At 47.6% G+C, this 542651-nt stretch overlaps 4 protein-coding genes and 1 long non-coding RNA gene across 19 annotated transcripts; 2 read left to right on the plus strand and 3 right to left on the minus strand.

Annotated features, from left to right (window-relative positions):
• Positions 1-51029: 51029 nt before the first annotated feature.
• On the plus strand, positions 51030-403366 carry DLGAP4 (DLG associated protein 4). 10 transcript variants are annotated; one of them, XM_059733235.1, is made up of 16 exons: positions 51030-51328; positions 117347-117509; positions 260712-260805; positions 271555-271700; positions 283871-283930; positions 286154-287200; positions 304017-304234; positions 310751-310865; positions 315223-315273; positions 316528-316774; positions 392810-393171; positions 395123-395214; positions 395651-396057; positions 398221-398312; positions 400097-400249; positions 401581-403366. In XM_059733235.1, the coding sequence occupies exons 6-16, from the start codon at positions 286250-286252 to the stop codon at positions 401797-401799; spliced, it is 2907 nt and encodes a 968-aa protein (XP_059589218.1). In that variant the 5' UTR covers positions 51030-51328; positions 117347-117509; positions 260712-260805; positions 271555-271700; positions 283871-283930; positions 286154-286249; the 3' UTR covers positions 401800-403366. The 10 variants fall into 10 exon arrangements, with proteins under 10 accessions (XP_059589218.1, XP_019340201.1, XP_019340202.1 ...); XM_019484656.2 differs by having other exon boundaries at positions 271558-271700; XM_019484657.2 differs by having other exon boundaries at positions 271558-271700; positions 286157-287200.
• On the minus strand, positions 373404-438717 carry LOC132252429 (uncharacterized). Its single transcript, XR_009464341.1, has 3 exons — positions 438542-438717; positions 379006-379123; positions 373404-373670 (listed from the first exon to the last, which is right to left on the minus strand). It is a non-coding gene; the product is annotated as an uncharacterized LOC132252429 (long non-coding RNA).
• A 9367-nt stretch (positions 438718-448084) lies between these two features.
• TGIF2 (TGFB induced factor homeobox 2) lies at positions 448085-459593 on the minus strand. 5 transcript variants are annotated; one of them, XM_059733238.1, is made up of 3 exons: positions 459235-459593; positions 457779-458017; positions 448085-451451 (listed from the first exon to the last, which is right to left on the minus strand). In XM_059733238.1, the coding sequence occupies exons 1-3, from the start codon at positions 459251-459253 to the stop codon at positions 450861-450863; spliced, it is 849 nt and encodes a 282-aa protein (XP_059589221.1). In that variant the 5' UTR covers positions 459254-459593; the 3' UTR covers positions 448085-450860. The 5 variants fall into 5 exon arrangements, with proteins under 5 accessions (XP_059589221.1, XP_059589220.1, XP_059589222.1 ...); XM_059733237.1 differs by having other exon boundaries at positions 457779-458020; XM_059733239.1 differs by lacking the exon at positions 459235-459593 and adding an exon at positions 458992-459128.
• Positions 459594-483859: 24266 nt separating this feature from the next.
• MYL9 (myosin light chain 9) lies at positions 483860-504689 on the minus strand. The gene is made up of 4 exons (XM_006266633.3): positions 504580-504689; positions 491333-491536; positions 486520-486681; positions 483860-485631 (listed from the first exon to the last, which is right to left on the minus strand). The coding sequence occupies exons 2-4, from the start codon at positions 491514-491516 to the stop codon at positions 485459-485461; spliced, it is 519 nt and encodes a 172-aa protein (XP_006266695.1). The 5' UTR covers positions 491517-491536; positions 504580-504689; the 3' UTR covers positions 483860-485458.
• A 16239-nt stretch (positions 504690-520928) lies between these two features.
• Positions 520929-529064, plus strand: RAB5IF (RAB5 interacting factor). 2 transcript variants are annotated; one of them, XM_006266632.4, is made up of 4 exons: positions 520929-521129; positions 523426-523529; positions 525982-526104; positions 526909-529064. In XM_006266632.4, the coding sequence occupies exons 1-4, from the start codon at positions 520998-521000 to the stop codon at positions 526979-526981; spliced, it is 432 nt and encodes a 143-aa protein (XP_006266694.1). In that variant the 5' UTR covers positions 520929-520997; the 3' UTR covers positions 526982-529064. The 2 variants fall into 2 exon arrangements, with proteins under 2 accessions (XP_006266694.1, XP_006266693.1); XM_006266631.4 differs by having other exon boundaries at positions 520941-521129; positions 525982-526111; positions 526944-529064.
• The last annotated feature ends 13587 nt before the right edge of the window (positions 529065-542651 follow it).

A 542651-nucleotide genomic window follows, 5' to 3' on the forward strand; every position in this document is an offset into this window, starting at 1 on the left:
CACCATCACTAATAAAAATGTTGAACTGGATAGGTCCTCTGACTTTTCCCTGAGAAAACACCATTTGTAACCACTTTCCAGTGAGATAGTGCACCTTTCAGTATAATATGCTGGAGGCTTTGATACTACTCCTTATCTACCTCATGATAGTAGCATGCTCCCTGTCCTTTCCAGTTTGGTCAAACTGGCATGATATTAAAAGCTTTGCAAAAATCTAGGTAAATTAAGGCCACTACATTGCCCTTATCCAAGAAGTCAGTTGTCTTGTCATAGAAGGATATTAAATTAGTCTGACATTATCTTCTGCAGATAAACCCATGTTGTATTTTGTCCCATTTTCTGTTTACTTCCATATCTTTCATTATTCTTTCATTCAATATCTGTTCTAAGACCTTATATAATATTGTAGTCAAATTAACAGACCTCAAATTGCCTGGGTTGCTTTTTCTCACTTTTTTTTTCAAAACAGAAAAAAATAGACACTATAGATTCATAGATTCATAGATGTTAGGGTCGGAAGGGACCTCAATAGATCATCAAGTCCGACCCCCTGCATAAGCAGGAAAGAGTGCTGGGTCTAGATGACCCCAGCTAGATACTCGTCTAACCTCCTCTTGAAGACCCCCAGGGTAGGGGAGAGCACCACCTCCCTTGGGAGCCCGTTCCAGACCCTGGCCACTCGAACTGTGAAGAAGTTCTTCCTTATGTCCAGTCTAAATCTGCTCTCTACTAGCTTGTGGCCATTGTTTCTTGTAACCCCCGGGGGCGCCTTGGTGAATAAATCCTCACCAATTCCCTTCTGTGCCCCCGTGATGAACTTAAAGGCAGCCACAAGGTCGCCTCTCAACCTTCTCTTGCGGAGGCTGAAAAGGTCCAGTTTCTCTAGTCTCTCCTCGTAGGGCTTGGTCTGCAGGCCCTTGACCATACGAGTTGCCCTTCGCTGTACCCTCTCCAGGTTATCCGCATCCTTCTTGAAGTGTGGCGCCCAGAATTGCACGCAGTACTCCAACTGCGGTCTGACCAACACCCTATAGAGGGGAAGTATCGCCTCCCTGGACCTATTTGTCATGCATCTGCTGATGCACGATAAAGTGCCATTAGCTTTTCTGATGGCTTCGTCACACTGCCGGCTCATGTTCATCTTGGAGTCCACTAGGACTCCAAGATCCCTTTCCACCTCTGTGCCACCCAGCAGGTCATTCCCTAGGCTGTAGGTGTGCTGGACATTTTTCCTCCCTAGGTGCAGCACTTTGCATTTCTCCTTGTTGAACTGCATCCTGTTGTTTTCTGCCCACTTGTCCAACCTATCCAGGTCTGCCTGCAGCTGTTCCCTGCCCTCCGGCGTGTCCACTTCTCCCCATAGCTTTGTGTCATCTGCAAACTTGGACAGAGTACATTTCACTCCCACGTCCAAGTCGCTGATGAAGACATTAAAGAGTATCGGTCCAAGGACCGAACCCTGCGGGACCCCACTGCCCACACCCTTCCAGGTCGAGACCGACCCATCTACCACGACTCTTTGGGTGCGACCCTCTAGCCAATTCGCCACCCACCGGACTGTGCAGTCATCCACATCACAGCCTCTTAACTTGTTCACCAGTATGGGGTGGGATACCGTATCGAAGGCCTTCCTGAAGTCTACGTATACGACATCCACCCCTCCTCCTGTGTCCAGGCATTTTGTAACCTGGTCATAGAAAGAGACTAGGTTGGTCAGGCACGATCTGCCCGCCACAAACCCGTGCTGGTTTCCCCTCAGCATAATTTGTCCTGCCGGGCTCTCACAAATGTGAGCCTTGATAATTTTTTCAAAGACTTTACCAAGGATGGAGGTGAGACTGACCGGCCTATAGTTGCCCGGGTCCTCCTTCCTCCCCTTTTTGAAAATGGGGACCACGTTAGCCCTTTTCCAGTCCTCCGGGACTTGGCCCGTGCGCCATGAGCATTCGAATATTCCCGCCAGTGGCTCTGCAATGACGTCGGCCAGTGCCTTCAGCACCCTCGGATGGAGCTCATCCGGGCCTGCCGACTTAAAGGCATCCAGTTCTTCCAAGTGACTCTGCACCACCTCAGGATCTACGCATGGTAGTCTGGCGCCTTGCTGCTGCCTCTGTACAACCCCAGTGAGAGACTTGTCGTGCCCCTCACTTAGGAACACTGAGGCAAAGAACTCGTTGAGGAGTTCAGCCTTGTCCCCCCTGTCTGTCACCAATTGTTTCTGCCCATTTAGCAGCGGTCCTATTCCTCCCTGGGCCTTCCTTTTACTCCCAATATATCTAAAAAAACAATTTCTTGTTGTCCTTTACTTGGGTTGCCATCCTCATCTCCATGGTAGCTTTGGCCCGCCTAACTGCCTCCCTACAAGCACGAGCAGAGGAGGTATATTCGTCTTTAGTGATCTCACCCTGTTTCCACTTTTTATGTGCTCCCCTTTTGGCCCTTAGGCTGCCCTGGATTTCTCTGGTCAGCCATGGAAGCCTCCTGGCCCCTTTCCCTCTTTTGCCTCGCTCGGGGATCGTCTTGCTTTGTGCCCAAAGGATCGTTTCCTTTAGGCACAGCCACCCTTCTTGGGCACCCATCCCATCAAAACTCCTACTCTGCAGTGCTTCCTTGACTAATCGCCTGAGTGCAATGAGATCAGCTTTCCTAAAGTCTAGCACTTTCACCCTACTAGTTACCTTACCCACTCGACGTCTTATGTTGAATTCTATTATAAGGTGATCACTGTCTCCCAGATAGCTACCGATCTGGAGGTCCCCTATCATGTCATCTCCCATTGCCAATACCAGATCCAGTATGGCATTCCCCCTAGTGGGACCATGCACCTCCTGTGTCAGGTGGAGGTCCTGTACACAAGTTAGAAACCTGCGTGAGCGATGGGACCTTGCTGTCTGCGTCTCCCAGCAGATGTCCGGGTAGTTTAGGTCCCCCATGACTACCGCCTCTTTAGCTTTTATGGTCTCCGAGAGTTGCCTCAGGAGCCCCGCATCTATTTCTTCCCCTTGGTGTGGGGGTCTGTAACAGACCCCTACCACCAAATCCCTTTCTCCTTGACCCCCATGTAGCCTAACCCACAATCCTTCTACTTCCTCAACCTCGGATTCTGTCTTGATGAGGGTTGATGTGTATTGCTCACTGACATAAAGTGCAACCCCCCCCCCCCCTTTCTTCCCCGACCTGTCCTTTCTATACAATCTATAGCCCTCAATATGTACCGCCCAGTCATGGGATGAATCCCACCAGGTCTCTGTTAGCCCCACTAAGTCATAGGTGTTTAGTGCAAGCAGGAGCGCTAGTTCATCCTGCTTGTTCCCCATGCTCCTAGCATTAGTATATAGGCACTTGAGCCCTGCGATTGGTGCCTTTGCTGCCCCCCCGCTCCCAGTCCCATGGAGCCCATTGTTTCTTACCTTCTTGTTCCTTACCTGTTCTGTTGTGCTGGCCTCCCCATGGCTTTCAGGTTCCCAATGTTCTCCTTCTTCAGGCTGGGCTGTCCTTGTGGGTGCCACATGGTTTGGTGGTCCACAGCTTCCCCTGCCCTCGTACTCCCCTCCCCCCTACGAGCCTAGTTTAAAGCCCGCTGGAGGAGATCCGCCAACCTAGAAGAAAACACACGCTTACCTTTGGGGGACAGGTGAAGCCCATCCCAGCTGAGCATGTCCCTCGTCGTGATGTGCGGGTCATTGTCCAGGAAGCTGAAGCCTGCCTCGAGACACCACTGCCGAAGCCGCCAGTTGGTCTCTCTATGGGCACGTCCAGACAAGCGTGGACCTTTGGTTCCCCAGGAAGAAATAGCAGTGGTGCACCTTCTGCTGCCACTACTTGTCCCTTTTGGCTCTGGATTTAGGATCCAGATACCTTGTTCGGGGCAGGGAGATGCATGTTCAGACCAACCCTGACCTTTCCATTTGATAATAGGAAAATTTATTGAGGCACAGTGATAACAAAAAGCCCCCAATACAAACAATCCTATATATCTACCAAATCCTAGGGCTGTCATCAGAGTCAAAGTACATCTGGTCAAGATGCAGTCTTCACTCTGAGGCTCATTCTCTTAGGTGTCAGCAGTCCGGAGGTGTGATGCCAAGGGCAACACCCCCCTCCAGTGGGGTGAATGATATGGGCTGGTTGTATGCCTTTGGTCCATGGTGGCCTTGGGGACCCTTCCTGGGGGACGGGGACAGGGAGAAGAAGGAGAAACCTGGGTTGGGGACGAGACAAAGGGAGTGACTGAAAGGAAGAGAAAGAAGGACGCCTTGTTATTGTCAGGTCTCTGCTTTTGTATTTTCCTTCCCCCTTGATGACTTCTGATGACTCTTCATCCATGGCTATCTCTGGTTGGTCGCTTCTCTGTGGTCACACATCCACATAGCCTTCCAGGCCTTCTCCTAGTTTGGTCTGTTCCCCCAATACTGGGACTCAGTCGCCGCCACCACCCCCTCCCCCTGCTCTGGGGCCTTGTGGCTGGTGTCACTTATCTCGTGTTATGGGACAGTATGGTACATACTTCCTTGGTTCCCAGGCTGTTTTCTAGGCTATATGTCCTTGCTGTGTTAGACAACCTATCTGACTTGAAGGCTGTGATTTCATGTTATGGCGTGTCCCCTCAATTCTTAGGCTGTGTGTCCATCCATTGGCTTTGTTGTGCTAGACAGCCGGTCTGCTTCCAGGGGCTATATGGAATTCTGTGTGTGAAACCCAGGCTCTTACAAATCATTTAACCCCTGCTGCCTATCTTGAACCCTTATAATGCATATGTCTATACCTATAAGCCAATTCCCAAAAAACAGACCTTTAAATGCCATTTCAAAGCCAACAGTCCCCAGGGAATGCCTGTGCCACGTGCACTTTGGCCTGCGGCAAGTTACCCTGGTGGCATAGGGAAGGCTGGGGCCAGGACTGGGCTGGCCCCAGCAGCCTTATCAGGAGTCCTGGAGGCCTCCTAGGGCTGCAGCAGCGGTGACAATTCTGGGGCCTGGCCAGAAGCAACAGTGCAGCTCCCTGCTGCCTGTTCATGTGCTACTCTGCTTTTTTTCCCCACAGGGTTTTTGACCCTTGAATTTCCCTGAGCAGCCAGGCACTAGCTGGGAGCTCTTCTGGCCCCATGCTCCCTGCCAACCACCAGGCTAGCACCCTGGGGGAGCCTTGAGCTGCAGGGGGGCAAAGTAGGGTAGCAGAAGCCCTGTACTGGGCTGCTCCCATTGGGAGTAGATCTGCTCCCAACGGGGAGCCCATATAGAGGTGCTGCCAGGGAAAGCTTATTGGGCATGTCTACACATGCATCAATGCACCTTTACTACTGCACATTAAGTTTAGTACCTCTAATATGAGGTACTTCATAAATGTGCATTAGCTGGCACTACTGTGCAGTAGCAAAGGTTCGTGGTCTTTTTGTAATGCTTATGCACTGTAGACCAATTCTACTGCACATTAGCATGTTTTTTGCTGTGATGCGCTAATGTGCAGTAGAATTAATCTACTGCATATTCAGCAACTCATGGAATTGTGCCCACTGCACAGTAAGCCTTTATAGCATTAATAGCATGTGTAGACATGCCCAGAGGGTACTACCCCAGACTTGCCAGATTCAGTGAAGAGCTCTGCTAAAGAAGTTGCTATTTAATATGCCAGTTCCTTTAATATTCTAGGACAAACATTATCTGGGCCTCCCGATTTTGTGATAATAAGCAATCTAATTTTTGCTTCCCCCTCAGGTGGTGTAATTTCTGTAATCTGTGATACCCCACCAATGTCCTCAATTACATCCTCATCCTTGCTGAAGCCTGAGGCAATGTGTTTATTCATTTCTGGTATTCTCCTTGATCTCCACGCATCTTTATAGAGTGGTCCCAGTAACTCTAGCCAAAGCCCTTCATATTAATGATCCCATTATTATTTGGTTGAATATCTGAGAGAGAGGAATTGTACCATAATATACATTCAGTCCTAGAAAGGGTCATTAAAAAAAACAACAAAGGAGCTAATCAGAAGTCACTAAGGAAAAACTGTGGGAATTAAGGCTGGTATTTTCAAAAGAGCCAAAGGGAATTAGGCACCCAAATTCCATCAGTTTTCACTGTGATTTGGGGATTTAACTCCCTGAGGTTCCTTTCAGAATTCTGAACCAAAATCTATAGTCTTATTCATCTTGTGATTGAAGCATTGGAGGCTATATAAACATATCATAGAAGAACTATAGAAAATATGTATACCCTTACACAGAAAATAGGAAGCAGGTGGACAGGGCTAAATGGTAAATTTCAAGATATATCAAATGCCACTAGTGTTGGTAGGAGCCATGGTGTAGATAATATTCCTGTGGCTTCTGTAATTTTTAGGACATTGTACAAAGGTATTTCAAATGGACCTAGAAAGATCATGGAACACATCCTCAAGGAATCTATTGTGAATCTTGTAAAGGAGAACAAGGCGATCAGCAGGGATTTGGGTTTTCCATTCACTGTGAAAAAATTAGAATTTTCCCTTTAGAGAAAGAGAACTTTTAGAGTTCCAGCCTGCAAGGAGCTGCTTGAAGCTTGGGGGAATGGGAGAACAGTGATCATCAGGCAGCCAGGCGATCAGGCATGTGGCAGCCAGGCAGCATGGAGAGCACCTCCAGCAGCTCCCTCAAGGTAAGTGTATGGGTGGGAGTGCAGATTGAGGCCCCTACAGGGAGAGAAGGAGGGAGGGAGGAAGGGAAGGAGGGAGGCAGTGGGGCAGGGCTGAGGCTGGGGGCACTGCCAGCTGGGGTGGTGCATAGGGCCTGGGGAGGGAATGCAAGACCGTAGGGCCTGGTTGAGGGAGCAGGATGGAGCCATGGGCAGCTTGTCCAGGGGACACTATAGGGCTCTGCTGCTGTGTGCATTCCCAGGGAGGGTACCATAGAGGGGCATGTGTGAGCGGGCGGGGGCAAATGTAGGCTGTCCGCTGTAGACTCAGGGCTCCAGTGAGTGGGACCCAACACGGGAGGGCAGAGCAGGGCGTGGAGGCCCAGGTGGATAGGCACTATGCCAGGTGGATAGGGGGTACTTCGCCATGGCAGCACAGCCTGCGCGGGGCTCCTGGAAATAGCAGTGAGCCACCCCACACTCCCACACCAGGTCCCACCTGCTGGGCCACAGAGGCCCCTGAGGGGAGGGAAGCAGAGCAGGAAGCCCCAAGCCTGGAGCAGGCAGCCAGCATCCTTCCCCCACCATGGGCTCTGCTCCAGCTGTGCTGCCTGTGGTGGGAAGGAAGTGGAGGGGGTGAGAGCTGGGCTCCACACTCCACTCCGGCCACAGCAGCCACCGCCTCCCATAGGTAGCAGCTGGGGCTTGGACACTGCTGGGGGAGGCAGGGGGCTGTATGCCTGGGCCCTGGTCCTATAGCCATGGCAGCTGGGTGCCCTTTTGGCAGGGCTCGGGGTGGGGAAGGAAGCTGTGGGTCATGAGTGAGGGGTACCAGCAAGGCTGGGAGGGTAGGAGGCTGTGGGTTGGGAGTGAGGGGCACTGGCAGGTCTCAGGGAACCATGGCTTGGGAATGAGAAGCACAAGCAGGGCTGGGAGCTGGGAGTGAGGGGCACTGGCAGGGCCCAGGGCCTGTGGCTTGGAAGTGAGGAGCACCAGCATGGGCAGGGCAGGGCAGGGCAGGGCAGGGCACCAGCAGATCAGGGCTGCTCAGTGTCACAAACCAGCGGGGGTGGGGAGAGGGAAACAGCAACAGCTGGACCCACATCCTGGTGAGTTAAGGGGGCAGGAGGAGCTCTGGTTTTCTACAATAAGAAAACCAAAATCAAATGCCAAAATATATAGGTCTTTAGAATCTATTATACTATAATGATTGAGTCACTGGTAGGCTTCCAAATTGCTTTAAAATTGTAAATATATCAGTAAAACATTGTGTTCAACTGATACCTATATAGAAAGTGGCGTTTCATTTTAATCACAGAAAACAGTGGATTTGGGGGTTTTTAATGAGAGAATTTGGGATTTTTATATAGAGAAAACCAGGATCCCTGGTGATCAGGAACAACCAGCATGGATTTACTGAGAGCAAATTATGCCTAACCAGCTTGATTTCCCTGTACAGTAAGGAGACAGGCTGTGTGAATGGGGGGAAGGCAGTGGATGTGATATATCTTGATTTTAGCAAGGCTTTTGACACTGTCACCTATGTCTTTCTCATTGTAACCTGGGCAGTACTCCAAGAAGTACCCCCTTTCCAGTTGAAGGGATCAGAGCAGGTGCACAAACACTGTGGGAGGTGTAGAGACTCTCCTCCCCGTATAGAGCAGAGCCAGACCACCAATGGGGTCTTAACCATATACCTTTTAATGAGAGAACAGTACTCGGAACATAACAGGCATAAACCAGGGGGTATAGGGGACACTACAACACCCCAAGGGGGCAGGATTCAACAAAGGTTAGACACTTACAATCATTGACAAAAGATAGGGTTAACAAAATATAAAACACAAACGGCAAAACAAACAATACTGGCTGGTGAAATATAAAAGGCACAAAATGTCAAATAACAAGGAATACAGGGCCTAGGTACCTGGAGATGGGGAAAGAGGGAAAACACATTGATCCCTTTCCACTGCAACAAGGATTTCTCCCTGTAACTTCACTCACCCCAGCTGGGACTTGAACAAAGATCTCCCCTATCATAGTCAGAAACTCTACCACACAACCACCAGTACAATACTAAGCTGCTAGGGGTCTTGACCTTCCTGGAGCCCCTGCCTCATGTCAAGCTTCCTAGCCTCTTACTGGAGGAGCTGGAAGCAGAGCTGGGAACCTCTCAGGTCACTGTTCAGATCCTTGCTGGATCTGGGGAGCCTGTCCTGCTGGCCACAGCTTCTCGTAGGCAATCCTGGAGCCCAACGGGGAGCCTCTCCAGCTGGCCGCACACCGTACTGCTGAGGGTCCAACTCCTGCCTGCAGGTCCCACTCCTTCAAGTGCTTCTGGGGCAACTGCTGCTGCCGCCCCGCTAGCCCAGCTCTTTGAAGCTCCTTCCTTGTGGTCCCTCACTGGTCTCTCCTGAGTCAGCTGCGCTGCCCCTTTTATCCCCCTCCAGGTGACCCAAGGGGCCAATCAGGGGACACGGAGGGTGAGTCTCTGGGGCCTGATTGGTGAGTAAAGGGAATCCCAAGTCCTCCAATCATCTTTTGCCCTTTCAAAACCCCTGGGCTAAGTCACTGCCAGCTAGCCCATCACATCATTAACAAGCTAAAGAAATACAGACTACATGAAAATACTGACATGGTTGGATCATTGTGCTCACCAAGTAGTCATCAGTGTCTAGTTGGAAAGAGGTATCACATGTGGGTCCACAGGGCTCTGTCTTAGGTTTGGTATTGTTCACCATCTTCATTAATGATTTGGATGATGGGACTGAGTGCACACACAGCAGTTTTGTAGATAACATCAAGTTGGTGTCAGGAGGTGATGTGACTCCACCAGATTGTTGTTTGAGACATTAAGTGACATGGCTACCTGTGAGTTACATTTGGTGACGCAGTGGCGGAGGAATGTGACCTTAATATGCACCATCATGCGAACAGTGCGTGATCGCTTATAGCCTAACCAGTCAGGAGTTACCCCTAGAGCGTGACTGGCTGGACCAGCATGCTGAGGCCTCCAGAGTGTTCCATCAAGGGGGGACCCTGATTGGCTAGAGAGTCTATAAAGGGGACAGCGCGCCTCAGCGTGAGTCCCCAGACGCTCCCAGACTCCGGTCCTTGGGATCAGATCTAAAAGACAGCCTGATCACCTGTCTTGCTGTCTGGACAGACCCCTAGGCTTCTAGCTAGATTTCTAGCATAGGCTGCCACAGCTTATAGTTAGACTACATGCAATCCGAAACACCCTGTGTGTTGCCCAACCAGGCATCATACCTGTATTGTTATTACTTTCGGCTGTTGTCAACCTTCACGACTACACCTTACTTGTCACTCACTGCTACCCATCATTTGTTTGTTTTTCTACCCGCACCACGTCGTCTGTGTCCACCTGCTACTGTAAATAGTCCTTGTAATTAGTTCCTGTATTCATCAAGTTACTGCAACTCGTTAATCATCTGGTTGGCTTGTAAGTAAACTTATACATTTTCCTCACCTACCATTTGTCTCAGTATCGCGCTCTTTCTCCCTCTCTCTTACACCCGGCATCCCCGAGCGTGTCTGGGTTGGTGTCACTACCCAGTGCCCCACTCGACACGCAACTGCGGCCGTTTCCCAAGCACTGTCTGGGAATCGTGGCCCACAGTTGGGTGGAACTGCAGACACCCTGGAGGGCAAGGCTCAAATCCAGAATGATTTGGATAAATTGGAAAATTGGTCCTCAATTAATTTGATGAGATGCAACAGGGACAAGGACAAAGTCCTGCACTTGGAATTGAATAGTTGTATACACAAATACAGACTGGTGGTGGAATCTTTGTCTCTTAATAGTTTCAGATTAAGACTGGATCCCTTTCTGGAAAGTACATTTGAGACAACTGCAAGTTATCATTGTGATAATAACCAGATGAAATGCAATGGCCTGTGATATGCAAGAGGGCAGACCATGATTTTTTTGGCCTTAATGTCTAGAAATGTTCAGTAAATGAATTTACCAGAGCTGCCACTGGGGCCAAAGCCAATTTCCCCTGCAATGAGAGGTGGAGCAGTGGTTAGAGTCTTTGTAATTGTCCTTACTAGGAGAATCAATTGGAGCATCCAATAGTGAATTGTCTCCAAGGCTGCCATAATAGCGGCCTTCAAAAACTTATATACTTCGCCACCATAGAGACTGCCATTCTGACTTGCAGATATGTTGCTAAAACAGGCAACCATAATGTGAATAAGGTAAGGCAAAGTTAAAAAAGAGAAAAGGGCTACACTAGGATAAAGTCCTGATCAAAGGTCACTGAGGTCAATGAAAAACTTTGATGGGCTTTGACTCAAATGTCATGGTGCATCTTCATAGAATCATAGAAAGTTAGGGTTGGAAGGGACCTCAGGAGGTCATGTAGTCCAACCCTTTGCTCAAAGCAGGAACAGCCCCAACTAGATCATCCCAGCCAAGGCTTTGTCTAGTTGGGTCTTAAAAACCCCCAAGGATGGAGAGGCCACAGTCTCTCTGGGTAACCTGTTCCAATGTTTTACTACTACTGGCACTGGTGAGACTGCAGCTGGAGTACTGCGTCCAGTTTTGGATGCTGCACTTCAAAAGGGATGAGGATAACCTTGAGAGGGCTCATAGGAGGGCTACACATATGGTTGAGGGCCTGCAGGTAAGATCCTATGAAGACAGATTGAGGGACCTGAATCTCTTCAGCCTCTACAAGAGAAGGCTGAGAGGTGATCTTGTGGCTGTCTACAAGCTCATCGAGGGGGTCAGCAGGGAATAGGGAATACTCTGTTTACCAGGGTGCCCTTCGGGGTTACTAGAAATAAAGGCCACAAACTGAAGGAGACTAGATTTAGGTTAGACATCAGGAAGAAATTCTTTATGGTGAGGGTTGCCAAAATATGGAATGGGCTTCCAAGGGAGGTGGTGCTCTCCCCTACCTTGGAAGTGTTCAAAAAGAGATTAGACAAGCACCTGGCTGGGGTTACTTAACCCCAGTGCTCTTTCCTGCCTGGGGCAGGGGGTCAGACTTGATGATCTACTAGGTCCCTTTCAACCCTAGAAATCTATGAACTCTACCCTCCTAGTGAGAAAGTGTTTCCTAATATCTAACCTAAATTTCCCTTGCTGCAACTTGAGACCATTATTCCTTGTTCTGTCATCTGCCACCACTAAGAACACTCTTAACTCAATGGATCCTAGAGCTTCTTCAAGTCGATCCTGGGCTGTGGGGGCCAAATGTGCAGCTCCAGCAAGTCAGTTGGTGGAGGAGGGAAAGGGTGGAGGCACTGGGGGCATGTGCAGCGGGGTTCGGGGTGCAAAGCCCAGTCCGCAGCGCAGATCAGGGGGCATGTGTCCCCCCCCCAAATGTGGGGCAGCACCAGCAGCTGCAGCAGCTCTGAGGTAGGGAGTGGGGCTGGGGCAGGGGCAGGCACTGCACAGCCGGGGCGGGGTGAGGAATGGAGCAGCTGGCTGGGGAATTGACTCTGCGGTAGGACCCAGAGGGTGGTGGTTGACGGTAGCCATGGTGAGCGGTGACCAGTGGGGTCCTTCAAGGCTCTGTCCTAGGGCCTATACTTTTTAACATCTTCATCAATGATGTAGACATTGGTGTCAGAAGCGGGCTCATCAAGTTTGCCGACGACACCAAACTCTGGGGTAAAGCATCCACACCTGAGGACAGGAGGGTGATCCAGGCAGCCTTGACAGGCTCATGAAGTGGGCGGATGAGTACCTGATGGTGTTTAACACAGAAAAATGCAAGGTTCTCCACCTTGGGAGGAAAAACCTGCAGCATCCTTATAGGCTCGGCAGTGCCACGCTGGTTAGCACTACAGATGAAAGGAATTTGGGGGTCATGATTGACCACAAGATGAACATGAGCCTTCAATGTAATGCTGCAGCTAGTAAAGCAAGCAAAACGCTGGCTTGCATCCATAGATGCTTCTCAAGCAAATCCTGGGACGTCATTCTCCCGTTGTACTCGGCCTTGGTAAGGCCGCAGCTGGAGAACTGTGTCCAGTTTTGGGCTCCACAATTCAAAAAGGATGTGGAGAAGCTTGGGAGAGTGCAGAGAAGAGCCATGTACATGATCAGAGGTCAGAAAAACAGACCTTATGATGAGAGGCTGAGAGCCATGGGACTCTTCAGCCTGGAAAAGCGCAAGCTCAGGGGTGATCTGATGGCCACCTATAAGTTTATCAGGGGTGTTCACCAGGATCTGGGGGAACGTCTGTTCACCAGAGTGCCCCAAGGGATGACAAGATTGAATGATCACAAACTCCGCTGCGACCGATTCAGGCTGGACATAAAGAAGAACTTCTTTACTATCTGAGCCCCCAAGGTTTGGAATAGCCTGCCGCCAGAGGTGGTTCAAGCACCCACTTTGAACGCCTTCTTTTGGCCCAATCCTCCAATTTGTTGAGGTCTCTCTGAATCCTAGCAATACTCTCCAGCATACCTACTGCTCCCCCCAGCTTGCTGTCATCTGCAGACTTGCTGAGGGTGCGCTGTATGCCATCTTCCAGGTCGTTGATGAATTTATTGAACAAAACTGGGCCCAGGACCAACCCTCAGGGCACTCCACTTGATACCAGCAAACTAGGCATCAAGCAATTGATTACTCTGAGCCCAATGATCCAGACACTTTTCTATCCACCTTTCAGTCTATTCATCCAGCCTGTACTTCCTTAGCTTACTGCAAGAATGTTGTGGGAGACCATATCAAAAGCCTTGCTAAAATCAAGGTATACCACATCCACTGGTCTCCCCGCATCCACAGAACCAGTCATCTCATCATAGAAGGCAATCAGATTGGTGAGGCATGGCTTGCCCTTGGTGAATCCATGTTGACTGTTTCTAATCACCTTCTTCTCCTCCAAGTGCTTAGAAATGAATTCCTTCAGGAGCTGCTCCATGATCATTTCAGGGACTGAGGTAAGGCTGACTGGTCTCTAGTTCCCTGTATCCTCCTTTTACCCTTTCTATATTTGCCCTTTTCCAATCATCCAGGACCTTTCTCGATGACCATGAGTTTTCAAAACCGATGGCTGGTGGCTCGGCAATCACATCAGGCAACTCGCTCAGCACCGTCGGGTTCACCCTGTCCAGGCCCATGGACACATACATGTGCAGCTTTTCTAAATCTTTCACTACTGTTGGCTGCTCACATCCTCCCCAAACTGTGCGGCCAGGTGCAGTAGTCTGGGAGCTGACCTCGCCTGTGAAGACTGAGGTGAAAAAGGCATTGAGGACTTTATCCTTTTCTTCATCCTTGATTACTGGGTTACTTTGCCCGTTCAGTAAGAGACCCACACTTTCCTTGATCCTCCTTTTGCTACTGACATACTTCTAGAAACCCTTCTTGTTCCCTTTCACAACCTTGCTAGCTGCAACTCCAATTGCACTTTGGCCTTCCTGATTTTATCCCTGCATGCCCGAGAAATACTCTTATACTTCTCCCTAGTTGTTTGTCCAAGTTTCCATTTCTTATAAGCTTTCTTTTTGTGTTTTAGCTTACTGAAGAGTTCCCTGCTAGGCCAACTTGGTCTTCTGCCATATTTGCTAGTCTTCCTGCACATTGGGATGTTTTGTTCCTGCACTTTCAGTAAGGCTTCTTTAAAGTACAGCCAGCTCTCCTGGACTCCTCTCCCCCTCTGTTACCAAATTTGCCCATTACTTTGGGGTGTGCTCATTTATTAGGGATAGTTTCTAGGGTCTTGGTGATTCTGTCAGTGTGCTGCTTGTGTTACTATACGGAGCTGTATCTCTCCCTTCTGCAAGCCCTCACCCCCAGTGGAGCTATCTTGCAGGACTCAATCTCAATGGGACTGGGTTCCTCCAGTCACCAAATCAGTCATACACACAAACACACACAAATTAACGTGACACGCCTGATCTGGCCGGGCTGATCAGCATGGACAGGCTGACACCCTCATATGCCAAGAATCAGTTCATAAGAGCAACAATAAAATGCAGTCAAACACAAGCACACAGGTAAACAGAATCCCTCTGAATCCGGCTGGGTGTCCAGCTGACACCCTCATGGGCCAGCATTCAGTTCATAAGGGCACGTCTGAGTCAAACTGGGTCAATCAGCCTGTACAAGCTGATCCCCTTATGTGTTTCAAACTCAGCACGTCCCAATCTTTGGCCTCTTGATGAGCAGACCCCACAATAATTTAGGCTTCACAGGGATCTTTAGCATAGGTAAAAGAAGCATTGCTGCAGAGCACGGGAGGAAAGAGAAGCAGAGAAAGAAAAATATACCCAATTACTACCAGTTTGACTATAAAAGTTATTTATTGCTAAGCATATGAAATGTATAATAGTACTAGTAGTAATAGACATGCAAAAGAAAAACAAACACAAACAATGACAATACTACCCTGGTTTCACTAAGTATTTGGGGAAACTTAGCTCAGGCTTAACTAATACAGTTCAGGTTCAGAAGTTTATGCCTAGACAGAAGAGACAGAACGCTGGGGTCTCACCTAGTCCACGGTACTCAGGCTGCAAAGCTGACAGGCACAGTCCGTAGCACAGTCCTTGAAGAGAGAGATGATCTGTTCTTCCAGCGTCCCAAGAATGACAGGGGATGGTGTCAGCACAGGAGTTTTCTTCTTCTTTCCTTTTCTCTCTCTTTCCTCCTGCTTCTTCTTTTTCTTTCTTTCTCTTCTTTCAGCACACACATTTACAGATTTTTATACCCTCAGTTCAGCTGCTTCGAAGCACCCTCAGTAGTGTAAATCATTGTCTTTTCTATTGACAAGGGGTTATCTGGTTTGGACCATCTCAGGAAACTGATTGATAATCAGGAAATACTTAAGATTAGGGAGTAACCCAAATACTTGGAAGCCAGCTTGAGATTCCTATGGATGGCGGATATAACAATAGATAGCTTGCAGCATCAGGATTTGGGATTTGTACTTGTTGTGCACAAGCCTCAGCTTAGCATGACTTTTCCAGATTTAAAGCAATTATTGGGGTGCTCATAACCTTTTGTGGAGAGGACTTCCACCAGTCGTCTCGGGAAAGATACGACAACACCTGGGATTAGGGCTCCAGCAGGCTGGATGCTGTGATGAACCCTTAACCATTGTTCAAATGTTGCCCATACCCCCTCTGACTCGGTCTCTTGCCTCAGCATTCCCTAACCTGGCAACCGAGTTTTAGTCAATCAAGTTTAAATAGGCTTCCCATAGTGGGACCGGGGAATGTACAGCCCGAGATGCCTATTAAACTTAGAGCTGTGTGTGTGTGTCTGGGGGGGAGAAAAGTCCTTAGCAAATCCAGATTAGAACTGGTCTGATAAATGCTGAGCTGGGTGTGTGTGAACATGGGTTGATTAACATTGGAAGCACAGATTCCCCATCATGCAGCGCTCTCCTGCTTCTCTGGTCCCAGAATTCACTGCAGTCTCTGCTTCAGGCTTTCTGTTTTCCATCTCTCATGTAAATGAATGGTCATCTGGTTCCATCTCAGATGCAAATGAGACCGAGGGCAGTTGTTCACTCTTATCACCCTTATCTGGAGAGTTTTAGGTGCGTCTCTCACTGCATCTTAATCAGTTTCGTTTATGTGTGGTGGGGGGAGAGTCCTTTGTGAGTCAGACAGACTGCATCCTGTGCCAGGGTTGCCCAAGAATACAGAGCTGAGGCGTAACACCTCAGACTGGCCTCACAGGAGATACTGCTCATCAGTTCCCTGAGTCAAAGTTTGCTTTTCTGAAATCTAAGGTCCTTACTCTGCTGTTCTTCTTTCCTTTCCTCAGGATCCTAAACTCAATTATCTCATGGTCCCTGCTTCCCAAGTTGCCATCCACTACTACATTCCCCACCAATTCTTCCCTGTTTGCAGATCAAGAAGAGCATGGCCCCTAGTTGGCTGCACTAGCACTTGCACCAGGAAGTTGTCCCCAACACTCTCCAAAACCTTCCTGGATTGCCTGCACACTGCTGTATTGTCCTCTCAGCAGATGTCAGGGGGATTTGAATCCCTCATGAGAACCAGGGCCTGTAATCAGATAACTTGTGCTAGCTGTGTGAAGAAAGCCTCATCCATCTCATCTTCCTGGTCTGGGGGTCTATTGCATACACCCACCACAACATCATCCGTGTTGCTCTGCCCTGTGACCCTAACCCAGAGACTTTCAACAGGCTTGTCTCCAGTTTCATACTGGAGCTCCAAGGAATCATATGACTCTTTTACATGAAGTGCAACTACTCCTCCTCTTGTCCCCTGCCTGTCCTTCCTGAACAGTTTATACCCCTCTATTACAATGCTCCAGTCATGTGAGCTCTCCCACCAAGCTTCTGTTATTCCAATCACATCATAGTTCTATAACTGTGGAAGGGCTTCCAGTTCTTCCTGCTTATTTCCCAGACTCCATGCATTTGTGTACAAGCACCTGAGGTAATTAGCCAATGGCCCTACTTCCTCAGGATGAATAAGAAGGCCTCCTCCACTGTTGCCCTCTCCTGCTTGCGCTTCCTCCAGGTCATCCACTTCCCCACTTACCTCAGCATGAGTGACTGGTGTCAAGTGGGGCACTGGACCCCCCAGCAGCCAGTCAGTGATCGGCAGGGGGGGTCCTCCCGCAGCTGATCACGCCAACTGGAGAGGGGGAGGGGGAGTCCCCCTGCGGTCGATCGCACTGACTGGGGGTGGCGGGGACGATCACTCCGACTGGGAGGGGGAGTCCCTCCCATGACCAATTGCACCGCTGGCACTTCTGGACGAGTGTGATCGGCCATGGGGTAATCCCCCGGTTGGCACAATTGGCCAAGGGGGAACCGCAGGGATCGCTTCTCCTGGCGCCCCCCACTTCCCAGCTGGTGCTGTCAGGGGGGGCACCAGTGCTGTCACCTGCCCCCCCTGCCCATCACCTAAGTGGGGAATGCTGCTGTCAGGGAGTGTACCAGCACTCTCAGGGGGTGCACATGCACCCCTGTGCACCTCCTACGCATCGCCACTGTACCTCAGGGCTTTGCTCTCATCCCCCAGTAAACTTAGTTTAAAGCCGTCCTCACTAGGTTAGCAAGCCTGTCTGCAAAGATCCCCTTTCCCTGTTAAGATGCTAAGAAGAAAAGGTCAAGTAGAGAATGGGCAGGGGACAAGACATTACTGAAGCAAAAAGCACATTCAAGCTGCCTTTGTAAATCCACCCAGTCCCCTGTAGGCAGCTCTAGCCATCTGTAAATTTACAGACTGTCAGGAAAAGAAAAAAAATGAGTGTCAGTAAAAAAAAATTATATGTCAGTAAAAATGGCAAGCTAATTTAGAAAAATCTGCTTTTCTTCCCTTGGCCTTAGTCTCCCATCTGTATCCATCCATTTAATATGAAACCTGGATTTATGGACTTCTTTGTATTTCTGAGAGTTGGAATTATAGAATTTGTGGAAATAAATACATACAACTAGAAATAGGAGTTGAACAAATCCACAATTGCTCTGACTAGACTGTAAGGTAAATTCTTCTCTCCAAGTTACAGCTCTGCGATTACAATCATTGAAGCCAGTATATAGTTTTTCTCTAGGTTCTGTTGGAGTTGTCAGGCTCTCCTCAAAGGAAAATCTTTTCAGCAGCAAGCAGCTTTGGAGCAGGGAACTTGTGATCACATGCATGTAACATGTATCCTTGGTTAGTTCAGTCCTCTACAGATGTTACTAAGATATCTGAGACACTGCAGGCAGTTCCTCTGACATGGAAAGATAAACTTAACCCCAAAGAAGTCAGGTGGTCTGCATCTAGAGGGCAAACAGGTTTTGCCAGAATGGATTCACAGGGGAAGATGCCATTATCCATGTATAATATGACTTTATGGAATTCAGGTTCTCATTTCCTATTAAGATCCAATGGGATGTGAATGAATAATTTCCTTAGGCTCCTTTGAAAATTTCTACCCTTAAATACTGGATCTGGGCTTGGTGAGTGCATATGTGTGTGTCTGTGTATTTCCTGTGACATTTTGATAGAATGGACAGACAGTGAATTCACTGGCTTCTATCCTGTTTAAAAGTGACACAGGCTATAGATGATCTAAGGAATGTATCATTCTCTATTACCATTCTCCTTGCCTAGTTCACACCAAAGCAAAGGGGACTTCAAATTATGTTGATTCAGTTGTGTGTTCTGTGCACTGTGCTTTGGTGCAAATACCTGTACAGAGTACAGGGCCCTAGAGAATCAAGCCCTGTGTTACCATTCCTTGTTTAAGGAAGAATGACTTGTAGATTAACCTTCAAGTTCTTTTGCTTGTAGGGATGAGTCTAGGCCCTGCCACCTCCAGTTCAATAATGATGCTTTTTAGTTGCAGCAGTCAGATCCTCTGCAGCTTTGCAGGATGGATTCTGGCCTGTGAGGTGCTATGTAAATGTAAAAGTGCCATTGTATTACTGTTCTTCAGAGACTGTAATGCCATTTCCCTTTGTAATCCACTGCCCAGAGTCCAAATATGCTTACACGAAATCTAGTAACCCAGTGCCACTGACTCTGTTAACCGTCTTGTCCTTGTATGTTGAATTCAAATGGTTGTGGGCATTTACACTAAGGTTCCTGTAACCCTCACTTTCTCAGCCAGCTCATCCCCTTTGATAACAGGTAGGTCCAGGAAGATTTTGTGCTATTTGTGGGTTCAGGAAGGGAGCTGTAGTTAGCTCTCAGGAGCAGGTTAGATTTTATTCATGAATAACATACATAAAAAGGATATAACTTGAGTAACAACTATATCATATGACTGTAGGGAGTTCCTCCTCTTAATCAGCTGTCCACAGACAGTTTTAGCTAACCAACACGGTTACTTTCACACAAGCCTCTGTGGGTGCATCCAGACGAGTGTGCATGTGCCTCTTGCCCCATCTCAAACCCACTTGAGACGGCGCAAGAGGCACATGCGGGAACAAAAAAATGTTCTCTGCGCTACAAACCTGTAGCACGGGGAGAGAATTAGACTCCAGGGGTCTAAAAAACGGAGTTAAGAAAAGTAGGGCGGGGCAAGTGGAGTATGGGTCCTCCACAGAGATGCTCTGGCTGCCAGAGCATCTCTGTGGTTGGCCCTTGCCCTGGTGCTGAAACACCACTGCCTGCCAGGCTGCACGCTTCAGCACCAGGGCTCCAGTGCCGGTAAGTAAGGGGTCGTGGGAACTGGAGGAGGGGGGAACGGAACTATGGGGGGGACCTCCACTGGCCCCACCCACTCCCCCAGCCCCCCTCAGTCCTGCCCTGCCCAGCCCCGGTCCCCGCCTGCCCCCCCAAGGCCCCCAATCCCTTTCCAGCCCAGCCTCAGCCCCCACAAGGCCCCTGATCCCTTTCCTTTTTCTTTTTTTTTTAAGTGACGGTGCCTGGGATTGGGGGGCAGCTATGGGGGCCTGGAGGTGCAAGTGGGGGATGGGGCCGGGCAGGGCACCCATCAGAGGTCTGGGGGAGCGAGGGGGGGTGGGGCGTGGTAAGGTAGCTATCGGGGTGTGCTGCAGCAGCTGGTGGGGGATGCGGTCAGGTGGGGCAGCAATCGGGACTGTGGTGGGGCATGTGGGCCTTGTGGGGGGGGGGTAGCCGCTCTGGGGGCCATTTGGCCCCTGTTGGGGGGCTGTAACCCTTGTGTGGGGGCTGTGGACCCTGTGTGGGGGCCATTGGGGGGCTATAACTCCTGTATGGGGGCTGTGGCCCCTGTGTGGGGGCCATAGCCCCTGTTGGGGAGCTGTAACCCCTGTATGGGGACCGTGGCCTCTGTTGGGGGGGCTATAACCCCTGCATGGGGGCCATGGCCCCTGTTGGGGGCAGCAAAACATATATTTATTAATGTATTCATGAAACAAGTATTTAGAATTAATTTAATTATTATGATAGAGACACTGGTAGGATTCCACATTGCTTTAACACTGTAGATATATCAATAAAACAGTGCCCAACTGATCTCTGTCTCTCTCTTACTCTCTCTCTTTATAGTGGTCTTTTGTTTTAATTGTGGAGGAACGTGGATTTGGGGGTATTTTGCAGAGTGACTTTGGGATTTTTTAATCAGAGATTTTTCAGTTTTCCAATAGGGAACACCAGAATTCCTGCTAGGGAGGTCAGTGGCAGGACCCTGCCTGCTCAGAGCTGGCACCTTGGACCCAGCTGGCTGTGGCTGACCTCCTGGCCAAATAGGGCCAGGAGGACATGCTTTGACAGTTCAAAGCAGGCTACCACACCCGGAACATCTTCCAGGTGATAGCTGCCCAGATGGCTGGGCAGGGGACACACATGGTAGTAGTGCCACACAAAAGCCACAGGCCACTGGCAGCCACAGCCCCCTGGCAGCTGGCCCAGAGGGGCAGATGCTTCTACTGGTTGTGCAGTCCCCATCCGGGTCTGGCAGGTGCGCAGCAGGTCACAGCCAGGCATCATCTCCCACTGCCAGACTGCTGCAGTGGGTAGATGGTGCAGGGAACTCTCAGGGCTGCTACAGCAGTCCAGCTGGCACAAGGGGTAGTGTCCCCATGTACCAATTGGGTGGAACCCAGAAGCTCCTGAGAGCAAGTAGCTCTGAGCCAGGGCAGCTTTTCGTACTGATGGGGCCAGGACAGGGCAGCTTTTTATACTGCTGGGGACAGCACAGGTGCTGGCCCCAGGCTCTGGTTCCCCCTGGCTGCAGATCTGGGAGGAGCCAGGCAGGGCATCAAGTGGCATGATTTGCTCCACAACAAAGTGCATGTCCGAGCACATGTGCTGAGGCAAAAAGCCCCGGCTCAAATTTTCACTGCTTCTATTTGAGCTGCTGCAAGCGCATTTGCTTGCATGTGTGGATGTGCCCTTAAAGGGCTAATATCCTCACAGCTCCCTTTTTCTCATAAAATAATACAAAAGACCATATCTACTTACATTCATACATTCTAGCCTTAGCAGCTCTCCATTAGACTTTGCTACTAAATTCTATTTCATTGGTTCCTCCACTTGTTGAGTTCCAGGGGCTTCTTTGTTCTGCTCTTTTCCTCCCTGTTTGATAAAAGGAGCTTTAGGAATTTCTCTTGTAGTCAGTCCACATGTCCCAATGACCTCATGGCTCAGGACAGAAGTTACACATAAACCAGTTTAAGTAATCAGAAACTGGTTTAAACCTGTAACAGAACAGAAGCTCAGTGCACATAAACCAGTTTCAAAATGGCTGAAACTGGTTTAAGATAAACTTGGTTGAATATAGTATCCAACTTAACTGATTTGGGTCAAACTGGTTTATGAAGCTTCTGTCCCAGAACCCTTCCTGGGTCAAGCTAAATCGCAGTCCCCCAGCATCCCAGCATTCTTTTCAGCCCTGGACTGGGCTAGGCTGGGCTGGGCTATGCTGTGCTGTCTACTTCGGGGGGCAGAAGGTGGAGAGGCAGGAACTGTCCCCCACTCCACCCAGGCAAACCCTGGCTGGGGGCTGGGGCCAGGAAACGGAGTTAAACCCACCTTCCCCTAAGTACAGAGCTTCCCTGCAGCTGAACTTACTGAAACTTACTGCTGGCTGTGACTGTGGACTACAAATCCCAGAGGCACTTAGAAGCAGGAAAAGGAAGTGATGAGCAACCCTGTAGAGTCATCCTGCTATAATTCTGGACTGCAAATCCCAGAGACCTCAGGGGCAGCAGGAAGAGGAAGCAAACACACAGCCCACACTGGCTACATGCCAGAGAAGTGTGCCCTACCACTCCCTAGCTTCTGGCCTGAGGCACTGCAGGCATGTGGCCGCATTTCCTGAATCAAAAGTAAATGTGTGTCCAGGTGTTTCTCAGTTTAATCTCTGCAGTTCAGACCAACCGGCAAAAACTGAATTGATTCAAAGACAGAATTTAGTTTGGAGAAGAGGAGACTTAACAGTAGTTTCCAACTACCTGAAGCAGGGGGGAGTTGAAAGAGGATAGAGCTAGGTTATTCTCAGAGGTGGCAGAGGACAGAGCAAGGAGCAATGATCTCAAGTTGCAGCAAGGGAAGTTTAGGTTAGATATTAGGAAGAATTTTTTCACTAGGAGGGTAATAAAACACTGGAACAAGTTACCCAGAGAGGTCATGGAAGCTCCATCCTTGCGGGGTTTCAAAGCCCAGCTAGACAAAGCTTTGGCTGGGATGGTTGAGTTGGGGATGGTCCTGCTTTGAGCAGGGGGTTAGACTAGATGACCTCCTGAGGTCCCTTCCAACCCTAACTTTCTATGATTCAGCCTCAGGCTCTTGACTGTCTGTACTTAGCCCATATGAACAAAGAGCTACCTCTTTCATGCCTCTTGAGCCCATGTTTTGCCATAATGGATCCCTACATTTTCACATGGTGACAAAGGTGCCACAACTTGCCCCCCTCTATTAGTTTCTCGCCTGTTGCTTCAGAATTCTATCATTAGCATGTACCAAATCTCTGCTGAGACAGCCTGACATGCTGGCTCTGGGCCTTCTGTTGGACAGCAATTCTGCAGGTGAGAACCCTGGTTGTAAAGATGATGTCCTGTAGTCCAACAGAGCCAAGAAAGCTCTGAGCTTTTTTAAAGTAAAATTTGTTTCAGCCCTGAGCGTTTTAAAGTAAACTACTAAGCCATTTGACTGTGCATGCCCTAGGGCAGTGTTTCCCAAATGGTGTGCTGTCAGACATTACCAGGTATGCCATGGGATCTTAGAAGGGGGTGGCTCCCAGTGGGTCGTGGCTCCAGCCAGTGCCCCCACCGCTGCCCCATGCTGCCACTGCCACTGCTCTGCATTTGGCCATGTGCCACCCCCACTTCCCCATGCTCAGTTGGTGTGCTGTCAGATGGGAGAGGTTGTGTAAGCGTGCTGTGGGATGAAAAAGGTTGGGAAATGCTGCCCTAGGGTAAAGATAATATGCTTGAAATTATAGTCTTTGGAAAATGTTTAAATTAATAAGCATTCAATTCTGGTCCATTGTTAGTCACAACCACTTCAGGTATGCCATGACTGGCAAATATATATTTGATATGTATGATGACATGCTTGTTAGTTGTATTGTCCAGTGTTACAAATTCTGGATAATGGGATTAATACTCCAAAACTAATACACAGTTATTCCCAACATACAGAAACAGGTCTATGCCACCTTTGAATCATGGCTTCAGAGTTTCAGGTATTACAAGCATAGGATGCTTACTTTAACAGTATCTACATTTTCATGGGTTTTGCACTACATGATAAACTTGTCCATCTCAGTATTCATTTGGGACCAGCGTAAGACATTACTAGCTCACCTTTTGCATTTTTCTAATCCTAGATGTCTTTCATGTACCTGGCTCAACATTTCCTGTTTCAAGGCTTGTGGAATAATCAACCAAATACCTTCAAATACAACCCTGTCAAGAACATGCAGTTCACCTTGAATATTGTCGTATGGCCCAGGCGTGAGTTCTGTGCTTACTAAACTCAGCAACCTTGCACATTCTAATTGCTTTAGCCAAATTTAAGTCTGTTTTTTCCCAGTGTTGTTCTTGTAATTCTTTGGTCTCTAATTCCCAATGCTACCTGATGTCTTTTTAAAGATTCTGCAAGCTATCCAAAATTGCATGTTTAACTTAACATATTTAAGTCTTTTAGAAAAGAATCAGAAGTCTCTCACTCCCTTTGATTTATTCACCAAAACTGATACCTCTCAAAAGTCTCACTTGTTTTAGGTATCCAGGCTGTAGTCATATTGGTCTACAGGAAAAAAGCAATCAGGACTTGTGGCAGAGGTGATATCTTTTATTAGACAAACTAGATTTTTGCAAAAAATAATCTTTAATTGCAAGCTTTCAGGCACAAACACCTTTCATCAGGCATTGGAGAAAAGATTGTAAAAGTTCTCCTGGGTAGAAATGAAAGTACATATTTCATAGGAGAGTTGAAGGTGTGATAAAATCTCCTGTTTGGAAAAGTTCATTTCATATGCAGATTAGGCTCAGAAAAAAGTTGAAATAGTCTGTTTACCTCAAAGTTGTTAGGTGGTAAGCAGGATGTACTCATATTTCCTTCTGGTTATGGTGTTTCAGATTTCACAGAGGAGTCAATAGATGGAGTGCTCTTTTGGGTAGGCATTTCTTATGTAGTAAGGTGTCTCTGAGCTCTGTTGTGAGTCTCTGTGATGATGCAAATTACTTCAAACAAAGGCAGGAGCAGTATTTCAGGTGGCCAAAGTTGCTTACCCCTTGTAAAATTATGAAGATTTAATTTTAAAAATAGGCTAAAATTCAATATCTTCCATGTGTCAGGTATCCAAGTTGTAGACATATTGGTATAAAGGAAAAAGCAATCAGGACTCATGGTAAAGGTGATATCTTTTATTAGACCAACTAGATTTTTGCAAAAAATCTGTGCTGTGAAGTGGCAATCCTGTTGTGAGAGGTGTCCCAGACCCTTGCCTGATGCGCCCTGGTACTTACCATAGAAGCCGGGACGTGTGACAGCTGAGAGGAAACACCGATGCAGGCTCAGCAGTTCTGCAGCTGCCTGAGTCTGAGTATCAAAGAGCACTGGCAGTGTAGCTCCCGAGAAGTGCGGGCTGCTCAAAAGGCAGCCCAGAATCCAGCTGAGCTGGCGCAGAGGAGCTGGGAGTGGAACGCTGGCTGAGAGATGCCGGCTGTGGGGCTGGTAGGCTTCAACCGCTGGTGCCAGGAGAAGGAGTTGGGCACCCGCCAGAGGACCTAGACAGGTGCAGCTGAGGGCAGCCTCAGAGCCTGACAGGGGCAAGAGAGCCCCACAGAGGAGCAACAGCTTCAAGGGACACTGCCGGGGGGCAGAGGGGCTCCAACCAGGAGCTCAGATGCCGTGGCTGGGGATGGCTCCTCAGGACCACAGGCATCCCTAGGCAGCCCTGTAGTGAGCAAAGCACTGGAGACCACGATCCCCTGGGAGGGGGAAGGAGATAGCTGGAGGAACCAGGACAGCATGACCACAGGTCAGCTGGGCCCCAGGGAGGTCACTCCGGAAGAGCCAGCAGAGGCTGGGCACAGGGCAGTTGCCTATACCCATGCCTGCTAGATTAAAAGGGCGGATGAGTCCCCACCCAGCCCCTCCACCCACAAGGGACCAAGGGCCCAGAGAGACAGAATCTCAGGAGCCCAGCAGCAGACACCCGTCATTTTTCAGTTAAGTTTTCTTCAGTTACAGTTTAGCCCTGAACGGTTACCCAGAAGAGGAGAAGCCGACCCGAAGACAAGGGACGGACCCAGGAAGTCCCAACCCTCTCAAGGCAGGCATTGTGGATGAGGTGAAACCATCCAGGGGAAGACCTGCAGGGAGCAGCATCTACCCAGGCTGAGGACATGGTAAGGGTGGGGTAAAGGGGAGGTTTGGATCCCCACGAAGACAGCCCAGGGCCGAGACCCTCTTGGGTCACGTACAGGGAACTGCCTCCCCAACAACGAACATCAAAGACGTGGCAGAAGAGAAGGGGCAACACTCAAACCATCTAGGTGGCACCGAAACCGGATCTCACCCTGACATTGCTGGGAGGCAAGGCACTGATCAAAAGGGAACCAAAACCATATAACACCTACCAGCAACACTCGTGTTGCAAAATCCCATTTTTTTGCAAAAATCCAGGTCTAATAAAAGATATCACCTCTACCAAGAGTCCTGATTGCTTTTTTGTCTAAAGCAATACACCTACAATCTGGATACCTGACACATGGAAGATATCAAATTTTGACCAATTTTTTAAACAAAAATCTTCATAATTTTATGAAGAAGCAACTTTGACCACCTGAAACCTGAGATACAGTTCCTGCTTTTGTTCAAAGTAATTTGCATCATCACAGAGCCTCGCTTGTTTTAGGCATGCAATACTCTTCAGATGTAGTTATCACTGGATGCATCTACGTGTGAAATTAGTGCAACACAATAAAGTCTGGAACAGTTCAATACTTGAGTTTATTGCTCCCAGGCACAACGTTTATATGTGTGCCCAGGACTGTAGCACGTTGAGATGGGGCAGCATAGCCCTAGCTCACAGGACACTGTGGGGGGTCAGCGTGTCATCCTGGAACTGCACCCTCCCCCCCCCCGCCTTCCTTTCTTTAACCCAAACACAGTCCCTTAGTCCAGGCCCCAATTTGAGGTTTACATTCTCAGTTCATTCACAGTCCTTGTCACTGTCGATGTCACTGTCACTTCCGCTGTTGCTGATCCTGTTGCTGTCCTTCTCGCTGTCTTCAGGTCCAGTTGTGTCACTGTCCTCTTCTTTCTCCCTGTCCATTTCCTTTCTTGGGGAGGTTTTGAATAGCCTGTGCCAAGTTTCTCTTTTCCAGGTGGAGTTGGCTGCATCCTCTCCATTCTCTCCCACCGCTTTCTGATAGTAGGACTGGAGTTCGCTCAGAAACATTTTAATGCAATCTGTTTCCTCAAGCTCAGTGTGGCTGTATACCAGTAGGTTCCTGCATTGCTACAAGGTGCTCCTGATGCAGGACACAAACTGGTCGAAGTGGGTTGTCGGGGACCCCTGATATTTAGCCAGGTCCACATGTGTAGATTGTGATGCTTTACTGCAGAGCTAATAAGGCAACTCTGGAGTAAGCATCTCATGTAGATGCCCCCGCTGTCTCCTAACCAACAATATTGTATTTGACAGTTTCTTAGACCAGCTTTCTCAAGGCCTTGTGGTCCATAGAAAATACTGAACGTGGGTTCCCATTTTCTTTTGTCTTTACTCCAGCTTGTTCAGTGTTAGTTTTGCTTAGTCGCTGTTTCTGACATGCAACATCACCCCTCTGTCTCTTCCTCTCTTTTTGCCCTTCTGTTAACATTCCAGCTGTGACAATCATCCCATAAAGGCAAATGCTTTATGACACTCTTATTAGATTATATAACAACACCCACTACTGCATCTCTTTTGTTTACCATGGCAGCCAAGATAGAAAGCTCCAACAAATTAGTTAAAAGGATACAGTAAAGGGATGTTATTTTTAGATGAAAATCCTATTTCTAAGTGAAAGACATCCTTACTCCCATTGCTTAGAATTATACCGATTACTGAAATGGGCCACATCCTTAAAATCTGATTCCATCTTCTTTGTTATGGTTGCTTCCTTGCATTTGATTCACCTTGAGCTTAACAACTGCGTTGGTTTTTTTCACTAGAATGCTGCAGTGTCTGGGCTTACAGATTTGTTAGGAGGTTGTTATTTGATTACCACTCTCCTCTTCCTGCCACAGCACCTTATTCCAAGTTATCTTCATGCTTGGAACATCCTTCTAAATCCTTTTAACCCCTTCTTGCTATGCCTTCACTCACCCCTTGCTTAATTCTACAAAACTCACTTGAGCTATGTCTCTAACAGGCAGCAAAGAAGTCCATCCTCTCCCTTTTGAAGGTAGATCCAGATATGCAAATCAGCAAATGTAACCATTTTCTGATTATTTTATTATTAAGTTTTGCCTTCCCTCACCCCATCCCCCTACACTGCTATACTTATTGTCACTGAACCACACCTCCATTTGGGCCCCATCATACAGATGGATCTTTTTTGATGTCTTGAATTGGAGTATGGGTATACCTATAGAGTCAGAGCCAACAGTCTTGAGTCAGGAAAGCATCATAATTTGGGACAGCAGCATACATATGCTGAAAGTTAAGCACATGCTAAATCAAGGGTGAGCAAAATGTGGCCTGCGGGTCGCATGCAGCCCGCCAGGCCATTCTATCCGGCCTGTGGGGCCCCTAAAGAATTTAGAAAATTAATATTTATGTGCCCTGCGCTGCATGTTAGGCAGCCCTTGATGGCTTGCCAAAACTCAGTAAGCAGCCCTCCACATAAAATAATTGCCTGCCCCTGTGCTAAATCCTTTCTTGATCTGGGAACTTTGATAACAAGAGCAGGGGAAGGGACTATGAGTAAGTGTTCAGTGACTTAGAATCCAAAGCCTGATTTTTCAGAAGTAAACTAAGCACTTAGTTTACTTCTGAAAAATAAGGAGCCCAAGACTCATTGAAATTCAGTGCAACTTTGGCTTCTATGTCCCTTTACATTCCTTTGAACATTTTACCATATGCCTTTTCATTTACTTTGCCAAGAATGCCTAGCACACTTCTGGGTGTTGTAAAAAAAATCGTATGTACCCCAACACTACAGGAGGGAATTGTCTTGAATAAAGATCCCTGTTTAAATGCATTTTAAAATGAAGCATAGATAGTTCTATTTCTATTAGTTTTATAGTGTCCCTCTTTTCAAGAAAAGAGCTTAAGGTTAGACTCATCCTAAGCTTGCACTGACATGTTGTGAAGCAAGATTTGTGAGGAGAGATAATATCTTTTATTGGACCAACTGTATAGTTGGGAGACATGTTAGACAAGGCACAAAATGCCCTTCCTCTGCTTTGGGGAAAAAGCAGATGCTGCCTGAGCTTAAATACCATGTAGAACAATTCATTTTGTCTTACCCCATTATGTAAATGGAATGGTCTTTTAAAAAGAGGAAGGAAAAGGGAAGTTATCAAAGGTAGTTACAGACCAAGTAAAAACAGTTGGAATAGATAAACCTAATTATGTAAACCAATAAGACCATTCCAGAGGCAATAGGGTCATTATTACTTGGGGAACACAGAGAGATTAACAGATGGAGAAGGTAAACTATAATGAACCAGTGTCCAGTAAAGTTATGAATTTGTTTCCAAACTTGCTTCCTGAAGGTATTGTGCAGGTCTCTCTTGAATAAAAGGAATCTGAGATTAGAGATAGAGTGGGTGTTCTGTGATCACTGGTGAGTGTAGTGTTTCCATGCTTTACCATTTTTCTCTGACAGAAGACAGCGCACACAACTAACTACCTCTCTACTAATTTTGCTCTGAGAGTTTATTCTGGAGTAGAGTAGTGGTTTACTTTACCCACAGTTTCCATCAGGACACATGGTGCATTTGATGGCCCTCTTCCCTTTTCCACTTGCTTGAAACTTCCTCTCCATGGGGCTGGAAATAGATGCCCAGACCACACTATTTGGGAAGCCTTCTAGTAGTAGTTCCTATTACTCTGTTTCTTCAGGCAGGAGAGACCTCTTAGAAAATATGATCCAGAATCCCATGCCTTTGCTTGGAAAGGAAAAGAAAGCTTGGTGGATTGGTAGCAGCAAGCCTTGAGGGCTCTGGCTTTCCTGTCAGAAAAAGGAAATCCATGTGTACAGTATGCAACCTTCTCAAGACATTTGTAACTAGCCCACCCTCAAGCTGAGGCAACTTTCTACCATGTCTCTCCTGCTCCTCACACGTCACCTGTAACACTTCTATTTGGTATGATGCAATTCCATTGGGTCAGGTTTTGCCTCTGATAGTAAAACATAATCCAGAATAGAGCCATAATTGTAGTGGCATGACTCCATATACATCCATGTACCTGATGTATTAACAAATCATTGGGTAAAATGCACCAGCAATTGGGAGCATGGACCAGAATCCTGTATTACCTCCCTGCCAAGGCAATCACTTTCTTCTTGGCCCACAGAGATATGTTCCTTCTTGCTTGCCTGGTCCACATTTTTTCCTTCTTGGCTGCCCTTGGGCTAACTTAAGTAGGGGGTGTGTGCAAGTGGGTGCTGTTAGCTATGTCTGCCCCACAGCTTGGTGGTTTGTTCAGACTGAGTGAGTGAGACCTAGAACCAAATTCTCCCATATCTTGTGCAAGTACTCCAGCCACTAGGGGTTAAGAGGTTGAGGCTCACGCTTTTTGGTAGGTGGGTGTCCATATTTTCAGGTCAGGAGCCCTGCTAAGAAACACATGACTTGCACAGTCTGAGAGAAGCAGAATTCTGACCAGAAAGAAAAAGTCTTAGCAGAGGGTAAAATTCCCTGTTGAAATGAATAGGGCACCACATGCCTCATGAGTAACTACAGATCCACCTCTGGGTGTACCTATGTGCTTCTCACAGAAATTAAATTGTCAAGAGCAGGTTGGACAGACACTTGGCTGGGCTGATTTAATCAGGGACAATCCTGCCTGGACTAAATGACCTCACAAAGTCCCGTTCAGCCCTACTTTTCAATGAGCCCATGAATGGGAGAGCTGTGGGCTTCTTCAGGGTGAAGTACAATGAACCTCTGGGATCTCCCCACTGAAGTACAGGAGAGCTACATGTCTGCACAGGTGAAGCAGAATGTCTCCAGAGCTTTGCCAACAGCTACACACAAGCCAGCTAACAGGTAAAACAGAATTTACCTCTGTGGCTCTCGCACCAACACTATTCTACTAAAGCTGAGCTAGCTGCCTTTAATCAAATTATGCCTCAAGACGCTCTTCTTTCCATTCATTTAACAAAATAGCTTCTAATGTTTCTTGATTTTTCTCTACACTGATGTTAAGCTAATTGCTCTGTGACAGCTCGCTGATCTTGCTCGCTGTTGTGTTCAGTCCTCAGGAATCATGCTTGTCTTTAGGGAAACCATAAAGCTGACACCCTTCAGCTGAGAATGCCTCTCTCCTGGTTTCCTTATAAAAATCATCTGCAAAGAGTGGGGAAAATTGATTTGTGCCCTTTTTGCATCTTTGTGATTGATAAAAAAGGTACAAACTGTTAGTTCTTTTCATGCCTGCTTGACATTGGAAATTCAGATTCGTCTAGGCTGAAATACTCCATGATGCCTGGAGAACTAGTAAAACCAAGAGGTCTACAGGAAGGAGAGTTGAAAAGCTGAGCTGGGAATGGATTTCAGTTACTCTGTAAATCTTTGCTTTGGTTAATGACTATTTAATTTTTATGACAAATGTACAAGTTGAAAGAAGAGATGTCTTTGTTAAATATTTTACCTTCTTGACCCAACAATAGAGGTGTGTGAACTTGTGGCATGAATCTTGTGAGACTAACCCCTTCCCCACAAACACACATTGACTTCTCCAAGAAAAGACAAGAGTTGATATTTCGGATATAGCTAAAGTAAAATTTGAGTGAGAAAGGGAGGGTAGAGGGAGGTGCTAGATTATATAACCGGAGCAGATGGATGCCAGAAGCTAAAGCTCCAAGGGGGAGATGGCACACATTATGAAAGTTTGGCTTAACTGTCAAAAAGGTCAGAAGGTGCTTCCCTGTTTGTTGAATGTGGATATTCACTCAGAACAGCTCAGAGGGCCTGAAGAATCAAAGATGGCTGCTGCAAGGGGAAATAGAGCAGGCAGAGCAGAGCAGAGCAGAGCAGGAGAAAACCAGTACAGCCCCTTTGACTAGAGAGGATTTTGGTGAGTTAAATCTCAGAAATCAGAGCTCTAAAATCCTGTGTGGACAGTTTTCTAAGATTAAAGCAGAAATAAAAGAAATCAGGGGTCAGGTTAGAGACCTGGAGATAAAAGTGGAAGAAAACCTGCTATCAGCAGTAAATCTGCAACATAAAATCAAGATATTTGAAAGGGAAAAGAAAAAGTGCTTGCAGAGAAAACTGAGGACACAGAAAATCATGAAAAAAGAAATAACATAAGAATTAGAAGGCACCAAGAAGATGTGGAGAAGGGAGTTCCAGCAGCATATTTAAATAAGATCCTCCAGTCCTTTCTAAAGCTGGAGCAAAGGCACCAGTTCTATAGACAGAGCACACAGAGCCCTCTGCACCCTCCCTCCAGGCCAAACAAACCCAGACTCTATGGGCGACTGGTGCCTCTTGAGTCTGGGGGACCACCCGCAGAAGCCGATGGCAGCGGCGGGGATGGGGCTGGCGAGCACCCACAGAAGCCGGCGTTGGCGGCAGGGACGGGGCTGGCGGGCACCCGCAGAAGCCACCAGCAGTGTCAGCAGCAGGGATGGCCCTGTCAGGGGGGCATGCGTGTCCCCCTCCCGTGTCCCTCCTACCAGGCAGTCACCTATGCCAGACACGATACTAGGTTTGTTCATTTGTGAACAAAAGCAGCAAATTCTAAAGCTTAGAGAAACTATGGATTCTACTCTGAAAGGGAATAATGTTTCAAGACTTGCCACGAGCTATATTAAGGAAAAAATAAGGAACCAAGTGGAAGTACAGCATCTTGCAGCGCAGCAAACTGCAAGATACAGATGGGGCTTTCCTTTTAAACTTATCTTTGCTCATGAAGAACAAGAGTACATTATAAAGGAGAAAAAAAGAAGGCTTTAAAATCTTTGAGAAACTGCGGAAAGCACCCTAGGAAGCTCAGCCTGAGCCTAACACCAGACATTAAGAAGCAGCACCATAATATTGAATGATGAACTGTTAAGTCAGGGAGGAAAAAAAAAAAGATACCCAAGCACAAGGACAAGAAGACTGGGAGAAGTCACAAAACTAGTGGTATTCAAGAGGATTTGAGCAGGTCTGAATAACAGCATGAGGGATGTGAAAAGAAAAAAAAAAAGGGGGAAGGAAGAATGTCACAAGGAAAAAATGAAAACAATAGTGTTAGGAACTGAAATTTCTCATATTGTGAAAAGGTGAAGGCAGTTTCAGCTAATATCTCTGTTATCGAATGATACAAAATGGCTTACAAGAACATTGCCAAAGCTTCAGCTCAGAGAGTGGAATTTTATTTACTTAGATTTATTAGCAAAGAGACAAAGGGATAGATGTATAGAAGTAAGGATCCCATTCCTGACCTAGGCAGAAACAAAAATGTACCAGCCAGCAAGCTAGAGTTTCTAGCCAAATTCTTTGATTATTAATGAATATTGATGTTATATTCACATATGCAATCATTATATTGATAGTGTGATAATTCATAAGAATCATTGTATATTATTTATTTTGTAAAAAAGTAACAGCGTTAACCTTGTACAATTCCTGTGCATTCCTCCAATGTTGGAGTTTTGCTGCTATAGTTGCCTTAATAGAAAGTTAAAAAAAAAAATTTACGAGCAGAAAAATTCCCAGACCAGCCCATGTTTTGGGGGTGCTTAATTTATTAAAGTACCAGGTATAAGCCTAATTATCCTTAAAGTAACTGGGAAAAGTTGGAAGAAAATATGTAGGAAGGAAATACCATTAAATCATTTACATGACTAGCCAAATATGATAATGTGATGAAAAAAATCCTAATGACACGTCCCCTTCACCAGAATTGGAAAATGGTGGAAGGTGCAAAATTCAGGTGAACTATCACAGCAACTGGCCCCAGCAGTCCCCAGCCCCGCCTGAAGCTGGCTATATCATCAAGCCAAATGGCTTCAGTAAAACTGCATGGGTTTTATTGTCCATGAACACTCTGAGATTAATATTTTCCATCCATGTATAATTAAAACAAAAAACTGAAATCTCGAAGAAGCTCTCAATGTCTGAAAAAATGTGACATGGGTCATCAGACATTTCACTTTGATCAATTTCTAAACATTTTTAAAATTATTATAATTAGTTTAAATTTTGCAATGAAATGTAATTTCAAAGCAGAAAACCAGAAATTTTAATTTAGGAAATATCAAATTGAGGTATTTAAACCATTTCAAACTTTTTTCCAAAAGTTGTTGAAGTTGAGATGGTTATTGAATCTGACTCTTTCAGCAAACAGTTATGGTTTTGATGTCCCATTTTTCAACAAAAAATGTCATCAATTCCCAACCAGCTCTGATTAACACTTGAAGCCAGCTTTGAGATCTGCAGAAGAATTACAGGACTACCAGCAGGCAGCCTTGTGCCTAGCAGAGTGGGTTATGCCTCATGGTGGCCAGGGTGTCAGAGTGGTAAGCAGGGATCCTCTTTTTTCTGTTTAAAAATCACAAATTCTCTCATTTAAAAAGGGGGGGGGTTGTAAGTTCTCTGATTAAAACCCCCCAAATTCACATTTTTCTATGATTATAATGAAGTGCCACTATATACATAGGTATCAGTTGAACACAATGTTTTATTGATATATTTACAATTTTAAAGCAATTGAGAACACTACCAGTGCCTCAATGATTATAAAATAAATTCTAAACATCTATATATTTTGGCATTTGATTTTGCTTTTATCACAGGAAAATTAGAGCTCCTCCTGCCCCCTTTGTTCACCAAGACGTGGGTCCAGCTGTGGCTGCCCCCACTCTACCCCACTGCTTTGTGGCACTGAGCAGCCCTGATATGCTGGTGCCCTGCTCATGCCAGTGCTCCTCACTACCAACCCACAGCGCCCCACCCCCTCCAGCCCTGCCAGAGGGGACCCCCAGCCGCCAGGGCTATGGGGCCAGGGACCCTGGTCTGCAGCCCTCTCCCCCCCCCACAGCAGCACCCGAGCCCTGGCTGCTGCCTGTGGGAGGGGCGGCTGCTGTGGTGGAGTAGAGCATGGAGCCCAGTTTACCCTTCCCCACAGGTGACACAGCTGGAGCAGAACCCATGGGGGAGGAGGATGCAGGCTGCCCTCTGCGGGCTTGGGTGGGGTGGGGGCTGGTTCCCCACCACTAAGCGCACTCCCATGGTGGGGCACGGGGAGCACATGACCCCCCAAATTTGTGCCTGGGTCATGTCCAGGCTTGGGGCTCCCTGCCCTGCTGCTCTGCCCCTAGGGCCTCCATGGCCCAGCAGACAGGGCCCAGCGCAACAAAGCAGAGTGGAGGCAGGCACCACTGCCGCAAGCACTGTGCTGCCATGGCAAGGTGTCCTCTACACCACCACCCCCACCGCTGCCAGGGGACCAAAGGTACTTCGCCATGGTAGCGCAGGACTCCCAGCAGCAACGGCATTGAGCTTCCCCACCCTGCCTCACTCTCCCCTGATGCACCAGGTCCAACCCACTGGGACACAAAGACCCCGGAAAGAAGGCAGTAGGGTGGGAAGCCCTGAGCCCAGAGCGGGCAACCTACCCCCCCCCCAAAATCTGTGGGCATGTGCCCCCCATGCTGTCCCAGGAGGGTGTGCAGCAGCAGGGAGCCTGCCCCTGCCCCCTGGATGAACTGCCCACAGCTCCATCTCTCTCCCACCCAGGCCCTGTAGCCATTCATTCCGGCCCCGGGCCCCATGACCCATGCACCACCCGGGCTAGGCAGTAGCCCCAGCTCTGCCCAACTCCCTCGCTCACTATGGGCCTCAACTCCTGCCCCCCCCCACCGCCCCCCGCCCCCGTCCCCTGCACCACACTTACCTATGGAAGCTGCTCTCCAGGCTGCCTAACAGCCTTGTGCATGTGTACGTGCACACTTGCACGTGGCACCCCCACCTAACCACCCTCCTGCTTCCCCCAGCCCCTTGCAGGCTGGAACTCTGCCAGCCTTGCAAGGGGAAACCTACTGTTTTCCACATTTTTCTCCTTAAAAGGAGAAAATCTGCATTTTACCATGGCAAGCAGAAAACCTAGGTCCCTGGTGGTAAGGCAGAACTTGGAAGGGAGACATTCAAGTATCTCAAGGGCTAGGGACAGACATTACACATAAACCAGTTTAAGTGATCAGAAACTGGTTTAAACCTGTAACAGAACATAAGTTCAGTGCATATAAACTAGTTTCAAAATGGCCAAAACCAGTTTGAGATAAACCTGGTTGAATGTAGTATCAGATTTAAATGACTGCACTGAAACCAGTTTATGCAACTTCTGTCCCAGACCCCTTCCTGGTTTAAGTTAAATCAGAGTCTCCCAGCATCCCAGTAGGCCCTCTGGGCTGGGCTCCGTGCTCCAGCAGAGCAGGACTGGCCCCTCCCTTCTACTGCCCAGCTGAGCAGGGACTGGGGCCTGGCCAAACACTGGCCCCCAGAAGGGAGTAAGGGAGAGGTTCATTCCCCCCGTCTCCATCCCCTGTCCTACCAGCATGACCTGCATGTCTCCACCAGCTGCTCCAGTGGCAGGGCTGTGGCTAGCCCTGGGCAGAGGCCTGGAGTGGAGTAAACTGGCCAGGTTGAATTCCCCCCACCCTGTCCCACAGACCTGATCCTGGGGTCTGCCAGGTATGCCCCCCTCACTACTGCAGCAGCAGGTGTGCAGCCAGACGCCAGCCAGCATGGCCCCTTAGGCAGGGGGGCAGGAAAAGGGGTTATTCCCCCCTCTGCCCCTGGGGTCTGCTCACCCTGAGTAAGCCCCCTCCTGCCCCTTCCACCAGCCACTGGAGAGAGGCAGAAATAACTCCCCTCCCTGCCCCGCTGCCTAGGGGGCTGTGACACCCAACCTCTGGCCCCGCGCCCATCCCTGAAGAGGCGAGGGAGGAGCGACCCTGATGGGCACTGCAGCCTCTGTCACAGTGTCCCGGAGTGTGAGACTTTCCAGTGAGAGGGCCGTGCTGTGGGCGGGGGTGGGGAAAGGTGCTGCAGATGGGAGGCGGCAGCGCTAGGAAGGCTTGGGGGGCTATGGCCCCCTCCAAGCCCTGGTGTTGCTTTTTGCTGAAATCTGCGGCAGCTCTTACCCCGCTTGCACCCCTCCCACCCGGGAAGAGGCTCATGCTCCCCAGACACCAGGACAGGGGGTGCTGCCTCATCAGGGCCCTGCCCCCTTGCTGCACCAGTAGCAGGGTGGGGGTGGGGCCAGAGGCCAGCTGGCAGGGTCCCTTAGGAGAGGGGGCAGGGAGGGTTGTTATTCCCCCCCTCCCTCTGGCATCTGGTGGATGGACAAGAGGGGGCTTATCCCCCTGCTTGCCCCACGCAGGGAGCAAGCGGCAGTGGCAATCAGGCAGCCAAACCCCGGCTGTGGTCCCCTGGGGGCAGTGGGGATAGAGGGGGGAATAACCCTGCTCTCTGCCCCCCCTGTCTCAGGGGCCATGCCAGGCAGTGTTTGCCCACACCCTGGCCCCGCCACTGCAGCAGTGGGGGAGAAAAGCCCAGTGGACTGTGGCCTGGGTTCTGTGCCAGTGGGACAAGGGGAGGGGAATTAAGCTGCCTCCTTGGCTGGTTCACTCCAAGCTACTGCCAGGGCTAGCCACCCCCGTCCCCCACCCCCACAACCTTCCTGCAGCCAAGGGCTGCTCTAGCTCCCCCCAGCACCCGACCTGAGACACTGAAGGCATGTGCCTGCATTTCGTGAATGTCTGTTCACTTGCAAATTGGTTCAATATAGGCAGGTTAGACTAACCTGCAAAGATGTAATCAATTCAGGCTCCAGCTTTTTGAATGCCTGTCCCTAGCCAAGGGGACCTTGTGGCTCATGCTTGGTGCCTTGGGCTCAGTATTTCCATATTTTTATGACCAATATAAGAAACATGTTCAGAGAGAGGACTCATCACCAAAGAGTTGACTTCATTGCTATTCATATAATATTTAGAATAGGAATACCCACAGACTCTAAATCATAGAATCATAGAAAGGTACAGCAGGAAGGGACCTGTCATCTAGGCCAACCCCCTGCCTGAGACAGGATCATCTCTATCCAAATCATTCCAAGCAAATTCTTGTCTAGCCTGTTCCTAAAACTACACAATCAACTCTGTCACAACCACAAAGAATAATTCAGTGACCTGCCACAGGTAAAATATAGGGACAACAGTGGCCAAAAAGGACTGCTCTCTTTTGTGGAGGGAACTGTACAAATATACGCAAGACTTTGATTATGGGAACACTTATACCCCAAGCACCTTAATACATGAGAATAGTGCCATTCAGCCGAATGGGATAACCCACATATGTAAGATTACTAAGGTACATATGTACAGATACTGGATCCAATAACAGTATACACAGCTATTGTCTGATCAATCTATTAGAGGGACTGCCTGTGGGTATCCTGTGATAGCAGGAGACTGGACTTAGTAAACCAGGAGGTCCATTCCCATCCCAGGTTCCTGATTGTTTTGAAACATAATAACTGTTTTCCACATCTTTCTTTTTGCCTCATCTCAATTCTCATGATTTTCTGGTAAATCTCAGGATACTGGCTAGGGTTTTTAGAGCCTCAGCTCCTGGAGTCATGGAATTACACAAGACACTTGATCAGCTGTACTTTAAGCCCATTTCTAGCTTTTATGGTTTCAGAGAAGAGCTTGAAAATGTGAAACCTAAAGGTTAATGCACCAGAAGGCAAATAAAAAGATGCCAATATTTATTATTTTTAAAATCTCATAATTTTTAATGCAAGTGCATGATTTTTTAAGCCTATTTTGTGATTTTGGAACACATGAATTTAGCACAGTATCCTGGACAATGGAAGGGAAGAGGGGTGTTTTTTTGGTGTGTCCAGACCAACTACTGTCAGCACATAGTGGAAGTCAAGCATGACAGCTGTGCCCTCTTAAGACTTACAGCTCAGGGTTACAGACCCTAACTCTTGATACTAAGATTTTCTGATGTGACCAGTAATTATGGGTGCTTTCATTGTCAACTGTCCAGCATAAGACATGAGAAGATATCTGATTTTGAGAAAAATCCCTTTACAAAAACAACAACAACAACAAAACTTGGCATCTTTATGTGTGGACATTTAGAATAATTATCCACTTTGAAAAATGATCTGCTATGTTCTTAGCTGATCTGACCTTCTGAACCTCTTGATGGTCACATGACAATGGAAGAGGGGAAGCTAATGATGACAGGCAAAGGCACCCTGTTTTTAAGTTCAGGTTCAAACACTGACGCAGAAGTAGCACCTCCTCTGTACAGAGTGCTCTAAATCCAAATCCAGTCCCCTTGGTATTTATATCTGGCTTGCCACAGGGGCATTGTGCATTTTGCTGTTCTGCATTTTTTATCGCACATGCTAATTTTTCTTTCCGATTTTTGTTTGTTTGCTGTGCCCTCCCCATCATTCCTCTTCCCAGATTGTTTCTGTTTTTTTAATGCACCTTCTGCTTAATTAGTGCTTTGATTTTACATGTGCACTTCACAGAACACTGAACCCATTTTTCTCAACACACGCATTTCTGGATGTTCACATGTAGGGAACCAGCAATGCACGAAGCAGCAGAACTGCTCTTTAAAAATATAGGGTGTCTGGGGTTTTTTAATTAAAAATTTACATTTCTAAACCTTTAGCTGCCAAGCAACGTGTATCTAGAAAGTGACATCATTTGTGACTGGTATGCACCAGTTTCCAGCCTGCTTTTACTACTGGTTTTAAAGATTCAGAAAGAGAATTTTACTGTTTATTATAATAAAGCTGTTCCAGTTGTTAAACTGACAGTAAAGCTACATGGGAGCTAGTTTACAGTCTCTTATGTTGGCCCCATCCTCTGCCCTTCACCCTGCCAGAGTGGAAGAAAACAAAAAGCAAAAGCAGGGTGGTGCAGATAGGTAGCACTGCTGTCAGCACAAGGCTCTGAAGCAGGACTATCAACTGTTGGTGAGGACCATGGGGATCAAACTCAGGACTGTCAGCCCCTAAGCCTGTGCCACTTGAGCCAAGAGAAAGCTTTGTTGAGCTGGGGATAATGAACAGGAAGTTATAGTCTCTGGAGCCAGCCAGTAGCTGCAATGTGATAATATGTATTAAGAGCGGTAGATACAGCATGTACGATATTGTGGCACGTATGTCTGAAAAAAACGTGTTTCTATATAGTTTTACCCACCCTCTTCCCTCCTTCCCCTTGTCTAGCACCAGTCATACTCTTGTCCCTACATGCAGCCTTCTTTCTTGCATCTCCTTTTTTTCTGAAACAGGCTCTCCAGTCTGTTTGCCTCACTCAAGCTCTGCTCTATTCTGCAAACAAAACCTTTTCTCTTTGTTTTGGGCCATCATCCCACCCATCCCAGTCCTACTGACTGGGAGTTTTCACAAGAACCTAGATGAGTTAAAGCACTCATATCCCATTGAAATTGAACTCCTTTAGGCTTCTTTGGAAGCATCAGCCTTGGCTTTGTGAGTCTGTTGTTTAACTAAGCATGTTTCATGCGGTAGTTTGTATGGAAACTGTCAGCAGCTAACTCCTTGACAGCTGGCAGGTTTCGTGGCCGCAGCAGGGGCTAGCAGGGCTGCAGCTTTCACCCTGCTGCACCTTAACACACACGGTGTCACCCATGTCACGAGTTTTGCTTGTCCACAGCTTGAGGTACAGTTGCCCCTAAGCCCCCGGAACCTATCTCCTTGAAACTTGGCAGGCTTTGCGGCCTCACCAGGGGCCACCACCCCTGCAGTGTAACACGTACACATGACACGAGTTTTGCTTTCAAGAATTTGGGGTGCAGTTTCCCCCAAACCCTTCCAACCATCTGCTTGAAACTTGGCAGGCTTCATGCTCTCAGCAGAGACTACCACCCGTGCAAGTTTCATCTGAATTGGACAAAAAACAACAAAGTTATAGATATTTTATTGATTCCCCATTATACCCTATGGCCAAATGTCTGAATCGGCTCTGAAGCTTTGGAGCCGATTCAGCTGAATCGAAGAGGGAAACCGATTCAGAGCTCTGAATCAAATCGCAGGCATCCAAATCAGCCGAATCTGAATCAAATAGTTCCCTACTCACACAGGCCTAGTGGCTACATGCCATTTCTCCTGTTGGGATTCCAGCCAGCAATTGGGAAGCCAAAGGCTTTGGGAGCTTTGATTGTGTAGTTTATAAGGCTTGTGAAGTGCTTATAAAGTTTGTGAAGTACTGTGGGACCCCCATGGAAAATGCTGCTCCTCAAAAATATGACTGCCAGTTGCCTCTGTTGGCCATTCCCATATTTATGCTTAACCAGGGAAATGGATTTTAATGGCTGTCTCTCCAGCAGCAACATTGTAAAGCTGTTCCCCTTCTCCACAGCTGAATCCTCAAGTGCTATACAAACTCATGCTTGCTCACAACCCACAAGATTAGCATCAATGATATTTAAAGGAAAGGAAAAAAAATCCTGTATTGGATTCCTTTCCTTGCTTCCCCTGCTTCATCCAAGGTCATCTACATGAAATGAAAGATTTTTTCCTATGAAGCATTACCAAGAAGTTTGTTTAATATAAATATAAATAATGCCTACGATCAACTATTCTAGAACCTGCCATTACCACAAAATGTTTTTTAATGTCCAACAACTTAAGATTTACTATCCTAGCAACACAAGAATTATCACATTGAAACAGACCAATGGCTCATCTGGTCTGGCATCCCATCTCCAACAGTAACTTATGGTAAATGCATCCGAGGAAGTCAAAGCTTATGATCTGCAAATGAGACCCAATAGCCCACACTTGCTTTCCTTCTGCCTGGGCTACTAACTTCAGGTGCTGCCCTTATTTAAAAGGGTCTAATCCTTTTTTAATCTTACTAAACTCTATGCTTTAGTTCTATCCTATTATTCTGGGGGTTTTCTTCCACATCTCCAACAACAACTCTTCCCCCTTCTTGGCTTGAAGACATTCAAATAATTGTTAGGAAATTTGTGTCCCTCATCCATCTCCTAACCCCTATTTGTCTCATCACATATGGGTCATATGTGAGGTATTGCAAGCTTAGGATCAACCCCATTAATTCTTTTATCCTAGACTCATACAGTGATTCTTCCAAGCTCTTGGTTGTCTGTGCCCGTTTTGGTAAGGGCTATAACAGGACCTGTTCTCCAGGGTTTTCCATCACTCCCCCTGGTGGTGACTCAGCTCCTGCTCCTCTCTAACTCTAAGTAAGGTCCCTCCCTTTGCTTTCGCCTGCCATGCCATGATCTTATTAATACAAACTTGTAAAGGGAGACTGCCCAAGGGTCTTAGAATGGGCCACAATCTGTCCTCTTTACCCACGGATCCCTCTTGGACCATGCTACTTGTACTCAATCCTTCCCATTACGTGGGTCCTCTTGACCTGTACATGCCTCCCAAGGGTACCTGTTACCTTATGGGCTAATCACAGCCTCCAAATCTCCCCATAGCTGTGCCTATGGCTTGCAGGTGTTTCCAATCATTTAAGTAGGCATCTTGTCCCAGATCACCAGGCTGCCTTAGGAGTCCACTCCCTTGTTGGGGCCTTGGCCTTCCCAGCTTCCACCCCCACTGCTCTGCCTGGTCCCTTTGGCTTAGACCCACTGCACCAGGCCTGGTTACCCAGACTCCAGCCCTTGTCTCACTCCCTTGGACTCTTATCTCTGTCCTGCCTAGGCTGTGGTCCCTCTGGCCCTAATCTCTGGCCTTTTCTGAACTGTAGGCTGTCTAGCCCATGCATCTGCTTTTCTTGGACTCATGGGCCCTCTGGCTCCACTCTCCAATCCTCTCTGGGCTGTGGGTACTCTGCCCATGTCCCTGCGCCTCATGGGTTACAGGGCCTTGTTTTGCTTCTCCCAGGCTTTTGTCTCTCTTGCTGCAATCAAGCCCCTACCTTCTGGCATGGTTTAGGACAGCCACATGCCCTTTGGGCATCATTGGGACCTCCTTTCACTCCTTTCTAGTCCCATGCAAACCACCAGTAAAAGTCTCAAATACAACACATAAACACACACTAGTTCCAACTTAATTCTCTAAGCCTGCTGGCCATGTAAGGCAATCATCATCCATACTAGTCCCACTCCCTAGCATAGCAGGATCTTACTCAGTCTTGCAGCAACAACCTACAGAGCTCTTTTCCCTTCAACCTCCAGGGCTTATATACCCCAGAGCCCTGCCCCTTCTAGTCATGTGACTCCCTAGGCAGTCTGCAGGTGATTTGTTTGTCAGCCTTCAGGATGGCCTATAGCAGCAGAGCCAGCACTGCAGTAGTTCTTTTGCTGCTTCCCCAGGTTACTCTCTTATGTATTATTGTACTACTACTGTGCTGCTAGCATAGCAGCGATAGGCATTTCTCATCTTAAGCTCTGGCTGCTTATATCCCTTTACAGTTAGCCCCACTCTTGGCTGCCTGGATTCAGTTTGCATCCATTTTCTCTCTCCCTCTCTCAGTAACATGAGCCATAGTCATGCAGTGCTCACCAGTACACCAATGTGTTTCCAGATCCCAGACATTTCCTAGATGTTTTCAGAGCATGGAGTAAGGTCCCTCTACATCCTGGTTTGACAGGTTATGACTCACATGGTCAGTTTCACTCATCATGGGATCTGTACTCAGGGCCAGATTTGTTGGGGCACTGTAGCCCAGAGGCGGGCAATTATTTCAGGTGGACGGCCACTTACTGTTTTGGCAAGCCATTGAGGGCTGCATGACAGGCACCCAGGGGCAGATAAATATGAATTTTCTAAATTTTTTAGGGTTTCTGCGGGCTGGATGAAATGGCCTGGCTGGCCTCATCTGGCATCTGAAGGACCCATAATCTGACTGAGGATTCCCAGCAGGGGTTCCTTCAGGATCTGTGAGCAAGAGAGGTGGAATATAACCTCTCAGTTCAATACAACATGAACTGTACTCACCCAACAGTGCAGATCTCTGATGGAGAAACAGCTGTTAGGCAACCAGGATTTACATGGATGGCAGAGTGCTGTTTTATCACCCGTCTTTGTTTTGGTGAAACAGGCTTTCATATGACAGAAAGGATGGTGGGACAAATTTGCCAAACAAGATGTCAGAGGGCTACCATTACAGGGGTGGCAACCAGGCTTGCCAACTGAGGAAGAGTCAGAGAGACCTATATATTATTGCTGGATAACATTAGTTCCTTTTTGCTAGCTTTAAATCAGGGGTATCAAACTCATCAGGCCCTGTGGACCAGATGAGTGGGTGAGGCTGGTCTGCAGGCTGGATCAGGCCCTCAAAGTGGGCCTACATGCCAGATCCAGTACACATAGTGGTCTGGTGCAGGTGTGGCAGAATGCCATCTCTGTCTCCCCAAACTCTGCTATAAGGCTGATGACCAATCTGACAATTTGGTTACCATGGTCACTGCAGAGGGCAGACACCCCTGACCCCATTGGCTTCAGGTAAACCTGAGTTGTAACCTGAGCTGGATGCATTCCTGAGCGAGGGGGAAACCTGCTTCCTCTGCCTACGTGACTGGCATCACACATCTGGGTGGCAGGGCTTAAACTCCCTATTGTTCTAATCAATGTCATCATGACTGGGAGGGGGCTAGAAACCCTGCCAGTCTACCTGGCAACCAGTGATGCATTTCAAATTGGTTGGCTGGCAGCCAACAATGGCTGGCCTTCATTGGGTCAGGTTAATGAGGTCTTAAGGTCTATATAAGTTAAAGACTGCCCAGGAGGTGGAGCAGCAGCCATAATGAGGACTCTCAGAAAAGCTGGGCCATCTGAAACTTGCCCTCTCTCTTGAAACTTGTGTTCAGTGAACTATTTGCCTCCAGAGGGAATCTTGAGCTGCCTCTGGATGATACTTGTGAGTAAGCTACTTGAGAGCTAACTAGATATATAGCTTGCAGTAACACAGATGTGTAAGCAAAGGCTACCATACCCTGTTTGCTTTAAGGGATTTCTCTGACATTGCTCTACCCTGTACCCTATTCCAAACCTACTCCTTGTAGCCAATAAAGTTCTCTGTACCTTGCGTGGGAGACTTATTGAGAAAGGGTCTAGATTACCTTGGGGTCTCTGTGGTCTGGCTGACTAAGGGAGACCACTATTTGTGCTTCAGACTGAGGGAAACACTCCAAGTTCTTGCAGTGGGTCAAGTACCCTCAAGGACTTCTAGGCCTGTGTTTCCCAGGGGGCACAGGGCCAAGATCAGTCCAGAGCCAGGGTGGTGGTGGTATTATCCCCAGGTTTGCAAGTGTGCTCCAGGAAGGGGGCCAGCTGGACATAAGGCGCCCCCAGAGAGACAACTGGAGCCTGGTAGGTGGTCTGACACAGTGAGGTGGGTGGTTCAACTTGGGAGCACCCTCTACTGGCCCACCACACAAGCAGCACATGCAGTGCACACCCCAAACCAGTCTTGCACACCCAGGACCAGCCTTTCATGTCATATGCAGCATACGTCTTAGGCCCAGCCCCATGTAGCACGTGACACATTGTAGGGTGGCCATCATAGAGGACAGTCCAGTTGTCCTCTGTCCTCTATTGATCCGAAACCTGAAGCCTTTATGTCCTCTTGAAGAGAAAAATAGGGGACATAAAGGCATTGGGTCTCATATCAATAGAGGAGAGTAGCAGAAAACTGGAATGTCCTCTATGACAGCCATCCTAGACACGTGGTGGCAGGGCCAGGGCTGGTGTGCACTGCATGTGGCACTCAGGCTAGTCTGGGGTATGCTTCATGTGGCATGTGGGTCCTGTTTGAGAACCATGAGCAGCACCATGGGCTGGATGATAACATTCTGCAGGCCCGATCAAACCCGTGAGCTATATTTTTAATACCCCCTGCTTTAAATAATACTGTCATCTTTTAGTTGTAACTAAGTCAAATGAATAGCCTTATAGGATCTCCCAAGGTTCTGAGGCATGGACATTACTGGATCTACTGAGGGGTCTGTGCATCACACTTTAACCTTTACATGTCTTTTTTAGTTTACTGTCCTCTCCAACATGAACCTCTCTGCCCTTATCTAGAAATTAAACCACAGCATTTGTTTCCAAACTCACATGAAGTTTGAGAGGGGGGATGGGTTTGGATCAGGGCACACAAGTTAGATTCATTTTTAGTTTTGGTGCAGGCTAGAGTGCTTCTGCCCTTCAGAGGTCCATGCTTGGTCCAGTGCTTTTCAACATCTTTATCAATGATTTGGATATGGGGGTAAAGAGCTGACTGGCCAAGTTCATGGACGACACCAAGTTATGGGGAAACATGGTCACGCTTGAAGATAAACTGTAGATACAGGCGGACCTAGACAGGCTGGCAAGTTGGGCAGATCTGAACCAGATGAAGTTCAACATTGAGAAGTGTAAAGTGCTCCACCTTGGGATGAACAATCCCCAACATACTTATAGGCTTGGTGGCACCAAACTGACTAGCACCATGATTGAAAGGAACTTAGGGGTAATAATAGACCTTAGTATGAACATGAGCCGGCAGTGCAAACAATACTTGGGCATGCATCAACCAATCCATCTCAAGCAAAACCAAGGAAGTGATTCTTCTGCTTTACTGAGCATTGGTGAGACCGCAGCTGGAGTACTGCATCCAGGTCTGGGCACCGCACTTCAACAAGGATGTGAAAAAGCTTGAGAGAGTCCAGAGAAGGGCCCACCTGTATGGTCAGAGACTTGCATGGCAAGCTATACAAGGAAAGGCTGAGGGACTTGGGTCTCTTCAGCCTAAAAAAGAGAAGGCTGAGAGGGGACTTGGTAGCAGCTTACTGCTACATCAGAACAATACATCAAGGGCTCGGTGAACAACTGTTCACCAGGGCACCCTTGGGGAAAACCAGGAGCAATGGCCATGAACTCCCGGAAGACGTTTTCAGGCTTAACACTAGGAAAAACTTCTTCACAGTCAGGGTGTCCAGACTGTGGAATAAGCTCCCTGCAGAGGTGGTACAATCGATCACCCTGGAAATCTTCAAGAGGAGACTGGATGGTCACCTTGCTGGGGTCACCTGACCCCCAGTTGTCTTTCCTGCCTAGTGCAGGGGGGGTGAACCCAATGATCTTGCAAAGTCCCTTCCAGCCCCTCTATGAATCTATGAATATACTGGCTGTTCCATCCTTGCAGGGGCTATTATTTACCTGTGTATACATTTAGAGAGTAACAGATTAAACAAATCTATTGCCTGAGCAGTGATTGGGATACTGAAAGGTACACCGACTGGGAGGGCAACAGCAGGGTGATTCTTGACATACATGCAGTGGAAATGCAGACGTGAAGCTGAAAGGTTTTATATATCTATAAAAACAGCTAGCTATGGAAAGCAACGGGCTCTGATGACTGGTGGGCTCGCACTGCATTTGTTAATGCTATCTAAGTAACCCCTTCCTCTAATCTTCTACAACCTAATGTCACTGTGATCACCAGATCTCCAATGAATCCTGTCCTCACCCACCTATCTTTGTTTGTATTCCTTTCACATCACTGGTTTAATGCCTAAGATGAGCTCTGCAGTAGCCTCTTGCTGTGCAGGCAGTTCCACAGCCTCAGAGGGAGAGCCATCCTGCACTGTCTCTAGACACATCTAACTTACTCTGACTCTTGGCAGATCTCCCAGTCAATACTCAAAAAATGAAAATGCCCTCATGCTCAAAGTGCAAGCCTTCCCCTCACCCTCTCATTCTGCTCTGCAGAGTGACCCAGAGGTTCATAACGGTAGGCAAGAACACCAGACTCCCTGTAGCATCCTTGTCTACTAGGAGTCAGATTCTGGAGAAGAAGCAAAGCTACCCCTCCATCATTAGCATCAGTGCTATCCCACCTCCACTTTAGCTTTCTTGGACCTGTCCCTCTATATTCCTTGTTCACAGCCCTGCCTTTGTGAGAAAAGAGAACTTCCAAGCTTGTCCTTGAGGGTTGCCAGAGGGTAGGCAAGGGCAGGGGTGGTGCCCTGGATCTGAAGTCAGTTCTTTGGTACAGCTGTGCATCTGTTACTGCATACTTACCATAGAAAGCAAAACACTCTAAGTTGGCAGCATTTCTCTCAACATCCCCACCATCAGTGACCATGATAGATAGCTGCTGTCATCTTTGTTTTACCACCCCAGTGGCTTCTGCACTGCTAACCTGCTGATAAACTGTCCTACCTTAAGATCTAAGTTCCCACATTAAAGGTTTTCCAGTTGTGAATGGCACAAATACAGATACGTAACTGGGGATTTTTTTATGTTGCCAGTCAGTTTGTTTGTTCCAATCTGATTAATGTGGCCCTTGTCATCTCCACCAAACATCTGTCCCCTGTGTTACAGGATCTAGTTCTAATAATTCAGCCCCAAGAAAAGGTCTGTGTTTAATTATATGCAAAAATCAACATGAAAATGAAGTTATTTAGGTTGCAAAGTCAAGCATGCAGAAGGCATGTATACCAAAATCCAGGTTGCACCTAAATTCTTCCCCAAGGACATCTCCGAGATGATACTGTCTTTAATGGCATGATCCCATACTGTTCTTTCCACATAGTCCCTACAGAATCATCCACAACTTTTTCATATTGCACTCCCACCAGTCCTCAGCTTTCAGTCTGGTCCCTTCATCTGACATAGTCTCAGCACCTGCCATTAAGCTCACACTTAACATGGATCAAGAAGATCCATGCTTAACTAAAATTCTCCTCCAGGCTGCTGTCGTCTTGCATTTCAAATACTGCAGCATCCCTGTCCATGGATTGACCAATGCATTCTTGCCACACTGCAGAATGCTGCTGGAAATATCTTGTTCCTAGCTCATTGCTTTGAATACACTGCCCCGCCCCGCCTTCTTCTTTATTGAATTAAAACTGCTGGTCTTTACTTTGAAAGCCTTTCACAGTCTATCCTCACCTACCTAGGAGTTGTTTCTTGCCTTCAGTTGGGCCATGCTACCAGTCTCCATTGCCCACTATTGAGATTTTCAACCAAGAATTTCCTTCTGTGCTGCCCCTCACACTTGGGTAGTGTTCTTTATAAGTCACTGCCAGAGTATCTCATTATCCTCCTTCAGATCTCTCCTTTGTTTTGATACCTATAAAAAACTTATCTGCCATGATCACTGCCTGTTCACCTGACCAGTAATGTCTCATGGGTTCCTTGTGCTCTCTCATCTGTCTGTCTCCATCTGTTGCCTCTTGTGCTAGACTAAGCTCTTTGGGACAATTGCTGTATTTTATTTTGCATTTCTACAGCACCTACTTCAGTACAGACCTGATCCATCTCTGGGTCTCCAAAATACTATGATAATACAGAGAATAAATAATATTAAACATTTACCATACCCTTATCTTCATTTCCTCTCATCTACTGGGGTTGCACAAAGTTCTGTAAGGGCTGCAGGAGAGAAGATGGAAAAGGCATTGCTGTCCAGAAGCCCAGAGAACCAGGATTAGCTGGAACCAAATCTGGGTGGTAGGAGCCCTTTTGCCTTTAATTGAGATGCAGTGTGTTCAGCCTTTGTGGCAGAAAGACGCCTTTTGAAGAAAATTGCTCCGTCAGAGTGCGTTTCCTTCACCGCAGTGCCTCAAGACCCCAGTCTCCATTACTGGCAAGTAACCTGCCAAATTTCAGTTTAAACAGAAAAGCCATTTTGAAGCTGATAGGCGTTTAGAGAGGGCTTTTCAAACACCACTGTAGTGTTCATCCCCTCAGGCTCAGGAAAGGGATCCAAGCACCCCTGAAACACCAGGGAGAAAATTGCCCATTTGGGGAGTGTGCTTTTTAGTGCACAGACAGCACTGCATGTGTGCATTCATTGCTTTTTCTTGCTTGGTCATTTCCCCCTAAGGACTGAGCTAAAGCCAAAGGGTGAATTTGGTATTCAAGGCTCTGAAGGCAGCTGTGCTTTTGCCGAGTCCAGACTGAATTTGTTACGAAGGGAAATAATCTGTATATTTCTGTTTTCATTAGAGAAGGAGGCTCTCAGTTTAAAAAGCAGGGGCCTTAAGTTAAGGTATAATGGAAGTCTATACAGTAACTTAATATCCAGAATCCCTAGGCAGCTTCCAAACATCAGTTAATGTAGCTCCCTGGTCATAAGCATCATTTACCTCATTTCAAAAGCAGGGAAACTGAGGTTCAGAAGAGCTGAAGCTTCAACTACAACTGTGGTTTGTGTGACAAGATGCAGTTTGCTGAAAGGAAATGAGCCTGCTGCCTCAGTTCTTTGCCACAGCCAGGACATCCATCTTCCAGCAACCCATCTATCAAAGATGGCAGCAGGAGAGGGTCAGTTGAGGTCCCCCCGCACACACTGAGGAACCAACCTTCCTGGAGGCTGAATTCAAAGCAAAATGAAGGGGTCCCTTGTCCTAATTCTGTCCCCTGAAGAACTGCTCACGTCATGGTCTGGCACTTCCAGGTGAGGGAGCCATGTTAGGGCAGCTGCGCCAGGACACAGTGTGGGTTTAGCCCAGCAGGACTTTACCCACAGATCATGGCAACAGAACTGAGGGGCGCTGTCAAAGGAGCAAGCATCTCACCTAAAACGTTGCCACTGAGGGAGGCAAAGGTTCAAAATGGCCACACAATCAACTACTTTTCACCCTGGGAGCTGGTTTGTCCAGCTGAATGTCTTGCCCCCCTGGCATTTCAAATACAGCCAGAGAAGGGAGGGCCTGGAGAAAGGTGTGAGGCTAGCAATGGTGAGTCTACAGGACCTTTGACTGCTGCTTGGCCTCTCTGGTCTGCCCAAGCACAGGGCTCCTGCCATACTGCTCTGTGTTTCATACCTTGCATGCCCAAACCGCAGTCTTGGCCCCTGAGCTAGGCTGGAAGCTTGAGTGGTGGCTGCCATGTGCGCTCTCCTGTAAGCAAGGTGGGAAGGATGAGCCTGGCCCACCCATGCAGTGGGTAGGAAGTGTGCCCTAGTGCAGAGGACACGGCGTGGGGCAAGCGCAGTACAGCTGCAGCTGGGCTTTCTTGGCCAACGGGGCAAGCCCCTGTCTGTACAGCTGGGTGGAGGAGTTGTGGGCACTGCAGAGTGCTTTGAGATCCAGAAGGTGCTGAGACAGCCCAGTGTGATTGCTGGAAAGGCAGGCGGACGGCCACCTCCCTTCCCTGGGGTCGCAGACCGGGCGAGAAGATAGTGCCTGCTGCCGGCCTGGGGTGCCAGGCCCCTCCTCAGTGGGGTCTTTATGCCCAGCCTGCGTCCTTTGCCCCTGGAGGAGGACGCGTCGCAGCAGCCCCCGGCCCGCCCGCCGCCCGCCTCCTCCTCTCCCCTCCCCTGCGCTTGTGCCTCACGGCTCCGAGAGCGCCGCAGCTGCTCGGGTCCGGGTCCGGGTCCGACTGCCCGCTCCCCCGCGGCAATCCCGGAGTCCTGCGCAGATCCAGGGCTGGTTTTGGGGGCAGCCTCCTCCTCCTCCTTTGCATCCCCCCTCCTCTCCGCGCCCTGCTCTCCGGGGGCTCTCGGCGCTGCTGCAGCATCACCGACAACCTCAATCCGGGCGGCTGCGAGCGCGGGGCGGCAGGGGGAGCTGGATGCACCGCGCGCGCTGCGGGGAGCCCGGGAGCCGCCGCCGCCGGGATTTGGACAGGCGAGAGGCGGAGGCAGCGCCCGCTCACCTGGCCCCGGACCGGGCTGCGTGGCGAGGCCCGGCCGCCGCCGCTAGCACCCAGGTGAGCAGAGCGCGGGGGAGGCCCGGGCCCGGCAGGCACCGAGCTCGCTGCGGCCGCCTGGCGCAGTCCGGCCGGGCCCTCGGCACATGGCAGCAGCGGCGGCGGCGCCCGGAGGAGGCGCGGGGCGAGGGTGAGGCGGCAGCGGCGCGGGGCTGAGTGGCCCGGGCCGGCAGCGGCCTCACGTGCGGGCGGCGGCCGCTCGCCCCCCTCCTCCCGCCGCCTGCGGCAGGGCCCCGGGAGCGGCGCGGGGCGGCAGGGCCGGCAGGGGGCGCTGCGAGGCCGGGCCGGGGGGATGGAGTCCGCGGGGCAGCAGTCAACCCCGCGTCCGAGGGGTAAGGCGGCCGAGAGCCAGCCCCGGGCGGCGGCCAGGCGCGAGGGGCCAGTGGGTCAGCTGGGGGCTGCCTGCTCGGTTATGACACGAGGGGCCCGGGGGTCTCTGCCCCCTGTGCCGCGGGCCAGAAGCCCGGGAAAGCCCCGGGGTGTGAGGCAGGAGGATTTCTTACCTCAGGGCCTTGAGCCTGCACCTGCTGCCACACAGCACCCCAGAGGGAGAGCTCACTGCCAGGGAAGCCTCCCTATCATATAGTTCTGCTGCTGGTGAGGGGCCCTCGCTTGGTTTCTTGTTCAGCCAGGCAGAGGCACTGGACAACATTAAGCTGTCTCTTGCACCCTCGGCTGGTGTAAGTCAGCCCAGTTCCAGGGGCTTCAGTGGGGTTTGGCTGGTTCACACAGTGGTCAGTCTGTCCCTGCCAGAAACAGGCAGGCAACAGAGGCTAGGGAGAAATTCACCCCTGTACCAGGTGCAGCCTGAAACTTTAGCACCCCAAAAGTGCCATGAACATGTGCTGGCCCCTCTCTGGGAGCATCACTTTCACCCACAGAAAATACACATCTGGTGCACCAAAAACTGGAACTGAAACAAGCATCGGTAACAATCAGAGGCTCTTTTGAAAATGGATGTGACACCTGGGTACAGTCTGGGCAGCATTTTCGTGTGTTCACTATTGCACATCTTTGCTTATGTTCAGAAAAAAAAGAGGCTTTATTTGCAGACCTTGCAATCACAGTGCAGTGTGTTTGGAAATGAGCATGCTGTGTCCCCACCCTAATCTGCCTACAATCAGGCTTCTACTGAACACTGATTTGATATTGTGATCTTCAGCGATGAATTGGCAGCCTTGGGCTCCTGGATCCATATGGCATTCTGCTTTTCCTACGTGCGTAGGGCTTGCAGTGACATCAGCCTAGGGGGAGTAGGACACTAGAATGAAGATGCTTGTGAGGAGGCTTTTGGCCATAGCACGTGGCTTCGATTTTGTGTGCTCTGGAGTTTGCTGCCCGTGCTTTATACAGGAGTCATTAGCATGTGCTTGGTGGTGTCAGCTACAAGAAACGTAGCACCTGTTTTCCAGAGGCTGTGCTAACTTCTTATTTGTGTTTGGGTGCTATTCAAGGTGTTGACTTAGAGATGTAAACTCTGCATGGTTTCTGTTGTAGCTGCCGTCCAGTTCTGCTCCGTCTGCACCACCGCTGTAGCAGCAGTCAGCAGAGGCAGATATGCTAACTGTTCATGAACAGAACTGTTTGGGGGCTGAGTGGGCCAGAGTGGTGGATCTTGCAGCCCTTGACAGTTGGTAGACTTTCCAGGCATGGGGTAAAGCATATCTGTTCATTCAAGGCCATGCCGCACTCACCTTTTACCACCAGTGGACTCATTGATTCCAGTGAGGTCACCCGCATTGCTGCTCACTGAAGAAAAGTGTTGCAGTCTGGCCTCCAGGCTTTACCAGAGGAAGCCGGGATGAGCATAGGGAGCTATTTTTGAGCCTTGAGTCTATTCACTTACTACTGTGGTGTTCTTTATTTTTGTACCTGCCCACAGCTTTTTGCAGAAGCACATGATTGGTCAGAGAATACATCAAGATAAACAAGTAGCTACTCCATGTACCACTATTTGTGCTGGGAGTTGCTGGGACTCTAAATAGACCTTCAGAATGAGCCATATTTCAAGATGCTGTGTGCTTATGAAAGTGGGGAACAAGACTAAGCTGTATTTAGAAAAACTCTCTTCTTCGTTTCTCCATCCTCAAATGGTGCTGGTAATATATTCTTGTTCAGGCGGTTGATCCTGTGATTCCATGGAGTGTTGCATCTAAACTGTCTCATTTTGCAGCATATTATTTGCATTTTATGCTTTGGAAATGCTTTCCTAGGTCTCATTTTGCAGTTCAGCTACGTTCCTATGGACGTAATTGCTGGCTACTAGAACTGAGAGAATATTAGTGAAGCCTAGTCAACTTCATGCGTGCCTTAGCATTGTAGTTATGTATCCAAAAGAAAACAAATATAGACCTCCATCTCTGAACCCCATACCTGGTCAGGTGTTAGTCTGAGAGGCTCCTCTTGGGCTGAACTATGGGCCTCTGGCTTCTTTTTTACTCAGGTAAGCTCTCATTGACTTCAGGTCTCATTAACTTTAATGGGTATTTGATTGTGTTCAGAACTTAGGTGGGTGATCCATTTGCCTTAATGAAATTTTTCCCTGAATTTGGGCTGTAAGGCTTTGCTCAGAGTGGTTCCTAAGAATTCCCAGTTGCTAAGAAAGGGCATGTTGTAGGATCCAGAAATGTGACAGTTATAGTTTGGCTCTTGTAGACGTGGTTTTATCTTTTCCAGAGACCTTTAAAATAGTCTTCAGGTCATATGTGTATCTAGAGATATACCAACCGAGGCCCTCAATAGACTAAGAATCGTAGAAGTCATAGAAAAATAGGGTTGGAAATGACCTTAGGAGGTCATTTAATCCAGTCCCCTGCTTGAGGCAGTCTTGCTCCACAGATGCTATACCTTTCACATTGGGAAACACCACTCATTTTGTTTCCACTTCTACCTCCATTGCACATGCATCTGATATTCTTATCCTGCTCCTGTGGAAAATTATTTACCTCAGTGATAAAGCAAACTGAAACTGCAGTTATAGAAAGAGGTCTCTCTGCAGAAAGGGATCTCATAGCATTTTAAGTGTCCTATAGGAATGATGTTTGTGCTTTTGCCACACAGTGCATCTCACTTATGGACCTTCACAGGTAGACAAGAATGGTTGGGTTGTCTCAGCAACTGGAACTCATCCTCAAAAACAAGCCAGACAACACTTGATTCTTCAGAGGAAAGCAGACTCCCTTCCATCTCAGGAAGGCATGTGGGCACTTAGGCTATGTCCAGTGTGTGAAGAAAGTTTCCTTCTGATCCCTGCAGGGGACTAGCTTGTGCCCTGAAGCATCACACTTGGTCAGCTGTTATTTTCCAAGAAGCCCACTCTCAGCATAGGCTCTGTGGGCAGTGTTGAGTCTCTATGTAAGGCTGGTTTCTGTCAGCTGACACCTGTGGCTTCCGATGTTGTAACACCAACATAAATCTGCCATGATTCTGCTGGGCTCACTGGAGTTGCTGTGGATTTATACCTATGTAATTTAAAGCAGAATTTTCCCCTGTGGCTTAATGGGTCCTTTAAGATGCCTTTGGACAAGGAAAATTTATGGGAGAGTGTCTTTCCTACCTGAAACCCTTTTCCCTTTAATTCCCCCTCCCCTCTTCTCACTCTGGAAGTGCCACCGCTCTGATAAGCCCTTTCTGGTTCTGAGGAGAATGCTCCCAGGCTCAGTTAGTATCCAGGTCACATCGCTGCTCTCCTTCTAGTAAAGATGCTGTACTGCGGGTCTCTAAAGCCATTACATTTTTCTCCCCACCTGCGATAACACTGTCCTGACATTTATGTAGTGCTTTCAAAGGGAATGAATTACATCCCTGTAGGGTACAGTGAACTGCGGGACACGTAGAATTACATCCCTCCGTACTCTGCCTGGAAGGACACCATGTACAGTAGTTGGTCTTGCTAGCAGCACCTTATGTGGTGCCACCAACTCGGGCAGGAATGCAGAGCAGCCACAGAGCAGCAGGGAGGCAGTGGCATCCCTGGTAAGTCCCCAGGAGAACGGGGGAACTTGTATGGGGTTGGCAATCCCCTTCTGCTGATATCTTTGTTACCCTTACCACCATTTAGCCACCCTCTCCCATGTTTGTGGGTTTGGCACGGGGACAGGCTAGGATGTGTTTTGCTTCAACTCAGTAGCCTTTCTCCATGTTTTCCTTGGAGTCAGAAGTTTTAAGGTCTCTGAGGCTCCTCTCTCTTGTGGATGGAATCTACATCCCTTTTCACCCCAGCAAGTCAATGAAACGGTGCTGGGGGAGTTGTCACAGTAGTAGGAGGTCCGTGCTCATCCTTGCTGCTTGTGGTTGCGGGGGGGGGGAGGGGGGGTAAGGTGGGGCTTGCAAGTTCCCTTCAGGTTGTATGAGTGTCCATTGGGACCCTCGGCATGCTCCACTTTCTGGCCATCCAGATCGGTCTGGAAAATCCCCCAAGGAGTCAGTTTTCATTCTCACTTGATTTTCTTAGTGTGTCTCCAGGTTACTGTATCCAAACCGAACGGCCTTTCCGTATGAGGAATCTGTAATCATCCTTGCCTGGAAATCCAGCAGCCTCTAAGATAGGTGTGTCTTCCCCTCTGTTCTGACAGGAAGGGCCAGGAGAGCTGGACAGCCAGGCCAGCACCAGTGCTGCCTGGGAAACCCTCCCACCCCACTGGATTCTTCATCCCTCATCATGTTCTCAGCTCCACACTCACCCTGTCTGGGCAGCACTGGGCCCAACACTGGGTTTATTCCCTTCTGCTATTGTTTGCTCTTATTCCTAACTGAAACGGGAAATGCCAAACCCATCATTGCTGCTCCTCACAGGATGTTTCCATTTCACTCGGGAGCAGCCTTGCTGGAGCTCATACTCCTGAGAGCTCTGGCCCAGTGGGAGAGACCCAGGACAGGCAGAGAGCTCAGGCCAACCCCTGGGCTTTGGGGAGGTAGGCATATTTCTGGTTTCTTATCTAAACTCCACAGAGTCCACCAGGGGGGCAGCACCTGTGCTTGGCAAGGCTGGCTCCTGCCATGTCTCTCAGCAAAACAGCCCCCCGGGAGATATTTATAGGCTCAGTAATGTTATTCCCCTGCCAAACTATTACTGAAATAGGCTCTGTGTGTGTCATAGAAGAGAGGATTTTAATGGCACAGTTTCTTCACCATGGGGAATGGAATTTACACTTCCTTGCTAACTAGTTCTCTAATCTGATTAATCTTTCCCATGGGCTGATACTACAAAGGCTTTCAGAGAAGGATGGTCCAGAGTGTTTGGCACTAGCCTGGGACTTGGAAGACCTGAGTCTGCCTCTGTGCTAAGCCACATCTTTGTACCCCAGATTCCCATCTGTCAGTTGCAGACAATAGCCGTGCCTTGCTTCACAGGGGAGATGTGCGCATAAGTAAGTTAAAGGTTGTAAGGCTCAGATACCATGCAGATACCTGAGAGAGAGAGTTTCAGGGGCTGAGCTGGGTACAGCAGCCTATGGTAATATGCATGGTGTTTTGCATCTGGAATTTTTATCACTATGATGGACAGCATTGTTCTCGAGTAGCGGCTGCGTGGTCCTTTTCCCCGTGACAGTCAGATGGGGCTGCACACTGTGCTCTGGGGTAGGATGACTTGTGGGCCTTGACACCTGCTGCTAATTGTCCCACAGACACAGACTTACAGCTGCCTTTGCACAAGCCATTTTCCCTAGTGATCAGATCAGGGTTTGGGAGTGATGCCTCCTGCCTCAATCACTGATGTATGATGAGACTTTGGGTGAGCTCCTGCACCTTGCCAGGCTTACAGATCCTGCTCTGTAAAGCTGGGATCTCAACCCCCATCCCAGGGCTGTTTTCAGGAGAGCTGATCAGAAATGTTCCAGTGAAATGTTGAAAAATATTTTTCAATCAGAATATTTGGATTCATCAAAAATGAAATTGGTAATGGGAAATGGTCAAATGTAAAAAAAACAAAAGCCTTTTTTTTTGAGAAAAAAATGTTGGAGGAAAGGGTCACAATTATTGACATTATCTACATTTTCTAACCAAAATCTTTATTTTCTCAGTTGGTTTCAGATTTTAGGATACAAATTTTATTTACAAAAATAATTAAAAACAGAAAGGCAAACTGAGTATCTTGTTTCAAGAATCTCAGCACTAAATATTTTGATAGCTAGTTTATGAACATATTTGACATTTCAATTTTTTACTCATCTGGGACAAGACAGACTCTTGAAATATCAGAAATTTTCCCTGGGAAGGCATGCAATTTCCTGCCCAGCTCCTGCCTGGGCCTGCTATTAGTACACCATTTTAAAATCCCAATGCAAAAGGTGTTCCATGTTTGCATGGAGGCAGGCTGGTACTGCTACCCCAGCAATGGTACTCAGTGTCAGCATGGTAGCATTCTCATGGAACACATGGCCCTGTGCAGCTGAAGATGCCTTCCCCCTGCTTCCCTTTAGCCCTGCAGCTGCCATGAGCCTAGGGGTAGAGATGGACCCTAGACCAAGGTGATATATGAAATTTGACCTTGGGAGGAAGAATAGGGTGGAGCAGAGAGATGGTGGGAGGAGACAGTAGCCTGACATGGCAGTAGTGGTATGGCTGTAACAGAATATATCTACATTATGACAGTGCTTTTTGTTATCTATAACATGATGGAAAACATGATTTACTGATCAGGGCAGACACAGATGATAGCCCAGGCCATAGGAGTGGCACTGTGTTGATCCATGGTCCTGATCTGGTGTGCAGAGCCATATCACCTTGCTCATGGGACTCCCCCTGAGTCTGGAAGTCTGGTGGCAGGATGAGTGGCAGCAGTGTTATTTGCCACGGCAATCCTTTTGAAGATTTCCAGGGTAGGTGACTACACCACCTGGAGGGAGTTTATTCCACAGTCTGGACATCCTGACAGTGAAGGAGTTTTTCCTGGAATTGAGCCTGAAGTGGCCTTCCAGGAGTTTGTATCCATTGCTCCTGGTCTTCCCAGGGGGTGCCCTGGTGAACAGTTGTTCACCGAGTTCTTGGTGTACTCCCCTGATGTAGCTGTAAGCTGCTGCCAGGTCCCCTTCTCAGCCTTCTCTTTTGTAGGCTGAAGAGGTCCAAGTCCCTCAGCCTCTCCTCGTATGGCTTGTCTTGCAAGTCCCTGATCATACAGGTGGCTCTTCTATGGACCTTCTCAAGTTTTTCCATGTCCTTGTTGAAGTGTGGCGCCCAGAACTGGATGCAGTACTCCAGCTGTGGTCTCACCAGTGCGGAACACAGTGGGAGTATCACTTCCTTACTTTCACGTGAGATGCAACAGTTAATGCATGCCATACAAGCTTTGTGGAGCTGAGAGGGGCTAGAGTGGGAAGTTGCTGCCTCTGCCTGGCTGCTGCTTCCCCGTCTCTTTCAGGGAATGCAGGGGTATAATGCAGCCCCTTCCCTTTTCAGTGCCTCCATCTGCCTGCGCCACAACTCACCCAAATGTTCCCTGCCAGCAGCTGCTGAGCAGTGGGTCTCCTTTCCCTTGTCTCCCCATAACCCAGGCCTTTCAGCACTTCCTATAAATGCAGCAGTCAATAACCTTGGAGATTGATTCCCAGTTTTCACTCTGTGCTAAAGAAAAATGTTCTTCCCACACAGTGCAGCCTGTCTTCCTCCCCCAGCCAGTGCTCACGTTTGGGAGCTGAGTGCTGGCATTTCTGGCTTCACAAGAACATGAGGGAAAAAGTGAAATACAGATGGTGCCATGTGGAGAGCAAAAGGCTGTTTGAGAACTGAAGGTGAAAGAGGGAACCAGGAAATGGATATGGAGCAGATGACGTCTCAGGGGAGCAGTTGTCTCCAGGAGACTTTGCCTCTTACTGGGGATTGTTCAAGCTGTCTTTCCTTCCCACACACAATTGCACAGCAGGTACTCCCTACAGCACTGCTTCTCAGCTTGTCGGCTCTGCAGGCTGGGTGATTGGTGCAGGACCAGTCTGTGGGCCAGGGCTACTCTGCGGGCCAGATCCAGTGTGGGGTCAGCCTGTGGATATGATCTAGCCATAGAGCTATGTGTATGGATCCAGCTACTGGGTGATGTTAGTGTGCAGGGCCATGTTATCTGGCCCATGGGGCTCCCCATGGGTCCCTAAGTTTGGCCACAAGAGAGTGGCAATTACCACTGCCACTGCTCCCTTGCTGCCAAATTTCTAGACCCATTGGCCAGATGACATGGCTCAGTCCCCAGTCCAGAGATTGAGCGCCATTGCCCTGGAGGGATCAGAGAGTAAAGAGCATCTACCAGTCTTTAAACTAAGATGCTCTTACCCAGTACCCGTCTGATCAAGCATATCCTCTGTCCCTGACAACGATACAAACTACCACACCTGGAATGGGGAATCCAGGGAGGAGTGGTTACTTCTGTGTATCTAGACTTTCCCAAAGACATGACTTAAACTCATTCCTCTAGATCTAAGCATTAATTTACTATGAAAAAGTTAGTTGACCATGTGATACACCTGTTTCACCACCCACCTTTGTTCCAGGAATTGTTACTTCCTCCTGTTTCAGATCAAAACAGAACATGACAGACCACCCCTTCTGAGAGGAGAGGGCTCCACTCAAGTTTAAACCAGTTTTCCTTTATAGTTATGCAACAGTGACTTACAGTGGGCCCCTTACTGCAGTTGGGCCCAATTATAGCCTGCTTACTGCAGTTACAGCAGCTGCTTAGAACTCACCATTAGGGAAACAAGATGAATGCTGACCTGCTGCTTCTGGGATCTGGGTTTGTTCCTTCATTATGGTGGGCCTGCTCTGCTGCTCTAATTCCACTTTGGTCCCTCTATTTTCTTTCCACTCCTCCTGGGCTTATGTTGCTTCACCTCCTATGTAAATGCATCCCTGGCTCTGTTCTCTTCTCTCCTGCACATGCCATCCACCTGCCTGGTACTCTTGCCTTTTTCTTTTAGACAGATTGCCCAGATTTCGATTTCCCATCTGGATATTTTTCTTTCTTTTGGCCTCAGACCCTGAAGGCAAGTGCTGAACTGCCCTCCTCCTCTATTTGGTGGTGTCCCTGAGGAGAAGCAGCTAGCTGGCCTCTTTGCAGCGAGCTGCCTGGGCAGCGACAAAAGCTATGGAAACGAGGAGGAGAGTCAACACCATCAAGGCAGCCAGTGCTATAGTGAAACCACTCCTCTAGCTCACTGTGGCTCAGCCAGACTTACTCCGTACTGTTGCCCTATAGTAGATGGCAGAAAAAGTGCCTTGCTGTGCTTATCACAGGGCTTATACTGGGGATCGGAGGGGACAATTGCTTTTGGAGCCTGAGGAGTTGAGTTTTAGCTCATTTTTCTGTGAAATTTCTGTCACACAATAGTCAGCCTGTGCATATGTGCAGTTGTAACTGATGGGACTGACCAGAGACTAGATTCACTATGGGATTGGCTACCACTGGTTGAATTTTTGTTCAGAGCAATTTTGGGATTAAAATTGGCCTTCCATATTTTCTGAGGAAATATTTTTGAAGTAATAGTGATACTTAAAAAAATAGACATAATTTTTCAAGTCAGAACCTGGAAACAGAAAAATAAAAAATCTTTTCTTTTTCCTTTGCAAGAGGCAGGTATTTCTGTGGGTGATATCTTCTGCTAGATCAACTATGTAGTTGAGGTAGACTTGGGCAAGCTTTTGAGTGCAGTGCATTCTTCTTCAGGTCTCTTTTTTTTTTAAGTTTTCTGGATCTTAATTGTTTTTTGCTTCCTCCTTCTCTTTTCTCCCCCTGATTTTTCCTCTCTTCTCCTTTTTCCCTTTAAAAGGGTGTTTGCATTGGGGGGGTGGTATACGTGCATGTGGGTGTGTTTGTGTAGGATGTGCCTACAAACTACTTTGTGTCCTTGCAGTGCCTTCGTCCCACTGCTTCACATGTGGCAAGCTAGAATGTTCTGGGTGTTCTGGGGCGATCTGCCTGGTGGTTGTGTGAAATGAAAGGGTTGTTTGTGCAGTTTTATTTAATAGGTTAGACCAAGGCTTGTCTAGGATGGTTTAGATGGGGATCTGACCTTGAACCAGGGGGACAGACTAGATGATCTCCCTTCCATACCTATTTTTCTATAATTCTATTATTCTAACCTGGAAAGGGAAAAACCAACAAAAACTGAAAGCAGCAAATAATTTTTGGCTTGATTTTTTTTTTTTTTCAAAAATTGAGGAAACTTTAATAGCTTTTCAAGAAGCTCACTTTTCAAGAAACTCATCCGCTCTGTTATTGAGTCAGATTGTTCAAACATTCCTTGTACCTCTGAGGTTAGCTGCACTCCAGGCCTGGAGGAGGGCAGTGACCAGCATAAGGGCATAACATGTTAAGACATCCTGTGTTTTCCCATGTTTACATGTGAGGATGTTAGAGTGAAATTGTGGCCCCACTGGACAAAAACAAAGCTCCCCTTGATTTCAGCAGTGCTAGGATGTCTCTTATTTTGTTGACCAGCTTTAATTCACATTCTTCTCTTGCTTGTAAGTCCAGTTCCTCAGAATAAATGTTTGTAGATCCTGCAGTGTTACAGATGCTTGGCCCAATACCTGAGCATGCAGGTCAAATTGCTTCAGTAGAGAACTGTGTTGTGACATGTGGTGTTGAGTAGTGATGTGGTAGGAGGCTAGTGAGGTGTCATGCACCTGCTGAAGAGTATTGTAGGCAGATCCCAACTCAGCCTATATTCACAGTGACCAGAAGCTCCTGGCACCATGCTACTAGCGGATATTCAGTAGGTGAGGCCAGGGACCCAGACCAGTACAGAGTAGGGGATGAGTATGAATTGAAATAATTGTGCTCTTTCTCATACAAAAAGGGGCTGACTCACTGTTCTCCCATGCTGTCATAAACAGATGGATGATTTAATCACCTAGCAACCAACATAACGTCAGGTGAAGAACAGATCCCAAATTATTCAGATTTCAGTCTCTCCCTAATATCAGTGGCAGGGACCTTGATGATTCAGAAGCAGTTTCCTAGGACCATCTGAATACTCACTGCAACTCAACTGTAATGATACTGGAGACACTCACCCGCTGCTCAAAATACAACAGGAGTCCTGCTGTGCATCTTCTGCATTGCAGCGGAAGTCCTAATGGATTAGCTTTTTTTCCCGCCAAAATAACACGCATGTGTGTATACACACACACACACTCTCTCTCTCTCTCTCTCTCTCTCTCTCTCTCTCTCTCTCTCTCTGATGTTTATGTTTAGCTCCCCTGGAATGTAATTAGATGCAAGAAGGGAAATCGACTACTATGCAGTTGGCATATTGAAGGGTAAACTCAAATAGGAGTGTGGATACAGGGACAGAGACAAACATATCCAAGCAGTCAGACAGTCCCCATATCCTGCTCCTTTGTACAGCTCCTCCTATTTGACTCTGGGGATCAAACCTGCTGCCCACTTCGCTCTGTCCCCCAAGGATATTAAATCTCTGTGTGGTTGAGGATGTACCATTGGCTATGCCTGGAGAACCCAGACCAAAGAGAAGCAAGGGCCCTGATAAATATTTTTGAAACAAGTTTTGTGGCATTGTCAGCCTGTACTCAGGAGAGGCCCAGGACTAGGACAGTAGCTGACCCTACTGGACAAGGTGGAGCTGTCTGTATGGGACCAACAAGGGAGCAGCATTGGGAGGGGTGGAGATCAGACATGAGCTGCATTGACGGATCTGTGTCAGCCAGGACTGAAATAGCAGCAGGTGCTGAAGGACAGGAACAAGATGCTGTGTGTGCAGCCAACACTGGAACAGCACAGAGTGCTGCAAGTTAGGACTGAAAAACATTTCTGGTGCTGTGCCTGGAAAGCTCTTGTAGTATCTGCCTGGAGTGTGACCAGGTCATGCAAATACTCTCAGTCCCTGTCTTCCCTAACCCTTGTGAACAATGTATAAATTTAAAGTATTCCTAGTGGAGAGGGCTTCACAGGGTTGCACAAACTTCCTCAGGCAACCTGCACTGAGCTTCCCCTGGGCTTAGAAACTGTTTAGGTACCTTGGCTGTTATTATTTTGCTTCTCTGTTCCAGAAAAAAATGGAAGTGCAAAGAGAGGGAGTTGTGACTGGGCTGGCCCAGGAAGTGCTGAGAGTGCCATGGGAAATCGTATTCCTACAGAATTTTGGGCTAACTGCCTGGGGTTCAGAGATAATTTGGATGGTGATGGTTTTTTGGTAGCACAGAGGGGCCCTGAGGACCAGAGGGGGACTGAGCTGCTACTCATAGTGAGGGACAGATCACACCCCACCCTACAGTCCAGACAAGATAGGAAAATGCTAAAGCATTTGGAGGCTTGAGTGCTTCCCTCTCAATAACTCAAGGGTCATCCATCTCCACTTTGTGCGCACCTTACATACATATCACATTCCTCTTTGCCCCCTTAGGCAGGATGCAGATACAGGGGGTTTATGAAGCTGTTGCTACTTTTATGCTAATGGCCTAGTCATCTACCTTAGCTTCACGCATTTAGCTCTGGGGTCACCTATCTGCAGATGGTCAATCACGGATATTGTTTGTATAAAAAGCTTTCCCCTGCAGGTATAAGGGGTGCCCCCTCTGGTTTGATGGGGCTGAAGCAGGAAACTATACCCTGGGGAAGGAGAAAGGATTTTAGTAACTGTGTACATGGAACGTCACTCTGCAGGCCCTTGAGGTTAGGCACGGGTGAGCAATTATTTCTGGTGGAGGGCCGCTTGCTGAGTTTTGGCAAGCCAATGAGGGCCTCATGACAGGCAGCCAGGGGCAGATAAATATTAATTTTCTAAATTTTTTTAGGGGCCCAATGGGCTGGATAGAATGGTTTGGCTGGCAGCATTTTGCCTGCCCCTGGATTAGGGGGTAGTATGCTGGGGAGGTTCTTCATCCTGGGGGGATAGAGGTTGATCCTGGTGTCTTAGGCAGAGGTAGGGAGTCATATTGCACTGAGTCCTGCAAACTCCCACTGACATCATGTGACCTTACCTCTGTTTGGAGACATGGAGGCAGCTGCCACGGTGGGAGAGTCAGGACTTGCTGCTTAGTCCTGTTTGAGAATGGCATCAGCATCTGTGCCTAGGGCCCCGGTGCTACTGCAGCCAGTCCCCTGGGGGTGGATGGAATTGTTCTCATCAGGGCTCAGTATGCTGCGGAGTTCCTTTGTTCTATGAATGTTTTTAAATGGTGCATTGTTTGGAATTGGAACTGTAGCACGGCACACAATAGGATCAGTTACAAGTCACTAAATGAGGACACCCTCTCTCTGAGTGCCTCTTTGTGGGTTGAGGAGCTGATATAATTAGACAATACACTCTGTTCTGTACAGCTCACTAAGAAAACCTTTGGTGTCGACGATGGCCCAAAGGGAGAGAGAGAGCCCTATTTCAACTGGCTGCTCATAACATTGAAGGTTATAGATTTTTGGCCAGTTACCTCCACATCCCCTCTGTTAGTGCACTCCTCTATATAGCGTAGCTGTTCCTCAAAGTGCTGCTGTGGCTGTGCACAGGGAGGCATAAGGGTGCACCTGGAGGTGTGTCCGCTGTGTTTACTGCACGTTCAATGTCACAACAAACACCTTTGATGAGGTCTGAGAAACAACATGCCGACATGCTCTGGGATCCCAGTGTGCTGCTGCCACAGCCACTTAATCAATGGGAACAGACAAAGCCATATGCAAGGTTTCCCTAGAGTAGGACAATCATTGAGGTACCTGCTTTCGGCCAAACTGGCTGGAGCCATGCTGGGGATTCACTGGCCCCAGCCATCAATCACAGCTCGCCAAGCCACAGTCCCAGGGTGGAGACTGAGGCTGACAGATAAGGGAAAGAATAAAACAGGAAGGTTTCTATGCCAGGTGGTTGTCTCTGTAGTACAAAGCCATTTCCTCCACTGTCCATCTTGTGCATCTGCATTCGTGAAGGATGCTCTTAACAAAAAAGAGAGGCTGGTGCCTTGAACAAAGCAGCATGAGAGGAGCTGAGCATCAGTTCATAACTCGGAGACTGCATAGTTGACAAGGAGTGGGTTACCAAGTTCTTATGTTTGAGGAAGATCTATGAGGAAAGTAGGAGCAAGGTCATGGAGGATTTGTGCCAAAGGAGCTGCCTTGTGACATGAATGAGGATCCTGTGTAAGAGGGTGAAAACAAATGTGGGAGGAATTATGTGATGATGCTTCATAGAATTAAGTAAACTAATGGCATCTGCAGAGCATCCAAAATGTGTCCTCTGCATTTCAATTGTATTGTTTCTCAATAGTGGGGGAGACTCCAGCAGTATTGATACTTGTAGTAGCCGTGCCCAACCTCATATGTATTGTGTGGGTAGAAGAAAAGCCCTCAGCTGGCTCTGGTCCAGCCTGGATCTCTTCTGCAACTGTGCCAAGCTTTTTCTTTAAACACATTGTGATTTCTGATTGCTAAGATGTTGATTGATTAATGGCCACAAAATAATCCATTCTCAAAGCTAGGCACTAAGCGGCAGTCTATTGATTTCTGCCTGAGTGCTTTCTGTACATCCCAGAGAAATTGTGTTTGAATACTGTCTCTCTTGGATTGGTTCAGGCAAAACAAAGATCCTCCCAAATTAGCCCAGGCATCCTTCATTGTGCTCCTAATTTCAGAGCTGAGCATATTCACACTGAACCCCAGTGTTCACTCCTCCTGCACAACAGGGAAGGGAAAGGAAGGGAGGCCTGGAGGAATGCCAGCTTATTCAAAGTGCAGATGTGATTCCATTTTTCCCTGTAATCAGTGTAGACTTGCCCTGCCCTTTTACCCAGCCACAGGACCCAGAAGGGATGACAGATTTCAGGTTGCGTTGGGTTGGTATGTGAGTGCCTGGAGGGGCAGCATTTTAGTTTGAAGCAGCTGTTTACATTTTTTTTTTGTGTCTGGTTTCTCTGTTTTAATGGAGGACGTCAAGTGAGTATGAGGGAAAATGGAGGTTGCCTTGCAGGCACCTTAAGTACCCTGTGCAATTAACTCCTTCTTGGTGAGGGGTTCTGTAGTGGGTTGGGGAGCTGCTTAGTTCAAACAGTCTCTCTGTGTTTGTTTATAGTCTCTGTTTCCTGTCTCTGTTTCTCTGGGAAAACTCCTTCCTGGCAGGAATCCACATAAACAAACAGTAAAACAAAACACCTGAATAGGAAGGGGCCTTTTCCCAGACTGGAAGAAAGTCTCCAGGCTTGGTTGTAACACCATCTGCCTAGAGCTCACCTTGGGGAAAATGGTGCCTTTGGCAAACTGTTTTTTTGGTGCCTTGCCCCCAGCCTCCCCCTTCCCCCCCCCCTTTCCAAGTCAACAGCAATGCTGCAAGTAGAAGGAGGCAGGTAGGGGCATGGGGCACAGTCCAGCAGGGAGGCAGAGCATCATTATGCACCAGGCAGCGCACCATGGTAGCTCCTGAGCAGCTGGAGGCAGGGAGTGGGCTGGGCTGGGCACCACAATTGCCTGGGGCAGGGGGAGAGTGCTGCTGTGAGCATGGGCTGCTCACATGTGTGTGTACATTGGTGTGTGTATGTGTGAGGTACCCCCTGACCACGATGCCCTGGGTGGTCATCTATGTCACCCACCCCTAAGGCTGGCTCTGAACTCACTTGCCCTCTTCCTTCTCTGTCAGTTCCCTCCAGCAATTCACAGTTTTTTTTGTTGACTCATAGTCCCTCACCAAGCTTTAGAAAGGCAATCCTGGCGAGTTCCTCAGGCTTCGTCCAGAAGCCACCCCATTGGCTCTCTCCTTGGCTGTCTCAAGGTCCACTCAGTTCCAATTCTTCTGCTCTGTTTCTGGGGCTTTTAACTCCAACAGAGCCAGTTAATTATCCTTATCCACTGGCTCAGGCCTCCAAGGCAGGTTTTCAGTCACTTCTTACTGCCTCCACCTGGACTGGAGTCCAGAGGCACAGCCTACTACAGGGTCATACACAGAGGACAAGGGGGGTGGGGAGGAGGGGTTTAAACCCTTCAAGACTGGGAAACGAAAGGGGCCCAGAGCCCCAACTGTGGACCCTAATTCCAAGCTGTGCCTCTACTACCAAGGCCAGACTAAGTGGGCCTAGGGATGAAGATAGCAACTAAAGCAAATAGGCCCCAGCCAAAAGGATCAGGGCCTGGACAAGTATAAAAAGCAGGGAGCCAAATGACCTAAAGGAAATGCTGCTCTTAGGCTTAGAATGTCTCCTACACAATTGGTTTCCTCAAGGCATGGCAGGTGAGATGCAGAGTGGCAGTTTGGAAGTGCTAGAGAGGGGACAGGCAGCCGCTGGAGGTTATAACCTCCCAGCAGGGCTAGGTCTGCCACAGTGCTCAGGAGTGCTGGACCTGTAGTTTTGATGTCATGATTGTTTCTGATAAGAAGATTCCACAATCCCCCACTGAAAACTTGGGCCGGAATCTCCACCTCCCTGATCTGATTTAAAAGGGAAGGAAGAGGAAAGGGTCAGAAATGCCACTTCAGTAGTAGGTTCAGAAGACCCCTGCCCATCCATTCTTCTTCAGGACATGCCAAACCCAGACATGAGGCAGTGTGGTCACTCTTAGGATGCCTGGCATCCTTGAGAACAGAAGTGGGGAGTGGCTTTACAATGACTTCATTGTCTCACTTCCAGGTCTGGCACTTGGAGAGCATAGTGCAAGGAGTGGGCAGGATGTGTTTTGGGAGCAGTGCCCTCAAAACTGTTGCAGAAGCCATGTAGACACGTCCTCAGGCACGTTCACACCACCATAGCAGGGCAGTGCAGCCTTAGAGCGGGATGAATTTAGTGCAAATGACATCCAGGGCTCAGTTTTTCCCTTTCTTCTCACACAGAAACTGGGTCCTGGTCTCCCACCTGCTTTGCTTTAAAGCTGCATGTCATTGTGTGTGCTGCACCACAGGAATGATGCTTTGTGTTCCCTAGCAGATGGCCTGCAGCTCAGGCCCTTTTCAGGTTATAGCACTTTGGGGGGGGAATAATCTCCTTTACTCAAATCCTTCAGTACCAGGTGTAGATGGGCAGCAGGCAGCCAGTCAGTTACATGCTGGGCTGCAGTTGGTGGGATGCATGATGCCTCTTCTGAAACAGGATAGTCTAGAAGTCTTCTGGGAGATCTGTGCCTCAAGATACAGCAATAACAGCAGCCAAGGGCATCTCTAAAAAGGAAATGGCTTGGTTAATGGGCCTGTAGTTAGACCTGTAGCATTATTCCCATCTCAGTCTTTATGATCTTAAACTGTCTCCAGATGATATGGTGTTTCAGCTCTGCTCCAGCGCTCCCCTTTTTACTGGATCATGAAGGATTCTCTGAGCTCAGCTCCAAAGGTACCTTCTTCCTTCCTGCTGCCTCACTCTGTTTCTGTAGTGGTCTGCTCCTGGAGATGTGAAATCATGGCTGTGAGGCCTGGCAGTGATCTGGGAGATCCTTCTCATGGGCCCATTTAGAAGTAATAGTGTGTCATTGCCAGCAGAAGGCTGCCTGGCTTTGGCTGATGGTCTAGGTCAGGGGCACTCAACTTCTGTCCTGCAGGCCAAATGCAGCCTGTGGAGCCTTGGAATCCAGCCCAAGGGGGTTCTTATGGGTTGGAAATGTTGGTGGCTGGGGAGCAGTGGCAATACTGCCACCCGTCCCTGCTGCCAGAATTACAAGCCCCACAGGGCAGGTTGGAGCTGGGCCATGACCTTCCCATTGCACAGCTAGATCAGAGCCATGCCACACCCCCTTCCCTCCACATAGCCAGGTTGGGGCCAGGCTGTGCCCCTTCTCCCCATGGGATGGGGCCATGCCCCTTTCTCTCCTCCTGGCCAGGTTGGCATCAGGCCACACCCTCTTCTTCCCATGGGGTCGTGCCATGCCCCCTCCCCCTGTGCTACTGGTTTGAGGCCAGGCCATGTCCCTGCTACCTGGCCAGGTTGGAAATGGGCCATACCCCCTTTCTCCCATGGAGCTGTATTAGGGCAAGCCATGTCCCCTTTCCCCCCTTCCTCCCTCCTATGGGGCCAGGTTGGAACCAGCCCAAGTTCCCTTGCCCTGCACAGTTGGATGGGGTCAGAGCTGCCCCCTTTATGTGACTGGATGTGGCCCATGGAGGGACCAGGCACTATCTATCCAGCCCTGGCCAAAAAGGTTGAGCACCACTGGTCTAGGTTTACTTTCTAGGGAAGGAGGAGACTTTCTTCATAACTAGTGGTACCTTTGTTGGTAGTTTCCATAAACAGGTTATAGACTAACCTGGGTAGGGAGTGTCAGTTGCCCTCACATCTCTTGATGTGTTGGGTCCAGGTCAGTGCTGAGACACCTAAGTGGGAGAAAAAAGGAAGCTTGCATTTCTGTTTCCTGTATTAGACCAGGCTTATAGATAGACATGGCCCTGTAATGACATACTGGACATCATGGCCTTGGGTCACAGTTGCTACAGGCAGTTCACAGAGCTATGGGTGTGCTCTGGGGATCGCAGGGAAATAGCTGAGGGGCTCATACTGCCTAGCCACACACTGTATTACGTCAAGGTTACATGGGGGCATTGCCAACACAGGTGCATATTAAAGCACTTCTCATTGGCTCAGCTAACTTGTGCCCAGCTACAGGCAGTTTAGGTAGGTGCTAGCTGCTAGGCCTGTGTGAATAGGGAAGTATTTCATTTGGATTCAGCCAATTTGGAGGACAGTGATTCAATTCAGCGATTCTGATCACTGTCCTGAATTGATTTGGCCAAATCGGCTTTGGAAGATATGGCATTGATTTGGAGAGATTTGGTGATTCAGATCGGCTGGGGAGAGGCAGACACAGCTGGGTGGCTGCAGGTTCTCCCGTGGCTCCTCCAGCTGTGCCTGCCTCTCCCCGGGCAGGGGGAGCCACGGGAGAAGCCCCCATGGCTGCTCTGCCCAGCCCCATCTCCTGTCCAGCCCCAGCCTATTCCCAGTACTTGGGGGAAAAAAAAAAAAAAGCCTGGAGGCAGCAGCGGTGATTGGGGCCTCTGGGCGCTTATGGCAGAGTCCCTCCACACAGCACAGGGCAGTGGGGGGGCAGCAGGAATGGCCCCTCCCCCCCATTTGGCACCCATGTGACAACTGCCCAATGGCGTGGGTGCAGTGCGGCTCAGCAGGGCACTGTGTACTGTCTGGGAGGTAGGGCTGCTGGGGCTGAGAGGTGCCAGACTCCAGCTGACACATGGAGCTGCCCCAGCTCCTGGACAGTGCTCAGCGCCCTGCCGAGCCACACTGCGCCCATGCCATGGGGCAGCTGCCATCCAGATGCCAAGTGGGGGGGCATCCCCGCTTCTCCCAACTGCCCCGCGCTGCGCAGCTGGTCTCTGCTATGAGCCCTCAGAGACCCTGATCACCACTGCCGGAGCTGGTGTGCGTGTGGCTTTAAAAAAAAAAAAAAAAGTACCAGGATGCTGGGGCCAAGCTGGGGGGGGGGGGAGCAGGGCTGTGCAGGGGGGCTCTGCCGCATGGCCGTGCAGCCCCTGCTACAGCCAGTTAGTGCAGGGCTTTTTTTTTTTTTTTTTTTTTTTTTTTTTTTTTTTTTTTTTTTAAGTGCCGGGAGGCTGAGCTGCCATGGGGGCTTCTCCTGTGGCTCCTTTGGCTGTGCCTGCCTCTGCCCCAGTAGGGGGAGCCACAGGGGCTATGGCCTGCCGCCACTTGCCCAACTGGCACATGGGGGGGCGTGCAACGCAGGCGTGGCTCACTCTGTGCAGGAGCAGGGCATAGCCCCCACTTCCAGTGGTGCCATGCCCGCATCAGCGCTAGAAGTGGGGCTCTACCCTGCTGCTGCTGCTGCTTGCCAGCTGGCGAGGAAGAGCAGGTGCTGGCACAACTTGCCAGCTGGCCCGGAGAGCACAGGATGCGGGCGTGGCAGTGCTGGGAGCAGGGGCTATACCCTAATGCCGCTTGCCCCCTTCTGCCTGGAGTGAGCTGCACCCACATCCTGCCTCCCACCCCCCTTCCCCCACCCCGGCTGGGCAAGCGGCAGAACAGCAGAGCCCCCGCTCCCAGCACTGCCATACCTGCATCCTGTGCCCCCCTGCCGCCCCCCGTCCCCAAGTCCTGTGCCCCCCCCAGAGGGGAGGGAAGGATTAGGGGGAGGGCCAAACTGCCACTCCGCATCTCACCTTGATGAAACCATTTGTGTCAGCCCCAGTCCCGATCCTTCCCTCCCCCCAGGGGGGAGTCCCATCCCCCCCCAGCTTGTCCCAGCCCTAGTCCCAATCCTTCCCTCTCCTCTCCCCCAACCCCAACAGATTTACCAGCTGGAGGCAGCTGGCAGCTGCCTGTTTGGTCTATGATCAAATCTTTAAAGTGGCTGAATCTTTTCTGAATTGATTTGGATGCTCCGAATAGACTTGGAGCTTTTAATTGGTCTCCTGATTCGATTCAGATTTGGAGATTCGGTCCCTGAATCGGGCTGGATCTCCTCCAAAACGAGACAACTACTGAAGCTTCGCACTGCTCTAGTAGCTGCCTCTTTCCCCTCTCCCCCCAGTATTGAAGGGATGAATTTGGACTGTGAGCTTTCGTGCTAGATTGCAGTGAGAGGCCCTCCTGTTGCAGTGCTGTGCAGGGGGGAAACCAGTTCTCAGCAGTGTGGGGCTGCTGGGGATGTATAACATGAAGCATATAATTGGCTTCTTCATGGAGACAGCAACATATCTGAGACTAAACTGTAGCTCTAAGGGGCTTCTCTGGCTGTGCCTCATTGCCCACCCATGGCCCAGGAGCCCCAAGGTAGCAGGCTCAGGCAGCTTCCACTCCCATCACCCCTCCCACTCTGCATCAGCTTTCCTCCTAGGGGCCCTTAAAACCTGACAAAGGTGAGGCCTACACTTTCCACCCAGAGCACCGGCACCATCCCCTACTTCCAACTACCTAGGCCCCACAAATGTGGGTGGGCCCTTGCTCTCTAGCCTGGAGAGGTTTTTCATTTTCAGTGCTGTTCGTGTTCTTTATAGTGGACATTTCTTTGCTTTGGAGAAGGGGGCACATTTTTCACTGAAGGGCCAGTCAGGACCTGGGCACTACTCAGGCTGAAATGGGTCTTGATCAGGGCCTCCATGCTGGCTAGTCCTCTGCAAAGAAGGAATTTTCCTCAAAGAATCAAATCTGTCCCTAGCTGGGGACTTCCAGTTTCTTTGAGGCACTAAAATAACTTATTTTTCCCTACTGAAAGGAAAGCCCAACTCTTGTTCACACTTCATTTTGGAGCAGAAATCTCTAGTAGCAGCCACATCTCCCTGGGGTTGCTCTAAGACAGATTCTTTCAGGCTCACTTACTTCGTATCCTTCAGGGCCAGTGCCTTTCAGCCTGTACTATGCCCCGGAGTGAGACCTAACCAGTGATTTATTTAGCTGCTTCTCCTTTGATCTCTGCTTGATCCCACTTGTTCTGCTTCCCAGCCTCCTGCTCCGTTCCTTACACTATGTCAGCATTTAGCACCAAAGGTTTTACATCTCAGGGAGACTGTGCCAGCTCCTGTGCTGCTAGGAGTAGACATTCTTGAGCAGGATTGGACTATGCTGTGATTTCAGCTCTGCCTTTCTTTGGGCTGCTGTTCACGCAGACCCTCAGGAAAATTAAACCGAATTAGCTGTAGGTGAGAATTTAAATGGATAAGTTGAACTGCATTACATGCCTGTGTGGAGAAGCTCTTTCACAATTAAAGTGGTTTTAATTCTAGTTAAGTTAATTCCCTTTGTCAGTGAAGTAAACTAAATTGAAGTAAACTAAATTGAATTAAGGCTGGTTTTTGAAGAGCATCAACAAAAAGGTTTCACATGTTTAACCTATCCTCTTTCAGAATTCATTTGGATAATCTTTTTCTGCTTGTTCCCTTGTAGACAAGCCCTCACAAACTCCTTCAACCACACTGGGGTGTATAGTCTGTGCAGGTCTTTTGCCAGCTAAAGGGCATCCACTGTCACCCTGTTCCACAGGGAAAGTGACCTGCCCCCTTGACAGAAGTCCTTTCCCTAAGTAGCTGTCAGTAGGTTATTGTCTGAATTGAGTTGCATTTGACATGGCTTTGTTCCTACTGTAAAAAGGTCACAGTTGTGTCATTCTCCAGCAGTCATTGGAAAAAATGCAGACAGGCAAATGGAAAGCAGTCTGAGTTATAGAGAGGCAAGTCATTTTGATTGGGGCAAGGAGGGGAGGGGTGATGGTGAAAAGGTAGAGTTAGTGTTGGACTTAAAACTTTCTGATTCTCTGCTCTACTCTGCCCCAGCCTAAACCTTGGTGTAGGTTTAGGCAGCTGCAGTAGTGACACGTAGGGGGTGCATGTATACCCCCTGCAAGTGCCGGCCAGGGGACCCCCTCTGGTCTCTGACTGGTCACTGGGGGGGGCACATGCCTCCCCCTGACTAAGGCGACACCAGTTGCCCATGGGCAGCTGAATGCCCACTGTTAGCCAAGTGGGCATGGCTGGGGCACAGCCTTCTCTCCTATTTCTCTCTGCATTTCTCCTTTTGTGGCTTGACAAGGACAAGGGATCAGGCCAGTAGGTCTGTTCCAAAGCCTTCCCAGGGGGAATTAAAGGTGGGAAAACCACAAGAGTGAAGGAGGCACAACTGAGGGCGCATGGATCCAAAGCATAAGAGCCAGCCTTATTATTTTGCCCTTCAAAGACAGAGTGATTACAGAGAGGATATGGGGATATGTAGGGAGGGGGTGGGGGAGCAGCAATGGGGAGGTTTGGGAGTGTTTGCCAACAGACTGTGAATTAATTCAGGGAGATGCCTTGGGAGCCTGTGAAGTAGCAGAATAGGCAAAACTGCAGAGACAAGTGTCAAATGTGGATGGTGCAGATGTAACAGGAGCGCCACATACCTATTGATAGTCAAGAGTCTTTGCAAGAGATTACTGCACAGTGTCAAAAGAAGAGGTATATGGAACACAGTCAGAACAAGGTATAGACTGAGACTGTGACAGGCAGCCAGCCTAGACAACCACATGGGAACCTGGGTAATGAGTAGTGCACAGAGATACTGTCCAGCAGCTGGGTATCAGGGTAGAATTCCTTTCACCCTGCAACCACTTGGCTTTCCAAGGAGACAAGACAAACTTGTAAGCAGTGTGAAGGAATCCAGATCAGCAGCAGTGATGTACGTGGTCTCCAGGCAGCAACTGGGGACTCTTAGCTATTCCATTTAACAGTGATGGCTCGCAAATTGCATACAATGAAGACAAGGATCTTGAAAACTATATTGTCAGTATGCAATCAGAGAAACAGGTCCCTGCTGAGGAGGGAAACAAAGGTCTCCATATTTACACCATAGGCCAGTGATTCTTAGCTGGGGTGCAGCAATACCCTGAGGTGCCTTGAGATCCTTTCAAAGCTGTCACAGGGTAACACTGGTAGATGTGCAAGCATGATTCACAAAATAAATCCAGGGATTTCAAATGCGAATCTATAGTGTTTAAAAACAGATGTGTAACCAGCAGTGTTGGTTCCCTGGGCAAAACCCTGTGGGAGAGTGGCACGGGGAGCTCTTCTGGGAGTGAGGGGAGAGGTAGGCAATGCAGCAGTCTTAACCCTGCAGGGAACTCCTAAACAGTCCCCACTTCTGCCCTGCATTCTCTGCCTGCCCCAGCTGTTGCTTTGAAAGGAGCAATAACTGGGGACTGTTTGGGAGTTCCCAGCATGGGGAAGCCCCAGGGCTACAACTCTGTGATGGTGGGAGATGATTCCAGTGTCCATCCTAATCTGGCACCCAAGCTGAGTGCCCCTCCTCTAGTTATGCTACTAGTTAAAAACATTTTGCCCTGTTGCAGTCTGAGTGTTCTGAGTGTTTGTTCTTCTTTAAACAGAAGAATTGCTGTAGTATTTTTCTGTAGTAAAAACAAAAAGAAAACTCAGAGCTGGTAATGTCTGAGGGGTGCTGTGAGTCTGTCAAGGGATGCCTCAAGTCTAAAGAGGTTAAGAACTACTGTCATAGGCAGATGCAATCTCACTCCAGTACATAGGCAGAAAAGCCAAGGGGCCTTTGTGATTTGCTACAAGGACAGAATGCCTGTTAAAGGCCTGGAGATGAGCCAGTAGTTGAATATGATAGCAAAGTGCTTCACTGCCTGATAAGATCTCACTGAGGTCATCACAACTCCAGTAGTGAAACATGCACATGTATTGAAAGGGCTGGACAGTGGTTCCTGACACATAAATGGTCCTACAGAGAGAGATGGATGGTCTTCCTAGTGTGCAGCCAGAACAAGCCTTGCTGGGCAGCCTAGAGAAAAAACCACCGTGCCTCAGATCAGTGGCAGCATTGGGGGATGATGAGGAACTTGTGTATCGGGGGCAAACTTTAGATAAAATTGGAACAAATGGAACCAGCTGATTCCTGCAAGCTGGAAGGGCATCTGAGTGAGACCTGGAGGAGGTGCAGTGCTCTTATTTTGCTGCAAGTGGGTGGCATTGGTGAGAAATCAGTTAAATTTGGCCTGCTGCTCCCCAAGGCACGCCTAGCATACAGTACTTTCTAATGGGAACATGAACATTGCTGCACAGTAACTGAACTTTCCAGGATACTTTAATATGGGAGAAAATATCACATTGGGAAGACCCCAACTGCCAGATAAGGCACTGACCATGCTGGGGCAGGTTGATATGGCAAAGCTAAGTCCTGTTTTACAATTACCAGATATAGAATTGTAGACCACTTTATCTGTGGTATAACTGATAACCAGGCCAAAGGAAGGTTATTGTGAGAAGTGGCTGGATATTGGAAAGCACAAGTGGACTTTACTTGGTCTGTGAAAATGGTGTGTCCAAAATTGGAGGATCACCAATAAGTGAAAGAGCCAAAGCACTTGTAATTAAAGAGTTGGATTAAAAAATGAAGACTTCAACGGTAAAGAAAAGAGCAGACTCCAGCTTTGCTTGTGGATAGTAACAACCCAGCACATCTGGAAGGTCCTAGCAGCAATAGAAACAACTATTTTGCATATGTGCATCTTTCCCAACAGAAAGAACAAGGAACCTGGCTGGTGTAAGAAAAGGTCCTGGTGGACTCCAGGGATTGGTACCTAGGACTGCTGATCTGTTCCAACTTGGGTCACTGTGTTCTGCAAGGATGATCAGTTTGCGGCCTGGTGAGAAGAAGGCCAAATGCCTAAGTGCCAAGATCTAGCAACATTTTTTCAGCTGAAGACAAGCCCTGATATAGTTACAAAGAAAAACATTGTGCCAAGGCACAGGAGAGAAGTGAAACACAAACAAACATGCCAAAGAGATGTCCTCATTGTGAACAGGAAGGTATTTGATTCCAAGAGCAAGTGACTGGTAGCCTGCCAGGGTAACACTGAGGCCCTCTGCACGAAGATCACATACATGCCTTTGCCCTCCCTGGTGGGCAGACCTACAGGAAGATTGGGGTGTCTGCACAAGGCCCAGGAGCACAGTACTTTCTGTCCTTGAGGACATCCAAGCTGATGCAGTTATTGTGGATAGAAATGACACATGGCCAGGTGATGCCTGACCACGGAAGACACTAGGACCAGCAAATTCAGCATGCAGGTGGCAGAGCTGCCTCAGTAATTGAACAACCTCTGGATCTGGGAACTGCTCTGGAAATACAGACCAGCATGACCACGTGCCACTCTGTGGGAAGCTGAGCTGGAACCTACTGCCTTATAACATGTTCTCAAGCATAACCATACTCTCACCTCCACAGGCCCTAGCCCTGTGGCCCATTGCTTACTTGGGCCTCTCTCATACACCCTGTCAAACAGCTGTTCATGAAACTCCACACTGCTGTGGAATATCTGTTCCATGCTAGTTCTGTACATGGATGCTCTCATTCCACATGATAGGCCTTTTCCAGACCACTTTGGAAGAGGTCCAGTGTTGTCAACTCTCATGATTTTTGGCATTGTTCTTAAAGTCTATGCTTCAGGAATGTGAAAAACTTAGCTCTTTCTTTTATATTTTTATATATATATATATGAAAGAACTTATATATATATAAGAAAGAGCTAAGTTTTTCACATTCCTGAAGCATAGACTTTAAGAATAATGCCAAAAATCTTGACAGTTGGCAACACTGGAGGTCTGAGCTAGTACAATGCACTGTTAGTGCAGAATAAGTGTTGACCTGAAAAACTACTGTGGAATAGTTAGTGAAGTACAAATTTATTTCACAAGAGCTTCCTACCTAGACAGGCCCTTAGGGTGCATCTACATATGCAGGCACATGCGCCACAGCGCCCCCCACAGGGCCCACACCCCACCTCTCCTCCGCAGGGCCACAGCCCCCACTACAAGCCTACTCAGAACCCGCTGCTGTCAGCTCCTGCTGTGGTGCAGCCTGGCCCCAGCAGCCTCAGAGCCAGCACCGCCTGTGCCACTTGTTGTAGGCCCGGCCCAGCCCAGTGCAGCATGGGGCTGTGCACCTTCAGGCAGCCTCAGGCCGCTCGGGCTGTTGCCCGGGCCCAGCCCTGCTCTCAGAGACTGCATGTCACGCTGGGCCGGGTCCTGCCTCCATGAAACCAACCTGGCGCAACAGCCCAGCCTGACCCTGAAGATGCACGGCCCTGCACTGCACTGTGCCACGTCGTGCTGGACCCATGACAAGCAGCACAGGCGGTGCTGGCTCTGAGGTGGCCTGGGCTGCGCCATGCTGCACAGGGGCTCTGGCTGCAGTGGGCCCTGAGCACCCCAAGGCTGCTGCTGGTGCAGGGGTGAGCTGTGGGCCCTGTGGTGGGCCCACGCCCCCTGGACCAGTCCCCCCACCCCCACAGCCCTCCCCTCCCCCACAACTCTCCCACACCCAGTCCCTACTTACCAGGGACAGTGCCTGGGGCACAGCCTTACCTCACTTCTGCTTGCCCGGCACACAAACACAGCATGCTAGGGCAGCAGGGGTGCCATAGAGATGCTCTGGCTGCATGCCAGAGCATCTCTGGAAGTCTGAGACCCAGCTTATCTCAGGGTTAGGTGGGGAACTGTGCCCTGTACCGCTTTTCTCCCGGGTTTTTTTATTTGATACCTGGAAATCCAGGTATCAAATTTTGTGCCCGTACTGCAAATATGCAGCAGGGGAACATTTTTTTTTATTCTCAGTGTTCCTCATGCGCAAGAGGCACATGCACACTCGTCTGAACACACCCTTAGTGTTTAAGGGTGACTTCTAAAGGGAGGAGGAGGAAAAAGGAAATATTACCCTGATTCTGATCACAGGTCAATTGTACATTGCTGAAACTCCCATGAATTCTGGCCTGGTGTACACTGAGGCACTTAGATCAAAATAAGGTCCATTGGCTTTGTTCAGTGTCTTTTTTTTTTTTATGTGGAAAGTTGGCCTGGATTTTTCAAACCTTGAGTTTGGCTTTTTTTTTTCACTTTAGAAATAACAAGAGTATCAAGTCTTACCTTCTCTATTTTTCCTGGAGATCTCCCTAGAGATCCAGAGAACTAGAACAAGAACTTCCTCAGCCTTTAATTGAAAATGCATGGTTGTTAAATCTTTAACAAAGAGACCTTTTCCCTAACTGTTGCTCAGGAATTGGTGTTAAATAGGTGTTAGGTAAAATAATTGTAAGCAGTCTGGGTGAAATTCCGTTCATCTTGCTGACTTTGTGTACATGTCAAAAAGGGCTTTTTTCAGTTGAATTCCCTTAATTCAGGGGTGTCAAACTCACCCAGGGCCTTGGGCTGATTCCAGATCGTATAGGCTCCTCTCCTGGGTCCAGTGGTGCATGTTCACATTGAGGCAGTGGGGCAGGTTGTGGATTGTGTGCCAGCATGGGCTCAAAGGTGGGCAGCAGAGTGGGGCAGGGAATCTGGTGGCAGCATGGGCCTGGGAGTGGGCAGCAGCTGAGACAGTGAGGACTGTTTGTGTGCAGCACCCATTCTCTTCTGCCAATGGTCATGTCTGTTTGGGTTCAGGGACCCAGAATACCACAGCAGGTCACACTCCGTAGCCCGCGACCCCCTACTTCTGGTGGTCCACTGGACTACTGGTGGGCCAGCTGGAATGGTTCTGCAGGCTGGATCCAGTCTGTGGGCTGTATGTTTTAATTTAATGGAAATCCTCCATGAATATTGCTATAGACATGGTTTAATAATGCCTCTTACATGGCTTGCACTGGTTGTATTGTAATGTAGACTCCAACTCTGAACTTAGATTGTTGTGTTTATAGGTGTTGAAGGGGGAGAAGGGTTCTTGAGCTAAGTCACTTTTTAAAGCCATCTCTTTGACCCATATTAAAATAGCCTGATTTAATGAGGTTTCATTAGCATGGTGTCATTGAGGTGATAATCCTATTAGTTCTCCATTCATCCATAGCATCTTCCAGAAAAGGAAACACAGGCAAGGCAAGCTCTGAATGTTCTATTTTCAAAAAGAAATAAAATGAAGAGGAAATATCAAGAAAAATCAAGGAAAAGTCATTTCAGGTTTTTAATCCCAGATAAAGAAACTAAAAAGGGCACTCAATGACTTTCCCCTTTGCAGATTACCTTTTAATAATGGAAAAAGACTTGCTTCCCACTGAGAATCACAAACAGAGAGGGAGCCAGGGAGTCCTGACTCTTTCATGATTCCCTAACATGTTTCTTGCCATACAAACCAGAGGGAGAAATATTTTTTGCCATTACTTCCTACCTTTGTTCCTCAGCCCATAAAGGCCCAGAATGTTAAAGGAGCCTGACAGAACCTAAATGCCTCTGACTGCTGACACCGCAAGTGAGATATTTCTTAAACACAGACATAGATACCGTACATGAGGCAACTCTTTGACTTTGATATTGCCTGTCACAAAGCAGCAGTCTGGTTATTTTAGTCTCTTGCTTCCCAAGGAGACGATAAGATCTCATTCAGTTGTTCTCCCATCAGGCTAGACAGAAGCAGGTCTCCAACTTGCATTCCAGCCTGCCCTGCCCAATCATTAGGGGCTTTTTATTTCTCTCTCTCCTCTCAGATCATGTTAATACTTCTCTGGCTGCCTTTGCCTTCCCAGCTTGATCAAGGTGTGAATCCCTCCACCCCCCACTTAGTCCCATTTTCTGGGAACAGTACAAGTGGATCATTGTGGTGAAGTCATGCAGGGAGATTAGATACTGACTGTCCCCTTCTGTGAAAGGCTATAAAGAAAATAGGATATACATGAGGGAGAAGGGAGGTGCTGGGAGGAAGGGCTCAGGCACAGGGAGGCAGCACTGGTTAGTGACTAGAACACAAGCCTGGGTGTCAGGGTACCTGGGTCCTGTTTGCAGCTTTGCCACCAGCTCCTAGTTAGGCTTTGTGCAAGTCACTTAACTGCTTTGGGCCTTACTTGGTAAAATGGGAATAACAGTACCAAAGTTGACAAGATATTGCAGAGGTTTCACAAATTAGGACCTAGTTTTCAAAAGCGATCAGTTCCAGCTAGGTACCAAAAAGTGGCCAGATTTTCAAAAAGATCTCAGCATGCTGAGCAAAGGGACAGATGCTGAGACCTTTTGTAAGCCCAGGCTTTCATGCATATCACATGCACAGCCGCCTTCAGCTCAATGAAGCAGAGGGAATGCATGGGGCAGGTCTGTCTAAAGGCTTCTATGGGCTGACCAATTTCTGTGCAGAGTCAAAAGCAAAGGCAAAGCCCTAAGTGGACTTCAGGGAATCTCTGCCTCTTTTCCCCTTTTCTGAAGTAAAATCGTGACCTGGTAGGCATTGGTTGTGGGTTTGGGTTGGTTTCTTTGTTAGCTCATTGATTTATGTCCTTCTTGGACTGTATCTTAAGGAGGAGTGTTTGGGGAAGTGTCTTTTTGGAGAGCAGGATTTGAAGGATGTTTTAGATTCTCCTAATTTCTTCTGGAAATTTATTCTCTAGCTCATTCTTGGGGTAGTAAGGAGTGTCATTGAGAGGTGCAAGTGAAAGAGAATCTTTTAGGTGCTGATCAAGATTTTGAGTATTGGGGAAATGGGGACATGAAAAGAAGAATTGGGGAAGGAGCACATGGAGCCCCTGGCATGGGGAAGAGAAAAAAGGAAACTCATATAGCCTCTGCTGTGTGTGGAAGCATGGGGTCCTTGGGATGGGGGGAGGGACACACATTCTCAACCATGGGTAGAAAGGGGAATGAAGGGCATGGAGAGAAGGGAATGGGAGGTACATGGAGCCACTGATCTGGAAGAGAGGATAGTGGCCTTAGTATGGGAGTGAATGGGGTTTGGCGACCATCTAAGGGGAAGAGAGATTGGTTTGGGGAACATGGAGGGGGACACTGCATGGGGGTGAATGGGAGAGCCTGGTTCAGTGGGGATGGGCGAATGGCCAGCATACAGATCCCCTGACAAGGAAGACTGGGAGACCCTAGGGTGAGGGAAAGGAAGCACAGGGGGAGGGTTAATTGGGGCACCCCAGGTATGGAGGAGGTGGTAGGCCTTGTGAAAGGGCTCAGATTGAGCTGTGGAGCTGTACACATCAGGGACCTGATTACCCCTTGTCCTGCACACTGTGTCCTGCCTCTGATGCAGGTTGTGAGCTCCTTGGGGTAGGGACTGTCTTCTTTATTATATGTACAGTGCCTGATGCAATGGCGCCTGCCTGTAGCAGGATTGGGCCCCAGTGGTGGCTGTCATACCCACTATGGTTCCTTGGGTCTCCTTCCTTACCCCTCTCCTGCTATGCCTTGTTGTACTTAGTTAATTGATGGAAAGGGAGGCTGCCCTAAGGTCCCAAGGTGAGCCCTTGTCTGTACTAGGAACCAGCGAGTTCCTCTTAGATCCCAGTGGTCTTAAAATGACCCTTCAGGCATTAAGTGGGTCCCCTGACCCATCAGTGCTTCGGTGCCAGGCACTAATTGCCTTAAGGGCTAATTCTGTGGTCTCCAACCTTCCCTACAGCCATGTCCGTGACTCACAGTTGTTGCTGGTCATTGCCCAGGTAGGGCACTTTGCCCCATCCGTATCAGGCCACCTTAGGCCTCAGTTCCCTTGTTGTGGCCTCAGCCTTTTCAGCCTCTACTGCTTCCCTCTAGCTGGACCTTCTTGCCTCAGCCCACTATGCCGGGCTGGTCTTCTGGGCTCTAGCCCCTTGTTTGGCTTTCACCTGTCCTAGGTTTCAGCCCCTTTCCAGGCTTTGACTCTGGAGTTTGTGGCCTAAAACCTGCTATTGCCTGTCTTCCGGGCTTGTATGCTGCCCCTCTCAGCCACAAGGCCACTGTTAGGTACCAGCCCCCCTTGCCCTATCTTCACCTTGCTCTGGTCACTAGGCATCCTGGCCCTGTCTCCACTCTGCCTCTGGCCCTGGGCCTCCTGGCCTTGTTTCCATGCTCCTCAGGGCACCAATTGGACCTCTGTCTGCCTGACAGTGTTTCCCAAACTACCAGACTAAGCTGCAACAAAAGAGTAATCTGTAACATAACACAAACTATCTGTGGACTGGGTCCAAACATAAACGCCCAGCTCATTGGCACTATCACAAGACTTCCTTCCCCTTATCTGGGTTCTATTCTCTTTAAGCCGTCAGCATTACTGGTATTTCCAGGCATCTCATTTATCAACCAGGCATTTTTCTTCAGCCTTCCTCTGCAGGAGTTTTTTATCCTGCCACCTTAGGGCCAGACTCCTCACCCTGGCTCAGGCCGTAGGCTTAAATGTTCCCTAAACCCTGCTCCCTTCCAGTCAGGTGACTTCCATGGGCTGGCCACAGGTGTGTCCCTTTATTCTGCTGGGCAGCTCATTGCCTGGCAGCAGCATTTCCTTGCTGCTTGCCTTCTCACAGCTGGCTGCTGTTTAGCTGCCCGCAGCTCTTTCCTAAAAGAATCTGAGTGGCTACTATTCTGCATGTTTGCTGGCAGCCAGCTCCCTAGTATGTAGCCTGCTCCCAAGCTGCCAGCCCCCATGCAGCCAACCCAGCTTGCTACAGCATCCTCTTAAAGTACCAGGAGCCCTCTGGCTACCTGTTACAGCAAGGGTAGGCAAAGACTAGCCAGCAGTGGACTCCATTTCCCAGCAGCCCCTGCCCACATGGCTGGGGCTGTTTTCCATGGAGACCTCAGCAGCAGCCAGGCTATGATAGCACAGGGCCAGGGTTTCCATGGAGATTGGCCCCAGCAGTGCTGGCAGGCAGCAGTGGTGCCAGCCTCATCCTGGTGTTGGGGCTGAAGGGGGGGCTGTGCTGCAGGCAGGAGTGGGGCGGGCTCAGCTTCTGCTGCCTATGCAGGGCAGGCAGTGGTGGTGGTGGCGGTGCTTCTAGGAGGGGTGGCTGGGGGGCCTACAGGAAATTATGGGGTGGCTAAAGCCCCCCCAACCTTCCCGCTAGCACTGCCCCTGCTGGCAGGTTGCGTGGCCTGACAAGGACCTGCTCCAAGATCCAGACTCCGATCTTGCAGCGGTAACAATGTGGTCCAGAGCCAGGGGAGAGTCGTGATCTGCAGCCTGCATGCCCCAGGCAGGGATGTACAGGCAGGTGATTGCAGCTCTGCCCCAGCTGTGGACTATGCTGTCACTGCTGCAAGGAGCCACAGATTCACAGATTGTTAGGGACTGGATGGGACCTCACCAGATCATCAGGTCCAGTCCCCCTGTACTAGGTAGGAAAGATAACTGGGTTCAGGTGACCCCAGCAAGGTGACCGTCTAGTCTCCTCTTGAAGATTTCCAGGGTAGGTGATTGCACCACCTCTGCAGGGAGCTTATTCCACAGTCTGGACACCCTGACTTAGAAGAAGTTTTTCCTAATGCTGAACCTGAAACAGTCTTCCAGGAGTTTGTGGCTATTACTTCTGGTTTTCCCCAAGGGTGCCCTGGTGAACAGTTGTTCACCGAGCCCTTGATGTATTGTTCTGATGTAGCCGTAAGCTGCTACCAAATCTCCTCTCGGCCTTCTCTTTTTTAGGCTGAAGAGGCCCAAGTCCCTTAGCCTTTCATCGTATGGCATGTGTGCCATATGCGTGCGTATGGCTGTGCAAGTCTCTGATTATACGGGTGGCCCTCCTCTGGACTCTCAAGCTTTTCCACATCCTTGTTGAAGTACAGTACCCAGAACTGGATGCAATACTCCAGCTGCGGTCTCACCAATGCCGAGTAAAGTGGATCACGCTCCCCCATAGTGAACTTGGCCAGTAAGCTCCTCACCCCCTCATCCAAATCATTGATAAAGATGTTGAAAAGCACTGGACCAAGCATGAGCCCCTGAGGGACACCACTGGCCACCTCTTGCCAGGACAACACAGATCCGTTCATAAAATTCATAAAATCAGGAAAAAATTCTTTACAGTGAGGGTTGCCAAAATATGGAATACGCTTCCAAGGGAGGTGGTGCTGTCCCCTTTCTTGGAGGTATTTAAGAGGAGATTGGACAAACACCTGGCTGGGGTCATCTGACCCCAGCACTCTTTCCTGCCTAGGGCAGGGGGTCAGACTCTATGATCTAATAGGTCCCTTCTGACTCTAAAATCTATGAATCTGTGAATCTATAAGAACTCTCTGGGTCCTACCTCACAGCCAGTTTCCTATGTACCTAACTGTTAAGCAGTTAACCCCACAATCCTCCAGTTTTCCTGTAAGACCATCATGGGATACCAGATTAAAGGCCTTTTGGAAGTCTAGGTATATAATGTAGGACCTTCTCTTTCTTATCCAGGTGGCGAGATACCTGGTCATAGAAGGAGATGAGTTTGCTAAAACAAGATCTGTCCGTGACAAAGCCATGCTGGCTGTTGTTCAGAATCCTACTGTCTGCAAGCATATCACATGTAGATTCCTTGATTAATTTTTCCAGGATTTTCCCTGGGATTGAAGTTAGGTTAATTGGCCTGTAGTTGCCTGGCTCCTCTCTCCTCCCCTTCTTGAAGATGGGCATAACACTGGCCCTCTTCCAGTCTTCAGGGATCTCCCCCGAGCGCCACGAGTTTTGAAAGAGTTTCACCAGAGGTCCTGTGATGACTGTGGCCAACTCCTTCAGCACTCTTGGGTGAAGTGCATCTGGTCCTGCTGACTTATAAATGTCTCACTTTTCTAACTGATCATGCACCAGCTCAGCATGAACAGTAGGAAGGTGGTCAATGCAACCATGCCCACTCTGAACCTTATCTCGCATGATTTTCCTCTTGGTCTGGTGAAATACCAAGGCAGAATAGTCATTCAGGAGTTCATTTTTTTCCTGAATGTCAGTAACTAGCTGTCCTGAGATGTTAAGCAGTGGCCGCCATGCGTCCATTTGTTTTCCTTTTCTTTCCTACATACCTAAAGAAGGACTTCTTATTGTCCTTGATTCCCGTTGCTAACTTAAATTCAGTTGCCATCTTAACTTTTCTAATCTTCTCCCTACAAGTGTGGGTTATTATTGTATAGTTCTCCTTGAGGACTGTCCCAAGCTTCCATTGTCTATATGCCTCTTTCTTCTTTTTCACGAGGACCATGATATCCCCATTAAGCCAAGAGGGCTTGCTTAGCCCTTCTGCTACCTTCCTGTGCATGGGAATGGTCATCTTTTCTGCTTCGAGGATTGTGTCCTTGAGGAATGACCACTCTCTTCATGCACTCCTTTCTGGTCCCTGGTCCTGCATCACTTCCCCTACTATTGCCCTGAGCCTGCTGAAATTCGCTTTTTTGAAGTCCAAAACTCATATACCCTCTGTATTCAAGTCACTCCCCAGATTGTCTGGCCAAGACCAAGTCTAGGAGACTATTACCTCTGGTTGGTCCTTGCACTTCCTGAATCAGATAGAGCTCTTCGACACAGGTCAGGAAGTGATGCGACCGATCTGACTTAGCCAAGTGTTCCTCCTAAGAGATGTCTGTGCAATTGAAGTCATCCATGATGACTATATCCTGTGTGCATGTGGCCTCTGCCAGTTCTCAAGAGTACTCCAGATTGAGCTTCTCCCCCTGGTTTGGTGGTGTGCAGTATATTACAGTTAGGTCTCTCTCACTGTGCGCCCCCCCCCGTAGTTTGACCCAGTGGGTTTCGAGCCTTTCTTATTTGGAGCCGATGTTGGCCTGCAAGGAGGTGTACTACCTCCCTTGCATAGAGAGCTACATCTCCGCCTTTCTTCCCTACTCGGTCCCTTCTGTGCAGGGTGTAGCCATCTATGGCTACCTTCCAGTCATGTGAGGAGTCCCACCAGGTCTCTGTGATCCCTAGCAGACTGCAGTACCCACTGGAGAGTAGGCGGGCTAGCTCCTTCTGCTTGTTCCCCATGCTTCTGGCATTGGTGTATAGGCACCTGAGTCCTCCAGTTGACCCCCTCTATTTCCTGATATGCTGTGGAAGAACCTTTCCCACAGCTCTTAGAAAAGCTCCAATGTTGGGGACACTAAGATAACTGCTTTTGAGAGTGCCAGTCCCCAGGCGCACTTCAGTTGGAATTTCCCTGTTCCCCCCGGCAATCTTAGTTTAAAGTCCTATCTAGAAGACTGGCCATCCTGACCAAGAACAGAGACTTGCGTCTCTGCATGAGGTCGATGCCTTCCCTTCCTAGGAGTCTTCTCTTCCTGGAGTGAGCACTGTGGTCGAACAAACTGAAGCCCTCTTGGTAGCACCACTGTCGGGGTCATCAGTTTACTTCTTTGACATATCTGTTCCTCCTAGGTCTGTGGCCTGCAACTGGGAGCACAGAGGAAAAGACTGCTTGCACCCCCAACTCCTTGAGCCCAGCCCTCAGAGCCCTGTAGTCACTCATGACCCAGTCCAGATTTCTCCTGGCCATGTCATTTGTGCCCACGTAGTGATCGTAGGGACGTAGGGCTAGACAAGCCTAGAGATCCTCTCCGCAACATCCTGGATGCAGGCCCCAGGGAGGCAGCAGACCTTTCAGACTAGGGGGTCTGGATGCCGTGCATGCCGTGGAGCCTGAGACAACCATCTTCCATGTAGCTCTGGGTGGGTCTTGGTGGCCAGTCTTCTTGATGGCCACCTTCTTCTCTCCTTTTTCCTTTTTCTGGAGAAGGGCCTGGCAGTAGCCATTGATGTAGTCTTCATGGGCATTGATGGTGCATAACTGACGTACCTCCTCCTCAAGCTCCCGCACCCAGCCTTCCAGAGACTCCACTAGGGAGCACACCCCACAAGCGAGGGTACCCCCATGCCCAGCTGCCATTGGCTACACTAGGCAGCCCTTGCAGCCCGGAGTCAGGGAATCAGTCTGGGTGGAGACCTTGGCAGCACCAGGAAGCCTGTGGGCACAACGAGTCTCGACCATGGATGAGAGTGAGTCCATGCACCTACCTGGTCCCAGCAGCTTCCTTTCGGGCTTCAGGCCTCAGGTTCCTCACTCAGCCCAGTCCTCTGGGTGTCTTTTGCACGCCCCTTGGTGTGAACTCCCGTGCTAACTGCCGCACCCAAGCAGAGCCAGGCTTGTTTGTGTGCTCTGTTTGCACAGCTCCAGTTGTGGGGCTTCCTGGGGGCCCCAGCTAAGTAGGGACTGAGGGGGGCCTTCCCCTCCCTGGTCCCGGTTACCTGGCGCATCCTGCCTGGTGCGGCCCCTGCACACTCACATGCATGCGCACACATGCTCACACTCACATCCGTACCCTCTGAGTGCCCCTGTGCTCGCCCACCCTTTCCTTGCCCCAGTTCCCTTATGTTCTGCTCTGTGCTGGTGGGGGGCGGGGGGCTGTGGTGTCCAGGTCTTCAGCTCCCAGGGGTGTGATGGGTGTTTACTCATTTGTCTCTGCCGAGGAGTAGGCCCAAAGGGAACTGCTCCAGTCCCAAGCCGGGGCAGAGCCGCAATCCACTGCTTGTACATCCCTGCCTGGGACAAGTAGGCTGCAGATCATGGTTCTGCCTTGGCGCTGGACCACGTTGTCACCGCTGCAACATCCCAGCCCTGGTCTGGAGCAGCTCCATGCCATGCTGTGTGCCCTGCCAGTGCTGCTGGTGCTAGTCTGCACACAAACCCCAGCCTTGCGCTATCATAGCAGAGCTGCTTCTAAGATCTCCATGGAAACTGGCCCCAGCCACGTGAACAGGGACTGCTGGGAAATGGATTCTGGTCACCAGCTGGATCTGCCATTTTGCCCACCCCTGTGTTACAGGGTCCCAGTCCTTGTTTAAGGTGCCCAACAGCTCCCATAACAGAAAAGGATAAACAATGGTGTCAGCTGGCCGAAGTGCAGTGAGTGATGAGTGAAGGACGTGGATACACTTGTTCCATGACTCTCACTACTTAGACCCTCCTCCAGCCTTCCAGGGAGAAGGGCAGAAACCATTTGGGGAAGAGGCACATTGAACTGCGGGTAGGCCAGAAATCATTGTGAGAGTAAATCCAGGGCACTCTTGAAGCTATAAGGAGCTGACACTCTTGTTGGTGGGATGTGGATATCACCTCTGTGCTCAGAGACCAGCATGAAGATTCAGTTTCTCTCCCCTGCTTGAGATGGCCTCACTAAGCAGTTTTTAATTTTGTTAAATAAATACAAAATAATGGCAGTGAGGATAGTAGCCAAATTGCCTTAGGCATCCATGAAAGCAAGCTGAGCTTTGCAGAGATGCAGTGTTGTCCCGCACAGTTCTTCCCGCAGTGCCCTTCTGGAGAACCCAGCTGGTTCCGAGGGTAAATCTAGAGGTCGAGGCATGCGCAGGGCTGGGGAGCAGTGAGGTGTGGGGAGTAAGCGGGCAGCCTGGTGGATCCATGGCCCATATCTCATAAAGCATATGCAGATGTACACTGCTGTGCACTAACAACACCTAAATGCCTTCTGAACGGTTTCTAAATGGCTGTTAACAGTCCCTGTCATAAGATGCTCTCATCTTCCATTGCTAATTAGTGGATCAGACAGTAGTTTGTAATCCTTTTTAATAGGAAGATTTTAGTGTCTCACACCGTAAATTGATCTAGGCTTGAGCAGCACAAGTATCCAAGCGAGGATCAGCCCTGTAGGGCTTGGCTTTCAGATGGGGTGAGGCAGAGGGCATGCTGCAGTAAGTAATCCTGCAGTTGCCTGGCTCCTTTCATGCTCATTTCTTTAAGTGGCATTTGATTTCTTTGATCACTTTAAATAACATAATTATTGGGCCCAATCCCCAGGAGTTGCTGCTACTTCACTGGAAGCTGTCAGGGCTCAGGACAGGGTTCACTGATATAGATTAGTTGCCGTTGTTGAACAGTTACATAACATTCTTTGTCCATTACTACCAAAGGGTATATGAAGCCATGTAATTTAAGGGTACTAATATTGCTTGAGCTCCTTTGTCAGGACCAGCAAGCTCTTTATAAGTGCTAATGTGTTCAAGCCCTTAGCTCTTACCTGGGCTGGGGGTGCTGCTATTTCCATTCATCAAGAGGTGAAGAAGCAAATTGCCTTTCTCAACAGCTCAATGGCAAGAGATGGGAAAAATTGTTGAGAGGCCTAGCTTTTACCTCTGTGCTCTAGCTCCTAACTACTTTCCCTCCAAGCAAATGAGACACTAACTACACTGAGCAAGGAAACTCAGGGGCAAGCTTCCCATCGCAAAGTCTTAGCCAGTAGGAATGAGTGTCTGAAACAACAGGTAGTTGCTACTGGTGTGTTATGCAGGAGAGAAGTGGTCCTTGTGATCGCAGGAGAGCTGCAATCCATGTGGTTATGAATTGCAGGGGGACATGATCCATCTCACTGTGTTTGGGACAGCAGGTACCACAAATCATTACCTCAGTTAAACTAAGGTCCATATTATAAAGTTACTGGAGGCTCCCTGGTGTAGATCACATAGTTCAAAGCCAAGCCTGATCTGTAGCAGCTCAGGGTCATAATCATCCAAAAGGTGCTCATTGCCTGTGATTAATGAAATGATCGTCTCTGTCCAGTCTCAATAGGCAATTGTTCACATATACTAAACCCCTAACAACTTGACTGTCATCTCTGACTCCAGAGCTGTCCATCTCACCAGAGAGGCACCACAGAGAGTGAGGGAGCTATGTTCTCTTAGTCTGAGTCAGGAAGTCACTGGAAGGGGTTTGTGTGGGTGCAGTGCTGGTGGAACTGCATATTTTATTTGGATTGACCAAGAGCCAGCCTGAGCGTGTCTGCAAATAAACCCAAATGAAAAACCTACCTAGAAGTGCTGACATCTGTGCAAGCTGTACTTAAATCTCTGGGACTGCAAACCTGAGCTGGATGTCTCTAAACCAGGAATCCTGGGGATATTTCCAGGTCATTTTGCTTCCAAAGAAGCTGCAACTTCTGTGGAAATAGCTTTCCTTGCAGTATTTGATCTCTCCCAGAGGTTCAGAAAGGCTAGAAATAAATAATAGTCAGATCAGTAAGGGTGTATAAGGGGAGAGGGGCAAAAGGAATGAATGGGGAATAAAAAAAATCGCAGTCCCACAAGAGGTATTTGTACATTTGGGACAAATATCTGGGCCATTTATCCAGCCAAACTGACTCATGAATCCCTCTGTACCAGCTAAATGGGTAAGCTTTTTGCATTTGAGGACTGCAAGGGGAGAGTTCATTGGCAGGCTGGGGCTACTATATTGCTTTTGGTTTGAACCTTTCCCATGTACCATGCTGGTGAAAGGCAGAAGCCCACATTATTGAACAGTCTCCAAATTGCTGATACTATATTGCGGGAAGGCATTCATGGTATTGAATTTCAGTAGGTGTTTTCCTTGTGGACTTGAATAATCCTTCAGTTTCCTCACTGCTCTAGCGCTGGTTCTAAGGATTTTATTTAAATTTCATGTTGATGGGTCAGTGTTAATAGCCATTAACATGAAAGAAAGAAAACAGCCAACTAAATCAAAGTCCCACTGACTCTTGATAGTACAGTTATAGATCTGCAGCTCATTTAGGGCCAGTTTTTTTTCTCACTCACAGCAGTAAAAATATTTGCACAGGAATAAGCAGGAGCAGAATCAAACTTGTTATCTGCCCTGTTGTCTGAGGCTAGGGACAGACATTCAAAAAGCCTGAATATGAATTGCTTCAATCTTTGCAGTTTAGTCTAACCTGGCTAGGTTGAACCAGTTTGCAACCGTACAGACATTCCCTCTGGACTGAAGAAATGCAGGCACATGCTTGCAGTGGCTCAGGCTAGAAGCAGGGAAGAGGGGGGGTGCTAGAGCAGCTCTCCCTTCCCTTCCACAGTGCTGGGCTGTGGGAGGGGCATGGCCAGGCCCTGGCAGGGTGCACTGATTAGTGGGGGGTTCCCCCCGCTGCTCCTGACCAGTGAGGGAGGCATCAGGGAGTTGGTAACACAGCACCACATCAAGAAAACAAAAGCCTCTTTCAACTTTTTCCAAGGAAGGAATGGAGGGACGTTACCAGCTGACCTGTTGATTAGCTCCAAAAAGCCCTAAGCAGACACTCCTGTCTGCCATACGCAGACACCTTTCAGCTTTAGCTATCAAACCACATGCTGGCTACAACCTGTACCATGGGGGGGGGGGGGTGGAATCCCTGCTGGAGCAGGGAGGATGGGCATGGCAAAGCCAGGAAAATGCTGCTGTGCCTGCAGTCTCTGCCAGAACTCCAGCCAGGGAGCAGACGGCTGGGGCTAGCCCTGCTGTGGAGCAGAGAGCTTCCCCCAGGGCTGCAAAGCATCTGGAATACTGGGGGACTCTGGTTTAAGTTAAATCAGGAAGGGGTCTGGTACAGACATTGGATAAACTGGTTTGACCCAAATCAGTTAAGTCTGATACGACATTCAACCAGGTTTATCTCAAACCGGTTTCAGCTATTTTCAAACTGGTTTATGTGCACTGAATGTCTGTTCTGTTACAGGTTTAAATCAGTTTCTGATCACTTAAACTGGTTTAAGTGCAATGTCTGTCCCTAGCCTGAGTGTTTTCAGGACTAAACCCTTGTATATAGCACCTGTTTTACAAGCAGTATCCCATAATTATTAGGGGAATCAAATAACTACACTTCAGTGTTGTAATGAGAAACATTAATGAGACAAGAGTGAAGGGTTAAAGGTGTGACAGACATTAGTTGTGTTCCAGATGAGATTTAGAAAGAAATGGGGAGTCACTAATATAAATGGTGTGTTCCAGATGGCAGGGACAGTGGACGAGGTGGCTCTCACACTGAGTAGAGAGGGTGTAAGGAATGGTCACTGCCAGGGGAAAAGAGAGAATGGTTCTGGGGTAATGTGGAATGAGTTTGTGGAGGGTTTTAAAAATAAAGGGTGAACTTCAGGCTCCTTCAAAGCCCAGGGTCAAGCTCTGTTTGTGTTCAGTGGGATCACACCTGTACCCAAAGAGTTGAGTCCTGAAATGTTGGGGAACTAGTGATGTTGTCTGAGGATTATCATCATTTTATCTTTCTCTATTGTGGAAGCAGCCAAGGAACGCCATTAGGATCAGAGTCTTGTGGTGCTTGGTGGTGCACATACATATAGGAGGAAACGGGCCTTGCTGCACAGAGTGGGGACTGAGGCAATGAATGTATACATGTGAAGGCTGGCAAGCCGCATTCTGCATGTGCTGTTGGATAAAGAGGTGAAGTCCTGGCAGGCAGTAGTGACAGTATGAGGAGGTGAAGGGATGGGTGAGGGTATTTGCAAACAGATTGCTAAGCCAGTAGCAGCCAGGAAGGTGCTCAGAGTTAGCGATAAGCTGATCTAGAGGCTGAGGAGATATGGAGAAGGGCAGGATAGTGTCAGGGCCAAACTGGATTCAGGGACAGTAGAGGCAAGTAAAAGTTTTACTTGAGTGGGGAATCCAGGGAATGGGGTGGTGTTTAAGGAGATGGTTTTATTTGGAGGCATTTAGTTCAAAGAGAGTTGCAAATTCTATTAAGGCTCTATTTATAAAGGGTTAAGGAAGGATTGGTAGATGTGATAATGAAGTGGTCAAAGACTCCAGTGAGACATGTTATAGGTGTTTGTAAGTAGCCTATTTCTTCCAGAGTCTATAGAATTGTTTAACTGTTTGTGAAATTGCTTATTATTATATTTACTCAAGTACAATGTGAGATTCTTTTCCCCATCAGCATTAGAGAAAAAGACTTTGCATCTTATATTTGCCTACTAAGGAATTTCATTATGTATTTCAGTTGTCATTAAGCTGCTGCCAAAAAGCAAAATTTGTTTAACCATAGAAACCAACTATGCAGTTGATTAAATGTGGCCTATATTGGGCAAACATGCTGATAGAAATCTATCACAGAGATAGATTAGTATAGTATATCATAATAAGATATATGGCTGTGCCCATTAAGTGCAGTCCACCTCAGCGCTGAATCTTTTGCAAGTCTTGGCGAGCCACTAAGCTGCATACATTTTTACTTTCTCTTCACTCCCACAGCTGAGCTGCGCCTTTCTTTCCCATTTCCAGTGATTTCTGTTTCTTCATCAGCCTTAAATGTCTGACAAACATCACCAAATGGGGCCCCAAACAGTCCACCCAGAATCCCTCTTTTGCCCCCTCTCTCAGCCTGTCTCATATAATTAGTATATCCCCATTCTCCATGAGTTGGAGCCAGACCAGGTTGCCCTGCATGGTCATCTGCATATACATTTTGGGAGCATCCCAGGACTCATGACAACACCTGGTTCCAGTCATGAGTAGGGGTTAATTAGCACATGGGTCCTTTGCGGGTACACGCACATAATGAGCAGTGCTGAGCTGTGAGGTCACCATGGCTTGAAGTGCTGTTGGCTCCACTGAGGCCCAGCCCAGTGAACTGTATGGCAAATCATTAGTAGCGGTCTACCCAACTTGAGGCGGCTGACTGATTTTGTGGGCAGACTGAGGGGCTGGCTGCCATTTTGAGGGCTTATCATGGCTCCCCCACCTCTAATTGGCCATGGGGTCCTGCTGGCTCTGCCCTCTGCCACTGATTGGCTGAGACGGCTGTCTGTTGTTTGTCCCCAACTGCTTGCTACTGATTGGTGGAGAGTGGTAGGGTTGTACACTCTCAGTCAACCAGCCTTGAGGGGTGGGGACAGTAACCATCTTGGCTGTTCACCTTCCTACTGCAGCCCCCCCTGGGCTCCCTTCCACTGGGGAGCCAGCATTTTTTTAAATATTTTTTGTTTTGTTTCCATGGATTTTATGGAGATCACCTGATTTCACGTTTTCCACAAAATTTGTGCAGTCACAATTTCCAGTCAAGTCAATCCTGAGGCCGCTGCAACCATTGGGGCACCTTAGATGCTGTGCATCATTGGTGATTCTTCAGGCAGAGTGACTTGGTGGTACCCATCTCCTCTCCAGGTACGGATTGCTGTTGGCTCACAGGAAGCTCATCCGCTCTTTGACAGGTCTTGATTTTTTTAGTCCTGCTGGGTGTCCACACACCCTTCTCACCCAAGCTAGTCTAGATGGAGGCACCAGTTTAGTTGCCAACAACCTGACCATGGAACAGGCTGTACTGGTTTTACATGGTACCAGATAGCAGACGAAGAGGGGCCTGGCCTCACAGGGAATAACAGTTTTGGTCGGTACCGAATCATGTACCTTTTGGCTTTGGACTTACACCGTGCATAGTTTTAATATATATAAGTAGGTGCAAAAATGCTGCTCAAAAGTGTGTTTATGGAGTACCTGTGCTAAAACTTGTAGCAGTTAAAAAAAAAAAAAAAAAAAAAAAGTAACATGCACCAATTCTGGATGAACTAAGTGTTTGAACATATATATACATTGCCAAAGCCGTGTTTAATTGCACGGTCATTGTTTTAAAAATTACTTCTTACTTCCATGTACTCAGGGAGAACAGGGTTCCAACAGTAAGAAAAGCGGGAAGGGGCTGTAGAGGTCAGAAGTTGGGAGCAGGCAGAAGGCAAGGGGGCCACCTGACCCCCCCCCCCCCCAGTTTATTTTTACTGCTGCCACAGTTGGCCAGGACAAATTCAAGGCAAACCTCCAATAATTAGATTATATATGTTGAAAATTATAACAAATTTATACATTTTTCTATATATAAAATCTAATTACTGGGGGTTGTTTGTATAATCAGTGTTATCTTATATTCAGGTAATTACAGTAGTTGTGTATTAATCTTTGTGCATTTTAACAACCCTTGCAGCAGCAGGGCACTGACCACCCTTGTTCCCCTGCTTTATGTGTGGCAAGTTAGGGTGCTGTGTCTTGTAGTTGTACGACAGGGTTGATTGTGTAGTTTTAGTATTCAACAAGGCTTCGTATGGGGTAGTTCAAATAGGCGATGAACCTGCCTCAGGCTACGGGCTGGACTAGATGACTGCTTGAGGGCCTTTCCAGCCCTACTTTTCTATGATTATGTGATTCTATGATTTATAGATTCATAGATGTTAGGGGCTGCAAGGGACCTCACAAGAGCATCAGGTCCAGGCCCCCTGTGCTTAGGCAGGAAAGACTGCTGGGGTCATATGACCCCAGCAAGGTGAGCATCCAGATGTTTTTTGAAGATTTTCAGAGTGGGTGCTTGTACCACCTCTGGGGGGAGCCTCTTCCAGACCCTGGACACTCAAAACTGTAAAGTTTTTCCTTATGTCCAAGCTAAAGTGATCCTCTAGCAATTTATGACCATTATTCCTTGTCTTCCCCTGGGGTTCCTTGGTGAACAGATGCTCCTCCAGGCCCTGATGTGCGCCCCTTATATACTTACAGGCTGCCACCAGGTCCCCTCTAAGTCTTCTTTTCTCCAAGCTGAACAGTCCCATGTCTCTCAGCCTTTCCTCATATGGCCTGCTCTCATGACCTCTAATCATACACACAGCCCTCCTTTGGACTCTGTCAAGCCTCTCCACATCCTTCCTGAAGTGCAGCGCCCAGAACTGTATGCAGTACTTCAGCTGTGGCCTCACCAAAGCTGAGTAGAGTGGGAGGATGACAGCCTTAGTATTGCTTGAGATGCATCAGTAGATGCATGCCAGTGTTTTATTTGCTTTGCTGCCTACGGCATTGAATTGGTGGCTCATGTTCATTCTATGGACTGTCACGACCCCCAGGTCTCTTTCAGCTGTGGTGCTAGCAAGTGAAGCACTGCTGAGCCTGTAAGTGTGTTGTGGATAATTCTCCCCAGATGGAGCACTTTACATTTCTCCGTGTTAAACGTCATCAACTTTTGATCTGCCCATCTTATAAATTACTTCAAAACTCCATAATGTGATGTGTGACTGAAGGGAGGGTAGGAGAAACCACCAGCTTACTTTGTCATCCAGAGCAGAAAGAACAGGTGAAGAGGGGATTGGATGGGCAGGTATAGAGATGTGCAGTGCTGCAGACAAGTGTAAAAGATGGGGCTCAGGGCAAAAAGAGACGTGAGATGATGGGGAGAGGGGGGATAGAAAGAAGAGATGCCAAGAACAGAGGTTTCTGCAGCCTCTTAGAGAAGAGATCTTGATGCAGAGGAAGAACTACTATCAGTGACTTCAAGGAACATTTTACTTTTCTACAATATTTCTACAACCTCTAAAATAAATGGTTTCTAATAGCATCAGTGACTCATTCAGAGCTCTTCACTCACTGCCTAATGACTGAGCAGAGTTGCCAGGGCTCTTAACTGCTGTGGCCTGACCATATCCTCCCTCTTCCCTGAATTCCATTAATATTCTCTCCTCATCCAGCCTGAGCTGTTCCTGATGCTTCCTGCTGTTGGGAGGCAGTTTCTTGCAGCACTGTGTCTTCTGGAGAGGGCTTACCACAGATAGGGTGGTCAACTTCTCCTCCCCATGACAGAAGTCTGACAAGTCCTCATCACCATCTCTAAAAGACTCTAAAGGACAGTGGGATGGCAGAGCTTACCAACATGTGCATCATAAAGGGACCAGGTAGTATGCACTGAGTTGTGGGGAGTGTCTTTCTAGAGCTGAACTAGTCTTATTTGTAGTTCTCATCTTAATCCCTTGCTTTTTATAGTAATCCTCCCTCCCCCACCGTTTGCCAGATGCAATGAGGCCCCTCACCAAGGGGCTGCAGTTAGGAGGTGTTGCTGCTGGGTTACTATAAGATTTGTGGTAAAAGCATCATTTCCAGTCCTATCAGTCTCCATAGGAAAAACTCCGGTCACGTAAGCACTGCGGAAGATGCTGTAATGTGTGTGGTTTCTGCCTGCCCAGGCTTAGACAGAAAGTAAAAGAGAGCAGGAAAATGAGAAAAAAGAATAGAGAGTCTCTGAAGAATACAAAAGCAATGAACTTGCCAAAACTCCTTCTTTAGGCCTCAGGAAATGGACCCATGGTACTAGAACATCAAAGATGGTGCAGCAGCAGGAAGGGGATATGAGGAATGGGACAGGATATCTAGAGTGAAACCCTGCCCCCTAAAGCCACTGGAAGATCTGAAGCTATACAGCCAGGAGTCTTTGGAGAGCGGGGTCTGAAGACTTTTAGTTGCTAGTCTCAAATCCAACTGGTAGTACTTGATACGGAAAGGATTTGCTAGCCTCTCTCCAGGTTTGAATGGGTAGGTATTCCCACTCCTGCAGATGGGCTAAGGCTGAATGGAGAGTAAAGTCCTTTACCACTCAGAGTAGGCCCCTCTGGAGAGGAGATGTGGCCATTTGTAGGGAGAGGTACATGCACTGGCTTGGCCCTGTATTCAGCTTTTGCCACTGACAAACTGAGAACTACAGTCTTCAGAGAAACCGGGAAGGTTATAAGACTTGCTTTGTAAACTGCACTGGAGCCTGGAGTGGGTGCAATGTGGGCTGCAGCAGGGCTTGCTTTCCCCTCTAATCTGTGTCACTCCTTTCCTGGAGCATCTCTCCTGAGGTCCACAGAGCAGAAAGGCCCATCACTGATTTCTGGGCTGTTGTGTGATATAGGTTCTGGTTCCCTTAAGAAGCACAGAGGCAAGTAGAAACTCACTCACTAGTTCCCCTTAGGCTTTCTGACGCCTTTCTTTTAACTGAACATGATTACAAGATGCTGCATATCACTCCTGTCACACCCACACTGTCTCTACCTCACGCTGCCTGGGCTGTTATCCCACTGCACCTTACTCTGCATTGCTGAAACAGGGAGTCATAAAGCTGGGGGGAGAGAAAAATCAATCAGTATTAGCGAGGCAAAGACTTAGCTCTTTCTGGCATATTCTTCCAGCACCTTGCCCCAGGACCCTTCAGCATTCCCCCAATAGGTTAACCTGAAATTTTGAAGAACACCTGAGATCTAGCTGCATGCAGATTTAACTAGAAAACTACTGGTGTGTTTTAAAATTGGCTTAGGCAAATGAATGCAAAACCCCAGGTAGGGACTTCCTTCATCTTATGAGCATTTCTGTATTGACTACACTTAAGTTGATTTCTTACTGGCTTAAGTTAAATTGAAAATACATCACTAGTAAATTAAAAAACAACAATGCCCATTCCAGTTTGATCCCAGTTTGCATCAATCTATATATATATATATATATATAAGTTCCACTAATGTGACTTTATTTTGTGGATTAGCTCTAAGCAACAAGTCCTAGCCTAAGTCATACAAACAACTGGGAGCAGAAGAATGTGCTAGAGGGTAGGCCAGTAGTAGGAGAGTTGTGTTTAAGTCTCTGTTCTGTCACAGACTTCCCTGCGATCTTGGGGAAGTCTCTCAGTCTTTCTGTGCCTCGGTTTCCCATCAATAAAATGAATATATTAACCCTCCTCTGTCTCACAGCGTGTCATGAGAATAAATATGTTAAAGATTGTGAGGTGCTCAGATACATGTCCAAGAATGAAGCTCTCCCAGCTTTAGAAACAGAGGTCAATAAAGTAACATATACTGACATACACATATGGGGCCTGCATGCATGCATGCGTGCGCACGCGCGCACACACACACACTTTTGGCATCAAAGGAAAACAATGCCATTTCTCTGGATATGTAGGGGGAAAAGGGTACTATCTGCTCTTTAGTTAGGAGAGGTTTTTATCAAAGGGTTTCAGATGCGTCCTGGGAAGGAGAATCGGAAATAAGGATAGAGAAGAGGCCTGGAAATTATGGTGGGCAATCACAGGATAAAATCATTTCCTGGCCTTTTCATGTCCTATCTTTTATTAAAGCAGGAGCAAGATAACTTCTGTCACTGCATGTTTTTAAATGAAAGTCATGTATAAGTGACAGCAGGAGAATCCTAGAAGGTTTCACTCAGCTAGGAAGTGAAGTGGAGCCCTTCTGTATATTACACACAAAGCTTTACTATAGCTTGGCTTTGGGTTGCAAAAACACAGAAGTCTTCACACTTGGCAGTAAGGGAGTGGCAAACTATTCGTGTCACTGGCAAAGATGAGGTTAATCATGTGGGAAGAATGGAAATTTTTCTATGGGATGGAGGCAAAGAGAGGAACAGGTCACAGCTGAGAGACTTTGGGAGGGCCTGGGACTGCAGTTTTAGGCAAAGGGCTGGGAACCAGGAATTTCTGGGGCCTTCTTCAGCACTTTGCTGTCTGCCTTGGCCAAGTAACCTAAGCCAATATCTTCCACAGCAAGCTAAGACTCTGAGTACTTCATTTTCTTCAGTGCCCAAGTTTAGGTGCTTAAGCTAGGCACACAAAAACCAGAGTGGGTAGAATCACAGGCCATTTCTGAAAATATGGCCTTAACTGGCACAGGTCCCATTCCACCTTCAGGCTTCAGTAGAGCTTATCCCAGGGCAAAGGTGATCCAACTGTATCTATTTCCCAATTAGAAAAAATGAACTTGCAATACTAAAATCCCTTTCTCAAAGTATGTGTAGTAGGGACCAATTAGTTATGTGCATATAGGACTTTAAAGAGAACATAATAATAATCAGTATTTTCCCAGCTGTTGTCAGGACCCCCAAATCCAGTTTCAATGTGAGCAGGAGAGGGTACCCAGAGAGATGTTTCTGATTCAACAAATCTCAAATCAGCCCTTTCATTTATTTCCAGCACATTACATTTCTGCATACAGCTGTGGACACACACAACAGCAAACCCAGCAGTATCACCTTTCTCAATTAACTGAGCCAAGCAGGCAGGCAGCAGACTCCAGATAAGCATGAAGTATTGGGTGCAGTAGCACAACAGCCTTCAGTGTGGAGTGTGTGTGCATTTGGAAACTGAAAGCCTTTGAAAAACAAAAGGGAAGCAAGGTTGCCGGTACATTAGGGTGAGAAGCATAATGGCCATCAACCAGAAGGCAGTTGTTTCAAAGAGCAATGCAAAAAGCAAGGGGTCATTTATACCCTGGGCCTTTTATCTACTTTGAAATACTGGAGACCACTGCTGGAATCTTCCCTCAGGTTACATATGAAATAGGCCTTGTGGCTTTTGCTTAGTCCTCTGTGGACATCAAAAGGTACATGCAACTGGCAATACATGCATAAGAACAGGTGCTGCAGGCTGGGAGGAAGAACATCCAGGGCTGGAACAGGAAAGAGTGCTGCAGGTCAAGGGTGGGATGTATCAGAAGAAACTGAGTCAGGGCTGGACTAGCCAGGGGTGCCAAAGAATTGAGTTGCCTTGTTGAATATTCAGGATGGCAACGGCAGAGAGGTGGATGAGCCGGGAAGCTTTCGCCAAAGCCCCCTTTGTTACAACAGAATCTAATGACCAGTATTAGAAATGAATTAGCCAGCAGTAAAACCATTCAAATACACCAGGCTCTTAGAAAGAAACAAAGGAAGAATGAAAACTCTTCTTTTCATAATAATTTTCTGGAACTTTTGACCAGCGCATTTCTGATTTCCATCTCAAACTGCACAGCATGATTAGAAAGCAGAGCTTCAGCCTCAGATCCAGCACATGGATCAGCAACAGGGATGAACCATAAGGAAACACTTTGATATAGTACAAATCTCATCAGCTGGGGACATGATCAGTCACTTTAAATTGCTTCTGAAGAATGGGAGATGTTCTTCTCATAAGAACAAAACTTTCTAGTGACGTTTCTATGGCAATCCCTAGGAGATGTGGATCTAGCAAAGCCTCCGTTTTTTAATAACAATGTGGAAATTCCTGAAACACAAGGTCTGGTCCTTTCCAGCTACAGAATTTAGGTGTAAAGAGCAAGTGATTCCCCTGATTTCTAATTTTTCATGGTACACCCTGGGTTATGGCAGAATTTGAGCCCCAAAGCTATTTGAACATGATGGTGGTAGAATCTGATAATGATTTCACCTCTACCCAGACAGGGGCCAAGAACTCCACTGGTCACAGCAGTTTAGCTCCATCAGAGTCAATGAAATGGTGCCAGTTTACCCCTGCTGAAGATCTCAACCCAGCAATCCAAATGCTATTTATTCTGCTTATGCTGGTTGGATCCATCCCCTGTTGCTGCCTGCAAACCATGCATCTGACAATTTCCTTGCCAACACAGTGGAGGCAGCTGAAATAAACAGCCCTTAACGGAATGAGGAATGTATTTTCTATGCAACAGACTGAAATCTGCATGTAGAAAAGGCTTTTTGCACCTGGTACAAGAACAAGCTTGGGGGGAACTGATGGTAAATGCTGAACAAAATCAACTGGATGAGTCAATAGTTCCATTTTACTGTTGTTCTCTCAAGAAGCAAAAGGAGAATTCATTTAGATCCAATACATAATCGGCCTTAAGGATCAGAGATCCCTGCCCACAAAGCTGACTTAGCATGGACTATGCTATTGCAGTCACCCACCACTGTGCCAGCATCATCACAGCCTGCCCTGGAGAGAGCACTGCTGTGGGATAATAATCCATCTATCTGGAAAGCTGTAAGGCCCCAGTGCCACAGAATTGGGCCCTACTCAGTTTGTAAAGCCTTGGCCTCACAACAGGGCTGGAAGGTGTGGAGATGTCATGGTCTGCATCTTACAGAGGTGTGACCTTGGTAGCCTTGGTTCCCTAATAGGCCAGTGGCAGAGCTGGAACAGCAAGCCTCTTTTTCCCGTCCTCCCGTTTGGCAGTGCCTGCTTGCTGCTCCCCCTCAGGAGGGCCCTCTCTCACTGTCCTCCTTTGAAAAGGGACTGGTCTTGCCTTCCTGTCCCATAGGTCCCCGTTGCTGTTGCAGATGTGGTAGGCCTCTGGTGTTCATTTCTGCCTTTCCTCTTCTCTGTTCCCCTTGCAGGGCTGATGCTACCACTGAATGTTTGAGACAACTGGGCCATCCCCATTTGCTTCTCCCCAAGTTCCTACCATTCTCCTACATTCCCATCCCTGACAGAAGCAGATGCTAAAGGAAGGGCCAGCTCTTCTCCTCTCCTGCCTGCCTGCCTGCCTGAGCTTACAGCTGAGACCTCTTATCTGCCAAGCTGTCACCTCTTGTGGCTGGGGGCAGAATGGGCAGCACAGGAGAGAGGCCAGCGGAGCTGCTGTCAGACAGCTGAATGGTGGTGGGAGGTGGGGGGAGCTTGCTGCACCTCCAGTGCTGTTGGTGCCTCCTGAGCAGCTGCCAGGTGGATGACAGTTCTTTTTAACAGCCTTGAGGTCCCACAGCTCCAGGAATTATTAACCTTAAAGGCCAGATCTGGGCAGCTGTAGCAGGGAGCCTGGATATAGCTTGGCTGCTCCAATGAACCCTCTTTGGCCAGTGGCAATGGTGGTAACCCAGAAGCTGTGCTGGCTGCTTTCTGTTCTGCTGTTGGCTGGGTAGGGCACAAACAAACTTTTAGGCTAGGGACAGAAATTATACACACACTGGTTTAAGTCATCAGAAACTGGTTTAAACCTGTAACAGAGCAGAAGCTCAGTGCATCTAAGCCAGTTTCAAAATGGCTGAAACTAGTTTAAGATAAACCTGGTTGAATGTAGTATCCGACTTAACTGATCTGGGTTAAACTGGTTTATGAAACTTCTATCCCAGACTCCTTCCTGGCTCAAGTTAAGTCTCAGTCCCCCAGCCTCCTGGCATGCTTTACAGCCCTGGGCTGGGCTGGGCTGTGCTGTCTGTTCCAGCAGAGAAGGGTTTGGGGAGGACGCAGGGATTGCCTCTCCCTGCCAGGCAAACCCTGACTGGGGCCTGGGGCTGGGGGGGAGGTTAAATTCCCTTCCCCCAAGTACAGAGCTTCCCTGCTGCTAAACATACTGAAGCTTAGTGCTGGCTGTGACTGCACTACCAGTCCCATAAGCGTTTAGAAGCAGGAAGAGGAAGTGATGAACAACCCTATGGTGGCCTGCTGGTGTAATTCTGGACCGCAAATCCCAGAGACTTTGGGGGCAGCAGGAAGAGGAAGTGAACATATCACCCATGCTGGCTACATACCAGAGGCATGCTCTAGTGCCCTACCCCCAGCTTGTGGCCTGAGTCGGAATGTGGCATGTGGCTGCATTTCCCGAATCAAAAGTAAATCGTCCCTAGTTGTTTCTCAGTTTAATCTCTGCAGTTTAGACTAACCTGTAAAGTCTGAGTCAATTCAGCCTTGGGCTTTTTGACTGTCTGTACTTAGCCTTAGGCAACAGTAACAGCAATTGATCCCAGCCACTGAAGTGGGGGAGGGCATTGGCTAGATTACATTCCTAAGGAATACAGAAACACAGAACTCACTCAGCTCCTCTGCTCTTGGGACTGAGGTTGTCCGTCCTACCAGCCAGGTGACTACCAAAGTCCTGCCAGGCCTCTTTTCCTCACTAGGAGCTGTGAGTCTGAGCCTTCAAGCACATTGCACACTTCTGCCTATTTCACATCTCAGGGGAGAGTTTCGTAGGTCTTCATTTGTAGAAGGAAACTCCAGGATACCTTGGCTTGGACCTTAAGCATGCATTCTCCTATAGTCCTGGCATTGAGGGAGCACAGAGCAAGGCCTTAGGTGTCTGAGCTTGTTTCCAGCAGTCCTGGATTCTAACAAGATACAGCTGAGAGGGCAAGAGTTCTCAAATTACAAAAGAGAAAGGCTCCTCTCAAAGGTGATGTTTATTTAGCTCTACCTAGAGTCTCACCTTAGTAGAAAGTTATTGCATTTGGGGTTTCCCCCTTATGTCCCCCTTTACAAGTGAATAGAGGAAGAAAATCCTCTACCTATTTGAGACAGGTGGTTTAATTCACATCTACCAAGGGTAGATCCTGGAATGACGTTTTTTTCAAGGTCCTCCCTGGAATAGCTTCTTTGTATTCCCCTGGTTGAGCTGGTTGCATAAAACCTGCCTTTGAGAGGAGTGGAGGGCAAAGAGTAGCCATCCTCCCCCATATAGCCTTGCTTCAGTGAGATTGTGTTGGAAGGGACTTGCAGCTGCAGCGGGGGCAGAAGAGGTTGCTCTGTGTAGCCTAGTAGCAGCATTCAAATACACCTCAGAGACCTAGTAGGGCTGTCATTAAGGCAGAGCTAGAGGCTGCAAGCATCAGGGCTGGAGTTTGTTTACAAGGCCCATTCTGCTCTCAAAGTATCATCTCCCTCACCAAGGGTTTAGAGAGTTGGGAGAAAAGGACAGTAGTTGTCCTTGAACTGGTCACCATCATCTCTGATGAGCCAGTGCAGATGACTGATGGTGTGTGGTTCATGCCCACAGCACTTTTATTTAATTAGTAGCAATTAACAAGAAATGATGATAGGAAGCTGACAGAAGAGGGACTAAAAGCAACTAACAATGTTGAGGTACTGGTGAAGACAGAAGTTATTTTCTCTGGTGTCTGGAGCTGATGTGGCAGAGGATTTGCACATTGCATCAGACTTCACTTCCTCCCTCCCTCTCTACAAAGATCATTGGGTCAGTCCAGCAGTGCCTAGAGAAAAGGTCACTGCAGGAACACGCGCAGATCTCACACTGAATGGGCCTGTAGAAAATAAATCTTCTACCCTATGTATTTTGGAGCCTTGCCTGAAGATACAGGGTTAGAGAGAACCCTGTGAGGAAGGCTAGGAATTAAAAGATACCGAAGGGCTTAGACCACCTTACTCTGTACCACTGGAAAGAGTCACCTCAGCTAGTCATAACTAGGGTGTGCTGAGAATGCGAGGCCAGGAACCAAAGTAAAACTTAATCCCCATGGCAAATACAATAGGATGAGAAGACTGTTGAGGGCAAACAACAACCTCAGGCTGGTTCAGCAGGGGCACAAAGGGCTAAAATCTACTCTCATCTGATTCTATCAGCTATAGTGAAGTGTGGTGTTGGGTTGCTATGTGATTCAATGTGGTCCTTCTTCCAGGGAGCATGAGGTCTTGGCAGCAGTGGGTTGCTCTGTGCTCTGGGGTCCGGTGTCCTGTCTCTCATTCTAAGAAGTTTCCAATGAAGGTTGAGGAGCTCTGCTAGAATGGAGTGACTAGAATTGTGGCTGAATGAGGCAAGTGTGCCATTTTCCACACCCATATCTGCCAACACTGTGGCATTTGATTTGGCAGGGAAGCAAAAAAGCTCCTCTCTTCAAACAGCCCCTCCTCTGCCCCCTTCCCCCCCCCCCCCCCCCCCATGTCAGGGTTTAGGCCAGTGGTTCCAAAGCCTTTTTTTGCCACAACCTGCTGCTGGGAGCAAAGTACGGCGGTGGCCCAGGGGTGGGGGAGCTCCTGGCATGCAATGTGGGTTGTCCTTTGTGTGTGGCACCGCCAGCATTGCCCCTGCAACCCTCATTTGGGTTGCGACCCGAGGTTGGGAACCGCTGGGTTTGGCCAATGTGTCTGCTTTTCCTCCTACATGCATCTAATGTGGGAGGAAGCTGCATTCACTGGTGTTTGCCAGCTTTAGCTGTTATTGTGGGAGAAGGAAGGTAGATACTGAACTTTTGATTTAGAAAATAGAGGGAGAAACTGCTGATGCAGTTGCCTGAGAGCTTTGCAAAAGTATTTTGTCTATTTCTTTACAGGCTTTTTTCACCCTAAAAGATTGGGGTGTTTTTCAGAGGAAAAGACATTAGAGGCTTGGAAACATGTCATGTCAGTGCAGAGGGAACAAGGGAAAACTGCTGTAGTTTATGAAGTCTACAGGCACCAGGACCCTGGGCTGGGATGAAAATTTTTATGTTCTTTAACTTTTTTTTTTTTTTTTTAAGCCAGACAGTTAGAAATGAAATATTTCAACTGACCCAAAGCAGAAAGAAAGCTTGGGCTGTTGGTTTGTGACCATTTTTGAAGTTTTAATCACAAATGAGAAAATGTTTCATTATTTTGAAAATATTTGAGTGTCAGGAAAGCTGTTGGCCAGCTCCTGTGTTTACATTTGCTGGGGATCAGGCCTCTCTTTCCCTTTATCGTTTAGGATCTTGATCAGTTTGCTTGGGTTTTTTTGAGGAGTCTGCTTGTGTGCTGTTAAAATGGTTTCTTTCACCCCCTTAGAGCAACCGCAAACCTGCAGTCACTCCCTGACTCTGAAATGACCTAACATATCTTTCACCAATCCTCAGTGGACAGATTGTGTTTGTTTCAGCCCAGTGCTCCCGTTAGTGTAAAGTGGAAGACTTGAGCTGAGCAAACTTGAAAGCACTAAAATGTATTTGCCAGATTCAGCAGATGGAGGGAACAGCCTGGTAAAACATCCAAATAATGGCAGAGACCCACAGCAAGCACTAGGAACAGCTGTCTTGCTGTTCTTCATCGTCCACATGTTTCCAGCTCTCTCTAACCTCATCTGCCGGTCTCAAGCATTAGCACGTGAGCAACAAGATTTGAACTTCTCCTGGAGTGTTAGGAGTTGAAGGCTGTGCTATGTGCCATTAACAACAGCCTCCCCATAGGCTAAAAACAAGGTTTCAGATTTGCTGAGAGATGCCAACAACACAAGTTAATGAGGCACCTGCCAGTAAAAACCAGGCAAACAGAGAGACAAGCATTGGTAAATTTGCTATTGGTTTATTTGATTTACAAGGATAAAATCAATTAGAACTCATCTATTTCCCTAAGTTAACTTATCTTCACAGAACACAGACTGGCTATTTATATATCTGTATCAGTAGCTGAGAGCCCCAGTCAGGCCCTTGCTGCTGTTCCCCTTAGTATCTGTGCTCCTCTAACTTAATGAACTTAATATGGTTCAGGATTCTCAGCACACTACCATCGTAAATGGCTATGTGGAAGGCATTTAGTCCTTAGTTCAGACCAGTGCCTTGGGACACATCCATTACCAAGCCCATACATTTTAGTGTAGCAGACAGATGAATGTTTTATGGAGTAGTTACTTCATAGTGTCATGTGCACCCTATGAACACCTCTAGAGTTCATACACTGTTGAAATCAGTGCAGCTACCCCTAGCACTCCTGATCTGATGGGCATGCTGCAGATATAGCATGAAAGGAATGGAGCAGCACCAGCTCCTTTTGGGACACTAATGTATTCTGCCTGGTTACAACAAGAGTATCAGTGGGAAAGTCCCTGTAAATCCATACATAATTATCAAGGGCAGATAGATCTGGTGAATAGTTGCCTTCTGTTCATTGGGATATTTCCCAGTTGCTCCTTCTCTCAGCATTTGATACCATCCTAAAGACCCCCTGCTAGGTTTACAGTTCAATAACAGGGCAAACCTTTTGCACAAGCTGATGAGTTTCAGCTTTTCTCCAAGAGAAGGGAAATTGTACCAAGGAATGCATGCTATCAGATCTGACCTCCTCCTGGGCTATAGACATGAAAGCTACATGATATCGATGGAAAGATAGTTTCTCTTGGATTTTCAGTAAGGCCTGGATTAGACAGTGCCCTTGATCACACAGTTCTTGGAATGTTCTAAGGACGCATGCCCCAGGCAGGTTGGTGTTAACGGTCCCAATGTGCAGCACTTACATCTTCTGTTGGCTTCAGTGGAGCTTAGCACCTGGCAGGATTGGGGCATTTATTTTCACAGCTTCCTGAATAGCAGCTGAGCTGGAATTTCTCTCTCTCTCTCTCTCTCCCCTGCCCCTTTACTGGGGGAAAGGATAGCTTGGTAGCAGAAGTCCTGGCTGGTTTGAGGATGCTGAAGAGCAAATAGTGTTCCTTCCTTTTCCGTTCCATGTTACGGCTTGCTTGTCTGTATATAGCAGCACTTGATTTGATTGGGCTGGGATTTTTAAAGTCCCTGGAAGAGTTATCACTGGGATTTGGGTGTCCTCTTCTTATACTTCCCCTTCTCCTTATGACACCCCAGATGCAGAGACCTCCCAATGCATGAATGAAAGCAGGATCTGTCCCTCCAGGTTTTTCCTCTCTCAACAGTACAGTTTCAAGCTTGTAAGTTAAAAACGACTTGCCTCCCTAGCACTGCCCCATTGTCATTTCCCTCCCACTCCCTCTTCTCTTGTTGCCACAGACTGATGCAGTAGGCACCTCTTGGCACTGTAGTTTGTTGTGCAAGCACTGAGAGCTGTCTGATGGGAGGTACAGGCAGACATCATCTACAGCAAGGATCAACAGCTGGTCAGACTAAGTACACACACGCCATTCTCCTGGTGAGTCTGCTTCTGAATTGGAAGACTTTCTGCCTGGCTAAATCCTAGCACAGAGCGTCTTAATGTGTGTTTCCCACTACATTGAGACTGGAACCGATCCTAGACTCCCTACATTGGCAAGCCTGCAGTTGAAATCAAGGGGAGATTTTCCTGAGGAAAGGGTACAAGCAGGGAACTGGGTGTTTGATTGCTGGTATTGCACAGTATAGTTCTTGCTGTATTCAGATGATGGGAATCTGAAGCCTGGCACTGGTAATCCTAAGTTTATAGTTCCAGCTGAACTCTGTAGCTAAGAGCCTGGATGCTAGCACTCCATTTTATGGATTCTGTGGCACAGAACGTGACCCTATATTCTAGTTTTTCTTTGGAGCTGCTCTGCTAAACAGACCACCCTCCTGCTATGTCCAGTGCCCTCATTTAGTGGTTGGTATCAAAGGTTGAGCATCCAGAGGGTTAGGTGTTTGCTGGCTTTTGATCAGAACCCAGGATCCTGGAAATAGCTGTTTGTAAGACACTGAGAAGATAAGGCTGTGAAGCCAAGGTGATTTTGGTGCCTACCTAGGATATGGCTGCAGTGCACTAAAGAAATGGAAATTGCCTGGGAGTTTTCATGGTCTATGCTTGTAAACCAGAAACAGCTTCATAAAAAGCCTGTGGCTCACTACCACTTTCTAGTCCAGGGCTGCAGTTCCACCTCCTGAATAGCATAGGTAGAGATCAGTCTTCAAGCCATTAATTTCTTCTTTCTTCAGCCTCTCACACTGGAGTAAGGGACATCAGTTCCCTATCCTAGATGACAGCAGGCAGGACAGTGTTGGCCAGATGCTTAGTCACATCATACCTTATACAACCCTGTCCCCTCTCACTTAATAAATTCAGTGTGGGACTAATAAATTCAGTGTGGGACTGGGCTTAGTTTGTTGTGTCCATCCTGAGTAAGAACAGGCAAATTTACATGGAACCAAACAGCTGGCATTGTTAGTGGAGGGGCATGGCACATCTCCAGATCTTCAGTGGATTCACCATGGTACCTCAGGTAAGCCCCGTCACTCTCTCTGCTCCAGTTTTACCATATGTAAAAAGGCAGTAGCACTCTTTGCCGGGGGGAGGCTCTGAGACTCATCATTAATTGGTGGCAAGAGTCAGGGAATTGTAGAATTTATGATGAATAACAATACAGATCCTCTCAGCAGTGTGCCTGGAGAATGCGCTGCAGCGTTTTGACATATAGTGAGATCCTCTTGAGGCTGCTGCCTTGCCTCCTGTCTTTGACTGCAGTGGGATGCAGTATCTTTGTCCCCATAGGACAGATGCTTCAGAGCTCTGACTCCACTCTGGCCTCCAGCAGGGGCTCTTTTTGTACCTTGTCTTTGCAAATACCTATGATTGTCCAGGATTCTAAAATAAAAGAGGAATTAAAGGCAGCTAGGGACAAACAATTATGGGCCAAATTCTGCTGTGTTTTATGGTGTGATAGCCTGCCCCTTTTAGGGCCAAGGAGCCAGGATTCAGCCAGCTGGTATGCCAGCCTTGTTCAGTTATCAGCCTCAACTGGGAAGGGGACAAGGGATTATAAAGGCAGTAAGTGGCTTGTGTTAGAGGTGGTTGTAAGAGGCTTTGTTAATAGGTCTGTCCGTTCAGTACTGAGAGTGGAAAACCTTGCCCTGGAGCTGTAGCCCATGGTATGCAGAGGGACTGCTATGTTTTGTTTAAGCTTTATGTTGAAGAATAAAAGTGGGCCCTGAGCGGGGTGCAGAAGGAACTTGGGTATGGCAGGAGTCTGTCAGAGTTGAGGAAGCAGGTGAGCAGATACTTATATACTCGGGTCTCTCTTTGTTAATTGGTTTTGTGTGAATTTGCTTATATGCAACAACCTTATTTATACCAGAAATTTGCTTTGTGTGAGAAAAATCTGATCTTATGAGAAGTCGGCCGGCAATGAGCTCCCTGCAGGCTGGCAGAGTTCCAGCCTGCAGGGAGTTGGGAGGAAGCGGAAAGAAGGCAGTGAGACAAGGGGTGGCATGTGCATGCATGTGGCCCCAAGTAGCCTTGTGGGCAGCTCCAGCAAGTAAGTGGTGGGGAAGAGGGGGATTGAGGCCCCTGTAGGGAGGGAGGTGGGCAGGGCTGAGGCTGCTGGGCCCGGGGCCAGAGTGTGCAGCTGCAGGGCCCCAGTGCAGGATGGAGCCTCCAGTGGCTTGTCTGGGCAGGGGGAGGGTCAAGTTCCCGCTGCCATGCATACTTCCTAAGGGAAGGGGCGGACGCACCAGTGCAGTGGGCCCTGGCCCTGATCCTAGGCCTGGCTCGGCTCCTCTCCCTGTCTGGTCTCAGGCCCTGCACCTCGCTGCCCTGGCCACACGCCTCCTGTGGTGCAGGGCTGCGCCCCTAAAAGAGCAGCAGGCATGGAGCACCATCCCCAGGGCAGCTCAGGGCAAACAGCCACCATTCCTTGGTGCCCTGCTTCCCTGCCCTGGATGCCTCTCCAGCCTGATGGGCGTGACCCAGCATGGCTGGGAACACCAGGGCTGCCTGGTGTGGCTACGAGCTCTCTGCTGTATTGGGTCATGCCTGCTGGGCTATGGAGGCTCGGGGGCAGGGAACAGCGGGGCTGTGCAGAGAAGGTACTCACCGCGCGCTGCCTCGGCAGCACGCCTGCTGCTCGTGCCCCTGCTTGCAGCGCGGGGTGAGCACCTTCTCCGCACGGCCCCTCTGTTCCCTGCCCCAGGTGCCTCCGCGGTCTGGCAAGCATGACTCGGTACAGCAGGGAGCTCGCAGCCTCTCTGTACAGCAGTTATTGTATTGTGTGATTACTGTTTGAATTTGTCATGGTTTGGGGGGGCAGTTGAGTGAGGCTGGTACATATCCCTATTAATTACATGTAATAATGGATTTGCTTTATGCAAATTCACTTTATGTGAAGTTTTTTTGGAACGCAACCGTCACATAGAGAGACCTGAGTGTACAGGCAGTTGTCCCCTGCAGTGGAAGGGATGCTGAAGCCAGACTGGGTAGTTAGTGCTGCAAACTTCCACTCGGTTCTACCTTCCTGTATGAGCCCTCTTGCTTTCCCACAGAGGTTTTATTGGAAACAAAAATTCCTGGAATTGTCTGAAATGTCTCACAAGAAATGGTTAACTCTTGTGTGAAGTTACAAGTGGAAAACTGAGGGAGTGGGAGAGAGCCTGGGATGCTGGTCACTGTTGTTCTTGATGGCAAAGAGAAGCAGAAAAGGGGAGGAGGGGTTAAAAACATAGGACTCTGTCAATGCAAGCTTTAGCTGTTTTAAAAAAATACCTCAGAATTAAACACATGATTCTCCCTCTCGAAATGGAAACTGCTCTGAAACTTCACAGTCTTTCATGCAATTATCTTTTCACTTCCTTGACCAGCTTGGCTGTGAAGGCACAGCCCCTCCCTTCCTGGGAGGGGCTGTGTGATCTCTGACAAGAGAGGAGTTTGGTCCTTGTCTTCTGTTTTTATAAAGTCTGCTGATTTCTTTCCAAACGTTGTCTTTTCTTTGCCAAGAAATCTGTCTGATTAGCACCAATTAACAAAGCAAACCACAGTAATGACCTTTAAAGTATGTTCTGTGTGGACTTTGAATGTTAGAGGAGACTGAACCAGCTGTTCTGGGATTGCTGTGGCTGGGAATACAGAGGTGTGGTGAGTGGTTCCAGGGGGTTACATTTGGCAGCAGTACCTCCCCCTGACATAGTTCTCCATTTATTGAGTTCATCCATTCTTCCTCTGGTTCTCTCCTTGTATAATATGGCTGGTGTCCAGAGGGGCCAACCTGCGGTTCTCAGCCAACCACGTTGCTAAAATGAACTTAATTCCTAGAGGCTATCAGTGCAGTCCCCAAGGTGGTTTCTGGCAGCAAATTCTTGTGCAGCATAATTTTGCCTGTAGCACTGCAGCAGGTTCAGAAGACTTGCACTTTTTCTTACTCTTAGACTCAGCCTCTTGTTTGATCTTGGTCCTTCCTGCCTTACTACCACTGGGAGTGTCTAGCAAAAAGATTCATAGATTCATAGATGTTGGGGTCAGAAGGGACCTCAATAGATCATTGAGTCCGACCCCCTGCATAGGCAGGAAAGAGTGCTGGGTTCAGATGACCCCAGCCAGATGCCCATCTAACCTCCTCTTGAAGACCCCTAGGGTAGGGGAGAGCACCACCTCCCTTGGGAGCCCATTCCAGATTTTGGCCACTCTAACTGTGAAGAAGTTCCTCCAAATGTCCAGTCTAAATCTGCTCTCTGCTAGCTTATGACTATTATTTCTTGTGACCCCCGGAGGCGCCTTGGTGAGTAGAGCCTCACCAATTCCCTTCTGCGCCCCCATGATGAATTTATAGGCAGCCAAAAGGTCACCTCTCAACCTTCTCTTGCAGAAGCTGAAGAGGTCCAGATGCCCTAGTCTCTCCTCGTAGGGCTTGGCCTGCAAGTCCTTAACCATACAAGTGGCCCTTCTCTGGACCCTCTCCAGGTTATCCACATCACTCTTGAAGTGTGGCGCCCAAAACTGCACGCAGTATTCCAACTGTGGTCTGACCAGAGCCCGATAGAGGGGCAGCATCACCTCCTTGGCTCTATTTGTCATGCACCTGTTGATGCGTGATAAAGTACAGCTAGCTTTTTTGATGACTTCATCACACTGACGACTCATATTCATCTTGTAGTCCACTAGGACTCCAAGATCCCTTTCTGCTTCCATGCTACCAAGCAGGTCATTTCCTAGTAGGTGTGCTGGACATTTTTCCTCCCTAGGTGCAGCACTTTGCATTTCTCCTTGTTGAATTGCATTCTGTTGTTTTCTGCCCATTTGTCCAACCTGTCCAGGTCTGCCTGTAGTTGTTCCCTGCCCTCCGGTGTATCCACTTCTCCCCACAGTTTTGCAGCATCTGCAAACTTGGACAGAGTACACTTCACTCCCTCATCCAAGTCACTGATGAAGACATTGAAGAGTATCAGTCTGAGGACCGAGCCCTGCGGGACCCCACTGCCCACGTCCTTTCAGGTCGAAACCGACCCATCCACTACAACTCTCTGGGTTTGACCCTCTAGCCAATTTGCCATGTACCGGACTGTGTAATCATTCAAGTCACAGCCTCTTAACTTGTTCACCAGTATGCAGTGGAATACCGTATTGAAGGTGAACTCGGGTTCCACTTTCTTATCCATCATCAGCAACTCTCTTCATCAGCTTCTTAAGCTTCACCTTTCTAATCCAGCTGTCTGTGCTTTACAAATACAGTTTCCTCAATTACTTGCACAAATTACTTGCAGGGCCTTCTATTCATGTCTGAAGTGTGATACAAAGATAGAACTGAATATACAGCTTCAGTCTGGTGCGTGCACCTAATAGCACAGTTCAAAGGAGCATTCACTCACCACCTTCTCCTCAGGAGAGGAGGGTGCAAGGGTGTGTGTATACGTTGGGTATTTTGCCCTACCACTTGCAGTGTTTGCCCCCTTGTCCTCTGGCACATGTCAAATAGATCATGTCCATGCGAGTCTTGGTCACATCCTTGTTGCTTCTGTGCAGGGCATACTGGGTAAGTCCCAGATGGACTTCCATTGCTCCTCTGCTACAATCTGGCTTTCACCTCTTCTTGACTATTAGTCCAAGATTGGCATCTACCTATGTCTTCTGGGACCTCTGTAGTCCCCAGTGGGCTGATGTGAAGGAACCACTTTATTGAGGCTATGAAAAAGGATGGTGGGGAAGGATCAGTTTTGCAGCAGAAAGTCTTCAACATGCCAACTTAAAATGGAAATGAAGAATCTAGCTCTGTTCCCACTGAGGTGGCTGCCAAAAATCTCCCTTGGCTTCCATGGAATCCAACCAGACGTCTGGCACGGATGTTGTTTTTAGAGGGCTAGCCCTGACCTGAGTGGTTTAGGTTCATGTAGGTCAGTCTGCTCCTTGAGGTCCAGGGTCCAGTTGTGCCTACTGCTAGGACCCTCATCTCAAGGAAAATCAGGGTGCTTAGCTCCCTGCTTTTTGGTATCAAACCTGAAGAGAAGAGGTGAACAAGGCAGTGTGAGCAGGGGGTCCTGTTCTCACTGATGGTGTTGGAAGCCTGTCACCAACTTTAATAGGAGTGAATGGGCTGTTGGTGAGAAATCTGAGATGCAAAGCTACTTCAGGGCAAGGGGGACTAGCTAGTGTGGAAGCAGGAGGTAGTGAGCATGGAAAGGCATCAGAGCCCTGGAATAAATCAGGGGATCATAGATGCTGTAGGTTCAGAACCTGTGCTCCCAGTGCTTGGTTCCCTGTCTCTTCTAGGGCTTAAGCTTATTGACATGAACCTTGATGGAAGTGCTGAGGATGTGCAGAATGAATACTAGGGAGCTAGTGTCCTGTCTACCCAGTCTGCAGTTCCAGCACCTTCCTCACATGCTGCTTCAGAGGGTCTCCGTTAGAAGGATGGGTATGTGGGGCAGGAGTAGGTTACCTTTGCTATAATATGTCCATGCTCTTCCATATGAGAATGCAAGTCTTTCATAGCCACTTCTCCTGCACCATTCCCAACTGTTGTTTTATCTTGAAGACTCACCACAGATTATATCCCATCAGGTTAGTTCCCCATTTAGACTATTTAAATACAGTGTGGCCTTTCTAATCCAATTGGTATAAGATGCTCTTTACATACAAAAGATGCAATACATACATGCAAATGTCACGCATATCAGGGGCTGGGACACCTGGTAGAAGCAGCCTGGGCCAATGGCTTCTGTGTTTCCATTGTCCTCCCCCTGTTTCCTGTGGTGGTGACATGGTTCAGATCCCTCCCACTTCTTGTCATCCATAATCTCTCCACTCTAATTATCAGGAGCATCTGTACAGTGTCATTAATATGCCTTGTGCTTTACAGGCAAAGGGGGCAGTTTCAACCTAAGTGCAAGTGGGGGCAACACAATTGAACCAAAGCTGGGCTTGGCCTGTGACCCTGCCCCAGGGAGTCTGAGCAGAATGAATTAGTATGTGTTCACCTGACTGGAGCCTGTTAGATTTTCTGGAGTTCCTGGCTAAGCTGGTCTGTTGTGTATGATGGGCCTAGGACATGGAGATGTGGGGCTGATGGAATCGGAAGCACACTGCCCATCTAGACAGTTTTTGTGGGCAAGGACTGTCTATCACTGTGCAGGTACTTTGTCCAGCACAATAGACAGTGCTGAATTACACCGCACTCCAAACAATGTGTAGTAACGATGGGTCAGCTCTCTTATGATGGGAGAGGAGAGAGAATGTGTTGGGTGCAGTGGAGAAGTTACGGTTTGCCCATGGGGGATAGAACAGCTCTTCCTGTGCTTTGTCCTCTTTCAAATGTACCATGTCCTTTTTTCCTGATGACTTGGGCAGGTCTTTTGCTCTGCTTATGCGCTGGGGAGCTTAGAATACCTCCTTGCTGCATGTGTTGCTGTGCTGTTCAGATCTTCCTGCAGATGATCTCAGAGCAGTTAATAAAATGCAGAATTTGGACTGGGTGAGGAGTTGGTCTTCAAGATGGGAAGCCAGGGAGCTGCTACGTTAATTGGCACTTCTGGGAAGAGAGGATCTCCCCCTGCCTGCTATCTGGGCATCAAAGTAGTTGATAAAGAATTCATGTTGAAAGGGGGAGGGGATGGAGGGATGCAGCACTTCCCATTGCACTGCTGGTACAGTAATAAAAGAAGAAGTAAACCAGAACTAATCCCTCCCCTCCTCCCCAAGGGATGCAACCAGTATGCTAGCCATGTGCCCACTGGCAGCAGGTGCCTGAGACAGCCTATGTAGAGTATAGTCTGTGGACAAAGGCAACCAGAGATGCAGTGGGGACTTTGACCCAGTGTGGAGCAGTGAGGTGTATGGGAGATGTTGAAAACATGAATATGCCCCTTTGTAAGGGGTAAGGAGAGTTCTGAGGTTCAGGGGTTTGGAGATAGGGGAGTGTCCCCTTGGGGTCCCCCTCCCTGAGTGCTCTTTACCCTACTCTGGGAGGAGGCCAAGAGGCCCACAGTTCCATTCTGTGTGACCCAGAGGGTGCCCTGGCTGGTGAAAGGGGCAGTGATGGCTCCTCCCCATGTGGGACATAGGCAAACCTTCAACACTGATAAGTGCAGGGTAATGCACCTGGGGAGGAAGAACTGGCGGCACACCTACAGGCTGGGAAACTCCCTTCTCGCCAGTGTTGAGACAGAAAAGGGTCTTGGAGTCATCATTGATGCCACAATGAACATGGGCCGACAGTGTGGGGACGCAGTCAGGAAGGCCAACCATACTTTGTCATGCATCCACAGATGCATCTTGAGCAGGTCCAAGGAGGTGATCCTTCCCCTCTATGCGACACTGGTCAGGCCACAGCTGGAGTACTGTGTCCAGCTCTAGGCGCCGCACTTCAGGAGGGATGTGGCCAATATGGAGAGGGTCCAAAGGAGGGCCACCCGCATGATCAGGGGTCAGCAGGGCAGGCCCTACGAGGAGAGGCTGAGGGACCTGAACCTGTTCAGCCTCCATAAGAGAAGGCTGAGAGGGGATATAGTGGCAGTCTACAAACTGGTCAGGGGGGACTAGCAGGCATTGGGAGAGTCCCTGTTCCCCCGAGCACTCCCGGGAGTTACAAGAAACAACGGACACAAGCTAGCAGAGGGTAGTTTCAGGCTAGACGTTAGGAAGCGCTATTTCATGGTCAGGGAGCCTAGGACCCAGAACCAACTTCCAAAAGAAGTGGTGCTGGCTCCTACCCTGGGGGTCTTTAAAAGGAGGCTGGATGAACATCTGGCCAGGGTTGTTTGACCCCAGTACTCTTTCCTGCCACGGCAGGGGGTTGGACTAGATGGTCTCCTCAGGTCCCTTCCAACTCTACCAACTATGAAACCTGTGGGGAGAGATGTCTCTCAGATGGGACAGAAGGAGCTCTGGTGATGGGAACCTCAGAGATGCTCCCCTTACCTTTGTGGGGCACGGAGATAGCCCCTCCTGTGTGAATGGAGAGGGCTGAGAGGTGATGGGTCCATCTACAGCTCCTAGCCTAGGTTTGTTTTATTTCCATCCTAATTCTTTTCTGTATTCTCCTCTGCAGACCAAGCGGACCCATTGGCTCTATTGTTTGGCAGTGGAGACCCCCTTCCACCCTCATTGGAGACCATTCATGCAGTGAGTGTGCAGACAAGTATCACCCTTTGGGTTGTGAATGACAGCAGGATCCTGGCAGGAAAGGACCCGCACAGAGGATCGTTCAGACCGTGAGTGTGCTTGAGACTTTTCTAGCCTGGAGCACAGGAGCATGCGGCCAGCTGTGGAGCTTCGCTCTGGCTTGTATTTTTGGAGAGGGCAGTCGAGACCATCTTAGAAAAACAGGGGGGTTCCAGGCATGGTTGATGAACTCAGACTGGTGGGGCAGTAGAGCATCCCACGGGAGTGTGGGGAGGGGGTGGGGGTTTGCAGCTGGCCAGGCACTCTGGCTGATAGCAGGGAGGCTGCAAACCCCCCCTTCTCCCTTGCTGCCAGCCGGCTTCAGCCCTTCTTCCCCCACCACTGCATCTGTGGGATGCTCCACCGCCCCACCAGTCTGAGTTCACCAGCCACGCCTGGGGGTTCCAACACTAGCATGTCTTCTCCTTGGGAAAGAGGACAAGGGGCTGCTGTTACAGGAAAAATTCTCCCTCCTCACTGGAAAAGAGCTGAGCGAAAACCCTTTGCCCTGAAAGCATGGATGCCTGTTTCTCAGCCCATCCCATCCCATCCCTGTGTGCCATTCTTATGCTACATCCTGTTGTTGTCAGTGTAGCATAGAGAGGTGTGTATCCTTTGGCATAGCTGAGGGATGTTGCCTGGGTCTCACCAGCAGACAGGAACACTTAGTTACATTGCAGGGAAATGTCAGTTGATGGGCTGCTCTGTAAGCAAGCCAGGCATGAGGAATCTGCCAAGAATACCTATTGCATTGGCAAGGTTGGATGGATCAGGGAGGAGGAGCCTGTGTGGACAGCCAGGGTAATGAGATTGTGTTGCTAGATCTTTTGTCCCTATTCCTGGCAAGTCTGGGCGCCAGGAAGCTCCTGCCTCATATGTGGAAGGATCTGCCTGAAAATATGAATGGAACCCTGGAAGCTGGCTGTAATGTTAGATAAGGGAGTTGTCTGCTCAGTGCACTATGGCTAATGGTTGCACAGCAGGGTACATGGCTTGGTTGAATAAATGAGAAGCCTACTGGCTCTAGTGGGATGAGACTGAGGTAGCCGCCTGGCTAAGCATGGGAATGAACAAGAGCAGATTGGTAAGGCGTGCTGGTGGTAGAGCTCAGCTGTCCTGAGGGATGGCCCTCAGCTTTCTGTATGACAGAGTTGCTTAAGGACCCCTGCTTGGCAGGATGGTTACACAGATTGCTTAGTGTCCCTTGTCTGGCTCTTCTACTCCCTTTGGGGAGGCTGGAAGCTTGCTGCCCTGACCTCAAGCAGTTCAGCAAGTGGCCAGGAGCATGCATTGAGGTGGCATGCCTGGCTGATCCACTGAATGTCTGTGGTGAGCCCAGGCAGTGTGTGCATTGGGAGGGGTGGGATGTATTGGCTTCTCTTTGGCAGGACTGCTCTTGCTGGAAGGGAGTGGGTTGAGGGGGAAAGGGTGGGGCACATCTCAGAGATGGGGCATCATGATCACTTGGTTCTTCCCATGTTTCTTGGTGCCAAGAGGGCCTCGGCAGTGTGGAAAGTTCTCGTTACGGAAAAAGCCAAGAGCCATTGTGATAGATCTGGTTGGCCCCATGAACCATTGAGACAATATAGCCTGTGCTTATAGTTTATACCTGGCTGCCGTCCCTTAGTGACTTAGTTGGTGCCTGTACATGTGAGATTGCAGGTCACAGGAGCCTGCAGCAGGGTGACTACTAAAGGCTACCTACGTGGGCTTTCCATTGTCACAGCCAGCTCAGCCTTAGTGCTTATTTGTATTCGTTGCTGAAGGATCAATGCAGCAATTCCTGTAATGTGGAACACAGCCTGGAGACCCATACAAGGAATATCAGTAACAACAAATTAGGCCCTGATGCCTCTGAGATTCATGGAGAGGTGCCTTATTACATTGAGATCAATAAGCCTTCAAGATTGTGAGCCAGGTGCAGAGCTATTGTGTGTCACTGAGGGACAATGGAAGAAATTGAAGGGGAAAAAATGAAATCCTCCCCCTGGCCTTTAAAATCCAGGCCCTCCCTGCCATGCCTGGAAAGGCAGAACCACCCCACATCCAGCAATCCTGCTGATTTACAAGTCTGCAGAAGTCCTGAGCTAGGCCTCCAAAACAGTAAGACTGGCTTGAAATGTGTGAGTTTGAAAAAAAAAATGCATTTTGTGTCTTTATTTGCCTTGGATTTTCCAGTTTTTAGAATGGACTTGTGTCCAGCTTTCAGGCTGTATTTTTAGCTGCATCTTTGCTAGTAAGAACACTAAAGCATTTTAGCCCCTCCTATATTGTTTAAAATGACTGCATGTGTGTGTGCTTATGTGTACTGTAAGACAAGTCAAAGATGAATGTGCAGCGTTTTCTTATCTTGCCAACTATACCGCAGACGGTGCGAGAGACTTCCAGAAGGGTCATTGATGTTGCTGAGGGGGAAGTGTTCTTCAGGTGCAGGGTGCTGGCCTGTAAAACTCTAATTATTACAAGAGCAGCTTCAGGAAAAAAAACTGGTTGGGAGGATGCCTAATATCTCCCTTGCTTTCAGGTCTCTTTCTTGCCTATTTTCTGCTTCAAACTGGTGGTTTTGAGCTATAGTGAATGAAATGTGCATCTCCAACTGAAAATCCCTTCTGTCATAAACAAAGGAGAAAGATCTTGTTTTTTTTTCTTCTCGTGCTGTTAGAGACCACAGCATGCCTGTCTCAGTAGCTGTTCTGATTTGGAGGATAGGCTCTGAGTGGTCTCTATACAGGTGTGGGGCCACATGCACAACAAGGGGAAAGAGCACTCTCCACTGAATAACTGTGGAATTGTAGTGTCATGCGCCAATTGTCTTCTGCGTTACTGGTGTTTGAGAGGATGTGAAGACAGGAGCGAGTACAAAACACTATGCAGGGCAGAATTTGGGCTATGCAACCAGATCCTCTTCTAGGGTTTTCAGTTCTACTCAGTAGCTTGAAATTTAGTTCTCTTTCTGGATTTATGGTTGGGGTAAGATGCAAGTACTTCAGGGCTGGGCAGGGTCTTTGCATACTGTCTTTATTAATAGTGTCAGTGCTCAGGTTAATAACTAGACAGTGGCTAGCAAGGGCCTAGGATAATTTTCTGAAGTGTCTACTTGCTGGCAGTCTTCATCTCTCCAGCCCCCTGCCCTGTACTCCAGTAATCACACTTACATCTTTTCCCTTAATTGCCGTTGCTTGATTTATCTCTCTTTCTGTTTTCCTTTTATTTATTTTTTTATTTAGGTGACATGGTTGGTTCTCAGCATTTAATTATCCTCTTGGGAGGTGTTTCATTTATTCATTAATATGGGAATTGCAGCCATCACTTTTTTTGTTTTATTTCGCTTTTTTTTTTCTATTTAAAAAATGTAAACAAACAAATTGGTGTGAGACTGAAACCCCACCCCCAGTCTCAGCCTCACCGCTAACTCCTCTGGCTGCCTGCCTTGTGCTGCTTGGCAATTGTCTTGATGGTGGAGATGGTAGGTGGCGATTTTTTTCCTGGCAGGCCAAGGCTCCTTGGAACTAGGAAGGTGAATCATGTCACTGGTCCAAACCAAGTTCTCATGCTGCTGACTTGGGGAGCTACATGGAGACACTGAAACACGTGCCAAGTGTTCTGGCACCAGACTGTCTGGCTCATGAGTGAACCCAAGCTGCTGGCTGGTTCTTGCAGACAGAGTCAGTCTCTATGAAGCCGTGTCTCTTCCATCCTGCTGTGCTATAGGCCTGTTGCTTGCCCAGTGCGATGGCACGTAGCTGATGAGGAAAACAGGTATAAAGCCATGCTTCTGGTCACCTTATGTTGTGTGACTTGCAAGGCGTTATAGCGTGTGTGAGAGGGGGAGGGCAGAGAAAGGGAAAGTAATTAGGAAAAGGGGCTGAGGGATGAAGCATGAGGATCTTGGCATCATTGACTACAGTAGTATCCCTTCGCATACAGGTGAGAGGAAAGCCAGACCTCAGAGGAGAACAAAGAAAACCCTTGGCAGATCTGATTCAAGAAAAATAAAAGTCTTAAGCTTCACAACTTGGGCTTAGAGGCAGAAGCAAAGGTTACAGGCCTTGATTCTGAGCCCTCTAACACACCCACCTGGACCTCCCGTTGGAATCAGTAGCCCCATGTCTGTTGCTAAGAAATGTGCTTCTCCACAACTGCTTTTCTGTATGTGAAGAGCACAGTGACTGGCAGAGAAACTCACATACATGAAATGAGTTGGCCGCTCACATGCCACACAGGTATGGTGCTAATACTGCGGATGATTTGGGAGAGTGGCAGCTTTTCAGTCAGTCCTGGGATGTGCCAACCAGGAGGGACTTCCTTTTCCTCGCCTGTTTTTTCATTGGTTCACTGTATGAATCAATGCCTCTTCTATCCTGCTGTGCTTTCCTGTGTTGTGCTCTGTTCCTTCCAAGATCTAAAGCGTGAAAATGTTTGCCTAGGAATGTAGGTATATACTGCAGTGTGAGACTGAAGAGAAGAGTGCAGGGAAAATCCCATGAGAGTGGGATGTGGTCTTTCAGGTCCTCTGGGTGTGGGAATAGCTGTAGGTGATGGTGAGGTGTGATACAATGGTCCCCTCTTCTGTCCTAAACTCAGGGCTTCATTATACTTGAATGGATGGAGTTACATTTTTCTCTCTCTAAACTCATTGCACTTGATCCTGGGTTACAGCAAACCCCTCTTCTGCTGCTCTGGCAGTTGCAAGAACCTTAGAACAGAAAGAGCTGCTTTCCTTCTATGACCTTTTCTGCAGCCAGTGCTCTCGACCCATGTGGTGGATTGAGGACATGTAGGGCAAAGAGATCAGGCTCTTAAAGAACAGGGACATCATGCTCAGTGTTTGAAGCCAAATAACTCTATTGGCCATATCCAGCCAGATTGGAGGGCTCTGTAGAATTGGCTAATGCATTAGAGCCCTGCTGAAGCCAGGATGGATGTTCTAGGGGCTGTCCTTACTGTGGTGGTCCCCAATCCCCCAGGTTGCAGTGGGATGTCTCCCCTGGACACCCCCAACCTATTGTCTGCTACCTTCCCACAAAACACTAAGTCAATAGCCCTCCTGACTTACCCATTGCCTTCCTCCACTTCCCAGCTCTAATCAGCGCCTCCCTGTTCAATACCTTCTGGTCATGGCATTGTGGTTCCACACTGTGCAGACGGGTGCCTTGTTCCCAGCAGGAACAAAACAAGTATTTTTCTAGGAGTCCTTAAATATGATCATTCAGCAGGGATCATGGACAGCCTGGGCGGTCTGTTCTGTCAGGGAGCAAGTTCTGTGCCAGAAAGGGGTTTTCGAATGCTATCCCCCTGTCATTGCAGCACATCCTCCCCACTTCCAGCCCTAATGTCTATGAAATTCCCCCCCCCCTCCCCAAATTTCTGTGCCTAACCCATGCCAGTCACAACATTTGCAAGCCAGGCTCTGCTCCACTGGTGCTGGCTGCCTGGAAGAAGAGGAGCAGAAAAGCAATGCTGACATCTTTTCTCTACATTGGGTACTTTGGCATCACACAGTCTATTTGTATGCAGCAGTAGATGCCACCAGGTCAGCATGAGAGAGGCCAGCATGGTCCAAGGCAAAATCAAGCCAGGCCAAATGGGTGGATGTGTCTAACTCATGGAGCCCTCTGTCCCCATTCACTCCACATTGTCTTAGGATGCTGCTGGTACACTCAAGCAGTGCGATGGGAACAAAATGCTGGATTGGGCAGACAAAGCCTATGGCCAAAAGTCCATTGGCACCTAGAAGAGAGAGCCAGGGCAATGTTCCTGCCTGTGGTGGCACCACTTCTCTGTGGTGACTGGTGGCACCACTTCTCTGCGGTGACCTGGGTCTACCATATAGGAAGAACCCAGAGCTCATCAGAGCGTGCATGGTGGGTGTGCTTTGCCTGTGGAATGCCCCAGGTTGTCCTGATATAGTACAAGTCTCTTGCAGGGGCCCTTACCTTTCAATGGGGTATCCTCCTTGCTCAGTATCCTCCTCTCCTGGTTGTAGCACTCCCACCCTTGTATGTAGGCTGAAGACAGCTATTTAGTGGGGGTGCAGATAACTGGCATTGGCCTTTCCCTCAGGAATGCTTAGCCAAATTCTGTCCTTACATATGGTGCCTCAGTGGGAGCTGCTAAGTGCTTAGCATTTGACAGTCAGGCCAAGTATTAGGAAAAACTTTCTCACCAGAAGGGTAGTAAAGCACTGAAACAGGTTACCCAAAGAAGCTGTGGAATCTCTATCCTTGGAGGTTTTTAAGACCGGGCTAGAGAAAGCCCTGGCTGGGATAATCTAGTTGGGTATGATCCTGCTTTGAGCAGTGGGTTGGAGTAGATGACCTCCTGAAGTCCCTTCCAACCCTAATTTTTATGATTCCATAAGTATTTAGATGCCCAAGGGTAAGGACTTAAGAGCCTAAGCTTTGTCCATCATTTTTTAAGACATCAGCTTGGGGTTATTAAAATAACATGTTTGTCCTTTATAGGAGGAACTGTAGCCTGGTTAGGGCTATGGCTGCTTTGTGCCTCAGCTTTTGCTTCCCTTCCAAAAAATTGCAAAGCAGGGGGACTGCTGAATCAAGGCCTGTTTCCCCCCTCTGCTCTGCAGAATCTAACAATGCCACAGTCCCACTCTGCACCTGAGCCTCCCTGTGCAGGGAGTTTGGAATCGAAACAAGAATTGCGACCCTGCTGCGAGCAATGTGTCTGTGGTCGCATAATGGCAGTTCTCTTGGTCTATCGATTGCGAGAAACCAATGACTTAAATTAATTGGAAGGAGAAAGGACGATGGCAATCGTGAAGTAATAGAAATCTCCATCCATCTGCAGTCCCTGTGTTTGTGCCCGGAAGCCTCTGGGACAGTTGCTATCTATTCCGGATAATTGCATAAGCTGCTCTCGGTTATTAGTTTGGCTCTAGAGGTAAATAAGGAGAGACTCGTCCAAACTGAAATAGGAACAGAGAGAAAGAAGGGACTCATTTGCTGTGACTTTGCAAAGATTCACTGATATGCCTTGGAATTGCCAGAGGAGGAAGCAGCTGACTAGTGTGAGAGGAGCAGAGAAGCTTTAGTTAAAAAAATTAGACAAACCAGGCTGATTTGAGACCCTAAATCTCTCGAAAGAGACAGGTGAGGACTTAAACCTGACAAATGCAGTTCTTTAATTTCTCCAAGACAGGGGCTTGATTTGAGCTTTTTGTGTTGTTTCTGATTGGCATGTCCTTGAGGAGCAATTTTGTAATGCTTTATAAGTAACGTTACCTATTATGACCTGAGCAGTTAGCCAAATTCAGGTTCTAGCCAGTAGTTTCAATTAGGAGGAAAAACTGGAATTGGAATAGACTATTTCCTTGATGCCTCCATGTGTATGTATGAACAATGCACTTTGTCCTCTTTTCTCAAGGCATGAGGAATCAAACAACGGGATTTTTATATGCGTTATAATTTTTTGGTCACAATTCCAAGCCTTTTTCCACCTAGTTCTCAACCCCAAACAGCACTCTCTAGACCTTTTTTCAGGGTTGTGTTCTCAGTGACCAACAAATCTTGTGTTTGCTATGACCTTGGCTTTTTGCTGTTTCTTCTTCTTCTTGGACATGGCTATATGTCTCCATCAAACAATATGCAGCCAGTCCGCATGACCACCACCTGTACTTTTGTTGAGGACAGTGTTCCAGTGTTTTAGGTGGAGGCTGTTATTTTTTTTAAAAGAGCTTAATTTTGTTCCTTAACCTGGCTGATCCCTTCACTGGTTTCAGTGTCATTTTAACCAAATCTGGAACTAGCATTTATATAGAGCTGAAAGTATACCATGTGCTTCAAAAAATACGGAAGGGAACATTTCTTCTCCAAAGAGCAGCTGTTCAGAAAAATGTATGAGCACAGGAGAGGGAGTGGTGTCAAAAGTACAGGAGCTGATGGGTGAAGTTTAGCACATGACTTGGTGGTTCCATTCATTTGCTATTTCCTTTTAAAGGGCTAAATATGTGGGGCATGATTCTCTTCTCATACTGGTAGAAATCAGGAGTAAATGGAGTCCGACTTCATTCTCAGAGGAATAGGGATTAGAGGCCCTGGCTGAGATCCATTGTGCAAGGGCACTGTACAGACCTGAGGTCAGTCCTTGTCCAAAGCTCAGACATCTGACACTTGCAGGGAGTGGGAGGGGAAATCAGAGGCAACCAAGAAGCCAGCAGATGACCCAGAAGTTGAACCAAGTGGTGCTGAACCCAAGAGCAGTGCCCTGTCCCTTGGGGTACACTGTAAGACAGGGCCAGGGAAAATGGCAGATCCAGCCAGTGGCTGGGCAGGGAGCTGCTCCAGGGCTGGGGCTGGGATTTTGTGGCAGTGACAAGGTATCCAGAGCCTGGGCAGAGCCACAATACACTGCCTGCACACCCCTGCTCAGGGCATACGGGCAGCGGATCACAGCTCTACCCCAGCTCCAGACCGTGTTGTCACTGCTGCAAGATCCCAGCCTCAGCCTCTGAGCAGCTCCCTGTCCAGCCAGCTCTGCTGGGGCTGGTCTCCATGGAAACTGGCTGCAGCAACACAGGCAGGGGCTGCTGGGAAATGGAGTCCGCTGCAGCCCCAATCCGGCCTGTGGGCCAGACTTTGCTCACCCTGCTGTAAGATCAGTGCGTAGTTCCTGGTCTCTTGGCTTCAAGCGTAACTGGTGCAAGAGAGAGTTCCAGTTCAATATACTTCAGTGATAAACATTGCCGTCAGTTGGTTTTAAGAAAATTAAAGACTCCAGCCACAGGTATAAGATAGTGCTGGCAGGCACAGAATATATTGTAAACTTAAAGTAAAGCTATATATGCCTTTGTATTAGCATATTCACTGGAAGGTAACTTTAGATTCATGTATCCAGATTCAATGCATTCATATATCTCGCATCATCCAGCCCTGAGCTTAGTAGGAGTCAGAAAAGGACTGGACAATGACAACATCTGGAGTTGGGTAGACTGTAACCCTTCAGCATCACAGCTAAGATGAACACAAACAGTTGAGGGTTATGTACGTTTTTCCACTATTATCCGTTACGAGATCTCTAGCACTGTTGAAGACAGAATAATGGATTTGATAATCAGTGGTGTGACTAGTTTGCTGTGTCTTATGGGAGCCTACTTGATAAAGGCTACTACAAATTGAGGGAGAAGCTCACGTTTCACACTGAGAAGCACACTGTGCATCCCTAAAGTAGTTTTAATATTCTTCGTCTTGTACACTGACCAGAACCAAATCCAACATTCCAGGTGGTGTCTTATGTTGGGATGCAATGTTAGAACACATTTTATTTCCTGTCTAGAAGCTCATTTAGAATTGAGAACCAGAAAAGCTTATCTGAGTTGATGGATGATGATACCGATAGTTGCCTGGGTACACTGTGTGATAAATAATGATCTAGACAGTCAGGTGGATTTGGGTTGCATATAAAATGCTTGATGGATGAACAGATATTTTTTTCGAAAGAGATGGGCAGACTAGATTTTGATCAGTGAATGGATAAATGGTTGTGGTTGAAATGATGGAGTTGGATGGATGAAGAGACAGATTTGCATGGCTAGATTGGATAGAGAAAATGAACTGGGGAGATATATTAGATTCTTCACAGTCTTCAAGACCAGGCCATGCTTCTCTGGAGCATCTTTGGAAAACAGGTGCATTAAATCCAGGAGTAGCCCATCATTTCTACTTTCTAATTGACAGTGAAGGAATGCACCATTTACAGGAAGCTGGAGAAAGCGCCAGCCTTTCAATCACTACATTTGTTTTCCACACCATGAACATGGTGTTCTGAGCTCCATGTCGCCTGGCTGAGACCCAAATGCAGTCCCACCATGTATAACTCAGCACAGTTGGCCTCACGCTGTTGGTTCTTGCAGAGAGAGAAAAAAAGCAGAGAAAGAAACTCTCCCTGGAAACACATTCTTCAGTCTCATCCAGTAAAGAATGTTCTGCTAGTGATAGTGGTTGCTGGCCTGCAGCTTTCTGATGTATCCCCCCAGAAAGTTTCCATGTCATACTTGCTTTCTGACTTTTTTCCTTCTTGATAACTGTTTCATCTTAAGCTCCTGTTTGTGCAAAGAATCACATCACAGTCAAATCTAAATAGAAATCCAGACAATTTATATAATTTAGTCCAGAAGACTGGCAGAAAGAGTGGGAATAGAATGGAGTTCAGGACTAAGTAGCATTGTGGGAGGCAGCATGATGAAATATGGAGCATGTAAAAAATTCATTGAATGTTTCTGGGTTGCTCTGGATCCAGGCTTTGGCCCATCATTGGTCACCATGGGGAAGAAGTTTCCAAAGGGCTCTGGGTCTACAACTGGGGTCCAGCTGCTGTCTAGACAACAAAATATATGGCTGTTTCTTTAGCTGGGCACATTGGGTGCACCTTGGATTCTGCCTCAATTTCTGGGTGAGGAACAGTTAATGGTTTGACTTTTGGCAACATTACCAAAAGAACCCCATGTTAAACCTCCATGTCTGCCAGGTTAGGGTATCTCCGTGGCTCCCTGAGTAGTTTTCAGTGGATGGTTCTTTGGGTCAATCTGATATCTTTTATTAGACCAACTCAAATAGTTGGAAAAATTATTCTTAGCAAGCTTTTGTGTATAAATACCCTTTGTCAGGCTGAGGAAGCATCTGTAGTTGGTATGTGCTGGAAAGATGAGATATCAGATTGACCCACAGAACCTTGTCTGCCTATGTCCTTCAACCAACATGGTCACAACCTACCTATACCCTTGGTGTAAACTTCATGGTTTCTTTTTGTGTGTCCCACATCTTGGTCTAATAAAAGATATCAAATTCACCCAAGGAACCTTGTCTGCCTATGTCCTTAGACCAACACGGCCTCAACCTAAACCCCTGCCACATCTTAATAGGAACTCTACTGGGCACAGAGTCCACTGTATGTTCTGTACAGGCATAATGTTTCAGAAGAGACTCCAAAATGGAGATTGGATTTTTGTACAGTGTGTTGCCCATAACGTAACATATTGATCACAAAATTAAAGCACATGGTGGTTCCTCCCCAATACGGAAAGTGAGGCCCTGTCCTCATATGCATTGGGAAACTGAAGCAGAGATGAATTGAGTTGCCCAAGGCATTACAGTGAACTGAAAGCAGAACCTGATGATCCCAACTTCAGTTCCCTGCTCTAGTCCCTAGACCTTATGTAAGTCTTAAGTCTCTCTCAGGTAATCCCATCTGCTTTGAGCACCAGATAGGATGTAGCCCAGTATTAGTGCTCATCCATATATGTGATCTTGACCCTGAGTTTCCAAGATGTGTGATCCTTTCCCTATCAGGCCATGAATGTGTTTTCAACCACAGCTGTTAGAGGAACTTCATATACTGTCAGAAGACTGGATTACTGAGCTATTGACCTTCCCTCTTGGTTCACACCAGATATGTGTTGTATATCTTGCAACATATATTCATTGCCTGGAAGAAAGAGAGCGTTTGTGAGGATGAGGGATTTCCCTCCCCTGTGCCTTACCTTCTTGTCCCCTCAGTGGTGCTGAGGAAGAACCTGACTGCATCACATTGTGCCCCTGGAGCCAACAACAAGTGTCTAGTTGAAACAGTAGATGGATGGGTCTGGACCAATGTCCAGAGCACCCTGGACTTATGCTGAGGTGCAGACCATGGCACAGAGCAGCCTCAGGAGGAAGGAAGAGAAAAGGGAAAGGCAGTGTTGCTGTGTCCGTCCCCCACCGCTCTTATCTCACTATCTGGAGTTCTTGTGCTTTCTCTTCTTTTACGCAGAGCACTGCAGTAGAGTGATATCAGATGAAATGAGAAGGGATTTTCAGTGCAGATAGAAACAGCCTACACACTCCTGAGTGGCTGGTGGGAGGAGAAGAGCTGAGAGCAGCTGTTGTGCTTGGCACCCTCTCACCAGGCCCACTCAGAAAAGACTAAGCTTAGCATTTTTGCCTTCCTTTCCCCTTGGCATTACCTTGACCAAGGACTCAGACGTGCTTCTATAAGCTACAGGTCAGCTGCCCAAGCCTGAATATGGCCTACGCCAGGCTGAGCACATTGGACTTCTCTACATACTTCGTGAGATAGTGAGACATACTGGGTAGAAGGGCAGGCAGGGACTGAGTAGACCTGCATTCTACACCCACCCCTTCTGCTGGGTCACTTCAAGCAAGTCACTTCCCTCTCTCTACCTCAGTTTCCCCCATCTGTAAAAAGGGGACAGTGATATTGATCTCCTTTGTAAAGATCTTTAGGTAGAAAACCCTATGCTAGAGTACCTGTTAATATGTTTGTCCAGACCCCAGTGTCCTTGAGGTTTGACTGCCTTGGGTTTGCATGTTGTCCAATGAAATCCTAGATTGGGTGTATAGGAGCACATTGTTAAAACTCCATTGGCTTATAGAAGGGATTCTCCTAGATAGCTTGAGGAAAGGACAGGACTTCCTACTGGGGAAAATTTGCATGCATCTACTTCAGAATGGTGCTTGGGACTAATGTTTTTCTGAAAGGATGAACCTGCCTTAGACTTTTGTTGCTTAAGTTATGAATAAAGTCAAACCCCAAAAAGGAGCTGAGCATGTGGTTATGGCTAAAGGCCTCAAGAACATCTTTACCTTCACTAGACCAAATTCCCAAACATCAGTTTGGCCCCATCTCCCCAGAACCAGCATTCCTGGAGTTGTATTACGCATCACAGGATCCTGCTGCTGATGAGTAGTTGGGCCCTGCGGCTTATCTCACATAGACGTCATCTCCAGCAGCGGCACCCCTCCCACGGCCCCATGCTACAGCTTTGATTCAGGTCTGAATCAGAGGGGAGAGCACCGCCTTCCTGGACCCACATGATGATGTAGGCGGCCAGAGCGGATACTTGAATGTTAATCAAGCGCCTCTGCAGATTTCATGCTGCTGTATTCGTTCTGTGTGTAGTGCTAAAAACCTCACAAGCTGTAGATACTGATGAGAATGTTGCTGAGTGAAATTCCCATTCAAAGCCATTCCCAGGACCCACTACCCACCTGTCATTGGTGGAGGGCTATGGGATGTAGACTGCAGCCAGAAGATGCTATGGGCAGGGAGAGCCATTATCCAGTTGGCTTGGCAGGGGGGCAAAATTTTAGTGAGATCCTTGGAACTGGCCAAATAATTGCAAGCATCAAGTCCTGCTGCTAGCAAGGCTAACCAGATTTAAGGTTCTGCGGGGGAGAGTTAGCCCCTGTGAGGATCAGGTGGAGGACAGGGAGCAGAGTTTGGAGGAATAGCACACCCTGCACCCATGCAGGGGCTTGATTAGATGAATCTGTAAATCCTTTCTATCCCTGAAGTTTGTGGAATTGGTCTCATGACTCCATGCAGCCTTCAGGCCCAGTGAGCCTGAGTAAGCTTCACCCTGAGCATCCAATTGGAAGTGCTGGTAGGACAGCCAGTTTACAGCAGCACCGAGCGCTGAAATCAGGCCGCTCCATGGCATTGCTCTGAAAATCCCCAGATGGCATATTCCTATGGCAACACACTAACTTTTCAGAAATAGCTTTTGCCCCACCCCCACCTCCATTCCCCCAGTGCGAGTCCTCTGATCCAGAAATTTTATAAGATGTACGAGTTGGGACTCACCACAACCTTCTCCACAGCTTGGAGGCAGGAAGGAAGTAAATCAGGCTGTCCCCTGCAGGCCCTTGCTGTGATGAGGGAAATAAAGAGTCTGCAGCTGTGTAGGTTGCTCTGCATTTGCAGCAGTTTGGATCTGCTCCCATGTGGGCTTTCCCAGCCCAGAGAGCCCAGGTGAGTTTGTGGTGAGAGAAGGGCCACTTCCATTGCCTGTTATAGGTGCCACATACAATTCAACAACACAGTGGTTTTGACAGGGTGCCCGCAACATCCAGAAATGGCGGAACAGGAATCTACTTTTGCAATTGTTGGCTAATGAGTCTAGGGGAATAGGCCAGTTCCTTCTCCCATCCTCATTACCATCTTCATCATCTTAATGTAGTCCTAAATCCATGCTGCTGGCAGCACAACGAGAGGGACCCCTGCAGGGGGACAGCACTGCACCATGACCTTAGAGAAGCAGTGCATGTCCTTGTCCCTTGCAAAACTCATGCCCACTTCTGAGGCCACAGTGGATAATAGGAGATGAGAAGCAGCCCTAATTCAGAGGCCACTGTGAGTTCACAGAGACACCTGGGTTCTCAGCTTCTAACAACTATGCAATAAATGTTCTTCTTTGGGACAACATCTAATTATCTTATGTTATAATGTACTGCTTTATAACATTAGATAATTAGACAGGTACTTTTTCTTTAGTATTAGTGGTAGGATAAGAGAATGGAGCTTCACACCAGGACCCATTGGGTTAAGCACTGTAGAAACATACAGCACAAAATCAGCTCCTTCCCCAAACGGTTTACAGTCTAAAACAAGATACCACAGATGGCGACGGGCTGATGGGGGGGGATACAAGAAAACAAGGAGAGCGTTTTGCTCTTCAACCAAGTTAACTTAAGGGGTAAACATTATGCTTGGTCCTGAATAAGGTGCTCAGTACAGGTTTATTAGAAAGTCCAGGCATCACAGTAATAACACACACACTGTATTTAATCTGAAAAGACTGTTTAGAGCACTTGGCAAATTGTTGTACAGTTACATGCAGAAAGAGGAATGCAGATCAAATGGATCCCCCACTCTGTTGCTGAAATGCAATCACAAGGCAGCCATGTTGCATAATTTAGAGGTGTACTAGGAAGTACTGGATCCAGTTACAATTGCAGGGAGATGGTACGGATGCAGGGTGCATTCACATAAGTAACCTAAGTCAGAATCCCAGGGTCAAGTCATTTGACAAATATCTTGAGATCTTCAGTGGACATAGGGAAGTGATGGGGAATTGCACACTTGTACAGCTCCTCCTGACATCAGGTAGGGCACTGGTTTACCACTGCTTTCTAGAGAAGAGCCCCACTTTGTCAGAGGGGGCTTTGTGGCTGTGTTGTGAGAGGAGGTGAAGGGGAAGATTTTGGACAAGTGGTTGCCTGTGAACACTAAGGACTGAACTGGGGCACAAGGGACTTCTTACAGTCCTAGTTCTTAACTCACCCAGGTCACTTCCTGCTGCATGTCCATGCACTAGAGTTGAGAGACCCAGCTTGGGGTTAATTTGCTCAGGAAAGCCTGTTGTGGCTGATGACAGCTTCTCCATGGTGCCTATGGATTCCTGCATTCAGCGGTCCCAGTAGCACTAAACACTTTGGGCCAGATTCTGTGCCACCTGTTACATGCTGAAGTGGGTGTATGTGCTTAAGTGTGATTCTATTCCACTATGCACAAGTCCCTGAAAAGCTGTTAACATAATAGGTGGGTGGGTCCTCCTCCTCCTACTCCTTACTGCTTTTCTGTATCTTAAAAAGGTACATGTGATGATGCATTTTCAGGGTGGAATAGAATTGTCCTTAGGCACTTAAGTCCACTTAGACATCCAAAGATGGCATAGGGTCTGACCCTATGTGCATACCATACATAAGCTGTCTATGCTGGAGGCAACAGAGAGATGACCCCTGAACTGCTCCAACCCTGAAGCACTTTCTTTTTCAGACTATCAATAGTTTGGTGTGTATTGGGAGGCGCAATGCACTTTTGCCCTGGATTCTGGTGAACTAAAAACCAGATTAAAGAAAAAATCCCTCAGATGAAGAATTTAGTTCTGCTTGTAAATGGAATCACTTAACCTCTGCAATCTCTGGAGAATGGAAGCCTCTCAGGATCTGGCTGGATAGACGTATTTTCACACATGCCTTATACCCGTTAATGTAAAAGTCTCAGGGCAGACATCACCACTCAGGAACGTGGTAGGCTGGGACACTTTGGGAAAGATTTTAGCTGCATAGAAGAAATTTGGCAGCTTGGGAGGGAACTAATCATCATCCTCCCATATGCTGAATTCTATTTGAAAGGAAACTCTAGCCAGTTTCTTCCGACCGGCATGCTGACATTTCCAAAGGGAAGCTGGAGCAAGCTCCCAAGTGGAGCTGGAAATAAATTTGGCATCTGCACAGCACATATAATTTTCTTTTAATGACTGGCTGAATGTCTTGTATTTGTTGAGCACCTTTCATGCTGAAGGACGCCAAGGTTGCAAATCTAGGACTTGCTTCCCCAGTTCCTAAATCACAGCTGCCTCTGGTGGAATACAGCATTTGTTTGCTACTGCCCAGCAATGCTCTCGAGATGAGGAATATAGGCTCCAGGTGGAACCCCAGCAGGAATGTAGAATAATGCAAGAATAATTGCCTGGGTGGGATTTGGCTGGAGCCCAGAACCACCATCCTAAGTTGTAATGATTAGTTTTTACACCTCTAATGAAAGACCTCATCTTCAGCCTCCCAACACCCACAAGCACCAGGGTTGGCCCATCGGTATTGTATTTGTTCAAGAGGAAGCGCACCAGAAACACACGTTCCAGCTCCTTGCCTTTGCCATGGACAGACCTCAGTTCCCTACAGCAGGGACAGCGAACTTGTTTGGCCCTGAAGGCTGGATCCAAACCATGGGGGTGGGTCATATGACCTGTAAGCAGTGTTAATCCCCCTGGCTGCAGGAGCTGCTATTTCTGTGGTTCTAGAACCTAGGGAGTTACTGCTGATGATTTTGTCAGTGGGTAAAATGGAGAGGGAGGGGCAGGGGGGGCAGTGGAAGACACTGTCCCTAGGTTCTGGAGCTGCACAGAAATGGCAGCTCTGACAGAATTAACACCACCTCTGCAGGGGCTCCAGAATGTGCAGCGACAAGCCCCACAGGCCCAGCCTGGCCTACAGAGGTAGGTAGTCCTGCCTGCTAGAAGCCCTCTGGATGACCCACCTCCATGGGCCCAATCCAACTTGCGGGCTGTATGTTTGACACCCCTAGTCTACAAAGTCCACACCAGTCTGTGGAATCTGAGGAGAGCATGGTTCAGTGGATTCATGGCCATAAGCCTTTTTAAACATTGCTGATCTTGTCTTAAGAAGAGTCTAGTCTTATCTTGCTAAAGCATGCTGTTTCCAGCCAATATCTGAGGGCCCAGTCCAGCTCCCGCTGAAACCCAAGAGAGACTTTCCACTAAGTGGGACTTGAAAAGTTTAACGTATGTCCTAATGGGAAATAGCACAGACTCTCCCTGCCTTAGATTGTCTGCTAAAGAGCAGAAACTTCCTAGTTCATCTCCTGCCCAGCAGTAGCAGTGACATATTTCCATAGGCTGCCCACAATGAGGATGTCAAGGAGGGCCACAAAAGCCAGGTTACTGTGCTGGGAGCTGAGCAGTCCTTGATATAAGCTGCATGCTGCATGACGGCACTGTTTCTAATCATATTTACGTGAAGCTACATGTCACTGTGCAAGTAACTCATGAGAACATTAGGAAGACTTTTCTCTCCAGCATTGAAACAAATGCTGTTGGTATCTTTAGCCAGCTTGATGTTGCATTGATTTAAAAAACAAACAAAAATAAAACTTCCCCCCAGAATCCCCTAAGGGAAGTGGCTCGGTGTCACTCTTGGTTTGGGTTTTGATTATTCCTGATTGCCAAGGCAGTGGATCTTTGCTATTTATTTAATGAGCTTCTCCCTCATTCCCAACTTGGGGGTAGGTGAGACTGTGCAGGGTGGAGCAGCAGAGGATTTAGAAGGTGATGTTGTTACCAGCCATGAAGAGTAAAGTAGGCAGCTTTCCTGTCTCTCCCCAGCCTTGTGCATGTATGTGCATAAATAGGAACATGCAATTGCATGTTCCTATGTGCATAAATAGGAACATCCCAAATGCAGCCCTGCTTCCAGCACCAGTCAGCAACTGGGAGGGTCCCCCAGTGGCCGATCTCACTGGCCAGAGGGGTGGTGCGGGGCCCCCGACAGCCGATCCTGCTGGCTGGGGGGGGCGCCCAGTGGCTGATCAGTGGCTGATTTCACTCACCATAAAAGCAGCTGCACCATTTCTGAAACTCCCGCAGCCACTTCTGGAAGTGGCATGGCCGCTTTTGCTGGCGGCCCCGCTTCCCAGCCAGCGCTCATGTGGTGGCACTGGTGCTCCCGGCTTCCCCCCTGCCTGCTGGCTAAACAGGGAGTGCAGCAGGACAGGGGGTGCAGCAGTGCGCTCAGGGAGTGCACGTACACCTCTGTGCACCCCCTACGCATCACCCCTGATCCTAGCCCTACCCTCCAGCATATTTACTACTTTCTCCAGCTTGGTGTCATCTGCAGACTTCCTAAGGGCCATTGATAACTACCTTCTGAGCCTGATGCTTCAGCCAGTTTCCTATCCATCTTACAGTCCATTCATCCAGCCCATGCTTCCTTAGGTTATTGCAAGAATGTTGTGGGAGACCATTTCAAAAGACTTACTAAAATCAAAGTATACCACATCCACTGCTCTTCCTGCATCCACAGAGCCAGTCATCTCATCATAGAAGGCAGTGAGGTTCTCAGGCATGATTTGCCCTTGGTGAATCCATGCTGACTGTTTCTAATCATCTTCTTCTACTCCTAGTGCTTAGACATGGATTCCTTGAGGATCTACTCCATGATTTTTTCAGGGACTGAGGTGAGGCTGACTAGTCTGTAGTTCCCTGAATCCTCCTTTTCCCCTTTCTTATATATGGGTACTATATTTGCCCTTTTCCAATCATCTGGGACCTCTCCTGATCGCCATGAGTTTTCAAAAATGATGGCCAGTGGCTCTGCAATCACATTGGCCAACTCCCTCTACACCCTCTGGTGCATCCCATCCATCCCCATGGACTTGTACATGTCAAGCTATTCTAAATAGTCCCTAACCTGTTTTTTCAACACAGTTGACTGCTCACCTCCTCCCCAAACTGGAGGATCCTCCAGGGATCCTTTTCCCTGATCTTCCTTTTGTTGCTAACATACTTGTAGAAACCCTTATTGTTACCCTTCACATCCTTTGCCAGCTGCAACTCCAATTGTGCTTTGGCCTTCCTGACTTCATCCCTGCATGCCCAAGCAGTGCTTACATTCCTCCCTAGTTGTTTGTCCAAGGTTCCACTTCTTATAAGCTTTCTTTTTGTGATTTAGTTTACTGAAGAATTCCCTGCTAAGCCAAGTTGGTCTTCTTCCATACTTGCTAGTTGTCCTGCGCATCGGGATGGTTTGTTCCTGCACTCTCAGTTGTTGACAGCAGTCCCTTGAAGTTGAGGATAATGTCTATCAGGCTTGATGGGTCCTCAGGTGACTGAGGAGCCTAATTCTGGATGCACGCATTCTTCGGCAATGGGAGCATGCTGTTGTGTTGGGGAGTGGGATTTGCAGCCCTGGGTTGGTCTCCTTCTCCTTCCTCTGCTGCCGTTCCACCTCAGTATTGAGTCGTTGGTCCTTGAAGTGGCACGCACCATGGTCAACCCAGGTACTCTCAGGCTTCTTTAAAGTACAGCCAGCTCTCCTGGACTCCTTTCCCCTTCAGATTGGCTTGCTAGGGGATCCTGCCCATGAGTTCCCTGAGCAAACTGAAGTCTGTTTTTCTGAAGTCCAGGGTCCTTACTCTTGCTCTCCATCCTTCCTTTCCTCAGGATCCTGAACTCAATCATCTTGTGGTCACTGCTTCCCAAAGTGCCATCTACTACTACATTGCCCACCAATTCTTCCCTGTTTTTGAGCAGAAGGTCAAGAAGAGCACGGCCCCTAGTTGGCTGCTCCAGCACTTGCACCAGAAAGTTGTCCCCAACACTCTCCAAAACCTTCCTGGATTGCCTGCACACTGCTGTATTGCCCTCCCAGCAGATGTCAGGGTGACTGAAGTTCCCCATGAGAACCAGGGCCTGTGATCTGAAAACTTCCACTAGCTGTTTGCTTTGTACCGTCAGCTTATTTATTTCCCCTGCAGCTGAGAGAAGAAAGCATTTCATCTACAGGGCCTGGTCACACTGTGACAGATATTTATGGGAGTGTTAGTAGCCCAGACCAAGGTGGGGTTGGTTCTGGTGGATCAAGGTGTACAAGGATTCCAGCAAGATCAGCTTTTCATGAGCAGGCAGGCACAGCAGGAAGGAGGAGCACTTTGTGGAGCAGTCTTGGGAGCAAAGAGAGAGAGGTCCTGTCCACAGCTCTATCACTGACTCTTGGAGCAGCCTATGGTAAGTCACATTGCCTCCTCTGTGCCTCAGTTTCCACCTGAGAAGTGAGGATAATGGCATGTTCCTACTTCTTAGGGTGCTCACTGGACTTACACTGATAAGGTGTATTAAGAGCCTCAGATAGAAGAGGCTATAAGTGTGCAGAAAACAGCAGTATTAGGGGATATGCCTCATTTGGGCAAATGTCTGCATGGAGGAAACATTATACTAGGGTAGGGGTGGGCAAAATGTAGCCCTCAGGCCGGATCCGGCCTACCAGCCCGTTCTATCTGGCCCATGGGGCCTTTAAAAATTTTAGAAAATTAATTTATATCTGCCTGTGGCCACCTGTCAAAGATGACAGGCGACCAGTGGCAGCAGGACCCAGCGGGAGCCTGTGGACGAGCAACAAGGCTAGCCAGGCTCCACCCAGCTCCCCCACCCCCCTCCCGCCCTTAGCCCCCAACCAGAAGCCTCTCCAGCTTCCGGCCCCTGCCCCTGGAGCTGTTCCCCCACCCACCCTCTGAGTGGAAAATGAGGTAAGAGTGGCTGGAAGTGGTGGTTGCGGGGAGCGGTGGGGGCTGCAGGGAGCGGCACGGTGGCAGGGGGGCTGTGGGGAGCAGCGCGGGAAATGTCAGCTGTGGGGAGCAGTAGGACCCACGTGGTGCGCAGCAGGCGGCGGAGCCACAGCGGGCAGCAGAGCCACGGTGGTGCCCGGTGGGCAGCAGGGCCGTGACAGGTCCCCGCAGGCAGTACAGTGGGCCCTGACAGGTGGTGGGGCTGCAGTGGGCCCCAGGAGGCAGCAGAGCCACAGCGGGCAACAGAGCTGTTGCGGGCTCCGGCAGTTGGTGGGGTTGCGGTGGGTGGTGAAGCAGTAGCAGGTGGTGGGCCCTGGCAGAGCCCCAGCAGGCGGCAGCAGCGCAGGTGCAGTAGACTCCAGTGGGCGGCATAGCTGCGGGAGGCTCCGGCAGATGGTGGAGCCACGGTGAGTGGCGGGGTTGCGGCAGGCGGTGGGAGTCTCAGTGGGGCTGCGGCAGGCGGTGGGCCCCAGCGGAGGCCGTGGGGAGCACTGCAGGAAGTCGGGGGCTGCAGGGAGCAGCAGGCAAGCCTGCAGGAGGATATGCAGGGAAAGGTGGTGGCGGGCGGAAACATGGAGACTGTGCAAGTGCCCTGGGACTGGCAGAGACCCAGGGTGGGATTGTAGAAACACAGAGCCTGGACATGGGGTCTGCCTGGGTGCATCGTGTGAGGCTTACATGCAGTGTCTTAGAGCTGCTTGCTATGGAGCTGGCAGCCCGGCCCCGGCTCTCTCTCTCAGCACACACCCAGCCACTAGACCTGCACCCCACTGCACACGCGCACACACTCAAACTCAGACACACTCTTCCCAACCACACCGCCACTTATACCCCTTGCTGCCCACACAAAACACACAGTAGGACTGTATTTTAAGCTGTTATGCAGCCACCTCTAGATACCCTTTTTGTAAACACAAATCAGTAGAAAAATATTTTTAAATAAAATTAAAATAGGTTATAGTAGATGTTTTGTGTGTGTGTGTGTATTTGTGTGTGTGGGTGTGGGTGTATACATATATATATATCTTTTTCACGGTCTCCGGATCACAGCACTCTTCCTCCCAAAAAGATTACTTCCAGGGCAAGGGGAGGGACTTCCAATGGCAAAGCTCAGGGGCTAGGAGGTCAGACTTCTGGTCCCAATATGGCAACCAGGGGCAGGGCAACTGTCAAGGGGCAGCGCCTTAACAGCTTCCCAAAACTTGGTAAGTGGCCCTCTGCCCAAAATAATTGCCCACCCCTGTAATAGGGAATGGTGCAACTTGCACTCTGTCATGCTTTGTATGAAAAAAGCTGGTCATATTTAACAATGAATTAAGCAGCTGTGGCTAACTCTGCAGAGCAATTGCTGGGTTTCCAGTGTGCCAAGGAGGTATCACCAAACTGAGGCAAAGCTGTAGCTACCTGTGACTCTTTGTGGTAGTTATCCCCCATTTTACAAAAGCATTGTCTCTTGTTCTCTGAAACTACCATCCTATTTGGGTCAGAGGCCAAGCTGACCCCACTCCATCCCACCCTGCAGTGGCTTCTCATCTGACTCAGTGAACAAATGGGAGCAATGGAGAGGGAGATTGGCTATGGTCATAGACCAATCTCTTGCATACATGCATGCCTACATGTACATGGGAGAACCTCCTTTTTTTGGAGTGCCATCTCCTCCCTGCACAGTTAAGAGACGTTAGTCCAAGAGTCGCAAAAGAAAACTGGTTGAAAACATATGGTAGGATTAGCACTTTATCTCTGCCTCCTAGTTGTACATGTGTTCCTGTGCTGTTTGTGCCGTTAGCTTCATTAGAGATGCTGGGGTGGTGGATTAAATCCATCGAGCTGTGCAATGAACCTTGTTGCTTGAGTCAATTTTAAGGATTATTGCGAATTATGTAGATCAAAAACCAGCTGCAACCTTGACGGGGCCCAGTGTCTCAAGGGAAAACTGCTGTAACATTGCTATTCAGGAGGGCTACTGTAATCTAATTAGATGTTCAAACAGAGGCTTGTTAGCTTCCCACCCATGGGGCAGCAAACACCCATATTTACTGTTGTGTTCTGTTGAATCTGCTTTGCAGAACCTGTGTAAATAACCCAGTGCAAACCAGGCTGAGTGAAGGGAGCTATGACACCTCCTCCTTTTCCCTGCTTGGCCATCGGAGGATGACAGCAAGGACAAGGGAGGTAAATCACTTGGAATGGGTCTCCTGGGCAGGAGGCACCTGGGCTTGTGATTGATTAGATTATGGGTGGGCAAAATACAGCCTGCAAGCCAGATACGGCCCACCAGGCCATTCTATCCAGCACACGGGGCTCCTAAAAAATTTAGAAAATTAATATTTATCTGCCTCTGATTTCTGTCAACAGCAGGGCCTGCCTGGCCCCGCACCCCGAGCCGGAAACCCCTGTCTAGTAGGGGCTTCTGGTCTGGGACCATGAGCCTGTTCATGGCTGTACCGGTGCAGGAAATTCAGGTAAGAAGGGGGAGGGAGTCAGGGGAGGACCGCGGGGATCACCCCAGTCTTTGGGGCCGGGCTGGCTCCTGCTGAGCCCTACAGTCTGGCCATGCAGCCGGGAGCCAGCAGGCAGGTGGGAAAGTGGTGGCGGGTCTGGGGGGGCGTGGAAATGAGTGGGAGCATGAGGCCTGTACCACTGTCCCAGGGCCAGTGCTGGCGGGGCCTAGCACAGGGCGCGGGCTGGCAGGGGGCTGTGGAGCTGGGCTGGGCTGCACCAGCAAGGAGAGGTAGGAGCCGGCCCAGCTCCATAGAGCCCTTGCTGGCTAGGACCCTACACTCCTGCCACCCTGCTTTAGGCCCCACCGGCACTGGCCCCAGAACACCGATGTGGTCCCCAGTGCCCCCACCCCAGCTCCGCGCAGCCCCAACTCCGAGGCAGTTTGATTCCAGTGCAGGGCTTGGTGCTTCCATATCTGCTCCCTGTCTAGAAGGAAACCTGAGATAGCTCTGTCAGTAGCAGAGCTGGCACTAGACAATGTGGGGCTATGGTCTTCATGGATGTCCAGTTTAACTATGAGCAAATCTTCTGAATCCCCACTCCCCAGTGGGACCTTGGTAGGCAGGTGTATTCCTTCTTTCACTGACTCTCACCTTCTCAGATTCTCCCTGTAAAAATGAAAAGAAAAAAAGGGAATTTTTTTTTAGCTTTATCTCCAGAGACATTTGCTGACAACTTCTTGGCTTTTCTACTCACCAGACCTGGCCTCACGTAGGCACTGTATGTGCTGCTCAGCTCTAGGGCTCCTTGCTAAGGGCTTGGCTTTGCCTCTTTCTTTAACAAGCTGGGTTGAGATAGGTGTGCATGTACTAAGGGGATGGGGGCTCTCCTCATGTGGGTGAGAGCTGGTGCTACACAGCTCTCTCAAGTCTATGAAGCTATCATTTGTAACCAGTAGCTTCTCTTGTAATAGAAACCTGTTATAGAAGGGATACGTGTGCAGGGAGCAAAGCAAGGTTTTATCCATGCCCAAGCTTGCATTTTTTTTTGCATGGTCAGTTTGTATATGGAGAAGTCAGCAGGCAGCAAAGTTGCATGAACAAATCCAGTCCCCTTGTGTGTGGAAACAGGGCAGTGGTGATTCGTCACCCAGTGTACATGTCCATTGTTGCAGATGTAGGAGAAGTCTGTGCCATCAAGGGAAGAGATACACCTCAGGTGGAGGCTGCATTAACAAGGGCATTCAGGCAATCACAGAAGACTCAGGAACTGCCCAGGCACTGAAAGCCAGTCAGTACTCAGGAGGTTCAAGCTCAAAAGGAGATAGGCTTGCCAGAGGCACACCTTATATTGCCCTTACAGAGCTGAACATTTGGGCTAGGGACAGACATTCAAAAAGCCTGAGCCTGAATTAATTCAACCTTTGCAGCTTAGTCTAACCTACATAGGTTGAACTGGTTTTCAACTGTACAGACATTCCCTCTGGACTAAGGAAATGCCGGCACATGCCTGCAGTGGCTCAGGCTAGAAGCTGGGGGGATGCTAAAGCATCCCTCCCTTCCCTTCCACAGTGCAAGCTGGGGGGGGGCGCATGGGGCAGAATGCTCTGATTAGGGAGGTGTGTAAATCTCAACCCTGCCTGCACTGTCCCAGATTTTTCCCTGCTTGCTGCTCAAGGAGTGGGAGTGTTGCTAGACCCTAGCCCTGGGCTAGCACTCTAAGACAGCAGGGAGGTGTACAGTGCATGCATCTGTTGATGATACTGAGCTTTTCAGTCTCCCTTGCCCTGCTCCTTCATACTGTCTGCAAACCTGACAGGGGAGAGAGCCAGTAGGGGGCTGATAACAGAGTTTATCAGCCCATCAACAAAACATAAGCCTTTCATATTAGTTCAAGCTCTTCTTAATCAGCTTTTTCCAAGGAAGGAACGGAGGGACATTACCAGCTGATCTGTTGATTAGCTCCAAAAAGCCCTAAGTGGACACTGTTCTGTCGCACACATGCGCACAAACACCCCCCATTAGCTAGCATACCACATGCCCAAGGTCCATGGGGCTGGGGTCCATGCTGTGGGAGGGGAGATGGGGGAATCTCTGCTTGAGCAGGGAGTGGGAGAGGGCAGGGGGAAGCAAGGCAGACCCTGCTGTGTCTGAGGAGCTCTGGTTAGGGAGTGGAGGAGAGGGGCCAGCCCTGTTCTCTGGAGCAGACAGCCCAGCCAAGGGCTGCAAAGCATCTGGGATGCTGGGGGACTCTGGTTTAACTTTAAACCAGGAAGGGGTCTGGGACAGACATTGCATAAACCAGTTTGACCCAAATCAGTTAAGTCTGACACTAAATTCAACCACGTTTATCTTAAACCAGTTTCAGCCATTTTGAAACTGGTTTATGTGCACTGAATTTATGTTCTGTTACAGGTTTAATATGTCTAATGTCTGTTTCTAGCCTTGTTCCTTAATGTCCTTTTACCTTAGTGAGACTGGCTGGTCTGAGTCCAGAGACATACAGCAGCACTTTCCAGTTCTAGAGGACTGCTCTAGACTTGATGCAAAACCCACAGAAACCAAAGGCTCTGCGCTCCGGCATGCTATGTTCTGACTGCTGGGCTGTTTTCCTCAATGGGTTACTATACAGTAACCCCCAAAGTCTGAGCTGTATGTGCTGGTTTATTGTAGGGTTGGTCTATTTACAAAGTTTATAATTGTAGGGTTGTTTGCAAGTTTGTTATGCAAAGTTGGTTATGTTTTTAAGTGCTTGGCTGTGCACGTTGCTTTGTTATTGTAGGGTGGCCAGGAGAGACAGGCTGCGTGTGCTGGTTTGTTATTACAGTGTTATTTTTAAGCATAGAGCTGCGCATGCTGGATTGTTATTGTAGGGTGCTCAGCTGTTTACATTGATTTCTAATTATAGGGATTTTTGCAGGTCCCTATAAAAATGCTGAATTGTTGTGCATTTGGGAGGAGAAAAAAGGAAGGAAAACACAGACATGAAGAATGAAAAAGATCTTAAAAAGAAATTAGGGGAAACTTCCTAGGTCAGATTCTTGGCTTGGTAACATTGCTGATATCTGTTTAGGGATCTGATTCCAAGTCCAAATTATACCCCACTTTCCCAAACCATAGGGGAGGTGGTGCCAAACTAATTATGCTCTGCATTCATTATGTTTAGTTTTATGGGTCCATTTTTCCTGGTCCATTTTTAATTTGGCACAGAAAAGATGCAGGCAGTGTTGCCAACTTATTTATCTCCTTTGGATACTGAATAAAGTCAGTGGGCAGGGCTGATCTTGAAGGCAAAAATCCAGTTGTAATAGAAAAAGGTTAAAATCTCCTACCAACACTTGTAGTTGCATCCAGACCTGTACAAGTGCTGCATACCTCCCTGCGCCCACTCCAGCCTAAGAAAGCTCTGCTTTGGGGGCTGGACAATAAAAGTTCTTTAAGTGGAAACAGTTGCTGACTCATAAAACCAATGATATCTTGAGTATTGCCCAGAGAAACATAAACATGTTCACAACCTTTTTTTTCTTTTCTTTTTTATCCACTGCTTTGCTGCAACAGATCCATATAGATTAAATGAAGAGTGAAACTTTCCCTGGTATCTCTGTTGTTGCTGTTCTTTTTAGCACGAGGCTATAAATTGTCTGCCTTGGTGTAATGTTCAAGCTTGTTTATTCCCTGTATTCTCTAAGTAGTGTCTCCCTAAGGCAGCTATTTAGAAATATATATAATACTTTGTACTTGCATGACATTTTCCATCCAGGGATTTCAAAGGGTTATACAGATATGAGCGAATTAAGCTTTACAACTTTCCTGTGAGCTCCTTCAGTGTTGCCAACCACATGTTGCAAGTGGGGAAACATGCCCTGAAAGGATCAGTGACCCAGGGTCAGCTGGCAAGTCAAGATATAGCATTGGCCTCCTGACTCTCCCCGCTCTATGTAGTCCTTTTTCCTGGCCTGCTGTAGCTGGTGTCGCTGAGTTATCATTGTGAATTCTCATCAATATATCTCTGTATTGACACACAGCACCTCCACATCCAAAATAGCTGTTTCAGTAGCACCATCTGTAGAAAGACCTCAGAGTTCCTTACAGATGCTGAGGTTCAGCTGTGCCCCTACGCATGACTGCAGGTGAACATTCTGGAGAAGCTGAGGCACACAGAGGTTAGCTCTTGCCCAGCAGCACAGAGTGAATTGGTAGCAAAGCTGGGAGTAAAACTCATATCCTGATCTCTGCTCAAACCACAAGCTCCCGCTTTTTAAGACCTGTAGTAGCCTCTTGTCAAAGCTCCCAATATGAAAGCAAAACCAGCTTCTCCTTGGTGCTAGTCCCACATCCCCCCACTCTCCTTTCTCCTCTCCATCTGTCCTGTCCTTGTGAGAGCTGTGAGTATTGTGACATAACACCCCCTTCCCTGCATCGCTGTCTGACCAGTTCATCTGAGTGTGGGTGCTCCTGCGCAGGATAAAATGAGTCAGTACTGGGACAAATCTCACCATGTTTTACATGCCAAGCAGTTCCATTAACTGTATAAAGACTGTCAGTCGGGACAGAATTAGCTTCGTTATGGCTATCAGCACACTTACCTACAGAGGATTAACTGCAACATGCAGAAGAGGAAGGTTAACATAACTCATCCCCTATCATGAAGAGGAAACTGAGGCATGAAACGACTTGTGGACTTGTCTGAAGCCACACAGCAACTCAGCAGTAGAGCCAGATACTGAACCTGGAGTCCTGACTTACAGACATCCATAGTAACCACTAGAACACATTCCTTCCCAGGTGCCTTAATAGTTCCACATGTATTTTCTCCTCTGTTGAAATGCTCTGTCCTCTTATTGTGTTCTGTGACCCAGAGTTTTAGAAAGGTAAAGAAACTTTGGTTTGTATTCAGTGGACTTCCAGGTCTCTGAGCAGAAGATGCAGAGGGAGTCAGGACAAGAGGCAATTGTACATAATCTCAGACCAGGGAAGAAGTTATTCTAGCTCAGGAAGGTTTTGTTGAAATGCTCATCTTAAGACATCTCTTGGTTACACTGATGTGAATCTAAAGATACTTGGTTAACCTCATTTCAGCCTCTGATATCCCTTTGAGCAAAGGCTCACATGTGGATTGCAATGATTACATGGAGATGCAAGGTGGATCTGCCTCCTGCACTGTGGCAAACAAATCTGGTTCATTGTTGGATTAACTTCTCTTGCACAGAAGAAACAGGGGGAACTAAATCCAGGATTGGAATAGTTCAAAATAAATTAAAAACGTCTCTAGTCTTAGTTAATTTAAAAGACTATGAATAAATAGGTGGCAGATGTAGTGTTGCCATGACAACAGCTGGCTAGAAAAGAACTAAAGGGCAACACACTTCAATGAAGTGTCAGCACACACACATTAATCTAGAACTAGTAACTTAGGTAATTACAGATGCACTTGAGACCATTCAGATCCAAATGTGTTCTCGTGTTAGGATTTTTGGTGATAAAAACTGATGCAGGAAGGACAATCTAAGACATTTTTGGGTCTAGAACTTCTGTTTTCTTTCAATATTATTCCATATAGGGTGAAAAATTTTAACAGTGAAATCTTGTCCTTGCATTCTTTAAAGTGTTTAGCTAGAGGAGGATACAGTGGATCATGCTGACACATTGGGGGTTTTGTGTTTCTTTGTATGTTGTTTGGGAAACAGGGGGTTTGTAAAGAACACTCCAGGCACTGATCCAAGTAAATTAGTTACACAAAGTATAAAACAATTAATGGCAGGTTAACTCAACTGCATCTTGGAAATGTTCTGATTTACAGCATGGATGTTCCATGTCAAGGACCAGAGTCAGAGCTCAGATACCATGGTACAATTTCAGAGTAATTCCATCCAGCTGAACAGAGATGATCTGGATTTGTCCAATAGTGACTGAAAGAAGGGACCTGGCTCTATCTTAGATTTCAGACCCCAGTTATTAAAGGGGCATTGTCAATATGAGGAAAAATATCACCCCCTTGTCTGAGAAATCTCTTCCCCATGATTATTATTTATTGTTGCAGTAAAACTTGACAAACCTTGTATGTAAAAGGGCTGAAAGGAAACTCTCATTTTTTCAGCGCTTTACCTCTGTGTGTTTGACAGCACTTTGTGTAGAGCCAGTCTTGCTGTATTCCAGGCATGGCTCACCCACTTCCCCTGTTGTGCAGACAACAGTAGAGAGATTGATTGATTGATTGATTGATTTTGAGAAACAGATAAGCATATTTGTAAAAGCACTAAAATTGGCAGGGGAAGTTGGGGAGGGGGAAGGAGGCAGGAGTACTACATGAAATGCCTTCAGCTCTTGTTTTGAATCAACTGGGTTTCTGTTTGGTGATGTCCCTCTGAAGATCCTGGGATGGGCATATCTGACTGGGACTTGATGTGTTGTTCCAAGAATGCCCAGCTGCAGGGCAGAGTACTTAATGCATTCCAAGTTCCATCCAAAAGAGTTCAGTTGTGCAGGAACCTGTTACTTAAGTCCCTTAAGTCATGGTTCTTCTAAGCTGGAGTTTTCAAAGGAGACTTAGACATGGGCAACCAAACAAATGGCAGTAGGTTAACAGGGGACAGGGATTTACACAGAGCAGTAATTGTTTGTCCATTCTTATGCTGGGGTAAGAAAAAGCTACACTGGGTTGCTATAGCCCTGTTTCATTCAATGATGAGATTCTTCCATGTAACTTTCATCTACCACAGGGGAAGAATGGGAAAATACACAGCTACCCTGAGTCACCTGCACCACAGTGGATGCATCTACATGAGCGCCTGACTGCATAGTTATTACTATGCAGTCCCAGTGGCACATCAGTCATTTCCAACCCTACTGCACAGTAGCAATGAGTGCAGTGTCATCAGTGTCACGGTTTGTGCCTGCTGATACTATGTTGACATAGTCTTGTGTAGGCCCACTATGTCATTACCCTCTGTTAACTCACTGCAGTTTGGTCCTTGTCCATACTCTAAGGAAGTTAAGTGCTTAAACATCATTGAAATCCATTGGGATTTTGGTGCCCTATTCCCCTGGTATGCTTTGAAAATCTCAGCCTCTGTCAGCCAATTGCTGTCAAGGCATTTATGTAGAAGGGTCAAGATAATACATGTTATATATGAGCCTAAAACTCAGGGGTGTTGAAAGCCCTAGGTCCAGATGCAGAACTGTCTCCAGCTGACTCTATCTACCTGATAAAGGAGAGAACTGTCTGGACTTAAGTGTACCAAGCAGTTTTGTGCCCATGGCAGCTGGGGAGCAGTGATGGGGCCCACCAGTCTTCTACCTCCTCTAAGTCAGCACCCTGGGTTGGTGTCCCACTTGCCCACCCTTAGTTACAGTACCGGCTGGACTAGCCAAGGCCTTAGCTTAGTAACTGGAAAAATTTCCTCTTGAGAACTAGGTAGGTGTCTGGCTAACATCAGGTTCTGACTGCATCTGATGACCGAACTCTAGTCCTTATGCAATTTGTTCCATTGTCTTTTCACCAGATATAAAAGTGTCCCTGACACCTGAACTAAATTCTTTTATTTCTCAGATCTGTGTCACTCCTTGCCTTACTGCTGGTGTCTGAATAGCTTTTCCCCCTTCTTCATACAATTGCTCTTTAGATAGTTATATAGTGTTATCATATCCCCTGTTAGGTATCATTTTTCTAGTCTACACAAATTAAATTCCCTTAGTCTCTCCTCATAAGTCATTCTCTCTAGTCTATGTATCATTTTGGTTGCTCTTCTTTGAATTTTTTTCCTGTTTGATATCTTTTTGCTGTAAGACACGAGGCTGAAAACCACATTGAGTATTCCAGGTGTGCACATTATCACAGTATAAAAATTGTGATAGAGCCTGTCTTGTCTAGCCAGCAGTCATTCTGCAGGCATCCCTTAGAATCAGCACAGTCTTTCAGAAGATTGTGAGCTTGTATATACTGTACTATACACACCTCTAGCTTCTTGCCTGCTAAGGAGATTATTTCTCTTTCTATCTGGATGCACGCCCTGCCTTGAGCCCATCCCGAACTGTAAGGTCTCAGAGTCTGTCCTTTGTGTAGGTTAAGTTAACACTAGCAAATGTGGCTGTGGGAGTTTTCCATTTATTGGAGCTCACATATGCTCTTTCATATGGTTATTGTTTGTGTGTGAATTGTGTGAGCAGCCACGTTGCAGTCTGGGCCTGGGGAGTGATATGAAACCAGCTAGTGCTATGGCTCTGCAGATGGCTTTTTGACTGATCGCTGCACTCCGTCTGATTTCTGATAGGGAATGTCTGCCCTGTGTTCCGAGGATGTATAGGATTGAGGGACTGCATCTTTCTTTTTTTTAATCCCTAGTCTATCCTGCCAATGTAAGAGCATAGCAGAGTACAGAAAGCAGAAACCTAGCTACAACTGTCTTGGGGCACTGGAGCACTGCAAGGGTTTGTCAGTCATGGTGGGAGTGTGGGCAGTCTCCTTGGATATATGGCACCAACATCAGCAGGTATTTTGGAGAGCATGACTTGTAAAAATTAGAAGAAATGCAGCGTATTACCTTCTGCACCATCCTGTCATATACGAAGAGGATAGCTCTGGGGCCCTCTACTTAGCTCCTGCTGCAGCCATCTATAACTTGTTGAGGGCGTCAAGGGGAACAGAGCAGGTGAGGGCACTTGGGCCTTGTTGCTATGGTTTATAATTACAGTTAAGTGCCTTGGGTTATTTCTTTTTGTCTCTGGTCACATCAGTGTGCGTCTGACAAGGTGCACATGAATGCTGTTAAATAATAGCCGTTACAGCATTCTTTCCCCAAGTGTAGGGTAGCATTTACTTCCATGGTTATGTAAACTTTAAGATTGGACCAAAGAGGATGAAGGAAGACCTCAAAATTGTCTTGGCTCTCCAATTTTAAGGAAGCTAGTCTTTGGCTTCAGTATCTTCAGCGCAAAACTTAGAAAACATGACCCAAGTGCCTGATTTAGCAGGGACTCTGAAACAATAGTTTTGAGGGATGATCTAACCCCTAATCTCAACTGATACTAACTCTCATGTCAGTAATGATACTTCAAAATGTCAACATTGCTCATTAATGCACATATAGAAGAAGGGAATTTATCATATGATGATGATATCCTCTAGCATGGGCATGTTCAAACTACATGGGCCTTTAGCAACATGTGGTGGGTTTGCGGGGAGAGAAGTGGGTGTATGCAACTGTTTTTTGGAATGGGGGCTCAGCTTAGAAGCATTTAAGAAAGGCTGCTTTCAAGAATTCCCTGGGTGAGGTAATAACGGAGAACAACTGGTGGAGTGCTGACTTTTCCTCAGCTAGTAATGAACAAGTGACTAAAAATGACTGTGATTAAAATACTTGTTGTATCTGGGTTGGGCATCTGTAAGTCAACAATTACAGTCATAAGTGTGCTAATATTTGTCCTGCTAAAGACATGGCCAGTGGGGTGGGAACGTATATGAAGGAAAATACAACAAGGCTGTTTATCTCTGCAATGTGACATGAGTGACTGTCACTACAGGTTGCATGGTTAGCTGAAACAATAACAAGCATCCCACAGAGACTCAACTGATGCGTCAAGCAACGACAGTTTGTTTTATTCATATTTTCCCCCATAAAATTAAATTTCAGCCTTAGCTCTTTTTCCTCTTTGGCAGTTAATGTAGAAATCACTTTGTAACTCATGCAAATGGTGTCTCTCTGTGATCCTACATGCTAGGATGACTGGAATAAAATGTCAATTCTAAATCATAATAGGCAACCTCAGATACATTAGATATGTTTCCCATGTGCCATTCACTGAGATTGTTGCAAATCTTTGGGCTTCTGTCATACAGAATGCTTTCAATAATCCATTCGGCTATATTAAGTGTTACCAGTGCATACCAGTGGCAAGGGAGTTCATCATTACACTTCTCTTGTCCATATATGCACACAGGCATGCACAGAGAGAAACGTATGTGCACTCTCACTCTGTCACACATGCACACTCACACATACAGGCCCATATACACACATGCCCAGAGGCAGTTATGCATGCACATGTTCTCATATAGAAAGGTAGTTAGCCATGTTAGTCTGAAGTCAGGCAGAAGACAGAGCAGAATGGCATCTTAGGTTAACTAGTTATATACAAAGAGGGAAGAAAAAGCATTATGCACAGATTCAGACTCAGAGATACGCAGAGACATGCATAATATTCATACACACTTACAGATGCACACAAATGTACATGCAGATAGAATTGTACATGTGTGTATAAACAGATACAAAGTAAATACTGAGCCTGAACTCTGATTGGCATTTTTTAGTTTTCACGTATGTATTCCAATAGGCTGCAGCAATAAACTCTTCTGGGACCTGTCCAAAGTGCTGAAATAGGTTGGGTTGACAAGTGAGGAGCTGTCTGTGGTCCTGTGGAGCTGACAGAAAGCCAGGCAAGACTAAAAACGTTTAAAAGCCCCATGTCTAGGGCTGGCAGATTTAAGCAACCATATTGACCCTGAATCAGATGTTTGGCAGTTTTCATTCTTTAGATTTTTAGAACTGAGATGTGATCAATTAACTTCTTCATTGGCCAGTTCTTGTCATTGTTTATTCTTGTTAGAGAGCAGCTAGGACATCTTTGGTAGAGAACAGACCAGGACACCCCAGTGCTATGTGCTATATACACATGCTACAAAAATAGTATCATTGCTCTACATTTCTTTCAGCCTTGTGTAAATAAGCAAAACTGTATCAGTAAGCAGAGGGAATATTAGAGGCCTCAGATCAGGAGTGGGCAAAATACAGCCTGTGAGCCAGATCCAACCGACTAAGAGATTCTGTCTGGCCCATGACAGTTCCCTTGGCCTCTCCTGGCCCAGGCACAGGGGCAGCCTGGGCCATGGCACATGTGGCTGGTCCCACCACCCCTGGGGCATGTCAGGGAAGGGGCGACATGGCAGGCAGACTCAGCTTCTTGGTTGCCCCTGTGGTGGTGGCTCACTCTGTCCAGCTGCTGCTGCTACTGTCTGTGCTGCCACTGCCAGATTTGGCCCTGTTGCCTGGGTATCCTGGCCTGTCTGCCCCGCACCCACTGCTGAGGGTGGCAGATGGAGCAGGCGGGTGGGAATGGTCTCCATGGAGACCAGCCTAGGACTCCCATGGGAGGGCGTGCTTAGCTGTGCAGATGGGATGGGACTGTGGGTGGGCATGGATTGGAATCTAGGGGCAGGATGAGCATGTGGGGCAGGGCTGAAACCAGGATCACAGAGCAGTGACAGTGCAGGGCCAGGGGCCAGGCTACACCCCCCCAATCTACTCCCTGCATGTCCTTGCTTGAGGAACCAGCACCTGTAACAGGGACATGCATGGAGCAGATTACAGCTCTGCCCTGTGCCCAGGCCCTGGCCCTAACTCCAGCCCCTACCCTGCAGTGTCACTGCCCCACGATCCCAGCCCTGCCCACCTGTCCTGCTTCCAGATGCCACTTCCTGCCTGCCTGTGGCCCCACCCCATCCACCCATCCAAACATGCCCTGCCCCCTGAGGTCCCAGGGTGGTCTCCATGGGGACTGCTTGCTCTGTTTGGTACCCCCCAGTGGTGGGTGTGGAGCAGGCAGCCCTGGGCCAGATAAGATCAATGCCCCCCTCCCTCTCCCTGTGTTAGGCTTGGTCAGCATTCTTTACCCCAACCCCTCACCCCCTGTCCCTCAACAGCTCACCACCACAACTCCTGTAGCCCAAATAATTGCCCACCCCTGCCTCAGCTTCTTTCTTTCCTAGTTTTCCTGGTTCAGCGTGTTCTTATTCAGTATTCACAGAAACTATATCATCTAATGCAAGAGTGGGCAAAATGTGGCCCGTGGGCTGAATGCAGCCTGCCAGGCCATTCTATCTGGCCTGTGGGGCTCGTAAAAAATTAATGAAATTAATATTTATCTGCCCCTGGCTGCCTGTCATGCAGCCCTCAATGAGCTATTGGTGAAGGGGAAGTGATCCATTATCATCTTCAATCTATCCACCACCCTGCTGTTCACTCTCAGTGCTTGTGATACCTTCCCTACTCCACAGGCATCTCATCCAGACAATTGTATTGAGAACATCATGTATTCAAAAACTCATCCTAAGCTCCAGTAAATTACAATCTTCCTGTCCTGACTGACACCTCTATACGTTTCATTTCAGAAGACTCCATATTCAAAGGCATCTCGCTAGACATGACAAGGGGGTTGTAGAAGACATATTTGTAAAGCACTGGACTTTGCAATATTTCTTTCATCAAGGGTGGGTTGGGAGTTATTTTCTAAACAGGTGTGGATTCCTGAGTGATAATAAATAGATTGATTCCCATGGCATAGCATTTTCAAGGCATTAAAGTTAATTAAGTGCTAATTAATTGAAACACTGGAGCAGCACTGTCAGGGCAACCTTTTATTTCAGGGTCTGAGTGATTTATACTCATGTACGTGACACCTCACAGCAGGACAGGGTATTTTATATATTCACTGCACCTCCTTGTCACATGTCTGAGGTGAGAGGATTGAACTGGTAGGAGAGCAGTGCTGGGTCAGGCAAAAGCAGTTCAGGAAATGCTTAGTTTTAAACTCATCTTGATTTCAGTGGAACTTTAGCATAAGCTGTATTCTGCTGAGTCAGGACCTGGAAGACCACCTCCCCACCCCCAGTTGTTCTTTCCTGTGATTAAAGAAACAGTGTCTGGTGGTCAGTGTGTGGGACTGAAAAGGAGGATGTCTGAGATTTGTTCCTGGCCAAAGTAACCACCACACTGTGAGTGACCTTGGGCAGATCCATTCACCTCTACGTACTACATCCCTACAACAGGCCAAACTGTACTGGCTATTGGGACCTAACTCCCAGCATTTCTGAAAGGCCTGTTTGTGGTAAGAGCTCCTCAGGTAGAAAGAACCCAATGGATGCAAAATTCTAATAATGATTCATTATAAACTCTTCAGAGTAGCCCTGTGCTCTTTGCTGTATGTTTGTACAGCCTATTATATGATGGGCCCCAGCATCATGGCAGTCTAGCAGCCCATATGTTTACTGATTTATTTACACATTTTTTCCTTTTTCCTGCCCAGAATATATGAGCTGTATAGCTGGGTGGGTGGATGAATGGAAGGGATTGTTTCCTTTTAAGCTCCTTCAGGAAAAGAATCCTGAATATCATTTTCACTGTAATGTTATCTGACCTTCACTAACCACTTGGTCACATCTTAATTCAGCACATGCTCTCAATGGTTCCTTTTTAAAGTAGTCAGCGAAGATGGGAGGGTTTGGGCTGCTGGGAATGAAAGAGTTACCGCTTTGATGTCCGTGTAAGCTTTTGGAAAGGGGAAAGAGAAGGAGATTAATCTTGAAGCAAAAAGCCCTGCTGTTTGCATTGACAAAGTTAGCTGAAAAAGGAAATCAGTAAAACATTGAAAACCCAGCTGCTCTGGGGAGAATAGAGCATTTGAGGGGCGGGGGGCACTTGGAGGCTTTTGGACATAAGAGCTGTTGGAAGACCAAAGAATATTAAATGATGGATATGCTAAATTCTAAAGCTCACTGGGCAGCTTCTGATATCCTTTATATCCCTTTCACACTGGAGTAACCCCACTGGCTTGTTTGGAACTATTCCTTATTTACACCAGACAGAGATCTGAATCCGGCCCATCTGATCTGGATCCAACCAACCTGCAGGGCTTGCTGTTCAGCTTGCCTAGGTATTTTTCTATCACTTGTATATTTCTGCTTAGGAGATAAGTGTAGTGACTTTCTTTTTTCAAGCCCTTTTAAAGCCCACAGGCATCAACAGGAAATGTATGGTATGAGAGCAACTGGGTTGAAGGTCAACAGGACCCAGCTCCTCTCTGCTGAACGCTGTAAAATATGCATCTGAAGCAAGCTAAGAATAATGGGCTGGCCCCAGCTCTCCGCAGAGTACAGGTGGACAAGTACAACATCAGCAGAAACTCTGCCTGAAAGGAAAAATCCCAGAGCAGGACACAATTGGTCTCTAGCATTTTGAATAGCATGATTTCCCTTTTCCTCTGCTTTATTCAGACAGAAGGGATTTCATGAAAGGAGAAGAGAGCACACTGCTAAGTGAGGGAGGGAGAACAGATTTTCTGCAAGACTTGCAAAGGATAATTAGGAGTTTAGTTGCTATAACCTGATATGCTTCCCCACCCCCAGCCTCCCCCTTCCACCCAGTTTGTACAGTCATGGCAATGAATCTCCCTTCTCCTTGAACTGTTTCAACTCACCTGGTGGTTTGCACCATCAATATTTGGTCTCTCTCCTCTAGCACAGAAGGGGAGAAAAGGTCTTGGAACACTTGACTGAGTCCATTTAACTTTAGAATTTGCAGAGGCCTCTACTGCTCTGGTGGTCCCTGTCAAGATGGTGGGGATTAGGCATGTTAGGGAGGAGTGGCCAGGGTAGGGTAGAGCTGAGAGGAAATCCAGTGAGTTCCCTCCTATTCCAGAAAGCTGGATCTGTATTATCCACTCCAAATGTTAATTGGCCCTTAAGGGAGTACCCCAGGCCAGAGGCTGTCCCAGGCAGCAACATGCATCAGAGCCCAACTTTCAGTGACCAGGGGATTCTGCCAGAAGGAGCCAGAGGTGTTCCTGGCTCCAGCAGCCTGTTCCTTTGGGGATGGGGCAAAACTCCTCACCTCAACAGAGAGTCTCAAGTGCTCAGTGACTGCAAAGGGTCTGAGATCTTAGAAAACGTGCTATTTTGAAATGTGTTATAACAATTGCTTACAACTCCAACATCTCTGCATACCGCATGGTTAAAACATATACCCCCACCAGGACCTTGGTTCATTTCCCTCTAGAAGAAGAATCAATTATTTAAAAGGTTTTGGATGAGTTAGTTTGTGATGAAGGAGACAGATTCAGAGAAGTTAAAAAAGGTCTGAGCCTGGGCAGTCCTGTACTTTGGCACTTCCTTTGTTCCCCTGCTTTCTGCTGGGTCTCAGCCTGTGCCAAAATGCTGTAGTCTTAGGATGCTGTAGTCAGATCTGCTGCTCTGTCGCCCACAACTCCAGAACACTTGCGTTGACAGTCAGGGCCGGAAGTCCCTTCTTTTCTTCTTTCTTTCATATATTGAATCCCTGCATCTTGTGGGCTTTCTCTGCCTTCCACATACTGTTTGTCACTTGTAGTCTGGCAGTGTTAAAACCGATACCCCCACCAGGACCTTGGTGCATTTCCCTCTAGAAGAAGAATCAATTATTTAAAAGGCTTTGGGTGAGTTAGTTTGTGAGCAAGGAGATAGATTCAGAGAGGTTAAAGGCATCTTAGAAGAAAACAGGAATGCAAGCACAAGAGATGCCACTTTCTCTGCACTCAGCTACCTTCATGCAGGCATATTTGCTTATTTACAGTAGTGTATAGAAGTGCCTCTTGCCAGACTGTGGCCACATGCAAATATATGCAAAAGTCAATAGGCACCACAACTGGTACCAGAGCACTTCTGCACCCTGAAGCTTCCCCATCTCTTCCCAGTCCTGCAGGCTAAATGTGGGTCTGTACCTTAACACCTAGAGGGCTGGGAACCCTGGTTGTGGTCCAACAAAGCAGACAAGCCCAGGAATAGTCTCACTGGCCTCAGCTCCAGATTTTGCTAGACAGGGGCCGAACATCTCATTACCTTTCAGGACCATGCTTATTCAGAATCCATTGTCTCTACTGATTCCGTGTGAATGGAAGGGACCCCTGTAGATCATACTTGGGGTCAGAGCCATAGATAGGCTTTGCAGTTTGGGCCAACCCCCAAGCTTATTAAGCCTAGAGCAAAGGTCCCTGTTGATTTTTAGCTAGGCTTGTAGCTGCTCCAAGTGAAGAGGCAGGCATGTGGTAGCCTAGATGTCTTGCAAGACACCACTCTTATCAGTTCAGAGAACACACTTTCTGGTACTCTCCCAGGCAGATTTAAAGCCACTATTACCTACTCTCATAACAAATGCTGAGCATGATCTTCTGCAAGATAAAAAGGGCTTCCTTTCACCCTGCAGCATCTCTTTCATTCATATTCTAGGATGCTTTGGATCATGACTGCAGCCACTTTTTATGAGTGAACATGCCAAGATGCTGTTGTAAGAGATAACTAAGCAGATAAGGAAGACTCAGTGACAAGCTGGAAGAATGTGGGTCACCTGAGGTCAGCCTAAGGTGATGAGGTTGGCCAGTAAGATCATTTTCCAAGATCCAACCAGCCTGCATAGTAGCCAATTAAATTTTAGAGGCATCTAAAAATGTAATCCAACTTTAATGTCCTTTGCCAAAGCTATGAGTCTCTGATAAATATTTTATTTCCCTCCAAGCAAAGTTGGTTTGGAATATTTAAAGAGAACAGCAGCTTCTTCATTTTGTTCCAACCCAACTGGGGGCATCTGCTTTCAGTACAGTTCTTTCACTCGCTTGCATTAACGGCAGCACAGCTAGATGAGCATAAGACCAGCCGGCCTGTTCTTATGCTCAATGCTCCTTATTGTACAATTTGTAGAAATTGCCTCTGAGGATAATGAGAGAGTTCTGCTTGATGCAGCAACATTTCAAGAGGGAGGAGGAAAAAGGCAGATGAGAAGGTCACCGATGCTCTTTTTTGAGTTTTCATTTCTTCCCAGTTGAAAGCAGCTGCTATTTTCTTGGTCATTTTGGAGTGTGTTCTCACCATTGATGCCTTGCTGTGCTGAGTGTGCTTAGTTGTCACTTTCTGCTCTGCTCGGACAGCAGAAGTTTCAGAGAGTAGTTTTTCAAAACCCCATGCCAATTACTGTTTAGAGAAAGACAGTGGCAACTAGAGGTTCAAGATGAGGAGGTTCAGACTGAGGAGGAAACTTCTTGGCTTGCTAATACATGGAAAAAGAATGTTTTTGGTTTCCAGCCCCTGTACTTCTTACCTGGTAATTGGAATGGATGCAAGAAAAATGTAAAGGGATTGGATTTTGGAAAGTAGGATAAGTCTTGGTGTCTAGCTCAGAAGGTTTTCCCTGTAGGTTGTCATTATGGCTTGGCTGAGAAACAAAATGACTATGTAGGAGACTGATACTGCTGTAAAATCTCAGTAGAAGACCCATAAAAATTCATCCTGGGTAGTGAGAACAAGACAATTCAAGTATCATAAAAATGTCTCCCTCACCAGAAAGGCAAGTAGACTGGCTGAGGCTGAGCTGAGGGAACCCAGTAGAAAGAGTGTGGAATCTCAGTATTTTTTGTGTGATGAAGTTCAGTCAGTCCCAGTATTATGTTGCCTTCCAGACCTTTATGGTCCTAAGAAATTGCACAAGGCCAGATTCCAGGAGCCTTGTGTGGGTAGAATAGCTCCTTTCTCCAAGAAGCAAACTCTTCTGTGACATCAAAAGAGTAAGAAGTTAGTAAACTGAAGTAAAAGTATTAGCATCTGGCCTATCATTTTAAAAGGCAATCACTAAGGGAACATATGGTCATTGGCTGAGCATCCCAGAGACAGTAGTCTTTGTGTCCACAGGTCAGATGAGAAGCTCGGATAACAGCAGAACAAGGTTCCCTATGGGTTTGGCCCATCAAAGTGCCTCAGCTTTGACCTGGGGCTGCCAAGAAGGAGGAACTACTCAATGGCAGTGGTGATGGTGGGCTTTTGTGACTCAGGTATATGTGCCTTAAGAACTGGACATCAGACTAATTTCACGTTAGGCAGTCATCAGATGGGAGCAACCCAAAAGTCATCAGCACCTCATGCTGGATTTCAGCAATTGACCAAACAGCAAATTATTCCACTGCTTTCCACCCCAGGCATGCAGTTTTTCAATGGCATACTGAGCAAACAGTGCAGGTCCAGTGGGCAGACTTGCTCAGGAAAGCGGGAGGGGAGGAAGGGGACAGAGCCCTCACAAGAGCCTGAAGGCATCTCAGAAACTACCCGGCTGCTCCACAGTCTACAGAGTTAAATTTCTGATGTCCCACATCCTGCTCCCTTGAGAACTCCCCTGTGCAAAGGCCATTTACCCAGCCTAAATTCTAGCCGGAGGGGGGTGGGAATATGGAACATTTGTACCAGTGCCATCAGCATTACACCAGGATAATAAAACAGTAACAGAAAATGCAAACCCCTCAAATGGGGGCCATTTCATTCTGGGGTAGGTGTTTGTTCAAGACAAACAATCTGTGACCTTTGCCTCCTAATGGTGAAGTTCTGTAGCATCCATTATCTGGAACAGCTGCACTTTGTTCTGTTCCTGATTCTGTTGTGGAGTACATGAACATCTGTCTGTGCCCATAGTTATAGTTTCATAGTTTGTAGGGTCAAGAGGGACCTGAACAGATCATCATGTCCAACCCCCTGCCATGGGCAGGAAAGAATGCTGGGGTCAAACAACCCCAGCTAGGTGATTATTTAGCCTCCTTTTGAAAACCCCCAGAGTAGGAGCGAGCACCACTTCCCTTGGAAGTTGGTTCCAGCTCCTAGCCGCCCTGACTGTGAAGTAGTACCTCCTGATGTCTAGCCTGAACCTACTCTCAATCAACTTGTGGCCGTTATTCCTAGTTACTCCGGGTAGTGCTCGAGGAAACAGGGCCTCTCTCATTCCCCACTAGTCCCCCTTGGCAAGTTTATAGACAGCCACCAGATCCCCTCTCTAGCCTTCCCATAGCCTCTCCTCATATGGACTGCCCTGGTGCCCCCTGACCATGCGAGTGGCCCTTCTCTGGACCCTCTCAATGCTGTCCATATCCCTCCTGAAGTGCAGCACCCAGATCTGGACGGAGTACTCCAACTGCGGCCTGACCAATGTCACATAGAGGGAGAGGATCACCTCCATGGACCTGCTCGTGGTGCATCTGTGGATGCACAACAAGGTGCGGTTAGCCATGTTCATCTTGGAATCAGTAATGACTCCAAGATCCCTTTCTGCCTCTGCACTGACGAGAAGGGAGTTCCTCAGCCTGTAGGTATGCTGCTGGTTCTTTCTCCCTAGGTGCAGTACCCTGCACTTGTCAGTATTAAATCCCATCCTCTTCTCGTCCGCCCACCCCTATAACCTGTCCAGATATAGTTGTAGCCTGTCTCTCCCTTCTAGTGTGCCCACCTCTCCCCACATCTTAGTGTTGTCCGCGAATTTGAACAAGGTGCTTTTCACCCCCTCGTCCAAGTCGCTAATAAAGATGTTGAACAGTACGGGCCTGAGGACCGAGTCCTGGGGGGCTCCACTGCCCACATCCCTCCAGGTTAAAAATGACCCATCCACCACCACTCTCTGGGTGCAGCTCTCTAGCCAATTTGCCACCCATCTGACTGTGTAGGCATCAATGCCACAGTCGCCTAGTTTTTTAATGAGAATGGGGTGAGAGACAGTGTCAAAGGCCTTCCTAAAGTCCAGAAAGACTACGTCCACTGCGACACCTGTGTCCAAGGATTTTGTGACCTGATCATAAAAGGCCACCAGGTTGGTCTGACAGGACCTGCCCCTAATGAACCTGTGTTGGTTGCCCCTGAGCATAATCTCCCCTGCTGGTCCCTCACAGATGTGCTCCTTGATAATTTTCTTAAAGAGCTTCCCCAGGACCGAGGTAAGACTAACAGGCCTGTAGTTACCTGGGTTCTCCTTCCTCCCTTTTTAGAAAATGGGGATCACATTGGCCTTTTTCCAGTCCTTTGGCACCTGGCCAGAGCACCACGAGTGCTTGTGAAGCCATGCCAGGGGCCCCGCAATAACCCTCAGCACCCTGGGGTGGAGAGCATCTGGACCTGCTGATTTAAACATGTCTAATCTCTCCAGAAGTTCCCTGACTAGGTCCTCCCTGACCCTAGGCCTGGCGATGCCTCTCCTGAGTCCGTCCGGAATCCCAGTAGGGGAGATGTCCTGGTCCTTGCTCAGAAAAATGGAGGCAAAGAATTTGTTAAAGAGGTCAGCTTTTTCATATGGTGCAACCACCAGATTGCCAAGCGTGTCCTACAGGAGCCCCACTTTGCCCAGTGCCTTCCTTTTACTCCCTATGTATTTAAAAAAGGACTTATTGTTATCTTTGATCCTGTTTGCTACTCTTAGTTCCTTGATCCTGGTCGCTTCGCCTTAGCTTTCCTAACAGCCCCCCTATGGTCTCGAGCAATGGAGGTATAATCCTCCTTGGTGATAGCCCCTCCCTTCCACCAGGTGTACGCCTCCTTTTTAGCTTTCAGACATTCCTGATTGCCTTTGGTGAGCCATGGGGGCTTTTGAGAACTCTTGCCCCCTTTGATTCTCGTTGGGACTGTCACCCTTTGGCCTTGGAGGATCGTCTCCTTAAGGAACAACCGCTCATCTTGGATTCCCAACACCAGTTAGTTTCATAGTCTAAGTCTTCCCTAGGTTGCAGGGGCTCCCCCTGCCTTCCATCCTGGTGGCTGCACTCAGCTGGGATGTTTCTGCTGGCAGGCCCATAACTTAAATGCTGCAGGCAGTAGTGACTGGATGTTCTCAGCAGAGGCCCCTTGATTCTGGAGCTAGCATCCCCTGGTGATCCTACAAAGCCAGAAGGTTCAGTAGGAGGCTGTTTTCTCTGGCTTTTGCAGCAGTCAGAATGATTCAGCTGCATCTTGGCTGACAGTTATCGTTGCATTGACTCCTCCCAGTAGTCATTTGGAGCTGTATAGGCTGAGCTGGGTACTCCTAATTAAAGAAAAAAAAATCTAAACATAGGTTTAGCGCCAAACCCATAGCACCATGAATGTCATCAGTCCCATGGAATGTGTGGTTTTAGGTCACTTTCTAATTGTTAGATTGCTGTGTCTGAGTTCTTAACCAAGTAAATGCAAACAGCAGTGCATTAATTCTCCTCTGTGATGTCCTGCAGTGAAAAAATTGGCAAAAGCATTAAGCTTTGTGCATTGTTTATGATTTTTTGTAGTAACTCTTATTTTTTGGCACTCTAGGATAGCGCTTGTAAAAACAGCCATAAAGAAGTTAAAAAGCAATGCGCTGGCTCAGAGGAGTCGTTCAATATCCTTATTAAGGATCCAAGGTACTGGAGCAATAATAATACTTGGCACTTGGAGAGCACCTTTCATCTCACAAGTTCAAGTCATTTTACAAGCACTAATGAATTAAGCCTCACAACACCCCTGTGTGCAGAGCTGAGCGAACGAATTATTCATCTGTTCCTGCAATATAAATGTTAAATAATAATAATCATCTGTTTAATTTTGCCTCTTCTTCTGTCTAGGGAATGCCTGTGATCAGGGTGTAATTTCTTCCAATTTATCCAGCATTCATGATCAATATTTTTAATGTTGAGGATCAATTGCAAACCATCTCTTGGACTGTTCCATAGTCAGACTGTGTGTGGATCAGATAAGCCAGGTGGCACTGTTTGTGATTCCTGCTAGGGGGCCATGATTCAGCAAGACATGGAGGTTTGGATCCTGCCCAGTGCTGAGCACTCTGACCTGAATCCAACAAAGCACTTCAGCACATGCACAGCTCTAAGTCTCATGAGCAACCATCAGGTTCACAGACATGCTCAAAATTATGCATAGGTGTTTAGTACCTTACTGCATCTGGCCTTGAATGCTCAGTGCTTCACAGGATTAAGCCCTAAAATACAAGATTAATTTGAAGCATGTGAGCAGTCCCACATGGAAGTCAATGGAATTATTTGGATGTTTAACATTAAGCATATGCTTAAGTGCTTTGTTGAATCAAAGCCTGGATGAATATCCAGTGTACTTGTGCTACAGGTTCTCATTGAGACAGAATACTTATTTTCCCTGATTTAGATCACATGCTTTTGAAATTCCCTCTCCAAGAATGTTCATTCCATAAATAAAACTCAGTGGCAGGAAGTTATATGGAAAGCAAATACAAAGGGTGCACAAGCACATGACAAACGTCAATGGAAAATCTTGCAGTATTTGGGACCATAGGAATTACCAGGATCGATCAGACCAGAGGCTCCATTTATCCAGTTACCCTGACTCCAACAGTGACTAGCTCTTGATGCTGAGGCACAGGAGCCCTGCAGTAGGGATGATATGGGATAACCCACCTCCAGAAATGTTCCTGAAGAACAAGGTTCATTTTCTTTTCCTTGCAGAAGTTTTCACATAATAGCAAACCTTCAGCTTTTATTCTTGTGTTTCCCTCTTGTTTTACTGTAACCATTGTTAGAGCTGTTCAAAGAAATGGGATGATAATGTCTCAAAAATGCTTCAAAATGGTTCCCTTGTACACGGTTGAAAACAAGCCCATTCTTTGCTTCCTCTGACTTTGCTATGGTGTTTCTTATCAAACTTTAGCTGAAAGCATTTTCTACATGGTTAATTTATCAAAAGACCTAGTTTTTTCTGCATTAAAATGCAGGTTTTGCCAAACAAAATAGGTGGATTTAATTCTTTAAATAAAAAATGGTAGAAATATTACAAAAATAGCACTGATTTTTTTTTGGCAAGAATTTAAGGGTTTTAAAGCATTTTTCTTTTTTTTCCCCATAAGCATTTCCCATGTGGAACATTTTAACAATTTTTTACCATAGCTCCCATCTTACAGATAAAGAAATGAGGAACAGACAATGTAGGTGATGATGCAAGAACTTGGGGTTGTAAGAAACCTGGGATTCTTACCCCCTTGGTATACTCACTGCATACCCTTCTCTTCTGTGAGAGAAGAAAAGGTTGCCCCCAATGAAGAATATGGGTTTTGCTTGAGTTCCTGGATCCAAGCATTTTAAAAGGCAACATCAGCCTCTCAGTAGCTTTGTCAAAGGCTGGTCTCTAGCAGTTGTAAAAGTAGTAAAACAAATATGAAGAAACTAGACTTTTTCCCAATCATGAGAATGGCATGGAACCAATGGAGAAAGCATGGAATCAATTATGCCTAGCAGAGATGTCAAGGCTCCACTTGACCCTAAGCTGTGAGAAAATTCATAGATTTCAGCTGTTTGGTGGCCTTCCAGGAATCCCACCTCTACAGGGTCACTGAAGTCATACACAGGAATTGTCAACCATTCAATCCAATGAAAACCATGCATGAGATAGCTAGATCTGCATGGCCTCACACTTAAAGCAGTAAGGAGATTGGTGGTTGCCAGTGCTGCACTGTGGGACTGTAAGTAAGCTGTATAGTCTCAACTCCTTCAGCTGTGAAATAAGGGCCAAATTCATCCCTGGTGTCAGCGCATCGTTACCAGAAATCCTTCAGAGTGAGGCTGTGCAGAGACATTCCCTGGTACTGCTGAGGAGCTTGGAGATCTGGAGGGCTCCAGAAATGTGTAAGAAGTCCTGAGACAGGTTGTGCTAGCCTTTGTGTACAAGTGCAAAATGGGCAGCATCAGAAGTCACCTGTCCTTTTCACACAAAGCCACAGTTGCTGTGGCACAAGGGCTGTACTTTCCTAGGATCCTCTGGGCCAACATTCACTGTGAAGCACATGGGAAGCGGTTGGGCGCTTGGCTGGCCCGTGAATGGAAAGAAAATATGGCACCCCTTGGAGCCCTGGGAAGACTGGCATCTGCTTCGGCACTGTCCACGCTCACATTCCCTCCTGGGCAGTGCAGTTCCTTATCATCATACTGTACACCAGTAACTAATTGGCTAGTGGGGTGATTACTGATGTCTTGGCTCATTTCCCTCCAATATGAATTGTAAAGTGAGAATCAAGGAGAAGAGGAGGCAGTTGGAGTTGCTTCTAGAGAAAGTGAAGTGACATTGGTGACTGATCTGGGCCATTTGCTACAGTGCATTGTCAGAAAGCTGCCTTAAGGCCCTTGCCTCCAGCAGGCTCTTGTGTCCTGTGCAATTCCAGGCTGTAACCCCAAGGCCTCCCATGCAATTATGCTTGCTTGCTATTCTGAGTGTTCTGCACCAGACAATAGGGATTTTCTGGTCTCTGGGGTGGTCTCTGCAGGCTTTCTTGCAGTTAGAGGGCAGAGTTTAGCTGGTTTGTGTTTTTTTCAAAACCATCTATTTTGCCATGGGATGGGAAGAATTAAGTTAAACTATCCCCTGGCCTTGCAGCCACAGAGACTGGGGCTCTGTCTCCCACCTATATCACATTCCAAGATTCATGGAGGAGCTGGATGAGCACAAGATTGACAGAGGTCTCAGGTGATGGCACAGAGCATTCATTTTCCATGCTGCTCTCTGTGGCTACATGCTGCTCTCTGTGGTAATAAGTTCAGCATAGTTTCCCTGAAAATAGTTTGGGGGCTGGGGCACATGACTTATGAAGAGAAGCTGAGGGAACTGGGTTTATTTAGTTTGGGGAAGAGAAAACTGAGAGGGGATTTGATAGCAGCCTTCAACTACCCTGAAAGGGGGTTCAGAAGCAGATAGAGTTAGACTGTTCTCAGTTGTGACAGATGACAGAACAAGGCGCAGTGGTCTCAAGTTGCAGCAAGGGAGCTTTAGGTTAGATATTAGGAATAACTTTCTCACTAGGAAGGTAGTGAATCACTGGAACAGGTTACCTAGGGAGGTGGTGGAATCTCCATCTTTGGAGGTTTTTAAGGCCTGGCTTAACAAAGCCCCACCTGGAATGATCAAGTTGGGGATGGTCCCGCTCTGAGTAGGGGGTTGGACTAGATGACCTGAGGTCAATTCCAACCCTAATTTTCTATGATTTTATGATAATTTCCCCCAGCCTATGGCAAGATAGTACCAAGAAAAAAAACACTTGAACTCTGCCATCTAACTGCAAGGGAGCCTGCATACAGAGACCACCCAAGAAACCAACTGTGCTGCTTCCCAAGAGGGTGCAGTGGAAGCTGGGGAGTGGGTGCAAGGGCTTCTTTGCTCTCATAGGCAGCTCCCCCCATCCATTTTTCCTCTGGGAATGCCATGGGTCTACTCCAAAATACACCACATAGAGCAGATGGTGTTAGGGCAGGGGCAGGCAATTATTTTGGGCGGAGGGCTGTTTACCCAGTTTTGGCAGGCTGTCAAGGGCCACATGGGTAGCCCCGCCCCATGACAGGTGCCCTGCTCCCTGGTCACCATCTTGGGACCAATGTCTCAATGTCTTGGGACCAATGTCCCAGGGCCAGCACCAGTGGGGCCCAAAGCGGGGCACAGGCTGCATGGAGGGGAGAGCTGGCCCGCCTCCATAGAGCCCCTGCCAGCTGGGACCCCGCACTCCTGCCACCCTGCTCTGGGCCTTGCCAGTACTGGCCCTGGGACACCGGTGCGGGCCCCGTGCTCCCACTGGCTCCCCGCCCACTCACACCCAGTGCCCCCCAGCCCTGCAATACAGGCAGGGGCAGCCCTCAGCCCCGACCCCCTACTCGCCAGCAGGGAAGAAGCTGGTGCTGAGTGTGAGGAAAAGTGGCCCCTTGCCTGCCCCATGGCCAGCACTCCACACTGCAGCTGCTTGCAGCCCATGCAGGGCTGTCCGGAACAGGCACAGGCAGTCCCAGGCGGGCTGTGAGCGGCAGCGCTAGCCATGGGGTGGGTGAGGGGCCACTTTTCCCCGCACTCAGCACCAGCTTGTAACCCGCCCCACTGCCAGCCTGGCAGTGGGGCCAGGTTACAAGCTGGTGCTGAGTGCATTGGGGTGGGAAAAGCAGCCCCTTGCACCCCATGCCCAGTGCCCCGTGCTGCAGCCACTCGCAGCCTGCCCGGGGCTGTCCAGAGCGGGCACAGGCAGCCCCACGTGGGCTGCGAGCAGCTGCAGCGCAAGGCACCAGGCATGGGTGGGGAGGGACTGCTTCCCCCCCTCATGCTCCTTCCCTGCTCCCCTGCCCCCACTTACCTGAGCTTCCAGCCCAGAAACCCGGGCTGGGGCTTCCAGCAGGGCCAGGCAGGCCCACTGTTGTGGGAGCCCGCCAGCCTTCCCCTAGGTCCTACTGCCCTTGGTTTCTGTCATTTCTGACAGAAACCAAGGGCAGAGAAATATTAATTTTTTACATTTTTTTAGTGGCCCCATGGGCTGGACAGAATGGCCTCGTGGGCCAGATTCAGCCCGCGGGCCGTATTTTGCCCACCCCTTTGTTAGGGTGTCTCTTCCCTCCCCTGCACAGAGCCCTCAAGAAAGATGGTCTGGGCACTGCAGGGTCCCTACAGTATTTGGGGAGAGAGGGAGCCTTCTCCTTCCCATTGTTCTTAGAGTTTTTTGTCCCTTAACTTCTGCTTCACAGCTCCCCTTTTGGCTGCATGAGAGTGGCTTGTCCGCATTGCACTTTGTTCTTTGGAAAGGATCTAGAACCAATGCCAAAGAAGCTTAACCTTGGTGGGTGTGGTCCCCCCTTCTTCTCCCTAGACCTGGCAAAGCAACTGGTGAGATGTCTATGCTACAGTCACCATGACTGCACGATGAGGTAGAGGCACCAAACTAACTCACTTACCCACCACTTGGTGTGAACTAAATTTGCCTACTTTTCAGGGGGGCTTTGCAGCTTGCACTGAATTCTGTGCCACTGCAGGTAGGTGATCACCCATGCCCGAGTTTAGCTAGGTTAAAACCAGCTTATCTATCTCTTGCTACACTGCAGCCATTGCTCCGACCACAGCGTAGACTTAGCCTCACTATTATGCAAGGAGTTCCCTCTTTTATTCTGGTTTCCATGGTGCACATTTGTATAATAATTATAAGGATGCTGCAGATAAGCACCTTGCTACATTCATATGTCTGAATCGTGAGGTCATTGTGTTCAGCCCTACCTTTAATTACAGCAACAAATGCATAAAGAATAAACCTCCTGTTGAAGCACATGTCTTAAAGGAAAAAAAATCCAGACTAGAAAAGGACATATCAAGCAATGAGTTAGATAGAGAACTGTCCAGGCCATTTTCTCCCCCTGATGTTTGAAATGGAAGCGTTGACTGTATTTCTTAATGTCTCAGAGGGAGTTGCCTTAGATGAGCAGATTCAAATTAGATGAGGGCCAAAGCTACAAAATGCTTAAGTTTAGATTTGGAAACAGTTCCCCTGTCCCTCCTGTCACAGTTGGAAGAGGAAGGCATAAGACTATCATTTTGGTCCCCAGCTACTGGGAAAATGCTGTTTGACTTTGTAAACCATGCTGCATAATTGCTGAATCATAAAAATAACAGCCAAATGCAGTCAGATTGCCGCAATATAGACAGACAAATGTTATGCCAGTGCTAGTAGCTGCTTCATAGCTAAGGTTCCTAACAGCAGTTACTAAAAATCATGGATCTCACGAGATAAGACAATACAAATGTTCGGCCTCTGTATGGACATGTACATTTAGAGCAGTTTCAAGTTACTTGTTTTAATTGTTACATGTGGACAAGCCAGGAACAATAGAAATATAGCAAACCCACTCCAGCTTTACTCCGGATGAAATATACCCTCCATGACTGTATGCAAATCACCCCCATGCCTCTGTTTACCCATCTGTAAAATGGGGCTAATGATACTGCCCCCCCCAGTTGTTTCAAGCCACTTTGCAATGCACAAATGAGAGTTCTCTGTCTGAGCAAACTGTTGCTGCTCTTATGAGTACCCAGGATATCTGCAAACAGTCTCGGCAGTTATGTAGTGCATTTGAATTATGTTATCAAGCACTGCACCCATGTTTCTGTATGTTGGACTTGAAAGGGTGTTCATGGATAGTTGTGTGTATAACTAACTAGATGTATAAATGTCATTGGTGATATGAGAGGGGTGCATATAGATAGCAGTTATGTCTGAATGTTGTCTCGATGGGTGGTGCAAAGCAGGGGGTGTGTATATTTTGTGTGTATATCTGTGCCTGTAGGTGTAATGGGTGCTATAAGGCAGAGGGTGTGCTGTTGATGAGTGTATCTGCATGCTGGCATGAGGAGTGATTCAAGGTGGGGGTGTGCAAGTAGAGAGGTATTAGACATATTAGTCTGAAGTCAGGGAGAAGGTAGGATAAATTTGCAACTTATAGACTAAATCAGACTGACATAAGCTTTCAAAAGCAGTGGCTTACTTCATCAGATGATATGAAGGGGCTGCCTTCATAGCATCTGTCATAGATCCACTGGTAGAAACACTCTAAAGGATTCTCTGGCTCCTTTGAAGGTTGGGGCTGTGTAGAAGGCAGTGACTGTTGAGGGAGGCTAGAGGGGGTCTCCCTGTGAGAAGAGGGGACAGTGGAGGTCCCCAGTTGAGAAGGCTGGCTGTGACTGAGATGAGGTTGACCCCGAGAAGTTTTCAGAGAGATTTTCAAGAGGGCTTGCTGGTAGCTTAAATGCAGGGTAAGGATTTTGTCCATTTTATTGGGCCGTACTCTGTTGTCAAAGCATTTGATTGCATTTTCTTTTTTATACCATTTGTTCTTCCTTGTAATAAACACCTTTGTATTCCTGTTACTTTGCTGAAGTGGCTGTGGTACATCATGATTTCTGACCATGTTAATAACGTGGGCATTCCCAGTCAGCACAGTGGGGGACCAAATTGGCTTCTACAAACTCCAGGTAAGTCCCTGGGAGCATCCAAAGGTTTTGTCACAGCATGAAAGCTTATGATCTCTGACTTAGTTTATAGCGTGTCCACTTGGGGTGCAGATGCTGGGAAGAAGGAGCTGCTTCAGGACTGCACTGGTATGGAAAGGGGCTTGGCAGGGCTGAGGGCAGAAGAGAACTCTGAGAAGAGAAGGGATAGGGTCTTATCAGTGAAAAAGCTCAGGTGGGGGGGTAGTTTTTTCAAGCCCCAGTGCCCCACTCACTGTCCATTTGCTCTAGGGAATGTCACTGCTCACCATCTAGTCACAATTTGAATGTGTGGAAGGACATAACAGTTATAATGATATTGAATTCTACTGATATAAGCTTTTCTGCTCTAACTTTTATGTCTGTCCATTCTGACACCTATGTCAATGGAGCTGAATCTCCATAATTTTAACCTTTTTTGTTTAGGTTTAAAGCCACAGTGCTTCAGCTCATTTGTACCAGTGTAGGACTGGACAGATTGAAGTAACATATAAGTTGACACACATGTTGCAACCACCTATCAAGTGACAAGTCCCTCACCACCTCTTTTCAAAACCATTTAAAGTTGAACTTGTTCCCAGGATGAACCAGCCATGCCCACAAATGAAGATTTCTCACCTGGGAAGGTTAAAGTAAAGCTTTTATCAGCGCTCAAGGTGCAGTTAGCCCTGTTCCTTCATTTGTTGGCCTGCAGGGATAATCAGCCACAGGGCCCAGGAGTCCTTAGAGCAATGCTGGTTTACACCAGGTAAGGAGCTGGCCCATGGCTGGTACCAGATGGGGAGCTGGGGACTGAACTCATTTACTTCATTAAAAGTGGCTTCTGTTTTTTGAAAGCTTTGGGAGATTTTGGTTAAGGCATGTCAATTGTGGCTGATCCAGAAGGCACGTTTTTCTTATTTGGTGATTTCTGTGTCATTTTTACTGATTTGCATTTAGGCACAGCAATAGGATTGACATGTTAACAAAGTGTGTGTGTGTAGTGGGATGGCATAGGATTAATTACAGAAGGGAATACCTGCAGTTGTCGGTAGATCAGTTGTGGTTAGGGGAGTGTCCCTCCTGTAAGTATGTGGCATTCTCAAGCTGAGATGAATGAACAGACTAAACGTTGGCTGTGTTGAAAAGCAGCCTTCCGGGAGTGGCATATTACATTAAATGAATCAGCTCAGTACTGGCAGAGCTATTATAAAATATTATAATGTTTAGCTGGACAATTTCTACTTGAGCTCAGTGTTGATGGAGTGAGATCTAAGGGAGGATGTTTTTGTCAATGTACAAAGAAGGAAAGACACCAGATACTGCTTGTGTCCTAATGAGAAGAGATTTGGCAAAAAGGGGATCATTTCACTTGTTAATGCACTTTTAAAATGAGTCATGTGTATATGAGCCCTGTTTCCAAAAACTTAATTGAAAGTTCTGGTATCTGTTGTTGTAAGGAGAGAGCCATATGCTATGGAAAGACATTACTTGTTTTTTATAGTCCAAAAAGATTATAACAGCATAAAATCCAAACTGTTCAGCTGTTGCCTTCAGACAGTAGAAATAAATCTGAGAGTTCATACAGTAAGAAGTAAAAAGGAGACTGATTACAGAGGTATAGCTTCAGTCTAGCTTTTTGATATTATGGCAACAGATAACCATTGTCTGCTGATCTGTTTAACATGAAGGTGCCCACAGGAATCTTCCCCACTCAACATTTTCTTTCCTAACTGAATTTGTGAGACAAGTTAGCAGTTTTTGACACAAACCCAGTCCAAACAAACCTTGTCACTGGCCCTTCTTCTCTGAAAAACCTATTTTATCATTGCATTACATTAATCATTTTTATTATTATTTGCAAAGCTATCTCTCTGCTGGAAAATAAAGTCTATGAAGAAAACACTGGCAAAGAAATCAGTCTAGTGATGCCAATCTCTACCAGCTTTGTGGGCTTAGCAATGACTGAGGAGCATTGTGTATGCAAATAAAACTCTGGAGTCTCCCTCTTAAGAGGTTTTCACAGAGGAGTTGTGTTCCCTCCATTGGAACACACATACAGGGATGCGTGTGCTTGTAGCAACACAAATAGTAGTGGCACAAATTTGTGCTGGTAATTTGTGCCTCAATGCACATGCCTGAATATGCAAGACAAATTTGCCACTTTGGGCAAACTACCCTTGCCCAGCTCCTCCCAGCTTTCCAGCCAGGGAGAGCTGGAGGCTAGGGCCAGCATCTGTGCTGGCCCCAGCAGTATAAACTGGTGGCATGGTGAGCAGCTCAGGGCTACTTGCCCTCAGGAGCTTCTCAGGCCCAGCCAGTTGGTGTTTGGGGACATTAGCCCCTGGTACCATCTGGACTGCTGCAGCAGCCCTGACCTAGAGTGGTCTCTGGACTCAATACACTGCAGCATCTGCCCCCCAGACTTGTGGCCCCATGGCTGCATCCAGCCACACATGTATCGTGGCATGTCCAGCGACAGCCACAGCACAGCCGGCCAGCCAGGAACATTGTCACAGGTGAGGACCATCCCCTCCGACAGTGGAACGTGGAAACCAGAGTGTGTGAGGCCATCAGTGCCCCTCTACAGCCCAACCCTGCATAGGGCACTGGCCTTCTCACCACCTGTGCCAGGCCGCCCGCTCAGGGACTTCAATCCATTGCCAGCACTGCAACAACATAGGCGGTGTGTCTGTTGTGAAAACAAAAGCAACTTTATTCCCCCTCCCTCTCCCCTAACCTTCTCCAACACCAAATAGTGCAACATTCCAACAGTACCCCACATGAGACCCTCCACAACCCCACTACCATTCACCAAGCCCCACCCTCCCCTCCTGCATGCTGACAAGGTGGGGAGGCTGTCCCTGCCAGTAAGGGGGCCCTCTGCACAGCAGAGGAGTGGGGGTCAGGATTGGAGGAGGGAGGTGGCGGAAACAAGCTTGGGGTGCATGCATGGCACGAGGAGGAGCAGCCCAGGGGAGAAGGGAAGGGAGGGCAAGTGGCTCCCAGTTCCCCAGGCCCTGCGTGGGACTTACCAGAATGCATTTATAGGTGGTTGCCTTGGCTGGGAGACTGCGGTTCCTGGGCCCTTGGTTGCAGGGGGAGGCAGAGCTGGACCAGGCCTCAGATTGGGGTGAGGCCTGGTGGTGAAGCTGCTGGAGTGTGGCCTTCACTGACATGTGTGACACCCTGCCCTGCTCCTCAGCCTCCTCCCTGTTCTCACTGGTATCATGCATGAGCCAGGGGACCTGCCACTCCGGCATCGCCTTGGTCCTGGCTGTGACGTGAGTGTCTCCTCACCTTCATTCCTGACATGGCTGGGCAGCAGTGCTGTTGCAGGCCTGGAGGAGGGCCAGGTCACAGGGCTGGTTGCAGCAGGCTCCCCTCTTCTGCTGGTGGTGAAAGAGTGGCGAGGGGGAACCGGAACCATAGGGCCAATGATTTTAGCCAGCTCCTCATAGTGGGCCATGGTAAATTGCCCCACCCCCGGGTGCTGGTTAGCATCATGCACAGCATGAAATTGCTTGCGCAAAGCCTTGGCTTTGCTCTAGCATTGCTGCTGTGTTTTGGAATGCCCCTGCTCAGCCATCTGTGCGGCAATCACCCAGTAAATACATTTGTTCCAGTGTCCCTGGGTGAATGGTCGCAGTGTAGCCTCCTGGCCTCAAATGACCAGGAGATCAGTAACCTACTCAGGCTGCCAACTGGGTCCCTGGTGCCTGGTCTGGGCAGATGCCTATGGCTGGGTCCCTCCATCTGCCTCACCACAGTCAGTCATGCTGCCTGCAGCAGACTCCGGTACCTCCTGCTACTCAGTGGTGCCTGGTTGGCTCTCATGCAGGTGGTCCTGGGGCTGTTTGCCAGGGCCCAGGCCTTAGTGGCTGGGCCTCTGGTGCAGTGGCACGACTGCCCCACTTGCCCAGCTCTAAGGCAGCCCAGCTGGTTGTGGGTGCCACTTTGGGGTCAGGAGAGGCCCTGGATGCCCAGCAGACTCAATGGCAGGCAGCTGCAAGCCCTGCTATGCTTTTGGTTGCTCCCAGCATGCCATGCAGTGTGCTGGAGCAGCAGGGGCACAAACAGAGCACTAGAGATGCCTGGCCAGCAGCCAGAGCATTGTGTTGGAGGACCAGGCCTCCGTTTGTCCCAGCACACACATTTTTTTGCATGCTTTGCACTGCTTTTTTTTGCTACCAGGAAGTCCCAGTAGCAAATTTTGCCCCCACGCTGCAAATTAGCAGCATGGCACTTGTTTTAACATTTAACAGGTGTGGTTTGTGGTGCTACAAACTGCATATGCCTTCATGTGTGGACACAGCCATTGGGTTGTTCTCTAGGAATGTATCTGATTGTGCTGAAGAGGACTTTTAAAATATCAGGTGGAAATAAGTTAATATGAGCCTGAAGACTGAGACATGTTTGCAAATAAGTTTAATTGTCTAAGAAGAATTATTTGCCTTGTCAAGAGAGATATGCAATATCATTCCAAGCCATCTTGTGTCATCTACTCGAGGTTGTCGGGGATGGTGTTTGCCAGAGTGTTGTCTCCAGATAGAGTAAACTTCATTTATTCTTCAGTAAAATATTTGCAAATCTTATGATGCCAGGGATTGGGGCTTTTATATCAGAGAGGTGGTGTTTTGGGGGTCTTTTGTGTGTAGACTATTGGCATAGCCTTAGGAAATAAAACTCCTATTGCAGTCACACTGGTTACTTTCTTCCCAGTTAAATTTCTGTGGCTATCCCCCTGTTTCCCAACTCAGTGGTCCAACCCTATTCAATAAAGTATATAAGCACTTGTCTAACTTTAGGCATGTGCATAAATCCCATCTACTTCAATGGGAGTTGGTGCATGCTTATGTGAAGGTCTGAATAGGGATAGCCTTATAATTAAATAGTTTCTTGAATATAGGGTTGCTGTGGCAAGTTGTTAGAATCTACAATGGTGAGTTCCCTGGGATAGGGACTGCCTCTATTATATGTTTGCACACAACCTAATACAACAGCCTGTTTAAGGTGCTTATGTTCCACTGAAGACATCTAATAATGAACTTAAGAATAGCCCAGTTAAAACTGATTTCTTCCAGAAGCTCCATCTTTCTGTAATTCTGTATCTTCCTCATTTGCACATGCTCTATATGCTACAGTGGCATGTGGCAGGAAATAAATTACATGCAGTGGGATAATGTATCAAGTATAACTCAGACACCGGCTTCCTTTCACGACTATTTTTTTCCTTTGTATTGTTTATCCTTTAAGAAAATCTCAGCCCAAGAAAGATGACCAAGCTGCTCATAGGATTATTCAAACAACTTTAATCAGTGGTCTACAAAAATAAATTAAACCAAAGGTTAAGCTCAGGAAGTAAAGGTGAAGTATATCAAATTTCAAAAGTGATAAAAAGAACGTAGGTTGCTGCTTTCACCAGTGCACAGATGATAGCCAGAAGACATCAGCCCAAAGATAAAGCTAAACAAATTTACAGCCATGACACAGAAATACTTCATGTTGAAAGAAGGTTTCAAATGGCCCATCAGGGCAGACTGCTGAAGCAAGGGCACTGAAGTCAGTTTGCTGCTCCCCCCAAGGAATCAATGGGACTGAAAAGCCTGCAATCGTTTCTCTCTCTGATGCTAATGGTGGGATTCAGACTGAAGAAAAATGTTGATTTGGTCTAGTGTCTTTGCTCTTACAAAACAGCCCCACTAGGCTAAAAGTTCATTCTGCAGGGACTGAACCTGCATGATGCTGAGTTGCTTCAGTGCTCAGTGAAATTCGTGGAAATTTAGGGAATTCAGTAATTCCCACGATGAGTTCAATAGCCTGTAAGATGGGACCCTATGGCATCATTTTGCTCAGTCACCAGTTTATCTTTCTTACCTAAACATAGTTATTGCTGTAATCCAGGAAGCTGTTATGGAGGCCTTGTAAATTTCATTTTTTCTTAACCTGTAATCCTAGCAGTTTCCCAAGAAAGAGCATATTTTCTTGCTCTGTTGATAGAATATGAAGTTCTGTCTTAATTCACAGCCCCAAATCATGAAGGTCATCTTCCATATCATTATTCCTCTTGAAAAGAACCCAGCACTGTATTTTAAAGCATTGAAAACTGTATTCAAGTAACACAGAAGCTGTGTCACATCCACAGAAAGCCAAGTTTGTTCAAAACTGAAACTACAAAAGTACAGACCGTCCCCCATGTGCACACATTATCCTCTAGAGTCAAGATTTAGCTAAGGAGGTGAGCAAGATTTTGGAGTTGTATTAGCTTACTAACTCCCACTGATATCAATAGAAATTAGCACCCAAATCCCCTTAAACACCTTTCCTGCAGTGGTTTAGTTTGGACTTTTAGTAGAAGTATCCCAGGGTTTCTTGGTGTCCTTCACACCGGTAGAGTTCTTTAAATATTTAAATTATTTTTGCATCTTGAAAATTGGAATCTTTCTCTCATCTACTATGCTGGCAGCAATAGAACAGAGGAAAACTAGGATGTACAAATGCCTCTGAGGCATGGAAACATGTCATTGGGTTGCTGGGGAGAGTTTCAATTCACCACCATGCTCTAAAGGACTAGAAAAGTGATAACAGCTTACAGACCACATGACTACTAAGGTACCAAACAGAATATTGTAGATAATGTGTTGGTCTTTTATTAAAAAACATACATAACATCAGGGATCAGTACAGTATGCTGACATCATATCATCATCAAAACGCATAGGGGACTTTATACCATATGCATGGCCGTTAGCTACTTTTAAGATCTCAGCATGGAACAAATCCTTATTGGTGCCATGCATCAGTAAATCTCATTGCTTTGAGTGAGTTGCAAGCCATCAGCACCAGGCAGGATTGGGCTCTGTCACTGCATTATTAAAACAGCTGTTTGGAAGGGCCATAAATGCATAATCCATGATAAGGATTAAGACTTGACCTGCTGCCGTCCGTTGTAATTAAGTTGGTTTTAAGCTACTGGTATGCAAAATGGTATCTGAAATGAAGCATCTGTCCTTCCTTTAATTTCTTTCTCCTCCTGGGAGGAATTCACTCCCATGCAGAGAGCTCACATAAATACTTTGTGCCACTTAAATCTCACTTACAACCATTGCCTATCCAGGTCTCTGACAGGATGGAGAAATGAAAGGTCTCACAGCAGCCATTCTTACAGGGTCTACCCAAGCAAATAGGCACACCCATCTTGTGTCTACATGTGAATTCTTGCAGACAGGAATTACATAGACGGTGGAATAAGCAAACAGAAGCCACCTTGGCATGCGCATCACTACAAATGCACATGGAAATAGAGCATAAATGATACACAACTCCTGGGAGAGGTCTCTGAACCATCTGAAAATTAAGAGAAAACACATTTCTTATCTGGTTAGCTTTTGTTTCTAAATAGAATATTGCTAATACTCTTAAAACTTCACGCCAGTTCTGGGGCATTGGGCTAAATTCTACTCTCTACTATACTTCAATAAAACTGAAGAAATTCTGACTTCAGGAGAATTACACCACACACAAACCTGCAATCAGAAAGTGGTCTTTATGTCTGCCCCATTTCAGTGGTAGGCAAGTGTTATAATGGAGTTACATACCATGTGTCATTTTTGGAGGTATTTGTGATAATGTGAAGAGGAAACTTTGCATTCTGAACTCTGTTCTGCCAACAACCCCATTGAAATTATTGACATAACATTTCTTGAGGAAAAAAAATAATTTACATTCTTTAGAGGCACAAATATGCTTTTACCAGTTCCAGACAACTTGCTGCTTTGAAAGGAAGTTTGCAGAGCCCTGCAATAGGTTAATTCCAGCCAGGGAGCTGTCCAGGGTCCTGGAAGGATGCCTCACTGTATTTCAGGAGTGACTTAGTGACTTAGAGAAGCCTTCAGTTTGATAAAAGATTTTTGTAGGGCTACACTACAGTTTCAGACTAGGCAGCTAAAAAAATTGCCAGTGACAATAATTTACCAGTTAGCATGTCTCTTCCTCCCGCATCTCGGTTAGCACTTACATTTCCTAGTGTGAAAAAAAGGAATTGTGAGTTCCGACCCTTCACAAAATATCTGATTAAGTGGGCGCCACCAACTTTGTATTTTATGGTTTCTTTTGCTGTTTATTATTGGTCGTATCTCCATGAAAGCTGCAAAGCTGCACGTCTGTTGTTCCCACTCTTTGACTTGGGGAAGCATTCTTTTCTCATGTTTTAATGAAGCACAAGACAATATCTCTTCTTTCTCTTTGCTACTTGTTTCTGTGCCAGGGTAGAGGATGTCAGCAGGGACATGCCTCACTCAGGGACTGTGGTCATGTTTATCTTTCACTATGTAGCCAGAAGAATGTGATTGTTTCAGTAAATTCCCAAAAATAGTGGATTTATAACTTCTCTTACCTGTTCTATGTAGAAAACTTGAGGAGTCAATGTAAGAGACAAGGAGCTGGTGTAATGTGTATAGCCATGAGAAGCCTAGAGAGAGGAATTCCAAAGTGATATCACTCATCACTAGATGACTGTAGGGCATTTTCTGAATAGCTGTAATGGGAGTTGATTAGCTGTGCAATAGTATGCTATTTGGTAATCTACAGCAATGGCACACACCATTTATTCTAACACTGTAGAATTACGTACTAATGGCAGCAACAATAAATAAAGGGTTGCATGTTACCCTTTTCAACTTCAGCATTGTAAAAAGGTGTCAGTTATCATTGTTCTGTTACTGTATCAGCATCTTCTGAGAGTGCTTGGGCCAGATCTTTAGCTTTTTTAAATCATCATTGCACCACAGATACCACAGGATCTAACAAACCTTCCACAAGATGCGTCAGCTCACAAGGCTGTCTGAATACTGTGCTCTCCCACTTGGACTTGACTAGTGTGAATCCACAGAGGAGTGGTTAGGCCCTTCAGTCTGATGGTTGTTCAACAGCTTGCATGAGATGAATTAGAGTCTGCCTAGCTGCCAGCAGACTGGTGTACACAATGGCAAATGACAATAGTGGGTGATGTTTATAGAAAGACCAAGAAATGAAGCGGGGCAGAGAATGATCTGGGTTTTCTGCCCCAAACCTGGTCCCAATGGCAAAGAAAAAAAATTACAGCGGTAAAGCAGTGAGGGTGTGGTTGTGGAAATCAGCTATTCTGTGCCACCTCCATGGATAAACATAGGCACATAATTACCATGACTTCAAAGGCAGATGGAAGGGAGCACCTGCCAATGGCCAGTTTGATGTCTAACTACCAGTGTTCGTGCAGCGTTACTGAATTTACCTGGGTAGTTAGGAGGGGCCGGGGGGGGGCGGGGTTCTTCATCCCCTTTGAAAATGTACTTGCAGAGAAGGCATGTAGTTCAGGAGCATTTCTTCACAACTATAAAGAAAACAGCAGTATGGAACATGAACATTACCATTGGTCTCCATTAATTAACATAGCTAGCTCTTTATCAGTGCATTAACACTTTTGTATTTGCTCTTCTTCACAGCCTCCTTGGTCTTGTTGGTAATTAACAGATCTGGTACTTCAGCTGGGCTATGTTTGCTGCTAGAGAGTAACAGGCATTATTTTTAGACCTCTAGAGTTGTGTGCCACGTGGTCCTCTGAGGTGAGCTATACTATTACACAAGGTGGCACCATGCTGCCTGATAGCAGGCTTCTATGAGGTCTATAAAGCACTGAAAACCGGCCCAGCAATCTTAGCAGGGGAGGTGCTATGTTTCAAGCACCCTTTCTCAAAAATACATGTTAGTGTATGTTACCGGATATGGAACTGGAGTCTGGTTCCATCTAGGCAGGTGGGAATTTTGGCACTGAATCCAGTTAGCAGAATTAGGCCCACAGCCTGTCCGTCCTTTTGTCACAGCAGCAGCTATAAAGAGAATGGGTTTAAATTAAGTTTTTCCTTCTTCTCTTCCTTCTCTATTTATAAAAATAACTTGCATTATAAATCTGTAGGCCCCATCCTGCAAGCTGTTCTCATGTGAGTAGCCATGTGAACAGTAGCACTATATCAGAGTGTATGTATCTTAGGCTGTTTCTGAACTGAATGGGCTCAGATTAGATTTCGTTTTGCCCTATTGTAAGGGACCAGAATCAGGGCCAATATACCATATTTTCTATCATGCAATACATATCTTTATCCAAAAGAACAGCTACTGGAAACTGTGATGTGCATTACCGGAGAGGAAATAAGACAGCAGTTTCTACCATTTTCGTTTCTGCTGGGCAAAGGTGAATGTAGCTCTGCATACAGTGATCCACAGGGAGCAGAACCAGGAGCAGGCTCAGCTCCCTATCTGCTGCTACTCAGTTACTTACTACAAGGGAAGATCCTTTTTCTTTATTTTGCTTTTCAAAAACGTGTTTCTTATTCTGGGGCATGTTGTATGCAAGAAAATACTATCTCTACTCCAGCAGTTGTTCCCTTCTGGAATTAGGAAGCACCTTCATGGAGTCAGGAGAACACAGGCAGGAACTCTGTCTGCGTTCTGCTCACCCTGCCCCTCTCCCCAGTCTGCACCCTCCAGTCTGGCCCAGCCCCTTGAGGGGAGCTGAGGGTGGGCAGGGCCAGGGCCCGGGCAGGCGCTGCTGAGAGCTACTGCACTGGAGGCTCTCAGCAGGTGGGCGAGCCCTGGGCCTGGCCAGGACTCCAGCAGACAGACGCCCAGTCCCACCCAGGCAAGGGCAGCACTGGGGTGCTGAGCACTGTGACCAGGTGCTTGGGGCAGAGTCCAGGTGACGTGGGGAGAATGAGGCATGGGGGAAGGCACTGCAGGCAGGCCAGCCTGACTGGCATTTTGGGAAGACAGGGTTCGGGCAGGAAGTGTGGGCTGCTCTGGGGCTTTGCAGACTCGAGCCGCGGCGAGCATGCAAGGGCACCCAACAGCACCCCCACCCAAGGTGGGGCCTGGCAGCTCCGCAGGGATCGGCTGAAGCCTCCTTGCCTGCAAAAGGACACCACATGGCTGGGGCAGGACACCAGGTTCAGGGGACTCCTGACTCTGGGCTCAGCCTCCCTACGCGCCGGGCACAGCGGGAGTGGGGTGGAGGTGCACGCAGTGCAAGGGCCCAGCTGTGGCAGATCCCCAGGCCCTGGGAAAAGCCGCCATGGCTGTCCTGGCATGCCTGGGCCCTGGCCTTGCCCACCCACAGCTCCCCTCCAGGTGCTGCACAGGGTTTCATAGTTTTATAGTTGGTAGGGTCAGAAGGAACCTGAGGAGATCATCTAATCTGACCCCCTGACATGGCAGGAAAGAGTACTGGGGTCAAACAACCCCGACCAGATGTTCGTCTAGCTTTTTTTTAAAGACCCCCAGGGTAGGAGCCAGCACCACTTCTTTTGGAAGTTGGTTCCAGGTCCTAGCTGCCCTGACCGTGAAATAGCGCTTCCTAATGTCTAGCCTGAAACTAGCCTCCACTAGCTTGTGCCCATTGTTTCTTGTAACTCCCAGGAGTGCTGGGGGGAACAGGGACTCTCCCAATGCCTGCTGGTCCCCCTTGACTAGTTTGTAGACTGCCACTAGATCCCCTCTCAGCCTTCTCTTATGGAGGCTGAACAGGTTCAGGTCCCTCAGCCTCTCTTCGTAGGGCCTGCCCTGCTGACCCCTGATTATGCGGGTGGCCCTCCTTTGGACCCGCTCCATATTGGCCACATCCCTCTTGAAGTGCGGCGCCCAGAACTGGACGCAGTTGCTGCACTGTAAGAGTCTATAATGCTTCCAATATAAGGATCATGGCTACACAATTCATGGTGATGAGGAACTGCTCTTGGGCTTTCCCTCCAGCTTGCTCCCTTGGCCTTTTGGCTAGGGGCAAGCAAGACCTATGGAGCATCTGAACTCCAAGGCCTCCAAGCTTGGGGCTTGCATATAAGATATCTGTCATGGATTTGGGAGTATCTGAAGCCCTAGGGTGAAGAGTCTGGGAGGAAGGATACATGCCAGTGGTAACACCACACAGACTTGAACAATTTGAGCTCTGCTCAGTCAATAGAATTGAGAACTGATTTGACTGATTTGGCCCACAGTACAAAATATCAACCAAAAAAAAAGTTAGATTTATATAGGCCCAAGTCCATCAAAGCAGCAAGCTTAGGAATCTCAGTCTGGAGTGTAGGAAGCTTTGGGATGAGGAATCCTCTGCTGGGCAGCAAAGCTGTCTGTCCATCTCCATGACTGTCCATTTCCCTTAGCCTTAAAGCAGCCTTGTCATGTGGTGGAAAGCACTACATGATACCCCCCGGTAACTGATCCATTCGTCTTCTCTTCAGGCTGCCATTCAGGGAGCCATCTGCAGTGAGTGCCACTCTATACACTGATTGTATATCCCCAATGTCCTCTTCAAAGCAATCTCTCCCTTGCATGGCAACACTGGATTCTGCTCCCAGGGGATCCTCTGTGGCTGCAGCAGCAGGGTTTGGATTTTCCCTATCATTCTTAGCCTCAGTGAAGAAAATCTTGAGGGCTAAATTAGCACAAGGAGAAACTGGGGAAATATTGGAAATAACATGCAGAAGACCCAGCTTCAGGGAAGGACCTAAGCCCAGCACCTCTTCCACCTCAGTGCTTGTGGTGGGCAGTTAATTATCAGGGTACAGAGAGATGGCTGAATGCTGCCCGGCATTCTTCTGCCCTCCACCACCACTGATAAATGGGAGAAAGACTTTATTGTTCTGCTTGTGTCTGTCAGCAATGGGGCAGGAGGTCTTGCTAAGATGGCTTTAAACCCCACAGGAAGGGGAAAGAAAGAAGTTGGGACCTAAGAATAAAATGTAATGTGTGGCTTCCAACCCAGCTAACTGAGAGAAGGCAGCTGCTGTGAATCAGACAGTGGAGAAGGCTCAAAGAAGGTACTAAACAATGAAAGAGTCCCGGAAACAAGCAAGAGGGACTTGAATCCACAGTAAATGGCAGTGTGATCAGCTGAGACCTGATGGGAAGATTTTCACCATTAGAATGCCATCTCCAGTGGCTGAAGCCTGCACAGGAATGCTGGGGAGGAAAGAAGAGGCAGAGGCACTGCTGTCTGTGTCAAAACCATTTAGAGGCTGCACAGCACAATCCTAATAACAGAGAAGGCTGTCTGGGGAAGGATATATGTAATGAAAATCACAGGCAAAATAGGAGTGGACAGACACAACAGATTATAGAACTGGGAGAGAGGGAACACGACAGATACAGAACTTGAAATTGCCAGATACTTTGGCTGGGATTTTCAAAGGAAAATTTTCAAAGGATTTTTTAGATGCCCTGATCCCACTGAAATGTCAGTTAGCAATGGTTGCACAATTCTGTTAGGATCCTTTACCAACTTCAGCTTTCAGTCCTGTGGACTGTTAACTAGAATGTCACCAAACATGGATAATCAGAGAGGTTCCTAAATTAACCTGCAATCTAAATGTTAGCTAATCCAGCTAAAGCAGAAGCTCTCTTGGGTATATTTTTTACCAGTCAGGTAAATTTAAGTACTGGGACAAAGTAGGGAAGCAGGGTGCCTTTGGCCAAGAGACCCTAGAATATGGAGGGAGCAACATCTAAGAACTTTACAGTACAAAGTTGTTAGAGTTCAGGGAGAGACAAGCACCAAAGGATAAAAGAGCCTCATGACTGTGGGGCAACAGAGGAGCTGTTAGAACCTACCCATGTGTAAGATGATTAGGGAAAACAAAAGGCACCATAATGAAGGCACAGTGAGTACAAGTTCACTGAGAAGAAAAATGCAAAGAGCAAGAATCAGCCACTGGAGTTCTCTGAGGGATGACTGAGATATGAGAAGGGAATAAGCTCTGGGATGGCAATGGAAAAGTGAGGAGGGAAGAAGCAACTGAGGTTTGCAGGAGAAGGAAGAGGGTAGAGCGCAGAAGGCCAAACACTTCAGTGAGAGCCAGAAGGACTACATTAATTAGATGGGGATCAGCTGTCATATCAGGTAATACATTCTGTGGAATAGATGCCAATGGGACTTCATCTCTGCCTATTACTTGAATTGTTGAAAAGGGAACAAGGCAAAACACTGGAGAGTGCCCCATAGCGAGCAATCCAGCACTGGCCTTTGGGATGAACCATATAGGATTCTGTCAGACTCTTCCATCTCTGTTTTTGTTGGCAGACTGCTCTGTTTTACATGCCCTGTAGTCAGTGAGAGGAATGTGAACCAGTCCAGGCTTTGGCCTGATGATTCCAACCTGGGAACACAAAACAGAGATCAAGAGTCAGGCAGAAGGCAGTGTGGCTATCCTGGAAGGGTGGCGTCTGAGCACAAGCCTTGGACTCCCATGCCATCCTCCCTGATGCACCAACATGTGCTTTTTACAAACTATTGGGCTGATTGTGAGGTCTTCACAAGGTCTTTATCTAGTCAAACAGTTGCTAAAGCTGGCAGAAGTTTTAGATTAGTCTGTTAACTTCATCCTGGGCCTGACCAAAGCATGATAAAGTCAGTAAGCATTTTTTCATGGCTTTAATGATCTTTGGATCAGTGCCCAACTACAGCCACATCATGGAGCGGACCATTACAGGTGGCAGGCTTCTTGGGGTGATATCCTCTCCAATTGTAGATGAATTCATATCCCTTGTATTCTTCTGCATCTTTGCCCGATTAACCCATCGCTGTTACTCAACACACCAAATAAACAGAGGTGTCACCTCATGCATGAGCTCTGCAGCTAACACTGACAATTTTATGACATATATACATCTGTTTTGTGAGCTGCATCATTTTCTGGATAAGCTGAATGAGCTGAACAGACTCTGGCATGATTTTTAAGACACACAGCTGGAAAAAAAACTTCCATCTATTGCTGCATTGAGGGGAGCCAAACATCCTCTCAGAGCAACCCTGTGCTGAGGCCCCCATCTCAGAAGAGATTGATGGGAAACCTCACAATTTTGCAGCAGCCTCATAAAAATCAAGTGACTGTCATTATTTTTGTGGCTGTCCATGAAATCTGACTGCTTGGCTAGCTTGTTCCAGTGGGAGAATCTCAGTGGCACTAGAGTGCACCTTCCTCCCTTCCTGGATGTCCACTGCTTAGAGTCAGAGCCAGTGGACCTAGCTGCCTCCTGCTTTGTCCTTTGTGTTGTATTGTATAAGTACAAGGGCAGTGTAAGAGGTGACTATTTGCATCTTGTGCACTGTGCACCCCTTTTGCATGGGAAGCATGATGGATAACTGGACCTTCCAACTATGATTCAGGAAAAGCACTGAAACGCTTGCTTAATTTTAAGCCTGTGAGTATTCTCATTCCCATTGAACAGAGCCCCAAAACACATGTTTGGACTAAAAATTGGTCCCACTGGCTCTAGTGAGATTTGAATTTGTGTTGAAAGTTAAACACACCTCCAGTTGCTTTGCAGAAGTCTAGGGGCCAACATAAGCATGACGTTAAATATTGTGACAACCACAGAATTAACAGCCAGTGGTCACGAGAGTTATTCACAGATCATCTGGGCACTGCTGTGAGGAAGCTCACAGCCAAGACAGTGTTGTACTGAGGACAACAAGAGAAAAACTAGTAGCTGGGAAGGTGGTACAAAATGGGTGGAGGAGAAAAAGGAACAAACAAGCTTCATTCTAAATCGAGTCCCAGAAGTCTGAGAAGGGTTTTAATGAAACAGTTTATCTTTCTTCACAATCATCCCAGCCACATCTGTGAGCCAGCCTCTCCCCAGAGACATCTGTCTGGCTTGCAGAGAGGCTTGCTGGCTTCTTTCTTTCTTTCTTTCTTTCTTTCTTTCTTTCTTTCTTTCTTTCTTTCTTTCTTTCTTTCTTTTGCCTGCGTCATCAAAGCAATTGCCCAGGCAGAAAAGATCCAGTGGAACAGAGCGTGCCTGTGAACTCAGCAGCAATTGTTCTTGGCTGAGGACTGAGCAGTAGCTCCAACCAGTGACTCAGGAAGTGTGCAAAATGTAGCCAGAATGGAAGGGGACGATGGGTGAAGAGGGGGTGCACAGAGGAAGAAGGTAAGCTGCTAAACTTCTGGGGAAAAGCAAGGCATGCCACTGTGCTGTTTCCTTAGCACTGTGCCCCACTAAGTCTTATATGGTGTATCCTCAACAGAGGGTTGAGCTAAGCCCCGATTACATGTGGGTCCAACACACACACTAAAGTTCTGGAGACACCGCACTTTTACATAGGTGCAACCTGTGTCAGTTTTTGCACCACAGTGTAAATTCCACTGGGTGTCATGGTCAGGCTGACTACATCAGGGGTGGGGTGGAGTGGACCAGAAGAGCAGAAAAGACCCTGCTGAAATGACAGAGCTGGCTCTTGCAAGGTGCCCAGTCCCCTCAACTCTTCTTGAAGTTCGGTGAGAAATGAAGGCACTCATCACTAATCCAGGATCATGGCCTCAGTGCATAAACAGCAGATGATTGTTTTCTGTGGCTATTTAGAGTGAAAGCTCTCTGGAGAGGCAGCCATCTTTTTCTTCTGGGTTCTGTGTAAAGCTCCTAGCAAAATGGCAATTTGTCCATGATAGGGGCTCCCAGGTACCATGATAATATAAAAAACAATGGCTTTGATTGTAGTAACAGTAATCATACAGTGACATCCTTACAGCTGATCCTTTACACTAATGACCCTGCTGCTTGAGGGTGGGGTTCTGCTCTTGATTACCAAATTGTCAATTTGGAGTAATTCCATTGACTTCCTGGGAATTTGTGTGTTCATGTGGAATTATTTTAAAATTCCTATGGAACCGCATAGGATTCTTCTGTTAGCTCTAAACGAATGGATTGGATCAGCAGACTAACCTCATATAAGGAATGAATGGATAATGATGGGATTCTTAAAATAAAGTGCTACCAAGCAAAGCCCCTTCACAGAGGGAGAGCACATTGACTCAGTGGGGCTGTAGCTCTGCCACACAGGCAGTAAATTTCAATCTCTGCATTTTCCTTCCCTCTCTGCTTCTATTTTTTATGAATGATAATTGAAATTTATTGAATGAAGGCTGCGTGGTCTGGACAGCTCTGAACCCAAGACAGAAATTGCACCTTTACTCAGTTACTGAGCAGATGGGAAATATATTGTGGAGAGCACATAGCAAGCATATAGTCATTAACTTTTTTTCTCTCTTGAGCTGTAGATTAAATGATGGTGAGGGAAAGAAATATCACTTCATCCAGGGAATACATTCCAACTTGAAATCTGTCATCAGCAGCCTTTCTTTCCTCTTAGTGCTTCAAACGGGCTGTTTGTTGGTCAGCCTCATCTGGGGAGTTTGCATTTGACTTTTACATTTTTCTCTTGTTTCACTAGTTGTAGACGGGCTGGGAAGTCTGTGTTTCCAACCCACACTTGCCCCCTCCAGACTGGAAGGGTTTTAGTAGGGCTGCAGTGAAGAGGCATGTGGAGACAGGCTATTGGGCCAATATTTTCCCCTTTGTCCACATGAGGAAACTTTCTAAGCAAATGTGGAACCAAGCAGTGCCTTCTAGTTAGTGTTTGCAACACAAACAAAGGTCTGAGGCCCATGTTGACCTTGCCTCCCTTATATTTCTTGTGCCATCTTTGCCACAGGTGAAAATTTGTTTTGATACCTCTGGAGCTAGCCCAGGTGGGAATTTAGTCCATAAGTCTCTGTTCTGTGGTATTGCTAAGCATCTGGAGGGGACCAGCCATATCTTGATGTGGAGCCCAGGATAGTCTAGCAGGTGGAAGCAGGCCAAAAAGGCCATGACTGTCAGCCATGGATCTAGCCTTGTTCCAAACACTGAAGGATTCCAGAAAGAAAATCCAGCTCTATGTCCAGTGTAACTGCTTCCTCATTTCTCTAGCAAGGCAAATCAAAATTCCAGGAGTTGGCACTTTCAGGCTGCCCAGGTGATCAACATTCAGGTCTAGAGGTGAACCTGGATTTTGCCATTTGAGTCCAGTATTCCTGAAGAAGGCAGACCCAACCCAGCAATGATTCTGCTGATGCCTGCCATGTACCATTGCATGTTAACTCTGCCCCATCCCAGGATTCCTCTGCAGGCCTGAGCAACACTGGCAGGCAGAGCACTAAGAGTGAGACATTCGGGGGGGGGGCGGCGGCACGTCCTTAGGGGCCCTTCATAGTCCCTGCCATTTTTTGTACTCAACATGCAGTTACCCATATCGGGGCTAGTCCTTCACCTCTTTCATTAGCTGCAGGGCTTTGCTCCTTACCAGCCCTTGCTTATGATACTGGCTGAATTTGTCTCTCTGCTCCTGTTCTTTCAAATCCAATTCATGTTTATCTCTTCCACTCAGCCTGACCCTCCAGCACCAGAGGACAGGGCAAGGCCTTCTAAAATCTATGGTCTCTCTGGAAAGCCTGATCCCAGAGTCCTTAGCCCAGCTGGTGCTCTCCCTCTCGCTTGTTTCCTTAGATCTGTGGGTCACTCAAGGTGTTAGTAGTTATCAGTAGTGCAGAAGTCATGCCCACTGCCCTGCCCAGCCATACACAGCAGAGAAGGAGCCATGTCTGGCTCTACTGCACTCAATACACAGTTCTAGCAGCTCCACCTCTTCTAGTGCTTAAATGGATGTTGGGAACAAACTTTTTTCAGATCAAAAGCATATGACTCCTTTCTGCACTCTGAGGCTCAGTACATCTGGCCAGGGTTATCATCTCCAAGGCAGGCACGTGCTGGGACTGGAGACGTTCTGTTGCTGTACTCAGCAGGTTACTACTTACTGGCAGGCCAGGGGCTGGAACACCTTGCACCTGGTCTTCTGTTCCCAAAGTGCAGAGCGTCACTGCACACATACAGAGGACTCCTGAGGCACCTGTCCTGCATATTCTGATTTGTAGTTGGAGCACACGGGACATGCCAGGCCCTTGGCAGGACTGGGCTGGCACTGCTTAACTTGTGCCAGTTTCTCTGTTCAAGTTTGGGCTGTGTGATTTGAACAGAGCAGCCAGACAAATCCCAACAGAAGGCACTGCCAAAATCCCAGGGGAGTTGTTTCAGAGGATGGACACATTGGATGGGGATCAGCAATTGGAAGGGGACTGGTTTGGGTATAGGGTGAGTGCTGAGGTGGAAGCCAGTTATTATCTGTTGGGGACAGTTCCACTCTGAGCACTCAGGACAGTAGCTTTTCTCTTCCTGAGGACAAATCTGCTTTGGCTCACAAGCAAAGTGAGTCTGGAGGTGCCAGACTGTATCCACACAACACAAACCACCACACCATTCAGGGCCAGTGCTGGTTTCTGTGACAGTGGGTGGGCTGTAGCTCAGAAAGGCGCTACCCTGCAGAGCCACCAACCAGGCCGGGAAGGGAAAATGACATCCGAAACTGCGATGTGTTGGGAGGGCCAGGTGGTAGGGCAGAGTGCAGAACAACAGGGGGGAATAGTAGACAGAGATGCACTGACAGAGCCAGTGTGGACAGAAGCTTGTACAGTCTCCCTGACTTGGACCACTGTGACTCATCTCTTGCTCCCATGATGGCTGTCTGATGTGCATGGTCATGTGTTTGCTAGTAGTCTCAGCACCGTTTTCTGAGGCCAGAGGTGGGCAGTATACTCAGGAGGTGCTGTGTGGGTATACAGAGGGCACATCCTCTTCTCTTTCCCTGGCCACGTTGTGCAAAATAACCTTTAAATGCCAGTGAGCCTTGCTTTGCGAAGAAATGCAGTGCCAAATGCCAGGCCAGGTCTGGAGGGGGCAGCTTGCTTGTTTCCTTGATGAAGATAAATGAGCGCAGTTATGTCAGCACCAGAGAAGCAACATCTGCACTGGAGCCCTAATGAAAAGGCAGGTAGCAGATAATGTAATTACCGTCTGGATTTGTCAACAGCAAATTAAAAAATGGTTAGGCTGTGTGCTCGCTGACTTTTTTTTCACATAGGTAGGAAGGCAGCTGGGCTCTTCAGGGCCCAGGGCTCTGCTGTCATACAGGGAACTCATCATATGCTGAAAAATAAATTAGGTGGAGATTAACTCTTGAAAAATGAGACACTGTCTGGGTTTTTCCTCTCTCCCCCTTATTTTCTCTTTCTGTAGCATCTAACCCGCTGCCTTCTCTGCACAGCTGGCTTCTCTGTGCATGAAGGATACAGGGAATGTTTGTCATCCACACCTCCACTCTTGGAAAAGAGACAAGACAGTCATGCTGATACCATGGGATGTCCCTGTCCCATAAAGGCTTAGTCTGCATATTCAAAGCACATCCCATAGGGGCTGAGTTGAGGCACGAGGCAGCCTGCAGAAGGTACTGTGAAAGACATTAAGAACCCTCAGCTCCCTGTGAAGTTGGTAGAGGTGCAAGTGTTGCAGTTGTAGGAAGATATACAGCCAATAGGCTCGAGTGTAAAACGTGCCTCAACCTTGGAAGGTTGGCCATGGGTAGTGTCACATATCACTGTGCCCAGCAGTGATGCCCTCAAATGCACCATGTTGCTCTCAGCAAGCTGCTCTGGAATTGGAAGCAATGTGCTTGCACTGCATAGCTGTACAGGTGGACTAACTAGCATTGCAGAATGCTAAATAGTCTGCCTGCAGACACACAGGCAGCTCTACTGTTTAGCCCACCCTCATACTAAATAGCCTGCCAGCAGCTCCATGGGGGGACATGGCTATATTGCTTCTGGTTCAGGAGGGAAGCCTACATGGAGAAGCACTGTTTGAGGGCACTGCTGCCAGGCGCTGTAAGATTGCAGTCTAGACATACCCCAGGTATCCATGAGGACCTGGGTTTCAGCATCTCTCAGGATTAGGCTTTCAGACACCACCTCAGTTTCTCCATCCTAAGTTAGGAGTTAGCTGTAAACAAGCTAACTCAGGTACCAGCAGTAGTCCTACTGTAGTATGTGATTTACCATGGTCTGATTTACCCTACCTGGCTACTAGCTAAGCTAGCTTGTTTAAAATTAGCTCAGGCTTGCCTCCAATGTGCTCTGGTCTGCAGTGTAGACATAACTTAGTGTTTCACTTCTATTTGAATCTTAAGCCAGGGCCCCTTTGGCATTTCAGCGCTATTGCTTGTGTTGATCCCATGGACTGGATGAGAGACAAAGGCAGCCCTGTGCAGGGGGAGGTCAGGGGAGAGGTGCCTTTCTTTTCAGATGTTCCCTCTGTCAGCCCAGAGGAGGAGCTGGCCAGGGCTGAAAGAGAGATAATTAGGGGGCTGACACTGCATCCCCCTCTCACATGCTCGTGCTTATTCATCCTTGCATTCTGCTCTTCTGTTTCCGATTCCCTTTCCTGGCCGTGCATGAAATTCACAGATGTTTGTAGCTAATCACAGATGCACAGGAAGCAAAGCCAGCTGACTTCCGAGCCGACCTAGCTGTTCAGGCACACACGTGCCTGTGTGTTTGCCTCCTCTCCCAGTATTGTATACTGAGTTGCTATTAGCCCTCTGATAAGAGACTCGGATTGGGGCTGCATTGGTCGCAGTGCACTGTTACCATTTCTCATGGCTTCAGTGTAGTTCTTAAAGAATTGTATGTCCAGCATCAGGTCACCAATTTCTGGAGTCATGTTATTAGGTGCACCCCCAGCAGCCTATTTTTAAATCAGTCTTATGATCTAGGGGGAAGAGGGCTGACTCATAATATTTGAAAGCTCAGCTAAAGACAAACTGCCTGACCCCCAGCTTGGCTGGGCCACATTTGATGCTGTAATACAGTGAAGAGGTGCTTCAGCCCTTCCCCATTTGTTTTGAATGCATGTAGTTCTGTGGATGTGTGATAATAGCTTTCATGATTGTGACCTGGATTGAACCCAGAACCTTTAAAGCTAACAGCATGTGCTTCTATAGCTAAGGCAAAAGCAATGAACCATATAGCAGGGTTGTACCAGACCTAGGGTATGTACTTGCAAGCAATTTATTGTAGGTTAAAAGGGTGCGGAGCTTTTGCACAAGGAAGCTGCCCTGTGGTAACTGTCCATGTATACATTCTTACCACACAGGTAGGTGAAACATAGCCCACAGTAGTGAAGCCTTTGATGAAAGTGCCTTCAGGTGCAGTGGGAGATGATGCAAAAGACCATGACTAGTGGACTGCACATATGAGGATCTCTCCCTCTCTTTCTGCATGTGTTTTCCTGAACACCCCTGCCCAGATTTCCCTCTGGCCTTAGAGTGAGTTCTCAGATTTTCAAAACTGGTGTATTAAGGAGGACAGTAGCTGAAATTTAATGCATTTTTCTGCTGCCCTCCCAGTCCTCTGCAAGCAGTGCAGATTTCACATGGGAGCTGTGATCCTTACTAAGCCAGATATCATCATCCAGTGGTGTAGCTCAAGGAGGAAGTGCTGTGGGTGACTACTCATTAAAGAACCAGTGACCCTGAGTGGTATTTAGAGGTGCCACCTTCCAGAGCAGATGCGAACCAAGCTTCTAAGTTTCTGTGGTCATTAAAACTCCCACAGTGCTTCTCACAAAGGAAGGGAATTGTCCTCTGTGCTCTGGCTAAGTCCAACATAAGTAATTCTCCTGACCTAAAATTCTTGGTGACTCGCTTAAGCTGCTGTGCGGTGCTGCTGGGGACAGTTGAAAAGCTTCCTCCTGAGAGCTGGCTGCATTTCAGCAAAAGGTAAATTCTAATGAGGCTGAGAACTACATCGGCACCTTTGGATCAAAAGTGCTCAGAAGAATGTAAACAGTAGGGCTGTGCGAAGCTTCGGGTGATCATTTGATTTGGAGGAGATTGTACCCGATTCGGTGGCCGAATCTCCAGATCCGAATCGAATCGGGACCAGTAAAAGGTCCAAATCCATTCAAAGCGCTCCGAAACAATTCGGAAAAAGATTCGGAGAGCTTCGAAGTTTCGGGCAGTCCCCAGTCGCTGCAGCAGGGAGCTGGAGCCAGACTCGGAGCTGGTAAGTAGGGGGTGGGGCAGGGGAGGCTGGAGGAAGGGGGTGGGGACCATGGGGGGGACCCCTGCCAGGCCCCATCCCCTGTCTGCTCCCCCAGGCCCTGACTGCCCCTGACCCCAGCCCATTCCCCCAGCTCCCCCCATGGCGGCCCTGCCACCCCAGCTCCCAGTGCTTTAAAAGCCCCAACTCACCAGGTGCTTCCCAGAAGGGGAATTTATTCATAGAGTCATACAAGTAGGGTCAGAAGGGACCTTGTAGATCATCAAGTCCAACCCCCTGCCCTGGGCAGGAGAGAAAACCGGGCTCAAATGACTCCAGCCAGGTAGACGTCAAGCCTCCTCTTAAAGACCCTCAGGGTAGGAACCATCACCACTTCCCTTGGAAGTTGGTTCCAGATCCTAGCCGCCCTGACTGTGAAGTAGTGCCTTTGGATGTCTAGTCTAAACCTACTCGCTAACAATTTGTGGCCGTTATTCCTTGTTACCTCGGGGGGGCACTAGGGAGAACAGGGTCTCTCTCAAACCCTGCTGGTCCCCCCTAGTGAGTTTACAGATGGCCACCAGGTCCCCCCTCAGCCTTCTCTTGCGAAGGCGGAACAGGTTAAGGTTCCATAGCCTCTCTTCGTAGGGTCTGCCTTGCTGTCCCCAGATCTTGTGAGTGGCCCTCCTCTGGACCCTCTCCATGCTGTCCACATCCCTCCTGAAGCGCGGCGCTCAGAACTGAACACAGTACTCCAGCTGCGGCCTGACCAGTGTCACATAGAGGGGGAGGATCACCTCCTTGGCTCTGTGGGTGCATCCCTGATGCTCCCCACTGCCCCATGCTGCATGGGGTGCTTTGCCACAAGGCCCCCAACCACTCTCCCAGCCCCCCATGGCTGCCCCACCCACCCCAGCTCCCGGCCCTTTAAGAAAAAAACAAAAGCCTCGGGCTCACCGGCTCCTGCAGCGGCCTCGGGGCTTTGAGGTGCTCGTGGAAGAGCCCCCCACGTGGCATGGGGCAGTGGGGATCACCCCCCACCGGGCAGGAACAGGTGAGTTCAGGGTTTTGCGCGGGGGGGGGGGGTGTCCTTAAAGGGCTGGAGCTGGGGTGGGCAGGGCAGCCATGGGGGGGGGCTGGGACAGTGCCGGGGGTCGGGAGGCTCCTGCAGAGCCCCCCATGCAGCGCAGGGCAGTGGGGGACAGCAGGGATTACCCCCCCACACACACATACCTGGCAGCACCCAGTGAGTTGGGGCTTTTTTTTTTCAAAGTGCTGGGAGCTGAGGCAGGTGGGACAGCCGTTACCAGGGATGGGAGAGCGGGCAGGGGATGGGCCTGGGTGATTTGGAGATTCAGCTGATTTGGCAGCAGCTGAATTTTCGAATCAGATGCGGCCAAATCGATTCAGGACAGTGATTCGAATCACCAAATCAAATCACTGTTCACTTCGGCCCCTAATCAGCCAAATCCGAAGTGAATAATAGCCAATTTGCACAGGCCTAGTAAAAAGCCCTTATATTATTAACATATTATAAATGAAGGAGTCCTTGCCCCTGCTTTTACTATCCACCTTATTAAAAGGGCCTACCGGGAGGCTGTGCTAAGAGGTGGGTGGGAGTTAGCGAGCCAGATGACTGTGTGATTTTTAGAAGCAACATCTTCATTTTGCCTTTGATCCTGCATTCAAGCAAAACTTCCACTGAAGGCCAAGCTCTGAGTGACACCAATGGGAGGTTTGACTGAGTGCCCAGTTGAGCAAAGCTGGTAAGGGCATACCTAAGCTCTTTGCTGAACTGGAATGTCTGTCAGGAAAGCAGACCAGGACTCAGAATGAGCATATATCTTCTCACTTCCTGTTGGCCCTCAGCTTGCATATAGGCATGTACATAAATGCTCCTGACTGTGTATCATGCTCAGGCGTCCTCTGGTCAATAGTGACATTGTACCTGCCTCTTTTAAGTCTAGCCTGAATGGAAGCATTACCTCAGAATCTTGCACCCTGCACACAAACATCTGTTTGGATGTCAGCATGCTCTCTGAGCAGTCAACAGATGAAAATCAGTGGGTATAGATGCCCAGAAACCTGCCAAGGAGCCAAAAACTGAGACAGCAGATAATTTCTGAACTATGCTGCCAGCCTGTCTCTTCCACTCCTGCTGATGTTCCTAGTCAGCACCAAGCAGGCTCTGCTGTTTGAGCAGGCCACAGGCACTGACACATCTTGCCAGAACGGGCTTAGTGAATGCTAGGACATGATCCTTCTTAGGCAGTTACATTTTTCCAAGTAACACTGAACCATGCATTTCTGATGAGGGCTAATTGTATGAACAGAGAGAGGGGCCAGAATCCTCAAGTTCAGTCTTGGAGTCACAGGCAGGATTGTTTTGTGGTTAAGATGATGGACTGGGACTCAAGGCAGAAGTTTAATTTCTAGTGAAGCCACAGGCTTCCTGTGACCTTGGGCAAGTCCTTAAATGATGGTCACATGTCTCCTTTCTCCACCCGTAGAATAGGGATAGCACTTCCCTACATCACAGGCCTGGTGGGTAAAATCTATTAATGATCATGAGGCACTCAGACAGTCTAGAAAAGTTCCTAGGCAGTTAGGCCCTGGATCAGAGATATGCATATCTGGGCATATACCTCTTTTTAGGGTGGGCATAAAAGGAATTTCACCTTGAAGACCACAGTCATTTCACATGGCTTTGCCTTCAGATGGCATTGTGCATTTCTAATATGTCCTTGGCCCATCTTGGCTTACTAGTGATGTTTTACACTTGCTTGTCGACAGCGGGGTTTGCCTTGATAATATAGTTTCAAAGACAGATAGGCCTAGATTTAATATCATCACAACATTGCGTCCATTAACACCTCACATCAGGCGCCAAAATCAGCTTCTCTGGCACTGTTTCTAGGGCCCCTATGCCAGACCTGCAACCTGGCTTTAACTTTTACAACAAAGCTGTAGTACAATATTTAGTCCTATGTGTACAAACAAACCTGAAAGACACTAAGTGCCAAAGAGAACCTTCACCATGGTACCACACATGTTATTTATGTGAATGTCCTTGGTCAGGATAATCAGAGGAAAACATGAACAACATGTAAAAGGTGCACATGAAACCAAACAGAATGCATATCTGTTGCATGCATGTGTTACATGTTGTATTTTATGTATTGCATTGCATAGAACACATGCACACACACTTCTAGGAAACCAGACTAGGGAGTTTTTTTAGAGAGCACCTATGAACTAGAGGTGGGTTTGAGCCCATCAGCAAAGGCTACTGTATCAGCCCTATTGTGTTAGGCACAGTACAGATCCATATTGAGACACTTTCTATCCCACAGATCCCTGGTATAGCAGTGCTGTTGTAGCTTGGCTGATCTAGAGAATATGCAAGAAGCAAAGTATGTTTTTTCTGTAGCTTTTACTGGACCAACTCTATAGTTGGTCCAATAAAAGGTGCATCATGATATATAAGAGAAATTACCAAGCCCATCTTCCTTCTCCCAAAGATCCCGTGTGCTCTGTGCAGCCCATGCACACAATAGAAGTTATGTTAACTTCACTTCACAGTTAGGGAAGTGAGGCACAGAAAGATTAAAAGCATTTTTACACCATCTTCAACATTAGCAGGCATTGTCATGGAAACATGCCCCTCCCACTGACTCCAATTCCAGGTGTGCCAAGTGTTAAAAAAAGTGTGGCATATGTGTTATGTCCAGCACTGCTCTGTCCTATCAGAGATTCACAGAATCATAGAAATTTAGGACTGCAAGGGACCGAGATCATTGTGTCCAGCCCCCCTGCTCTGGGCAAGAAAGACTGCTGGTGTAAAATAACCTCAGCAAGGTGTGCATGCAGTCTCCTTTTGAAGATCCACAGGGTAGGCACCACCCCCTTGGGGAGTCTATTCCAGAGTCTGGTCACATGAACCATGAGGAAGTTTTTTCTTATATCCAGTCTGAAACCTTCTAGGAGTTTATGACCGTTGTTCCCAGTTTTCCCCTGAGGCGCTTTCATGAATAGTTGTTCACCTAGCCCCTGATGCTCTCCCCGATATATATGTAAGCTGCCACCAAATCCCCCCAAAGTCTTCTCTTTTCTAGGCTGAACAGTCCCATATCTGTCAGCCTTTCCTTGTATGGCTTGCTCTTCAGGCCTCTAATCATACGAGTGGCTCTTCTCTGGACTCTCTCAGGCTTCTCCACATTCTTCATGAAGTGTGGTGCCCAGAACTGGACACAGTACTCCAGCTATGGCCTCACCAATGCCGAGTAGAGCGAGAGAATAACTTCCTTAGTTTTGCTTCGCATACAGTGGTTATCAGCATAGAGCCAGAGCCAGCCAGGTAGTTATCATCACCCACCCAGTGCCTCTCTAATGGCAGCTGTGTAACATTTTCCAAGCATTCTGCATACTTAGCATGGGAGGCCTGGCTCAGGTATCTTCTTAGGGCCCCCTGGCATGGTTGGAAGTGGAGTGGACATGGCCTAGACAACTAAACCTGCACCCCAATCCAGCCCCTTCACTGCAAGACCATCTCTCCTGTCACACTCAGCCATGCAAAGGGCACACAGTTTGGAAGGAACTGCAGATATGAAGGGAATTCATTGGTAAATGAAGATGTAGCAGCATCCTAACAGGTTGGTACCTCACGTGGCACTGTTTACATGAGCCCCACACCTGCTGACTGCAAAGGGATCTTTATGTATGAGGCATACAGTATGCATCCCTGTGTAGGATAATTGTGTAGAGTGACCACCTCAAGGACACCAGCCTCCTGACTACAGGCTGGAACCTGCACCTGTTTTCTGTCTTTCCCCTGGGATCATTTACCATGAACAAGTGTCACCTCCCCTCATTGCTTTGAAGTCAGTAGCTCCTCACAGATCCAGTTGTATCCCCAGTTAGCAGTAAGAGCTGCAAATGGATGAGGAAACATGTAAGCCATAAGCAACAGTAGCAGGGAGTTGATGCCAAGGTTAGAAAAGTAGGTTATCATCAAACACTAACGAGGATCATTAACTCCAACAGCATTGCCAGGTGCAGGACTCCAGTTCCTTTTAATTATACAAGAATGGCTTTGAAGACTGAAAAGAGATTTTATTTTCAAGCCCTAGGAGCTCTGCCTTCCAAGGCTGAAAAATCCCACTCCCTCCAGCCTGCCTCTCACTCATTCATCCTCTGCCTGCCAGGGTTCCTTCCACTTTGCTCCTGTTCCTTCTCCTGTGGTCTTTCTCTGTGTGGTGTTACATCCAGTCCTACTGCTCTTCTCAGGGCACCCAATGGGTAGGTATATGAAGAAAGGCAGTCCTGGTAAAAGCAACTAAAAGGATGTCTTGCAGAATAGATGTGCTGCACCAGTTTTTAGGGGCCTCATTCAAACTGATTTGTTCTTCATGGAAATTATACCATTGACTTCATTGGGATGGCCATACCAGACTGATATTGCACTTGATCTCATCTGCTCAGACACTGTACAGTCTTAATTCTGGCTAGTATTTGGATGAGAGATACCTGGTAAATCCCAGATGGCCTAGGCAGCCCTTGACTTAATTAGGTGTTGGATCAGGCCTTGATTGAAAGGGCGGGGGTGGAGGAAGCATGCAGTATATACTTCAAGATACAAGGTGGTGCTGAAGAAAGGAGTCTAATTTGGGGGGAGATCTCAGTGACCAGGGTGGTGGTACTGCTTTTCTCAATGAGTTAGCTGGGGGGGGGGGGTGGTAAATTTCTGTAGCCACTGGGCACATCTAGATTGTTTGGATGGGTTGTTGCTTGAAAAAAAAGGATACAGGATCCATCCTTGAGTAGATTAATCATCTAAGGGATACCAAGCTGCTGACCATAAACTGGGATCTGCATTTGTTTCCAGTCTCACCCCTCTGGTCATTCCTGAATAATTCATCAGAAATGTTAAATTAAGGGGAAATCAACAAAACAAGAAAGTACTGAAGTAATGACAGATACAGTTTGTGCATGGACCACCCCAGCTTTCCAGAACTAACAGGTCAGGGACTCCAAGCATCATGAGATTGACTTCAAAACATGAGATTTTTCTAAAATAATAAATGTAGGCTCTTTTTTATTCGCCTCCTCGTTTTTGAGCTCATACAGCTTATGTTTCCCAGTTCTTCTATGCAATCACAAGCACTAGAAAATTACCAGTTGTAAATAAAAAACAGAAAGCAAGTTGGGATTCCTACATAGTCACAAGACTCCAGGATTTAGAGATGCACTACCAAGTACTACAAGGGAATAAAATGACAGGAGTTGAGAATCTGGTACGTCTTTTCCTAATATGCACTGAGCTCTGAGAATAAAATGGCTGCCAAGCTCTGTGCCCAAGGGAAATGCTTGGAAATGTCTTGGGGGAGTATGTGGAGAGGCAAAGGCATCACAAGCACCTGTGAACTCCTCTCTTACCCAGAGACAAGAGACAGCGTGGTGAGTTTGACTAACTTGGTCCCCAGGTCTCCCCTGCAAATGACAATGTCCAAGGTGTGGTTTATTTGGCAGAAAAGCACTGAAGCTGATTTACAGAAGCCAGTTTGTAAGGTAACTGGTTGGAAGCCTGTACAGCTTATCTAGTGTGTTTAAAAAGCATTTTGCCTTTTCTGTGGCTGCACAAAAGATGTGTCAGCTCAGTGACTAGAGTCTAGGTGAGTCACTCCAGCCGAATGTGCCAGCCAAGGATCTGGCCTATTGCTTTGATTTGCAAGGAAAGATTTGTGAGGCAGTTTGTTGTTGTTGTTCCTATTCTTTCTTTTTTAATGATTCCACTTGCTACGATAGCACTGGTGTGATGGAGGGTGTGGGGGCAAACAGTGCTCAAGGAATTGCTTTTATAAGGCTTCTTATACAAGCATGCATTTTCACTTTAAACCCAAGATCAGCAGCAGCATGAGAGAGAGAGAGAGAGCTGCTTCAAAGTTTGAGAGAAAGGGTACTAGATGGGCTGTAATCATTTTACCCTGCAAGGAGTTCACCCTCTGGGAATTGTTTGAACAGGATATGGCATCCCTTGTTTTCACAGCCTTTAGGGCTACTTATGATAATCCCTTTCAGAATTGCTGTATTTCTTTGGCACTTCATGATTGTTTGTCAAAATGACTCTCCATAAATATTAAATGCTATTATCTTAAAATAATTTTCTGGTTTAGCTGGGGGGCTTGGTTAATAGCCAGCCACTTTTCCAGCCCCCAAGAAGATAATCTCTGGATGGGAAATCACAAATCATCAGATCTTTGGACCTAAAACCTACTGGTCCCTAAGTACAGGCATCCTCAGATCCAAGATATACGGGCTGCCAGTGAGACTCTCAGAGACATTCACTCTTCATGTGGGAGCCAGGGGGAGCATTGCAATTGACTTCAGTTTGTTCAGAGGTAGCTAACATGAGGCCATCTTGAAAATCCTACCCTTCGAGCTGGTATTGTGCAGTATGTTCGTCTGAGACAGGTTAGGCAGATGGGTTCAGGACATTTAAGATGAGTCCTGTCAAGGGACATTGTGGCAGTACAATAGGGAAAGGTCATACATTGGCCCCAAGGAATGGACAAGATAGGACCTAATGAGTTTGTTTCTCTGTCTCTAATATCTATTAAGCTGGGACAATCAGGTCATGCTGCATGGACCTATGCAGCCCTCAAGGAATATTAAGGATACAAAGTAAAACACTCCAAGATCAGGAAATGACAAAGTGAAGGTTGACCTTGGCACCTTAATGTCTGCCTCTTGTGTTTAACACCATAAAAGTCTTTTAGCCTATAGTCACATTCTGTTCTGTACCAGAAGACCCCTATTTCCTCTTCAGGTTCATCTAGTGCCCACTGAGGTCAGTAGGAATCTCACCTTTGATTCTAGTGGGAGTAGGATCTGGCTCTCAGTGCACAGAAGGGATGTAGCTTAGTAAACAAACCACATGCTGTTTGTGTGTGGACACATATGTAATAACCATGTATATCTCTGTCTTATGGAAAGTGCTGAGCGACCTCCTCTGAACATTTCTCTGTGCTGTCAAAGGGAGGGTCTGTAGCTGACAGGACAGTGACGCTTCTTGCCAAGGTGTACAGCCCATTTTGGAAGTTGGACCATTCTCTAAAGAACTGGATGCTTGGTAGGACACATGTGGTCTCTCCTCCCCACTAGCTTCTTCTCCTCAGAAACAGTCATTGCTCGGTATAGACCAAACCACAAACCAGTCTGCCTGATTATCTACAAGGATGGGCCTCAAAACTTGCATCTGAGTAAAAAGGATTAGCATGGAGACAGTAGCAGACCCAAATTCTATAGATGCACTGGCCACTAGGAGGGGATAAAGAGCCTCATTCTGTGAGCATGGGTTATAATAAATATTAACTTCTCTTCTGTTGACTCATGTGGTCTTCAGCTAGTCACTCAAACTATCTGTACTTCACTTTCTGCATCCCCAAAACAATTAGCAGGGATATACTGTTTTCCATTCTTTGTAAAGTGTTTTGAAATCTGCAGACATCAGTTCTGGGCCATCGGGTGAGACTGTCTGAATCTCAAGGCAAACCAGAGTTCTCAAGGACATGGCCAATACAACTTCTGGGCCACATGGATTTAACCTCTTGATTGCTGAGATGTACAACACAGATATCTGTGATGTTCATCCAGAGAGTCACATTATAGTAACTTTGTTGGGCTTGCTCAGGATGGCTTCAGGACACATGAGAACAGCACAGCTGCCTGTCTGCTCTGGCTTGCTTCTTGGAAATGGAAATAAATGGCTGGGAACGAGTGTCTAAAGCTGAAGGGCATTCATGTCAGATGTTTCTTTCTAGTTTTAATAACATATCAAGGAGAGACATAGACCAATGTGACATCCCAACCCCACAGGGCTGTGCCAGCCACATGCAGGGGAAGGACACCATGGGTTCTCTCATGTGCCTTGGCTGGCCCTGGGATCTAGGGCACTGATTTCCAAATATAGTTGGGCAAGTGGACTAATTTAACAGGCTCAGGCCATGGCCATATCTGCCTGCACTCATGGCCACCCATCCTGCCTTTACTGCCAGCCCTCCCTAGAGTGAGGGCTGCTCTGGACCTCAGCTTCCCCTTGCTAGATGGAGTGTACCTAGGTGTACCAGAGGTGAGACCACTAAAACAGGGCAGGGCAGGACAGGACACAACAGGACCCAGGGAAGGCTCCTTGTTGAGATAAGGAAGAAGATGTCTTGAAGTACCAGATCTCATCCTCAATATACCAGTGGCCCAAACACATGGCCTTATGGTGATTCCTCATGCTGCCTGCATGGCACAGCTCCTGGGACTGTTGAGAGTGTTTCCAAAGCAAACCCTGAGAAGTCAGGGTAGGGGCACCTAATGATGCTGCTGGGCTCTGGAGGGAATCACAGCTAGTCCTCCTCAGATGAAGGGAACATTCCAGGAAGTGGATGGCAGGTGTCACCAGAGCTCTGTAGGGGACCTGGGATCTTCACCCTCATAATTGTCCTTTCCACACTGCAGACAGTTATCTTTTTCTGCTGCAGTTGAGGCCAGCTTAGCTTCACTCTTTCTCCTTTCCTGGTTCTGTCTCAGCCCTGCTGTGAGCAGCCAGACTCCATGCCATGCTAAATAGACTGTCTGGTAACTGCTTATAGCAGATCCCACAGAGGGAACAAGTTCATATGCTTGTTTCTGAGTGGCCCCATGGAAGCTGTGTTTGTTTTTAGCAGCAGAGAAGAAGGAGTGGTTGGATGGTTTGTTTTGATCATGAATATTTAAATATTAAAAAAGAAAAAGAAAAAAAAAGACAGAATTCTCTGCACAAGAGGAAAAAGCTGAGCTACTCATGGATGGGCATCTCTTATCATAGAGCCAGGAAGCCAGAGAGCTGGTTTCCCTTCCTGCCTCACATACTGGCCTTCTGTGATCTTAGCCAAGTCTTTCAACTATTCCATGTCTCAGATTCCCTTTGTAAGATGGGGATAATGGCTATTCCCCACTTGTGTGTTGTGCTGTAAGAGAACTGGATGGCAAGCACCAAGATTTAGCATTATAGTTTCAAGCAGGCGCTGGTGCCATCCCAAACTCTGAAAGCATGAGCTCCTCTGTGCCATCAGAATAATTCCCTGTTTAATTTCTTTGTGTGACTTCCATGGCTGCTGAGAGATGTTTCATGCCCAGTCTATGGTGTGTCCAGTAACAGATCAACTGGTAGGGTTCCACCAGTTTGCAGTGTACATATGTGATGGTTATAAAAGAACACAGCCTGGGACTGAGTTGTTAACAAGTGGCTGGTTAGGATTGGAAGGAGGAAAGCATAAAGACCTGAAGAGTGCTGAAGAGTTGCTTACAAAAAGAGCTAGGTTTTCTTTCCACTTGGTATTTTAATTTAGAAAGAGAAGAAATATCCCAGTTCCCCTGTTTTTGTGGAAGGATTCCTTGGAGAACCAGAGATTCGTCAGCTTTTGGTGTCAACAGCAGTGACACCAGATCTTTCACAAAGAGCATATTTTCTCCCAGTTTTTGCCAAAGTTAAATAACCATTAGCAAAACCAAACAGTACTTTTGAATGACCTGGCTAAAAGTATCAGGTCTTCACAAGGTCTCAGGTCTCTCTCCCTCTTAATGTCGTCATCCTACTAGATCTCTACTCATCCACAGAGCCTCCCAGCAAACTGGGCAACATGAGGGTTTCAAAATCTCAAGTATGAAACAAAGCGTCAGTGTGATGCACAGCCCATTCTGATCACTGCTCCAGATAAGAAAGAAAAGGAAATCACTAAAAGGCACGTGGTGCTGTGACTTATATGTAATAAAATAAAGTGGGTAACAATCAGTCAGATGTCAGTGGAAATTTGCCAGATTGCTAAGCCAGAGCAGAACTGTCATTCAGATACATCGGAAAATGGGGACTTCTGAAGCTGCTGCAAAGGAGATCCTTATGAATGAGGATTAGTTATTGGAATGGTTTGTTAAACATGTCTGAGTTGGCCAATGCCATGTGAACACTCTTCCTGATCACTTTGGAAGTCCTTATGTTTTGTCCATCCTACTCTCACACCTTCTTCCTGGGGATCCCACTGGGTCACACCTTCACATAGAAATGGAGATTGTAGCCCAGTCTCCTGAATGGAGCTACTGAACAGGGTAAACTGCTTTGAAGCACTTTGCTTTTGATTCATGTGTTCTTCAAAGCCCAATCCTGCAACTCTCACTGAAGTAAAAGCACCTTTTACCCCTGGACTGAAATTGGGCCGTTCCCCTGAACAAGGGCTGAGGAGAGGATACTGAATCAGGCCCTTGAATAACTGTCCAAAAAACAAACTATGCAGACCTTGCCTTGGGCTGACTCCCATTGGCTTTGATTACGTCCCTTTGAGTGAAGATCTGGTCCTAGTGTGTCAGAACCACAGTCGCCCGTCACCTCTGGGGTGTTTTAGTGTCTCTGTGTCCATTTTGCAATGGGAGGTGCTGACTGGCAGCAGGACCAAACAGCAGTAGCCATTACCAGCTGCTGCCTGAAGTCTGGCAATTTTTGTTCTAACCAAGACTGTGGCTGTTTCTTTACTCAAGCATCACTAAGATATCCTGTCCCGGAGAGTGCTCTTCTTGAGGAACAGGAGTATTGGGAAGCCTCTTCTATATTTTAGCATGCTCCAGGTTCTCTGTTTGCCCATGCTGGATCCAGCATCTCATCACCTGGCAACAGTCCTTTCCTAGCAACAGAGGAAAGAAGCAAGGGGGAGAGAGAAGGAAGGTTGCAGCTGAGGAAGAGAAAGAGTAGGAGGCTCTCACTGAACAGGCATCAGTATGGACCCAGAGGTATGTGTGACTGATAAAGCTGCATACTTGTTCATATATGCTCTATAAGGTAGAGACAGGTAAGGCTGCATTTATTACAGGAAAGTGTCAGTGCCCCCAGAACACTGCCCTTTCCCCATGACAGTCCAGAAATATACACGAGAACGGTCTGTTGCCCTGGTTGCAAACTTACTGTGCTCTAGACGCTAGAACCTGCTTGCAACCTCACAGTGGGGTCTGTGGGACTGGCTCCATATTCTCTGAGCACAGAGCTTCCCAGCCCTTTTAGGGCATCTGCTGTCTGTCCAGCTAGAAGCTCAGGTGAAGCATGAGGAAGCCAGAGTTTGAAGTGTGCTTGCTGTATAGGATAGAATGGCAGAGGCCTCCAAGCTGGAGAATCATATCTGTGGAGGAGCTGAGTAAAAGGAAGTTAGGTAGCTTCTGTAGTTGGGGGAAATACAGTGCCATGTACTGGAAAGCGGGAGAGACAATGATTTTCAGTAAGAAAGATGTTGCCAACCAGAACCTGAATTGAAACAGCAAGAGTGCCCTTGGAAACTCCATCCCTGGTATGGAGAGGGGAGGAAAGGGATGAATGGTTTCATCATGGCTCAGCTGCACTAAAGACTGCAGTGATGATGAAGCATTTGAATTAGCCACAGTGATGGTACAAATTCTGATTTTGGGTTCCCCAGCTGAAGCTAGGTATGGGTGTGCCTGCTTCTGCCAGAGAAATTTTCCAGTATAGCCACACCAGGGGTGAAATTCCACTTTGCAGCAAATAGTCTGGAGTTGAATGGAGAAAACATGGCTGTTTGCCACCCCGCCCCCCCAGGAGCCGGGGAAGCACAGGGACCCACTAACTGGATGGCAATGATTTTAAATTGGTCTCTATCTCATGGGCTGGATTTCTCTGAAATCCCTCAGGAATATTTCATCTCATTGGCCCTGATAAAGCCACGGCGATATACACCATCAGATCTGCTCAGATATTGAATCTGCTCCTGATCACCTCTTTGCAAGGGTGATGCCCACTGCTCCTTTCTTCACATAGCCTGGCCCAAGGAGGCTTGGTGCCAGGATCTGAGCAGGTGCAATGGTAGCTCCCCTCCCGATTGGTTCATGTTCATCCTCTGGTGACTAGGACTCCTTGACCTGTTCCCCTGTGTCTTTTCCCACTGAAGCATGAGTGAGTCACACTGAGGACATCACCTTGACTTGTCTTTGTCCTTGTTTTTTTTGCTGGCCTATTTTAAGCTGTTTGCTTTGTGCTTCTGGTTACATTTTCTTGGTCTTAACAGTGGCTGAACTTGTTGAATGCAAGCTTATGAGCAGCGTGGCACTAGGCTGGGAGCCTGGAGCTATAATTTAATTGTCCTTGAGTTCTCTTCAGCATCCTTTAGGAGCATGTCTCCCAGTATTGAGACACTGTGAACCAGACCAGGACTAGCAAAAGTTATTCAAAGCAGATCCATGTCTGGGGGCTGGGCTGCAAATCCATGAAGATGATTGGTGTCACTGGGATCTTTGCAGGTAAATCAGATGGTGTATAAGTGGCCTTTATGACGTAGCTTCATGCTTGGTTGTTATATATTTAGCGGCTTAGGGAGAAAATACACTCCCTGCTGGGCAGCTGCTACCCTGCCCTTTGGGCACAAACAGAAGTTATATTTGTCACATGATCAGCCCCTTGAAAGTACTCTACAGCTGTGCCCTGACAGAAGTGCACAGCTGCAAAGTGCTTTAAAAGTCCCCGATCACCTGACAAATTAACCCTCATATACAGATGAAGGCGCTTCAAAGTAGAGCACCTTCATTAACTTCTGTCTGCTCAGGCGACTGGATTGATGCAGGCCAGCCCTGCCCCTGGTGCTGTCTGCATGATGGGAAGGGGGAGAGAGGGGAGAAAGTTCAGGCTGGGGTTTGCCCAGCCTGCACTAGAAGGAGGGGAAGGTGGATTGGAGCTGCATGCCCTTCTTTCCCTCCCATGCTTGGTCTGCCACATCTCTTTGGCTGGTAAGCAGCTGAGGACAGGGGCTATTCTTCTTGTGTGCCTAGGAAGTGCCCAGAAGAAAGTTGCCCCCATTTAAGCTAGACCTGTAACAGATAAATAATGGTCACCCAGAAGTTGTTCTCAGGAGTGGCATAGGCAGAAAAAGAACAGTTGGCCCACTTTTGAGTGAGGAAGCCTCCAGGTTGGTCAGAATCACGTCCACAGAGCAGGGTGGGCAGCTTGCCCCTTCTGCCCTTGCCTCATTTCCTTTGTGACTAATGAAAGGGTTTCAGTCTATAGGAGGCCAAACTGGCATCTTCCCTCAGCAGATAGTTCACTTAAAAATAAATTGATCTGCATTGTCCTCTCAGAGATCCAGTCTGTGAAAATTATGAGATATAAGAGATTCCTAGAAAGAGTGGACTTGAAATGCTGTCGTTGCCATCTGGGCAGTTTCTTTCCAATGTTCTTCATTTCTTGTATACTTCATTCCCCCCTTGCACATCATTAAAGTAGTGGAGCCACACAACTGCTTTATTGTTGACGTTTGCCAGTTCATCATCCTGGGTGTGCAGGTGTGTTGTACACTTGAGGAAGTGGTCAGCAGTCTGCATCACCACACTCAGATATTGGACTGTCCTTTAAGCTAATCTTACAGAGTGTGGCATTAAAGTGTCCAGCTCCAGAGTGAATCCTTTTTAGCTTAGTCCATAAGTTGTGGGAGAGCTCATACCCAAGTGGATAGGGTGTTGGGTTGCTTATGAAGCACTTGAGATGAGAACTAGTCTCATCCAACTTTTTGTGGGGTTTTTCAAGTGCCCATCTGGTGCTGATCCCACCTCCACGCTGTTGCAGCAGTACCCACACCTCCTGTCTGAAGCAAACTTCAGTTGCTTATGTACTGGTTGCTTCAAGACAGAGTTGGGCAATTATTTTGGGCGGAGGACCACTTACCCAGTTTTGGCAGGCTGTTGAAGGCCCCACCCCTTGACAAGTGCCCCACCCTTTGACAGGTGCCCCGCCCCCTGGTCAACATCTTGGGACCAATGTCCCAATGCCTTGGGACCAATATCCCAGGGCCAGCACTGGTGGGGCCCAGAGTGGAGCGCAGGCTGGCAGGGGTCTGTGGAGCCAGGCTGGGCTGTACCAGCAGGGAGGGGGGAGCTGGCCCGACTCCATAGACCCCCTGTTGGCTGGGACACTATATCCCTGCTGCCCTGCTCTGGGCCCCGCCGGCGCTGGCCCTGGGGCACTGGTGCGGGCTCCCTGCCCACTCACACCCAGTGCCCCCCAGCCCCGTGGTACAGGCGGAGGGCAGCGCAGCCCCGCCCCCCTACTTGCCAGCAGGGAAGAAGCTGGTGCTGAGCATGGGGAAAAAGGCCCTTTGCCCACCTCATGGTCAGCGCTTCCTGCTGCAGCCACTCGCAGCCTATGCAGGGCTGTCTGGAGCAGGCACAGGCAGCCCCACATGGGCTGCAAGTGGCTGCAGCGCGAGGCACCGGCCACAAGGTGAGCGAGAGGCCGCTCTTCCCTGTGCTCAGCACCAGCTTGTAACCCGCCCCCGCTGCCAGCCTGGCAGTGGGGGCAGGCTACAAGGTGGTGCTGAGCGCAGTGTGGGGGAAGCAGCCCCTCACCTGCCCCATGCCCGGTGCCCCACGCTGCAGGCGCTCGCAGCCGATCTGGGGCTGCCAGTGCCTGCTCCGGACAGCCCCGTGTGGGCTGCGAGTGGCTGAAGCATGGGGTGGGCAAGGGGCCACTTTTCTCCGTGCAGGGAAGGAGCCCAGGGAAAAGCTGAGCACGCGGGGAAAAGCAGCCCCTTCCCTGCCCCATGGCTGGCGCTCCCTGCTGCAGCCGCTTGCAGCCTGCGAGGCTGTCTGGAGCAGGTACAGGCCACCCCGTGCGGGCTGCGAGCAGCTGCAGCATGGGGCGCCAGCCATGGGGTGGGGAAGGAGCCACCCCCTCCCACCCCGCCCCACGCTCCTTCCCTGCCCAGGGTCCCCCCTGCCCTTCTCCCCTCCACTTACCTGCGGTCCGGCAGGGGGCAGCCACAATGCTCCCAGGCCAGAAGCTTCCGGCTGCAGGGAGGGGGGGCTGGGCCCAACTGTTGTTGGAGCCTGCTGGGCTTCTCCTGGGTCCTACTGCCTTTGGTTCCTGTCATTTTTTACAGGAATCAAGGGCAGAGAAATATTAATTTTATACATTGTTTAGGGGCCCCGCAGACCAGATAGAATGGCCTCGTGGGCTGGATTTGGCCCGCGGGCCAGATTTTGCTCACTCCTGCTCCAAGCAGGTGCTTTTGGTTTTGTTGGTCACACCAAGCAAGTCCAAGAGTTGCCTTCTGTCTTCTTAGTTGGGGAGTGTTACTACTAGGATTCTTTTTGCCAGAGCCCTTCAAGGATTAACACAGCAATTCGTCCGATGTGGTATTGGTTGGTTGGTTCTATGGAATCTCTTCTCAAGGTGCATCAAGGCTTCAAGTCTCATCCAGAGGTTGCCAAAGGCCATGTTCCTTATTGGGTAACCTAAGCTGAATGTCTACATGCTGCATTGACATTGGGCAGAATAGACCTCATGACCTTGACTATACATCACTTGCATTCATAAAGCTGATATTCATTTGACAACAAGGCAGCTCCTGGGTGTGGTCACTGAAGTAATGCAAGAGTGTCATTGCCTTTGTACCAAATGAACTGGGTTTTGCATCTAATATAATAAAAGCCTTAGTCTGTCTGTCTGTTCATAATGCTCTGGCCCAATTGTGCATGTGCCGCCAAGAGAGCACACGCCGATTGGCTGCGAGGGCCCAGAGCATTACAGACAGAGGGCGCCACCCCACTCCCCACCCCCTGCCAACAATAGCCAGCAGGGAGGGGGAGGTGGCGGGGAAAAGGAGAGGAAGGTGGAGAGGGGGAAAGAGGAAGACGGGGTTTCTGGTGGCAGCGTCCCCCCCACCGCCTGACCCCGGCAGCAGCTGGCAGAGAGGGGAAGGTAGGGAGTGGGGGATGTTGCGTGCGGCTGGACACAGAGTTGCGGCAGTATGGGACACTGGGTGTCTGCGGCCACTGCCGCATGCAAACTCCCCTCCCCACTCCCATTCCTGGGAACCGGCAGCGGCACAGGGTAGAGTGGTGGGGGGTGTGCATGGGGTCACACTGGGAGCAGAGGGGGGATGGGGTGCAGGGCAATGGCCAGATGTGGGGTGGGGGGGGGCACACAGGGCCAGCGGCGGAGCAGCGGCACCACAGGGTGCTGCATGGTGGCGCTCCATCCCCGCCCCCCGTCATTCATAATGGGCAGTTTGCTAGTTAACACATAAAAGGAACGGGTGTCTTGCATCATAACAGGAATGGAGACCTCAGGAAATGAAGACTTAGGACCCAGTCCTCTTAGACCCTCATCCTGAAATGACTTGGCTATAAGTGAGCCTGGCATGAGTGATCATTTTCTTAGTTAAGCATATGCTGAATCAAGGCTGTAGTTTTCTCAAAGGCTGTTCCACTGTGGGAGTATTTCTAGTCTGGTATATGGGCAAATTCTTAGATACTTTCTATAAGGGACGTCAAACATGTGCGGAGAATAGCAGTAACAGGTGCCTGAAGATGTGAGGGGAGGCAGCATGTTGGAGGAGTCTCTGCATCTCACGTATCAGTGTCCCTGTACTTCAAAATGGCAGTGAGGGTACTTTAACTAAAGCTCATTTGACAAACTTTAGTTAAAGTGCCCCTGCTGCCATTTTGAAGTGCAGGGACACTGATACACAAGACACTGCAGGCGCTTTTATTACAGTGGCTCTCGGAGCCACTCTTATTAAAGTGCTCCTCCCCCACTCCCTGGCACTTGGAGCATGTGTAAAAATGCCCAAAGAGACGGTGAGAGCTATAAGGCAAGGACTTTGTCTGGGCATGGGCAGGCTAACACATACTTTTCTGTAATTTACATTGGTTTTATATAGTGAGGTAAATTATTTCAGGATGGTGATTATGATTAGACATGTTCAGATGGGGTAGTTCACATGGTAAGTAGCTATTAAAATGCTCTGCTGTAGGTGGTAAAGAAATAGGTAAAAACCTGTTTGCCTTCAGCAAATGGCTACATTGGGGTGAACTTGGCAGACAAAACCTAAACTGGTACAACTTATAGTGGTGCAGTTTTACCCCTGATTCTGTCAGAAGTGAAGTTACCATGGTTTGGTGCTTTGTATTGTCTTCTATACGTTGGTGTAATGCCAGTTATGCCTCTGTAAGTGTTCTGTCTGTCTGTGAGATCTGCAAGCCATTGGATAGACTTAGGATGTTGAGATTCTGATTTCTGATTGTGGCTTTAGGAATTATGGGGTACGTCTACATGCTCATTAATGCACTGTAATTATGGCACATTAAGTTAGTCCTGTAGTAACAGGTACTAGCTTAATGCGCCATAATCAGTGCTACTGTACAGTAACGCTGGTACATACTTTTTTGTGACGTGCAAGTCCCATTGACTTTGATGGGGCCACAGTTTCACCCCATCTTTACTTTGTTCACATCTGGTTACCCTTTACACCTGTTCTTACTAGTCATAAATATTTATGTTTCCATAGGCACGTCTACATGAAATGCTAAATGCACGTTAGACTAATTCTTCTGAGCATTAGCGCACTAGCATGGTTTTTGCCTGCTGTGCTGATGCACAGTAGAATTAGTCTACTACACACTAAGTGTCTCATGTAGATGTGCCCATGGAAACATAAATATTGAGTACTAGTAAGAACAGATGTAAAGGGTGGCCCCATTGAAATCAATGGGACTTGCGGCATACGCTGTAGCGAGGTTAGAATTTCAACCGGGGAGTACTTAGCTTTGAAATGGGAAGAGCAAGTGGAAATCGAAGTATACAGAATCATAAGCAGGACACAATGCCATTTTCTTTTAATATTAATGGCAAAATTTGCAGAGGACACTCAGATTCCTAGAGTACTGGATTTCATGGTAAGGTGGGTTCAATGGAACAACATGCTTCTAACACAGCCAAATGCAAGGAACAAGGGATAAGTTCATGCTTACTTGAGGAGGGAAGCTGTCTCCTGGAATGCAGTGACACTGAAAAGTATTTAGGGGTCATGGTAGATAAACAGTTTAACTTGAGCTCCCAGCATGATGCCGCAGCCTAGAGGGCAGATGCAGGAAGAGGAAGGCTATTAAGCCAAAGTAGGCAGGGGGCACATTTCTGCATACAGCCTTAATGAGGCTGTTACTGGAGCTCAGGGTCAAGTTCTGGTGTCCATATTTCAAAAAAGATAGTGAAAAATTGGAAAGGATTCAGGTGAAGGATTGCCAGGAATATCTGTCAGGGAATACATGCCTGAGATGGAGAAAATTAATAGTTAGGTCTATTTATTTCGCCCAAGAGGAGGTTAAGGGGCAACATGATCACGGACTGCAGATAGAAGAGATTTCTGATAGAGAGGGTTCTTTAGTGTTGCACATAAAGACATAATTAGATGCAGTGGCTGGAAGCGGAAGCTAGACACATTCAGAGTAGAAATAAGGTTCTTTTTTTTCCTACTAGTGAGAGTAATTAAGCATCAAACCAACTTCCCTAAGGACATAGCAGATTTTCTATCAACCAGTGCCTTTAAATCTTCTTCTAAAGGCTATGCTGTTGTACAAACAAAAGTTATGGGCTAGATGGAGAAATGACAGGGGGACTTCCCTCAGCCTGTGTTGTGGAGGAGGGCAGCCTAGATGAACACAGAGGTTCCTTCTGGTGTTAAACAGCCATGACACTAAGAAAAGTCCATGGAACTCCCCACTGTAGCATATTATTTAGGAAAATGATTTAGCCTGTTTTGAACAGGATTAGGCAGTTATAGTACAGATAACAGCAGCTGCACTTTCATTTGCTAGAATAAAATTATAAGGGCTATTAATCCTCATGCTTCAGGACAGAAGCTGATCACCAACTGTGTCAGGAAGAAATCCCCTTTGCATACACAGCATGGCTTTGCACAGCTAGAAGATTATGGAAGTATTGCATCTTTCTTGAAAGGATCTGTCATTGGCCACAGCTAAATAGGAAACAGGATACTGGCAATGGCTAGGTGGACCATTGATCTGCTTGGATACTGCAAGGCCAGGGTTGGAGGCACTGTCAGTGATAAAAATGACTCATCAAATGCTCAGTGGCCACATTTCATTATTGTTGCATGTGTCTTACACTTATGTTATGACCTGATAGAGCACTAATAAATAGTGGCAATAATTAAATGTAATTATAATTATGATTATTGTGTTATAATTGGGATGCTTGTTATAAAATGGAACAGGAGACAGCACTGACGATAGCATTTGTGGATTTATTTCCAGAGCCTCTGTGCATTCTAGGGATGTGAAGAACCTGGGGATCACACGAGAACCCTGTTTACATTCCTTAGGCAGGGAAGGATGTGAGGTGAAGAGGTTCCTCTTGACTGAGCACAATAGAAACAAGAGGTGAAAGGGTTGAAACAGACATTGCCTGATAAGGCATTTGTGGTGCCATAGACATTTTTATGGCACCACAAATAGTGAGCAAATAAATATCTCTACCCTTGTCATGTCACATCAGTGGTTGTAACAAAAGGTAGCATTAATTAGTGGTGCGTTATTGTGGTGGACATCTTTTTTTGCTCTGTGGCAGGAGAGTGCAGGAAACCCAGAGATGCCCATACTCTTCAGCTGTCCCTGGGCAGGTACTCTGGGGGCTTGAGGGGCCCAATCCTGTGCACCCTGGAAATTCTTGTGTAGGATTCAGTCCCTCAGACTTTGGGTGCATCTGCCTGCCTTTCCTTGCTTACAGAGACATTCCTCCAGGGAATTTTGGGGAACCTCGTCATAAGCAGGGAAAGTCAGGGCTCCCACTTACAGATATCCACCCCAGAACTTCCAGGGGCAACCTGGGAAAGCCCACGCAGGTCCTAGAATGGAGGCATGCAATCCAGGTAATCCCTGGCATCCCATGCCCCATGCCTGGGCTTACACAACCTTATAACTCCATGTTGGGATCCTTGCTGGGGCCAAGACCAACCTGGGTTTCACATGGAGGCACAAATCAGTGCAGGTCCCAGCATGGAGGTACATGGCAGGGAGGGACATGGGGATTCCCTAGGCAAGGCAAACATGTTGCCTGTTGTCCTGCATTTGGGACATCCTGATGCAGGACAATAAGTGATATGTATTTCACCCAATAAAGTGGATCAGTTGTGGTGGGATGCATCTCACGACAGCTTAATCTGTTTCATTTGGCAATGTCTATTTTTACCCAAAGACACCCTGTCCTGCAAGCCAGAGCAGCCCACTCCCCCCTCCTTTTACGATTTAGCTGGGAATCTGAGATTATTCCTGCCCAGTTTTAGGAATCTCAGCCCTGTGCTCCAGATGTTAAGATGTGACACACGTATAGTGCTGGGAGAGGGATGGTTGATTCCTCCTAGGAATTCTCTGTTGGCCTTTACAGCCAAAATCCTAAGCAGCACAATGGGGCAGGATCACACCAGGGTTACTTAATGCTGAGATTTTTTATTCTTGAGCGTATGTGAATGACCACAGCACAGAATGATGTATTGTTACTGGACCCAGTTGTTGATGCCCAGGGCATCTTCTGGCTAATCAAAGGAGGTCATCTCTTGTGAACGCTGGGTAGCAAAATTGGTCCTCAGCTTTACAGCTCTTAACCCTCCTGTTTCCCCAGTAGATGCCAGAGGGGCACCCCTGAACCAAAGCAGAGCCTGCCACCAATGGGATAAGCTCCTCATTAAAAACACAGCTACAGTCCTGTATAAAAAAAATCTCTGTCCATGATTCCCTCTTCCTTGCTATCAGCTTAGCAAAGTGCTCAGCCAACCCAGCAAAAAAAGAGAGTCTAAGGGCAGGCTCACACTTGAATTGGGATAAGAGTCAGAGATGAAAGTATTTTAAGAAGTAAATCCTGTCAGGCAGGGAGAATGGCTGCATGGAATTGGGGGGCAGCTCTGGGAAAGGGAAAATGAGCAGTTGAAGGATGAAAAGGATGAACAGTGCTTACCATTGTCAAAAAATAAAAGGACTCTCTCAATGTGTGCTACTGGAGGGTTTATTTAGGATGGGTGCACCCGTCCACACCCCAGTACGACTGACAAGGAAGGGCTGAGATTATTTTCCTTCTGGTTGTGTGGGAGAAGACCTTTAAGTATATGTTCATCGATGGTAAGAATGAAGGCATGTGGGGGTCTTGGACACAGGCACCTGCACGTTGTTTTACTGATGCTGTTTTCAAACAACCCATAAGCCACTGTGAGGGTTAGAGGTGATTGGACAGCCAGCCCAGCCTGGGTGAGGCTGCACTAGGAGACAGGGGAGCAGGCTCCTCTGCTAAGTGTTGGGAGGATGGATGGTAGGTGAATGGTTCCATAAGACAATTGTTGGGGTGAAAAGCAAGCAGAAGTTTCTGACTTTTTGTTTGATATGTACAAATACTTAGTACCAGGGAATGCAGCAGGGGAGGAACTAAAGTATAATAGGTGGGAAGGAATATGTCAAACAGTGCTAGAGGGTCAGATACACAGACTTCTACTGGTACAAGGCAATCCAGACTGGGGGATTTAATCTAAAGCTTCCCTATTGTTAAGATGAAATCAGATATCAAATAAGTATAAAAAACTGTGAGGCTCGTAATGCCCGGGTGTCAGGTAGGTGTGGCAGAGTATTCCTAAGGAAGAAAGGAGTTGTTCAAGAATGGAACTATGTCCAAGAGCCACAAAAACTTCTGGGTGTTATGTAATGGGCTGCTTTGGGGTGGAGAAGGTATAGAAAGAGCTGCCGGTATTTTTGGCAACCCCTTTTATAGACTTCAGAGAGGAATCAGTGAGAACATGGGCATGGGTTTGGCCTAGATGACCCCTCAGGCAGACGGGTCCCCTCAAGGTCCTTTCCAGACCTACATATCTATGATTCTGTATGATTTTGTGCTTCAGAGTATAGAAAATGGGAGGTGGTGATGCTGTATTTGGTTTTTGTTTTCATTTACATGACAATGAACAGCTATGTTTTTCAGGTAAGGTCAAGCTTGATGATGAAGCCAGGAAATTTAGTATGTGCCACTGACGCAGCATTGTTCTACGTCGAAGTGAAGGGAGGGGTGCAGAAGACTTGGGGGACAGGGAGGTATAAGACAAAGGAGCCCCAGGGCAATAATAAATAGTCCTTGCACTTGTCTACCATGTAACTAATAGTACACAACACAGTGTAGGGTGTTACTGCATACCTACATCATTACAGTGTGCCCCCTCCTGGAAAGCCAGTTATCTGGCAGAGCTGTTGGACTGTTCAGGCAGGATGGTCTGCCAGTTAAGAGCAGTAGACTTTGTGAGAGGTCTTCTGGACCATTGTCCCAGATCTGAGACTCATTCTGTGAGCTCAAGCAACGTCTATCACCTCCTCATAGAATGAAATTGTGATAGAGCACAACAGTGAGATTGTGAGGGTTAATCAATTACTGTTGAAACTCAAATAAAAGGTTCACTGTCTGTGCAAAATATTGAAACAGATATCCACCCAGCTGGAATGTCCATCAAGGAGTGGGAGCCCTCTCTTCTCATACTGCCTGCTTCGAAGCATCAGCAAATGCCAGTTAGACACCTGTCTGTCTGTCTGGAACCCTAGACAGCATTCATTGTTGCAGGTACCTCCATGCCTCACTGATCTGTTTGTGAGGACACCAGAAGAATGTGAATTCTGTCATCATCAGGGATCCAGCTTGCAAGGAACTGGGGGGAGTGGGAGGAGGCCGGTCAGGCAGGGAGCACCATGTGCATGTATAAGGAAAGCTGCTTGCCACTGCGGGTTCCGCACTGCCTTGGCGACACATCCTCTTTGCACTAGGGCTGTGCGAAACAGCACTGTTCTACTTTGACTTCCGTTTCAATGTTTCAATGGAACAGTGTTTCTTTTCAAGTTTCGTTTCATTTTGAAAGCACTGTTCTGTTTTCTTTCGTCATTTTGATGCTGTTTCAGCATTTTGCCCGTAGGCTATTCCGCACCCAGCGCCGCTGGCTTCAGCTGGCAGCACCAGCCTCCTGTCATCTGGCAGGCAGATCGGGGGCCCACACCCCTGGGAGGAGACCGGCACAGCCCGTGCAGCCCTCCCGGGGGTGCGGGCAAGTCCCCGAACTGCCTGCCAGATGACAGGAGGCTGACGCTGTTTTGTTTCAAAAGCTTTTGTTTCATTTCGATTTCACTGTTTTGAGCTAGAAGCTCTTGAAACAATTTTGAAATGAAACACTGGGCGAAATTTCCCTACTGTGCACAGCCCCGTGCTGCTTCCTCCACTGCAGCTGCATGTGCAGGGGATGTGTTGCCACAGCCGCACAGAGCTTGCAGCAGCAAGCAGTTTTCCTGTGAGGCCTCGCTGTTCTTTGTAGTGCCAGGCAGTGCTGTGGCAAGGAAGTTTGGCACCCAAGCTAAAGCCTGCAACTGCAGCCCACCCTCGCCCCATGCACAGATCTGGGGCGTACCTCCACCCCCTCTCAGGCTTGTCTGGGAGTGCACACAGCAGCAGGAGCTGCCCTCCTCCCATCCCCTCGCAAACAAGCCACTCATGGCTCCGTCCTGCACTCCACCCCGGCTGGGTAGCACCTGTTGGCGCTCCTTCACTTTGGCGCTCAGGGTGGTTTTCCCACTTTCCCCGCCCCCTTGCTATGGCACTGGTGCCGGGTCACACCCACTGGGCTGCGGAGGCCCTGGGAGATGGCAGCAGGGTGGGAGCCTGAGCAGGAAGCTATGCTCACCCCCGCCTCGTGCACAGATCTGAGGGGTATGGTCCCTCCTGCCCCTCGGGAGTGCGTGCAACAGTGGGGAGCTGGCCCCACCCCCACGTGAGCCCTCAGCGGGCAGCAGGGCGGTGGGGGATAGGCTCCGCTCCACTGCAGCAGCACTGCCTCCTGCCCGGTCCCTGGCCCTCTAGCCCCGGCAGCTGGGGAGCAGGAGCTGTGGATGAGGAGCATGGGGCACCAGCAGGGCTGGGGGTATTGTGGGGGGGGAGCGAGAGGCAAGAGCAGGGCTGGGAGGGTTGTGAGGGGAGGATGAGGGGCACAAGCAGGGCCAAGGGTCTATGCAGGGGGAGTGAGGGGCATGAGCAGAGCCAGGAGGCTGAGGGGGGGGAGTGAGGGGCACCAGAGGGGCTGTGGGGGGCCTTTCATTTTAATAATGGATTTTGGGGTTTTTATCAGACACTTTATGATTTTTTTATTAGAGAATTTCCAGCTTTTTTATCAGGGAAAACCAGGATCCCTAGTCATCATCTGTATTCCAGCTGCAGTGTCGCTGCCTTTTGTTTCTATGATCATCAGATGTAGCAGTCACAGACCATGGCAGTTTTTGTGTCAGGTCAGGTGTCTTTCTTCCCAACCCAGTGCCATATCTCTTGGATTCTAATGACTCTGAAAGTCAGGCCATTCAGTCAGCATCGGCAAGAGGAAGCAGAACAGAGAAGACCCTCATAAAAGCCAACTCTGCCACCCCAGTGAATTTATAACCTTTTGGAGACAGAGGAGTTCTATGAAGAACAGTAGCATTTCTGGGTCTAGTCCTCACAGTAGAAATCAGACATGTCTGCTTGGTATCTGTCACAGGGTAATGTGGCTAATCTATGCCTAGGTGCTCAAGGGCTGGTGATAATGGAGTGAAATCGCTTCTGTTGACCTAAACTGTAGCATTTCATGCACTGTGCATTTGCCAGCACTTCCAACCAGCATCACAGCAGGTAGCTAGCAGCCACACCAGGATAGCTGACAGGTGCCTGTTAAGACAGGAAGCAAGGAGAGAGAAAGGGCAATCTTGATTCTCCCTGCAAAGGAGCAGTCAAAGAAAGGGCCTTTAATAGGTGCTGTGGTGACCAGCGTGGCAGAGCTGCTTCCATAAGCACCTTCCTTCATTTGCCACTACCAAAGTGGTGGATCTGCAAAACATCATAATGGGCAAGAGAGCTGGAAAGGACTGGATTTTGGGACTCAGTAGGGAATCAGTGATGTGATCATCACTGCTCACACCAGATGCACACCTCGCTTATGCTGCTGTGGTCTCTGTTGTCCTAGTGCTAGTTCTGGATTGGGTGCCCCTTTTGGCAAGTGGAGGAAAAGCAACATAGTCACCTGAGGCAAATGCTTGCTAAAGGGCTTCTACGATATCTACAAATGCCAATGGCTAGAGCCAGTGCTCACCTCTCAGTACTTCCTAGGTATGCTTTGTTTCTGAGCTAGAGGCAAGGATGTGGAGGAGACAACACAGTTGTGTTTAGGCCATATTAGTCCTCCCTGGACCTGACTGCCCAGGCTCATGTGAAGCCTTTTATATCAGTTCAGAATACTTTGGGGTAAAGAATCCATAAGGGACCAGGCAACAGAAAATCAGTTTATTGGGCCAAGCAGGGGCTGGCCTGGCCTCCAGCTTCAGGTCTGCACCAGCCTGACACACTGCTTCCCAGGGCCCCATAACACTGCATTCAGCTGGCCCCCAAATTTGCTCCCAAGAGCAAAATCTGGGAGGAGGACTGGCACTGAGCCTTTATTCCAGTTCTTTATTGAATGGGAAGGGTGGATGCAGGGTGGATTTTTAAAGGTCTGTTTGTGGCCAGAATAACATAATGAGGCTTCTGGGTAAGCAATGCTTAGATGCTCGAGATGAAGATGGAAAAACTTCTCTCACTTTTCCTTCCCCGGGTCAGGAGGCACGGGGGGGGGGGGGGGGAGATGGGGCGGGTGTTAAAACACATGCAGTGTAAACATTAGCCATCCTGCAGACATTACTTGCATGGAGGGACAGGTAGTAGTGCAGGGGTTCAAAGACCCACTAGGAGTCAGACCCCCGCCCTCTGGTGCAGGGGCGGGCAATTATTTCGGGCAAAGGGCCGCTTACTCAGTTTTGGCATGCTTTTGAGGGCCCCTGGTCACCATCTTGGGACCAGTGTCCCAGGGCCAGTGCCAGTGGGGCCCAGAGCGGGGCTCAGGCTGGCAGGGCTCTGTGGAGCGGGGTGGGCTGCACCAGCAGGGAGAGGGGGAAGCTGGCCTGGCTCCATAGAGCCCCTGCCGGCCAGGACTTCAGCCATAGTGAGGGGTTTCTGTGTGTTGCTCCTATGGAGAATATAGCATGTGTTGCAGAATCTAATGGTGAGATCCATTAACAAAGCAGTATGAGATCTGAATAAACATGAAGGCTAACTTCCCCTCTCCTAGACCCTGATATAGTCACTGTCATCTTTGACAGGAACAAAGGACAGCTAAATATGCATTAATTTTCTAAATTTTTTATGGGACCTGCAGACCAGATAGAATGGCCTTGCAGGCCGTATGCAGCCCGTGGGCCGTATTTTGCCCACCCCTGCTCTGGTGATTTGGAGCCTCTGAGTTGGTCCACTGTGTAACTTCTGACCAAGGTGCCAGCAGTCCACACTTTGAGCACTTCTGTCTGAGTGTGTGAACTGGAGGGCAGGGAGGAAAGGCTAGAAGCACCATGACATTTGTCAGCCAGAGCTTCGTTTTCCATGAAAAATGCAGGTTTGATAAAACTGTCTGTGTAGGGAACTTGTCATGGATTTGCCAGATTGTTCAGGTCAGCTCCCTCCCTTCCCCTAACTCAGAGGCCAAAGCAGTTTGGTTTGCTATGTTCTACATAAAGCTTTCCCAGGTTTCTTTTCCAAACAGCTTTTGGTTTTGAAATTTCCACTAATTTTTTTTTTTTTTAATTCTGTAAAATGCCATATAAAACTCCCAGCCTTTTTTGGACCTCGAATATTTGGCGGGTTTTTCCAATTTTTCATTTGCTGAAAATTTTTTTTTAAGTGTTCACATCAAGTTCATTCAAATCAGGATTTCTTCTGACTTCTCAGACTTGCCCTGGAACCAAACATCTATCTTCACCCAGCTCCAGGAAGAGCTGCAGGGTCCTGTCTGTTTTGAGCAGTCTCAGTCATAAGTCCCTTTCATGGGCCGAGCCAACGCTCATTGCAATGAATGAGTGTCTTTCTGTTGACTTCTGCAAGTTTGGGCTGAGGCTCTACATTCATAAAAGTAGAACCCCCTAGTAGATTAGTAAGGCTTGCTGGAGTTCCTGTTAAAGCCAGTTAGTTTTGCAAGTCACACAATAAAAGAATTAGAGAAAAGCTCTTGGTAAAATAACCTCAGCTCAAGGACCACCGGGGCTGGCTTCACCACACTGTTTCTCTTCATCACAAAATACTGGCCTGGTAGCAGGCTGCAAGTTTGTGCATATATTCTGCTGCATAGAAACGCCTCCTGCCCTAGGATAACTCCTATATTCTAACAGCTCTCTCCAGCTCTGCAGAGCAGATACATCTGCTTTGGAGATGAAGCTGCTGACCTGCTGAGTAGTCTCCTCTTTGTCTGATCCTGCAGGCTTGTCTGTCTTACTCTCTCTTGACTTGCTAGTCTATCCATCCTCTTACCATTGTGTCTAATCTACCCATCCATCCAAGGTCTTTACCTATTACAACATTGGATCTGTCTACTCTCTCTAATCTTCTCTTCCTCCACTGTACTAAGCTAAGCATTCTTACTAATTGCTCTGGGCACTTGTATGCTATTTAAAAACCCACAGTTTCCAATAAAATAATATCACAAATTATCTCCTCTGTATGTATGGATGTATCTATCCAAGCTATCTAGACTTCCTATTTATAAGCTGTCTAAAATGGGAGTAGTAGTACTTCTCTTCCTCCCAGGGGGGTTGGGAGGATTAATTAGCTAATGTTTGTACAGTGCTTTGAAGATAAGTGCTAAGCATAACTATTATAGTAGTGGAAATGGATTCTTTCATCTTGCCTCCATTCTTTTTGCTCAACCTAATGTCAACAACCCATCCTGTCTCCCATCATGACATTGTACTTTAGCCATAGTGAGGGGTTTCTGTGTGTTGCTCCTATGGAGAATATAGCATGTGTTGCAGAATCTAATGGTGAGATCCATTAACAAAGCAGTATGAGATTTGAATAAACATGAAGGCTAACTTCCCCTCTCCTAGACCCTGATATATTCACTGCCTGATGGATACAGACACACAGGCACAGCCACAAGGATCAGAGAAGCAAGCAGAGAAATTAAACAAGTGCTCAGCTTGAGTTGATGTCCTGGGAGTGTTAAGTATGGAATAAAACTTGACAGGGTGTGAGGTTGGACTGAGGTTGTAATGAAATATGTGCACTCCTCATCTGCTTTATAAAACATGAAGTTTTATAACTTTTTGCCACCCACAGTCCAGTGGGTGGCAAATTGGCTAGAGGGTCGTACCCAGAGAGTGGTGGTGGATGGGTCGGTATCAACGTGGAAGGGCATGGGCAGTGGGGTCCCGCAGGGCTCGGTCCTTGGACCAATACTCTTCAGTGTCTTCATCAGTGACTTAGACGAGGGAGTGAAGTGTACTCTGTCCAAGTTTATGGATGATACAAAACTGTGGGGAGAAGTGGACACCCCGGAGGGCAGGGAACAACTACAGGCAGACCTGGACAGGTTGGACAAATGGGCAGAAAACAATAGAATGCAATTCAACAAGGAGAAATGCAAAGTGCTGCACCTAGGGAGGAAAAATGTCCAGCATACCTACTGCCTAGGAAATGACCTGCTCAACAGCACGGAAGCGGAAAGGGATCTCGGAGTCCTAGTGGACTCTAAGATGAACACGAGTCGTCAGTGTGACAAAGTCATCAGCAAAGCTAACTGCACTTTATCATGCATCAGCAGATGCATGACAAACAGAACCAAGGAGGTGATACTTCCCCTCTATCGGGCACTGGTCAGGCCACAGTAGGAATACTGCATCCAGTTCTGGGCACCACACTTTAAGAGGGATGTGGATAACCTGGAAAGGGTCCAGAGAAGGGCCACTCATATGGTTAAGGGCTTGCAGGCCAAGCCCTACGAGGAGAGACTAGGGCATCTGGACCTCTTCAGCCTCCGCAAGAGAATGTTGAGAGGCGACCTTGTGGCTGCCTATAAATGAATCATGGGGGTGGAGAAGGGAATTGGAGAGGCTCTACTCACCAAGGCGCCCCTGGGGGTTACAAGAAATAATGGCCATAAGCTAGCAGAGAGCAGATTTAGAGTGGACATTAGGAGGACCTTCTTCACAGTTAGTGGCCAAAATCTGGAATGGGCTCCCAAGGGAGGTGGTGCTCTCCCCTACACTGGGGGTCTTCAAGAGAAGGTTAGATAGGCATCTGGCTGGGGTCATCTGAACCCAGCACACTTTCCTGCCTATGCAGGGGGTCTGAATCAACGATCTATTAAGGTCCCTTCCAACCCTAACATCTATGAATCTATCACTAGATTGATTAGGAGGGTGATTATTTATCAGTACTATTACACTAGTTTAACCTCTAGTGTGGATGCTATTATATTGCTATAAAACTGTCTTATACTGATATAGTTTTTATGTCCCTTCCCACATGGAAATAAGCACTCCTATAACTATGTCCATGTTGTAGAGGAATGGAGATGGGGTGTTGTATTGTTTTAGCCATACAAATATAGTTAAAATAGTGCAACTTTTTATGTATAAGCAAGGCCCGTTTTTGTCCTGTGATTTGATGAATGGTAGGAGATGGAGCTCTGGATGACAAGAGTTTCCGTGTCAAACTGTATGAAACATAGAATGGTCTGCCCAAATTAGAGGTGCACTGATATATTAGTCCATATTGTATTGGCACTGATAAAATTGATTTTCAAGAAATAATGGCCACAAGCTAGCAGAGAGCAGATTTAGATTGGACATTAGGAAGAACTTCTTCACAGTTCGAGTGGCCAGGGTCTGGAACGGGCTCCCAAGGGAGGTGGTGCTCTCCCCTACCCTGGGGGCCTTCAAGAGGAGGTTGGATATCCATCTAGCTGGGGTCATCTAGACCCAGCACTCTTTCCTGCTTATGCAGGGGGTCGGACTCGATGATCTATTGAGGTCCCTTCCGACCCTAACATCTATGAATCTATGAATCTATGAAAAGGAAAATTGACATTTTCAGCAATCAGCTTTTTTTGGTCTATGTGGCCAATAATATTACCGATAAATTCTGCGTCCATGCGCACAGCCGGAGCATACGCAGGCATGGGGGCATGTGCCCCCCCACCAATTTGTGTGCAGGGTGAGGGTGGGCTGCCCACTGTGCGCTCAGAGCCAGGGGCTGCAACAGTTTCTTCCTGGTGAGGGTGCTGGATGGGGCAGGTGGGGGCTGGGCAGGCAGTGGCATCACTGGGAGGGAGGCTACAGGGTGGCTATGGCAAATTTTGGGGTGGCTGTAGCCCACCCTAAAGCTCCCCCTCCCAGCACCAGTGCCATGCACTCTGCCCCACCCCTGCCCACCTGAGCATAGCCTCCCCTCCAGGAAGAAGCCAGTGCAGCCCCCGGTCCCGAGCACATAGCAGGCAGCTCGCTCTCACCCCATGCACAAATCCATAGGGCGCATGCCCCCCATGCCTCTCTGGAGGGGTGTGCAGCAACAGGAGCTGCCCTCTCTGCACACCTGGAGGAGCCGCCCATGACTCCGTCCCATGCCCTGCCCCACCCCAACTGGGCAGCACCTGCTCCACCCCCAATCCCAGCCCCACTCCCTCCCTCCCTCCCTCCCCATGAGGCCCTTGATCTGTCCCCCCCCATGCCCCTTCCCTCCCCAGCACTCTTTCCCCTCACAGACGTGCTGGCCAGATGCGGCTTTCCAAGCTGCTGGGCTGCATATTAGCTATCAGATCGGTATTTGACGATATGGCTGGTTAATAATCAGCTATTGGTATCAGCCAAAAAATCTTTATCAGTGCACCCCTACATACAATCTATCCCAACAATCAGAGCAAACAAAATTATTTTATTGCTAAAATATTCTTCACAATTTGCTTCCTGTTCATTCTGATACCCAAACAAGGTGGATTGAAAGATTTTCTTTTGCACTAAAAGGGGCCCAGTCCATAGGGCTGAAATGGAACCCCTCCATATTCTGGGAGTGATTTGAGGAAGCGTGTTCCTGAGTGCAGCTCTGAACTTTATGGAGTGGGTTTAGGTCTGACAGTGACCAGCACCCATCTAAGAATGCACACAAGCAGATGAATTGCTGTTATTGTATTGCACTTCCTGGAGAAGGGGGAAAATGTCATCTCTGATCAAACTTATTCTCTGATCCACTTATGGTGAGGCCCTTATATTTCCCCACAGGAAAGGTTCAAACTCAGTAGATGTTTAGCTTTCACTGGAATTGATATTTGTAGAGCGTGGCGTAACACAGCAGGGCACAGAGCTCATACCTTCTTTTGGCTTTGACCTTTCCCAGGCACCTGAAGTGGTAACATCTGGATTTTGATTTGGGTTTATGCAAGGATCCAGGCCTAACCTTCAGCTACACAGAAATCCATAGTTTCTTGGGACTTCAAATCTGAACCCCTTTGACTTTGGGCAGTTGTAGGTGGGCTTCATGTTTGAATTGCCTTCCTTCCTAGATCTTAGCCAGCCCTGCTGTGGGGATAGTCAAACTAGGACAGTGCTTGACTTTTAGTCTGCTATGAAGATGCACATGGAAGCTTGGGAAACTTCATCTCAAAGCTGTGAGAGTTTCATTAGGACCACTGATCTCTCAGGATATCTTCCACTTGGGGTCACAGTCTTGTCATAAACACTTAAGGAGTTTTCATTGTCTTGACATCCAATACCGAATGCTGTTTCATTCTCAAATCAGAATAGTCCTGGTCTCTGCACTTAATCTGCAACTTAATCCAGACAAGCTCCCTCAACAAATCTCTACTGTACATGGAGTTTTTCAATTAAAAATAAGAGAAGTGTTTATACAAAGCAAACAGAACTTAGCTATCTGACTTGGAATTTGTCCAAGATGGCAGGAAGGGGACAGGGCCAAACTGAGGAATAGTGTTCCTTTTAGCAATGCCACTGCTTCTGGTTTGACCCAGTAGAAAGTCAATAGCAAATGAATTCTAGTTTCCTGAGGGCTACAGGATATGTATTGTAGCTAGTAACATTAATTAATGACTAATTGGGTTGACAGAGATATATTTGCAGGCCATTTGCTAGACACTGGTTATATACAACTGGGATGCTGAACATTCACTTTATTCATTTCTTCTCAATTCCAAAATGATAGCTAATTATTGTGCTAACATGAACCATCAAGTGAACTGCTCAGTATGGAGTACTTCTGAAGAACATGCCAGCCCAACCTGACCCAACCTAGGCTGCCCTGGCAGATACTGTCTCTGTCAGTAATAGGGCCTGCTCTCTGCTCCCATCCACTTGGGTTGATCAGGAGTAATTCAAAGGAGAGGGAAGCTGAGGCAGAAGTATGGAGGGCCAGATGACAAGGGTTTTGAACCTGAGGCTATTTGGATTGAGGATGATATCCTAAAATGATGGCTAAGGTAGACTGTGGTTTGGATTAATAGGAGGGTTGGGTGGCAACATGGGTCCCAGAGTCCAGACAGGCAGAAGTTGCAGTTACCAGGCCAAGAGAGGATGGTGGCCTGGAAAAGAGATGGAGACTGAAAGCAAGTGAGGAGCTCAGGCAGGTCTCTGTAGGAGGCAGTGAGGTTTGGAGACGGCATGGCTTCATGGGAACAAGGGTGTTCAGAGGGCAAAGGAACTGTTTTAGAAGGAAATCCTTAATCCTTAACAAGAGCAAGATCTATTGGGAAGTTTTCTGCAGGAGTGTCCATCATTAATTTTTTTGATTTCTTGATGAAAAAGAGGCGCTTAAAACTCAGCTGGACAAATCAGTAGAAGGTGGGTTGTAGGGGAGAGTCTTAGACCAGCAGGGGATGGTGCTGATCGCTTGGGCCCAGAGTGGCTTGAGTGCCCAATAGAGTCACTGGTGGTGTGGAGTGAACTAACATTGTGAGCATTGGAGTCCTCACAGCTGTTCTCTGTGTCACCTGCAGCTTGGAGGCAGAGGGGCCCAGTGAAGCAGTCATCGGGCAAGGAATTGGGACACTAAGGTTCTGCTTCTGACCCACAAAGTCATTTCTTCTCTCTCTGCCTCAGGCCCCTGGCAGACATTAGACTTAAACCGTAATTAACCAGTTAATCACATCTTAAATAGTGACCTGACTATATGATGCAATTAACAGTGCAACACAATGGGTAATAAGCCACAACATTATTCCACAAAAGATGTGTAATAATTTTGTGACTGCTTCCCATCACACCTTAAATTGTGTGACTAGCCAGCTGATTGTCAGTCTCACCCCCAATATTGCAACTGAGTCTTGAACCAGCTCTGAGATGACCAGTCAGCTGATTGGCAGTCTCAGACTTGAGACCACACTGAAGTCTTAAACCAGCTATGATGCAGTCCCGGGGCTGAGACTACAAATCAGGTGATGGACAGTCCTAGCTGCAGGACCACGCCAGATTGTGGAACTAGCTCTGATACGTTCCTGGGGCTAAGACTACCTATCAGCTGATTGGTAGTCCTGGGACCAGTCCTGGGACTGCATCAGAGTCTTGAACTACCTCTAATGCTTTTCCAGGGCTGAGATCAGCTGATTTGTGGTCCTGGAGCTGGAACCAGGCACCTAACTTTCTACTTGCTAATACAGGAGGAGCCTGGGATCATAATGCTGGACTCTTCCTGCACTGGCAAGTAGGGCACAATTGGGATCTGATCCCTGATGCCAAAATCACGCGTGGCATGATAGGAGGTGCAGCTGTTGGGATCATGATTCAGATGCCTTTAGGTTAGCTGTTCCTTTAGATGAACTTCTGTCTTGCCGGTTGTAGCCTTAGTCTCACCAGTTATAACTCAATAGCTTTTCCTTTTTTTTTTAAATCTATGGGTGAATAGTTTCTGGGAGAAGTCAGATACTATATTTTCTCACATACCACATGCCCCTCATGTAAAACATGCACCTTATTTTGGGAAGGCAGAACAAAGAAAAAAAAATTCTAGAGGTATGACTGACTGTGACAGAGTAAATCCTCCTGGAGACCCAGAGTGTCTAGGAAGTATGGTATTCCAAGAGACAGTCTGGGTGAGACAGCAAGAACTTCCTGGTGTGGTAAGACAGCAACAAGGGTAGACCCCTGACCTTTGCAAGGGCAATAACAGTAAAGAAAAATCAGTCTCCCTGCTTAAGACACACATCCCAATTTTGGGAAGTAGGTGCATGTGGTATGTGAAAACATACTGTATTATTGCAGGGGTTTAGGTTGTAGCCGTGTTGGTCTAAGGACATAGGCAGATAAGGTTCCTTGGATGAATCTGATATCTTTAATTAGACCAACCCAAATAGTTGGAGAATAGTTCACCCAAGGAACCTTGTCTGCCTACTATATTATTGTGCACTCTAGAGCCTGTGATTCCAACTGGAATAGATGCTCTGTTTCCAAACCCTACACATATTAATGGCTTACTGGCATGTTCTCTTCCTTTTGCAGTCACACAAACTCTGTCTCTCTCTCTTTTCCCCCATTCCATATTGCTCGTATACATAGCTAGCAGTGGCTTTCAGATCTCCTTGCCAGCCTGAGCCAAATGCACTTGCAAGGGTCACTCATGCTGCTGCCTCTAAGAGTTCACTTCCTGCAGTGTTAATTCCAAGTTGTGATGAGCCCTGGATAGGCCTTGTCTCTCCTCTCCATTTTCAGTAGTAAGTGGACCTAGGAAGACAGACCAAGCCAGAGGAGTTCAGGATCTAGTAGAAGTAGCTCTTAGTCAGCTGGCCTAGCACTGGGGGCTGCAAGCTCCATCTGCTTCACAGTTCAACAAGCTGACTTGGAGAGCAGCAGAATAATGGCATCAGTGATGGTTCAGTAGGAGAAACAGCAGAGGAGAAAGAAACAGGAGGCCTTCTGGATTTGGGGGGTCATTAACCCTGTATTTCCAGAGGCCCTACAAACCAACTCCACCATGCAAAGCACTGGGAATTCCTGTGCTTAGTGCTAAAGGAGGAAAAGTACCACAGTACTTCAGAAGCCTGTAACACTCGTAATTTGCTTTCCTTAAGAAAGCTGTTCCTATGAGAAATAGGAGAGAGAGGCATGATTAATTTTCCTTAGTTTATGTGGTCAAACCCCACTCCACAGCGTGACTTGCGCTGCTTACCCTGCTAGAGAATCTTCCATCTTCTCAGAACGCTCACCTGCCACAACTTGATGGATTTAAGTAGAATTCTGTCCCATAGAAAGCAGAAGCCTCCATCATCAGGGCTACTACCTCTCAGGCAAATAGTCTGTTATGGCCTTTGACAAGGTGCCGGCCCTATACCGGGGCCTCCTTCACCCCTACACCCCCATCACAGGCCTCTGTGACCACTTAGTTGCCAGCTCCTGTTGTTAAGGCTTCACAGCTAGGGAGCTAGGCACAGTACCTCCCTGGGCAACTACCGGGAATTCCTAGAAGACCATCCAGTACAAAAATAAAGAAATATGGTCAGGTAAACAGCTCCTCCTGCCCCTCACCCTCTGCAACCATCTCTCTTCGACAAAGGGTCCTCCTCTTTACCGCTTCCAGCATCCCCTTAGCGTTTCCACGGGATACTTCCAGACTATCAGCATCAGCTTCTGCTCTCCAGCTGTGGCTTGTCCTTCCTGCATCAAGATGAACCACCGGGGATAAACTGGGGTCAGGTGTTTCCTTTCCTGGGGACCTTCACCACTTGAGCTGCCACTTCTTGGCCCCTGTGGTCCTGGATAAAATCTCTTTCTCTAGAGGGACCTGTTTCCCTGGGACTAGGGTGTTAGACCAGGGCTGTGCCAGCTGTCACATGGCCTGGACCATCCCCACCACCCATTCCAGCACTACCAGGGTTGTTTGCCCCCTAACCCAGGAGAAACCGGTAAGGGGAAGGTCCTTCATAGAATCATAGAAGTAGGGTCGGAAGGGACCTTGTAGATCTTCAAGTCCAACCCCCTGCCTGGGCAGGAGGAAAACTGGGCTCAATTGACCCGAGTCAGGTAGGCATCAAGCCGCTTCTTAAAGACCCCCAGGGTAGGAGCCAGCACCACTTCCCTTGGAAGTTGTTTCCAGATCCTAGCCGCCCTGACTGTGAAGTAGTTCTTACAGATGTCTAATCTAAACCTACTCTCCAGCAACTTGTGGCCATTATTCCTTGTTATCCCGGGGGGCGCTAAGGGAAACAAGGTTTCCCCCAACCCCTTCTGGTCTCCCCTAGTGAGTTTATAGATGGTCACCAGGTCCCCCCTTGGCCTTCTCTTGTGAAGGCTGAACAGGTTCAGGTCCCGTAGCCTCTCATTGTAGGGTCTGCCCTGCTGTCCCCAGATCATGCAGGTGGCCCTTCTCAAGACCCTCTAAATGTTGTCCACATCCCTCTTGAAGTGGGATGCCCAGAACTAGACACAGTACTCCAGCTGTGGGCTGACCAGTGTCTCGTAGAGGGGGAGGATCACCTCCTTTGACCTACTTGAGATGCACCTGTGGATGCACGATAAGGTCCGGTTAGCCCTGCCGACCGTAACCTTGCATTGTTGGCCCATGTTCATCTTGGAGTCAATAATGACTCCAAGATCCCTTTCTGCCTCCGTGCTCTCAAGAAGGGAGTTTCCCATCTTTTAAGTGTGCTGCTGGTTACTACTGCCCAAGTGCGGCACCTTGCACTTGTCACTATTGAAACGCATCCTGTTTTTGTTAGCCCACCCCTGCAACCTATCCAGGTCTTTCTGCAGTCTTTCCCTCCCTACTAACGTGCCCACCTCACCCCAAATTTTGGTATCATCAGCAAATTTGAACAGGTTGCTTTTCACCCCATCATCCAAATCGCTGATAAAGAAATTGAACAGTGCGGCCAAGCCCTGGTGGACTCCGCTGCCCACTTCCCCCCAGGTCGAATATGACCCATCCACCACCACCCTCTGAGTACGACCCTTTAGCCAATTTGCAGTCCATCTGACTGTGTAGGCATCGATGCCACAATCGCCTAGTTTTTTAATGAGGATGGCGTGGTCGACAGTGTCAAAGGCCTTACTGAAGTCCAGAAAGACTACATCCACGGCGACACCTGCATCCAATGCTTTTGTGACCTGATCGTAAAAGGCAATCAGGTTGGTCTGACATGACCTGCCCCTAATGAAACCGTGCTGGTTGCCCTTGAGCATCATCCCCGATGCTGGCCCATCACAGATGTGTTCCCTTGATGGTCTTCTCAAAGAGTTTCCCCAGGATTGAGGTAAGACTGACGGGCCTATAGTTGCCCGGGTCCTCCCTCCTCCCTTTTTTAAAGATGGGGACCACATTGGCTATCTTCCAATCATCTGGCACCTGGCCCGAGCACCACGGGTGCTCGTAAAGCCATGTCAAGGGCCCTGCAATAACCCCTGCTAGCTCCGTCAACACTGGGGTGGAGAGCATCTGGACCTGCTGATTTGAACATGTCCAGCCCCTCCAGAAGCACTCTAACCCGGTCCACCTCAACCTTAGGTCTTGAGGTGTTCCCCTCGAGTCCATCTTGAATCAAGGTGGGGGAGTCCCGGTTCCCGCACAAGAAAACGGAGGTGAAGAATTTGTTAAAGAGGTCTGCCTTCTCCTCTGGCGCAACCACCAGATTGCCCAGCGTATCTTGCAGGGGCCCCACATTTCCTTATCCCTCATGTATCCAACCATACCCTGGGTGTCATTGGAGTGTGGTGTCGGGGTCAGCTTGCTTGCTGCCCAGCTCCAGCTGTCATCTGTCCAAGTACTGGTGAGGCGGTTTGGCTCTTGGGGGCTGAGGGGAAGGGGGTGAGCAGGGAATCCCCTCTCTTGGCTCCCCCTGTTCTTCTAAACCTTATAAACACTAGGCATGTTTCCATTGGTGTGGTCCTGTTACCAGCAGTCCAGTTCTGGAATTCTCTGTAAACAGACAGAGCTTTGCTGCTGACTCACCCCAAGTCAGACCACTTGGGTCCTATTAAACTTCAGCTCAGGTTTTGTGACTCTTTGAGGTAGAAGAGAACTAGGGATAAAGATCCGCCATGGAAAAAGCCTCAGGAGAAAGCTTAGGTGAAAGTTTAATGCTTTGGTTTTTTTATTAATATTATTTAATATTTAACGATGAAGGCATAACCCTCGGTCAGAGCCAGTAGTATCCATCTCAGAAATCTGTTATTAAATGTATAATACTGCATGGGTAACCTGGAAACAAAGAAGACAAAGTGAAAGGTTGAAAGGAAATGTGCTTGTGCCTGATCACAGGCAGAGGATCTTGTCAACAGCAAAACCAGGGGTGGGCAAGCAGGGCACCAGCCCCAGGTGCTGATTGGGGGGTGGTGTAGATTGTCAGCCACTGCTGCTGCATGCCTCCAGTGATGCCAGCCCATCTGTTTCTGCTGCCCCTGCCACTGTCACCACTCAGGGCACAAAACTTTCTAGTCATTCCTCTGGACTGTAGAGTTTTTAAACTGTATCTGTATTCACAGTGCATTGTCCCCAAGACCAACAGTGAAATTTCATCATTTGGATCTATGAAAAACAAAATGAATCAAAAGGAGACAGTGCTGTATAGGCTTCTGCAAGGACGAATGGACCATAAAATTTGGCAAATGCCTTTGGTGAATAAGTGGTCTGGGGGTGACTGAAACCTCAGCTAAAGGAAAAGAGAAGTCTGCAGTTTCGTTCTGACATTTGCTAAGCAAAACATTTAGATTCTTAATAACAAAATAATGTTTTTTGTTTAAAAAAAGCCAAAATTACAAACATGAAAACTAAATGAAACATTTTGTTTCAGGTCAAATTGAATGTTTTGTTTGACCCAAAACAATTATTTTTTTCATTAAAAAATAAAAAAAAATTAATTTCCAGTTGACCTGAAACAATCTTTTTTCAGTGTTTTGCAGCTGAGCCAGTGAACTGAAAAATCAATTATTTGTACTACTCTACCTAATAGATCTATTCGACCTATAACATCTGTGGTCTGGCTTGACCCCAGCATCCCTGAGATTTGTGCTGTTTTTTTTCCACAAGGATTGATAGGTTATTGCCACCATGATAGAGCAACAAGCAATGGAAGAGGGCAGAGCCCAAGCTGACAAAAAATGCAGTGCCCATCCCCGTAACCTGTGTCTGCTTGAATGGGGCTCAGGCGCTTTTGTTCATGGTTATAACATCTGCAAAAACTTTACTGTCACTGTGTGTGCCAATTGATTTCAGATGCAATCCTATTTATATACTGTCCCATTTTGCAGCCACACAGTTTTTTCTTCCTTTTGTGTGTGTGAGCACAGACAGAAACTATATCCTTCCTTTTGCCTCTTTCTCCTTCCTGAATCATTTTTCACTCCCACGATCCATCATTACAGACATCAAAGTTGCTTGCAGGCACTCATCAACTGAAGTCTGAAAGTAAAAGCAGGCAACATAATAAGGGAGGATTTCACCTAGAGGACAACATTGTGGTAAGCAAATGAGAAAAGAACTAAAATCCTGGACATGCCACATAAATATGAGGCCAGCTGGTTGAAGCAAGTCTGCATAGCTCTGTTAATTTTAACTGAATTCTTCCAACTAAAGATCAGGCTCAGTAGTATCTTAAATATTTGTGAAGTAGGGGCTCCTCCTCCCAACACTTCATCTGCACCATGAGTAAACAGAGTGAAAATTGGGAACTTTGCTATTGATGTCTATGGATCTCTCCCATAGCCTCTATCGGATGCCCCAAGGTAAAGAAGTTCAGAGTCTGTAACATAGGAAAAAGCAGTAAGGCCCCTAGTCAGGGGCCCTTCACTGAGACCTCCCAGTCATAATTCCCCTCTAAAGCACATTTGGGACTATGGCCCATCTCCTCAGTGATGTTTAGCTCAGAGTTAGATGCCTACATTCCCTAGAGGGTGTGGAGCTGTCTGCTTGAACACCTCATATGCTGAGTATCAGGGAAGCCCAGGACCAGAGCCACAAGAATACCATTTGTAAGCACACCAGTTTCCTTCCTGGCAATATATTTGCATATCCAGGGTGAGTATTTGCATACATAAGTACCTGAGTACAGGGGCATCTATCCATCAGTGGTATAAAGGTGGATTTCATGCCCCCAGCAAGTGCAGGTGTTGTGCGACTGTGGACTACATACCTGACTTGGATCACCTGTTTGTGCTAGTACAACTCCATGCCTCTACTTGTGTCATTCCTGATTTATACTGTTGCCTATTAAAAGGGATTAAACCCTAGACTCTTGTATTTGACTAGACTCTTGAGTTATTGTGTGGTTATTACAGCAACCTTTGGAGGGTAGCCAGTGAGGATAAGTGACTTGAATCCAAATAGTAGTGTTACAACTGCCACTTGAAAGATAAAAGGAAAGCAGGATACAATGAGCAACTCTTGTTCCCTCATTTTAATGTACACATCCTTGGTGGAGAAACCCCAAAGCTGATAGTCTGTCAGGATACCTGGCACTTGAGTAGCCTCTTGTCATCTCTCTCACCAGTGCACTCTCTTATCCTGTTTCTGTACCCAATAAATGCATATTCTTGACATGTCTTTATTAACAGTTCCACACCCTACTTTTCAAGGGGCCCCCAAATCTTTTTGGATTAATAATGCAGCATCACAAGTTAATTGATATAGAATCATAGGAAAATTAGGGTTGGAAGGAACCTCAGAAAGTCATCTAGTCCAACCCCCTGCTCAGAGTAGAGCCATCCCCAATTATATCATCCCAGCCAAGGCTTTATCTACCCTCTTTAGTTTGTCCACATCTTTTCTGTATTAGGCAGCCCAAAACTGGACACGGTACTCTGGATGTGGCCTCACCAATGCCAAATAGAGGGGAATAATCACTTCCCTTGACCTACCGGCAACACTCCTACCAATGCAGCCCAGTATACTGTTAGCCTTCTTTACAATAAGGGCACACTGTTGTCTCATTTTCAGCTTATTGTACACTGTAACCCCCATGTCCTTTTCTAAAAAGCTGCTGCTTACCCAGTCAGCCCCCCGCCTGTACTGGTGCATGGGATTGTTCCTTCCTAAGTGCAGGACTTTGGACTTGTCCTTATTGAATTTCATGAGATTTCTTTTGATCCAAGCCTTCAATTTGTCTAGGTTTCCGAATCCTAGCCCTACCCAGCAGCATAATTACTACTTCCCCCAGCTTGATGTCATTTGCAAGTGTGCATCGTCCAGGTCATTGATGAAGATGTTGAACAGAACTGGCCCCAGAACCAACCTTTGGGGTGCTCCACTTGCTACCGGCTGCCAACTAAACATAGAGCCATTCATCACTACCCATTTAGCCCAGCGATCCAGCCAGCTTTCTGTCCACCTTACAGTCCATTCATCCAACCAACCAACCCATACTTTCTTAGCTTGCTTGCGAGAATGTTGTGGGAGACCATATCAAAAGCCTTGCTAAAGTCAAGGTATATCACATCCACATCCACAGAACCTGTCATCTCATCATAGGCAACCAGGTTTGTCAGGCATGACTTTCCCATGGTGAATCCATGCTGACTGTTCCTAATCACCTTCTTCTGCAAGTGCTTAGAAATGAATTTTTTGAGGACCTGCTCCATGATCTTTCCAGGGACTGAGGTGAGGCTTACCAGTAGTTCCTCGTATCCTCCTCCTCCCCTTTCTTAAAGATGAGTACTATATTTGTCTCTCCCATTTGCCACAGGTTTTCAAAGCCAATGGCCAGCAGCTTTGCAGTCACTTTAGCCAACTCCCTCAGCACCCTCGGGTGCATCGCATCTGGCCCGAAGGACTTGTACACCTCCAGCTTTTCTAAATAGCCCCATACCTTTTCTTTCACCACTGTCAGCTGCTCACCTCCTACCCAAACTGTGCTGCCTGGTGCAGTAGTCTGGGAGCTGACTTTGCCTGTGAAAACTGAGGTGAAAAAGGCATTGAATACTTCAGCCATTTCCACATCATCTGTTGCTTCCCCCATTCAGTAAGGGACCCACACTTTTCCTGATCTTCCTCTTGTTGGTGACATACTTGTAGAAACCCATAGAAACATGTAGAAACAAGTCTTATCGATTAGTGACCATAGTAATATTATGGGTAATTCTGCAGCTGTTGAGTGTGTTTGCTTTCCTGAATTCACTCCTACATTTAAGCAAAACAGCTCTTCTCTGTATACTTGTCACCCTAGCTATGTGCTTACCACCAGGGATCCTGGTTTCCTCTGTTTAAAAATCACAAATTATCTGATTTTTTAAAAAGCAGCAAATTCTCTGATTAAAGAACCCAAAATCTGTGATTAAAATGAAACGCCACTGTGTGTGTGTGTGTGCGTGTCAATCGAACACAATGTTTTATTGATATATTTACAGTTTTAAAGCAAGTTGGAAGCCTACCAGTGCCTCAAACACTATAATAAAATAAATTCTAAGTATCTATAAATTTTGGTATTTGATTTTGGGTTTATCATGGAAAATCAGAGCTCCTCCTGTCCCCTTCGCTCACCAGGATGTAGGTCCAGGCCCCTCTCTACCAAGCCACAGCTGGTGCCTCTCACTCCCCACCCACAGCCCCCTCCCCCCCAGCTGCCAGGGCTATAGGGCTGGGGACCCGGTCTGCAGCCCCCAGCAGCAGTGCCTGAGCCCTGGCTGCCACCCATGGGAGGCAGCAGCTGCTGCAGGGAGCAGAGCGTGGTGCCTGGCTCTCCCTCCCCCAGAGGCAGCATGGCCAGAACAGAGCCCATGGAGGGTAGGGGCAGGTTTCCTGCTGCAGGCTCAGTCTCCCCGCTCTGCTACCCTTCCCCTGGGGCCTCCACAGCCCAGCAGGTGGAACCTGATGTGACAGGTCAGAGTGAGGCCATGTGGGGGAAGCTTAGTGCCGCGGCTGGGAGCTCTGTGCCGCCATGGTGAGGTGTACCCTGCCTGTGTGGCAGCGGCAAGGGGCACAACGCCACCGCCCTGACTGCTGTCAGGCTGGCAGGTGGTGCCTTGCCAGGGCAGCGTGGAGGCAACAAGCTTCCCTGCCTGGACCCACTCTGCCCTGCTGTGCCAGGACCCATCCACTGGGCTGCGGAGGCCCCGGGGGAGGAGAGCAGCGTGGGGAGCCCTTAGCCCACAGTGGGCAGCCTGCACCCGCCCCACACACAGATCTGGGGGGCACATGCCCCCCCCGCCCCTCCTGGGAGTGTGCGCAGCAGCAAAGAACCAGCCCAACCCCCATCCCTCAAACTAGCTGCCCGCAGCCCCATCCCATTCCCCACCAGGGCCCTCAGCCATGCATTCTAGCCCCAGGCCCCAGCCCTGCCCAATTCCCTCCCTCCCTCCCTATGGGGGCCTCAATACCCCTGCTCTGCCCCTGCCAGACTTCCCTGCGATATCTGCTCTGCAGGCTGTCTGGCAGCCATGTGCCTGTGTGAGCCTGCACATGCATATTGTGCCCCCTCCCTGTCTGCCCTCCTTCCACTCCCCCCAGCCCCTTGCAGGCTGGAACTGTACTAGCCTGCAGAGAGCTCTTTGCAAAAGTGGAAAATCCACATCTTTTTCTGTTAAAATGAAAAATCCACATTTTTCCTCGATTAAAAGGGAAAATCTGCATTTTTTTCTGTTTTTCCATGGGAAATGGAAAACCTGGATCCCTGCTTACCACTTGTTGCTTATCTTGTGACTGATGGTTACATCTTGGTCCTTGGTAATGCCTGCAGAGCCCAGGCCTAGTTATGCCAAATTTCTCAGTTACAGGCCTCATATCCTGCTTTTATATCCCTCCTTCATTTTGTTTCAGAATAAGCCCCCAGATTTAAAATACAAGCTCCCACACCAGCATTAGACAGATCAGCATCATGCCCCCTTGCTGCATGAATACAGGGAGTACAGTTGAGTCTTATATTGATACTGTTGAAATATAAAAGCTACATCTCACCAAGAACTCTCCATTGAATCTGAGCTAGCCCACAGTAAACAGATTCATAGATGTTAGGGTCGGAAGGGACCTCAATAGATCATCAAGTCCGACCCCCTGCATAGGCAGGAAAGAGTGCTGGGTCTAGATGACCCCAGCTAGATGCCTATCTAACCTCCTCTTGAAGACCCCCAGGGTAGGGGAGAGCACCACCTCCCTTGGGAGCCCAATTCCAGACCTTGGCCACTCGAACTGTGAAGAAGTTCTTCCTAATGTCCAGTCTAAATCTGCTCTCTGCTGGCTTATGCCCATTTTTTGTTGTAACCCCCAGGGGTACCTTGGTGAATAAAACCTTACCAATTCCCTTCTGTGCCCCCGTGATGAGCTTGTAGGCAGCCACAAGGTCGCCTCTCAACCTTCTCTTGCGGAGGCTGAAAAGGTCCAGTTTCTCTAGTCTCTCCTCGTAGAGCTTGGTCTGCATGCAGGCCCTTAACCATACGAGTGGCCCTTCTCTGGACCCTCTCCAGGTTATCCACATCTCTCTTGAAGTGCGGCGCCCAGAATTGCACGCAGTACTCCAACTGCGGTCTGACCAGCACCCAATAAAGGGGAAGTATCACCTCCTTGGTTCTGTTTGTCATGCATCTGCTGATGCACGATAAAGTGCCATTAGCTTTTCTGCCGACTTCGTCACACTGATGATTCATGTTCATCTTGGAGTCCACTAGGACTCCAAGATCCCTTTCCACTTCCGTGCCACCAAGCAGGTAATTTCCTAGGCAGTAGGTATGCTGGACATTTTTCCTCCCTAGGTGCAGCACTTTGCATTTCTCCTTGTTGAATTACATTCTGTTGTTTTCTGCCCATATGTCCAACCTGTCCAGGTCTGCCTGTAGTTGTTCCCTGCCCTCTGGGGTGTCCACTTCTCCTCACAGTTTTGTATCATCCATAAACTTGGACAGAGTACACTTCACTCCCTCGTCTAAGTCACTGATGAAGACACTGAAGAGTATCGGTCCAAGGACCGAGCCCTGCAGGACCCCGCTGCCCACACCCTTCCAGATCGATACCGACCCATCCACTATGACTCTCTGGGTACGACCCTCTAGCCAATTCGCCACTCACCGGACTGTGTAGTCATCCAAGTCACAGCATCTTAACTTGTTCACCAGTATGGTGTGGGATACCGTATCGAAGGCCTTCATGAAGTCTAAGTAAATGACGTCTACCCCTACTTCTGCAACCAGCTGTTTTGTAACCTGGTCATAAAAAGAGACTAGATTAGTCAGGCATGATCTATCTGCTACAAACCCATGCTGGTTTCCCCTCAGCATAATTTTTCCTGCTGGGCTCTTGCAAATGTGAGCCTTGATAATTTTTTCAAAGACTTTGCCAAGGATGGAGGTGAGACTGACTGGCCTATAGTTGCCTGGGCCCTCCTTCCTCCCCTTCTTGAAAATGGGGACCACATTGGCCCTTTTCCAGTCCTCTGGGACCTGGCCCGTGCGCCATGAGTGTTCAGCTTTGATCTGATAATGGTTCTGTGGATTATTCCTGCCTGCAATTTATCTGATATATAAGCTCAAAGGAGTATACCCAGCCCTGCTACGCTGCGCGAGTGCTACATGGGGCTGTATATTCACTTCAAAGTGGCTGATTGCTGAGATCCTGCAACCAATCTTATCACATCACCCATATGGAAGAACATATATAACAGTATTACTGTATTATTTCCATACTTTTCATTTTTAGAGATTGCCCCATATTTTGCTGACAGGGTCCAATTCCAAATTGCTCATGCAAACATGGAAGGGGACACAAGAAATGGATAAGTACTGAAAAAATGATGATGCCTGTATATGAAGCAATGGCAGGCCCTCACCTGGAATAAGGTTTGCAGCTCTGGTCCCAATATCTCCAAACGATGGAAAAGATATGTAGTGTGGGAAGCATTCCAACATAAAGAGAGGGTGGAAGGGACTCTTGAATTTATGAGATGGGCCCATGGGGAAAAGGCCTACGAAGTAACAAAAAGTATGGACAAGGGAGAGCAGGCACCTTTGTTTAATCATTTTTCAAAGGCAGGAACAAAGGACTGATTCTCATGAAGGCAAATAAAAGGCAAACTACTAAAAGGAAACCCTTTTCTTACAAAGAGGAACATTAAACATTGGAACTCACTGCCACAAGATATTACAGGGACCCAGAAAATGTCAGACAGTTATATGGAGGTTGAAAATATCCACAGTTAAACAGCATGAAAGCAGTTCTTTGGGGAGGGGTATAATCCCTTGCAGTCCAGACCATGAGCCAGTTGCTATGGATTGGGGTTAACCAAAAGTTTAGCAAATGATTCTGTAACTGTCTGCATGCCATTTCTTGCCTTTTCCCCAGAAATAGTTGTTTCAGGTCACTGTCAGAGAAGCTGGCACTAGGTTAAACCATTCCTCTAGTATGATCCAGTCTGGTAATTCCAACTGTCAGCTACAAGAATTCATCTTATACCTCTCTCTCTCTTTTTAGAAAGAGAGAGAAAATAAACTGTCTTGTTTTGGCTTGTTAGTATAAATTAGGGCTGTACGAAGCTTCGGTCCCTGATTCGATTCAGTGGAGATGCAGCCTGATTCAGCGACCAAATCTGAATCAAATCAGAGGACCCTTTAATCTGTCTGAATTGAATCGGAACCCCCCGAATCGATTCAGAGAGATTCGAAAAGATTCAGCAATTTAGACATGGAGACAGCTTTAAATGTTTTTTCTACACCCCTCTAGGTAGCAGGCGGCTCGTGAATGCTGCGATGCTGGGGTGCATGGAGTGTCCCACAGGAGCACGGGGTGGGGGTGGATCCCCAGCGCGCTCAGCAGCAGACCCAGAAGTGGACCAGAAGCACTTCCGGTCCACTTCCGGGTCTGCTGGGGAGCGCACTGGGGGGGCCCCCACGCCCTCCTGGCTCAGCAACTGGTGCCTCCTGGGTCTGGGGAGGCACCCAGGATCCCCCTGCAGCCAATCACGATGCTGGGCAGGGCCCCCTGCACTCCTGTGGGATGCTCCATCTGCCCCAGCATCACAGCGTTGTAGAAAAACACATTTAAAGCTGTATCTGTGGCTGAATCACTGATTTTCCAAATCAGCATCGAATCTTCAGATTCAGATTCAATAATATCAAATCAGGGACAGTGATCCCAATCAACTAATCAAATCCCTGTCCCCAATTTGGGCTGAATCCAAATCAAATAGGGCCCACTTCGCACACCCCTAGTATAAACAGCCTTTCTGGAAGCAGTAGACTGCTGCTATTGGGATGGATCGGAGCCTCATCATCCCTACGTTGCATATGGATCCATGTTTGAGAGCACACAAGAAGCCTTGTTCTCTTGTGTCCTCTGTGCAGGGACTAAGGACAATCTCTCTGCTGGTAGGGGAATGCATGCTATACCCTCTGAAGGCACAGTGCAGGGCGCACACTCCCCTCTGCACATCAACTAGCACTGGAAAAGGTTAGGCAAGTCTTTTTAAGCTTTCCTGGGACTATGAAGCTCTTCTCTGCCCCTTCTCTGGGCTGGGGAACAATCGTACAGTCCAACTGTATAGGCATTACTGGGGAAATTCTCAAAAGTCCAGAGAGCACCTCCGGCCTTCCCCAGCTGCTCTAGGAATTATTTCTTAAGAGCAGACATTCCTGTAAGATTTCCAGGATCCAGATGAACTGGGTGCAACAAGAAAACTGCCTTTTTTGTTCTCTCTTGGCTCCTCCACTCCTGAAGTTCATGAGAATTATTCATCTCCCATGGGCAGAACAAGGCCCCTGGCTGGTATGAAGATAATTTATGGAGAACCATCCCAAAGAAACAGGAGCTGCAAAATGGTTCCCCTTGAGATTTATCCTTTGCTTATTGCACTTTTGCCCTTGTGAAGACTGGGATCCAAGGTCCAGGCGGCTAGCCTGAAGCCCAACCACAAGCACTTAGCAATATCTTTAGTATGTTTGCACTGCCTACAGAGCCCACTTAAATAAACTCCTGATAAAGAATTAAGTTGCATCCCCACTGGGTGCCAGTTTCATCCCAAACTAGCAAATGCAGCAAAAAGCTCTTCTTGAAAGAGTTGTTCACCAAGGAAAACAACTGGTACGCTAATTAAAAGCAGCTGATTAAAGGAATGAAAGAGAATTACTCATCTTGTTAAAGGCAGACACCTGCAGAGCTTCAGTTGCTACCAGAGGAATGGCATCCCATACAGCGAAATAAAGACTGCACCAGTTCATCAAAAAAATAAGTGCAAATACAGAACAAATCACTGCAATGCAAAGCTAATCAATGTAGCACAATTCATGACAAAACATCACAACACAATTCATTACAGAACAGTGAACAACAATGCAAGGCAAGTCAATATAACGCAGCACAGTGCAAATCAGTGAACCACAATACAATGCTAGTCAATGCAACACAACATACCACAAAACAATGAACTTTAGTAGACGGTAAATCAATATAATGCAACATAATCAATTACCTGCAGCAGAACACAAATCAAATACAATTCAGCACAAAGCTGTTGTGAATCAGACCTTTCATTTTTATTACTTAAGTCAGCAGATCTGATTGTGAATGAATTCATCTGTCCGTGCCTGTGCCTGCATTCAGGGTAGAAATGCATCTTTGGGGGTAGGCAGACAAGGTTCCTTGGGTGAATTTGATATCTTTTATTAGACCAACCCTTTGGGGGTAGACATTCTCGCCTGACCCTTGGGTGTGATAACACCAGCCAGGATATCACAGATGGCTGCACAGTGCTGTCTGCCTTTAGCCTCCATGCAGTGCTATGAAGAGCCAGGTAGTAGCCTCATATGATCAAGTACTGTGCAGGAAGTGGAAAACAGAGGTGCCTCCTACTGTCTCAAGCACTCTATCATTCCATACATCACTCTGATTCAAGGTGATAGGGATTATCTCATGTGTCACTCAAGGAGCTTTCATGGCTCCAGGGCCCTCTCCACATGCTGTTGGGTTAATTTGCCTCTTAATAGTCTGGCAGGTCTTAGGGAGCAGTGGAAAATGGGAGAAAGGATTCTTGATAGAAATGCCTTTGCTGAGCCAAAGCTGTCCATAGCTTCCTGACATGCCAGATTCTCTGGAATTTGCCAACAGCAGTGTAGTTGATGAGGGGAACTACTACTACTAAGGCCCTGGAGCCTGTTTGTTATGAGGCTACCTGTAATTTTCACTAGTCACTTCTGCTTCTTACTTACAGCACAACTCCAGGGAGGGTCACTTGCTGCTTGACTGTGAGGGCAAAGCAATGGCAAGGAAACAAGATAGGAACAAAGCATGAGGGACAACAGAGATTCATAGATTGATTCCTTGATCTTTTCTGTACCAGGGAGAATAGTGCTCATCCTGCAGCAGGAGACAGCTGCATTGACTCCCTGTAGAGGTAGCATTACTGTCATCAGGCTGTTTCTACCATCATGCCATGACATTTTTGAACCCCTACTCTGAGGGCTGAAAGCTGGGCATGCATTTTCCTAATGTAACTGCATAAAATGAAAAGACCATCAACAATGAGGGAGACTAAACAGAACAGAGCAGAAGTTGAGAAGAGGCAGGAAAGGACAAGGGAATTTCTTCCATAGAAGACAGTCGCTATTCACACTCCTACCAGATACAGTTTTTTAGTTACGTTTCAGGACATGTTCACTAACCCAACTGAATATTCTACCGTACACAGGACACCCATGCTTGTACTTGGTCCGTCTAAACATGCCTACAGCTAGGAACAAAGGGCAGTGTCTTGTCCAAACTTGACCTTACTATGTTAGTCAACACATAGTAATACACAACTCAGACCACTGGTGTGACCCAGGGTACGGAGTCTGCTTCTCCTCTTTGGCCTAGATAATGTTAACTAGTGTGGGGTTTCCAGTAGAACTCAGCTCTGATTTAACTTTGCTCCTCCTGAGAGCAAGGAGAGATTTCCCACTTGCTTTCTGTAACAGGAGGGCGGGGAGAGCTGCCGTGCTCTCCCCTGCCTTTCTCCTTTACCGTGCCAAGTTACCAACAAGCACCTCAAATCTTCACCCACCACAACTTTGATGTCATATGTATTTTATAGGGAGGCTGCCCTTCATCCTCTGGCCACAGTTCTCCTGTTATCTATCACTCATCCTGTTCCTGTACTGGGTGTCCTGTGCACCCCAGCCTTATGGGCCATGTGTGGCTCCAACCATCCCTGTACCATGCCCCAAGCCTCACAGATATGACTGACATTGTTCTGTCTCTCACTGCCCCCTTTCTGGGGCTGGGGTCAGTGTACCCCAAATGCTGCACCCTCACTGGCACTGGGGTCCCCACATTGCTGTGAGTCCCCTATGAGGCCTCCTCCATCCCCTCTTAGCCTCACCCAGACTACCAGTTACAAACAGCAAATGAAACACAAGCCCCTGGGCTACAACACAAACTCCAGCCACCCCTAGGGTGCGCTATCTTTTACCAGTCTCACTACTAACACAGTCAGACTTCCTCCCTCCTTGTCTACCAGCAGGAAACTACCTCCTGCCTGTGATTTATATAGGAGCCAGGCCCTGCCCCTTCTTGTCAGCTGGCTAGGCAGGTGTGGGTCATTAGTTCCCTCTAGTTGCCTTAGCAACTGGCACCTGAGGAGTTATCTCGGCTCTCCAAGTAGCAGGCACCTTAGTGCCCTGCTACACTTTCCAATAGGAGTGGAGTTAGGCCAATGCTGAGTGCTTCTGAAATACTCTTCTTGGCCTTACCATGCCTTTTCTGGTAAATCTCCCACTGCTACATAACCACCACTGCAGTGCCAGCAGCAGTGGGAGCAGCGATGCAGATGGGACCGCAAGTGTTTTACTCGTATTATCTAGGGTTAGGTGATTCAGTGGTAAATATGTCTGTGCCCTGTCTACACTCACATCTGCACCACTGATTGCAAGTGTGCAGCCCCACCATTACTGACAAGCAGGTGTCCCTTCTTCCTTGTGCAGTGAGGGTCTTGGGGTCCCACCTCTTCCCATTCTTTTCCTCTTTCAGGTCCAAACTTGTTTCCATACTACTATGCTATGTCTCTCTTGCTAGCAGCAAACAAAGAGTGTACATCTCTCTCTGAGCCTGTCCTACAAGCAAGTGGCTATGTAAGAAGCAAAGGGTAAGGAGAATTAAATTCAGAGCCATGTTGCTGTTTCCTGGTTGAATGTCTGTAACTCCCAGCTTCAGGCTTCTAATGCAGTATCCACCTTCATTTTAACTCTGTTGCCTTGCTGCAGAGGTCCTTGGATGGGTAGTGCCAAAGCATTATCAGTAGTGCTCTCACTTTCTCTTAGCCAGACTATCACTCCCTTTAGAACTCCTTGGGTCTCCTGGCTAACCAGCCTGATGGGAAGAGGGTTGTTTGGAACAGGCTGAGACCCACTGAAAACTTCACATCTATGAACTTACGCTCTCTGCTACTAAAGTTAGGCATCGGCTATGGTGTAGCATCTCTGCCTATCAGTTGTCCCACAGTCTGAGTCTGAATGAAGAGTCTTGCTGGTAGAGGCTAGGAGCTGTGATTTCCCAAAAGTCCTAATGCTCCCACACCCTCCTCTGCATTAGCAACAAGTATCATTATGAACTCCCCCACAACCCCTCAGTAGCCAGGGCTTCTACACCATTCCCCACAGAAATATAGAAGTGGTGCAAGTGAGAATTCTCTCCAGTTGTCCCACAGCAAGTGCTCCCATCCCACTCGCTATGGTGCCTCCTGATGCCAGTGGCTGGAACACCATTAGCTGGGAGCTGCATGACAGCCAGGGCCCCTGTACCCTTTCCTACCAGGGGCTCCTGCCAGGAGAAGGTAGGACTCAGTTCACTGTGAGCTCCCCCACAACCATAGAGCTGGCTGCATTCCCTGCTTTGACATCAGCTGGGTGAAGCTAGGACTGAAATAGCTGTGAGCTCCCACACACCCAGTGCTCCTGCACCTTCCCTACAGTGACGGCTGCTGGGAGCAGCAGGGTGTGGGGGAGTTCCCACATTCTTCCTTTCAGCACTTGGTGTCATGGTGAGAGGCTATGGCTTTCATTCCCCATCTGTCCATGGGGCCTGGCAAGGCAGGGCTGTTATTTCCGCTTTATTTGTGGCACTCTGACTGCTATTTTAAGAGAATGAATCATGTATTTATGATGCCATAAATCAGGACTGTCTCCTGGAAGATGTAGCCAAGAAATCAAGGGACCTGCACTTTTGTCTGATTGGGTAGAACTTGTGAACAAATATCCCAGGGGAGGGAAGAGAATTGACTTCAGGACCTCTGCGGCTCTGCCTGTCCCAGCCTCCTCTCCAGGCGGGTTTTGGAGGGACAGCTGTCTGTGCTGCTCTGATCACCGTTGTAGTCCTGGAGCTGTCAGATACCCACATATTGCCCTGAGCTGGGATTTCACTGAGACTGTCAGGACAGAGCTCAAGACTAGTCTCCATTGGCCTCCCCCATGACACAGGCAGCCTGAAGCAGTAGAGAAAGTAAATACCATTTTTCAGCAATCAAGCATAAAAACACTACCCTGTGTTTGCACTTTATTCCTTTCTCTAATAATCAATAGCAAAGTCATTCAGAGGGGACAGTATTTGCTTTATAGGAGACTTGGAGAATACCTTTACATTTTATTGCTATAATGATTCCCACTGGGGGGAGGCAGGGATAGGATCAGCCACGACCCCTGCAGCTAATTTCCTGCCACACTGCCTACCTTGGTTTCTGCTGAGGAAGTCTGGACCTGGAGATAACCTGTGGGCTCCTCCACAACCTTTTAACTCCAACCTTCCCTTACAGTGTGAGCCCAGCCTTGCCTCAGCCTGTGTTCCTATTCCCTATTGTAATACTTCCAGCATATGCTATCACCAACCAGTTCATCTACGCACTTCCTTACAGTGACTCCTGCTGAGAGGTTGGGACTGGAGTAGCAGTGATCCTTAGATAGTGACCTTAGATAGTCAAAGCCCCAGTACTAACCTCTATAGTGACTTTTGCTGAAAAACTCTAGGACTGAAGTAAATGGGAGCTGCCCTCTCAGCCAGCCCCTTGCACTATCCCCTCCAGGTAGTGAGTCATGCCATCAGTCTTGCACTAAGCCAAGTGCCCCTCTTGTGACACACTGTGACTGCTGTTTTGCAGTACCGCCCTCCTACTGTAACACAACTTCTGGTAAGCTGGTGTCAGATTGGAAAGGGCCCAGGAAAGCAGAAGAATGAATAAAGGCCAGAAGGAACCATTGTGATCAACTAGTCTGACCTCCGAAATAACAGGCCATAGGACTTCCCTGAGTTGACTCCTCCTTCAGGTCCAATAGCTGTGTTTGAATTGGAGCAAAAACCAAATCTTGATTTAAGCTTCCCAGTGACAAAAAATCCATCAAAGGTCCTGTGGTGTTCCTACAAGGGTAAATGCCCTTGGTATTAAAAATGTGTGCCTTATTCCTAGCCTAAATGTAATGCCCTTCAGCTGCCAACTATGGTTTCTTGTTATACCTCTGTCTGCTAGGCTAAAGAGTCTGCTAGGCTATTATCAAATCCCTGCTCCCTGTGTATGTACTTATGGACTCAGCCTTCTCTTTGAATCAATTGAGCTCCCAGAGTTTCTCACTGTCATGGCTAACTTCCAATCCTTTGATCTGGGGCTACCCAACTGGTGGCCCACAGGCCATATGTAGCCCATGAACAGTTAATGTGTGGCCCATGGACCCATGCAGCCAGTTCTCCCACTGCTGAGAGGCAAGCAGACATGTGCCACTGATGCTGTCCAGGGGGTGGGAGGCTGTATGCAGTCGGCATAGCTTGTGCAGCTGCATCAATGACCCATCCTCCTCCTTATTGACTTTGTTATCCACAAACCTCATCAGTCATGGATTTATGTTTCTTCTAGATCACTGATAAAAGTTAAATAGCAAAGAGCCAAGAACTGTTCCTTGAAGAAAAATACCCACCCAATGTTGATTCGCCTAATAAAATTACATTTGAAACCTGTCATTTAATGACTTTTTAGTCACCTTAATGTGTCACATTGATGTTGTAGTTTCTTAATCTTGCAGTTTATTATTATGTATTAATGTTATTTAGTTTATTAAGATGTTTTGTGTTACAGAGTCAAATACCAGACAGAAATCCTAAGCATACTGCATCATTGCTGTTACCAACCAAAATGATCATCTCATGAAAAAACTGACAAATCAGTTTGCCATAATCTTTTTCCATAAGCCTTGGTTGATTGTGATTATATTATTCTCATTTTATTCTTTATTAATTGATTCCTGTATCAGCCATTCCATTATTTTACCCAGGATCAATGTCAAGTTGAGAGGCTTATGGTTATCAGAATTGTCCTATTTGCTCTTCTTCATTATTGGTGCAACATTAGGTTTCAGTCCTTTTGAAGATACCCTGCGTCCCAAGGCTAATTGAAAATCAACATTAATGGTCAAAAGAGTATTGCCTAGCTGTTTAACAACTGTTAGATGCAAGTTATCAGGGCCGTTGATTTAACACATCTAACTTCAGTAGCTGCTGTTTAACGTCATCCTTAATTACAATGGTATTGGAAAGCATTTCAGTATCATATGGTGGGGATATATCATCTGCTTGTTTCTGCAAATACAAAACAAATATTTACTGAACACTTCAATTGCATCATTATTGACAGTTCCACCATGTCTATCTAGTAAAAGACCAAAGCCATTGTTAGAATTCCTTTTATTCTTGATATATTTAAAAACTAATTTTTAATGTCTTTAGCTGTACCTAATCATTGATTTCTTTGTTTAGATTTCCCTGCATTCTTTAGCTTCCTTTATCAATTTGCTACATTTCCTATCTTCTAATTTATGTTCTTGTTGATTGAGTTCTTATTTTTCCATGTGTTATATATCGCTCTGCTCTGTTTTAGGATCATAGAATAGTAGGACCAGAAGGGACCTGTAAGATCATCAAGTCCGGTCCCTTGCCATTTCCAGGAGGTTGTTGGGCACAAACAAGCTCAATGAGGTGCTTGTCCAGCGTTCTCTTGAACACCTCCAAGGATGGTGACTGCACCACCTCAGCTGGGAGTGTGTTCCAATTTCTAGGTAACCTTACAGAAAACAAGTTTTTCCTTATGTCCAGCCTAAATTTTTCCTCAACTTGCTTGTGCCCCTTGGACCTCGTCCTCCCAAGGGGTGCCTTTCTGAAGAGTTGCTCCCCTGGATCTTGGTGTTTACCCCGACATACTTGTATCATGCTTTGTTGCTTCTTTGGTGGTGGGGGCTGTTCCTGTCTTGTCCTCAGTGCGGAGGATGCGGATGCCTCATCCGTCGATGGTGTGAGGGCTGCGTAGTTGTTGTGTAGGGCTATTGGTGGAGCAGCTGACGTATGTAATGGCTTTGGGCCTGATGTGACCAATCTCCACTCTCTGTCGTTAGGCATGTCTTGCTGAAGCTCGCTCTTCTTCCTGGTCTCCATGGTGTCCTGTGGCTTTTTATAGTGGATTTCTGGGTACCTTGTAAAATACTTTTAAGCAGTACCCAATTACTATTCAAATGTTGGTCATAAATAATTTCAGCTTTGAGAAACCTGCCCTCTTAAAACACCAAGTACATGTTGACTTTTATTCATTTATGCTTAACTTTTATTCCGTTTGGGTATAATACATAAAAGGAAGTCATGATTATTTGCACCTAAGCAGTCACTAATTTTCAATTCTGAGATCAATTCTAATTCATCTGTCACAGTGAAGTCTGCTGCAGAATTCCCTTATTTCACACACAACAGTTTCTGAATTAGACAATTGTCATCTATAATTTTTAGAAATCCCAATGATATTTCAGTACCGGCAGCATGGGATCTCCAGCATGTTTCACTCAAATTAACATTCCCCATAATAGTGCACATTTTTGCCCCCTAATATATTACAGATATATGTTTAAGGAGCCAGTCATTATGGTCTCCCCTGTGATTTGGTGGTTTGTTGCAGACACCAACTAGCACACCACTTTCTGCTTTGTCTACTACAGCATTGATGCATAAGTACTAAAGATCATTTACTTTTAGGTTATTGGTGACTCGAAAGCAAGCAACATTATTTTTGACATAAAGTGCCTTCCCCAACTCCTTTTTCCCACTCAGTCTTTCTAAATAGTTTGCAACCAATGATTTTAAGATTAAGCCATGCAGCTCTTACAACCAAGTTTCAGTAATACAAACTAGATTGGATTTATATTAATAAATGAGCATAGTTTATTACCCAGAATCCTAGCACTGGTATACAAGCAGTCCGAGAACATCTTTTCTTCTAGTCCATTGATGGCTTGATTAATTTTATTCTCAAGGTCTTGATTCTGTGCTCTTTTAATCCTCTCTTCACTTTTCCCCTTTGTAGTAAATTTAACACCCTTCAGCTTTCATGCTACAGATTAACCGGCCTGTCTCATAAATGGTGAGCTCTCATTCTACTGCAATCGAGGTCATACAAACTAGACAACCTCCTATCCACATAGAAATGTTCCACAAAACCGTAACCCTCTATCTCAAGCCACTTACCCTAGGAAAGACATTACACATAAACCGGTTTAAGTGATCAGAAATTGGTTTAAACTTTTAACAGAACAGACAGTGCACATAAACCAGTTTGAAAGTAGCTGAAACTGGTTTGAGATAAATGATTTGGATCAAAATGATTTATGAAATGTCTGTCCCAGACCCCTTTCCTGTATAAGTTAAATCAGACTCCCCCAGCATCCCAGCATGCTCTCTGGGCTGGGCGGGGCTCTTTGCTCCACAGCAGGGCTGGCCCCTTCCCTCTGATCCGTGGCTGGAGCTCTGGCAGAGACTTGCAGGTGCAGCAGGGCCTGCTGGCTTCCCCGTGCCCCCCTCCACCCTCTCTCACCACTCACTGCTTAAGCAGGGTCCCTTTCTCCTCTCTCCCACAGCACAGACCATAGCTAGCATTTGGTATGCTAGCTAATGCTATGTAAGGCAGACAGAACAGTGTCCACTTAGGGCTTTTTGGAGCTAATCAACAGCTCAGCTGGTAATGTCCCTGCATTCCTTCCTTTGGAAAAAGCTGTTTAAGAAGAGCTTGAACTAATGAATGAGGCGTTGTTTTCTGATGGGGTGCTAAATGCTGATAACAGAACTGATAAATGCTCTGTTATCCAGGCAGGAGGGGGGGAAGAGGGAAACTCCTCTCTAATCACAGCGTCCTGCCAGGGCCTAGCCATGCCGGCCTCAGCTCAGCCTTTGGGAAGGGAAGGGAGGGCTGCTCTACCACCCCCTGCCTTCTAGCTTGAGCCACTCCAGGCTTGTGCCGACATTTTTTCAGTCCAGAGGGGATGTCTGTGCAGTTACAAGGTGATTTTGCTTAGTCAGGTTAGACTAACCTGCACAGATTGAATCAATTCAGGCTCAGGCTTTTTGAATGTCTGTCCCTAGCCGAGAATCCCCTGCCTGCCTTTGTTTGTGGAACAGGAAGGATCTCCAGGAAAATCAACTGGACATTCCCCTCCTTTAGCATCCTTCCAGGTTCCCTGACATAAGGAATGCTATGAAATGGTATAATCTGTGCCAGCATACACTATCATGAGTGGATATTTGACCACCAGCTACAGAAGCCTGTCACAACTTGTAGTGACATTTTGTATCTAGAGACACCTTGCCATCCTGTTTTCTGCCTGTCCCTGGAAAAAAAGGCTTTTATTTTTTTTAATATATAATTTTTTTAATATATATTTTTTTATATATAATCCGAGTAAGGATTATCTGCCTGCCATGGATGGTTGGGGATCTGTTTGTGGGCACAATTGATTGTCTTGCAGGTTGCTGAGAAACCATTCCCTGATGTGTTCTGAACAGTTCTCTGTTCCATTCCCCATGTTGGATCTTCAGAGATATTTTCTGTGGTTTCCATGCTAAGAACCTAGTAAGGACTAGGTATTTCCATCTCTATGAAATTCCTCCTTGTCCTCTTCTGTCTGCTGCTTATAGTGTACCCATGCTTCTCTGTAAGTCTCCTGTCAGGTTTCCATTCTCCAGTTCCTTTCTCTCTAGGATCTGGAGTGGTGATCCATCTTGAATCAGGTTTTCAAATACATTTCTCTCCAAATATGAAGTGTGAAACTGAAGAGCTTGTGATATATTCAGTTTATCCAAAAGAAGGTTAAGGGGTGACATGACCAAATCCATCAGTAAAATTAAATGGAGTCAGCTGCCTAAATACCTCTTTGAATTTGGGTCTAAGTATCTGCATGCAGAGGATATTTCTGGTAACCATGAATTATTTAGTGCAGCAGACAAAAGGCTATGGTCTTGTTACTGAAATAACTAGGTGAAATTCTGTGGCCTATGTTATGCAGGAGATCCAGTTAGAGGATTGCGATGATCCTTTCCCATCTCAAAATGCTTGAATTTATGAATCCAAGTTTCAAGAGATACTAAAATGTGCATAGTGGGATAGATGCATATTGTATTTTGAGTAGCGTCCTCTGAAGCTTTAAGCTCCCTCCCACCATTTTATATTTTCATGTTTCTTTCATGCCACTACAGTATCCATAGTCAGACAAAATTCTTTGGGTGAATTTGATATCTTTTATTAGACCAACCCAAATAGTTGGAGAAAAGTTATTAAGCAAGCTTTTGGGTTCAAAAACCCATGAACTTTTCATTCCATCCAGGAAGAGTACACACCAACTGCTGAAACTTCCTTAGCCTGACGAAGGGTTTTTGAACCCGAAAGCTTGCTTAATAACTTCTCTCCAGCTATTTGGGTTGGTCTAATAAAAGATCAAATTCACCCAAGGAACCTTGTCTGCCTATGTTTAGTCCATGTATCCAGGAGGTTGATGAAATGGAGCTCATAGGCTCGTCTCTGGGAAGTGTTGTGTAATTTTCCCTTGAGGATTACCATCAATACCATCAAATCATTTCCATCAAAACTACAAGAAAAACTACAGACCTTGATCCCCCTGCTACCTAACCCGGGGACTTTTTACATGCTCCCTAAAATCCACAAACAAGGGAACCCTGGCAGACCTATCATATCCAACCATGGGACCCTAACTGAGGAAATATCAGGTTTCGTTGAATCAATCCTAAAACCGCTCATCACCCACAGAGCAAGTTTTGTACAAGACACTACAGACTTTCTATGGAAACTTAAAAACATAGACCACCTTCCCAGCAACACACTCCTAGCCACCATGGACATTACCAGCCTATATACCAACATCCCACACCAGGATGGCATCCAAGCCTGCCTTACATATCTACAGGAACAAGATTACAACTCAGAATATAGGCCCAAAGATATCACTGAGCTTATACACTTCATCCTCACACACAACAATTTCACTTTTAATAATCAACACTTCCTCCAGATGATGGGAACAGCTATGGGCACTAAAATGGCCCCACAGTATGTCAACCTTTTTATGAGCCACCTGGAAGAAGACTTCCTCAAGAACTGCACCATCAAACCCTTGCTATACTTAAGATACATCGATGACATCTTCATCATTTGGACTGAGAACCTGCAATCTCTGATTGAGTTCCATCAGAAATTCAACAGTCACCATCCCTCCATCCGACTTTCTCTAGAATACTCCAGCACCAACATCTCCTTTTTAGACACAATGATCAGTATCCAGAAGGGTAAAATACAGACCACAGTATACAAGAAACCCACAGACCAACATACATATCTGCAGAGAACCAGCAATCACCCTAAACACACCAAAAAAGCTGTGATGTACAGCTAAGCCCTCAGATACCACCGCATCTGTACTGAAGAGAACACCCGGGATTGCCACCTCACCAATCTTAAAAAGGCTTTCACCCAGCAAGGACACTCCTCCAGAGAGGTAGATCGCACGTTTGAAAGAGCCACCTGGATACCATGTGAAGAATTGCAGCAGTACAGAAGAAAAACACCCACAAATTGCACACCGCTGGTTATGACCTATCACCCATCCCTTGAACCTGTACGGAAAATCCTCAAAAAATTGCAACCCATATTAGACAGAGACCCTATTCTTAAAAAGATCTTCCCAGAGCCACCCATCCTAGCCTTCAAACAAGCACCGAACCTTGCCAACCTCATCACCAGAAGCAAACTTCCTCAGCCCCAGAACACACCAAAAGGATCCAGACCGTGCCATGACAAGAAATGCAAAACCTGCCCCCACATCTCCACCACCCCCACTATTACTACACCCCACAACAGAGCCATCAGCATCCCAGGATCTTACAGCTGCACCTCCAGGAATGTAGTATACCTCATCCAATGCACCAAATACCCTGATGGAAGATATGTAGGAGAGACCAAACAACAACTGCGCACCAGAATGAACGCACACCGGAAATCTATCAAAGACAGAAATACCCGATTACCGGTGGGGGCACATTTCTCACAGGAGGGCCACTCTCTCTCCAATCTCTCAGTCCTGCTCCTCAAGGGAAACTTACACAACACTTCCCAGAGACGAGCCTATGAACTCCACTTCATCAACCTCCTGGATACTAGAGATCATGGACTAAACATAGACATTGGATTTTTGATACATTATAGTCTGCCTGGCAACTGACTCCCCAGCCCAGCCTCTGGCTTCTTTACTATTCATTCCATCCAAAAAGAGCACACACCAACTGCTGAAACTTCCTTAGCCTGACGAAGGGTTTTTGAACCCAAAAGCTTGCTTAATAACTTTTCTCCAACTATTTGGGTTGGTCTAATAAAAGATATCAAATTCACCCAAAGAATCTTGTCTGCCTATGTCCTTAGACCAACATGGCTACAACCTAAACCCCTACAGTATCCATAGTCACTTGTCTCCTCTCCACAGTGCATATCTCGCTCCCAGAATGCTCAAGCATGGCTCAGAGATAGTTTTCTAGTATCAAAATAGCTCAATCTGTTAATTCAGTGGCTTTCTTCACTTTCTCCCATTACAGCTGTAGCTGATTTGGGTCTGATTCTGAAATATTGATGAACAGAAGGTTACTTGGCTTGATTTACCTGCATGAGGAGTCCTGTTTTCATCTCACACTTAATGAGAAGCAGAGAAAGGATCTGGCTTAGACTCTTTCGAAGTTTAGAGAAGTATGGAAGTCCCAAGCTGCTTCTCAGCTGGGATTCTTGTTTTCCTTTCTCAGAGGCCCTATGGACTGAAAACCACTTCTCAAACCATAAACATTTTATGTCACTTTCAGTAGCTTATTTCTCTAATTTCAATAACATTGTAAGAGTGTTAAAGTCCAGGGGGAAAACTCTACTTACCTTGTTCCACTTTGGCTGCCATGGAGGTGTAACACAGTCCCTGTGGTGGCTGATTAAAAGGGGAAAGGTGGGTGAGAAACCATCCCACCTGATGATTCACTGACTTATCTGAAGTGGTCTCTGTGTGAGAAGGCTGCATGTTCCATGCACTTTTTAATAATAATAATCAATGGTTCTTATTTGCACAGTGCAAGAGATGTACATGGCTTCTCACAGGAATAGCTCATACTCCTATAAAACAGGAGTGCTCAACCTCTGGTCCTTGGGCCAGATCTGGCCCATGGAGCCATGTGATCTGGTCCACAGGGTTCCCCAAGGTCCAGAAATGTTGTTGGGGGATAATGGTAATTAACACTACCACTGTTCCCCACTGCCAAATTTCCAAACCCCATGGGCCAGATGACATGACCCTGTGTGTGAGATCCCATCAGGGTGCAGGGCTGGAGCAGCGGGACCCAAGCCAATGTATGCTGTGCTAGAGCCAGGGCAATAGGGCCTAACCTAGCATGTGAATAGCTAGGGCCTGACCATGATATGGTGTGCAAAACGAGGGCCTGATCCAGCACGTGCTGGATTGAGCCCCAGCCCCACGCCTGCCAGACTGGACCTATGGCCTGGATCAGATCCATGGACCCATCCTGTACCACCCATCCATCTCATAGGACCAAAAGTTTGGACACCATTACTATAGAACAACATTTAATCTCAAAGAATCCCAGAGCACTTTGCCACACTGGTGCAGTCACCTCTGTGACAGAACACCAAGCTTTGTAAACACCTGCAAAAGTCTCACAGTCTTTCCCAACCCTGGCACCAAGGAGACCACATTTCATTTCCATTTTGACAAGGAGACTTGATATGGGAAACAGAATTCTTGAGAAACAAGTCAGCCTCCTTGTAGAGTCGTAGTTGGAGACACACTATTAATGTTATTATTGTATATATTGATTTAGTTGATAAAGCTTTTGTGTCAACATTTACCATCTTGGCATTTTATTTCAGCTAAAGCAATTAAGAGATTTCTTGGAATAAATTATTCAGAATCTGATCCTGCACTATTGCTATCAATGGCAAATCTTCCGTTGGCTTCTGTGGGGCCACACAAGGCCATTGATGCTGGTTCCATCTCTTTGGTCAAGAACATGGGCCAAGTGGATCTTGGTCTGGGCTTGGGCTGCTGCTTGGCAGACTCTGGTTGTGGTAGACTGAGCAGTTGGAGGGGTTGAACCCTCTCTGCCTTACCTTTTGGGCTCAGTCCCTGCACAACAAGAGTGACCCAGTGCCTCACCACAAGCAGATGAGTGCTATATGACACAACTGGATGCTGAATTATGTAGAGGCTGTGGCCAATTTTTTAAATGTTAGGAAGAGGAGAGGTGATCATTGCTGAGTAGGGGAGTTGCATGCTATTCATAACAGCTTGGTCCACTCAAGACATAAACCACTGCATTCATGCATGCTGCAGCTTCCTGGCATTTTGCATTTGCTCAGTGCAGGAACCTAGCCTTTGGTTAGAAAGGGAACAGCTTGATCTGGGAGTTCTCCCTCAGACAAGACCCAGCACAGCCTTCAGGCATTGCATGCCACTGTCATCCGGGAATCTTAGGGCTGCAAAGGCCCCAACGTGACCTGAGAACTCTGAAGTGTTTTTACAAAGGTTAAACATCTACCTTTAATAGCTCATACATTTAGTCCCCACTCCCATGCCCTCCATCCAACAGCCATTGAGCGAACAGGCAGATTTGGAGAATGGGAAAGAGTGGGGTTTTGATGGAAGTAATACAGTAATAACCCAGTAGTAACCCAGGCACAATTGTTAATTTGCATTTCCTTGGGGTGGTGACGCTGATATTAATTAAAGGTAATTATAGCACTGCTATCCTTGTGTAACTGTAGTGTGCAAAGACAAAGGCAGTATTACAAGCCCCACGCTCTTTCCTCCAGTCTCAATGAAGCATTTCATTTTAAGGAAACTCCAAGGTTAGTGGAAGGATGGGGCTCAGGCTCTCACATTTTGCCCCCTTGAGAAGCTAATCTCTGCTGGCACAACCCATGATGGATGCCATTGCTGATGGATACTGGAGGGCATTAGTGGCATATTCTAATAGTGTTAGTGATGGATGCTGGTGATGGATGTTGGTGATAAATGCCAGTGGCATTGATAACTGACACTGACAGCCTTAGTGAGTGCTGGTGTTGATGAAGGATGCCAGTAGCATTAGTGATGGATGTTTGTAGCATTGATAATGGATGCTGCTGGCATTAGTGGAGGATACCAACAATGTTACTAATAGATGCTGGTAGCATTAGCCAGAGATGATAATAGTGTTTGTGATGGATGCTGGTAGCATTATAGATCCATAGATGCTTGGGTCCAAAGGGACCTCAGCAGATCACAGAGTCCGATCCCCTGCCCTGGGCAAGAAAGAGCACTGGGGTCAGACAACCCAAGCCAGGTGCATGTCTAGACTCCTCTTAAAGATCCCCAAGGTGAGGGAGAGCACCACCTCCCTTGGAAACCCATTCCAGATTCTAGCAACCCTTACCATAAAGAAGTTCTTCCTGATGTCTAACCTAAATCTGCTGTCCATCAGTTTGTGGCCATTGTTCCTAGTTACTCCAAGGGGTGCCCTGGTACACAGAGCATCTCCTATTCCTTGCTGCTCCTCCCTTCCCCCCAATGGATTTGTAGGCAGCCGCAAAATCGTCTCTCAGCCATCTCTTGCAGAGGCTGAAAAGATCCAGGGCCCTCAGTCTTTCCTTGTAGGGCTTTGCCTGCAGGCCCTGAGCCATACAAGTGGTCCTCCTCTGAACCCTCTCAAGGTTGCCCACATCCCTCTTGAAGTATGGCACCCAAAACTGGATATAGTACTCCAACTGAGACCTGACCAATGCCACATAGAGGGGAAGTATCACTTCCCTGGACCTGTTTGTCATGCACCTGCTAATACATGATAAAGTGCAGTTAGCTTTACTGATCACTTCATCACATTGACGACTCATGTTCATCTTGGTGTCAACAGTGACTCCGAGATCCTTTTCCACTGCTGTGCTGCTGAGAAGGTCCTCCCCTAGCCTGTAAGTGTGCCAGTGATTCCTTCTCCCTAGGTGCAGCACTTTGCACTTGTCCTTGTTGACCTGCATCCTATTCTGTTCCAACCACTTTTCCAACCTGTCCAGATCTGCCTGGATTTGTTCCCTACCCTCTAGTGTGTTAACTTTGCCCTATAATTTGCTATCATCTGCAAATTTGGACAGAGTGCTTTCCTCGCCCTCATCCAAGTCACTGGTGAAGACATTGAACAACACAGGTCCAAGGACCGAGCCCTGGGGGACTCCACTGCCCACATTGTTTCAGGTTGATACCAACCCATCCACCACCACTCTCTGGGTGCAAGCCCTAAGCCAATTTGCTACCCACCTGACCGTGTAATCATCTACGTCACAGCCACTTAATTTATCTGTGAGAATAGGATGACATACCGTATCGAAGACTTTCTTAAAATCCAGGTAGATGACATCTACCTTGATTCCTGCATCTCAACATTTTGTGACCTGGTCACAAAAAGAAACAAGGTTAGTCAGGCAGGACCTACCTGCTATGAATCTGTGCTGGTTGCCCTTCAGCATTGTTTTTCCCACTGGACTCCCACAAATGTGATCCTTAATAATTTTTTCAAAGGTTTTCCCGAGTATAAAGGTGAGACTAATCAGTCTATATTTACCTAGATCTTCCTTCCTCCCCTTCTTGAAAATTGGGCAACATTGGCCCTTTTCCAGTCCTCTGGGACCTGACCTGGGCACCAAGAGTGCTCAAACAGCCATGCCAGTGGCTCTGCTATGACACTGGCAATTCCTTCAGCACCCTTGGCTAAAGATCATCCAGGCCTACTGACTTAAACACATCCAGCCCCTCCAAGTGTCCTTTCACTAAGTCAGCACTAACAGTTGGTGGGCTGGTTTCCCTTTTGTGCCGGTCTATGGTCCAGTTGGGAGATTTGTCCTGATCCGTGGTCAAGAATACAGAGGCAAAAAACTCCTTGAAGAACTCAGCCTTGTCCCCCCTATCTGTCACTAATTGCCCTAGTTTATCCTGTAGGGGTCCTATGCTACCCTATGCCTTCTTTTTACTCACTGTATACCTCAAGAAGGACTTTTTGTTGTCTTTAATTTTTCTTGCCAGCCTAAGTTCCATTTCTGCTTTGGCCCTTCTGATTGCCTCCTTGCAAGTGCGGGCCAAGTATTAGAGATGGATGCTGGTGACCTGGCTAATGGATACAGATAGTATTAGTCACAGATACTGTGGTACAAGCAATGCGTGGAGGTGGTCATGTTAATGGATGTTGGTAGCATTAGTGAAGGATAATAACAGTGTTGCTAACAGATGCTGGTAGTACTAGCAAGATATACCATTAGCATTAATGGTTTATGCCAGTCTTGCATGTCTAGGTCACCTGCTCAAGTCTGACTTGACTTAAATAACTGGCGTGCCTGATGGCTGTTCAAAGGCTTTTATGAAATGAGTAGATGGTGTTAGTGCAGTTCCTTATAGAGAGATGTCTGCAGGACACAAGAATAAGCTTGCAGAAAAGGTGCTTAAGGGAGGACATGATAGCAGTCTTCAAATACTTGAAGAGCTGCCATAAAGATGACAGAGAATATCATTTTTCTCTTGCTGCAGAGAATAGGACATGGACCAATAGCTTGAAGTTGCAGTATAGTAGATTTAGATCAGATATCAGGAAAAAACTTCTTCGCTTAGAATAGTGAGGCAGTGGAATAGACTGCCTAGGGAAGTCACGGATTCTTCATCACCAGAGGTGTTCAAGAAGAGGTTGGATAGCCACAGTTGGGGATGATCTAGGCATAGCTATATCTATGTTCTACTGTGGATATTTCCTATACTTCTGGGTTGTGCTGCTTGCCACGTGGGGCTGGGAGGAAATTTGCACTGTTGTTCTGCATGTTGTTATTGTTAGTGTAGGAGCATATTTTGGCCATTAACAGTAACTGTTATGCATGTTGGCAGTCTCAGTAGAGAAAGCAAGCAGTGAATGAGCCTGAAGACAGAACATTCCCTTGTCTCCAAGAAGCCATCACTCCAATACAAACAGGAGGCATACTTGGTGGGGCGGTATGTTTGCTTTCCATGGTTGTGGTGAGAGGACATTGATCTCAGGGCCTCTAAATCCAGTATCTTTCCCCAGCGTGAAGGAGTTCTGTGATGTAAATGTAAGTTGGTAGAGAGACTCAACTGATCTTGAGAAGTCGATGTAGTTGCCTTGCCTATAGGGCGGTGACTGGACTTTGCACCTCAGCTTCCCAAACCCTGTAACTTTTGTCATTTCTGCTGCTAAGTTGGGTCTGCACAGAGCCCACAAGTGAGAATATAATGTCCTTAATGGGATAAGGAAAGAACATCAGTGGGTTAGTTGGGCAATCTTCTGTTCTCTCTGTTCTAGGATTTTGTACCAGCACTCATCATCATCATATCTGAATCCCCTCTCCCCTAACTCCAAGTAGCCCCATCTGCTATAATGTCTAAGCTTTAGGCCTTCCAGTCACTGGAAAAGGATTTTAGGGGATGTTGGGCTTATTTGGAAGGAATCTTGTCTGTATACTGCCTATCTGAGCAGTTTATTAACAGATTTCACTCCATTTCAGCAATGATTGTAAAGGAGCAACAATCTAGTTATCCCCAGAAGAAAACATCCCTTGTTGTATGATGACAAGATGATCAAACAAAATGAGTTGGTTCCATGTTCCATGAGCAAAGACCCAGATTATCTCTATGTGCTTGGAAGGTGATGCCATGGGATGCTGCTCCAATATCCAGTAGCAAAGTTTCATGTCTGAATTTGTCATTTCTGATAACAAAGTGCCATTGTTTGTTTTTCTTCTTCTCTAATATAAATTAATCCAAATCAGAACCCAAGATCCAAACCATCTCCAATTTTGATGAAGTTGATAATCCAATTGTAGCTTTCCACCAGGCCTCTTATCTGTTGAAACAACCTTCATCTACCTAAAAAAAATAATGACCTTTGGGAAGTCGTGTTCCAGGTCTCGAAGCTTCTCAGCCCCATCAGTGTGACAAAATTGGAAGCAATGGTAATAAAATCACAGGGCAATAGCACTCAGTCCTCACTCAGTACACTGCAGTTGTATGTTGACTGTCTTATTCTTAGTGGAAGAGCACTGGATAATCTATATTGCACTGGCATTGTTTTCACAATTTTTTTGTGTATTGTTCATGTAAGGGCATTTTTTTCAGTCAGTTGCTGTGGAGATGACAGTGAATTGTACTGAAGAAAGAATCACAAAATTAGATGGTATTAGAATAGCACCTAGTGACCTCAACCCAGATTAGATCTCAGTTGTGTAAGGTGCTAGATATACAATTAATAAGACACAGTCCCTGCAGTCTGAACAGACAAGGGGAATAATAATAAAGTTGCAAGGGGAAACAGAGGCAAAGTAACTTGCCAAGGTCACACAATATCTATGGTAAAGCCAGGAAGTGAGTTTAGATCTCCTGAGTCTTGAACTAGAACATGAGGCACAAAATCCTTCCAGAAACAAAGAACCCAGTTCCCCTCCTATTTTTCCCCAGGAATCAGTGAAAAGGAGCCCCACCAGAGAACAGGTGACGAGCATGGGCAGATGGCTGCTCGGAGCTGCTGGAATGACTCATCAGAAATAGAAATAAAAGTGCCATTAGCAAGGGGTTTTCCTCATGGGACTGTTTTCGTAACAGGGATTAAAATGTTTAGAAAAAGGACAAGGAAATCTCTCCCTGCTTCGGGTCCAGTCTAACCTGAGGAGCCCTGAGAATGAAGCCTTCCCTTTCTCAGATAAATTCTCCCTCCTCTCTTTTCCAAGCAGTCAGTACATAGTCCTTCCCCTGACAAGTGCAGGGGGCGTGGAATGGAGAGTGACCCTGGGTTCATGAGGCACCAGGTATTGATCCTTCATCTTCTCACAGGTCGGCTTCATAGCTTTCCCATGGGACTTTGATTGGGCTGTAAATGAAGAGGGACAGATTTTCAGTTCAGTGTAAATCAGAGTAGCTCCACTGAAGTCAATAGAGCTCCACTGACTGCCTTCAACACGGGCTGGACCCAGAATGTCTCGAGAGCAAATGCCACTACCTCCTTTTAAACCTAGCATTTCCCTTTTTCTCTTTAAATGACAGCCCTTCATGACAGACAGCTCTGGAGCCCAGAACGACACACGAGGGTCTGGATACTGAGTCCAGTCTGTCCCTGAAGTTCAGCAAGACTTGAGAGGTACAGTATGGTTCAGGTCTGAGTTTTGAACTATTCCTTCAGAAACAGAAGGAGAGGAGAGGGAGAATACTTGCAACCCCACCTGGTTTGCTCTTGTGGTATAGAGGAAAGCAGTACAGGAGTTGTAGGGGAAGCCACATAAAAATGGAGCTGAAAAGTGTGCCTCAATCATGATCTTCCCTTCAAGTAGCTGTGGAGCTATGTAAATCACCAGCTACTAAAATAAAGTTCTGAAGTATAATAAAAAAATTGCTATAGCAACTTCATGCCTCTGTGCTGACCTAGTTTGAGACAAAGGAAGTGCTCCTCAGCATCTGAATGCATGAGGCTGCAGTCTGCTGGAAGGCAAGTTGTGCTGATTGATTACAATGTTGTTTTATTAGCTCCAACTAACACTATAGATTGTTCATACCTGCTTCCTCTTTGATTGGACTCCCATGAGAAAGATGCATATCTCAGCCTTGAACAAACCTCCCCCCAAAGAGTGGAACCTCCTCTGCGTCCCTAATGTTCCTCTTTGCCTCAGATGTTAGCTAGTGTAAGACCACAGCCTCAATTCCCTGTCAGCAACCTGAGCTTCTGGCTGAAAAGGAGCAGCCTTGAGAAGGCGAAATCTACTGAAGAAAAGGGACACTCGCCCATCTGTGATTAGAAAACTCTGCTCTAGGAAATTAGCTGATTTAGCTTTCTCTTGCAGATAGAACACAGGCCTGAAAGTTACATGACAGTATGTCATTGCTATGTGACTTTTGACGGGGTTTGAAGAATTGACATTGGCAGTCTGGAACCAAGCTACACCTGTACAAAGATAGAGAGTGCTGCCCAGTAGGAGTGTGCAAAACAGGCCATATTCAATTCGGATTCGGATTTGGTCCAAATCGGGAACAGTGATTTGATTCGGATCACTGTCCCCGATTTGATTCAGCCAAATCTGAATCCAAAGATTCAATGCTGATTCAGAGTATCAGTGATTTGGCCATAGACACAGCTTTAAATGTTTTTTGTTCATACCTTGAGGTAGCAGGCATGGTTCATAAATGCTGCAATGCTGAGGCACACGGATCGTCCACAGGAGTGTGGGGGGGGTCCCCCATGCGCTCAGCAGCTAACCCTGAAGTAGACTGGAAGTACTTCCAATCCACTTCCGGGTCCTCTGGGGAGCGCACGGGGGACCCCCAGCACTCCTAGGCTCGGTGATCAGCTGCGGGGGGACCCTGGGTGCTCCCCCCCCCCCGACCCAGGAGGCACTTGTTGCCAAGCCAGGGGTGTGCGGGCCTCCCCCCCCACATGCTCCCTGGTGGACCCAGAAGTGGACCAGAAAGTGCTTCTGGTCCACTTCTGGGTCTGCTGCTGAGCGCTCTAGGGAGCCTCCCGCACTCCTGTGGGATGCTCCATCCACCCCAGTATCGCAGCATTCATGAGCTACCTTGAGGTATGTAGAAAAAAACGTTTAAAGCTGTGTCTATGTCTGAATCTCCAAATCTTTCCAAATCAATTCAGGGGGTTCTGATTCGATTCGGAGAAATTAAAGGGTCTCCTGATTTGATTCAGTGGCCGAATCTCTGAATCGAGCCAAATCTCTGCCAAATCAAATTGGGGACCAAAGCTTCACACAGCCCTACTGCCCAGATGCAAGCCATGAGGTCTAACAGCTAACCTCAGGGCTGGCGCTTTAGCATTCTCTTGCAGAGGCAATGCCCATAACATGTAGGAATTTCTTGCCACTGCTCAGGGCCCTGGAAAAGCATCAGAGAAACTGAGCCTGACTCTCTGCTGACTTTCCCTAAGGTAAGTCAGAAGTAGCCCTACAGAACTCAGTGGGCATGTCTACACATTCATTTAATGCACAGTAGTTACTGTGCATTTAGTTTAGTACTTCCTTAATGAAGTACTAACTAAATGCACAGTAACTGTAGCAGAGCTGGTGCATGGTTTTTTAGTGACACTTACTGCGCAGTAGCCTAATACTACTATGCAGTAGCATATTAGCACGGTTTTTGCCCAACACACTACTGCACAGTGTTATTAGGCTACTGCGCATTAAGTGTCTCTTGTAGATGCACCCAGTGGCAAGCAAGAATAGTGTATGTCTCTATATGACTCTCTTTGCATGTCTCCCTGATGCAGGGAAGGCATGCAAAAACCAACCACCACTTCTGCAAATTGTTCACAGTGGCTTCTGCTCATTCTCCTGAGCGCATAAGGTAGGTAACTGGGATGAACACCCATTTCTGCAAAAGAGTGCACAGATCCTGAGCCAGTTGAACACTGGCCCCAGCTTTGACTTTACTGGTATTGTTGAAGAGATATCACTAAGGAACCTTCCCTGCCACAGTGAGTCACCAGGACAGGACTCAGCCAGTTTTATTCAGGATCTTAATAGGTAGGGTCAACAGAAGAGCCTTTCCACCCCATGAGAGGGAAATTCAGGCAGTCAGCAAATCAGAACCAGTGCTGTGTGCTTTTAACCAGGGGACCCAAGCCAGGCATAAATCTGACATTCGGAAAATAGAAAGCAGTAAACAAGCTGTCTTAACACTTCCAAGGGCATCCTGACAATGCAAAACCATCATGCCCGAGTTCAGCAAACACACTGCGATACATAAGGCATCCTTCAAAAACACTCCCTGTTCATGGAAGCTCTGTACACTGAAAACAGGCAAATAGTGAGTGCCTTGAATCTCCCATCTGTTCTGTCCTGGTGTTCTTTGTGGCACTGCAGAGCACACCCCATCCATCCCAACAGGAAAGGATTATGGCGTTACATCAACCAGCTGAGGACAGTCTCATTTTAGCCTTTTCTCATTATGGCCTCTTCTAAGCAATTTAATATATAGGGCTTTGTAGCTGACCAGCAGCTGCTGTGTCCTACAGAATATCAGCAAGCCCGTTAACAGCACTGACTAACTCTTCTTCCTTCCTTGCTAGTTAATCAGTGCTCATCTTTCATTTTAAACCCTCTCTTTTTCATATCTCCTTTGTTTGTTCTTGTTTGACCTACTTAATATGTTCACTCTCCCCCTTACAGAACAGATGACAACCTCTGGAGAACTTTGAGAAGCATTCTATTTAGGGACAATCAATTAGATTGTGTAGTTTCTGGGTTTTTGTTCCCTTAGATTGTATTTTATTACCAGGGACATTTGCATGAAAATAAGTTCTCTCTTTCTTAAGAGTTCATCTGCTTCTGCAGCTTATTCAACACCTGAAGTCAAAAATCCTTTGTCACATTGCAACCACTTATTTCCCCAGCAACTTGCAGTTGTGGAACAAATAGACATAGTGGCATCAGGAGCACATGAACTTTTAAGGAACAAAGACTGCTCTTCTTATCCTACTTGGTGGTTTCAGTCCTGTCCATCACCATCACCACAACTGGTATGAACTGGCAGTCTCAGCAGGGAAGTCCAAGCTTGAATGACCAATGGACATTGAATATTGATAATGAGAAGGTGAACTGCTCTTCCGTAAGGGCCTACTGCAGTCCAGTGTGTCACTGAAGTCCCATGTAGGCCTTTTTGGGGGATTTACATGCTTAGGCCTTTACATAGGAGTTTATTTAACTAATATGTTTAAATCCTCATGTGGCAGGGCAAGTTGCTTCTTAACACTTTTAGCCAGTGGAGGGAAACCTGGTCTGTCTTAGAGACATACTGGGTTAGAAGTGGTGGGGAAGTAGCCCAGGGGAAGTTTGCCCTCTCACTTCGCTTGCTGTATATGTTGTATGGCTAGGAGTAGGATACCTTTAATAAACAGAGACTAAGATGACAAAAGAAGTTGTCTCTCACCTCTTTCCAAAAGAACAAGCCTGAGAGAAGTTCTGCCAGGTATATGAGAATGTTCTACCAGATGTTTCTGAGGAGCGGAGGGCTAGAGTGTTCATAACCAGGTACTGTGATTGGCATTGCTATCTGACATACTGCTGCAGTAAGCCAAAAAACAAGGAAATCTATCTATAACAATAAAAAAAACCTTTGAACCATGTGTAGGAATGGAATCTCATGGATTTCCATGTGTTGGATGTGCCCAACTCATAGCAAGGGAGCAGGATGGGGAGGCACAACTCCTCCTTCATTCTTGGGGTTAGTACCTCCATCCTACCTGTCCCTCGTGGGTCAGGTCCAGACGAACATGGCCATGCGGTATGTGGGGCTGCAGACTTAACACACATTCAGCTGTTCTCTGCACTGCAGAGTAGCAGCTCCAGGGGAAGTGGGGGGTCGGTCAAAGTCCCGGGGCCAAAGAAACCTGCGCAAACCCCGCCCCCCCAAAAAACAGAGCGGCATATGTGGGGTCAGTGCTCACTGCTCAAAACTGGAGCCTGGCTGGCTGGAGCCAAGCTCGGGCTGCCGGCCAGGCTCTGAGCGACAGGGTCACCTCTGCTGCAGCTCCAGAAGGTCCGCAGGACCCCAAGTAAGGCTGCTGCTGGGGCCAGCCTATCCCCTACCCCACCCAGGATAACCTGCCATGCACCAGAGGACATGTGGCGCAAGCAGTCACCAAGAACAAGTAGCAGTGGCACAAGGTGTGCCACTGCTTTTTGTCCCCAGGGAAGTAAATGTCCACACTTGTGTGGATGCAGCCCTGGTGGTTCAGCTGAAATATACTTTTCCTAACATGGAAGGGTTTTGCTTTGAGAATGAAGGCTGGCACCATGCAAGGAGTCAAAGGGATTTAGGACCCTAATTCCTGACAGGTTTGAGCATGTCCCTCAGGCTTAGGGTCAGATGAGAAATGTTCAGGGTCAGATGAGAAATGTTACTTGCCTTACAACAGTGAAGGATTTGAGCTCAATCCTGGGGCTGACAGAACAGGCAGCTAATCTGCTGGGATTCACTGTCTCTACATAGAAGTCATGATGGTATGAAGGGTTCCTTGCAGCCTCCATTACTGCCACAGGACACCAAATCCAAAGGGCTAGAGAGTAATATGATGATGGTTGAAGCTCAGACAGCGTATTCACTGCGTCCTGCCAGGAGGCACGTGCAGAAAATATCTCACCAAAATTCAAGCCTCGTTTCCTAAGGCTGCTGTTCTGAACATGGACATGCCATCAGCTCCTATGCAAGTCCATGAGTGCGCCCTTACACTTCCAGGGCTGAACTCCAACTGTGCAGGGGTCAGGCTAAGAACCTGGACAGAGAGCTTCCCTACAGAGCTTACACTGTTGTTGAATGTACACAGAGGACCAAGATCCAGAATATACCATGCCTAAAACAGAAGTAGGCAAGGCTAATGGAACATATGGTAGGCCTACTTTGGTCAACCAGGATTATGTAACAGCAGACAGTGAGGCAGCACAACTTGGTGACTACAGATCTTGGATTACATACAGTCTATGTCACATCAGTGCTGCACTATTGACTTCAAGCCTCAAGAGGAGAATTTGGCTTGTGTTCTCCTGTAGCAACACCAGTACCCAGCTCTAGAACAGGAATCCCTGAATACTGATGCTTCAAGCTCCTTTGTATTATCTATATATATTTTGCAATCAAGAGAATATACCCCGGATACTGCGGAGAACTACACAGCAAGATGAGCAGCAGAATGAGGCTGGAGGAAGACCTGTTGTATAATGAATTGTTATAAGTAGAAGTTTTCTATTTTTATCCCCGTGATTAGATTCTGAACTCTTTGAATCATCATTAATGTAACGCCCTGGAAGCAGCCTGCAGCCTCAGCTGAATGCTGCATAAAGTGTTCCCTGCTAATTCGGGGAATGTTTGAAATCATGCGTGTAGGCAGACCTGCGTCACGTATGCCGTGGTGTACAAGTTTTTTCATTTCTTGGTGGGGAGGGGAAGGTAGGGGACTTTTTCTTTTGCCAATTGAAAAGTCACTTCTTCCACATCCGGCCATTAAATACTATGTTGCTTGGTTTCTATATATAAAAGTACCCATGTGTTAGCAGTCAGATTGGATGGAAGAGGTGCAGCTAGTTCAGAGATTAAGGGCATGCTGAGGCCAAAGGGGTAAGGGCATGGGCTAGAGAGAGTAAGCACAAGTTTCAGATAAAAAGATAAGATTGTAGATTTAGATTAGGTTGGTTTTCCCTGGTTGTACATGGTGATTAAAAGGTCTCTGGATGGGCTACATGGGAATTCAGAGCTCTCTTTGTGTGTTATGTAATTTATTTGGGACTGATCAAAACTTGAGGTGAAAAATTCAAGGCCTTCATAAGAGACATGATGTCAGGTTGCTCACTTTGCCTCTCCATTATACCAAGATTTAATCCATTGGGAATGCCCAGCAATAGTAGCACTTCACAGCAGTTCCTACACCAGTTCATGCTTACTGGTATTTCTGCAGAGTGAAATCAGAGGCTGCCAAGAAAGGTCTGCCATCAGGAGCCACCAGGAGCATAATAAAGCCAGACAAAAAGAGTGACAGGTGCAAAGAAAGAAATGCACTGATTGGCTAGGAGTGGGAAGCCAGAGAAGAGAAAGCGGTGGTGGTGGGGAATGGAACGGGGGGGGGGGAACGGGACACGACAACAGACGGACAGAAATGGGAAAACAGTTATTCATGCTGTGATTCAGGCAGGCAGGCTGGAAAGGAAACAGCTCTTTATATAAAGTACCAATTTTTCAGGAATCAAGGTTCATTCAGCACTCAGTCACAGTGGAGCCACCTTGTCCACAGTGTAGGACATGGACTGGAGAGAGAGCAGACAAGGGCATCTTGGATTGGCAACTTATGGTAAATGTTTGCATGTGGTATATGATTATCTTGGGCTTGGCTGACTCTGTTTGTGATGGCTCAGCCATTATGAAGGCCTCTACTGGCATTAACTCCAAGGAAACAATGGAGGTGAAAAGCAAAGGCTGAAATATAAAGTCCTGTTAAATATTTATTCCAGTAGAATCCTATGCAAACTAGTTGCCAGTACCCTGTAAATCCAATTCCCAGCCTGCAGAGCACCCAGAGAAACATCTATCACCCAGCTAGAAGAGTCATGGAATACTCCTGCTGCTAACTCTCACTGTCATGCACATCCATATCTGTTTCCCATACATGCACATACCTTCACGAATACTGTAGACATCTGTAACTCCCACACACATATGCATGCTCATCTATATCTGACCCAATAGATATACAGCTATTCACACATACAGTAAGCCACACACCTTCACACTCCCTCCATCTCTCTCTCTCTCTCTCTGTCTTGGCCAAAGACATATGTATAACCTGCACAAACAAAATAACATATACTTCCCCAAACATACACGGATGCATGTGCATCTCTTACCCAGGCCCATGTGCATACAGATATGCATTCCTCTATGCACTAATACTTCCACACATCTGAAAGCAGCAGTGGCCAGATAGGAAGCTACTCTCTCTAGCAAACCTGATTACAAGCAAATCCAACTGCTTCTCTGCTCCATGGGACTGATTACACTGCAGGACATTTAAAAAATGAGCACCACTTGACTCTGAAGTGGTGGAAAGCCTGTGCCATTGGACAGAGGTAAGCAGGCAATTCCAGAAGTCTGGGGTAGCAGGGAAAGGGGAATGTAGCCATGCTCCTTATTCATCTTTCTTCACTTCTTACTAAGTCCAGGGCTTAGGATTTGCCTTCTGCTCAAATAGATTTGAAATGGTTTCTAGGTGTCTTTTGCAGTGCTCAATCCAGCAGCAAGGGAGTTAATTATTTTAGCATTTAGGCACATAAAAAAAATCACAGTGCTCTGCCTTCTTGTTGGCTGGAAGAGCCCCCAAATGGTAGAAATGGCTACGCTGAAAGAGCTCGTGCTTGCCTGCAGATGTCTGTTTAATTAGCCGATGTGTGACGGCTGGAGACACAGCAGAGAAGTTTGAGAGCTGCCACTGAGACACATGCTGGCTTCCGTAGTGATTACGTGGTGGCTAGATATCTCTGCATCTCTGGGACCTCTGCTCTCTGCTTCATAAACATGAATTACAGCATCCAGGCAGTAGAGGTGGGCACATGGGATCCCAGTAAATAAGGACATCTCTGTGCCACATGGCCTGTGCTTCTCCAGTAGGAACAGAGGTGGTTGTGAGGGGCCTAGTGGCTCTTTGTTCAGCATCACATTCCATTTTCTGTCCTGAACAGTGAGAGCCAGACTAGGAAGGAAATGCACTGCAGCCACGGAGGCAGCTGGGGATGGGGGAAGGGAGATATGGAGGAGGAAGCCACTGCCAAATCTTTGCTGCCAGAAGACCCAGCAGCAACCAGATGGTTCTAGCTGCAGATTCTCCTCCCCGCGTGGCAGAAGGTTGAGTTGGAGAGGTCTGCTTCAGAAATAAACCCTGCTGCATTCTTAGTGCTGATGATGATAATTCCTGGTTTGTCTGTTGTACCTAGATTTTGATTACAGATCCCATGTCCTTCCTGGCTCTAGGCTCTCTCATTGCTGCTCCTTTCACCAGCCTGCCCAACCCCTGAAAAGATGTCAGGTGTCCAAACACACTGGTGCTCAGTGACAGGTTCCAGAGACACATGGTTGGGCACACCAGCATTTTGCAGAATTAACATTGTTCACGCATTCTCTGGGGCCTTGATCCACAAGGTGCTGTGTGGCTTAACTCCCACTGAAGTTATTTTATGATACAGGATTAAGTCCCAAGCCTCTAACTAATAATTATGCCTGAACTTCCTAGCTGTTACTCCAAAGAAGCCAGATTTTCTCCAGTCTTTGCAACCGGTGTTCACTCTGGACCCTAATGGTGCAAGCTTCAGTTTTTACATTGTTAACTATTGTATATTTGCTTATATTGACAAAAGTGTGCAGTTATCCTGTGACTGGGTAAAACGTAGGTGTCACCATTCCAACTGCCCCCTTGTGTAGGGGGAGGAGTGTGGATACACAGATATCTATTTTTGTGGCCTGCAACAGCAATGCTGTTGCCCTCCTGGGTGGTCAGAGATTGTTCTGAAGCTTCTGCAAACCTCTCCTGACTTTGGGAATGGACAAATATCTGCAGGAATTTATCTGGCTCCAGAACCAAGCAAACTCCAAGCCCAGAGTTTCATTCCAACTGTGAATGCACAGTCTCCTCCTGTGAGCTCCTGGGAGGGACAGATGGATGCCTCAGTGACTGAAGAAACAGCCCTTTAGTCAGCAGTTAGTCATCAGTAAGTGTTGTGTATGAGGGACTGCTGAGCACTGCTTACAAGAATAAAAGGTTCTCTATGACTTTCCCAGCCCTGCCTGGCACTCTCCCTTCTCAGTGCCATTCTCTTCCTTAGTTGTTCTTGGGGTCTTCCAAGAGCCTGTTTGAGGCCACACGGCATTTGTATGCATGCTCTGGGAGTGGTGGGGGTGCTTTAATTAGAATGGCTCCTGGAAGGGTGGCCTCCTTGAATTCAAGAGCTGCTCTAATTAAAGCACCCGGAGCATCACGTGTATCAGCGTCCCCATGCTGAAAAATGGAGGCAGGGGTACTTTAACTAAAGCTCATTTGATGAGCTTTAGTTAAATCACCCCCACTGCCATTTTTCAGCAAGGGGACACTGATACATGTGATGCTGGAGTCCGCTGGAGCAGGGTAATTACCATGCTTCAGCAGACTTGATTAATCGATGCTGCTCTGACGCGCTGTAATTACAATGTGTCAGAGCAGCCTCCCTGCACATGTATAGGCATCCTCAGTGCTCTGCCTTGCTTTGCCTAATCTGCCCTACACACCAAATCCTTTTCTCTTTGCCTTCAGTCATGCCAGTTAACTCCACCAGGCTCCACCAGCTGATGTACTGCAATCCATCAGTTGTATTGAGAGGCTAGAGTAGAGCTCTCAGAGCAACCATCTAGGAGCAGTATCAAAAGGGTAGTATTGACAGGCAACATCTGGTGTGGCTGTTTCTTCATTAGCAACACTGAAGGTGAAAGTTCTGCTTGTTGTTGGCCAGTTTTGTCAATAAGACCCATGCACCTCAGAGCAAGCACCTTCCAGTGCATGTGTTCTCTTTCCTATGTGTGTAGCAAGAGGAATGGTTTCTGTGAGTTCAAGGGATGGATGGCAACCCGCAATTCCACCATCACAAAAATATAGACCAAGAGCAATAGACAAGGCATGGAAATGAATTCCATGCAAGCTGTAATAGAGCATGGTGCTGTCTAGGCCACCCTCAAATAGCCTCTCAGCCTAAAACCCAGATAAGAGTCATGCCCTGTAAGGGTGAAAGGACCATAAACATGGAGAGAGACTTATAGCTATGGGGAATGTGTCTTGAAGCTTCCACAGATGGCTTCTCCCAGATGAGAAGGACCCTGGTCCCAGGAAGTAACCTTGTGAGCCGACTCAGAGTAGGGTGATGGAGCTTTCCAAACCTATATGGTACAGCAGCAGCAACAGAGCAAGAGCAGCTGGCTTTGTACTTTCGGCCAGTGATAAATAGATATGAGGCTGCTGCTTTCTGAGCTTATGCCTGCATCATGATTCCAGAGACTCAGCCTTGGCTGTACCACTCTACCAAGACAGTATGGTCTTATAATGGATGTATAGGATCGTCCATACATCTTTAACCATTATCAGCATTGTATTCCAGGACTCTATTCTCCACCTGTTGTCTTCCTTTTGTCAAATGCACTGAACCAAAATGAGAGAGACCTAATCCTTTTAGTTATATTAGGAGGCAACCATGAGGCATCAGTTACCTTAGGAGGGCAAATATCATATGCAGTGAAGCCTCCCTTACAATGGAAGCTTCTCATGTCAAAAAGAAGGCTTGATTCAGTGCTCACTGAAGCCCAGCGTAATGTTTCCCATCATCTCCAGCAGGACTTGGATCATGCCCTCAGACCTGTAATTCCCCTGAGACATCACTGGAAGGAAGGAGGAAAATAGCAACAGTGGATCCCATTGGAGAGAGATCTCAGCGGGGCATGACGATTTTGCTCAGGCCAAGCTAGAAGCCATCCAGGGTAAGAGCCATCAACTCCTGCAGGATTGGAGCTTGCATTTATTTTTCTAAACCTTGTGATTGCAAAGTGAACCCGCTGATCATGAGCCCAGTGATGCCAACCTGAATCTGCAGGCAGACATCTCCTGCACCTTAGCTGTCACTCAGAGCTTTCCCAGTCTTCATCAGAGGGAAAACTAACCCCAGCACTATCAAGTTAGGTCAGGGGTGGGCAAAATGTGGCCCGGGGGCCAGATGTGGCCCTCCAGGCCATTCTATCTGGCCTAAAAAAATTAGAAAATTAATATTTATCTGCCCTGGGCTGCCTGTCATATGGCCCTCGATGGCTTGCCAAAATTCAGTAAGCGGCCCTTGGCCCAAAATAATTGTGCGCCCCTGAGTTAGGTTCACACACTTGTTGGAACATGTGAGATCTATGAAGCTCAGGCTTGTTTCACACACAGCTGCTTTTTGGGATGCAGAGAACCTAAGGGACAGAGACCTGTGGGGTGTCATGTGGCATTGCCTGCCATCTTCCCCAGCCATCAAAGCAGGGCCAGGGCTGAGTAAGTGAAGACAGACCCTATTACAATAAGCTGGGGGAGGAGGGGCACAGCAGCTCTTTCCCCTGGAACCTTGGCTCCTTCTTTGGTGAGCAGAAATGTGCCTTTGCCTCCAGCTACCTGTCAGGAAACCTCTGACTTCTTCAACTCACTAAAGCTTGTCTGCCTTTGATCCAAATCCCCTCCTCTTTCTCTTGGTTACCTCCCTCCTTGCCCTTTCCTCATGGAGCCTCATGGTTTGTGATAACTGAGTAGCTCTTCCTTGAAGCATTGGAATCATGAGCTTTTCCCAGAGAGTGGGCCAGTGGTGTGCCTAGCACGTGGCTGAAGGTTGCCCTGGGGAGTTGTCAGTGACTCCCTGATGCTCCATCAAAGAAGGCAGAACTAAGCATCCTGGCAGGGCAGCTTGGGGCAACTCAGGCTGTGCAGGGCAGGAACAGTCCAGGTCCAGCTGCTGCAGCTCACAACCCTTGATAAATTTGCAAGCTGCAGGGGTCACGGATTTGGGAAAATCAATTTTATGCTTTTCATCCTCCCAAATTAAAAACATGGCAGCAAAGAGGGGTTTTTTTCCCCCTCCCCGCATCTCTCTGGGAAGCAGTAAGGATTGCAGAAGGGAATTGAAATGTAATGAAAACAGCTTAATCTGGCTAAGGGGGATATTGGCTCAGCAGAGAGACTGCTGTCACCTCTGCCCTACTGGGGTGGGAGTCAGCAAGGGAGCAGCAGGACAGAGGGATTTGCACTATTTTGCCTTGGAAAGAAATGGAGGGCCCTCATCTCCCAGTACTAGTGGCAAAATTCACCTACACCCACCACCCAGGGGCATGGGAATGCCAGTCACAGGGTTTGATGCCAGCAGAGTGCTGTGCAGGAGGGAAAGGCACCTTTTTGTTGCCATTAAATCAAAGGAACTCCCCTTCTTGTATGAGGAAAATCTGTCCTCCTTGAATCCCAGCTTCTCAGATTCCAGCGTAGGCAAGATGCATGCATAATTGATACAGCAGCACATCATCGTGAAATAGAGAGTTATTGCTCCCAGCAAGCCTACTGGTTTCCCATGCATTTCAAAATTGCCCTCCTACCCATGGCACAGTCCTCATTGTCCTCTATTCCCCTCCCCTAAGGAGACAGCCATCCTTTTGCCCTCATACGATTACAGGTGAAAGAGCCTTCCTTTCTGTGGCCTCTGTTGCATCTTCTCTGTATCTCCTGTCCTCTATATTCTGTTCCTTGTCTCAGCTGACCCTTTATCTGTTTCCCATCTTTACTCATTTCTCTTTTCCTCCATGCTATGATCTTTAAGGCAGTTTTGTTTAATTCTGAGGCACAACATCTACAGAGGACAAAATACAGCAGATGATGATGTGCTTTATGGCTGGCAGACTGGACAAAAAATTCAATAACTAAAGTTTCTCCTAATACAAGTCAGGAGATTTCCAGTTGAAATATTGATCCCCTTTTTCTGCATTATAAGAGGCATATTTACTGTCAATATTGTGAGAAATCCCAGTAAAGACAGATCAACATCTACATTAAGTTTTCCTGAAGAAATATGCTTCATGAGATGTATCGTTGTAATCAGATCTGATTGCAATATATATATATATATATATATATATATATATATGTCCTGCACCACAACCCATGGATTAGGATGGGTTGACACTGAGCCCTAAATGAAGAGCTATTTTCACTAAGCTATTACTACAATTACATAAGTATTGCAAACAATAAAACCTTGAGCCAGATCTGGGGGGGGGTGTATATATGTATATATATATATATATATATATATATATATATGTGTGTGTGTGTGTGTGTGTGTGTGTATATATATATATATATATATATATGGAATGCCCAGATCTGGCTCAAGGTTTTATTGTTTGCAACACTTACTGTGGCGGCAAAGTGCCCCCACAGGCTAGTGAGAGAGAGAAGGGAGGACCCACAGACCCCAGACCCCGAGAGCAAGCCCCCAGAGGGGCATACGTACCGGCTGAAGAGCAGCGGGAAGAGGAGCCGCATCCGCAGCCGTGCGAACCGCCATTATGCCGGTTCTGGCAACAGCTGTTCCCGGCGCGGCGAACAGCTGAGCCAATCCCAGCAGCCGTAGCGGCCGTGGCAGGGAGGTTTAAAAATGCTGGCAGGACAGGGAACCAGGGGGAGCCAGGGAGAGAGAGTACGGGTGAGCTGCCCGTGCTGCGGGCTCTCGCACAAAGCGGAGAGGACCCAGCCTGCGGGTCTCAAGCAGGCTGCTCATCTAAGAGCTGTACGCCTTTCGCGAACAGCAGAGCGAAAGGTGGTCAGAGAGTGCAAGCCGAGGCACTCTCTCAGTACCCTGAAGCAGCTGATGCTCAGGAGGCAGGGGAGCGCTCAGCTGCCGGTAGGAGAGGGGAGACAGCGGAGGCTCCAGGAGGGAGCTGGAACCAGGGGGAGCACCCACCATCTCCTCCTGATTTGGAGGAATATTTTCTGTAAGAAGGGAGGAAGGAGGAATTACTCCCAGCAAGAGGTAGAACGACCGGGAACCGGGGATCCGGTCTGAGGCCGTCATACAGGGCCTGGAAACATCTGGAACGCACCACCCAGCGGTTGGCGTGTGGACGGGGTGTAGGGGAGGTGGAGCCCTGTGGACCACCGCGTCACTCAACCGTGAGTAACACCGTCTATCGGGAGGCCTCACCCAGGATAAAGATCACCACTGTAGACCCCTCTAAAGGTAATTGATTACATCCAAGTCGTGGCAGGCGAGTTGAGGGGAGGGGCAACACCCTGATAGGCCAGGCAGAGCTAGACACAGGCTCCACACTTACCTAATTGTAATAGTGGCTTAGTAAAAATAGCTCTTCATTTAGGGCTCAGTGTCAACCCATCCTAATCCATGGGTTGAGGTGCAGGACCCAAAATGCAGTGAGAATCTGGGGGTCAACAGAGCCATGGGACTGAACAGCAAAAGAAACCCCGCTGGGGGCAACAATCAGCTGAGTGCCGCACAGCGGAGAACCATGGTGGCTTCTACTGGGGCAGGTTGAATGAAGTTGAGATGGTCAGGCATTTTCACAACTAGGCCGTGCGCAGTCAGACTCAGGGTCAAGGACGTGAGTCCGGAGTAAAAATTCAGAACAAGGTCATGGCCAGGGTTTGGAGATGGCAATCACACCAGAGTCCAGATACCAAAGTTATGACTGGAGTCAAAGAACCAGAATGGTGGTCAGAAATAAGCCAAGGCAAAGTAGCCAGGTTTAGGGTCCTGGGGTCAGGAATAAGCCAGGATCAGGATAGCAGTTTCAGGATTTGGTCCCTTCTAAAGTTTGCCACAGTCTCCCTGCCTATTCATTCATGTCAGGCAGTATCACCATTAGCAGGTTTGATCTCTTTCCGTAGACTAGATTCAGAAGACTGAATTCTTTCCTACTTTGGAGCTATTACTATTTCTTCCATTTCTTTCAATTCCTGGTTTCAGTCCTTTAGCCAACTGGTTGACACTATGTTAACTTTAGAGCACAAGCAAGCTATGAGCTGCCTGGCACTTGCATGGTTCTTTAGTTTATCTGAATTCTGCTGAGTCAGAATGATTAGGGACTTGAAACAACAACCTGGACCTTCCCAGTCCAGCTTGCTTTGTAGCTGGGCACCAAGGGCATGTGCAAAATGGCTTCTCTCTGAGGGCATGACAAGAGTCTATGTGAGTGTGTGTGCACCTATTAGAAGGAATGGGTGGGATGTGACTGATGGTGAGCTGCAAGGCAGAGGCTGCAAAAAGGGGTGTTTTTGGAGGAAAGTGGCTCCATGAGCCTGACTGTCACGCATGTTAGAACCATGAATGTACATGCAAAATGCAGAGGCAACTGCATGCTTAACTTGTACATATAGCAGTCATGTGCATGAATTGGGTAATTGCCTGCACCAGTGACCAAGAAGGCACCTGCTTGAACAGCCACTCAGTCTATAACTGGAAAGTGCATCAATATGGGTACACGTTTGGCACCAGCATTGTCCGACCGCAGCAGTAGAATACAGGGCCCGATTGTCGGACAATGCTGGTGCCAAACATGTACCCATATTGATGCACTTTCCATTACAGACTGAGTGGCTGTTCAAGCAGGTGCCTTCTTGGTCACTGGTGCAGGCATTTACCCAATCGGGCCCTGCATTCTACTGCTGCGGGAGATAAGGGAGATGGAGCAGTATGAACTCAGCAGCTCTCCACGCTTGGTACATTGGGGGCTGGCAGCACAGAGCAAACCAGTGAGTGAAGTTCCTGCATTACAACTTTGTACCTGAACATGACGTAAGTTTGCAGGTGAAATAAGAGTCAGGTTTTTCTGCATAGATGCATCAGGCAACATCAAACAAGTCCTGCTTTTGTCTAACTCCAATGCACAATCTCCTAGGCAGATAGCAAGCTCTGTGGAAGGCCTCTGACCTGAGCAGAATCCGCAGGCTGCCACAAGGGAAATCCTCTGCGTCATCCTTACCTTTTTCCAACAGCCCACAGAACCAGTGTCTTATCCTGGCCAAAGGTGAAGAGAGCCTTTTCTTCCACCCCAATGGGCAGAAGCCCTCAAGGGTAGCCTCTCAAAGCCTCCCACCTCCTATTGGACCACCCAGTGCACACTTCATATTCTTGCCCCATTCACAAGAGATAGGACAGCTGTGTCCACCCTTGGAACCCCAGCCATTGCCAGGCAGCTGTTGCCCAGGGAGGCTGATGGTTGAAGTTGGAGACAGGCTTGTCAGCAACCAGAGAGGAAATGTGATTGCTCTTCCTTTCTCTCATGTATTTTCCCCCATTTCTGCCTAGCAGCTTTCAGCATATCACACACCTCTGCTGAGCAAGTTCTGTGCAGAAGAGGGGTGCTGACCCATGAATGACCCATGCAAGCAGGCCTGCAGCAGAAAGGGGATGAAACACTCAACATGCAGCTCAAGCAAGGAGCTAGCTATGGTTGTGACTGATAGCAAGGATCTGTTAGTGCCTTGGAGCTGGTTCACCTGGAGATGATGAAATCCAGCGGGGAGCCTCACAAGAACATGTATGTTTCTGACACTCATTAAGAACAAAGCTCTGCTTGGGAAAGTTTCAACAGCTCTGCCCCCTCAGCTGAGGGCCAAGAGCCTGCCAGCCTGCTGCTCAGGCATATTGTCACCAGCTCAGCGGGCAAAAAGAGGCATCTGGGGAGGGTGAGCCAAAGGAGGACTGAGATATGAAATCTGCATGTTGCACTGGGCTGTGACAGAAGCTGCTGGGAATGGATTTATCAGGATGGGGATGCTTCAGAGCACAGGCCTTGAGTGAGCCTAATCCACCTAGCCTGGCTATGTTGCTGCCTTTTCAAGTTAATGTTGCTGCTATGCAATAGAGAGCTAATGTCCTGCTCCTGATGGGTATAAACCAGTAATACGCTCGGGGAATATGAAGGTAAAAGAAAGTACTTTGGGACAGGACCTGTTCCTTCCTTCACACAGAGTCTGAGAACTTCTGGAGTTGCATCATTAGTAATAGACAACAATACAGCTAAAAGAACAATATGCCTGCTTAGAGAGTAAGCTTTATGGGGGCAGGGCCATTGTTTTGTTCCGGGTTTGTACAGCACCTAGTGCAGTGTGCCCTGCTACATCCCTGATGCTTCTAGGCATGACTTCCATGTCGATAATATGAAATAAGGCACAGTGCCACAGAGACATATGTCTGAATCGTGACCATAGTTCTGAGGACATGCTTTGTCTGTTCAGCACCTGGAATTGCCATTGGCAAGAATTGCCTGGAAAACCCTGCAAGGGTGATTTTCCTTAGAGGGGAAGTACATTGAGCCCTCACTTGGTGATGATTCAGCTGTGATCAGCCCAAGAAGGGGTTTGGTCTCTGCCTAATCACCACTTGTGCAACCCACAGAAAAACTGCATGATTAGAAAAGTCTGCTTGGAGGGATCCCCTTCTGGAACTGTGTAGAAGGTTGCAAGAAGAGGCTGAGAGACAGTGGCTGAGCTGCTTTGGATTTGAGGATTGGTATCACTGGGGGTGCTTTTGGGGAGTGAGGTGCATTGGCAGAGCTGGGCTAAAAGCCAGGAGTGAAGTGCACTGGCAGATTGATGTAGGGAGTTTGTCTGTGGGTTCTGGGTGAGGTAGACTGGCACAGTGACGAGGTATGGGGCAGAGTGTCAGGTACCACCTGACCCCGCACTTTTTTTAGCAGCAGCTCCACTCCCAGAGTTTAAATTTGTTCTCACTATTAATGTCCAGAAAGAGAAAAGGGACAGCAGCAGCTTCCTAGGTCATAAAACAAGATGGCAGGCCTCTCTTTTTGCCAGCCATTGTGCTGAGCAGATGCCTGCCCAGATGCATCAAGCCCCATCAGAGCCAGTGCTACATCCTGCTCTCTGATCCTGGTACCTCCCTGCTCTAGGGAATGAACATCTTCACCTTCTTCCCCTCCCCCAGCCAAGATGCTCCTGTGTCTCACTTTTCTACTGGAGAAGCCAGCATATTCCAGACTGCAGGTGTAAATTGCACAGTGGTGGAGTCCAAGGTGGGATTCTCTAGGAGACTAAAACACAACAAACACAGCCCTTCTGTGCCTTTCCATGGCAGGAGGCCTCTGCAGCTGCAGCTGTTCAGTCCAGACAGTGATAATGGAGTGTTTGGTACCCAGGAGTCCATGAGTTCTGCAACCAATTGCTGAGCTCAAAAAGCAGGAAGGGATTTTTGCAAAGCACATGCCCATTAAAACCAGGAGCTTGTGGTATCTGGAGTCCGAGGCATTAATAATGGCAGAGGAAGGCTTCCCATCCTCCCCTCCAAAAAGCTAATAGCCTACTGAGGTGTATTCGCAGATGCATTGTTTGCAAGGCAAGGGAAATGATTCATCTGCTGTGTTCAGCATTTGGGAGGCCTCACCTGGAGTACTTTGTCCACTTCTGGGCAGTGCAACTCAAGAAGGACTGAGGGGGGAATTTGATAACAGTCTTCAAATATGTGAAAGGTTGTTATAAAGAAGCTGATGATAGACTATTCTCTGTGGCCACAGGGAACGAGACAAAGTGTGATTGTCTTAAATTGTAGCAAGGGAAATTTAGACTGGATATTAGAAAAAATTTTCTTACTGTGAGTGTGGTTAGGCATAGGAACAGGCAACCCACAGACACTGTGAAATATCCATCTTGGGAAGTTTTTAAGACCAGGTGATACAAACACTAGAATGGTGTAGACAAGGATGATCCTAACTCAATCCTAACTAAAGCAAAGATGACCTCCTGAGAACTCTTCCAGCCCTTCTTTTCTGTGACAGTCTGATTCTAACTGTAGCCCTAGTATGTTGATCCATCTGGTGAGCAATAGTGTCTGAAGGTCACAGACATCTGGCATCTGTTTGCTGAGGTTTCTAGAATACTCATGACCAGCAATATTTGAAATTACCCCTGAATGAAGCACTCATTACAGGAAACAGCCAAGCATCAACCCTGTGATGGACTAGATGGGACATAATCAGCATTTTCCCATTTCTCTGCCATGGAAGCAAGTTCACAAGAGTCACCATCCTAGCGAGCATTGAAAGGCCAAGAACAGAATAAGCCATTGAGATTGAATTTGCACTCTTCCAAAACCATGGTCTGCCCATGTCAGAGCAAAGCCAGGATAGCAGGATGGTGTACAAGAAGCTGGCTTGGCCTCTGCTTAAAACTTGAGCCCATGAAGGACTGCAGTCTCCTGAGCTATCAACACAGCAAGTTTCACCAGCACTAACAGTTGAATACCAGTGCCTCACTACTTCTGCCAGGCAACTGAAGGGTTTGGTTTACTCTTGCCACAGAAGTAACAATTCCATCAGCATCCAGAGCTGTACTAGAGTCAGCTGCAAGGATGATGCAGGATCTTCTCTCAGCTAAGTGTCCCTCATGGATATTGCAGATGGATCTTGCATGAGGAATGGTCATGTCACCACCCAGCTTAGTGTCAGCATGCAGACTACTTTGCTTCATTATTTAGGGCATAAGGGAGGCAGGCTGGGGTTGCACTAATATCAGAGTAAAGTCCTAATCCCTCTGAGCTTTGAATATTCCTGCAACGCAGATTGTCAGGGCCTTAGATTGAGAGAGAGAGGAAATAAAGGGCATGTGAGGCACAGCAGTCCCAGAGGGGAAGTGAAACAAAGGACTCTGCTCCCCCAGAGCCCATGCAACCTGCTCTGTCTCTTGCCTTCAGGTCCATGCACTGGTCCTGAAGCATCACAAGACCTCCTTGTGCCAGAAGTAGTGATATCTGCCCAGGGTTAGTGTAAACAAACAGAGGAAGCTCAAAACTTCGGCCAGGTGTTGATGTATAATCAGCACAGGTGAAACACAGTTGTGGAGGAGCAGCTAAACTGGCATCAGACAGGAAAAGAGGAACCCCAAGTACTCAGGGCCCTAGCAGGGGTTCAAGGATTGTTCCAGGAACATATCCTTCTTGACCCAGTCTCAGGTCTAGGGCTTGGATGGGTGGGTTGTAGGAAGAAATCTCCCAAAACACAACTAGGTTTTCACTTTAAAGCAGCATAAATAACTCCAGGCAGGGGAAAAGAACCAGGCAGGATGGGCCTGCTTCTCACTCTTGTGCCCAGCTGTCTCCAATAAAGGCTGTGAAAGCAGAATGGAGGATGCTGTTTTTGGCCTGCCTGTTGTTCTTGAAAACCAGCCCCCGGCCCACCCTGCAGGCACCAGCCCTGGTGTGGAAGGGATGCAAGAGCTGGAGTAAGTTCAACTCCCCCAGTTTCCTAGGCTCCTTCAGACCTACTCACAGCCCCTTCTGGATGTGTAAGGTGCTTGCTGAGGTGGCAAAAGAAACTGTAAATTAAAGCTGGGAAAGAGTTCTGTGAACTGAGACCTTATCCCTCCCACAAACTGTGCTTCTCTTGCCTGGGCCCACAACTGGCATGGCAAGCTAGCTGACATGTTCAGACTCCCGTTTACACTCAGACATGGGACAGAGGGGGCACTGGAGGTGTACACCTACCTGTGATCAGGGCTGAGCATTTAGAGGTGGGTCTGAGATGCTGTAATGTGCGCATAGAACAGGTTGGAAGGTGTAAGCCAGAACAGTCTGGACTCAGGCCCATCAGTTTATTTGGCCCTCTGTGTGTATATTCATTTCTACAGAAAAAAATCCCTGTATGTGAGTATATAATACACATTACGCTATGTAACATACCATATGGTGTAGTTCTTAAGCACTGTGTTCTGTATGAGATGGCTAGGGAGAATATATACTGCAGTATACAAGATAGGTACCATATATATACACTGGGTTCTATGTGAAGTAGGTATATATACATTGCACTATACAAGGCAAATGTACTGTCTACAAACTCTGTACTGTAGGAAGTTCCATATGAAAGGCATCTGTACAGGGTGCATGTATGTAGCCAGTTACCCAAACAACAGAAGCATGCTTCTCTGAAGGGCAAGAGACAAGGAAAAGCACAGGAACTTCACACTGGGGAGACAGTTGGGTAGCAGGGGAGTGAGAAGGAAGTAGCCAGGATTTAGCCATGAGCAGCCCATTCCTCCCCCCAGGCACGTCTTTAGTGGCCGCAGGTGCAGCAATGACCCATCCACTGTCCCCCAACCACAGCTGAGTGAATAGGCAACAATATGTCAGGCCACACAACTGGACATTGTGAGAAACTGTCACACAAGAGAACGTCTCACAGGACACAACATCTGGTTTACCATGTGGCTCACCTTTGTTGCTGTCTGTGCCAGTAAATGACTACCTCTGAATAATCCTAGACTGGGCCTTCAGTTGGTGACATTTCTCCCCCACTCCTGCCACCAGGCCCTTGACTAGTAAACTGTGTCATAAAGCCAGGACCCTGCATTTCCCTCCCCCCCATTCCTTGCTTCAGGTCAAAGTTTGTGCTTCACTTAATTGTAGATTTTTCCTCTTCCTTCACATCACCCCTGCGTGCATGTGAGTTATTTCCTCATGAAGGCTCAGCTTTAAGGCAGCAGCTGGCTGTCAGCAGGGTTCCTGCTTTCACCCAGCCACAGAGCTTGGTTTGACTGAGACCCAAGGAGCTTAAGTGATTGGCCCAAGGTCACCCCCAGGGCCAGGAACTCAAGAGTGGGGTTAGAACCAAGTCCATAGTTGCTAACTATTAGCCTGTCCTGCCTTATGACAGGCTCCACAGCAGTGCCGGTGGTGTGCTTGTTGTGGACATACTTGCGGCAGGAGAAACACTCAGATTCAGGTCCTGCTTCATGTTTCTGATTCTGCGTTATTGCACTTTGGGTGAAAGGGTTTGTGTGGGAAGGTGGCTGTCTTGCAGGCTTAGCCATCTCGCTCTGCTGTGATACCTAGGCAAGGGCAGGCAGTGGGCTGCTGGGCTGTGCCCTGTTAATGCATGTGCTAGCAATTTTACTAAAAGCCCTAAAGCTGGGAAAGTGCTTGTCTCCTGGACTAAGGGTGAGTTGTCCCCTTGCTCGTCTTGCATTTCTTGGGCAATGAAGTGTGAGCAATGGGGGGTGGAGGGTACACCTGAGATGTTCCCTGGAGGAGTTAGGATGGGAAGAGCCCTGTATTATGCACAGCCTGGTGGCCAGCTTCTCAACTGGTGTAAATTGCTTCAGCCCATTTCGTGTCAGTAGAATCCTTTGAAGTCAATGGAGCTACACCAGGTTGCACTCACTGAGGACCTGTCCCTAGCCAAAATGACCCACAAGATATCAGGTTTACCTTATCATTTAAGAACAGAGGACTGGGTGGGAGGCACAGGAAGCTTGTTGCCATGCCTCAGGACTTCCCAACACCTGATCCTTCCAAGAAGGCAGGAGTCAAATGCTCCAGATGATGCACTTGGCCAATCAGGCAGGGGAACGGAGGGAATGAAATCTCTGATTGCCTCAGGCAATTAGTTTCCACCCCAGCCTAGGCTATTTGCTTACCACTATCTTAGCATAAATAGCTGTAAACTGTCTCACTAATGTCCTCTGTGTTATTCTGCACTATGCATATATATGGGCAGATCCATATGGATGTGCCACAGCCTGACTGCATGATTTAGTCCCCTAAATTGTCCTTGACCTTTCTGCCTATCCAACTATCTTTGCTTGAGTGGAGTCATGGTCCATGCCCTCCCTGCTGCACTGTCAACACCTTCACTTCTCCAGTGTCTCTGCAAGCTCCTGTCTTTTGCTGTTCTTCCAGCATATGTGAAAGCTCCCCCAGATGCTGAGACTCTCACGTCTGATGTACTCATCTGCAAAATAATGCAATGGGAAAGAAAAGGAGCTGACTACTATTGGGAGCCAAGGTTTTTAAGGATGCTCATAAAGTATAATGTCGCATTTCAGATTTCTGTGAATAGTGACCATGCTTTTATCTGGGCCCTGCCCCCACTGCTCCAGCAGCTCAGCATCTGGTGGCAGGCTGGGCATTGGCATCTTGTAGCCAACACAGAAAATCCTTGCTAGTGTCTGAGATGTCAGGGGAATGGACCTCTGGGGATGTTCTCTCCACTACTGCCCAAAGGCAGGCCTGGTGACAGGCTCCTTGGATCAGCTGTACCCTCCATGCGTAGGGCTGCCCCCAAATGACTGTTGCTGCAGGGAAGTGTCTTCACTTACCATTTGCTTCTAATTCAAGGCTGAAAATGCTCCCAGTGAACTCATTAAGCAGACCTCAAGTTGCTGCCAACCAGAACAGGTTAGTGGTGTAACAGGAAGCATGCATTTCTCTTTAGGGTGGGTGTGCTGAATTTGCCATGGGGGAGGTCATCTGCACTGGAGCGAAAGGTTCACATGGACTCAACATAGGGATAGGCTGGTGTGATTGGCTGGATTTACAGGGGTTGGGGTCCATTGGCTCTGCCAAAGGGATCAGATGGATATGCCAGGTACTGACATCATTGTTGAGATGATCAGCAGGAATCCGAGAGGATTGGAATCAGCAGGACTGAAAGGAGTGAGAATCACCTGGATTCAAAGTGGAGGGGCAGTACCAGTTGCATCTCCTGGGGTGAATATGGCACTGCTTTTCTCTAAAAAGAACCTTCTTCTGGAGGGTAGCTGCACTAATAGATTTAAAGGGTCACTCTATTAACTGTGCATATGCTAAAGAAAGCAGGTTTCCAAAGCTGTGTTGTAAATCACATCTTTGATCTTTTAGCCGTGAAATTATTAAAACTCGCATTTCCTTTTCACCCCTAACACAGTTTTTCTTAGCCTGAGCAGTGAAGAGAGGCTAGTCAGTTACTATGAGTTTTTAATGATTTGCTGACTGTGCTCTCAGTGACTCAATTCCACTTCTAGTCCATTTCACTTTTAAGATGCCATGCATAAGGACAGCTTTCTCAGATGAAGTCAGACAGCAAGCTTGTGGCACTGGTGGGAGTGGAACCCAGGCCTAGGGACAGAAATTACACATAAACCGGTATAAGTGATCAGAAACTGGTTCAAATCTATAACACAACAGAAGCTCAGTGCACATAAACCACTTTCAAAATGGCTGAAACCAGGTTAAGATAAACCTAGATGGATGTAGTATCAGGCTTAATTGATTTAGGTTTAATTGGTTTATTGAACTTCTGTCCCAGATCCCCTCCAGATTCAAGTTAACTTTCAGTCCCCCAGCATCCCAGGATGCTTTGCACCTCCCCTGCAAACTGCTCCCCCCCTCCCCCCTTGCAGGTTGGATGGGCTAGCCTTGGCCCAACTTCCTGCTCTAGTCAAGCAGGGAGGCATGCTCTAGCATTCCCTGGCTTTCTGGCTTAGGCACTGCAGACATGTGGCCACATTTCTGGAATCAAAAATGAATATCTGTTCACTTGCTTATCAGTTCAATCTACACAGTTTAGACTAACCTGCGAAGACTGAATCATGTCAGCCTCAGGCTTTTTGACCATCTGTACTTAGCCCAGGAGTTCTAGCATCCAGTCCTGTACTTTTACTGCTAGGCATCATTCCCATCCAGGTGATTTGATTCTGTTTCTCAGTATTTTAGGGACATTGTTGCTAAATAAAACTAGCAAATTATAGTTCTGTCCTGGAATCAAAGTAGCTCACACAGTGGTTTATGCACTCAGTGCCTAAACCTAGAGCTGTGACTGAGCACCAAATGGCCTCTTAGGTCAGGCCTATGAATATCCTAGCACCACCACTGCTCTGATCATCACTACTGAAGCAGTTTCCTCTGGTGTAAAGAATAACATAAAGCCGGGTGCTTGTCAGAGAAGAGATGTTTCCTATCACATTGCATTAACGTAACTCCATGCAGCAGGCATATCAGGCCCATCATCCCCATACAAAATCCGATAACTACTGAAACATGATTGGCCACTTGATTGGAGCTGATCTGATCCCTGGCTCCACATTTCTCTTTGCTTAGGCAAGGCCTAGGTGCAGCATTTGACAGCAGGTTTTTTCGAGCCCTCTGAACTAAAGGAACAGGAGCCCATGATTTACTGACAGCACATTCCTGCTAGCCCTCATTATGCTGGTTTGGGACTAAGCATTATTAAATAAGCATGTACAGATGCCAAAAAATAGCAGTATCCTTATTTTAAACAATTTGTGTTCAGGCTTTGAGGTCTACAAGTATTTGGATTCTGGTGAGCAAACAGTACTCCTCCCTGTGTCCTGTTATCCTAGTACCTCTCCCTGAGGTGCTTTCCATAGTCCTGTGTTCTGTCCTTTCCTATTCCTTTCTCTCACTCGTGTTCTGCCTCCCATCCCTTTCTTCTGCTTTCCTCTTTCTTCTCCTTTCCTGACTCTCTCAGCTCTGAAATAACCTTCATTATCTTTGTTTTTAGAGCTCATCAGGTGCTCACTCTGATGCCCTAGTGAGGTGGAAGTGTTTAGCTGGACAGAAAGATCTGTGGGTAAATCATCCCTCTCAATGATCTGACCCCTGTTCTTGTCTCTTTGGCAGCAGGACAGACTCCAACAGGAAAGAGATCAGATACAGAACGCATGAGAAGGCCTTTTTGTGCCGCTCCTGAAGCAATGCTCTAGAGCCACCAGGACCATGAAGGGGCTAGGAGATAACAGAAGCCGCCACCTCTCTGATAACCTGGACTCCCCTCAAGACTCTCTCTATGCCACCCAGGACAGGAACCCATATCTCCTCAGCCCCACTGACTCCTATACCATGGACCCCCGGTTTCCAGCCCCAAATTCCCTCCATGGCGACTGCCTCCTCCCACTCAACAACCAGATTTCCAACAGCAGCACTTTCCCCCGGATCCATTATAACTCGCACTTTGAGGTTCCAGATGAGAACCCCTTCCCAAGCCATGCCCAAGCCACCAAAATCAACCGCCTCCCTGCAAACCTCCTGGACCAGTTTGAGAAGCAGCTGCCCATCCACAGAGACGGTTTCAGCACCCTCCAGTTCCAGAGGAGCGATTCCAAACACCGGAGTGAGAGCCCTGGGCGCATACGGCACCTGGTCCACTCAGTCCAGAAGCTCTTTGCCAAGTCCCAGTCCCTAGAGGGCAATGCCAAAGGTAGTGTGAATGGTAAGAAGGGCACCGATGACCCAAAGCAGAATCGGAGGAGCAAGAGCAAAGACCGGGCAAAGACCACTGAGACAAAACGCAGGACCAGATCTAACATATCAGGCTGGTGGAGCTCAGACGACAACCTAGACAGTGACACCTGCAATTACCGCAACCCCATGGGCCTCATGACCTTGGGTAGGCAGCCAGACCACAGCCAGCCTAGGTACTTCATGCACGCTTATAACACCATCAGTGAGCACATGCTGAAATCCTCCAAGAGCAATAACGACCTGAAGGTCACCCCCTGCACCAGCATCCCCATCAACAATGAGTCCAACTACATCAAAAGGGGCTCCTGGTCCACACTCACTCTTAGCCATGCCCGGGAAGTGTGCCAAAAGGCATCCGCCACCATTGACAAAGCCCTGTTGAAGTCCAAGTCCTGCCATCAAGACTTAGCCTATCATTACCTGCAGGTGGGTGCAAAGCAGGGGTTTGCTTCTTGTTTCATGTACATGTGCCATGTACTGCTTTACTGGGGTGGGACTCTCACAGCCAGGTGACAGGCACTGCTTGGAAGGAGGGAATATTCGGGTCTTACCTGAAAGTTGATCTGTTCTTGTTACTTCATCCATCACTCCAAATTATCCTGACCCCCACTTAGAGCATCACAATCATTTCCACAGCAGTCAGTTACCGGTGGGGGGTTTATATTTTTAAGCAGGAAATAAACAGCAACTGTGGATGAAATCAGTGTCAGATTTTCAATGAATCTCATTTACAATGTGTGGGAGCAGCTTGGTGTGCCTATGCAAACCCACATGGGCTGCCACAGAAAGGGGCCTCCCTGGACTCAGTGGCTGACCCCAAGTGCCCTTGCCCAATTTTCTTTTCAGGCAAAGACCCACTACAGTTAAAACTAGGGGTGCAACAATAAAGATTTTTTTGGCTGATACCAACGGCTGATTATTAACCAGCCATGTTGGCCAATAAAGGCATGATTGTGGATATGCAGCCCGGAAGCTTAGAGAGAAGCATCTGGCTGGTAAGTCTCTGAGAGGGAAGGGGCATGGGGGAGGGAAGGGTGTGGGGGCGGGGTAGATAGAGGCCTCCATGGTGAGGGAGGTAATGGGGCAGGGGCAGGCATTGCCCAGCCGGGGTGGGGAAGGGCAGGGCACAGGACGGAGACACAGGTGGCTGGTCTGGGGAATGGGGATGGGGCAGGACCCCACTGCTAAGTGGTCCCCCAGGGGAGTCATGGGGAGTAGGTGTCCCCCGAATTTGTGCATGGGACAAAGGTGGGCTGCCCACTGTGGGCTTAGGGCCAGGGGCTGTGCTGGCCTCTTCCCAATGGGGGAGCTAGGCTGGGGTTGCACTAAGTGTGGGTGGCGGTGGGGCAGAGCGGGGTGGGTGGCAGTGGCTGGCGGTGGCTACAGAATGGCTACATGGAATTTTGGGATGGCTGTAGCCAGCACTGCTGCCACTCCCCCGCCCTACCACCATCCGCCCTGAGCACAGCCCCAGCCCAGCCCCCCACACCTGGAAGAGGTCAGCACAGTCCCTGGCCCCAAGCCCACAGTGGGCAGCCTGTGTCCACCCCGTGCACAAATCCAGTGGGCACATATCCCCCATGCCTTCCCCGGGGGAACATGCAGTGGCAGGGAGCTGTGTCCCCCATCACCAGCCCCAGCCCCATTCTCTCTCTCACTATGGGGGCCTCAATTTGACCCCTCACACCCCTTCCCTCCCCCACACCCCTTTCCCCCAACTGACTTACCGGCTGGATGCTGTTCTCCAAGCTGCCAGACTGCATTCCTGGCTGCATGCATGCGGCATTTATTGATGACATTATTGGTTACACCAGCCAAATAAAGCCAATTGCTAATAATGTCAATTTTCCTTTTATTGGTGCTGATCCGATATGGACTGATATATTGGTGCACCTCTAGTTAGGACCCTTCAAAGCAAAGTTGTGGTTTTAGACAGATGTCTGAGGTCAAGGCTCAGATCATTAGGATATACCTCTCCTCACAACTGAATCAATGTGATGCTCTGTGGTCATTATACACTTAACACAGTGAGCTCCTGGCCTGTGATTGGGGCTCCTAGTTGTATTGTTGTTGCTGCTAGTGATGATGATGACAATGACGCACCTTCTACTAAGGTCAAATGTTCCCAAAAAAGTGTCTGAGTTGCAACTCCAAACTCACAATTGTGTATCCAGTTGGGAGCAACTGTATTAACAAGTGTTTCAACATGTGCTGTGTCTACCTTATGTGGTTAGCCCACATAATTGGGTAAGAGTCTATTAATACTACTAGCTAAACAGACTTTTTCTTTCAGCTCATGTGGGAGGGGCCTGTATTTTTAGCAGTGGAGGTCACAGTTTAAGTCCCCTTGTAGTGTATATTGCTTGGTCATTACATAAGCACATTTAGACACGCTTGAGATTTTTCAGCAGGCAGCACAAAACCAGCTGCATACCTAGACCGAGGAATAAAAATAAGTGGCCAGGCTTGGGGGTGTAGTCATGTGGGCTGTGCATGTAAATCGTACAAGTGCATTTTTAACACAGAGTTGTCAATGACTCTTCTGGCTGCAGGCAGCAGGTTCACAGCATTTAGAGAGTGATGAATTATTGAAAAGCACTCAACTCATAATGCCTCGCTTTCCATTTTCAACAAATTAAATTACTGAGGGACCTATTGGATCAGGACTTTCATTAGCAAATGTTATCATCACTGTTTTTCTTTGCATTCCCTTTGTTAAAGTGTTACGAGCTTAACTAATCAGCCACAAAAATACTCTCACCAGCTCTACACGCACAACCTGGTGAAAACCAAAGTGCGAGTGAGACTGAACAAACTACAGAGATCACTACAATGCACTGAGGCTCCCAGCCAGGAGGCCTCTTGAAGTCAGCTGGCCAGATGCCTGAGGCCCTTCCTCAGCCACTATGACTTTGCTGGAAGCTGTGCCTGGGAATGGATTGCTTCATTATGCTGTAAACAATGAGCTTCAATTTCATGTGGATCTTGCCCCAGACTGTGAGCACAACTGTGTCATGAGGACCACAAGCAGCCAGCCAGCCCAGCACCATCCTTTGCACCTCTTGGCTGCTGGAAGTCAATGCAGTTCCACTGAAGTAGAAAGAACATCTACCTGGCTTCCCTCCTGACCCTGGGTTCATCTTCAACAAAATAAGTCCCTCCCACTCTGGCTGTACCAGAAACCAACATTTACCTAGTGGAAACAGTTCAGAACAGCCCTGAGTATGTGTCTTATAGTTCATTGTCCTAAGAGAGCCAAGAGTGGTGCTGAGGAGGGGGAAGGGTGCTGAGGCCCACATTGAGCTGTCTAGAGCAAATCCTGAGCCTGCCAGGTGTAGCCAGGTGGGAGCAAGTAGGCAGAGCTGATGTCAGCAGCAGAGCCAGGGGCTGGAGGGAAGCTGTATAGCCATGGCCAGATAGTTACAGCAGCTGCAGACATGGTTTCTTAGACTGAGGCTAATCTACACAATGTAACCACTCCATAAGGGAACCTTATTTTTAGGAGTAAAATGTGCCCAGCCACCCCTTCCTGCACACCAGCCAGGGCAGTCCCAGCAGGATGCTCTTAAAGAAGACCTCCATGTTGCCATTTTCCTTCAAAACTGAGCAGACACTCGCTGCTAGGCCTCAGAACCAGCATGGCCACTGGCTACCCCCCACCAGCCAGGAGGTCTGCAAGGTAAACAGTAAAGCTTCTGAGTGTGGCAAGGCCCTGAGCTTTCCACATGGTTTCAGGCATGAGTGTTTGAGCTTCAGTGGCTGTGTGAGTTTCTCACCTGAAGCCAGGCAAATCCTGGTGGTTTGGACTAGGTTTGCCTTTAAGCTCCTGGAGTTTAAATCCCCAGTTCCATATGCTGACAGTGCCGGATTATGACATGCTGAGGCCCTAAACTATGTCCATCTTAAGAAGTCTTATACGTTAAAAATAATCCATGAAAATGGATTTTAATGAAATTTTAAAATGCATTATTGTTATTTCTGCACAAATTTATGAACTCCATGTGAATAATAACTGTGCAACCACATATATGTATATTTTTGTCATATTAGAATGAAAATGTCCAGGTTTTGTTTCTTATTCAGCTGCCCCTCATATTGTGAGGCCCGACCTAAATTTAAGTAGCTTAAACCTAAATCCGGCACTGTGTGATGAACCTCTACAAAGCCAATCCAGGGAAAAGAGCTGCCCCAAACCCTGCACACACAGCCTCCCAGCTCCCTCTGGGGCCTGAGTGGGGCAATGGGGCTAATTCCCTTTGGCTGTATACACAAGTGGCTAAATAACGGAGTGGCACTGATGAAAGCCCCTGTCCGGCCGTCTTTGGCCATGGAAGATCATGGGGACACGAAGCCTAGTGGGAGCTGAGGAAGGGGAAGCCCTGTGCTGAAAGCCAAAGAGCAGCTGGGAATGTCCTTTACCAAGGACATGTGTGGAAACCAAATAGATCCACTGCAGTCTGCTCTTCCGTCTCATTTCTCCTCAGGAGCAATAAGTGCCCTCCCCTGACAGGCCTCTCTCCAGTAGCTAGGAAGTGGTGCACTGACTGAAATGACATCTCCCTGCTTCCCAAGGGACCTCTGTGCTCCAAGAGCTGAGGCAGAGGCTGCAATGACAGGAGGACAGCATGCTTTTCAAGAGCAGCAGTGAGAACTGGAGATGGACCTGAGCAGCAAAGCACCGGCCCAGACACACAGCTGGACTTCCCCACGGATCCAGAATGTGCGCAGCTGGCATCTGGGCTCAAGAGAGCGTCTAGAGAACAAATTCAGAGCCCAAGCCAATCATCCTCGTAGTGATAAAAGAGCTACAGTCCTAACCTAACCTGATTGGAGCCCTGAAAAGGGCAGCAAATGCTTTTACTCCACATCTTGGCCCTCTGCTGTCTGGCACCCTCTGCTCTGCCAGGCCTGTACACAGGGAGGCAGGCTTGGATCCATTCACAACCTGACCACAAGGGTCCCAAGGCTCAGCTAGAAGCAGGGTCTCATGAACAGGGAGCCTCGTTTTCCCTAATAAAAAATCGCAAATTCTCTGATAAAAACCCCAAAATCTCACTCCCCCCCACAATCCTCCCCTGGCCCTGCTTGTGCCCTTCACTCCTCCCCACAGCCCCCCACATCCCTGGTGGTGCCCCTTGCCCCACACCCACAGCCCCCTGCCCCCCAGCCTCTCAGCTGCCAGGGCTACAGGGCCAGGGACCCGGGGCCACAGCCCCTCACCCCCACAGGAGGTGGCGGCTGCAGCAGCAGATCATACCCCGGCTCCCTCCCCACCCCACCCCACTGCTTGCTGCCTGCGAGCTGTGGGCTCGGGAGGGGTGGGCTGCCTCCCTGCTGCTACATGTACTCCCAGGGGGATCTGTGCCCCACAGATCTGTTTGCGGGGTGGGGGTGGGTGCAGGCTGCAGGCTTGGGATCGGGCTCCCAACCTGCTGCCCTCCCCCAGGGCCTCCACAGCCCAACGGGAGCTTCAGGGAACAGCAGGGTCACATGAGGAAACTCATTACCGCTGCAAGCTCCATGCTGCCCTGGCAACACATCCCCTGCCCACGCGACAACGTTAAAGGGCACAACCCTGCACCACCACCCCACCTGCTGCCGTGCATGCAGGGCAGCACGGGACATGTTGCCAGAGCAGCGCAGAGCTCACAACAGTGAGCAGCTTCTTTGCGCGGGCCCGCTGTGCCCTGCAGCACTGGGGCACACCTACTGGGCTGCAGAGGCCCCAGGGGAGGGCAGCAGGGCGGGAGCCCAAGCCCACAGTAGGCAACCTACCTGTACCACCACCCCACACATAGTTCTGGGGGGCACGGGTCCCCCTGCCCTCTGGGACTGCACACAGCAGTGGGGAGCTGGCCTCACCCCTTGCAACTCCAGACAAGATGCCCAGAACCCTGTCCCATTCCCTGCCGGGGCCCTATAGCTGCTTATTGAGGCCCCAGGCCCGAAGCCTCAAACACCTCCAGCTGGGCAACAGCCCCAGCCCTGCCCAACTCACTCACTCCCTCCTTATGTGGGCCTCAATCCCCACCTCTGCACACTTACCTGCAGGAGCTGCTCTCCAGGCTGCCTGGCAGCCATGTGTATATACATACACATGGTGCCCCCTGCCTGACTGCTCTCCTCCCGCTCGCCCCAGCCCCTTGCAGGCTGGAACTCTGCCAGCCTGCAGAGAGCTCATCCCAAAACTCATTTCTTCAGTAGAATGAGAAATCCTCATTTTCCTTCGGTAAAGGAAAATATCCACTTTTTGCTCCATTTTCCTTTGGGAAATGGAAAACCCAGATCCCTGCTCATGAGGTTTCTAGTCCTGTTCTGAGATCCAGAGCCTTTAGATCAGGGTGGATTTGATTTTTTGTGCTTGAAAGCTCACAAAGAACAATTTTTCCAACTATTTAGTTGGTCTAATAAAATATATCACATCTACCCAAAGAACCTTGTCTGCCTATGTTCTCTGGAGAGACAAATCCATGGTTTGAGAACTAAAACTAAGCACCACAGAAATGCTTAATGAGATCGTCTAGTCTGCACACTGAGTCCCATTGGGTAGAGTGGTTTTCTTTAATCTTTACTAATCTATAGAGGAGCCTCTGGGAATCCCATAAGATTGGGCCCCTAATATACTCCATGGCCTGTTGTGACCTATTTATAAAATTTCTAAAAAGGTTACATGAATATATTGTCTCAAGTAGTATATAATTAGAAGTTATAATCCCTATTCCATGATGATATTTTAAAGTTTTAACATAAATTAAAACCATGTATGTTAATTTTTTAAAGCATCTTAACAAAAAGAATAAAAAAGGATGATTCAATAAAAAAAATCTGATTTAAATAAAAAAAATCCATTTTTTATTTAAATCGTTGATTTTTATCCACCCCACTTTAGATGAGCTACAGCACCATATCTGCATTTCTGGTACTCTGGACTTTTGGAGCTTTCTGTGTGACTCGCAATTCCCCAGGTGCTCATCAAAGTCAGAGGGAGTCTTCCTACTGTCAAAAGTGGGAGTTAGACTAGGTCTTTGCTGAGACTTGGAGATATAGGATGGTATCATTAGCTCTTCAAAATGGAGTAGGGAGGTGTACAACCAGTCTGTAAGGATGGAGAGAGGGAGGAGCATATTTTCTTTCTCCATTTACACTATATGCTAGAAGGACTTGTGTAGGCCAGTAGGTAGGGAGGGAGAGCCAGGACGGGTATGCACTGACACCCACGAAACCTTATGGCAAGGAGAGGCATCAGAAGCTATTAAGCTGCAGAATGAGCACTGAATATTGGATACAAGTGTCCAGAGTAATAGACCAATGTTTCTGTTTCTTTGGTTTTGGTGACACACAAGTGCCAGTCAATTAGCACTTTCAGTTCCACATCCTCTGGGGACAAGATAACATCAATGGGACCAGAGGAAGTTGTGAGCTTTTGAGTCAGTGAGGAGCCTTAGCCAGCACTTCTGTAGCCTGTTTTATTTATGAACTCTCAGCAGCTGAGATTAAAGGGATGTGAGATGTTATTCAGACAGCATTTTATCTTGTCTGGATCCTTTGACCAAAGAGGTCCAAGTTGGGATTGGCTTCTCTGCTTGGTAACCAAATAAGCTGGGATAACCATGTAGAGTTGTGTGCCTCCTTTCCCCCTCCTAGTGAGTTTGCTTCACATGTTACCAAGATTTTTTCCTTGCCTTAACATTAATGAATGGGCTTCCCAAAATAATCTGTCGGATGATCAGCATCCCACAGGAGCCAAATTCCTAGCATCCTGGTGATTGGGACACTGCAGGAGGTCCTTACTTTCTCTGATAACCTACCTGGATAATGACCATGGCAATATGTAGGTTAGCAATGGCAAGGTCTATAAAGGCTTTCCAAACCCTAAGACATGGATGTGTGATGAGGAAATATGCTCTGTTCTCAGAGAGGCCTGCAGAGGAAGGATAACTCCTGTGAAAAGTAGAGAAGCCAGTAGGTAGGTCAACCGCAAATGCTTCTTCTTGGCTAGGAAGGTGCCCATGGGAAGAAGCATCAGAGCTTCCCCTCAGAAGAGGTGACAAGCTGGATTATGGGGAAGAGGGCTGGACTCCTTCCCTTCTCATACTACAGAATGGGGCTTGGACTACTTTCTGCAGTCTGATACTACAGTGATGGTATGAGATGGTATCAGTGATGGGTGGTAGTATGGAGCTTCTGGGGGAGGAGGATCCTTGCTGTTGGCAGCCTGTTTAGCATTAAACCCCTGCTAATATCTTATGGGCCTTGCTGAGAAGCAACTGCTGAAGGCCCACTCAGCTTAAACCAAATTCCTAGGTTTCCTTCCTCAGTTAGTGCAGAGATGTTGGTGTAGAAGCAGCTACCTCATTGCACAGGAGTTCATCTTCTCAAGGACAAACTAAGCACTAAGTCTCTGACATCTGATTTTAGGGCCTCAACATGGTCTAAGGCCCTATTTGGCCTTCCATGCTTAGCAGTCCTGCACATGGCTGTCTAGCTCTTCCCTGTGCACACTTACTGCATGCTGGCAGAGTTCCAGCCTGCAAAGGGCTGTGAGGAGTAAGAGGGGGGTGATCACTGTGATCAGGCAGGGGACACCATGTGTATGTACATGCACATGGCCACCAGGCAGCCTGGAGAATAGCTCCAGCAGGTAAGCGTTGCAGGGCAGATTGAGGACCTCGGAGGGAGGGAGGGAGTTGGGCACAGCTAGGGCTGGGGCTGCTGCCTAGCCAGGCAGTGTGTGGAGCTTGGAGCCCGGGGCTGCAATACGTGTCCTCAGGGCCCCTGCAGGGAGCAGGATGGGGCCCCGGGCAGCTCATCTGGGGGGCAGGGGCTGACTCCCCGTCACTGCATACACTCCTGGGGAGTCAGAGGGGACCAGTGCCCCCATATCTGTATGTAGAGTGGAGGCAGGGGCAGGTTGCCTACTGTGGTCTTGGAGTCCTGCCCTGCTGCCCTCTCCTGGGGCCTACACAGCCCAGCAGGCACGACCTGGTGTTGCACGGCAGAATGAGGCCGTGCAGGGATCTCCTTGCCACAGAACTCTGTGCTGCCCCGGTGAGGTGTCTCCTGCACGCACGGCAACAGTGAGGGGCACAACCCCACACTGCTGCCCCTGCTGGTGCCACGCACAGAGGACACATAACCAGGGCAGAGTAGAGGTTGCAGCAGCAAGAAGATCCCTGCACGGGCAGTGCTGGATCACACCTGCTGGGCTGCAGAGGCCCCAGGGGAGGGCAGCAGGGTGGGAGCCTGCAGCAGGCAGCCCACAGCCACCCATACCCTGTGCACAGATCTGTGGGGCACAGGTCCCCTCGGCCCCCCCCAGAGTGCACGCAGCAGTGGGGAGCCACCCCTGCCCAAGCCCGCAACAGGAAGGCAGCAGGCAGCAGCTGTGGGGGGGAGCCAGGCTCCACTCATTTGCAGCAGCCGTTGCCTCCTGCTGGGGACAGGGGGCTATGGATCCAGGTCCCTGGTCCCATAGCTCTGGTAGCTTACCCCTTCCCTCCCACCCCCCCCCAGCAGGGCGGGGGGGGGGCAGAGAGTTGTGGGTGGGGGGTGAGGGGCACCAGCAGGGCTGGAGGGGCTGGGGGGGTAGAGGGGAATAAGGGGCCTTTCATTTTAATCGTGGATTTGGGGGGGTTTATCAGATAATTTGTGATTTTTTTATCAGGGAAAACCAGGATCCCTGATTATGACACTTATTCACCCAGTGAAAACTTATACATTCTCCCTACTTGTGTGTGTGTGTGTCTGTACATGTGAATCCAAATGCACGAGTGTACATGTGTGCTCATGCTTGTATTTGCATACATATTATTGTGTGTGAATGAGAGGGGGGGCACATACTTTGTGCATGTACATTCAATACGGGCGCATGTTACTGTGGGGATGCAGTGCATCTGGATGTCAGTACACATGTTGATGGTACCTTTGCATGTGACATGCACGTGCTTTTCTGTGCATGAACATGGTGTGGGGGTATGTGTGTGCATGCATATTTGTGCATGGTATGGAAAAGGTGCTTGTCCCTAAAGCTCCTCCATCCAGCTGACTTCAGCTGAAGCAATGGTAATAGAGCGTCTTTTCTGTACATGCCCACAGCAATGGAAGGTGGATTTTCCACTTCACTGCTTTTCCTTTTATGTTAACGCTCTGTTTATTTGGGTGCTTCGGGAATGCTTTTGGCAGACTTAGAGCATTGGGGATCCATTTGCAATATACAGAGCCCCCTTTCCCTTCCCCTCTCCAGTCATTATCCTTTTGGTGAAAATAAGAAGGGAATTTTTTTTCCCCAAGAATGATAATACTGTGGCAGAACAGTGATAGTGCAGCTGAGTACCAAAAAATAGAGGTGCTTGCCCAACACATGCTGGAGGGATGGACTCAGGAGCACCTGGATACAGGTTTCACGCAATAGATACACAAGTTTACTCTAGACTGAATTGACTGCCCTCCATAGTAAACGTGGAGTGGACACACAACGCACAGGCTTACCCTAGTGTAGGTCACTACATTCCAAGGTGAGGAAACCCTTCAGGGAATAACTAACTGCCCTGGGGTACTAGTCACATGCCCATTCACCTACTCAGTTTCATTCTTGTGTAGCCATTTGCTCAATTCAGGCTGGCTCTCCTGCTGCCAAGTGGCCAGGAGCTGTAATAGCACTTACTGCCAGCAGTCATCTTAAGAGAGCTGGCCCTGTGTTCGCTCCTTACAAAAGAGTAAATTTAAAACAGAATAAAATCTAGGGCAGTGTGCTCAACTTCTGCACGTGGGACAGATCCAGCCTGCAGAGTCATGTCATCTGGTCCATGGGGCTCCCCACAGGTCATGAAATTTGGCAGCAGGGGGTGGTGGCAGCATTAATTGCTTCTTCCCTGCTGCCAAATTTCTAGACTTACAAGGAGCCCCATGGGCCAGATGACGTGGCCCTGCATACTAGATTGTGCCAGTGGATCTCACCCTTGTGCCAAACCTGTGCTAGATCCATCCCATGAACCAGCCCCACAGCACTCATACATCCCATGGAGCTAAATATGTTGAACACCACTGTTCTATGGGAAATGATTCCATCCTAACGGGGCTGAGTATCTGCATCCAGAGATAATGACACGCAAGAAAGAACATCTGAGATGCAATTCAGGTTCCTTTCTCTGGGTACTAGTGAAAAAGGAGAGAGAGAGAGAAATTTCATACTTACTAAATTAGAAAGATGAACTTTCCTCCCCATTTAACATGGGAAAGAAAGCCCCTTGCCTTACAACTGTGCACAAGGTGCGGGGTGTAGGGGTGGAGGCCAGGCAGCTGCTGTGGCTGGAACTGGAGCCACAGCTGCTACCTTACCTCCTCTGCTGCCTCTGCATGCCCTGCCACTCCTCCCCCACAGCACCCAGTCTCTCCCCCTCCTTGTGGCTTCTCCCTCTCTCTCCCCCTCTCCCACACTCATCCTTATCTGTGCTCTGTGCTGGCAAGCTCTGTCCCTGCTGCAGCCCAGGGCATGGAGCATGGCTCCAGCCCAGTCCTGTAGCAGAAGCTGCGTATAGCTGGTATGGCTGCTACTGGCCGGTGCTGGAGCTCTGCTCCATATCCCAGGCTGCAGCAGGGATGGAGCCTGCCAGCATAGAGCAAAGGTAAGTGGGAGGGTGGAGGGGTAGGCAGCGGGGTGGAGAAACTTTGAGGTTGTGGCAAACAGGAGAAATGGGGACAGGGTGGCAGAAGTGACATGGAGAGGATAGGAGGGGGGGAACAGGAAAAGGGGGAATTGGGGCAGCGTGGGGTTGGGAGGGATAGGGGGTAGACACTATGGAGATAATTATGGGGTAGACAGGCAGCAGGGGGCAAGCTGCCTGCCTCACTCACTGCCTGCCCCACCACATCCACACTTCATGCTCTCTGCCACCTGGCTCCCACTGCCAGCCCCATTACTACTCCCTGCCTGCCATACCACACCCCCCACTACCTGTCCCCCACTGCCTGCCCCATTAGTGTGCCCTTCATCACCTCTTCTCCCACCATCTGCAGTAGTGGGGGGGTGGGGGGCAATTTAAGATGATAATTAGATTTTATATATGGAAAACTATAATAAATTTATAAATTTTCCATGTGTAAAATCTAATTATTGGGGGGGGTCATCTTATATTCTGGGTCATCTTGTATCCAGGTAAATATGATAGCATAGGAGAGGAAAGGAAAGTAGGTAGCCTCTTTAAGGAACAAAAATAGCCCAGGAGTTCCCCTTATGTGCATGAGCCCTGATTCCCAGGGAATCTGAGCGTGTTCTGTCATTACTGTCAACAGGAACAGGATTCTCCACCTGCTGGCCTGATGGCTAATTAAGCATCTGGAATCTGGCTGAACACCTATTTATGACAATGGAGAGGCCCCATGGGATCTGGAAGGGGCCCTGGGATGCTGTGCAGGCAGTACCAGCAGTGCCCTTTCAGACTGCTCTGTTTTATGTCAGAGGCTAGGCTGTCCCCAGCATCAGGAGAATACAAATGTGCCACTGTTTGGGATGCTTATAACTAGATGGGATGAAACACTAGGATGTGCTCTGTAGGAAGCAGTTCTGCATTAGTCTCCAAGCCACAGGCTGGACACTTTTTCCCCTCTATCTTCTGTGGTTCAGTAAGAGCTCCCCTGAGAGTGACATTGAGCCAGGGCACCACAACTACTCAACATGGACATATCCCAAAAGTAAGCAGGAAAGTATCCTAGAGCTGTTCATCATTATTGTCCTCATTAGTATAATTGTTCTGATGATTATTTCTGTACTGGCTTCCCAACAAACCCTGTTGTCATGAGGTGTTATTGAAGTTGTCGGTGACAAAGTCTCAGGAACTGTGGTACTGGCAAAAGTTGCAGCCAGGAGACCCAATACCAATCTTGTCTTAAAGAACAGCCACTAGCTTGGTTCAGTGGCAAAGATTCAGCCGGGTTTATTGTCTACAAATACAGCCCTAACATGTTGTGGCCTAACAAGTACATCAGACCTGGAATTAAGGCATTTGTGCCTGTAACAAGATAGTCAGCACAACACCATGCAGGCTCCCCTAGGCTGCTAAAAAGTTCCCTTGCTTTCCAATTCTCTTTCTGTGCTGTGACCAAAACAAAATATGTATTACATTTCCATCTGTATGTTTGCAACGTGGGCATCTTGTTCAGGGTATTCCTATTCCAGCCTTACCACACAGGCACTGGACCATCCTGCGCCTAGCCCAATCATCTCTACCGCCCATCTCATAACAAGATTGCACATCTTGTATCATCATCCTGACCATATTTGCACATTGCAACTTCTGCTTATGTAAGGGGTTCATGCATCAGTCAGATTTGCTGGTCAGTCCTACTTTACCAATGTTTTAGCAAAGCCTTTAGATAAGCAGTATATTTATAATGATCAATACTCCCACAAAGCCTACACCTGTAAGCCCTGAAGACCTTTGCAAACAAACTCTTTCATAATCCAGTGCTTGGTGGCAGGGTTGGTATAATAGGCTATTTGGGCATTTTTACACATGCAAGCACTGGAGGTGCTTTAGTTCAAAAGTGCACCACCTCCATTTTCTGCGCTCTGACACGCATTTCGTAGCTTATACAACTGCCCGTGCAGCACAGCGCAGCACAGTTCGCCTCAGCTCGCACGTGGAGCAGACTCAGTTTCACAACTTTCATCTGGGGGTAATAACTCTTATTAGAGTGGCTGCAGTTTTACAGCAGCATAGGCAAAAGGAAAAACAAGATGGTTCCTAAACTCAATTAACATGGCCTTGTGCTGGTGTGATGCACTGCAACTAGGTTTCTTCATCATGTTTTAATACTGTGAACTCAGCGTAGGGGCCAGATTCTCAGCTGTCAGTGCAGCTGCTTCTGTTTACATGAACAGAGATGCTAACTCAAGATCTCCATCTATGTTTCAAGAAAGCAGCGCTTCAGAGACCCTGGGACAAGTTTTTAAAGGTATGTAAGCACCTAAAGATGAAGAGAGGCACTAGCAGGATTCACAAAAAGGCCTGAGGGGCCTTAGATGCTTTTGTAAATCCCACTAGACAGCTATCTGCATCTTTCAGTGCCAAAATACCTTTGAAATCTGGGTTTCCAGTCTTGCCCCAAATGTGTGATTTTAGTGGGAAGATAGGGAGGCTCTTCCTACCTGCTTACTGCAGTCATTAACAAGTGAATTGGTTTGTTTGCTTTTGGTGCGTCACATTCAACTGATTTCCAGTAAAAGACATTTTTTGCCCTCAGTTCCCCGAAACCAGAATGTTGAGCACTTCAGCAAGGCTTTGATTCTTGCACTAGATTCCTGCTTTTATTGGACACAAAGTGTGGGGGAAGAGAGGCAGAGAAATGGACAGACAGCTCATCTGGAAGCAGAGGGCTGCTTCAGTGCATTTCAGAGTTGCTAAGCAGTGTCTGTGAAGATTGTCAGTGTGGTAGCGGGTTGTAATAAATATGTAATGTGGGTGTGCTGGGGCCCATGTTGCCAAAAGTCTTTCCTAGTGCAGAGCTATCAAGACCTTAGGGTTCAAAGGAATTACTCAGTTGACAGCTTGATTGACCCCAAATGCCTGCTGACCTACAGCCCCCAGGGGGTGGTGTTGGCTTCTATTGCCCAAGCCTATCTGGCAGCAAATGCTGAAACAGCTGTAAGCTCTCCAAGCTTCAGTTTGCCATCTGTAACACAGGGACAGTGCCTTTGCAACTCTCAGTGTAAGCTCTTTGTCTCTTGCTATGTGTATGAAGCTAACACATGTGCCTACTATAGCAGGACTTTGACCTTGGTGGGTTCCCTTGTTGAATAAATTGCCATCACTGCCTTCAAGAACTAGCATTGGGGTACCAGGGCAGAGGATTATCTAGAGACGCCCCTTTGCATTCACCTGTTTTACATGTATACCATGTACCCAGGGCAGGGGCAAGTAGGGAAAGGGGCCTTTCAACTTCTCCCAGCTGGGTTCTGCACACCTCTGTACCCAACCTGCAGTGGGCATTTGGTTCTGTATGCTGGCCCTGCAAGCATTGTCAGTGCAAGGCAGGCAACTGCTCCTGATGAGTAATTAGTAAGGTGAGGAGAAGGCAGGCAGAGAAATCCATTCTCCAGTCAGATGTGACTCAGAGGCACCCAGTGGAAAAGTGCTTCCAGAAGGCTTGTGTCTCCTTTGTTAGGAAAGGTCAAAGCCAATCACCCTGGTGGTAATTTGAGAACAGGGATGTTATTAGCGTAATCTGTCATCAGAGCCTTTGCACTATCCACAGGGACCAGGAACAGGTAGCAGTGCATCCAGAGCCAGCAGTGATTCCATCATAGCCCCACCTACCATAATCTTCCTGTCTGGATGGTCATGGTCAATCTGCCCTGGGTCACAAACAGCCAGCCAAACCAGGGAGCCAGGATGGAGAGTGTAGAGGGAAGCATGACTGAGCTAACAGATTAAGGGTTGGAATGATATGGGAGACACAGATCTCACCCCACAGAGGTCATAGGTCTATAGGTCCCAAGTGGTAGCCTTGGCCTACTCCCTAGCAGGGATTCAGTACAGAGCCCAGTGCTGTGGCTGCACCTGGAAGACAAAGAAGTGTAGAACCAAAGCTTATTCATAAGATTTGTTTCCCACCCCAAGTCAGAGCTTCACAGGTCTCTGCTTCATGGCAGAAGTTTGTTACCACAGACTTGGCACAGTGCAACATGAAGAGTGCCATCTCCCTCCAGCTCTCTGCCTGTAACTGGGAAAAGACCAGAAAGGCTTCAGTCTCCCCATCAAGGAGTGGAATCCCAGTCCCATAGAAGCTAATGGGAGTTTCACCATTGAATTTTGTGTTTGCAGGATTGCACCCATAGACCAAGATGGGAGCTACACAGGTTCCAGCCCAGCCACCCACTTCCAGCAAGTCCAAGTCAGCTTTTGCCTCCTGTGCCATGTGTCACACAGGGTCTGAGAGTGTATTTTGCCCATTCCTAAAAAGACACAAAAGGGACTGGCCTGTATAAGGATCCTGTTTGGAAGACTAGCGCTCTCCAGGGAAGCAAAGTCTCCTGAATACAGGCCAGTCTCTAAACATGTAGAGGTTCTGAAAGAATCTGCCAATGCCCAGGGCAGATTGGGCCACACCTGTCCATTTTGGAGTTTGCCAGCATCTGCACTTTTCTCTGAACATCCAGTCCTGGTTGCACTGGGACACAGGATACAGGCCAGATGGACCACTGTCTCTGGTCAATTTTCCCTAAAGCTTGTTGCCCTACAAAAGACTTCTGAGGCCCTCCCTGCTTTACAAACAAAACCTCCCTGGACCTGGGCTATGCTGGTCTCTTTTTTCAATGCAGTCCTCAAAAAGACAGTTTTCCTGAAAAGTTGCTGCACAGGGAACCTAGCTGCTGCCGCCACATTAACCAAGGAGCGGTGCTGCAGCTCGTAAACCCTCCCACGCAAAGAGCCTCACCTGGACAGTAACCTCCTCAGCCCTACAGGCTAGAACAGGATGTCATGACCAATTTTCACCTGTCCATGACTCCCAATCTGAGAATTGTGGGAGAGAAGAGATCTTTCTCCTGAGACCAGGCTTCTGGGGTCAAGGAATTCAACAGAAAAATTAGCCTTGCCTGTGCTTAGCTCTTCTGCTGAACAATACTTTGCTGTCACAGGGAACTTTGCGTTTCCAAAGCACTATACAAACACTGGCTAATTAATCCTCCTAGTGACCCTAGAAGTTGGGTAAATGCAGCTCTCTCTTCTGCAGAGGAGAAATTAAGCTTCTGGTTAAGTGAGTTGTATGAGCCCTTACAAACGGGCACTTCAGTATTCTCTAGTAGTGACCCCAAGCCCAGCAACACTGTATCTCACAGGGATTTTACTGTCCTGTGTATTTTCATTTGGAAGAGCTGAGATCAGACCCAGCAGTACCTGGCTCCCTGTTCCATGTTCAGGTAGTTGGGTTACAAAGGTGCTGAACGACTGATGTGCTTTGACATGCTAAGGTAGGGTTATAGTATCTTGGCACATAAAATTACATTATGCTTCATGGTGATGGAGGACAGGAAGGAAATGTTTTGCTCCTGCAGAGCAATAGGCCAGGGATATATTAGTATGAGCAGTTTTCTTCACTTCTCTGATGCCAGCACCTAACCCAGGACACTGGGACTGGATGGATCTGATATGCTATGGTTTTTCCATCTCCCATGAGCCATTTTCCAAGATTCTCTCCTTCTTTCTAAATCACAGACCATCAAGGTGCTTCCTTGTTCTTGCAGGTGCCTCAGGGAGAGTGGAACAATACACTGTCTCAGGACAAAGACAACGAGATCCCATGCCGACGCATGCGGAGTGGGAGCTACATCAAAGCCATGGGGGATGATGACAGCGAAGACTCCGAAACCAGTCCCAAACCGTCCCCGAAAACTGCAGCTCGAAGGCAGAGTTACCTCAAGGCCACTCAACAGTCACTGAGTGAACAGAGCACTACACAGAGGTAATGAGTTTAGGGCTTCTTTGTGGTAAGGCTGGGAATGATGCCCCACAGTCAGCCCCAGGGGCAGGGCCTGGAGCTGCCCAGTGGTATCTGTATCTTTAGCAAAGGGGCCATTTACATCATGATGGAGCACTACATGCTAGATTGGTCTTGTTAAGGTCATCAAAGCTGACTTTAACTTGGCAAAGTTTAGGTATGCCAGGGGTGGGGTGGCTGGGTGGGAGGGAGAGAGATTACAAAAGGAAAAGAAGATAAGATGAAGGAGTGAAGCAGTTCACTTGCTTGTGATTCTAAAGATCTGTGTCACCTGGCACTGTAGTTTAGGGGGTAGGAGTAAAACATCATCAGATCCTCAGGTGTTGTGAATTGGAATAGTTCCACTGCCTTTGAGGGAGTTGGGGTATCTCTGCTGAGGATTTGGCCCTTATTATGAAGCACCAAGATCATAACAAGGCAAAGCTCCATAAACAGAAGAAGCTCGGAGCAGGCTATCTCCCAACTTGACCCCACATACACACACATCCATTGGCTTCTAGAATCCAGAAGTAGGTCAAAATCCTTTGTGCAGCAGCCAATGCAAAGGATTCTGGGAAGCATCTGTAAGTAAAAGGAACCAGCTACAAAGGTGGCCAAGGTGGGACTGCAATCAGGTTGGATGCCAAGCTGGGTGGAGGGCAAGAGCAAGAGAGGAAAGCAGGAGAGGGGAGTGAAGGCCAAGTGTTGGGAGGAGGCAGGACCCACCTGGCTTTTGTGTCAGCAGTGTTTCAGGGACTCACGCGCAGTGAACTAGATCACACCTGGGCACCTAATAGGTAGAGTAGGATTTGGTCCCAAGTCTCCAGGTCCCAGACAGAAAGAAAGCAAAGGGGTGGTAGTAAAGGAGAGTAAGAGGGGCCAGCTTTACCTGGTCGTGCTATGTACACCATATAAACAGCTGCTTCCTTAGCAGCCTGGGGGCTCCCACTCATGAACTGTTATAGTGCTGATTCCCCTGTGACCAGGGAACAGCTGGGACACAGGTGTTAACAGCATTTTAATAACATTCACAGGGTATACAGAAGCAGGAGATGCTTCCAGTGCCAGTGAGGATGGAGAAACAAGACAAAAGGGTGGAGGGGAGGGGAAGGTGCCGAGACAGGAAATTAACAGAATGAGATTTGGCTTGGAATAATACAGGGTAACATGTCCAGGGGGAAAGCAATCAGCTACACCAGCAGGACAGAGCACACCAGGGAACAGCACTGTGGAGAGAGATGTCAGGGCAGCAGCGACCTGTAAATGCGACTCTGCTTTACTTGGTGATGCAAGGACAGGTCTGGGGCTTTGGGAGAAACAGGTCACCACACAGCCTCCACAGCAGCCTGACTGTCCCTTCACCACTCTGGTGAAGCTGTTGACTTTAGTACAAGAGCTTCTGCTTTATGAGAGAGAACTATCAGCCCCTATACATCTCTGGGGAGCTATAGATCAGGCCCTATAGATCCCTGTTGTCAGAGAGAATCAGACTGTATGCATCTCCATCATACTATAGATTCAGGTTCTGTATGTTATTAAGTCAGGCCTTAGGTATCTGGTGTACTATGCAATCAGACCCTAGAATAAAACCATATACAACCCTGACATGCTGTAGCATAAGAGCCTGCCCATTTTAGGTATCTAATCCCTGGGCATTGCATTCAGCTCTGGTCACCTCCCTCCCACAAATTGTGGGGGACTCAAAGATCTGATGTAAGAGAAAAGATCACAACAGCCAAATGTGGTCAGCGTGGGCAAGCAACAGCAAGAGAATGGTATTTGTCATGGGGTGGTGACTTCTGACCAGCTGTGCCACAGGCTCCTGAGGGAAGGATTGGGAACCCCACCCATGGGCCTTTTTCTGTCAAAGTGATAGGGATCCATTCTGTGCTGGTACTGGGAGAAGGCTCTTTCCATCTCTCAGTGCTGTAATTCAGTAAATAAAGTCACAGGCCCTCCTTTCTCTCTTGACCCTCTCTCTTTTTCTCTGGCCTGTGGCCCACTCCCTCATTGAAATTCCTCATTGAAAGGTGTGTAAGAGACATAGAAAGATTTGGGCACAAACTGACTTTGGAGACTCAGACATAACTTCACGATACTGTCCAGGCCTAGCCCTCCAGACATGAACTTGTGCCTTTGTTTTAAACCTGAGTCTGTTGGAGTCCCAGAGCCCTAGTTAGCAGGATGCCTTTGGAGAAAGAAGGGCTTAGACCTGTGCCTGCCCACAGTCTCCGAAGGCTACTCAGTGCTATTTGCTGTTCTTCAGCACCTGTGGTGCAAGTCTGTAGAGCACTGCTGCCACTCAGTGGCCATTCCAAGGGATTATGATGAACATCTCAGAAGATTTTACCCTGTTTCTTGTATTAACCCAAGAGCTCTTGAGGTTAAATCAAGTGCATATTTCAATGCTGTTTCCAAAATAGCAACTGGAATAGGGGACAATTATCCATCCGATATGAATGGCTACTAGAAACCAGAACTGATTTGAAAGTGATGTGTACTAGCAAGTTAACTAGACAGACACATATGTGAGAAGTCCAAATATGTGTATAATATGGTGTAGGTCAGAGGTGGGGAAATGTGACTCTCCAGCCCACCAAGGGATTGTATCCGGCTCAGAGGCCAGCTCAGGCCATGGCCCATGCGGCCAGTTCTGCTGCCCCCAGGCGCACAGAGGGGTTGAGGTGGCACAGCAGCCAGACTCAGTTCCCGGTAGCCCCCACAGCAGCAGCTCCTTCCAGCTGCCACTGCCAGTCTCCACCACTGCTGCTGGACCTGGCCCTGCTGCCTGGGCACCCTGGCCCATCTGCCCCACACCCACTGCTGGGGACACCAGACACAGTGGGTGCCTGAGTGGATGGGGTGGGACCATGGGTGAGCGGGGAGCAGCATTCAGAAGTAGGATGGGTGGCCGGGGCTGGGGCTGGGGCCGGGGCCAGGGCCAGGGCTGGGCTTGGGATCATGGGGCAGTGTTAATGCTGGGCCAAGGTCTGGGGTAGAACTATGATCCGCTGCCTGCACGCCCGTGCAACAAGTGCAGGTTCTGCAGGCAGGGCCATGCAGAAAGTGGATTGCAGCTCTGCTCCAGGCCCCAGCCCCACACTGTCATTACCCCACAATCCCAATCCCAGCCCCTCTCACCCGGCTGCCCACCCTCCCATCCCACTCCTGGATTCCACTCCCTGTCCTCCCATAGTCCCATCCCATCCACCCAGCCAAGTGTGGCCTTCCCGCGTGGGTCGTGAGCCTCCATGAAGACTCTGGGATCACCAAGCTGTGGCAGTGCAGGGCTGGGCCCCAGGACAGAGCCTCTTAGGGAGTTTTAGTGACCTGTTGTGGGCCAGGGGTGGGGGCAGGAAAGGAACAGGTGTCAACCTGGCCTGCAACAGCTCACCAAAACTCCCTAAGTGGCCTGCCAGTGCAAATAATTGCCCACCCCTGGTCTAGTGTATCACTGACACAGTCTCACACTTCTACAACATATTATAAATGCATGTAATATGCCTGACACTTCTGATACAGCCTAGTGCATCTTTAATGCAGCCTCCTGTGTCTGTGATGTGGCATACCATGTCTGTGACACACCTAACACATCTATCATGAAGCCTGGCATGCCTGTGGGGCAGTCTAGCATGTCTGTAATATGATTCAGCACATGCCTGGTGCCATCTTGCATATCTGTGACACAGCCTACCATGCCTGTAATGTCACCTAGCATGTCTGTCATGCAGCCTAGCATTCTGGTTTGTGTCATGGACTGTTTGTGATCTGCTGGGCATATTTGTAACATGGCCTAGAACACCTGTGGCAGGGACAGAGGGGCTGCTGCTTCTACTGCATCTCAGGTGGTTTCCTGGTCTCCCATATAAGTAATTCACCCCACCTGCCAGCTCCTGAAAAGCTTCTTCCCCCTTGCTCCCAAATGTTGCCACACTTAGGAATGAGGTTTGCTCTGGCTTATTTCATGACAGCTCCATCCTTGCTTCAGGTCTTCTACCAGGAAGGGTAGAAGGGTGAAGCATTAGGAATTCACCCCAGGAAGGGTGAATTCCTGGCGATTAGTCAAGGAGCATCCAGTATGGCCAAGTTCAAGCATTGCCAAGTTCTGAGGCAGACCCAAAATATCAGGAGACTTTAACATTAACACCTTTGGGCTTCTGCTTCATTACTTTTTAGTATTAGAGTATTTTGGGTCCATGTTTTCAAGCTTTATCTTGTAACTGTGAAGGCTAGAACCTTGTCTTTATTATGTATGAACTGAAATTCTGATTTCAGCCTCTGGGACTTTAAGAAAAGCAGCAAATATTGTGCAGCTCACAATAAAGTCACATCAGCAACCCTGCATATCCAGATGCTGCAGAAATAGTATAAGCATGTAGTCAGGTCAGTGTGTGAGTAACATCCATTCCCCAATTCCCTCAAAGCAAAAGGATGCTGTTTCATGTACAAAAACACTAACCAGTGTCTAAGCTCTCATTCAACCTGGCTTGGATTAGAGCCCTGGCTCCCAGCCAGGGCAAAAATTGAAAGACTATAATAAAGAAGCAGTGATAAACAAGTGGTGCAGACATGATGAATTTATACTCAGAATTTGTGTCCGTTTGGGCATTGATAGAAGGCCCCTGGCAAACGTTACACTTAAGACACAATTAACCAGTTCATTGCATCTTGAAGTGTAATTTAGCCACATATTTATGCAATTAATTACATGACAAAACATGAAACCAGACACAAAATTTTTAAACAAAAATATGTAATAGTTTTATGGCTGGTTTCCATCGCAGGTGGACAGGTGGTCGGGTAGACTGTACCAGCATTCAAATAGGCCCTGGTGTGGTCCTTGGCAGCTGACAATCAGCTGATCGGTGGCAGCAGTGGAACCACACCGGGGTTCAAGGCCTGGTGCAGTCCTGGAGCCAACTGCCATTCAGCTCATCAGCAGCTGGCAGGAACTGCATTACCAACTGATTGTCAGCAGCATCAGGACCTCATCAGTGTTCAAGCCCCAGTGCAGTCCTGGTGCTGTTGACAATCAGCTGATTGTCAGCTGGCTCCAGGGCTATGTGGCATGACAGGAGGCACAGTGGTTGGGATCACAGATCAGCTCCCATCATGTCTTTCACTGAACATCTGTCAGTAGCCTCTGAATGCTGTCCAGAGTGGACAGATGACCAGTGGTAGCTACCTACTGTCAGTGTTATTACAGTGCCTCACCACAAGGTGGTGAGGAACCAGAAATAGATGCTTTGCTCTAAAAAAGCAGCTGCCCCTAAGAGAAATGGGCTGAGTTGTAGAGACATGACCTGTAACCCAGTGTAACTCACATGTACCATGACTTTTTGAAAAGTAAATTTACCCTGGGTAGAATGATTTACAACAGCATCAAACTGTATGCTTTGTGTCCATTCCATATGTGCACCTGTTAAGGCAAATTACATCCCTATAAATGTGTTGTGGGTCTACACCCAGTGTGCTTGGAGTTGGCGAACAAGAGTGCAGGAAAGATTCCTGTTAGGCCCCATTCCATGCTTAGTATTGCAACTTCCCTGCAAAGCTTCAGCTGAGGTTTCAGCCTTGTTGTATTTAGAGCTGTACCTACAGCATGATGGACCGCCATGGCCAGGAGAGTTTGCAGGCAGAGCTGGTCAAGAAGGCAAAGGTGTAAGCAAATCCAGCGATTTTTATCCCCATCCTTCTTCCAGATTTTTATATTCTGAAGATCCTTCAAGTTGGAAAGCTTAGGGAATTGGGTTCTCAGTTTTTCAACAAGTCATTGAAAAAGCCATTTTCCACAAACACTGCCTTTTTTCCCATGTACAGGAGGAAAAGAGGTCCAGAGAAGGCAAGAGAGTTGCCCTGGGTCCAACAGCGAGTCTGTAACAGAGTTTGGCATGAACCCAGGTTTCCTGGTCTTGGTCCTATTCCCTCTTTGTCAGATCACACTGCCTTCGTGTTTGATACAGTTAATGTTGTAAAACAGAGAGGCGGAGGGATCCGGTGCACTCAGAGCCTGCATTATTAATTTGTGCATTTGTTTTAATTACGGACAGAGAGATCCACAGAAATCCATCTTCCCACCTCCCCTCTCCTTTCCCAGCTCCAAAAGGCCTCACTGTGCCACATGCGAGCCTGTCCACCAGAACTCAGTAAAGCTGCTCCAAGCCTTATCCTCAGGCAAAAGCAAGGCAAGATGCTACCTTCTATTCCTATCCTCAGGGAACTGAACATCTGGCCAGAGCCTTGAATTCTTAGAGCCAGGCTGTAGTGCATAAATGTGCCTAGCAGAAGGTGCCAGAGGACAGCTTCTGTCTGATTCCCTGCCCCTCCTGAGGCTGAAAGGCTTGGATGATTAGGCTGGGCAGTGGGAGGGCAAATGAGCTATTTTTCACACTGCTATATTTGTAGCAGTGTGTGAATAGCATCAAGGCCCCTAACTACTGCTTTCCTCTGTTATGCTAAGATGGAACATCACCTCAGTGCCTCTCTCTCTTTCTCCTGCAGGAGCCTGGATCGCCTGGACTCTGTTGAGATCCTCTTACCTCCAAAGTTCCCAAGCTGGGAGGAAGAATACAACCAGATCACTGACAACATCAATGAGTCCAGCTGCATCAACCAGGTGAGATTAGTCAGGAGAAGCTTCCAGCCAGGGCCTCCCTCCCCTGGGCTGTTCAGATATAGGTGGGGTGTTTGCAGAGGAGGACAGGAATTGGTAGATACAAGGAGGTAATAAGCAAAGAGGCTTTTCCTTTGCCCAACAAAAAGTGGAATCAGACTGGCTGTTCAGCAGATAGGCAAGCTGCTCTCTCCCAATTTTATCAGTGCACTTGAAATCAGGTATGTAAAGCCCCTGTTAGTCCAACCATGGGTCCCCCAAATAGCTCAACTATTGTACTTAGATCCTGTCAGGTGGCCCTCTTATCCCAGTCCTGGGCCTCCACAGAGCCCTGCAAATGTCACTGAACTCAGACTTTGAATACCCACTGGCATCTCTGTCTGAGGCCCTAAAGCAGCCCTGCAGGTGGACATGAATAATGAAGTGCAAACTTCCTGCTGGTCTGGTCTTTGACATCCACATTTCTTCCCCGCCATCTTTGGGTTATCTAGAAGCAATGTTACACCAATTTGGCTAAAAGCATGTTTACATGGGGAAGGTGGTCTGCAAAAAGCTAGAGTGTGAACTTATTTCCTACTAAATAATGAACATTCAGTGCAAAGCAGTTTATTTCATATTCAAAGTAGAGTGCCCATATGAGGAATTTAGTGCAAAGTAGCTAGCTTTAGAATTGGTACTTATTCACGCCCTAACTTCCTTCACACTAATTTCATCATGCAGTAAAGACCTTACAAGATAACTTTTCCCCAAAAGCTTTAACCTAGTTCATCTCTGCATGTGGATATTCTGTGTCACTTTAAAGTGCTCCTCTGTATCTGAAAGGTAATGGAAGTTAAGGTAAGATGCTAATTTAAAGTACAATAGCTGTTCCTGAATAACCCTGTGGGCACATCTTCACATGCAATTAATGCTCAGAAAGCTTACTGCACAGAAAAATACTTTACAGTGCACATCTACACGTGCGTCTGTCCGACAGAAGGAATTCAGGGCAGAGATATTCCAGCCCTGCTCTGTTACTATATGGCAGCCAGGGGGAGCTCTAGATTCCTCCAGGTGCCAGCCAGGGGCTGACAGGAGGCACCAGTGTCAGGCCTGGGGGAGGGGGAGCTGTTCCAACTCCAAGCACACTGCCTCCCACCCCATATGCCTGCCCCAGGCAGCTGACTCCTGCCCAACCCCCACTCTGATCAGGGAGCTGGGCTGGGATGATGTTCTCTGCCCCTGTCCCCACACACACACACACAGCAGGCAGCTCTTGGCCCCAACTCCACAAGCGGAGTTGGGGCTGGGACATTGCTCCCTGCCCCTAGCAGCAGGCAGATCCTGGCCCTGGCTCCAAGATTGGAACTGGGCCTGGGAGCTGCCTGCTGCCAAGGGCAAGGAGCAATGTCCTAGCCCCAGGTCTATGATCAGAGCTGCCTGCTGCCAGGGGCAGGGGAACATTGTTCCCACCTGGGCTGCACAATCAGAGCCGGCCCTGGCAGCAGGCAGCTCCTTGGGGAGGGGATTATTCTCCTACCCCCTCTGCCCAGGTGGACCAGGAGCAACTTTCCATAGAGTCCAGGAACGAACATCTGGAAATAAGCAGTAGAAAGGGTGAACCTTTGGAAAGAGCCTGACCTCAGTCCAGGTCAGGCCGTTTTGAGGGCAAAACTGATATATCTCAATGCCCAGAAGAAGGAAACACATTTCCCCCACATCTCCCTTTTGAGGCATGTGACAAGCAGATATCTCTTGACCCATTGCTTTTCAAACTAGGGGTTTTGACACCTATACGCGGGATCATGCTATTCAGCTGCAGTGGGGCTCTGCAGAAGCGGTGTTGCAAGCCTAGTACCAGTTCCCAAATTTTTTCCACTAGTTAGCCCACTGCCTTAACAGTTTCCTAGCTGTTTTACACTGTCACGACAGACCTCTGTCTATTGTAATAGCAGATCAAGTCTTTCTGTCTGCACATAAGCACACACGTATGCACACGCATCATTCTGTTCCTGAGACTCTCCTGCTCACAGACTGCCATTATTGCCAAAGCATGTGCTGGACAAGAGCAGTACAGTATTAGGGTTAGAGATAGGCTAGACACCCAGCAACCAAAGTATTGTTCTCACCCACCAGATGGGCAATGGAGAGTAAGATAGACCCACATGCTACAGTCCCAATCCACAGGCAAAGTTTTTGGGAGTTTGGCTTTCAGTTCATGTCCACCTTGACCCTCTTCTTTCCTGTGCCTCAGTTTCTCCATCTGTGAAATGGGATAAATTGCTTAGTTTTGTAAAGCACTTTGAGATCTTCCATACATGAATACACAGTATTCTCCCTTGAGGATCACATATTGCTAATAAAAATTCTTGTTCTGTCAGCATCCCAACAATGTGTTGGGTGTTTAACTATGCAGACAAGTAGTACCATCACATCCATTTCATATGTACACTAATTTGTGTCTGGATCCAGATCTCTAGAGAAAGCAACCTAATGTATTGCTCTTTTGTCTTAACCAAAGTTACTGCCTAAAGTGTCAGACTGTTACAAGAGTCCCTCCATGAACTTCACTGGGATTCAGATGCTAAGTCTGTGCAACCCCCCCTTGTAATAGCTGAGGTAGACTGTGGGATCCCAGCATGCAGCACTCGCTTCCATTTCAGTAACTTAAAGAACACCAATGTAACTATGGGGAACACACTCAGCATCTGGTTCATCAAATTCTGTCTTAGAGTAACTCTGTTGCCTTGCTGGAGCTGCTTAAACAAGGGCTGGCGTCATCCCTCCAAGCCACGGTATTGGGCAGCAGCAAAGATGTTCTGTAGAGCATTGACATGCACCCCAAGCAGCTGCACTGCCATTCATTCAGGACTTGCCCTTACATATCCTTCTTGTGTCTCCTTCCTCGTCTCATTCAGTACCAGGTTGTGAGGCTGTTTGTACCATCTCCTTTTATGTCATCCAGAAGCGAGGCTCAAATTTTCTCCCTCACTTTTGGCATTTCCAGGAGTTTCCCAAAGCATCATTCATAAGTCCATCCAGTGAAGTAGACAATAATGTCTTTCCATGTCAGTGTTTCTCATGTCACATTGATTTACAAGGCTGGCTCCTAGTCCAAGACGAAAAGTTTTAGGCAGACTTGTCTCTACACCCAAACTCCCCTGAAGCCTGGCATTCTTCAGTTTGGTGTCTCTTTCAGCCCTCTGTTGCAAAGAGTATCAGCTGCCAAGTTAGGAGCTAGATGTCATTTTCAAATATGAAACATTCAGGTTTTACAGAGAAGCCCTATGTGTGATGGGCAGACTGAACCCTAGCTGTAAACCCTCTGATCTTAAGGCAGATCTTAGATCCAGATCCTTCCAGTGTTGCATCCTGCGCCAATCTCCAGCAGTGTAGACCTGGTGATGTAAATGTTCTCTGCAAACTCAAGTGTTGGGAATGGTAGAACAAAATAGAAGGATCCAGCTTGCTGTGTCTTTGTAACATTCGCTCCAGCAGACTTCAGAGTATCTTTTTAACATGAAGCAAATTCTGTTTAGTTTTGTGGCAAGTTGTTTATATCCTGGTTCTGCTTTTGAGTCAGGGGAGTATTACCACTATGTAGTATCACCTCCCCTTGCACTGTTCCAATGATGGAGCAGAAGAGACCAAATTCTAAGGGGTTTGTCACCCTGCTGTCTCAACTCACTCTGAGCAGTCATATGACGTTCAGATAATGCTTCCTTTCCCATCACCATGAGTGCTCCCCTCATTGCTCCCATGAAGGAGCTGTGCTGATGGTAGCACCATGGGTGGTAAGTGACTGAGAAGTCTCACTGTTGATGCAGTTCTCATGGACATGGCATTTCTACTTATCATATTGCTGCTTTGGATCCTGCAGAGCCTTCAGATAGTAGAAGCAAAGCCATGTCCTGGCTTGAGGCTTCATTTGTGTGTTGCAGTTAGAAGAGGGAGTTGTTGTGTCCGTACTCCATTGCTCTGAGAGTTCCAGAATAGCCTGAACAGCCACTGTAGGATGTCTTGGGATTCTCTCCCATTCATTTGAATCCATGCTTGTCTTTGGGCTCTTGGGCTTCAGGCCTTTGCATTTGTCACCACACTACACTAAATGTGTCCAGTGGTTTCTTCGTGGCCTGGAAGGATCCCATGGCGGTTTGTCTTGTTGTATTTGTACAACCATCTTAATAGCCTGCAAGAGGAACAGAGGTCCTCCTCTTATGCTTCAAAGGATCTCCAAAAAAGTGCAAGAGGAGTGGGAGGCAACAGGAGTTCTAGGGGAAACGTCTGTCTGTTCCCCGTTGTCTGCGATCTCTGTGAAATGCCTGTGTGTGTAACAGGTCCCCACTTCTCTGCTTTAACCTTCTCCAACTCTTTCTTCCAGATATTTGGACAACCCTCATTTATCCCTCAGATATTTACACACGGAGAGCAGGTACCGTCCATCTGACATTTCCTATTGGACCCTATAGATATTTGTCCTGTTGCCCTCTGTGGATGTCTCCCCCTTGAACAGTCAGGGCCATGTGTTTCAGGATATAGCACATTGTGACAAACTGCCTCAGGAGCATGTCCTGTTGGAGCAGTACATGCTGGGAAGAGTGGGAGGGAAAGGTCAAGACACAAACAACTTTCTGCAAAGACTATTACGGTGGCTTTAGTGGGACCAGCCCTTTGTGGGTGTTTGGTTAGCAAGTGCCAGTCTCTGGGAAGAATTAATGAACCTCTCATATCCAGATGCCACTGAAATCAGTGAGGCTTCAGCAATGACTGACTCAGACCCTTGTTGATCAGGGAAGGTTGTTGGTCATTTTGAATAACTTCTGCCCTACAAGACAGGTATCAGGTGGAAAAGGGTGAGAGAAGACAGACAGCTGGAAGCACAGGTCAATTACAGGAAGTCAGATTAGATAAGAGATGTATTATTGGGGCAGTTGGCTTAGCACACTTTGTTTACTGATAATTTATTCATATATTTGGTGTGTGGATTAATTTTAGGTCACCTCTTTTAATATGAACCTCTCCTAGGTCAACAGCTAACAGGATCATCTGCCTCTAGGAAAGCCTAGGGTTGGACGGGTGGTATGGGAGACAGAGGATGCAGCAGCCTTCTGAGGTGTCACACTGCCTGGTCCCCACAGTCTACAAAACCAGCATGGATTTAACTAGCAGTGGCCTGAACTGGATACGTTCTTCCTACTGGGACATAAGCTCAGACTAGGTTCATGCAGGCACTTCCCCCAGAGCACATTGGCAGGGGACCTCAGAAGGTTTTACAGCACAGAGCAGGGATTTTACTTATAAGAGACACTCTCCACACTTCTGCCAAGGCATTGTAGAACACCTCAGAATACATAGACCTTCCTTGGGGACTTCTAGTAAGGGTGCTTTGGAGATACCAGTGTAAGAAGTCTCACAATGGCCTTGTAGCACAGACATATAGTTGACAAGTTCCAAAGCAAAAAATGGAGTCAGGAGAAGACATCTTGGCATAGAACCCAGGAGACCTGGCCCCTGCCAGCTCTGACCGCTACACCTTGAAGTGCTTGCTTACAGAAAAAGAAAACCTATTTATAAACTCAGCAGCCTGATGAACACTGCCATGAAAAAGCCATGTACACAGCAGAGAGAAGGAGAAAACAGGCCCTGAAAAGAAGGGTAATTTCTGGGTCCTCTCTCTTCCCTGCAGACAAGGGAGGCAGAGCTGAGTGACCAGTATGAGGCAGTGTGTGACTCAAACTACAGTGAAGCTGAGTCAGCTGCTGTGGAAGTGCTGGACCTGCCACTGCCCAGCTACTTCCGCTCCCGGAGCCATAGCTACCTCCGTGCCATCCAGGCAGGCTGCTCCCAGGAAGAAGACACAGCCTCTGTGCGCTCCATCTCGCCACCTCCAGCCAGCAGCATCAGTGGCAGCAGGACACTTCCCAACAACAGCAGTGAGTTCTGTGGGGCATACATGTGGGAGAGGGGGGCACTGGGGTGGTGGGGAGGAGTGGGAAATGGGATTCTCTTGGCACAGGGAGATGGGTTAGCAGCATCAGATTCTGAAAGCCGATGGGCTCTGGGTTCTAATATTTTGGTCAAATGCTGTCCCCATAACAGCGTTAGAGGAACATTGCCCACAAAAATATCTACATAAGGCAGCACTGAAATTCTTCTGGTTCTGGAATCAATTATCTTAATGCTGCTGGCTGTCCTGGGCACAGCCCAGGTGATGGCCTTGTTTGATGTAGCTGAGCTGTCTTCCACAGCAGGTGTCCAGACACTTAGGGCCTTGCCCACATAGCAGAGCCTCTCCCCTGTTAGCCAAACTTGCTGAGTTTGCGCCATGTTCATTAGCCCAGTTGAGGATTGAACTAGGGCTGTGGGCAACAGCTGTTCCATCAGATGCAGTAGCTGATCCAGCAGCAACTGGGCTAAGCCAGGTACCTCCAGGAGCCTGCCAGTCTTGGACAGCTGGATGTAGAATCTGCTGATACAGGAGATGAAGTTGGAATGGGTTTCACCTGGTTCCAAGCATTAGTGGTAATCAGAAAAGATTCATGGATGAGTGCCGGGTAGTATAGCTTTTTACTCCAATAAAGAGAGAGAGAAATGGAGAGGTGGCTGGAGATTTCTCTGTGCTCCAGCAAATCCTAAAGTCCACATCTAAATTAACCAGGAACTCGGGGAAAGTCTTTTTCAAGGTCTGAACTCTGGCTTGGTAATGCAGTTCAGTACCTCAGGCCACCTCATTCTTCCACCTGTCTGGTGACCCTGTAGCCAGACCAAGTGTTTGACAGAACAACAGCCTGTCAGGCTGTATGTCTCCAGGCCCAGATTCATTCCAGACAGGGTCCCAGTGAAATATGTGAGCGCTGAAGCTATGTTGTGGATCCCCAAAAAGGGCTGGGGGCAGATCCTGTTGCAACTCCTGTTTGCCATCTGAGCCTCCAAATGTGATCCTGTTTCACCCTACTGGGATCCCTGTAAAACTATTAACACATCTGCATCACAGATGAGGAGGACCCTCCTGCCTATGTGTCAATGTTTTTTCAGGCCCTTGGTGTCTGCTCTGTAATATGTTTTGCTATGTGAATTAAGCTGGAATATACTGATCAGATGATAGTAAAATCCTCCCCTCTCCTCAATTCACCCCTCCTCTCTTCCATGCTCCTGATCTGTAACCCACACAAACTGCACTAGACAGAGCCTGGCCTTGCTCAGAGGATTTCTCATGAGAGCTAATAGTGTGTCAGTGATTCCACTGTGGATTCCCAAGGGGCTGCCATCTTGGCTGGTCTCATGTACAATGATCTGACTCTTCCAGCGAGAAGCCAAAGCATGTGGATACCGTATATAGGAGTTTCAAAGGTTTGAGCCCATTTCCTGGGTGATAAAGAAACACTGATGTCAGTTTTATTAGCATGGTAACCTCTGTGAGGCATCCTCTGCCAGAGACAACTCAGGGCTAGAGCAGACTGAATGTTCTTTTGTGCAAATGTGCACAGTGAATGAAGTGCCAGTGAAAAGTGAGAGACTGGAAGCCCTGAAGACCACAGTCATATATTCATTCACCAACTCAGTGCAAATTTCTCCTATGTTGTTCTACCCACCATCCCCAGCTATGATTCAAAAGGGCCATTTCTCATGATGGAGAGGAGGTTAGTCCTCTTCATGGTCAAGTCAGTCCCTGGCTGAAAGTACCCGTTGGCACTAACTGGCTTTTGTGGCCTGGATGCTTCTCCACTGGTAACTAGACTGAGAATCTTTGAACTGATTTCACATAGAACATCAGAGACCTGTTGTCCAGTAACAATTTAAGACAGGTTTTGAACCACATGATTTTGAACCGTCTAAGTCTTACTGAATTTTAGGTTCAAGCAAACCCTTGAATCTCAAAGCAAAGCCACAAATTCCCAGAGACTTGGATGAGTCCACATCTGCTATACCAGGACTTGGAAGATGGCCAGACTTGTACGGTTTGCAGCACACCCCAAATGTTCAAGAATTTCCTAGTTTGTTGTAAATATTTGCCATATCTCTGAAATTATTAGGATGAGGAGGCAGGAAGAGTGGCTGGAAAATTATGGGACCTGGTGCCAGTTTAGAGGTTAGGCTTCTTTCAAAGTCAGCTCAACCACCAGACACCTTGGTATTTAACCTGTGTTGTACAGGTTGCAGTTCCTTCATATCTGTGATGTGTCATGGAATTTGAAATCCCTCTACAACTGCTGTAGAGTTAGTAGTATGTTTATGTTATTTGTTAAAGATGAGCTGGGCCAAAACCCCAGACCCAAATGTTTCTTAACTTGGAGTAAGAACGGACAGATCTTGCTCTGGCCTCAAGGGAACAGTGAACCAAACGTTATCCCCAAAATTCCAGTTCCTTGCAAATTTGGCATAGCACCAGCACTTGGTAAACAATATTGTAAAATTCAGATCCAGTTTCCTCTGTGGGCCTCTCTTGGTTTTGGATATTGATGTTATTAGTTCCAGACAGGCCTGTCTCCTGCAATTAGTAATCAGTGTATTTCAAAAAGCAAAGTCCCCAATTCTCTTCCCCCATAGGAGTAAATCCAGAGTAGCTCCCTTACCCTGAAGTATGCAAGGGGCCTAAAATGCAATAAACAGCTGATGGTTCTAATCTGGGATGTGATTTGTTAAAGGCAATTCTTAGGTATGACAAGGGGATATTTTAACAGTGGTTCTGTGGTCACCCAACCCACAGGAGAGCTCTGATAACTATAGTGCCTTACAGTTCTCAAAAGGGCTTGGTAAGAATCATTTTACTGATTGCTGAAATGTAGCTACCTCTGAAAGGGCAATGACAGCTGTTAATGCTACATGGCAATACTTTAGGTTAATTTAGGACAGGAAGCAAAGAATACTGCACCCACCTTAAATACAACAACATAAGGCACAAGCTGAAGGGCTCTGTATGTCATTGTAATCAGAATGGGAGTTTAGTAAAACACTGGAACAGGTTACCTAGAGAGGTGGTGGAAGCTCCATCCTTGGAGGTTTTCAAAACCCAGCTACACAACATGGACTTAACTAGCAGCAGCCTGAATTGGCTGAGATCTTCCTACTGGAGCATAAGATCAGACTAGGCTCATGAAGGCACTTCCCCCAGAGCATATTAGCAGGGGACTTCAGGAGGTTTTACAGCACATAGCAGGGATTTTACTTATAAAAGACACTCTCCACACTTCCGCCAAGCATTGTAGAATCACCTCAGAATACACAGACCTTCCTTGGGGCCTTCTAGTGAGGACCACAAAGTGCTTTGGAGATACCAATGTGAGAAGTCTCACAATGGCCTTGTAGCACAGACATATAGTTAACATGTGAAAAGGCAAAAAATGGAGTCAGGAGAAGACATCTTGGCACAGAACCCAGGAGACCTGGAACTGACACCAGAATTTGGACATTACACCAGTACTGGTATTCTTGGAAAAAGTGTCACATGCTCATTAATGATAAGTGCTGTTGAGAGAGTGTGATGCTGGAGGCCTTGGAAATACTTGCAAACTCTGCATGGAAGTGATCACGGCCTCCATTTTATGTCTCATCCAAAAGGCAGCAGGCCTGTTAGGGCCTCTGCACCATGCTGGGGGGTCCATGCAGCACTGATGAGGGAGGGACACTGACTAGATGACAGACCGGTTGCTAGGTTGATCTCTCAGCTGCATATGAATGGATCCTGATACTCATGCTTATGACAAAAGCCCATCTCAAGGGGGCAGGGCCACAGAGACAGGCCATAACCATGTGTGTATATGCATCTATCACTGTATAAGCAAAGCAGGGCTGGATCTGTCCATTTTGGTAGGCAAAGTGCTGATCCTGAGCGTAACGTATGGCTCACTGTCCTTTCAACACTCCCCACACCCCTCCCTTAGGGGTCTGGCAGGATGGAAGGGTCCATTTTCTCAGCTTTTACAGACAAAGCAGGGCCTCATGGGGAGACTGCCTGTTGTTGGCCAAACTCTGTCCACATTGTTAGCCAAACCCTGAGCTGGGGAACTCAGTTGGTGGCATGCTGCACTTTGATTGTTGACCAGGTGAGACAGAATTCTGCCCATTGAGTCTTAGGAAATAATTCTGCTTTCTCAGGTGTTGCTGTGATTGAATTAGTTCCCCCAAAGTTTTAGGCACCTACACATGAGCAGCAGGTCTGCTCCAATGCATTGTAATTACAGCGTGTTGGAACGGGCTTGATTAATTGAGTCTGCTGGAGCATGGTAATTACCATGCTCCAGCAGACTCTTGTATCAGTGTCCCCAAACTTAAAAATGGTGGTGGGGATACTTTAACTAAAGCACATCAAACTGGCTTTAGTTAAAGTGCCCCCACTGCCATATTTAAGCATGGAGACACTGTTACATGAGACACTCCAGGCACTTTAATTAGAGTGGCTGTCGGAGCTGCTCTAATTAAAGTGCTCCCCTCCCGCCCCCACTCCCAGAGCCTGTGTATAAACTCCCTTAGTTTGCAAGTGGGGCAAGGGCTAAGTCAGTATGGTACCTTTCTGAGAAACACCCTTCAGTGTGTGTGTCTCTTTAAATTCCTTTCCAGGATGGCATCTCAGTTGTGCCTCTCAGCTGTTCCTTGGTAACCAGAGAGGACAGTCAGTTTGGATCCGAATGATCCCTTTCCCACTTGGTGACAATTAGCATGCTTGCTGTTGTCGTTATCCGTGGCATCAGAAGTTCAAAGCGTGTCATGATGCCTACTGCTGCAGAGGCAGTAGCTTTGTCTACAGACTGAGGATCTGGATCTTGTGGTTTCTTAGCTGATAGGTTTGACTTCATTGCTTTGGCCATGCAAAACAGCAATGTCCACTGCTCGGCCCGGCAGCCAGGGGAGAGGGCACTCACAATATTGAGTACTGCTCATAGTATTGGCATGCAGGGAACAATTTGGAGCATGCAGGTTAGGAGATGACATTGCCACAGTCTGAAAGAAGCTGATTGTGTACAGCAGGGCCGGAAGCCTGGGTTGTCATCCAAGACTGGCTCCTCCAGGTAAGACCTGATAATCTCAGAGCTCTGCTGTAGTGTCAGCCAGGGTTCTGCAGCAGGCAGTAACCTCAGAAGACTGCAGTAGTGCCAAGAACCTGCAGCAGTGTGGGACTCTGCAGAACCAAGCAAATGTAGCAGCCCCAGCACCTTGCAGTAACAGAAAGAATGACCCATTATACCAGACTGTCATTAACACATGCCTGAAGCCTGTGTTAGCATTGCCACCCTTTAGCTCAGGAAGCTGGCTTTGTCTCCTAGTAAGGAATTTCAGAGAGGTCTGGTAACATCTGCTGTGGGCAAAACTGCTGGCACTTGCTCTCACCCACAGAAATATACACACCCACCCATGAAGAAAGACACACAGGCTTCCACATGTTGGCCTCTCCCTCGCTTCTCATTGCCTCCATTGTATATAAGTTCATGGGCATGCATGGCACTTCCCATATTGAATAATGACATAGGCTATGTTCCAGAGAAATTACAGACGACATCCATCAAGGTGAGGCAGGACCCTGGATGAGACAATAGGCAGGATGGAGGGAGGAACAAATAGGTTTTGGGGCTCCCTGGTTGGTTCAAACTCCTCATCCTCATCTTGCTGGCCATGTATCCCTTCCCATGCCCTTTCTCCTCTCCCAGCTGTTCTCTTTACCTGCCCTCAGTGATAATGCATCCACAGTGAGGGGCCCCAATTTGAACTCTCACAGTGCCAGTTTGCTGAGAGCCCTATAAGGCACATCTGTTTGCCTAACTTGCTGTTAGAGTTGGGCTTCCCAGGGGGTTGGAGTTGGTGGAGGGAGGTGGAGTTGTGCTCTGATGAGGGTTTAGCTGGTTTTGTTTTTCTACCATGTCACAGAGGGTCTTGGGACCTTGGACAGTCACCTCCTCGTGTGGCTGCATTGGTCAAAATACATAAGATATATTAGGGGTACAGGTTCAGAGTCAGATACAGTGTTTCCAGGCTGGGCCAAGGCAAAATTATCCTCCAGGCACCCCGCTGGTCAGATGTAAGCTATAGTCCATTTGCATTAGTGCCTGGGAAGCTGTGGCTTAAGGCCTTGGGATGCTTCTGTTGACAGAAATCCTGGTGCCACAGAGAAGCTGCCATAGTATGTGCACACCAGTATGGCTGCTGGTAGCTCCATTCAGCCCCACTCATCCACTGTGCTGGCAGGGTATGAAGTGCATCATGGGAAGGCACATGCTGCAGAAATCATGGCAGCCAACAGAAGGTGTAGGTATAGATGCCTTCTCTCCCTCAGAGGTCTGTCAGCAAAACTGTGTAGCATAAATCAGGGCTAATTCTCCTCTCTGATGCCATCTACTAAATTCAGTGGAATCATTTGTTTTATACCCATGTCAGTGAAAGGAGAACCAGGACCTCATCTCACTGTGTACAACACTGCAAAGTGTTGTGTATTTCAGAAGAGCTGAATCAGTTGTCATGAAGATGCACACGTGCACTCAAACCCCAGCCCCCTGGACCTTTGACAGGAGAAGTTCAGAAATATAGTGAAGTGGGAATCCCCTGAGTAACATTAAATAGCATAATGAACACTGTCCCCAGCTAATTGAGTCTATTATATTCATCCCACTCCCTCATTTTATTTCATGCTATAAGCTCTTTAGGTCTGTTTGAGGGGGGACATATACATATGGTATGTGTCTCTATGTGTGCACACACCTTGGGATACCTCTGGTTTGACAGCCATCACACCTTTGATCAGCTCAACCACACCATCCCAGTTCCTCCTGCAAACACATAGGTCTGTTGCACATTATACGGCAATTAGCTCACATTTGACAGCCAGGAAGACAGATGATGAGCTGCCTTTAATCAACCTTAAACAGGGCTTCTGTGTGTCACAAAGCATGAGACTAAAAAGCCCCAATGAAACCTATTCACATAATTATCAGCCTGGTGACAGCCATTCTGGATCCTTTGCTTTAACAAAGGCCTCCCTCTTGTCCCCCAGCCCTGGTTTTCTTTCATTAGAAGCAGCACTGGGGAATTCCTTGTCCAGTAGACCCCTACAGAACAGCAAAGGGTCTCACATTCAGGGAAGGATGAATGTTCCTGTCCAGCAGTGACATTCCCCAGAGTACTGCTTCATAGATCATAGGGTAACTGAGCCTCCCGTGTTTTGTCTGCTTTTCATCTTACTTTTCTGCACAGCCTGGCATGGCCACAGGACCTTAAATCTACAGAACTGTCTCAGTTCCCCTTGGTCACTCCCACATCCTGCATGAGTGATGACCCTGGCCAGGGATCTGAGATGTAGGTTTCCAGCTCCGTTCCCTGGACATTTAAAGAGCTCCCTGTGTGTTTTGCACCTTGCAATTATGTTAGTACTGTAACATTATGTCATGGGGCTGTGAGGGTGCACAGGTGCAGAATGGCATTGCACACAGTCCCAATATCAATTCATGCTTCTAGTGTCACAGCACAAAGGCACAATGTCACGTGGTTACTTTGTGCTATCTTTTATGGCTGTTATTATGTCATGCTGAATAAGATCACAAAGATGGGCTGCTAACATAGGCACATTTGACCACAGAATGACTATCAGTGGCTTCTGCAAAGGTCACTTTCCCTTAGCCTGCAAGGGAAAGGCACCTTCATCTTCTCTTCTCCTTTGTAGAAAATATTTGCATAATTAGGTCAAATATGCTTCCCACTCCCACACATTGATTTATAATGCAAACTCAGCTTTCTTTCTTCCTCTCCTGACCAGCTGGGGATTTGCCTTCAAACCTGCCTGGCTTTATGATGGCTTCCTCCAGGCCCTCCCATCTGCAGGGAAAAAATGAGAAGCAGCCTGAATGAAAAGAAAAAAAGCTGGCCAGAAAGCTGGGCTCAGCACTGATTTGAAAGGCTAATGCTTGGGAGGGGGGCACCAAGCAGCCCCATTACTAATGGATGCAGCCAGCACTGACCCCAGCTGGCTTGTCAAGGGGGAAACTGCTACTTTCCTTTCAGATTTTCTCCTTCTTTTTGACCTAGATTTCATGTTCCAGAAATAGCTTTCTCTTTCACCAGCATAACAGCAGGAAATAGATTAGGTAGCTCATATGTGTATCTGTGCATATAAGGAAGGAGGAGTGCATGTGGGTGTGGGTAAAGGAGAAAGACAGGCATGTCTGCATTGTGTATGTATGAAGAAGATCTTTGTTCCATTCATTCTCATTTGTGTGTGTATGTGGGTGTTGTCTGTACTGGATCTGTGTGCAGCGGAAGAGACCTAAGTATGCTTTTCTCTCTCTGGTCCTTTCCTCCCTATTGGGGAAACCACACTAGCAACACCATGCTGCAGGTCACATTCTCTTTCTTCAGGATATTTATATCCATGTTGTTTAGTTATAACTGCCTTAAAACAACAGTAACTAAAATTCCCCCCACTCCTCATGTCTGTGAAACCAAGCTCTTTGCTCTTGAGATTTTAGCAGGCCTCTGTGGCTCTTTCTTTCTTGGTGCCCCTGGGTATGTATGTGTGTGTCTGGTACCCTGTCAGCCTTGCTGCTGCATGGCCTGGACCAAAGAATTGTGTACCTTCCACAGAGTCCTCTGCAAACAATACTAAGTTGTAGACAAGGGAAGCTTATGGCTCCCACCAGTATAAAGGATCCCAGTGAGTGAGCAGGGCAGATACCCATAGAAAGGGCACAATAACTGGACCTAGGCATGGCTGGTGGGTCCTGACCAACACTGTGTTTCCCTCTGCAGGGTGTGTGTGCCACAGAGAGTGGAATGAAAGCAGCCATGGGTGGTTTCCACTACTAATAGTAGCACTGAGCACTTTGCAGCAGAGATCTCAAAGCAAAGGCAGTCACTAGTATTGTCTTCCTTGTACAGATATGGAAACCCAGGCAGAGAGGGGTGAAGTGGGACTCTTCAGCCTGGAGAAGAGGAGGCTCAGTGGGGACTTGGTGACAGCCTATAAGTATATAATGGGGGTGCATCAGGATCTGGGAGAACAGTTGTTCACCAGGGCCCTCCAAAGGATAACTAGCTCTAATGGCCACAAACTCCTGGAAGGCCGATTTAGACTGGACATAAGGAAAAACTTCTTTACGGTCCAAGTGTCCAGGGTCAGGAACAGACTCCTGCCAGAGGTGCTGCAAGCACCTACTCTGGACTCATTCAAAAGGCATTTGGATGTTTATTTTACTGGGATCATTTGACCCCAGGAGACTTGCTGCCTATGGCAGGGGGCTGGACTCAATGATATTATGAGATCCCTTCCAGCACCTAATGTCTATGAAATCTATTAAATTTATTAAGTGACTCATGCAGCGCTACTCACCAGACCACAGGAGAGTCAGACCTAGACCTTAAGTCTCATGAGTCCCAGTTCAGTAGCCTGTCCACTAGGCCACAGTAGGCACTGTCGTTGTGACAACACAGCCATGTGTAGTGAAAGCCTCTGAGAGGGATCAGAGGCCCTGACCTGACTGGTGTCAGAAAGCCCAAATGTCCATTTTGCCAGGCTGCACATGGCCACTGAGGCATCCCCCTGTGTTGTTGTGCTAGTCTTAGTCTCCTCCTGACTAGCTCCACACCTGGCGCTGCAATCTGACCAGCTGTAGTCACCCTCAGGGATGGCTCCCAGGCCCTGATGAGCATTGGTTCCATCTCTCCCTGCTGCCTGTCCAATTATGTTCCCATTACATTATTTTGCTCTTGTGCCCTTTGACTTGGCTCCCCAGGGGGTGAAATTGGAACAGAGGACAGGGAGGACCCTCCTCGGTCTCTTGAGTGCAGTCCCCTGCCCTTGCAGGCACCATGTCAGATGGAGAGGACTGTGGGCTGCTTGTCCATGCACTACTCAGTGCTTCTTGGGGGTCCGTTGTCCAAAGCATCGCACACAGTTTAAGGGCATCTTTGTACCTTAGACACTTGTGTTTAAACATGAGAACTGCAGGTTCCCTCAGGGAGCTCCCTTGCTGCTCTTTAGTGTACATGTCTGTCTGTGTGGGTATCTCTCTGTGCTCTAGGTAGATGCGTCTTTCTCCCTGATTCTCTCTTGCCCCATTACATCATTTCAGTAGCACAAAGGTGCTGGAAAGCAGAAGCCATGCAGGAAGGGAGCTGGCATCACTATGTTGCACTCTGCCTGTTCATAGCTGGAAGATGGCCCTGGGGGGTACAGCTGTTGACAAAGCAGCCCCATTGCTTGGACTAACACAGAAGTGGCCCCAGTATTAGGAGATCACAGCTGACTCCTTTGTAGCACCCCTCTAAGCTGGATCCAACTTTTATCCCTATATCTCCATCTCTGAGGCTCTCAGCTCTGGGTGTACATTATAATTAGAATGCACTGTAGCAGTACCTGACACACTGAAAACCAACAACCATCACTGCTTTGAGGTGCTCTAATTGACAGGGATTGTCCTGGGCAATGTCAGCAAGTTCAGCCAACAGGAGCTGAGTGCAAGCATCCCCCAGGGAAACAGAGCAAAAGGAACTTCTCCATTTGTTGCTCTCCATTGCTGCATCATCTCTTGTGCTGGACTGCTTTCTCTCTGTTCCCTCAGTGCCCTTCTGTCCTTTTCTTTCTGTTGAGTCATGACCTGAATATTAATAAGGGCTCAGATCAAAATTGATTTAGATCTCTCAAAAGTCAGTTACAGCCCTATGTGGCTGACAGTCCGTCCACTAAAACAAGCTGTTTCCACTAGGGGCTAATCTGCCCTTCCAGGACCTGCACCTGCTTCACAGGGAGAAAATAATTGAACCGGCATATGTTTAGTTTTCTTTGGCAAACTCCAGAGAAAGCTCCAAACTGCTAAGCCTGAACATCAGTGACCAGTGTGATGAGGTAATAAGTAAAGCTAACCTCACCCTTTCTTGCATAAGTAGATACATCACAAACAGGTGTAGGGAGGTGATACTTCCCCTCTATGTGGCATTGGTCAGGCCACAGGTGGAGTAGTGCATCCAGTTTTGGGCACTGCATTTCAGGAGGCCTGGAGAGGGTTCAGAGGAGGGCCACTCGTCTAGTTAAAGGCCTACAGAAAAAACCCTACATGGACTGATTGGGAGACCTGAACCTCTTCAGCCTCTGCAGGAGGAGGCTGAGAGGGGATCTTGTGGCTGCCTACACTCATTGGGGGGGCACAGCAAGAAATAGGGATACAATGTTACCAGGGCGCCTGTCGAGGTAACTAGAAATAATAGCCCCAAACTGGAAGAGAGCAAATTCAGATTGGACATCAGGAAAAAAAATTTTACAGTGAGGGTTGCCAAAATATGGAATAAGCTTCCAAGGGAGGTGGTGCTGTCCCCTTCCTTGGAGGTGTTTAAAAGGAGATTGGACAGACACCTGCCAGGGATCGTCTAACCCCAGCACTCATTCCTGCCCAGGGCAGGGGGTCGGACTCGCTGATCTAATAGGTCCCTTCCAACACTAACATCTATGAAACTATGAACAAAGATCCAAAACTGTGGAACTCATGCATGGCTCCAAACCTTCCCAGGGCTGAGAAGAGAGGGCCTAGGTCTCCAGCCTGGTTCTCCTTTAGATCCACTTTCCTGCTTTTTCTTTGATAATAGATCAGGCTTCTCAGCAGAGTCCACTGATGGAAATTAGAAGCAGTGTCCAAGGTATAACTTACTGATGCCTGCCATGAATAGCTAGAGTTTGGAGTGGGGCATTTTATCATTCTACTATATGCTTTCTCTTTGCTTTGAATGTCAGTCCTGTTCATCTCCGCAGGATGTAGAGCAATCAGTGAATCATAAATAAATCACAGCACTCAAGGATCTATTGTAAAAGCAAGTAGTTCAAGCAATACACAAGCTCCATGCCTGGGCAGCACAGGGAATAAGACTACCTGCAGAGCCACAAACCCCAGTACAGGCCAAACCTTCTGTAAACAACCTTGTTAGAGGGGAGCTGCTGCTTGCACACTGCTGTCATGGGCATGGCACCCTAGGGAAGTAGACACTGCCATCATAACTCAGACTGTGACACAAGTACAGGCAAGCATATATCTGGCCTTGGCAGAGAACTTTCCCATTTCCACTGCCATCCTTCCAGCCTGAACATGAAGCTTGTCAGGATGGCCAGAACAAGTCCAGCTGGAGCCCCAGTTCCAATTGGGTAGGAACCCACCATTACAGTAGTCTTGAGCCCCATTGATCAGTGATTCTGTGCTCAAGCAAAGCACTTGAGTTCAGTCCTGCATTCAGGTGGGTTCAGTTTGTGTATAGGTTGGTTCTGCTCATTCTTTCTCAGGTGGAAACTTGTTCTACTCATTCCCTTCCTTCCCCTCAACCAATCCTGACTGTAACCCCATGTGACAGTGCTACTGCTTCAGTCCACATAGGACTGAAGATGGTGGCAACTAAAGGAAGAACAGAACCTAAATTCTCCTTTCCCCCATTCAGAAATCCCCTTAGTTGAAGCAGCAATGGAGAATCAACAAGCAAAAAGACATAGGCACTTTTGTTTATTTTTCCTTCCATCTGTCTCAGCTAAAGAAAGACTTTCCTCTAAGACAGAACTGAATGGCTGGATCCTCCTTTTGGTTATGCTGGAGTAAGTGCATTCTTCTTAATGGAATTTTGCCCCATGTAAACACATGAAGTAGACCAAAATCCAGGTGCGGATGTGAACACTTTGGCTCCTAGTGTGATGCATCCAACCCTACGTGGAAAGCCATTCATGGAAACACAGAACTGAACAAGTTTTGAATCAGACTGTGCTCATCCTTACCAGCAAAGGAATCTGATCTCTCCATTCCCAGCCTTTGCTGTACTTGACTTATGGGGAACAGGGACATCCACTTTGGAGTGCAGCTCTTCCCACAGAGAAAGCTTTGAATTTATATAAGGAGACCAAGTGGGAAGGTCTGGCTTGAGATGCTTGGGGGCTGGGAGGAGGCCCCTCAGTGCAGTCCAACAGCCTTTTGAGAGAGATTCTCCCAGAGAGGAAGAGTCATGCTGAAGAAGTTGCCACTGTGGTACCATGCTCATCACCAGTCACTGGAACTGTCCCCCTGGCATCACATCAGCAGAGATGGAGTATGAAAGACACAGATTTGGCTTAACAGAGTTTTACTCCCACACTCCCCATTTTGTTAGCAATGATATGACCCTCCCCTTCCCCCTTTTGAGCTCCCTTCATTCAGAGGCTTCTAAGAAGTGCTGTTTTCAGGAACCATCTTTGCACAGAGGCCCATTCCCTTCAGAAGGTCAAGCAAAACATCCAGAAGTAGCACTGTATGTCACAGGGCCTATCCTCCACCCTACTGCATGTCCAGACTTTCAGCATTTTCCTTCTGTTTTCTCCCCACTGCACAGAGCCTGGTGTCTTAAGTGCATCAGTTCTTAAAAGCCAGTCTCTGGTTCCAGGACGTCTCCAGCCCTCTGTTCCTGCTCAGGTTTCATCAGGAAGCAAACAAAAGTGCATGTATACATAACTTTATTTGCTTCCTGGCCACTTTCCTTAATATTCATCCTAAGGTTTGATCTAGTCTCTCCTGGTCTTCCCTGTACGTAGCATCGTGTTGAAAATAGATCCAATGGTGCCTAGCAGTTGTTAATTTCTCTGTGTGCTAAATCTGACAACTGAGTGGGCACAAGGACTCTGTTCCCTGGACAGGCATTTTGCAGGTCCTCTCATCTGACCCATTCTTGTCTACCCAGTGAGGTGTGACCAAGAGCTGAATCTGTCTACCAGTACATGGGGCATGAAGCCTAACTGTGTTGTGGTGAACTGCTGAGGTCTAAGCCCAAAGAGCTCTGAGCCCCCCCCAGGTCTAGGTTTGTTGCCCGTAAGCCACCTGACCATTGCCTAGCCTTGCCAGGGGTCAGTGCAATAAGCAAGGGCTCCACATTGCTGTGGCTCACAAGCTCCTTACCAGGGTACTGGGGACATGACCCTGGGGACATGACCTCTGCATCCTGGGGTCAGGGCACCTGTTCTTCCCCAATCTGCTGCTATTGGAACACGTGTGCAGAGACAGGAAACATCATTCTGCAAGATAAGGCAGCATAAGTAGACCCTAACAACATTGTAGCAATATCTACTTCAGTTTGTGCCTGTATTTTTAGAATTTAAAAAATTGATGTTTTTTAACATTATAAAAATACTTCCATGTGGGCTGCAGAACTATTTCTTACTGGAGATTAGATATGGTGAAGCTTGAAGCCCAATTTAAGCTCTGCAAGGCTTGTGCTGATTTCCTTGTGTTCCATGACCTGGCATGACCCTGACTAGATTAATGCAGCAGCCCAGTAGTTACTTGCACATTAAGGAGAAAGTGGCATTAGTGTTTCATTGTCCTATGCTGTCCAGGAGACACCGATTACTGTGGGATGTGACTGGCTCTGTTTCCTTTGGGAGGGCTGTGGGTGGCTCTTTGCTCTTATTGATAGCAGTTGGGGGCCACCAGTGCCTGTGGTTATTTAAGGACTTGGCAGAGTTCTGCCAGAGTGGGTTGTGAGCGTTTTCCAGCTTGGAATTATATCTTTTTTCACACTGATACAATCTTCTATTATAAATTTCTTTTATCCTCTGTTTTAAGCGGAGGCTGTTAGTGGCTTCTGGGAGAATGGGGAGGACACTTTTCCTTGATAAAGCTTATCAAGGGGTTCTAGTTGCCTTCTGGTTTAAAAGCACTAAGTAAACATAACTAATCATCTATATTCCTCGAGTTGCTTCTATTCAAGAAGTTCAAAACCCAAGTAAGCCTTCTAGCAACCTCTAGGTAGGAGTGGATCCCTACCCCCTTGTAAGAGGCACAGACTGAAAGTTACTTACCAAGGTCAGGCATGAAGCATATGACAAAGGCAGAAATGGGATTCTGCTCTACCTCCCACTGTAAACTGCCTACAAAAAAACAAAGCAGGAAGGAATTGGGCCAGACTCTTAGTCAATATAAATCAGTTGGCCTCCACCAGCTGAGAATCTGATCTATGGGCTCCTTATTCAAGAGCTGGGTGTGTGGCACTGCATAATGGAAATTCTAAGGCTTCTGAACTCCTTACAGGGCTTACTTGAACTGGGAATCCAGGCTTCACCAGAAGGGCTTAGTAGCATAGATTTTTTCATATACAGTGAACAGCAAACATTGTTAGTAATTAAAACCCAAGCTTGTTGTGCCTTTTGAGTTAAGGGAAGTATCCCTGTGCACAGTTGTGGAAAGAATAAACATATCCATCCCCCTTCCTCCGCTGCCCCCCATCAAGTTCAGTTTCAGTTTTGCCTTCATCTTCAATTCTACTTTTAAGGTAGGCATTATTCCAACTATTTGCTTTTGACTGAGAGGTAAAGCTGGCAAGTCAGTCAACAATGCAGAAGTCCTCGACTTTAGGAAAGCTGACTTTGATAAGCTCAAGAGGCTTGTTGTCAAGGCCCTAAGGAGCCGTGACTCAACAGGGAGGGGAGTCCAAGATGAGTGGTTGCTCCTTAAGGGAGCGATCCTGAAAGCATAAGGGATGTCCATCCCATCTCAGAGGGAAGGTAGCAAAAGGGCACAGCAACCCCCTTGGCTCAGCAGGGAACTCATGGACCTCCTACGGCTAAAAAGAGAGGCTTATAAAGGATGGAAGACAGGAATCACCACTAAGGAGGAGTACTATGCACTGGTCTGGACCTGTAGGGAACAAACCAGTAAGGTCAAGGCTGCAACCGAACTCCATCTGGCTACACGTATCAAGGACAATAGAAAGTCCTTTTTCAGATATGTGGGGAGTCAGAAGAAAAGCAATAACATTGGACCCCTGCTAAACCAAATGGGACAACTGACAACTGACACCCAGGAAAAAGCCAGCCTGCTTAGTGGATACTTTGCGTCGGTTTTTCACCAGCCCAAAGGAACCACCCTGCCTAGCATGATGTGGGACAGCCAGGGTGAGGGTGAATTTATACCCAGCATCAGTGTAGACCTTGTAAAGAAACACCTTGAGAGGACGGATCCCTTCAAGTCAGCTGGTCCTGACAGATTGCACCCCAGAGTACTTAAGGAGCTGTCAGGCATCATAGCCCAGCCACTGGCAAAGATATTCAAGAACATGTGGTGCTCAGGTGAAGTATCCGAAGATTGGAAGAAGTCCAATGCGATGCCTATTTTTAAGAAAGGGAGGAAAGTAGATCCAGGGAACTACAGGCCAATCAGCTTGACCTAATCCCTAGAAAGATTCTGGAAAAAATTATCAAAGAGACCATACTAAACAAGCTGGCTGATGGCAACATCCTGCAGGACAGCCAGCACGGGTTTGTTGTGGGTAGGTCTCTTCTGACCAATCTCATCACCTTTTATGACCAGGTCACATATCACCTGGACAAGGGAGAAGAGATTGACGTCATATATCTGGACTTTAAAAAAGTCTTTGATCTGCTACCTCAGGATCTCCTCATGGAAAAATTGGCAAACTGTGACGTCAGCTACATCACAGTCCGATGGCTGGGGAATTCACCCTGAAGTCAGACCCAGAGAGTGGTAGTTGATGGAAGTGAATCATCATGGCGATCTGTGACCAGTGGTGTCCCCGAAGGCTCCATCCTTGGACCTGTTCTCTTTAACGTCTTTATTAATAATGTAGACACTGGTGTCAGAAGGGGGCTGGCCAAGTTTGCTGATGACACTAAACTTTGGGGCAGAGCTTCCACCCCAGAGGATAGGCTGGTGATCTAGGCTGACCTGGATAGGCTTAGTAAGTGGGCGGATATAAACCTGATGTCACTCAATAGGGAAAAATGCAAGGTACTCCACCTCGGGGGGGGGGCGGGAAAAACCCACAGCACGCTTATAGCCTCAGCAGCACTACACTCACTAGCACCACGGCCAAAAGGGACTTGGGGGTCATGACTGACCACAAGATGAACATGAGCCACCAATGCAATGTCGTAGCTGGTAAAGCAAACAAAACTCTAGCTTGCATCTATAGATACTTCTCAAGTAAATCTCAGGATGTCATCTTCCCACTGTACTCAGCCTTCATGAGGCTGCAGCTGGAGTACTGCATCCAATTCTGGGCTCCACAATTTAAGAAGGATGTGGCGAAGCTTGAGAGAGTCCCAAGGAGAGCCACATACATGATCAGAGGGCAAGAGAACATACCTCTAAGGAAGTGGAGAAAACTTCCCACTATGCTACCAAAACCTGGAACTAGATTCTACTATCTTTAACTCCTACATGGCAGTGGTTCTCAAACCTGCTTTTAGCTTTCACACTTTTTTTTTGATTATGGAAAAATAATAGAGCAATTCTTCTGTTCCAAGGAACTTGGAAAGACCACAGTAGGCACCCTGGTTGAGGGTAACTGTTATATGGAGTCATATTCACTCTAACCAAACTATTTTGAAGACTAAGTACCTTGGAAGACTAGGGCATATAGAAATACAGGAGTACTTAATTAAGTAAAGGTATTACTGCTACTCTTTCTAGAGGTCAATAGGTTTGTGTCCTCCATGAGTGCCCCTACCAGTTTGTAGACAACTGAAAATCTTGTCACTTGGGCCCAGAAGTTAAGTATTAAGTCCCACTAACCTTGCGCTTCCCTCTCCCCCCCCCCCTTCCTTCAGCCCACAAAATCTACATTAGCTTCTGTTACCCAGTGTAAATTGGGCAGTTGCCCAGTTTTTGGACATGAAATTCTGCTAGAATTCTGTGTCTGCTTCTGACTATTTAGCCCAAGGTTATTTTGTCTCCTGCTTCAATCCAGCATGCATAACATACAGGAGACCTGTAGCTCTGAAGCTCACTGCTATCTCTATAGTAGTCAGAGCAAGATATCTTTAAAAGCTTTTAACAGAGAACTAAGATGTGTGACAATAGTCAATAACTGCATATCCAGTCACCTAAAGACTAGCTGTGTGTGAACACAACTGAGTCCCATTTCACCCAAATGTATAGCAAGCAGGGAGTTCAGACTGACAGTTCACTTTGCCATGTTGGAGCACTGGAAAAATGACTCTTTCCTCTCCCCCCCCCAAATATGAACTACACACTATTGATAGAAGTCAGATGTCAGAGCCAGATGGCAAAAAGTTCAATTCCACCCCTCCCCCCCACTTTTCATTTGACACTTCCTGCTCCCTGCAAACCTCAAAACAGCTTCAGATTTTTTTTCATGGGTTGAGGAAGTGTAATTGGATTCAGTGCAAGTTACAGGAACATATGTGAGCAGGGAGGATTAGGGCTGTGCAGGCAGGCGGCCTTGTGGAAAAATGGAAAAATCCATTTTAATTTCTGCCATGAAAAGTTGTTAGTGCATTTCCTATCAAAGCAGATTTAAAAAGAAAAGACTGATAGTATAATTGCAGTTTGCTTGGAAAGCAGATTAGGGTTCATGCTGTCAGGATGGTGTTCCATTAAGATTGTATTCAGGGCACAGTGATGGTGATGGTTGCTGAGTGACTCTATAGGAGCTTAAAGAATGATCTCCCCTCCCCTCCCCTCCCCTTCCTTCCCCTCCCGTGCAATCTATATCTGGTCTCTAAAGCACAAGATCAGATCGCAGGGGAATAGACCCTGCAGTCTTCCCTTTGTTGATATGACTCAAGTTATTAACTTACTAGTTAACGAGGAAGTGGGATCTTGCAAAATTAATGAATTATAGGCACTGTCTTCCAGATGAGGACATTAAGTAAACCTTTTGTCCTCTTGAGTGGCAGCTCATGAGTGCCAAGCAGAAGGGGAACAATAGGCTATTCCATGTTTGCCATCAGGCCAGGACTTGACCTGCATTTAATTACCTGATTTGCCACAGGCTTCCTATGTGACTTTAAGAGGTCGCTTAAGTGTCTAAGTACCTTTTGGAAACTTTGGGCTTTAGTGCAGTTGTGATTCTCTTTCCCATCACCTAAAGAAAGATGATAGCATTTCCCTACCTCGTTGGGCTGATTGGAGCCTTAGTATATTACTGTCATAAGTGTTTGACTTCAGTATTGGTAACTGTACCAATATCTGTAATAGACACAGGAGCCATCACGAGAGGCAGGGATCAGAGTGGTGCACATGTCCCTCTAGAATGAGATGGTAGAAGGCAGAGCCAGCCTTAGAGAAAATGGTGCCCTGGGTGAGCTTGTATTTTGGTGCCCTGCCCCAGGGATCACTCTGGCTTGGCCTGGATCATCATGTCCCTTTTGGCTGGGGCAGAGGCTTCCAGCTTCGCATTTGGTTCCTTCCCAGTCACCAGCCCACACCAGGCTCTTCCTGAGCAGCAGCTGGAGGCATGGGAAGGGCTAAGGATTGGTCAGGGCGGGGTAGTATCCTGCTGACCATGGTACCTTGGGTGGTCAGCCACATCACCCACCTCTAAGGCTGGCTCTGGTAGAAGGTGCAAATGATGGGGAGGCAGGATACTAGCTTTGCTGCCCTATTTATAAGAGACAGATTAGCTTTTAAATTTCCATTGTGGAACTGCAAAGTCACCTAGATGAGTGTTATTTACATACAACCCCTAGATTCCAAAGACTGCAAAGAGAATTTCTTAATCTTGCTGCTGGGCACAGCTTGAAGTCTTGGTAGTATATAAGGGCTTTCACTGTTTGGTCAGTGATACCGTTGTCACCTATGCTTTACTCTGGATCAGATGCTCAATGTGAAAGGAAGCCAGTTCTGGGGAAACAACCTGGGAAAGGTTGGCAGCCTAGGGTTGTTCTTACTTTCAAGGTAGACAGGGTTATTTGCTGCTCTTTGCTTCTTTCACAGTTCTACTATTATAAAGCCTCTAAATAATTCATCAGTTGTTGACTTCTCTCATGACTTCCGTGGCATGCTTGCTTGTTCTTTAATGTAGTGCAAACACTACTGAAATAGTGTCTGGGATTGCACAACAACGAGATCTGTGCTGTGATGTAGGTATAAGAGCAGTCCGCCTCCTGCATCAGCTGAAGTACTATAACTTGCTCTTCTGCTGTTTGCCCTTCTGCAAAAGGGCGCACAGGAGTGCTGTTCTTCTCATGACCATGTTGCCTTTTCCTAGGTCAAGCCCATCAGTTCTGTCTACAACTTCATAGTGGTAAGAGCCGAGGAGGGTGGGGGGAGCCCTTTACAGAAGTTCTTAATTTAAAAGAATGGCTGTAATCACATTGGGCAATGCAGCTATGAGAGTAAATAATGTAGGCTATGTAAAGAATAGGATACAGGAAAATACTGTCTGTTCATGCCATTATTCAAACTGGTGGCATGCTCACTGATCTGGAATACTGCATAAAATATTAAGTCCCCTGGAGGGACTAAGATCTGTCATTTACAAAATGGGATCTAAATGCCTAAGAGTATAGTCTCCTGGGGGAGAAGGGTGGGGTAATCAGTGGGATTTGAGGTGAATGGAAGCAAGGAGAAGGGGTGAAGCATTCACTAGATTCCCATATCAAAAAGGTATTAAAAGTCAGTCAGAAAAGCCATGGAATCTTTCACGAGAAAGCGGGTTTCCCATATGGGGATAGTAGAAAGGCTGACTCCTCAGTCCTTGAAAGAAGATGAAGAAGTAAATGAGGAATGAGGGTTAGATGGCTTAAGTCAGATATTCCTGCTTGTCCTTCTGTCGCAATAGATGTACAAGGGGAAGGCCAGTGAAATAGAGAGACATTGTACTTAAAATTGACAAAAAGAAATGGTGTACACACAAGTCTCCTCAGCACATGGAACCTGCTGCCACAAGACTTGGATGTTTAAGATGATAGTAATCTTCAAAAACAGGGTAGATTATATATAGTGTTAATTGATATTGTCGTAGCATCTGGAGAAGCCAATTCTACAGTGCTTGGCACAGGACCACAACTACCAAATGCAGAACAGAAGACACCCTTGCACTAAAACTGACTTTAAGATAATGAGAACCTCTACCACTTTATTGGATAGGCCTAAAGATAAATTGAAGAGGCTTCTGGCCTGGGACTGTGAAGCTGTTTCAGCCTCCTTCTGCCGGAGAGGGAAGTTCAGATAAGGGGTGGGGGGAAGCAGGGGAGGACCACAGGCAATTGCCCCAGTCCTCGGGGACCGGACAGGCCGGCTCCTGTGGTCCCAGCACTGCAGCTGGGAACCACATGGTGCCAGAGAGGCAGGGGGTGAAGGGGAGTATGGTGGTAGCAGCAGGCAGGAATGGCTGCATCAGGGGAAGGGGGAGTGAGCAGGTGTGCAGAGCACAGTGACAGCTAGCCAGGAGCACAGGGCCCACGCTGGTGCACTGGGGCCAGTGCTGGCAAGGGCCCAGAGCGGTGCGGCAGGAGCAAAAGGCCGAAGCAGGCTTCCCCCCCTCTCCCTGCTGGCACAGCCCAGCCCAGCTCCATAGAGTTCCTGCCAGCCCATGCCCCATGCTCCTGCTGCCCTGCTCTGGGCCCCCGCCAGCACTGGCCCCAATGCATCAGCACAGGCCCTGCGCTCCCACCCAGCTGTCGCTGTACTCTGCAGGGGATGGGGTGGGGATCGGGAAGTGGCATGAGAAGGGCAGCAGCGGCAGATGGAGGGGGAGGTGGCAGAGAGTGGCAGCAGGGGGTCCACGCTGGTGCCCTGGGGCCAGGAACATGGAGTCCGGGCTTGAAGGAGTGCTGGCAGGGGCTCTGCCTGCCATGGGGGGGGAGCTGTGGGCAAACCCTCCCCCTCCACACATGCACCCTCCCCAGGCACCCTTTCCCCACACACTCACAGCCCCCACAAACTCCACATCCACACACACTGATATACTCCCCCACCCCACATACATGCACATCCACCCCCATGCCTATCCACTGCGCCACACACACACCCACAACCTCCCACACACACCCACAGCCCTCAACAAACCTATACCCACTCCCCCATGCTCCCACCCCCCACAACATACAAGAGCAAGACTTCATTTTAAACTATTGTGCAATCATCTCTATGCACACTACACTAACACATGTAAATCAGGACAAAAATATTTTTTGAAATCATAAATGAATGTTGTAGTAGATGTTTGATTTTTAGAATATAATTTGGTATTTTTCTGGTTCCAAGATAGTAAACCCCCTTGCTGAAAGGAGTACTTCTGGGGGGTTAGAGGATGGGAGTTCCAGTCCCAAGGTGGTGACCAGGGGCGGGGCTACCCATGCGGCCCCTGATGGCCTGCCAAAACTCAGTAAGCAGCCCTCCGCCCGCTAATAATAGCCCTCCCCTGGCCTAAGCCCATGGGCCCCCCGCCCTGGTTCCTGCCCCCATCGGGCACCGGGTCTGGCCTTCCCAGCTTCAGACCACCTCAGTTGCCTTTCCAGGCTCAGGCTTTAATCCTTCAGTCTTCTGCCTTTCTGTCTCCTGAGCCTGGCCCCTGGCAAGGCTCAGAACTGCACATGCCCCTCAGCACATGCAGCAAAGTGGCTTGCACCTGCCCCAGACAGGCTCAAACCCTCACGTGCCTTCAGGCACCCTCCATGGCCTCCAGACCTCCCCCAATAGCCATGCCTGGTCCTCCGGTTTAAACCAAAATACAAGCTCACTGGTGACACCTAAAACTTGGATTCTACCAGCTATATAATAAATCCTCATGCGGGGTCATGCTTCCCCACTAGCCATCAGCTCCTTACTTGCGGTCTGCAGGGCCATTCAGGTATCAGCCAGCCAGTCAGTCCCTGTCCTGTAGCCCTCTTGCTCAGGATCTTTTCTCCCTGTTGCCTGCAGGGCCATACTGCCTGCCTAGTCTCAAGCACTGACTGTATGTGCCTCCTCAGCCCTGCTACTTCTAGTTCGGTGACATTAAGTCAGCCCACTTTCTAGCTGCCTGCACCCCCTGAGCCAGCTCAGCCTGCTACTGTTTCCTTTTAAAGTAACTGGAGCCCTCTGGCTCCCTAGTATACTAGCCCCATGAGGACTCTTCTTTTGAAGCATTTGATGCTGACCATAGTTGAGCTACTGGGTGAAATGAAGCACTGCACTGAGGTAGTGTGGCAGCTCTGGTCCTAAGTGCATGTACAGCAGTGCACTGCTGTATTAATTTTATTTTAATGGAAAATGTTACTTCCAAGGCTTGCCCATTTTCAGGAGGGCCCCTGGCTTTGCTGTTTTGCAACCCTGATTTAATTTTTTCTACCACTACCACCCTCCCTGCCTGCCATTCCTGCATGAGGTTTTGAGTCACAACCATATCATTCTTGCTCAGAAACCTGTAATGAGTAGCACTAATGGGATCCAATTTCCTCTTACTGATGAAATGTTTCTTTTCTCCTTGTAATCTCTCTTCTTAGTGCCAATTCTGGGCTGAATTCTGGCCCTTTTAGGCTGCTGCTTTGATAAAACTTGGCGTGATGAGCTAACACAACCCCTAGTGACCTCCAGCACAAAATAGCAGGATTGGAAGGGACCTCTGGATATTATCTACTCAAGTGTCCATTTCCCCTCTCCCCAGTCCCTGCATCAAAGCCATCAAAGTCAAGTATCAGTCTAGCCTGTCTTAAATGTTCAAGGGTTGCAATTCCACAAACGTTCTGGTTAACCTGTTCCAATGCTTAATTAATGGAAGTTTATCCTAACATTCAACCTACATTTCCCTCTGTGCAGTCTGAGGCCATTGCTTCTTGTCCTGTTCCCTGCAGCCATATAGTCATAGTCTTTGTCTACCATCTTTTAAAACCATCCTTCAGACACTTGAAAACCTAACAACAGTAGCAGGGAGGCCCTGTCCCAAGCTTACCCTGCCTGGGCTGGGAGCACAGCAGCCTGGAGTCTAGGCAGAGGTTCCCCCAGATCCCCAACCTTGTGGATGTTTTTCTCTTAAATAATTTAGTGCCCTTGAGTGTTAACTGATAGATGTGGCTTGTTGTGATCTCTTCTTACCTGTTCTTTACACAGCAAGTCCCTTATGCCCTGAGCCCAGTTCTGCTGTCCCATAGATGGACACATGTGCCACTGAAGCCAGTCAGTGAAGTGGTGCCCTTCAGTGATGCTGGGGTACGTGTGTCAGAGCTTCCTTGAAGTTACTGCACAGCAGGATGAGGAGAGCTGAGCAGCGCTTGATCTCATGAATTATGTTCTTGAATGGAGGGACAGAATTGAGCTAATACTTTCAAAAGTGAATGTCCTGACAGAGAGGCTTTGAAGCAGTCTTTGCTTTTTCCAGCGCTTCAGTGTGTGTGGGCTTCCCTTTTGATTTTTTTAAGGGGCTGTAAATGTCTCATGAAATGAGGGGGGAAGGGATGTAGGTCCTGCATCTCTTCACGTCTGGTTTCCCTAAGACAGAAGTTGTAGCGTATGGCTTCTACGGGAAATTAACATTCTGGCTTCTCGTAACACTTTTTTTTTTTCTGCCTTGTATTCTTTCACTTGCATACAGGCTTTTTTTTGATCCCCAGTGTTAATGAGCCTGCTGCAAGCAGCCCATGACACAGCTGTTACCTAACTATTGCTTTATGAAACTTGCTTTGTGTGTAGACTAAAGTTAGGTCTACGCAGCAAGCAAAGGTATCGCAGCATGTGTGGATGTCCTGGCTAGTTTAGCTGGGTCAGGTATAAGAGCAGTGAAGCTACAGAAGCATGAGCTTCTAAAATCTGTATGGCTATGCCCTTGGTGCTCTCAGCATCTGCATTGGTTGTATTAAAACTAGCTTTGGTACATCTACCTCTGCAACTACATCTGTTAGTACATTGTATTGATGTACCCTCAAGGGGATTCAAAAAGTCCCATTTCACAAGAGTAAAATGCTGTTTGTGACTGGTTGTTATAGGCTCTCTGGAAAATCCTTCAAGCAAATTAGGATACACTTTTGCACCGTTTGATCTGCAGATGCCTATGACTAACTCGAGAAATGTATTTGCCCATGGATAGTGGGAAGTTTTAAGTGTAAAATTCACTCTTGTTATAACTGATGTTACCCTAACTGAAGTCCCATACTCAGATGCATGTGTTGTTAACTCTCTTGCCTTGGAGCTTTGCCTGAAGATGGTGGAAGGACAGTTGACCACTGATAACACAACCACTTTGCAGTATGGACACAGGATAGAACACACTCAAGTACCTCTCGCAGTTCCTCTGAAGCTTTGTACCGAAGCGTTATACCCACACTTGCCAGACCTGTTCTCTGGTAGCTCTCAGAGAAAAAACTCAGAGTAGCTCAGCTTATTGCAGGACTCAACTACCTGATGCATGCCTCCAGAAATGTTAATGGAGCTTGTGAGTGAGTACAGTGCCACCATGAGTAGCGTAGACTGTAGGTGCTATAGTAGCAATTACATCAGTACAGACAGTTGTACCTCACAGTGTAAGCCTATATGCCCCTACCCACCCTTCATACCAATTTTAATAGTTCAGGGTATTGGTTGTGCCTGTGTAGAGCAGCTCTGGTGAGGAGCCTTGACTGCTTTTGGCTTCCTTTACCTGGACCTCTCCACCTGTCACAGCAGAGACAAGAGAAGCTGATGGGCCATACTTTGCTGTTCTCCGCACTTATGGTCCACTTCTGAAAATCTGTGCCCTTCCTTCTAGCCTCCTCTTAAAGACCCCCAGGGTAACCAATAGAAAATGGCTATGATGGTTAGTTAGGCATTTGCGTCCTCTCTTTATGACTACAGTCGCTGAGCAAGGCTAAATGCTCTACTCCTACTAAAGTCTGTGCCCTTCCCTCCCCACCCTGACACTCAGTGCACACAGAGTAATTGCTGTGAATGCAGTACATCTATACACTCGAACAAGATGTTTGCCTACAATAATCCAATTATCTATTGTTGGTGCAGTCACTGGGCCAGACTGTCAGCTCATAAACTGGCATCTCTCCATTGGAGTCATGTCAATTTGCATCAGTGGAGAATCTGGTTTCCTATTTCAGTCTTGGCTTTTCCTCCCTCAAAACTTTTATATGCTTAGAATTTCTGAGTGGCTTCAAGCATCTCCAAATGCTGCACGCATTTTATATCTGGCATAAGAAAAGTCTTTTTTTACCAGTGATTTGTCATGATGCAAAATTTCAACTTTTTAGTCGTTGGTCACACATAGTGCCTTAGAGAGCCAGATAAAGGCAACTTAAAAAGCAGTTTGGAAAGCTTTTGGCAAAATTTTCTTTAAGAAAATAAAACCCTCACTTTATTTTCTTGATGGAAAGAGAAGGCTGGGCTTGAGGTAAAAGAACAATAGGTACTTCCTGATCTAGGCAGTACTTGGAAGTGTTCTTAAGGCAATTGGGGCATAAGTTAGTGATGTAGTTAAAATGACTTATGCATTATAGAAGCATTATCTCAGGTAGGGGTACACCAATAATGATTTTCTTGGCCCATACTGATAGCCAATGATTAATCAACCATATCAGCTGATGCTGATCTGATAACTAATATTTAGTAATAGTGCAAGGCATTTTAAACTACTGACATAAATAAACTGTTTGGTTTTTTTTTGGGGGGGGGGGGGGGTTGCATTTAAAACACACACACGCTTCCTGGCGTGTTCTGGCCCTTGATGAAGAAGGTGGAGACCACCTAATTCCCATGCACGTCGCCCCCTTGCCTATGGCTCCTACCCTCAGCCCTGCTCTCTGTGCAACCTATGCTGCCATCTCAAGCAGGCAGTGTGGACTCTTGTGCAGACAGTGGCACTGGGCACGTTTGGAGCCCCAGAGCACACTGTTGCCTCAGCGTCAGCCGGCCTTCACACAACTGAGTTCCCATAGCTGCCTGGGAGAAGCCAGTTTTGCAAAGTCCTACTCTGGACACGTTCAAAAAGCATTTGGATGATTATCTTGATGGGGTCATCTGACCCCAGCTGACTTCCTTGTTTTTGGGCAGGGGGATGGACCCAATGATCTCATGAGGTCCCTTCCAGCTCCAATGTCTATGTAATTTATGAAAGTCAACCAGTGCCTGGCAGAGCGGAATGTCCTTCGCACGGTGCCTTACTCTGCCTGCGTGCAGCTCAACATCTTCACGACAACCACGGTACTCAGCCCCTTGCTCACATGGCATTGCCATGGCAGAGGCAGCAGCAGCAGGAGCTGGTAATGGTCCCTTTGTTGCTGAGCGCGCCGCCTTGTGATGGCTGTCTGGGACCTGCAGTCTGCCAGTGGCTCAGGACAGCAGTGGGGCACAGAAACCAGACTCCGCTCACCAGGGTGCTCTGGTCACTCACCCATAACTATCGACCACAACAACCAGAAAAACCCGATAACGGATAATGTCATTTCTCCTTTTGTTGGTACCAATCCAATAACCAATTGATATATCGGTGTACCCTTACTTTTATAGGTTTTATATTTAGCCAAGATTTGATTTTTTTATTTTTTTTTTAAACCACTCAGGCAGGGCAGTCTCTTAATAGAAATGTATTTATTGCTGAAACCATTAAATGATTACATACTCTCCTATAATTTCTTCCCTCACTTCTGTCATTTAACAAGGTGGGTGACACAATAAAGCTCTCTCTAACTGGCCTCCTCCTGTTTGATTCAGTCCTATCGTCAGTTGTCATGGAAACAGTTGTGATGTCACAAGCTTTGTGTTAACTACTTCTTATAACTTTTTCATACCAAATTGTCCAATCCCATGGCACTGTGCTAAGCATTCCTTATATGGTGCACCAATTCCCTGGCACTGTGGCAGGCACATTCCTTATAAGCAAACTGTTGTGCCTTGCTCGCCTAGCACACCAATCTCAGCACTCACATCTCCCAGGGCCACACAAGTGCTCTATTCAATTTTATTGCTTGGTTCCGGGAAGGCCTGGACTATTTCTAAGAGCCTTAGCACAACTCAGTTTGCCTGCTACAGCTACCATCATGCTGAGTCATTCTAGCCTTATTAATAAATTTGTCTGGTAGAACCCTAAGTATCTACCAGGCTGTGTTCCAGTTGCAACATATTGTTAAGTGATTGACTTTGGTCTTGGTACTGACCACCAAAAAGTACACTGAGCCTTTTTACATACTTGAGAGCTCTAGGATGGTATAGTTAGTGATTTGCAAGGGTACAGTGTCATGTACATGCACTGCCTTTTCTATACTTCTCACAGAAAGATCTCTAGTCCCTCTTTGGTAATACCATGATGTCCAGGTATATGTGATACAATGTGATCACAGATGAAGTGGTTGCCTGCCTTCATGGATGAGCTAAGTAGAGACAGTAATGGTAGTGGGAGGAACTAGGCTTCTGTTTTCATGGCCATAATCAGCGTAGCAGCGAACTTGTGGATTTGTTAATCATTGAAGAGGGTTTCTTGTTCAACTTCTCCCTATCACTTTCTGAAATGCCAGGCCTTGCTGCCAAAACGTTACATGGGGACGTGGTCTGTGTTCCATTAATGGTCCTTGTGACTGGCGTCAGTTCCATCTGCCTCTTTCTCAACATTATACACCTTGGTTATGGGGTTGGTTACTAATAGTGGTGAGAGCATGTTACAGTGACTCAGTGCTGGGTGTAGTAAACCACTGCAGATCTGTAAGGAGTCTTCTCAAATGCTGACCTACAAAACACCCCACTCCCATTAATCCAGTCTTTTCCAAGAAAATGCTATCTATGGTCAGACATCGAAAGGACTGAAACAAATCTGGTAACTGGAACAAGTCCAAAAGAAAAGAAAAAGATGAAAATGGTTTTGTCAGAGTCAAATGTTTCCAGGGAACACTTTCAGATGCTTTTTTTTTTTTTTTTTTTACATGAGCACCCTGTCCGTGTTGAAACTGTCAGGCAGTCGTACTGAACGTAAAGGTCTCCAAATACTCTTCCATTCTAACTGATTTCTGGCATGTATTGTTCCTGCGGAGGAAAAACTGAATGAAAATCAGCAAAAACACCCAAAATAAAGAATGTTTATATCTTGCTTGATCTCTACTGCTGTTCATAGGGAAAAATAATCCCTTTTAAAATTATGGCTAGATTATGCATGTTGAGGATAGGATATGCATTTTGAGGGTGGTTTTAATTTGCAGTGTGCTTTTCAAGAAAATTGCCTCTTCTCTGGAAAAGCTTAGAAAAAAATTCCCTTGTGTACAGCACAACTAAGTCCCAAGTATTTAAAGACTACCATTAAAGGCCACCGTTAGTTTGCGTACTGCAAGGAGACTGTTTCTGCCCTTCCTTATTCATGTCTTATCTCCACATGATTATCTCTGACTTAGCTCCATGTGTGCACTCCATGCCCCAGTCTCAGAGTAAAAACAGACCTTACATGATGTTTCATTTGTGCTGCCATCAAATTTTTGTAGGTGCTGCCAGTACCTGAGGGGCTGGATCCTGCATGGGAATTCCCATGGTGCACAGGATTTAGGCCCTCCAGCCCCAGGCATACGTGCATGGCTTTCCCAGCTTGCAGAGACATGCCCTGGGAAATCTTAGGGCACCTCTCTGTAAGCAGGGTAAGTCAAGGCTCCCCACTTACAGAGACTCACCCCAGGATCTTCAGGAGCATGTCTCAGCAAAGCCTGCACAAGTCCTGGAGGCCCAGAACCCAGGGAATCCCCAGTACCCTATGTCTCCATGCCAAGACCCAGGGCCTTGTGTCTCCACCCTGGGACCTGTGCTGGGTCTATGCGAACCCATTCTTCATGAAGAGGCATGAGTCAGACCAATCCTGGCAAAGAGGCATAAAGCTGCCTGGGACCCAAGGAATTCCAAGCACCCTGTGCCCTTGTGCCAGGACCTGCACTGAGCTATGTTGAGTTAAGCACAGGTGAGTACAAGACCTGGCACAGGTCCTGGAGTGGAGGCACAAAGCATCAGGGATTTCCCAGATCCTTCACTGGTATTTATACCTCCACAGAACCTGGTGCAGGTCCCAGCAAGGCATAGGACAGTGAGGGACCCCTGGGCAAGGGGAACACTTCCCCCATTCTCCTATGTCAAGCCCCTGCCCAATGAAGGACAGCAGGTAGTGGGTGTTTTCCCCAATGGAGTGGATCAGGTGTTGCAGGATGCGTCCTACCACAACTGACTGGCCTTGTCTGACAACAGCTGTTTTACCCTTTGTCTCATGTTTTCTCTTTATATGCAAGTGAAGTGGCTTTTTGGCGTGTTGTGGTTGCTCTTGGCCTCCAGGTCAGACAGCCAAATTATCTCCACTGCCATGTTCTGAATCCTAATCCATTGAACAGAATGGTGAATGTCTGCCAAAAGCCCTCTGTCTGTGTAGGATTTTCCACCTTTTTAGATGCTATGGACTGGATTAATCCCTTGCTGTTCCTCTGTGGAGGAAAGTGATCTGAGAGAGCCCCAGAGCAGCTTCTGCTCTTCACTCCCTCCAGCCAACATGAACATTTCTGCCAGTTGCTGCTCTGTCCTTCATAGATTCATAGATTCATAGATGTTAGGGTCAGAAGGGACCTCAACAGATCATCAAGTCCGACCCCCTGCATAGGCAGGAAAGAGTGCTGGGTCTAGATGACGCCAGCTAGATGCCTATCTAACCTCCTCTTGAAGACCCCCAGGGTAGGGGAGAGCACCACCTCCCTTGGGAGCCCGTTCCAGACCTTGGCCACTCGAACTGTGAAGAAGTTCTTCCTAATGTCTGGTCTAAATCTGCTCTCTGCTAGCTTGTGGCCATTATTTCTTGTAACCCCCAGGGGCGCCTTGGTGAATAAAACCTCACCAATTCCCTTCTGTGCCCCCGTGATGAACTTATAGGCAGCCACAAGGTCGCCTCTCAACCTTCTCTTGCGGAGGCTGAAGAGGTCCAGGTGCCCCAGTCTCTCCTCGTAGGACTTGGCCTGCAAGCCCCTAACCATACGAGTGGCCCTTCTCTGGACCCTCTCCAGTCTGAGCAAGGGTGATGCTCCTTTATGCAGCAGCAGCATTTCGTGTGGATGCCTCCAAGGTGGCTGTGGCACAGCCAGGAGAAGGATTCTTTCTGGAGCTGTACTGCCTCACTGTGCAGGGCTGCCAGAGCAGTTGAGGAAAGCCAGCCTTTCCTGTGGAGGCTAGTGCCCCAGGGGCACTTAAAAGGCTTTCTTACAGCAGGCTTGCAGGGCTGTCCCTGCTCCCTAAACTTCCTCCCATAGGAGGGCTGCTGCCTGGCAGTGCTGAAAGCCACCTCAGGCTTTGCTCACACTTCCCTGTAGACTGTTACTTCTCTCTGTGGTTCTGCTTCGATACATCAAGGGCAGGGATTTATTTCGGCTGGTGGACCACTTAATGAGTTTTTAGTGAGCTGTTGAGGGCCATTAGGGTGCCCCCCCCCGGCTATTTGGCCCAGCCCTGGGATACATTGTAGCCTTCCCTCAAGCATTTCCCTTAGGCTGGTAGCTGTGCGGGGTTGGATTTGTAAAGCAGAAGTTCCCAGAGATAGTGAAGAATGAGCTGATGGCTAAGGCCTTCTTTGCAGGCTGAGCCACTGGGGGTGTTTAAGCCAGCCCCTTGGAAAGAACTGGCAGATCACTGTCTTGGTTTAAAAGCTGGAATGAGAGGGTCACTTGCAGTATAGCAAGCGACCAAACCAAATGAGATATTAAGGAACAAATGGGCTGTGGGCTCTTCTACAAGGGCAGTGACCCTGCAAAAGGTGATGAGGTACAACAGGAAACAGCCAGTCTGCTGCAAGATAAATGAAAATTACTGCATCCTTGTCTCTTCAGCCTGAGATTCCAACCATTCCTTCCTTGAGAACTGGCCCTGAAGGCTAAGATGACTTCTCCAGTTTACAAGTCAGGACACAGGAGAACAGCCACAGCACAGCATCTGAACTACATCCCTGACCAGCCTGCTGGAATCTGAGAAGGAAGCTGTCTTGCTCTACTTCTTGTAATAAAGATTCTGCAATTAGAGATGTCTGACCCTGCTGTGATAATGATAATGTATGCATGTTAAGGAGTCAACACATAGCTCTCAAACAGAGCAGAGATGTAGGATAACAAGGCACCATTTTACCTCCACCTACAGCTACTTGCTTGTGAATGTAGTAGACCAGTAGTTTTCAATCTTTTTTCATTTGTGGACCCCTAAACAGTTTTGAATGGAGGTGTGGTCTCCTTTGGATTGTAAATGTGGGTATTCACATGCTTTTGATGGATCATAGTCATCTTTCACAGACCCCTTAGAATAGTCTGGGGACCTCAGGGGTCAACAGACCACAGGTTGAAAACCACTGTAGTAGACTAAGAATAAACTTTGCAGATGCCCCAGAGTAATTTGGTTTATTGAAATCAGCAAAATGAAGCATTTTAAAATTTTACCTCAGGGTTTTTTTGTTTTGTTTTGTTGTTTTGGTGATGCTGCAGGCTTCTTAGCAAAGTTGCTTGCTTTTTTTCCAAACAGACTTAATGGACCACAAGGTGATTCAGTTCAGGATCCTGACAAAAGGAAGAAAGGAGAGCAGCAGATTATGGACCCTGGACTTCAGAAAAGCAGACTTGGCTCTCTTAGGGAACTGATAGGCAGGATGCCCTGGGAGGCTAGTCTGAGGGGAAAAGGAGTCCAGGAGAGCTGGTCATATTTTAAAGATATCTTACGAAGGGTATAGGTACAAACTATCCCAATGTGCAGGAAGAATAGCAAATATGGCAGGTGACCAGCTTGGCCTAGCAGAGAACTCTTTGGTGAGCTTAAACACAAAAAGGAAGCTTAGAATAAGTGGGGGCTTGGACAGATGACTAGGTAGGAGTATAAGAATATTGCTTGGGCATGCAGAGATAAAATCAGGAAAGCCAAAGTGCAGTTGGAGTTGCAGCTAGCAAGATATGAAGGGGAACAAGAAGGGTTTCTACAAGTACGTTAGCAACAAGAGGAAGGTCAGGGAAAGTGTGGGTTCCTTACTGAATTGGGCACGCACCCTAGTGACAGATGATGAGGAAAAGGCTGAAGTACTCATTGCCTTTTTTACCTCGGCTTTCACAGGCGAGATCAAATTCCAGACTACTGGGCAGCACAGTTTAGGGAAGAAGTGAGCAGCCCTCAGTGGTGAAAGAATGGGTTAGGGACTATTTAGAAAAGCTGGACATGTACAAGTCCATGGGGCTCGATGCAATGCATCTGAGGGTGCTGAGAGAGTTGATAGATGTGATTTCAGAGCCTCTGGCCATTATCTTTGAAAACTTGTGGTAATTGGGGAAGGTCTCAGATGATTGGAAAAGGGCAAATATAGTGCCTATCTTTTAAAAAGGGAAGAAGGAGAATCCTGGGAACTACAGATCAGTCAGCCTCACCTCAATCCCCAGTAAAATCATGGAGGAGGTCCTCAAGGAATCCATTTCTAAGCACTCGGAGGAGGAAAAGGTGATTAGGAACAGTCAGCATAGATTCACTAAGGGCAAGTCATGCCTGACCAACCTGATTGCCTTCTATGATGAGATGACTGGCTGTGTTGATGCAGGAAGAGCAGTGGTTGTGGTACATTTCAACTTCAGCAAGGCTTCTGATGCAGTCTCCCACAGAATTCTTGCAAGCAAACTAAAGAAGTATGGGTTGGATGAATGGACTGGAAGACGGATAGAAAAGCTGGCTGGATTGTTGGACTCAATGAGTAGTGATCAATGGCTCAATGTCTAGTTGGCAGCTGGTATCAAAGGGAGTGCCCAGGAGTCAGTCCTAGGGCTGATTTTGTTCAGTATTTTCATTAACTATTTGGAAGATGGAATGGATTGCACCCTATGCAAGTTCACAGATGCCACACGCTGGAAAGTATAGTAGATACGCTGGAGAGCAGAGCTAAGATTCAGAGTGACCTAGACAAGTTGGAGGATTGGGCCAAAAGAAATCTCATGAGGTTCAACAAGGAAAAGTGCAAAGTCCTGCACTTAGGACAGAACAATCCCATGCACTGCAACAGGTTTGGAACCAACTGGCTAAGCAGCAACTCTGCAGAAAAGGACCTGGGGGTTACAATGGACCATAAGCTGAATATGAGCCAACAGTCTGACCTTGTTGCCAAGAAGGCTAACAGCATCCTGGGCTGCATTAGTAGGAATGTTGCTAGCAGATTGAGGAAGTAATTATTCCCTTTTATTCTGCACTGGTGAGGCCACATCTGGAGTGTTGTGTCCTGTCTTGGGCCCCCTGCTACAGAATTAATATGGACAAGTTGGAGAGTCCAGCGAAGGACAACAAAGACGGTTTGGGGGCTGGGGCACATGACTTATAAGGAGAGGCTGAGGGAACTGGGCTTATTTAGTCTGCAGAAGGGAAGACTGAGGAGGGATTTAATAGCAGCTTTTAACTACCTGAAGGGTGGTTTCAAAGAGGATGGAGCTAGACCAGGGGTGGGCAATTATTTCGGGCAGAGGACCACTTAACAAGATTTGGTGAGCTGTCAAGGGCTGCATGGGCAGCCCTTCCCCTTCACAGTTGCCATCTTGGGACCAGAAGTCCCACCCCTAATCCCCTGGCCTTTGCCACCAGAAGTCCCTCTCCTTCCCCTGGAACTACTCCTTTTGGGCAGGAGGGGTTGCTATCTCTTTTAATAACTCAAAAATAAATTCTTAGTCTTTTATATTGTGTATGGGGGGTGTGGTTGGGGGTTTGCGTATATGGTGGTGGGGTGTGTGTGTGTGTGTGTGTGTGTGTGTGTGTGGTGGGGTGTGGGGGGAGTTAGCGAGGAGGTGTGGCTGTGTGTAGGGGCATAGGGTATGCTGGGGGATTCTGTGGCATTTGTGGGGTGTGTGTGTGTGACTCTGGAACACAACTGTCCTCTCCTGCAGTCAACACAGGTAACACTGGTAGCAGGGTGGTGTCTGTGTCTCGTGTTTGTGGGGTGGGAGGGGTGTGGAGACTCCCTCAAAACTCACCCCATGGTGCAGCAGCAGGTAGGGGCACTGGTGCCTGACTATGGCCAGTGCTACACATAGCAGCAAGGAGTGCAGCCCCTGCCAGGCAGTCTCTATCCCCTGCTCTCCCTAGCACTCACCTGGCAGGGGAAGGAAGCGGCTGCCCTCCAGTGCTTGGGACTTCCCTCCCGTGCCATGTGAGTGTGGGGAACACTGGCCATAAAGACGGCCCCATGGGGGCTGTGCTCCTCACTGCGATGTGCAGCACTGGCCAGAGCTAGGCACCAACACCTAGCACAAGCGGCTCACTGCTGCTGCCCCTACTGCTTGACAGAACTGCATGCCATGGGAGGAGTGTGGGAGGGGTCTCCCCACCCTCCCTCACACCCATGCACTGCCCAGCCCAGCTCTGTGCTGTCCCCATCCCCCTGGGCAGAGGCTCTGCACTGCCACCAGTCCCAGCTGCACACTCCAAGCTTCTGCCCAGCTGCAGCCCTGCCTCCCGCTTCCGTACCTGCTGCCCAGAGGGATGCAGGGAATCCTGCAGCAGCAGCTCCACCTGATGAGAGCCCATGTGGGTGGGAGTGAGGCATAATAGGGTATGTTGGGGGGCGGGTGTAGGCGCTTCACTGTCACCCTTGTGGGTGGAAGGGCTAGATGGGGCACAGTTCATTCGTGGGTGCCATGGGCCAGATGAAAGTGCCTGGTGGGCCAGATTCAGCCCACGGGCCATATTTTGCTCACCACTCAGCTAGACTGTTCTCAGTGGTGGCAGATAACAGAACAAGGAGCAATGGTCTTAATTACCAGCAAGGGAAGTTCAGGTTGGATACTAGGAAAAACCTTGTCATTACAAGGGTAGTGAAGCACTGAAACAGGTTACCTAGAGACGTGGTGGAATCTCCATCCTGGGAGGTTTTTAAGGCCTGGTTTGACAAAGCCCTGCCTGGAATGATCTAGTTGGGGATGGTGTTGGACAAAATGACCTCCTGAGGTCCCTTCCAACCCAAATTTTCTATGATTCTATAATTGTTTAATGTCCATTAAGAAATTTCTGGTCAGTGATGGTAAAATACACTTCCTCCTAATGTGAGAAGCCTTGTTCCTGGCAGGAGAAAGTAATTTCAGGGCAGGTCCAAACTTGCCCTAACTTTTATAGTTCACTTATGTACCATTTCTTAAAACTTGGCAAATCTGCTAAATACAATGACAGAGGAAAAGGAAAGGTCAAAACTCATAGGAGCAGCACATCATTATTTCCTTGTCCATTATTTTTTGACCAGTAGTGAGTTCAAATGGGGGGAGCAGTAGTGCACAAAGAATAAACACATGCACATGAATGACTCGTGCCCCCGGTGGCTGGGGGGGGCATGGCGGCAGTGGGAGTGCAGAAGTGGTAAGCAGGGGAGCGCCTGTAGATGCTGCTGGTGCTGTCAGCAGCGGGAGGAGGGGAGGATGGCTGGCGAGCGCCAACCAAAGGTTGGTGATCACCCGTAGCCACCACCGGCAGTGTCCACGGTGGCCAGTGGAGATTGCAGGCCACCTGCAAACACCACTGGTAGTGTCAGCGGCACCTTTTTGTAGGGGATGCACCACCACACTCAGGGTGCACGTGCACCCACGTGCATCTCCTACATGTTGCCCCTGCGCATGCATTTAAAACTCTGTGGTCCAGACCTGCTACTGCACTTGCAGGAGTGTAACAGGAGGGGATGCTAGTCTTCCTCCCCCAGCAAAGACTGTTATCAGTTGTGTTTCTGACTGAAGAACCCACTTCAGACCATTTGACTAGGCCCTTCCAAGGGAGAATATGTGCTGCTCTTGTTTTGAAGGATTGAAAATTGTGCATAAAGTTAGTATCTAAAGATTGCCCATGTTTATGAGGCTAAGGTGTCTAAGCATCTTGGTAACAGTCACAGAAAACAGTGGTTTACAAAATTTTGTTTTTAATAGAGTAAAAAATTGCATCCTAAGTCCCTATTGCCATCAGCTGCAGGCATTTAAAGCCTCTTAAATATTTAATGTGGCCTTCTAAATTCCCTTTTCACTCCAGCTGATTAAAAGCAGCTTGCTGCCTTCCTCAGAAATATCTTGAATGTGCACAAGGAGTGAAATGGAGGCAGGCTCTGATCCTTGAACATTTTCACACTGCCTCTCCCCCAAAACTAAAAAAAGGCGGCTATTGTGTGCTGATGGGGAAGTGACTTCCTAGCTCTCCTGTTAGTCCTATATGATTGCACATCTGAAATCATGGACCAGAACTTGATAGCAGGAGCAAGGTTGTGGGGAAGGAGCAAGATAAATTGGCTTCACGGATGAGGCTATATAAACCTATTCTGGGGCCCAAGAGTGCAAGAGAGCGAAGTGGTATAAAATATTTGTTTTGGAGAAAGAAATGATAAGTATTTCCATGACTGTGCTGTATCTTTCTCAAATACATTCTGGGCAATTAAATAATTATACTATAGAAACTCTGTAAAAATGGGGTGTGAGCCTCTAGGGCTACCCACAATACTGATCATTTGGACACTGTATTTCTTGGGCAGCAGGATTCAGTGTGTCAGAGGAAGCATTCAGCTGCGATAGCCATGCAAGTTAGCGCTGTGCTGTGCTTCCCAAGCGTGGCTTAAGAGGGAGTCCGAAGGGTGTTACAGAATATGAGCACCGTGAGGTGAGGAACCACCTACACGGGATCCACCAGATAATCCCAGAGATCTTGAGTAGGAATCCAGTGTCAGAAAGGTGCTGCTCTGCTAGCATCTTCCTGAGTTTTTTGCACCAGAAGAATTGCACTGATATTTTTCTAGTCAAAAAACAAGTGAAAGCTCAGGTGATGTCTGAGGGGTGCCTTGTGTGTGAAAAGGTTGAGAACCAGGTTGAGACGTGGAGTATTGAAATAGGTCATTACACCCGTGATGACTGATGTAGGTGAAGGGACATTCACGGACTGGGAAGAGAGCCGCGGACTGGCCGCTCCCCACAGGCAGGGGAGAAGAGGATGTAGAAGAGACTTTCCTCGAGACTCAGAAAAGCGTCCAGGACCAGGAGTTCTGGGGAGCCTCGGTGGCGAAGCGCGGCCGCCGGGCGGGGTCACGGGACATTGTTCCCTTGTCCGGAGCCCGGGCTGTAGGACAAGCCGCCGCCGCCCCGCGCTCCTCCCGCCGCATAAACGCATGCGAAGGTGAAGCGCATGCATTCATGCCCAAGTGCTCGCCCGCTCCAAGAGTACCAGATCGCTACTACTCCGCCTCTCCCCGCTGATTGGCTGCACGGGCTGCCTGTCATGTGACCCCGCCTCTCCACCAATCAGTGGTGAGGGTCTAAGCCGCACAATAGGCAGCCTTCGCATCCAATCAGTGGCGAGGAAGCTGGGGACCTTTGCCCAATCGCCTTCTCGTTGAGGCCCCGGGCGGCTCCTCACCCCACTTGGCCCCTCCACGTTAAGGCTACCCCCCCCCTACGGCGGCGCTTTCCGGCCGGGGCTCGGGAGGGCGTTTGCAGCAGGCCGCAAAGCGAGGTAAGCGGTGCCCCTGCCCGGGGCCGGGGCCGGGGCCGGGACTCGCGGGGCGGGGCGGGGCGGGGCGGGGGCCGGTGGCCGCAGCGGGCGCGGGGAGGCCCCGGCCCAAGCTCCCGATGCCCGGGCGGGGAGTGCGGCAGCCCGGAGTCCGGGCACAGCTTCGCGGCCGGGGCTGGGCCGGCAGCTCCGAGTCCGGCCGCTCCCCCCAGCAGCAGCGGCTGTGTCCGCTTGGCGCCCGCGGCTCTCGCCCCCGCCCCGCCCCGCGCCGCCGCCGCCATGTGGAGAAGCCCAAGCGTCCGAAACCCAGACCCGGTCCTTCCCTCGGACAGCGCCGCCCCTTGGTGGCCCTGGCGCGGGCTGAGGAGCAGGGGTTGGGGCTGACTTGTGCCCGTGTTGTGTTGCGGGCGCAGCCGGGAGCGCTGAGCCCGGTGGAGCGGTGCCGCGCCCTGCGCTCGGGGCAGCTCCGGGGACAGATGGTAGGGTGGGTGACAGATGCCTCAGGCCAGGCCAGGTGCTGTTCTTACCAACACCCGTGATAAATTAGGCACCTGCCTCCTTTCCATGCTTACTTGGCAAGAACGGGCTCGGCAGCAGGAGCATTGCAAGTGTCCCTGCACAGATGGTGGTTATGTGTGGAAAGTGAACAGGCTTGGAAAAGGATGTTTTTCTCTTATCTAATTCATTACACATGAGTGTTAACTGCGATAGACGTGACTTGTTGTGATCTCCTCTTACCTGTTCTTTACATGGCGATCCCTTATGCCCTGAGCCCAGTTCTGCTGTCCCATAGATGGACACATGTGCCACTGAAGCCAGTCAGTGAAGTGGTGCCCTTCAGTGATGCTGGGGTACGTGTGTCAGAGCTTTCTTGAAGTTACTGCACAGCAGGATGAGGAGAACTGAGCAGCACTTGATCTCATGAATTATGTTCTTGAATGGAGGGACAGAATTGGGCTAATACTTCAAAAGTGAATGTCCTGACAGAGAGGCTTTGAAGCAGTCTTTGCTTTTTCCAGCACTTCAGTGTGCGTGGGCTTCCCTTTTTTTTTTAAGGGGCTGTAAATGTCTCATGAAATGAGGGAGGAAGGGATGTAGTTCCTGCATCTCTTCACGTCTGGTTTCTCTAAAACAGAAATTGTAGCGTATGGCTCCTACGGGAAATTAACATTTTGGCTTCTTGTAACACTTTTTTTTTTTTTCTGCCTTGTATTCTTTCACTTGCATACAAGCCTTCTTTGTTTGTTTTTTATCCCTAATATTAATGGGTTTGCTGCAAACACCCTATAGCACAGCTTGTTACCTGACTATTGCTATATTCTAGGAAACTTGCTTTGTGTGTAGACTAAGGTTAGGTCCATGTGGCAACCAAAAGTATGATCACAGCATGTGTGCATGTCCTGACTAGTTGGAGTAAGGACAGTTAGCCACTGCTAATGTAACTACTCTGCAACATGAACATAGGATAGAACACAGTCATGTTCCTCCAAAGATTTGTACCTAAGCATTATACCTGTGCTTGACAGACCTGTTTTCCAGTAGCTCTACGTGGGGGAAAAAAAATCAGAATAACTCTGATTATTGCAGGACTCGACTACCTGATGTGTGCCTCCAGAAGTATTAATGGAGCTCGTGAGTGAGTACAGTGCAACAATAAACACAGCAAGTCACATGCTTTGCACTGTGGTCATTCTCATTTCAGCTGGACTAGCTCAAGAGTAATAACTAGAATTTAGATACAGTAAAGTGAACAAAAGGTATCAGTCTCTGCAGAACAGAACCTTTTTTCGAAAAACAAAGGAAAAAAGGGCTTCTTTGCCATCAAGAAGAGCAAAAGACCTCCCAAGTGTAACGAGTCATAGGTTGCCTTGCTGAATATGCAAACAGCTCTAAAAGCAAAGCATTACCTAAGGCCCAAATTCTGATGACAGTACACACCCTGAGCAGCTGTGCTGTGCACCAGGGATTTCTGTACCCTCTCCCAGCTTCAAGCTACTCTGTAGGAATAATGCTGCTAATTTCCTCTTTGGTTCAGAAGAAACATCTTCTGCACCAGATTGAACATTGTCGTCTTGGGAATAGAGCAGAGAATAACTTCTAGTCCCAGTTCATGCCAGCTGCATCTTGTGTCCTTGTGTGGAATCCCCAACTTTTGCCTTGCCAGTATACAGCAGAAGTGTCCTGGTTCCTCTTCAGGGCAAGTCCTAAAATAGAGAGCTGCAACAGTGGACATACGCTGCCCCCTTTTAACCAATAAAAAATTGCTATGATGGTTACTTAGGCTTTTGCATCCTCTCTTTATGACTACAGTTGCTGAGCAAGGCTAAATGCTCTACTGCTAAAATCTGCACAGATGGGCAGTGGTAGCGTAGACTGTAGGTGCTACAGTAGTAATTACAACAGTTCAGTTATACCTTACAGTGTAAGCCTGTATGCCCCTACCCACCTTTCATACCAATCTTAACAACTCAGGGTATTGGTTGTGCCTGTGTAGAGCAGCTTTGGTGAAGAGCCTTGACTGCTTTTGGCTTCCTTTGCCTGAACCCCTCCACCTGTCAAAGCAGAGGCAAGAGAAGTTGCTGCTCCTTGCTTGTTCTCAGCACAGTTATGGTCCACTTCCAAAAAAAAAAAAAAAAAATTCCTGCTCTGCCCTTCACGCCCCACCTCCACCCAGTGCTCAGAGTACTTGCTGTGGATGCAGTGCATTGTATGCACTCAAACAAGATGTTTGCCTACAAGAATGTAATTATCTATTGTTGATGCAGTCACTGGGCCAGACTGTCAGCTCATAACCTGGCATCCCTCCATTGGAGTCATGTTGGTTTACATCAGTGGAGAATCTGGTTCCCTATTTCAGTCTTGGCTTTTCCTCCTTCAAAACTGCTATATGTCTTAGAATTTCTGAGTGACTTCAAGCATCTCCTTGTTGCACATCTCCAAATGCTGCACACATTTTATATCTGGCATAAGAAAAATCTTTTTACCAGTGATTTGTCATGGTGTAGAAATGTCAGCATTTTATCTGTTGTTCATAGATTATGCCTCAGAGAGCCAGATTCAGGCTGCTTGAAAGGCTTTTGGTAACGTTTTCTTTAAAAAAAAAAACAAAAAAAAAAAAAACCCAAACAAACAAACAAAACCCTCACCCTGTTTTCTTGCTGGAAAGAGAAGGCTGGGCTTGAGGTGAAAGAACAATGGGTACTTCCTGATCTAGGTGGTATTTGGAAGTGTTCTTAAGGCAATCAGAACATTAGCTAGTGATGCATTTAAAATGACATGCATTATAAAAGTGTACCTTTCGAACTTTGTTTAGCCAAGGTTTAATCTTTAGAGAAAAAAAACTGCTTGGGCAGTCTCTTAATAGAAATGTATTTATTGCTGAAACCATTAAACTGTTACACAATCTCCTGTAATGTCTTCCCTCGTTGCTGTCATTTAACAAGGTGGCCAACACAATAAAGCTCTTTCTAACTGGCCTGCTCCTGTTTGATTCAGTTGTCATCAGTTGTCATGGAAATAGTTGTGATGTCACAAGCTTGTGGAATCCTTGTAAGAATCTGCTGGGAGGAGGCTGTTAATTATTCAGCCCACTTTATTCCTAGTTATTGATGAACCAGGGGAGAATACAAAATGGCTTGATAACCTTCAGCAAAAATATAAAGCTTTACTTTTCCTTGAATTAAGGTGTTTATGAAACCTATTACTTTGGAGGGGGAATGAACAGAGAAAATTACAGTTGTGTATATTTTCAAAACTATTTGTTACCCTTTTCACTTGAATTGGGGTGCCAGCATATGGCAGGAAGCATGTTGAGTCACTCTAGCTTTATTAATAAAATTTGTCTGCTGGAACCTTAAGTATCTACCAGGCTGTGTTCCAGTTGCAACACATTGTTAAGTGATTGACTTTGTTCTTGGTACTGACCACCAAAAAGTACACTGAGCCTTTTTACATGCTTGAGAGCTCTAGGATGGAACAGTTAATGATTTGCAAGTGTACAGTGTTGTGTACATGAACTGCCTTTTCTATACTTGCAGAAAGATCTCTAGTCCCTCTTTGGTAATACCATGATGTCCAGGTATATGTGATACAATGTGGCCACAGATGAACTGGTTGCCTGCCTTCATGGATGAGCTAAGTAGAGACAGTAATGGTAGTGGGAGGAACTAGGCTTCTGTTTTCATGGCCATAATCAGCGTAGCAGCGAACTTGTGGATTTGTTAATCATTGAAGAGGGTTTCTTGTTCAACTTCTCCCTATCACTTTCTGAAATGCCAGGCCTTGCTGCCAAAACGTTACATGGGGACGTGGTCTGTGTTCCATTAATGGTCCTTGTGACTGGCGTCAGTTCCATCTGCCTCTTTCTCAACATTATACCAACCCCATAACCAAGGTGTTACTAATAGTGGTGAGAGCATGTTACAGTGACTCAGTGCTGGATGTAGTAAACCACTGCAGATCTGTAAGGAGTCTTCTCAAATGCTGACCTACAAAACACCCCGCTCCCATTAATCCAGTCTTTTCCAAGAAAATGCTATCTATGGTCAGACATCGAAAGGACTGAAACAAATCTGGTAACTGGAACAAGTCCAAAAGAAAAGAAAAAGATGAAAATGGTTTTGTCAGAGTCAAATGTTTCCAGGGAACACTTTCAGATGCTTTTTTTTTTTTTTTTACATGAGCACCCTGTCCGTGTTGAAACTGTCAGGCAGTCGTACTGAACGTAAAGGTCTCCGAATACTCTTCCATTCTAACTGATTTCTGGCATGTATTGTTCCTGCAGAGAAAACTGAATGAAAATCAGCAAAAACACCCAAAATAAAGAATGTTTGTATCTTGCTTGATCTCTACTGCTGTTCATAGGGAAGAATAATCCCTTTTAAAATTATGGCTAGATTATGCATGTTGAGGATAGAATATGCATTTTGAGGGTGGCTTTAATTTGGAGCATGCTTTACAAGAAAATTGCCTCGTCTCTGGAAAAGCTTAGAAAAAAATTCCCTTGTATATGACACACGAACTTTAAATACTTGGGATTTAGACTACTATTAAAGGCATACTGCAAGGTGACTGTTTCTGCCCATCCTCATTCATGTCTTATCTACACATGGTTATCCCTGCCTCAGTCTCAGTGTAGAAACAGAACTTGCATGATGTTGCATTTATGCAGCCATCACTTTTTTTTTATTTTTTTTTATAGAGGTACAATAGGTGCAAATAGACCTCCATCCCCTTTATGCTGTCACATCAGTGTCCATGGAAAAGGCGGGTTTATTGTGGTGGATGTCTTTCTTTATTACGTGGGAGGACTGTGGAAAGCTCTGGCCACCCCAGGCAGTTGCTGCCAGGACCCGAGGAGCTGGATCCTGCATGGAAGTTCCCATGGTGCACAGGATCCACTTCCTCCAGCCCCAGGCTTGGCTTTCCCTGCTTGCAGAGAGATGCTCTGGGGAATCTCAGGGTGCCACTCTGTAAGGGCAAGTCAAGGCTTCCCACTTACAGAGACTTGCCCCAAGATTTTCAGGGGTACATCTCAGCAAGTGGAGAAATACTGCATGGGCCCCAGCCTGGGGCACTGTGTCTCTACTCAGAGACCCATGCTGGGTCCTGTGCTGTGACCCACTCTTCATTAGAAGGTCTGGGTCAGAACAGTCCCAGCCAAGTGGTATAAAGATGAGAGGAATGAGACCTGAGGACTTCCATGCACTTTGTACCCAGACCTGCTCTGACCCATGCCTATGAGTGCAGCTGGCACAGGTCCTGGAGTGGAAGCACAAGAGCATCAGGGATTTCCCAGGTCCTGCACTAGTATTTATGCCTCCACAGGACCTGGCACATGTCCCAGCAACAAGGCATAGGACAGTGAGGGATACCTGGGCAAGGAGAACACATCCCTTGTTGCCCTGTGTCAGGCCCCTGCCCAGTGCAAGACAGCAGGCAATGTGTTTTCCCCAATGGAGTGGATCAGGTGTTGCAGGATGTGTCCTACCACATCTGAATGGCTTTGTCTGGCAATGACTATTTTTACCTTCTGTCTCATTTGTTCTCATTTTATGCACTGTTTTTTGGCATGTTGCTGGTTGCACTTTTGGTCTCCAGGTCAGGTGGTCAAATTATTTTTGCTAACATGTTCTGAATCCTAATCCATTGAACAGAATGGCGAATGCCTGTCAAAAGCCCTCTTGTAAACCAGAAGTTCCCAGAGATGGTGAAGAATGGGCTGATGGCTAAGGCCTTCTCTGCAGGCTGAGCCACTGGGCGGGGGGTGTTTAAGCCAGCCCCTGGGAAAGAACTGGCAGATCATTGTCTTGGTTTAAAAGCTGAAATGGGAGAGTCACCTGCAGTATAACAACCAACCAAACCAAGTGAGGTATTAAGGAACAAATGGGCTGTGGACTCTTCTGCAAGAGCAGAGTAACCCTGCAAAGATGACTTCTCCAGTTTACAAGTCAGGACACAGGAGAACAGCCACAGCACAGCATCTGAACTACATCCCTGACCAGCCTGCTGGAATCTGAGAAGGAAGCTGTCTTGCTCTACTTCTTGTAATAAAGATTCAGCAACTAGAGATGTCTGACCCTGCTGTGATAATGATAATGTATGCATGTTAAGGAGTCAACACATAGCTCTCAAACAGAGCAGAGATGTAGGATAACAAGGCAACACTTTTACCTCTGCCTACAACCACTTGCTTGTGAATGTAGTAGACCAGTAGTTCTCAACCTTTTTTTTTTTTTTTTTTTTTTTTTTTCTCATTTGCGGACCCCTGAACAATTTTGAATGGAGATGTGGACCCCTTTAAATTGTAAGTGTAGATATTCATATGATTTTGATTGATCTTAGTCATCTCTTTCACAGACCCCTTAGAATAGTCTGAGGACCCTTAGGGCAGTTGTTCTCAACCTTTTTTGTACCAAGACCCATTTGTAACAAGGATGGCCAGTCCCAACGAAGTGCCCCTCACTCCTGATCCACTGTCCCCAGGCCCCAGCCCCACAGTGTGTGGAGCGGGGAGGGGGCCCAATCAGCCCTTTGCAGGCTGGAGCTTTGCCAGCCTGCAAGGGAAAAGCCATGGTTTCCCACTTTTTCTCCTTTTAAAGGACAATCAATTTTTAAAGTTTGTTCATGACCCTTTCATATATTCTTGAAACCAATGGGTTGAGAAATGCTGCCCTAGAGGTCAGCAGACCTCAAGTTGAAAACTACTGTAGATGACAGGATAAACTTTGTAGATGCCCCGAAGTAACTTGGTTTAATGAAATCAGCAAAATAAAGCATTTTAAAAATTTCCCTGGTTAGTTGGTTGCTGTTAAAGGTTTCCTAGCAAAGTTGCTTGCTTTTTATCCAAACTGACTTAAGTGGAATGGACTGTTTAACATCCATTAAGAAACTGCTGGTCAGTGATGGTAAAATATACTTTATATTGTGTCAAGCTTTGTCCTGGCAGGAGAGTAGTCTCAGGGCAAGTCCAAACTTGCCCTCACTTTTATAGTTCACTTGTGCACCATTTCTTAAAACTTAGCAAACCTGCTAAATACAATGACAGAGGGAAGGGAAAGGTGAAAACTTATAGGAGCAGCATGTCATTATTTCCTTGTCTTTTGACCAGTAGTGAGTTCAAATGGGGGGAGCATTAGTGCACAAAGGATAAACGCATGCGTTTAAAGCTCTGTGGTCCAGACCTGCTACTGCACTTGCAGGAGTGTAACAGGAGGGGATGCTAGTCCTTGTTCCCCAGCAAAGACTGTTATCAGTTGAGCTTCTGGCTGAAGAACCCACTGCAAACCATTTGACTAGGCCCTTCCAAGGGAGAATATGTGCTGCTCTTGTTTTGCAGGATTGAAAATTGTGCATAGAGTTAGTACCTAAAGATTGCCCATGTTTATAAGGCTAAGGTGTCTATAAGCATCTTGGTAACAGTCACAGAAAACAGTGGTTTACAAAATTTTGTTTTTAATAAAGTAAAAAAATTGTACCCTAAGTCCCTATAGCCATCAGCTGCAGGCGTTTAAAGCCTCTTAAATATTTAATGTGGCCTTCTAAATTCCCTTTTCACTCCAGCTGATTAAAAGCAGCTTGCTGCCTTCCTCAGAAATGTCTTGAATGTGCACAAGGAGTGAAGTGGAGGCAGGCTTTGATCCTTGAACTTTCTTTCACATTGCCCTTCCTTCCCCCCCGCCCCCTCCAAAAAAAAAAAAAAAAAAAAAAAAAAAGGCATTTAATGTGTGCTGGGAAAGTGACTTCCTAGCACTCCTATGGGGGCTCTTAGTCCTATATGATTGCACATCTGAATTCATGGACCAGAACTTGATAGCGATAGCAAGGTTGTGGGGAAGGAGCAAGATAAGTTGGCTTCACAGATGAGGCTATATAAACCTATTCTGGGGTCCAAGAGTGCAAGAGAGCAAAGTAGTATGAAGTATTTCTGTTTTGGAGAAAGAAAGGATAGGTATTTCCATGACTGCTGTAGCTTTCTGAAATACATTCTGGGCAATTAAATACTAATCTATAGAAACTCTTCAAAAATGGGGTGTGAACCTCTAGGGCTACCTGCAATACTGATCATTTGGACAATGTATTTTTTGGACAGCCGGAGGATTCATTGAGTCATCTGAAGGGCTGAGCACTTAATCTCTGACTCGGGTTTTGAGACTTCCCTGTGCATGCTTTGTGCAGTGAAACTCCTGATGCACTTACTGCAATTTTTCAGTCTCATGTGACATGCATCTGCATACCTGTCAAATCAAACATCTATTCCTTGTTTTATTGCCTTGTCTGCAAACCTGGCCTTCAAATTATCTTGTCAGCCCTTTTAAGGAATGCTCTGCTTCAAGTTAATAGTAGTTTTCCTGTTTGAAAGAACAGTGTTGTAGACATAGTTCAAATTGTTAGGTTTTTATATTGAGATTCTTTATCACGCTGGTCACTATTGTGTCCAATTTTGTGCAAGATCCAATAGTGCATGATTGGATATGATTCCTTACAGCTCTTCTAGACTTCTGCTCTCTTTTGATGGTAACTAATGTTTCAAGGCCCCATAACCAGTGAAACTAGTACAAAAGCAAATTATGTTATTTTCTGTTTCCTTGTGCACTATGATGGGATTGACTGCACAGTCACTCTTTCCCTGCATCAGCTAGCATGGGATGAACCAAGCTCAGGTAAACAAAAACAAAAAGTATGCGTCTTTGATTTAGTTAGTCTATAGGGTGTGTTTCTACCCTGCCTTCTGCCTGTCTTCAGACTAACACTGCCAACTGTGTCTCCCTGCATTCTTTAAATAAATGTCAAAAGCATGTATTTTACAATGGTGAAAATCCACAGCTAGGCATCTGGATAGCTGTCTGTAACAGACTGAAGCAAGGTTTAAATTCGGATTCTGGTTTTTAACATCACTTCTCCATGGACAGCTCCCACTTCTGCAGCTACTTGTGCACCCTGCTGCCATGGAGTGCAAGTGTTGATGTGTGCATGTGCCTTGCCAGGCGACTGGGTGTCCAGGCGATCTCTTTAAGAGCCCCGTTCCTGTCCTGCATTGCAGTTGGGAGAGTGGGATTGCTCTTTGTCTGTTTCTTGAGGATTTTAACAAAAAAATGGCTGCTTCCAACTGCAGTAGAAAAAGCTGACCCTGAAGTTGGGCACTATACTTTCTACACTAGTTAAGCATCCGGATACCTTCTGCTTCTGAAAAATCCAGTCATTTGTTTAGGCTTCTGAATAAGCACTTGGTAACCTGTTGGGCACCTAGGTCTGAAACTTAAGGCAGTGCTTGATGTAGTCATAATTACACCATAGATGAACCTGGCTCCCTGTTGATTTATTTTAATACTTTCTTCCAGGTTTCAAATGTTTCACCACATTACAGGGTAGCAAGTATTCTGCTGCAGTGTCTGTTAATGAACCTTGCAGAATAGCCCAATAAGATTAAATGAGAGTAGAGATGATGGTGGGTGCAGGGGGATGTAGAGAGAAGGAATGATCTTCACAACAAAAGTGGCACCCTTAAAACAATTTCTCAGTGTCATGCTTGAGAAGCATTGCTCTAGGTTCACATCATTGCAGCTGACCTCTTCCTCTGAACAGTGAGGGGTGGACAGTGCATAGAATCAGAAGACTTTATAGGGATAAATTGCAGACTTGTAGTCTAAAGTAGTCAGATCGGCTGGTACAAGAGAGTGGCATTAGAATCCTTGTCTTAGTGAAATGTGTATACACTTAACACAATCCCAGCTGTCTGGAGAGGTGGAAGTAGAATTAATAGAATATTAATAACTAGGTGGTTCATGGCACCAGCCCCAACTTTCTGATCCACAGAGCTTCTCTTCCTGTCCGACACTGTTTGCTGTAAGAAATCTGCAAGCCTGCATCTGTGACCCCTTTCACACATGCTGCCACACTTCCTGTACTTCAGAGTAGCAGGCTTTTTTGCTGTTGGTATGTTTAAGTAGCATTAGCAGCCAGGGCTTGTTCTGTACTGTGTGTCTGTTCTGGAGATTGGGGAAGGGCAGAAAAAAGATGGGTCTTGGCCTACAACTGTGAGAGAGAGTGAAAAGTGTATAGGGATGAACTGTTTTTTAAACTGCTTTGGTAACCCGCATCTCTAATTCTTAAATTCTACCCATGTTCCTACTAAGCCCATGGCTGCTGCAAACTTGCAGTGCAGATAGTACAGGAGCAGCTAATTTCTGTGGGCTTTTTTTTCCTCCAGCCCCGAAACAACTATCTTTATACAGGGATGGGAAGCATGTATTTGTATTTGCAGTGTGACTTACAACGGGTCCTTGTGAATGCTGATCCTCTGTCTGCGCTCTTGTCTAACAGAAGATTAGCCTCTTCTGCTCCTGCATCTTTAATTCTCTGAGTATCCTGTATAAAGAAGGTGTCTGTGTCTCAACTCCTCATCTGAGTACAAAGGACCCAAGGCAGGGATGGGCAAAATATGGGCCAACACCGGCCCGGCAGATGGTTCTATGAGGTCCTTGACCCTGCCCAGCCCAGGTGTGCAAGCCTGGGACCTGGCGCATGCAGCCAGTCACACTGCGCCAGGCACAGAGGTGCTGTCTAGTATGGTATGCAGCCCTCCCTGTCCCCACTCGGGGTTCTTGGGCATGTTGGGAGCTGCAGTCTGTAGAGCTAGGTGGTATGGCAGCCAGACTCAGCTTCCCCACGACCCCTGTGGCAGCAGCTCCTAGTTGCTGCTGGACACCCTGGCCCATCTGCTCTGCACCCACCATGGGGCACCAGATGGTGGGTGGATCTCCCCAGGCAGGATACTGTCAGATGGGATGAGATCTGGACCAAAACCACAGGGTGACAGTGTGGGGCTAGGACCAGGGCTTGGGGCAGAGTTGCAGTCTGCTCCCCACCTGCCCATGGCTCCATCCCACCTGCCTGGCTGAACATGCCCTTTCTGCAGGGGTTTCAGGCTGGTCTCCATGGAGACCCTACCTGCCCCCAGCAGTGGGTTCAGGGCAGACAGGCTCAGGGCTGGATAGGATCAATTGGTATCTCCCCAGTGCCGCCCCCCCCCCCCCCCTTTCTGAGACTAGGTCGCTTCCCTCCCTTCTTCTCCCCCAGCAGCTCACCAAAACTCCGTAAGTGGCCCTCCAGCTGCAATAATAGCCCACCCCTGACCCAAGACAAGGCTTTAGCTGGATCAGGTCTGAGAGCAGCCTTAGCTAGCATGCAAATTGCCTTTTCATCTAAATGCAGGTGACCACAACAGACAAAAGGAGCTTCATCTAGGTGGTGAGGCAGGCGTGCAGTATGCCAAGTCAACTCCAAGCACCCAAAAGGGAGTCAGCGCATCAGAAATTCCTCTGGATGTGTTATCCAGTAGGCTGCTGACATTGCAGTGATGGGAACACAGACTAGCATGATGCGAGCAGTTGAAAGCTCACAGTAAAATAACCTTCAGTGCCCCTGCTATTAACATTCCCAGGGTATGATAATTGGATAAGCATGTATTTACAAAATATTTACTGACTGCATAGTTACTGCAAAATACCTTGTTGCTATTTTGTTCCTGTACAGTGCATTTTGCTTTACAGATAACTTTGGAAACACGTTGGGATTAGAAGACACTGTTTAAATTGGGCAGAAATATTCCAGTGTATGATTAGCTATAGCACAGTCATGTGGGATTTTTTTTGTTTGTTTTCTTGTTCTTTAAAAAGGGAGTATTTTGTGACTTCTGGAAATTAATTGCATTTCTCAACCAATGATAAAAATGGTATGGCCTCAATTTAGTGTCCCTGCATTGCATTATTTGGTTTCAGTATCACATGGGAGATGCAATTTAGTTATAAATATGTGCAGGTAATTGTGTGTGCTGTATCTGGGGGCATGCAGCTAATAAAAGAAACTTGCCCTTTAGGGTCTCTTTTGTGCAAAGATCTGTTTTGATTCTGGTATTGCAGTCCTCAGTGTCCTTATTTGCCTACTTGGTGGTTGTGGAAAAATATGAAGTAATCCTTTCCCACCATCGTTCCCTCCCACCTGTCCCCTGACACTTGGCTTAGCTGCTGGCGGGCCACCTCTGTTCATTGACATGTTCTGACTGAAATCCCTGCCTCAGCTCCTAGCTGGAAGTGTGAGTAATCTTCCCAGACAGGAGTAGCAGTTCCAGCAGACAGCTGTTTAATGGGAATGTGAGGAACCGGTTCTCTAAGCAACCAAGTATGTGGGCTGCTGCTAGGCAACAGCCATCTGGAACCCAGCTTGTTTCCTGGAATGTACCAGCCCATTCGGCTGCCCAGGGATTAACGTTCATTTGTAGCTGGGAGCAGAAGAAAAGAGCTTCAGCATTTTGCCAGGTTAATGTGAATCTGAGACCATAGGAATTGGACTCCTCTAAACAAAGGGCTTTGCTGCAAGTTTTATCCCTTCTCCTCTTGGAATGGGAGCGTTCACTTTTTCACAAAAGCATTTTTGGTGGGTGGCAAATGCTCCTCACTACCGTTGTTGCAAGGGCTGGCAAAGGACAAAGGGATTTTGAGCAGGATTATTGGTGATCTGGGTATCAATTTTTTCAGTATTTTCAGAAGGGAAATTTAAAGCCCTGCTGTCTCATTCTACCAGTAATAGGTGGTATTTTGGGCTGCTCAGTTTAGCCCGTATTGTAAACATTACTCTTTCTTCTTCTGTGGCAAACTTAAAACTACTTCTGTTCAGCTGACGCAAGCAATCCAGGGAAAGCTTCGAAGTTCAGTTATTCTTGCCTTTATTTTACTTTAACTCTGGCTGAGATTTGAAGAATTACTTTCCTCTCCCTTCTCTACAGGAGCCCAGTTCTAAAGTGCAGGGCCATCCCTGGGGGGGCGCAAATTCATTTGCCATCCCCACCACTGCATCTGGGCCCCGACCCTGCAACCATTGTCTCTGCTGAGGTGTTGGACTTTGAGCAGAGATATTGGCTGCTGATTTATATTGTGACAACTTGTGATTTTTTTTATTTTTTTTTTTTAGTTATTGCCTAACCCCAGCTATGAACTGGGTTACAGCAATTTTGTGTGACACATCTTTTTCTTCAGAGGCCTCTGGTAATCTAATAAAATTTGATGCAATAAAACCGTTTCAGGAGTGTACAGAGAAGATGATACAGTGGTTGAGGAGCTAAACTAGTACTTGAAAGAACAGAGAACTGTCTGCGGATCTGATGCAGACATGCGGCCTTAAGTCACTTAACTTTTGTGTCTCCGGCCCTTCCTGGGAAATGGGGAAAACAGCAGTGTTCTGCCTCATGCTTCACAGGGATTGTGTGAAGATGCATATATTTCTATATGATGGAACTCTTGGATACCTGGTACATCATCATACTTTAGATGGATGTACTGATAAAGTGCATCTTTCTTCCTCATACAAACTAGGGTGAAAAGGGCAATACTTTTCTTCCTGCTGTATGCCTGTCTGAGTGATCCCTTTGGGCAAGCCTGGGTGAAGTCTGTGAATTGACAGTAGCCCTGAAAAGTACTGCAAGAAAAAGTCCTGTATTGTCTTTCACCTGGAAGTATAAATTACAGTTGCTCTGAATTTTCATCCTAAAGTGTTGAATGACAATTGCCGTTCAAACGGGAGTAACTGCTTGCAAGCTAGCAATTCACTCCAAGTCAGCAATTGTTGTGTGGCCAAGTGCTTTATTTCTCCAGCTTCAGGCATTCCTCAGTATGTCTGGGTTGGCTGAGATTTTGCAGAGGAGTTCACAGATAAAATTTTGCAAAAGTGCTTAGTGCTGGTCCAAGCTTGCTCCAGCTGGAGTCAGTAGGAGCAGGGTTAGGTCTTTGCCAAGTGCTTTTGAAAATTCAACCCTAGCAGAGTTCAGGGCTTAACTCCCTTAAACTCTTTTGAAAGTTCCAGCTGGTTCATCTCTAAAGCACAGCCCTCTCCATGAAGCCTAACTTCTTAGTTTTGTAGAAGATTCTCTGTGGTCCTCTGGAGGAGAGCTTGAGCCATACACATATTTGAACCTTAAATCTGTACCTTTGTGCTTGAACAGCTGCCTGAAATGCTCAGATGGGAGGAGTCAGGAAGAAGGGCAGAAGGCAGGTACTCGCATAATAAGCATTAGTCCCAACAGTTGGTCACTGAAATAACAGATTCTGTTGATGGTGGTCTCCATGGAAATGACAGCACAGCTGTTTGTAAGCTTGGGCTGTTGCTAGCGTTCCTCCCAGCAACAGGCTCTGCCTTCCCGATTTTCAGGCTTGGTAAGTTACTCCCTTGGGTGAACTCGGCCAGTTCAAATATTGTTGCCTTTTTCACTAGCGTTTGCCTCATGTTGTGCATGTCTGGAAAAAGAGCAAGAGCAGATCCTGTCCAAGTATCAAGGTATGACTTGCCATTGCATGTAAGCTTAGTTTGTAATCAGCAGTGGTTCTGGTTTTGTCTAGAATAGAGGTTTGTGCAGTTTAAACATGTCTTTCTGTACTCCTATTACAAAAATTGATGCCTTAGGACAGAGGTTGTGAACTGGGTCTATGCATACCCTTGGGAGTACTCGGGAAGGCCCCAGGTGGTACTCGGGGGTGCAGAGAAGCAGGGGTACTTGGGAAGCATGCCGCCATTCATCAACCAGCTGCCAGGGGACCCTCCCCCTCCCCCACTTGTCCAGGGGGTATATTAAAGGAGGAGTACCCAGCAGAAGGGGTATACTCCTTAAAGGTTGAAAACCCCTGCCTTAGAAATACTATGGTGATTATGTACTAGAGCAGTGGTTTTCAACCCCTTTTTTTGTACCAACACCCATTTGTAAACATTGATGGCCAGTGCCCCCCACCCCCAGGCCCCAGTGGGGGGGGGAGGGGGGAGAGCATGGAGCACCCAGGAACTCTCCCAACCTGCAGGTGAAAAGCCATGATTTCCCATGTTTTTCTCCTTTAAAGGAGAATACATTTTTAAAGTTTGTTTGCCACCCTTTCATATATTCTTGCAACCTACTTCTGGGTAGAGGAAGTAGGGTTCATGGGTTGAGGAACACTGTGATAGAAGATGTACTGAATATCAACAGAGTAGCTCCAGAGCTCTCCAGGTGTCTAACATCCTTCAGTTACTGTGTGCAGGACTTCTGGCCTGGAGCCATGCATGCACTGCTCATTGTTCCTGGATTTCAGTGAGGCTTTGTTTCTCCTTTGTCTGATTTTGCTGTGATTTGGTCCTCCCAAAACCAGACAATAAGCAGCTTTCTTCAGAGACTGAGGAGCCCTGATGGAGCAGTGGCCTGTTCTGAAAACCTGTCTAATAAACAGGCTTTTTCTAAGTTGCTTTAAATCCATTTTTCATCTCCCAATTTCCTTTCTTAAGCACGTTTCACACCCCATCTCAGATGAATTCTTGTCTTCCCCACTGATCAGGCGTAATCCTGCTGACTTTTTGCACTAAATGCTGTAGATCAGGAAGGGTGAAGGTCTGTATTACTCTGTAACTGTGGCTGGTCTGTGTTTATTGTTCCCTAGCATTTTGCAGTTTTGGACATAAAGCTTGAAGATGTCCTGCCGGATGGCCGTGACATTCCGGTAGCCTTGAAGATTGCAGTCTTTAGTATTGGGAAGTATTTTTGGTATGTCTCTTGAAGGCAGGAAAGAGGGCTGCCTGTTCTATGGGGAATGAGGAAATTGTGAAAGCAGCATGTGCACAGATCTGTCGATGCACCTATATCACACTGGTGCAATATTCTGAGCAGATTCTGTCTTTGGGGTTTACTGTTAATCCTTTGAGGAGGCCAAGAGTTGGAAAGTCCTGGAGTACACATGCTATCAATGATTACAGAAGGGGGAGGGTCAGATGGGGAACAGCACCAGAAGTAAGTGGGTGGAGGCAGTCAGCTGTGTTACTTATTAACTAAATCTCTATGGAGGAGGAGGATGGATGTGTGTATTAGATTTCTCCTAATACCTGCTTTCTCAAGATAAAAGCAGATGTCTTATTTCTCCAGGCATAAAACCTTTTATTCTAGGATCCTACAAACAGTACGAGGCCGTTGTCCCACATTTAAATACCTGTGAAATATCAGGGACAGCACTCTCTTTTTCCTGGGGCTAATTTGAGTTAATTGCCATTCCAGCTGGTATGTAAATGACTGTCCTGCACCTGTTTTGATGGGAGTCGAAGCCTGAGAGGGTCAGAGCCAATGTCAAGAAGCCTGGCAGGACATCAGGCCCCCTCCTCTCCCCCTGGTTTGGTTGAGGATGGGTGTATATTATTGTGTGATTCTAGCCTTTCTTGGGCTGCTTCCCGCATCTGTGGAAAAGTGATAATCTGAGTCTTTCTCTCTGAAGGCTGCAGTGACCCTTTTAAATATTAAGCCAATAATCTGGCATTTGTGAAAGGGTTGGTACAGAAAAAAAATTGGGCTGTGAAGATGAGCGAATCATCTCTGGCTGAGAGCCGTTTGGGTCACAGATATTACAGCTTCAAATGTGCTTGAAGAAAACCCTGATTCATGCTTGGGGCTCGACGCGTTCTCTAAACTCGGTTTGTAAACTGCAGCCTTCACAGTGGTGCCTTTGTTCAACCGAGCAGCCTCCCTGCTCCCACAAACAAAGTGTTCGAGAAAGTGCCTAGCACTACCCTGGTGGAAGAAGAAGCCATTGTTTAAGAAACATCTGATTTGCTAAGAATTTCAAACGTTACGAAGTTGAGGAAAACCAAAAGATCGGGAGACTTGCTAAGAACACGGGCCAGAGCATCCTGTGTTATGTTCAAGGGAATGCCTGTATGTGCCAATCAACACCTAGTCCATGTTAACTCAGCTGTGCTTTGCTTGTGTATATTGGAATGGATTGATTTGGGAGATCAGAGCTGAGACGTCCAGGTGGGGATACTATAGCACTGTGCATTTCTCAGCTTTCAGATCACTTGCCATTAGGCAGCTGGGGAATTTTCTTAGTTTCCTGCCAAGACCATGAAAGAAGTTAGGCTGGGAAACACCTTCTAGACCATTTGCAAATATGTTGTCTTCCCCTCTTATGCTCTGGTGTGCAGATACAGCTGAAACACTATTCCACCTTTGCCCAGCAGTAGTTGTAAGCAGGAGTATGTTGTTCATCTGTTATTATAAATGGATAAAAAAAGTCTTGTTAAATTAACTACATGTTTAAATTAGAAATTGATTTTCATGTGCTTGCTTTTATTTTTGACCTATTCTCAGCTTCAGGCAGTGACAATACCTACTTGGTTTCCCTTCTCTTTCATCAGCACTAGCCTAGTGTGGCAATGGCTTGGGTTGCAACCAGGGGAATGGCTTAAAGCTAAACCAAAAAAATGTGAGCCTTGTATTAGTAGTACCAGCCTTTCAAAATTGAAACCGGGTGTTGGCTGTCCCACACCCAAGGTCCAATGGAAAACGTTATCATGACTAATGTTTATGTTCCTCTGGTGTATGGGGGGGGGGAGATGGAGGAGAACAGAGTGCAGGCTCTGCCAGCTGAGTGTTCCCTCTTTTTGGCACTATGGCCCCATGGGCTGAGGGCGTGGTTTGTTTTTAGCTTGTAAAGAGTTGCAGTCATAGCTCTCCACACCCCTATTTGCATGGTATTCTGGCCCAGGCTATTCCATTGCTTCTGGTGCTGATGTCACATGATGACATTAGCAGATCTTCCTTTCTGAAGATGCAACAGCTGGATTGTATCCCATGGGCAATAGATAATAGCAGAGCCCATGAAGGAGTTGGTTGTGAGAGTAGAGCTAGGGATGCAGCCAGTAGACCAGCATTTAGAGAACATTAGTGACAAATAAGCAGTTTTCTCTCATCAACGTTGAGTTTTTTGCATCAGGTTTCATGATATTTAGATGCCTACTGGCGCCCAGTCTTTTTAAATAAGATGTGCATTTCCCATTCTTTTCTCTTCACATAAAGAGAAACAATCCTGCAGAAGTCTTGCTTACAACAAGGGAAGCATAGACCACTCCTGCCACAAGTTCATCTCCAGTGCTGATAACACTGTGAGAGTCCTGTGTTGACAGGCTGCTGGCTGCAATCAGTACTTTATAGTATTGGCTAGGTCTGCTGTGAGAAGCTTTTAAATAGCATGCTTAAGTTAAGATAACCCATCTATGCTGCATGATCCCAGAGTTTCAAACCTTAATACAGCTGAACCAAGGTTGTCTTTGCAACTTGCAGCTTTGCAGAAGCTTCCCACTGTTCTCCAGGCTTAGATGATAAGCTGGTGTAAGCATGTCTTTATTGTGCAAGAGCACCAGGTGTGAGCTGCCTCAGTTGTGCCAGCTGTGCTTCTGGATCCTGGAAAAGTGATGTAAGAACAGTATGCTGTGGGTTGATGAATGACTACTGAAATGGAAAAAGTAATACTGCAAGAAGGAATTGTTCAATAATTATGGCTTTGTCAGCATGATACCAGCTTCTCAGACATCTTGAGCTTATCATGGTCTTTGTTTAAAATGCACTACATCCATGTCCTAGCATCCTGCAGTCCTATTGCTCATCACTTTACTTATAATTGAAACTCTAAATAAAAATCTAATCAACCTGTGCAAGAAGCAGTTCTTGCAAATGACTAAGAGGTCAGTCATTTAGAACACTGACAGCTGTTGCCTTTGGAATGACCAGTTAAATTCTAACTGACTTCCTCTTTACTTTCCCACCATGTAATTTTCTTTCGTCTCAGTTAAGCCAGATACAGACTTTTACTGGTATAAGTAATTGGAAACCAGTCTGTACCCATAACAGAACAGAAGAGTGGTTTTTCCACTCTCTCCAATCTCTCAGTTCTAATCCTCAAAGGAAATTTACAAAACACTTCAGAGAGGAGCCTATGAACTTCACTTTATCAACCTCCTGTGTACAAAAAATCATGGACTAAATATAGACATTGGATTTATGACACACTATAACCTGCCTGACATCTGACTCCCCAGGTACCTCTCCACTATTTAACTGCTATATTCATCCCCCTTCTGCCCCACCCCCACCCAACATGTCTCTCGCCCACCGACTCCTCAGTTTACATCTTCACTGACTGCCTGTCTTGCATGCATACCAGCCCAGCCTCTGGCTTCTTTACTATTCATTCCATCCAGGAAGAGCACACATCAGCTGCAGAGACTTCCTCAGCCTGACAAAGGATTTTAAACCCAAAAGCTTGCTAAACCTTTTTTTAACTACTTAAATTAGTCTAATAAAAGATACCAGATTCACCCAAAGAACCTTGTCTGCCTATGTCCTCAGACCAGCACAGCTACAACCTACACCCTTGCTCATTCAGACTCTTTATCTTTCTTGTATAATCTAAGTAATCCCCATTCAAAGAGCAAGCCAGAAGTAAAGTGGAAGCTAGGTGAGAGCTATTTGTGCCATTCCACAATCCAAGAACAAGAGGGCATGAATAAAATTAAGTGGTGGCAAATTGAAAACAATTAAAAGAAATGCAGTTCCCTGCAGTGCACAATTAACTTGTGGAACTTACGACTGCAGGATGTGCTTGAACCGATTAGCTGGGAGTAAGTGGAAATAGGATATGAATAATTAATGGTCCAGCTTTGTCAAGCACTTGGCAGATCAAATGCATTATGATTATCAAGCATTTGTCTTCAGTTCTGCTACTAGGTAAAGTCTTGAGTGTTTTGGTTCTCCATTGTAGGGAACTGGTTAAGATAAGACATTTCCACTAAATGCATAATTCCATACAACAAAGCATTTTGGGGGGGTGGATTGGCTGGTTGGTTTGAAGGTGGTAATCATTAAGCTTTGTATGCTGAAAATTACCATTTGCCTAATAGCTGGAGAAAGAAGCAAGACCCTTCTGGAGAGCAACAGTGAAACTGCCAAGTGCTATTAATGTCACTCTGCTCTTCCTTGGGACAGCTGCCTGCAAGGTTAAGAATGTGGTGCTGCAGTTGTTCTTACTTGGTTCACAGTTGCACAGTTACTTTCTAGTCCTTTTGGTTGTGAAAGCTAAATTTTAAACAAAAGCCTGGGTTCCACAGAGACAGAGTGCTAGGATGGATGGGCCTCCAGTGCTTTGTCCTTTGACATTGCTCTAACCACAGCTGATGATGGGACAGCAAAATGCTGGCAGCCAGTTCAAACTGATTATCCTATTGTTGTAATTCTGCTGGTGCTAGCAATGGAGACAGAGTTCCCTCACATGATTTGGAGCTAAACAGGGCTTTCTTGGTACTGCAGGATTCCTGGCTTGTGCCTAAGCACAAAAGAACAGCCGAAAGGGGATGTACAGGGCTCTGCAATCAAAACTCCTAGTGAAACAAACATTTGTTTTTTACAGTGCCGGGATGTATATTAAAAGTTGGAAGGAAAGTGTGATGGTTAATAAAGTTAATGTGGTCTCATTTGAGGAGTGCTTTGTGCAGGGCAAAGTTCTATAATAGCCAAATCTTGGTCACCCCAGTGCCAGCTTTCAGATTTTCCCGTTGTTGCTTCCAGAAGTAAATTGAGCACTGGTCTTCCATGATTCACAGATGTGCTCTTGCTAGTCTCTGCTGGTCATGCTCTTTGAGCCCTTGTCACATGCTCAGCTTGTCCTTTGCCTCCCTCCTCTTTATTGGCTGGTACCAGCCAATAAAGTGGCAGGTTTTTTAGTTGGTAGCAGCAATGACTGCTGTAGGCTACATCTGTACTACAACCTTGATGACAGACACAGCTGTGTCTTTAAGCTGTATCTTACTTGATGCAGCTGTGTCCACTGAAGCCTCAGTTTTGATCCAGTTATACCAACCCAATAATGCCTTTGCCATTATAGTTCACTTCCTGGAGGAAGGGCAGGAAGATATGTGACAGTCTGCTAATATGATCTGCCTTCATGCAGAGGGCATCTTACTGGTATACTCTATGGCCATAGCTATAATGGCAAAGTGCTCCCTGTCTATATGTAGCCAGGAGGGCCCTGGGTTTGTTCTTGGCTGATGTGGTTGAAGTTGATGGGGCTGCAACAGAAAGATGCCTGAAAAAAGCAGAGGCAAGGCACCCATGTGACTCCTGGTTTTTGTAATTGACTGTAATGCAAATAAAGACAAAGTTGTCTTAATAGATCCTGAGCCCTTGTTGGGAGGGCGGTATATAAATCCAATAAATAGTTCCCTATGAGTGTCGGTGTATTTAGACTGTATTTAGACCTCAGTCCCTTTGTTGGCTGACTTGAGAGGAAGGGTGCCAAATGAGTTGCTTCCTTCTTTTGAGCCCATGGTGACTCATGAGTGGGACAGAGCCAGCTCCTGGCTGCTCTGACTGAAAAGATTCAGTGATATATCTGTAAAAGGGGAGGGCTTGATGTCTGTAAAGCAGAAGCCTTGTAGTAAACAAATGTGCCTGGCCTTTGAATGAGGGAATTAATTCTGTCATGTCAATAGTGCTGCTTTTAGAAGACTGTATCATCCTTTTTTGTCCCCCAACCTTCCCTTTTGTTTGCTTTTCATTCCTCATCCCTTAAAAGCAAATTCTCAAATTGTTGGCAAGTCTCAGTTTGGTTTTAGAAGCAAGTTGAACTCTTCATGCTGCTACAAAACTCTCCATTTTTGGAAAGCCTGCTATGGGCTAAGCAGTACACTGATGTTTGTTTTGGTCGTTACTGAGGGTCTCGTCCATTTATTGACCATAATTTTAAAGTATTCTGTTGTAGGTAGGTATCTTGTTTTGAAACATCCCCAGCCACCCCTATATGCATGAGGGGTTTTATAGGGGAACTCTTTCAAAGCCTGTTCATAGAAGTCCTTAGTGACTCTAGTCTTAGATAGTGTGATCAGGCAGGTCTGAGGTAATTGGGCTAGACTCCCCCTTAATTATGGTTTCAGTGTCTCTTAGCTCTACTAGTCTGAAGATTTTACTCTTTTGACTGGGGGGGGGGGGGAGCTTCGGGAAGGAATTAATAGTATTTCCAAAGAGCCACCTAAATATTTCACAAAACAAAGTAACAAGTGAAAATTCGACTCACTCATGCTCTCTCACACTTAAGAACTGAAATAATTTAATTGTCAACAGTGTTAATTCAGTGACAATGATACATCTTTGGGGTAGCTGGTGTAGTTGGCTTCTGTTGCTCCAATGTAAAGTCTGTATTGAAACCCACTTCACTCTGGGGAGTGGAGAGAAATAGACTGGGTGGGAAGAAACTGTGGCCTGCCAACTTGTTACGAGTGTTTCTTCAGTCTTATCCCCAAGATACTACATACAAGGCACTTGCGAAAATGGCAGTGTTAGCAGCAGGGCTCTCTGGAAGGAGATGACCGTGGGGGTATGGATCCCAGTAGCACTGGAGTTGCCTAGTTACTCAGGGGTTTCTTTGGTGGTTTAACCTGACACTTCATTCTTTTAAATCTTTGGCCTTTGTGGGTGGCTTCCAGTTATTAAAAGCCAGTATCTCAATTTGAGACTGATCAAAGTTTAAACCATTAATTATTAGCCAGAAATTATCAGGGCAGGGACCATGATTTTATAGAGCTGCAGTCTTTGTGAGGAACATAGAGGAGAAGCATCAGTAAATGCCACAAAGCAAGTCTTCGGTAAAAACATTTATATTAACATGTCTGCCAAATGCACCTAAACTTTCATTCCCAATTAGGAACCTCCCTGAGAAGCTAAGGGACTTGGGTATGCTGGAAAGTCTGTCAAGTTGTTGGTATTTAGAGGACTCTGTTTTCCCATTACTAAGAGGGGCTGGGTGGTGTTTCTCCTCATAGGTCTCTAGTCCTATGGACATTGGCCTCCAACCCTTGGTTTTGCTAAATACTGTAGTTCCTGACCTATTTTGCTTGGGTGCTGTTATGCTAATGTTGCGATCAGCCCTGGAGGCATTTCAGTTTCAGACTTCTGTAGGAGAAAGGGGTGGTTAGGTTTCTGTACAGTACCTTGTAAAGTGTCCTAGATTAAAGCTGTATTCATTTTCTGAAAGAAGTACTTGCTGTCCCAGGAAACTATATATATTTTTTCCTGTATCTTCAGGGATGTATTTAATTTGTTGGTGTTACAAACCGCTTACCTTAGCAGTGCCTGGTGGTGGTGGTGGTGTTGTTTTTTAAGTGTATTATTAAGTTAAGGTGGTAAAAAACTAGACTGGGGGGGGGAGGGGAGTGTATAAAGCTGTCTGCCCAGTATTTCTTAAATCAGTGCCCAGAGACCCAAATAGAAATTGAACTTGTTGCACTAGACCCTGTAAAAACAAGCAACAAGGACAGGCCTCACTCCCAGAAATCCCAGTCTAGGATTTAGACAGTATGTGACAGATGACCAAGTGAAGTAGCAGATGGCTGTTGTATTGCTTAAATTCACTAAGATTTGCTCACAAGCTGGGGGTGGGGAACCTTGTATTAATCTTCTAATCTGATTCTCACTAAGGCAGGATGCTAAGCCTTGCCAAACCAATGGAGGCAGAATGGAAGATCAGGATGATCCATGTGTTGTCTCTTAACAAGATTAGCTTATGGGTTGGCAAGCAGTTGCCCAGCTGAAAAACCAAGAGTTTGATGCATGTTACAGCTCTTAAGAAGGATGTGTTGTTCATTCATGAGAAGTGCTAGCTATTTAAAAAATCAGGAAGAAGGCTGCAAGGCTTGCAGTATTTAATGTCAATGAAGAGGGACTGACTTAGAAGATAGCAGAACCTTACCTTGGTTCACATACTTCATGGGGATCTAGGTAGTATAGCAACCAGTCTTGGTTTTTGTTGTCACTTGGAACTGAGGAAAATTGTTGTTTGCCTCTTTTGTAGAGCAGCAGTTCCCAACCTGTGGTATACCAACAGTATGCGGTGGTACATGTTAATGGATTTATTATAATTGCTTTATATGACAAAAAATTACTGGTGGTACTTAAGGTTGAACTGAGAATTTTGCTGGTGGTACCTGAAGTTGTACAGTCTTCCCTCGCTTTATGCGGATTCTGTATGTATGAATTCACTCTTATGTGATGACCCTTTTTATACCAAAAATTCATTATATGAGAAGGTAAATTCATTTTTATGTGATCTGTGTGGTGGAAACCCGCAGTCAACTGCTTTGTGCGGTGCATTGTAGGAGTGACGAGCACCAAAGTATAGTCCTGTGTGGATCTGTGCTCCTCGCTTATTGTCTGTGACATGTTTCTGTAGTTGCCATCCCCATTACAGTAGTGCCCTGTGCTTGTGTGTACTTTCTGCTATTGGAGAGTACCAAACTTGTCTTGTAAAAGTGGTAGAAATAGGCCTGGGGATCAGTACAGTCGAGGTCTTGGAACATATCCCTATTTGTTACATTTGTAAAGTGGGTTCCCTTCATGTGAATTCAAGTTATGCGCCTTTTTCCAGGAGCGCATGTACAACAAAGCAAGGGAAACCTATTGTTTTACATTGGTGGTGCGCAGTCTGTCAGTTTGGGAACCACTGTTTGTAGAGAAAAGCAAGGTACCTGAAATAAGAGTTGGCTGTTAGAAATCTGATATAGGCCCTAGCAACAGGGAGACAATGTAGGTCAAGACTTTATTGGCTGGTGTAATTATTGTGGGTGTTCCCAAAGGAAACTAACCCCACTGTGCAGCTGTCTGAGAAGAGAGATTGTCTAATGCACTTCTATTCTGAAGATGGGATAAGGTTGTTGATCTTGTTAGGGTAGAAGGAGCTACTCTCCAGGAGTTTAACTCAACAAAATGAATAAATGGAGTTGAAGGAATGAACTTTTGAGTGTCTCGTCTGGTTACTAACGAGTGCAATTAGAGTTGTTCAGCAGCTGCCCTTCCGTTTATGAGCATATGAGCAAAGGTGATCATGAGGCCACTTTCTCTGCATGTTTATTCCAACATTACAATAATAATAGGATGCTTACTTAACTGAAGATTCATGTTTTAGATGGGAAGGTAGAGATGCAATTGATAGACTAACTACGTAAGATGAGAGAGAGAAAATAAGTTTTTGTGAACTCAAGCTCATATCAGACCAGCGCAGAGCAGCATATAAGTAAACTGAGTGATTTTGATGTTGTCATCATGGTCCAGGAAATGGGAGACAGATTTTTGTGAGTGATGGTTTTTATTGGACCAACTGCATGCTTGAGATAAACTCGGACAAGATTTTGATGGCCATGCATTTTTTTTAAGTCATAAATTTAGACAAACTTTTGAATATCTCAGCCATGCAGTTGGTCCAATAAGAGGTATCACCCAGAAAAATCCTTTCCTTTTTGTGTTGTCATGTAATGTTGGTGCTAATAGGGAGTCACTGTTTAGAGTGATTTAATATTTCATCTTTGATCTTAGCTAGGCTTGAAAGGGAATAAACAGTCTGTTTTGCCTGTATGAAAAGGGGATCATGCCAGCTCTATATCTTATTTGCATCTGTTGGGAACATGAGCTGTGTTTTTTCCTTGAAGTTGGATGGATGTGAGGGAGAAAGAAAGCAGATATGCACTCCAGCTTCGCATGGCTGGGAAGGCAGTGATCTGCTTGTTTTGACTGCTTCAGTTTTGTATGGTTGAGTTGCTGGTTTTGTGCCACACTCCTGCCAAGTGGCTAATCCCCTACAATAGTCTATGCTGTGGTATTGCCAGGGCCATTTATAACCTGAGGTTTTCATAAAATCATAGCTTCTAAGGCTGGAAGGGACCTCGGAAAATCATTGGGTCCAGTCCCCTGCACTAGGCAGGAAAGAGCTGGGGTCAGGCGACCTGACTGCCCAGTCTCCTCTTCAAGACTTCCAGAGTAGGCGATTGCACCACCTCTGGAGGGAGCTTATTGCACAGTCTGGACACCCTGACTACGAAGAAGTTTTTCCTAATGTTGAGTCTGAAATGGTCTTCCAGGAGTTTGTGACTATTACTCCTGGTTTCCCCAAGGGTGCCCTGGTGAACAGTTGTTCGCCAAGGCCTTGATGTATGCCCCTGATGTAGCAGTAAGCTGCTACCAAGTCCCCTCTTAGCCTTCTCTTTTCTAGGCTGAAAAGTCCCAAGTCCCTTAGCCTTTCTTCGTATGGCTTGCTGTGCAAGTCTCTAATCATATGGGTGGCTCTCTTCTGGACTCTCAAGTTTTACCACGTCCTTGTTAAAGTGCGGCACCCAGAACTGGACGAAGTACTCCAGTTGGGGTCTCACCAGTGCTGAGTAGAGTGGAAGAATTACTTTCTTGGTTTTGCTGGAGATGCATCGATTGATGCATGCCAGAGTAGTATTTGCCCTGTTGGCTACTGCGTCACACTGCTGGCTCATATATACTGTGGTCTATTATTCCCCGCCCCCCCCCCGTGCAGTTCCTTTTGTTTGTGGTGCTGGTCAGTTTGTAGGTGTGTTGGGGGGTGGTTCATCCCCAGGTGGAGCACTTTACATTTCTCAGTGTTGAACAAGGTTGGTGCACCATCAGGTATCCATGAGTCAGGACAACAAAGGGAGGGAATGGAATATGGGTTATGAAACTGCTTGTTAAAATTTGACAGACAAGGTTCTTTGGGTAAATCTGATATCTTTAATTAGACCAACTAATTATTTATAATGTAATTTATAATTTAGACCAATAATAAGGTATCAGATTTACCCAAAGAACCTTGTCTTCCTATGCCCTTAGACCAACACAGCTACAACCTATACCCCTGCTAAAATTTGAAGCATCTGAATTTTAAAATGGTCAATATTGGTCTCTTCTCCATCCCTAGACATAAACTGTTGAAATCATGAGGGAGCAAAAAATAAAAATAAAAAATAGACCGGTTGTGAATGGGAAAAGTAGCAAATTTTAAATCTCATTTTCCACAAGAGTAAAACAAGTGGCAAAGATGTCTGAGGAGCATTTATGATGGAAGCCATAAGATCTTGGGCAGATCTCTTGTTTTTCAGTACGGGAGAGATGCTAGACTCACAGGCTTCCACTGTGTGCACTCCTTTTCTTTTTGGCTCCACATGAGGTTGATTGTTAGCATGCCCTACCCAGGGTACACTCTGTAACTTGACTTGCAGGCAAAGCCAGATCTGTGATTCATCTGCATGTGATTAGAAGGAAGCAACTAGTTGTAGCAAGTAAAGTCTGAGACCACTTCACGGAGTTGGGTTAGATGCTTCTGAGCTGCTCTGCAGGGCCAGTTGTTACACAGACTTGTTTTGGTTCTATGGAAATTGTGTGCAAATCACTCATTCCACACAATAGAAATGCGTATGAAAATTAGACCCCAAAAGTAAAATGCAGTTAAAGTTATATCTGCTACAGAAATGTCTCTGTAATAGCTGCTCATGTTCCAGTGGGTCTGGACTGGAACCCATAGATCTGGCTGTTTTTCTCAGCTTTGCTGCTGACTTGCTTGGTCTGTGGTCTTAAGTAAATCACTTCAAGTTTCTGCATCTTCCTCCTGGTAAAGTTGAGATACTGGATGTTTGCTGCTTTCTGCAAAGTTCTCCTGCACGCAAAAGGCACTGCATATGAGACATCTAGAATATCTCTGTAAACAGGGTCTTTGAATCTGTTCTTATGGAACCAAAATGGGTATATAATTTCCCCTCCCACCATGTTTTCCTAGCTTTTTTATTAAGGAAAAATTATTAGGAAAAAGCCAACCTATTAAATAGGTGCTTTGCATCGGTCTTTCATCAGTCCCATGGGACGCCTATGCCCGCTACGGGACAGGGAAGTCCGGGTGAGGGTGATCCCCTGCCCTCCATTGATGCTGACTTCATGAAGGAACATCTCGAAGCTGGATACCTTCAAGTCAGCCGGCCCTGACAATCTTCAGCCCAGGGTACTCAAGGAGCTGGCGAGCATCATAGCCCAGCCTCTAGCACGGATCTTTGAAGACTCTTGGCACTCTGGTGTAGTGCCCGAAGACTGGAAGAAGGCCAATGTGGTGACTATCTTCAAGAAAGGGAGGAAAGTGGATCCGGCTAACTATAGGCCCATCAGCCTGACTTCTATCCCGGGGAAGATCTTAGAAAAGTTTATTAAGGAGGCCATCCTTAATAGACTGGCTGACGCCAACATCTTAAGGGATAGCCAGCACGGGTTTGTTGCGGGTAGGTCTTGCTTGACCAATCTCATTTCCTTCTACGACTAGGTGACCTATCACCTGGACAAGGGAGAAGAGATTGATGTCATATATCTTGACTTCAAAAAAGCCTTTGACCTGGTTTCCCATAATCACCTCTTAGAGAAACTGGCCAATTGTCGCCTTGGGTCCTCCACGATCCACTGGCTGGAAAACTGGCTCCGGGGTCAGACCCAGAGTAGTAAATGATGGAAGTCAGTCATCATGGTGTCCTGTGACCAGTGGGGTCCCCCAAGGTTCTGTCCTTGGACCCATACTGTTCAACATCTTCATTAATGATGTGGACACTGGAGTCAGAAGCGGACTGGCCAAGTTCGCTGATGACGCCAAACTTTGGAGAAAAGCACCCACACCAGAAGACAGGCAGGTGATCCAGGCTGACCTGGACAGGCTCAGCAAGTGGGCGGACGAGAATCTGATGGTGTTCAACGCCGATAAATGCAAGGTTCTCCACCTTGGGAAGAAAAATCCGCAGCATCCTTATAGGCTCGGCAGTGCTATGTTGGCTAGCACTATGCAAGAAAGAGACTCGGGGGTCATCATTGACCACAAGATGAACATGAGCCTGCAGTGCGATGCTGCGGCTAGTAAAGCGACCAAAATGCTGGCTTGCATCCATAGATGCTTCTCAAGCAAATCCCGGGACCTCATTCTCCCCTTGTACTCGGCCTTAGTGAGGCCACAGCTGGAGTACTGCATCCAGTTTTGGGCTCCACAATTCAAAAAGGATGTGGAGAAGCTTGAGAGAGTCCAGAGAAGAGCCACACGCATTATCAGAGGTCAGGGAAGCAGACCCTACGATGACAGGCTGAGAGCCCTGGGGCTCTTTAGCCTGGAAAAGCGCAGGCTCAGGGGTGATCTGATGGCCACCTACGAGTTTATCAGGGGTGACCACCAGTATCTGGGGGAACGTTTGTTCACCAGAGCGCCCCAAGGGATGACAACTAGGTCGAATGGTCATAAACTACTACTAGACCGTTTCAGGCTGGACATAAGGAAGAATTTCTTTACTGTCCGAGCCCCCAAGGTCTGGAACAGCCTGCCACCGGAGGTGGTTAAAGCGCCTACATTGAACACCTTCAAGAGCAAACTGGATGCTCATCTTGCTGGGATCCTATGAAGCCAGCTGACTTCCTGCCCTTTGGGCAGGGGGCTGGACTCGATGATCTTCCAAGGTCCCTTCCAGCCCTAATGTCTATGAAATTAGCAGTAGCAAACAAGAGGAAGGATAGGTTTGAGGCTGCTTACAGTTTTGCACCAATTACACCAGTTGCAAAATACAGATTTTAAGTTGGCCTGTTGATTTGGCCTTGAAAAGAAAGGCTCTGCACTTTGCTTGGATTAGACCTTTGAATATGGCACTTGGAGTGAAGATGTATGTTGGCTTAACCAAGAATTCCTCTACTTACTCCTTGAGCTGCACCAATTTGTTGCCATGCTCAACTAATAGAGCTTGCTTTATTTCAGTGATGTGGTATGATTACAGTTTGTTATCACATAGCAGGCAAAGTGCTTAAACCTCCTTTGCATTTGAAAGGGTACAGTGTGAGATCAAACTGCCAACAGGGCAGTGGTTCATCCCCTTTCCCACACTTGGATTCCTTTTTTAGTACTGTAAAAAAAAAAAAATAGAGGCTGTTCCTTTCTCCCCCTATCTGTGATACTTTACCTCTCAACTTTTGAGGATCAGTGTGCATGTTTCAGTTAGACATTGCCATTCATGGTGTTAAGTTCATTTCCACTACTCTTAAGGGTTAGAAATACTTGCTTTCAATCCAAGGTAGTTAGAATATTTAAAACAGTTTGAATTGGAAATCACTTTTGCTTTAGTTTTTTTTTCAAATGGAATCTTATAACCTAAAACTTTAGGCTGCTTTCGAACTTTAAAAGAAAAGAAGAGGGGGGGAAAAACACGCTTTACCAGAAGAAGCAGTGTTGCTCCAACCTAGCTCCACAGCATCTGTGCTTCAGCAGGGCTTTTCTGCACTTTTTATCTAATAACTGCTTTCAGTCGGCTATTGGATAAAAGCGTCAAAAAAGCCCCACTAAATTGCCTGGCAGAGTTTAAAGTAAAACACTTTTTTGGGGGGCTTTTTTGTTAATGTCTGCAAGCAGCCTTAGTACATTTGGACTTGTACATGAAAAGCAAAGGTCAGACTCAGATCAGAACATGGCTAATCTCACTTCATTTTTTCAAAAATATGTGACTCTTAATGTTTTTCCTTAAGCACTTGGGAGGATGCCCTAGAGCTGGCAACCCCCAGCATGCGTGCCAGTGTGGCACAGAAAGGCATTTTGCTTGGCATGTGCACCTTAGGGCAAACAGTGGGAAAGAGACTGGGGCTGCATTGCCACAACAAGGTTCGGACCCTGTACGGCTCTCCTGCAGCACACCAACATCTTACAAGTCAAGGTTACAGGTGTTTTTGGCACTCTGCCCAAACACATTGCCCACCCCTATTCTAGAGCCTCTGTCTGTATTTGTAAAGGCCATGGGAAAGGGATCTTGAAAAGTGGATGTGGTAGCTGAGAGCCAAGTTTGCTGGAAGAGAGAGTACAGCTATTTAAATCGTAATTGTCTAATAATAGGAATTAAGATTGTAGAATAGGCTGTTTTGGGAGCCAGAAAATTAGATTGTTTCATATTTCCTTGGTAGAAAAGGATGTTTACAGCAGGATAGAGACAAAGATAATTGGAGCATGACCATTACATTCCTGGAAAAAAGCATTACCTTTCAAGCTACATACAGTACCAGGGTTCTCCTTAAAGTGGATAAAATAACAAAAGCTCATCTGACTTGGAATTGTCTCGGTCACCCAGAAATGAGTAAGCATTCTGCAAGGACTGAGCTGGCTTCAGCACGGCAACAGAAAGGCAATATTTCATATGGAACTGGTCACATTCTTTACCACAATTGAGGCTGTTAAACATGTAGCATACTTGAATCCTTGGCAGTGCTGCCTTCCAGCAGTGGCAGCCTGCAAGGGAATGGTGGAAATGAGCTATGAACAAAGGACTTCTCTAATCAGTGGGGGATAGCGTATTTTCTTTGTGTCCTCCACTCTTGTTCATAAGAGCCAATTAGCCTGCTGTCCACTAGGAAATGAGGAAATTGTAAAGATTGGGCATTAGACAGTTTTCTGAGCCTTGAAGGCTAAAACTAAAATCTGGCTGACAAGAGCCAGGAGATCCTGGCCAAAACTGGGGTTGACAGGCTGGCTGGAAGCTGCAGATAACTCGGTATAGAGGACGCCAACTTCTAAATATGTAGCATTCCAAAAATAGCTCTGCAGAAAGAACCGTAGGGGGAAAAAATCAATTAACCACAGCACAGCTAGGAATTATAACCTGCTTGGATAGGAGAAGAAGAGGAAAACATCATTCAACTCTTCCCATTGAAATACTGCTAAAGCAGAAGTTCTTGCTGTAGAAATGTTTTTTTCCATCTAATCACAGACTGTACTAACCATTCTCATGCTCTGCCTTTGACCATTTAGTTGATAGTAAGTTCTGTTGGCAATGCAGAAAGCTGAAAAACTGTTCAAATGTCATGAGTCTCGACTCTGCCTTGCACTCATCTTTAAACCAAGCAGCTCTCTGACTAACAGAAATGAGTTTCCAGAGTTTTTTGCACTGTCCGCAGCGTTAAGTCCTCTCCTGAAAGTCATTCTTGCAGTTTCAAATACAGTATTTGTGTTGCAGCAGCACTTGGGAGGCCCCCTTCTGACGGGCATGGTACTATTGACTGTACACATGGTGAAAGATTGGGAGGGTCTTGCCCAAAATGCTTATAACCAAAATAAACTCCATTCTCTTTATCATGGTAGAGAGACTTTCTCAAGGAAACCTTATTTTGCCCCTTTTTCCTTGCATGAGACTCTATTTGGTGATGGTAATAAATCTAAGCTTGGTCAAGAACGGCAAGTCCTTTTTTTTTTTTTTTTCCATCCCTTTTTATGCTTATAGAAACAATGGGCAGGGGCTGGGGCATGATTAACAAAGAGGCAAGCATCTTACATCTAGCTAGGACTTCTTAAATGTCCCAACTTGAGAAGCTGCAAGAGCAAGCTCCTCAGCAGTGAGGAGTATGAAAACAAATGTATGTTTCTGCAGAGGGAAGAAGACTGTCAGCAATGGGGAGGGACCTTCACTGGCATTCTCCTTTGATCAGAATTGAGCTGCCCTTTCTGGGATGGCCCATTTAAGCAGTTGGCATGGGATGTCATTTGAAGCTTGCATTCCTCCTCCTTCCTCTCCTCTTCCTTCCCCCCCCATTGCTGGTGGAGTTAGTTAACTTCCAGAAGTACTGTCTGACATGTCCAAGTTGCTTGGTCTGAGAGTTCTGAAATGTATTTGCAGCTGTTTAACTTGAAGAAGGGGGAGATGCCAACAGAGAGACCAGGATCTGCATGTATTTACTTTGCAAGGGGCTTTTCGTAGACATGGGTTGTTGTCCCTGTCCTGCCTCCTTGGTCCTGTAGAGAATGTTAGTGGGAGTAACTTTCTCTTCACTTGCCCTTGACTCTGACTTGTCTGAAGTCCCTTTATGTCTATTGGCTATAAATTCACAGGATTCTTCTCTAGTTTTACCCAAGGCATTTAAGAACACTAAATACCACGGGTGGTGTTCTCCCAAGGGAGAGGAGTCTGTAAACTGAGTAGAAAATCTTGTGTCCACTGTCCTTAAGCCCATCCAAATAGATCCCTTTGATCACTGGGAGCAAGAAGGGGAGGAAATTTCAACTTTCATGGCATCACAAACACTGTCCTCATAATGGCCTGCTGGAGCTAGAACACTGGTTCTACTGTTCAGGCTTATTGATCTAGGCAGGCAAAATTGTTTTTCAGTGGAGGCTTCTTCCTCTCCTGCATGTTCCTGTTTTGTACATAAATAGTGACTGGTTTGGCAAAACTCCACTGCCCTCTTGTTTTTGCCTCCCAGTAATGATTAGGATCAGTAGGATAGTAATTGATTTATTATTCCAATCACAATACAGCACAGTAGGTTTAAACAGCAGCCAGGAAACCTGATCTATGCTTGTAAACACTCTTCCAGCACAGCAGTAAAACACTAACTACTTCCCCTTGTAGTGCTGCTGTAATATAGGGTGTGTCATAGGACCTCATTGTTATGATAGCAGATGACTTAATGTAAATTGAAGTCATCCCCTTTTAAAGTTAACACAAGTGCTGGATCTCATCTGCCAACAGGAAAATGAAAAGTCTGCATGGGAGGAAATCAGGTATTTGGTAAGGGACATGGTAATTAATGCTAAGTGGAGTAGGGAAGTCGGGCATGTCACTTCTGCTTGTCCCAGACAGACCAGGATTGTACTAGAAACTCTTATTAGTTTAGTGGTATTCTGAGGTGCTGCTCTTTTTTTAAAGTAGGGTTGGGGTGTTGTTGTAGGCTGGATGGTCCAGTAAATGTATGAGAAGGATTTTGTGGTGATTTATCTTTTACTGGACAAACTGTATAGCTGGAAGAGATCTCAGACAAGCTTTTGGGTACAGAGTGCCCTTCCTCAGGTTGATTTGTGCCCATAATTTCTCTCTTCTTTCCCAATATGGTCCAATAAAAGCTATCACTTCTTTGACTTTTTTTAAGTTCTTGTTGTTTATAAAAAAAAAAAAAAAAAAAAAAGATCCCAGTTACAATGCAACTTATAAGAGTATGATTGCCAGCATAGCTATTGCTTAAGAAATGCACTTTGAGTATGCATCTACCTTATGGACTTCATGCCTTTACAGGTTGCTGGTTACATCATAGATGTAGTTATACCAGCAAAGCAGTGCTTTTAACAGTGAAGCTTGTCTTGCTTGGAGAGGAATGTATGCTTATATCAGTACAAGCACATTGCTGCTTTAGCCGCGTCTATGCTAGGAGCGTTTTGCCAGCATCAGTAATATCGGCTGTCGTGCAACCATTGTGAGACTCGGGATTTCTAAGTCAAAATAACTCTGACTCATGATCTCCCGATCAAACCCTCAAATCTCCAGATTTTCCCAGCTGACAAGTCTGTGGAAGGGAAGGGCTGAGGGAGAGATTGAGGCCCCCGTAGTGAGGGAAGGAATGAGTAGTGCAGGGGTGAATGGGACCCCAGGGCTGGGGCAGGTTGTCCAGAGGTGTGGCTCCCTGCAGCGGTATGCATCCCCAGGGAAGGTATGGGGGGCATGTGCCCCCTGTGGGCCGGAGACAGGCTGCCTGCTGTAGGCTTGGGGCTCTGCGTCCTGCTGCCTTTGCCCCATGAGCTCAGCTGTGCAACACCATTTCTGCCCACTGGGCAGGCTGGCCGCACAGTGCATCCCCTGCCCACCTGGCAGTAGGAGGCACATTGGCATTCTGCGGCTGAGTTCCTGGGGCAAAGTCAGCAGGGCACAGAACCTGAGCCAGTGGCAGGCAGCCCGCCTCCTCCCCATGGGTAGCACATGCCCCCCATGCCTGGGGGTATGCACTGCTGTGGGGACCTGCCCCACTCCCTCCCACACCTAAGGGGGCCTCAATCTTCCCCTGCCCCTTCCCCTCCATTTACCAGCTGGGTGGTGTCTGTGTCCCTCACTCCCAAGCCACAGGTCCCCCCCTCCTCCCAACCCTGCTGCTGCTGCCTTTGACTCCTGACCCACAGAACCCCACATCCTGCCAGGGTGTGCAGGGACCCTTTCTTCCCAGGCTCCAGCCCCCCTCCCCCCATAGTATCTCATTATTTACATAACAATCTCTTGGGGGGGGGGGGTGTTTGTTTGTTTTTTGGTTTGTTTTTTTTTTTAAGAGCTTTTCTCATGATTTTTGGCATGGTGGGGTTGACAGTACTGAAGTATTGTGAGCTAGTATTCCTCCAGGTGCAGGGCTTTATCTACGCCTGCACCAGGGCTGGGCAGTTTCCAGCTGCTACTTTTCCCTGCCCTCCTGGCTCTGGTCTGACGTGCTGGGGCCAAAGGAGCTGCAAACTGCATCCATGCTGTTGCTGCTTCTCCAAAAACTTCCTCCCCAGCCCCAGCTGCAGTGCGAGTGCAGCTTCCAGCCTGTGGGGAGCTGTGCTGAGGCCCAGCAGCTTCCAGTTGTGCCCATAACACGGGTGAACAATTATTTCGGGCAGAGGGCCGCTTACTGAGTTTTAGCAAGCCATCGAGGGCCATGTTACAGGCAGCCAGGGGCAGATATATATTAATTTTCTAAATTTTTAGGGGCCCCGTGGGCCGCATAGAATGGCCTGGCAGGCCACATCCGGCCTGCGAGCCATATTGTTTGACTACCCCTGCCATAACAGCTGGGGGGAGAGGAGGGGGCAGGGAGAAGGGGCAGCTGCACAGGCATAATTTGCAAGTATGTCATCCAAGCAAAACTCTCCACACACTGGAAGCTGCACCTATACTGGTGCCGGAGAGTATAGAACTGAGAGAAGCAGCAGTGAGGCAGGTACAGCTCCCATCTGCCTGGCCCCAACATGGCATGGGGAAGACTCCCCACCACTGAAGCCACCTGGCTCACGTTGGATTGAAACCCAGTTATTCTAGCCCAGTCCTTGGGGGAAAAAAAAAGCTCCTAGCCCCTGCTCCGCAGAGTAGACACAGGATAGGATTTTTGCTGGTATAGCAAAATTGGTGACACCCTTCTACAATAGACCTGGCCAGATGCCACAAACCTCTATAAGAGGGTCTAAAATGGTAAAGGAGGTGGCTGAAGAAAATAACTCGTAACATGCCCTGCTTCCAGCAAAGACCATGTCTGTACTTCTCAGCTCTGGAGACAGCCCTCACTGTCAAGCTGCCAGGGTGTGCACGCCCCAGCCCTTGTCGGCTCTGGCCTGCAGCAGTGTCTTCTCATTTTCTGTTCGGCAAAGCAAAGGGTTCTGCTGTCACAGAGGAAGCTGTGGGTATGGATGTTCTCAATGCCTGGCTGGCAGAACTGGAGTACTGGCAAGATTGCTGTATGGGCTGGGTGAGAGGTGTCTAAGATCTCGTAAAGAAGCAAAACACTTGGGTTTTCCATCAGCAAGCAACTGAACCCTGCCCTGACAGGAAGGCCCATTGGCCCATTTTAAGGAGCCACTGCTCTGCAGAAAAATATGTAATTTTAACTGGTACTTGATTTATGCTGGTTACTGCCCTGGATATTGTTGCTTGGGCTGACCTAACACAGTGGCTGAAAGATGCACAGTTACCTTTTGACTTGCAAAAGTAGCAAGCTAGATTTGCTGCATAGGTGCCTAGAACACTCTTGTAAAGGTAGTTTGGGTTGCCATGCATTCAATCCCTGGTAGGTTGTGGAATTTTGCTGCTGAATTTCTTGATGAACACTCATGTCTGATGCTGTTATGAAGACAGCTATCACCTGGGCCTAGTCCTGCTCAAGAACTGGAAGGCCTTGGCTAACATTTTATCAGCTTATTGAAGGCAGGGTGCCTTTTTGATGCATGTTAAAACTTGTGGGAGAGTCTTAAAAGTGCTCTGAAACTGAAGCTGCTTGTACTTTCCATGTTCCAGGCCTTGTCTGTGCTACCAGCTTTGGCAGAACTTCAGCTGTGCCAGCACCATTTTGAGTGTACCCACACCTGAAGCTTCTCTGCAGCAGCAGGACCCTTCTTCTTGCTAACAGTTATTCTACTGTCACCAAGCAAACTGGGCTGTGGTATTCTAAGGGTCGAATGTGCGTTCTGTTCACTACTGATCTAAATGACACTGCTTACAGAAAGCTGCATAACTTTGGTTCTCTGGCTCTTTGAATGTCTGTACCTAGCCTGGGTGCCCAAATTTTCATCTCACAGATGTATTAAGCATTCCAGGCAAGATGGTCCAGCTGCTTAGACACCTAGTGAGATTTTTTTTTTTCCAAAGGTGCTAGCTCAAGAGGTGCATAAATATCTCTCTTAGAAGTGAATTTTTTTTTTTTATTTCTTCACAACACTTCATGACTGTAACCTGGTGTTAGTTGTATGATGGAGTCCTTATGGATTCTTTCCCTTTTTGTAGGAACAAACACCAGCCTGGGCCTGAAAGACAAATTTGTCAACTGACGGGAACAAAGAACTGAGACATACTTGTGACTCTACCAAGACACTAAAACATAGTTTAAACCAAGTTCCCCAGTGTGTGGCCTGTCTCTGCCAAATACTCTTATAGTTCTTGGGAGGATAGTCTCTATTCTTTCTCTACCTTCCAACCTCTCACATATCATAATGTTTCTCTAGACTTTCATTGCAGGATAATATTGAGTCTTCCCTCCCTTCACATGCTTTGGTGTGGGTCTCTTGTTGCAAGCTGCTGGTTATAGATTGGTGTTTCTGCATTTTTTTTCTCAAATTTCTACTTGGAGGGTTTGCTTGAATATTGTAACTGACCTGCTTTTTCTTTCTTTCTTACTGTATCTCTGTCATTTTCTCTCCAATTCCTCTTTCCTCCTCCTTTCCACCTCCACTGTTGCAGGTTCATCATGCCTAGTGGCATATAAAAAGACTCCTCCCCCAGTTCCGCCTCGGACCACCTCAAAGCCGTTTATCGCTGTCACGGTGCAGAGCAGCACTGAATCAGCCCAGGACACCTATCTGGATAGCCAGGACCACAAGAGTGAGGTCAACAGCCAGTCAGGACTGAGCAATTCTTCAGACAGCTTAGACAGCACCAGAACACCCAGCGTGACCAGAGGCAGTGTTGTAACTCCAGCCAGAGACACTCCAGAGTTACCCCAGAAAAATGCAACTTTGAAAAGTGACAAAGGGACTCTGACTAGTGAAGAGCCTAAGGTGGAGAATATCCCCAAAAGAAAGCTGTCATCTATAGGAATACAAGTATGAAATAATAGTTCATCCTCCTTTGTGTAATAGAATGTCCTTAACCTGTCCATTGAGCATGTGCATTGTATGTAACTACATATGCAGCTGAAGCCACTTAGTACCTAAAGAAATCATTTTACAGAACAAAATTCTGTTGCCCAGAAATGATATACACCAGCAGTTACTGTAACAGACCAGAAAGGAAAATGTTTTCAGTGCAAAATTAAAACAAATGTCATAAAACTGTGGTGCCCTATTAGCTGGTTATATCTCTTTAAAAAGGCTACATGCCATACTCTGTACTTTAGGGTCAGCTTGATCTCTAAATTTAGTGCATTTTGAGGCACAACCTTGTTTAGGTTCAAATTCTTCTAATTATTAAAGCCTATAGCACTAATTAGCATGCATTGGTTACAGAATTACAAGTTTGGGGCAGTCTTTGTAAGAGTGCCTTCCATTCATCTCTGTCTTCTCCATATGAGAACAAAGTGATTCCTCTGTTGCTGGAAGCAACATAAATCTACATGCAAATGAATGAAAATTAGGTGCTAGCTTTACAGTCAAATAAAAACTGATCCGGCAGCAGGGTACATCCACACTTTGTTCAGCGAAGGCAAACATATGGGGAAGCTTTTTCTAAATTACCAGTCTGCTGTTTTCCCTCTTATTTGTAGACAAATGTCTGAATGCAGGTACCTAAATATTATATTCACCTATCAGACAACAAACACCTATGGATATATTTCATGTGATGACATGCCAAAGTATGACTAAAGTGCCAGTTTGCAAATCTGAATGCAAAATCTGTGGGCTCAGCAGGTGTGAGTGTGCATTCTGAAAAGACTGTTTAAAATTGGTCTTCTGCAGCATCAAACTTCCCATCAAGTTCAACACACACAAAAATGCCCCTTCACCCAAAGTTATGTGCTGGAAGGTCAGTTTAAACTTTTCTTTACTGAAGTCAGGGTATCTATGCCCAAAGCCAGGGAGCTGGTCTGTTGCTCTAACCCAGGGGTGGATAGTTATTTTGGGCAGAGGGCTGCTTACTGAGTTTTGGCAAGCCATTGAGGGCTGTGTGACAGGCAGCCCAGGGTAGATTAATATTAAATTTTCTAAATTTTTTTTTTTTTAGGGGCCCTGCAGGCCAGATAGAATGGCTCTAGGGCTGCCCACCCCTGCTCTAACCTCTTGTCTGCAGTTAGTCATTCCAAATGTGTGCTGGAGGTTTTGCTGGACACACTGCCCTTAAATCATAGCTGTTTTTTTACACCTTTTTTTGATGCTGCAGTCTCAGTTTTAGTGGCACTGTAAAACATAGCTTTTTTCCCCCCCCCTGTAAATAGTAGGAGAAGGAGCAAGCTAAGATTAGTACGCATTTGCTTAAAAGGAGCTCAGTTTTTAAAGAGTCAGACAACTTTAGCGTACTCCTCCCTGGCCTTGTTCTATGGTAGAGGCTCTTGTGGGGTGATCCAGGCTTCCCCACCTCTAGTACTGGGATTTTTGCTGTTGTATTGGGGTACTGCTATCAACCCCTGCCTGGAATATTTTAGCTGGGAGAGAGCTTGAAAACCACCATATCTTTCCAGGGTTACCCCTTGAAAATTTAAGCTAATGTTCTCTCCTAAGGCTTAAAATAGCTATCTTTTGCATGTCCCGTTATACACACAGCTGCTTTTTCAGACATGTAGCCATTGCCGGTCTTACCATGACCATTATAGTGGTACAAATGGGTAGAGCTGGACCCACCAGGACAACATCCAGCCTCTACAACAGAGAGGGTAACACTAGCAACGCCCACTTTGGATGGCAGTATATAGTGCTGTCCATCTGAAAACAGCCTACTAGTTAGTTTGTTCTGTCTGCATGCTCTGTGTGTGTGTGCGTGCAACTCTCTCCTGTTCAACAGTGTGAATTCTAGCAGCAAGTTTGTGTCTGTTTTTTTTTGTTTGTGTTTTTGTTTAATAAGGTTGACTGCCTTCAGCCAGTGGCAAAAGAGGAGCCGCCTCCGGCAGTCACCAAATTCCAGTCCATCGGGGTACAGGTAGAGGACGAGTGGCGGTAAGTGAAAGGCGCAGGCTTTTTTTATTTTACCCCCTTTAAACTGCATTTTCCTCACTGAACTCGGATCCATTTCCTCTTCTGCTTTCTGTTTCAATCCAACTGTACGGAATGATGGGGGTCCGTGGCACGTGCCCTTATCAAAAAGCACTTAGTCTGTAAAGAGCTAAATCAACAGGGGCTTGCAATACAAACCTACCCGAAGATGTAATTATAGATGTGCGTCAGTCATTTCGTCTGAATGGCCTATTGCAGTAAGCAGGCAACCTTATAATTGTGTCTGTCTGCATGTGTGTTTGCGTGTAATGGGGTGGGCTGGGGAGCAAGGCTCAGCTGCAGGCTCTGTAAACAAATGCATTTCATTGTGTGTCTGTGCCGGCGGGTGAATCCAGCCAGTTGGAGTTCTGCCTTTAACGCTCCTGCTCTCTTGTTCTAGAAACAGCCACTCTCGCAGCATGTCCTCCAAACAGGACACCGATTCTGACACGCAGGAACCAAATAACTCTAGCTGTAAATCCTCTGAGAGAAGCCTTGCTGATTGCCCCCCATGCCACAACTCTGTCAGTGTTGATGCCAATAACAGGCAACCAGCCAAGCTCTCCCAGATTCAGAAAAACCTCTCCTATGGAGATAGTGACCCAGCCCTGGAGCCTTCCTCTCTCCCTCCACCTGATCCTTGGCTTGAGACTTCTTCCAGCTCCCCATCAGAACCCACTCCGCCAGGAGCCTGCAGGCGGGATGGGTACTGGTTTCTGAAACTGCTGCAAGCTGAAACAGAAAGATTAGAAGGATGGTGTCGGCAGATGAACCAAGAGACCAAAGAGAACAATCTCTCTGAAGAAGGTGGGTGTTGTCAGTTGCTTGGCTGTGGGGAGCAGCATGAGATGACTGGAATGTACCAACCCATTAGTAATGGCATGATAGGGATGAAATGGGGGAAAAAAAGGCAAAATGAAGCGGGCCATTGCACGTAACTTTCTGACAGTGAGGTCTGTTAGTCCTTTGAATAATCCTGAAAAAGGGGGAAGTGGGGTGGAGAACCTAATAAATGTGCAGCAGGGAATAAGTCTGTAATGACTAGGCTGGCAGGGGACTAGATGGCAAAGCTTACCTCATTCATAGATTAAATTGATTTGGAGGAGATAAAGCCCTATTCAGCAGCCGAATCTGAATCACATAGGGAGACCCGTGAAAAGGTCCGAATCAAATCTGAAGCCTCCAAATCAATTTGGATTGGCTGCGGAGAGGCAGGCACAGCCAAGCAGCTGCAGATTCTTCTGTGGCTCTTCTGGCTGTGCCTGCCTCTCCCTGGATGGGGAGAGCTGCAAGAGAACTCTCCATGGCTCCTCTGCCCAGCACCAAGCCTAGTCCTGGCACTTTAGGAAAAAAAAAAACCCTGCACTCACTGGCTCTAGCAGCGGTGATCAGGGCCTCTGAGGGCTCATGGCAGAGACCCCCCACACAGGGGGGACAGTGGGGATCATCCCCCTTACCCCCTCCCCCTCTCTCTTCCCCTCCTTCCCCCCCCCCCCCCTCCAGCATCCACGCAGCAGCTGCCCCCATTGCACAGGTGCAGCATGGTTGGCAGGGCACTGCGCGCTGTCTGGGAGTTGGGGCAGTTTCAGCAGTCGCCCGGCACCACTCAGCCTGAGTGGCCCGAGCTCCCAGACAACACATGGCACCCTGCTGATCCGCACTGCACACGCACCATGGAGCAGCTGTCACATGGGTACCAGGGGGAGGGGCTGATCCCTGCTGCATGGGGGGGCTCTGCCACAAGCCCCAAGAGGCCCTGATCCCTGCTATTGCAGCCCGTGAGGGGTTTTTTTGCTTTATTAAAATGATAGGAGGCTGGGGCCGGGCAGGAAATGGGGCCAGGCAGGGCAGCCATGGGGGCTTCTCCCATGGCTCTCCCCACCAGGGAGAGGCAGGCATGGCCAGAGGAGCCATGGGAGAACCTGCAGTCACCCAGCTGTGCCTGCCTCTCCCTGGCCAATCCGAATCTCCGAATGAGTCTCAAACCTCTGATTCTGATTCGACCAAATTGAATGGGGACAGTGATTCGAATCGGTGTCCTTCAAATCAGCCAAATCCAAATCGAATACTTCCCTGTTCGCACAGGCCTCCTGGATAGGTAGTGCCAGAGCTGTATCCACTCGGCCTCCCTGAAAGTAAATGGTTCGTGAGAGAGCAATCAAGTGGGCTGCCCTTGCACAAACAAGCTAGCAGATTTAAGAGAGTCCAGCTTGCACCTAGCAAACCAAACAAATTCTCTGTTAGAGCAGTTCTCTGTCAACTGATCTTATTTACATGTGTTCATCACAGTTTGCAGTGCATTTGAGAGCTCTTGCTTTGTCTCTTCAGCTGAGCCTTCAGAAGGAAGAAGCCTACACAGTGTTTGTTGGTGGGAAGAAAGGGCAGCCCATCCTTGCTTGAAGGCTTCTCACAGCACTTTCTGAGGGGGAGTCTTAAATTCCTGGGAGCCTCCCATTTTGTTTTGTTTTGTTTAATATCTGTTTGGAAGACTTTAAGGAAAAGAGGGGTGATTGGTCTTCTACCTGTCTCATGATCCCTTTCTTTTTGTCATTGGAAGACTAGGTCTAAACACAAGTGCCTGGAGATTGGGTCAGGCATGCAGGTCCTTTATCTGTAGCAAATGCCTTGGAAATATTGACATCTAACCTTGCTGTAGGCTAATGATTTTAGTGCCCTGCTCTGTTCTAGAAAGCATGGAGATGGACATCAAATGGACTTTGTAAATATTGACAGTTTGTAAGCAAAGTAGTAGTCACAGCCAAAATGCGGCTTTTCCTCTGGGCACTCTTGTTCTGTGGAGATTTTGGAATTCATGTTCTATAATGACATGTATAGTGGAAGAGGAGGTAACGGATATCAGACTAGCTTCTGTGACTCCTCCTCGGCACTTCATTCACCCAAGCACTGTCAAGCATGCTTGTTTGCTGCAATCAGCTGTCTCTGCTTATTTAATCTTTTTTATTTCCTTAGTCTTAGGAAAAGTCCTCAGTGCAGTGGGCAGCGCACAGTTGTTAATGTCACAGAAGTTCCAGCAGTTCCGGGGTCTCTGTGAGCAAAATTTGGTGAGTATGACTCTAAGCCCACAAAACTACATACTGCCATAGAAGGAGCTGACCAGTGCGTGAATATCTCCACAGAAGTATAAAAGTGGTTTAATAGCAGCTTTGACTAGTACAGTCTGACCATTTGTGGTGTTGGAGGTGGGGTGTGTGGTTTTTTTTAACAAACATTGAATACTGTTCAATCTGTGTAGTAGTGGGAGGCTGACATTCTTACCATGCACCACTCTTTATACCTTAAGCAGCTGAAGTTGAAGAAATGGGGCATATCCCAAATACTTTCAGCTTGTGCACAGTGTTAAGGCCATGTTCTACTCTTTGGTGCATGCTATGACTTCTGTTTGGCATTAACAGGGGTGCAGTAGTAGTTGGCTGGATATATTTATACCCAGAGGTAAGAAGCCAGTGGGCATGCAAACCAAGCGGAGCTGCTTGAACCAGCTTGTCCCTTTACTTCTAGGGGGCCTTTCAAGGTGAATTGCAGAGATTAAGACAGAAATGAAACGTTTTGAAAAGCCTTCCAAACCGTTCTGAATATGCTTGTTTTGTATGAATGACAAACCCATCCCCACAGGGCTATTGTCAGTCACTTCTTAATCAAACTTCTTCAAACATTATGAATGTGGTTATCTTTAGGACTAAACAGGGCAGACTTAAGCATTCTCAGAATCTATTCTTTTTAGCTTATCTGCACATTGCTTTATGTTTTTAAGACCTACTGTTTGGACGCCCCAAAAAGACTCAGTCTGAAAGCAAATTATTTTCCTCTGAGAGCTTTAGATGCATCTAAGATTGTCAGACTGCAGCCTCAATCAGTGTTTTAGGAAAATGTTATATTGTTTTGGGGGAGTGAAGGAAAATGTAGTATTGAGTACCTGCTTTTTGCTTTTGCCTGATGACATTTGCACTGGCAGAGAAACTGGAAGCCAGATTTTTTTTTTTAACAAGATTGCAATATTTGAGGCACACCTGAAATACTGACCTCTTAGTTTTGTCCCAGCTGCACACTCAAACCTGGTCTACTATTTTGTAGAAATCCAAGGTCAGTTGTAGAGTTCAGTCCTCAAAAATATTGAGGAACTTAATCTAACTTTACTTCCAAGCAAACTGTTGGCAACACTTCTGTCAGCTGTTTAGAATCTTTTTTCCTGTGAGCATTGAGTTACAGATAAACTTCCAAAGTTCCTTTTTCAGGGAAATAAAAGCTAAAAAAAATGTACTTTTGACCAAGTTTTAGCCTAGACCATTTGTTTGTTTAAGTTGGCATGCATCAGATGGCATGTGGGTTTTCCTGCTGCATTCTGTTTGCTTTGATCATGTTGTGTCCAGTCTTTAATGTGTAGTATTCCCCTAACAGACAGCTACTTCACTAAGAAACCACAAATTTTTCTGGCTCCTGAGCTGAAAATTGGGACCTGTAGCTTGATACTGCTACAGGATTAGCCCAAAAGTAAACAGCCTTTGGGACCAGAGAACTAATTCTTCCTGCTGCCAACATGTATTTGGATATTTGATTTGGTCTCTTCTACAGTTAATGCTGACACGGTGTCTCTGAGCTAGCTAGAACATAAGCCTTAGGGATAAAGTGATGTGTTGTGTGGTGAGGTTGATGAATTTAGTCCTGGCTGGGGAGTACTCAGAAGCTGCTTTGACACAGATCAGGGCTAGTAGATGGTAACATGAGGTTACCATTGCCCAGGGTAACTGTAAACTAACGCAGGAACTGTACTCTGGTTTTAGGTATGCTGGTTTTTTCTTTTTTCTTACCAGTACATTCTCCTTTACAGAACCCCAACGCCAATCCCAGACCCACTGCCCAGGACCTAGCTGGGTTTTGGGACCTCTTGCAGTTGTCCATTGAAGACATCAGCATGAAATTTGATGAGCTCTACCATCTAAAAGCTAACAGCTGGCAACTGGCAGAGACACCAGAGAAGAAGGTGAGCATGGGGCATTTCAGAGCGGCCTTTAAAACTCTTTCCTTCCAGCCTTCTGAGTGGGCAGTTGATTCTTAACTTGGTCTCATAGACTAGATCTTTTTTTAATTCTTGTGGCCTTCTGCTTGCAGCATACTAGACATCTTATTGATCCAATTTTTAGCAGTAAGATTCTTGGACTTAAAGGGTAATAAAGATGGTACTCGTTCTATAATCTTCAGGGACATGTATCAAACCTTGGGTAATAGTTCAGGGGTGTGCATTTCCAGAGTTTTGAAGAACTCTGAAACCCCCTGGGATAAACTGTTTCAAGGTAAATAAAGAAACAGTGATTATTGTGCACTTGCACTGAGAGAAGTGATAGACAGTCCTTTTTGTTAAATGGCTGTTGAATTAAATGGGCCTTTGTGTCTACTGAGTAGGATGTAATAAGTACCTAGTAGAACTGTTTTCAAGTGAAATGTGCACTGTTTCTGTGCCTGCTTCCTAGATCAGTTCTGAGATGGGGGCTGGGAAGTGTATGAACAGAAACTTGCTGCAAATCAAAACCTTATATTGAGCACTACAATCCTAACACTAGGAAATCCGGGCCCATCCTTTTTTGAGCATTTTGGCAGTGCATCCAACACTTCACTGCCAGTCACTTCCACATCTGAGGTTAAGGCTTTTTAGCTAGTACTAAAACAGTTTCCAGGGCTGTGAAATAGTGATGAACAGGAATAGCGATCAGACAGCAAAATTGCAGAAGAAAGGAGAAGGTCTTTGAATGCCCATGCAAAAATGAGCAAAAAGCAAGTAGATTATCATGAACCATTAAGTCAATTGACTCCCTTAGCACTGCCTAAATAGAAATGCTGCTGCCTCTCCCAGGCAGTTGATTCTAAAGTTTAAGTGGAGCAGGGATCAAAGGGAGTTGCAACTGTACCACTGCACCCCCGGATCTGCCCTTGCCTGTCTGCATAGCTTGAGTTCCTCAAAATACTGAAAAATCTAATTCCAACTTCACTTGGCCAAGCAAACTGTTTGGTCCAGATCTTTGAATCTCTATGACATGTCCTTCACCCATCATTGATCCCTAGGAGCAAACCTAAGTCTCCTTTTCAGAGCAGGATTCTATGCCACTTAAAGCTGAGTACATCGGCTGTGAAAACAGCCTGTAACAAGTGTCCTGTATTGCAATTGTTCTTTTCTTCGTTAATTTAATGTTCTGTTGCTTAAAGTCCTGTCTGTTAGGCCACCAGCTTCTCCTCTAGTTCATCTGATCTCACAAGAGTGAACTTGTGTATGTGCATTTTTATTTTATGTTTTTGGTTTCCCTTACTGTCTCTCTAAAGGAAGAGAAGAAACCACCCCCTCCTGTGCCAAAGAAGCCAGCCAAGCCCAGAACTGCACTGAATCGGGACAAAGCTTCTGACTCTGTGGATAAACAGCGCCAGGAGGCTCGCAAGCGTCTCATGGCAGCCAAGCGAGCTGCCTCTGTCCGGCAGAACTCCGCCACAGAGAGTGCGGACAGCATCGAGATCTACGTCCCAGAGGCACAGACCCGCCTTTGAGCCAAGGGGGAGAGGGAAAAAAACACGTGGTCTTTATAAGTCATTAAAAAGGGGGGGGAAAGGTTCTCTCTAAACTTAGTATGATTTATTCAGTCTAGAGACAATGAGCCCACCTTAAAGGGCTCTACTTCAGCTTTTTTTTTCCCTGTCAGCTTTAAGTAATGAAGAGTTTAAAAAAAAAAAAAAAAAGAAAGAAAAAAAGAAAAGAAAAAAAAATGCACCCCCCCCCCTTGTTTTCTCTCAGTGGCTGTGGTGTTTGCTGAACAAACTGAACAGACTCCAGAAAACCCCAGCCCCCAGACTTGGAACTTCAGTCTTTTTACTTGTTCTATCTAATGAAAATTATTAGCTTGTTTACAAGAAGAGGACAAAAAAAATGAAGCCTTGAGCACTTGCCATGCTGCGTTCTTTCTCCTCCTCCACAATTCTCTGTTCTTCCTTCTCATCCCTACATTTTTGTTTCCCCATTCCCTTCTCCCTTTGCATGGCTTCGTTTACTGTGTTAGAAATAACCTCTCTTCCACAGAGCTCCCGAAGAGAACACCTGTTCAGTGTGTACTATTGTTGCACTCTGCTAGTGAGCAGCCTTTCTTTATTTTTTCCTTTGGTGGGAGGGCAGGGTGGGCGGGTGGTGGGGTTCACATATCTATATTTTAATGATACAAAAGGGAGGGAAATATCTGTGGAATGTAATGCAGAGTTGTTTGTGCAGCCTGGAAGCAAATGTGTGCAATAGGCGGTGATGGGAAGAAGGGGAGCACTTGGTTGACTGAAAGGAAGGTGCAGGCACAGCACAGGAGCTGGAAGAACAATGGAGTGAAGAAGAGCTTGACCCCCATGTGCACACTTTATTTTCTCCCCTTCTGCAAATTTCATTTTCCTTAATCACTTGTTGAGAAGGAAGCTGCTACACTGCGGGACCTATTTTGAAGGGGAGGGAAATAATATAATTCTGGGTGGAGAATGGTGGGTTTTGTACAAAAAGAGGAAGATGAGGGTGGCTCGTGGCAGGTTGACAGTCTGCCTACCTGCCTGTATGTATGTGTACATATGCACATATAGACTTACTAGGATCTGTATATTTAATGCATACACACGTATACATACCCATACACACACATGCAGACAGTGCATTAAAAGCACCTCGGTGAGAGTGGGCATATGTATAGCATATATTTTTACATGTACTATATCTAGATGTGTGTAAAAGTGTGTGTAAAAATATATACCCTGTGTGTAATCGAATGATAATTTTTACCTTGTACCCCTGCTCATTTGGTGGGGGAGGGGGTCACTAAATACCTCTTTAGCCCCTTCCCCAGCTCTCCCCAGTCCCTTTTTCATCCTGGCTTCTTGAAGTTGGGACTGAATGCCAGCATCGTGTTCCTTCCCACCCTCTCCAGAAGGAACATTTTCCCCCCCATTTTGTGCAGTCTCACTGCTTTGAATGAGTGGGGAGATAATGTGTCGGCTTCATATGGGGGAAATCCCAAAGGAATTGAAACCAGGGTGTTGGTGATTTTAAAAAGGCAAAACAAAATAAAATCCTGAATCCTGTTTAAGTGAATACTGTATACTGTGTCTATGCATAGGTAGTATTACAGATTTCTCTTCGTGGCCACCTCCCAAGATGCATCTCCTAGCCTGGAATTGGAATCTCTGCGTGCTTGTTCAGAAGCAGTAGGGTTCTAGTTCAGCACTGATCTTCAATGCTGTTGTTAAGAAGTGTCAGCTGGGTGGGTTGTACTGACTGCTTTTAAAAAAAAAAAAAAAAAAAAGCTAACATTTTCAAAACTTTTTTTGTTTTGTTTTTATTAAAATTGGAACACCTATATGTGAATTCATCTTATTCATGCCTCCAATGGTAGCCAAATTGCTGCAGTATCATAGTGTCGTAGACTGTAGCCTTTTGAATGACCTTTTTAGATTTTCTTTTTTTGGTGAGGATCATTCAGCCTGTCTTAGTTTCTCGTATATGGCTCCCTGCACTGAGAATATGAAATATACTCCCTGGGTCCTAGCCAGACCTACTGAAATAAGACATTCATGCCTGGTTGCCATGTTTGGGATGACCCTCAACAAAGCATCTTAAGCAACGATGGACAACTAGAAGCAAGTAGTTTGCCCCTCTGCCGAAATCATTCTTCCCGAGTGCCTCTGTGCTTAGATGAAAGAACATTGGTTTAAAAATGGAAGGACAGCTGGCTGGCTTTACAATTAAAAGCTTAACACCAGAAATACACCCTCCCCACCCCTCATTTTGTAGCTCTCAGATCTCTTTCTCTTTACTTTGGTTTTGTATATGTGTGCTTTTTCTTTAAGAAAATATCTTTGTGGGTTTTTTCTTTAATGAACTTTCTCTGACCTCCGAAATGAACTGAAAGCTGTTTTCAACATGGACATCACCTGTATGTAATGTCTGTGAACTGATGCATTAGACTGGCCATGGACATTCAGCCTGTGTGATTATGGACTAATACTTCAGTGTTCACTCTAAGTTGAATGAAATGGGTTTATTCTTAGGACTAAATTAACCCTCCCATAGCTTCAGTTTACCTCCTAACCCCACAAGAGCCAATCAACAGCTGGGGAGATCTAATTTGCATGTGCAAATTGGATTTTTTTTTTTTTTTTTCAGTTTTCCCTAATGGGGTGACAAGGTAGCAACAGATCTACCTCGTGATTCAGAGTGAAACTCAGCCATTAACAAAGAAATAGGCTTTTGACAGCAAATGGGGATGTTACCATCATCTCTTCCTATAGAGGGTCATATCTGTATCCAGGACTAAAATGAACATTTCTAGACATCGCAAAAATGTGATGAGTCTTTGAGGAAGGGCATATAGGGTCCAGCCAGCTCCAAAGGCTCAAATGTGTTGATGTGTCCAAGGGAATGGATTCCATCAAGCCTAATAAATAAATCATAGTGCCTCCCTCTGGCTTGTGCTGACCCCTGACAATTTAGGGAGGTGGGGTTGGACATTGCTTGATCTTGATGCAAGTGAGTGACAGCTGATCTCTATCCCATATGTTGAAGAACTGACCAATCTGGACTCATTCCAGCCCATTCCGTACAGAAACGCTTTGGTTTTGGGTGTTTTTCAAATTTGATCGGTCTCTTGGGGTATTCTGTATTTTTGTTTTTTAACTTTGATCAGCCCCAACATAGAAAGCTGTAGTGAGGAAAGGTGGGGAAAATCTCTGAGCTGAGATCAGCCTACTCATCAATGCAGCAGTAGTGTTAGCAGTCTTGTGGGGAAGTAGTTGGGGGTTTTGGGGTGGGGGAGGTTTGGGGAGGGGTGTTCTTGTTTTTCTTCTTCCCCAAGTAAACTTTCACTGCTCTCCTGGTTTTCAGTGGTCTGAAGAGACTATAAGGAGATCATTTCAGTTGAAGTGATTGGCGTCACAGTAAATATATAGTAGTTATGATGAAAATCCCAAGCCTGAAGCCTACTTCTTGAAACTGTGCTTAATAGATGTTTCTATAGCTCTAATAAGTATGTGGATGTGGTTTTTTAATTGTACATACAGTGCTACAATTAACATTACTTCATTTTTAAATCCTGAGTTGTACAAAATTTCCTGCAGTGACTTAGCCTATCTTTTATTTAGCTACATGGCTGAAGATCTGTCTAGCCCCATCTTTGTTAATTTTTCTCTACACTTTTAAATGTGTGACTAATTCCACATGAAGCCTTGATAACTGAAGCCTTGTATCTAGACTGATGCCCATTTTTTTTGTAATGTGAACCTTGCTGGCATTGTAGACTGTAGTAAAAAAGATGGCACCTTCATTGGTGCCCTTCTGCTTTTGTCTCCTGCTGTTTGTAACCTTCCTCCGGCGAGCCTCACTCACAAGAAGAACTTACTGGGGCAGGGACTTGTATTATAACCGTCAGGAGAATTAAAATGGTTGTGAAGATTTGAACCAAATCAAACTCTATAATGTGGCCTTGGGGTACAATCATGTCTATTAGTCACACTTAAGCATTAAGCAAAGAGCAGGGGTAGAGGGGGGTTTTGTGGTAGGTGCTGTATAACAACTACAGACAGTCCCTGCCCTAGAGAGCTTGTACTCATTGTGTCTCAAGCGGACTTGTGACTGACAGACTAATGGGGGGTGAAGACAAGGTGATGGCAGACATGCTGTGTACATAAGCAGTAGGTTCTGATTGCCATCTGCTTCCTAAGGGTCAAGTGTGCTAGCTTTGCAGGTGGCCAGAGGAAAGTTTTGACAAGGAGGTGTCAGTGGTTCTGCCTTAAGTTCACCAGGCCAGAAAATCCAATTGGAATAGGTGGGATGTCTCCAGAAGGGTGCAGACAGAAGTGATAATTTTCTCCCCATCTGCCCACACAAAGCCATCTATAGCTGTGACCAAAAACTAGTGCATGGCTTCAGACAGCTTAAAAATGGCCAATCCACTGAAAATCTGAACACGCATTGCATGAGGGGTCACATGAAGACATTTCAAAACAGAATCTTCTGTAATAGCTGTCTGTGCTGACTGCCAGCCTCAAGCTCTTTTCAGATTGGGAGGGGAGGAAGGGAGCAGAGGGAGCTTGGTTTGGGGGCTTTATCAGCCCCTACTGGAGGGTGGGGTGGGTGAATTGGAGCCCCCCCCCCCCCCCAGCACTGGCTGGGGAACCCCTAGAACAGCATTTCTCAACCTGTGGGTCATGACCCAAAAGTAGGTCACAAGAAGGTATGAAAGGGTCACAACCAAACTTAAAATAAATCAGCAAACTTTAGAAATGGATTCTCCTTTAAAGGAGAAAAATGTGGGAAACTGTGGCTCTTCCCTTGCAGGCTAGCGGAGTTCCTGCAAGGGGCTGCTTGGGAGCCTCCCCATGCACCCCACACACCCTCCCTCTGCCCTAGATACTGGGGGCTGGGGCCTGGGGGTAGCAGGTCAGGGGTGAGGGGCACTAGGTCCAGACTGGCCATTAATGTTTATAAATGGGTCCTGGTCCAAAAAAGGTTGAGAGCCACTGCCCTAGAATGAGATGTCTCTGCTCCCTTCCCATGCCCTGCCCTTCTGAAAACTGCAGCCTCCAGGGAGGAGGGGCTGTTGCTAGAGGAAGCCAGCTACAGCCAGCAGCTAGATTCCCCTTCCCCCTGGAACCAACAGTGAACTTCTGTTTGTTCCAGGGGATAGTGCAAAGCCTTCTGCAATACAGGGGGGAGCTGCACTTCTGTGGGCCCTAGCTAGGTAAATAAGCACTGCATTGGTTCCTGTGCATTGCACCTGTTTTGTCTGGCATTAACTTCCATGAGTCTGGCTTCACAAGGGTGCTGTACTACAAACTTTGGAAGTCTCCATGTGCTTATTAACGGCCCCAAATTAAGCAGTGGTTATGCCAATTACCTTTAGCATAAGTGACTTCTGTTTCTCAGCAATGTATGGATTGACTTGCCCTTTCTTCCACCCCTTTCTGTTACTTAGTTAAGGTAATTTCTAAGCCTCTTCCCCACCACTGCCCCCAGTGCTCCTGCTATCTTAATAGGCTTTAAGCCCTTAGGCTGCCAAAATGGGTCTGGTCTAAAATGAAGACCATAAATAGGATCTTTTTAAAAGACACTAACAGAAGCAAAATCAATGTCACTGCTTTCATGAGCACATCTGTAAGCCCAACACATTGATAGGCAAGGCCCTGTATTTGCACAACCCATGTTTGTTTCTGCCAGGTCTGGAAAAGATTTAGTAGTAGAGTAGCAAGGCTTCTGTGCCAGTTTTTGGCTATCTTGCTTCTTCATTGCTAGCTTGCTGCTGGCCTCTTGGTGTAGGGAATAGGCAGCAACTTTTAAGAGAAGTTTCCCCCACCATTTGGAAAAGTAGGACATTCAGCAGAATCTCAAGCTTAAGCATTTGAGTATTTTTAAGCTTAAGTGTTTGAAAATGTTTGCATCATCCTAAGTAATGTGCACCCAGTTGTGGAAATGAGATGTTAGAATAGATAATGGCTTCTTACTGTTGATGTTATTCTAGGAAAATGCAGCTCTACCTTTCATTTCAGTTTCTGATATGGACATAGACTAATGAAACTCTTCATTCATAGACAGTTAGCTTTTTCCAAGCTCAGCGTAAAGCTTTCTACATGATAATTACAAGAAACAAGTACTACCTTGCATTAGTTTGGACGCGGGGATTTTACTAGTTCTCGGGACCACTCTAATGGCACTGTATTGGTGTGCCTTCTGATGCTACTGAAGTAGATATGCACTTGTGTGATCTGTACTGTTTTGTACTATCAGAACTTAACAAGATGACATGGCAAGTCCATCACTGGCACAGTGTCCGCCAGAGCAGGTCGTGAGGTAGAATTCACCTTTCCGGCTCTAGCTGGAGCTACAGAATTACTCTGAAAATGCACACATGCACCCAAGCGCTGCCATCTAGAAAGCCTTTAGAAGCCTGTAGTTAGAAGCAAAAGGGTAGTTGCTTATGTGCTCTAAAGAAAGTTGAGGGGATGACCCTAGAGTAGGATATACCTGGCTGTAATCCTGTTCTAGTATGGTGGGCTTTGTGTTCCAGCAGGTAAAGTCAGACAAAGGTTTTGTTTTGTTTTTTCAATCCTTTTCAAGCCTGGTTCTTGTTGTAGCCTCCTTCCTTTCTACACTAACTCCTACCTGAAGCTGAGTCATTAAGCCACAGTGCCTTTAATGATGTTTATCCTCCCACTTCAAAGAGGGAGGAATCTTCCCAAATAAAACTGAAGATGAGCTAGGAGGCGGACTCCTGTAAAATAAATAAAATAGCAGGGTAAGGCTGAAAATCTTTTAAGTGTAAAGGCACGTGATTGTCCCTTACTTTGAAGGCTGAACCTAAGTCATGCACTATGCTTACCTTCTCACCGAAGAGTTAAGAAATGGTTGATGGACAAGTAGAGGAAGTCAAGGTTGAGCCTGTGCTTGGGAATGATTATGCACAAGGAACACCCCTAAACTTTCTTAAATGATGCTTATTCCTAATACTGAGAGCCAGTTTTCAAGAGCTTTCTCTCCTCTGTACACCTGCCATGCAGAGTTCCCAGAGCACGGCCTGTAAGAATAGGGCAATGGTTCTCAACCTTTTTAGACCTGAAGCACCACCTTTGTGGTACCCTTCAGAAAATGCCTTGTCTTCATTTTGACTCTTCTTTTGATGACGGAAATATAATAGAGCAGTTTTCTGTTGAAAAGAACAACTGGATTTCTGTTTGAAATCACGTTTGTACACCTAACAGTGCTAACATTATATGGCACCATTGAAAGAATCTCAAGGTACTCCTCATTGCTGCAGCACCCTGGCTGAGTATCACTGGAATAGGGAATTGATGTTAGAGAAGACGGACCATATGTAAAACGGGCTGGCCTTGTTCAGGTTGTCCCAGAACTTTGTCTTGTCTGAATCATCAGGTACCTTGTGACACTGCACTGACAGGTTAGGATTCCTCCCTAAGGTATTACTGTGCTCTTGTCCCATTACTGGATTTGTGCTGGCTGTTGAGCATCTGTCAATGCTATATGCAGGCTGTGATATGCTCCTGCACCTGCTTTGTTGTGGGCTCCTGTGTGATGAATCCAGAATTGTTTTATAGGAGGCTGATGGCAGCGTTGTGCACAGGTCTGTAAGTGAGAAGGGCAGACACTTGGTACTTAGCTAGCACCCTGCAGCAGAACAAGGAACCCACTGTGGCAGGAGCATCCCTCTGTCACCCTTCTATTCTTCCACTTCCTATAGAAACATGGGGCAGTAGTAAAGAGCACTAGTTCTATCCCATCAGAAGGAAGATGCAACCTAGGTGGCCTATTCTGTAGCACCATAATCTCTAGGTAGAATTCAAGGATACATGTGGGGGAAGGGCCTTTCACAGGATGAGTGCCGGTTCACTGCTACCCTTGGGCACGGTCTGCTGGGTCAAGGTTGAAGCACTTTGACTCTGGTAGTGTAGCTCCTACTGCTGTGAAAAGAACTAGGCATTCCCAAAAGGATGAGCCCCATGCTAGGAGAACCAAGAGACTCCCACAGACAGGCGAGACTTTCTGCTGCTGCTGCTTTCTGCCAGCTGGCTGCTAAACTGCTTGAATGGTGAGGGAGAAAACTGCTCCTCCCCATTGAATGGTAGCAGCATCAGAGCACTTGCTCATCCAGCCAGCCCCTGCCCTGCTTTAGCTTCTTGACCCGACTACATGTCTGAAGGAGGTGAGGCTAATTCCTACAGTGCTGCAGGGGTAGGCGATATTTAACACTCACTTTGCCCACCCCAACCTGATCAAGTTAAACCTAATCCACACTGATCTGCCCAATGTACCTTGCATGTGATTATCTCCACAAGGTCCCTCAGAGACCCAATGGGTAGTAAGCTTGTCCCACAACTAAGGCACCATCCTCCTGGATTTGGGAGCAAGTGGGAAGGCAAGAGCAGGGCCTTCTCTGCACATGAGCTGGGACTCTTGCAATGCTCATGCCCAAGGCTGTCAGGATGAGCTGCTGCTCCTAGAACTTGCCATGCTCTGGGTGGGTCAGGTCTTTGTTGCTGGGTCCCTCTGCTCTGGGATGAAGGCAGCAGAGGAAAATAGCTGGGCAGAGCTCTCTAACAGAGAATTAATCTACTGAGGGAAACTCTATTTACAACCTACCCCTCTACAGTATGCCAGGCTCTGGCAGAAGGCACGATGTCCTCATAAGGCAGTCGCCTTGATCCCATGTATCTGGCCGACTACAGGACAGCAACAGGAGAGGAGCAGGAGGAACAGGGTGATGGATGCACCTCAAGGTGAAGAGGCCATGGTATCCAGCAAGTCTGCATAGGAAAGAGAACTGGCTACAGGAAAGAAATCCAGGCAGGATGTAAAGAGAGCAGGGCAGTGACTGCAGTTATGGAGACCAGGCTGTTATGGTAAAAGCAAGCAAAGGCAACAGACAGAGCTCAAGTTCTTTACAGGTCCAACCCTGCACCATAGCTGAAGCAGTTGTCAGGAGCAGGCCTCCTACCCGCTCACACAGAGATAGGAGTGCATGGGCCCAAGGAGCCAGCTGCTGCAGCAGGGTAGTGCTGGAGCACTCACAGGCTGTGCCCTTCCACCGGTGCTTGCAGGACTTATGGAAAGCAAGGGCACAAGACCTCACTGTCCAGCCTGGGGTCACTGACCTTCCCAGGCACCTGTATTCCATCCCCATCCCTGCCAAGGGGGTGCTGCTGTCCATTTCAAGTCAGTCAGCACAGCCTGGCACTATCTTCATGCACAGCCAGAGGCACTTGCCTCTCAGTTCCCCATAACCTTCCTTTGGCAGAGGTAAAGTGGAACCATTACCTTGGGAGCTGAGCCAAGCACTTGATACGGACTCCAAAGAGCTGATGAAGGGGCTGTAAAGAGCTGTAGTGGTGGGTCCCCAGACACCACCTGCAGCGGGTTCACTAGCTGTGAGGCGTGAGGGGCAAAAGAGGGGCAAAAGAGTGGCAAAGTCCCACTCTCACCACCCCAAACCTCCCAGCAGCTCCTCCCACAGCCAGTGCACACTACATGTGTCCAAGGCCCAGCCCCAGCTGCCTGCTTTACAAGTCCTGGAAGGACCTGTGCAATGTGCGCCTCACCTCCTGTCAGGGCAGTGTTGGACTTCTTTCCTCAGTGCCACTTCCGTGGGGCAGTACAAGCCCGCGCTGCAGTGAGCAGCACCGGAACGGGCTGGACAGGGTGGGATAGCATCACTATGCTGCTGTATGCTGCACTGCCTAGCAGAGACACTGCATTTCTGAAGGACAGTAGGGGGTCCCATCAGCTCCCTTCCAAGCTTAAATTTCAGAAGCCCGTGCTCTCCATGTGCAGGGAACACAGCCAAGTGAGGTTAAAAGAACTAGGGAGGGCTGGGGGGCTGGACACTTAGAAACAAAGACAAAAGCTTAGTTTTGTGTCCAAGCTCAAAAGCAGATTTGGGGCATATTCCTGTATTCAGCCTCTTGCCAAAAGCTTTGAAGTTCATTGCAAATTTTGAAGGTATTTAAATTTCTTCTCTAGGTTGCCCATCTTCTAATGGTGGTCTTAACACACTGTACTGCTGTGGTCATTTTTTGAGGGGGACCTCTTCAACACATCAGAGAAGGAACAGCTTATGGATAGGAACCTACTTAAATCAGGGTTTTATAATTTTCACGGAAACCATGAAAAACAGCAATATCCACAACCACCCTGAAATATGGTATTGTATGCAATCAATAAATCAACCGGAAAAAAAAAACCTTAAGAAAAATAAAATGCTAGCTCCCTAGTGGGAGCCAGAAGTCCTCACTGCTACTGCAGCCTGGTCTTGCAGCCCACCCTGGAGGGAAAGGCGCCAGCTGGCAGGGCAGCAAGAAGGGCAGCAGTCGAGATGGCTGCTGCCCCCTCATGCCTCTCCGCTAATCAGCGCCAAAGGGCAGGGCTGTGTGAAGGAAAGCCAGCAGTCAAGATGGCAGATGTCCTTTGAGTACCTTTCCTCCTCCCTCCTCCCCCAGGGCTTCTCCACCAATCAATGCCAAGGAGTGGGGCCTCTCCACCAGTCAGTGCTGAGAGGCAGGGCCACAGCTTTTTGGCCTCTGCCAAATTGCTTTTTCTGGCTGTGAGTTAGGTAGGTCGCTACTTATGGAGTTCCTCAGGCTGCCGGAGTCTTCCAAGTGACTGTGTAAAATTATGAATTTAAAAAAAAAGCTAGAAAAAATTATTTTACATTTCTTCCCCAGTTAGTTAAAAGTTCAATGCTGGCCTCAAAATCAGGCATTCTTTTTGGCCTGGATAGTGTGTGTGCAGGAGGGGCCCCACCCCACTCATCTTTTTGACTTTCTGCCAGTTGCTTTGCATCAGTCAGGTCATTTGAGAATTCCCTTCTCAGAATAATTGTTTCTAAGGAAATCCTTCAAGGCTTTTAGCTGTTGCAAAGTTTGTTTGAAAGCCACTTTACCTTCTTAAAGCATTTTACTTGCAATGTTACCTTCATAACAGTACATCATTCTAAAGGACCCAAGAATTTATAATTTAGGATTTTCGTAAGCCAGCAATTTTGGCATCAGTTTGAGTTTGGTTTCCCATGTGTCCCTTTAGGTTTGAATAACTGAAACAGAAGTATTGGAGATTTCTGATGCCTGCTATCAATATACGGATGGCATCAATTCAGCTTCCCATCTTGTTTCACTTAAGGGTTTTGGAAACACATGCACTTGTTAATGCATCACATCCAGTCCTTCACAACATCACAGATTACAAAGATCTGAAAAAGTGTATTATATGAGAGCCTGAATTCTCTACAGCCCTCAGCTTGTATGCCTTATTGTTCTAGGCCTGACTTCTGAAATCAATCAGATTCCCATCGCTGAGCAAGATCCCAATTTCCTTTAGTGGTTCAAGGATTGCTTCTGGCATTGCCACTCCAGGAGAATCTATCACATTCAATAATCCAATTAAATAGTGCTATAACCATAACCCTATCTCCTCTCACCTCTGCTACTGCTTCTGCAGAAAAAAATCTAGCAATCATTGTCAGCTCTGTCTTACTAATGTTTTCAGTGTGGTCAAGTATGATAGAATACTACTTGGCAGCATTCTAGGCCAAAATAATTTCCTTCTTGATACTCTTCAAGAATTTGTAGGAGTCTGTTCCAAGTGTTTCTTGCCCAAGTAAAGCTCATGAGTTTCCTTTGCCATAATTTGGAGATGTTCTTTCAGCAGTCTCATTTCCCAAGGAACACTACACATTTCATAGTAGGATGCACAGAATTTTCCCACTGAAGATTGGAGGGGAAGGTTTTCTATTCTATGCAGCCTGATGAAATCAAAAAGCTTTTCCAAAACAGTTTGCCAGTGTTCCAGATAATTAATTCAGCAAGGTTTTCTTTCATTGATTGCATGATTTTGCCTCAGCTAATGTCTAAATCTCTCTACATATGAGAACTATTCACAATAATCTACTGATTTTTCATGTTCTGCCAGGTTTGAACATGATGCCTGGCTAAAGTAAAATCTCTGGAGTTACAGAATGTGCATCAGAAGCAAGTAGTAGAAAGGTTGGAGTGTTGTTGTAGAATGAGCCAGGAAGTGTACAAGAGGCAAGGATTATTTTTTTGTGATACCTTTTCCTAGACCAACTGTATAGTTGGGAGAGCTGTTGGACAAAATTTTTGGGCTTGTCCTTCCTCAGGTCTGAGAAAGAAGCAGATGCAGGCTGCGCTAAATAGCAGACTCCAAGCATGTTTGTATTTCTATGGAGTCTTCTCTGTGCTATTGCTTATGATATGTTGTGAGTTCAGCAACAACACTGTGGACACTCTGCCACTTACCTGAAGGCCTGTGAGGGTGGTGACGGCCACTGCCTACAAAACTTCCCGCTGCCGCTGCGGAGCCGTGCCCAGAGCTGTGCAGCTGCCGGGCAGCAGTGGCAGTGCCAGTGGCAGCGTGGTGGTGGCCGGGCGGCACACAACCATCCCCACCACCATCCCGCGCTGCGCTGCTGCTGCCGGACGCACAGCTCCGGGCATGGCCCCGCGGCGGCAGCGGCAAGCTTTTAGGCAGCGGCCGTCACCGCCATCACAGGCCTCCAGGTAAGCGGCAGCGGCCGCCGTGTGCGAGCCCAAGCCCCCGCCCCCCATCTCTCACCATGGCTGCAGAGACGGAGCTGTGCTCTGGCCGCATGCCAGCCTCCCTCTCCCCCTCCCCAGCCGGGCAGCAGGCATGTGGCCCGCACACGGCGGGCATCACCACACTGCACCCCACATCTCTTGCCCGCAAAGCCCCCCCGCAGAGGGGCACCCCTGCCCTCACCCCCTGTCCCTGCTCCCAGCTTTAATGTGCTGCCTGGGGCCGGCAGCACGCCCCACTCCCTCAGCCCCCAACCATCTTCCCCGGTCCTGCCCCAAGCCCCACTTACCTCCATGCTCCAGGGGCGGAGGGCGAGTGCAAGCCTGAGCCCGGCCTTGGCTGCCTCAGAGGCTCAGGCCCCCCCTCCGCCTCTGGCCAGGGCTGGGGGTTTCCTGCTCCTTTCGCAATCGGCTCTTGCAGGCTGGAGCTGCGCCAGCCTGCAAAAGCTGTTTGCAAAAGCAGAGAATCCGCAGATTTCTCTGCTAAAAAGAGAAATCTGCATTTTCTACGATAAAAACAGGGAATCCGTGGTATTCTCTGTTTTTCTGTGGGAAATGGAAAACCTGGATCCCTGGTCATCAGTCTGGACTGTATATGATACGGGTCCTTTGGCACTTAACATTTTAGATTGAACCCACTGTGGGCCTGTCCTGTAGCTCCGAGCAAACAGCCTCTTGAGGAACGAAAAGACGTAAGGTACTAGATGCCAATGCGGAGTCCAACTCCTTTTTTTTCCTAAACTGCACATCTCTCACAAGGTCTGGGTTAACACAGTCAAGGCATGTCTTGAGTTGATGACCCATAGGAAGCTCTGATGGGCTGGACCCTGTTGTAGGGCAAGGAATTACATGTTGAGCAAACAGAAATCTGGCCAGTCTGGTAGACCAGTCTCCTACAACAATCCTTTTCAGTGCATCTTTTGTAGTCTGCACCATTCGTTCAGCTTGTCCATTGGCTTGTGGCCTGCGAGGTGCAATGGTAGCAGTTCAAATGAGGTTGCTTCTGGCAAAATCTTGGAACTCTGCTGAGGTGAATGCACTGCCATTATCAGAAACGATAGTGTCAGGGACCCTATGAGTTGCAAACAGCTGATGGAGAGCTGTTATAGTGGCAGTTGATGTAAGAGTTGAGACAGTAATCACTTTAAGCCATTTTGAGTACGAGTCAACAACAATTAAGAAGCTCTTAACATGAAAAGGGTCAACAAAATCAATGTGGATGTGTGACAGGGGTTCCTTTGTCATTTCCCAAGGGAATACTGGTGCCTTCGGTGGATTATGACCGGATGCTTGACAAATGCTGCACTCCCTCACAACCCTTTCTATGTCATTGTCCATACCTGGCCACCATACATAAATTCTAGCCAGCACTTAAATCCTCACAATGCCTGGGTATGCTGCATGCAGTGTTGTCAGTATGATTTGACGCCCTGCTTCTGGAATTACGACACAAGACGCAACCCTTGTGGGCAGACAGCTCATGCCAACATGATGAAAATGACCTGAATTCCTCAGCCAATTTGTCTGTAGGCCAGCCCCTCCACACCCAGTTGAGGACACGAGCAAGGACAGGGTCTTTTGCAGTCATCCTTGATATCTGATCAGCCTGAAGAGGGACTTCTGGCATGGATTCCAACACGAGGACTTCCACTGGCGGAGTAGCAGCACAATCAGGTATTTGTAGTGGTAGGTGGCTCAATGCATCAGCATTTGCAATCATTTTCCCAGGTTTGTACACAAGTGTATAGTCATATACGTTTACCATGGTACATCAGCGTTGCATACAGGGAGACAAAATAGGAGGAGTTGGTTTGTCCATAGTAAAAATCCCAAGAAGGAGTTTGTGGTCCGTTTGAATTTCGAATTTGTGGTCATAAACATAATTGTGATTTTTTTTTAACTCCTGCAATGATTGCCAATGCTCCTTTATCAATCTGTGCGTAGTTCCTCTTGGTTGAAGTCATTGTTCTTGAGTGAAAAACAACGAGAGTGTCTGTGCTATTGGGCAATGTGTGACTGAGGACAGCACCACCACCAAATGGCAAGGGATCGTAAGTAATGGACAGTGGCTTCTGTTCATCATAGTGAACAAGGACAGAGTCTGATGTCAGCAACTTCTTGACACCCTGGAAAGCTTCATTGTGCTGGCAAGTCCACTTCCACTGAGCTCCTTTATTCAGTAAGTGATGAAGGGGCTCTGCTATGGTGGCTTTGTCTTTCAAGAAGATGTGATAAAAATTGAGAAGTCCTAAGAATGCTTGAAGATTCTGTCTGCATTTTGGTATAGGGGCATCATGTATTGCTTTTACCTTGTCTTCAACTGGGTGAATGCCAGAAGCATCAATTTGATATCCTAGAAAGTTGATATTGGAAACTCCCAGCTGACATTTTTCTCTTTTTACTCTGATACCTGCTTTATCAAATCTCTGCAAAGCCTCTCTGAGTCTTTCAGTGAGTTTCTCTCTAGATGGCCCCATGATCAATACATCATCAAAGTATGGAACAACCCTGGGAATTCCTGCTAGCATTTTCTCCATGAACTGCTGGAAAATTCCTGATGCCACAGAAATTCCAAACTGGAGGTGCTTGACACAGAACTCTCCCCAGTGTGTAATTATGGTTTGGGCCTCAGCAGCCTTGTCATCTACTATCAATTGCTGATAGGCTTGAGCGAGGTCAAGTTTGGCAAAAACCTTTCGTCCTGCATTAACCTACCTGATTAATGGCAGGCACTGGGTGCAGGTCCTGCTTAAATGCTTTATTAACAATGAACTTGTAATCCTCACAGATGCAAACTCTGCCGTTAGGTTTTAAAACAGGAACAAGTGGTGTGGCCCAGCTTGTATGTACGATTGGCTTGAGGACCCCTTGCGTGATAAGCCAATCTAATTCTGCATCAATTTTCAGCCACAGTGTGAAAGGTACATTCCAAGCCTTTGTAAGGATAGGGGCTATTGCAGAATCCATTTGGAATGTCACAGGTGGACCAGAGTGAGTTCCTAATTCCTTGGAGAATACCTGGGGAAACTCTCTTGCAAGTCTTTCCAGATTTTCTGTGCAGAGACTGTGTACACCTTGAATACTGTTTCCCAATGGTGAGAACGAATTTCTCCCCAGAAGACTTTTGCAGGAACCCTTAGTGACAATGAGGGGTCGATGCTGTCTAACAGATCCATACTGGACATCTACAGTGCAGGTACCCAAAGTGATAGCTGTCCATTGTAGTCATGCAGGCAATCTGTTCATTGTAGTCGCACAGACAACACTCAGGTTTTAATAACTTTGGGAGAGGGTGCCGTAACAACTGGAAGAATGTGTTTTCATATGAGGGATATTCCCGAACCCGAGTCCACTTCCATTTTGCACTTCTTTCCATTTATTACCACCGTTGCAATCATCTCAGAACCTTGAGTTCCAACAGCACCAACATTTTGAATCAAATATAGTTTTTGTACCTCACGTTCTGGAGAGGACTCTAATCTGTGAGTGGTTTGGGAGTGAATACATTTGCCACAGTCTTTTTGTCTCCCAGAACTAGCCTACGAGCGGCAAACCCTCTCTATGTGGCCCTTCTTCTTGCAGGCATGACACTTTGCATTCCTAAACCTGCACTCCCTTCATCTATGTTGGCCACCACAACTCAAACATGTCTGTGGATTAATTGGTTTACATGGTGCTGTTGGTGAGGGTATAATCTGCTGAATTTGCTGGTGATGATCTGATTCTTCATTTTTTTGGACTAAGTGGACATTGCTGGAGAACGCCTGGCAAATTTCTCTCACATTATGGGATGCTGCTTCAGCTGCCAAGGCTTTTTCTTGTGCAGTAGCCAAGGTCAAATTTGGTTCAGAGAGCAGGCGACGTTGGATTGCTTCATCTTGAACCACACAGACAAGATGGTCGCGAAGCAGGCCATCCAGGAGATCCCCAAACTTACCAAATTCCACAAGGCAATGGAGCTCAGTCAGGTAATCTGCTATGCCTTCACTGGACTTTTGGTCCCATTTAAAAAAATGAAATCTCTGCAGGGTAACAGATGGCTTTGGGGAAAAATGTGCCTTTATAGCAGGGCAATTAGTTCAGCATAAAACTTAGTGTTTGGTAAGGCAGGTGCTGTGAGGGAACAAACAATGGCAAATGTTTAGGCACCACAGACTGTCAGGAGGACTGCACACTTCTGTTCTGGGTTTACCACTTCATTGACTTCCAGGTAATAGGATAGCCTTTTTGCATAAGAGTCCCAAGAAACTGGCTGGCTCATATCAAATTCTTCTATATGCCCCAATGTAGCCATTTTAACTAACATCAGCCACATAGAGAGAAAAGAAGAAGAAAAACTTCCCTCTGGTCACAAAACACAGCCTGGTCAGAATGATGTCCCACAATCTAGGAGTGTCTTTTCTGCAAAGCATCCCATCTTCCTTGCCAGATGATATGTTGTGAGTTCAGCAACAACACTCTGGACACTCCTGGGTTGAATAACAGTCATTTATTATTATAACTCTCTGGAATCATATCCAGGGGGGATCTTAACAGTTGCCCTCAGTCTATGTATGCAGAAGTTATACTTGCTCTGCCTCTGACTTGACCCCGTCCAGTCCTGTGGAGGGAGAGGAACCAAGGATGCCTCTGGCTCCTCATGGCAGAGAACATGGAGTCCCCAGTGCTGCAAAAACTGCCACAAGCAAACTGAACCCTGCAGTGCTGAACATGAGGGCTTTGGCCTTCAAGGGACAGTGCAAGGAAAACACAATAAGACACAGCACCTTAGACCTGAAAAAGGATACTTGATTCCCCCCAAAAATCTCCAAGAGCTCTCCCAACTAAACAGTTAGTCCAGTAAACGATATCACAAAAAAATCCTTGCCTCTTATACCTAAGAAGCCACAAACAGAATCCACTGAGGGAACTAGCAAAGCTAAACTGGCTTTCATGCTCCTCATTTCAGAGCTGGTGTGAAAAATGGAAAATCTTCCTAATTGAAAAAGTAATTCTGCTGTTTTGCACTGTTTTGCACTGCTGTTTTGCCTGGCTGTGCAGCCAGACCAGCGAGAGTGCTCTGCACCAGCTGGAAATGAATCAGTTGATTTCAGAAATCTGGAGGGGGAAAAAAGTACTTGACTGAAGTTTGTGTTTCTGACCTTTCAGCTTCTCTTTTGAGATAGTCAGCTCCCCCAAGCAGTCTCTGTCGGCTCTCACAAAACATTGCTGTTTTCCTATCAGTCACTCCTAGCCATCATGATTTGTGCCATCCCAGAATACCCTTAGTCCACTATGCTCATGCACAACTATACGCTAATCTTGGACCTTATAACTGACCAAGTTCATAACTGATGCATCCAAATAAAAAGCACCACCTGTTGTCATACAGCACAGGGCACAGTGTTACCAATTTAATGGAAACCAATTCTTGCTGGGAGCAGTAAATGTTTCTCATCTGCAAATCTGCTACCCCCAACTTCTGGGTAAGGTGGGCAGCTTCTTCCTTCACCTACTATTAGAGCCAGCCTAGGCTAATGCAGGGCTATGCCTACCCTGCTGCATTATCAGGGCCATTGGTAGTTAATTCCCTGGTTGCTCAGGTAGTGCTGCAATCTCATTTTAACTTGCTACATAGACATACCCTTATGGTATGGCCACGTTGTGGGCACTACTGTGACTGCAGTGTAGAGCAGGCATACACAAGCGGACTGGAGACTATCTAAATTCAGGTGATGGTTGCTGGCTAGTCATGGCAGCACAGAGCTCAGGGAAAGAGGCAAAGCCTGCCTGACAAGCAGGATAGATACTCAGGTAGTTGTCATGTGCTGACCTCTGTGCTGGTCTTACAGTGTTATTGGTAGCCAGAGCTGCTCTGACCTGGCTCAACATGCTGCAATCCCAGGTGCATGTTCAAACAGTGCTCCTGGGAGCAATAAACTCAGGCTCAATAAGTGCCAGAGTTTATTCCTTCAAATTGATTGCATGTGGAGACACACCCAGGGTGAACAGCCAGCTGACAACTCCAGAACACCCCTCAGGGACCATGGGATGTGTCATGTGCCACTTGTGAGGAAAGAGAACCTCCTCAAAGTGCAACTTGGCAACATATTAGATTACTTCTGTAAAGATGAGATGTTTGTTTCTTAAGCAAAACAGCTTTGGAGACCTGTGTTCTATCTGAGCCTTGACCCTGTGTCCCCATCGCACCAGCAAATCATGGTAGTGTCATACAGAGCACCCAGGATCATATATATGGGTAATGAGAACTCCTATGGGTAACCATGGTGGAAGGAGTGTGACGGTCCATAGGTTTGTTCTGGAGCAGTGTGCTCAGCACTGCACAAAGGGCAAGTGAAGGAAGGTGCACTGGGGTCAATAGCAGTGCTGAGGCTCTGGGGTCACAGTGACTGACTGCTGATGGGGCTCTGTGCATGGGAGGAGGCAGGAAAGATACTGGAAAGGCAGTATGTCCCACAGAGTGTGGTTGAACAAGCAAAGCCCTCCCCATGCTGGCCAGCCACTGGGCAAAGATCCACACAGCCTCTCCACATTTGCCACACGGTTACCTTCTCCTTCCAGGATCACTGCATGCGGAAATGGCATCTGAATCTTGCCTTGACTACACTTTAGAAGTAAACTCTGTGGGGAAGGTGCCCTTAAAATCCTCCTTCATCATTTCCCAGATGCGGGGGCCAGGAAGAATACAGGGGTGCAGCCACCTCAGGATGTTACCCATCAGCACTCAGAGGCGTGTACCTAGAGGTGGACAAGCAGGAACCAGCCCCAGTGCCAACTCAAGGTATAACTGGCCAGTTCTGTGCCCTGGGCTGTGGTGGTGCAGAGGCAACAGCTGGAGGTTTGCTGCTGCCAGGAGAGGAAGGGGGGGAGATGTCACCTCTTTTGTTGCCACCAACACATGTCAATTAGAAGCCAAAAATCCAGTGATTTTTTTTTTTTTTTTTTTGGTGTAAAGAAAAAAAAAAGCGACATTTCTCTCCTCCTGCCCTCCAGACTGTGCTGCTGCAGCTGCTCTACACTCCCTGCTGCCAGGACTGGAGCTGCAGAGGAAGGTACAGGGGGCAGATAAGGGACAAAAGGGTGAGGTGCCTCTCCCACTTCTATTCCAGTGTCGCTGTGCCCTTTTACCAGCACCTGGAGCTCACACCTCACTTACCCACCCAGCAATATACTGCTGGTGCCAACATGGAAGAGGGGAAGCCCTTGGGAAAGCTGTGCCCTAGCAGCAGTAGCCACGTGCCAGGACACTGCAGTAGGGGCTGCAGGAACAACTGTGCCATGCAGCAGCAGCTAGGGACTTTGAGTTCCCAGGACAAGTAAGACTGCCCACCCCCCTTTCCATAGCAGTTTTGCTCAGGCTGCCAAATGTGGTAGTTCTGTCTCTGCAGTTCAGCACCCTGGGATGTCCTTGTGCCATCGTGACCCTCTTCATCTCATGCTGCCATGGCAGGCAGTCAAGCTTCATGGCACCTCTTGCCTGTATCCTGAGGCATCTGTGACTCCAGAGAGGCTCCTGAAGCGCTGTGATGCCCAATGGTAGGATCAGCCTCACCCTAAACCTCTCCCATGGCTTTCTTCTTTGTTCCTGGCCCTGCACTTGGAGCCCATGTGGCCAGCAAGGTTACTAATTAACTCCTCTTCGTAGTTCTCAGGCCTTGTTGTGTAAGGGAGTCAGACTCAGCAGGGCCATAACACCCCTTGAGGGGGTCTCCTGAATGCAGCTGCCTGCTGCAGCTTGCTTGGTGGCACCTGTCCAAGATGCCTTGGGACAGCCCATCCCCAAAACCTGCTCCCATGTGCAGTCTCAACTAGGTTTCCAAAGGGCAGGGTATGAGGAAGAAGAGAGAACCTTTGAGGCCCTAGAGCCCTGCTCTGCCCTACTTTTACTTCAAGCTTGTTTGGGGCTGTAGGTTGGCAAAGACTGTGCCTTTTTTTTTGGTCTGGCTGCTGTTCCTACACCATCTCCTACTTGCCTTAGAGAGGTGCTTTGCTTAGTTCCAAAGTGCCTGTCACTAGGAGGCTGCACAAGCTGTGTATTTCCCAAGGGTCAGCACAAGCCATCAACAGGGATCTGGGTTTTCCATTCACAACAAAAAAAAAAGTAAAACGCGGATTTTTCTCATTTTAAGAGAAAAAAACAGATTTTTTTCCTTTAAAGGAGAAAAAGATGTGAAATAGTGGGATTCTCCTTGCAGGCTGGCAGAGTTCCAGCCAGCAAGGGGCTGGGGGGAGTGGGAGGAGGGCAATCAAGCAGGGGGTGCCCTGTGCATGTGGGCATTCACACAGGCTTCTGCCCCCAAGGCAGCCTGGATAGCAGCTTTTGCAGGCAAGTCTGGCAGCAGGGGGGAGGATGGCAGGAGTTGAAGACCTCATATTGAGGGAGGGAGGGAGGGAGGAAGTTGGGCAGGTCTGGGACTGCTGCCCAGTCTGGGCAGTGCATAGGGCTTGAGCTCAGGGCTGGAATTTGCAGCCGCAGGGCTTGGGTAGGGAGCAGAACAGAGCCACAGGTGGCTTGTCAGTGACAGGGGTGGGGGCTGACTCCCTGCCACTATGCACACTCCTGGGGAGGATAGGGGGTGCAGTCATGGCGGGGTATGGGAGTTATGTGCTCCCCAGATTTTGCATGGAAAGGAAGCAAGGCAGGCCGCCTGCTGTGGGCTTGGGCTGCTCCATCCTGCTGCCCTCCTCCTGGGGGCCTTGGCAGCCAAGCAGGCAGGACCTAGCATGGCAGGGCGGGGAAGCTGGGTGCCACTTTCACAAGCCCCACACTGCCATGACGAGGCGCCCCCTGCCCGCCTGGCAGCAGCGAGGGGCACACTTCATGCCGCCACTCCTGCTACTGCCGGGGAGGCAAGGGTGCCTCACCATGGCAGCATGGGGCTTGTGACAGCAGCATTGACCTTCCCCACCCAGTCCCACTCTATCCTGCCGCACTGGGTCCTGCCCACTAGGACTCGGGTCCCTGGCCCTGTAGCCCTAGTAGTTGGGTGTCCCCTCCAGCAGGACTGGGGATTCATAGATGTTAGGGTCGGAAGGGACCTCAATAGATCATCGAGTCCGACCCCCTGCATAAGCAGGAAAGAGTGCTGGGTCTAGATGACCCCAGCTAGATACTCATCTAACCTCCTCTTGAAGACCCCCAGGGTAGGGGAGAGCACCACCTCCCTTGGGAGCCCGTTCCATACCTCGGCCACTCTAACTGTGAAGAAGTTCTTCCTAATGTCCAATCTAAATCTGCTCTCTGCTAGCTTGTGGTCATTGTTTCTTGTAACCCCCGGGGGCGTCTTGGTGAATAAATCCTCACCAATTCCCTTCTGTGCCCCCGTGATGAACTTAAAGGCAGCCACAAGGTCGCCTCTCAACCTTCTCTTGCGGAGGCTGAAAAGGTCCAGTTTCTCTAGTCTCTCCTCGTAGGGCTTGGTCTGCAGGCCCTTGACCATACGAGTTGCCCTTCTCTGGACCCTCTCCAGGTTATCCGCATCCTTCTTGAAGTGTGGTGCCCAGAATTGCACGCAGTACTCCAACTGCAGTCTGACCAGCGCCCGATAGAGGGGAAGTATCACCTCCCTGGACCTATTCGTCATGCATCTGCTGATGCACGATAAAGTGCCATTGGCTTTTCTGATGGCTTCGTCACACTGCCGACTCATGTTCATCTTGGAGTCCACTAGGACTCCAAGATCCCTTTCCACCTCTGTGCCACCCAGCAGGTCATTCCCTAGGCAGTATGTGTGCTGGACATTTTTCCTCCCTAAGTGCAGCACTTTGCATTTCTCCTTGTTGAACTGCATCCTGTTGTTTTCTGCCCACTTGTCCAACCTATCCAGGTCTGCCTGCAGCTGTTCCCTGCCCTCCGGCGTGTCCACTTCTCCCCATAGCTTTGTGTCATCTGCAAACTTGGACAGAGTACATTTGACTCCCTCATCCAAGTCACTGATGAAGACATTAAAGAGTATCGGTCCAAGGACCGAGCCCTGCGGGACCCCACTGCCCACACCCTTCCAGGTCGAGACCGACCCATCCACCACGACTCTTTGAGTGCGACCCTCTAGCCAATTTGCCACCCACCGGACTGTGTAGTCATCCAAGTCACAGCCTCTTAACTTGTTCACCAGTATGGGGTGGGATACCGTATCGAAGGCCTTCCTGAAGTCTAAGTATACGACATCCACCCCTCCTCCTGTGTCCAGGCGTTTCGTAACCTGGTCATAGAAAGAGACTAGATTGGTCAGGCACGATCTGCCTGCCACAAACCCGTGTTGGTTTCCCCTCAGCATAATTTGCCCTGCCGGGCTCTCACAAATGTGAGCCTTGATAATTTTTTCAAAGACTTTACCAAGGATGGAGGTGAGACTGACTGGCCTATAGTTGCCCGGGTCCTCCTTCCTCCCCTTTTTGAAAATGGGGACCACGTTAGCCCTTTTCCAGTCCTCCGGGACTTGGCCCGTGCGCCACGAGCGTTCGAATATTCCCGCCAGTGGCTGTGCAGTGATGTCGGCCAGTGCCTTCAGCACCCTCGGATGGAGCTCATCCGGGCCTGCCGACTTAAAGGCATCCAGTTCTTCCAAGTGACTCTGCACCACCTCAGGATCTACGTATGGAAGTCTGGCGCCTTGCTGCTGCCTCTCTACAACCCCAGTGAGAGACTTGTCGTGCCCCTCACTTAGGAACACTGAGGCAAAGAACTCATTGAGGAGTTCAGCCTTGTCCCCCCTGTCTGTCACCAATTGTTTCTGCCCATTTAGCAGTGGTCCTATTCCTCCCTGGGCCTTCCTTTTACTCCCAATATATCTAAAAAACAATTTCTTGTTGTCTTTTACTTGGGTTGCCATCCTCAGCTCCATGGTAGCTTTGGCCTGCCTAACTGCCTCCCTACAAGCACGAGCAGAGGAGGTATATTCATCTTTAGTGATCTCACCCTGTTTCCACTTTTTATGTGCTCCCCTTTTGGCCCTTAGGTTGCCCTGGATTTCTCTGGTCAGCCATGGAAGCCTCCTGGCCCCTTTCCCTTTTTTGCCTCGCTCGGGGATCGTCTTGCTTTGTGCCCGAAGGATCGTTTCCTTAAGGCACAGCCACCCTTCTTGGGCTCCCATCCCTTCAAAACTCCTACTCTGCAGTGCGTCCTTGACTAATCGCCTGAGTGCATTGAGATCAGCTTTCCTAAAGTCTAGCACTTTCACCCTACTAGTTACCTTACCCACTCGACGTCTTATGTTGAATTCTATTATTAGGTGATCACTGTCTCCCAAATGGCTACCGATCTGGAGGTCCCCTATCATGTCATCCCCTGTTGCCAATACCAGATCCAGTATGGCATTCCCCCTAGTGGGACCATGCACCTCCTGTGTCAGGTGGAGGTCCTGTACACAGGTTAGAAACCTGCGTGAGTGATGGGACCTTGCTGTCTGCATCTCCCAGCAGATGTCCAGGTAGTTTAGGTCCCCCATGACTACCGCCTCTTTAGCTTTTACGGTCTCCGAGAGTTGCCTCAGGAGCCCCGCATCTATTTCTTCCCCTTGGTGTGGGGGTCTGTAGCAGACCCCTACCACCAAATCACTAGGGAAGTATAGCCCAAACACTCCCATTAGTGGCCACCTAACTTCACTAACTCAAGAGGCACTGTAGGCCTGTCTTACACTGGAAATTAGTCCATTTCAGCCACTAATAGAGATGCACAAGGGCAAAACTCTGATATAGATGGACAAAGCTGCTACTGCCTAGCCACAGCCTAGGCAGCTGCCATTAAACACCACTGGTACTGCCAGGGTCCTGGATACAGGAGGAGTGAGCACTAACTATGCCAATACGTCAGATTAGAGTCAACTCCCACTGTGGACTCATGGCTTTCACGTGCCCAGAACCCCAGCAACTTCCAGCTTTGCATAGTATAGATAAGCGGAGATAAAAATACCAGTGCAAAATAGCATTCAAGGCAATCACTGTATCAAAGGCTATTTTGCTGGCTGAGCAGTCAGAGGTAAGCAAGTTAAGTTAAGTAAGACAAAGGTCCCAAAATCTCACACACTTTTTCTGGCAGTTGAATGGTCAAATGTGTTATAGGTGCACGTCATAGTTCTACTTACTGATAGGTAAAGGTGCCTGATAGTCTTCTTTATGAACTACTGAGTACAGTTGCTTTTACCTGTCAGACTGAGCGCACCAGGCTGATGTTTCTCCATACTGGGTGCCTGCGTCAGGCTGGCTAACAGCAATTCAGCTGCTTCTCACACAACTTCCCCCATGTTAAAAAAGGAGTCTTAGAGCTAGTCTGTAAGGATTTATTAGTGCCCTCCTGCTTTGGGGCAAGAATGTTTTCAGCTTTGTGGTAGGGTGTTTGTTCATACATATTCATGTTCCCTGGAGATGGGTTAGGATTTTGCAGCTTAAAAATACCAAAAAACCAAAAACAATCTTCTGTCTGTACAGGGCATGCTCCACGCCAAGACTGCAAGGACTGAGCAGGGCTTTCTTTCCCTGCAAATCCTCCACTCACCAGCTACAGTCATTATGGTGCCTGGCACAGGAAAGGCGAGATTTGCACCTTGCAGACTAACTAAATCAGAGATGCAGAGCATATGCATTCATGAGCCCGAGCTCACTTATCAGCTGCTGTGAAAGGATTGGCACAGAACAATGTAACAGAGCCAGGAGACTGTCCCTCCTGTACTCCCGATGCTCTTATTACTGGTGCACAAGAAGCATGGAAGAGGATAAGAAATCAGCCTGACTCAAATACAGAGGGCAAGGATTGAGGGAGCAGGAGAAATACATGGGCAGAAGGGTAGCAGGAGAAATACATGGCACTACATGGCCACTGCAGCACACTGCTTCACTGAACTAGTGCTTGAACCACAGATTCCCACGTCTCAACATTTTTGTGCCAACTAGAAAATAACCATGACACTTACATAGTTCCTCCATCCTCAGATATACATTGAAGGTTGCAAAACTCAGCCATTGAGAAACACCTGAATTAAGAGCATCAAAAGAACTTCAGTTCAGCCCTTTTATGTGTATGCATTATGATAGAGCTTTAATCATATACTGTTTTCTATAGGACCCCTTGCCTCATTCATTGCCCCAACCGAACCTGTTCTGAGGGTGAATTAGGACTGTGTAATACAGGAGACTGTAGGACACCAGCTCTGTTTGTTGCAAAATGGGGAAACTATACTGTGACTGAGGTAGAGCAGTGGGGGAGGCACTATTGGCAGGTGTGCCACAAATTAGCTTCTCAAGATCCCCTTCCTCTGCTCAATGTACTGATTTCCTTTCTGTGCCCTTGCCTAATCTCCTGCTCTGCTTTTTGCTTCCTGCCTTATCTGCTACTGTGCTGCCTGTCCCCTCTCCAATCTGCTGCATGCCACACACAAAGGCTGCCCATGCCACTTGTGGCACTTATGCCGCAGAAAGTAGAGAATTGTAGGAAGAAAAAGGAGGATCTCAGGGATAAGGAAACAAAGTGGGGTCCTGGAGAATTGGATTCTCTCCTAGCCTCTGCCACTTAATTCCTTTACGATGATGGCCAAGGCACTTAAACCAGAGTGTGCACAATTGGCCCCTAAGCATGTTCCTAATTTTTCTAGGTTGCTAACTTGAACCCCTAGTATAGTGATTATCAACTAGGGTACTGCAGCAACCTGGGAGGCCATGAGAGTAAGGGTACCACACAATATTAACACTGTTAAGTGTGCACAATACCAACACAGGATTCACAATATAAACCCAGAGACTGGAAATAGGAATCCAGTGTGTCAGGAATCCTGTTGTGGTCTTTCCAAGTTCTTTGCAACAGAAGATTTGCTTTATTATTTTTCCATAGTCAAAAAAATAAGTGAAAACTAAAAGCTGGCATTTTCTGAGGGGCTGTGCCTCAAATCTAATGAGGGGTGCCTTGAGTTTAGAAAGGCTGAGAACCACTGCCATAGGGCTTGATCTGAAGTGCTGAGAACTCACAGCTGCTACTGAACACTATATGAGCTCTGCTCCAAACATAAACCAAGCATGCTGTAAAATTTCAGAGGGGGGAAGACTAGACATCTGAAACTAAGCATCTGAACCTAGAGTGTATGCTTAACAAATTTAGACATACTCTCTCTGTGCCTCAGTCCCCTGTGTGTTAAATGGGGATAATATCACTTAGAGGGCGCATCTACGCATGCGCCTTTACTGCACAGTAACCAAAATTACTGCACAGTACAGGTGCACATCTATACATGCACGCAGTATTACACAGTAAATATGGAGATTTATGCCAGCTTGAGCATAAATTTGATACCTACATCATGCAGGTATCAAATTTATGCCTGATTAGGTACTGCACAGTAACACACATGTAGATACCTTACTGCACAATAACACTGTGTGTATGGACTGACTTGGGACTAACTTTAGTCCCAAGTCAGTCCACACACAGCATTAATGCACTTTAACTCCTGCACATGTAGACACTGGCCTAATCCCACTTACTGCACAAGAGTTTACTGTTAAGTAAATTTACTGTGCAGCTGTCTCTTGGTGCTGGCTGAAAGATTGCTCCCTGCTCCCAGGAGCTGCCTGCTGCTGGGGCAGACTCCAGTGGTGGAGCTGGGGTGGGGACAATGTCCCCCTGCCCCAGCAGCAGAACTGTCCCAGCCCCAGCTCCCCAATAGGAGCCAGGGGGCTTGAAGAGAGTTGTGAGGTAGGGCAGGTCCCAGCCCCTTGCTCCAATGTGCTGGTGAGGCAGCTAGCAGTGGGAATCCCTGCCCAGCTGAAGGCTCACTGTTAGTTACCCCACCAGCAGATCGGGGCACAGGGCTGGGACCTGCCCCTCCCCTGCAGCTCTTCCCAAGGCCTGTGCCTTGATCACATAAGGCTGGGAAAATCTGCAGAACTGGGACCTACCCTGCATGGGGAAGTCTGCACATGCAGCTTGGAGTTGGCTGGGGACTGCCTGAAATTGGACAGTCCCCAGCCACATCCAGGCTGCATGTGCAGACCTTCCCCATGCAGCTTGGGGCTGGCCAGGAACTGTCTCGGTCAGGGGCAGGTCCCAGCCAGCTCCAGGCTGGGCAGGGAACTCTCCCTGTGCAGAGAGTTCCCTGCCCCAGCTCCATAATCCTGGAGTGGGGGCTGGGAAATTGCTCACCACCCCAGCTCTGAAATCACGGAGTTGGGGCTGGAAGCTCCCTACTGCAGGGGCAGAGGGACATTGTCCCCACCTGGGCTCTGGTGGCAGAGCCAGCCCCTGCAGCAGGCAGCTCCTGGGAGGAAGGAGCCCCACCTCCTGCTACCTGGCTGACTGGGAGCAAATTTTCTCCGAGTCAGCTGTCTACACATGCCTTACTGCATAGTAATTACTCAGCAGTTGATTTGCTACTTGCATTTACAGATAGCAAATTAACTGCCAAGTAGAGCAAATTACTGTGCAGTAAAGGGTCTGCATGTGTAAATGTAGACAATTACTACACAGTAATTTGATCTACCGTGCAGTAAAGCATCTCGTGTCTGTGAAAGTCACCACTGGGCCCATTGAAGATGCAAGTCCAGTGTAAGCCTTGTTCTGAAGCAGAACCATGTGATACATAGCCCTCACACTGGTCTTTGGCACTGGGGTGAATTTCATCCTTTGAGGCTTGTTCCATCGGGTTTCTCCAGATTCTCCAGAAGCTGGTGGATAACTGACTGACATAACATCCCTGTTGCTGCCATCAGGCCCTGGTGTTCACAAGCTTGGTTACTTGTTTCAGCCTCACAGGCCAAGGTATAAGGCTTGCATCCTGCGCTCACCCAAAGCTATGGAAATTAACTTACCCCACTTGTCTGGCTCCCACACCTTCTGGCTGAAGCTCACCACCTGACAGCAATGCTTAGAATGTGCTCTGCCTTTGTCAGGGAGACCTCACTGGAAACCTTGAAAGGCTGCCAAGCTCAACATCTTAAAAGGCCCCTTTCACACTACTGCCTTTGAAACAGAAGCCAAGGCTGCTCCAGTTCTATCAGTCAAGGCTCCTCTTCCCCCTTCCACTGTCACCTCCCTCAGTGGTCTCTGAGGATGAAAGGAACAGACTGATTTGTTTGCATGCTTGTAGGAACACACCATACTCCCCCCGCCTTCTCCGCATGAAGCAGCTGCCACAGGCACTGAAGGCAGTGGCTTTCTAGTGAGGGCAGCTATCAAAGACAGCAGCAGTGGCTGTGGAGCAGAGAGCATATCACAGCTCACACTGTCCAGCTGGGACTAGGGCTAGAAGCTCATCCATTCTATTTCTAATCTTGTAAATAGCACACAGCTCCTTGTCTACACCACTCAGTTTCAGAGCGAGTGGCACTTCCCTGAGACAGTATACTGAGGCCAGGGCTGCCTCTCCTCTGATTGTCAGCAGGGCTCAGACAGAGGAGGTGCAGCCTGGAGGGGCTGGCAGCTGCTAGCTGCCTCTGGGCCTTGTCACAAAGCCCGGGAAGGAGCAGAGCAGAGGATCCAAGGGAGGTGGGATCTGGAGCCTGTGCTCCAGAGGTTGGTGGCTCTAGGTCTTGTTTGGAGGCTCCCTAGGCCAGATGTCCCATTATTCAATATCTTCATCAGCGATTTGGATGAGGGCGTGGAGAGCACCCTCTCCAAGTTCGCTGATGATACCAAGTTATGGGGCAAAATTAGTACACCGGAGGGCAGGAAGCAGATTCAGGCTGACCTGGACAGGTTGGATCAATGGGCAGAGAGAAATAGGGTGCAATTTAATAAAGATAAATGTAAGATACTCCACCTGGGAAGGAGGAACCCAGCAGTGTAATGAGGCCATCAACAAGGCCAATCACACCTTGTCGTGCATTAGCAGGTACATGACTAATAGAACAAAGGAGGTGATGCTCCCCCTCTATGCGGCACTGGTCAGGCCGCAATTGGAGTACTGTGTCCAGTTTTGGGCGCCACACTTCAAGAGGGACGTGGGGAATCTCGAGAGGGTCCAGAGGAAGGCCACTCACATGATTAGTGGCCTTCATGATAGACCCTACAGGGGGAGGTTGAGAGAACTGAATCTCTTCAGCCTTCACAAGAGACAGCTGAGGGGAGATCTTGTGGCCGCCTATAAATTTACTAGGGTAAGTCAACAGGGAATAGGGGAAGTGCTGTTTACTAAGACACCTCAGGGAATGACTAGGAATAACAGGTGTAAACTAGTTGAGAGTGGATTTAGGTTAGATATTAGGAAAAAATTTTTCACAGTAAGGGTGGCCAGGATCTGGAATGGGCTTCCAAGAGAGGTGGTGCTATCACCTAGCTTGCAGGTCTTCAAGAGGAGGCTAGATAGTCACCTGGCTAGGGTCATCTGACCTCAGTCCTCTTTCCTGCCAGGGGCAGGGGGTCGGACACGATGTTCCATTGTGGGCCCTTCCAACTCTACAATCTATGAATGTCTGGTGCATGTTTTCATGTGGCACTGGCCACCATCAGCCTCTTTGCCTTTCCCTCCTTGTTCAGACATGTAGCTATTTAGCTAAGAGCATTTTAGGCAGAAAAAGCCCTCAGAAGCCAATCTCCCTTGCTGAATGGGACTTAGCTCTAGTAACCCAGCCAACACATCTCACATAAGTCAACTGCTTTGCTCCCTAGCCACGTGCGCATGCGCACGCACACCTGCTACTGTAATCCCTTATACTTACGTGTGGTCACATCTACACGAGACACTGACTGTGCAGTCATTACTGCACAGCCATTTACCACTTGTAATAACAAGTACTAAATGACTGTGCAGAAACCAGAGCTGCTGCACAGTAGCACCAAGGAATGGCTTTTTTGTGATGCTGACTGCTCAGTTGTTTTGTAGCATCACGTCATGGTGGCTGCCAAACAACACTACTGAAAAGTAATCATGGGCTACCATGCAGTCAGTGTCTCGTGTAGATGCACCTACACATGTCTATGCTCCCCAGCTAACACACCTCTCTGTGCATCTCCTAATACCCCTGCCTTTTAACCCTGCAAGGGGAGGCAGGTAAGATACTGCCCCTTGGAGTTAGCTGCACAGTGGCAAAGGAGCAGCCCAAAATTTCCTGACAGAAAAAACTGCTCTGCCAAAAGTCACATCTTAGACCAAATTATGTTTTTTCATGATAAGTTTCCATTCTCCACAGAAAAAAAATATTCCATTTTTCTGGTCAAAATATTTAAGTTTTTCATAGAAAATTAGCTTTGCTTTGCATTCGAAGTTTCCACTTAAGATTCAGGCTCCGTCTTCTCCAACGGCATGAAGCCACGTGCAACCCTTACCCCCACCCCATGCTCTGCCCAGGTCCCTTCCCAGTTCTCTCCCTCACCCAGCTGGCTTGGACTCCCCCAGTCAACTCAGCTACCAGAAATCACAATAATGGCAATGGAGCAGGAAGTCTGAACTCTTTTCTCAGGCCTCACTTCTTTTCTCAGCTCCAGTGGAAAGTAGAAGTCAGGACTTGTCTGTTCTTTCCCAGGTTAAGGTCCCACTTCCCTGATGGTAGAATCAGCCCTTTCCTGCTTTCCAAAGACACAAGGAGTAAGCCAGAAAGGACACAGGTCACAGCTTTGCTCAGAAGTTAGGAAAGGGTCTGTAAAGGCATTGGCCTTGGGAGTACCATTCAGGGCAGAAAGACTGGGAACTGTGACACATCCTGGAACAGCAAGCTGCAGCAGTCCAATGCATTTTACCTCAGGGAGGGAGCCTGCCACAGGCTTGGGAGGGGAGGTGGGACCTGAGCAGTTTGAGCTGTGCCGAAGCCTGGAAGAGCATGAGCAGCTTGGGATACAACTGCACTCCCTCACTGGGTCACCTCCTACCCCACCCATGTCAGATGCTTCCAACCTCAGCCTCACCTACTGGATACACCATGGATTTTAACCTTCCACTCTGTGGCAGGGCACTGTGTGTGCCTGCCACTTTAAGGGCCTGGTGCTGGCAGCCACCAAGTGCCTGATGAGGGCAGCCATTTTGGAGTCAGGGGTTTAGCTGCTGGAGGGCAGGCAACAATATTGCCTGGCTGGAGGGCTGCTGAGATTTACATCCGGAGGTAAGGGAGGAGCTGTAGGGGATGGTCAGGAGGCTCCTGGTACTGGGCAGGACCTAAAACTGCACCCTGTGGGGAGTGGGTGGCCTGGTGAGGCTCTCAGTGGTGTGGGAGCCCCCAGGAAATGCCAGGCCAGTTACCACCCTGGTGACAGGTGGGTTGGGGTGCCTTAACCCCTAGCCCCCACCACTGGGTAGGTAACCCCTGGGTTTGTGTGAGGGGCCCAGAGGGCAGACCCCTGGAGATGGTGAGGGGCCAGAGACTTGACCTGAACAAGAGAGTACCCTCGACTGGCCCATGCTGGGGCCGGGGCCAGGACAGTCAAAAGGGCCAGGGGCCCGCTGTGAGGGATGCCCAAGAGCCGGGGGCCTGGGGTCCCAACTGGCCCGGAGGTGGGCCAGGGCTGGTAGCCAGAGGTCCTGGGGGACCACACCTGAGAGGGGAAAATTAGTTTCGGGGGGCTAGGTAGCCTGAATGAAGGCGGAGAGGCTGCCTGAGTGGAAGGATCATGGAGGAGTCCTGTTAGGATGATTCTGGGGCCCAGTGTGGGGGCCGGTGATTATGTAAACATCAAGATGCCATCTGCAAGGCTTGGGCTGCGGTATAGAGGAGGAAAGGAGCCGCAGAGAGCACCCCTGGCATCGGGGCAGCAAAATGGGTAGCCTCCTGCTTAACTGACATCAATTAATTAATCAATTAACATCAAGGCATGGTGGGCGAGGAGGCGGGTGGTTGGCCCAAGAACAGCTGGGCGGGCCATGAAGATTGGCCCAGAGCAGGCCCCCTGTTACACACCCACTCTCCAGATGGGATAGGGACTTTGCTTCCTCAAATGGAGGTTTTACCCAGACTGATTTCATGCTTCCCACAGGAAAGCATGTGGATTTTGCCTCCTTAGAGTTCCTTGGCAGCTAATTCACATCTGCCCAGTAGTCTGAGGGTATATTTCACTACTTGATCCATCATACTACAAATCTGTTTTCTTTAATATGTAAAGGGAAACCCAGCATCTTCCAAAAAATAAACCCCAACAACAACACTATTGCTGAATGCCCAGGTTCATGCCCTCCTGCCCCCATCTGAAAGGCAGTGCACATGGGACCAGTGAGCATCTGTCCCAGGATGCTCACTGGTTGGAAGCAGACATTCTGGGCACTTGCTGTCACTGAAAGTGTCATCTATACTACGTAAAATGGTGCTGGCAAATCCCAGTCTCTTAGATCAGTCATGAGCCATGGACAAGTCTCCATCTGGCTTCCAGCATCCCAAAAGGACTTTCCACCACCACCTTGGGCTGGCTGAGTAGCCAACTCTCTCTACCTTAGTGTACACCAGGGAAAAAATTCTATATCTCTGGTAGAAGGGGCTGTTGCCCAGGCAGATACGGAGAAAGCAGAGACAGTCAATGCTTCTGGGGAAAATTGTGTTCTCTACTCTGTCCCCTCTTCAAGGGTCTAGAATTTTTAACTCAGGCTTTGTGCACAGAGTCTGTTCACTCTCAGTGCACATCCAAGAACCTACTGTGGTGATGCACCAAAGCCTCCACCTCACCTCAGAGTAGCCAGTGTTGGCTACAAATGTCCAACTTGGGATCCTTAAAATTCTGGTTTATTAGGCGGATTGAAACACTGTAATGAAATCAAATCATAACCTTGGGGCTGGTCCCCACACACACAGTAGTGAGCTACAAATCTGGGGGGGGGGGGGCACCAGAGTCGGGTATACCTATCCTACAAGCGCTGGAGTCTGCCATCGATGGCCAGTCGAGGCTTCTTCCAGTGTGGTGTTATCCTCCAGAAGAGGGTTGCCAGCTGGTCCTTCTGGTTGGACAGGTAGGGTGCTGGTCAAGTTGGAGATCGAGAGGGTGCCACTGAGGGTCACTCTTCACTGCTTTTTATCTGTCCTTGGCAGACTTTGGTGACTCCCCAGTTTTCAGGTTTGCCCAATCCAGGGGTCGTTGACCCTCATGGGACTTTCCCCTCGGTGGCTACTGGATGGCATCTGTCAGCCCCAGGGGTCATCCGCATGTACGTGCAGGTTTGGGAGTCCATTGATGAATTTTGAATAGGGCTCTGGGAGCAGTTGATCTGGAGATATTCAGCCCCAAAAGTTGGTCCCCGGCATTGAGTAACTCAGACCGGGGCTTCTAGCCCTCTAGCAGTGAAGTTTAGAGAATTCCTGGTTGCTACATTGTCTCCCATTGATTTCTTCCCTTGGTTGATCTGTGGTTTCCCTAGGTGTTAATTATTGCTTGTTGCCAAAGCCTGCTACTGTGTTATGCATTCAATCACCAATTCACTTGCTCTTTCAGGGGCCCACCTGATACAGGGAAGCTGCGGTATGATTCCTGCCTTGTTAACATTGTTACAGTGTATAATGTACTTCCAAAACTAAAACACATTTAGTTAGAAGGCGAAGAGTATAAAATATAAGCTACAAGAGTAATGCCATGGCACACAAATAGATACAAATACCGAAATACAAAGGGAGATACAAAATACACACATACAAACTTTAAAACACAATTTCTTATAGTGAAAGAAAGAGGAAGGAAGAAAAGGTAGAAGAGGAGAAACATATCCAAAGAGGGGAAAGCAAATACAGGCAAGAGGAAAAGGGGGCTTTCTGCTACACCAGCTGACATACTAGGAAAATAAGGAACCAAATGGGCAGCTAGGGGTCCATCCATAAGTCCTGCACAGCCCAGTTGTTGCAGTGTCTCAGCAGTCTCTGGGATAACAGTCACCTCACTCGCACACTTCTGCAGCATTGCCTGGGGTACCCTGCACCCATTCAGGAGTTCCTGGCCACATCCTAGGGAGCCATCTTCCATAAGGCTGTTGTGCTGTCCTCCATGCCCAGGACAGCTCTCACCCTCATGGGCAACCATTGCTCAGCACAGAAAAATCTTCCTCATGTTTTTCAGCTGTGCAGCCACCACTACCTGGTACAGGCTTCAAACCACTTGGTTGCACAAGCCTCTAGCTGTTGCCCAGGCCCAGCAGGAGTGGGTGCTAGCTGAGGCAGCCCTGAGCACTTCTGCACACTGGGTAGCACCAGTGGTTGTGCTGTCAGCAGTGGCACTGGTGGCCAGGATGACAGTGCAGTAGCTACTATTTTTGCACACCCCCTCCCCACCTTAATTCAATGCCCAGGCCTGGTGCCCTAGTCAACCCCACTTTTAGCTATGCTACTGCTGGGTGGGGCATGATCCACAATCACTATCTTGCAGGAGGGTAGGCATCTGTTGCAATATATGGGCTGCATGCAGGCCAGCTCACTCTCTTGCTCATACCAGCAATTTATGGTTTCCAAGTGCTCCTCCAATCTGGCTGAGCTGGGTCCTCCTCCTGACTTCCATCTGGCACAGGGGTGACCAACCTGTGGCTTAAGTGGCATAGGCAGAACTTTCTGTGTGGTATACAGCAGCTGAGGGGGTGGGGGAGAACAGGCAACACAGCTGCAGATAGGAGAGAAAGCAGAAAGCAAGGCAGAAGAAAGGGAACAAAGTGGCACTCAGGGTCTTGGGCTAATTTGTGGCATGTCTTCCAAAAAGTTTGGATTCCACAAATCTAACAGCTTCGAGAGGATCCCCCAGCTCCCTTTGCTCCTATTCTCTCAGTCCCTCCTGCTCCCCCATGTGGCCCTGGGAAGGATCTGTTTTGTTTGGTATGGGAAGCTACATCAAGGTTTGACTCAAAGTTCCTGGAGCCTTTTCCACACCAGGTAAAAGGAAATGCTTAAAAGGACTTGGGGCAGAGGCCACCATCAGTGAGAACTGGGGACACTGACTGATTCCCCTGTAGCTAATCCCACAGACAGGAGCAGCTGTCCCAAGGGAGCAGCAACATCCCAAGGATGCTGGCTGATGCCAGGACAGGGATCTCCCATAGCCCCACCTTCCCAGGCTGTAGGAAGAAAGTGCTCAGGGAGCTACTGATCTCAGCTCAGGAACAGGGAAATGACCAGTCCCTTTCTTCAGGCCAGCAGAGACAGTGAAGGCCCCTCAGTTCCCTCCCCTTAGCTCTCCAACCACCTCCTCCCCAGGAGAAATTGATGAAAGAGCAGGTTTGCTGAATCTCAGGGGCCTGGAGGAAATGGAAATAGACCTGCCACTAGCAGCCTAGCTCCCTCCCCTTACCCTAACCTCCAATTCCTTCACATAATTCCCCCAATATACAGCCATCCCATTCCTCTTCCCTCCCCACAACTTGCACCCACTCAGCCCTCTCCTACATCCTTTCCCAGAACAAAACCCCTGCAGACCCCACTCTAGTAGCTCTCAGACCCACCCTGCCCCCAAAGAAAGGCCCAACCCAGTATGGCGAGTCCGTTTCCCTCCCACCAATAAAAATCCTCCAGACAAACTTAAGCTAAGTCCCTCTACCTACTGGCTTCCCAACACTCCCACCCAGACATGTGCTCTGCATTGCCATTTGGAATGGAGCCTGTCTTGCTTTTAGTAACCTGCCAAGGTCAGAGGCAGCAGGGGTCAACGATCATTGTATATCAAGCCACACGGTTCTGCTCTTGGCCCCATCACTGACCTGCTGTATGACTGTGAGCAGGTCAAGTCATCTTTTGTGGGTCTCGTTCTTCTTGCCTTCCCTCTCTCCCTGATAGATCAATCAACCTTTTGCAAACTAATCTATGATCAGAAGACAAAGGCTTCTAGGCAGGACTTAAGCATGGTTAGTCTATTGCAAGTGAGGAATAACAAGAGCCAATGGGCACCATGATCTTTGTAAGCATCATTTCAGATCCCACCTATCACCTGACTTGCCCCATATCCACCCCTGAAACAAGTGGGTTTAGAGCCCTCCTACAGCCAAGAGGAGAACTGGGCATCACAGAGAAATCCTACTTGCTCTTCTAGGTCATCAGAAGGGGGAGGAGGAGAGGAACAGCAATTGCTCCTGTTCACACTGCACAAGTGCACTCTCCCCGCCTCGTTACTAGGGGTCCATCCAGAAGGGGAAGGATTCAACTGCTTCAAGGCCATGCAAGCAATCCCCTCCCCACCAACTCCTCTCCCAAAGTAACACCCCAAGCTAACCCCTCTCCCAGCCCCCAGGTCTCCTGTCTAGCCTCTCATCTAGAACCCCAAGATTTCTGATGGGACCTGGAAGCCTTGTTCTCCCACCTCTGTTATCTTCTGGAGATGGCCAGCCCTTCATCTCCTCAGCTGATCCATGTGTGTCACATCCCTTCCAGCAGAAAGAGCACCCATCTCTGCTTTCCCCTGCAGGTGCTCAGCCAGCTGCTCAGTACTAAACTAGCTAAATACTAGACTCACCCTTTCCCTCCTCCCCTTCCAAAAAGGAGGGATTCCTCCTATTTAGGCAGCCTCAGATATGGGAGGGAGATACTCCTGACCAATAAGGCAAGGGGAGGCAGGGCTTTCCCAGAGCCTGTAAAAGTTACAGCCTTGACTAGCTGCTCTCACAAGTATGGTGTTCAGAAAAGTGAAATCTGAGTTTCTCCTTCTGTTCATTATCCTGTGCTACCTTGCTAAAGGTTGAGTGTCTTTAAGGGACAGCAGGAATGGAGCATCAGCAGGACCCCACAAAAATAAGAGGTGGGTGTGATAAATGGTTTGATTTCCAGTATTTATCTGTGTAGATCCCATGCCCAGCATGCAGCACCAGGGGTTCAAGGTTAGCAGGGAAGATCTGTTAGAACCACACCTGTACCCAGGTGTCCACACACCCTCACTGCCACCTGAGGGCATGAAGGACAGGACAGACCCAGCTGCTCCTCACTACTCTCATCCTCTGCAGCAGAGACCTGCCCCTGCTCTGTGCTTGCTGGATTAGCTAGTCAGATGGGCTTCGCTAGCCTATCCTTGTGGTAGGTTTCCTGACAGGAGAAACATCATGTATCTGGGTCCATGAAGGCAGTTTTCCTTAAGTGCTCCCAGGGATAACTGTTCTTCTGGTGTGGTTCAGTACCCACCAAGGTGTTGGGGTTTAAAGCCCACTTTATGGAAATGGGAGGCTCCGCCCTAGCTTGCTCCTATGTCCATATGCCTGAGAGCAGGTGAAACTTGGGGGCATCTGAACCCCAAGTCTCCGGACTTGGGCCTGCACATAAGATGCCTGCCAAAAAACTTTAGAAATATCTGAAGCCCCTGGTGGGTGTGGAGGATATTTGCCAGTTATAGGGACACTTATGGTTCTGGACCAACTCATGGATGTAGACTTGATTTGGCTGATTTGGCTTGGAACACGAAAATTTTATTTAAAAACAAACAAACAAAAAAAAAAAAAAGGATTAGCTTGTCAGCTGTGCTTACTTTGTCCTTTTTAGAGTACCCTGTTGACAACTTGTACTAAGTTTCTCTGGGCCTTTGCTCTTATAGCAGAGGCTGCATTTCAGAAGTTTGAATTCTACTACAGTTGTGTCCATGTGTTGTCTGGTTGAAAGAAGAACCAATAAACCTGCATTGCTGTTCCATTTAGCCACTCCTTCCCCAGGCTGACAGAAAATACAGGGTTTCCTATATAAAGCTTTAGCTGTTAGTGTGCTCTAGGGAGGCTTTCTCAGACTGTGAGAAGAGCCAAGTCCAGGCCAGACCTCCAAAATCTTCCCCAGTCACTCCCTGAGCTATCACCTGGTAAGCCATTATTTTCCCAGCCTGCTGCTTCAGCTAAGATAACCTGCCTGTGACTGCTGAGACCCAAAGACAAGAACGGCTTGTTTAGTCCAGTTGCTCTAGGACACTAGGAGGTTTGGCTTGCTGCCTGGAAGATGTGTATTTGCTTTCATCCTTTCCATCACCTCACGGTAAGGAGACTCCCCACTTCTCTCCTTGGGTTCCTTTCTGGAAATCTGAGAGGAAATGCAAAAAACTATCTCCAGAGCCATGAGAGACAGGAATCCACCAGGAACTGCACTCCTTTTTACCCTGATGGACTCCAGTCCCCTGTCATAACTTCCAGTGCTGGCCTGTTGGGCTCCTCAAGTTCTGCAGACTCACTCTTACAACCCCACTTCTAGGGTGAATCACCTTCCCCTACAAGCCATCGTCAGATTGAGTAGAGCAGCTTCAACAGTCACATTACCTGGACCAGCATGAGGAGGAACAATTGACTTGGCATCAGTATCTTGTTCCTCCTGTGACAGGGCTGGGAGCCTTTGACCCTTGGTCTTTCAGGTGGTTTCAACATTTTCCAGGTTCTCGTGAGACTTGCAGCTGAGCCTAGGGAAATCCCAGTGGCAGAGACTCAGAACAACTCTCATAAGTGGCTCGATGTTCCATGCTGCTGTGTGCCTGGCTCGTTAGCACAGCAAGTCTATGAGGAACTGTCCAGGTCCTCTAAACTGGCTATATCTAAAAGAGACAATAGACAATGCTCTGTCCCTTAGCCTTTGAGGGTTCCCACTTGCATGCAGTGCCAGGATTGCTCAAAATAATAAACATCCGAGAGAGAGACTTGACTTAGCAGAGGTCTCCCCAGCTGGCACCGCAAAAGTATGACCCTAAAAGGGTCCATTAGCATAGCATGCCAGTGCACATGACCAGATCCCAGGACCTCTGGGTGAGGTGTGACTAACTGTTTTGGGATAAAGTATTCCAGTTTATGGACAGAGGTCCTCAAAATGGCTGAAAGCTCTCCTGCTCCAGGAATGACTGAGAGCCAGGGCATCCCTACAAGCTGCATTGGATGAAGCATATATAGCTGCATACACTCCATGACCAAATCTACTGCGATGTACAGAAGCCTTCAGTCTTCAGGGATTCCCAAAGAGGTCCAAACAACAACAGAGAGCAGGAAGGCAGGACTTCACCAGTTCAAAGGCTGACAAGGTCCTGAGTTTCCTGATGGACTTCAGATCTCCTTTGTGTACTGTGCAATTTGTTTGCAGCAACCTAATGAGGGAAAGAGGCTAGACTTAAGGGATCACAGGCAACAATGTGTTCCTGATTACAAGCACCGGAGACAAACTGAAACATCGAAAAGAAAAAAGTACCTTCCACTGCAGGTTCTTGACTTGCTCCACTGTCCTGTGCCTTCATCTCAGCCATAGGTTTGACTGTGCAGTTGATAGACCTATAGAGGATCCCAGCTTGTAATGCCTCCCATTTGGGTAAGTGTTGCTGCTGCATGTGGGTTATGCAGCTCCTGACATAACTAGCCAGCCCTCTGCAGAACTAATCAGCCCACAGCCTCAGCAGGAGGCTTCCTCGTGCTGTCCAAGTGTTTGGGATTAGGGCTGGAACAGAAATTCAGAGTAAAACTGTCACTGGAGGAACTCTTTAGGGACAATGGAATATAGATCTAAAATCCAGGCCTGTCCTGGGAAATCCAGCACAGTTGGTCACTCTACGCAGTGTGAGCTGGCAGTTCTGGTGTTTGGATTCCCTTGCTGTTTCCCCCAGCTGGCAGCAAGAAGGGGGCTGCACTTATGGCTGTGTTGACTCCCAGCAGCCATCCACAAAACAGTAGGCTTGGGATCGGAGCTGGTGCACTAACCCCTTCCAGGCTGAGGGCCCGATTTTACAGAGCTCATTTTACAAAGTAAGCACATGTGGTGATTGCAGCTGTGTCCACATCTCAAAGCAGGCTGGGAGGGCCTGCCTACCAAAAATTGGGACACTGAAGCCCATCAAGCTGATGGCAATATTATATCTTGTTTCTTCCAGTGAGATGTTGCTAATGCACTCTACAGTGAATATAACTTGCTGCCTTATTACAGCTGTGTGCTCAGTGGCTGACAGCAGACAAAGGCTGCCCTCTAGCGACCCACATGTTACAAAGGATTGAGGGGCACGGGGGCTGCTGTTTTTTTTAGGTTAACTGTTTCACTGGGGAGGAACTGAGCAGGGCACAATACTTTTGTTAGCAAAGAAGTGGTCCCACAGCCTGGAAATAACACTACCCCAGCCCCTGCTGGTGAGAGCCCAGGGTATTTCTGGTCAAGGGGAAGCCTCACACCTGGCACCTTCCAGCAGCTGGATTGTATGCCACTTCCTCCAGGTTTAGCTCACAAAACAGCACCTTCCTCACCCTTCCCCCAATGCATCTCCCTACTGCCCCAGCCCTGCCCCCCACCCCATTGCCCGCTCTGTACCCCAGGGAGCTGGCACCAACAGCTCCTCCCCTTTCTCCACAACTAGACTTTCTTGCTCAGTCATGTTGCTTCTTCTTCTCTCAGGTCTGTGTAAACCCTTTATTATCTCTACTGCTGAAGCTCCTCTCTACAACCTGCTCAGCTCCTGCCCCATCTATGGGAACCACTTCTCTAGTATCTCCCTTAGGTCACACATGTGGCAGGGCCAGAAAAGGCCTTTCTGCTCCTGGGAGAGGAGGGGACCCAGCATTATGAGGGTTTCTCTGACTCAGTGGGAGCAGCAGAAAGTACCATGCTTGGAGAGACCAAGCTAGCAGGCACAACCGAGGCATGTCCCTTACCTGCCACTCCAACCACCCCCTTGCACAGCTGTGCCTAACTGCATCGCACCCCCGTCCGTGTTCTTGCTGCCACGGCCTGTTTGCGTTTGCTCCTCTCACTCCTCTTCTAGCTGCTTGTGGCAGAGCACCTTTGGGGGGGGGGGGGGGTGCTTGCCACTCGAGGGCTTTCACAGGCTCTGAGAGGAGCCGAGCAGCAGCAGTAACCTTTCCCCAGGAACTCTTCTAAGGGGGGAAGGTGTGTGGCAGAGCTCCTCTGCTGTCTGCTACTTTAAGAGCCTGAAGAGGCAGGCCAGCAGGGCTGGAGGCAGCAGTTTGGTGCCTAGCACTGAGGAAACAACATCTCTTGGTAGAGCTGCTGCTCTGCTAACACTTGGAGGTAAGGGCAAGAGTGCTTGGGGATGGTTTGGAGGCTCTTGGTCCTGGGCATGACCTAAAACTGCACCCTGTTGGGGATGGGTGGCCTGGTGGGACTCCTAGTGGTGTGGGAGTCCCCAGGATATGCTGGTCGTTACCACCCTGGTGAGAGGCAAGGAGGGGTGTCTAAACCCCAGCTCCTACCTCTGGGTGGGTCACATCAGAGGCACTTGGGGGTCAGGCACAGCTGCAGGCACCTGAGCCCATGTGAGGTGCAAGACCCCAAGGGGTGGGAGTGGTGGGCCAGGCACACTAGTGAGGGGCACCTGAGCCTGTGGGGGGTGTTTGACCCTAGCATATGGGGTGGAGTATGTGCCTCAGTGGTGTAGAGTGGGGTGCAGTGGGGCACCCAACAGCCTCCCAACTACCACCCTGGTGCAGGCCTGGAGAGAGGGTAAGTAGTGAGGCCCTGTGAACAGGGGGACTGAGATGAGGCCCTGTGAGGATGGGGAGCGAAGAGGGCCCTGGTGAGCAGGGGGCTTGCGTGTAGGCCCTGCTAATATGGGGGCTGAGTTAGGTCCAGGTAAGCCTTCAGGCACCTGAGGCCACAGGTGGGCCAGAGGCCGATTTGGGTGGGGTGGCTGAGGAAGTGTCGGGAGTAAACATCAGGGTGAGTCAGGAGCCCTTAATTTAGAGCAGCTGGGGGAATGACCCAGCCAGAGACCAGAGGCAGTCACTCCAGTGTTCTGCAAACCGCCCAGTGCTCGCTTGGATTGGGGCTGCGGAAGAGGCCATGCGCTTGCTGGCTGGGAGGTACAGGGAAACAAGCCCCAGGACCCTCCAGGTGAGGGCAGGGTGAGTGTGGCCCCGGGGAAAAGGAGGGGCGGTATGAGAGTGGCCCCACAAAGGCAGTGGAATGAGAGAGGCTGCGTGGGGGGTGGAGTGGTGTGGCCCATGATAGGATGGAAAGGGAGAGGCCTGACACTGGGATGAGTTGAGCCTAGCCTCAGGCTGGAGCAGAGCTTAGCTGTTGGGAACATCTGCCAGGCTTGGGATGCAGTATAGGGGTGGTTGGAGCTGCATACATAGGCTCAGGAGAACAGGGCATATGAAGGGCAGCCTCCCACCTAATCAAGACCTTAATTTTTTAATAAGGCAAGCAGTGTGCCCAGAGGCAGGTGGGAGACTAGCACTGTGGCTAGTCAGGGAGTTCCAGCTTTGCCACACTGCTTTTTCTCCCAAACCTCCTTTCAGGGCCCCCTCTGTCCTTGCCTAGTGCCTTTTTCTCTTCCTTCAACCACATTCTCCCAGAAAATCTTCCTCCCCCTCAGCTACTGCTTGCTTTCAGGCTGTCCTGACTGAATGGCACTCCTCATAGATATGCTTTACAGGAGTACCAAACTTACCCCATACCCCAGAGTGGATCTGGACTGTGGGGCCAGATCCATGGGGCAAGTGGCAGCTGCAACAGAGGCAGTGACAATGGAGCCAAGGGCTGCAGCAGCAATGTGGAAAGTGGTTGGGAGCTGCAGAACAAGCAGGGCTGTCAGCACAGCCCCTGCTAACTCTCTGTCACCAATGGTTATGTCCAACTGGGCCACAGAGTCTGTGGCAGGTGGTGCCCCTGCTACCATGCCCCCTAGCCTGCCCTGGCGGGCCAAATAGTGTGACTCTGCAGGCTGGATCCAGCCCATGAGCCTGGTTTGTCACCGCTGCTTTACAGGAAGGGAGTATCACCATCCAGGTGGGCATGTGTGGCCCATGGAGAGGAAGCAACTTACCCAAGGTCACAAGGGACAGAGCTTGGGTGGCATGGCTCCAGCTTGGTACTCTGAAGTCCAGGTCAGTCTGCCCTGTCATCAAGGTGTGCTATTCCCAGGGCACTAAGGTTGATTTGGAGAACAGAGCACTGAACTGAGGATTGAGGCACAGCTGTGTTGGCTGGACACTGAAGAAGAGCAATCCTTGATACCATTACTGTGCCAGCCAAAACCTCTAGTGCAGACAGTTATGTGACCAAACCGGTGCTTTGACTCGCCTAGTTTGTTTTCCTAGGCTGGTGCAAAGCCAGGACTTGCCAGGAGATGTATCTGCCCAGGGGGTGCTCTGTAGGTCTCTAGCACCCAGGTATCCTCAGGCAGCACAGAACTTCCACACAGATGCAGGCTCTCTCTCTTCTTGGAGTGCTTTGCCAGCACCATACCCCAGGGTCCTGTAGGCCCCCTCAGGGTTCCTAGTGTGCACATGGCTGATACCAGCCATATGCTATTTCTGCCAGCACAGCTTTGTCTGAGTGCCACAAACAAGATAAACCTGGGCTGGCCCAAGTGCCTGTTTGTTGGTATAATGGCACCCATCAAAAGGGGCCTTTGCTGGCACAACTGTCTGCATAAGCTACCTCCTGTCCAACAGAGCTGTTCTAGCCAAAGGTCATCGCACAGTCCTGACCACAGCCTGAGCACTAGGATATGGACTCAGCACCTTGCTCCATTCAGACATCTCACATGCCCCTGCATGGGTGAAATGGAGATACCACTTGCCTGCCTTCTGGGAACATAGTAAGATAAAGCCCACGAATGTTACTAGAGGGATCTGAGCCATGTATATACCTAGAGCAGGGCTGCCCAACTAGCAGCCTGTGGGGCTTGCTGGTGCAAGCTCTGAAACAGCATGGCTGAACACTGCTGCTGCCTTCCTCCCTCAGTCCTCTTGCCCACTGCCAGTTTGGGGTCTTTGTTACTACTGGCAACTAAGAGTGGCAGCAGAGAAAGGGGGTGAGTAGCAGCAGCATTCATCTCCTGGGTGACAAGCTGCTACCACACTACTGGAGGTGGGTTGTCTGGCCACAAGAAGTCCTGCAGTCTTGATCTGACCTGTGGGGGCAAATGGTTTGGACACCCCTGCATTAGACCATGGGCTTCTCACTCCTGGATTATTACCACACACAGGGTTACTTATAGGAACTAGCCTTAGATGCAGAGGAATAGGATGGACTTTCTCTTTTGTCTCCTGCTCCCCCACCAAACTGCTCCGTCAATTTGAAGTTGAGGACTTTACCTCTAAGTGCTAAAAAGATGTAAAAATCCAGCTGGTGCAAGTCAGCAGAGTTGCCAGTTACGTGGGCCCACACTGATTGCACCTGAGCTGAGGATATGGCTTAACAGCTTTGGTATTTCCTCTGGAGTGAAGGCAACAGTGTCAGTGTGAGCTCAGACAGAAGCCAATCAGGCTGACCCACTGCTAATGTCAGCCTTCCCCAAATACAGAATGGCCTCTATAGCAGAACCCATTGGAGAGGAACAAAACTGCTGTCTCACTTGTTGGATGCCCAAGGTCTTCCTAAATCCACAGTGGCTGTGACCACCAGAGCTGGCAGGGAGCATGAGACAGTTTTGTTTTTTTGCAGTGGAAGCCTGGGAAAAGATCTGCCAATTCCTGTGAGTCCAGCATAGGAAAGCAGGGGACACATTTCTGTAGGCAAATACCAACAACCAGTCTGGTTTACAGCTCCATTATATGTAAGACTGAACCATGCCATAGCTGTTCCACTAATAAATTGCCAGCGAGTCGGCACAAGTTGGTGTCCTACCAACCCCTCAGACTCTGCCACTAGAAGATCTCACCTGAACTACACGTATGACTTTTATCAGCCATTAAACATTTTGTCCCACTGGCTCCTTCCTGGTTGAGGACAGCAAAGAGACTCCAACTTCACCCACCTCTGGAAAAAAACCCAGCTGAGCAGAAGAGGGAAAAGCCAATCCAGGCTGAAATGTTGGTGCTTCCTATCCATCCCCATGGGATGCTGTTATACTATGCTGCTGCCACTATGGGGCACTGCGAGCTCAGATGCCAGGTGCAGCTTCAAACCCTGAGTGGCATCTCTCAATGGATCTGAACCAGAGCAGGTTTTGCTTCCTCCTGCAGACAGCAGGGCAGAAGGCAGATGGGGGGAGGGGGGCCAAGCTGTTGTACAGCAGAGCTGAAGGTCAGTTTTGTACCAAGCCCCTGTTCCCCACTTCTCTCCTGCTCCCAGGACACCCAGTGTACCCAGGGTCACAATAACCTGGTATTATGGTAAGTCACTTCATTCAAAGCAAAGTATCCAAGCCTGGGCATCTCCCCTCACCATGGAAGAGGGGTATGGTGCTAGCTTTAATGATCCACAGCTTCTACAACCTCTTAATTATTCAGGTCCAAACAGAAAGAAGAACAGGAACCTGTTATTGCTCAAGACAGCAATGGATGTAACGTGTCCAGCAGGGTCACTAGGGGCAATTGTTTCACCCTGCTGAAATGTTTGCCCTTCATGACCCTGCTGTGGAAGGACACCAAGGGAAGGACCCAACTTGGCTCCCAAATCTCAGGAGGAGGTTGCAGGCCTGTTGCTTCCAAAGAAAACTGCCAAAGGTGTCGGCCCAACAGGTTTAAGAATGCACTAGCTCCATGCCACCATAACACTGGGGCCTCATGCTGGTGTACTTGGTCATATCTAGGATCGGGGTTGTCCTTTAATGCAGAGCCTCGGTTGTTGAAAATATAGCAGCTCTAGATGAGCTTTCACATAACCAGGCTGCCAAGGCTGCTGATAGACATGAATTTTTAAAAAACACAAAAACCCATATAGTGCCTCTTCCAGAAGAGTGTGTTAATTCAGCCTGGCTCCACAGCAACTGAATGGATCAAATCAGCTATTAGACTAAAGTGCCAAAAAGCCCCACTGAAGCACCCAGTCTATAGACATTGGGCAAGCCAGGTCCAGCTAACGCAATGCATCTTCTCCGCATGTGCTGGGCTCAATGTGGGGGCATGCTAAGTTTAACATAAATAGCTATTTGGGGTTTTTTTTATGTCTGTAAGCAGCCCAAGTGTTTAGAGTTCAAGGTTGGCACTTCCACATCACTCGCCACCATGTATTTAAAAAAAAAACTTTATTGGAAAAAAACCCCAAAGTTATTTACAGTAGTTCTCATTTCATTTTGCTCCATAAATTTCATTAAAAGACTCCTTCCCTCCCCATGTTGCTTCACTCCCTTGCCACATCCAAAGCCAACCAATCAGGGCAGCACCATGATGATACAGGATAAATCAGTGTTGCTTCTGTGATAGCTAAAAGCAGGACTGTGGAAGCTCTGCTCGCTCCCTTCTGCCATAGACATCAGCCCCCACACCAATCAGCCAGCCTGCCCACTCTCCCAGGGCAGGGGAGGAAGCAGAAGAAAGGAAGGCTCCCTTGACTGACCGGTCCTTCTGAAAGATCAAAAGCCTGGGGATGAAACAGTTGGGAACCGGGGCACTAGATTAGGTCTGCACCCTTCATCTTTTTTCGGGCGGGGGAAGGAGGGTGAAACAGGGATCATGAGGGGAAGTAGTGAGAAGCTGATGGCAACTGTCCTTCCCCAAACACACCCCATCAGGACAGCACAGAACATGCTATGCATGATTACCAGGGTAGGAAGTTTCCAGACAGTGCACCAGCTGTCCTTCTGCCTTGAAGGGAACCCAGAGGTAGATTTTGCATTGCCTCACCCCTTGTGAGGTTCTGTGCACCAGCACATGCTGGGACCAAGACATAAGTGAAGACAGAATGCTCGCATTTCAGACCTAATATGCACTGATGCACAGTACTGCAAGGGGCAGGCCAGAGAAGCAAGTCTCTGGACAGTCAAAGACACATAGGAAGTGGGGTGTCCAATTGCTACAGACAGCATTACTTGCAGCTCCTGATTTCTCCTTTTTACTCCCACTGGGAAGGTTACTTAAGAGATTCCCCCAATAAGCTGTCACTTTTGCCTTTAATGTCCCAAGTCCCACAATGCACTGCTCTTTTCTATTGCTTACAAAAAATCTCCTGTCTGCAGCAGATGCGGATGCCAATAGCAAGTTGCAGCATCGTATCCTGCTAACGTTAATATCTATTCATGCAACATAATAATTAGGCTAATAACCTAGGATTAGTGTTTCTCAAGATAGATAGGTATGTATATAATCACTATTTAACTTACATTTACAGTGAAACAAGTAATATTTAAACACAGGGACATTCACTGACCCAGGTTGTCCCAGCTTCCATTCACTCTTGGCTCAGAGCCCAAGAGCTGCAATTCAACGAAAGGTGCAAGTCATGTAACTCACAGCTATTTGGATTCATAACCACTCTGCCTGCAGTTTGTGACCCAAACCTCCACCCCCCTCCGCCCACCAGCTACTGCAACTATTCATAGGACTAAAGATGTTGGTTTCTGTTTTCCTTGTTGTTGTGGCCATGGTAAGGTAAGGATGTGCCAAATCCTGCAGCAGATGTAGTGTGGGCTCAGTTGCCCTGCAAGACCTGGCCTTTTGCATAAGCCAGCTGGCCACTAGAGATCACCCACCAGTGTAGCAGTACCTACATTCAGCATGATGAAAGCAAGGCTCCAGGAAACTCCAACCAGCGTATGTTTCATAGGCAGTTTGTCAGCTTGCTGCTGATTCAAAGAGAACTCTACTTCTCAGGGAATGCCTTGCTCATTCCTTAAAAAGGGAGATGCAGCCTTACACAGACTGAAATATTACAACTGTAGGAAGAGAAGCAGATACTCCATATCCAAACAATATCCCCTTTCCACCAAAAAAATAAAAAAGGAATTAAAAAAAAGGTACAAAAACGATTTCACAGTCATAGGTTCACCCCACTTTCCCCACCCAAACTGAAATGCCCTCAGCTGCTTCTGTCAGCGTTTCTCTGTTCCATGATACCATGTGCACATCTTCAGTTGGACCTCAAAAGAAACACAGGGAAATGGGGCGGGGGCTTTAAGAAGAAAATAATAATTAAAAAAAAAGGGAAAAAGAGAGGGAGAGTCACAATCAGGAAATGTTTCCAGCACATAAAATTGCTAAACAGCACCTCAGAGTTTTTACTGGCAATATACAGAACCCTAATATATAACCTTAGGGCTTCCGATTCATTCCACGCATCAGAATGCCACAGATTGAATGTTTCCAGTTAGTTCCATCTTTGCCCCTCCAGGCCACAGGGTTATGAGCCAGCTGGCAACAAAATTCACAAAATGCGAGGAAGACTGAAGCCAAGGGGCAAATCCAAAAATAAGAACTTTTCGTCCCAGGTTGCATCAAAGAAAAGGTTCTTTTCATCACCCATGCAAAATGAAGCATTGATTGGACCTTTGTTACGCCAAGAAAAAAGAAAGTTAGTAGGCGTTTCAGAAGGGAAACTCTGTACAAAGTCTGACGTTGTAACAAACAGGTGTGGTACTAAGAGGTCATGGTCACTCAGCTACAAAGCCTATGAGATCCTTCGAAGGAGCTGAGCTGACCTCCTTTGGGCACCTTTGGATAGAGGTGATGCCCTTGCCATCACATAAGAAACCCAGGTTGGAAAGGAAGGTGGAAGCCATGTGATAGCTCCAGAATGCAGTGACGTTGAATGAATGATATAAACCCTCCTCCACCATGAAAATGTTGTAGCCCCTTAGGAGAGGGAGTCTGCTTTTGAGATGAGCAGCTTGCATAGATGTGGATGTAGTCAGATTCATTAGGTCCTCCTCCTGGTGGGAGAAAGCCTGAGCTCAGCCCACTTGGGAAGAGGATCCTCACTGCAGAAAACAATCCACCTGTCAGAGACCAAACCAGAATAACCCTAGTAGAACGGAAGGAAAAACAGAGCAGCAGGAACTGGCCTGAGGCAGGCTACTTGGAGACTGGGGCAGCCTGGGGCTCCATGTGCAATGAGGGGGGCAGCTGCCCGTTCTGCCTCTGAGATTCCAGCTCCGCCGCTTTCTGCAGCGCCACTTCCACCAGCAGCTGGAAGCTGCTGAAGTCCTCTCCAAACAATTCAGGGGGTGTGGGGGGCGGCGTGTTGAAGAGTCCACTGGTAGGGCTGGCTGCATCCGTTCTGGCCAGCAGCGCCATGGTGCTGTTTGTCGTGCCCAGGTGTGGCTTGGGGTGGGGATCCAGCTCCACCCGCTGAAAGGCTGCCTGCTTCTCTCGCTCCTTGTTGTGGGTGCTCACTACTGTCACGTTGCTGGCCAGTGGCTGGGCAGGGTGACAGATCATCTGCGGGCACACAGACATGGACAACACCTTGGAGGGAGCCGCGGCAGCTGAGGCCATGGGAGGCACCACCAACACCCCAGAGCCTGTGGTAGCTCCCCGCGGCAGGGTCACATCTGACGTCTTGCCCCCTCGGCGTGAGATGGTGAACTGGTTGGGGTCTTTGCCGTCCTTGCGAAGCATGTCAGGGAGGAGTCGTCGCCTGGCATTGATGAACCAGTTACAGATCTGGGGAAACACAAACACAGCTCTGTCAGACTGATCCCTACTGTGAATCAGCAGGCAAGAAGCCCTGGGGGTCTGGCAGCAGAGCAAGGCAGGCCTCCATCAGAAAGGAGAGTGATGAGCAAAGCCCTCAGCTACAACTCAAGACCACTGCTGGCCCAGCCTCTCCCTGCTCTGAGGCTACTCTGCAGAGGGCAGGCTGAGGTGCTGCCACCTGCCCTCCCTCCCTTGGCATTTCAGTTGAACACATCAGCTTCAAGTTGTGGTCATGACTGCACAAAAGACCCTGTCCCAGCCAGCACTGTCCATTTTGGGGACAGGTGGCCCCAAAGGCAGAGTCCACCTGGCCACCTTGTGCTTTCAGTCTGCTAGGTCTCCTCTAGGCTCGGCTGTCATGGAGGCGCTAGACAGAATCCAGCCCTGAGATCACATCAGAGGCAGGCAGCTTGCTCTTACCCCAGACAATCACCAGACTGAAGAGCAACTGCATTTGATGGAAACACAGCAATGAGACAAGTGGGCCCAAGGTACAGCTCAGGACAGTCACATGTCTGCAGGGCCGAGTCTGTGTTGGGAATGAACTTGTGCCAGCTGGAGCCATTAGGCTCTCTCATCCGCTCTAGCCAGTTTCACTTCTCTGAGGATTCCCAGTTACACAGACTCAGACTGGGACTGACACAGCCAGTGCCACTGACCAGACTTCTCGGAGTAGCAGTGATTTACAAACAGCTGCATCTCTGCTGAGGGAGCTAGAGTTCTGCTGCAGCTCTACAGAGCTACAGCAAACATGGTCCTGACCCCTCTCCTACTCCCAGTAGAGGCAGTGAGCTTTGCTGGGGATTTCAAAGGGAGGTGGACTCACCCTAAACAAATGCAGAGCCTGGCCAGCCCACCCTCCTGATAACCAGCTGAGCCATTTCAGAGAACACAGGACTACCGCATGGGAATGGGCCAGAGAGAGATCAGGAGACTCACTGCAATATCAGACCACAGGTGTTGCAGGTAAGATGGAGGGAAAAATAGGAACTCAGCTAATCCAGACCACAAACCCACCTGCACACTTGTAACCTGAAAACACACTAGCTGCTTGGCCACTCTGTGGGCTGCCCAGCCAACTGAGGGCAAAGCTCAGATATTCTTTCAAGATTCCTAGCATGCCTTCTTCCCTGGTGCCAGATCTGATCAGGAGGATGCAGTCTTTCTATATAAGATTCCATCTAGCTCAATAGGTTTACGCATTCTTGGCCAGGTAGGAGACAGAATTCCTTTGTTAAAATAAAGAAAGGAACTTTCTAAATAGACAGCCAAATTAACTAATGTGTTTGCATGCTGAGACACAGGTCAGCAACACTTGGGCAGGGAACACATGCATCAGTATGAGGACTTATCGCTTGTGTGACAGTCAATGTTGTGGCTTTCACCCCGAAGCACTTTTCAAAGTGTACATGAGCCAGAATCCTTCCGCTTGTCATGGAATTGCAGCCACCTCTGGGATACAATGCAAGGGCAGTTAACTGCAGAGTTGTTGTTCAGTATTAGTACAGATTTGTTTAATTATTTGGGGGGTTTCATTACGTGAAGGACCAGAACCCTGACAGACTACTAATAGTGCAGTGGATTACAAAAATGGTACTCCAACACTTCCCTGTATTTTGCCAAACAGCAAAGCTACAAAAAAAATAAATAAATAAAAAGTTCAAATAAACTTTTGAAAGTATTTATTATATACAAATATTTTATTACATAAAAATAAAGGGGCAGGACTCTGACTTTATTTTTTGGAAGTTTTTAGGAAATGCAGTTTGTTCAATTCAGTTTGCAATGCACTGTTCTACACGTTAATATAAACAGATAGATTAAAGCTACTGTGTTCTTCACAGAAAACAATTAGAAGAGTATAAATCACATAAAGTGACTAATCTCTCCCAAATATTCCCCCTAGGGTCAAAAATCCCACAACTTACTGAAAGTTACAGCCCTTATGATCTTGGAAGGTTTTTTTGTCTTTCAAACAAGGTTTTCTTAAACGCCTGCAAACAAGCCACTGTTATCCTAACCACATACATAAATACACCCTCCCCCCAATCTCATAAGCCTCAAGCTCCCTCTGAAGTCTGTGTCAGTTCTGTGGGAGGTTTCAAAGATCAGAGAGAAAAAACACATTAAGTTCTACTTTGATTTGCTTAAATGGTTCCTTCCAGACCCATCCCAGGTCCAATCCTGTGCTCTCACTGAAGGGGAAGTCTTGTTCTGGATTTTACTGCTAGGAGGACTGGGCTCTATAAATATGTTCTAACCTCTTAAAAGTTTTGATAAGTGAGACAGACTCCTCAGATAAAAAGTCCTGCTGGGCTTTGCCCCATTTGCCTGATGCAGGTCGCTCAGTTTGGACACTACAACTAGAAAGTGAGGTGCCTACAAATAGCCACATACAACATGGGCAACAAGTAAAGACTAGATCCTCAGATGATTTACACCAGCCGAAGCCTGGGCCCCACAGGAGAAAGCCAATGACTGCAGTCAGCTACACTTTCCAGTTGTTATACGCAATGCTGTTGCCTGTGGATTCACACCACAGATCGCCATCAGAAGTGGGGAAAAACATGCACGCATGTGCACCCACCCACCCACCCACACACTTACTTGTTAAATGACCATTAAGGTGCAGCAGGTTCTGTAACTAGCCAGCTAAGGCAGGGCTTAACCACCCAGACAGGCTCTGCCTTAAACTGTCTTCCCCCCTAAAAATAAGTCAACCTGCCTTTAAAGCCAGCATTCATTCTACCCTAGTACCAGTCCCTGTGTTGTGTTCGTGTCACCCCCCCCCGCAGCACACACAGGGCTGGGAGCCTGGAAGCCACTCAGCTGTTTCACACTACTGGCCTGACACGGGGGTCCCCAGTTCAACCTTCACAGTATAGGATTTACTGTGGATGCATGGGTAACGTACACAAAGCCTGCTGGGCTCCTGGGGATAGTTTTGGTTTGGTTAGGGAGGTGGTACGGAAGGAAAGAACCAGCGGGGGAGGAGGGAAGGATGTTAAGTTAATGCCAGACCCACAAGCTACAAAGCTTGCACTGAGTCCCAGGTTTCCTGGGATCAGGCACAACATTCTTATCTCCTTTGCAAGAAGAGAGATACATGGCTTCCTGGTTTCCCTGGAGATCAAGAGCTGCTGCTCACACGGAGTCAATTGTTCCAACTGGTATTCAGCTCAGGCTGTATCTGCTTCTTTCCCAGACCTGAGGAAGGGCATTTTGTGCCGAAAGGCTTGTCCAATCTCTCTCCCAACTGCAAAAATCGGGCCAATAAAAGGTATTACCTCACCTCACAAATCTTGCTTCTCCCACTGAAAGTATGTCAGCTTCTAGTCCCAGAGCCGAGAGCCCAGGGATTTAAAAAAACAAACCACTACATGCGTTCGACTGGGTAGTGGCCAGTACTTGCTACCAATCTGAAGAGGCTCTCTACAAGCCCAGGCAACTGGCAGGGGAGTTAAATGAAAACATCAGGAGAGAAGCTCTAGTGCCCTCTATCCAGATACCACCTTTACCAAATGCAGTGTGCTCAGTGTGTGGGTAGAAGGAATTTGTGCCCTTGGGCCTACATCCATTTGGTTCTCTGTAGTGGCAGGCAGGGAAAGAGGCCTGCTCAGATCCTTCCTACACCCTGGATTTGCTGACATCACATCTGGATGTGATAGCATGTCTACTTCAGAGGCATTGCTCCCTGCCCCCAAAACAGACCTGTAGCACAAGTGGGAAGAGGGGATAAGAAAAGCAAATGGAAAGGGAAGTCTGTTTTGAGATGGGGGTCTGAGCACCTTAACCTAGACCCTCTGTATCATGTTTTTTACAGCCAAAAATATTAACTTTATCTTATGCATAGAAGCAGCAGCGCTACTAGGCCAACTGCCTCCACACCAGTCACACAGCTTTGCTGCAGCAACTTCTGGGTACCCAAAAATAAGGGGAAAATCACACTCTGTATAGCTGGCCACCACAACCAGGCATTGAAGTGAGGTGACAACTGTGCACCTGACTGGCTTGACAATCTGTCTCTTCAGCCTTTCTGCCAGAGGGACCCAAGTCACCTGTACAGCTTCAGAGCCTTGAGCTTCTCAGTTTTGTTCTCCAATGAGTTCTCTCTTTTCACAACAAAAGAAAAGGATCAAGTGGCCTGGTCCAGCTGCTACTGTGTGATCTCACAGCTGTTATAGGGAGCAGGGTTCTGGCCTTTGGCTGCCCTGCTCAGCATAGTCAGTCCTGGTCAGTACACAATTCAGTGATTCCCATTTACAACAGGATGTGATGAAGAGGAGGCACTTTGCTTAGAAGCTGGCACTGATCCTTTGGTTCAATGAGCCCTGTGTTAAGGCAGGGCAGATATCTCTTAAGTCAGATATACAAGAACAAGGTCAGTAGTCACTTCTGGCCACTGGAAAGTGCCTTGAGATCAAAACTTGAGCAGCAGCCCCCTGGCCAGACCCCAACTGGGGCAATTACTATCTATCCACTTTGCTATCACCCTTCCAGCCATTTGCTCCTTGTTTTGTCCCATTAGATGGCATTGCTCCCTTCTATTAAAAAGCTACCCTGCTTCAGCCCAGGGGTGGCTGCATTACAGCACAAGGCAAGGAATCCCAGCACATAGTGTGTGGGGTGCTAAGGAATTAAGTGTGTAAGTGGCAGCTCTCAAGAAGCTTCACACGGACTGGTGGGTGGCTGGGCCCTACACCCATCCCAGGGAGCCTGCTGAGTGAAGCCCCCCCACTGAGCAGCCCCCTGGTTTGTGGCAAGGAGAGCTTGGCCACCCCACTTCAGAAAAAGCCTGCAAGAACTTGTGCCACAACCACCGAGACACTCGTGTCCACAGACGATGCTCCGGTTCAGGGGTTACATGTCTGGCACGGCCTCCTGGTGCAGCAGGTGAGTACAGACCTGAAGACTAAGCAAGCAGTACAACTCCCAGCACAGTTAAGAGGATCCCCTGCCCATCAGGTTGCCAGTGTGCCCTCTCAGCATCATCCCTGCAAGCAGAGATACAGCTGTGACCTCACCATTTAAGAGGGGTCCAATAAATAAGGAGGATGCCCTGGCACAGATCCTAGTGAAGGAGATGGGTTCCCCACTTCTACCTATGACTGCAGCACAGGCTGACTTCTCCAGGACTGGCCTGCTGAAGCTGCAACTTGCAGTCTCTAGCCTGTTTCTGCAGAATCCTTCACACAGCCCTACCCAACCCTAGCACCATGATCTGGGCTCTCTACGTGGGCATCCCGAGAGCAGCCTAGCAGAACCCAAGTGGTCAGTGGCTTACTGATGCTGGGGAGATGTCACCTCATTTTTTGCCACTGAAAACAGGTGTTTAAAATAGCTGCTCAACAAGCATCAGTAGCAAAAAAAAAAGGAGGTGACACCCTGCCCCCTTTCTGGTTTGGGTCTCCCTGCTCCAGGCACCCCTCAGTTGAGCCAAGCCCTCCTCAAGTGAAATGATTCATTCAGAGCAGGTGCAAGCAAGTGGGTGGCACAGTCCAGACCAGCCCATCACCTCGGCTGCAACTGCTTCCCCAAGGGCTCCTCTGGGCATGGTGAAGATATGCCTCAAATCAGAGCACATTCACCCCTGCCCTGTGATAATAATTACACCATCCTCACATCCAAAGGGGCTAGAGAAAGGAAGAAAATGCCTACCGCATAGTGGTCTGACTGAACTGAGAATGCTTTTTATAGATCCTACCTCACCCATCTCTAGTAGACACTACTCAGCTTGGGCAAAGGAGGCTGCATCTGACCTGTAGTCTATGAATGAACCGGGCAGTCGAAGACCTGGACCAGGCAGTAGGGCCTACAAAAGCCCACAAACAAATATATTTTGCAAACATGAAGGCTGCAACCCATGTCCCACAGCCAAACACTGCTCCTTTCCAGCCCCTACTACTTTGAGGTGCAGCTGCACTCCTGTACTACATAGATGGGCTATTTATGTGCACACAGTATGTAGCAGGCCTTCTGGGACCCCAGAAATGTGCTGTAATTGTGAAAGTAGCTGTGCATCTTAACCTTCTTGGCCTGTTTGCTTCTGTGAAATGGGTCTCCTCCCACCATGTCTCTCAAGAGTGCTAGGTTTAAATGGTTTGTTGACAAACCTCACCAAGCTCTTCCACAGAGATCCCCCTGGCCCAACACAGGTACAAGGGGTAACCACATCAAACATCCTTGGGCAGGACCAGGCCCCTATCCCAGCCTCCTGTGCTGCCCCCGTCAGCCTGCACAGTTGCCAGGAGGGCAGACACGGACAAGAGAGGTGGAAGCTAGGCACATTCTCACCTGCAGCACCGAGAGGTTGGTCTGTCCAGACAGGCTGAGCTTCTCCTGCTCAGAGGGGTAGGCATTGAACCTGTGCTCGTACAGCCAGTCTCGTAGGATCTTCACTGATTCTTTGGGGAGGTTCCCCCTCCTCTTCCTCTTGCTCGACTGTGACAAGTCCAGAGACACGGCCCCGTCGTCCTCCCCGAGGTCGCTATCCGACATGGCGCAGCTGCCCACCAACCTCTCCGAGGGAAAGCCTGCTGAGGTGGAAACCAAACAGGGACCAGATCACAGGGCAGTTTACTGCGGCAGCACAACTACGGGGAGTCCTTCAAGCTAGAGACCTAGAGCAGGGCAGCTCCAGCCCATCTCCACTGCCTGTTTTCCTCCCACCTCCCACTTATGGGGGCTCCTGTTCTACTGCCTGTCTGGGATCCAGGGGCCAAAACCTGAGCCCCAGAGAAGCTCCTTAGTGCCATAGGGACAGGAGGGAGACACCAGGCCACTTGCCCCAGCTCCAGTGAGGGCCCAGACAGAAGCACACGCCTGGCAGCTCTACCGCCTCCATCCAGCCCTTGGAGGACCAGGGGGGAGCGGACTCGAGGCCCGGGCTCAGTGCCGCAAGGAAGGGGGTGCAACACCCGCTGTCCAGCCGTTCTCCTCAAAGCCTGCTGTGCTCGCCCCAGGGCTGCCCCGCCTACGCCCCGCGGCCCCCGCCAGCGCTGGGACCCCCGCGGGGCCACCCCGGCACCAGCCCCGGCCCCGTGAGAGGAAGCGGCCGAAGCGCAGCAAACGCCCGGCCCGGCCCGGCCCGGCCCGGCCCGGCCGCACGTGGGCCCCGGCGGCACCGACCCCGAGCGGCCGCACTGCAGAAAAGTTTGCAAGCCCGGCCGGGCCCGGATCAGGGCGCACGGCGCCGCCAGCCCCCGGCGCCACAGACAAAAAGGCGGCGTCACGTGCCGCGGGAAGTTCCCTCGCGCCGGGAGACAAACAAAAACTCTCGGCAGAAGCGAGCCCGGCCCGTGCGCGGGCCGCCGCGGGGGGCGTCTCGGGGCGCCGCGACGGGAAATGCCGCCCGCCCCCCCGCCCCGGTGCTGCAAGCCCCCGCCGCGGGGCCCCGTGCTCTGCCGCCCCGCCCGGCCCCGGGGGTGCAGCAGCCCGGGGGTGGGGGGGGTCGGCGGTGCAGCTGCCAGGCGGGCGGGCGCCGGGGGCCGCGCGGGGACGGACGCACAGAAAGTTTGCGGCGGCCGCGGTGACAGATCCGGGGCAGACAGAGCCTCTTTGTTCCGAAAGCAACAGGAACTCGCGGGTCCGCCCCGGCTGTCAGCGCGCGGCCCGCGCACGGCACCGCGCTGCCCGGGCCGGGCCGGGCCGGGCCGGGCGCTCCCCCCGGACGCAGCAACAGCTGCGACCACACAAAGCCGCCCCGCCCCTCCCGCCCCGCGCAAAGTTTGCCGCCGCCGCCCGCACTCACTTCTTCTGCTCGGCTTCATGCTGCGCGGCGGCCCCGGCGGCCCTCGGGCTTTGTGCGCGGGGACGGGCCCGGGCACGCGGTGACAGCTCGGCCGGGCCCCCGTGACGTCAGATCCCGCTGCCCGCCCGGCCCGGCCCGGCCCGGGGCGCTCGTGCAGTCGGGGCCGGCGGCGCCCGTGACACCGCGGGGCGGGGCGGGCGGCCCCTCCTCCCTCCCCGCGCTGCGGCCGGCCCGCGGGCAGCGGAGGCGCCTCCGCTCGCCACGGCCCCTCGCTGCGACTAGCGGACAAACAACCCGGCGGCTTCTGCCCCTCCCGGCGCGGGGCTGCCCCTGCGGCCCGCAACAGGCTGGCGCCAAGCCGGCTCAGCAGCCCCCGGACCGGGCCGCGTGTCCGAGGGGGAGGCGCTGCTCGGCCCGCGCCCAACTTCGGGCAGGCCGGCCTCGAGGCCGCGCGCAGCCAGGAGCTGGAGGCAGCCGCTGCCTTCAACAGGTCCCAGCAACCGCGTCCCGCCGGGGGCCAGGCTGGTATTAAACCCCCGGCCCTGCTGCGTGAGAGGGTCTGCCTGTGCGGCAGCCAGGGCCCAACTTCTCAGCCATCGGATCCGGCAGAGAGGACAGGCTGAGAAAAGCCAAGCATCTCGGAAGTTTGTTAGATACCAGTGAAAACTCTCTCACTAGGAGGGTGGTGAAGCACTGGCACTGGTTACCCAGAGAACTGGTGGAGTCCTCCATCCTTGGAGGTTTTTAAGACCCAGCTCAACAAAGCCTTGGCTGGGGTGAGATAGTTGGGGATGGTCCTGCTCTGCTCAGGGGGTTGGACTAAATGCCCTCATTTTCTGTGATCTGGGAAGCAATGCCTTCAACACCCTTTTAAAAACATAGCCCCAAAAACAGCTGCTTGTGTGAGTTTTCTGGCATTTGATCCACTAACCCAGGAAGAAACTGTGCATCACTGTATTGCATTACAGTTGATGAAGACTGAGAACTCATGAGGGAGGAGAGCAGGCAGAGAAGGCGCTGTGCTGGAAGGCAGAAAGAACCAGTGTCTCCAAGCTGCCCCCTGCATGTGACCTCCTTTGCTGACTGAGATTCGACATGGGGGCAGGGTCCCACACACATGAATCAAGGCCCCAGGTCTCTCAGCACCTTTGTAAGGCTGAAGTTCTCCTTTGGGGCAATCTCATTCCTGTCAGTGTGGGTTTTTTGAAGGACAGGTGGCACAAGATGACTAGAGCTTTGGAGCCCATGTGCTGCTTCCATTTTCACTGGAGGCTGAGAAGGAGCACCATTGATTTCAGATGTGATTTACACCACTCCCCAGGAGTGGCCAAACAGTGGCAGGTAGCAGGTCAGGGAGGGGACAGGCAGCAGGTAGGGCAGGGAGCAGAAAACAGAACATCAGATTGGGCAGGAACCACAGGCCTCCAAGCAGAAAATCAAGCAGCAGATCCGGCTGGGGAAGGGGATAAGAGGGACATTTGAGGAGAGCGCAGGGCTAATTTGTGGCACGCCTGCCCAAAAGGTTGGTCAGAACTTTGTTGCACAGGCTGAGCCTCGGGGCTTTTCTGTTTATATGGTTTTTAAATCAAGTTGTACTGGTGTAAAGAGATGTGCATCCACACAACGCAGTTCCTGAGTGCACTATGCTTAGGGAAGGGCTGTGCTGCTGTTACTTTTGTTGAAGCCTGCAGTATTTCACCTCCAGTAAATCACAACCCAATAACATCTGTGTGGTTGCACCTGTGCTTCAGACTGTTTTGGTGGACCTCCACCTGCCTCCCACTCTGCTTTATCCCCTACCCCCACCAGCCACTCTGATTACCTGTGTGTCCTCTAGTGCCCTGGGGCCAGGATGAATGGGTGTCACCTCCACATTTAAATGTGGGTGCACAGGTGGGTTCTGGCCATTTTTACTCATCTGCTCCAGGAGTTAGAACACCCAATATTTTGTTCTAACTTTGTACTTGGCCTCATCAGGCAGCAGGCATGGATCCTGAGGGCCTTGCCTTCTGGGAAATATTTGGGAAGGGGAAGAGATGGCCTCAAGACATAGAAACACTGGCATTTTGGAGAGAATCAAAAGGGGGAATGGCCATGTGGGATCACAGGGACATCTTACAATGTAGTGTGAAAGCAAAGAATATAGAGAAGGGTTCCAAGAAGGTAAAAGAGAAAAAGGAAAGAAGACGGACTTTCAATAGCACCCCAGCCACCTGTCCTTATGATGAAGTGGATGGGATTTTGGCACAGGATCCCAGCAGTAATGTGCGATTTGTCTTGGATGTGGACAATCCACAATTGTAGATGGAAAGAAGGCACTAATATTGCAAGGCAGGGCTGATTTCTCCCAGGTTCATCAATAGTGTTACATTCTTCCAGCCAGGACATCAGGAGGTCACTACTTATCCGACCACCAGAACTTCTAGTGACAGACAGTGGTTGCTACCACCAACCACGTGCATGCCTAAGGGGTTCTGGTAGCCCCCCTCAGCAGCTGTCCCAGAGCGCAAAGTGCTCCTGAAACAGCCACCAGCACCGTAGGGACCAGAATGCGTAGGAGGCCTGCACATGCCTTCTGCTGGACTTCAAGCAGCAGCAGAAGCCTTACTGCACTTTGCCTGGTTTAGCTCTGCCAGCAGAAAGGAGGTTCTTCCCCCAGGGAAGCATTGTTTGTGGACACAGAGTTTTGCTGGCACAACTGGACATTGCTTGGCAAAACTGTGTAGTGGAAATTAGGCCTTAAACAGGTGGTTCTGTTTCTGCTTAATCATATGACTCAGGGATGCATTCCCCAATGCTGGGGCTGCCTGAAGAGGAACAAACCACCAGCAATCACCAGCCTGGTCTCATCCTACCTCCTCACCTCCTTTACGATGCCCAGGAAGTGCTGCTGTTCCTTATTGTCCTGCCCATGGCCTCTGACCTCAGGCTGGGTGTCAAACCTGAAGTGTCCTACAGCAGAACTTCAGTGCAGTGACCAGCCTGGCAGGCAACCACTGCTGTCACCTCTACAGGCTATAGAGGCCTGCCATACTGCAATTTCAAAACAAATGGATGGAAGAGGGAAACGGGTCATCTGGCCTCCAGTCTCCGAAGGCTGGAAAGTAGTTGTAGCTCCTCAAATTGTAGAGCAAGAAACATTTTATCCTGCTACCACAGCAACTGAGCAGCTAACCAGACCCACTTGCTACTTTTCTCACCTTAGTGGTCTGCACCAGCCATGTGGGAATCCATACAGACATGTCCACTAACAACCACTCAGCCTCAGGCAAACTGGAGAGCAAGGGAAAAGAGAACAAAAGAGGAAGTCTCAAGTGACCTCCCCAAAGCCCTTAAAAATGATGGAGGGCAACCAGGAGTGGAGGGTGTTTCTTCAGGATGAAAAGCAATGGAAATTCCTGAAGAGAGGGACTTCTTAGAGACGGGGCTTGCTGTGAGCAGGGACCTGGTGGGAAATGGACCCTGATGTCAGAGTGGATCCAGGAGACCACAGGAATGAGGGAGGAGGTAGTTGGAGGCACCTGATGGAGTTAGTAAGCACACAGACATGTGTGTTGGGAAGCAAGCTCACCACTATAGTTGCCTCTCACCTTCTCAACCCCAAACCCTCAGACTTTGTAGCTCCAGTTGTATAGGGTCCATGACTTCCTGCTGGGCATAAGTGGCTTGCCAGTACAACCTGCTGCTGCAGCTCCTCTCAGCATGAACACCAAGCTCTCTGGGAGTCAAATTGCATTGTTCTTTGTGTCCCAGACCTGTGGCTGGTACCACACCATTGTGGCTCCCAAGATTCCCAGGCAGCCATCAAAAGCAAAGTCTGGGGCAGCATGCAACAGTAAGCTTTTGGACTGTGGGCCAACAGCTAAAAGCTTATGAACCAAAATGTCCCTTAATTCAACCCCCTGCTTAATTCACCCCCCTGCTGAAGAGGGTCAAAGCATTTGCACTTGTAGGAAAATAAATCAGTATATATTTTATATGTGGAGGTTTGTTTTTAATTTGGCTTCTGAGCCCACAAGTTCCTGTGCTGTGAAAACCAATTTCCCTTTGTTTTTAAAATTCAGATATCTCTAAAGCATGCGAACCACATCCCACATTTAAACAATGACCCCCTTAGGTTGGTAGGTTGCAGCACTGAAATTGCTCCTACAATGAAGTGCAGTTCTCACACTTCGGAACAGCCCTTGCATAGTAAAAATACAGCCACCAGCCCACAGTCTCTCTTGCTATTGCAGGTGTTGTACAGAGCACAGCACACAGGCATGTAGTGTCAACTGCCTCAAGAGTTCCAGTTTGTGCCTGTCATCTTTACCACTCCTCCACTGTCCCCCTGAAGCTGCCTAGGGGGCAGTTAAACCATTCTCCTCTATGGACATATAAATGTCCAGCAAAAGACTTCATCTGCCAGGTCTGTAGTTAGTAGGCAGGTCTCCAGGGATAGCAGGGGGAATGCTGACACCCTTCCTACCCATACTGTTGGCTGTGCTGGAAGATCGGCATTTTTCATGAGGAAAAAACAGGTAAAACTCCTGAAAAGCCAGCATCATGAACTTTTCTAGACCAACCCACACTCATACGGCTAAACATTAGCTAAGCTACTGCTGTGACCAACCAGGCCACAGTGCTTGAAGAGCAATACCCATGAGTGTTTATGAGCTCCACCGCCCTATGCAGGAAGCCAAAAATAGGAACATGGCTTCTATCAATTGCCCCCAGTGCAACTGGAGAAAAACATAGGGAGAAAGTCATTATTACCCTCCTGAGGACTATCAAGCCTTGCATCATGTGACCACAGCACCTGCTTAATAGCAGTGCACATGTCCATCTGCCTACCTGCAAGGGTTAGGCTGCCCAAATGGGTTAGCTGATGGCTGGTGTGCCAGGCAGCTGCCAGCTTCCAGATAGTGAAGGCCACACACTTTTGAAGACATAAGAGATCCTTCAGACTGGTGTCCTGCCTCTGCAGCTCTGGGATGAGAACTCAGACAGGTGCTTTTTGTATGCTCAAAGTTTTGGAGCTGCTGCTGGTTTTTCCAGATCTGGGACTCATCCCTTCCTACCTATCAATGCTTGATTTAGGAGCTCAGAAACAGGGATGGACAGAGAGAAGTCATTCCAAGAAAAGTCCCTCCTGAAGCAGTCTTCCTCATCCACTTTATTATCTTCTTGGTTCAGTTACTAGCAGGGAAGGAGCAGCTGTAGCCTGGTGCCATGCTGCAGCCAGGACTGCTCAGTAATGCTATGGTGTTAGCTTGCAGAGCTGAACTTGCCCAGGGGCAAGGTGTTAGAAAATCTGCCTAAGCAGGTCATTGTTTATACATGGGATGTGGTTCACATGGTTTATAGTTTGATCTCTGAATTTTAAAAACAATGGGAGATTGGTTTTCACAGCACAGGAATTCTTGGGCTTAGAAGCCAAATTAAAAACAAGCCTCCACACATATGCTGCCTATTCACACCTACCAGCACTGCATCATAAAGCAGTGTTTCACTCAAAATGGTTGAATCTGGGACTTTGCATGACCCTATGTGGAATACAAAGGCTTCCAGCTACTTTCCTCTCAGTATTCCACTGTGTGACAGGAAGTACACAGTAGTGAAAAGGAGTATAGGCTACTTGGCCACAATGTTTCAGAGGAAATTTTTCTGTGTGAATGCAATGACCAGTGGTGAAGCCACTTGTTCATAGCTCGTGTGAGCCAGTTACAAAGCAGCTCAGTGCCACAACTCTCTTCAAAATTAATCCATTTGCAGGAGTGAGGCCTTCCACACAATAAGTTCTTTTCTAGAGTGAACCACATGCACAATGTTTGTAAGGTTGGGGCCTGAATCACTTCAAAGGAGGAGCTGTTTGCAAACAGGGTCATAACCAAAGTTTGGGTAAGGACGACTCTTTTTGGCATCTGGTCATTCCTTTCCACCTAGGAAGTGGAATGCAGGTCTAAGTCCTTTGCAGCCCACTGCTCTTCCATGCCTGTAACACCCTGTGTTCTTGGCCTTTGGGATGTGCTGCAATGCAATACCAGCCTTTCTTTCCCTTGCCCATGAAGAGATGGGGAGGGCTGGGAAGTACTAGTGCTGGCCTTCGATGGGGATGTCTGGGAAGTCCATTAATTCTACATATGCTTCTGTTCCCTGTGGGTTATTCAATTTGTTTCTGAGATAAATGCTGAATCTGTTTGTTTTTTTTTTCCAATATTTTTAAAAAACTGGCAAGGGCACCCAGAATACAGGATAGGCAATCTTTTATGGGAGCTTAATACAAATGTAAAATAAATGTAGACTTCAGGTTGAAGCAATTGTTACCTTTATGCCTTGCCCTGGAGAAGCAGTCAGTTTAGACAGGATCTTGTTCTGACAGATAAGGAACTGGCAACACCCACATGGATCATCACAACCTCATCTCTAAAACACATAACCATCTGCCTACCATGCTGTTCTCCTAAGGTTCTCCATTAGCTTATGTTGCTTTTGCTCTGAGAGTCTGTCCAGACTGGTGTATTAACATGCCAAGTGCCCAGTGTTGTGACAACCTTGAAGGTCTTCATGGTGGTGGATTTGTTTTACTAGCATTTGCCATATTGCTAGAACTCATCATCAGTAGGAAATGGTTCTGTGATGAGTCCCCTGCATAGTATGGTCACTAGGCATTTCTGGAGTGAAACCTTGCTGCTCACAGGTCAGTTTTGAGCTTCCACTGGAGGTGTTAGGGGGCCTGCTATAGGGACAACAGGGTGAGCATTCAGCAGCTCAGTACTAGTAAGGTATTTTGCTTAGGGCATGATCCTGCAATATGTTGATGCTGTCCTTCCAAAGAGCAGGTCACCTGACAAGCTCCCACCCTTTAGAGAGAAATAAAATATCTTTGGAAAAGCAAGGTACTTGCAGTTATTTGTGCAGCCTAATTCAAAACCCATTTTTGCCTTATTGGAGTCAATGGGTTTTCACCATTAACTTATACTGGAAAAGGATCAAGGTCTTTAGCTGCTTAAAATGTGTGAATTGAGTTGATTGTCCTGATTGAGCAGCCCAGTGAAACCTGGGTGTGGGGGAGGTGCTGAGTGGTTCACTGAAAGCAAAGGTATGAAAGGGAAACAGGATAGGGAGAGACCATCTCGCTGGGAGGTGAGAGAGATTCCTGCTGCTGCATCTAATTACAGAGCAGGCCACTAAAAAGAAACATAAAGACTTAAAACATAAGCAAATAGGCTAACTCATGCATCTGAGATAACTCCCATACCTGATCCAGAGGCCTTTCAGCCATTTGGGCCCATCTCTAATTACAAATCAAATAGACTGTCAACAAAGAGAGTGCAGAAAACTCAAGTCTCATATCACAAACAGAATTCTAATGTGAAGTTACTATGCACTGATTCAGGAAAGAGTGTTATGGCCTAGAGGACTAAGCACGAGACAAGGAGCTGGTCCTGGCTTTTCCACTGACTTGCTAAGAGATCTTAGGTAAATCCCTTACATGGTGGTTCTCAACCTTTTCTGTTCCAGGATTCTCCTTCCCATGACTCTTTCCAGATCAAACCTTTGCTTCCTATAGCAATGTTGAGAAGGGCAGGCCTGATGCCAATTTGTACCTTATAGGCTACCTAGATCACAGATATACAGCAGCTTTGGTGAACCCAAGATCACTTCATCATATGCTGTGCCTGGATATGCACAGAGTGATTTGACTGACAAGGCTAACTACCTCTCTGAAGCCAGTTTGCCATGTAATAGTGTGATTACTTGTTACTGATATCCTGACACTTGTACAACCCTTGTATAGACACACACTGGCATAAACATTCATAAGCAAATCAACTGCAGTGGCTTCAGCACATTTATACCAATATAACTGCATCTGCACAGACTGCTTTAACAATACCAGCATAGCGAGAGCAGAACAGCTTTCCCAGCACAGGCCCTCCCCTTTAACAGCCTCATCATCTCTAATTGCAGCTCTGGCTTCCCTTTAGCTGGAAAGCGACCTCCCCTACCCCCAAGTTTGTTTTCTAATTAGAATTTCCCCTGGGGAGAAAAGGGAGGAAATGGTTTGTGAGCTCAGAATAGTTTTGTGAACTGCCTTGTTTTCTTGGCTTGCAAAATGCCATCCACACCCCACTCAGGAGAGTTGGTGACAGTAAGTCCTCTTGTGACTGCTTGATAGGAAGAGAGGTTTGCCTGGAGCTTTACGTGCCTAGAAACTTCTGCAAATGTAGCCCAAAGTGACTATGTTGGGAGCGTGTAACTATTTCTAACGAGTAGCTATTTTGGACCTCTAACATTACCCTAATTCAGTCAGAATTGGGACCCCAGAGCAGTAGGCATTTTGGGAAAACTCAAAGGCATTCTCCACTGCTTTGCAATGGGACCCAAATGGTTGTAAGTTACATGGGAGCTTTTGAAAACGTGACCAGGGCACATCACTGCTATTTATTATCTGTAAAAGTTGGGCATCTACTGGCAGTAGGAGCTGAGAAAAAGGGCTGAAATCTTAAGAGAACAAAGGGCGTGTCTACACATGTATTTAAGCATGCCTAAATTTAATGAACATTAAGTTGGTTGTACAGCTAATGCAGGCTGATTTGCCAGTTTATTGAGTGATACAAGCTGAAGGGAAGGGGCCATGCTCAACTGATTAGCATTGAGTGAAATGTTAACCTTGATGTGTTACCACCAGAGAAAGCAGGGCAGAGGAGGGTGGGGGGCTTGTCCAAGGGATGTTAGCTCACAGGCACTTAGGGGCATGCTCTTCCCAGGTGAGGATTCACAATTCTGCAGGATATAAATCTTCAGGTTTGCTTATATTTGAAGAACATTATTCCTGCCTCAGTCCCTTTACAGTGCATCCTATGCAGCAGGGCCATGTGAACCCAGCTTTGCAGAAAACAGTCTTAAGCCCTAACACCAGTGCCCCCTCACACCCTGTTCACCTCAGCACAGTGTGAATTGCAAGGCCCAGCTAGGCCCATTGAAATGTTAATTCTCTTCAACACAGGCAATTTAAGAAACAATTAGCCAGTTGGGGTCAAAGGAGCTTCTGAAAACATCAGGGGACTAAGAAGAAAACAGGCTAGGCTGCAACTTCATTAGGGCTAACTGGAGCTCATGAGTTCTCACTGGTACCATTGGGAAAAAGGTGGGGGAGGTGTAGGGGACAGGGGACCCTGCTTCAAACACGTCTCAGTGATGTAGCATTAACAATGTCAGGAGCCAGGAAAACCAACACAGAGCATGGTCACGGGCATTGGCCACTGCCCCTCTGGGTGCCTATAGCACTTTCCTATCTGCTGTTTGTCTTATTGTACCTGTGAAGCCTGCCTAGGGCTAAGTACAGACAGTCAAAACGCCCAAGGCTGAATTGAGTCAATCTTTGCAGGTTAGTTTAAGCTGCATAGATTGAACCAATAAGCAAGTGAACAGACATTTACTTTTGATTCCAGAAATGCAGCCACATGCCTGCAGTGGTTTAGGCCTAAATCTGAGGGGCAGTGGAGCATGCCTCCCTGCTCAGCTGGGGCAGACAGCTTGGGCCAGGGCTAGCCCACCCACCCTGCAAGGCATCCTGGGATTCTAGGGGACTGTGAATTAACTTTAATCTGAAGGGGATCTTGGACAGAAGTTCAATAAACTGATTTAACCTAAATCAGTTAAGTCTGATATTACATCCATCCAGGCTTATCTTAAACCGGTTTTGGAGATTTTGAAAGTGGTTTATGTGCACTGAACTTCTGTTGTGTTACAGATTTAAATCGATTTCCAATTATTTATATATACTGGTTTATGTGTAATTTCTGTCCCTAGTTATCTGTGAGCCAAGTGTTGCCTTCCATGCCCAGTTCCTGGAAGATATGGATCTGCTAGAGCTCGTGGATGAACACCCTGCCTTTTTGGCTCAAGTAAGAGACTCAACCTTATTGCACTAGAGATTGCTGTTTCATCTCTGGCAGTGGCTTTTGGATTTGCACCCTGCAGCACAACAGTGCCCCCAGCCCTAGCTGGAAGTCCTACAGAATTACAGTCAATTACAGCAGCATAGACAGGGCATGTATGTTGATTACTACCTGATTAGTTGCCCCCAGTGTGAAGTCTGAAGTTCTACCCACACGGTGCCAATGTGGCTGCACTTGATTATTATGGGGGGAGAGGGAGCAAAGCTTTCTTGTGTAATGCAACCTTCCTGTCAGCTATGTTCATTCCCATTGAGTGGAATGTTAACCTTGATGTGTTAACACTGGATTTAGTGGAGAGGGCCAGCTGCCATACTCCTTTGTGCACAGCCACAGGAGTTTTTCAGACAGCTCTGAGAGAGAACTGGCAGGTGTTATTGTGCCTGCAAAGGTTTGTGTGTGCCGGTCATCCTGCTGGAATAACAAAGAGTAATGTCTGGAGCCCTGGATCAGCCTATGTCAGGCTTGTCCAACATATGGCCCGCGGGTCACCGTGCGGCCCACCAAGCCATTTTATCTGGCCCACAGCGACGGCAGTGCCGCCACTGCGGAGCGTGGAGCCATGGCGGTGGTGCGAAGTGTGGAGCCACAGTGGAGGTGGCGGGGCTGCTGCGAGGGAGGCAGGGCCGGCCGACGGGCCCCAGCCGACAGGGAGGGGAGGGGAGCTGCTTACCCCCGCGGGGCCCAGGGCAGCAGCCCCGCACGGGAGGGCAAGCAGCAGCCCCTGGCACTGCTGGCCCGCACCTGCCTCGTCACCCACCCGCTTCAAGCCAGCCCCTTGCTGAGCCCCAAAGCAAGGCGGCGCCTGCTCCCCCTGGACAGTGTCCCCCCAGGCGCTGCAGCTCTCCGGGCCCAGTCTTGAGGCCCTGAGGGGGCCACTTCTCATGTGCTGTTGGGGACGGGAAGAGCAGCCCCGCCAGGTCTGCACCGGCCAGCAGAAGCAGTGGCGGAGCCGTGTGCTGCTCAGGACGGGATGAGCCTGCACCGGTCAGTCCCGAGTGGCACACAGCTCCACCATTGCTTCTGCTGGCCGGTGCAGACCTGGCCAGCCTCGTCCCATCCCCAGCAGCACATGGGAAGCCAGCTTCGGCTGCATGCTGCTTTTCCTGGCCAGTGCCGACTGGTTCTGCCCAGGTGGGTCCTGCAGCACCATGTCAACCCAGGCATGACACCGGCAGGCCGGGCGGGCCCCCGGTTAACCCCAGCCTGGCCCCATGGCTTCTCAGCATCAGGTCAACCCAGTTGTAGCCAAGCGGCTCCTGCAGCACCATGTCAACCTGGGCATGCGTGCCATTTCAACCAGGACCATGTCGACCCCTGCAACTTCATTGGTGTCAAAGGTCACGTGACATCATTTCCTGATATGATACCACTTCCTGTGACGTCTTTGCATATGGCTCGCCGGCCCATTGGGTGATAAAAAGTTTGTGATCCGGCCCCGCATTCAGAAAGGTTGGACACCCCTGGCCTACGTGCTGAACATCTCTTCTGAAACCATCAGCAATGAATGATAAATATGGGGCATTGACCTTGGAACATGTTCTACAATATTTCCACCCACCTCCGAAGCCTGCCTCCCTGATCCAGCGCCCATGAGCGCTCCACAAGCTCAGAAGACAGAACATCAAGGTCAAGTGTCTTGAGTCTCCCCTGTTTCCTTCACTTCCCACTAGTTTTCCCTCTTCAGAGACTCCAGAGGTTGCCCTCTCCCTCCCAGAACCAGGCCCCTACTCTAATTGCCTCCCTCAAGTGATGTCGCTTCCTTACCTTTTCTGACATTCCTCTCACCCCTCTTCTGCTTGTTTCCAGACTTTCCCTCTGCCATCATCCCTCTAATCTGCTGCGTTCCCTTTTGCCTTCATATCTTCCCATTGGCTTTGTTTTGTTTTCTGCTTCAATTCTCCATCTTCCAGGCCATGCAGTGTTCTCATTTCCTCCGTTGCCTTCTCCCATTACCCCTCTCCACAAATCAAGGACCAAAGAAAGAGATTTGTTTTGTGTGAACACAGAAGTTTTGGGGGGGGGGTTTTGGCCAAAACAACATTGTTTTCGATTCACCAAAACACTTGATTAGACATGAAATAAAATGCATCTTTTCACTTGTAGGTTTCTTATTCCTTATTTAATCACTTTTATTAAAAGAGTAGTAAGCTCCCAAATGCAAACATCAACTTTAATTTGAAAAGATGAAGCATTTAATTCAGAAAATGTCAGAAGGAAACTTTCTGACTTTTCCCATTTCTCTCCTTTTTTTTTAGTTAAAGCTGTTCATGGAGTTTGACCTGAATTTGTGAATGGCCTTAGTTATTCTACAGAGGGTTGGGTTTTTTGGGGGGATTTATTGTTCACCGAATGCCCAGACCTGGTTATGTTTCTAGCATATCCAACTACTATGAAGACTTCCAGGATAAATAGGCAACAGACCAGTTTATAGGGCTTGACAAGATGGGGATTTACAGACCAAAGTTAGCAACAGGAGGACAAAGATGCTCTGAGAGGCTCTGGACTTAAACCTCTCCTTGTAGTGGTGCTTTAGAAGAAAAAGCCGCTAGTGGGGAAGATACAGATTGACAAACACAAGCTCTGTTCAGTACAGCCCTAAGTTTAATATGCAAGTGGGAAAGGGGGATTCTTAGCTGGCTGAAGACCACTGTAAATACAGGAATATAGGACTGAAAGAGATCTCCTAAATCCAGTCCCCTAGTATCACAACAGGCACCATGTCACCTAATTCTTTCCACAAATGGATCAAGCTTCATTTTAGAAGCAGTTAGGTTTCTTTGCCCCCGCTACTCCTCTTGAAAAGCTGTCCCAGAACAGCATTGCCATAATTGGTAGGAACTTTCTTCTATTTTCCAGCCTTACTGAAAGATTTGCTTTCTTTTATCCTTCTATTTAATTTTAACTAATCAAACTGTAATCACTGAACCCAAGGTAATTTTTTCTGACAGGCTCTGTATAACGTGCTCATTACTTGCAAGAAAACAACTCTAAAACAGTACCATCTTATGTTGATTCTGTGACAGATTGGTGAAAATCTGTTAGTTGTCACACTTACAAAATATTAGCCCTATTGGTATTTGTCCTCAAGTCAGAATCTGGAAAATTAAAGTCTCCCATTTAAGTTAAAGGCACAAATCAAGTAACATTTACATCTCTAATAGAAATACAGAGAACTCTGTCCACATCTAATACTGACCATGGGTCTTTAGCAGATACCCAGCACTACCCTAGGAGAAACTGTTAGCAGCTGTCCTTACAGTGATTTTGACCCAAATAGGTTCTGTTTTATCCATGCTTGATCCATGTTTTATTCTTCTTATTTCCTTACAGTCTGCCACACCATCAGTGTGGTGCTGCCCTGCCACGTTTACTTCAGTTTCTCATTCTTGTCATGACCCAGGGCCTCAAAGGTGTTCTTAGCTATTGATTTTGGGGGGGATCTGAAGCAGGAATGGATCTGTGCTCATTTGCTGACTGTTTCTGATATATATCAAATAGTAAACCAAGGAACCACAGCTGTAAAATTTGAACTGGTGGATGTGGTAAATGCAGGCATAGAAGAAAAGGAGAGGGTATGAAGGTGAACTCATGGAGTTCCTGTTGGACTTGTTCCAGGGCAGGGCTGTACATTTCAATGGTGGGCAGCAGAGCGGTGCTCAGCCCTTGGCCCGTGAGTCAGATCCTGCCTGCAAAGCTGTGTCAGCCAGCCTACAGGGCTCCCCACAGATGTGAAAATTTGTCAATAGGGGAGTAGTGGTGGTGTTAATTGCCACTCCCCACCTTCCAAATGTCTGGACATGTGGAGAGCCCTGTAGGTGGTTACTATGGCTTTTCATGCTAGATTAGGTGTGCAGGGCCAGGGCAGTGTGTGGTGGGCTCTGGGCAGGGACGCTGACCCTGTGCAGGATCTGACCAACCCATGTCACTCATGTGGCCCACACGGCTGAAGGGTTGACCACCAGTGGTCTAAGGGGCTTCCTGGTTAGGAATCAAGCACTGTTCTCCCAGACCAACAACTATGTTTCATTGTACTGGTCCTGCATAAGACTGATCCTGGGAAAACTGCCCCATTAAACAGTGCTGCCCAGTAGCAAAAGGAAATATGTCAGGAAGGCATAACTGAGCCTTAAGAAGTATCCTGGCCCTCACTCTTAGTTCTGGTTAAGAAGAACATATTGTAGCACCAGGCTTTATATAAACTATGGGAAGCAACATGAATTCACTTTAAAGGATTCTTACTATGAAAAGATGACGACCTGAATGCTATAGCAGGTTCAATATGTTTTTCCAAATGGGATCTTAAAATGGATATCAGCAAGTGGAAATGGATTCAAAGGACAGGTAAGAAGCTGCTTTCACAGCAAGATTGGGCTTGTGACAATTGAAAGTGATGGCTTTCAACTCAGCAATGCACTTGCCACATTTGAGAGCCTAACAGAGAGGGTTTCATATGCACCTACCTGTCTCAGCCTGTTTGTATCCCTGTAGATTATCCTGGGGCCTACTAAAGCCTTTGTACAAGAATGGACACATTCACAGTTGATCTGTGATAAGCTGCCAATCTGAAACTGAACCCAAAGAAATGCAGGTTGTTCCAAAAGAGGTCTTTATCAGTGGCACATGCACCACCACTGGGGATGGAATTCCCCCTCTGACAAAAGGGAAAATGAGACAGAAGTGGTTTCCTTCCACATGTGTACAGAAGATTTATAGGTGGGTGATATTTTGAAACCACTAGACGGGTTTGGTGAGAAAGAGGAACCATTCCAGTGGTCCATAGGTTGTGATTTAACTGTCTCAGAGATGAAAAAGGCTCAGGTCTTGGTCTACTCATGTTTCAAAACCCGCTTTGTACTGGGCATGAATGTTCCTGCTTACAGCTTGGGGCCAGTATTGACACAAAAATCCAATGGATTTGAGAGAGAGATGGCTTATTAAGGAAACCCCAATATTCTTCTGACAGGAATTACTGCACTGTCTGACAGGAACTCCTAGCAGAAACTGAATATAGAGAGCATTTGATTATTATTTCTATGGGGTTAGGGCAGACCATGAATCCCTGCTTGTTAAATGGCTCTCTAAATTAAGGAGTTGTGAGGGACAACTAGCCCAGGTGGTTGGGGAAACTTGCTGTGCTATGATGTCCCAGTCGCAGGGAGGCTAGGGCACAAGCTTTGTAATGCCAGTGCCTTGTCCAGATGGTCTTGTTGGAAGGCTAATTGCAAATATAGTTCTAACCAGGAGAGCAAGGAATTGGTTGTTTTGAGGAATGCGTGCGCTCACAATCCTGAGAGAGAGAAGGGTAGATGCCATAAGAAGGATAAGGCAGACAAGGTTCTTTGGGTAAATCTGGTGTCTTTTATTAGACCAACATTATTATTGATCTAATAAAACGTACCGGCTTTACCCAAAGAACCTTGTCTGCCTATGTCCTTAGACCAACATGGCTACAACTTATATCCCTGAAACATAAGAAGGATAAATCTTATGAAGTACCCTGGCCTGTGTGGTGCTGACTCAAACTGATGAAGTGGTTTATTATAGGACTTAGGCTCGTTGATTAACTCCAAAGCTGTCCATAAGGATCATCTCAGAAACTACATTGGGCTGCATGGCTGCTCTCAGAAACTGGGGAGGTAGCTGTGGAAACTGAGGCTGTGACAAAGCTGAGTTCTCCATTAGAAGAGAATCTCTGGCAGCAGTTTTCACAGAAACAATAAAAATTCCTCAGGGGCTCACTGAAAGAGGCCCCTCTGGGGTGGTTGAAAGGAAATTGTGCAGGAAGGGAAAAAAAACTCCAAGGAGATTAAGTTGGAAGTAAAATCAATTTGGCTTGATGTGAAAATATCCCAACAGGAAAACACTCTGTAAATATGGAAATAGTTCGGCTTGTATCATTTGTAATTAACAGTTTATGAATGGAATTATTGGACATGGTGCCTGCAGTCCCAGTGGACTGGACTCAGTGACACAAAGGTCCCTTCCAGTCCCAGGTTTCTATCTTACTGCTTATTAGGCTGTTTCTTTTTTTTCTGTGTGGGATGGGTCATAGGGCATCACCTTTTGAACTCACTGGGACTGAGACAGCGGGGTATGTGGTCAGGTGGAGAGGTGATAGAAAATTCACTGAAGCTCAGTGGCTAAGCAGCCACCTGCCACTTAGACTAACTGAGAAAACATTTAGAGACAGTAGGAACAGTAGGAACTACCATCCAAAATGCAGGCTGTTTGCAAGTCCACTCAGAAACCTGAACTATGCAGATGAAAGTAATTGCAGGGGCATGGGATTGAGTTGATTACAGGTCTGTGTGGAGGTGAGAAGTGGCAGAAACATCATAGAAGCATATACAGTAGGAGCGAAGCAACCCCAGATACAGCTACAGCAGCCCTGGTAGCATGAGACTTAGAGAATGCAGGGAGAAAAGGTCCTGTGCAGTGTTGGCTGGGAGGAGGCCTGAGGCTGCATGCAAAGAAACTGGCTTGGCTCATGTCTGATTCCTGTGGCATTCTGGAAACAGGACTTTGTACCATCTTATTTATGAATAATCAGGACTGCCTCCTAGAAATGCCTGATTCCCACCATCCCTTTCCTCTCCTAACCAAACAATCTGCAGGTCCCTTTAAGTCCATTCACCAGTAGGGTCAAAAAGAGGGAACAAAGTATAGTGTTGGGACAGTATTTTTCATTCCAATCTCACAAAGAGAGTAGATGTAATTTTTCTTAGTTTGCCATAGGGTGAGTGAGCTGAAGGATACACAATGAGATGACAAAACCAGGTGTCTTGACTCTCAGGCCAGGCCTTTGTCCCTACCATCAGGACCATGCTTTTTTTTATGAGGCTCTGTGTTAGTTATGGGCTTGGGTTTTGTGTCTTGTTTGTATGGGATAGGTGCTAAATGCTGCTGTTGTTCCCAGTGATGACTTCTCTTTCTGTGTTTTATAAAGCTTTGGGGGAGCTGAATATTCATGGCAAAGAATTAAATCCTTATGTGGATTTGAGAAAAGTGCATCACAACAAAGCGATTCAAATAAAACCTAGTTGGTAGATTTTGACCCAGAGGCTGAATGAAAACCTCTGGAGTGTTTTTCAGAGGTTTGAAAGAGTGTGACATGAACTTGTCAGGCCCTCAGCTGATGTAAATCCAGATGCATCCACTAGCTTCAAAGGAGTTGCACCAATGCAATCCTGGTGGAAGAACTAGTTTAATATTTAAATTATATTTCTCCTGAATTTTCTAGTAAAATCTGAGGCTTTCTAATATGTAGCCCTTTGTGCCACAGTGTAATAGTGGGTTCAGATTCAAATCCTTCTTTTTTGCAACTACTGCATGGTTCTGGGGCAGTCTAACACTGGGGTAAGGCTTGTCACCCAGCTTTAGTTGAGACATGGATGAAATCTGATGAGAATGACTCACTCCTGGTCAACAAACTGGCCTTGTGAGATGCCAGCTAGTGGAGACCTTGCTAGATCAGGGGACCCTGTGAAAATCCTGCCCTTAGCAGTCTTGCTGTTCTGCAAAAACAGCACACCGCATTTCTGCACTGTTGAAATCCAAGCCTGATCTGAGTCCCAATTCTCCTCTGGATCCAAATCCTATCCTCACCCAGCTCTGCTTCTTCACTGTGCCTGTGTCAAAATGTTATGCATCTCTTTATTTCCTGGTCCCAGCTCAAAGCAGAGGCAGAAGGGACAGAAGATCTTGAGATAGTATGTGACAGCAGAAGCAGTCCTGCAGATTCAGTAGGTCTGGAGACAGAGGAACTGATCCAGCAGCACTTGTGAGGTTCTGTCCCAGTGCCAGGGCAGAAGCAAGGATGGTATTGATTAAGCTTTTTCCACCTTTCTGCTTGTTCATTCACTGTGTACGGTGGAGCTGGAGATAACGACCCTCGGAAAACTCCCTGTTTGCTTTCTGACCTCCTGGGGGAAGGGGAATATTAGGCTACAAACTTAACTGATTTAGTAGTTAATGAGTGACTCTGGAGTGGAGGTGGAAGGGTGAAAGGCAAAAGAGAGTTGAAGGGGTAAGGGAGTTTTTTTTTCCCAACCCGCAGCATTGCCCTGTAACTCCTTAGGGTTGTCTGCCTGCCTGGTACAGGTGCCAAGCACTTAAGCAACATGTTGGGAGCTGGTTGTCTTTAACACACACACACACACACACACACACACACACACACACACACACACACACACACACACACACATGCTTACTTACACTTTCATGTATGTATATATGTATGTATGAATTTGTGTGTGTGTGTGGGGTGCATATTTACCCCGCCTTCTGTCTTTACTTAATTAGACCAACAGGGTGGGTCACTTTTTTTAAAAAGAAAAAAATAGCATCCCTCTCTAAATAGGGATGGCATTTGGGTTCTTTTGGCATGACTGCCAGCCTCTGAAAATCAGGAATAGTGTACGGAAAGGGAAATGGGGCAGCAACTCATACCCTGGACAGGGGCATAGAGAGCATTTTGGAAGACCAGCATGCAGAAATTATAAATATTGGCTGAAATAATTTGGGGAAATGAACAACAAATATATGCAGGTTTATCCTTGCTGATTATTTTGTAATACTGCCAAGACACCCTGCACTATGTAAGATATGCAATGAGATTGTATCTGCCCTAAACAGTTTACATTCTACTTCTTATGACTGGCTTTCAAAGAGCTTGGGGGTTTGAGGAGTAGGTCACAGAACCATCTTCCAGTAAGAATGCCCCAGTAGTGCCCACTAGCTGCTGAAGTTAATGACAAGCAGATGCCCAAATGGGCTCTTAAATTAGAAGACAGGGCAGTTGGCTGGGAGTCAGGAGACCTGTTTCCTAATCCTAGCTCTTCATGAAAATCACTTTGATTTGAGTCAAGTCACTTCTCTGTATTATTGATTGTGCCCCTTTCTACATATTGTGCACCTCATCTTGGCTATAAGCTTTTCAGCAGAGCTGCAGCCAGCATTTTAAGCTTGCTGGCCAAAAATAAAGTAGAGAAAAAAGGGGAAAAAATATTGTTTGGGTCAACCTGAAATTAAACATTTTCTTTTGGTATTTTGTTTTTTGTTAAGAAATAATTTTGAGCCAAACAATGCTTTGTTGTGAGTTTTAAATTATCTTTTAAATCTTTTTTTATTGGTATTACATTCTAGGCAATTTTTTAAATGAAAAATCAAAATGTTTAATTAAAAAAATGGAAAAAGGAAATGTTTTCCTCCCCTTGTCCTAAAAACCACATTTTTTTGATCAGTAATATGCTCCCTGAAAAGCAGTGACTGAATTCTACTCTTTAAGACTCTCTTAAAAATTAGACTAGAATTACCTGCTGCTGCTAAGGATGGGGGAAACGGTAGCATAGAAAGGGCTCAGGAGTTTGTAGTACCTGAGTTTGGTTACATGTTAGATGCCAGTGCTAAAAACACCTGTAGCTTGCCTCCACTGTGGCCATCACTATTGGTAAAATATATTGGGATTTTCCAGACCAAGTACAGCCAGTGAGATGATAATCTAAGTGCATCACTGATGTGTGCAGCGCCTCACAGAGAAGGGAGCATCATGGGCATGTTGTGATCCTTCTACACACCGCACAAGGTTTCAAAACATGAGGGTCTTCCCCACTGCTGGCTAGATCTCCATGATCACCTCAGATCCCTGGAGTGACCAGTCTGTTCCTGGATTGAATATAAAGTGTTTGCTTTAGGGTATGTGATCTCAGAAGTTTTTACACATAGCCTTTTCTCAGGCAATCTTCAATTAATGGGAGTTTACTCTGATGACAGAATGTCTTACCATGTTTAATTGGGTGATCAGTGTAGCATGTGGGCTCAACAAAGAAAAATGAGCATCAATGTAAATCCAGTCACTTTAAAAATTAGGTCCTAGTATTCAGATAGAATAATGGAAAAGTAGGACTGGAAGGGACCACAGGAGGTAATTTAGTTCAACCCCCTGCCCGAGGCAGGATCATCCCCACCCAAACCATCCCAGGCAAAACCTTGTCTAACCTATTACTAAACCTACACTATCAACCCTGTCATACAATTACAAGGCATAGCACCCTAACCTGCCACAGGTTAAGCAGGGGGACAATGGGGGGGAGAGGTACGAAAGGTCACAGACACCGGCTACTTGTTTTATGATTCTAGTGTCATATTTTCCTAAATTTTTGCTCTTTCACAGGGAAACTCACTAGACAAACAAACCAGTGAATCCAGCAATGCCGAAATGGCTGTCTGCACTAGAAAGCTTAGTTGCAAATAGTTATGGCATTAAAAAGCCCACCGGCATGGATTCAGTTATACAATTATAATAGTGCTTTTATTGGTCTAGTTTACTCCAGATTGCAACTATACCAGTATGTTATGTCCACACTGTGCCTTTTACCAGTGTAACCAAGATGATATTACAGATCTTATACCAGTAGACTGATTAGAAAATCCCCTCTTAACCACTATAATCATGCCAGTTTAACTTTTCCAGTACAGAGCAGCCCTAAATGCTGTCAGATGTGTTATACAAACAAACAGAAAGAAGGACGTAGGCGTTTTTTCTTTCTAATTCCCTTTAGTTATAGGAATCCGTTAGGTGTCACTTTAACAACTCTGGGCACAATTGTTCCTTCAGAAGAGAGCTTATTTTCGGTTGGTAGTTTCTCTTTAGATCTGAAACCTGATTTTTTTTAAATACTGTTTTTTTAACAGTCTTTTAATTTACTACAAACCTCCAACTCACATGTTCACCTAGTGCTGATAGAGGCCATAGCAGAAATAAAAAAGGTGCAGTCATTGGCCAAAGGACCCCATCAGCAGAGCCAACCTGGAGATAGACCCAGTTGCAACACAGATGAGGCTGGAGGTCAGACAGGGTCTAACTTGTGTCATGCTGAGTGGCCTAAAGCCTTAACCTGTTGGGCACTTGCAAGTGAGGCTGATGTCTGAGCAAGACCAGATGTACAATTGAATAGGCCTCTGACCAGCTCAGGGGCCCCACTGCATTATAGTCGTTTCAGGGTTGACTGGTAAAAAGAAGAGGCTCGATACTGAATGTTTGGACAGGTCAGTTCCATCACTGCCTGCATGCCATGGTGATAGGTGCAGCGGGAAGGCAGGAGACACCTGGGTTTAACTTAGGCTGTAATTAAATGTTGTCATGGTACCATCACGACCAGGTCCCTTACCATGGGAAAAGTTGTAGCACAGAGGGACCCCAACTAAGTGCATTGCTCATGGTGCTACACACCCTTTCTCCCTTGGTTCTCAGAGCCTGGGCTGGGGGGCAAACCTAGCACCTGCAGATAAACCCAGAGATTGCAAATAGGAATCTATTGTGCTAAAACATACTGACCTGTCGTGGTTTGTCTTTAAGTTCTTTGCAACAGAAAAATTGCTCTAGGCTTTTGCCCTTGTCAAGAAACAAGTGAAAACAAAAAAATGGATTTTTCTGAGGGTTGCCTTGAGGCTAACAAGATTGAGAAGCACTGCTTTAATCATTCACAGGCCCTCTGGGGGCCTGCTCCTCTTCACTCACTGGTGCCCAGTTCCTCACTTTGCAAGGCACAGCAGGCAGAGTGGCCAGGAAACAAAGAAGTGGGGAAAAACAGACTCCTTTCTTCTTTCTGTTTGCCCCCAAATTCTCAGTTTAAGTCCTGGCACCTTTTGGTGGACCCAATTCAGATCCCCAGGCCACTCTTGGAGACAGAACCAGAGGACACCTATTATAATGACTCTGTATTGCACTAGTACTGAGAGACTCCCAGCTAAGATCAGGACTCAATGATGCAAGGTGCTGTACAATAAAGAGTGAGACACAGATTCTCCTTCAAGCAGTTTATAGTCTCCCTGGCATTTCTTGACCCACAGTACATGTGTCTGCCTCTTTGCTGCTCTCTCTCCTCTCACGCTTTCCTGTTTCCAAAGACAGATTCAGTGAAGATATACAGTTTGTGATGTAAAGATACATGGAGCTGGAAGTCAATTTTGTGAAGTGATCAGCATGCATGTAGAAGGGCCTTGGGTGCTAGAAATGCCGGAGCTTTAGGAAGCATGTGAACTTGGTGAAAATGTGTGTGAAATGTGGCAAAAAATAATTAATTTGGAACGGCCAGAGGGCAACGAAAGTTAAAGCTGCCTTGTCCAGAACAAGTCTGTCAGAAGATCCAGGCACTATAAACTCTGTTTGCTATTAGCGCATGGAAGCAGTTGAGATAGAGAACTTACCTTTCCCTTTCCATACAGTCCCAGCTCAGGGCCCTGAGGTTAAGTTTTCTAGCCAACTTAAGTCTTGCCAGCCGGGCCTGAAAAATCAGTGTGAACCCCGTTTAAATTGATATAAGAGGGTGCAGACAGAAGTGAAGCTCCCAGCTGCAACTCAGAGTGATTTTAGCAAAGCGCTCTGAGTTACAAACCAAACAGAAGTTCACTGTTGATTGGTTGAGGGGTGGGAAACTTGCCGGGTCTGGGAGCCTGCAGCCAGGTTCCCACAGCAGCAGCCAGGGCTCTCAGCTAGTGCTGGCTGTTTTCAGAATGGGAGGGGGGAAAGGCTGGGAGAAAGCTCATTTTTGGGGCTCCCCAGCTGGTGCTGAAGGGAGCGGGGGTGAATTGGAGCCCTCACACCTCAGAGGGGCTGCAAAACATGCCTCCCACCCGGGGGGGGGGGGGGGGAGCAGAACCCCCCCCCACGCTCCTTTTTCCTCCCTCCCATTCTGAAAACAGTTACAGGCTGGGAGCTCTGCAGACACAAGTTATAAAAGATGCCACCTTTTGTAAAATCTGTATCTGATACCTCATGAAATAGGGGGTCAGAATTTCACCCTATTCACCCTTTTTTAAGCTGTTTGCATTGTGCACTTGTGTTTGGTCACAGCTATAAACTACTTTCTGTGGCCAGATCAGGTGAAAAGTGTCACTTCTGTCTGCACCCAGATGATCCACAAAGGATTCTGTGCTGGTTTATCTAGATGAATGTAAAACAGAGTGGAGCTGAGATGGTGCACTTGGAATTTGTCCCCCCCCCCCCCCCCCCGCCCCAAGTGTCTCAAAAGGCCTCTCCTGCCCATCCCCCACTTCATGGCCTGTGAGTCAGCAATCAGTTCAAGGCAGGCACATTGTTCTGCCAGGGTCATTTGATAATCAGGTTAGGTGAGGAGGAGGCCTGTTCAAGGGATGCCTGTAGGAATAGTTTTAGAGGGAACTGTGGGAAACTCTGTGCTTGGGCTCTCTCTACCTCCACATCTCTTGGGATAAGAGACAATGTGCATTTCTTCATTCCAGTGTTTTCCAAGTACAATGTTGGGGTGTCCTGAAGGTCTCTGACTGATCTAATACAACTATGCTTCATTAAAGCTGTTGGTACCTCCTGCTGTCACTTTCTTTGCAGTTATCTTTGGTTTTAGAGCTGTAGTTTAGTCTCTGAGGCCATGTCTACATGACTGCAACTGTGTTGGGAGATTACAGTGTAACTCCATGCTTGTTGCACCCAGAAGCTTTGGACCCGTTGAAGGTGTGAGCATGCTGCAAAGAAACTGCTACAAGAGAACTGGATCTTATCTTATACTCTCAGGTCTGCCCCTGGATGATTGTGTGCACTGTCCACTTGTATGAACTGAACCATGCAAGTTATCTCATGTGTATAAGTCTTTGCAGGACAGGGGCCTCTGTCACTGAATTGAGGAGAATTCTAGTTGTTAAAACAGGATTTGTGATTCTGATTCTTGTCCCCATATGCAAATTGCGGCAGAGGAGATGAAGTCTGAAGTTCAACACCTGCAAGCTGCATTGGAAGGACAGCTGCATTAGGCAACAGCTTTTCACTTGGGTTATACCCTGCTGAGCCCGTGTGCCTTACCATGTCCCAGAAAATAACCTCCCTACAGCTTGAGAAACACAAGGGTGTTCACTGTTACTAGGGGACAAGAAAAGGCTTCTTTCAACTCTAAGGCTGTCAGAGCTATCCCCCTTCATAAATGTCTGGCTCATACCCATCAGGGCTCTGATAACTGGCACCCATCATCATAACAGCCAGTTTATCAGCCATTTTTTAGATATTAACAGGGGCATCTGCTAATGTAGATCTTCTAGCAAGCCTGTACCCAGAGACATAGAAACTTGGCTTAAGATGGAGCCATCTAATTGGCTTGTTGGCAGGTGCAGGATTTAGCTATGGAGATACATGTGTTTAAGAGCCAGTTTTCAACACCCTTAGGCAACTCTAGGTTTAAATGGATAAACTGGCGCCTTTTCAAGTCAGTTCCCCATGTTTAAAAACAGCCTTTTAGCGGCAACATGCCACAAGTGTTGCAAAGGGAGTCAGAGGAAACCGCCTTCGTTCACTGACAAAGACAGATTGAGAAGTTTAAGCTACAGGCAAAAAAATGTGGGCTGAAGCCCTTGATTGCTGTAGTGCATGAGTAGGTGGGCTACAGAGTAAGCTGCCGTGATGGGACACAGAACCAGTGCTGCTTGAGAATGTTATGAATAGATCCACCTGTCAAGGGGAGAGAGAGCACAGGGCTTGGGAACCCAGCCTGGGCACAGTGTCTGTTGGACAGGCTCGATAAGGCAAAGGAGGGTTCTTCTAACTCAGCTGATCCTCTAAAGACCAGGGGTCAGGATGGACTAAACCAAAGACATAAATAGGCAACATCCAGTAGAGAAAAAAGGTAAATACAGTGACTGTACACAAGTGCTCATTTGTATTAGATCCTTTATATTTCATATGGAATTTCAATATTATGAATCCCTTAAATCACAGACTCTTAAGCCATGAAAACAAACAACTGTTCAAAGAATAAACAACAGGGGTGGTGTTGTTTGGTTTGCTTTTTTTAAAGCAAAGGAGCAGGAAGCCAGTTACATTTCTTTCATTTTTCATGTTCCTAAAGGCTAGAGCTGTACTACATAGTAAGAGGTGGAGAGGTTTCCTGCAGGTTCTTATAGGTTCTGCCTCCTGCATCCTTGTAATGACTGGTGTTTTATTTTCCACATGTAATGAAAGGGGTTAATCAAAGTGCTGCACGGTGTTAAGTGACTGTCAGGAGGCCACACTTATCTAGATGTGTCCCGGCCAGGTTCAGCCTGGTTCAGAAACACTGGACACTGTTGGAGGCAGGAAGCTGGAGGGACCCATGATTTGGCCCTTCTAGCAGATCTCATGTTCCACTATCAGCATCCCTGGAACTCCTCTTAATTTTTATGGGCAATCCATGAAAGACAGCCCTATTTTCATGACAGGAGCTATGACAGCCCTGATGGGGATGAGGGAGGTTGTCTTGTGGACTATGGCACTGAAATAGCAGAGGGATTGTAGGTAAAGATTGTAAAGAAAATTACAGAAGAAGAGTTTATTGTGTCTCAGCAAGGTGGGCCAAGTAGGTGGGAAAACCACGGTCCTCAGCACTGAGAGGTTTGATAGCAAGAGAATGTATCCTCCCCTTGGCTACACATGGCAACACAACCCCCAGGGATTCCTTGGATGCCTGGCTCTGTGTCCACCATCTATCTGCACCACCTACCACTGCTCAGTAGAGCAATGCCCCCGCCTTTCCTCTTCTTCACCCCACTGCAAGGGTCTGTTTGCAGGATGGGATTGGGCATGACAGGGACATGCTGAGGACTTGGAGAGATCTTTGCTGCACAGGGGCATAAAGGTGCTGTTGAAGTACAAAGTGTGGTTAGTGCAGGACAGGACTGTTGGGCTACAGCAATGAGGGATTCCCAGGGGGGAAGTAAAGAAGAGAATGTTTAATGGCTTCACTATTACTCCCTAAAGTAGGGGAGAGGGTTGGGGTTGTGGACTCTTTGGAGAAAGCACAGTGGATGAGGGACAAGCAGTGACTTTGCCCTGCTCCCTTGGGAGTTGACAGCAGGTCACTTAATGGGTAGCTGTCTACTACAGAAACATATTGCCAGGTGTGAACATTCGGCTAGGTGAGCCTGTGGGAGTTATTCCTCCCTGCTCTGGCTGTCACCTCAAATTCTCTAGGTCAGATGTTTGGGGGACTGGACTAACTTGCTGTACATAAGATCTACAGAGGCCGAGGCTGGTTGATGTGCACTGAAGGATTAAGTGATGGGAATGTGAGTATTCATCGCCTCATGGGAGGGGCCTGTGTCTGTGTGCCAGCTCATCCCTTACACAGAGCAAGGTCAAGTCCTCCTGTAACATGCGTTAAGGCATTTCCCATGGGGTCATCCCACCGTGGCTTTGGGCCAGAGGCAGCAAGGGTGTTCAGGGAGGAGGGACATGGGGCGTGCACAGGACAGAGTGGAATTGGCATCTCTTGGTTCTAGTCATCTTTGTCCTTGGCTCCATGCTTTAGGATGCGGGTGAACTCCACGTAGTTGAAATTGCCCTTCTTGTCGATGGGGGCCTCTCGGTACATCTCGTCTACCTCCTCATCTGTAAATCTGTCGCCCATGGTGGTGAGCAGTTCACGCAGGTGGTCTTCATGAATGAAACCTGGAAAGGGGGAGAGAAATGGGAGGGAGAAGAAAGGAGAGGAGGTTCATGGAGCTAGAACAGATGGAGGCAGCAAACAGAACTGCACTGGGAAACCACGCAGTGAGCATGAAGGACCGACCCAGCCAGGAGGGAAGGGGAATGGGATATCCTCTTCTGTAGTTTACTTGGCAATGTTTTATACATAACTCCCTGCCTTTTTAGTGCTAACTTTCCCCAGCATCATAGTCCACAAGAAGCACCCTCATCCCAATTCAGTCCATTAAAGCTCCTGCCACCAGGACATGTCTGTCACCCATGGATTCTGCCACTTCTATCACTATGGGACAAAATTACACAGTTCTAGTACCAGGATTCAAGCTGCTGATTTGCAAGCTTCTGGAAGAGAAGAAAGCAGGACTCAGAGAGATGGAAAGGCCTCTCCTCTAGAAGGAACTCCTCGCAGCAGAGATCCCTCACCCATCTGTGTTTTTTAAGTCTGTAGCTCAGTGGCACCCATCAGTTTGGCTCCCTTAGCAGGTTTAAGAGCATACCTCAACCCTAGCTTCCTGGGCACCAGTACATCACACCAGGAAGCCCCTGGCAAAGACACTCCTTTGTTTGCCAGAAGTCAGTGATGGCCAGCACTTCACTCAGCCTGGGAACTGAGGAGGAAAGGCTGCTGCAGCCTATAGCTTCTCTGCAACCCTCACTGGACAAGCCTCAGCCTGTCTCAGATGCCAGATAACTAGCTGGCTTTCTCCCTTCCCTACTCCTCAGCCCCAGCTTAATGGAAACAGCCCTGGTGGCTCCACACACTCTCTGTAGGAGGTGTATGGCAAAAGAATAGGGATCTGCTTTGCTATGGCAGCTTGTTGGTGTGGGTCTTATGGTGTAGTAAGGCTCTACCTGTAGCATCTTCATCAAAGCAGGCAAATGCATTGCGGATGACGTCTTCCGGGTCAGTACCATTAAGCTTCTCTCCAAACATGGTGAGAAACATAGTGAAGTTGATGGGGCCTGGTGCCTCACTCATCATGCCTTCCAGGTACTCATCGGTAGGGTTCTTCCCTGTTAAACAGAACCAACACAGGGTGAGACACTGCACTGATAGCCCAGCTCACCTGAAGAGCTCCGAAGTGACTGGTCCAAGGGTGCAAAGCAAGTCAATGACAGAATCAGGTACAGAACCCATGAGTCCTAACTCCCAGCTCTTCATGCTGATCACTAGACCCAAAAACAAACACAACTCAGTGAGAGCAAATGTGTTCTTGTGGGGGTAGGGTATTGGGTATTCCTGGATCAGGGCAGTCAGAGAGGGAGAGGTCTGGATATGTCTATATTCATCACAGCCTGAGACTCTGTCCCTGACTGCATTTGCTCTTCAGGCTGCATTTTAGGGGCACCCTGAGGATCCCTGGCTCTGTCTCCTCTCTCCTACCTGTTCCAAACCTCAGACAGTCCATCTGGACTGAAAGAAAAAAGCAAGAGGCACAGTTTCCAAAAGTACCATGTCCCATGTTCAGTCTCATTAGATGGTAAGGCTCCTCAGTCATGCAGGACCAAATCCTCAAAGGTATTTAGGCTCTGAGCTCCCACTGAATAAAATACTTCTGGGGAATGAGGCCTTGGGTCCTTTTGAAGATGTTACCTGCCAGCTGCCATTGCAGAAGTCTCTCTGAATATTCCTGTCGGTTGTAAATGACTGTTGAGGCCATGTCCACCCCCTGCCAGTGCTCCCTGGATGCCACATGCAGGGAATGGTACTGTGCTGTCCCTGCAGCACTGTACTCTGCTCGCCCTCCGTGAGGACTCATCCCAGACACTAGGCAAGTCCTTCCTCCTCTAAGCAATGGCATGATCCATCTCTGGCTGATGGCCATGGCCATTTCCGAGTGTGCCTAGTAATAGCAGCATTGGATTTTGCTATCTGAATGGCTGGCCTGGATGGAAAAAAGGATTTGAACTTTTTGGTGCCTAGAGTTTGGGGGTTTCCCCACTTTACTGGTTACTGGCAGCCAACCACAGCCTGAGGAGAAGGGCAGCAGCTTCAGCATAAAGGATTCCTTGGAATCCTTCGCTCCACTCTCCCAGTCCAGTCCCCTCATAAGGCTTTTGTGCTTGAACAAAGTGAAGTGCTCAGTTTAGTGCCCTCTGCTGAACAGAGCTGGAAGCAACTATGTTTCTAGCCTTCAACATCCCATGTTCTGTTCTTAGCCACCAGCCCCTCTTCTCTGCACCTCCCCCAGGGGCTCAGGTGGGGTGGAGATCCCCCACCTCACTGGACTAGAACAGGTTTGGTAGCCAGGTCAATAATTGATGGATCTCAAGAGGAGCCGCAGCAGCAGCCCTGAGACAGGAGAGAGGAAGCTGAACCACAGCCTGAAGCTAAGAAAGGGCTTTGGGTGGGGAACTTAGCAAGTCTGAACGAGTGGCAGTCTTGGGCAGGACTGCCCGTCTCTGGAGAACTGTTGTGCTGGCTGGTGGGCTGGACAAGATGAGGCAGCGTTAACAAGGAATGTCACTCAAAGGCACAGGCCTTTCAGAGGGCTCCAAGTTTGAATTCCCTCAGTCTGTGGTATCCCCTTCTCTCAGCTCCACCCTGCTGGTGAAGTAGTACATTAACTTTAGTTCCTCAATAAGGTGGAAGAGGCAGAAAGGGGCAGTGAGGAGAGCAAAGAAGCAGGTTGCTGAGGGGTGTGTGTGATGGGGTATGAGCTGTGATGCCACAGACAACTCACATGGGGCCTTTGGATTCCTGATGCGGATTCCAAAAGGTCGTGGACAATGTGGGTCTCATTGCCTTCCTTTACAGATGGGGAAAAGGAGGCCCAGGGAAGTGACTTGACAAGGTCACCCCACCAGGGGATGGCAGGGCTGGGCATGGAGCCCTGGTCTCTGCACTCACCATCTGTGGTCCAAGGATGGGCTATTGATCTTACCCATACTTCTGCTTGGCGGTGCTTTAAAGCAAAATACACTATGTGACACTTGTGTCAATTGGGTTATTCCAGTGCCAGCTCCTCTGGTTTGGGGCAGCTGGTGTTATGTGTCTTATACCACTATCACGCATCCATGCTAGAGCTGCTACTGGAATAGATCTGTACATCAGAGAGACCCCCCCCCACAACTGACCTGGTTACCCCACTTGCACAGACCAGGCTTGAACCTATTGAAGATTCCAGGTAGGGTGGGAGGAGGGTTAATTCTGTCACATCAAAGGTTAATTATCACTGAAACTGACTGATAAATGCCAGCATTAAAACTATTTTACTGCTGGACATTTAAGTAGAATCATCCAGTTAACACACCAGGCATAAGGTCAGGTTTCCTTGAATGCATGATCCACAGAGATGAGGTTGCCAGTGAGTGTTTTAGCATGTCAGAGGGGTCTTGTTCTTTGGTGAAGGGAATGGGAGGGTTAAGAAATTCAAGAATAGTCTCCTCAGGGAGAGAGGGATGGGAGAGCCTTTTCTGAGCTAACTCAATGGGGTAGGCAGTGTCATTAATGGCATGCCAGTAATGCACCTAACAGGCAGCCAGTGAGGCTGAGATCTCTTATCTAAGATGTACATTGTAGTAGCATATAATCACCTACTTCTTATGGAACCTGCTAAGGATTTGCTGTGCCCCAGTAGTATTGGTCCCCAAGTGTGCTGCCACAGTGATCCACTAGGGAAAGGCAGCTGTGGCAAGCACGAGGAAGTGCACAGGACACCTGCTCAGCAGACTGCAGAGGGAATGGATTGGACTAGAACTCTACAGTTCCTGTCATGTTTCCATCTGCATCAGCAAATGACTACACTGGTGTCACCAGTGGCTCCCCAGGAAAGGCTTTCCAGACCTTGGGATCAGATACAGCATGAGTGCCTCAAATAAACCCAGTCTCATAATTGTCTTTGCTTGGAGCCACTATGGCTCAAACTCCTGAAGACCCTTCTGAGCTCCTGATCTGAGGAACACTGAACTGTCTGGAAACGAAGCTGTAAGCATCATCCCCCAACAACCCAACTGATAGAAGAGGGGAAAACATACCCAGAGCACTGTACTAGCAGCTTTAGGGCCACTGAAGAAAGTGTTGCTTGCAGGGACCACCCCCAAGTGGTTTCAAATAGCTGTTGAGCTTGCCCATGTGCTTTCTGGTCACAACATTCTTGTGCATCAACAGGGAGTGGCAGGAACTGGCCAGGAGCATTCAACCTCCTTTTACCCTCATGGGGCATGTCCAGACGAGCATGCATGTGTAGTTTGCAGGGCCTCAAAGTTGTTTTCAAACTGCATGCACCATAAGTGCACCATTCACCAGGCTGCTAATTTGCAGCACAATGCCAAAACTTGACACTGGGAGATTCTAGTATAAAAAAAAAATGGTGAAAAGAGTGGTGCATGTAGCAGCAGTGTGCACCACCAGAAACAGAGCCTGGCTGTCCAGAGCCATGCTCTGGCTGCTGGCCAGGCTCCATGTGGACGAATAGGTGCCGCTGCTGCCCTGGGAGGCCCTCAGGACCCCAGGTAAGGCTGACGGGGCTGGCGCAGGTGCACAAAGCAGTGGCAATCCCCTATCCCACCCAGGACAATTTGGTGTATACTAGAGCATGTGTGCAGGGTCATGCCCTGGGGCACAAAGCAGTGGCACAAATATGTGCCGCTGCTATTAGTGCCACAGCAAACACATGCCCCTGTACGTGCATGCTCATCTGGACATGCCCATAGTCTTTCTTTAGCAAGCCTGACTTAATTCTCTCTCAGTCAGATGCTGCCAGAGTACTACATGGTGGGAGCAAGGGAAGAAGCCAGTGGCTTGTGGGTCTTTTCCACGAAGGGCATGTCTATACAGTGTGCTTGAATAGCTGGGCTCTGTCACTTTTAGCAGTGAGAGGTTGGAGTCTGCTACAGCCTTCGAGTAAACATACCTGATCCTTATACCCAGGTTTAAAAGTCCTGGGTTTACATTCTAACCCAGGGCACTGTTAGGCCAACAGTGGGGTAGCTGCAGCGGTACAGATTACCAGTGTTGACATGTTACAGTAGTGGGAAAATGCAACGCTCCCTGGTGTGAGGTGCTCTTTCCTCCAGTGGCGACGCGTAGGGGCTGCATGGGGCGCGCATGCATCCCCTGAGAGCACCATTGCACCCCCTGACCAGCTGCGCTCACCACTTAGGTAATGGGAAGGGGGGCAGGTGGGAGTGCCAGTGCCCCCCCTGCAAACGCTGGCCAAGCGCTGCAGCTACTTCCAGGAGCAGCTGCAGCAATTGGCTGGCACTTGCTCCCAGAAGCAGCTGCAGCCACTCCTGGAAGCGGCTACAGTGATCACAGCGATTGGCCACAGCAATCGACTGTTGCGGGATCACCCTGGTGGGACTCCCCCCCCCCCCCCCCAGTCGGCAGGATCAGCTGCAGGGGGACCCCCTCACCCCTGGTTGGCAGGACTGGTCACAGGGGGGGCATGTGCCCCTGCCCTGCCCCCCCCCGACTAAGGTGGCACCAGTTACCCATGCTTTCCTCACTGCAGCTGTCAGTGTTACCTGCAAGTTAGAGGAGCCCCCAGTAAACTCTGCTGCTAGCACCTCCAGTGTGAGGATGAGCATAGAGAGAAGTCAGCAGTCAAAGCTCCTTAATGCAACGTAGTTATTAAATACTTAAAGCAGGGAAAAGCTGGCCCTTGGTCCTCAGCACAGAACCTTTTGCTCGTTAGGCCATCAGTGAGGCTGCCCTCCCTACCTAATGAAGCCAGCATGTCATGCAGATCCTCCTTGTCAATGAAGCCATCGCGGTTCTGGTCAATCATGTTGAAAGCCTCCTTGAACTCCTGGATTTGTGATTGGTCAAACATAGCAAAGACATTGGAGGTGGCACGCTGGGGGCGCTTCTTGGTGGTCTTGGCCTTGGCTCGTTTGCTGGACATCTTGGCAGGTGGTGTCCTCTCTGTGAGCAGCACAGGGAAAGTATAAAGGAGATTTATTAAATATGACAGCAGAGTCAAGAGTAAGGGGTGAGGGTAGGAGTCAGGACTCCTGGGGTTTAGTCCTGACTCTTTTGCTGGCTGGCTGTGGAAGGAGACACTGCTTTGTGCTTCAGTTTTCCCATCTATAAAATGGGGATATTTACCTAATTTTGTTCATTGGGTGCAAGGAACATTTGGTTTGGATGCACAGTGCTAATGAGGGCCAGGAAGTATGGGGAACACAACTCCATGGATTCCTCTTTGCCCTCACTGGTTTACAGAAGAAGGAAAGAGCAAATCCTGATATTTCCTTTTTTAAAATGTGGCTCTGGATTCTACAACTAAACCCCTGGGAGTAAAAACAAATGAATCCTGATGGATCATACCCTTGTTTGGTCTGATATGTAGCTCCTTCCCCAACTGCTCTCCATTTCCTTGTGGCTTGCTGGGAAGGGGCCGAGTATGTTTTGCGTCATGACAGTCTGGTGGAAAAGATGGGGATCTACTACCCTTGCACAAGGCAGGCAGGCGGTGGGGAAGGTTAGACACAGCCAGAGGGGAGCCTCTAACAGTGTGTCTAGTCAGCCTTAGCAACATTACCCTTCCCCACAACAGAGCTAACAGCAGTGCTAGTAGTAAGGGGGTGCAGACACCAGTGTAGACAGGGCTCAGGGATTGCCTAAGCTTGCTGGAGCGTGGCTAGTGGCTTAAGTGCCAGTGGCAGGCTGTGCTAGTGCTTCTGCCATTAGTGGCTTGCAGCTGCTGAGGGGATTAAATCTTTCTGTCTGCCTACAGTCAACCTGGCAGTTTTCTTGCCCTTTCCCTGAGCCAGCTCTTACCCTGGCACCTCACAGGCACACCCTGGCTCTGCAGCTGCATGGCATTAAGGGTACAAGAGGAGAATACTCCTAGAAACTAGCAAACAGCCAATGAGTCTGAAGTTGACTGGGCCACTGCTTCCTATGTGTTGTCCCCAGGTTACTGACTGCATTGTCTGGTCTCAGGCTGTCCTTTGTGGCCCACCTTAAATAGGCCTGGCACCCCAGAGTGCACATCTCTGCCAGGGAGGTGAAACTGGCAGTACGGCTTTCAAGGAAAGGGTTGAAAGTCCACTGAGATCTTGCGGGGGGCAGAGCACTCAGCTCCCTGAGAATAGGGTGGCCATTTGTCCAGTTTTATAGAGGACAGTCTGGTTTTCGGATGCCTTTATGTCCTCTATTTTTCAGTGCTTGGCACCCCACCCCCACTGACATGGCTGTGGCCACCTGCGGGAGCTGCCTGCTCGCTGCTGCCATGCCCCCGCCACTGACACTGCTGCCTATGGGAGCTTGCTGTGCCCCCCCAGCCTCAGTAGGCATGCAACATTCTTGGTGGTGGGGACAGTCCTCTATTCTTGAAGTACCTCGATGGCCACCCTACCTGGGAACCACAAGCAGGGGCCACATAGCCCCTCAGCACTGGGCAACCCCGCCACTCCTCTCTGGCAGGCATGATAGTCTGAGTGCTTTACCTCCCTTGGCAGCAGCGCACCCTACAAGGGAAGGGTTCTCTCAGGTGTGGACACTTCTGTGCAAGGACAATTGTCAGCTGGCTCCCAACCAGTGACATTCTTGGAACAGTTCAGGTGTTACATCTATCTGTTGGTACCCTCTGGGTCCTCAGCAGGTGGCCTCTAGCACAGCTGGCCTCTTCCTGACCCCAGGTGGAAGCACTAAAACCTGAACCAGGGGCAGCGGGCTGGAGCAGCTGGGTCAGGATGCCCCCTCCTTTGGGGTCCTGGTCTGACAGGTACTTCAAAGTACAAAGAGTTACTGTGCTAATGGAGAACAGCTCAGGCCTCTTCCTCTCCTCCCCCCCTGCCCAGCGCCCCATGGCAAAGCCCTGCAGTTTTAAGTTATCGGGTTTCTTTACACACTTTCACACACACAAAGGCAGGCTCACAAACAAGGCACAGGCTCTGGGCCCTCTTCCCAGGGCCTGCCCTGTTAGGAGCAATCAGGAAGCTGGTTATCTGTTCCTTGCAAATTCCTGGCATTCCTTTCCCCTCCCCCTGCCCTCTTTGTTTAGCCTGAGAGCAGCTTGCAGAGCTGGGCTCATCCCTGCAGCAGAAGCAGCACTAGGTAGGGGTTAGGAGTCCCGAGCTCAGCACAGTGCTCTAAGCCTTACAGAGGCTTATAAACTGCAATTTGAGCTTAACTGGTTTAAATCCCTATTAGGGAGAGGAGGGGGAAATCTTTTGATTTACACCCTGGAAAGATGTCTCACTGAGGTCCTATTTAGCATTTCAAGTACCCTATAAGGCTCCTCCATATTACAGTCACCCTGCATAACACTGGACCTGCCCCTGGCAGGCTCTCAAGGGGACATGGGGCTTGCAGGACTCCCATGTCACTCACAGAATATTTCACCTGGGATAGTAGTTGCAATAGTGGTCAGCACTAGCAACTTCCAACGTTACAGCAACCCTCACCCTGCTTGTCATTTCTTTTAGAGCCCCGCCTCGGCACCTGGAGACATGTGATTGCTAGAGACTCCACTTTCATTACAAAGTTAGTTTCCAAGCCTTGTAGTTGAGGAGAAGAACTTGAGGGAGAGGACATGGAGGAAGCAGGAGGCAAAGTCTTGAGGTTTGTTGGTTCTACATTTTTATAAAAGAACTGTGATTTTTGAACATTTGGGAGAGTTAACAGTCACAGAGCAGTTTCCCAGAGTCTTGGGGCACCTTGCAAACAGCTTCCACTCCATGCCCAGGCTCCTATTCCTCCCTGCCCATAGGTGTGACAACGTTGCAGCCAGCAAGGAGGACAGCTACTGGGGTGACATTAGTTGCTCTCTGCCATCAACTCTGCAGTCTTTACTAGCTGCTGTGATGCTGTTCCTGTGTTTTTCAGGAACATCAGATTTCTTAGCATCTGTTCTCGTTCACCATTAGCTGGCTCTTGCACCTGCTGGGTAGCTGCCCTCTGTTCCTATCTACCCTGTTAATATATCATCTTAGGGCATCCATGTTCCCTGCACTGTTCACTTCCTTTAACCATTCTCAGTGATGCTCCTCATGTGATCTTCTGCATAAGAATTTAACTGTTCTGATCACTTCTAACCCCACCACCTCTTCCACATCCTCCTCTCCTAGAGCACATCTAACTGCTGGATGGATTGCATCTGCCTGGTCCCAAGGCCAGCCCATCCTATCCTGCAGAACCTGCAGCCATAGGTACCCAACTTGCCCCTGCCACCTGTACCATGTTTAGAAGGCTCAATGCAGTCAGGGAGCCCCTTCTTGGCTGAGCTGGGGAGGAGTTCCTGGCTCCGCTCCACCCAGGGCCCCAGCCCCAGGCATCCCCAGCACATGCTGCCCCCCCCCGCCCAGCCCAGTCGTGACTATTTTATTTCAATGAGTTTATACCACAATTTTGATTTTTCAATGGATCAGGGAGCCCCAAAACTATACCTTGCAGGGGGCCACAAAAAATTGTGGGCTGGCCCTGCCTGGTCTATTTTATCTAGATCAATTGCTGCTTGAGAGTTTAGCAAAATAGCCTGGGATTAATTAATCAACTCTCATTATTTGATTTCCTTCATGGCTTTACATTTGGCCTCCAGGTGGGGGATTCACTTTATCACGCTCTGTTGACCCAGCCTATCAGCAGGTAGGCTGATGGAAAGAGGAGATGGACATGTCCCATCAATGGGGCTTCTACACTCTCTTTCTAGGAGCTGTAGGTACAAGCATTGTGGCCTGTGCAAACCCTGCAGAGGCCCCTGTGACAGAGACGCAAGTGAGCTGAGCAGGGGGGAACTGACTGCCTCCCCTCCAGACTTGCATTTGCTCTAGAGTGAATGTGACCCCCTTTCTACCCACTTCTGCACTTTCCCCATCACTTATTCTAGACTCTTCTTCCTTTTCCCTGTTCTTTTTCTGGTATGTGCTCCACCCCCGAAAATGCCTGCCCGACACAGACACCCTCTCCCCGCTTCTTCACCCATCCCTCCAAGTCCTCCACACAGGAACACAGTAGGGGTGCTACCCTAGATTTCTAAGGAAGAGGCTATAATAACCTCTGCCAGAACAGCACAGAGTGCTCTGGTTCTCAATGCATCTCTAAGTGTTACCATAACAGTCCTGCCTCCAGAGGCACCTATACAGACTCGGTCGGTCAGTGATCAGGTCCCACAGCCCTGTTCCAGCAGCAATCCGTTCTCAGCTGGTTTTACTGGTGTAGCTCATTTGGTTTTAGTGGCTCTAGGTACTTAAACCCACTCACTGTCTGACCCATGGTCTCTTGCCTGCATGTACATCCCTCAGAGGGATTAGTGGGAAGCTGGTAGAGACCCGTGTGCAATGAACTCTGAGCTCAGGTAATGAGTCACCAACCAGGGAAAGGTAAATTCAACAGCTGGGGGTCACTGACAATCAAGTGGGGAGTGCTTGTGGGCATAGCATAAATCCAGTACATAACCTAGCAGCCAGCATATCCTTTAAGGGACATCTTCTTGGGGAGGGCTGGTGTGGAGAACCAAGGAGCTTCTCAGTGTCTTGTCTACATGTGACCAAATTGCTTTTTAAGCTAATTTCCCTTTAACTAGGAGCAACTCTCCTGCTCAGCCAAGCCCTGTACACATTTTATAGGAGTCTGTGCTGCAGCTGCAGGGCAATGAAATGAGCCCCTTAGTCCACAATGCTTGCAGAGTTCAAAGCCTTGCTTGTTGGCACAGTGACATTCCAACTGGTGGGGGCTGCTGGAGGGGCCCTGCTTAGCCAATCCTGACAGCCAGAGGGGGAAGGGTTAGTTCAAGGCTGTGACACCCTCCCACCCTACGCAGGTAGTAGCCCTTAGCTCAGGAGGAATCCAGTGTTCTTTGGCACAAACTGCTACTGATGCATCACACCTGCCTCCTATCCATCAACCCCAAGGCAGGAGAGATAAGCAGGCAAAGCTAATGGCCAGTTAGCAGTAAATGCCCCTTGGCTCAGAGGCTGCATTTATAAACTGGAGTGCAAGTCTTCATATGCTTTCAATGCACAGTATTGAATGAAAGTAGAAAGGTGAGGAGCTCATGCACTGCAGTTCACATTTATTCCAGTTGGGGACAAGAGTACTCAGTACTTCTCCTTAAGGCATGGGCGGGCAATTGTTTCGGGTGGAGTGCTGCTTACTGAGTTTTGGTAAGCCATTGAGGGCCACATGACAGGCAGCCGGGGCAGATATATATTCATTTTCTAAATTTTTAGGGGCCCCACAGGCCACATCTGGCCCATGGGCCACATTTTGCCCACCCCTGCCTTAAGGCATCTCACTGAGTCCCTAAATTAGAGATGTACAGTCTCAAATTAAAAATGACTTGACCATCCTAACTCAGCACAGGCCTTCCTGGGTCTCAGGCTTGCTGACTGACCAGTCAGTTGTGTCCTAATGGTTAAAGTTGGAGGTGGAGATCTGGCTGCAATTCCTTGAGATAATATGGAGGGGGTCACACCCCCATTTCCCTATGATGTATGACTCAGTTTTCTCATCTGTAGAGTGGGGGTGATTCTACACACTTGCAGCACAGGGGAACTGCCAGTTTAATTAGCAGGTAAAGTGCATTAAGCCGCAAGTGCAGAGTATTGTTATAATTGACATGTGCCCCCTGTGTGGTGCTGGAGAATGTACCCTCCTGTATTCCTGGCTTCTCTGGCATAGGATACAAAGTAGTTAAGGCACCATGTCATGTTGCATTAAGCAACACAATGTGGTGATGCCATTCAGTGCTGTGTGCCAGAGAATGTACCCCGGCTGTGCTGGCTGCCTCTTATGAGCCATTGTAGGAACTGCTTTGCAGCTGGTTTGTTATTACTGACAGACCCAAAGGGACCAGGAGCCTTTAGGATAGTCAGATCCCAGGGGGCTAGGATTTCTCCAGAGCCTGTAAATCAAGCTGGGATGGGATGAAAGACCTTTAGGAAGGAGCCTGTCTCTGTGACACACTCCTCTCCTGTGCTGTCATCCATCTCCTGTCCATTCCTGCTTGCCCCTCCCTCATTCTGTTTTCCCTTTTGTCTGTCTCTGTTCCAGTCATCCCCTTTCTCTTGCTTGGGGGCTGTTGTTCCCTTGCAGGGAAGCTGCAGTGCTGGGGGCACTAGTGTAGACGGGGCATAGGGAGCCGAGTCACTATGTTGTCTAAAAACGTGTTCAGCTGCTTAACCCTGCTCTCAATCCAGCCTCACGCTAGAGCTCTGTTGTGGTGGGAGACATCCCCATCTTGGTATCTCAGGCTCTGCTCTATGATTGCGATGTGCCTGGTCTACCCCACTGGTGTTTGGCCTGGTTGTGCTGGAAGTCCCAGAACTCTGCACTGGGGCAGGGCTGTGACAGAGGCAGCCATTACCTCCTGGTGTTGCAGTGGGTCAGCTCCCCTTCACCACACTTTGGATCCATCTGGTGGGAGAGAGAAGCTCTTCCACTCTGTAACTGGTAACAATGCTGTCCAAAGAGTTGTCTCCTCACAGTACAGAGAGCAGCTGGAGGCCTTCCCCACTGGGGAGAGCTGGGGGAAGTTCAGCAGCATTTAAAAACCCACACATAGGCTGGAGCTGGGGCTTGCAGATTGGGGTGATGCTCAGCCCTTCCTGGTCTCACCCTCCTAGCTGGTCACTTCACTCCTTGCCTGTTGCCCCACCAAGTCCTAGGACCTCCTGGCCAACCTCCTCCTGTCCCTAGCCGAACTAGCAATCTATTTGACCAGGAAGGAGGTTCAATCCCCTCAGGACTGCGGGGCCATTTTCCCGTCCCCTGTCTGTTCACATCTCTAGGCAGAGTCCACTGGCTCCTTTGACTCATTTGAAGGCCAGTGGACACTAACTAGTGTGATCTGCCCAGTTATTAACATCTGACCCTCATTCCTGTCCCTGTTTTTGAATTAGTTGTTCCCTGGAATCTGCTGATGCACCATTAGAGACCCCTCTAATAACAGGAGGGAGTAGCAGTTTCTTTGTGGGCTCACACCCACCACATTCCCCATGTGCATCAAACAGACCTGGCTGGTAGTCTGTTGTAGTTTCTCTTTGGGACCCCAAACACTGGATTTACTTGTGATGAGTAGTCACTGCACTCGAGGGGACCAGAAAGATGTGTCAGTATTGGCTAACAGGAGGATGGGCTGTGGATGGGGCCCTGCAGGCAGTAAAGGTCCTTGGGGCTGAGCCATGCCTCATGCACCTCAGAGGACAGAACGTAAGAGGGAAGGAATAAGAGCCAGTAACCAAGTCCTCCAATTCTTTCGTGACTCCATGTAGATCCCACTGTAACATTCACTCCTCCTAATGCAACCAGGAATGAGACAATAATAAGAGCAATTTAAAGACACAGCCTAACTGAAGCACCCAGATCTGCACACATTTTATCTAAGGAACGGAGCTCATCCTTCCTCATTGCCCCTCCTTTGGCTGGATGCCTCAGCTCCGCACCAGTCTTACATTGTAAAGCTCTATGTGGCAGGGACAGTGTTTCTCTGTGCATCCTGCAGAAAGTCAGCAGGTGCTGTGTCCTCCTAACAATCACTGGGGATCCAGAGGACTGCAGAGGCTCCAGCCTGCCAGAGGGAGCCTTCATCTGAAATGCATACATCACACCAGGGCTGATGCAAAGCCCACTGTAGTTGGTGGAAATGTTCCCAGTGACCACAGTAAGCTTTAGACCAGACCAGGGCTTTAAAAGTAACATCAGAAATGAGAAAAAGCTAGGAAAACTAGTGCAAGTTTTGTTTTAACCTTGCAAGTTAATATTATTCAAATGTCTACCCTTTGTCTGCCATGATCGGGAAACAGAACAACTTGGATTGTTTCCACTGCTACATGGTTCTTGTTATGTGGATTAATTATGATCTTTAGTGCCTGCTGGTTTGTTATTTTGGGCCTCTGAGCAAGGTGTTTCCTGTCAGTTTGCTCTATAGTGAGGCTTGGTGTGGTTTGGGGACTGATTTGGTAATTTTGTGGCTCTTTCATTCCTGCTTCTGATACACTGCCTGTCCCAGGTATCCTGTTGGTTTGGTCAAATGAACATTTCTGTCCCATTTTCAGTCAGGACTTAGGATTTTTAAGGTGGCTTTGTTTGTTTGTTTGTTATGAAAAGTAGCAAAGAACTAAAGTTTCTGAACAATAAAACAGTCTGCTTTGCCCACCTAGTCCAAATGACCAACCTCTTCCTCTACTGTTGCCACCACTGATTCAAGTGTAAGTGCCCTGTTTCCCCTCTGTCATTTAACTTGTTCAGTGATGAGAAAGCCGTAATACTAATTACCAGGCTGCAATAGGCTGAAAACAGACAAGCAGTTTAATGCTGTGCTGATTGGTCCAGAATATGATGAGCATGGTGTTTATCTACAAGGCTTAAATGGCAATTAACTCGAGTTAACCTGATTGTTCTGAGGCAAAGTGTAATTTTTAGATACTTGATGTGGGAGAATGGATTTGTGGTCTGTAAACTCTGGGGTTTCCTGGGAGATGAGATGCTCAAATCCCAATCAAACCTGTTATCTGTTTTAGCAATAAGTGCCCAGATTCCATCATTGTGCTGTCTATTCCTGCTAGAGACACTAAAAGGCTGTTAGAATGTGGGCACCCCTAGCACTGAAAGGCACCATGCCTTGGCCAAAAAGCCTCACTGAAATGACCAATTTCTACAGACGCTGCAGGGTCAAACTAACACGCTCCTTCTTCTCATAAGGTGTGTTTGTTGGGGGTTTTTTGGTTTGGGGTTGTTTGTTTGTTTTTTTTAATGTCTGTAAGTAGCCTATGAGACAGGCTCACAGATATGGAAGGTTAGGCCAAGACAATCAAAACTAGCTAGTAGTTTGGAGCGCCCAATTGTAGTACCTTAGAAGTGACTAATTTTCCACAAGTAGCTTTGCAGTGCTTTCTGAAGGTCATACCACTTTAAAGGAGATTCAAATTTGGAGTTAAAAATCCAGAATCGCTTTTGAAAATGCTGGTGATAAGCTTCTAGCAGCCTGGAACTTAGACACGGCATCCTGCACATAAGCAGTGACCCACTTCCTGGCATGGACTGACCGAGAGCTCTTTTCAGCTTGGGCAGGAGAGGCACTCATCAAGGCACTGACAGATGGATTTTCTTTTCTGATAGCTTTCAGCTGGGCTATATGGAAAATGGGGAAAAAAAAAAACAAAAACTCTGGATAGTCCCAGAGGAATTCCTTGCAACTTCGTCTAAGCTTTGGAAGAAGACAACGTCAGACCACACTGAAATCCCATCAGTTTATATTCCTGAAATTAGTGGCCAGTACATTCAAAACCTGCACAACGTATTTTTTTTCAGGCAGCTTGTGGTCAGCACACACAGTATACTGCTCTAGGGCAGCTCACATGCTGTAACAAGTTTTCAGAGTTTGGTGAACACTGACTAGTAACATTAGTAGAAGACATGCTGTCCTGTAGGGCATAATCCAACCCCAATGCATAGTGCAGCATAAACAACCAGGTTCCTGCTGGGGCCTTTTTTTTGTCTTTTGCAGCTCCAGGTAGTGTTGGAGACGGGCGTGACCTGCTGTGCACACCAGACATGGTACTTTTCCCATCTTGTTCTGCTGATTGCAACAGCCACAGCAGTCATGGCTCACTTGCTAAACTGCTGCTGGCTGCCAGGTACTTGTGCACAAAGACAGCTCCTCCTGCATCTGCTGCCTTTTGCTTTTAAATCACCTGTTTCTTAACCTTCCCCATAAGTTAATCCTGCCATCTTCCATTCCTGTAGCAAACAATTTTGACATTTGGATGTTCCATGAAGTTGTGTCTTCACTGCAGAGCTAACTCAAGTGATCAGCACCCAGGTGGGCTTAGCCGAGGTGTGAGCAGCCACACTACAGAAGCCTCCAAAGTTAGTGTCACATCAGAGAGAAGGCAGAAACTCACGCATCCCTAAAACTTGGGATAGGTATGTCCCATCATGTTTTGTGCTGCATGAAGCTAAGCTGTTCTAGGATTCTTTCCCAGTGAAGTGGGGAAGACCTTGTCTTGTCCTTCTGAGCACATGGTGGTGGTAGGAATTATGGGTAGGCCCTGGAGGACCATCAACCCTAGAGTGGTTTAACACACATCATCACTACAAAGAATGTGTGCAAGAGTGAGCAGAACAACACCCAAATGTTAGGCTGTATCCTGAGCTGGGCCAGCACATCCTGCCAAATGCAACTATTCTTGGTGCCAGCATTGCTTGAAGAAGAAAATTCATGGCAGTTGCTAATAAAATAATACCTGGGGTTGAGCTTTTCCAGATCATGACTATTGCTCTTGAACAACCTACATAAATCACATCTTTAGAGGGCCAGGGAGGCCCTGATTTTCCTTGTCCTGTGGCTGCAGTGCATGTTATGCTACAGAAGCATCCCCAAAAAACAGGCATTACTCACCGGCAACAGTGTAATATAGCCAAGTCCTTCACCCTTATGACAACCACACTTATTTTATGTATCCTTTATGTATCAGGGCCTTCCATCAGCTACTGTGCTTGCAATAGGAGATAGCAATGATTCCAAATAGATGCAAAATCTACCAGTTTGTGCTCTCCCTGTGCCTCTCACAGATTAAACCTGTTACAGCATCAGCAGGGGAGAAAGCTTCTGTCCTAGATATTTCATGTTAAAGATGGAAAGAAATAACCCCAACTTGACTCCTCTTCTGTGCCTACACGTTTGATTCCTGGGTAGGACCCTTTAGAGGAAAGGGACCTGCACTGGATTTCTGTGCCCATCTGGAGTGGACTCCAAGTGTAGCTCCTAGGATCAAGGACACTGACGGATTCTACTAGTCCCCCTCCTGTGAATTGCCCGCAGTCACCTTCTTTTTAGAACCAAGGAGGTTTTGGACAGTGGAGGATGAATTAGGAATTTTGGAGGAGGGAAGCTCTTGTTGACCTTGTTCTTGTCATGGAGATGTTCCCAATTTAATTTTTTCACTCCCTGAGAGAAATTTTGGGCCCCATGCTGGGAAGGGAACCTGGCACAGGCACTTCAGAGAGCATGACTATTTGGAAGCAAACAGCAAAATATTTAACTCCTCCCATTGGTGACATTATGAAGATACCAACAGAAATGGGTAAAGAATTAAACAACCAAGGCAGCAGAACCATCTTTGGTAACCTCATAATACTGCCCTCCCTGCTACCCAGTCATGTCTAATAGCTTTCCTAGGACCATTTAATACTCCAGGTCTGCTAAGGCAAAGGCTCAGTGGAGGAAAGAAATGGGACTAGAAAGCCAAACTGCTCTCAAGTTGTGATGGGACTTCTCCAAACAGGACAAAAGCTACTTCAGGTTTAACTCTGAGGAAAAAAGGGAGGACTTTCTTATTTAAGAACATTTATTGCTTGTAGTTATACTCCATAGATTGTGAATAGATCATCCAGAGAAGGCAGATGCATATGTGCATCAGGCTCTTGGATTATGTGATCAGCAAACACAGCATGGGAAAAACCAAACATTCCAGACAAAAATAAATCTTTGAAAACAGACCCAGTGGGAGGCACCAACAGCAAGCTCTGGCCCCGCAACATGGATTTACAGAGAAGCAGAAGGAAAGGCCCAGCATTTCAATGTGCTACTGACAACTCTGATTACAGGCCAGGCTTATATTAGACTGAAGCAAGAACCTGCCCTCACCACAGCAGGGCCCACAGTTGAGAAGCATCAACAGGAAGGACTGTCAGTGGGCACGACTGCATGACATGGTTAATGCCCATTGGACTAATTCTACTGCCTATTAGTGCGGCTGGCAAAAACAATGCTAATGGAGAGTAGATTAATCCAGTGGGCATTAAGCATCACCTAAAAAGCATTCATCTGCACTAATGCGCTATACTGGGTGATGCTGCACATTAAGTTAGTATCTGTTATTACAGATATTAAATTTAATGCACTGTAATTACAGCACATTAATGAACATGTAGTAGCCCACTGACTGCTAAGGGCTGTATGTAAAAGGTTTAGCAACCAGGTCTGGATCCTGCTCTGCCATCAGTGATGATAACCTGGTCTTCTCCCAGCTCTGTTATAGCCAAAGGGCCAAACTGTGGGACCATTTAGCTCACTGGCAGGCACTGACTCATGAGAGCAGTGCCACTGACATTAATAGGACTACTCACACAATAAAGAGAGCTTTGACTGCTTATGCTATAATCTCCTTCCTGTTGCATCCTGGGAGCAACAGCACAGGGTGGGTTTACCCTGCTCTTCTCCAACCTGCAGACACCGGTGAAAATTCTCTTGGGAGGTGAACAACACCCAGGTTCAGGAGATCACAATATGATACACAAGCCCACTAACTCCCACCCTTCTCCAATATCTTACCTGAAAAAGTGGGAAGAGTTAAACATTCCTAACCCAGATCTAGAGATTTTCTTTCCCTCTAGAACAGATGTAGACAGGACAGCAAGAAGTAACTGCGTATGCAATGACATTGCATTGCTTCCACTGCAAACACAGCAGGCAGCGTAAATCCCAGTGAAACATCTGTTTTCATCAAGTTGGTATCATCTCCTGAGCGCTTGCTCTGGGGGCTGCTGTGTGGGTGCCATGCCATTTATGCACCCACTCAGGTCTGTCAGCATATACCTGTTCACTCCCAAGACTGAAAGAATTAACCTAGGCCAAGATCCATTTTCTTCCATAACTCTGACAGCTCGCAGGGCAGCCTTGTTATCTGACTCCAACTTTCTTTCCTTCTCTGCAAGGAAATGCTAAAAGCAGCAGAAGGAACTCTCTGCCACAACATCGCCTCCTGGTAGAAGCATTCACATAATCCATTACAGGAGATCAGATCCATGCAAAGACAGAATGTATTCCTGACCAGATCTACTCTTTTCCCTGAGGTGTTTGGATGCTACAAATTGCTGGTTTTGAGCCACTAATTCATGTTCCCTCCTTTCATGTTTCTGGGGATCTCCATGAACCCCCAGATTTCATCCCTGGTACAGCCTTTCTGCCCGTAGGGAACAACGCCATATGGAAAGTGAATCAAAGGAGAAGTCCTTACCTCTGTCAGAAACAGTTAAAAACCAAGAGATCCCAAAAGCGTTTCTGACTCCTGCAAATAGAAGAAATTAACTAGCTGTTTTAATCTCCCTGGCTGGAAGGCACTGGGTCATATGGCAGAGGCAGCCAATGGAGAAAGGAGTTTACCTAAATTGTTCCCACCCACCCCCAAGGATTTGGCCATACAAGGCAAAAGAATGCTGCAAGCTGTGGCAGCAGCCCAGCTGTGGGACACTGGATTTTGGGATATGAGTGCAAGGGAAGAGGGGGGAAATAGAGAGCTCCAGAGAAGAAGATGATTCTGCCTTATATAGATGAAATGCTGACGGAAAAAGCAACAGAGGCCCTTATGCAAGGGGAGCCAACACTGCAGTGACAAGTGCCAGCTCCTAGGAAGAGATAAAGCTTCCTTTATAAGGGTACAGGATTTCCAAGCAACGCTTTTTTTATATGTGCCTTTTAAACAAAGGTACAAAAATAAAAAGTTAGGGATCCCCTGAGCACGTGAGCAGTATTTCTAGTGCTCAGTAAGTATGAATTATTCCAGCTGTTTCCTTGTGCAGAAAAGATGCTGCTTAGGAACAGTGAGATTTATTTTAGCTGTGAGCTCTGCTGCAGGCAGTTCTCCGAAATGATTCCCTATACGGTCTCCTGCTGGGATTGGCATACCTTTGCGCTCTGTTACAGATAGAACTTTTACCCTGTCCTCTACAGCGCCTCCATGGGGAGGGACGGGGGGGACTGGAACTGGGACTGTATTTGTATCTGTATGTGTGAGCGCCCACAAAGGATGAACTGCTGCATTCTTCCTTATGGTGACTCTTTCTGGTGAGGCTGGGTCTGGAGTAGCTTAGAGTACCTCACTTCCAATTACAGTACTTATAACAGGTCCTTATGACAGTGACTAGAACAGTAACAGTTGATAGAGTCTGGATTCTGCTTGGGCAAGGGCAGGCAGGCATTCACAGCAGGGCCTAATGCACTTTTAGTTCCCAGGCAGACTCTTTTACAACCCACATCTCACTAGACTGCCTGGGATAGGGCACACCAGGGGCCGATTCCATCTATTGAGTGCATAAGTGGATTTAGGCACCTAACCGCAATGCTGCTCCATCTTGCTTGAGTCCCTGAAAAGGAGTTGATACAAAAAAGTGAGTGAATCCTTCTTCCTTGCTATTTTTTGTGACTCAGTTTGCAGGGTAAGGTGACTGTTACAAAAAGGGATGCATCAATGAATGTCGAGGGCTTGAAAAGGGTGGAATAGAATTAAACAAGCCCACTTAGATGCCTTAAAGGAGGAATAGTATCTGACCCCAGATACCCTTATAGGTCAGGTACTATATCCCTAGTCTGTGGGGTCCCATAGGCTATGCACATTAAAGAGGTTGGGAAGGGGTTTCTATATTAGACTTCTGTACCTAGAATTCCATGATGTTGCTACCCTGTGTCAGCTTCCCCCAGTGCCAGCCACTGGGTGGGCAGTAAGTAGTATGAGCAAGATTCTGAGCAGCTGTTGGTAGTTAAAGCACCAAATCATCTAAGTGGGTGGGTGGACTCAGGAGATCAGGACTCTATTTTTGGCTCTGTCACTGGCTAGCTGACTGTCTTTAGTCATGTCACTTCATCCCTGCCTCAGTATCCCCATCTGTAAAACATGAATAATAACCTTCTTTGTGACATGTGTTGAGTTCCACTGATAAAAAGCTTTATAGAAGACCTGGGTATTATTATTAGCACGTGACATCTTTGTTAAAACGATAGCTGTTGCCAGTGCCTTATCTACACTAATAAGTAGTCACCCTGTAGTTATTTCTAGAAAGCTGAACCACTGAAGGCCACGGTAGGAAATCTGGGGTAAAGAATTTGTGTAAAGAAGGCCTTAGCAGGCGAGTAAACAGTGTCTGACCCCTCTCAGGCTGGGCTGTAGCACAGCTGAGTACCATGGACTGTATTAATTTGGGGTATAGTTCTCTGTTTGTATTCTTCTATGCTAAGGAGGAATAATCTAGAGCAGTGGGGGGCCAGTCTTTTTTGATGGTGCACCAGAAATTAGCCCCATACTCTCCCTGAGTACCATTCCAATCCACTTCCTCTGTTCAGTCTGCTGTTCTATCTTCTGCTTCCTTCTATCTCTGCTGCTGTGCTGCCTGTTCCCTCCATAATCTACTGTGCACCACTCCCAGAGGCTGCCCAGGCCGCTTGTGACACACGTGCCACAGTTGGGCCGCCCCTGACCTAGCAGATAAGACATAGCCTTGGGACCCAATGACTCCAGCTCCATTCTTGGCTCAGCCTCCCATTTCCTCGGAGACCTTAGACAAACCTACTCTATGCCTTAGTTCCCCATGCTTCCAGGGAGGGCACTGGTGTGGTGAAGTGCTGGGCTGCTACAGCTAAGCAGTGGTAGGAGAGACACCTCCTCAGTCATGTACCCTTCCTCCTCATTAACAGCTGTGCTAACCTACTGGTTCATTTGTACAAGTCCACATTTATCTTGTAACTGCATGGATGTCCCTGCTTGGGATGTCTGGATCTAAAGGCTTCTAGTCCTGAAGCTAATGGACCAAGTCAGTTAGATTAATAGCACTAAGTAGACTCAAACCTCTGTCGATACCCTGGCCTCTAGGGGTGTGTACGGAAGTGTCCTGTGCACATTTTACAGCACTGTAATTTAGAGCACTTTTTATACCACTATAAAGTTGCAGCACTCTTATTAAACTTGACAGAAGTGCTGTGTTTGGTGGGGGGGAGCCTCTGAGCCTCCCTGCACTTTCCAGGCTACGAAATGGGGGGAGCTCCACAGTGCTTCAAATGTAATACCTCATTTAAAAAGGGTTAATTTAAAACGCTTTACCCATTTGAAAGTGCTGTAAAGCCAGGTACTTCTGTTAAGTTATGGCAATAAAGTGCTTTAAATGGCAAGTAAAGCAACTGGAGGCACCCATTTGACCAGTATATTGCATAAAATCACTATCCAGAGCTGTTAGTGCTTCACCAAGAAGTGGGACACTAGTAACTTGCCCCTGCTCTGCTTTCATCCACAGGCCAACAGTGACAAGCTTCACCAGGTCTCCTATTCTTACTGTTCCACCAGTGACAGAGTCCTCCTCTTTTTGTCACTACATCGAATCCAGCTCACAAGGGTCTAGATGGCGCACACTGGTGTGTGATGAGTTGCAGTGCTGGGTGCCATTGTCATTTAGTCCTATCTTCAAAGGAGATTCTGGGGTGGAGAAGGAGGAAGAGAGCAGTGGTGAATGCTTACATTAGCAGCCAACAGTAGTTTTCCTGTAAGCAGGACTCACCCACGCAAGGGCGGGCTGCTCTCTCAGGCCCTGTGGGATTTGGCATTAGTGCAGCACACAGCTGATGTACTGTGATGTGATGTCTTTGTACTCAATGGGACTAAGTGAAATGTACTGATACTATGGGAAGTCAGAGGAGGGTGATGAGAAAGAAATGGCAGACCTCATCTGGTGGAGAGGTGTCTGGCATAGATTTTTTTAAGGGCAGGCCCTCTGAGGAGGCCAGTGGGTAGGGGTATGGGTATGGAGATGGGGATTTATATTTATTTATATAGAAATAAATATTCTTGCAAAAAAAGGGTTTAAGACTGATGTTTGCTATGTGTAACAAAGGCAGTCAAGGGCCCCTGCCAGGGCTCTGCTGACAACTTTTCTGATGTGAGTATAAGGCTCACTCAAAGTGCCCTGCCTCACTCCCCTCCAACCCAGTTCCTAATAGGGCCTATGGTCTTCCTGTTTCTTTTACTTAGGCCTCTTTAACTGAGCCCTTCTGAGGCTCTTTGCTATCATACACACAAAGTTCATCCTGTGTGAACTCAGATCAATGGTTTTATACCATCCTGGAAGAATCATATGATCCCTTCTTGGTCATGAGATTCACCTGGTTGCACATTTCACCTGGGAGTAGGTGGTGCAGGATCCCTTTTCGTTGAGACAAGGATCACAGCAGCAGTGCTGGGGAGTATGTCCCTATGCCTCAGGGAGCACTGCAATGCTACTTCTAGCTAGGAGTGCATTAAAAAATGCACTTCAATTCACATCTTCAGGCTTATTGGTGCCTCCAGCAGCTGGATACTTTTACTGAGTGTTTGGGTTTCCAGTAGTCCTTCTTGTGGGGGAGGGCTGTGTTTTTTTTTCACTTTGCCTCACAATAGGGAAAAGTTAAGTTATTTTCACTCGTTGCTTCTTATCTCCCTTCCAACCAGCATCTATTCTCATGTGTCAATAAGATTTAACAGACCAGTGATGCAGGCTCTGATCTGTCTGGTTGGAAGCTCTGGCCACTGCATTTAGTTTTAACAACTCAGTCCTGGCACTGACTCTTTCCAGGAACAGTGGGGAGCCGGTCCTGGCCGATCTTCTTTCAGGAGTGCGGCAGCTTTCAGGCATCTCAGCCTTCAGGCATCTGGTGCCATCCTACCAAATGGTGACTTTTTCCAGTTTGGGGAGCTCTTAAGTCCTGAGCTGGGATTTTCCTGTATTTCTCATTGCAGTGCAAGCTCCACCACAGCTGTTTACAGCTCAGGGGACCTGGCGGGGACTGGGAAACTAGGGGTTAGGAGACTCCCATTGAGTTGGTAGTAGTTTCTCATCCATATTTCTTTCCTGTTGGTTGACTACCTCTGTTTCCTACCTTTCATCTCCAGAAAGGTACAAATGTGGAGCTGATCCTGCAGCTTCATTCAGTGAGGGTGAAGAGGTAGCTAGATGCACTCCTAGCTACACGTAGCATTCCAGCAGGAAGAGCCCAATTGCATTGATATCCAGAAGGTTTTGCAGGATCAGTGAGATTTTGATCCTGCCAAATGCATCAGTTCTTGTGGTAGTGGTGAAGGGTGCTTGGCACCTCAGAGGATGAGCCTTAGAGGCCATACAAGAGTGGTGCTGGGAGGAGGAAGGGTGATGTTTTTATGCCTTTCCAAATGTTTATTTTTTTATGTTTGTGGTGTTTTTTATGGTGTTTATGCCTCTCCAAATTGTTATGTTTTATGAAGAGTGATGTTTTTATGCCTCTCCAAATTTTCAAAAGGAAAATGTCATCAGTGTGGGATCAAAGCCTAATGGCAGTGGTACTCAAACTTCCAGCCCTGCAGCAGGATGAGTGGCATGGGGCAGGTCTGTGGAATAGGGATCAGTCCATGGGTCTGATCCCATGCCCCAGCCTGACACACAGGGCCATGTCATCCAGCCTGCAGGGCTCCCCATGGATCTGGAAAGTTGGCAGTGGGGGGGGGGCAGTGGCAGCCTTAATTGCTGCAGTGCTGGAAGCCGGATTTGGTCTGTGGGTTGGAGGTTGAGCACCACTGCCTTAGGGCATAGTCATCCAACATGTTCTTGTGAGGTAAAGGAAAAACACACACCTACTGTTCTATGATGATTGCCCTTCTGAACACTTTTACCCTCTGGAAAACAAAAACTCATGGCCTTTTTGGGTCAGGGTTGTCTGGGTGTAGACACAATACATTTACATTGGTGTATTCTACCCTTACCCCATTTTTAAAAGGAGCAGATCCACAATGGATAGCTCTACACTGGCATAAGTTATTGGAATCTGATATAGTTACCCCAGGAAAAATCTGGGGTAAAACTATACCTGTGTAATTGATACCACTGTTGGTGTCTGGTGCTAGTTTTTGTCCCAGGGAGTCAGTTGCTTACCGCAGATACAGATACTGATTCCCCTTACCATCTAGTGGTAAGGACTGTAATAAGGGTGTGTACAGAAGTTGCTTTTTTGCCATTTAAAGTGCTTTATAGCCTTGACTTAACAGAACTGCACAGCTTTACAACACTTTAAAAATGGGTACAGCACTTTAAATTAACCCTAGTTAAATGAGGTATTAAATTTGAAGTGCTGTATTTTACAACACTTTAGTAACCTACGGCACTTTAAATAACTTCTGTATGCTGGTCACATTTCTGACCAGTGGCAAAGCCCCAGGGGGTTGCAGAGCCCCTCCTGCCTCCTAGCCTGGAAAGTGCAGGGACATCTCAGAGCCCCCCCCCAGCACTTCTGTCATGTTTAAGGGGGCTGTAACTTTATAGTGATATAAAAACTGCTCTAAATTACAGCACTGTAAAGCATGCATGGAACACTTCTGTATTCAGTGCTTGCTGAAGCAGCTAAGCCAGGAGAAACAGTTGTATGTCTGCTGCAGATACCAGTGAAATATGTATCTGTGTATGAAATCGATGTATGGTAAGTTACACCAGGATTAACATGTCATGTATCTAGGCCACTGGGGAATCTCGACTGGAATGATGTAAGATCCTTTTAAGGGGGTCACAGTGCCTGGCCTCACTGTGATGAAGTAACCTCCCTACAATTGCCCCAGCATCTAGTAGATGAGAGATCCCCACAGCTGCCCCTCTGGGGACTTCTGCTTCCACTTCCCCACTTCGCCTGGCAGCTCCTGTGCTGACTGCCCCCATGCTCTGAGCATTGCACTCTGTTCCAGGTGGATGGGCAGATGCGGGGCCATGGAGTTGCACTTTGCAGCCTGGCTCACCCCAGCTCCTGCCCCCCACCTCATTCTATGTTCCCAGGGCTAATGGGAGGGGCTTGGAGGGCAGATAGAGCATGTGAGGCACCAAAGGAGCAGTTTTGGCAACAGGGGCTGTGCTTAACCCCTCAGGTGCAAACCAGGGATAGGAAGGGGGCAGCTAGTGGAAAGAGCGGGGCAAGGTGGGATTATGTTCTGCCCCTGCTGGTCTCATCTGGCACCAGCTAGATTCTAGTTCAGTGATTCCCAGCCAAGATGCCACTAAATTTAGAAACTTTATAAACGGGGGCTTGGAGGATAAAGACAGAAACATTGATCTAGGGCTTATGTATCTGGAGAGTGCCCCACACCATGGTATCCTGTTTCAACCTATCTCAGTTAGGGCTTCAAGGAGCTTCTGAAATACAAATAAGTAGTAATAGACACTTACCCAATTGACTGTTTTATGGAGGTAAGATGCAGCTATATAAATAAAGACATATGTGGACAGAGCACTTCTAATCTTGTAAGAGTTTCACTGGATCTTTAATGAGAAGTAATCAGAGTCTTCATCTCATGATTCAGACAAAAGAAACCACCTCCACAAATGCCTATCACCACATTGGGCATTGATTTGGTACTAACTGAATCAGAGGGAAGAGATCTGCCTATCTGAGTCACTGTAACCACTTCCTGCCAAACTAAGGGCTTTCTTTTGAGGCTTCCTAGCCAAAACAGTAACCGGGTCCCTATGCTGATTCACTTGAAAAATCTGCCAGGATTCAGCTTGAGAGGGGTGCAGCAGCTAAGCCTTTGCTTTGCCCAAACCCCAGGTATGCTGCAGCTGTTGCTAAAGAAGCAAATATATTTATTTTAGCTTCATTTAAAGCACAAAGAACTCTGGAGTGGGTTGACAAAAACCATTCAATAGATCACTGGACAATTTCATTTCAGATAAAAGGGGCATTGCTGGAAGATGAATCATGTGGACAGAAGCTTCGATGAAACACACAGTTGCAGCCAAAAACCTGTGTAATTCCGGTAAGCAGTGCCCTAGACTGAAGAAAGCTCTGTGTAGCGTGGGCCTGGTAGAAAAGCTGCATGGCAGTTAATCATTATTATCCCTTGGCTGACCATGGTCTCCAGCCAGGGGTGGGAATGCTGGAACTCTGGGATCCAGTCTTTATCTCTCTCAACTGCAGAGTCTTTGTGAAATTTAAGCTCAGTCCTGTGGTTTTGCTATGAAGTTTGCTCTCAGCCTAAAGGAAGAAAAAAATCTTAAGGAAAAATTAAACTTGATGGTGCCACCTTGTGGGCATGCAGAACAATTCTGTTCCACATAAGGGAAGAAAAAGAGCAACTGGAAGGTTGGCACGGAACACAGGGCCTTGTCCCAAAGCTGCTCATCAAACAAAGCTCCTGGCATCTTCACTGGGAGTTTTGTAGGAGAGAGTATTTAAGGACTGGGCCTGCAGAGCAATCACTTTCTTTTTGAGCTGCACAGCAGTTATCCCCATCTTGTTCCAGCTATGGATTCCAGGCTGGATGGCTGACTGTGTTGACTGCACTGAAAGAACAATGGAAAGAGAATGATGTGGCAGTGCTGTGGAGAGCAGTGGTGCCAGTGGGGAGAACACTGGAGTGAGTCTCAAGATTCCTGGTTGCCCTACCACTCGTCTCTTGTGCCTCAGTTTCCCATCTGTAGAATGGGCTCCTTAGTAAGCACCTTGAGACTGACTCAGCACTTTCTGTCACTCGGAGACCGTGTTATCTTTTTGTTATATTTATTTCTATAAGACTGCACGTTATTGCTGCTGCAGACCAAGCACATTGGGTACACCTCCAAGAGGTTCCTTACATCCTGTCACCCTCTCCCTGCCCCCCGCAACAAGTCCTCAATGGGTCACCCTCTCATCCCTTTATATACAGAAACTCCCTGCAATCCCAAAGCCCTTCCTTCATGCCAGGAACTCTGTGGGCCCCTCCCCACTGCTCTCCCCCATATGTCCCTTTCACTTCATATCAGGGCCGCTGAATATCCTGACATTCTCCCAGGCCAGTCCCCCATCACCCCCTTGCTAAGGGTGTTGTGTACTCTCTAGTTAGAGTCCATCATTCATATTCCAAGTTCTTCTATTTTTTTCCTCTCTCAGGTCTCAGCCTTTTCAAACTGTCCCAGACAAAGTGAGGTAGTGAGCGCTGAATGGACATTGCTATGCTGGGATGTACCAATGGCTGCCATCAACCAACTGTTACTGAGGTGCTTAGGGGTGGGGTTGTGGTAAGCAGATATGAACCTGACCTGTGTTTTTCATGTCCCCTGTTGCTTTGCCAGCTGTTGAATAGGGTTCTGCCTATTAATGCTTAGAATTGTCCCTGAAAATTTGGAACTGATCAGGTAGAGCATTCAAAAATTATCATGTTGCACAAAACATTCAGGAAAATCCACTGAGTCAAGTGTAAATTTTCATGAGGTTGGCCTGCTTAGGCCACTTCTGCTGCAACATAAGACCTCCACTTCTGATTCTTGGCAGTACGTGTGGAGGTCAGCTTCCTAAGGAATTAAGCTGCATGAAAAAAAAGCTTTGCAAAATATTTTGCGTGTGTCGAGGCACAGGGTCTCCAAGGATGGCCATGATGCCCCTAGGACTCTGTTACCATGCCAGCTTCACCCTGCATGCACCTTCTAGTCTTGTCTGCCATGTCTTGTTGGTAAAAATCATAAGTAGAGAGGCTGCCCACGAGTTTGTGCAGCCATAGACCTGTTGAACCTCACTAAAGCCTGCGAAGTCTTGGACCCCTTGTCAGGTCCTGCTTCAAATCAGTGCTTCACAGGGCACCTTAAGCCTTATGGGCTAGATGTGGGGCTGAAAAGCCTCCCCTTTACCATGCTCCAAGTCTTGCGGATGACATCACTATATGAATATCATTCCCTCTACTGGGGTTTCTCCTTCTCCTGTTATGTACCCTTCTAGCCTGAAAGGCCCAGTTTTGAGGCACTCCAATCTCCTCTCATCATGGGGCTCTCCAGGGTCTGTAGCTGAGCTCCTCTGGGTACTAAAGAGGCCTCTACCTCCCCTTATAGCCCATCCCAAAACCACCAGTGCAAATGACAACATAAACATAAACCCTTGGGCTATAACACAACAATAACGATTGAGGCCACACACTGCCCCTTTAAGAAGGCAAACTTCTCCCCTAGTATTGTTTGCCTCCTGGCCCTGGGTACCTATGAACTCCTGGAGCCCTATTAGTCTTGCAGGCAGCAGATCAGGCAACCAAGCATTTCTGAGTAGCTCTTTTGTGCAGGAGTTCCTTCCCCTGGCAGCTGCCAGAGAACTAACCCCTGCCAGCCCCAACCCTGGGGCTTATAGGGCCCAGCTAATTCCTTCATTAGCCTGCTGCCCAGAGAACCTGTAGCTGTGGAGCTCTGTCTAGTTTACAGGGCTTTCTGGCTAGGCTGCTTTTGTCCTTAAAAGAGCAGGCACGCATTAGTGCCCTGTGACAGCGTGACTTAAGTAAAAATAAATACTATTCAGAGAGCTGGGCACAAGATACCAGGCTTTTTACCTCCACATCATGAGATCTGCTTTCCTAAGGTATTCAGAAAGGCCATGATCCAATGGCTGCTTGCTGACCTGTGAGAACTAGTTGGTGGGTCTCAGTTCACTTTCTAGTGACCCAGTATTTACTACCTAGACTGGTTCCCTTGTTGAGAGCCCCAGCAGAGGCCAAAGACTCATTGGGCCAGAGAGAGTGAACTGTTCTCTCAGCCATAGAAGTTGGTCTTCCCAGGTGAGTATTCAGGTATTGCAGAGGAGTGGGGTAGGAAAATTAGCCTGCTGTTATTTGGGTGGGATTTTTTCCATAGGTATCACTCTGCAGAGCTGTCAGTCTAGAAACCCTTTCCAGCACTACTTTCAAGGAAGAAAAATCAAAGACGTCATTATCTCCTCCTTATGCAGCTTGCAAACAGCACCATGGCAGAGAGGTAATCCATGGGAAATAGACCGTTAGTTGACTGCCTAACAAAGGAGTTCCTGACTGGAGGGTCATAACCAAGTGCAGGTTATAACCAGGTCAGAGCAGTGGGCCCCTCTAACTCATACAAAGGTCTCTCTGACATAGACTAATCCCAGACTCATACGGCTGGTCTGCTCCTGAGAGAAGCTGAGCATCTCCTGATCACCTCCCAGTGGAGCCGAGTACACAGTACCTTAGTATTTGTAGAACTCACATCAATTAGCAGAGTAGCTAAGTATAAAATACAGGGATTCAGATTGGTACAGAGATGCCCACAGAGGATCTCCAAGGATTCTCCTCTTCACTTTTCCAATGTAGTAGGTGGCTTTGCTTGCCCAAGTGTGGCATATGCACCGTGTCTTTGGTTTGACAGGAAGGCTTTTGCATATAAGTGCATGGTCTTTAGTTCAGTCTCCTCCTTTCTAACTTGTTCCATAGCCAGCACCATGTGTGTAATGTTCTGGAATGGTGGTGATTTCAAACATGGCTCTGTGGTTTCCGGCAAGGTGCCAATGCAGTCCTTAGTATCACGAAGTCCAGGCAGAACCCCACTTTAATTTAGGTCATCAAAGAGCCTCTGAAGTACTGCTGCCTGCATTATTTCAGCTCCTCCTGTACTCAGTGGGCATCATTTGGGATGCAGCAGACCTTAAATATGATTGGCGCTGTAGGAAGCACAGCTTTGACACTTCTGGTATATTTGGCATTTTAATGTCCCATCGCAGGAGGGTCTTGATTGTGTGTAGTGGGTAGGGGTGGGGGGAGAGGCAGGAAGTTGCCAGCTGCCTTTTCATTATGCAAGCCAGGATTTAAGCAATTACTGTATGGAAGGCTCCTCGCTATTTCTTTAACAAGTATATGTCTGAGCCCAACAGCCAGTATTAGTGAAAATATAGAGCAAATGACAGAAGAGGCAGCTAAAGATACGATTTGATTCCACCTGCTGGACAAGTGGTCCCTGTTCAACAGTAGGTAAAGCACATTTCAGGTCAGCAACCATCCATAGATGGATGCATGTCTTCCAATGATTTGACCAGATGAGTATCATCATCTGCCTTCAAATATTAGGAAACAGATACAGAACCACTAAGGCTGCAATTATCAAAGGTATTTAGAAGTTTGGTCCCTGAAATCATTGGGAGTTTTTTGCCCAAATATGTCTGAGTATTGGGTGATTTGCCTCAAACTGTAAGTAGCTGATAGAGCTAAGATTAAAATGCTCTCAATCCTCTGAGTTAAGCCTAAGACTATCCAACTTTGTTAGGTATTAGATTGCCAGAGATGCCTAGCTCCTTTTGAAGTCAAAGGGCACGTCTACATATTCATTAATGCACTTTTCCTAATGAGCATTGAATTTAGTACCTGCAATGTGAGGTACTAATTAAAGTGCATTAGGCTGCCCTAAAGTGCAGTAGTCCAAGTGCATGCTTTTTAGGTGACGCTTAATGCGCAGTAAAATAGGCTACTACACATTAAAGTGCACGTGTAGACATACCCAATGAGAGTTAGATACTACAGGCGCCTACACACAGTGCTGGAATGCGCTGGAATTCCAGCGCATCGGAGCAGATCCAATTAATTGAGTCTGTCAGAGCATGGCAATTACTGTGCTCCAGCAGTCTCCTCTGCCTTGTGTATCAGTGTCCCCATGCTTAAAAATGGTGGTGGGGGCACTTGAACTTATGCTCGTTGATGTCTCTAGTGGGTTATGGAATAGAGAAAATCCCACACAATTTACTGATTCGTTTTGATGCACTGGCTGGGGGAGTAGTTAACTGATTGCACGATTTGACAATGATTACACACTTAATTTATACAACACAATTTTATTTTAAAACTCTTTGCTACGTATATAACACTGCTTAGCTTTAAGAAACACCACAAACATTAAAACACAATAATTACATATATCAGAAACAATGCTCCGAATGCACTTCCTTCCCAAACAATACTATAAGAATTAGTGTTACAAAAACAACTACAATTACAACTAAAAGTTAAATTTGAATCAATACTATTATTTTTCATATTATACTTACAATCCTAGAATTCCGAGAAGCCAAATACCAAAATATGGTTTCATTCCTCAGTAGTATGATTTAATGGGTTGGCCTCAGTAGTACGGTTCAATGGAATGGGCTCGCCTCAGCAATACAATTCAATAGGCTGGCCTCAGCAGTAATAGGACTAAGTCCCCTTCCTTCAGTCCCTTTCAGGTGCTCCGCGGCTTCAGCGTGAACTAAGAGATTCGTGTTCACGGAGAGGGTAGTTCAGGTGAGCAGTCTGACCCGGGCTACACTTGCGATTCTTCCTTCGTTGTTCTACAAGTATAGTCATCTCCAAATTGGGACAGTAAGTTACAGTTTTTATTGAGTGAGCTGCCGTCAGTGGGCTCCTCCTACTCAACCTGTCATTACCCCCAAATCTGGGCTCGGATCTTACTCAACAGATTCTTTTGCCTTTGTTGAGCATTTTAAATTACCTTTGGGAAACTTCCATATCACTGCAAATGCCCTTTTCTTACCAATCTGGTCAAAAGGCCTTAGGGTTTGATCTCTCGGAATTCAGGATATTTGCTCTCTTTGTAAAAGACTCCTAAAGATAAAATTTAAATTAAGACTTTAAGCAAAGTCAGGACCTTTTGCACGTAGTCCCAAAACAATGAACTAGATAAGGAGATAAATCCTATCTTCTTCCTGAAACTGGCTAATGGGCAACCTTTACAAACATTCAAACTATTTCATTCAATATGACAGTTGAACAAGCATTAGTTTAAGCACGCACCTCCGCTACCATTTTTAAGCATGGGGATGCTGATACAGGAGACCCAGTGGTACTTTTTAATTAAAGCACGGTCCCACCCCTGGAGCACATGTAAAAATGTCCTACATGCTTTGGAGGACTGAGCCCTTTTTCTGAGTTAAGTATTTGGTTGGTACCCATGCTAAAATTAGGAGATATTCCAAATGAAACAGCAGACTGGCACTCAGGATACACATTCAATACCTGGCCTTGTCACAAACCTTCTGTGCAACCTTGGACAAGTTATTTAATCCTTCTTGGCTTTAGCTCCCTCTCTGTAACAAGTGAGAATAATAATCCCCTCCTACTTTAGAGGAGTCATGAGAGGATAAACTCATTAATACCTGTGAGATATTCAGATACTATGATGATCAGATGGATAGAAAGTTATAGACCGTTGTTATCTTTCTCCAACTACCTGGTTTGTAAATGTGTTATATACTCTTCTAAGTACCTAAAGGCAAGTATAAAAGATCTGTGCCTCTATTGTGGCAAGCACTCCGTTGTTTATCTTCTGTGAAATGATGAATCTAAGGATTCATTGGGATTATTTTAATAACCATAACAGATTGCAATGGAAACAGTCTGAACTAACTCAGCTGCCCTTTTTGGTCATGAAAATATGATTAGCTAGAGACAGATATTTTACTGAGATGCTTCAAAGTCTGACTAGTTCCCAACATGCTCCTAAAGCTTCATATTTGGATTAAGGTTCCAGGGAAACACTTCTCTGTTGACTGGGAAAAATGGTTGTGTTTGGATGAAGTCTAGTTGACTTGTTCATCCTGACCTAATTTGCCCTTTTTCCTAGAGTAGATGGAGGGTAATATCCTCTAGCTCAATGATACTCTATTTATGTACAAACATAAAGTCAAATCAGGTCATATTTAGTGAGCACACCCTAATTAAATCTGATTTAAAATTGAGCAGTTTTCCTAATCAAGACAAAGCTCAACTGTGAAAGTCTAGATTTGGTAGTTAGAAGTTACTTTCAGCTCAGGCATAGGTTTGTTACACACCTTCATCTAGCAGGCTCTTTTATGCCTGCATGATATAGGCAAACAAAACTCTTGTGGTAGAGGTAATATCTTTTATTAGACCAACTAAATAGTAGCAAAATAGTAGAGCACCTACTAAAAACAGAATTTTAGTTGAATCAAGTGTAACCACACATGAGCTGGGAACTGTTTAATATTTATTTCTCTGGGAGCTGTTAAAATGATTTCCAAGTGATTTTTTCCTGAGGAATGCAACTGATTTAGGCTTAATGCTGCAGTTTTCATAAGGCAAGACTATAGTATAATAATGAGTAAAACATTAAAGTGTGATTTGTATTGGAGTTATTTAATTATAGGTCCTGCCAAGAGAATTATTGGTAGAGTCAGAATCTGCCTTACAGGCCGCAGAAGGCTTGAACGTGTCTGAATGAACTAAGATAAGGTTAGAAAACTTTGCCTAAATCTGTTTCCCATTGTAAAGGCTATCCCATTTTATATGCCTCAAATCCTACAACCTGTATCAAACAGCTACTGAAAAATATTTTCTCTCATTAAAAATGTGCTTTCAAGCAACATTAATCTAAAATACAATACACTCTGATATCAATATGGGATTCTGTAATAGGAATAAACTGTGAGGCATTGCCTCTGAAAAGTCTGTTCATTTGACCCTCATTACCATAGAATCTTATTGTCTCCACTAATTATTGGATGCTATTCTTACAATATCCCAGTTTACTAGGGAAAAAGCTACTTCCCTTTTACATTGTCCTGTTCAAGGTCACACAAAAAGGCTGGATTCTGGTCAATATGCAAATGTCTAGGTCATCTGTTTTAGTGAAATACATCCAGAAGGCCATACATATACTAATGCCACTATACTGGAAATTTACTGTCACACCCACATATAGTATATTATAGCATATTATGGGTTTTTAAAAATCTTTTGTACTGGAATATTTGCCACAATTCACCCACGGCTGTTTACATTTTGATGGCTTTCCAGTTAACACCGACTGCTCGTGTGGCCCTTAAGCCAATCAGGCCTGGGTAAGCGATGCTGGTGTTGGAGAGTTATCATCTGGAAAGTGCACGACAGGAAAATTGTCTGCTTGTGCTTTGTATCAAATTCAGTGTGTAAAACTGAGCACCTTGGCCAAATTCCAATGTGTGCTTCTCAAAATGACTCCCATAATCTTCAAATTAGCGCCCCGTTTCCTAAATGTCGGTACAGCCAGGCTGGCACTTCGGTGTGTGGACGTGACTCCCAAGGTAAACCCGGAGATTTCCCAGAGGAAGCCAGAGTGCGAAGCCGCCCCGCGCTGCCAGGCCTTTGCAACAAGGGACTCGCTGTTACTTTTCCGTACTCGGCACCCCACTGAACATGAAGCACCTGCATTTGTCAAGGGGGCGTCGGGTCTAAACAGGTGGAGCTCCCCCCCCACTCCCCGTCCCAGCCGCCGCGGGCATCGCGCGAGGCGCCGGGAGGCTGCAGGGGGACGGGCCCGCGCGGAACGGGACCCTGCACGTGTGTCCAGGCCGCCGCGGGAGCCCTCCCCGCGCACGCGGCCGGGCTGCTGCCGCCCGGGGCCCAGGCTCAGGCCAGAGGCGAGCGGTCCCGCGAGGCGCCGGGCTGGAGAGCGCAGGGGTCCGGGCGCAGCCCCCACGGGGCGGCCGCGACAGGAGGCGACACTCCCCCTACGGGAGCCGGGAGCCGTGCCCCGGGCCGGGGCGCTCGGTGCTTCCTGTGGGCAGGGCGGGGCAGGCGCAGGGCGAAACGCTCCGGATTCTTCAACCCGCGCATGAGCCGTGGGCGCCGACCCAGCGCAGCCAGTCCATCCCCCACTCTCCCAGCGCTCCGGAGAATATCAGCAACGCTTTTCGGGAGGGCCCCTGCCCCCTGCCGTAGATAGGTGAGGGGCGGGCTCGCCACGCCCCCCACCAGGCAATAGGGAGAGCGGTGGCTTGGACCCCGCCCCTCCCGCGCACGGAGTGGCGCGATTGGCCGAGGCGGGAGAGCCGCCGGTGACGCGGCGCGGGCCGCTTCCGGGCAGTGACTGCGGGCGCGGAGCGGCGCGGCCGGGGAGGATGAGCGGCGGGCGGCGGAGGGAGGACCTGGCGCTGCACTCGCAGCCGCACCCGGTGGCCAACGGCGGCGGCGCGCTGCGGGGCTCGGCGTGGGGCAAGGCGCTGCGGAGCGACTCGTCCTGGGACGACAAGGTGCGGGGGGCGGGTGGGGAGCGTGTGTCCCGCGGGCGCGTCCCGCCGCCCCGAGCCCAGGCCCCGGCCCCGGCCCCGACCCGCCCGGCTCCGCACCCCTCGCTCGGGGGCCGCGCTGCCCGTGGCCGCCAGCCGGGCCCCCGCCCCGCTCGTGGGGCGCCTGCCGAGCCCACGTCCGGCCGCTGCAGCTGCCCCGAGCTCTCGCAGCGCGCCTGGCCGCGGAGCAGCCTCGCGCCTCCTGCCGGCGCGCGGGGGGGCTATGGGGCGGCGGCGGCTGGCGCTGCGCTTGGCTACGCACCGCGGTAACCAAGCAGCTTTGAGCCGATTGGTTCTACTTTGAAGATGAACTCAAATTTCTGGGTGGCCAAAAAACCCGAAGCTAGAGCTAGGAGGAAGCTCAGAGATGTCCAGACCTTAGTTATTTCTTGCTGGGGACCAGGGTGTACACAAGCTGTCCAGGCAGCAGGGCAGCTGGACTGGTGTGATAGACAAAGCCTCTCCAGCCCTGCTGCTTAACTTTTCTCTTCAGCAGTTTTTTGCATGTCACAAGCGATAGCCTGGCTGCTCGCCCATCGGCTGTGATGCTCCTCCATAGTTTCCCTCTAAAAAAAAATCCGACACACTAAGGCTTGGATTCTGCAAAGGTGCCTCTATGTGCTCGACTTGAAGCACAAGAATAGTCCCACTGAAGTCATTAGAAGTGCCTGCATGCATAAAGTTAAGTACTTGCATAAGTGTTTACAAGCTCAGAGCTATAATCTTCCAGACATGAGCAGCATGTGAGCGATGCAGGCTTGTCCCCATATGTCAGGGTGTTTCTTTTCTCTGAAGTATGCAGGGATGCTCAGTCTCATAAAATTATATGATTTAGGAATGTATAAATGTCACCAAGAAGCCTTGGTGACATTTTGTCAATACTGCTACTGGGCCTTCTATTTGAATGGATCTAAACTTAATTTTTTTTAAGTTATTAAAAACAAAAACCCATAAATACTACCCTTGAAAGAGAGAGCTCTGGCTTTTTTTTTTTTTTTTAGCAGAGTTGTGACAACTTGTGCTTTTGCAGCTAGAGTTGTGACAACTTGTGCTTTTGCTCCGACTTCTAATCTTTTGTTGTAATAAATAAACAGCAGTTGGAAGGTCAGAAGCTTGTTTCCAGTGTTGGCTGCTGGCTTTTAGCTGTCATGCAAATAAAAAGCCTTCTTCCACTGTCTGCTTAGGTGTCTGGCCAACACTGCAAAGAAATTTGAGTTTCTGTAAATACTGCTACAGTTGAGTTACCTGACTATTTTTTAAATGGGTAAATGCCTATTTAAAAAAATAATGCAATCCCTCCATATGGGTGAACCTGGATTGAGTGAGAAACATTTTAATGCTCTAGTCAAATGATTAACTTCTGTATAAAATCAGTGAGTGAATGGGGCTTAATGTTATTTCTTATTCCTTTGGCATAAATGAACAATGTAGTGAGGAAACAAACAGCATTACATGTTCCGTTGTAATGGTTCTGAAAGCCAGATGCTGTCCTGGGTTGTGCCAGTAGGTTTAGATTGTCAGGGAGGTTGCAAACCTGTATGACAGCAGAAATGAAATTTAATTTGCAATGTGATTTACACTAGAATTCACCTTCACTAGGCTCCACAGGGAAAATAGGAATAAACAGTTGCACAGTGTTGTCATTTGTATATTCAGGTACAGCTCTAAATATACACAGCAGGATTGCTAAATACATTACATTTTAGCGTAAAATTGAACGTTCAGTGACCTTGATTTTTTTTTTGTTTATTTCCTTTTAATTTAATATCTTTTTAACAAACACATTGCAATGCAGTTAAAATACTATCAGTAAGGAAATATTTTATCTCTGAGTTCTGTGGTGTTTGAAATTGCTTGGAAGTGCTGAATTGCTCACAATGTTTGTTAGCAGGTGATGGGGAACATACCATTTATTTTTTTTACATATAACATTTTACTTATATTTCATTTTAAAAAACAAAAAGACTGAATAAATTCATTGTTGTGAGGGGCCTCTAAGAGGGAGGAACAATCCAGAATTAAGACAGAATTTAGAAATGAGAGAGGACTAGGGTACATTTCTTACTTTTAGCTGCTTTTGAATACTGTATGCGTTGTTGTTTTAAAATACGCTTGTGTTCAGAACCTTGATTTTTTTGATTTTTTTTTTTCTTCCTTTGGGGGTGGGGGGAGGTGAACATTAAGCTGCATTTTGTTTATAACTTTTTGCCACCAAAAATGTTTGACGTTTTACACCTAACTACTCTTTTTCTCTCCTCAGGATGAGTTTTTAGATGTGATCTACTGGTTCCGACAGATCATTGCCGTTATTTTGGGAATCATCTGGGGCATAGTTCCACTGAAGGGGTTTGTGGGAATAGCAATGTAAGGTTTATTTTCTTTTACTTGTCATGTACTTTTTCATACTAAGGGTTCGATATTTCTAGTTTGCTTTAATACAGCAAAGCAGTGGAGTGCTATATAGGCACTCAAAGTCTTACATATTTTTTTTATGTAGCATCATATTTCCTGTTATAGTTTGCCATGATGCATCTCTGACCACATCAGCCAATTGGCATCTAACAGTCTTCGCATACCCCACACATTCTGAACAGCTCTTATTTTGGCGTTTAAAAATAAAAGTGTCTCCATTTGACATGGTAAATGGCCATATTTGTCTTTTGGAACAGTAATTGTCAATATTTTTCCATGCTACACAGTAGGGAACTTCATGGGAAAGGCAGGGTGGTCATGGCCTCCAGGATAAGAACTCTTGTAAAATGGATTTGTTACAGTTCCTTCTCTCCTCCCTGTGCCCCCCTTCCTCCCCTCCCCTCCCCAGTCCGCCCCTGATGTATTCAAGAGGGAGAAATACAAAAAGATTGTAATCTGGAACAAATGAACAAAAGGTTATGCTGGTGCATCTGTTTCCTCCATGTCACGAAAGATACGTTTTGGTCAAACACTCTACTTAAAATAATAACAGGAGAAAGGTCCTGTAAACTAGATAACTTCATGAAGTTCTCTGGGTAAATGTATATGTAAAACCTCCCAAATGTTCATTTATGTGGGATGCTTGTCCATTTTATTAGCACTGTAAATGAATGTATTCAAATTATAAAATGTTGTAACAGGATTTGTAAACTTAGCAGCCACTTACGAGTTAGCAGACTAAGCCTGCCACCCAGAGGTGAAGGTGGAAATGAAACATGGGGGCAATGCTCCAGGAAAAAGTGCAGTACCAGCCCTTTGCCATTGTTATACCTCAGTCCTTGAAGGACACTAATGTGGTATCTGTTGGAGTTTCCCTGTGACCTGCTTTAGGACTCCGTATCTGTTTGTGATAGATATCTTCCAGTTTAAAACCTCTATACTCTTCTAAGTGGTGACAATAAAAAGGGTGTTTTTTTTGTTTCCTTCCATTTCTCAGAACATCCCAACTGTTGCAAAAAGGTCTCAATTGTTTTCCTTTACGAAGAAAAGAAAAGTAGCTTAGTTTTTTGTTTTTTGTTTTTAATAAACAGGTTTGCATTTCCTAATTGACTACTTCTCATAATTTTCCCTAGCGACACTCATATGAAACTCAGGATTCTCAACAAATTCAGGTCATGGTTCAAAACAGTAGCAGTGAAACTGCCCAAGCTGCAGCAAAGACATAACCTGCTGTCTGTAGCCTGGAAAAAAAACTGCATCCACTTGCATCTTGGGGATGGATTTCATAGCCATAAAGGCTAGAAACACTTACTGAAAACATTTATTCGATAGATATAAATGGTCTAGGGCAAGGAGATGCCCTGTGTTAACCACTGGTGAGTTTTTCAGTCCCATATCAAAGCTGGTAAACCTAAGCAATGCTTTATATTATATAAAAAAAGATGTGTGTTATATTTCAAAGGCAAGACCCAGGTTGGCTTAATTCTGAGTCTCTTGGGATCAAACTTAACTCCACTTTGGAGTTGAGGGAGGAGAAAGATGCAGTTATTTTTGCATTGCCTATACAGAGGTTGGTATGATCCTTGGCACAGACTAGGGTAATATTCTTGGTTGCTCCAAGATGTACTTTTGCTGTAGTGATGCTAGGGGGGTTTATAGGGACACAGAGGTGCTAGGACACAAGTCTGCCATGACTGTGCCAGCTCCTTCCTCTGACCTATTCATGCCCTTTCTCTTTTTTTGCACCAGGATTTAGGGTCCACCTGGCGAAGGGAGGACCTTATCTCTACCAATCAACCTTTACACTAGTTTAGCAGCTTAAAATGGGGCCACAAGCCACTAGAAGATGAGACCCTCAGGCAAGATAAAATCTACTAATGGATAGCGGAGTTTACTAAATGTACTTGAGGAGTCTAGCATCTTATCATGATTGTTTCTCAAGTCTAAAGTATCACAGTCCTTCGGTTTTAACTGCTTTGTGGTCTTCCTATGAACAGATTAGATGAGCACTTGTCTAGGATGGTTTGAACAGGGATGATTCTGCCTTGAGCAGGGAGTTGGATTGGATGACCTCTTGAGGTCCCTTCCAGCCCTACCTTTCTATGATTTAACTGGTATGGTATAACTGTATCAAGTCAAAATGGAAATACTCTATCTGCTATTAGGCAGTGCAATCCTAACTGTGAGGGAGAGTGGGTAGTTTCTAGATTTAACATTACTTGCACTGTGAAGAATTGCTTTTCTGTGCTTTCTCTTCAGGAGGCAAAAAATCTCTCAGCAGGAGCTTCTACTAAGCTGGGGCATAGGGACAGTGTCCTACTCCTCAGCGATAATCTTAATTATAGCAGAGATGACTCTTATCTTGTCATTGTGAATGATTGCTTCTAATCTGTTTTCTTCACAGATTCTGCCTGATCAATGCTGGAGTCCTGTACCTCTATTTTAGTAGTTTCCAGCAGATAGATGAGGAGGAGTACGGAGGCACGTGGGAGCTAACGAAAGAAGGATTTATGACATCTTTTGCACTGTTTCTGGTAATTCCTTTTGCTCCATTTTCTGATACTTTGTTGGATTTGCTTATGTTTAAACAAGAATTAGAAGGGCTGTATCATGAGTGGGGAGATAGTTATCTACCAGCTAATAAGTAGGATTGAGCATGAAGATAGGCTATCCCTACTTGTAGACTAATGAGATGTAAGTGACTAGGAATATTTCATGGAATTCGGGTCAGGGAGAGCTAAAGGTGTGAAACTGCAGCTGTAATGTCAGTGAACTCAAGTCTTCCCCATCTCCTGTCCACTCTCCCCATAGATCTATGAGAAGAGCAATTTTATTTTTAAAATCTGCTTCCCATCTCCACCAAAGTTTCATCTAGAGCACTGTTGCTTATTGCACCAAGTTTTGCTCTTGTCTTTAAGACCTGTCCTATCACTGTACACTGCAGTTTAAAAATGATTTCTTTCTCTTCCCTCCCCTCCTGTTATCTCATCTCTCTCAACACATTTGAGATCTCAGTACTGGCTATCTTGAAGTGAGAACATGTGTTTTGGTGTCATTTTAGCTGGGGCTGTGTTTGTGGAGGTCAGGATGCCTGGTAAGCTAGCCAGAAGTTCCACACCAGTTTCTAATGTGTTAGTTTCCTCTGGTGACATTAAAGCTAGAGATTCGTCTTCAGTCAAGTAGAGAGTGCTTTTGGTGCACGCTGTATTTGATTTGATGGTAAAAATTATTTCCCCATGAAGTTCCATCTTGCCTCTGAAGTGATGTGTCTTGCTCTGCTAGCACAGTTTGGGGAATGCTGATTGCTGAAACCTTTCCATAGGGGCCTGAGTAACCTTCCTTTCTTCTCTTCTGTCTTCTCTTCAGGTTGTTTGGATAATCTTCTACACTGCCATCCACTATGATTGACACAGTCTGCAGCCTTTGTCTGCCAAACCAGTCTTCAATAAGTCCAAGAACATTTTAATAAATCACAACCTCTAGTGGACTGGGAGGGGGGGAAGTAAAATCAGCCACCTTTCATACCAGTGGTCCAAGGAGCCTGAGAAGAGCCTCAGCTCTTCTCACGGAGAAGCCAGTGCATCTCAGTTTTGTACAAGTGTTGCTTATTGGAACTTTTAAAAAGCCATTGAAATTTTGGAAAGTGGTTCGAGACTGTTCAACTTCTGAACTTTCTTCTTAACTTAATCCAGTATCTTTAACAAAGTCATGTATGTTAATGGGAGAATCTGTTAATTTAATTTGTGTAAATCATCTTGCCCTCCGGATGAAATCTGTCATTAAATTGTGACTTGTCTTCCATTGTATTCCTTCAGACCTGCAATTTTAATAGAGTCATTTCAAGGTACTTATTAGCAGGAGAACACTATAGCATTCAATACAGGGAGTCCAGTGGTTACTCTCGGCATGTTTTAAGAAAATTAAAAATTTGATTTTATTTGAGTAAATTGACTATATTTTTTACTATTTTTAACTTTTTTGTTTGTTTGGGGATTCTTTGATCACCAGGATTTTCAAATGCTTTTTGTTAAAGACCTAGACTAAAAAAAAATTGCTGGGGAAAATTATAATGTATCTGGTATGTGAATGTTTAACTTGTGAACAGTATTTATCATGCTTAGAAACTATGATGCATTTCTTTTGTCCAAGATGGCTACTAACTCAGTTCCTGGAGTCTACCTCAGTCCAGTAGCCTAGATGGAAAAATAATTCCAGAGGCTTACTTTTAAATGTCAGAATTTAACTGCTTAAAATCTTAACTTTTTATAAAGAATGAAGAATTCAACAGGATTCAAATTCTCCTCATTGATAAGTGCAGGAGACTAAAAATAAACACAATTGAGGCAGCTAATGTAGATGCAGAACTATTAAGTTATGAGTGTTTTCGTATGAATAGATGCCTCCAGACTTTGGTATTGGTCTCTTGGTGGTGAAGACAACCTCTAAGCTGGATAGCAGCCAAGAGATTGCATTAGTTTATAATTGCTTTGGCAGCTTACTACAGATGTGCATGGGGGTGGTGGTATCTGCTTCTCTAAAATAGTTAAGTACATATCTTTCAAAAAGCTGTATTTACAGAAGTAAAACACACATTGCTGTCTACAGTTACTGTCAGGAAGTGCCACCCTGTGGTCTAGCTGCCTGCAGAATGTGTTGTTTTAATCTATAGTTCAAGTAAACTGGAGGAAGGATTTATATCTGGGGTAGGCAAGCCCTGGCATGTGTGCCAGAGCATGGCACACAAAGGCATTTTGCTTGGCATATGCACCTCGGGGTGGATGGCAGGGAAGGGGCTGGGGCTAAGCTGCCACAACAAGGATCAGGCCTATTGTAGCCCCCCTGCCATCTGCCTCTGGCAAAGCAACATCTTACACGTTGAGGTTGCAGGTGTTTTGGTACGCTCTTCAAAAATGTTGCTGACCCCTGTTCTATACCAAGGTTGCCTTATGGTGAGAACTTGATTGAGTTTTAATATGCTCTTCTTGAGATCCTGTACTGGTTTCATGTTCCAGTTCCTGAAAGATCAAGAGCCTGTTTTTCATACGTGTGTATGTAAACTGCACCTAAATAACTACTTTAGGTGCTGGTTTAGGTCTCCTTAGTAAAGGCTTTCATTCATTGTGCACTTTCTGCCAATTATAATATGGGGAAGGGGTATGTATTCTGGGTACTGGAAGGCATAGACCCAAGTACCCTAAGAAAAGAGTAGCAGGAATTTGCTACTATTGCACATCTGAGTTGCCAGTTAAGTGGATGAACTCCAATGTAAACTCCTAAATTTGTTACTCTAATTCAATCAGTTTTTACATCTGACTTTCCTCCTCCACTAGTTTAAGAGAATTAATTTTTCTTGAAAAATGCCCTGCCCACTAGTTTTAAATTATTCTTTACTATTGACCCAATTTACATTTGCTTAGTTATCCTGACCCACCAATAACATGAACTATTGTATGCTCAAAAGCTTTCTAATAAATGTCACTCAAATAAGCAGTTGTTTGGCTCCTATATTTTCTGTCGTCTTATTATTTTAAAGTGCTGGGTACTTTAATGCCCTTACTTGTGACTGGTAATCCTGAATCTTGCAGGTTTGAAACCTACTGTCCTAAAGAGTACATTTTTGGAAGCAGTAGCTGGCATTGTAAACCTCATCACAGAAACGTGAACAAGAAAACTGACTATTTTCCTGTCTGTAGGGCTTTGACCATGTAGATCACAGGTTCTTGTACTGACATCACTTCACAGTTGGACTTAGATGGACTGTAGGAACTTATGTGGACTGGGTTCTTAAAGAGTACTTAAACTGGTGCAAACTGTGATTGCCATACACTATTATGAATTTTGTGTCCTGAAAACTACTGCCCCTTACTTTCCTAGGTGGAGATCAGGAGCTTCAAAGAACTCTACCCACTTTCTTACTTTATGATTGGAATGGGTGAAACCATAGTCTCTTAGCATTTCAGTTTTTAATACATAAAAAATAAATAAAAGTATATAGCAATCAATATCCAGTTGCTGCTACTCTATACACACTATATATGAGTAGAAGGGACTTGTAGATCTTCACAACAGCTTATCCCCATTTTAGAGATGGGGAATTGACAGTGTGATTTGCCCAAGGTCATTCAGGAAGTCTATTTTAGAACAGGAAGTTGAATCTGGATATCCTGTGTCCCAGGCTGCTACCCTAAAGATTGGTCCATCCTCCTTCCTAGAGAAGAGGGGAAGTGACCACTGTTTCTTTTTTTTTTTTTCTAGGAAAAAGTACTGTTTCCAGCTTTTGTGGCCTTCATGGCCTTTTTTGCTTTAAGTGGTTTTGGTGGCTGAAACTAAGTTATATTTCCCTTTGGAATTGCCAGCAGCAATGGTGAGGCAGGACTTCGCAGAGACAGCAGAACAAGCTAGCTCCTGCCTTCAGAGGGTATCAGAAAATGAGCTAAAAGGAAATTTCAGTGTCAGTAACTGGAACCTTGCCATTCAACTTGTACATGGTGTCTGTCCCATAAAGCTCAGCTCAAAAGCCAAAAAATTATTAATAATATACTGGGTGACCTAAAATTGGTATTTGGTAGGAAGTAAGGTTTGCGTATGTTTGACCATGCAACACAGTTAAGACGGGTAGGCAAAATGCGACCCGTGGGCTGGATGTGGCACGCCAGGCCATTCTATCTGGCCTGTGGGGCCCCTAAAAAATTTAGAAAATTAATATTTATTTGCCCCTGGCTACCTGTCTTGCAGTCCTCAATGGCTTGCCACAACTCAGTAAGTGGCCCTCCATCCAAAATAATTGCCTGCCCCTGCCTTAAGAACATAAGTGCCCTACTGCATCAGACCAAAAGTCATTAGTGCAGTCCAATCTGATAGTGGCAAGTTGTGGGTGCTTTAGAGCAGAGGTTCCCAAGCTGTTTCTTATCGGGTATCCCTTCTAGATTTACTAGCTTCCCACATACCCCTACCAGAATATTGTTTGTTTTAAACCTGCCTGACCATTTCATTGGATGCACCTTCATTCTTGTTTGGAAACATAATAAATGTGTTTTTTCACGGCATTTGTGATTTTATAGATCTCTCATTTCCCATCATGCTCCTCTGCCTCCACCCCCAACCTAGATGTCTCCTTTCCTTAGATGAGGAGTCCCAGCATTTTCATTCTTTTATAGATTCATAGACATTTAGGGCTGGAAGGGACCTTGGAAGATCAAGTCCAGCCCCCTACCCCAGGGGTAGAAAGTCAGCTGAGGTCACAGGATCCCAGCAAGATAAATGTCCAATTGACTCTTAAATGAGTCCAGAGTAGGTGCATGCACCACCTCTGGCGCCAGTCTGTTCCAGGCCTTGGGGGCTCGGACTGTAAAGAAGTTCTTCCTTATGTCCAGCCTGAAATGGTCTTGGAGAAGTTTGTGATTGTTTGACCTTGTCATCCCATGGGAGTGCTAGTGAGCAGATGTTCCCCCAGATCCTGATGTATACCCCTTATACACTTACAGGCAGCCACCAGGTCCCCCCATGGCCTGTGCTTTTCTAGGTTGAAGAGTCCCGTAGCTCTCAGCCTCTCATCATAAGGCCTGTTTTCTTGCTCTCTGATCACTCGCATGGCTGTCCTCTGGACTCTTTCCTTACCTAGAAGACATTTTATACCCCCTGATCATCTTTGTCTGCAGTTTTTCTAGTTGCAGTATGTCCTTGAGATGAGGTGAATCACATACAGTATTCAAGATACCTAGATTCCATATAATGGCAGAATGCTTTCAGTTCCTTTCCTAATGATTCCTAAAACATTACTGGTCTTTTTAACTAGGACACCATGTTGAGCTAATCTTTGTTTTTAAGAATGCTTTGCAATGACTCCCAAAATCACTTTCCTGAGTGGTGACAGTTGATACAGAGCCCATCACTGGCTGTGTTTAGTTTAGAGTTAATTTTTCCCCATGTGCTTAACTTTGTACTTACCTGTGTTAAATTTCATTTGCCACTTTATTGCCTACTTGCTTAGCTTTGAGAGATCAGTTTTGGGTTTGACTACCTGGAATAAATTTGTATCATCTGCAAACTTTGTTACTTTATTAGTATTATTATTTTTTCCCCTCTTTTCCCTGATAATTTATGAACACATTGAACACCACAGGCCCAAGCGCGGATCCCTGAGTCATCCCACTATTTAATTTCTTCCATTGTGCAAAATGACCATTTAGCCTTACCCTTTGTTTTGTACCTTTTTAATCAGTTTTCAGTCTCTGAGTGTACCTTTTGTCTGATCTCATAACACCTTTGGGTGCATCCCAACAAGCATGCATGTGTGGTTTGTGGCACCTCAAACCTGTTTGAGGCACTGTAAACTGCATGTGCTACACATGCACCTGTTTGCTGCACTGTTAATTTGCAGTGCATTTTTGACACCAGGAGATCCTGGTGTCAAAAAATACACCACTAAAAAAAGTGGTGTGGTGCATGTGGCAGTAGTGTGCGCCACCTGGAATGAGCCTGGCTGGCCAGGCTCTAAGTGGTTGGCTTAGCACCACTGCTGCCCTAGGAGGCAGGACCCCAGGTAAGACTGGTAGGGCCAGCACAAGTGCTGACCCCAGCTTCCCCTACCCCACCCAGGTCACTTTGTTGCATGCTGGAGTGTGTGTGAAGGGGTGTGCTAGGGGACAAATAGCCATGGAACAAATACTCCTGGTTTTCCCCAAGGGTGCCCTGGTGAACAGTTGTTGACCAAGCCCTTGATGTATACTCCTAATATAACAGTAAGTTGCTACCAAGACCCCTCTCAGCCTTCTTTTTTTTAGGCTGAAAAGGCCCAAGTCCCTCAGCCTTTCCTTGTATGGCTTGCCTTGCAAATCTCTGATCATATGGGTGGCCTGCCTCTGGACTCTATCAAGCTTTTCCATGTCCTTGTTGAACTGTGGCACTCAGAACTGGATGCAGTACTCCAGCTGTGGTCTCACCAATGATGAGTAAGGCAGAAGAATCACTTCCTTGGTTTTGCTTGAGATGCATCAGTTGATGCATGTCAGAATATTGTTTGCCCGGCTGGCTACAGCATCGCTCTGACACCTCATGTGCATACTATGGCCTATTATTACCCCGAGGTCCCTTTTAGCTGTGGTGCTAGCAGTCAGTTTGACACCACCAAACCTGTAAGTATGTTGGGGATTGTTTGTCCCCAGATGGAGATCTTTACAATTCTCAATGTTGAACTTCATCTGGTTCCAATCTGCCCAACTTGCTAGCCTGTCTAGGTCTGCTTGTATCTGCAGCCTATTTTCAAGTGTGACCATGTTCCCCCATAACTTGGTGTCATCTGTGAACTTGGCCAGTGACCCCCACATCCAAATAATTGATAAAGATGTTGAAAAGCATTGGACCAAGCATGGACCCCTGAGGGACACCACTGGCCTCCTCTCGCCAGGATGACACAGATCCGTTCATTAGGACTCTCTGGGTCCTGCCCTGCAGCCAGCTTCATACTCACCTAACTGTCCAGCAGTTAAGCCTGCAATCCTCCAATTTTCCTGTGAGAACATCATGGGATACCAGATCAAGGACCTTTTGGAAGTCTATGTATACAATGCCAACCTCCTCTCTCTTATCCAGGTGGCGACTTACCTGGCCATAGAAGGAACTGAGATTGGTAAAGCAAGACCTGCTCATGATGAAGCCATGCTGGCTCTTGTTCAGAATCCTACCTTCTGCAAGTGTATTGCACATAGACTCCTTGATGAATTTTTCCAGGATTTTCCCTGGCATAAAAGTTAGGCTAATTGGCCTATAGTTGCCCAGGTCCTCTCTCCTCCCCTTCTTGAAGATGGGCACAACATTGGCCCTCTTCCAGTCTTCAAGGACCTCCCCCAAGCACCATGAGTTTTGGAAGAGTTTTGCCAGAAGTCCTGTGATGACTTTAGCCAGCTCCTTCAGCACTCTTGAATGAAGTTCATCCAGTCCTGCTGACTTATAAATGTCTAAATTTTCTAACTGATCACACACCAGTTCAAAGTCAACCGTAGGAAGGTGGTCAGTCCCACCATGCCCATTCTGAACCTTATGTAGTATGATTTTCCCCTTAGTCTGTTAAAATACTGAAGCAAAGTAGTCATCCAGGAGTTCAGTTTTCTCCTGAGTGTTGGTAACCAGCTATCCTGAGTTGTTAAGTTAAGCAATGGCCCCATGCTTCCATTTGTTTTCCTCCTGTCCCCTACATACCTAAAGAAGGACTTCTTATTGTTCTTGATTTCTGTTGCTAGTTTAAATTCCATCACTGCCTTAGCCTTTCTAATCTGCTGCTTACAAGTGCGGGCCATTGTTGTATAGTCCTCCTTGGGGACTGTCCCAAGCTTCTATTGTTTGTATGCCTCTTTCTTCTTTTTCAAGAGGACCATGATATCCCTATTAAGCCAAGAGGGCTTACCAGTCCTTCTGCTACCTTTCCTCTGCTTGGGAATGGACTTCTTTTGTGCTTCGAGGATCATGTCCTTGAGGAAGGACCACTCTTCTTGCACTCATTTCACCTTTGGTCCCTGGTCCCTCATCACTTCCCCTTCTATTGCCCTGAGCCTGTTGATATTTACTTTTTTGAAGTCTAAAACTTAACTCTACTAGCTGATTTGCCTGCCTTGCGATGGACAGTGAACATGATGGTTTCGTGGTTGCTGTCACCCAGGGACCCTCAATATTCAAGTCACTCACCAGATCGTCTCCTTTGGCCAAGACCAAGTCTAGGAGAGCATTACATCTGGTTGACCTGTGCACTTCCTGAGTCAGGTAGAGCACTTCGATACAGGTCAGGAAACAACATGACCGATCTGACTTAGCTGAGTGTTCTCCCCAAGAGATGTCTGGGTAATTGAAGTCACCCATGATGACCATGTCCTGTGTGAGCATGGCCTCTGCCAGTTCTCAAGAAGTGGGTCCCTCGGTGCCCCACAGGAAGGAGCCCCCCCTTTGTCTCCTCTTGGGGGTGGCAGTTCTCTGACTACCCACTTCCTCTGGTGTTTCTATTGGAGCCTCCTCATGCATGGTGCATGTTGTGGCAAGGGGCACAGCCTCTGCTGGGCTGGTTGTGTTGCCAGCACTCCTTGACACTCATGCGCAGCCCCCGCACTCACACAGCATAGGAGGGAAGCCCCATGTGCTGGAGCCTGCTGCCTTCCTTGTCGGGGCTGCGCTGCAGGGCGGGGGAAGCCCTAGGTGCCTTCCCATGGGGGTGGGGGAGGCAGCCAACTCCAGCGTGTGGGTCTTCTCTCCGGTGCTGCACAGGTGGCCCGGTCGAGGCTGTGGCCCTTACTGCAATGTGGAGCGCTGGCTGGAGCTGTGCCCTGCCTGCTGCTTCTGCCACTGCCTGCTGGGACTGTGCGGTATGGGGAAGTGTGGAGGGGTCCCCACATCTCCCACCCTCCCTTACACCCACACTCTGCCCAGCCAAGCTCCATGCTGCCACCGCCGCCCTGGACATGGGTTGCATGCTGCTACCAGCCCCAGCCCCAAGCTCTGCACTGCTGCCCAGCTGCAGCCCCACCCCCGCCGGTTCCCTCACTGCTGCCCAGAGCCAGCAGGAGAACAGGGAAGCAGAGCAGGTCCCTGGAGGCTTAGCAGCTGCATCAGCAGCCCTGTGGGGGCTGGGCGGGACCCTTCTGTCCACGAGGGTGGGAATGAGGCAATAGTGTATGTTTGGTGAGGGCAGATGTCCATGTGGGTGCCTCGCTCCCACCCTCGCTGACAGAAGAGCTGGGCTGGGCACAATTTGTTGGTGGACTCCATGGGCCGGATAAAAGTGCTTGGCAGGCTGGCTCTGGCCCACAGGCTGTACTTCACCTCGTCCAGCCTTAGGAAGATGTTACTTAGGTAAGTGTGTTAGCAAAGGAAGAAAATGGAAGGGAGTGTTTAATACGATGGAGGAAGTTTGGGATCAACCTGGCTCTGTGAGTCGAAATGAAGGTGGGGGAACAAACAAGCATGGCTTGTGGATTGTGGCAGCAGAAAGGGCTTTGGAGGAGAAGAGAATTCTGCTCTACCTGTGTTTGGCTGGAAGAAGTGATGTGACTGACTTGGGATTTGGAGCAGAGAGGGAAATGGAGAGGTTGGAACTGAGATAATGGAGAGACTGAGGATAAGTCATTTTTGTTCAGTGTGGATGCCTGATACTTGAAGTATCACCCCAATCTGTTACTAAACATCTGCTGAGCCCACAAATTGCAGTGCTCAGCACCTGTGAAAGTTCTGGTATCTTAAGCATGTGCTTACCTTGGTACATCCACATTTTATAAATTGGCCTTGCCCTTTGCTTGCATCTCACAGCAGGAACATTAGATCCATTTCTGTAACGCTGCAAGATCCTCCAGTGAAAAGGGTACTGGCAAGGGCAGTACAACTTGTTGTGGTAGCACAAGCTGGAGCGTGAACCTATATGAGTATGAGATTACTTTTCACTACTCTAAAGCAGTGGTGCTTAACCTTTTGGCTCCATAAGGCAACTGAGTAGCATGGGGCCACTTTGTGGGCTGGATAGTACCTGCAAGCCTAGATCCAAACCACACCACCTCTACCAGGCTCTGTGTGCTGGGCTCGGGGCCAAGCATGCAGGACAATGGCTCACAAGGCTCCCCAGGTGATATGCAGATGCCCCATGCAGGCCAAGTAACAAGGTGCCAGGCTGGATTTGGCGCACAGGCTGGGGATTGAGCATCCCTGCTCTAAAGCAAACAAGCAAAATGGAACAGTCCCTATTTTTCTCTTGTACTATAATACTAGATTGAGAGGCAGTATAAATACAAAGGACAGTTAATATGGAGTCCAGCATTCATGCTCTGTATAGCATTCAGTTAGTGCTTGAGTATTGCAAACAAGAAGACGCTGACAAATCTGACCCAATGCAAAGCAGAGTTAAAGCGAGAATAAAGGCCTTTTCAGGTCCTGAGAACCAAGTTGTGGGCAGCATGAATTGATTCTGAGGCATATTTCCATGATGTCCCCAGCCCTGATTGGCTCTCTGTTCCATCTCCCAGCCCACCCACCCACCCTTGCAAATGGGAGAGGCTGAGACTGTAGGCCAATCAAGCAAACGTTCTTCAAACTAAGTCACCTTGGGACATGACCTATAGCTTTGTCTCAGCAAAGCAGCAGATGGCTGGATGGAAGGGGAGCAAGCATGATTATTTTTCCCATCCAACTTGGCAGTCATCACAAGAAAAGAATAAATGTTTTCCTGGCCCCACCCCACAGCCCTTCACTAAGCATCAAGGTTGGTATGTGGAAGTTGGCAGAGATACGACTTTTAGCCCTGCTGGAAAGTCAAGTGTAAAATCAATTAACCCTTCCACGGTGGCACTTTCCAGGAAGAATTAAAGAGAACAGCAAAGGCCTATATGCAAATGCATAGTAATGAGCTGTTTGGAAGAGCAACATTGCCAGGCATGTTATAATGAACAATAATAATACCAAGTGGACCTCAGCTAGAGATGCTGTTCTCAAGCATGTTGAAGCTCTGTCTAAAGCAGTGGTTCCCAACTTTGTTAGACTGGGGTCACCCCTTGACAAATGCCAGCTCTTAGCCCCACCCCGCCCCCTTTTTTTGACTACCTACAGATAATAGAGCAGTTCTTCTGTTGCAAAGAACTTGGAAAGATTATAAGGCATAACAGTTTTAACACTATTAATTCCTCTTTGAATTTATCTTGTGAATCATGTTGGTGTACCTACTAGCACCATGTGTACCCTGTGGCACCTGTGAAAGGATCTCAAGACACCCGAGGGTGCTACAGAACCCTGGTTGAGAATCACTGGTCTAAAGCAATTAAATGATTGTAAAGAGTTCATTTAGTATAAGACTACTGAAGTGAATGCTTTTTCAGCAGGGGTGAATTTGGCCTGTGTCTGTTTATCTTTGTCTATATTTATGGGGCCAATAAAGCAAGCTGCCTTGGTTCAGGTTGGGAGGTAGCTGGGAGCAGGAAGCCTTGTCAAAGTGTAAATTCTCCATTCTTCCCACTTGGAGTCCAGAGCTGGCACCTCTGCCGGGTAAGTTTCAAAGCTTTCCTCATCTGTCCTTGCACAGCCTCTAAACTCACTTTACTGGCCAAGTGTGCAAAGGCTTTAATGCTTAGCTTTGGTGCTTCTGTTTGTCTGTATGCATGTAGTGCAGTAATATTGAAACAATGTACCCAGTCCATTTCAAAATGCTAGGGAATGTCTGAGGCACCCATGGGCCACACCATGGTGATTTGGAGATCAGTGGATCAGTGGATAACCCGAAAGGGAGGAAATTGGAGAAGTGGAGCCCACGCTGTTTGTTACTTGCTTTGAGCACCTCTGCAGTTGTTTAAAGATCAAACCACTCCTTCATGGCACCCAGGGACATCTACCAGCTTTTTCTCATCCTTCTGGTAGAGTTTAACCTGCTTATACCCTGAATCTCCCAGACAAAGTATAATCTGGGTGAAGAAGTTAAAGGTCAAAGAGTTATGATGATGTGAAGACAACCCTTGGCTAGAGGGGAGGAAGGAAGGCGGGCATGGAATCTGTGCCACTGGAAAGATTGGGGGAATTTGTATGAATTCCTTGAAATAATATAAGAGGGTTTCACAGAGAGATCTGAAGGGAATGAAAGGCTGCAAAGAACCCGGGTGTGCTATGAGTTGGTCAGCAGAAGCTGAGAGGTGAGAGACCCTCTAATTAGCAATTTAGTTCTTACTGTCTGGAATGCCTATTGCAACCTCTGGTTGCTGAACAGTATGAACTAAACTCTGAAACTAGTTGAACAGCAGGAGATTTGCATCATAACCAATACTGAGCTTGCTATCTTAGTGTCTCATTGGAGCATCATGTAGCAGCATACAAACAAGGCAAGTTGCATTAGCAACCCCATATTAGGATGGGAAAATTGAGGCATGGATTGCTTACATGATCTCAGTCATACAGTTGAGTATCTGACTTACTGTGTGTCCAGAAGTGAATGGAGTGGGGCAAATGCTGGAGAGAACAGGGCAAATAATGTTTTGGGGTTTTTTGTTTTGTTTTTTTTAATGAGCAAAAGATTGACAAGGAAAATTAGTTGAGTTAAACCGAAGCACAGCTTTAGCTTTCCCCCCTTCCCTGCACTGCCCCAGGAGGAGAAAGAGAGGTCCAAAACAGTCCACCTTTTTTTTAAAGGTTTTGTTCAACCCAAAGCAAAATTATTTTCTGTTTTGGGGTTATTTAACCTTTTTTCTCTTACTTGAGGTCAACTTTTAAACAGGGAGTATCATCTCAAAACTAGACATTGAAAAGTTTCATTTTGATGGAATTCGGAAAATGTAAAAAAAAAATACTTTGTAATTTGAAAATGTTTCCTTCTTCCATGCACATTCTTTTCACCCTGCCTTCTCCCTTCCCAGCTCAACCTGTTCACCAGATTCTGTCTGAATTTGTCAACAGTTTGGGTTCTCCTAAAATTCCTTTTTTACTATTTGTTGAAATTTTTACTCAGTTTTAATCCTGGATTAAACATGTTACTGTATTTAAAATCACCCCCATGTGGCAGGCAGTAATATTATGTAAGTGAACTTATTTTGGAGGCAGGGGACTAGAGTATATAGAATACAGGCCAATGGTTCAAGACTTATATTAAGAAGTTATCTCACAGGGTCCCAGAACCAGCAAGAGACAGGACAGATGTAGGAGATAGCACTACCTGCCTTCCAGGTTCATACTCTGTTTATACCTGCTTCTGCTTCCCGTCAGCTAGCATCTATTCAAGTGCTGCCCTGAGCTCAGTGCTGGCAGGAGTACGTCTTGCACCACACTTAATGGAAGCTAAACCTGTTTGTGCTAGGGATGTTTGGCCTGTTGTGACACTCCAAAAACAGAGTACTGAAATTGTTCTTTCTACAGAAAGTGCCACTCTTGCCAACTCCATCTCCTTTTCGGTGGATGTAAACAAGATGTCTTAGCACCAAGTGACTGAAGGAAGACAGCCCCCGAATTTGGAAGGAAAGAAAATTGAACAGTCCATTTGTGCTAGTGGTGCAGCATTCCCTTGATAGATGGCTTTCCAATTTGCAGTCAGTGTGGGAAAGTAAACTCATTGCACAAGTGATTGGTGCTAAAGCCAAGAACCAAAGAAGAAGAGTTGCCTCCTGAATGCAGAAAGCACTTCTAGTTGTGAAGTCTCTCTGGTTTATAGCATTATCTTTGTGGCCTAGGAATCTTACTAAGTTAGTAGGGCTGCAGTATTGCTAATATGTGGGTGAATCTCTTACATGCATTTTTAAGTGAATTGCTGGCTCTATGGAACTTTATTTGCTTCAAGCTCTCCTATTCCATATTTTTTTTCTATCTCCTGCAGACTGTATGCAAGTGATTGTATCCTCTGGAAACTAAGTCTAGTAGGGAAGAGACTGAGGCCTTTGATTTCTGGATACCTATTTAAATAAGCAGGCTTGGTGGTACCTGTGTATGTTACAGAATAGCACCTTGAAAACTTCCCCATTGGCTTGAGATTTATAACAGCTAATGCTTCCAGAGATGTGGCCAGGCCAACAGCTAATCTGAGGAGAGGCCTGCACTATGGAATATTGCTTCCTTCCCCATCCCTTAAAGAGACACAAGAGACAGTTAGCAGAAAGCTGCTTCTGTAGAGGTAGTCTGTCAATTAAAAATGTGTTCTAAATGTTGCCAAATCTATTTTGTATTTAGCTTTGCTGTTTTCTCCTGAGTGAGCTGAGTGCAGGAGGGGAATGGATGCTTTAATGCATCGAAGGCATGCAAAGATTGAGATGATGACAACCATTATGAGAGTCAGTGCATGGTGCTCTGGAACTTAAAGCACAGGTCGCAGGCTCTGTGGGTCTGTAGGTCTTAAAGGCCTTGGCTGCCTTGCTCCTAAAGACCTTGGCACTGTCAGGGTGGGCAATTATTTGGGCTGGAGCGCCACTTAGAGAGTTTTGGTAAGGTGTTATCACCCTCCCCCATCCCCCACCCTCGCAACAGCTCACCAAAACTCCCTAAGTGGTAGATTACTAGATAGATCCAGGGGCACCGGATGGAGAAGGCGGGGTCTCCATGGAGATTGGCTCAGGACCCCCTGGGGCAGGATGTGCTTCTCTGGGAGAATAGGATGGGGTCATGGGTGGGTGGGGAGCAACATCTGGGAGCAAGACAGGTGGCCAGGGCCAGGATCCTGGGGTGGTGACAGTGCAGGGCTGGGGCCCAGGACAGAGCCGTGGTCTCCTCCCTGCATGGCCCTGGACTGTCATCACTTCACGACCCTGACCCCAGTGCTGGACCTGCCCACCCATCCTGCTGCCCACCTGCCTGCGGCCCTATTCCGTCTATCTGGCCGAGCACACCCTGCCTTCAGGGGTCCCAGGCTGGTGTCCATGGAGACCTCGCCACCTGTCTGCTCTGTCCAGTGGGTGACAGTGGTTGGTGCAGGGCAGATGGACCAGAATGCTTTGGAATCTGGGCTGGGTCCAACAGCAGTGGCAACACTGTTAGTGGCAGACAGAAGGAGGAGCTAGGAAGTTGAGTCTGGCTTCTGTGCCATACTGCCTCAGCCCTGATGAGTACCCAGAGGTGGCAGGACTACCCACGTGCACTGTGGCCCAGGCTGCCCGCCATGCCTGGGCAGGGTGGGGCTGAGGGATGCATCACAAGCCAGATGGAATCCCTTGGTGGGCTGGATCTGGCTTGTGGGCTGTATTTTTCCCACCCCTGCACTATGTGCTGAAAATGGCTTCCTCCTGCATCTCTGTGTCCCTGCTCATAACAGTGCCATTGACAACAGCCTGTTTAATACGGAATCAAAGTTGTGGGGTTATTGGAGACAGTGGTTAGACTTTTGAGTTTGTCCACGATGCACTTGACAACTTGAGGTGGGAGGGGAAGTTGACTGCAGCCAGAGCCAGACTGAGGACCAGAAAGTGATGCTGGCCAGGGCCAGATTAATGCATAGACAAACTAGGCACATACCTAGGGCCCTGAGCTGTGGGGGGCCCCAGTCCTTCCCTCTACGGCAAATAGCCCTGTCCACCTCCCTTCCTTTCTTCTCCCCTCTGCCAGCCTTGCTGTGTCTGCTTTCTAGCAGTGGCATGGAGCCCCACTCCCCCTGAGCAGCAGTGCCGGGGTGGGGAGGGAGGTCTCGACTGGCTTGCGGCCCATGAGTTTGTTTGCCTAGGGCCCACTAAAGGGTTAATCCAGCCTTGATGTTGGCAGTTGTTCCTGATGGAGTGCTCTACTAGCAAAGGAAAACCCAAGCCTGGTATGCTCTGGGTTTGCTCCAGAGCCTGCTAAAGTGCATTGCATGTGTTTTTTGGGGGGGAATGACTGTCTGAGGCAGCCCTGCTGGTTTTCCACTACTCCATGAAGAAATCCCGGACTGCCCTGTGGGAGCACCTCTATCCCATTAATGTCATGTTGTCATAATAGGGATGGAGGCAGGTCTGGGATCTGGCCTAGAGAGGGACACATATAGGGACAAGCACGCAGTTAAACAGCAAGTTTCTATACAAGACCCACAGCACTACAGACCACCACTCCCCTGGTAGACAATTCTGCTTGGGCTGACAGACAGAAGCTATAAATCCCTAAATTGAGGTAATTTAGCCCAATCTAGTAAAAAAATTATCCTGGAAGGAATCAGGGGTAGAATTCTGCTGGTACATATGTAGCTAATATCACCTGCTTTTACTGACTATGCTGCCAGTTTCCCAAAGCAACCAGGCTAGTAGCAGCTCCCCACCATCTTCTGGTGAGGTGCTGTAATAGCACCTACTGCATGCAGTTCTTTGGAGAGAGCAGCTGGTACATCCTCTCTGTGTCCTGGTATGGTTTATCTTAGCAGTCATGAGACTATGTTTCCACCTGCAGAGCTAGATCTTAAATACTGGAGGTTGGAAGTGAGAGAGGAATAGTAGAAAAAACCTGCTCATGCCCAGCTGACTCTTTCTTTCAGCATCTGTTCTCTGCCACTGTATGACACAGGCCTATTTGCTGCAGTTGGGGAATGTGGACCTAGATCCACCATGAACAACTATAAACCCCCCCTTAAAAAGGGAGGCCACTGAGAATGCAACAACAAATTTCTTGGGACAAATAAAAAAGAAAACA

This window comes from Alligator mississippiensis, chromosome 9 (assembly GCF_030867095.1).
Source record: "Alligator mississippiensis isolate rAllMis1 chromosome 9, rAllMis1, whole genome shotgun sequence".
Taxonomy (NCBI): domain Eukaryota; kingdom Metazoa; phylum Chordata; order Crocodylia; family Alligatoridae; genus Alligator; species Alligator mississippiensis.

Bases quoted from the DNA above. Each gene is read 5' to 3' on its own strand.
- TGIF2 (XM_019484663.2), bottom strand. From the start codon at position 458,328: ATGGAGGCGGTAGAGCTGCCAGGCGTGTGCTTCTGTCTGGGCCCTCAC. The intron at 458,018-458,270 runs GCAAGTGGCCTG...CCACCTCAGCAG, and splicing joins GGGCCCTCACTGGAGCTGGG to GCTTTCCCTCGGAGAGGTTG. The intron at 451,452-457,778 runs GTGAGAATGTGC...GTGTTTCCCCAG, and splicing joins CCAACCTCTCGGTGCTGCAG to ATCTGTAACTGGTTCATCAA.
- MYL9 (XM_006266633.3), bottom strand. From the start codon at position 491,516: ATGTCCAGCAAACGAGCCAAGGCCAAGACCACCAAGAAGCGCCCCCAG. The intron at 486,682-491,332 runs GTAGGGAGGGCA...TCTGTTTAACAG, and splicing joins TGACATGCTGGCTTCATTAG to GGAAGAACCCTACCGATGAG. The intron at 485,632-486,519 runs GTAGAGCCTTAC...CCCCCTTTCCAG, and splicing joins CTTTGATGAAGATGCTACAG to GTTTCATTCATGAAGACCAC.
- DLGAP4 (XM_059733235.1), top strand. From the start codon at position 286,250: ATGAAGGGGCTAGGAGATAACAGAAGCCGCCACCTCTCTGATAACCTG. The intron at 304,235-310,750 runs GTAATGAGTTTA...TTTCTCCTGCAG, and splicing joins GAACAGAGCACTACACAGAG to GAGCCTGGATCGCCTGGACT. The intron at 396,058-398,220 runs GTGGGTGTTGTC...TTATTTCCTTAG, and splicing joins GAACAATCTCTCTGAAGAAG to TCTTAGGAAAAGTCCTCAGT.
- RAB5IF (XM_006266632.4), top strand. From the start codon at position 520,998: ATGAGCGGCGGGCGGCGGAGGGAGGACCTGGCGCTGCACTCGCAGCCG. The intron at 521,130-523,425 runs GTGCGGGGGGCG...TTCTCTCCTCAG, and splicing joins ACTCGTCCTGGGACGACAAG to GATGAGTTTTTAGATGTGAT. The intron at 523,530-525,981 runs GTAAGGTTTATT...TTTTCTTCACAG, and splicing joins GGGTTTGTGGGAATAGCAAT to ATTCTGCCTGATCAATGCTG.